This window comes from Neodiprion fabricii, chromosome 4, assembly GCF_021155785.1.
Source record: "Neodiprion fabricii isolate iyNeoFabr1 chromosome 4, iyNeoFabr1.1, whole genome shotgun sequence".
Taxonomy (NCBI): domain Eukaryota; kingdom Metazoa; phylum Arthropoda; class Insecta; order Hymenoptera; family Diprionidae; genus Neodiprion; species Neodiprion fabricii.
Window position 1 is genome coordinate 24,521,737 of NC_060242.1, and position 531,307 is coordinate 25,053,043.

At 38.5% G+C, this 531,307-nt stretch overlaps 22 protein-coding genes and 2 long non-coding RNA genes across 46 annotated transcripts; 14 read left to right on the forward strand and 10 right to left on the reverse strand.

The window, feature by feature from the left end:
- Nucleotides 1-1,822: 1,822 nt before the first annotated feature.
- On the forward strand, nucleotides 1,823-8,181 carry LOC124180033. Its single transcript, XM_046565015.1, has 5 exons — nucleotides 1,823-1,972; nucleotides 5,018-5,110; nucleotides 6,101-6,367; nucleotides 7,161-7,319; nucleotides 7,744-8,181. Exons 1-5 carry the CDS (start codon nucleotides 1,903-1,905, stop codon nucleotides 7,890-7,892), a joined length of 738 nt encoding a protein of 245 aa, XP_046420971.1. The 5' UTR covers nucleotides 1,823-1,902; the 3' UTR covers nucleotides 7,893-8,181.
- Nucleotides 8,182-9,874: 1,693 nt separating this feature from the next.
- On the reverse strand, nucleotides 9,875-26,488 carry LOC124180036. 2 transcript variants are annotated; one of them, XM_046565019.1, is made up of 8 exons: nucleotides 26,231-26,488; nucleotides 25,177-25,251; nucleotides 14,469-14,593; nucleotides 12,713-13,073; nucleotides 12,518-12,651; nucleotides 12,106-12,278; nucleotides 11,141-11,349; nucleotides 9,875-10,568 (listed from the first exon to the last, which is right to left on the reverse strand). In XM_046565019.1, exons 4-8 carry the CDS (start codon nucleotides 12,780-12,782, stop codon nucleotides 10,417-10,419), a joined length of 738 nt encoding a protein of 245 aa, XP_046420975.1. In that variant the 5' UTR covers nucleotides 12,783-13,073; nucleotides 14,469-14,593; nucleotides 25,177-25,251; nucleotides 26,231-26,488; the 3' UTR covers nucleotides 9,875-10,416. The 2 variants fall into 2 exon arrangements, with proteins under 2 accessions (XP_046420975.1, XP_046420974.1); XM_046565018.1 differs by lacking the exon at nucleotides 26,231-26,488 and having other exon boundaries at nucleotides 12,713-13,059.
- LOC124180032 lies at nucleotides 16,338-24,314 on the forward strand. The gene is made up of 4 exons (XM_046565014.1): nucleotides 16,338-16,725; nucleotides 20,722-20,984; nucleotides 22,612-22,723; nucleotides 23,065-24,314. The coding sequence occupies exons 1-4, from the start codon at nucleotides 16,656-16,658 to the stop codon at nucleotides 23,358-23,360; spliced, it is 741 nt and encodes a 246-aa protein (XP_046420970.1). The 5' UTR covers nucleotides 16,338-16,655; the 3' UTR covers nucleotides 23,361-24,314.
- A 9,158-nt stretch (nucleotides 26,489-35,646) lies between the features above and the next one.
- On the forward strand, nucleotides 35,647-40,393 carry LOC124180029 (protein takeout). The gene is made up of 4 exons (XM_046565009.1): nucleotides 35,647-36,000; nucleotides 37,269-37,556; nucleotides 38,924-39,073; nucleotides 39,163-40,393. Exons 1-4 carry the CDS (start codon nucleotides 35,826-35,828, stop codon nucleotides 39,312-39,314), a joined length of 765 nt encoding a protein of 254 aa, XP_046420965.1. The 5' UTR covers nucleotides 35,647-35,825; the 3' UTR covers nucleotides 39,315-40,393.
- Nucleotides 40,394-42,130: 1,737 nt separating this feature from the next.
- On the forward strand, nucleotides 42,131-44,547 carry LOC124180035 (circadian clock-controlled protein daywake-like). The gene is made up of 3 exons (XM_046565017.1): nucleotides 42,131-42,529; nucleotides 43,520-43,751; nucleotides 43,881-44,547. Exons 1-3 carry the CDS (start codon nucleotides 42,466-42,468, stop codon nucleotides 44,320-44,322), a joined length of 738 nt encoding a protein of 245 aa, XP_046420973.1. The 5' UTR covers nucleotides 42,131-42,465; the 3' UTR covers nucleotides 44,323-44,547.
- On the reverse strand, nucleotides 44,410-46,464 carry LOC124180040. Of its 2 annotated transcripts, XR_006870193.1 has the most exons (3): nucleotides 46,334-46,464; nucleotides 45,950-46,213; nucleotides 44,410-45,782 (listed from the first exon to the last, which is right to left on the reverse strand). It is a non-coding gene; the product is annotated as an uncharacterized LOC124180040 (long non-coding RNA). The 2 variants fall into 2 exon arrangements; XR_006870192.1 differs by having other exon boundaries at nucleotides 44,410-46,213.
- On the forward strand, nucleotides 46,434-49,149 carry LOC124180030 (circadian clock-controlled protein daywake-like). The gene is made up of 3 exons (XM_046565010.1): nucleotides 46,434-46,649; nucleotides 46,900-47,131; nucleotides 48,248-49,149. Exons 1-3 carry the CDS (start codon nucleotides 46,583-46,585, stop codon nucleotides 48,705-48,707), a joined length of 759 nt encoding a protein of 252 aa, XP_046420966.1. The 5' UTR covers nucleotides 46,434-46,582; the 3' UTR covers nucleotides 48,708-49,149.
- Nucleotides 49,150-55,482: 6,333 nt separating this feature from the next.
- On the forward strand, nucleotides 55,483-62,733 carry LOC124180034 (protein takeout-like). The gene is made up of 3 exons (XM_046565016.1): nucleotides 55,483-55,734; nucleotides 57,366-57,597; nucleotides 61,120-62,733. The coding sequence occupies exons 1-3, from the start codon at nucleotides 55,671-55,673 to the stop codon at nucleotides 61,559-61,561; spliced, it is 738 nt and encodes a 245-aa protein (XP_046420972.1). The 5' UTR covers nucleotides 55,483-55,670; the 3' UTR covers nucleotides 61,562-62,733.
- On the reverse strand, nucleotides 61,399-68,327 carry LOC124180037. The gene is made up of 3 exons (XM_046565020.1): nucleotides 68,129-68,327; nucleotides 65,648-66,013; nucleotides 61,399-63,035 (listed from the first exon to the last, which is right to left on the reverse strand). Exons 1-3 carry the CDS (start codon nucleotides 68,184-68,186, stop codon nucleotides 62,728-62,730), a joined length of 732 nt encoding a protein of 243 aa, XP_046420976.1. The 5' UTR covers nucleotides 68,187-68,327; the 3' UTR covers nucleotides 61,399-62,727.
- A 201-nt stretch (nucleotides 68,328-68,528) lies between these two features.
- On the forward strand, nucleotides 68,529-81,204 carry LOC124180031 (circadian clock-controlled protein daywake-like). Of its 3 annotated transcripts, none has more exons than XM_046565013.1 (6): nucleotides 68,529-68,944; nucleotides 76,082-76,122; nucleotides 76,542-76,744; nucleotides 77,598-77,769; nucleotides 78,370-78,519; nucleotides 80,806-81,204. In XM_046565013.1, exons 2-6 carry the CDS (start codon nucleotides 76,110-76,112, stop codon nucleotides 80,958-80,960), a joined length of 693 nt encoding a protein of 230 aa, XP_046420969.1. In that variant the 5' UTR covers nucleotides 68,529-68,944; nucleotides 76,082-76,109; the 3' UTR covers nucleotides 80,961-81,204. The 3 variants fall into 3 exon arrangements, with proteins under 3 accessions (XP_046420969.1, XP_046420968.1, XP_046420967.1); XM_046565012.1 differs by lacking the exon at nucleotides 68,529-68,944 and adding an exon at nucleotides 73,969-74,578; XM_046565011.1 differs by lacking the exon at nucleotides 68,529-68,944 and adding an exon at nucleotides 74,597-74,649.
- A 165-nt stretch (nucleotides 81,205-81,369) lies between these two features.
- On the reverse strand, nucleotides 81,370-85,714 carry LOC124180700 (circadian clock-controlled protein daywake-like). Its single transcript, XM_046566446.1, has 4 exons — nucleotides 85,642-85,714; nucleotides 83,394-83,774; nucleotides 82,384-82,533; nucleotides 81,370-81,518 (listed from the first exon to the last, which is right to left on the reverse strand). Exons 1-4 carry the CDS (start codon nucleotides 85,712-85,714, stop codon nucleotides 81,370-81,372), a joined length of 753 nt encoding a protein of 250 aa, XP_046422402.1.
- On the reverse strand, nucleotides 83,671-92,579 carry LOC124180039. The gene is made up of 6 exons (XM_046565024.1): nucleotides 90,494-92,579; nucleotides 89,498-89,788; nucleotides 89,049-89,175; nucleotides 88,205-88,360; nucleotides 86,562-87,059; nucleotides 83,671-83,774 (listed from the first exon to the last, which is right to left on the reverse strand). The coding sequence occupies exons 1-5, from the start codon at nucleotides 91,640-91,642 to the stop codon at nucleotides 86,932-86,934; spliced, it is 1,851 nt and encodes a 616-aa protein (XP_046420980.1). The 5' UTR covers nucleotides 91,643-92,579; the 3' UTR covers nucleotides 83,671-83,774; nucleotides 86,562-86,931.
- Nucleotides 92,580-92,636: 57 nt separating this feature from the next.
- Nucleotides 92,637-95,291, forward strand: LOC124180028 (protein takeout-like). The gene is made up of 3 exons (XM_046565007.1): nucleotides 92,637-92,742; nucleotides 93,669-93,909; nucleotides 94,557-95,291. Exons 1-3 carry the CDS (start codon nucleotides 92,655-92,657, stop codon nucleotides 94,999-95,001), a joined length of 774 nt encoding a protein of 257 aa, XP_046420963.1. The 5' UTR covers nucleotides 92,637-92,654; the 3' UTR covers nucleotides 95,002-95,291.
- A 5,973-nt stretch (nucleotides 95,292-101,264) lies between these two features.
- Nucleotides 101,265-107,068, forward strand: LOC124179998 (protein takeout-like). Its single transcript, XM_046564942.1, has 4 exons — nucleotides 101,265-101,679; nucleotides 102,937-103,029; nucleotides 104,672-104,953; nucleotides 105,937-107,068. The coding sequence occupies exons 1-4, from the start codon at nucleotides 101,577-101,579 to the stop codon at nucleotides 106,239-106,241; spliced, it is 783 nt and encodes a 260-aa protein (XP_046420898.1). The 5' UTR covers nucleotides 101,265-101,576; the 3' UTR covers nucleotides 106,242-107,068.
- Nucleotides 107,069-122,998: 15,930 nt separating this feature from the next.
- LOC124180858 (dual specificity protein phosphatase 10) lies at nucleotides 122,999-214,797 on the reverse strand. Its single transcript, XM_046566740.1, has 5 exons — nucleotides 214,588-214,797; nucleotides 209,627-209,845; nucleotides 180,055-180,699; nucleotides 130,072-130,464; nucleotides 122,999-127,381 (listed from the first exon to the last, which is right to left on the reverse strand). Exons 1-5 carry the CDS (start codon nucleotides 214,781-214,783, stop codon nucleotides 127,068-127,070), a joined length of 1,767 nt encoding a protein of 588 aa, XP_046422696.1. The 5' UTR covers nucleotides 214,784-214,797; the 3' UTR covers nucleotides 122,999-127,067.
- On the forward strand, nucleotides 133,679-255,369 carry LOC124180860. Of its 8 annotated transcripts, none has more exons than XR_006870323.1 (4): nucleotides 133,679-133,970; nucleotides 155,916-156,065; nucleotides 173,951-174,194; nucleotides 214,670-214,768. XR_006870323.1 is itself a non-coding variant. In XM_046566744.1 (4 exons), the coding sequence occupies exon 4, from the start codon at nucleotides 254,573-254,575 to the stop codon at nucleotides 255,329-255,331; it is 759 nt and encodes a 252-aa protein (XP_046422700.1). In that variant the 5' UTR covers nucleotides 133,679-133,970; nucleotides 155,916-156,065; nucleotides 173,951-174,194; nucleotides 254,139-254,572; the 3' UTR covers nucleotides 255,332-255,369. The 8 variants fall into 8 exon arrangements, 4 of the variants coding, with proteins under 4 accessions (XP_046422700.1, XP_046422701.1, XP_046422702.1 ...); XM_046566744.1 differs by lacking the exon at nucleotides 214,670-214,768 and adding an exon at nucleotides 254,139-255,369; XM_046566745.1 differs by lacking the exons at nucleotides 133,679-133,970; nucleotides 214,670-214,768 and adding exons at nucleotides 137,293-137,660; nucleotides 254,139-255,369.
- On the reverse strand, nucleotides 245,159-246,699 carry LOC124180861 (basic phospholipase A2 pseudexin A chain-like). The gene is made up of 3 exons (XM_046566747.1): nucleotides 246,272-246,699; nucleotides 245,708-245,820; nucleotides 245,159-245,617 (listed from the first exon to the last, which is right to left on the reverse strand). The coding sequence occupies exons 1-3, from the start codon at nucleotides 246,508-246,510 to the stop codon at nucleotides 245,511-245,513; spliced, it is 459 nt and encodes a 152-aa protein (XP_046422703.1). The 5' UTR covers nucleotides 246,511-246,699; the 3' UTR covers nucleotides 245,159-245,510.
- Nucleotides 255,370-262,202: 6,833 nt separating the features above from the next.
- LOC124180859 (EH domain-containing protein 3) lies at nucleotides 262,203-271,051 on the forward strand. Its single transcript, XM_046566741.1, has 5 exons — nucleotides 262,203-263,216; nucleotides 265,885-265,993; nucleotides 266,570-266,888; nucleotides 267,886-268,056; nucleotides 268,457-271,051. The coding sequence occupies exons 1-5, from the start codon at nucleotides 262,417-262,419 to the stop codon at nucleotides 268,660-268,662; spliced, it is 1,605 nt and encodes a 534-aa protein (XP_046422697.1). The 5' UTR covers nucleotides 262,203-262,416; the 3' UTR covers nucleotides 268,663-271,051.
- Nucleotides 271,052-278,135: 7,084 nt separating this feature from the next.
- On the reverse strand, nucleotides 278,136-458,836 carry LOC124179875 (Down syndrome cell adhesion molecule-like protein Dscam2). 5 transcript variants are annotated; one of them, XM_046564723.1, is made up of 34 exons: nucleotides 458,770-458,836; nucleotides 441,768-441,879; nucleotides 391,721-391,804; nucleotides 355,997-356,183; nucleotides 344,271-344,413; nucleotides 317,645-317,809; nucleotides 294,644-294,790; nucleotides 293,692-293,832; nucleotides 293,125-293,315; nucleotides 292,235-292,475; nucleotides 290,036-290,189; nucleotides 289,793-289,944; nucleotides 289,283-289,546; nucleotides 289,039-289,184; nucleotides 288,470-288,902; nucleotides 288,106-288,399; nucleotides 287,670-287,900; nucleotides 287,412-287,567; nucleotides 287,252-287,322; nucleotides 286,917-287,160; nucleotides 286,685-286,831; nucleotides 286,311-286,472; nucleotides 285,998-286,214; nucleotides 285,622-285,710; nucleotides 285,031-285,210; nucleotides 284,329-284,517; nucleotides 284,009-284,194; nucleotides 283,473-283,917; nucleotides 282,484-282,740; nucleotides 282,201-282,369; nucleotides 281,850-282,013; nucleotides 281,521-281,620; nucleotides 280,066-280,233; nucleotides 278,136-279,601 (listed from the first exon to the last, which is right to left on the reverse strand). In XM_046564723.1, exons 3-34 carry the CDS (start codon nucleotides 391,758-391,760, stop codon nucleotides 279,550-279,552), a joined length of 5,925 nt encoding a protein of 1,974 aa, XP_046420679.1. In that variant the 5' UTR covers nucleotides 391,761-391,804; nucleotides 441,768-441,879; nucleotides 458,770-458,836; the 3' UTR covers nucleotides 278,136-279,549. The 5 variants fall into 5 exon arrangements, 4 of the variants coding, with proteins under 4 accessions (XP_046420679.1, XP_046420676.1, XP_046420677.1 ...); XM_046564720.1 differs by having other exon boundaries at nucleotides 282,484-282,806; XM_046564721.1 differs by having other exon boundaries at nucleotides 280,054-280,233; nucleotides 282,484-282,806.
- Nucleotides 313,845-314,900, forward strand: LOC124179876 (ejaculatory bulb-specific protein 3-like). Its single transcript, XM_046564725.1, has 2 exons — nucleotides 313,845-314,095; nucleotides 314,536-314,900. Exons 1-2 carry the CDS (start codon nucleotides 313,870-313,872, stop codon nucleotides 314,694-314,696), a joined length of 387 nt encoding a protein of 128 aa, XP_046420681.1. The 5' UTR covers nucleotides 313,845-313,869; the 3' UTR covers nucleotides 314,697-314,900.
- A 6,804-nt stretch (nucleotides 458,837-465,640) lies between the features above and the next one.
- LOC124179891 (solute carrier family 12 member 8) lies at nucleotides 465,641-471,585 on the reverse strand. 3 transcript variants are annotated; one of them, XM_046564748.1, is made up of 11 exons: nucleotides 471,358-471,585; nucleotides 470,567-471,157; nucleotides 469,776-469,956; nucleotides 469,269-469,414; nucleotides 468,924-469,155; nucleotides 468,436-468,637; nucleotides 468,104-468,338; nucleotides 467,678-467,995; nucleotides 467,289-467,444; nucleotides 467,005-467,183; nucleotides 465,643-466,900 (listed from the first exon to the last, which is right to left on the reverse strand). In XM_046564748.1, exons 2-11 carry the CDS (start codon nucleotides 470,750-470,752, stop codon nucleotides 466,741-466,743), a joined length of 1,995 nt encoding a protein of 664 aa, XP_046420704.1. In that variant the 5' UTR covers nucleotides 470,753-471,157; nucleotides 471,358-471,585; the 3' UTR covers nucleotides 465,643-466,740. The 3 variants fall into 3 exon arrangements, with proteins under 3 accessions (XP_046420705.1, XP_046420704.1, XP_046420703.1); XM_046564747.1 differs by having other exon boundaries at nucleotides 471,279-471,410; XM_046564749.1 differs by lacking the exons at nucleotides 467,005-467,183; nucleotides 471,358-471,585 and having other exon boundaries at nucleotides 465,641-466,900; nucleotides 470,567-471,348.
- A 379-nt stretch (nucleotides 471,586-471,964) lies between these two features.
- On the forward strand, nucleotides 471,965-474,076 carry LOC124179892. Its single transcript, XR_006870168.1, has 3 exons — nucleotides 471,965-472,324; nucleotides 473,365-473,784; nucleotides 474,021-474,076. It is a non-coding gene; the product is annotated as an uncharacterized LOC124179892 (long non-coding RNA).
- Nucleotides 474,077-484,564: 10,488 nt separating this feature from the next.
- LOC124179547 (T-complex protein 1 subunit epsilon-like) lies at nucleotides 484,565-493,492 on the forward strand. The gene is made up of 8 exons (XM_046564064.1): nucleotides 484,565-484,802; nucleotides 488,457-488,682; nucleotides 489,593-489,791; nucleotides 489,900-490,092; nucleotides 490,627-490,896; nucleotides 491,420-491,605; nucleotides 491,960-492,278; nucleotides 492,403-493,492. The coding sequence occupies exons 1-8, from the start codon at nucleotides 484,698-484,700 to the stop codon at nucleotides 492,534-492,536; spliced, it is 1,632 nt and encodes a 543-aa protein (XP_046420020.1). The 5' UTR covers nucleotides 484,565-484,697; the 3' UTR covers nucleotides 492,537-493,492.
- Nucleotides 493,125-505,261, reverse strand: LOC124179548 (5'-nucleotidase domain-containing protein 3). 6 transcript variants are annotated; one of them, XM_046564066.1, is made up of 9 exons: nucleotides 504,733-505,260; nucleotides 498,839-499,014; nucleotides 497,222-497,449; nucleotides 496,657-496,665; nucleotides 496,409-496,546; nucleotides 496,144-496,301; nucleotides 495,423-495,609; nucleotides 495,197-495,337; nucleotides 493,125-494,675 (listed from the first exon to the last, which is right to left on the reverse strand). In XM_046564066.1, exons 1-9 carry the CDS (start codon nucleotides 504,902-504,904, stop codon nucleotides 494,319-494,321), a joined length of 1,566 nt encoding a protein of 521 aa, XP_046420022.1. In that variant the 5' UTR covers nucleotides 504,905-505,260; the 3' UTR covers nucleotides 493,125-494,318. The 6 variants fall into 6 exon arrangements, with proteins under 6 accessions (XP_046420022.1, XP_046420026.1, XP_046420027.1 ...); XM_046564070.1 differs by lacking the exon at nucleotides 504,733-505,260 and adding an exon at nucleotides 504,449-504,522; XM_046564071.1 differs by lacking the exon at nucleotides 504,733-505,260 and adding an exon at nucleotides 504,413-504,508.
- Nucleotides 505,262-531,307: the final 26,046 nt, after the last annotated feature.

Consider the following 531,307-nt stretch of genomic DNA (forward strand, 5'->3'; position numbering starts at 1 on the left):
CGTGTAGCGCGATTGTGATGTGACGATCCTGAAAAAAACCACAAAAAAAAAATCCTGAACAACTTTGTGCCAAACTTCACCGTCTTCACTGTCACGCGAAAGCTGAACGTTTTACAGATTCGATTTTTGCAAGATTATTCACAGGTGCTCACAGTGGATCAAACAATAAAAAGGTCAAAAATAGGCAGTAAATGACGTCAGTCCGTAGAAAAAAAGTAGTTTTTACTCGTCTGTAAAAACAAAAAAGCCCAGATTCACCAACTGAAATAAAAGATTGTTTAATATTAAGTAATGCTAATACGCTTCGTTGAAACCTCGACAATTTAATCAGGGTGAGATCTTGCCTTTGACTTTAGAATTTGGCTGGCCAGAAATTGATACTTTTTTGTTAACTTCATTACGACGTGATGACGTTATGTTCAGTATATCTCGAATTCTAATTTTAGCAAGCTACGAAGATCTTTAAAAAAAAACGGAAATAGAATTTCCTGTAGTTGTAAACCAAATTCTTAGACATCGATGCTTTATTTAAAATTGATTCGGAATGGTTAAAAATGTGGTAGATTTGTTCAGGATATTATTCTCAGCAACGTCACTGAAACATTTTTTTCTGACTTGTCCAATATTTGGTTTTGCAGCGTTAAACCGATATTGATTATGATCAGCAAATGATAGTGTGGAAATGACTAGTGAAAATAAAGAAACTCTGTGTCAGCGACTTTGTAGAAAACAGTCTTTCGAACATAATGTGCCATTATCGAGTGAAATCGATCGAATTTGATAGATTTAAATAATTTATCAGCGATTTGAAACAAAGAATTGATGTCTGAAATTTTGTTCCGACTATTTTCTTATTTCGCATTTTCGAAGATATCCTTGTAACATATAAATATAACAATTTTATGAGTACTTATTGTACGACCATCTCGTAGTAAAATTAATAAAAAATATGTTTTTTTTTTTTTTAACTAATCTCCCGAAACGCAAATCCTTGATTTCAACGTCTGATTCAACTTCGGCCCTGTGTATTAAATCCGAGTAGATTGCACAGGTCGACAATAAATTTTTTTTTTTTTCTTGACTTTGTGTTTAAACGAAGAAATTTTGAGTAATAGCCAAAATCTTCATTTATTACTTATACAGTATACTTTTGTTTTTTTTTACATGAAAAATTTTATAAATAACACCGGTCAACGCGAATTTTGAGTCTGAGTTCTAGGTACCAAATTTTGATTCTTTCCACGTAACAAATGAAACAAAAAACCAGTTTCATTAGATAAAGTATGCTTTTGTAGAAACCAGAACAATGTTCCGGATTTTAAGAAAAATGATCTATTTTCTCAAACATTTATTGTAAATAACGAAGAAAGAAATTTCAGTACCGAATTTACATAACTTTTATTCTAAAATTTAAATGCGAAACTGAATTTCATTTAATCGGTATACAGTGAATGTTTGAAATAATAGGTAATTTTTCTTAAAATCCGTAATATCGTTCTGGTTTCTGCAAAAGGAAACTTTATCTAATAAAACTATTTCTTCTCTTATTAGTTACGTAATCAAAATTTGACATCTCGAAATTCGTGTTTACCACAGTTATAAATCAGTCCTGACCCGGGATTCGTAGAGACGGATTATTATTCCTCCTTTATCCAGCGTATATTTTTTAATTTTGTATAAATCTACGACTTACAACGATCCAGGTATAATAAATTTGCAAGGTGTGTGCAGCACGTGAACGCCAAGAACTTCTCTGCTCGCAGATTGGACGGAATCGATGAGACGGGCCAGGTTTGAAACAACAAGCCATACCTCCCCATGCTGGATTCAAAAGTCCTTGGCCGACCGCCTATATAAAGAGAGTGTTGAAATTCTGACGAGCAGTAATTTTCAAACGTAGCAATGAAGCGTGTAGCGGTCATTTTCTGTGCGGTCTTTTCCGTCGCACTTGCAGCTGAAGAAGTGGAAATACGTACGTTTTCACTAGTTATTACTAAACTTAAACCATTACTTGTTTGCCGCTAAACTCTGTTGTCATTTCATCTCGCACTTTGGTTCCCATAAATATTTTACCTTACTCGTGACGATCGAATCGTCTCCTTTAACTGCGGTGGATTTTCGCAAATTTGCGAAATTTATAGTTACTCCGATTAATTTGTCTTGTTTTTTCTATTTATCTGAATCTCACATATCTCTTGCATTCGCGCGTAGTAGTTTAATACATATTGTGAACGTAATGGTTTTATTGTTCCAACGTATGCCACTTGCACGAAGATTATTTTTCCGTGGTTTCTTTGCTCGGTGAGTTTCCGCGTGCCTTGGAGCTGAAATTCGGGTCTTAAGTTTGAGATCTGACGTAGATTGAAAAATGTATCGTACGTTTGGGGAAAAAGGATATGGCGTTGGATCAATTCCAGCAAAATTTGGCCGTTGCAGTCGTGGAATTGGACGATCACCGATTCTTGTTGTTTCAAGTCTTTTTCTATCAACTGTCTTGAATAAAAAGAAAAAACGTTAAAATTGATAATTTTTCGTCTTTGTCAATACCGAAAAAATTTTTGTTAATTTTGCATTCCTTCGTGATTTCACAAGTTCAAAGCAAAAATTTCAAAACTGCAGAATAATTGATTGAGAAATATATTCTGACAATATCAAAATCTATTTCCCACGATGTAAGAGCACTTCCTACTTTTTCCAAACATGCAGGACATCTAAAAATACAGAATAAGTAAAACTTTTGCGCGTATTTTGTCTTATATTTTTCGTGATGAAATTGTCGAAAGTATTGAAAACAGTATTCCATGAAAAGCTAGTATTTTGAGAGAGCTTACGAATTGAGTATTGAGTTGTCATAGAAAAGGTGAAAGTGAAAAAATAGTCGAGTTTCAGGAATGATCGGATTCCGTTGGAATGATCCAGTAATTAATATTTCTGATAATGTTAAAATTATATTATATTCTAGCGCATAAAAATGAGCGACCTCATGACAACGAGATACAATGTTTGTTATTAGAATCGTTAAAACAGATGAAATTAGAAAGCAAACTAGACTAGTCTAGATTATTCACATGTACGGATTCTATCTATGTTCGCGATTTCTCAACTGGCAAGTCTTGTTGTTCAAGGCGTATTATCAAAGAAAAAAAAAGATAGGTAGTAATCCAAGAATCTCATACAATAAATATGAGAACAGAGGTTGCACAGCCCAACTGGAATTGCATAATGCGTGCGTTGATTAATCACGAGTATAATTTTTCCTCGCATCAGATGAACTCATAGTTTTTTTAGTTTACTTGCGTGAGGAATCATAAAAACTTAAGTGGTCAAGCCTTGAACTGAAAATCGCCGGGGGACATTGAGGATTTATAATCAGTTATTGGACTATCAATCTAGGTATATATTAACTGTGGGTGTCCCTCGACTGGTTTCGGAGGAGCGAAGGATTGTGATAATTAGTTCAGGGTTGCATAAATACTTGTCAATAATCGCTGATTTTGATTGTTGTCATATCGGTTCAATGGAGCATACACTGCTCTTAATTAAAGGGAAACAAGAACTAGACTATTCTAAAAACTCAGTTCTAAAAACAATTACACGATTTCGAAATAGTTAGAAATTGTACGCGACTTTTAAAATGTGTTGTTTTTTTTTTTTTTTTGTTGTAATTGTCTTTCTACATCTGGTGTAATAGCCAATGTAATGAAATTCATGTCTAAGTCAAATTCTGTAAAAGAAAGGATTTTGTTTGTATTTTAAAAGGTGATAAAACTCTGTTGCTCATACCATTAAACAAGAAGATTCCTTTTCAAATAAAATCCGTAACCCGCTAAGAATATGAACTGAGTAAAAAATCTGATTCGCGCAATCAAATGTTAGAGCTCGTATCAAATTTACTCGTCAAAAACAAATCTGAATCATAATTATCAATTCCAAACACAATTAATACCTAGATACTTAAACTAAACAATTATACTATATTTCTGTGTGATCAAACCTTCTCCAGGTGTTACATGGTTTCATTGTTTCTTCAAAGAAACACAGAGCAAAAAGATGTTCTGCCGATTCTTACTCATATATCGTCGAAATTATTTTTTTTCTTATCGTCGTCATGTTCCAATACTTAATTCCAAAGTTTAGTATATCGGGGCCTAAAAAACGTTCATACTTTGCCGGTTCCACGAAACGCTTTTTTAAATCGCGGTAAATTTATTTACAGGTGTATCCATGCTCACCTTGTTTACCGAACGGTTATTAAATTGTGCGGTTATTCTGCAGTCATACGTATAAAAACTTCCTCTTCTCAATTGGTCTATGTTTTAATAAATATATCACATACACGATGAAATGGCTGAGAAACGGAAGACCTTGATGAAGATTCACACAGAAAATAATGAATATGTATACGGTACCTGTATATGTACAAATATTATACATTTGTTCACGATGCATGGCCAGGAACGACTTGGTGGCTGTTTTTTTCTCGTAATCGCTATTTACACGATGTGCGTTGCAATTATATCAATTCAATTTCCATTCTCGCTGCAGCAGGTACTTTTTTTCTATGCACATGTAATCGGAGAGAAACATTATAATGACGACAGTCGTGAAAAATAACGCTTTCCGTATTGCTCAATAAAGACCATGTGTCAGGCGTCTTGAAATCAGAGTAAATAGCTTCACGTGCAGATAATCTGAGCAACAAAGGGGTCCCATATAATTTTGTGATCAAACTGAATCCAAATCCCCAGAACAGGTTTCAATGTGAATTATTCACAACTGAACAACGCAGAGTACAAAGTTCAAGTTTGAAACGTGCCGAGGCCACGAAGTTTGCGATGTGGAACCGGTAAAAAAAACTTTCGGCTTAATGTCACACGGGTTAATTAATCCAGTCAGGCTTTGCCGTCACTGCGGTTTTTATATAACGTCTAATACGCCTGATTGTGTAAATTATATTGTGATTTTTTTTTAAAAGTACTTTATTAAATTAACTTTATTGTTTTTTCAATCCTTTTAGCAAAGTACATGAAGATTTGCAACAGGAAATCAGAAAATGTCAACGATTGTCTGAAGACCGCGATTCAAGATGCTATTCCCAAATTATCCAAAGGTAAGTTTGAGGGGGAATCCCATATTTAACATTGATTGATTGAAGTAATTTGAGTGATGAATATTTATCACTTGTAAAGCGCAAAGCTACAGTGTAATGGAAATAAAGAAAAACAAAGTGTCACAAGTTTCGGGTAGATTTTTAGCCACGAAATTTTGATCTTATTGCGATTTGGATATGTCCTTGTTTACTTAAGCCTCCACGCATTACCGTTTCCGAGAAAAATGTTGATCAATATGACTTAATTTGGTTTTTTTTATGCAAACAATCAGGTGATTCCGAGTCTGGAATTCTGTTTGAGGTATATTCTTAAAAACTATTTTTAAAAAAACCAAGTTTTCCAGATATATTCAATCCTGAATATGCGAATGAAATGAAAATACATTGTTTTTAATTTTTGTTTGAAAAGATATACATTCTGGAGTATATTCTGTGATTATTAGAGCGTTAACAGAAATGGGATCATGATCAAATTGGAATAAATATTTCAGGTGTACGTATAGTTATTGAGAGTATTTGAAAGCCTCGAAATTATCGATTTAATTGTGATCTCATTTTCATCCCATTTTGAAAATTTCAAAATACCTCCCGAAATCTCTACGTTTTCACATAAAAACTGAAAACAACTCATTTTTCATCCCTTACCAAAAGACTGGGTTCTTTGCAATTCCTGAAGATCTCCTTCGAAATGAAAAGATTCGACTGTTATTCACACAAAAAAGGCTCGTTGGGGTATATTTTTTTCCGATGACAGAAATTGCAAAAAATTTGAAACGTAATAAAATCGATTAACGTACTTCGCATAAAGAATCATGCCTAAAAATTTTAAGGACTTTTCTTATCTTACAATTAGTGTATAATTTAACATTTCTAAATTGTGCCAGATAAAAATTTTTGATTACTACCATTGTAATTGTACGTGCCGAAAAAATGCACCTCTGGCTTTCTGGCACGGACATTTTGTTTAAAAATCATCTTTTTATAAACCAGGCGTACCTGAGTTGGGTGTCCCGGTACTCGATCCATACTACGTTGCTCTGGAAGAGATCTCGTACAGCAATGGGATGATGCAAGGAAAACTGCTTATGAAGGAGGTGAACGCGTACGGAACATCGAGGGCGAAGATCTTGAAAGTTAAATCGACGTTCTCCGAGGACAGACAACGGCTGGAAGTCGATGTCTTGTTCCCGAGAATTTTCATCGATGGCGAGTACAAGGCCGAAGGTCACCTTAACGACTTCAAAGTTGGAGGCAAAGGTCAGTATTTTATTGGAATTACTATTGAAGAGAAATATTTCAGTTCGATTTAGCTTCCAAATGTTATTCCAATTCGTAAATGTAATCTTTAAAAGTTTCGACCGAACCAAGCTCTTATTCAATTAATTTAGCATATTTTTTCTTGGATTAAACAATTAAAATATCAATTTCACTTGGATTTTGTCTAACAAACAAGAAGCAATCGATCTAATTAAATAAATTTTGCGGCAAATCGCTCAGTATCAAATCTGGATAATTTATCAATTGAATTAATGCGTTTCTCAAATGTCTGCATTATTGTGAACATGGAAATCCTGATTATTCCACAAATATTTCAGAGTTGTAACTGGTTTCTGTACTCGAGACTTTGCTTAAATTCGCATTATTATAATATCGATACTTACTTTCACCAGTGAGAATTCTTATTTTCACCTATCTGCATGATTTTGTATTATTACTATTATTCGTTCACTAGTTTTTTATTTATTTATTGTTAGGCGTTTGCAGTCATGCGGGAATTTAAATTGAACTTTCTAATCGATTTGACTATTATAACATTGATTATTGTAACAATGCTTGAATCATAAAATTTAAAAGGTCAGAATTAATGGCAATATTTACGTAAAACTAGATCGGACCGTTGGGCGTTACTCTGACACGAAGGTAAACGAAAGCTTCGCTTCATTTTGAGTGAAAACGATGAGAACAGTGAATTTGAACACGAATATCAGACTTTTATAGCACTGTTGCCTTTCTTGAAAAACATTGTATTAAAAATATTTCATAACGTCAGGTTTCTTCAACGTGAGCATGGAGGGAGTCAAAACCGTGTGGGACATCACCGGACGAATCGAAAACGACAGATGGGTTGTTGAGCACTTCATGGTTCTACCGGAAGTCGAGAAAATGAAGGTCTACTTCGACGATCTATTCAACGGCGACGAGAGTCTCAGTAAGTATTATACTTGTCTATAATTGTTAAAAAATGTTTTCACATCGTTCGCGCAACGTAAGGCGACGCGATTCACGTATAGAAAGTATGATTTGTCAAATAAATCAAACACGTAGATATCAAACGAGTCGGAAATTTGATCTTTGAGACAAGGTACCGTGGTTTGGACTACCAAGAGAACTGGCGAAGTAAAGTACAAAATTTCCTTAAATTGTTCAAGGTTTTTCAAACAGTTTTTTCCATTTTTTTAAATTTGGATTCGGAATTCAGCGAATAGTCTAATGTTCCCAACACGTACAATATATTAATATGAAGTACGAGGCACCTTACGCTACAAAACGCAGCAAAACACGACGACTGTATTATAAATTCTCACAGTGCCTTGTTTATTGTAAACCCACGACCCCGTTTTATTAATTTTCAGATAACATCGCTCGCAGTTTCATCAACGAGTACTGGCCCCTCTTCTACAGGGAATTGTTGCCCATTGCTAGCGCTCGGTGGGACAAGATGATGACAGATTTCGCCAACCTCGTGTTTTCCAAATTGTCGTACTCCAAGCTCTTCGTCTAATTCGTTGAACTAGAATTAGGAAAGGAGAGTGTGCGCGTTATTTTCGCCTAAGATCCTCTGATGGCTGAGTAATTGTTCGGTCATGGAGTTCGAGGCGTTAGATTCTGACAAAAAATCCGATGTTTGAGCCGCATTGAAACGCGAATTTCACGTTTCTACACTTACTAATTTTTACCATGACGGATTAGTAGCTAAATTCCGTACAGGTAGTTAATATTCTGTTCCAAAAATTTAATTACATAAGTATACGTTTTGTTGAAAATAAGAAAATAAAATCTTGTAAAAATTATACGGAGGTGAGTTGTTACTTATATCCTTTCAATGCTATTAATTTTATGTAACTACATCGCACTGAGAAAAATTTCACCTGTAACAAATTTGTATTGAATGTTGTTGGAAATGTAATTAAATTTGGTAAAGGTAACTATATTCAATGTAATCATAGTTGTCATTACTGAATTTTTTCGTTAATGATCTGTTGGACCAGCATTCAATTATAGCAAGAGCTATAAGAACGAGTAACCACAATTAAAAAGAATAGTAAAACACACTAGATTTTTAGGTCACAGCTATGAAACTTACTTTCATTCTGCACCCACAACTATATTTTACCGAAAATGTTTTTTAGTACGAGAAATCAAAATACAAAGAATATTTTCGCTAATACAGTTTACTTTCTTTATAAACAATGCAATCATTTATGTCGTTAAAAGTTTGAACCAAAAGAAGTATTATTTATAATTGGCCAAATACATTTCTTTTCATCTTTAATATACGTACCTAAATATTTGAGATTGAGACTCACATTTTTATACCTTGCTTTTGTCGCTCGAGTAGGACCGAACATCTCAATATTTGGTTAACGTCAAAATAAAAAGACAGTCCGCGTTCGGCACTGCCAGCTTGTATAACAAAAGTACAAACATTGATTCTCAAGCTAGTTTGGATACTTATGGTATACTTCTTTTTAGTTTTCAGTCAGTATTTGTAATATTTTTGTTTCAACCTCGTAACGGTTTGTTGTAAAACAATCGTAGGAAATATTTGAGATTTTCAAAAGATCTGTAATTTCATCCAAAATAAAACGTGACTTATCATATAAAACTATAACAAAGACGGTGAAGTTGAGTAAAAGTGTTAAAATATCACGGTGTAGACTGAGAGAAATTTTTAGTTCAGGTTGCCGCTCAGTCCTTAAATATTTTCATTTTTTACCACTATCGAAAAATATAGTTCTAGGTACAAAATGAATATTAGTTTTGTAGCTGTTACCAGAAAGTCTGGTATCCGTTACTATTCTTTCTCATTACGATCACTGTTACTATATTTTCTTGTAAATGTTGTGGAAATTTAATGCTTGTGCAACAATAAATTGATGTTAAAGCCTTATTTAATTAAAAAAGTACAGTAAACCGAACACATAAAATATACCATATTTTGAAGGCTCGGAACTGTAACGATTTTCCGAAAACTCCAGAGATGCTGACAAACTTGAGTGATTACTCGTTGAACAATTATCAATAAGAGAAAACGTAAGTAATACGATGTTAATTTTCATTGGTATCACATTGCGACGTATGAGAACTATTAAACTAAACAAATTAGTGAAAAAGTGTACCAAATTTTAGTTAAATGATAAAATGCTACGATGAAAATGATATGAGATTTATATTGGTCAAAAGGTCAAAAACGGTATCGTCATTTAGGAGGTTGTGACACCGTAAAAAAATGTTGAAGCTGCAATTTTCTCAGTGTTTGCAACATGAAATGAAGAAGCCTTACAACATCGCCTCGCTATTTAATCCAACTGCTTCTGTAACCTGCCGGTTACAATTGCCGTCTGGTAATTATATACCGCATTGTTACAGCATTGAATAAATAATCGAGCTTGGGAAATGGAAAATAATAATTATACAGATTTGCACGCGCGGTGTGCTACTATAATATGCAATATAGGTATAATAAATCGCCGCTGGCAATAATTTAATTACGTATTCAATTTATTATTATGCGAAAAACTATTACAAAATAAAATAAACAACTATGCGTGTAGGTTCTACTGAATAGATTTAACTCAAAAAAAATAAAAATAAAATAAAATAAAAAAAAAAGAACTAACAATAATTGTAATACATCGAAGAACAATCAGATTTGGAATACCGATTATTAATACTTCGTTGTGAAATAACTATCACAAGAATCCTGTTGGTATAAAGTTAAGAAAGATGATGGCTGATCCGCGGATATTATACTCGAGGTGCCTAACTTTCATTGGGAATATTTCACTCGTGATACGGTGTATATAAGATATATGGAAGTGACGCGAATTAGAAAGTATACTTTAAAAGAAACTATCGCTCTCTCACGCGCATGCAAGACTCTTCTTGTCTGCGATCGAATGTAAGAAATGTTGGATAGATTCGGCGATTGTCTCGAGAAAAGAAAGGCTTTGGAATTCTACAATCATATACCTACTAATCGCATCCAGCCGATTGCCGAGTCCAAATCAGCTCTCTTTATCAATTTACGGACTGAGGAAGGATTCAACAGGCACGTGAAGAAGGAGCTGGTTAACGATCCGGGAGAATAGTATCACAAGTTCTTTTTTCAGCTGCGGTTCCATCGCCTTGAGTACCTCCTGACCGTTCTCTCGTAGAAAGAGGTTGATGGCTTCGGCTGAAACGCGGATATGAACAACCGAGTTAACGATATTCCGTGTCACCGAATCAGATTGTTTTCCCACGATAAAACAGCTCTAAAAGTAACTGAGCTCGATGTTTTTTGGTTGGATTGTATTGTTGCCTCCATTTTCCGCGTGACATAACCTCGTTCACCGATAAGTGGGACGAGCAAAAAATGAAACATGTGATAAAATGACAGGTATATCATATATCAGTCTATTTTATGGACTGATAAAAAATCGTTTATCCAGGATAAAGTGACGGATGAAATCAGAGTCAATAAAACATTCATAGAGTGAAAACGTCCAAGTTGCATGAACGAAATATTTCATGGGGATAACCTAGAGAAGTTCTTTCCTATTTGCAAGGTTGTTTTCAGACTTTGAAAATAATAATACGTTACCAGAGTTTTTGTCTTTGAAAAAGCTGAAAATTAATGACAAAGGTTATGTTGTCAGGGCAAAAAAGATGCCGTTGGGGTGCAGAGATATTACCCAAGCCAAAAACATTGAGCTCTATCACTTATATCCTCGTATCTCATGGTAATACATCAAGGACGCGACTCACTCAGAATCCGATTGTTGTTGAAGATCTTGTCGACTTTCAGGTCGATTTCCTTAACGGCCAATTCGATCTCCAGCGTCTCGACGTGGAGGTACGTCCCACCCTCGTGATAGCTGGTGCTGACAGTGCCCTTGACGATGGCACGAACGTCGTCGAAACGACCGTGGAAAGTGCCGTTGCCACTTGCCGGGAGAATTATCAAAACTCCGGAGCTGTAATTAATTGCCGTATTTCTGTTGTGCAACGAACTCTCACTTGCGTTACAGGAAACAGCCGTTCGTGAGGTTGGTAACGGCGATCAACGCTCCCGTCGTTAATACTCGCACCGAGAAGTCACGTGTGGGGGCGAAATTGGCAAAAAATTGCGAACGTTACGTCGATATTGAAAAAAAACCGCAGCAATTTTGGTTCGCGATAACTATAATCATGATTTATAGAGTCGATTAAGCGTCATCAATTTCACGCAATTTCGCGGTTATGACTACGCGAATGATTAAGAACGTACGATTGGTAAACCGGTGTGAGATACACTGTATTCTAAATTATACCTACTTTGAATTGACGATAAGATTTGCTTAGGTCAAAAATTGATATTATTGTTGACTCTCTTGAATTTTTTTGTTCAAACGATGTGCGACAAATGTTATTCCAAGTTTGGAATCTACGCGACTAGTTTCTTCACGCTGAATCGAGTTTTCATTCGTATGTTTCGTTTTTCCGTGTTCATGGATTTCAATTTTAGCATTGTTGTTGAAATTCACTATGAAATTTGCTCCCATTTCAAACAAAGTTGCGACCATTTTAAGGAATTTGTGTACAGAGGTATTAAGATATGAAGAAAATACGACGCTTTCGTTTTATTTTCCGAATTATATTATTTTTATTTCATTTTGTTACGAGTGAAGTAAAACCGACGTTTTCAACTCGAGACAATGAAATTAGAGTTATATTATAGAAAATTTTTTAACCTGGAGTAATGAGCGTCCATAACGAGGGCTGGAATCTCGATGAGCGCCTCGAAGGGTGATCCGAGCTTGATATCGAAGACGGTGAAGTTACTGGCACCCAAAACGTCCATTTCTTGAAGTTGTATCTTGTACCCATTCCGACCACCAGTGAGCGACAATATTAGTTCCTCTATCTGCGTTGAAGACGGAACGTCAGTACAAAATCACGAATGATAATTTTCATGACACCATTAAGTACCCGTTTTGCTGTCAGTGTTCAGAAAATTGCTGAGACGTAAATGAAAACTAAGCTCGGTGTGTCCTTCCTTCAAAATGGCATCGCGATTATTCGTTTTAAGATCGTTTCTCGCGTTATCGTCTAGTGTAAAAATTGCATGGCTGCGAAATAATTAACGATCGTTGCAAGACTCACTCGAAAAGGCTCGACTGGAGGCAGCTTGATCTCAGGTATTCCGTCCCGAAGATAGGGTCTCAAGTGATGAAGAGCGTCTATGAGGCATTTCTTGAGTTTCGGATCTTTTTTGGAGCACTGTTTCACGTAGGGTCCTAAGGAATGTCGACTCGGTTGATAACGATTCGGGTTCACCTAGTTGATCGGTCTACTTACGTTTCTCGTCTATCCCTAAGGCAAGAACAGTCGTCAACGCCAGGAGGAAGCAGGCGATCACACGTTTCATTTGGTCCAACTTTTTTGACTTGCACTATTTCGATCCCTGAACCCACGAGAGGTTGTCACAGTTAGTCCTTCGGGAAACAAGTGAGTGTAATCACGTCTCGTTGCTATTCAAGTATGGATTGTTCCTAAACGTAGCACTGCTGGAAGACTGAAGCCGTGGGGGCATTGGCAGATGCAGTTTACCGGATACTTTCACTGTTACTGCGAACGGAGATCTCCGCTCCTAGCTTGTCTGATACCCTGGTCAGGGGTAATAACACCTGCTGGTTCCTCGTCTCCTAGAGGAAATAATCTGCCAAATCGATTATCCAATATGCTGAACGATCAGGGGTTAATTATACTTTTGAAAGAATACGCAATCGCAACTTTCTTAATATACCGTCGCAGAACGCATTTTAATTTGTGTCTAAAATGATGAGCTTTTACTTCATGCAGCTTAATAGTACATGACAAAGTGCTTAGTCTTTAAATGTCGAAGGTCAGTACGGTAGTTGATGCTCTATTTCTCTATTTCTCGACACTTTTACATTTTAAATCAACCGATCGAGATCCTGTCACTGTTTTGCTGGTGAGGAACTTTTTCGAATAACTTTATTTTGCAGAAATGTCAGCTTAAATCATCTCTCTCTTTCTACTGTTAATTCATGCTTGTATATTTTGCTGATATTTTAACTGTAATTTCTTCACATTTGTTTTCATGCTGAAGTGCAATCAGATTAATTGTTTATTCAGCTTCTAATAATAAGAGTATTTTTTAACAGCCTGCATAAGACAGTCAAACTGTATAATCTTTGACGTTTGATTCGAAAATTTGAATAGTCATCGATACATTTTATTTTACTCATGAAGCAAGTGTCGCAGTCTTCATTTAAATTCAAGCCCTCGTAATAACTGAACCGAAAGTTCAGAGAATGCAGAATATTACATCACTTTGCAACAAGACGTCGATTTCAGAAATCAATTTACCACAGCTAAGTATAGGATACTTTAAACCAGTGAACAAGTTATGTGTTATGTGCGCATAATTTCTCTTCGCGGTTTTTATCCTTTTTCTACGTCCTGATTACGATTATGGGCGTGGTTGAAAATATGACTTTAAATTCAACTTGTATTATTGTATCTCACCTAAAATCGTTTGAGGATAATGGGTTAAACGAGTCCCGTACCCGTAAAACTATACAGCATTATTTTCTGAAAACGTTCCACGGGCAAATAATCAAAAGCTCAGTTCGCCTGCATTTATGCAATTCACATTTGAGCGTAATCCACCTGCATTTAGGCAACTAAGAGTACATTTTACCAATTGACAATTGGACGATAGGTCCACGTCTCGCTCTCTCCAATGATAGATCACGAAAAAAATGCGGATCGGTAAAATGTGCCCCGAATTGCATATACGCAGGCGGACTTATCCCATGTTTAATTGTCCATGAAACATTTCCACGAAATAACCAGATATATGATACGTACACGGGCCCTTTACGTGACGATAATTCTATTATTGCATAACCTCCGTACGTGCGCCTCTCTACTCGTGTTCAATCTACGCAGTCACCATTTTCTAGGGTTTCATATCAACGATCTGTGATGTAATTTACAGCCTGACCCCTTGTCATCATTGCGAAAATTCTGTTCGAATCACTGGATTACGACACTATAAACTGCTGGGTCGGTTTAATTGACATACCTTTTGTTCGTTGAACTCCTTCAGTTTCCCCACTCAGGATCAAATGTTGGCCATTCCACGGCCAGGTGCAGAAGCGGAAAATCTTGGTAATTGTAGTTATTATGATGTCAGCGAAACTGTAACACCTATGTAATACACGTACATCGCTTAAACGGATCGAATGGAAAGTATGCGTGTATACGTAATCTAAGGAATATATTATGACGCAAGATTCCGCGTTATACTAAATCAGTTTCAGAGGTAATGCGGTGCACTCTTACGAAAATTTCACTTTCAAAAAATACGCTGCTTAATGACGAATGTTAATCTGTTGATCGTCTTCTCATGTTCATTCAACTTTGTTCTTTGCGGTTGGTGCAAAACCTTTTAAACATCAAGGTTAGGAAATACCCATATTTGAAAGATCACTATTTATTAATGGAGTTCAATTTCCGCACTCACATTTCTTTAGTCAAAACGAAGCTTGAGTCCAAATTTCAATCGATTTGACGCATTACACATACAGATAAAGCACATAATACTTCTAAATATGGCCATGTATAAAATTTTTGGATTGTTTGGACATGCTTTCTTAGGTAGGTATATAAGCCTCAAGATAATCCATTATATTGAGAAAATCTCTTATACTTTATAAATGTTGTGGCATCTTGATTCATGCAGTTAAAACAGCAGAGTCAATTTTGTCAGATCCAGATAAATTACAACCCTAAAATTACGAGTAGTTTATCTGTTCCCAGTTCTGTAGCTTGGTTACAGAAAGTTTTCGTGTTTAGAGAATTGAAAATAGTACAACCCATAGTATTGGGAATTGCAAATGATTCAGTCTGAAGATATATCTTATAACTGTCTTGTAGCATAATTCTGTAACAAAGCTAAACAAAGACATTATTTGACCAATCACAAATTGAAATGTCTTCCTGCAACTTACAAGATATTATCGATTTCAAATAGTTTTCTAAGCTTTCACAGTGCCACTTTCTTTCATTTGTGAAGACATTTAGAATTCTGAAATGTGAAAACCTTCTTTCAAATGCCAATAAACTTTACGTAACTTGAAATTTGTAGCTTTGGAATTAATTACTGATATGACTCTCATGTTTATTAAATATATATTCTGCAGCGCTGCGGTAACATACGAATTAACACCGACTGTACGCCAGTTACCAGAATCGCTGATCAACTCTTGACACTTGTCTTAATCTAGAGTAGTGTTTGAGCTTGACCAAGACTGTTCAGACCTGTTTCTCGCTGGAAAAATATTTCCGCCAAGTCTGATCATACATTACGATGTTCACTATGTACGTAAAAACTTCTCGATAAATCTTCTGCAATCTTTACGACAACCCATTCACATCTCCGTACATACAGCTAATTCTTAACCACAACCTGGCTGATAATTATCTCGGTAAATATCGTTCTCGACTGATCACGGAGTAATCTGTATCTGTTTTCATCTGAAAACTCGTCGCAAAAACTGTTTGTTCGGAGAGATTTGCGCGTAAATTTTTTTGCCACTTAAATTCCACACACGCATAGAGATCGTGATTGTCCTCTTGTCAGAATGAACAGTGAACCGAACACATGTTTGACTTTATATAAAGCCTAGGACTTTCTCGTATAGTTTTTGTCGGCTCGCAGAAGAATCGTATCTGATTGGCCTGCTCGGCAGTCTGATTCGGAGAGCCTTTCAGTCCGTCCTGAGTCTCTATTCGAGAACTCCAGAGGCCAAGATAAAAATGTTCCCACCTCTTAAAGAGGGTGCATGCAGGGAAAATGGAGTTCAGAGTTCGAGAATCGATCGGTGCGATTCACGTTTTTCGGTGCCTCGTTTTCGTTAATCGGTCCTCGCCAACGGCTGGTTACTCAACGGCGAAAGATTCTCATTGAATTATGTAATGGCAGAAACTAAAATTCTTACATGGGATAAACTTGGTGCGGTGTGTGTGTGTGTGTGTGTGTGTGTGTGTGCGTGTGTGTCTGTGTGTGGTAATGCGGCCTAGGACAGCCCCACTGAGATGCAATGCGCGGAGTGAAAGTACACTGGCAAACACCACGCGTGGTGGTGACTACTGGCTAAACTTGAGGCTAACGTTTTATTTACCTGGTACAACACGCCGGAGGCTTCCGAGGGGATCATTTGGTCAAAGAACGCGGTAATCCACGGGCAAGGAACAACGCGGCGACGCCATGCAGCTCCAGATATTGATAATTGGTGGGCTTTTGCCCTTTTGGGCGGCGGGCCAAGCCCAGAAGTTCGGTGAGTACGATATAAAAAGTGCAATAATTGTTCATCCCGATCGGTCGTCTTCGCGATGCTCTTCCTCTCTGTCGAGTAAAAGTGATTACGGGAAAACGTTCGAACCTAGTAATGGTTACCACTTGGATCGCGGGTTGTGACGCAATAGTATCGGACAAGTGTTTGTTCATTTACGGTCTTGTGAAAGAATGCATGAAAGGTCTTGAGTATAAGCGTAATTGTGTCGTGCTAAAACAGTCACCGCCGGGGAATTGTTTTCGTAGATAAGTTACAGCTTCGTCTGTCATTCCTTCGCACAAGCATTATATTTATCGCTTTAATAAATAGTGGAGATATTTTCAATTCATCCGCGGATTGTGATTAATGAATAAAAAAATTTAATTTGATCAATTATCGATATATCACCGTAACATGAACGAAGGATTTTCATTCAAACTACATATTTGTGTTACCGATAGCTGACTACATAATAATATAGGCTCACCCAGCATTTTTTGTCTAATTTTTAAGGCCGAAATTTCTGTCTACTTATAAATTGCATATATATAACGTACACTGATTATTAGATATCAGAATCTGGCAATTTTTAGGCCTTTGGGCCTTACCGTTTACCAAAACCGTGTTCATCAGTTCTATCACATTTTCGAAATGGGCTTTGTCTTCGAAGTTTTAGGAACTCCTATCGTCGGAAAGAACACAACCCTGTATATTATTATATAATAACGTTCGATCTTGCCGAATATGAAATCTGTATTAAGGTAGGTTTTCAAAAGTCACAAATAAGCGTATGTTCGATACATTTGGTCCAAAAAATAAATTGTTTTCATGTTTTCATGTCATCAATTTCGGAGTACATCCTGACATATTTAGAGTGAAGTCAGGGAGTGATAAAAATTCGAAGACAAAGGTTCAAATGGAGACCATGATAAAATCGACCAACGTCTGTCTCCTAAACGGCTAGGCACAAGGGTTTAAAAGTTGGAGGTTTCACATATTTCCGTGTACACTGTAACATATCCAAATTGCAGTTACGCCGAAAATTGGTAAATCAACCAACATAATAAACACATTAAGCTGAAATATAATTGGTTTAAAGTTGTTCATTATTCTGATTACAATTTTTGGGATCCGAAAAGAAGTCTTAGAGAAGAATAAGAATAAGAAGAATAACTCGATTTGGTGAAATTCTGAAGTAGGTATATACTTATTTCGAAAATTTGTCTGCCTAAAGCGTTCTCCAGTCGAATGGAACTATCTGCGACTATTATTCAACAATGCAAATTATTATGAACCGATCGCATGATATTTGTTTGACTGATTGAAAAGTATACCGGCTTCGATATTTGGTCAAGTTAAATAAATATCAGTTGCATCAGCAAAACTTTTCACTTCGCAGACTTTTACATTTCGGAAGAACGTGTCGTCTTCATTATTTACAGCAACTTGATTATGCAGCCGTCTAGTCAAAAATATTTCCTAATATTTCATCTGAGCGTCTAGATCGTTTCGTTTGGACATTATGCAAGATCTCTGACATGAATAACACACACCTAAGATAAAGTAGTCAAGAAATTAACGTTTTCTGTTCAGTCCAAATCAATCCGACGTAATGCAAACACTGATAATTAATTTATATTAGGACCGAAAATGATGAACTCTCCTTCAAAGTCGTGCACGAAACGTCATTCCACCGTCTTTGTAATGTCTTTCGGGAGTTTTGTTAACTTTGTACGAATGTTTCGCACTTTGTTTTTGCTTCATCTCTTACCCGAATGACGTAATACATCGCAAGTAGCGAAGATGAATTTTGACCTTGATGAATCCGAGAAGATCAGTTTATACATCCATAGGTAATCCATCATAGTTCTAACATTGAACCGTCTATTTCGAATAAACATTCAATGTTAAAATTGCAAAGTATATGTAAGCCTTTAGAAAACGATTCAAAGTTTTCGGACGTGAATTTCTTCGAAGCTAGTTATCGACGTATTATAGACCTGAATTTTGCGACTGTCATGCGTGACTTGAAATCCATAATCAATGCAGGGTTCTACTGACATCCGAAAAGGATTAAAAGACCAAAGACGTGGAAGGTTCCCATTGAAATAATTTTACCATCGACAAAACAGCGTTGTTTAAAACGAAAAAAAAAAAAATTAATGGCAAGTCATTGGATTTGAATATTGTTTTGCCAATAATGAAATTGTTTTGCTGGGATTTTCCGTACGTGTTATTTTCATCCTTTTTGCATGTTAACAGGACGCTACGTTAAAGGATGTTTACGCAAAAATGCTGCGTCGTAATTGCGTTAATGTGTTGTTTAATTTTAGTCGGAGCCGACATCTGTATATTTGGACCTATGTGACCATGGGTCGCTAAATTCATTATACCGACGTCTATCCTGTCGTTTTTTGGTTGTGATTTATACGATCATAAATAAGATTTGCACTTACAGTCAGAGACATTGTGTAACAAGAAGACAAACTCGGTCTACGAATCATATCGCAAATTTACGCTCGGCCATAAAAAACCAAGTTTACCTCCTTGTTACACAATATATACCATTCAATCACATTCGGTCGACTGAAGTGAAACTTTGCATGCTGAAACAATAAGTAATTAGAAATTGTTTGTCTCCGAAAAACTGTGCGTTGAAAAGGTCAAATTCAAAATTTACCCCATACGTTGCCAGATTGAAAATTACTTCCTTGCTCCTTAGCATTTCGTCTAAAATAAGCGAGTATCAAAGCAGTTACATCAAGAAATTTGCTTCAACAAAGTTACATAACGAGCAAATAAACTTACTATTTTCGTCGAAACTGCAGCCATCAGTTGTGTCAAATGTTCTATTTCTATTTATCGATTCTTTTTTTTTTTTTTTTAACTTGTAGCCGAAGGTAAAACGAATACAACCAGTTATCGAAACTGTGTAGGCGTTAGGATTTGCTCGCACGCATACGTGAATAAAATAGGGGGCCCTTAGATTTTCCGTACTAATCGTTCGTCGCTATCGCATGTCATGTAATACTTTTTTGGCGGTACGTTGTGAGGCCTGAATTACACATTGTACATGTTCATATCTGTAGTAGCTTAGAAAGTCAATCAACTCTGTTTCGCTCGGTTGATGAGGAATGGCATAACAGTGTTACTAATTTATGTACCGTCTCAATACTGCTCTCAACTTTTATCGTCTGATCATTACCTCCACGTTCGGTCGTAACGACTCTTCGGTGACGTATTCATCGTCAGAAAGAACCGCCGAACACGTACGGTGTTCTCTGCCATTCTCAGTCTCACAAAATTTCGACCTACCGGTTCGTCCGAGGAGAAAGTCGTTCATACGTTATTACGTATATTCGTCCAGACCTGAGTTTCGGCCAATTTATTTATTTAGGTATTCGCTTCTTTTTTTTTGTATTGACAAATCGAACGTAACCTAAGGGCCAAATTTCTGCCCCCACTTTACTGGCTGGCCTCTGCTACGAAACCCAAACCGACTCGAAGATGCCTTCATTTTTATTTGAAATTTGCACAGATTTGATTGGAACTAAACGCATGTAATACACACAGAAAAAATTGTTTTTGGTTTTATCAAATGTGACAAAAGAAATGCCGTTTGATTGAGTCGAAAACGTGACCATAACAACAATTTCGATTATGCACGGATTCTAACCACATTTATTCGAATCAACGAAACGACTTTTTTACGCACTTTATTGCCATGTTTGGTGAATTTAACACATTTTTTTTCTTTGTCTGGATACCCTCAAAACAGAGCGCATTCAGATACGACTACAATGAATTCGTACAAGTGTTAATTTGCGATTGTGGAATAAATTTACACTATTCGACCATTAATTAAGAACCTGTTATTCCTGACCCAAACATCGAATTCTGATAAAATCCGGTGTTTTAGACACCCGTCATTCATGTATTAATAGAAAATTGTTAAAATAGAAGAATGCATTTTGATCAAAGTTTTAATCTGGCTTTTAGAGGACAACTTCGCAAATTGCAGAGTAGGGCAGGCGGGTTTCGACGCGTGTGTAAGAGAAGGTTTGAACGCGGTGAGGCCCTTCTTCAAGACTGGACTTCCTCAGTACAACGTCGCGCCCTTCGATCCCTTCTTTGCCCAGGAAGTCACAGCCAGCAGAGGTGTCCCGGCCCTTGGATTCACCCTAACCCTCAGGAACGTCACCGAAACCGGTTGGTCGGCTAGCAAAGTCACGCGATTCGTTAGCGATTTGTCCAACTACAGGGTGAGTGTAAAACCGTATGGTTTGAGGAAAAAGCCCAGCTTTTTACAAAAGGTACTACGACCGGTTGATTGCATTTCCATCTGCACAATTAGTCTAATTTGCTAGATGTTTAAACACGGGAATCCGAGACAAATTGTCGAACTCAAAAAATTGTGACATGGTGAACGATGCCAAGTAGACACAGTGATACACACTTAAAAAAAAAAAAAAACGATATGAACGATCAACCGAAACGTTTTTGTAATGAATTATATCGAAGTATGCAACAGTGAATTGCAATAAATTAAAACCCAAAGATTGTGTACGCGATTCAATCAAAATTCTAGGAATTATATATTTTCTTGATGTTCGAGCAGTTTTCCAGTCGAAACTTGAGAGATATTTTAAAACAATGCGTCATATATACCTCCATCGAATAGCTGATTCTTTTCCGAAATTCTATTTCAATTGATTGGGGCAAGTAAAATACAAGGCATTTTACGGCCGTGGGTAATCAAGTAAATTTTACAAGGAGAACAATTTTATTTGATTAATTTATTAGGTATCAATTTTGAATGTCAAATCGCAAATAGGTCCGATAATCAATCTTATGTATGTACGTGGCGCTATTTGAACCGTTGGAAAAATTGGAGCGTGGTTTTTCGAAAAGACTATATTCGATGGAATTTTAGAATGTCAATTTAACATTATTTCATGTTAAATTTTCGAAATGATCACAAAAAAATTCTATAACAGTCCGTATTGGAAAAATTTTATCAATTTCAACACCACCATTATTTACAGTGCACAATTGAAAAATTATTCCAACAAAAACTTCGCGAATGTAGCATTAATAATAAGTCGGAGGAGCTTGTCGACTGGTGATGTAAAGTTTCATAAAATACCAGTAGCAGTTCGACAATTCCAATGTATTTACAGATGCATAAATTAGAAAGGAAAGTGTACGTGCGTATTATCTCATTAAATCTGGAGTTCACGACGGGACTTGGCCTGATTGTTTTTGAGTCGATGAAAAATTTTTTTCTTGCATATATATTCTACGATTAAACGTAAATCATTTGCAGCGTGAAAGAAAAGTTGTTACGTATGATAAGTTGCGTCTTATCTTCTCCTTGCACGCGACACAAGATATATATGTATATATGTTTTAGAAAGATTGCAGTAACACTAACAGCAGCTATAATTTTGCGCTTGAATGTGGAATGTTCCATCAAGATTGCAGCAATAGTGTAATGCATTATATCCACAATATGCATATATAATTATGTGGGTGGTCCTACGTAAGAATAATCAGTAGATTTTGGAAAGTTTTCCACCTCCCTCTGTTGTTATTAATAAAATCTTCAGGGAACAAGATATTGCTGCAGTAAAATTTTAACCGTCCGACTGTTAAAAATGTCTCGACAACTTCTTTGTACAATGTAAATCTCGTGAAACATATTTTTACAAAAATCGTAACTTCGTTAATAACTCTATAGTACGTGGGTCGATTCTTCCATTTTACACTGGCAAAACAGATACACCAGATCTTGTTAATATGCACGATATTTTAACGAATGTGCGAACAATGGTTACTTGCTCTTATTTAACCCAATATTACAATATGCCTACCACTTTGAATTTTCAGGTTCAATACACGCAAAGTTTTCCCGAAAAATACTTGGCCGGTGATTACGAGTTCAAGGCCCAGATTTTTAACACTAAAATAGCCAACAAAGGGAAGTTTACGCTGACGTTGTGTAAGTATTTCCGACCCACCATCAATTTGGATAATAATAAGACAGTACGGAAAAATTTGAGCTGAAAAGTTGCGGTGGAAGTTTGACAATTAATTGTATTTTTCAAATATTTCATAACCACTAACATGGTGTATATATTATTTATACAAAGTTGAGTTGCCTGAAATCCATCAGATCAAATTCGTATATTAAAATTTGGCATTGAAATTCATCGGTAATCATAAAATTTAGCAAGGTCACTACTTTGCGAAGTCTGGTTCAAATCTCAGTGGTCGGGCAAATTTCATTACACGAAATTGTTGAATTGGTGGAATTATTTTACTTGTTTCTATTTTTTTTAGACGACCTGGTGCAGACGACGATGATCACCAGAAAGCCGAATTCTAAGCTAACGGCGAGCATCGACGTCGAGAAGATAAGCAATCTCGAGCTCCACATCACGAACCTGTTGCAAGGACGGCAATTGATCGAAACGGTCCTCGACAGGATTATAAACACGATGTGGCAACCAGGCTTTGTGGTGACCAGAGGTCTGATAAACGAGTTGGTATCCACCGCTTTTACGGAGATCTTCGGCAAGGCCTTCCAAGATTTCCCGTTCGAAAAACTTTTCAAGTCAAAATCGAAAGACGTTTGAAGTTTGAAATTTCCTGTCCAACAGGTCAAAGGTTTTTAATTGAAGAGGAGAATTTAAAAAGGCTGTGCCATTTTTCTTTTGTCTAGAAAATATCTACGAGCCGAAGCCAATGCCTTCGGAGGAGAAAAATTATTTTCAAAATAATAATGGCACTCACAGCTTTTTTTTAATTCACCTTTTCAATTGTGAATAACGCGCGTATCTGTAAATATAATATCTGTTAAAAAATCAAACACCGTGCGACAACTCGTGAATGTCAACGGTTTTTCTTAATTGTTGAAATATTAATCGCTGTAAAACGCACAGAGAGCATTGCTTTAGAGACTCTTCAACGATTCAACGATGTGCTACTTCACATCATACCCTCTTTAAATAGTATCGTGTAATTGTAATTGTAAATTGTAGCTATGTAAGTATCGCTTTTTGTCGCAGGCTCATTTTAAGAATCGATAATCGATATAAACTCAGATAAACAATATAATTATTTGTAACTGTAGTCCGTTGATTGTTTAAGTGACTGCAGTTTCATGCAAAAGGTGTTGTGACATTAGTTCAGTGAGATCAAGAAAAACTGTTTGAATCCCCGTAAAATTATAGAAAAAAGAGAAACGTTATAAATCTGAGTCGAGGAGTTCAGCAGACCTAATTAGCTATTTTACGAACTACGGTTGCGAACTAAATTTGCGATTCCATCTTCTTTCCTACTTGAAAGCATCGAGAAAATCAGTGTTTAACGTAAACAACAACGTATTAATTTTTACTTTATTACCCGACATAATACATATATCGTGTTCATTGTTCGTAATTTTTCGCATTCCTTTACGTACACTTTTCCTGTAATTACTGCCTTCTTTTGAGTAATACCTCCAAATTTCTGTGTTGAATTGTTACTATATTATTTTGTACGATAACTGTATAAAAGATTGGGAGAAATATAATCTAAGGTTTTGTCTAGTTCTTTTTTTACTTCTGTCGCTCTCCTGAACACAGACCGATTGGGCACAGCGATTTATCGGACACAGTCCATTTTGGTGGCCAATAATGGTGTCCTATCGGGTGATGTTCAAACAGGCTTTTTTCCGCGCAAATTGTCAACAGTGAGAAACGCCTGAGTGCCGGAGTTAGGCATGACGCGCGTGCATCGTATGCTGCCTACCTTCAGGCTTCATTGTTACTTTATTGTTTGTGCTGACATTTTTTATCGACTTTTAGAGGATACTCCCAATCATTTAGTACTCAATTCGTTCTCAGGTAATACAAGCCAAGAATTAGTTATAGCAAAGAAATAATATCTCGTAGACAAAATAGTTAGAGTCATGATGAATCGAGAACTGAAATATTGGTTGCAGTAATTGAAAAGCATAAAGTCAGAAAATGAAAGAGTCTTGATCCTTGAGGATTATGGAAAATGATCGTGAGATAAACCCTCGCGGAAACTTTTGGGAGATAACTAATCCTGTTATGAATGATGAAATTTTCATTAAAAAAAGTACTATTCAATAATGCCATATTATTCGATTATATTCATGTTTTGACGACGTCATTGTTAAATAGCCGATGTAAATAAAATGTTAATTGAATTGTATGACCGAAGTGATACGTTAGAAACAAGCAACGTTCATTACAAGTGTCGTAGCGTACTGTCCTAAATTTTAGTCAGCTGATTATATTACTGCAATTGATTTCTAGTGGTCTTTAATACTGTACGAATATGATCATGAAGAGGGGGATAGAATATGACGATTTGATAGCTAAATAAACATTTATTCATCAAGTGGATGAATTCATCGTTCGAGAAAAAAAATGTCTGACTTACCGAAACGTTTCCGAGATATCGAAGCTTATAACTTGCAGACTGAGAGAACAGGAGGCTGAACTGTTGATGGTACATCTGTTGATATATTTTGTAGATACATTCTCGATAAGTTTAATTGTTTTTTATGCACAAACGTCATCAATTGCACAGGAAGGATTATATTGATTATTATTATCTTGGTATATATGTGTTAGACGGAGAGAAAGGATTATTTAGGTTAAGCGATATTCGTCTGATTCAACTAAATGCTATAGTCAAATGCAGCCAACAGAATACTTGCTTAGTTTAAAAAAATACTTTTGTCGAATGAAATACTCGTGACGACTCAACATAGAACAGAATCAAGCCTTTGAATGATCACGGCTATCAATTTATTGAAAATAACACAGTGCTAATACGTTGCAATAATGTGAATTTTGTATCAGGGAAATGTGTGATTGAAATGACTAAAAATTTGATTGAACGCACCTCAATAGTTTTATTTTAAAAATATGGAATCGTTGTATCAGAACAAATTAAGCTTGTTTTAAAATTCACGTTTCGTCGAATTAAGAGTTGAATGCTTGAAACTGGTAATTAAATTTGTTGTTACACAAAGAGCTTTTATATTAACTGCACGCTTGAGTTAATTAAACCGCACAAAACGTATTCTTCGAATTATGCCACTTGAAATTTTGTTATCTTAGAGTGTTATGAGATTTACTCGATTAATACTGGATAAATCCAAAGCTTATTGTTGTATACGTAAAAGTACTAATCGAACATGTGTTTAAAGTTTGTGTTTTTATTTCGTCAATATCAATAGCGATGTCTCGTAATATGATGTTACATTCTCATCGTCTGTATTAGGTTTGCTGTCGAATTTATAATACGTTACGGTATCGGACCTCCTAGTCGACTACCCGATGTTGTAAGTATCTCTGAAGCTATTTTTGTAGCGCGAGAGTTCGCCACCTAGTGAACGGTTATGGTACTAGTATACTGATGTTAACGTGAATGTATACATCAATACTTATACGTATACTTGTTTCAAAGTACATAGTGTTTCTGTTACCTCATAATCAAATCGGTACAACTGATGCAGTCAGTTAGGCCAAGCAAGCCTCGCTTAGATCAACGAAGTATGGCATTCAATAGGCGTAAATTTCTTGTTGGCTAGATCCATCTACTTATTTTATTTGAAGTACCTAATCGTTTCTATCAAAAAACATGCGGCTTGGAGGAACAATGTATAAACTTCAAATGTAATGATATTTAGTTGACTCAATTTCTGAAATACATCAAAAGGTTCACTCGAATCAATACTTCACTTGATCGCGACAAGAAAGGCTTTTGTTGAATCAACGAATTCGTTCGACTAAATCATTTTGATAAATTGATTAAATCGAGATTGTTGACTGAAGAAAAATAGAAATGTACGAACTTTTGAATTGATTGTTGTATGATATCGTGCATATCTGGTTCTCGGTCCACGAATAGACCGAAATCGTGATCGTCGTAGGTTTAAAAGTTCGACTCTGTGAACGAGAGGAATATTGCCATCACTCGAACAGACACACGTTTTTTGGAGTGGTAAATTGACTCGAAAATATGGTGAAAATTAATCGTTTGATCAATGTGAAGAAATTGTTATCAGTCAGTATTCCGGTCACTCGGGTTGCGCGTTAAGTGAATTAGTCAGTTTTGAAAATAGAAGTATAAATCACTCCACTTCTCTTGACCTACAGGAAGTCATGAAAATGCGATATGGCAGCGGGTACTGGATATTATAAGAGCGCACAAATCCACAGTGAGACATTCGATTTGCCAATATAAATCCCACCTGTAAGAGTAGATTTAATTTTGAAGAGTTACAGCTATGAAATCATCTCGTCATTCGTTCTTTGAGATGGGCGATGATCCTTGATTTTTTCATACGTGAAATTTGATCCTTATAAAATTCATTTGGGTTTATTCAAGGCCCAGGGGTAATAATTGAAAGTCAAGCCGAATGCTGTAAGTTTGATGGCCACATAATTTGCATAGCTCCAAAGTCGACATTATATTGCCACATTGCACAATGAAACCTGATTAGTCGTAATAGTTAAATTCTGAACATACGAATTGTCTATTCTTTACTATGCTGACAGTGATTTTTATTCGCAAAGCATTGGGCCTGAGGATACTTGTGAAACGATAGAGCATTTATGGAATACGTGCTTTGCTTGGCAGACGCGATTTGATTAAGATAACACGATGCCATCTGCAGGACAATGAAAATCGACGTCCAGACGGTGTGATGTTTATTGTAAGCTCCACTCTATTATTCTGGGCATTGATCGGAAATTTTATTACTTGCATTATATTAAACTGGTAACATAAGCGATAGGTCGCAATTTTTTTGGGTTGGGTAATATTTTTAATCGCGATGTAACCTCGGTAATCCAAAACTGAAATGAGCCAATAACGAAAAGTGTGATGAACTGATTTATTAATATATTCTACGGAATGGTAGAAAATTGTTCATAGGACAAGGTATGATAGCTGAAATGACGTAATAAAATATTCATAGGTTCAAAAGTTTGAAGTGGCCACTGTCAAATATTTTATGGAGATCACATGAAAAAGATTGTTCATTTTTATAAAACGGTTTTGATTCTCTGAAAATAATGATCATCCAGTTTTTGATTTTGGTACAGCTGAAAATGAATGTCGAGGTTGCATTAACACAGCCGAGAAGGTGCTCTAAACAGATGAAGATATTACCTACCGTAAAAGCAGCGAAATGCGTCACTTGTATAATCACTTTACTGTAACACAAGTGGTGGAATTTCAAAATGAGGCCGCCGATCGAAACAATCCGATACAACAATCGAGCTTTATGGTAGAAAAAAAACTCTCGACAACTGAGCTGGTATCTATTTCTTTCGAAGAGCTTTTCGACTTGGTCTTTCAAATTATGCGATCACGAAAACTTGCGAGACAAAATTAGAAGCATGGCTGGTTTCTAAAACAACGTTGGATAGTTCAGAATTTTCTTTCAATCGCATTCCAATAATTTTTAAGATCCAGCATACGTAGGTATGTGTGATCTTACGTCTTATTATAAAGTCAGTGAATACACATTTCTGAATGCCGGGATATTTTATTTATGTTCAAAAGACCAGACACAAAACGTATAGAGAAAAGTCGATTCAATCGATGTGAGTCCTTCATGCATGACTCGCCGTGAAGTGCGTCAGTCGCACCTGATAGGAATAGAATTTTGCAAAGTATGAGGTGGTGCTTTGTTCAAATTAACACGCAGCGATCTCAGGGTGCGTTACTTGGATTACTGATCATTTGCGACAGCTAAATACCAATGTGCTAAATTTAAATAATGAATTTTACGATGAAACGCTTTGTGCAAAATAACGGAGTCTTCACTGTAGTCGGAACAATGAAATTCAGTTTCACCCAAACTATTTTTGGCGACACCAAAATGTTTCTTCAAATCGATACAAATAGTAAAACTGGATGAAAGGCGATTCTTGAAGGTTGTGTTTCCGTAATCAAATTTCGCTTTATCATACCTCACACGTATCTTGGAGACGGTAAAATTTTATACTTCAAACTGTTAACATAATCATTTAAAAAAATGTGAGTATGATAAAATACAAATGAAAAAAAATAATTTGTCTCAAAGGATTCCAGAATTAGACGATCGAAGTGCCAGCATATATCCGATCTATGAGACGAACAATTATAACGAACTCAGGAATTGCGTACCTATAAGTGAATTACATACCTACATGTTTTTACCCAGAACCGAGTTAGTGCGAAGAATTTGAAAAGTAGAACTGTATCACAAATCAAGATTCACGATTGAGTAAAATGGATGCACCGATTTTTGTTTGCTCTACGGATTTTTTAGATTTAGATTCAAGAATGTCTGATCATATGTACGCGCAGATCTTTTTGTCTTGTTATTTCGATCTTCCAGTGACGTTGTGGTACCTTGAATAAGTGAAAATCTATTCTACCGTGCGAAGTATTCTTCGTTCTTTGAAAAGAAATCTCTCTCATATTATGTTTTCGATTGAAAAATTACATGAAACGTGTTCTCAAGTCAAAGAAACCGCTCACCGCTTGCACATTACCGGAAGAGTTCGATCAAAAGGTTTAATCGAAGTGAAAAAATGAGTGCGGAGTTCCCCGGGTTCAGCCTAAATATTTTTGCTACGAAACCGGTATTTTTCATCACTTCGAATCATTGTAACTGTATCTTAGACCAGTTAAACACTTCGGGTCATCGGCACACGATTAAAATTGGTTCCGCTACAGGTTCAGCTCACGTCAAATTCCAGTTTTTGCCAACCTCTGGCCTGCAATGCGGAACTTTGTGTTTCGCATTACAACTGCACTTTTTAGGATGCTTGCGAAGATTTTTTGAATCGAACCTCTGAAGCAAAGAATCAGACAGCAAGTTTATTCCAAATGTTTTTATAAAATTCAACCAATTTTCAGAATATTTCGTCCAGGATCTGATCACTATATTTTTGAAAACAAAAATCCGAATCTTTTTCTAAGGGTAATTTTTCTTTTAGTGTAGCAGAATGCAAAAAGAAATCAATTACATTCACATTTCATCGTAGATCCAACTGAATATGGATAGAAAATACATTATGTAATGGTACACATTGAACGGCTGCAGAAAATTTCAGAGAAATTTATAACGGTTAAAAATTTTGTACATAGAGCAGCGATATTAGATTCCTAGAGATATTCGGAGGTATTTAGAAATGCAGTTTTGCTGGAGCTTAGGGGCAGGTTTCACAGAGAAAGTCTTGAAAATTTTTATGCAGAATGACAGATTCGAGTAGGATGATTTGGATAATTTGGGAAACTTGGCTGAAAGTTAATACTGTTTTAAATTTGGATATTGGTCGAGGCTGGTCGCCCTGTACATCAGATTTGAGTATTTGAAACCGGGTTAAATCTTCGGATCCAGCGGCTGTGGATAGATAAAATAATAGTAAACTCTTCCTTTTTGATTCTTGTGGTATAGGGAAAAAGTTGTGGTGCCGGGCCCCGTTTCTTATGTCAGGATGCTGCTCGCCTTGAGGTTCTGTCCACAGGGTCGTTGACTCTGCATTCTTACACTCGTTGGATAGTCGAGTGTCTCTCTTTATACAGGGTGTCAGGAATTGTGACAAGGGATTTGAGTCATCGAAATGGATCTTTTTCTTCACTAAAATATCGTGTGATAAATGCCAGGTTAAATTCCAGACACAAATATCCAGAACGCGTAAAGTTTTTGCGAAAGTGAATTATCGCAGCTGGTGTGAAGAGTTTCTTCATCCTAACAAGAAGCCCCTTCTCCTCAGATCTCGCTGGTCAAAAAACTCTTCTTTCTTCACTCGGATGAAAGGGTTCCAATTTTTTTGCTTCGTTAATACGAGGCTTTGCGATATTTGGACCGATTCTGACGCAAGAGTAGGCCAGTTGCATTTGATTACACATTTTTCTGTATCAATTTTATGGTCGAGATTTCTTAACTGCTCTTCGAGTTGATTCTGTATGAAGAATTTTTCTACAATCTTGTCTGCGTCACTTGCCAAATTCACAGAGAATCTCTCTGTAGTCTTGGTTTGTTAATTTGGCACTTCTACAGAGTCATGAGTGAAAATTTACAGCGAACAATTTCATCTGAGAATCGTGAAATGAAAAAATTATTTTAGAAAAAATGTCGAGTAATTTATTCTTTCGGATTATTGTTTGACGAGAATTGAGGTTCGAGGTTTTCGACGAAATTCTCTGACATTGAGGAAACTGTTTTCCGTGTCAGAGCTATTCTTGAGATGAGCTCAAAGTCATCAGTCAACTTGTTTTTCTGTATAATGTGAGATGTACTCGGGATAAATCACTGTGTTTGTTATTCCCTACATGAGAACGGATTTATCCTTGTTACCAACGGAAAATTTAACTTCGGAGTTGAAGAATACATAAATGTTTCTGTTTGTGGTAATTTTTCATGAAAAATTCTTTGGCATAACTCACGGATGTGGTGTCAATGATTATAAAGTAATTAGAACTGCGATGCGGCTTTATTTTTGAGAATTTTGCAATGGTACGTCAGCTTACGATTTCTCTTCCTGACGCAGCCACTTTGTTCCGGCATTTTGAATCTACAAACTTTTCATCCGATTGCCAACGGTACTTTTAGTAAAACTCTGACCGGGAAGGGGCGATTTCATAACATGATAAAGCAATAACAGTCAATGAAATACGAACGGAATATTAAACATTGAAATAAGCTTCGCATTATACTTTTAATCGCCAGCTCTTAAATCGATTTGTCATACAAGACTGACGACTGAACTGCGTCTACTTATGCGTATAGAAAGGTTGGAAATTCCGCTAAAAAGTCTACCGCAAAGTTGTTGCGAGACTTCAAATCTTGTGTGAAACCGCACGAAAAATAACGATTCTTTTCCGAAGATTGGTGAATTATGTGCTGTGTTAATTGCCGAATCCGCAAATGTTATAAAAGGACTTGATATAATTAAGGGCACCTGCATCCCTTAATTGAATTAATATTGGTTGAAATACAGGTCTATATAATTGCTTTCGAATGAAATATAAATATCTAGGCTGACTGAAAGATTAGTGTTAAAAATGATGATTGCCTCTCAAAATCATTTTGGTTTATTTGTCATTAGTAGTCCATGGTAGTTGTATGGTAATGAATATGCCGACGTTGTTTCTATTACAGAAGGTGGGTTATCACAAAGTTTTCTATTGATTGTTGTAAGTTAATACATCAATCTTTAGGATATATAATTTTTCATTTATGAAAAACGCATTTATCCCGCTAGGGAATCGTAAATTCACGTAAATTGTTAAAAAATGAGATATTGCCGTAAGCCTGCATGCTTCGGAAATGATGAATTTCTACTTTACTGTCATTTGCTGCCAATATAGAGTAAACTAACATAAATTTCAAAGGGTCCGAACCCTCTGATTAATACGAGTAACCTTTTTCATTGGTTTGAAGGAATTCACTTTCTCAGCGTGACTGACTTGCGTTATCCACATTTGTCAAAGTCAAACTCGTCATATACTGGTCGCTATAAATTTCCATCCTTGGTATGAACTTTGAATTATGGAAATATGTTGAAAACAAAATTTTATCCTGCGTTCAAAGTTTACATAATGAGGAAGCTTATGTCGCATCAGTAAGCATGTGGTGAATATGACGTGTACAGAAATCCTTGATAAATATCCTGAAAGAAATTCAATACCGTAATTATAATGTAAGTTATCTTTGGTCTGATTCTCAATTTTTGGTCTCAATTTGGGATTTTGAAATATTATCAGAAAAGAGAGTTGACAATTTACGTAGATTCTCACTTTTGACCGCGGTTACACTTGTGATCAATATTCGACGTAACGCGGGATTAACTTCTCAATACTTTCTTAGCCAATCGTAGTGACTTCAAATTTCTAGATAAAGTAGTTTGAAAACTTTGTTACAATTAACATACATTCTTATCATCACCCTGTACAATAAGGTACAAAATATGATGTCATCGGCTGGAATAAATATTTTAGATTGCTACGACTGATACTTGTCACGGTCTTATGAAATTACTGTAACGAACGGGATACATTTTTAACTTGCTTACATGGTAGTGAATTTGACCATACAGCAGTTTGCATACTGAAAATGATCGATTATCCTACGAAAGAATTTCTGTATCAATTTCACTTGATTCTTTAATATTTGTGCAATATCTTACGTACATACAACGGACTTTTCAGAATTGGATCAACGTCTTTCTTTCGATAAATCTTACGTCCAACTGTTACCTTCCGTGGCTAATCGGGATACGTCAGGCTCTGGATTGGGTTTCGTGTCGAATACCGCTACTGTCCAAAATTGGGTGTCGTTTATCTGGAACTCATTGCGACCAGACATGCATATGAAAATCGTGCGTAGACCGATTTGGCTTTTCAACGAATATAATAATCGATATATAAGCACCATTCCAGAGTTGCGTGATAGCGGTAAATTATCGCACTCTGCGAAATCGCCGTCTAGCCGTAGTTCGGTGTGAACGGGGCTTATACGACGTTATATAGTCTCAGCTCGGATATCGGGCCCGTATGACGAGCAGAAGAAGGTGCCCGAATGCCTGATTTCTTGCGAGTTGCGGGGGTAATAACGGGGACAAGAGGGAACCGCGACGCTGTTTAATAATTAATTTTAAAGTCAGCCGCGTTGCTGGCGAACCTTGTGACGTCTGTCGGTGCAAGCGCTTTCTTCTGCTAGCCCGTGTTCATACTTATTGCTCATTATACCTGGTTACGGCTCTAATTTGACGCGCGTGTTTCCATTGTCCAGCGCTGGATCTAGGATGTTTTCAAGGTGGTGCAAGACCGAAGGCTGCCGCCCGCCAACTTATCTGATTGTCAAGTCGATCTTCTTTTTCAAGAACTGGAAATTTATTCACATATTTCAGAAAAGCAACGACAGTGTGAAGTTAAAGAAAGAAACAAGTTATTTGTTGCGCAAGTAAGTCGCTTAATAACATATTTTGGAAAACAAAAAGGTCGATGACTTGCAGTAGAACTACAATAAAATATTACAATTTGATTGATTATCTTACGAACGACAAACATTTAAAATCGCATATGGTATTTATTTTTGCCGTCCAGTGCATGGAACGACATATCGTTGATTGAATATTCTGAGACATTCAGTGCACCGTTGATGCCACGGTAAATGCTCAGGTGGCAAAGGTTCGAATGAGAAAAGCAAATATGAAATATGGAAAAATAAATGCACAACTGTTGAAAAATGATTTGTTATATTGTGAATGAAAAAAATCCAAGTAGTCGCTGAAAATCGATTAGATATTACTTGAGTACTCAAAATCTTCCAACTTTTTCTCAAATATATTTGGAAAAACGGCATGAATCCTACTAAAAAACAAAAAAAAAAGAAGAAATTTCTCTTGATTTTTGATTGTAATTTGTTTGAATAAAAAATCAATCTACACGAACATTCTGGCGATATATTTTATGGGTTGATATGTAAACAACACATTTATCTTAAGAAAACCCGTTTTCTTATCTCTATTCGTTCTTGAATGATGGAAGATTTCATGAAAGGAGCTGCGTTAAAATTTTTTTTTACATACCATTATCAGACAAATCATCTTGTACAAATGTTTTCGCAATCCGCCAACTTGCTTTCTTTCTTTGCCCCCTCCCTAGATCCGGCACTGACATTGTTTAATGGCCTATGGAGATTGAAAAATCTCTCATGTTTAGCCAGGCCGATGATGATCGAAGATAAGATCGTGTCGAGGTTACTACGGGTGAAATTTTAACCTGTATACACAATTGGATGGCGGTTTACTTTGATGTGTAAAACTGGTTCCGGATCGGTATTTTTTTCCGATTCTTAATCGCCGCACTTTTCGTTTTGTTTCCTGTTTTTGCCAGCAAACGAACCGCGGCCATGCCGACATTTCGGCGGGTTTTACGTAGACGCGCACCTCTCTCTCTACGTTCCAAAGATACATCGTGACAATGTGATTTAAGTAGAGAGTTTTGACTTTCCTTGGGAAGAAGCCGAGTACTCGAAGGAAGTATGGATTTGACGTCAAAGACGTAACTGGAGGGGAAGAAAAAACTGTACACGCCGGTCACTCTCACAGCCCGAAGAAAGGTTCTCTATTTAATTGGCGCATATATATCTGGCCGATACATAGTCAAAAGTAAAACATATGAAACGTCGGATCTCTCTGGCGAGATGCTTCTTCGAATTCGCAAGCTCGAAACACCTTACGATTGGAAAATAATTCATTAACTCCCCTGGCGGAAGGATATTAAGGACAATTTCTTAATCCAAATTCTGAACGATTTGAAAAACCGACAGACTTCGGAAAGTCTTATTATATTTTCGTTATTTTCAGAGACCAGTAGAGACAAGTTACAAAAAAATTTCTCAGAATCTTCGAAATATATTGTTCGTCAGTCGACGTATTCAATTAATTTTCAAAATATTTCAAACAGAAATATCGTTCACAATTTCTCTGATAAATTGGCATTGATTATCGATTTCTATATCGAAAATCCGAAGACGTTTTAAAGATATTCATAGAATCTCTGATCAAATTTCTGTAAGCGTTATTTTTGTAACTGCGTGAAAAAGACGAATCAGAATAAAACCGATGACAATCACAGTATACGATAAATCTTTCGCGTAAATACTGAAAAATTGTGAAAAATATTTTTTCACGTAGCGATCGGCTAACAAAAACGTATCTCGCAACAATCGTGCACGTCATGCAACAAACCCGCCTGAATAGTCAGGGGTTATAAATTATTAATGTTAGGAAGAAAGTCCTCGGTCCCATGTTGATGATCCCCACTCTCCGTCCTCCACCGAGGGCAATGTCAAGGCGATATAAGTCGGAGCCCGTCTCCTACCGGTCGACATTCTTCGCGGAGGAACCAGGAGGTAAAAGCCTCGTCACCCCGATATCACGCGACTTGAGTGACAAGAATCGCAATTTTTCGACGTCTGAATTCCGCGGACGCTGTGGAGTTGGGGAAAGAAGAAAAAAAAAAAAAAAAAAAAAAGAAAAACTAACAAGTGCTGAAAGAAGTCGACGACGATGAAGGGTGCTTTAGTTTTTTTGTGCGCGAGTTTGGTGATCTGCCTCGCAGGGGTCGAGGCGATGGGCAAGTACAGAGGACTCGAATTCCTCGAGCCCTGCTCCAGGCGGAGCCCGCACTTGGAAGCATGCTTGGCTCGTTCGGCCAACATCCTCACGGAACACTTTAAACATGGTAAGTCGGCACGCAGAGAAGTTCTACCGCGGTATTGAAAATTCAAAAAAAAAAAAAACCTACGATCATTCGATCGTTGACTGGAGGATTTACAGACACGCTACAGATGGGAAAATTTTTGTCACGTGTACTATGCGGGTTCTTTTCGACGGGATGAAGACGCTAAAACACTGAAAATCCCATTTAGAGTAACAGTTTTCGATAAGCGATTAAATCTTCGGCCTGAATTCGCGTTGATGCCTTAGGCGGTATTTGAACAGCGGTTGATGTTTCCGCCAGTGTGTTAATTGGGAATATGCGGAACGCAAATTGTCGCCGCAACGACCGACGAAACAGTGTCTTGTATCTGTGCGCTCCGGCTCCGGACACGAGAATAAAAAACAGGTTGTAACGGTACTTATTTAATGGTCACCCACTGTCCTACATTCGAACAGGCAAAGGTACAATCACCTCTGGACGACGGTGCAGGACCGATATCACGTCAGCTACGTCGGTCGTACGCGTTATGTCGAATGTATAATAACGACGCGCAGTGCAATATCCGGTGTCATAGGTTATGTAGATAATTTCACCTTGGACGGATCACTTGACTGAAAGAATTTAATTTACCTCACATTTTATCTCACGGAGATAATGTGAGTTGAGATCATTTTGCATCTTTTTTCATCTTTTTTCCAGGGCATAAAAGTAAAATAAACTACTTATTGTTAGTGAAACATAGGAGCCGTCGATTGTCGTGTCATTTTGCGACAGTGAATAATTCAACAAAAATGTATTTTCGAAAATTGCTCCTCGCGTACTACACTAAGAACAGAGATCGTTTGAGTCAAAAAAATGTTTTGTTACTTGAACTTAAGTTTTCCTAATCACGCGAAATCATTTGTTGTTTGAAAAAACCTTTACTGTTTATTGTTTGTTCGATCCGATCAAATATTTCGTCATTTCAACAAATATTATTCGTACTAAATTTGCATAATTTTATCGCTTTCCGCTAAGTACAAATACTTTGTTAAATGAACAATGCTATCTTTTCGCAGTGTGTTTGGAATCTCCCGTATTCATCGTTACCCTCGAGCTTACCCAATTGAAATTACGGGCAATCTTATCTACCGCAAAGACAATTTCGTGAAATAATATTTTTCATCTTATCTAGATGAGTTTTCGTATGAATAATCTTATCGTCTTACATGTAGATAATACGAATAATAATAAGGTTCCCTACGACGTACAATACCGTTTGAGATTAACAATTGCTTCTTGATGCTCAGGACTTCCTCAACTCGGCTTCAACGAGGTTGAACCCATCATTCTTGACGAACTTCACATCGCTCTTGGCGGCGGTCCGGATGGATACAGGGCTCAGTTCAGGGACGTCGAGGCCAAGGGTGTCTCGGCGCTACGCGTAACAGGTCTCAGGGCGCGAATCACCGATGACGAAGTTCAGGTTCAGCTCGCCCTGAGCATTCCCAGGATCAGGGCCAAGGCCAATTACCGATCCAGCGGGAAGTTGATTTTGGTTCAGGCCAGCGGCGCCGGCGATTACTGGGGCGAATACGGTAAATACCCGATTCCAGTTTTCTTTTTTCGAATCCGTATTCGGACTCACGTGACACCGCCAGGAATTAACGGAACGGTAAATGACGCGGAATTCGCACGCGCAGATTTTTGTATTTATGCAAATTCGCAACAGTTAGAATCTAAATCCGATGGTTCGCTGTACTTGACGAAGTATAAGTGCCATTTTGCAGTGACTCATTGACTGCATTATTTTACTCTCGATGTATATTCTTGCAATACGGTATTTTATTTCGACAAAGAATTTTTTGTTTTCATTCCATAGGATACGCGTGAATCAGAGAAAGCTTTTCAATCTAATTGTAGTCTTCGCGTCTAATCAAATTCACGTTTTTTTTTCTGTATAGTTTAATTTTTCATCTCAAATTCTCGAGTTATGGATTGTTTGATATGCATTACAATTATAGTTGAAATTCACGCGTTACGTGAAGATTTGTTGAGAATTATTCTCAATTAGGACTTCTGTGTATGTAAAACTGAAATATTCCTTGGCTGAAAACGACAAACTTGAGCAGCTAGTAAATTTTCAAAGTATTCAAATTGAAAAATGAAGGACCCGGAATTCTAAGAAATTAAATATTTCCAAGTACTGTTCATAAGAATTTATGTTGCAATTCTCGAGTATTTAGTTCAAGCGAGCAATTTGTTTTGCAATAATTAATTATCCAAATGGGATGCTTTCCAAATATTTGTAAAATGTTTACATCTCTTTAGAACAAATTTTCTACAGTTAATAGTGTCACTCGAAAATGCAAAAGAATATTAGCATTTAGGAGTAAAGTTGCAAGTATTTCGTTTATCTACTGCTTGTGAGTACACAATTATCTAAACATACCTCTAATTAGAAAAAAATTAATCTTACCAGATTATTTCATCGCTATACCCGACCAAAGTTTGAAGTTTTCTCAAGTGATACTGCAGCTGACGGTTGTAGATTTAAACGATCATTTCGAAGGTAAAAGTTAAAGTCAACGTTCTTGGAACGAAAACAGTGTCCTGATTTGCAAAGAAATCGAGAGGCTCGCTAATGTCCTTCAACTTTCTCCGGGAATACGCTGATTAGTTCACGGTGAAATTTTGCATCCATTAGCGTACGGGTGTTGTTCATCAGCAATGATTTACGCCTAAGCGACCGATTAACGCAATACGCGTAAGCGACGTTTGCTGCTTGCTTACAGGTGCAACTAGCAGCCGTTTCTCCGTGAAATTGACGTCATTTTGATTATACGATGTGCGTAATGCCATGAACAGATCAAATCATGTCTAAAACTTTGGGTTTTATTTTCCGAGGTATCACGGTGTTAGCAATCTTCTAAGTATTTGACGATAATCCTTTCTTTTCCTGCAGAGGGTGTAAAAGCCAAGGTGTTCATCAGAGCCAAGCCTACTCCAATCGGTGGCAGACAGTACCTGCATCTTCAGCAGCTCAAGATGGACTTTAGCGTGCAAAACATTAAAATGGGGGTGGAAAACGTCCACGACGGAAACACGATTCTTCGTAAGTATAATCGCGAATAAAAAGTTTATCAAATACCTGCAAGCGTTGTTTGTCCGAAAGTATCGATCCCCTCATTTTTCAACTTGCAGAGGCTGCCCTCAACCTGTTCATCAACAGTAACAGCCAGGAACTGCTCAAGGAGATGAAACCGGACCTCAGACGGAAACTCGTCCAGGTGATGACGGCCTTCGTCGAGAAGTTATTCGACCAGGTACCGTACGACGCGTGGATCGAGGATTAGACACGTCAATACACTTGGAAATCATACAAATATAGAATAATACAGGACCGAGGCTCCTCGCCTCGAAGGAAAGTCAGTTCCCCCAGACTCAGGCGCAAGTCACACTTCGTCCGGTCATTTTGACAATTAAAATTCAGACTTATCTGTTACTATATTCAACGAAGAAGATTCGCCAACTCCCGTGCCTCTGTAAGCTACTCGGTTTGGCCTCACCTCGGGATAAAGACAACCAGTCCATGGCCAGGGTAGCTGCAGATGTCCTTTTGAGTGTTCTTCACCTGTAAATTGAAAAAGCGAACGAAACGCGTCTTTTGGCGATTCGAAAGGCGGGTGATTATCCGTTCCAGGCTGCACTATTAGATAGATTTCGCATGTGTGGCGAGTAGCGAAACCCGTTGTAAATGCACGTAGCCTTGCCAAAATTTTATATCGCAAGAATTAGCGACCTCCTATAATCAGGGAATCAGGGCAATGTTAAATTTCTCATTTATCTCTTTCTGTACTTCCCCTACGCTATTATATTATCCAGTGCAGCTATAGTTCATCGTATGATTTCCGTACTACTATATAATTCGATAACAGTATATTATTACTTAGTTTGACAATGCAAATTTAAAGCTTATTGTTATTGTTAAGGTTCAACTACGCGTATTCCCATTAATTTTTTCACTCACGCAACGAACGTTAAACAGGCTGGCAAGAAAATTCCAAACACGTCAGTTTTGGACCTTTGATTGTCTCTCCAGTTGCTAGTTTGCATTATCGAAAATTTCAAATATCGACGAGCGTAGCCTCTACTCACGCATTGATCAAAGCATCAAAGCATCTAAAAATCTTCGCTTCATTAGTTAAACAATCATATTCCATCGTTGCATATAACTTAATTGTTTAAGTTGATTTGTTGTTTTGTTTTGTTTTTTTCTTTTTTTTATGTAGAGTTAGTACTTGACTGCTACCCGTTATTTGCACCATTTTATTAGTAATAATAACTGCGATTTTATATTTTCCTTTCATTATTGATAGTATGATGACTTTGTTTTGTCTGTATTTATTTAATATATTTTACAATTACAAGTAAATATATCGCATTTTATTTTTCCCAACACGTTGTGCAGTCAATCGCCATTCAAGATATTCAAACTTGGCATACCTACGTGACATTACTTTCAATCGACTCTTGACATATTCCGTCTTTTTATTTTACGTCTCTTTGAAATTTAGTTACCTAAGGCTGATTACACGATCAACAACTATTTTCGAGGCTCAATATGATGTTACTAACAATTGACGAGCAACTTGATGTGAATCTGTCCAATAAATTTCATATTGCAGCCTTAAACTGCTCTGGCCGTTCCAGATAAAGTTGCAAGCGATGAAAAATGTATATCAAAAACTGTGCCAGTTACTATCAAGCGAGCGTTTAGTTAGATTCAACTTTTACGTTTTACTGAACTGGCTTATGGACATTTCCAATATCTTCAAATCCTAATTCTTTGTAGGACAGATGCAAAAAAAAATCAAGGAAGATTTTGTTGGTTTTTTTACGCGTTATTTTTGACATTTTTCAAATCGAAACTGCTGTAAATTCTGTCGCATTCTCTGCTTACTGCATTGTGAAATGATTTTGCAATACTTGAAGCAAAAAATGAATATTCAAACATTGCAATGGCGGAATGTCACGCCTCTACCTATCACCGTAAAATCGAAACAGCTGCTACAGTTCCCGTAGTAATTATCGGCGCAAAGATGATATAAATTGCTCTGACTAGATAGTCGATGATAGCAAGATATCTCGTCTATTGCCGTTCCGGTGCGTTATATCAGCGACAGCTAGTATAACAGTTGCGCAATAGTCATCACAGCCCAGGCAGCTCAAAGAGACTATTACGGCTTAAATGGCATGTTCGCAGCCCTGTTATAGCCCCGTCATTCGGCTCCGACATTATCTCAGACGTGAAAATTGCCTGATGTTATCATGCGATGCGGAGGCCTTGGCTTCGCTTATGTATTTACCTGCTCTTGAATAAATCAGAGCATTAGATCAGCTGGTGGTTCAAATTTCGCGATGGATCCAAAAACTATGGATGATAAGTTGTAATCGAGATAACGGTTTCAGATGGTACGATCAATTTTCATCGACATGAACGTATCGATAATCGTGGAAAACAAATTCTTCTTCGCATAAAAATAACCTGGAATATCATGTTGATCATGTTGACCGTGTCGATCATGTGCCTAAATGACAGAATCTTTGTAGTATTCGTACACTGAGAGAAATTTTTAGTTCCGCTTACCGCTCAGTCCTTAACTATTTTCATTTTTTACCACAACCGAAAAATATAGATCTAAGTACAAAATGAAAATTAGTTTTCTAGCTGTTACCGGAAAGTCTAGTATCCGTTACTATTCTTTCTCATTACGATCACTCTTACTATATTTTCTTGTAACTGTTGCGAAAATTTAATGCTTGTGCAACGATAAATCGACGTTAAAGCCTTATTTAAACAAAAAAGTAGAGTAAACCTCAGAAACTGATTTTGCGTTGCAATTACCAAAAAAGGATCGACAATAGCGCAAAATGGGTACGCGTGCCTCGTTTTTCGTAATTCCAACAATATTCAAACAGTTTTTTTCAACGATACCTGTGTTACTGAATTTTTCTAGTTGCTATAACAAATGAAATTTTTCTTAGTGTATCCGGAAATCAACGGTACGCCGCTAATTCATTCCGGATGAATTATCCGTACTCGCTGGAGGTGGAAGTGTCTCGACGATGGAACACTCGAGTTACATGGTTAGTTCCATCGGCGTCAATAAATGGAGTCCTTGCCTCACACATATCGTGAGGAAACTGCGCGGTAGAATATGACAGTTTGACTTGGACGCGGCGAGAGGAGTGAGGGTTCTATAAGATCTTTGGTCAGATGAAATTTTCGTCATTTGCAACCAGACCATTCCTTTGGCACACATCTTGGAGTAGAAGAAAGTAGCCAATAAGAAAGAAGAAGAAAAATCAGACCATTCGAAACCATTGTCGTTTTCGGTGGTTAAATTTGGTTCAACCGAGGTTTTACCTAAACGAGATTAATTCGCTTTCGTTGCTGATCGGTTATTAATAAAGAAAAAATTTTCACTCTCTCGGGTATTGAAAATGGTAACTCTAATGAAAGCCGTACTGTTTGTGATGGTGTCATTCGTTTCGGCTCGTGAAGTCCGTAAGTATTATATCTTGAGAAAAGCAACGGTGTGCCTTCGTTATAACGCGACTAGGTTGAATGAACACAGTCGCGGAATCAACATTTTGTGATCTATTTTCATTGAACTTTGTATTCATCAATTTCAAGGCTTTTCCATTTTCTGAAGTGTGTATTAATTGGCCTATTCGTAGCATTATTATTTGTCCCTCTTTTAATAAACGGATGAAGTTCGTAATTGGCAAGTACGAGAATCGAGGAAATGATGCCGGTTTAGATAATGCCATTTAATACTGTTTTCGTGGTTTCATATTCCGGGTAACAAATGCTTTTCAGGCAAGCTGTGTAACTGTGAATTTCACATGAAAATCGAAACAATCAATCCTTGAGGGGATTGCTACGAGTTAATGGTTGACAAGGGATTTATATCTCATTAAATAATCGATTGAAGATAGTTTTATTCGAAATTATATAGATCAAGGTGTATTCAAATATTTCTTTTAATTCATGTCAGTTAATTAAAATAACTTGAATTGAATCAAGTAATTCGTTGTGGAGCTGTAAATTACCAAAATTAACCCACTTTACCAACCGTAAACTCGTATATTAACATAAGTTGTTTCAAAGGCAAATTGCTGCTATTTTCGAATTCTTACTATATGTAAATCAACAAAATTCAATTGTTCAAGGTTATTGCTTTTCATACGTACATAAAATCTAGATAAGATTACAATACTTTTCAGTGAAGTGAATCGACTTTTGCATCACTTTGAATACTGTAGTAAAATGAGCTTCACAGCAATTTTAAACAACTTCAGCAAGACAACTTTTTAATTGTCTTCTTAAATGTTACATGTTTCAAACCTTGCTATAAACAAGGCCCGGATCAATTTGTTCAAATCGATGTCCTCAGACCTGAGCCAATCAAATATACGCGAAGTGTAAATATATATGACACAAATTTGAGTATTGGGCTCAAGATTAATAAGTTGGACATTTGTCTACCTGCAGCTGACTTCCTCAAGGTGTGCAAGCGGCAGGATCCGGACTTGCCAAATTGCGTATCCGAAAGCATAGATCACCTTCGGCCACTTCTTGTGGATGGAGTTGCCGAATATGGGATACCTGCTTTGGAGCCCTTGTTGCTGCATGAAATAGTCGTTTCCCAAGCAGGCGGACTGAAAATTGCAGGGAATAACATTAAAGTACACGGCTGTAGTAACTTCGCCGTAACCCATTTGAGGTGAGTGTCATCCACGTTTCACCTTTCGTGCAGCACGTGGCACAATATTTTTTCAAGTGTCGATTCGCGATAAGACTATTTTGCGAGCGTTCAATCCAGGGTACCAGAAATACGGTTTCACTGTTTCAGCATTGAACTCTCCACGATTGACGTTGAGGTGACGATCGAGTTGCCGAACTTGTGGATCGAAGGAACCTACTCCGTAGAGGGTAAATTGTTGCTGTTGCCTGTGGTCGGGTCGGGACCATTGCAGATTAATCTTACCTTGTGTAAGGGCGAAGTGAAAATGCGGGGAAACGTGTTCAAGGATGACAACGGCGTCGAGCATCTGAGCTGCGCCGAAATGGACTTGAAGATTTCTGTCGGCAGTGGCGTCGTGCGTCTCGATCACCTTTTGGGAAAGGATGACGCGTTCGGTGTCCTTGTCAATTCCGCTATCAATAAGCACTTTGACACATTCTTGAAAGAAATCAAGCCATTGCTGGAAGAAGCTTTATCGGAAGCTTTCAAGGATATCGCCAATAAAATCGTCGAGCCCTTCAATTACGCACAGCTTTTGCTGAATGATTAGATCCGCGAGAAAAGTTGATAATAGGAGAAGTTAAGAAACTTGTTACTGGCGGAAGAAAAATGCTAAATCCGTTTTTTTTTTTTAATCTATAAGATAAGTATCGAACCTTGCCAACGAATAGCTAAGAGCAGAATCGAACTTATTTCTAGATGACAAACAACTTATTTGTACAAATCGAATTCATCTGCTCGAATAGGTGTGAAAATATACTCATGTGACCACGTACTCGTGAATTAATTGACACTGGTACCATTGCAAGTATAATACATGTATGTTTCAAGTCAACAAACATAATATATCATCTAAACAATAAATCATGCACAACTCGTTTATCAAAGAAAAGCTTGTGCAGTCTTATAATATTCTGAATGTAAATTACCTCTCATTGCTCTTTTCTGCAATTCCAAACATTCTCCATATTTCAGCAGTTATTGGTTGAATCACCAAAAAAGACGTAACCTTATCTCCATTTTGTTATCATTTCTGGTCAAAGATAGTTATTCCAAAGTTTCGAAGCTCACGTAGTAGACATGTTGTACTGTTACGCAACACGGGGATTGTGTCAGGTAACGCAAAGAGATGGTTACAGTTCTTGGAATTACATGCTTGGACTGAAAAGTACTCCTAGATATGAAAATTGCCCGGTAGGAGCATCAACGAAACACACAATCTCGAAATGTAGACGTATCATGCCGTTGTTGGTTCTAAACTGCGTCATCAGACGTAAGGAAGTTTTGTCAGCGAATCAAGTATACAAGTCAGGCCTTCAGTTTTTGTGCACATGTTATAATTTAAGTTGCACCTGTTCGCTTAAGAGCCCCGAAATTTGTCAGAACTTTTCGAGGGAGTTTATATCACGTGGTGGCTTTTAGTAATCAAGTTACGAGGCAATTGTGATTAGTCAAAGTTCTGTAGAATATAATTGCTCACAGTCATAGTTGAGCAGCTATGAAGCGCGATCTCCTGAAATTGAGGCTTGTGATATATTTTCTCTATGGCAATCGCCAAAAATATGCTAACACAAACGGGGAACTTTTAAATACGAGTATCGTGTGACCTATTTCGTACGATATCAAATTTTTGCGACATCTTTTGTGGGTACATTATACCTGTTTTTACATGCTGCGTTTGCATTCTTTGATCTAATTGTAAGCTAAAAAATATGGTTTAACACAATTCAAGATGTGTGGGGCATAGAGTCCAGATAACAGTGGTAGAGAAAACAGAATAAAACAAAGTCTCAAGCGTTGTGATTGAAATCAATCGAATTGAATTTAAGTGGGAAAATATTTCACGAATGTGAAAGCAATCGGAGTCTCCGCTATTATTTACTCTACCGTTTTGCATCATTTTTTCAACGGATGTTCTTTGAACCTGACATCCTGTCTCGTAATTACTATACTGCTCACTTATTGCACCCCTTCGAAGAGCATGACAAATAGCATCAGGATGCTAAAACACTGAAGGAATGGTTATCTTGTCACAATAATCACAACAAATTCCTGGTATGCTTATATTTAGCTATTAAATATAGTTCAAAGTATAGGAAACGTTGGTACAAATATCTATCAATGGAACGTTACGGAAAAAAAACTTCCGGTGCAAAGATAAATTGGCAATGTCATACCTAGTTAACCAGCAGCATGTATAATTTTTTTTTCGATTCATATTTAACGGTGATGGTTTATCAAAGAGGTCAACGACCGATGATTCGACGATTTTACTTCAAGAAATCGTGCAGACATAGTCGGCTATATCCACTGTCTAATCACGAGGATAATTCCTTCGTTTGGCAAGCTATTGGTGATTCGTGAAATCATTGAGTAATTTTTGTGAAACTCAATAATTTTTTTCTCGGTTATGCCGACAGCTAGATAAAATTAGGTATGATCTGTGCTTTGTGCTTTCAAGGCATGACGTATTGAAGAAATTCACGGGTGGTGGTCAACGTCACCTGGACAAATTCGTTATTCGCATATTATACGATAACCTTCGAGACTTATGCTTGTACGTAGTAGGAAAACAATTGTTATTACCAAGATGTGGTGGGAGGTAGAGAGCCCTATAAGGTCTTCGGACAGGCGTCATATTCTTCATTTGCTACGAGGCCATCCCGAACTATCGTGGCAATCGTCAGTACGCACTGATCAAGAACCGAGAAGTTTCTTCGCAAAGCTTCGGTTCGATTTCACTATTCTTCCGGCCATTGATACCATCAGAGAAAAAAACTTTGTTCCTTCGTTCTGCTTCATCGTTGAACATGACACTTTTAACGACAGTTGGAGTGCTCATGGTGCTGGCATCAGCATCTTCGACTGCCGCTATTCGTAAGTGAATTTGCACACAAGGTTTTTGATTTTCGAAAACTTCGTTCTCTTTCCGCGCCTGTATTTTTTCAAGACCTCGTATATAAATGTAACATACATTCATTTGTCCTGATTATGCACTTTTGGATCGATAGGTTGAATAATCATAACACTATTAAAAATTTCGTGACGATAACCGAATGACAAAATAATTCTGTTTCAACCCGTCTAACGCAGTAACGTTGATTAGCTATTGTTGGTGTTTACACAGCAAAATTCATCACCACCTGTAACCGGAAGGACCCCGACATGCCGAATTGTGTAATCGGCATCGTAACCCGTCTTCGGCCGTATCTGGCGGCAGGAATTCCGGAGTTTCGGATCCCCCCTCTGGAACCGTTGCACCTGAGGGAGCTGGTAGCTGTCGAAGGACCGGGAATCAAAATTTCTGCCAAAGAAATTGACACCTATGGCTGTAGTGATTTCACAATCAAGAGACTAAAGTAAGAAAAAACAGTATAGAAGGTATTGCCTATTAACAACAGGCATGTAATTCGATCAACATTTTTTGAGTGCTAATGAAAATTTTTGTCAGCTTGGCAAAAAAATAATGTATTCAAGTCAGATAGATATAAATGTTTCCTCGGGCATGAGCTTGAAAGAGGAAGAATAAAAATCGTTACACGGTATTTTCGATCGCGATTTTGCCTGAATCGACATATATCTGTGTACGCGATATTTCCTCGCGAGACATTCTTGGAATGTTTATAACAGAAAATTGTAGAGCCATTCGACCCTCGAGTCGATCACAAGTGGCAGTTGTTCGTTAAAGCTTTTACGATAGCGGGAATTACGATAGCAATGATAGACTGCTTGAAGCCAGAAATTATTCCGATATCACTCGCATAGGATAAAAGCAGTTACTGGAATCTGGTAATTGGTGTAACATTATAAATAGCCTAATCATACGCTGATGAATAGTGGAGGATTGAATGACGTGCTCGCGGTGACGATCGCGATTCGTATAATTTTGTAATGGCGCGTGACAATGAGAATCATTTCATCAATTGCAGTGTTTAGGATAGCAGAGATTAAAAAAAAAAAATGAAATAGCAGAGCAAGTTCAGAGTAAATCCAATTTTGGGATCTGGTTCTCATAATTGTAAACCTAATGCTTAAGTATGCTAAATTCGTGTACAGGTTACCAGAATTAGTCTTTCGAAATTAGTGTGGCTCGTATAAAGTCTTTTCATGCCATTCGAAGTCGGAGGATTGTAGCTTTTGCGAAGACCAGAGGAGTGGCCTTCACTGCAGAACTGCAAGACATGGAATCGCTTCAATTTAGTATGCATGACTTCGTATGTTGCAAAGTGACTTGAAGGAAATATTTCAACGTAACTTCGAACGAGCTTATTCGTCGTGATATCTTCTGTAATGCTTCGGATACGAGAAGTCACTTACATTTCTAGAATCTTGACTTTTTCTGTTTACGCTTTGGTACAGCCGTTAGGGAAATTCTATTTTATATGGATTCGTGAAGCAGCTCAAACGATTCAAACTTTGGCGAACCCTGCATCCTCCGAATCCCTTATTCGAATTCAAGTTTGCGTTCATTTCAGACTCGACATGGACAATTTGTACGCCGAAGCAGACGTTGACCTTCCGCATCTTTTCATGGATGGTCTTTACTCCGTCGAAGGCAGGGTATTAACTATTCCCGTCACTGCAAGGGGCACGCTGCGAGGTAATTTCACCAAATGCATAGGGTACCTCAAAATGCGGGGAGAATTTGTGAAGGACGAAATGGGCGAGGACCATCTCCACTGCACGTATTTCGACGTAAAGATATCCGTGGGCAACGGCCATCTCCGTCTAGAAAATCTATTCGGGACCGAGGAGCTGCTTGGCGACCTGGTCAATCAAGTGATAAACAGTAATTTTGACACTATAATGAACGAATTGACACCAGCGATAGAAAAAACTTTGTCCGCAGCTTTTAAAAGAACGGCGAATAATATCGTCGAACCTTTCACCTACCGGCAATTATTCCCCGATGGTGAAAGGGACACGTCAGGATAGTTTACACGACATGAAATTCCAAAATGAGTCTCACTGTCTACGGGATCAATTGAAAAATTGAGACGGAAAATCTAAATATACCAAAAATTATTTGTGTATTATGTATGCGATAGAATTACTCAATAAACGATTAATAAATTTTTTTTTGTGGAAAGATCACCTCACTAGATTAGAAAAAGGGAGCTCAGGTTATTCAGAGATATTGATTTTTGATTAGATACAGTACCTGTATAATATAAGATATTCAAAAATAATTGTCATATTTTCGGAGATTCAACTATTTAATACACAGCATTTATATTGTACTCCTCAAAGAATTGATTTTCATTATCCTTTATTTTAAAACAAGTTTTGTAACAAATATTGTAATGAATCATTGAATGTACGAATAAATAATAATAGTCGTGAATTTTACGGGAGACGTAGAGCGAGTTTCAAGGTATTTGAGTGTTGAACTTTGAGATGCACGTTACAAAAAATTTTCAACATTTTGTTATCGATGAATCATGTTATTTAAATGAATCTATGCCGGTGTGCTTTATAATAAAATGGCTACTCTGCGAGGCGATGCCACGTTGAAGGTAAGATATAAGAAATTTTATGATTTGTGTAAAAAAAAAGTTTTTCAAAGTGTAAAACAGTCTCCTGATCTCTCGTTCCGTTGATTCAAATCAGCAAGTCAAATTCAACTGACTACGAATATTTTTGAGCTTTCGAATAAAAATGTGAGATTGGATTTGCCAATACGACGCACCCTATTATAACTGAGCTAACACGTTTCGCGGACTTGGAATTTTGCCAAAGCTACCTCCTGTCACTGATTGTGAGTCACGGACTCGGAAGTCGTCACATGACAAACAGATATGATTTTAACCAATATTCAATCAGACAAATTCATTGACGTAGAAATTATAACATAAATGGTAAATTTTTGGTACAACAGAAAATCAATCATGAAGTAACATAAAATACAGAACAATGTGATCCAACTTGTCAGTGTGTCGTGAACAAAATAACTATGTTTAATCGGATTTCGTTAACCCCTGTATTTGTAGATTATCACGTTCGTCAAAACCGATCAAAATCAAAGAAAAATAAAATCGAAAGGAGCGAATATTTCATTTTCCTATCAATACAGAGCTAAAAACTTTTTGTGGCGGAATCAATTTGAAGCAGACTTTTACACAAACTGAAGCTCTAAGCCTTGGATAATTTAATTTTCTTCATTTCTCAATGAAATTATTTCACTCGATCTTTTACTGCTCAGAGATAGTTGAAATATCGACGCTACCTTTGCATTTGTTCACAAAATCTTGTAATATCACCTCAAAATCGCACAATGATACTTCTAATCTACGGAAATTGTCTCTCCAACTTGTCATTTTTTTTTCAGAATATACACAAGACTCTAACGCCATCCGATAATTTTCAGCGAATTGAGATTCAGCGTGCTTCGGAAATATTGCTGGCTTGTCTAAACAGTTTCTACAGAACGTAAATTATATGCGAATGAACCAAGGAAACAGACTGGTCACACCGATGTACTCACGGAAGAATTTTCTTCTTTTTCTTCGCTGTTGGATTTGGACGTTGAAAAATTGGAGTGGTTCTCCTCTTATCATTTCAGTACGATGCGTCAAAATTAGAACAAAAGGCAATGAGTATATTGAGGGAGCAATCCCTCAAAAAAATGATCTATAAAAAAAATTCAACTTGCTGTTAGTGCCTCTCAAGAAACTACTCAAAACGTCGAGTCTAAACCTTTAGGGAATTTATCAAGTTGACGGCAATAAAATGAAAAATAAATTGATATTCTCCAAATGTTTAGCGATCCTCCGATTATTATAGAAGCGAATCTCTGGAAGTACGACGTGAGGTTTCCAGAAGACGTTAAAAATGCTAATGCAGGATTTTAGGAAGTCCGTGAAGTTCTTCTTGTTCGAAGATGGGTACGAGTTATGCTTTTCACTCAAACAACGTGCGGAATTTTCATGAGTTTTACATCAACGCAATGGTGATTATTCTGTTCGTAGAGTTGTGAAAAATGCGTTTTCCGCGTTGCGACGTGTAAACGTAATGTGTGCTCAAGTTATGCAGCTTATAGAAAAATTGATGGAGGAATTATGAATTGTGAAGTAGAATATCAATTTTATGGAACAAGAAAAATATCGCCAAACGAGTGCATCAATTATTTTAGATATCGAAAATGCATTCATTCGTATAATTTGAAAGATTTCGTTGAATTAAGTAATTGATTAATGGGGTGACTTGAATTCATTTTTTTTTTTCCTATGGTCGAAGCAATTTCACTCCAGTTACATACAATTCTTATTCTATGTTTCTAATATTGTGAGAGTAAAAAATACTGTGTTACTTCATTAAAAATACGTTGAACTTTCGTAAAGAATGATCTGTTAATTCGTCTGTCGTTCGAACAATCAATGACAGTAATTTAGACTCAAAAAGAAATTACTCATGAATTTTTTTTAAAACAAAAGGATTTCATTTAAATATGAAGCTATTGAATAATTCACTTCCTGTGGATGAGAAAATTTGATTTAATTCGATGAAAATTTATATCAACTCAATAAAGTTTTGATTCGAACAAGCAAATTTGCCAATAGGTTCGCATTCGAACAAATCTTTTTTCTAGCATTCGGACAAATCTTTTTTCTAAGTGTAGGGAAATATCGAGTAAAGTATTTTATAATATCTTGGGTAGGAATTTACAAATACAACCAATATATTATTTCGAATCACTGGAAAGTTGTGACAAGTTTTTCGGCAGATTTTCGGTGAAATTTTTTCAAACTTTTCTTATTTTACCCAGCGTTCCCCGCGAGAAGTTTTTTCGGTGAAACGATGATATTGTATGTAATAGTTTGTACTTTGCACAATAAATATTCGACATGCATCCTTAAGCATGGTTTTAGGCACCGTTTTGAACTACGACAATAACACTTGACGGATTCAAGAATGACCGGGGCTGGTTTATCACACAACGTACGATCGTTATGCAATAAGAATCACGTCGAGGAACTTGGAGAAATCATTACGACAGACACAATGACAGGGTATACCAGGAAATTGTGTCCGACACGGAATTGCTTACCCAGTAATTTCACATAACAGACACGTACTGTACATGATATCATCTTGGCCTTAGAAGGAAAACTTCTTATACTTGGAAAATGGCGTCAGTCATATCTCCAGACGAATTTTGAAACCCAAGTATGTCGACGTTCCTTCCAAACTGAGAAATGGTGTGTGTCGATGACCTGCTTTTCATAATGTTTTTTTTTTTTTTTTCTTTCAATTTATTTCATTCTTGCCTATAAATTGTTCGTTGATGTTCGTTCAATAGGTTTTATGTTTCAGTAAACTCTTCTTAATTTAGACGGGGTAGTTTTATAAAAATCGGGATCTTACACGGCCTCGTTTTTCACTATTCAAAAATACGAACTCATTTTTTAAGCGTGAGATGAATATGTCTCCGATTTCGAAAAATTCACTGAACTACTAAGGTACTTTTTTCAACTTGACGTCTGGCTTGTGAATTTCGTAACCACGGCGTTCATTCGCGGATCCAGAAATTCGGAAACTCATTGAAGAAAATTAAACCCCATACTGAAGGAATAGTGCCTATTCTGGTACTCTGTGTGATTCTCCTCTCATATGAAAGTCTGTTTAATGTCTTGAGGTTCTCAAAAAGTATTGCATTAGTGTCTAGATTCGTGACTATATTATTCTACTTATTCGGAATAATTAGATGCGACAAATGACCAAGGTTGTGAGAGTATAATGATTCAGATAGTAATGCATTACCTATTACCAATATAATAAATAATCCCACAAACCCAAGATTTTTAATCATCCGAGCACTTAAATAACACAATTAATAATGGTCAGAGTTTAAAAAATGAATTTGAATCACATTAATCATGTCCAAAGTAACGAGTACCTTTTTTTATCACACCGGTAATATTGACTTGCATTTGATAAACGTGAGCTGTGAAAATGGAATTTGTCGCGCATTTCCATTGCTCATGCTGATTTTCAATTTCAAGTGATCAAAGCACGACTGCGTTGAAATTCTACAGGAATATATTTTATCTGAAAAAAATGTAGGTCTGAAAAATATAAAGCGATCAGGATTCGAACACGTGAGATTTCCATTGGCAACAAATCCATTCGCTTGCCCCAAGACTGCTTGGAGTCATGAGTTTCGCAATTAACTCGCACATCGGTTGCAAAGTCACGTTTCAAAGAGTAATCTGCTTAGGCACATAGTTCGACCAAACTTGTTCTCACTAACTATATGAGCGAGTGAATGATACGAGTGCCTGCGTCAAGTTCAAGTATATTATGTTCAAACACTATATTGCTCAATTTTATAAAAAATAAAACACGACGAATAAGCTAATTCGAAAAGTAAATTAGGATTACGATTAACGTTCGAATGGAAAAAAATCTTATTCCTGTGTGAAAATTTTGAAAAGCACTACTTGACGAAGAAGTTGAAATGGACATATTTCATAAAAAAAAATTCTAAATATTTTTCCAACTACATATCTGTCATACGTTTGAGATTGAGCGTCTCGTTCGTATCTGATCTGACGTTGGTGATCGGAGTAAAAAATTTTCGAAGAAAAAAGTAGTTAAATTGTGTTACTTTGCATGCAATTGAAACATGCAATTCCGCTCATTGTCAAGGATGATAATGGAGGGTTGTGAAGGATTATTGCTGTCATTCCGAAGCGAAGATTGACAAACTATGACGTATGTCTTGAATGTTTTTCTCCTGCATCATATCCGCACACACATTATGTCCGTAAAAAAATTAGGTATGCACGATAGGTGAATCTTTATAGTTGCATATAGTACACAAACCTACCGCCACATCAAAGTAGTTTTTCTAAAGCTGCAGAAATTGAGTGAAATTTAACGAGCAGTGAATAGATTTTTTATAATGAAAATAAATGTCCAAAAGTATAATAATATCCGCACCGAGATTTTTTTTGCGTTTATTTATATAATTTGCTTGGAAATGACGAATAATGTTTTTTTCTTATAAAGGTATTTATTTTTAATTTCTTGGTTACCACATCTAGTAAAATATGGTAAGCTGAAACTTTAAACTGAAATGAAATGACGATAATATGTTAAAAACTTTTTAAACTGTTTGTAATTTTTTCATTCGTATTTATTGGATTAGAAAAATTTTTTCAACGAGAAAAACACATTGTTATACAAAGAAGTAAAACTGGCTCTTTATGACAGAGACACAGTCTTCAAATAGCTAATGAATAACCGCAACACAGTCTGCGTTGATTAATTTTTTTGTGCGGTACGCAAGTAACAAAACAAAGTTAGCGGCCACGATTTTCACCTGGCTGTTCATCACGTCAGAATAAATCTCTCTAGCGTTATTCGGCCGTTAGGATTAGCTGCACCTTGATTTCGTACAATTCGAAACGCGATTGAAACACAGCCACTGTTCCGAATGAGCGAGTTCAAGACCTAGTCCCCGCAACATTGAGGGCCCCGAACGAAAAGGTGAATCGCGTGAATTTTCAGATCATATAAATAACCCAATTACTTAAGGTCGCTGAGAGAAACGAAACCAAGAAAAACCAGGAAGGCCTAGACAGTCGGGAATTCGGACAGCGTGCGGCTTCCATTTTCTGTCCAAACTTTCGCGACAGCCAGAATTGAAAGCCGAATTTCAGGGCGTAAAAAAAATCAACATCGGTTAGAAAAAAGGGTAGGTATTCGTCAGTTTCGTCCCGTAATTCAGGCATATATGTTTTAGAACTTGATTGGAATTTTGCCGTATTGTGAATGGGTTATCGTCTGATCGTATTACGATCACTTGAGAGTGTTGAATTTCATTTGAATTTCAAATTATAACTGTAAAAATAAAAATTACAGTAATTTGTATTTGATAGCAACATTAACTACAAATTAAAAAAGCAATTTGAAATTGATTTATGTAAATTATTGATTTAAAAATGGATGTCAGTTAATTTTATAATTTCTAATTGGTTTCGTTTCGACTGATATACGTTAGTTTTATTTTTGTAGTTGATTTTGTTTTAATTGCAAGTTAACCTTGTAATTTGTTATATACCAATGTTGTTTTCAATCACAAATTCTTATCCGAATATCATTAATTACAAAAGTTTATTCTATGCTGATAAACCTGACGGTAATGGATTTTGTTTTATTAGAAAAATATTTTTCTAACGCAATCGATCACACACTGGGAACATAAACCAAGAATCTATCAATCGCATATTGAAAATATAGGTAACTAATTGAAACGAAGTTGTGAATTGCTTTCAAAATCATTTGCAATTGATCGTCTTTTCAAACTCAATTTAAAATTGTAATTCTTGATTTTTTATCAATCAATCCCTTAATTACAAATTTGCCAAACACCGATCAAAAATGGCTGCTAAATACTGCAATCTTTCGGATTTCCGTAACAATACAAGATTTAAAAAAGTCAGGTGTTCTGACGTCGGATAACACAAAAATAAAGAATAATAATGTAAAAAAAGACCTTACAGGCACCCTGGTAATATCGCTATCTTCAAGGGTCGTTTCGAATCACTCGATTTTGACGTTGACTGGGTTCGGCCCGTTTCATCGCCGGCATTCGAACGCTTCGGTTTCTTACGTCCATCATTAACCGATGCTTGGGGCAGGAGACAATCGTACTATTTGCAGGTGGTGGGAGTCAGGGAGGTCTTATAAGGTCTTCGGGCAAGCTTCAAGTTTCTCAATTGCGATAAGACCATAATGCTCTAAACTATTGTGACGATCGTTGGTCAGCGCTGATAGTCCCAAAAGTTTGCCCGAAGAGGTTGCGCTGTTTTCTCTTCTAGTTTAAAAAAATTTTTTTAAACTGCTTACTACGTTACACAAGTTTCACCTAATTTTTTCCATCGAACATCGAAGATGATACCTCTGACGATCGCTCTGCTTCTCGCAGTGGTAACGAGAGCTTCCGCTGTTAACCTTCGTAAGTAAACGCACACCTCATACGTTTTGATTAAGGTGTATTTTCGTTTTGTTTTTCACCGTTGAATTCCGTGAGTGGAAAAGTACTGCGACTGTTCTTCGAGTTTGTGAAATGCTTTGGCTAAATTTAGACAGCCGATAGCTGAGAAAACTATAAATTTGAAAGTGTATTGTAACCGTTCAGACCTTGATGAAGTGAACTTTCGGTGCCTTTCTTTACCGAAATAACAACAGCAAATGGTTTTCTGTTGGATTTTTTCCCTCCTAGTATCTTTGCGTCATAATTTTGCAAAATATAGTTGCGGGAATTTGAGGATTCCGCAGTTTTATCCTCAGACTTTGAATTTTTTCAACGAAACCGAGTATTTGATTTCTCTGCATTTCTCGACGCCGTTACATTTTTTGTTCCAAATGTTTAACACTTCTGACTAATATTCCTATATATTCTTATACTAACCACGTAGTTTTCGTTATTCTTTGACGTTGTACAATTGAATTTTTCCGTGTCTCATACTGGCACTCCTTTGCGATGATGCAAAGCAGTAATTTGGAAAACAAAATCAGACCGAGTTTCTCACATAGAATAATTTTTTCTCGAGGTTAGAATTCAACCTAGAATTACGAAAATATACAAAATGACAAGCAAAGTGATTTCGGAAGAAAAATCGAAGCGATTGTTCGACAAAATAGAGATATTGATGGGAAAAGTATATAGAAGACATGGGATGAATTCAACCCAATGTCTATTTGGTTTTTTTTCAAAAATATTAAATTTCATCGCCCTGGCAAAAGACATGGGGAAACTTTACTATGCGGTTATTATTAGCACATCATAACGCGTGGCAACGAAACTTGGACGTGAAACTATTTGCAATGAAGGCTCATTGACGGGCAGTCCTGATGAGAAATTATGCAGACTATTGTCAGCGTTGAGAAAAATATGAAACTTCTTTCAACATAGGGTTTTGAACACTATGGACATGAAGGATTAATGGGTCTATTTAAAAAATATCCAGAAATGTTATTTGCAACAATGATATTAAACACGATTGAAGGAAACATCCCTGCTGTGTGCTAGAAATGAATTTGAGCAAATTCGATGGACAAGTTGAGATATGAACAATTTGAGAACTGGTTCTATAATTAGAAACCACTCGAAGAAAATTTTCGAAATCGCTAACCCCAGAATAGATAAAAACAGATCCGTTTAAAGACAGTACGCCTGATCTTCGTTTACGATTAAATTTATAGATTATAATTATAACATAATGAGAGTTTTTTCCACATTTTTTATAAAATTTGTAGCGGTTTGATCAGCAAGCCAAATGCATTCACAACCGCTTGAACTGGATCAAAGATCAGAGTTTAATAATTTTTAACGTTTTTAAGTATAAAATCTTTTTCTATATTGTTGACATCTTAGCTTGCGTTATTCAAATTTTGCCAGAATCATGTCTCTTACACGGTAACGATGTTATTTCATGCGTGTCACTCATCATTAGCGCTAATAAGTCTGCTGAAGATATTTGCAACGGATTTTTTCTCTTTCCTTAAGCTTTGATCCAGACGGTACGGCCCGTTAATTCTCAACATCCACGACATACCGACAATCTTTCCGCACTTTTGTTTCAGCGGAGTACATTCACGTATGCAAGCGAAGGGATCCCAACGTAGAGAACTGCATATCCCAAAGCGTGGAGTACCTTCGGCCATATCTGGTGAAGGGAGTTCCAGAGCGCAACATACCATCTCTGGAGCCTCTCCTCCTGAAGGAATTGGTCGCTGCTGAAGGAACAGGAATCAGAATCTCGGCGCGGAACGTCCACGCCTATGGAGCCAGCGATTTCACAGTCAAAAGGCTCAAGTAAGCTTCAGTTTGTTTCTCGAATTTTAGAATGATTTCCAGAAATTTCGCCTGTGCTATTAAAATTTTTTGCCTACGAACGACGATACTGCAAACCCAACGCAAACTATCCGATTCGTGATTGTAATATTTTTGTTCGGTCAGTAGTAAATTGTCGCAAATTATAGCCACTCGCCATCGTTCAGAGCACACAACTGCAATGATCGCTGTTTGCATTCATCTTCAAGGTCAGAATAAATTCGCGAAGATTACGGAAACGAATAACAAATGATACACTGATAATTGGACGCGTAATTTAGGGATACTCAGGCTTACAGGGTGCTCACAAAAAATTTTCTAATAACAGTAAATGATGACTATTCTATACTTTTATCGATGGAGCTAACGTGAATCTAGGCATGCATTTTATAGATATTAACAAGAAAACAGATTCTATCATGTTAAATGTAATAAATTATCGTCGCTTGGACAGTTTAGTACCTTACCTCGATAGCTACTATTTTCATGAAACGAAGTCTCGAACAGATTTTCCACAGCGCTGACAGGTTTTCTAATGAAAAATTGTTTCACTTTTGAGAACCTCGAAAAATTTCTTCTGAAACAAATGTTTTTTCATAAAGAGATGGAACAAAAAATGTGTCTGGGGGAACTAGTACAAAATTTACTCAATAACAATGAAATGACCGGTCAAATATGGAAACGAGACGAGAGATGCGTACTTTTGTGACCGATGCAATTAGTGTCGAAATTTCAAAATCCATTTATTTTCAATTTGAAATATTGCCATGGGGAATATTCTGATATGCTAAGGTGTCATCACCGTTGTCTTCAATATTTGACAATAAATACAAGTGTTAATTTACCTTACAATTAATGAGGATAGAAGTACTATTTTGGATGTGTGAATTTATCATTCTGTTTGTTATTTACCTGAAGGTATTCGCAGGTGAGATTGAAACACGCACAACATCGTTGCAAATATACACCAACGATTTACACCCATAGTCAGAAAGGTTCGCGTGCTAAATATGTGGCAGCATGCGAGGGGTAAACATCTCGTTTATATTCTTGTCGCAGTATCACGCGCGTGCCGCGTCCCTGACACAACACTGAAATGCCCAGAAAACAATCGGACATCGCGTATAAGACTTGCAAAAGAGAAATAATGAAAATGATGGTACAAGACAATAGCATATTAGCATCGAGCCGTTAAGCAACGAGACCTCGATCATTGCGGCACGCGTGCCGTTCAAACTTACGGTTTTAATTTTAAATAAATTTATTTGTTCGTTTTTATTCCGTTTAAATTCGTTATGTTCTGTTCCAAATTCCAAGCACTGAACTGTCGAAATGATATCCGCATGGAATATTTACCTCTAACGGAGGTATTATGAAAAATGTTTGAAACTATCGCGTGTACATTTCGTAATAAATGTAGATTAGGCACTCATGAACGACCAAGTACGTGAATACCGGGCGAAATTTGTCATCAATGAAACTGCCGAATTGTTGCGGGGTTATATAATTTGGAGACCGCCTTTATGGCGAGAGAGAATAGCGACCATTCGCCGCCTGGTGGTTGTTTCTGGTACTTCCACTTATGTGCATGAATATTCACAGGCATCCAATGGATATCCATCATCGGTTTTGATACGATCGTAAATATTGTGGACTTCTCTAGATGTCTGTTAGAGATCCGCTACAGCATGGATCTTTCGTAGAGCTGTGGATCTTGTATGGATCCTCTAATAGATCAAGTGTTCCGTGTGGGTACCATTTCGACATTAACAAAAAAGAACGATAACACGATCTGTCTAAACTCTAAAGTCATTGAGAGCAGAATTTTCTTCATTCGAATTTTCATCTTTAATTGCAAATAGAAACAACAGATTTTCAATTCTGTTGATTTCAACTTAAAGAGCCGTTTTTCTGACACAATTTCCTCTGTGTCGACTTAATACCATAAAATCATAGTCTAACATCTTACCTAAAGTTTTTGTTGCCCTGCTCTTCGCGTAATCAGCTCTGTACTATCAGCTGATTGCTCATTGCAACGCCATGTCGCTCCTGCCTGTAACGTAGTTTGGATTCAATGCGTATTGATATAAACGTTCCTCGAATGGTCACGATTCAATTTGCAATTTTGTCTCCGCGTGTAACGTAAGTGGCAACTACTATTCAATAAATCACTTTACTGACTGTCATTCAATCCCAAACGCACGCCATACATGGCGGTAAAAATTCGCTGCATATATATTTGTAGAATTTTGTGCAAAAGGTTGTACAGAACTTTCTACAGAGTTTGCTTACCTGTTGAAAATTCTTTACGCTGTTCCAGCTCTTTTTCTAAAATGGATTTTACTTTTCTATGGCTTATAAAACCCGTTTTCCTGAGAATTTCATGAATAAATGTGCTATTAGTTGGGTTAAAATTTTGATTGTCTGAAATCCACAATTAATCGGACAGATGCCCGAGTTATACATTAAAATGGGAGAAATGTAGGATAAGAATTAAAAAAACACTTCCACTTACTTGATCCACACAACTAATTGGCAATTACATTCTACATATATGGTCCAAGATAAGGTTCGTTTAGTTCGAATCAGCAGAATTCAACCAACTAATCTTAACGGGCAAGTTCCTGGTTTTATTTAGTTTAATATTTTGCTTGATCAAATTAATAAATAAACAAATATAACGGTTTGTTATATAATAATTAGACTTCGTCATCAAAAAAATATTCAAGTAGTTGCAAAGAAAAGCAAATGATGCAAAATACCATTCAGCATTTAGCATTCAGTTGGCTTATTGAATGATACATTTCATCAAATGAAACATCGACTGCAGGGATTCGAATAAAATTGTTAGGTGCAAGTGATCTTTATTTAAACCAATATCATTTGGTCGAACTACGCAAATGATATACCATGTCGCAGGATATCGAAGGTCAACAGGGCGAACTAGACCGTCTGATAAAAAAAAACCGTACAAATTTTTCCAAAATGCTATTCGCGCCAATGATAATGAAAATGAATGAAATCTAAAATGTCAATAATTAGATAAATGGTATGGTAATTGGAATGTTCAAAATGATCAACCTCTTGTGTTTTTGGTTCGATTCTATAAATAATTTGAGCTCATTTCGCTCACTGCTCAAAAATCACCTGAAAACCATTCAAATCTTAGATTACAGTATAATTGTAACGCGCAAATCTAATTCTTAACGATTTTGTTGCTGGAGTTGATTACTTATGTGAAATTATTTCAAGTGATCTCTTAGACATTAGAATCGGAGCAACAACATCGGTTTAACGATATCCATCGTCTTAACTATAGAAACATTTTTCAAATCAAATGTGCTCGGATTCATTTTTAATATATAAAAAAGGGGCGTTGTTTCCCTTTCGGTTTAATATCATTCGCCCTTGAACATTTGTATTCGGGTGTCGAAGAAAACGGACCAAAGTATCGGTCTTAAAAATTAAATCCGTATACTGTTCTCAAGGACAATTTTCTTGCAGAATCGACCTCGACAAGTTGAGGTTTGAGGTGGACATCAATCTACCGCACTTGTACATAGACGGCATGTACGAAATCGCAGGAAGAGTGTTGCTGCTTCCGATATCGGGAACGGGGCCAATGCAAGGTAACTTCACCCAGTGTACCGGAGCAGTGCGTATGCAGGGAGCGTTGCGGAAGGACAAAGCTGGCGAGGATCACCTGTACTATTCAGATTTCCGTATGAAGATCTCGATCGGCAAGGGGAACCTCCGACTGGAGAACCTTTTTGGAGGAGAGCGAACCCTTGGCGACGTTGTGAACGCGGCGATAAACAACAACTTCGACGCCTTCATCAGGGAACTGAAGCCTCTGATAGAGAAGGCTTTGTCGGAGTCGTTCCTGGAAATTTCGAACAGAATCGTCGAGCCTTTTACGTACAAACAATTGTTCCCGGACAATTAAAGATCGACGTGATAGAACGTTGAAGTAGGAAATTTTTAAGATATCGATAACGATCACCGTTTCTTTTTTTTTTTATAAAGCGCGCGGCTTAAATGACGTGGAGAATTTTTGAAATCCTCATCTATTACATGCACTTGACATGCAGGCTCGTTTGAACGAGCATCAATCCTCGAAAATTAGTTTATAAGATATCGATGAACTGACGATATTCACTAAAATATATATAATTAATATATAAATAGATTATGGTTCTAGGTACAGGTAAATTTTATACTTAAAGAGCATGTAATATCTGTCATTATACATACCTGTAAGATATTGACAGATATATGTGAAATAAATTTTTCCCATTACCATTTACCGAGTCAAACGATTACGTGAACTTTGTAGTTCACGATCGACTTACCACAATCTTTTTGCGACAAGAAAAAGATGATGAAATAATTGCATCGCCGCCGGGTGATGTGCGTATAATATTAAAAAAAAATAACAAGCATGCTCTTCGAAGGTGTTAAATGGCAGTGCACACGCAGCGGAATAACAAACCGATGCATAGATATAAGACAATTAATAATCTGAGGAGACCCGCCGAACACGAATGATCAACGGGTGATTATGCGTAATAATCTTGAACCGAAGGAATAGAGAGGAAATAAAAACAAAAACCTGTGGAGCGAGGATAACAGGTTTGGTTGTATAATAATAGTTACCGGATAGTAAACGCGGGTGGTAAGTTAAACGATTAATTTTTTTTCGAATCCGTTTTTTCTTCTCCATTTTATTTGTTGGGCCATAGCTCGGCGCATGTTTCTTACAAATCAACAAGTCCAGTACGTCGTTATACCTCTATCTCTAATTTAAATCTACAATGGCATTAAACGGCGCGAATCTTACGCGTAAGGAGGAACGAGTTTTACGCTACCTAAATAATAATTTGAGTAACGCACTCGCGAGGCGTAGCTTTCTCATGTAACCAACGAGTTTGTCATCCCATGTTAATCATTCTATAATAAAACGCGTTGAAGACCTGCCGTCCGAATAAACGAATACCCAAGAAAGTGCAGGTTATCGATAGTTATTGTACAAGCTGCCCACCCATCAATGAGCAATATTCGCTGAACCCTTGCGAGTAAACATTTTTCGACGCCCTCCGATCAACTCTTCTCCTACATTCGGTCGGGGAAAAGCTCGTCGTAGCTGAAGTGTTTGCAAATTCTGTTTGACAGCTCAAGCACGCGCTCGGTGATTACTTGCTCGAGGTTCGGCTTGATCAAGGGGATTATCTCCTTTCGGTTGTCCTGCAGGGCCGCGTTTATTCCTTCAGCCAAGGCTCCGTCTGGTCCCGGACGAGGCGTGAATTTCGACGTGTAGTCCTTGATAAGCAGGCTCGTCGTCATGGTAGGGAAGTAGAGGAACTTTGCCCCCTTATGGTCGACCAGTCGGAACTTCATGCCCACCTTGGCCTCGACGTCGTCTGCGGTAAACCAATCATGTCACATTTATGCTAAGGCTAATACTAAATTTATGCAAAGGGACTAGTTTGTTTCTTTTTATTGTTGCCGATAAATTCACGAGAGAATAGACCGATTTTTGTGGCAGTCGCATCAATGTCTTGTCTGATCAGTCCGCTGCCTCAAATGCAGGTCCATCAAATTTTTTATACCTCAGATTCTTAACGCAATATAGCCTTGACACCCCTGCGAATTGGAGTGATTAGTGTCCGGCCGAAGCTGACTTTGACTACTTGACGAGCAGGCGACAAACTTGGTGGAAATTAGATAAATCTGTTGGTGGAATCGCATGATTTGTCTTATGCTCATTTGGGTATTCAGCTTCCCGAAACTGTCGCGATATACGTCATGCAACGTTGGTTGTTTTAGATGATAAAGTGATGAAAATGTGATAAATACCGCAACGAGACGATGTTGACTAAATTCAATCGCACGCGTGTTAGATTCGGCTAGTTCCATATATTCGAGATGGTCACCGGGTAGAAGAAAAAGAAGAAAAATTGAAAGTGGCGGTGATCGATACATGATCGATCATATCTCCAGCAATATACGTGAGTTGAAAAAAGTCATCAGATAATAACTATAGGTACAGAGTTTCACAATGCAGTCCGACAAGGTTGCGTTCAGATCCTGCGATCATTATCGAACGCATATTAAATTACCGTGACAGTTGACCCGAATTATTATACGATAATTTAATGTTATTCCTCTCGTTTTGCCACCGGTATGATTTATCGGCTACTTGTCAAGCTTCGGTTGACAGGACCTTTTTCCAAGGTCACAGCCAGAGTCTCAATCAGGATCCGTGAAGGTGGATATCGTTTTAGAGAAAATCACAATAGTGGATGCCACCGTTGTACGAAATGCGTATTTTGAAAGAAAACGTTCGAACATCTCTGGTCATTCCCGTGTCAATTTTCAAAGATTTTCGAACCTTACGCGACATATTTAAAGCTCCCTCGCATAAAATGGCAATAAAATGGCGGCGAACCGAATGTTTCAAAGAGTACTCCTGTACCGTTTGCTCTTTTCTGTATGTTAGGAACGAAACGTTTCCACTACGAGATAGATGTTTGAATATTGACGGTCAACGTGTGAATTTGAGCGGCCGAAAGGCTACGCAAGAAACGGTTGCCTGCGGTCAATTGATAATAGTGTGTTTTGGTGCCGGAGCTGCTTGACATTCAGCATAATGTTTATTGCGTCAATCTTAGGCGCGGCTGATGAAATTATCCGTTTCAATAAAAAAAATATGTACATGTATGTATATAATATGCATATTTATACGGGTGGTGTTTCTGGTCTGACACACTTTTTGGCTTCATACCTGCAGCGACTGACTTCTTTGCAATTTTAGAACGTTTTAACATATATCGAAATATATTCTGCGCAATATTTTCAGATTTTTACACTCGCCCGATTCACCGCTACTTTCGCATATTTTCACAAGATACGACAAGACAGCGTACGATTGATGTTTAGTTTTTGTAAACAAAAAATATCCAGGATATTTATCGAAGCGTCGACAATGCGGCGATCAACTTCAATGGAAGTGCTAAATACGTTGCAAAAGAACTGCGAGTAATGGGATCGAAATAATTTTTTTGTTGCTTAATATTTGAGATTTGCAGACTGACTTCACTGTGCGTTCACAATTCACAATTAAACGACTAATATATTCAACGTTGTTACTATCGTTTCGGTTATTCGAATACTATTTGACGTTTTTAATTCTGTTTTCGTCCTGTGCCACGTGAAACTCGTTGGATATTACAGAGATAATTTTTCCGTGCAACAACACGCACCGGAATGAACTCTTGCTTACGTATTGGGGAATTGATCGAGCATTCTAGGATACTATATGATAACATTGGATTGCACATAACTCGATACATTAGAACCAATAATTGGTTAATGATATGACTAGTAGGGCGTAGTGGGAATTTCTTTGGAACGGTCAAAAAAATTGTTAGTGTTAATAACGAAGATAACAAACAATCAGAGCAGAAGTATGAGGTCGTGTCCAAGCGAGCGAAAGACTGACGTTACAAATTGAGAATAACCAAGTTTTAGCTTATATGTCTTGCGATTTGTACTCGCGTGTAATCCTACTACCTCATTTTGTACTTCAATTGAAGATCTGAGAATTTTCCAGGGAAGAATGAATTATTTGTTAGATTCCCTTTTAATTTCACTCGACGGCAGAAAAGAAAGAAAATTGAACAATCATCCTCAAAGGCGTTTTGAAAAATTTCCCAAAACGAAGACGATGAATTTGAAAAAGTGTCTCACGTTTCAGGGAATACTTTTCTGGCATCCAGATGCGTATTGTCTATGTTACAGCGATCACGCGTCACGCGGTTGAAAGTTAGAAGGTGCAACGATTTCCCGATCGAGACGAAACGCGGATTAATTGCACAACTGCAAATGTCGAACCCGAGGCTCCAAGGCCTTCGTGCATCGAGATCTCGATTTCGTACGCAGAGGAATCTCCGCGTATAATTTCGTAATGCTGTCACAATCCCGAAACGGATTCGGACAAGAGCTGAGGATAAATATTGAAGGAAGACTATACCGGTAACGATTATCATCGGTCCTATCCCGTTGATGGGCACGTTGACGATCTTCGTCGTCACGTTGTACTCAGCTTCCAGCCTGACCTGGGGGAACGTGAGCTGCATGTCGATTGTCTGATTTTCCAAATCGACGTGGAGGAACTTGCATATGAAATTGGATAAGTGGAAGAGCTTGACGTTCGTCGCAATCGCTCTCAAGCTGCTGTGGTCCGAAAGTATGATCTTGTCGAGAGTCATGGGTTCAAGAGATGGGACATCCAGTTCAGGAATTCCCACTTCCAGCTTGTTGGTCATCGAGCTCACGCTCGCCAGAACGCATTTGTCCAGGTCAGGGTCTTTCCGCCCACAAACTCGTATGTAGGATGCTGTAAAAAGAAACATTCGTTAGGTTACCTTAACTGGATCAAGCACAGCTTCTGATTCGATTATCAAGCTGTAAAACGATTTTCATGCCAACCAATTTGCGCGTGGAGTGTGTAATTAAATCTGCAATAACGATCTCAGTCGGACACTCGATATTGATGTGCAAAAAAAAAAAAAAATTGCTCGGCAAAAGTTTCGTAAACGCGGTGAAATAAAGTTCAGATATTCTCGAATTCTAGTTATGTGTCACTCTGAGAACCAAATTCTGCAACCAATTCTGTCTTCTCTTATGCACCGTTGAATTACAGTTATTTTTTGAATCCTGCAAACCAAAGTCTTGCATAATTAATTGCTTATTCGCCACAAAATGTGCATTCATGTTTCGTAAAACGTCTAATTAGCAGAAGATCCGTGAAAAAATGAGTTTATTTGTGAATGTCTTCGCATTTAACAACATTTTGGCTTTCTTGAATCGCCTTCAAATATGCGATTCCGAAAATAAATATTATTTCAAAGGTAATCCACATGCTCAAATTAGAACATTTCTTTTTCGTAACAGATTTTCATAATTCCGTCTATCAATTAGGTTTGAAATGAAATTACTTCTTTCTTCTTGAATAAGAATTTAATATTCGATTCTCATCTATGATACGAATGGAAGCTACGTCGCTACTGTATCGCAAGCTGATCGAAACAGTGATCGGAAATTCATGAACAATAATTAAAATTTTGCGTATGAAAAAAATAAACCAATGTTTAATGTCCAAAAGCGATCATCTCTCAGAGAGATTTTTGTGTTCCAAATGCGGTGCAAAGATAGAATTAATTACAATTCTCTCCCACTAACCGGAACTTTTATCGTTACCAAAATTCGCGCGGTACAGATATAAATGAAAGCTTCGATAATTTGCAACGAGTTAAGAAAGCACGTGGCTGCAAAATCCTGATCAACAAATAAAGCTCAAGCTGGCATAGCGCAAAAACGTGGTCATACTGCCGAGGCTAAGCCTTGACGCATTTAAGCATTACAGAATGCGGAGTGCACCTGAAGGCACACAAGATGAGACTGATTGCAAAATTTATAGTGGAAAGAAGAATTCCAAAGGAGCCTTGAGAACGTCTCAACATAATATGCACTTTGAATATTAATCAATGACATTCGCTGACTAGCATCTCCCGGTTTCCCGTTTGTACGAGTATATTATAATATATATTATGCCACGAGAAAAGTCACTGCACGCACACGAGTGACGGTAACTTTCCACGGAATTTATCGTAGTAAGTTTGACTATATATTTTTTACAGACGAGTTAGCTATTTTTTATATTGAATTTAGTGATTTTTACGTGCACGAAAGGGCATCGATACTATTCGCATAGTTGATCCACCGCGTTGGATAATTATTACAAATTGTGATCGAAATTTTCAGCTCAAATAGAATTAGTTTATGGGGGTATGTATCGAGGATGAACGGCTGAAACATTGTGTGAATTTTGAAAATTTATGTCTCGATATTCAACCGTTCAATTCGATTGAGTTTAGTCTTTTTCAAAAGTATACGTAAATCGGGCTTCGCTCGAATATTTGCGGTGATTAGAATCAATTAATGGGATGCATTATTATTGACATTTCCGTCACCCTTTTTACTTGGTGACACGTTTTGAGGTACCCGCGATATCTCAAAAACAGTTTAAAGAGGTTTAATTTAATTTTGGCGAAAGTATTCTTGGTATAGTTTATCGTCTTTGCTGCAACTCGACAATTTTTTATAACAAAATGGCAACGGTTTAAAATTTTAATTCGATTTCTTACCCAAAATTTACCGGATTTTTCTATTAAATTATTAAAAAAAGATAAGATCGTGGTGAAGAGGTAAAACTGTCCGATAATATTGTTTTTGATATATGGTTAACAGCGCAAAATATGCCTCGGAGTGAAATGATTGACGTTATTGTCAATAAAAATGCTTCAAACCAATTGATTCCAATGAACAGTAAAAGACTCGCACTGGTTGTCAAAACATGATATCTCAAAATTCGTGTACCCCCTTAAATATGAGATACTTTTCTCACTGCCAGTGCACGATGAATCGCAAATCACAGATCTGCTCTACTTACGGACTGTTGCGAGTGCAGATGTCGCGAAAAGGGCGAAGAGGACGAAGCGGAGCATCATCTTGCTTGCAGACACTGCACGACAGGGTGGAAAATCCAAACGATGCGTGAGAGTCGGCTCGGGTGGTGATATTGAAATAGTAAAATAAAGGTTTGAGCCGGGTTCTGCAATCCGTTGCAGCGGAACACTGGACTGACGGCTGCCAATTGGGGATGGCTCATTTATACATTCTAGACCCGAGCCGGCCTTAGGATTATTCCCGTTCCTCTAAGTTCAGGGCCACGGCCGATCGCGTTTTGCGTCCCCATTTTTCCCCCACTCGACTGCTTATCGACGCACAACCGTTGCACTTAGCAATTACCTTTATATTGATAATCGACGCGTGTGAATCATAACACCGGCAGAAGAAGAATAATTATCGGTCGAGTGAAAGGAGTCGGTTCGAATTTGCCGCGGCGTCTCAGGCGATTTTTGACAACTCGTTCTTTGGGTGAAAATAATAAATGAATGTATATATTTATTGAAACTAAATAAAAATAATAGTGAACGAAAAAAAAAAAAAAAAACAAAAAACAAAACAAAACTAAAAAACTCAAACCATGTCGGCCTTCGCAACTACTACAGTAAGACGTCTCGGCCTTCTCGCAGTCCTCTTTCACGCGTAATGTGTGTGAAGTTGCAGACTGATCGTATATAACAACTTCTGAAATCACGTTTTTCAATTCCAAGTCGCAATAGTTCGGGCCTTGTCACGTGGCCTGTGAAGAGTTCGTTCAAAGTCCGCACGGAATTCGGTATACAGTGTTAACATCAAAAACGTAAGTTCAATGAAACGCATCAGTCTACAGTTGTAACAATTGCTCGTCTAATAACGACTTTTGTTTTCTAAATTCTAAATTTTCTAAATAAATAAACCGGCGATCCCTTCACCTGTCGCTTTGTCATAATATGTACATCCGAATGTGCAGCGTCCGAATCGAGTCAAAGCTCGCGTTCCGAGACCTTGGTCTAACCCTCGGCGAAAACAGATGTAAAAATAAAGAATCCCTCATTACATATACGACTATGTTAATCAGTGTACGAAGAGAAGCGAAATATTGTTTGAACTCGCGGTGCTTGATTTTTTTGATTTCTCTTCTTCCTCTTTCGTCGATTCATCACGCTGCAAGCGTGACTCGGCAATACGCTGACAGACTGAGTTGCAGAAGAAAAATGATACACCGAAGGAGAGTGGTAAACGTTACCGGAAGTAATTCAACGAGTCCCAACAAAGGAAATGATTTTACAAATAAGTATCTGAATCTATGTACGGAATCGGATAAAAACATTCCGCTAAGAATACGTGGCGCACAATCATAATTTGGTTTCTCATTACTTCGAGCCCTTAATTGACCGTTCGAACCGTTAAACGCATATATCCGTAGAGTCGGAATCTCTGTGGCCTTGCGTCACGCAGTGTGTATGTATACATACCTATACATGTGTATAATAGCATCAATTACCATGGGAAATGAACCAGCTATTGACAAGGACAAAGTATTTCTAATAGAAAATAAATCGTAGTTGGGAGTACGAACGTACAAAAATGTTTATTGTACGACGGAACGAGTTTCTGTGTGGATAATAATTCTTCTCATTTTTTGATCTCATTAGCTGAACACAGATGAAAGATTAATAATAGCATCCATGGCTGCCCGAGATTAGAGCCTATCGCGATGGACTGACAAAGAAGTAGAAAAGAATAATTCTACCTCGTATAATTACGGAGTGTTGTAAAATGCGGTGATTAACTAAAATGTAGAGGTTCATGATTAGAAATTTGTTGTGATCATTCGTGGCGAACACTAGGATTCAACGCTAAAATCTATCGTAGAAACGCGGCTGACGTTGGATATGATTCATTAGTCTATAATTATTAGGATTACAAGATTTACCGAATGGCTAGATTTATGTGACTCGTACATAGAAGTTAGCCATAAAATCATATAAAATACTTGTGAATTAAGTATTAATTTACGCTGTATCCAAGCGTTATTCGCAATACGTGTAATTGTGAACGATAGGCATTATTATTAACTCTTCTGCGATGTCTAATTACGCAGGTAACGAAAAAATGAACAAATAGAAGGGAGAGGAAAATGCAATCGGTAAATCATGAATTGCGGCAAACTCAGAGGCTGCCCATTCGGCATCCTTAAATATGAAATCAAGCCGCGGGTTTTCGAAAGGAATCATCGAACTTAGGTTTTTCGTGTCTTTCTGAGCTGCAGGTTGATCGGATCCAGTCTCTCAGCCTCTCGACCTTCATATCCAACTCGAGATAATGAGTTGAAATGAGGCACTGCATATGTCGCGGATTCATTGCGTCGTTTTCGCTTTCACCGATTTACCTTCGTAGAAACACCGTGTTTCAATTAATTAATATTTAATCGGATCTGAAAATGGATGCTTATAGGCATACACACACACACAGTCGTAACTTGACGATGTTCCAACATCGCGTAAAAGGATTTACCCATTCCAAACATACCCAAACACTCCGTGTTAATTTCTCTATAATTATTATACATCCACTATTTGAAACTATGTGTGAAAACATAGAATATTTCACTTGTATTTATTTAAAATTGTTGTTGTAAAATTAACGGAGTTTTTCTGGAACTAATTATTTGAACGTTACGTGTATTTGTGTAAATTTTATGGCAAACGTATCCAGAGGTGATAAGCGTTTACAGGAATTTGAAAATCTTAATCCGATTGAAGTGTTCAGTGATTTTCACGTGAGACTGAAACACGATAAATGAACTTTTCGACGAGTTTCGTCACCAAATGTCGCCGATGGCGTGACGCTCTCGCGATAAAAAAAATGGGAACTTTAAATATCACGTCCAAAAATCACTGGGGATAAAAAAATGTGGGGTGAGCGATCCTTTATCGAATATTCTCATCATCCATTTACGCATTACGTGACATTATGACATTTATGACATAGCCTTGTACAGTTTCAACCATGACAACCATATCCGTCATTATCAACTTCGCAATTGCCACGATGGATTTTTAGTGTATATCTAAATAAGAGTAAGTTGACATTGACGCGCCAATGAAGGTTCAATCGGATTTATGATCGACGGTATAAAAATAATAGGAGTGTCTATAATTTCATTCTCAACTTTGCAAACATGTGTCAGGGAAGTATTCGCTACCGTTTTAAACTTCATGAGAATTATATAATCAACTACGCAATCGAGTAGAATCTGGTCGACGGAAATTAATACGCTAATTTTAATTCAGCGTTTTTTTCTCTCACCACTCGTAACTTCTCCTGTTCTGAATCGCTGCTGAAGAGCCTCAACCTCGGTTTTCACCGAATCAGTATTGCCTTATACGTCCTCGAGTTAACCGAAAATGAAATCGGCGAAAAAGGATGAGAGCGAAGGTACAAGAAAAACGGACTCTGCAAATTAGAAATCTGTTCAAGCGTCGTCTGATAATCTCAAAATGATGTTCATAAGCGAGCACAAATTTCAATCGAAGGATAAAGCGAGGTTAAATTAAATTTTACGATATTCCTAAAATTTATGTTACTGATTAGTATTACACACCTGCTAAGGTATTTGAAATTCCGCGCTTGGCTCCAGTTATCCCGATATTACTCGATGCTCATTCGTCTCTCCCGAATATCACCGGTAATAAAAAGTCTTTTTTTTTCTCAATAATCTGAGATAAAAAAGCAAATCGAGCAATACAAATTGAAACGCAACGTTGTTATGTAACAGTCAGTTTGAAATTACAATTGGACGATTATGAAATAAATCCACTGTAAAAAATCTTTATGATTTCAAACATCGAACAGAAGAAAAAAAAAACGCTTCACTCATTCACCATAGAACAATATTACATTTCTTTTGGTTTTTTCATGCTAATCCATATCTAATTTCTAGACAAACTAGACTGGAATTGAAAGAACTTCGTTGACATCGCATCCTTGAATCACCTCATTACTAAATACGATTGTTGAGCTTTCTGAGTGAATCCTTTTGGATCTTCTCAAGAGACAGAATTCACTTAATCCCTTTTCGTAAAATGCGAGTAACATGCGTTTGAAAAAGAAGTCTTTAATATCTGTCCTCAATAATCATTCATAGCGTACTCGACTATTGGTATACATTTTAATTATGTAAAATTATTGTCAAATTAATGGTCTTGTAATGAGAATTAGGGTAAGGCTGAGCAGAAGTTATAAATTAGTAAAACTGAAACAATGATTATCAACAAAGTTAACTCAAAAATAAACATTTACTGCGGAAGTCGGTTGGAGCGGTTAAAAGAGAATTAGGAGTAGTCCGAGTGACCTCGAGAACAACATTAATCATTAATCTGAATGACAAGATATATTAGGAGAGGAATATGTAAGCATGCGAAAAAGCGAGGATATTTATCACTGGAAACCAAAGGTACTGGTGTACTAAAATATATTACATAGTATTATTTCGGATCCGGTAAAAAGTCGATCCTCTCACTACGGAACAAGTGTCATTGGTTACGTAAAGCATTCTATGACTTTGTGAGAACGCAACGCATTCGAGAAACTTTGAATCAATTTTCCAATAATGCTTGCATGACAATTATCTCACATGTAACGCGTACCTTGTTGGAAGCTGTGAAAAAAACTATTTAATTCAATTAATTTAATAGTGCAAAACACTGTGGTCGTAAAAATTGAGGTGTAGAAAAAAAATTTATTCTCCATTCAATTACTCGATAATAGGTGATTCTCATCAACGGAAATAATATTCAATGTGCGTCAGTTCGATCTGCAATACTTAATTCGTACCGGAGGAGGAAAAAAAACTTGTTCACGTAATGTCGCAATCGCTGCTTGTGCAGGCATTAGATTTTTGAATACATTACTATCGCTTACTGACTCGAATTCAATTAAACGACCAGTGTAATAGTTCAGTATTTCTCTAGCAATGTCAAAACCAGGCATGACAAATGTCTGTCTCAGTGCACTTGAGGCTTAGTATAAATGTTTCAATTTCCTTTCTAATAGAAAGTTAAGAAATTTACTCAACCTTGAAATATGATTTTTCTCATAATAATGATAATCAGGGTTTTGAGAGTTACTCGTTCAGATATTTCAGTGCTGTGTTTCACAAGAATAAATTTCCAAGTTGGAAAATAGAATTCGAGTTTTAATTCAAATATATTAGCATTGAAGAAATGTGCACAATTATAATGTTATTTTAAACCAGAAATCAGCGGTATGAAATCAATTCACCTCGAAATCGATTTTTCAACTCGCTTGGCCAGCTTAGTTTGATTGGAATCGATTCAACAACGGCTCGAGTCAGGAAATGATTCTTCTGGAAGAAATTATTGGTTATTATTTTGTAAATCAAGAAAATCGAATGCAGTTGAACAATAATAGCATATTTGTAATTGTTTTAGCTTTGAAAACACGACGGCTTTAAAAACTTGTCTTGTTATCGGCTGACCTTGCATTTTCTAGTTCCTCGACATGAATGATTTTTTACAAATTTCAATCGTATAACTTTTATGAGTTTAGTTAAAGATACATTCTAAAGAGAGATTGAATTTCTCGATCGGATGCCATTGGTCATATTTAGCGATAAATCGTTGCACGACGGGATTTCAACGAAGTAACAGAAATACTTGACTTCTCTAATTTATAGAAATCTTGACACGCTAGAATTGAGTTAATTGAAGCAAAATTAAGAACGTCGATTCGAATGGAAGTTTGATTCCTGAATGGAATTTTTTATCATTCACGTATTGTCATAATGTTAATTTAACGACAATTTGTATATGGTTTTAGGTGTACAAAAATATGAGAAAAATTTAAATCCAAGACCTCTAGGCCTCACGGTTTGCGAAAAATTAAGTTAAGCTGGTCGAAGGTTCGTGTATTGGTCAATATACAAGCTTTACACACAGACAACCAAAATGCGAAATTACGGTCAGTGCATTCCGAAGATCTGTAGCCGTTATTAAAAAAAAAGTGATCTTTTCAATAATTCAGTAAAAATTGGCTAAAAAAGTTGATAAACAGCGTTCAGGGTTTCGGTTGAAAGCCCATACGAGCTGCTGCATATTATCCATCAACCATTGATACCTTAAGACGGGATGGCGAAAGGCCGCCGATTATAGTCCAACTGTGAGGTGTGAAACTCGGTGAAAAGTCCAGGCCGTTGACGTTCTCTGACCAGTGAAAGACTCGGAGATACGAGGAAAACTCACGAGCCAATGGCTGCCAAGTGGAACGAGGCAATCAACCGATCACCGGGTCTAAAATTCGAGAGTATATAACTGCAGTCTGCAGGGTGTATATACTTTGTTACCGGTGAATTGGATTCATCTTAAATTATCCAGTGATCAAAGGCGCGACGCGTCGAGGGAATGGCTTCTCCTCTCTTCACTTGGGCTTGGTAGGCCATTTTCGATATCAGTTCAACTACCGCATGCTTGGAAAACCGAAGGCGTTACATCCAGGCTTAGAGTTCGTATGATACTGAATTTTCACTGCAGTCGGATTTTAGTCTGGACGCAAAATTGTCAAGTCAGTGTAGATTTTGCAGTGAGTGAGTGACAGTCAGCGGAGTGACTTGTGATTTCCGTTGACATCCATCTTTTTTCAAACTCCAATAGTCGAACCAGTGACTCGCGGGTACCATTCAGATTTTTAAGGGAACACGCACACGGATGGATTCGAAGAGAGTGAAAGGGGTGTTGTTCAAATTGAAAAGAGATTTTATTTGTTCTGAGCGAATTTATTCTTTCGCAAATGATGCTTTGTCAATTCCGGCTAAATTTCTGTAAAACAAGTGTCGCAAACGCGTTGTGATAATCTGCAGTTAAAGGGATATCGGATCTTTCACATTCACCGACAAATTATGCAAATCATATTTTGCAATTTCTTCTCCTGCGCGATAAATTCGCTGAGAATTTTCAGAAACAACGTGGCTTTGTGATCGCGACGCTGAGGTCACTGTGAAAAGTTTGGCAACTTGATGAAGATATGCGTACATCGTATGGGATACGGCTACGAATTAGCATGCCGTAACCTCAAATCGAGTGAAAACTAGTTACCATTAAAGTATTTTCGTCAACTTTTTGAAGTTTTCTTAACGAACCCGAAAGCACCGAATTGCCAATTCTATAATTTTGCCCAAAGTTTGGAAAGCTTTCATTACTAGGGAAGTTAAAACAAGCGTAGAATACGTTTCCATTGCTCAGTCGCAAATGAGGAAATAACAATTTGGCGTTTTTCATTGATCATTGTAGACTGAAACATAAAGTATATTTACGTTCGCACATGCATCGGGAATCGTTTTGATATATTGGTCATCAGAAATCGACAATATTCCAGTAGAAGGTAACAATTGATCATCATTGAATTGTGACTCAGCCATCGTAACATCCTTATTGGCAGTACGTCCATGTACTTGTTTGATTTCGAGAGTCGTCGTCAGGTTCTTTATTTTTTTGACGTAAGCTTCTAAATTTTAATCATGATTGAGAAACGTGAGATTCTTGAAAAAAGCACCCATTTTTTTAAGAACAATTTTGTGGGAAGACATTGTATCATGTTTGTATCATTGGTAACTAGGCGCAAACTATAAAACGACTAAAATCAGAGCTTTATTGTCTTGAAAATTGAAAAATCGATCATTTCCATACACAAAGCTATAGTTCAGGATCGTTTATATTCAACGAGTTTGAGAAAGCCTGATCTTCGATTTAAATACCGCTGGCTTAAGGTGGGTCAGCAGGAACTGCATTAGTTGTAGAACGATTAAAACTTCAATGAGTCTGTATTTTTCAACTCGTACCGAATCCCTCGACCCAAGCCTAAGTTTTTCACACGGAAGTTGAGCTGCAAGTGAAATGCATAAAAGCAACCGTACGCTGAATAGTCGTATCTGTTTCAGGCTAGCCGCATTGCTTCTCGGGACCACGATGGCAGTTTTACGTGAGTAATTACAGCACAGAGAGAAAGAGAGAGAGCGAGAGAGAGAGAGAGAGAGAGAGAGAGAGAGAAATTGATATGTATCTGAGGCCAAGTATGCCGTGATAGCTTTGTAACGAAGGCGCAGAAGTGGTTTGGAAATTGCCAATAAAAACCTGTTCCAACGTACGGCTGCGATTTATAGTATCCACCAGAAATATTTAACCTGAAGCTCGTTACATAACACGCATCGATACGGGTGATTATGTAAATTTCCAGCATGTTCGTTCGGGTATTGCGCTCGACACGGTGCCTTTAAATGCTAGTTTGAGTCTGCTTTTTTGTTTCGTGAATCGAGTGCCTTGAACAAACCACGTGTGTTTATAATTGACCGATCTTCCATTTGTTTGCCAATTTTTTGTCCAAGGCAATTGCTCTTCCAGCTTCGTACATCGTGCCGTGCAAAAAATCTAACCCGAACTTGGACCGATGTATCACTGAAACCATCGAAAGCCTCAGGGAGCGGCTTGCCGAAGGCATTCCGGAACTGGGAGCACCGGCATTGGAACCTCTTCAATTGGAGAATGTTCGTTTGCTACGGGGTCCCGTGGGCGCGAGGCTGGACGTTAATTTAACGAACATGGAGGTGGGCCGAAAATTTGGGACTAGATCCTCGGAATTGCCTCGGAATTGCCATTCTCTGCACTAACGTACGCTGGAAAAAAGTTCGCTGCTTTCCAAGGAAACGAGTCGATATTAAAATTGGTTCAAACGTGGCCATTATTTGTTCAAGTATTGGAACAAGGTCTAAATCCTAGTTTTTGCTGAAAATATAATCCAATCAAAGTATAGGATTCTTAGCTCAAGTCTTAGAGGTACCTTATAATTTTACGAGACTCTTTTCCATCTAAATAACTTGGGTTATCGAATTCAGTAATTTTTAACGCAAGGTACAAAAAGTCTTGAATTTGCTAAACTCTGGTTTCTGGTTCCTGCAACACAAAAAAAGTTGTTATCATTTACGAAGGTAAATTTATTATCTAAACGATTTTATGAATTCCGGATAAAATCCGCGATAAAACTTTAATAAGTATTTATTATTTATAACCGTCTTAAATGAAAAAAGTCGCATGCTGTGAGGCACCTCTGAGCATTATTTCCAATGATAACGACAAAGCCAATATATCATTCATTGATAGCGAAAGACTGTATTCATTAGTGAAAAGACGAAGTTTCATCAATTAATTCAAGAAACGTAAGTAGGTTACTGATTATTCGTAGCATCCTTGACTAGTTGGCCTAGCTCGTAGTAATTCTATATATTTTCTATCACAATTACTACAGGTTCGGCAAAATTAACTATGTACATTGATGGCCGAAGTAGCTAAATAAAATTCAACTACACGTGTCGTAACAGTCGTATAATCATCGACGTCCCTTGTATTATCCTAGACCTCGTTCATTATTACGGTGTAAATAGGGCTTCGTCTTGTTCGCAGGTGAGAGGCCCTTCGACGTTCAAGGTTCACAACCTTAAGTCGAATTTGGACAAGAACAGTTTCACCTTCAGGGTCGCGTTCGACAGGCTCACTTTTCGAGGTAAATACCAGATGGATGCGAGGGTGCTGCTTCTCAGATTGGCTGGAAAAGGAGATGTCACTGGAAACTTTAGTGAGTAATAGTCTAATTCTTTGGCTGAAATAAACTCCGAGTACAGCAGAAATGACAATTGAAACGTCACGTTCCGGAAAATGGAATGATTTCCCAGTATTGTTGCGGGCAAACGGACGTATTAAAATATCAGAAAAATTTGGTGGTATTATTCTTTGTCGAAAAGACAATATCAGACCCAAATGCATTTTTTAAATTATTACAAAGTCTCCTATATTTATTAGCAATGCAAATTTGGAGCACCGTTTTCCGGTTGGAAAAATTCACGCATACAATGCGGATACAGAAAAACTATAGACATATTTCTTTTCTCCCGTCATTAGCAGTGAAAATGTCATGGATAAAAGAAAAATCACTGTAGAATCTTGGCAAATTTTATAGTTAATATGTTCTCATAGAATCGAATTTCCTTAACTCATCCAAGCTAATGAATAAACTAAGCGAGTCTAAATTATCGTGGGATTGACTTTTTAATAACTTTATTACGAATTGCGCAATGTTTCCGAGTTAGGTGTCCGGTTAAAATGTTATGGAAACGTGTTTCGCGTTTTTATTACTTCAATTCATGCATCTTACACACACTTCTCTATTATATGGCAGCTGGCTACTCATCGGATGTCGTACTACGAGGGCACAAAGTCGTGCGAAACGAAGTCGAATATTTGAATTTCGAGAGAATGAAGCTGAAAATAAAAATCGGCGAGGCCAAAATACATCTGAGCAACTTATTCGGAGGAGATCCCATACTGGGTGAGTATCAGGATGTTTTAAATATTTTCTCCGAGCTCCCGTCACTAAAAAAGTAAGTTTTAGTCACTCAGAGAAATCAAGTCAAGAAACGGGTCCATGAAAATATTTTCGAAGGCAGCACAGTGCAATTTCGCAATTCAATTTCGCAAAATTCTGCAATTCAGCAATGCAACTGTCGCATGGCTGAAAAATTTTACCTCTGTAAGGCCTGAAGAAATGATCGAATTGTTATGGCACGAAAAACAAGTGATATTCAAGAATTGATCATTTAAAATGACATGGCAATTAATTTATTGAGAATTAATCTAATTTTCTCAACAACAACCCCGACTCGTAGAATATCGACGAGTGTTATTTGAGATATTCAGAATTACCAAAGAGCGTGAAAGCCTTTAACCATATTGCAAAGAGAAGGATAACTTTGATCAGAGTATAAACATCGGCTCGAGTAAAATGCAAAATCGACATATCGTCCACATTGTTCAGAATCATCCCAATTGCAATCGACAAATTTTCAATAACTTAATTAACGTGAAATTTTTTATAATGCCGGGTCTGGAGTTTAATTTTCTTCAATAATATGACGATTACTTGGTTATTCGTTTAAACCTTGCTGGAGCCGAATTAATCAGAGAAGGCAGAATTTCAGAAATTTGTGGAAACGTTGAAGTAAGACGTGATGTTAATACCGTGGTTTCTTTGGGTATTCAAAGCTTAATTTTACGGCGCATACTTAGATGAAAAAAAATCGAAAATGAAATCTTCAAACAACCTACCGAGTATATTAATCGCAAATGAATAGTGGGTGGTTGAAATGTCGTTTTACAATCAAGGCACGGTGAGACGCGATAAAAAGACCGATTGTCCGTATTGGCATCTGGTGTTAAAAATAGCTTCCCGTATTCACCTGCAACCAGCTGGGGGGTCTCGATAAGTTCGAGAAACAATCACATAGAACCTCTAGTTGAACGAATAATGATCGCATTAAACTGACAATGAGCCGCCACAACTGCGTAATCAAGTATTAAACACGGCAGATTTAATCACCAATCGTAGGATAGACGTTCCAAATATTGAACCACTTGTGTTCCACGATTATAGTAAGTCACGTGTTCGAATTGGGAAATAGAAGTCTCGAGAAGAATTGTAAAAGACATCATTTTTCGACTTTCGCGCTGCAGACTTGAATAAGTATACGACGGAACGATGTATCATTGGGATTAGAGATGAATTAGAGTAAGAATATTGACAATTCTCTGTATGGGTGGAGCTCTGGCGTCTAATGCGATTTTACCAACCTTGGGCATGCTTGACCGAATATTTAAACGACTAAAGTGAAGTCCATAAGTACACGAATCAGAAGAATGTGTATTTTAAATGCCGAAATAGTTGCGTTTGCGATTTCAACAATTTTTACCATACTTATTGAACATAAACGTAAAACCTTTTAAAACTTCAGATAGAAGTGCAAATACTGCATATATGCATGAACACCATTTTTTTCTTCAATATTAAGAAGCTACCTTACGGACTTGTACTCACGGACTGTCATCGTAATTAATGCCTGTAAAAATTTTATACGATTTAATAGTGAGCGCATCAATATACGATTTTTCACAAATCTATCATTTGACTCACATCTGAGGTGTGATTATTTATTCACAATCTTTTGCAGCGCTTATTAGCATATGGTCGTTTAATCTACTGACTGATGTAATTTGCCATGAAAAAACTTGTCGACAGCGTGATCACTGTCACGCAATAAAATTTAATAGTCGGTGTATAAACGCTTTATCTTCCACGTGCGTGACTGAATTCGCTTTTCTTATATTCGATAGAGTTTGCTCATACTGGTTTCTTTTTACAATGATCAGAACTTTGCACCGGTTAATTCTTTCTTTACCACGGTTTTTTCCCTTACTTTTGCAATGTGTTCAACGACATAGAATTCCGTATACGAATGTGTGTATAAATTTTTTTTTAGTTCCTGTTTCATAAAAAATCCCCAAATACATTCGACTCCGTAGGCTAAAATTTCCGAAATAACGACAAAATTTATCGCAGTATCGATGGAAAAATTAAAACGAGTTGTTTACAGCTAAAAATATTCAGGGATATCTAATCCGATTCTTTGTAGATAAATAACTTATTCGCTACGTGATTTCGATGATGTTAAAAATTGACACACCTTCTTGCTGTCGTTGATCTCAAGCTCAAAATTATCCTTTTGCGTAGATCAAACGAGTTCAAATCACGACTATAGACTGAGAAATTTCTTCGTTATAGGTCCAGCGACCAACGACATATTGAACACAAACAGTGCGGTGTTCGTTGAAGAATTGAAGCCAGTTTTAGAGTCTTCGTTGGCGGACCTTTTCACCGATGTCGCCAATACAGTCACAACGTCATTCACGTACAAAGAACTTTTTCCAGAGGACTAGCGCCGAGGAGAAGTAAGAATAAGAAAATACCAATGTTTAAGCTAACCCGACTTTTCCCCGTTCAAATTCTTTCTATAGTATCAAATTTATCGTATTAAAAATTAATGGTAAGAGATATCTGTCGACCACTTTTCCTGAAATAAGACTGTATAATTATAATTCCCAATGCATCGAATGATCGATCGTTCTTATCGACGTCATCGATTGGCTCGAAATTGGAGTGGGGGGAAAACAGAAGTTGAAATACGCGGCGTGTAAAAAAATCGTTTATTTGGCATATAAAACCCCGGCCTGTTGCAACTGGGTCCTGGGCACAGGCAGTATCTACTGTTTGTGAAACCGTCAGGATGAGTCGAGGCTGCGTGCGAAATCGGTGCGTCCGTTAACTGATCGTGACTCGGCTGTATCTTCAAGGCAGTATCTCTTCTTTGGTCAGAGCACTGAGAGCTCTGGTTACCAAGGCTCTGCTGATGGTAGCCGCGGTGTCTTCGATTATGGGACTGGCAATGTCAAGCACCAGTCTAGGGTTCGAGTTGAAGAATGCCTCGGCGGCGTCGGCTGTAATCGATCACAAACGCTTATCACCCATCAATAATCCAACGGTGATTCAAACAGTATGAGAATGAAGGTAAAAGTATGCTCGAGGATCTGTTTTGCAATCCATCTTGACCAATCTCGCTGCAGCGTTACTTACAATTAGGAGTCAGTGCATCATCAATGGCTGAGGTGCATCATTACTCGTTATCAGTGTCTAATCTATTTTTAGATTCAAGCTTTGAACGGTGTAATTAGAAGTTAATTATGACACAGGTTCTTCAATCGGAAATTATTTCTTATTCAACGTTCTTATAAATCAGTCGAGGAGCTGAGAAAGAAAATTACGATCGGCTACAGAAACATCCGCTACAATTAATTGAAATCGGAATCGCTCAGTATGCTTAGGTGGTAAGAACAATGACATAATGATGCAATCGCTTTCAAAAGCTTTGATATCAAGCGTTGTTTTGGAAAGAAATTTGTCGTTTTCAAATTATTATCCGTTTTAAGAAGATATTGATTCAGTTCAATTGAAATTAATTGACTTCTATCGCAGCTTCCAAAGCTTTGTGGCAGCAGTTTTTTTTCGTCTCTTTAAACGCTTTTCTGTCGAGATTTAACTCCTAAAAATATATTACAAGAAACAAAATTCGAAACCGGAAGCAGAGTCGACTACAAAATTCGAACTTGTGAAAGTCCCCGAACGTCAAGACACGAGAAATGGGTTTGGCATAGAATGGCATTGGCCAAAAAATTGGAGGCCAGAGTTGCAGGAAATAGTAGTTTTGAGATTATGTTTGAACAAGCAGGGATGGGAGTCTGAATTGCGAAATGAAGAAACGGTACACCATGAATACCTTACGCCGAGAAAAGTAGACAAGCTTACCTGCCAAATTGTGCGTCGTAGGAGCCTTCAGCTTGATGTTACCGCCACCGACGCGTATTTTCAGGGCGATTTGGTGCATCTCGATTCTCTGCACGCCATTCTTGTCGGCAACTTCTTTGCCGTTGGCGATGACTTGAGTCTTGGTATTAGCTGGAGGAAAAAAAAAAAAAAGGAATAGTGCCGATGAATAATTAATTCAAGGACTCTTGAACCACGCGTTATAAAGGCGAGTCTCGCAGTGCATCCATTCACTGCATGTTGGGTTTGCATCGTATTAAAATATCATAAGAATCACAGGCGTATGAATAGCGCCTGTGACCCGCAGGCTTATAAATCCTCTGGATAATAACAAAGTAATACATCAAGATGTCTTCACGAGTAGTCAACCAAGCGGGTTACGTAACCGCGTTTTCTCATCCGTGACTCGTCCGTTATCAGTCAGTACAGTAATAACTCCTACTGCGCATGCAACGGATTGACAAAGTGTTTCAGGGATAATTGGTCGCTGAGACAATAGCCGGTGGCGCAACGCTTGCATCCTACTTTTTGAACAACGTGTGTTCTTTTCTTAGCATGCAATCCATAATCTTGGTGCAAATACTTTGGAACATGCTCAAGATTTCTCTGAAATTTCTTTGAATAGTTTTAAAAATTGCTCCAATTGAAATTTCTAAGAGTTAATCTATGCTACTGAAATTATAAAGAAAGCGCGTTTTTTTTTTTTTTGTTTGTTTGTTTTCGATCATGTCTAAAACTAATCGATCAATTTCTGTGAAATTTTAACAGAAGGTTTCAATCCATCTCCAAAGTATCGTAGAAGGTATAAACTGAACTTATGCCTTCAATCAGTCAAGAAAAGAGTTTTGCAGTAGCAATGCCTCAGTTTGGTATCGTTCGCCAAGTGGCAGGAGCTCAAGACTTGTTCCCGCGAGAAACGAGGAAGTTACGTGATCCACGACGCGGGATGTCAACTATTCGAATATATTCTAGTCGCACAGAATTCAACTCACTAAAGTTTCCCTTGAAACTGCCAATTCCGTTCAGAGGCAGGAGCAGTAACCTTCCCTGGACGTCGTACTCGCCCTTGACGTGGATGTGGGGCATGGTGACCTTCAATTCGACGGTGAGGTCCTTAGGGTTGGCCTTGATTTCGTCAATCACAAAACTGGAGGCGCCGTAAACGCGAACCTGGCTCATGTTGGCCCTGATTTTGAGAGCTTCGAGGCTTCTGTCCACCGTCAACGACGGCAGCAACAGAGGGTCAAGGGCTGGCAGTTTCAGGGAAGCGATCCCCTTGGGCAAAAATGGTCTGATGGCTTCGAGCTGTTGCAGGACGCACTTGCCGTAAGTGTCCACGTCGTGTGCCGACGAGCATGCGGTAACCCCGGGAGCTGAAATGCGTTACGATCAAGTTATCGAAGAACATACGTAATGTAAGCTATGTGGACTACAAAAGTTTTGAAGATTGTTCGTAGGTATCAGGGGGAAAATCGCTTGACTAGTGAGTCTAATGAACCATTATAGCGTTGATAATTGCACGCGCGACATTCGACCAGATTTTTCACCAGTCGTTTCCATCCGATGGTGGATGTAGTGGACGTAATATCGAAACTTGCTCTACTCGTTTCGGTACGGAAGGAAAAAGGAATCTGACGATTTTTCCGAATATGGTGGTCAAATGTGGCGAAAGAGAATATTTCAATAAACGGAAAGACCATTTGGTTACAACTATTTGATTCACCATACTTGGTAAGATCAACTGATTGTTTTTCTATTCGTACAAACTGGCACGTAGGCTTGAGCAATAAGAATTTATCCTACTTGCGGTACCGTAACGGGCAATACATAGATTACTCTACTATTGACATTAATTATTCTCATGTTGTGGCTTTCACCAAGAAATATAATTCTGATTCATATTGTAATAACGGAGGTGCCAGCAGAAAAGTTACACAAATTGTGAGAATCGTATGTTTCGGTGCGAGGAGAAGGCAAGACGAAACAAATTACGCGAATCCAACCACTGTCTTTTTATTCATAGCTTCGAACGTGACGGGAAAAAAGTCGGTGGTAGGCACGTGTGTCGAAATCATTACAAAACATTCGTGGAAGGTGTTACATTTGCTGTGTATAAAATTCTTGGCAATTACGTAATACAGATTTTCGTTGAGGAAAAGAGGAGAACCGGTTATAAAATAAGTGGGTACATGATATTTAATTATTCAGTGACGGAAATGATTGCTATATTTTCCTAGGACACGGATGCTCACGATTATAGGTATATGTAATAGCACTTAGATACAACTCTATGTAAAACTGCCACGGCTTAATACGCATTGGTTTCAATTCTAGACTAAACGATCCAGGTTACGATTGAAGACGCGATGATTTACGATAAGAATATACCCGCATCGAAGATTCATTGACAGCCAGTCCAAGACAACCACAGTTTTATTTCTCGTTGCTGTATGTCTGCAATGTAACCGTTCGGGATAATTCATTTGTGATGTCAATTTCACAAACTTCCTGTTTGAATGAAGAAATTTTCCTTGCATATGTTCAAGGAAGACACTTATTCCATAAAAGATCCTCCAGGAATTTACAGGCAATAGTCTTCTGGGTAAAATGAGCCATCGTAAAATGAAATCAAAGAAACCTATTGAATTTTCAACTGTTTTCAGCGTTTTCAAACGAAGCATCGATATTCAAACTTTTGTACATGATTTCGTTGTGTAATATTATTGTATTTTGAAAGAGGTTTTCCTATCTAAAGAACATAACAATTTTATAGATGGTCACTCAACGACTATCTCGTAATAATATTATACGAAATCACATAAATTCAAATGTGAAAATGAATATGCACGATGATTTTTAAATCAGTAGCGTTTCAACGAGTGATGCTTTTATCTGACTCTCTGCTTTTGCACAAAAGAAACATTCGTGAGGTTGAATTTCGGTCGGTAAGGAAGGCGCATGGCGACCGCTTAAGCCGTGTGCTAAAACCGAACGCGAACCGCTAACCGGCCGGCAGCCTTGAGTGGACTGAAAACGAAAGTGCTCGGGGTGAAAGTGAGACGAAATGGGTTTGTGTTTGTACACCCGGTCGACTGGAGCGGGCGTTGAAACGCGTCGATTGTCAAACCATCGATTCGCAATTCAAACAGAGACACAACAAAGATAGTAAACGTCATCAAGAAAAATAGTAAATAATAATCGGACACCGAGTAACAAACAGAGGAAAGATTATATACTCACGCAAGGCTGTTGACACAGTTTTGAGGACACTGACCAGCAGCAACGATTGAACAAAAATCAATGTCAGACCCATAATGTTATCGTATATTACAATAAATTTTCCACCTTAATTACAACCTCCGTTTCTATATCTTTGGTTACTTTATTTTTTTCCTACCCTGATCCTCCCCCGAATAAATTAATTTGCAAGGAGCAATATTGCAAATGCGCTCTGTTCCTCGGTCGTTCATGTATTTATAAACTCAATGCACTTTCTCCAAAGTCCCCCTCTATCGCTAACTTATCACGGTAGAGTACCTCCTTCGACGCAATCAGGGCCGTACTTAGTAACCCACGCCTCTCACCGTTGACGGATCGCAGAATTTCACCACGGTTCGTCTGTCGCTTTTAAACCGCTTTCGGCACCCCAACCGAGCGGGTGGCTTGCAGTGCCATAGAATTTGACAGCCCTGCAATGACGTTTCTTTGAATGAGAATTTCTCGCGCATTTTCACCGTCCCGGTCATCTGGAAGTCGTTGTACGTTTGTCACAGTCAACTAGGAACTTTCGATTTGGTTCCGATCACAGCGTTCCGACAGTAATACGTGTATAGATCTTTCGAGTTTTCAGGGTAAAGGATTTAGTGCGGAGGACGAGTACTGGTTGAAAAAAGAGGAACCACTTTTTGTGAAAGATTCGCTTAAACAATTATCGCGATACCGGAAAACTGAGATAATAATTTAGCTATTCTCTGTATCAACCGTTATACTTTCCCACAGTCGTATTGAAATATTTAATTGGCTCGTAAGAATGAATGCCTATCAGTTGATACAACTAATAATCAGTTCGCTGTAGCTTGTGTTTAGTTTAACTGACCCGTGTATTCATATGTGAGTGTAGAAAAAAATCTACCCCACATTCTTCACTCGGTGTAACTTACAATTAGTTGCCTGTGGTAAAAGTTGCTGCTCGGTATAAAGTTACCGGTTCTACAAGTCTAGACATTTTTGCCCAACGACAGGCGGTGTGAATGCAATTATTATCCTTTTATTCGTCACATGCCGTAAACTCATTTAAATTTTTCTTGAACCAAGATTTTTTGTTTGTACTAAATTTGTTGAATCGAAATTGATTCATGGTACATTTCACATGACCATACCATGAATTCTTTCTTATGTTGTTCAATAAATATACACTATTAGATAAATAAATAAATAGACTAAATACATTGTCGTTAATAGAGTCGATATTGAAGGTGTTCTTCGGGGTTAAGGATAACTAACTTGGAAAAAAGAAAAAAAAAAATCAATTCACAGTGATCCCGGATCGTTGGAGTACATTTTGTATATCATAGCATCGTTGGCTCGGTTTTCGCTCAGTGCTTTTGTCGCCAAGTCGTCGGCTATCATAGCGGCGACAGCCTCGGCGGCCATTAGACCTGAAAAAGAAAGCGAACTTGTAGAGAAGATCGATATAAGAAATTGGCACGTGTCTGTCGAACATTTTTTGTCACTATTTGAGGTGAAGATTTTTTTAAATAATAATTTTTGTTGCTGGATGAAGCAACGAGTGTTAATTTAATCGCCGTCATGTATAACATTCCTTGCAGATACGTTTCTTCTTTTTCGAATCAGAATTCAGTGGAACAAATAGAGAACAAAATGCTGCCGTTTGACAAGAAGTCACGTTTTTTTTCCTCCGAATGTCGCAACGTTACGTGGGTCTATTACGCCGGGATCAACAGCTCATGAGAAATGCTGCTTGTGCAGGTGAAGCGACAATTACGTCTGGTACAATATTCGTGCTCTCGTGTTTCTCCCGTTTGCAGGTACATAAATGTTCTCTCACGGAGCTGGTCGAGACGTTACCTTACTAATGGCACAGTTAAATTACACAACCGTCCAAGCATGAGTCTCCTGTTCTTGACGTGGGTTTGGGTAACAAAAATTTCAGGATTTCTCTGTGTATGCGTTGGTCAGCTGATTTTACGTCACTGTGAGACATCAAGTTATTATCATATTCTTTCTTTCCATCTCTGCGACGTACATGCTCATCGTACTTCAACGTCAATTATGAAAGGACTGAATTTTTACACACGTAATAATTTTGTGTTGAAATTTGTTCGCTTCAATTCTGCTTTAGAATTTGTAGAAAACTGTATGAAAGAATTTTTTCTGTATGTACAACTTGGCAACATTTTAGCGAAGTCTATAAACTTCTACGCAATTTCTTTTCATTTTCTTGACGAGGAGGTTAAAAAAAATCTAGTATTTTCAGACCATCATCTACAGTTTGTTTTTTCAAATCCTTGAAGAAGATGCGCACTTGAGGATGTCAAAAATTCATTAGTTTGAATTGAATTTTATTTATTTGGAAAATATTCTTTTTCCATGCAATGAACACTTTGATTGCGTTAATTTTTCCGACAGCAAATACTGCCGTAAAATTCAAGAATTTTACTGAAAAATCTGAAAAATTTGTACCAAAAATCTTTTTTATTCATATCATTTTTACCGTTCTCGTAAGCATGAATAAGACCTCGCGGTCTCTCATTCAGCGCGCGACTCAATTGTGAAGACTTACCGTGTACTAGGACAGATTCAACAGGTCCTTTTTCGTTCATCCCCTGGAAAGAAACTTTACGATCACTTGCCACCAGCCTTGCTCTGGCTGCTCGAACGACCATTGTGCTTTTACCAACTTTTCTCAGCTCCAGTGTAAAGTTCCCGATCAAATCATCTGTGGACAATTTCAGCATTCGCAATAAACAATCGTACCTAATCGTAAATAAAGTTCAGAATTCGACTCGAACTTAAACAAGTAGTTGGCATAATTTTTCGACAGCAATTACCAATATCATTCATGGCACATGATTAGATATTAGTTACGCAAGTTGTAAGTGAAACTCGCATCAGATACGTGTTCAAAATTTACGCGAACCAATATTGAATAGATGCGGATGTTGTGACGGCACAACATCATAAGCGTTGTCAATCCTTGTATCTGTATATGAATATCTTACGAAACGATCAGGTGAAAATATGTGAGTGAATTATCAGTATACGGTTTCGAATATCGGTATATATGCCAAGTTATCTTACTTTGATCTTTCACTTTCGAAAAAGTTTATGACGCTTACACTTGTCTACGCCCGTCGAAAGTTGGAATTCTCGTTAGATGCCCACAGAAGTTTGTATTACTTTTTGCTAGCATCAAATACGGTAAACAAGAAATCCTCCGACGAACAGGATATAAAAAAATTTGTAGTTTTGTTCAGATGCATCTTTAACGATTTTCACACGTTTTTTGCCATTTAATCTTGACGACAATTCGCTTATTTCAGTATTCTCTGACAAATTCCACAAACAACTGTTTACCGAATTCAATTTTTATATTAACTAAGGGAAATTTGGTGAACAGTACTCACTAAAACTTCCGGCTAGCAGACCATTTCCTCGCAATACATCACTTCCAACTTTACCCGTTAAATGGTAGTCCGCTTTTACTTCCAGAAGCGGTACTCGAATACCTATTATGACATGCATAATGTCGTCCTGCAAAACAAACAGTCGATCAGACTAGCAGATTTCCGTTAATGTATGCGTCGCGGAAAACCGAAATGCAATGAACGGTTAACTTTCTCATGGCCGCATTATTTCAAGTACTCTAAAGGTCTACAATTCTTTTGAGAAAATGAATGAAAATTAGAATCTCTTCAGTTTTTCATCAACTTGTAGCAATTATCTGATCAGATATACGAATAATCGAATGGAGTATAACTAGCGGGAAAAAGCCTGACGTGCTGAAAATATTCAACTGTCTAAAAGTCGTAATTATCAAACGGAATAAGTGTATCAACGATTTGATCCAGCTTACTTCGATATCATGGTTATTGTGTTCGCGTTTCCGGCGCTTAGCTGCATTTGAATCTGGCTCTTGAACTGTTTCTGAATCGTAAGAACCGAACTCGTCCATTCCACCGAAGTGATAAATCAGCTGCATGCCTTGTTCAAAGTAGCCATCTTTCTCTTGGAATTTCTCGGCGTATCTAATCAAGTCCTTGATCCTTTTACTTTCGGCAGCTGCAAGTGTCATGTTGTTGCGTTTCTGAATCGCCTCTGTCGCCGTGAAATTGTGAACTATGTAACGATTGTTCCGTTCGATCTCCTGTATGACAAAAAAGGCTCTAATTTACGTGAACGGAAGAGAAAGATGTGCGAACATGACAACGGTGAAGTTTTAAGAACCGTCTTCGTAAGTCAATCGCAGTTTTACTTCCGTATAATATGTGATTTTGGTGTTTGTATGGATCCTCTAAAAGGCCGTGAGACGTCACCGTCGAGTGACCTTAAAATGCCTTCACAAGTGAACAAGTATAGGCGGAAATAATTCGTACACAACGTTTATTTATGATTGCAGTCGCGTTGTAATTATTATTATCTGCAGAAGCGTATCGTTTATTTCGTTCGGAATAACGAACATCAATAAAGATCTTTCTGTTCACACAATCGTTTTGGCCTGGTGATCATCGTAAGCTGAGTAGACTTATATCGAAATAAATGATTGACCATTCTAATTTAAATGGTTGATATTCCTAACTACAAATCTTCTAATAATCAGAGGCTTATATTCTGTAAGTAGCGATGATCATGGAATGTCAATTTAAGCCAAGAGATGTACGAACTATCCGCATTCGAATTATACGCCTATCCTTCAACACATCGTTTCCAATTTCAAGATCAATGGGATAAACCGTTTGAATCGAAAGTTTGAGATAAAAAAAAAAAAAAAAAAACGTTTTATTTCGAAGTCTGAGTGTCTTCAGTTCTTAAGCAGTACGTCCACGGAAAGAAACCAACCAATTGACGTTACCTTTCTGATTTCCTCCAACCCGTAAACTCTCAAGTTCTCGTCGTCTTTTCTTCTAAACCCAGCGAAATGTTTGATTTTCTTGTCATCGTCGTCCGCGTAGATGATGTCAACGTAACCAGGCGGCGTTTTATAACTGCGTTCAGCAGTCACCCTCGCACTTTCCGTACCTTGACGGAATACTTCCTGACGACGATGTCCTGATCCTGACTGTCGAAGTGGAAGCTCGAGACTTGCGCTAATCACGTGTTTTCCGTGATTCCTAGACTCTGGAGAGCTGACAATCCTCTCACCCCTGGGTGTTTGTTCGGCCTTCACGAATGCCTGCTTCTGCTCAACACTCTCAGACGCCGAGACGTGAGCATCGTCTTGCCCGATGAACTCATCCGCAGCATCGTCTTCACTAAACTCACCGAACTTACGATTGCCTCGAGTACCTTGATAGACGTCCGCTCTTCTAGTGTTCGACGAACTGCTGGACGAACTTCCGCTTTTGTTAGCACAACTTCCGGTGCACTCAATCTGTTCGTCGTTACTTTCTTCCCCGTCCTCAGACCTCTCTTCCAGGGCGGCACTAAAGGCCAATTGTTCCTTCTGCTCGGTTGAACCAAGCTTTTCAAACGGCATGTAGTTTTGGGCGTAGACAACGTCCACGATCTCGTCGCGAGCCTCCGTCCTCTGTTGATATCGTTGATTAGCTTTGGCCAGAGGCGTTTCCGACTCCATGTTTCTGGCACTCTTCGAATCGAAGGAAGCAGAGGGTTTGCCCTCGGTGTTGTTTCTCGGCTTCGGCTCCTTTACCAAAGTGTGAAATCTGTACCTGATGGAGTCCAGTTCCCTCAGGTCACTGTAGCTCACGTATCCAGCCTCGAGTTCGCTCAGGTTAGCCTTCAGCCTCCCCCTCGCGATGTGAACGCTCTCAAGAGTCGAGAGGTTCAGTCCCCTGATCTCGACGTTTCGTAGGACTATTCTGTAGCTCGTGTTGCCCTCGGATTGATCTACTTTGACCACTGGAACGCGCAGTGGGTCTAGAGCGCCTCCTTTGGTCAATCCGCCAGCCAAAAGTCGAGTCCAGAGAACTTGGGACATTTCTAGGAGCGAGCATTCTCCAAGAATGACAAAGTTCAGCAGTGCGAGGGTGAATAATTTCATTTTCAGATAAGTAGATCGATGCGGATGCAACGCTGTTGCTTTTGTTTATCTTTGCTTATTTTTTTTTTTTATCTACTTCCTTAATTCACGGATCTCACTTCCCACACGTAGAACGGATTGTATATCAGCATCAGGATCAGGCAGACTATTACGAAGATGATAAGAAAACAGGATACCACTGCGCACATCGAATTTTCACAAGATGATATCACAGGTACGCATCGTCGTGTAATTATCGAATGATGCTTTGTAGGGCCCGACGCTCAGCTCGGAGTGTAAGAAAATGACGATCCTCGGTGAGATTTTATACCGGCTTAAGAAGGGCGTAAATCTGGGCCATGGACCGCTTTGTGACTAACTGCAGTTGATCTCGGCGATGCATTTTTCAATTCCTCAAGTCCGATGTCACCTCGGAAGCAATGGAGGGCAAGGTCGTCGAATCGCCTGCTGCCGAAGGCTCCGAACAAGTGGAATGGGACCTAATAGGTCTGCTGCATACGTCGATGAACGTGTAAATTTTATTCGCATAGTACACGCGTGCTCGTGAATACCTGCGTACTCTTACGATGGTCAGCGGTGAGCATTATCCTTGGCGTCGATATGTCGTTAATTGTTTCATGCGCCTAGAAATTACCATTTCTCGTAATTGTCGTCCATTCGTGATATCGGACGAATGCTCGATGTCGAGGTGACGATTGCCCGTAAGCTGAAAATGTCTAAAGCAGAAATTGTCGAGCTTTGCCAAAATTCTTTTACAGATTTTCGCGTAGTTGGGTACGTATTATGTTTTTACGATATGCTTTTGAACAGATTTTTATTGCCGTTTTATATAGGTATGCATATCACTGACAATGAGTGAAGTTTTTAAATACGATTGAGAAACAGCGAGGCGACCTGGACTCGACAAATGGCGTTGTCAGCACATTGTACAGTTTGCATAGTCTTTTGGTCAGCGTTATTCTCACTCGGTTTTAATTAATACTCGTATTTCAAGCACGTCTTCGCCATCGACATGACGTGTCGATACTTTACTGTCTTCCCCTTTATTGCTCTGGTGATCTGCGGACGCCTGCTCGATGCCAAATCCCATCCAAAAATACGTAAGTTTTATGTTTTCTGCAACACTTTTGATGCTATTAACGATACATTCGTATGGATATAAAACGTGTGTTTTATCGTTTTAATACATGTGATAGGTTTAAGAAATCTGACGTATAGAATGTATAATTTGTAGGTAAGATTTCGAAACTATTTCCGAACTGTGTCGAATGTGGTATACGGTAATGTATAACGTGTTCCATAAATATTTCAAGTTTGGTGATTTATCTTCATAACTTCCGACATATTTCACGAGTAGGCTTATGTGAATTGCAATGTTCGATGTAAAAGTTGTTACAAGCAATGCATTTTTAACGTGGCGTTTTCGTTACTTCGTTAATCAGGAATCTGAATATACGTCCGGAATAAAGACTGCAGTGTAATGCTTGAATGATATCTCCAGCTGGTCGTTACATAGCGTACCTATAGTTGACGTAACATTTTTTAAATACCGCGCCTAGATGACCATTTCAAATTAATATATCAATAATATTATGATAGATTCATAAAAATTGGCACAATATGACAAAAACATGATAAAATATGTTAACAATATGGATAACCTATTGGCTATTGTTGCCTGAAATGCAACAATAATCTGGAAAAAAATACAAAATTTGGCACAATCTCGATACGTAATTGAAATGTTGAATGTACCGTTCAGAAACGATAATTTTCTCTTACCAAATAATTCAGATTGTGTTACACTCTTGTACAATTATTTTTAAATATTATGAATATTGTTCAACAGTCAAGTCTCTACGACATTCGTGAAGATCGAAATAATTTTGCAACTCGTCCCAGAGTGAGATAAAAACTCTAAGCGATATTCTGAAACTGATATCAATGAATTTCATTTCTGAACCACCTACAAGCCTCTTATTATCTCGAGTATATTCTACACCATGAAATAATTTGTAAATTCTAGCTGATTTCCTCAAGATTTGTCACAGGAGTGACCCCAATCTTAACGAATGCATACGTACCAGTGTCGAGGCCCTAAGGCCCCACCTCAGGGAAGGTATTCCGCTCCTGGATATTCCTGCTTGCGAGCCTCTGCACGTCCCCCAGGTCGAGATCAGCCAGGGCAGTGGACCCGTCGCGGTAAGATCTACGTACACTGATATACAGGTCAGCGGTGCCACCGACTTTCTGCTCAAGGCCGTCAAGTGAGTGTTTGTAAATTACAATTCATTTTTTTTTTTTTCTTTTACTTTTCATCATCCAAGTCGACGTATGAAAAGCGTTGTTTTCGGCCGACTGTGACTTTTTCTTATTTCAACGAATCTTTACGTTTTCAGTCCTCTCGTATCTGAAGTACAGATTTTTCGAAAGATGTTCGCCTCTGTGTCCCGATAAATTCTCCCGATGATCTCGGACACGGCTACATGAATGAATCTAAAATTTACAATGCTTTATATTCGATTATGTTGCGTAATTTCATTTTTTGGCAAACTTCCAAACTGCTCGATGAAAGGATCTGAGATTTGCGTTACCTTACATTTAAACGATGGGCATGAAAAATTGCTCGAGCTATAATTTGATTCTGTTGCAACAATAAGTTGATGTTAAAGCTTCGATTAATTGGCAAAATATAGTCAACTGAAAAAACAGACTAAATGTTGGAACGACTAGATAATTTAGTATTGACAACTATATCAGCACTTAGTGATCGCTTGTACCACATCTTCTGGTCATTGCAGCAATATTTGAAGCATTATCGTAAAGGTGTTCGTTTTACTAGAATTTTTCAGCGACAACAACATAAGAAATTTCTCTCACTGGTAGCTAAAAAAATATATTAACGTGTTCACAGAGTTGATCTCGAGAAGGAACGTACAAAGCTGAAAATTTTCCTGCCGCGATTGGAGATGGTCGCGAATTACACGATGGACGGGAGGATTTTGATGTTGCCAATAACCGGGGAAGGCAAAGGATACGGGAACTACACGGACATAAATGCGATCGTCACAACCCAGGGAGAGGATTACGCGAACTCAAAGGATGGCAATAAAACCTACTTCCGGGTTACCGATTTCTTCGTCGATTTCAATGTCGGCCACGCCACTATTCATCTTGACAACCTCTTTAACGGCGACGAAACACTCGCTGACGCGATGAACGTATTTTTGAATGACAACTGGAAGACCGTTGCCGCCGAAATGAAGCCGGCGTTGGAAGACGCCGTAGCTGAACTCTTCATGGATTTTGCCAATAGAATTTATGCCAAGTTTCCGAAGGATGTTCTGTTTCCTAAATGATCACAGGACGATTTTCATTCTAGTTGTTACAAATCTTCATCTGTATTGGTATTTTATATTATACGTTATTCGAGTAAAGTACACATCAAATTCGATCAATTATAAATTAATTTCGGAATTAATTTAGGCATGCGTTTATTTGATGAACGTAGGAATGTTTATTGGTTTTTAAAATGTATAGAACCTTTCACAATAAGAGGACAAATTTATAAATGATGGATGAAGCAAGAATTGGCAACCAGTTGAGTATAAGCTTGATGTATAAATAAAATTCACTGTAGTTTTGATTATTTTTTTGGCTTTTCTTTGGAAACTTGTCAATTCAACCTAAGGCAAGGTATTTCTGATTGTGAAAACGAAAAATCACTGAGACCGTAGAAATAAGAACGAATTTAAGGGGGATAGTACAGCTTGATTTTTAATAATCCAGAAAACTTTAATGTCACCAGCCGTTTATTTTTATTCAACATACTCTGGGTCTTGGAGATTTGTTAAAATTCATGGCTAACTTTGATGGTTTGAGTTTCATAGTCTGTAATTTACGTAACAATTCCATGATCAATACCAGCAAGTCATTGATGATTTTGTAAGTCATTGTTCAGGTGAAATCAATCACTTGTCGTAAAGATTTTGGAATACTGTTGGTTCGATTAAACTTTTTCCGGAATGACTTTGTTCAAAAGACATGCCCCGATCGTTTCAACTTGAGATATAAGAAGAAAATATATCACCAAATGTTATTACCAAATCAACCAAAAAAATTTGTTATTTTTAGTTTTTTGAAGTTATTTTCCAAAATAAATTAGGAGAAAATGTTTGCTCATTAAAGTGAGAATGGCGAGTCTTCTAAAAAAAAAACGATTCCCAAGAAATTTCAATCAGACTAACGGTGCTCCAAAATCCTTATAACAAGTGACTGATTTCGCTTTAGAATTATTTTGCGTATCTATCAATTCCTGGCTGTTATTTGTCATTGGAATTGTACGTATTTCACAAGCAATAAAGCTTAGACATCAGCTACAAATTTTTACAAACGACTTTTCACGTTCTAGGATTGTTCATAATTAAACTATACCAGTCCCCTGAATGATACATTCCCAGTCGTATAAGCAGCTGGAAAATAATCTGGCATCTTGTCGGCAGCACTAAAAATGCAGAACAGTTGGTAACAATCCCCCATAAATTGCGAATATTGCGTAACCCACACGGTAGTTACGGTATCGACTTACCGAATGTCCATTGAACCGAGAGCGGTGCTTTAAGTGTGCCTTGCTGAAAGAGAACGGAGCCATAAGTGTGCTTTCGAAAACAATTTGCTTTATTCATTCTTGCGTGATTTTATGAATGCAACGTGACTCACTCAGCTCAATTGTGTTAATTGTACAATCGAATTTTCGTTGAAGGCGCCTGATGCTATGTGACCCAGACTACCGCCGCGTTTGAAGAGTAATCGATACTTCAGGCGTTGCGAGTAAAGTTCCCGGGACGTGAAAACAGGTCTAAAAATTTACATGCCTTGCGCAGTTCGGCATATTATTACAAGTTGCGAGACCGATTCCTACTGCAAGTTCGAGAAATATACGGTTGGTGATGGATTGATGTAATTGCCTTGGAATCCGACACACTTTTGTTTCTCATGGTCTCTGATTTATTTGCAACTCCATAGAAGATCTTAATGTTTTTCTAACTTAAACGATAAAAGTCAATATTTTCGGAAGAAGTGAAATTTAGAGCTATTATGAAGAATATCTTTGAAATAATGACAGAACCACGGCCGAACGGATCAATTTTGGAAACTGAAAAAAATTACACAAGGTATGATGGAATGCATATTATTGACACATCCTAAGGTTGTAAAATAAATCAGTCACGTATAAGGCTCAAAAGTGTGTCTGATTTAAAAAGAACAACCCATAAGTGTCCTATTATGGCCTTGTTCTTGATAACTTGTTGGTCGGCAGTAGAAAACACAAGATAGTTCACTACTTTTGCTGTTGTTCTAAATATAATAATAATTCTAATGTCAACAACTTTTGCATCATTGATTACAAAAAAATGGTGTAAGAACTAGTCCCGAGTTATCGAATCGGGGCAGAACTTATTCGACAGGAATGCTGTGTATTTGGACTCACGCTATTTTAGAACCGATGTTAAATTAATTTTAGTTGAAAAATTTCAAAGTTTCTTTGGCGGTCGTAAGTTCTTACGAACAACTCAGGTTAATTAATATCAGTAATATCAATTGGTATCAAAATTTCCTGTCTTCAATCAACGTAGACTTCTTTCGTTAAGATCTAAACTCCCTAATAACTGCTGAAGTTAATATTACATAGACTGTATGATATTGAATCATTATGATGAAAATGGCGATTGATTTATCGACTAGAATATGAATGTAACAAGTTTCTTCATCTTTACACGAAGCTCTATCTTCTTGGAATGCTTCTTCTTCTCTCGAATTGTTCTTCGAATTGATTCTGTATGCAGATTTTTTCCACAATTTTGTCTGCATCCGTTTATTGAAATTATATTTCCTGTGCTCGTGTAAAAAGGAGATAATTTTACGCGATTGTCATTGACACTACGTGCGTGAATAAATTGATCCAAATAACTTGTAACAAACGTAAGGACTTATTGATTATCAGAGGAGAAAACGTTTGCGTTATATTTTTCCAACAATTGACTGTTCAAAGGAAACCTAATACATTCATTATTTTTTTTTACTATTTTTCCGTCTCATGACGTTTCCGCGACTGAATAATATTTTAAATTTTCTGAAGTTTTGACAAAAAAAAAATTGCAGTTAATCAGTAACTAGCTAGAGAATGATGTCATTAGTATGCGAAAAATAATGTAATTTTTGAATTAGTCGTTGCCTAAAGCGAAACAGTAAATACAGCGTAAGGTTTTATGAATTTGCGCGAAAGCTTGTATTCCATTGATCGAAAAGTGAAACTTCAACTACGTATGGATTTTTGGTGCAGAACCGACAGTTGAGGTCGCATCTGAATAGTGATGAAACAAAAGAGTAAAGACGAACTCGCGATTACGCAAAATGACTCAACTCGGCACATCTGACACAACAGCTTTGCACGCTTGTTGAGTAAGAGCCGCAGCGATCAAGAAGGTTTTTCCAATCATTGTGAAAATGATAATAAATCCAGTTCTGGCTAGCGGATTTCAGAAAAAAAAAACATAATGAACATTTTCGCCACCGTTGGGGTTAATAAATAATTGAACCGCAAAAGAAAAATTCACCTCCGTAGAATAATTTCGATGAATATTGCCAAAGTAAATTTCCCCTGAACTGTGCGGACAATTAATAGTATATTATAGTACAATCATGATATAATACTAATAATAAAGCCTTCTGATATTCTGCGTAATATATTTTGAATGTCAGGAAGAGAAGTAGTAAAAGTTCGTGATTGCAGCCGCGGTCATTAATGTCATCGTTTTAATATGCATAAAAGACATGTTTTTTCTGTACTTGAACTACAGCAGCAGGGATATTTTTGTTGCCTGAAACATTACGTGCATAGTAAATACGTTGAGTATAAGCACGTTATTTAAATGGTGATAGTAATAATAATAATAATAATAATAATAATACTGCGGATGTTGTTTTGTAGAATTTTTGTTTGGCTCGCGGAGGAAAAAAAATTGTTTTATCTAGGAAATACAAAAACAAATGACCAAAAAGTTATAATCCTAGAGTGAATCCGGTCAGTATGCAGTAATAGAAGGAATAAAAATACATTTTGAAGCGTCTTGCCTCATGTAAATATCGTAGTTGCGGAAAAAACTGCCGACTATTATAACAGAAAAAAAAGTGTTAATGACATGAAAAATCACGATTTTTTTTCCGTGATATAAAATTATTTTTACACAATTACTACAGTGATATATTCCGCGGTTATAAAATGTAATAAACAATTTGGCTGGCAACGTAAAACTGTTCGTCACGTATTGCGGCGAATAAAAAATTCTCATTGTTCTCACGCACTGACACTTTTTTGCTTGGCCATTATACGAAAGCTTTTTTCCGCGTGTACAGTAAACCAAGGTCTGTATTACGTCAATCAGCAAATTGACGACTGGCCTGTAACATGATTTCAGTAGGTACCTCCTTTAAATTCATTTGTTGATTCCACGATGCAATATTTCGGGACAATAATTTACTCAACCTATAAAATTCGCTTGAAGGTCCCGGTACGTAAGTACTTTCGACAATTTTGTAGTAAATATTTAAAAAAAAAAAAATAAATAAAATTTGTATGCTTCGTAAACTACGGTTATCTATAATTTTATTCTCATTGTATATGTTTGCAAGTTTGTAAAAGAAATGTTCTTTTTTAACGTATGATTTTTGTACAACCTTCTTACAATATGTATGGAAGAATTTTCGCATAGAAAAACGTGAAAATCGTGAAGATTTGAATTATATCGATGTGCGAGCTAATGGAAAATTGACAGTGTCTCGTTAATGAAACATTAAAAAATTTGAAAAGGCAAGAGTTGTTTAGTAACGAAAAAGATCGTTTCCTGCTGCGGGAATCGCGGATTAATCGTGATTACCAGTATTTATTCAATTATTATCCTCGGAAAACTCTGCATAAAACTATAGACGTATTTTTCTGAAAACTATTTTCTTTCAGCTAGTCCTGGTGATATCTTGAAATCTTACGAATCAGTTGAATTCAACCAGAGCTCATTTGATTCGCATATAAATTCTCTACGACTTGAACTAGAATTAGAACGATCAACAAAAAGCTTCTACGTTTTTATAACACACGAAAGTTTGAAATACTTGTGCAAGATCGAACATGCAGTCGTCTTTTCAAGTCGTAATTTTTTTTACGTTGTTTCGTCCAAATTATTCTTATTCTAGGTATAGCAACAACAAACCTGATTATGAAGAACTTTCGCCTTCTCATTTCTGACCATCAGGAAGGACTCAATCATCTAGATCATCATTAGAGGAACATTTAATCAAGTCCGGATTAGGTAGCAGCAACTCGTCAATTTTCTTTCTTTTTATCATGTTGCGAAAATACTTTGTTGAAGATTAAATAACTATACGAAGGAAAAATTCAGAATGTAATTACGTTTCCCAAGAAAAAGAAATTCATTTGTAAAAAAAAAAAAAAAAAGCGAAATACAATGTAGATACATAAAATGAATTAGATTTGGGCAGGTTCAGCAATTATCCGTAAATGATTCAACGTAAAATTTTTGATTATTTAGCGATTTATGCAAGTATCCTGAAAATTTTTGACTCCTAGCTTTTACGGCTTTCTTTAATTGAACAGATTGATTTTCACATTATAATTTTCATTCCTATCCTTATCACGAGAAAGTATAATTCAAAATGTTCTTGATGTAGAAACGTCTGATCCTTACGACCATGAAATCGGTTTCAGGTGAAACCCTCGGAAACAGTAAGAAAAAACACACTTGTACGATGTTCCCCAACTTTCATCCGAATTCTAAAAAGTGGAGGATTTTTGCATCTCAATACGTACTGCAAGACGTGAAATTGCAAAAAAATCGAAATCGTTTACAGATAACTTATTTCACTTACTTATTTGCATCGCTCCTTTTGGCAAGGCAATCACTTCGATCCGCAGCGTGGTCGAGTACCTGTACGTTAGGTACTCGCATAATTGTGCAGGTACAGTAGTCGGATGATTTCTGCTTCACAGTCCGAGTAGTTTAACCGTCAGTGAAGTGGACGAGGATTCGCGACACGTACGGTGTTTGGGCAACAGCGGTCTCTTCCACTCCGAGTATCATTTTGACCCGGGTCATTGCCGCTCGAATAATTAAAACGGTGCCTTTCGTAAAGAGGCAGGGATCGACAAGCGGAGTGTTTTGCAACGCGACTGCTGTAACAAAACCGCGACGTGAGAATTCCGCGCATCCTGAACGTGCCGTAAGGAAATAAACGAGTCGATAATCAGGCGTTGCATGCGATCGAGAATCCCGCGGGGATTCAGTGAGCAAGTAACTTATTAATCCAGACTAAAGTAAATCGACAACTGCGGTTGATTTGGTGAAAGTGACGTAAAGGAAATCGGAAATTTTTTTTACGCCGTGGTGTAGGAACGAGTAACATTGCTAAATTAGTCCTGCAATATCTTTCGCGTATGATTGTCGGAACTGTGTAGGGTCGCGGAAAGAAAGAGACGGTTCGTTACTTGACGCCGAGTAGCACAGAGAGGGAAGGGGTGATCCCATATAAGACAGACATTTGTCCGGTCTCGACTTTAGTGTCGCGACACAACGCTGCTGATTTTTGTTAGATTTATCGCAGTTGCAAAGAGGCGACTCGAGCAACAATACGGTAATAAATATCCGCTCCCATTGCAAAAGGAAATCGCGATTTGTGCGCAATGAGCCGAAAAGAACGCTGCGAGATGTCGATAAAGTGAGCGAAACTTCGACAACGCGATAAAGAATTTAAAGAATGCTGTGAAATCACCAAAGAAGATAAATTCAAATAATAACGATAAATAAAGGATAAAAGTGAAGTGTTGGAAATATTTTGAAAAATCGTTTCATCGATCAGAAAAATGACCCGTACAACGTTCGTTCTCGTTTTTGGATTCCTGGCCGCGGCTTCTGCCAGAGACGCGGATGTATCGGCGCCGCTGAAGGAACCGGAATTTCTCACCCGTAAGACACGTTTATCGAATTTATCGCGACTGTGTCGTGACCCGATGGCATAAAATTTGTTTCTGGCATTTGAACCAGCCCTAAAATGCTGGAAGGCTTACAGATATTTCGGCAAGTGTGATACACACTTGGATAACGTAGAGACGGCGACAGACATCAGCAGTTGTGGCATCTAAGGCAGCGATAGTATGTCGCAACGTGCTGTGCGGTGTGTGAAGCCGAAGGTTATATCAGAGATTACACAACGGAGAGGTAGTTCGGGGAGAAAGTTACGTACGTCTCGAGTTGCTCCTCGCAACGAGACTTCTTTTCTGAACGAGGTGCGGGCTTAGATCTGATCCGGCAAGTGAAAGCGGAATCGGCCGCGTTCCTGCCGGTGCCAACCGGCCTAGGTCGTCCGGTTTCTTTCGAATCGGGATCAATTCCAGCCTCCCTTTGGATCCGAACCGGGTCAGGCTACCTAAAAATGGAACCCGCCTTGTTATCGGCAATTATGGCCGAGACGTAAGGGAGATAAAGAGAGGGGGGGAGAGAGTCGTTGCGTAAGCCGAGACACGGTTGTGTCATTTCTCAGGAACAAACATCACTCATCGTATTATGATTTTGGCGACTTACCGTACAAGCGGTTTAAACCTCGGGCGACAAGTTCGCCTCGCCAAGTCGGTTATCTAAGCTTTGAACTTTTGCTTTCCCGTCGCGTCGGTGACTCCGAGTGTGGGAGAAGGATACACGCGGCATCGCACTTGCGGTCGGAGATTTATTTCCAGGGGGGAAATATGACCATTCTCGCAATTATTATTTATTTTTATAAGAGTTTGAATCTCGCTCGTAGTATTTTTTGATGGTGCAAATACAGACTGAACGTTCAAGTGTAGGTTTTAAAAATTTAATCCTTATTATATCAGGGAGAATATCGTATCAAATGTAGTAAAAAGTTATGGCACTTCGTGCGTCGCGATCGAAATTTGTGACTTATCAGACTTTTTGGAATATCAGGAAGAATTTTTTGAATACTTATCCATGCCGGTCAGCAGGTGTTTTTATGAAATTTGGAGTCATGTTGAGAACATACTTAACTTAGGGTAACGACATCTGGTAGTCACATCTTTTTTTTCTGGGTTTAACGACACCGCGCAGAAACTTGACATTCAAATCTTTTGACACTTTGACTGCGTTAAAATGTGCTAATTCCTTGAACAATCTATCGTTTTACTCTAGCGCTGAAGCAGCTTGTAATTACTTTTTTTTCACTTTCAGCCGAATACATCTTGCCATGCTCGAGACTGGATCCTGCGATTGATATCTGCATTCAGAAGTCCTTAAACCACCTGAGACCCTATTTGATCAGAGGTGAGTTGTTGTGAAATTTTTTTTTAATACGAAATCCTAATTATCCTTTCAAGTATCGCAGTTGGTGCAATAACTATACACTCACGATCAGTTTTACGTAGATTATTATTATTATTGTATTATACCACAGGCCAGAAGTATAATTTTGTAATTTTGAAAACAATTTTTAGAAAGTTTTAGCTTACAACATTATCCTCGAAGGCAATCTATGGTGTTTTTCCAGAAATATGTTGGATTCTTCGTACAAACAATTGAGGAAAAGATGTCGAACTGTGATTACCCAAACGATAAAGATCTTTGTGTGGAATTTGAAAAAATATTTACCTAAAATCAGAGTTGAGAAAGTTGTAGTTTGTTTAGCAAAGATCGTCTCAATATTCATTGTAAATAATGGAATAAACTCTCAACAGCTTGTGAAGTTACTTGCTGATGATGAACCTAAATTCGCAAGCCAACTGTTACAAGACGAAGAAACGTGTGATATTTGACCAATTATTTTTGTTTATTGTTAGTTTGAAATCCGACTATGATAATTTGAAAAATGTATTAATTGCACTTCAACAAAAGTTACAAATATTTTTTTTTTTCATCAACAAGAATTACCTTAAATTCAAGATTGCAAAGAAAAATCTTTGTAACTTTTATAAACAAATTTCTAGAATGAGCTAACGATATTCTTCTCTTGTCACAGTACATGACCCGAATAAAATCATGACTCGTTCAGAATTGTCATTGAAAAATGTAAGCGTAAAAAGCATTGCGTTTGTTCCGCGGAAGAATTTCTTTATCGGCTTCTAAAAATCATTCTATAACTACTTTTTAATTAACGTGGTTATTTTTGGCAACATATTTTTGTTCTCTTCCTTGTCATTGAAAACTCTTTCTAATTCTTAATGGGAATTTTTTTCTATTTTTGCAATCAATCGAGTCACGTTTATAACTCGTTACGAGCAATTAATTTCACGTGAAAGATTCCAGAAAGAATGTTGCATAAGCTTTTCCTTTTCTTTCTAAGAAATGAAACTCTCCCGCGGTTACTGCAGTCTTCCTTCCTTCAGTGTCGCGCTCAATTGCTCTAGTACAAAGTACACGGCAATGTATAATTCAAATGTAAGGAAAGTTGAGTATAACGAGCACTGGACAATAAAACTTTCCACAATCCAGGGTATTAGTTGAATTATTATACGCACGATACGCGGGTAGATTCACCCGGAATATCATTACCTACATGCACACACGATTGTGCAACATTTTCCTAATGTGGTTACTTGTATATACCGAAGTAAGTGCCTGCCAGCTATGCAAACGACAGACGTTACAAATAGCGAACCCTCTGATTGCGTAATACGATCTAAACAACGCGCAATGCCTGGAACTCTGTATACAAATTGAAACAAACTGAATTAGGTTCCGAATTTGATAGGACTTTCTAAACCGCGTGGCTGTTTCGCGAGGCCATTGCTGTCAGAATTGTCTAACGCTCATAATCATGCTGAGGTTGACAAAATAAATGTTGGATAAGAATTCATCTTCCAAAGTTGACGTAATAAAAGTTTTTTTCAAACGAAAATGCAGTGAGTCAGAAAATTTAATCACAGCATTTGAATAATATTCTAACGTACCCTGACATTTGTATCTACAGGACTCCCTGAGCTGGAACTTCCTCCCATTGAACCACTGACCATTCCTGAATTGGGTATGCAGAATGGTCAAGGAGCAGTCAGAGTAAGCGCTCTCTTCAAGAACATCAACGCCATTGGTCCTGGTAATTTTACAGTCAGCAAGGCACGTGCAGACATTCCGAACCTCAGGATTGACTTCCACATTACCATTCCGAAGATCGAACTACGAGGACGCTACGAAGTTGCCGGAAATGTTCTACTCTTCCCCATTCAGAGTCAAGGCGACTTCTGGGCAGTGTTCAGTAAGCGATTTTGTCAATACAATTCGTTCCCTGCTATTAATAAAATTATACTATGGTCACGAGTCGCTGGATATTGTGCAGTTCATTCGTCGTTCAAAATGATCCGAGTCACTTGTATATTTTGTATTCATTCTCCGATGCTCTTACGATAATGAAAGTTGCTGCATGACGTCAACCCTGAGAAAAAAAAAATGGCGGTTCATCTTAAGCTACTTACAATTCCCTTAAACTGAAACGAGTTATACAATTTTAGTACGGATTGAAACTATTGATTTTATTTGATAATAAGTCCTTTTCATTCGATAATCTTGAATTGTTAGAATTGATTGACTTGTTTTTGTTTATTGAAATTGTGGTTTTTACCGGTTGAAAATTTACATTTTGTTTTTTACCATAAGCGATACGTGTAAGTAGAAAATCTAGTGTGCGGTTACTATTCTTTTTGGTTATCGGTGACTCGTACTATATTTCCTCGCAATCGTTGCAATAATTTGATATAGGTGAAACAATATAGTGATTTTCCATTCTTAATTGATTTAAAAAATGTAGATAACTGAAAAATCTAATTTAACGTTGCAATAACCAGAAAATGCAGTATCGACAACTGTAATCGAACTAAATGATTACTTAATTTTCTAGTAATTCCAACAATATTCAAACCGTTATTGTAACGATGTCAGTTTTTCAAGAATTGTCTAGTTACTATAACAAATGAAATTTTCCTCAGCGTGACAAATTAAATTTAACCTTCATCTTCAATTATTCCCAAAGCTCGGTGTAAATACATCTGCGAAGTACTTTTCAAGTCTTCGAAGTGTTCAAGTCTGATGAACGTAGTTTTCATAAGTTACCGACTCTTCGAAAACGTCACTAGCGTTTACACAATTCCTCTTAGCAGCTCGGATTTTCATTCTATCTTGCAATTAATTTACGTTAGGATGTAGATTGTTCACGGGACGAGTTAACCAGCAGCATTATTTCAGGCGAAGTGGCTGCCATTGCTCAAGTCCAGGGGATCGAGGAGATTCGCGAAGGTGTTCGATACATGAGGATATCTCACCTCATGATAGACTTCAGTCTTGGAAGAGCGAGGTTCCGCATCGTCGACGAATTGAATGGAAACAACGTGATTGGTCAGGCCATGAATCAGTTCCTGAACGAGAACGCAAAGGAAATCATCGAAGAAATGCGGCCAGCAGCAAGTACAAGCATCGCTACTCACTTCCGAGGTTTTCTCAACAAGGCATTCACCAAAATCCCGATGAAAGTCTGGCTCCACGATACGTAGATGTTTTCGGATGACGACGAACTTTGCAAGGATGGCGAACAGACTTGCGCTTAGGCTTTTAGTGTTAATGTAAATTTCATTCCATGATCTACGCTGAAGTCGAAGTTCTTCAAATCCAATTACATGCCCAAAGTTTATTAGGGTCTAGGACAAGGGACCGGGCTAATCGTTCTCGAAGTATCTGTCGAGGGTGAAAGGTGACGATAATTTTTTTAAATCATTTACATTTTATCTACGTGCAGTATTCTAGTTGTGTCTAATGATTGAATTTAGTCTGATCACAATGTATTCATTAGGATAGGTATAGTAAAGTCGTTTCGAGATTACATGGATTAGATTATATGCATAACCACTTTTTGTAACGAGATGATATATACTGATCACCTTTACTGCGAATTAGAAGAAAAAAATCGCGGTGAACTGGCTTGCGTGTAAAAAAAAATTAATACGCGCAATTAAAAGAAGATTGGAAAAATGCGTTGACGATTAGATAATCTAATTTCGTTGTTACTGATGCTAATCGAATGAATCAATTTGACGAAACGGAGATCTTTTTGACAATGACGAAAACGAAAAATCAGGGACTTGGAGTTATATTGAAAAGGTGTATTCGTCAAAATCCTTTCTTCGTATGCGATTATTAATATCTGGCCACCTCTATGTCTTCTTAATATATGTTACCCATATCGTTTAACTGGCTATTTGTATACCATGTATGAGTATTGTATATTATAGATATGGCCACAGATGTAAGTAGATCTTTCAGATATATGTCATGCACACACTTAGTGATAGAAATTTGAAATAAATAAATTTTTACTGCGTTATTGGTGCTGTTTGTTTTTTGGTGGTGGAAATAACTCGATATTTTAGTGACAAAATAATTTTTTCAGTTAACTTCATTCAAATTAAATCAAGTACTTTAACTTGATTTGTATAAATTACAAATTAATTTTGTCAATTCGGATAAATTTCTTGAATTCAATTTAATTGATTTCAAATCATGAATTTCAATTTTTCTCTCGATAATTCACTCTAATTCAAGTAAGTCTAAAAAAATTTGAATTCACCATTTTTTATATCATCCGATTCAACTCAATTTTTTACCAACCCAGACCCGCCGAACTGTTACGAAAAATAACCCAGGGCTGTGAGTTTTCGTACCCATATCTTCAGTCAACGTGGATACTCAAGTCACTCTGGGATATATACAACCATCTATACCGCAATGCGTGGCTTATAGTATGCTTACCGTTTTCACGGCGCAATATTGCGCATGATGACGGTAATTTACAGCACAAAATGAAATAAGAGATCGCCATACAACCTGGCTCAAAATTGGAAATAACTGCTCGCTTCATCTGTAAAATGACAACTTGAACAGGTACAGAGAATAATAACAAGCCGCCGTAGAGCCAAAATGAGATTTGACGCGAGCATTATCAGTGGGGCGAAAGTTGTGGCGTAACAATAGCACAGCAATTGTGCATCAATGGCAGTGGACAATAAAAAGGAAATGGAAATATAAACTTCCGCGTAACAAGGACAAACTCTAGTACGTTATAATTGTACTTTGTATATACGTATTTTGTTCAAGCGACTCACGCGGCGACGAATCCTGACATTTCCGTAAATGTAACAAAAGAAATCCGCACTAATATGGTATTTGTTACATACCTCTGCGGAATTTGCCTTGTACGATCCGCACAATTGTAGCTGAAACAATTAAAATTCATATCGGTTGACTCAGAGCCAAGTCTTGATCGTTTTGTAGATATTCTTGTGGTAGACATTTTTTTACTCGCATTCAGAGTCAACTCCGTAGACGGAAAAGCGACAATATTTTTATAGCTGACTCATGCGGTTTTCCACGGTGTCCTAGTTACCGCAGCTACTGCGTCGAAAGTTCTCACTATTATTTTTAGCCCAAGACTCTGTTTGTTTTATTTTCGACTTGGTTTTTTGTTTTTAGAATTTTTCCACCGACAATTGTACACCGCACCGGGTGAATTCGGATCATGTCGTTAACTAAGTTTCACGAAATTTGTCAGTAATCTATGCTATTTTTGAAGGCTTGGAAGAACGTCAAGAATGCCTTGGTTTTTTTGAAAAAATGAAAATTTAGAGGTTTGTTAAGCCTGTGTAATAACGGTTTTTTTTTCAATGACTCGACATTTTGGGTGAAAAGAAATTCTCTATTGAATTTCATCCGAATTTAGGGACGACACTGAATATTTGGTCTTCCTACTTTCTAAAGCCGATCCTTAGTTGGTTATTACTCGTGATGGAACAGATAAGACGGTTATTTCCGTGCAGTGATGTCCCTATGCAAGGAAAGACTATTATAACAATGTTATTCCATTTAACGATAGTAATTATCAGAAAGTTGGTACAATTTTTGTAAAAGGATTACCGAATTGATGACAAAACAGCGTTTTTATTAACCTACTACTTCGGACAATAATAGTTTCCGTGCAATTTTTATAGGAAAAGCTGATAATCTTATTAATAAAGAAATGGACGGATGAGGCCGTTTAAAAAATTGTAAAAGTCATACCTACTACACGGGTATAATCTGGCTCAATACTATACGAACACAAAAAGATTGTTAGTCTTAAGTTGAAGATAGCGAATGAAAAATTTGTCCAAGTGAAATTATTCTCGCTGCGTGGAATACCTGAAACGATTATTAGCCTAATTTTAATTGCCAGGGTATTTAAGTCATTGGTTACGGGAATGATTGAAATTTAGTGGACATATTGTGGGGAAAAAAAGTATCAAAACTTATAAATTTCTCGATTTCTTCAAAAGCGCGTAATCAAACACAAATAAATTTCGCTCCAACTTCAAAGGAACTTCTGAGTGATATAAAATTGTGAAAAAAATCGCCGTAATCGTTGCTAAATCGGTATATCCGTGTGTGCGGGCGAATTTCTCCTGGACTAAAAATGAGTCGAAATTCTCCGAGTGGTTCGCGTGCGAAGAAAAGAGACTAATGACAGAACTTACGTCACGCAAACACACGACGCCGTTTCCAAATGAAACGGAGGCTTCGTGGAGGATTCTTCGACATCGGGTGTTCGGGGGCGTCGAAGGGTGGTAGAAATTCTCCCGCCCTTGCAAGACGATAGTAAACCTATTCCGGTAGCACCGGCACGATTGCCGCTGGTAAATATAGGGAAGCCGAGTCCGTGAGTCACGATTTCGAGGGATATTTCCGTCCAGGTCCAGACGCCGACGTCGCGACGTCACCCTGCGGGAGGCAGCCGGCCGAATCCGCGTTGCTTTTATCGCGGCTGGATCGGCTGCTTCGAGAGTGTAGTTGCACGATACCTGCAAAGTTAAGTATACGATTCCGCCTCACCTTTACGCTCGACTCTTTTTCGCCGCATTAAGCATGTATGGGGCGTACAGTCAGGCCGAAAAATCGTCGAAATTTAAGGTTGGTGAAACGAAAGGTTGGAGTCGGCAATTAGACACTTTCAAGGAATGTGTCTTAAATGCAAACAGCTGATTACAGTTGCTGTTGAATAATCTTATCAACTAAGAACCGGCATTGCTAATTATCCGATTCTGATTAGCAATAGCTGATTTTATTTCCGAATGAATCCTCGATAGATTCTCGTTACCACAACTACATATTTCAGTAATAAACTAACCGTCGAACGCAATGTTGATTAGACAAACCTGTTCATGGATTTTTCAGTACGAAAGATGATTTCCTTGATGTTTTGAGTCACAGATCAGCGTTCACATCTGAATTTAAGTGCCTTTGTGCTTTTTGTCGAAGCCTTACAGTTACACTTTTCAAATTTTCTTACGGCCATGTCTTTGTTCCGACATATTTTTGAGCTGACTGTACGTCCCACACGTCCTTAAATTCATCGCCAAATTATACAGTTCGCTTGCACCGGCCTCGACTCTGCACTCCGAGGACACTCCGCGAGATCTCGAGATGCACCATTCGCTGCTTCCTCGTATACTCACCTCGGGTTAACTATTTTTATTTATATGTTTCTCACAGCTCGGTGTAGTGCAGCAGCAGCCGGTTCATTGATCGAAACTTGATGCACGCGTCCCGGAATAAAGACACAAAGAAAAGACCTCAGGGCCGCCGAGACATCAATCGGTTGACTCATGTGCCCACCTATTGACGTCACAGAATCTTAATCGAACTCTAAGTATTGGCTGAAGGTAGCGAGGTTACGAATTTGCAATATAAAGCAAGTAGCGTGGAAGCGAAGTTCATGTTTTCGCAAGTTTTTTTACTCTTGTAAAATATCAATCATATGTGTTCAAATGTTAGCCAGGCAAACCCAATACTTGGTTCTCTGGTATGTGTTTTGATATTTTCACAGCGTGTGTAATCAGAATCCATGAATTTCCACGAAGGTGATAATGTTAGAACCTGCGACTGCGACTTTTGGAATACAAAATTACAAGGGTAAATATTGTCCTCTAATCTACGTGAAACGTGATCGTTTCGGATTCAAGATTACCTGAGAATTGTTTACTTGTGTAAAAGTTAATCTGTGGAAATATTTGGTCAGAGGATAATTGCTTCGCAATGTCAAGCATGGAATTTCCACGATTATTCAAAAATTATATTGCGAATTCAAATCAAATAACTACCTGATCAATATTAATAGGTTCTACGATTAAAAGAGAAATGATTTTCAAAAAAAGCATAGGTATATGAGGATTTGGAAAAAGTATCGTTTTCCTGTGACGTGATTTTCACTTGCTCAATGTAAACATGTAGAAATATACTTTCCCAATAAACAAAATAATACATGAATGGGAAAGTAGCATTTTTTATCACTTGAAGCGTATACATTGAATCATACTTCGAGTGATGCTAACTATTTCGAATTTGCTACTCTCCCTCGTTTTCCCTGCTATATCTCTACTCGGTCATCGGTGGATACGTCACAAAGAACAGATGAATCACCCACAGAAGATGATTTGTTTTGTGAAAACATGAAATTCGCAAAGCTGTTACGCGTACAAAAATACCTACGTGCGAATAAAATTAAACGCTTTCAGAATAATTTTTATTCTTACGGAGAAGAGATACTTGCATCGGTATTTCTTGTTTAAACTGTACGCAACTAAAGGTATTGAAAATAATCGTTAAAATTTTCCATTAAAAACAAGATCCTTACCGTGAGACGATCCAGCATCTGAATTTAGCGCTATCGAGTAAACATCTATCAACGTAGTTGCTAAGTTAATTGAATCGCGAACTCAACACACGGTTCAAATATAAAAATGAATCTTGTGAATTGGAAAACAAATCCGACGTATCTCCGACTTCAGTAATAATAGGACAAATCGTTGCGTATACAGCTGATACACTTTTCATTTCAACTTTAAATATAATATAATAATAATAGATGGTTTCCTTCCCCAATTCCTGGATAAACTTGTACTTGATCCCGTGCACAATTACAATCATCAACAAACGTTTGAAATTTGAATTATTCGTACTCATACGGTTTCAACTTCTCAATGAAAAATATTATCACTGCCAGCAAAAATAACAACAGAATTCCGGAGCATGAAATTTCACAAATTTTTTTCACTCGGATTCATTGCTCCTGCATATACGTAGACAAGTAACTCGAAGTAAGGAGTACCCATGATCCATGAGGATTCACCGAACAGTTTAGCACGAAAAAAGTGATATCGTAGCAGAAGCTTTCCGCGAAACTTGTCGCATCCTAAAGCGAGTAAATGGGTCTCGGTATAATCGGCGAGTGTAGAGCGGGAATTTCATAAAAAGCTCCGAGTATGCAGCGAGCTTTATCTATTTATAGACCGAGTCTTCGCAGATCGGTCGATTAGCGTCGTGATTTAGTCACGCCACGTGGCGGATGACAAACGCCTTTCTGCACCGTTTTTGGCCGTCTCTCACGTGGCATGCCCGCGTTCCGTAAATAAGCAAACCGTTCGACCTCAAGGACGTGGGTACAGCTCATCTCCGAGGAATCTTGGATCCTGGATCGGCGTCTCACGCCGCGATGCCGGCGTCGCCAACTATTCGCCCGTATTTTCGCACACGCGCGCGAATCGTGCCGTAAGTGCGTCTTCTTCTGGGAAATTCTCCAAGACGATGCGACGACGTACCGAACGTCTGCTCCCATGTCTGATGACTGTCTGTCCGCCAGTCTGCATCCTTCCTTGATGCTTATTACGCGAACTTCTTGCTCGGCGATCGGCCCCGGAGACGTTGGACATTCGTCTCCGATGACGATGAAAATAAAAAGGGAAAGTGAGGCGAGCTGACGATTTTAACCCTTACCCTGTCACGTGGTTCACCGTACACGTTGGCTGGCACATGGGGTCTTTCGCGTCTTACCCTTGTTCCGGTTATTTTAAAAGCTCCGAGAATTGTGAAAAAAAGCATGCATGTTCTTTAAGGCTTCTAGTTTAAGATTCAATAGTTTGTTTATTTTTTTCGTTGAGAGGAGAAAGCCGTGCGCATTCTTGTTTACAAAATATATACACGAGAAGAAATAACGCGAGAAAGAAAGACCCCGTGTGATAGGGTAAAGGTTGTAGACTTTTCAGATTTCACTCTCTGTGTTGAGTCATTTTATTTGGAATATTGTTCTGTACAATCCCACAATGGCAATTTCTTTTATCAAATTAGCATCGTTGAAGATTTATTTTTTCGACGTTGCACGCATACTGATTTTGATGAAAAAATACAAGCAATACAAAATTGACTATTGAGAGGAGAGAAAAATTTAGTTTCCTGAATTTGTGACAAACAGTCTTCTAAACGGTTGAATTGAACGATTCTACTAAAATTTTTACCGTTTATAAACAATTTAAAGTAAAAAAAAAAAAAAAACAGTATCTAAGCTCTCTTTCATACTTTCAGTCACTTTTTTTGAAACTTTCTATGGCAAACATTGTACAGCTCATACATGTGATATTATGATAAACACTTAAATGATTTCCAACTGTACAACCTCCTTAAACTCTCAGTTTTCCTTTTTCTTTTCTTTCCTTGACTCATACTTTAAAAAAAAAAAATGCGAATATGATTCCTCGTTAATTTCGAACGATCGTCCATGGTTTTTAAGAAAAGTGCGTGTCATATTTTACTGAAAGTACATTAAATATGCGGACATTTATAGAAAGTAACACAAAAAGCATACGATTGCAATAAAAATGCACTGCGGCAATCGGGAGAGATGATTCTGTGAATTAGCTGCCAGTAAACAACGTATCTTTATCATGGCGTACGAACTTTTCAACCTAAATACCATTGTTTGAAATTTTGGCACAGGAATCGAGTATTTCGGTAGCGGATGGCCACGCGCTTCTCTTGAGACGCAGAGCATAAAATGTTGAGATCAGCGCTTGATGCTGTGTATCTCATTATTTATAGATTTACAAGTATTAGTCACACCTGGCGAGATTACGGGTCTGTCAACCTTCCTCACGCGTCTTCATCCTCATCACGATTTCGCGCCACAATGGATCTCCATATCAGGAATGCCGATCAAAGTGCAATGAATACACTCAGGGAGTGTAAATTTGTAACTTATGACGAGGTCTCCGTAACATTTGCCAAGACAATTTATGCAGTTAGTATGACTTATACGGGTCGCGATGAATTCACCTGGAGAAAAACCTGCATGACCCTGATTTGCAAATCAATCTCGTCAAAAATTTCATCTTCGCGTTCCGAGTAATACGAGTTCACGGAAAGATCGGTGAAAGTTGAAAATTTTTTCGAGTAAAATGCGAAGACCCTTGTCTTGTGCAGGTTATCGGTAAAGAGCAAGTCTGGATTACAGTCGTCTTCTACGAAATTCGTTCGCGTAATTCAGTCGTGACTTGACAGGGGATGTTCACCGGTAGTCGGAAGTTCACTCACTGTCGAAGAATCTGAAAAACTCGTTGATAAAGGATACCACCTCTCCTCGGTTGTATCATTTCTGAATCACTGCGCTGAGTAAGTCACCACGGGTTTTCTTATTTTGGTATAAAAGCAGCCGCCGCATGACACAACTTGCCATCTCACTTCCTTTAAGCAGCATTCCAGAAACATTGAAGGGTAGTTCAAATCGCCCTGATTTTACCAGAGGCTGGAAACATCCTGGAGCAAAAGGTCGCGTAAAACGTTCGACCGATCACTACAGAACTTCAAACACCTTTGTGAGAGAATTTTTTTTTTCCATTCACCGCATAAACTATTAAAAATATCAAAATATTTGGTTGTTTCGGTTGAATTCCGAATTTCCCGGATGTTAGCAATGAAGACTTCAACCTATGAAGACAGTTGATAACGTCTTGGGTTTCAGGTACCGACTCTCTAGATTTTTCTAACCGAAGCCAGTAAGATTCTCTGAGAAATCGTGGACTGCCAAGTCATCATCGAAAGGGATATTCAACGAATGATTATAACAAACGTGCTTTGTAACAACGAATCGTTTCATCACTTTTATCATTTATCACTTGCGAGCGAGTCAGGTTAATCTTGGCTATCTCAACGGTATGACTTCAAACACCACCTTACTCAAAAAGAAAACTATCTATCCTTTCTCTCGACGAACACTGCAAGGAATATGTTCGTACAAAAATTCACATTGAACATTAACGACGAATCTCTTTGGTTCGAAGGGTTGACACTTTGCGCCGTTAGAATATCGGAACGATTCCAATGGCCAAATCTGTTCGTCAAGCTAATCGCGAGGTCTATTCGAATACGAATCTTTGAATCCTTTTCGAAGAGGCTAAAAAAATAGAATAAAACGAAACGGATATTGGTCAGCTTCTCGAGCATATTGCGTATCACCGAGGGTCGCGCGTTATCGGGTTTGAAGTTCCGACATTAGTCACTGCACGTGCCACGCTTTGTCCGATATTATCTAGTCTGTACACGTTACACGCCTGTCAAGATATCAGTACACACATTACGTTTCGGTGCAGTTAGCGGGAGTGTAATTGAGAGTGAAGAGGGTGGAATTTGGTGAAAAAACCTAAACGAAGTAAAATGAAAAGTGCACGTGATTGATATCGCGCGCGTTATCAGAGTGCGCCGAGACCTACCCACCAATGGGACGTCGCGACTGAAAGATACTTGTTGTCGGATTGCTGAACGTAAGGATAATCGGGCAAACAAACTTACCTAGGACAAGTGAATGCGTACACAAAATGACTCATGTGCCATAGAGCAAGCTTTTCCCGTCGCCCCCCTTACGTGTCATCCAATCATCACACCACGCCATATACGCATTACAAGGGACTGACTGGCTGCTGCACTCGCAATCAATTCCCAACGACAGCTTGAGTCAATATACGCATCTGTATTACGAGCGAGCGTATTATACGACGTACTCGGGTTACTTTTTTTCTTTTTTGGCTTCCCAGTTTCCACTTGCAGAGAGGATAAGTAATCGCCCTGTGTGACGGTTTTTTCACGCAAGGCGTCGCCAATTATTAGATTTTCTTACTTTCTACTACTTGCCGCGACTCGTCGACGATTCTTTCAAAAACCGAAACAAACTTGCGAGTAATCAAGATGTGAGTCAGATATTGCTTTGTCAACTTAATGCAATACTTACTTCGTGATTCAATTTTACGGAATCGCCCAACGACTGAAGTGACGATAATTTACGACAAACTTTCGAAATTCGATGCATGACACGTATGTAATGTTTAAGCAATATGTTTAGTCTTGTCACATAATTATTGCGGGAAAATTAATGTAATTATTATTAAGTAAACAAACAGGATGAATCGACCGGCTTGAAAGAACTCATCGTTATAGAACCGGCCGATATTCCCATTGTTTTGCGAGGGTCAAAATCTTTGTGAAAAATATTTTTATTCTTAGAAATAAATATTGCTGAAAATATTTTCATAGTTGAGTTAGGAAAATTCACATCGATTCACATCGAAATCATTATAGTAATCGGTTTATTCGATCTCGAGATATCCTCAGGTGAAAATTGATCTTACGGACACACAGATTCAACGATCGTTTTTCAATTTTCAGGACGATTATTACAATTTCCTCTCCTATCTGGAAATGGCGAAGCTGGAAGTTAAAAATAAAAAAGACATGTGTGTATGAGAAACTGCGTCTGTTGGTTTTCCACATCAAAATGATCAATTCATGATATTTATTGACCATGAAATATCTGAAGTCATATTAGATTTCTGAAAAATTGTTAAAGCTGTTTCTCTGCCTCCGGTGTATAGATTCATAATTTCACGATGTAAATACATTAATTTCTATAGTGAGAAAAAGGTAATTTGTCATGGGTATCATTTTTCAGTTGAAGTACAGTCAGAATTGTAAGAAAATATGATAAAAGTATACATTTTGTGTGATTATAGTCGCCAATACTTCATTTCCTGGTAACTCCAACATTCAATCTGTTTGTTTAATCTCCCACAAGGCCTTATAATCAATTTATATAAGCACCAGCATCAAATTATTGCAATTATAGTTACAAAAAAATATAACACGAGTGATCATAACCAAAAATAACAGTAACTTTCTGTTTACAGTTATGCAATACTAATTTTCGTTTTATACCCGAGACAATATTTTTCTGTTAGGGTAAAAAATAAAAATAATTAAGGACCGCACGGTGGCTAGAACTAGAAATTTCTCTCGGTCCAATTACGTTGTTCACCATTCTCTACGAGACGTAGGACAAGTTTAATTAACGATTAAACGAAAGTTGATGAAGGTTTTCACGTGTTCTCATTTCGAGCGGGTGTTGCAGGGTCTCGACGTCCGTCTGACTAATTGCAAGAAGTGCTTACCTCACCTCGAAGAGAGGAAAGTGAAGCTGGCGCCGTGGCGTATGACGTATCGTTTTTCTAAGAGACGTGATGAAACGCGTACGTTTTACTGCAGTTGTTCCGAAGGAATGAGCAGCGCGGTACATTTTGCAACGATAACTATCTCCTCTCCGTTTCATCGTGAAAATGGAGCTTCGAGCGATTAGATAAAACTCGGCGCCTGGTCAGGTAGACGTGTACAGTCAGGATGGTCTGAAACTTAGGACGTCATAAAATTCCCTGACGTTTCCAGGTTTTCCTGCAGAGCCAGAAATGCATTTTTCAAGATATTTATGAATCGTGTCCATGCCAGAAGTAGACAATAAAAAAATGAATCCATCATTTTCATGGATTATATTTTGGTCATTTCGAAGGCTTTGTTACCTACTTCACTCATGTCCGCAAGTTTTTTGTTAAAATTTGAATGTTCGGAAGGACGGAATAAATTGAAATATCAATTTTTTTTTTTTTTTCTAATAGTTCGACACTTTCGCTTGATTTTACCACGCAAAATAACAAGCCACGACTTTTCCGTTCAGGTTCTCTATATTCCACCATGGCAAACCGCGGAAAAGCGATAGCGTAATTTTCCGAGGGGTTGATAATGGGCCGACACGTCATCCCCGTGACGAAGGCTCGGAACGTTGCGTCATCCACCATTCAATCCCTCGCTCACTCAACTGCCTACTCGTTTGCCCATTCACCATTTCGCCACTGTATAGCTGAAAATATACTCAGTCCGACTTCCCTGCGATAATTCCCTTTCGTTCCGCTGCGACATATGCGACTCTCCAGTGCTCCGCAGCACGCGACCATCGCCTAATGCTTTATTGTTTCAGACTTGACTGGTTTTAATGCTGGTTCGAATTAACTGCCTGGTTTTCCTTAAGTGTTCCTGTATCGGTAGGGAATTAACAAAATTAACCGAACTGGCCGGAGATAAACGCCGACAATCGTTGACGGATAAAATGATGATGAGATCTTATTGCAGACATGCGAAAAATTACACAACCAAAAAATATGATAAATCTACTTCACAGATGAAACAGGGAGGTCTTCGTAAAATGTTAAATATCTCAGATAACCAATATACGAAATTATTAATCCAGGCAACTCAATCGGATGTATTTTAACTAACGAGGAAAAATGAATTTTCCATTAAGTGGTCATTTGAAGTTATCGTGTCGAAAAATGACCAAATCTGTAAGTTTCTTGCACATATCGAATAGAAGATAAAATTTCACTCCACGTGACCGAGAATCACGGACTGTTTGTCGACGAATTGAGAGTTCGCATTCGTTATCTTCTTCTCCGATGAGTCTAGTTTCATTTTTCCAACGTCGCGCACAAGCGGTCCAATTAAGATGAATAAGCGTAAGAGTGTTTATCGGTTTATTAACAAATGAGTTGTTTACAGGTCATTCAAGCGTCAAGGACCGCGACATTTACCATTGACAATTACGACAAGATTATTTATTCTGAATCCGATTTATAGCAAAGCGACGCGACACTGACGTCAAACGATCGGTCGATGATTCAGGTCCGACGGCGTGAGACGAGCTTTCGACGGAAGTCCGGAGGGTTTTCACGTCCCTCGATGAGGCAAGACGGCAAGAAAAACTTGTAAAAATGACGAAACTGACGTTTTGCAAATCGTCTACGTATTTACTCAATTCGGGCCAATTGCGTACCCGATACACATGTAGGCGCGCAGAGATCTCGCCGTTTAATCTCCTGCGGCTGGGGAAGAGAGACCCGCGGCACGTGCCGTATGAGTCGAGTCCAAGATCCCATTGCCGATCGAATCCGTGGGGTGAAGAGTCGGGGATTATTCCCATTATTACTCCCCCTTTGCCGTCCGGGGATGTTTGGTGCGATGCTTTTGAGCTGCCGATGATTGATATTCAATCGGCGAGTTGATTATGACGCGTGTTCTCACCCCAACCGCCGGACCGCTGTGACTCAGTTTAAATCAGCCTGCAGGGAGAAGCTCAAAAAGCCCCCTGCATCGGCCGCGATTACTCACCCCTATTCTCTCCCAGCTTCCCCCGATCCAGGACACGAGGCTCTTGTAAACTCGACTGTTTGCGGGAATCCTCCCGATGCAGCAGTGATCGTTTCTTCAGGGTGACCCTCGCCTTTTCACCGCACCGTCTGACTTATGATAGACATGTCATCGCGAAAATCTGCTTTGGAAAGAAAATATATATATATATATATATGTACATATACATATATGGGGCATTCCACGTCAAATCGAACGGTTGGCTTCCCTGACCCATTTTAATCTGATTCACCCTTTCACACGATCAAAATATATTATATTGAAAGTATGAACTTTGAATTTTTTCAGATTTTTTTCGACACGTGATTTCTTCGCAATTCGTACAATAAATTGATTTCAACAATGTTTTGATTTTTCCCACCTGGAGGACATGTGAAAAACGTTCGTTGACAAAAATTTTATGTTCTCTTGTGAACGATCTTTTCTAGAGGAATATACTCTGTAGTAAATCTATCATTTGTCACGATTCCTGAGACGATACGTGAGTTCCGTACCGCCGGACAATATTTTTTAATCATATTCATCCAAGGTAAGAATTCAACGACGCGTCGCGTATCGTAATACCGACTGTGTAACTTTCACCGTTCGTACCGCCACATTATGGTACGTATGGATGAGAAATTTCACAGTTTCATTTAAACTGTTGCTCGTAACTTTTGAACTACTTTTCCGCCCACTACGAAACTTATAGACAATCTTTGGTACCGAAAAAGACATGCTGTGTAAAAATTTCATGTTTTCATGTTTCAATATCGCCAAAGTGGAAATACGTCCAATCACTCACTCATTCATTGTAGAACATTTGTACAAAATTCGGGCGAGCTTGGGCAGTGCATAAAAATGTAGATTTACAACGTCGGAAAGACAATTCTGTCGAGAGGGATAAAATTCAGATGGAAAATCAAATCGGTGATAAAAAAGGCGGACGAAACTTTATGTTACAAACCTCTTAAATTTCTGGTTACGAAATAACAAGTGTTCAAGTTTAATACGCTTATTATACGTATCTTGAATCTGTAAAAAACGCGGACTTCACTAATTGACTTGAAAATTGTGTAAAAAAGTACTTACTGAACACGCGCATTGAATTTCTCTTGAAATTACTACATAAATATGTTCAGATTATATCTTGTATAATTCCGAATTCCGGTAAATCGACTTTGTATGGCTGATACCGTGACATTTTTGGACTAATTGTAAAATTGAGTGGTTTTCGCGTTGTACTTAAACACTTTTACCGAATTCAAATAAATCTCTGAAAATGGCACCAAAGTTTTGAACTATCACCTTCAACGATTCTCTGCATCCCTCTAAAAAAAAAAAAAAATGTACAAAAATGAACAGTTCCTTGTACCTCCCAAAAAAACCAAGTTTTATTATTCATCCCACTTGTTTGCAAGTATGGTTATTTTATCTAGGCATTGCGATCATCGTCAAGCTGTTAGCATTGCAGATTTGTCATCGTAAGAAAACATGTGTAGCTTAAAACCAAATTCTGACCCTCGTCCCGGAACTAGAAGGCTTCGTCACTCTCACATTGACTATCTAGAATTTTTAGACGCATCGTGTATCATCTGGTACACGCCAAAACTGACTCAACAGATTCCGATGAAATCCGACGTTTGAAAATTACCGGCTTGATGACGATTAGCCACGACAATGCGTGAAGACCTCCAACATTTCCGATGACGAACCGTCCGGCTTCTAAGCTTCTTTCAGATTTTCATTAACTTTATTGAAACTTTTACACCGAGTTTGTTACGCAAATCGGTTTGCAAATTTAGCAAAAATTTCTTAACGATCGATTAATTATCGTACGAGAGAACTGATTGACTTGCTTTTGTTTGATCTTGAAACATATTTCTACTATACTATTCTATATAATTCTCGGAATCTGAATCTTCTCAATTCGCATGGAATGTACCGTTTGCTCGCAACGTAACAGTTGGTTGTACGCATAGGTATTTCTTCCAAGCGACGACGGTTAGTCACTATCAATAAAACGCTATTGAAGGATCGATGTAATTAGAAGAGAAAAAAAAAAAAAGAAAAAAACACTGTAACACCACCGTTTGAGTCACGCCGTAGAACGTGTCGGTTTAACTCGCATTATCTTGTTTGTCCTTGGTATTTATCTACGAAGAGCCGCAAACGATTGCAGTCGGTTTGTTCATTGTGACTGATACGCAAAGGCATATAATAAACACGACTTTATTGAATTCAACCGTTCGCACTTAAGCCAATAAACGGTAGCGTACACATAATCGAGGCGAGGAACCGAACACGAACAATATACGATATAAATGCGAAACTGATCAAATATTTGGCTCTGGATTTGTGCGGATATTAATATTCGAAATTGATAATAATCCATCAGTACCATCGTCTAGGTGGAAGACCTCAGCTATCAATACACAAAACATATTTGTTTCATGTTAAGACGTCATAGATATTATCCCGAGATATATCAACGTTTTTGGCATAAGAATAATATGTGCGAAAAAAGATTGCATGCTATATTCCCCGCCAGAATGTAATAAACTATCGTATGAAATGATATATTTCGAAACAGTTGTTGTCTTAGAGGCAATAAGCGAGGCGTGGGCGCCATATTTACATTGATTTGTAGACCGCGCATTTTTGGACCACAGGACAATATCATTCGGTTTTTCGCGAAAACTAAAGACTGCAAATATCTCTATCCGTTACTGGGTTGACAATTCAGTGAGAGAGCAAAAATGTTTCCTCAGAATAACCTTGTAATTGACTTTGAAAAATATGAGGTGAAGAATCGATATTTTCTAACCTGTCATCGTAATTCAAGTATCGAGATAACGCTGTTTCACGGACCCATCAGTCGAACGTTAATTTTAAATTTGTGTCATTTCAAGAATTACAGAATGTAAAAAATTTTAACAAGCGTCGAGTCTGCCAGGACATATTGCTTGAAGTATAGGCGAATGTAAGTGAGACAAGAAAAAATACTCCCACATGTATCGTAACTGGTAAGCAAAAAATTATTGCACCAGTTTTGTTAGAGAGCATTGTAGGTTTGAAAAGCTCAAAGACGTGAATAAATACTGTCTGAATCACATTGTCCTACAGTAATAAAAATCATTTAAAAGCTGAAACCCCTTGGAAAAATTATGCACTGCGAAATGTTTCATTTTGATTGCAGGCTTCCCACTCATTGCTGAGGGGGAAAAACAGTACTGGAGCCACTAATATGTTTAATAAGTCTAAATTTTTAGTAGTCTAAAAAGTGACTGAAATAATTAGTAATGTCAATATATAAAACTAACTACCAGAACTAAAACTACTAACCAGATTTGAAATTGTGTAGATTTTAGTACAAGAATTCCTTAAATTTTTTTCCCTACCATATTTATTTTTAAAATTTGTCTGGAACTGCGAAATTTGTTATCCGAAGGTTTCAAGATTACTCTACACTTTTTCAAACATTTACATACTTGGCAATTACAAGAAAATTTTTCTTCATTGAAACTCCAAAGTTACTTATCTGACATCTAGCTGATCCGTAACAGAATTTGCATGTTTACGTATTCTTCAAAAAAGTATCTCAAAACAAAACTATCCCGCAATTCGCAAAATATTCCAAACTACTGCAAATTTCCCCAACGATTCTAGGCATTTATGATTAGGTTACGATTAACTAGCACACTTTTATTCATAGAAAAAAGAAACTTGCCTAGGTGCCAAACGTTGGCGAAAATATTTTCTAACCGTAATTGTGATTGGAGAAACTAAAGTGACCACCAGTGATATTGATTATTGAAAAGGACCATCAATCACTTTCCGCAAAAAGTTAGCTTACAAATAATTTTATGAAATAATAAACGGGAAATGAAAACCGGAGTAATAGAGATTGGATTTTTATTCATAAAATAACTAAATAAATTTTGATATATAATACAATGCTTATAATGTATAGTGTGTATAACTGCTTATACAACTGTATATATATATATATATATATATATATATATATACCGTAAAATTATATGTTACAAAATCGTTGGGATCCGATCCGATCAGCAGAGGTACAGTCTAACTGAATCAATCCGACGGCTCGTCGATAATAATTACTCTGTCTTTAAACTCGAGGACTACGATCAGCCATGAGGTACCCACGTAACGGAGAACTGACGACGAGAGGCACGTTTCTTTCAAAAACATACGCCTCTGATAATATCCCCAACCGAAATAGAAACTCAGTTCTAACCATGTCATTGTGTGAGTTTGTGGGTCTCTCTCGTTTTCGCGTTACCTTAATCACGAATTACGTGCGTATATACCTGCACAGATAAGCAGACTCCGAAAAACAAAAACCGAAACGCGTTACGCGTACCAAGTTAACAATATTGAACCCTTTCAAGTAGGTGAATCAGATACTGCAACGAAGGTCAAGCAACGCCACCGCTTACGCGGGACACCGCTAATATTTAATATGAAAACGTTAAAAATTGTCAGCAAAGCTATCGATTATACTGAAACCGAGAAAACGCTCACCGTTGGTGGTTTGATCTACGCATAAAATGAATCGTCGTCCAGTTGGGATCCAACATAAACATGTGAGTGGCTGATCCAATATGGCACCGAAGAGTTTGATCAGCTGATAGATATTTGGGGTATAATGCAATGTTGCATATTGTAAAAAAAATTACTATCCAGGCATGGAAAAATTCGTGAAAAATTTTGGGCTTTTATTTGAATTACATTGATTTTATTTATAGAGTAAAAAATACGAGACAAAAGAGAAGATTTTTTTTTTTATGTACACTAAATTAAACACAACCATGTTGCGAGTGTATTCGGTATGCGTTCTGCCACCAGATGGTGTGTTTAGAATATGTTGGACCCCAACACTCCATTCCATTCACCATTCTTTGGCGCAATTTCGACAAACTTTCAACGGTTTGTTTACATGCTTTCTGTTAACAGGTGCAACGAATTAGAGGAAGCATTTATGCATAAGTATATAACGACGTGTATTACGGATTAAAGTCTTTTCGCGTAATATGTGTATAGGTACGTAGAGTTTAGAAATATCCACAGAGCAAATTGGTCTCCATTTCTTTCCATCGGGGTCGTGCATAGCCGGTGACACGATCGCGATCTCTTTCGCTTGTTTTACACACAGCCTTTGATTGAATGATTGTATTTTTTTTTTTTATTCTTTTTTCTCTAGTATCAATCATTTTTCATTTTTTCTTTTTACAATTTCTCCTTCGTATGTCTCTGTATATGTATACATTATTATTATCATTATTATACCTATATCATTATACATTCATCTCTGTACTTCCACATTCAATAATTTCATCGCACTGGAGCTTATAATAAGCTTACTCTTTCCTTATTGTGTTCCACATCGTACTAACATTATGTATTATTAATATTATCATTACAATAATAATCGTTATTCGTTATTGTTATTATTATTACAGTTATTATTATGTACACTCAAATAATTAGTCCCAACAAACTAAACGACTAGATAAGGGGCCTCTGTCATACGACTACGCCGCCAATATTTTTATCCTTTCTATTATTTTTTTTCTTCGTTTTACTCTATTTCATCGCACTTAAAACTTTACATATCTTATTCATTTAACGATGTGTACTACCTGATATCTTATGCGCGTATCATCATCATAATCATACATTTCACTTCACCTGACTGAAATAGCAAATTCTCGTTTCAAATCTAAAATATACGCTTTATACATATTACAGATACGCACGGTTGTCAGCAAACACATGTTACAACACCTTTTAAAACCCGTACGCATCTGCAAGATCTGTTCATGTTATCGACGTTGTAGATGCCAAAATTTAACGACCACCCAAACTTCTAATCATACGTCAAAATCGAAGGGTGCACGCGTTTCAGGAGTGGTCGGTGATCCGTAGCTGTCGACAGCATCCAAATTTTTCAACCTTCCGTTAATGCTTAATAATAATTACTGCCAACACCCGCCACGCCAGATAGGATATGTCTGCAGTAGACAAGAATGCCCGTGCGGAGCAGCATGCATCATTATACGGTTGCAGCCGTCTTAAGATGTTCGTCAAAAACAACCCATTCGCACAAGGGGCAAAAAAAACTGCAGAAAACCTGCATGTTTTTCAATGATTTTTTTCTGAATATCGTGGGAGAAACACTTGTTTAAACAATCAAGGACATCTAATAGACATTTCTCTACAATTATCGTACCATGATGGTTATCGAAAGCAAGGAAGCAATGTCATGAAAATTGAATACACAAGAATTGACGTGTTCACCACACCACACTGCAATCCAACGTACAATCTTCGATTATGTATTTCACTATAAATCAGCCAATCGGTGCATACAATTTTGCGATTATTGTACGATATTAGTCATCCAAATGAATTATATTTTTTCGCAAAGTATACTCAGTCTTTCGTCACGCGGTAAGGGAGATATGGGACGAAATGTCAGTTGAATAAAGATTTATTCTACCGCCATGATATTCAGCGAGTTGGTAAAATAAGTCATCGTCGAACCCGAAATTGAAATCGTTTCATAAGACGAGTATGTGATTTTTTATCTAATGTAGCTGTAATGATTCGTGACAGCAGGTAAAAGCTTTGTTCAACTGGCAAATCTTTTTCTACGTATATAACAATATAATTATCAATAAGTACCTCTGCATTTAATTAATCCTTTCCATCAATTTTATCAGAGCGGTGTGTCTGCGAAATGCGAATTGGTTCAGTCGACCTTTCAGAAAGGTCCAGAGAAAAAAATTTCGCGTCACAACGAGAATTAGTAAATTACTCGTCAACAAAAGGCTCGAAGCTCGTTTCAAAGTACTATTTATGTATTTCAGTTAAAAAAATTCAATCTGTTTGCAAAAATATCTACGCCTAATCGATGAAGATTATATTTCCGAACTCCAAGTTCTGCCAAAAGTCAAATGATCCCAGATTTCTTTCTTAACTTCTTTGATTCCTCGATCACGAACCTCATCGTACAGCAGTCACACCGCTGCACCGTTTTGGCTACCCTTCTTTTGTGTCGCCGTCTATTGACACATTTGGTGGTCTTGCAAACATTCATTTAACATACCAAACATAATTAATTTTTAAAAAATATTTTACTTTGTAATCATTTTTGTTTTTTTTTTGTTTTTTTTTTTGTTTTTTTTTTTTTAATTTTTTGAACAGATTTTACTTGTCGTTTTTTTTTTTCTACTCTGTAATTTCTCTTATATCTTTTCTCTTCCTCGTATCATTTTTCATTCAATAAATTACATATTATCATATAAGGTAAAACGCGTCTTGGCGCGCGTGATACGTCATTCACATTATACTTTAAACACGCACGCAAATCGCTCCTTTCTCTTACTTTTTTCCCATCTTGTTTCTTGTATCTTGTCTCTTGTATTTTGTATCTTGTTATCTATAAGGCAAATGTGGTTCTTCCATCTTCCCGTATAGTTTCGTCTCCCAATCGTTTTGTTTTTTTCTCTCTTTATTTTCTTTTATCTTTCACATATACTCGCTTTCTCGCTAATAAATTAATAGTGATCAGCCTTTCGGTTCTTAGGCGAACAAGGCACATGATTAGCTCAAGATTTAGCGTTTTTTCGCACAAACGCGATCCCGGATATGTAGTTCATGTAGGTATATTAAGGTAAGGTAGTTCTGACGCTTTTCCTTCGCTCCGCTCCTCCCTCGTTCTCTCCTTTACCTTCTCGTCCTCATCTCGCCCCTCTTAGATTCTCTCATCCCGTTCTCCCCCTCCCGATCACCCGTCACGTGTACCACTCCCTATCCAAATCGTCGTCGTCTCTTATCTCTTATTAAGCGGCCATATGCAGTAACTGTAAGATTTGTTCAATAATTCGAGGCTGCGTATTCCCTTCGGAATCAAGCCCCGAACGCAGAGCATATTCTCATACGCTGCAGCCGGACGTTACCTCCTCGCTGTTCTGCTGATGACTCCACCTGCATTGATGGCAGCTCTTCGGTTCTTCTTGGGGCGCTCCGACTCCGCCGGCTGCCCGAAGACCTTGTTCAAGCTCCAGAAGCTGTCCCATGAAGTTTAAGTTCGGGCTTATTATCGGCCGCGCCATCTTCACCAACTTGTAAGCCTCGACCATCGACATCTGCTTGTGACGCATTATGTACGCTATCGCTATCGTTGCACTCCTCGATACTCCCGCCTGACAATGCACCAGCACGCTACTTCCGGTTTTACGCGCTTCTTCTGCAACAAAGAAATACAAACAGATCTGTTAGTCGTAAGTTGAAGCAGGTTCGTTATTATTAAATTTCTCTACACCATGTGTATTAGGTTCTAGGTTACAGTTGAGGTAGGAAATTTTACAGTCTGATTTCCAGCAGACGATAATTCGAAACAAGACTTGTAAACGATTGAATAAAATCATAAACTGTGTACATAATATAAATTCTAGACCGAGTTTCCTCTGTTAATTTATTTAAACATCGAGCGTTGGGACAAAACTAACATGGCCGCCGTTGGCACGCTTGCGATTTTATTATGGCGATACATTCTTTTGCAGGACTTCAAATTCATCCACTTCTATTTCACGCCGAAGAAGAAAACGGCAAAAACGGATAACGCGTAATTTCCACCAACGGAAACATCCTGCAACCAAGAAATTAGCTGGCCAATTTCGTGTAGCTCTGATATTGTCGATTGAATGGAAATACTTGTACAAATTGTTTCGCAGTGATTCAAATCTAGAAAATTGTGGACCGACGATACAACGACGACGGCGATACGCATATAACGAACGAAACAGTCACGTAACCCAAACAACCGATCCAGTTACATAACACGAGGGAACGCCGCTATCATATCGCGCCGGTGAGTCATTCCAAGTATAAGCTCTGCATGGACTGCCGTTGCTGCATCGCCCGCATCCTTCCTTCGTCTCTGCTATAACGCGTATTATACGCGACGCACATGTCGGATACTTGCCTAAGACACTTTTAGCTCGCGTACAACGGGGGCCATTCAATTTATTTCGGTTCTTTTTTCGTTCTTTCCTTCTTTCTATCTCCCTTGACAATTCCTGGCCGATTCTGCACGTTTGACGACGAACTTACGTTGCCAATTTTTGTTTTGTTTACTTTAACTGTGTCGGAAAAATAAAATCAATCATGACGGTATCGTCCAAGATCGGGGAAAAGCAAAAATTCTGATCACCAACGAAGAAAGCAGGTCAACGGTCGTAAAAATGACGATCTAAAATCCATTCTCATTTTCGAAACGCCGTATCTCAACGGACTTGCGATGCTCGTGTGCGTGCTCCACGTGCTCTGCTCGTTGTAGCGAGAGAGGCGGCGGCTAGGCCACCGGAAGTGGGGTGTAACCACCCGTTTCCGGCGAACCATTCACCGTGCGATGGACAGAACGAGAGGAGCCTGAACGACGAAGGGCGCGGAAGAGCGTTCAAGCGCGCATATGTACACATGCATGCGTGTATACATATTCCATCTCTCTCTTTCTCCGTTCCCCGTTTCTCGGGCCATTCACGAAAGAGTGACTCACCGGGCCAGTTCTCTCCCGGAGCCCGCGCCTGTTTTTAAAAGCGTGACACGCGTGAGTGTGTGCGCCGCAGGCTTTCGGGCTGCTGCACCGCGTGTGGTGCAAGCTACGGAGGCAAGGGCTGCGCGGAAACGAGGGATCAAAACGCGCAACTGGTGGCGGTCTGCCCGGTGCAAGAGATACCCTGTCCCACCCCATTCTCTGCACGTGTATGCATGCATGTTTGTAAGTGCGACGGCAACACCCGGCGGGTCAAGTAAGAGGACCGCCCCTCAAAACCGTTGTAACAATTTTTTTCTTCAAAGTTTTTATATCGTTCGTATACTTCTTTTATTGTTAGCGGGTAAATTGTTATTTGCCAAAGGGGAGGAAAAAGGTTTCGTAGCACGTTCGCAACTTTCTTGGAATCGTTACTGCAGTAATTCGTCGAATTTATAGACATTTCTTTTTTTCTTCCTTTCTTTCTATTAATTTTACTTCGTCACGTTGTCAGGAAATAATTACGCTCTTGTTTCATACTATGTTTTAGTATATATGTATTATATATAATACCGATCTTTGCATTTTCTTTAAAAAAATGACAAATGAAATACTCTGACACCATGTATCAGAGGCACGCCAATCAACCCGCATATTTCTCGAGATAAAAATTGACTCATCCAAGTTTTCTGATGACTATTCCAGTGATATTGTACCATTCCCGAGAACAGGATCGACGAGATTCCCGAATGTACATTGTTTTTTCATCATCGCCGCATCATGCTTGCGCAGAGTACAATCTCAGTGACTCAGATATACTTCTGGCAAATACTTGGATGAAACTTGGTTTTTACACAAGATTTCGTCAAAGTGTTTGCAATGGAAACTATCTAACCATTTTAACCACGTGTTTTCCCCATTTGGTGAATCCGTAACTCAGTCTATAAGGTATTTGAATCGTTCGAATGAGATATACATTATACATATATAATATGTATGTCAGAAATGCGGCCAAATAGTAAATAATAACGAAATCTACAACGTGGGAAATGTATTGGTATATCAACTTCGAATTTAAACTTGTGACAGAAGTTCCCATCTTTCCCATAGAATGTATATACAAACGAAAAAAAAAACAATGATTTATCTGTTAGATTTTCAATTGATTTGATATTTTACTGTAGTAAAGATCATTACTACATACGTCCATTACCGGCATCAAATTTGCAACGAATAAGAAATCAAATAATCTATCCACGTTCGATATTCAACGACGCAAAGAGGAATCCAGTGTTTTTCACTCGGTTTTTCACCAGGACTCGTAGAACTCGTAGTACCTAGCACTTCTGGGACAATGCTAATCACCCGAGTTGGCAACAGGTTCACAAAGAGATGAAACTCACCAATGAAGTCGAAGGCCTCCTCGAAGTACTGTTTGAGGTTTTGGTGGCCAGAATCGGAGGCGGGTATTTGGCGGTAGGTAATCCCGCGTTCTTCGTGGTATCCAGGAAGCTGGGAGGTGACGTTGAGAACGCGGGTAGCCCCGAGGGCTCTGAGGAGCTGGAGGTCGGCCGCGTCGCGGCCGTTGCCGAGGTAGAGGAACGGCAACACCCTCGACGCGGGGTGGTTGTCTATGTCGGCGGGTTGCGGCGTCGGCGGTCCACCCAGCATCGGGCATCCCGGTCCGGGACTCGGACATCCGCTAACGGTCGAAGATCCGGCGGCGGAACCGCTTGGCGGAAGTAGCGTGTCTTCGCAGAGCTCTCTGTGCCGTCTGTGAAATTCTTTGTGACCACCTGCAACAGTAATCGAAACGACGTTTCCATCAGTCGGGGTTTCGTGTTACGCTGCTGTATACACTCGTAACAATAAAAAAAAAAAAAAATATATATATATATATATATATATATATAATTAACAAATTTCAGAATAATTATTGCGATGTTCTATTAATAATGAATTTGAAGTCGAAATCAGACAAATTTCAAGTTTACTCAAGATTCCAATTTGTATGTCCCACCTTTTGGAATCATTTTCACAATCGCACCTAAATTTTCGTTCATAACTATCGAAAGTAACCAAAAGGTAATCGAATGAAAACGTTGCAGTCTGCGACGAGACAGGACACGAGGTAGTTACATGTATGAATGAAAAAAAGGTTCGTTGATGCGTAATGCGTATATATATTACATTATACGTATATGGGGTTGGCGGAGGAAAGATAACGTGCCAATTAGGTGACTGACACTAGTTGGAAGAATTCTTCATTGTGAATTCCCATTCCACGGTGATTCACGTATAAATACACGTTATATTGTACGCATGCTGCACACTGCGTCTATACATAGAGTGATTACGCTCTGCGGGATTAATTAGTAAACTCATCGGCATGCGCGAATCGCCATGCCGCAGAGCGAGTTTCGCTTTCGCTTATTCGTTACATATACAAACGTATATATATATATATATTATATATATATATATATATTATGTTATTTAATATATATCATATATCTTTATACATGTGCAACGTGTGCGTCCATCTACAACAATTTGACATATAAGTTCTAGCTATTATTGCCGCCGGTAGATATGCATTCACAGGCGCTGGCGCACGGCAGTTGCATTGATAAACACATCGTGCTCAACCGACATGACGGCGAACCGTATATGAAAACGATCGTTAAATAACAGGCGAGCATGCATATCCGTCGATGTGTCTAGCTACAACTTAATTCCCGTTCATCAACAAAACGGTTCCTTCCTGTCTTCCTGCAGCTACGGAGAAAAAAACAAACGAAGATGAAAAACAAAAGAAGAAAAACAAGAGAATCGCGAGGCCGGTGCTAGCCGGTACCTGGGCCGCCATACTGGATTTTGACGCCGAAGTACGAGGATCTCCGTGAATTGTTAAAGCAAGCCGATACCTCCAAGATTTCTTCGAATTCCACGGTTCTAGAAGGATCCTACGGTTACCACACAATTCGATTCGACTCGACTCAGGATGCAACGATGCGCATAGCCGCCGATCGTGAAACTCGCGTCGAAGTACAAGCCTCCGTTGGGATTGTGGTTAAGAAATTTTCACAAAACTCCGGGGTAAGTTTGACGATCACAAATTTGATGTTAGAAAATTGTCAAGTTTTCGTAAGGTAATTTCGAGGCTGCTTCGATATCCGAAAAATCATGGAAATTTAAAACATGGTACGAGATTATGCCCGAGTATTGACCGTGAAAACGAAGCTGAAATAACAACAACGGTGTCTAAGGATGTAGGAATAAGACGAACGGCACGAACAAGTGGATAAATAAATAAGAGAATAAATGTGGGCTAAATGCGTCTCCTATCCTGACCTGCAGCCCGTAACAGCAAGGCCTGGCCTGGGCCGGCGATGAGTCACTTGCCGTTGCGACTCCCTCCACAAAACCGAGCCAATCCGGCTCTACACGCCATCGGCCAACTTCGCCTCTATATACACCGCGTGTCTCACTTTTTCGTCACCGAATACCTGCGCATGAGAATTGAGAAAGGGGACTCGGAAGCAGTAAATACGGGGGGCGGGGGTTCGAACAACCCGTTGCCACGTCGCCGTCGAGAACGAGATGAAAAAGAAAACGAAGGGCATGCCGGGTAAACAAACAAACGCGTTAGCTGGCGTTTGTTTGAAATAATCCGAGACACGCGGGGACACCTTCAAGTAACATTCGCGACGACGTTTGCGTGAAACATTTTGGTTTTACCGCGAAAATTTCTCACCCGATCTCAATTCACGAGGAATCAGGAGCGTCGGCCTCCTTCTGGCGGTGTTCAACGCGCTGTCCGAAACGGCACGTTTCATTGAAGAATTGTTATACGGTGACATCGCGTTACCGACTCGCGCACTGCATGATGAGAAAAAATAGTAACAGGCGGGAAATGGACAAGGAGCCGATTAATGTTAGACACTGGTAAGTAAAGCACACACGGTATCGCCGCGACTAATTATCAGATAGTTTCCCTGTCTTCGTTCTTCACACGAGACTTCCGAAGTGGAAGAATGACAAAAGTACAACCCGTCGCGTGTAGTAAACAGACTATTAGGTGTTTTATCGAATCATAGAAGGCAAAGGAGGATTCCGGGGCGATATTTAAAACGTCTTCGGTCGACTCATCGGCGGTCGGTCAACAGTCCTCGGTATCTTAAACGGAACGCGTGCGACTCACTGATTCTGACTCATCGCGACATCGTCGTAGAGTTTGCTATTACGCCACTGTTTTCATTCCCTCGTTAAGCACGGTGAATCGAACGAGCCTGACTCGAGATTCGAAACGGTCCGATCACAGGTGCGAACGAGCGCGCCTTTCGCGTCCGAAAGAGAAACTCTCTGCCTCTCTCTGTCTCGAAAAGTTTTCGCCAACTAGATTTCACAAATACAGGATAAACATACCCCAAGACCCGATGTTATCCAACGGAACAAGGCGGAGCACCAGGCAAGGCGCTTCTTTCTTAATCCTCATCTCGGTGCCCGTTCGTACGAAAATCTCCTTGAAACGAACTTGCTTAACGGTAGAGAATCGTTGAGTCAATACAGTCCCAACCCAACACTCGGAATGTTCCTCAGCTGAACGACATGGATATATCTCGTTTCCACCACTAGTTTTACTCCTTTTATATGCTCGACAACGATATTAAAACTATCGCGTCGATAACAACAAATATCTCGCTGATCGGCGCGAATTATCTGCTCCGTTAATCAACACCACATCAAAACAACACTGTGACAATGAGTCTCGAGGAAAAATAAACACGAAAGTTGTCTCGGTCCGTCCTCTGAGCCCGAACGTCAGTCGGACTCGATTAGATTTATACTGGCAAAGTGTTCACAGTGTTCTGCGCTCTCGGTGCCGCTCGCTCACCGAACGGGAGGTTGTGACTCGGTCGGGCCAAAGCGTTCCCTCTCTCTCTCTCTCTCTCTCTCTCTCTCTCTCTCTCTCTCTCTCTCTCTCTCTCTCTCTCTCTCTCTCTCTCTCTCTCTCTCTCTCTCTTTTCTTCTCTCTCTTTCTCTCTCTCTCCGCGTGTACGTCGGCCGCGCGATGAGTCACGTAGCCGAGACGCGATTGGCTGGGCGGTCCGTGACGTCACGAGGCACCGTTCACACGCGCAAAACCCCACGACGCCCGGACTTCACAGCGGCTCTTCACTGCAAGTTCCTCTACTCTGCACGCTACGCGTTCCGTATGCGCGTATTTACGTCGACCGACGCGTGTACGTGTTGCGTGTAGTCGCCGAATGTCCGCCGCTACGTGGGTCCAGCGAATCAGGTATGTATACGACTGTTTGCGTGCCTGTGAGAGAAGAGGAGGAAAAGTGACCCTCTGCCCCACCTCCGACCGGCGTTGTATTTTCAAACGTACCTACGCGAAACGACCTTGTTGTGAAACCAGTCGTTTGGTAAACATTAAGGAGGCGCCCTGGTCCGTTTCCACGTTGACGTGTACACCTCCGAATATCGGAGTTTACGTATTTCAAACGCGAAAGGAAAACTCACAGTCCCGTTCTATACGAAGTTTTGAACGGGAACGGTCTGATAAATTTTCATAAATCGTAATAGATTTGTCTAGGGCACCCCCTTGAGACGCTCCACGTTTTTTCCGTTATCGTAACGCGGACTGCGTCACGCTCTTCGAATTTGCACTTTGCCTCATTTGCTGTTATTTTATTCCCATTTTCAGTATTCGCGCGTGCACTCGGTCTGATTGTGAATCACGCAGCGGCATTGCGCATTCCGCATCGCGCGAACGCGTTCGTACTTGGCGCGATTTTAGGATCGCTCTGTTGGACACGCTGAACGGTCTTCTCGAGTTATTCTCCGTAGAGGACTTCGGCGTTACACATGCGTACGAAATGGTATACAATGCATGCCTGTGCGGAGGGTAGTTTTAAGTTTCTTCAACGGGACACGCAGCTGCTAACGAGGCCGTATACAACATAGTTTCTTTTAAGGCAATGCGTGATGTACTTTACTGAACGAAGCGTAGGTATAACGTGCATACGCGGAAGCCTCGGTATCCATTTCGATTGTTCATTGTTCGCTTTGAATGGTATTTTAAATCGATTATATCAGGCTTATCCCCTACTAACAAACCATTTATAAAACGTATCCGAGAAGTTACAATCTTCGGGTAATTTATTCAACTATCGTTCACCGTACGAAAATAACGTTGCTTCGATATCTGAAACAGCGGTACAGGCTTCGGTCAAAATATCAACGTATAAGTACGCTAAGTACAGGTAAATAATCAAAAATAACGCGATAAGTGGTATGAAATTTTACAAGATCTCTGTGTCCGCTTCCAATTTTATTCAATTCGCGTCTGCACGCTTTTGCCGAATGAATAAATATCGCGTACCTTCCGGCGAGAGCTGGAATCTGCAAGCTAACGATAGATTGAGATATTCGAACTGGTCGGTTTTTGTCGAATTAAGTTAACAACCATCCTGTTTCGTCGATTCTCTTTTATTGTTAGTCCCTGATTATTATTATTTCTTTTTCACGTTCTCTGGATTGAAACTGGTTTCCTAGAATTCAAGTTATTCCTAGTCGACGACAAAGTTGATTAGTTAATTTCAATAAACTCAACTGTTCGGCGTGAGTATCATTCGTACGAATGAATAAGATTTCAACTATTTAAAACGAATAAACGATTTATTTGAAACTACGCTAGAAATTGGAGTATTTGGTATAATATAAATGATCCTACATCTCCGCATTCACTTATTACGTACGTTATTCTTTCAAAGAGTGAACTCTACACTGCGACGGATGATTTATAGGAAACTTTTATAAGGATAAAACAGATTCGTAAATTTGATTTCTCTGCAACGTGGTTGAATCGATCGTATCTCCTGCACTTTGGATCATGAATCATATACTTATATAAGCGCCTTACCGCAAGGTCCTTAAGGTCTATGTAATATTGCATCTGTGCTTGGGACTGGAAAGCATTAAATGCGTCAGAAAACATCGTCTGTTGGTAGAGGAAGAAAATCGCACGTACCGTGATACAAGAATAAAGGAAAAAGAAATAAAAAATGGACCGTTGAACATGTAAACAGCGATCCGATGACCAAGCACACGATAATTCTTTTACGCGATACGTTAAACGTTGTCTTACAGTCCTTACAGCGACAACAAAGAATTTGCATAAAATTTTACCCGCGATGGGCGAATGAGATGAAATTTCGTAGAACAGCATTTGCGCACGGATATTGTTGTAGGTACGCACAAATGACGTCACAGGTTCCATTTCATCAGCACGCCACCTATCATTAGCATAAAATGCGCGTTTACACAGATACATTATACACAACACGCATAGGTATATAACATTGAACGCACATAGTTGTGGTTACGAGAAATGTGAATGCGGATGTAAGGTGTCCGTACACCCGGCTCTGTTCGTCGATGCGATTATGAATTATGACGTCGGGCTTTTCTTGTTCAGCAAATCACCCAACAATCAAATATCCACGTGTGTGGGTTACATCAATTTTACAAGCTCATACATCACAAAGGCCACACTCTCAGCCTGCGTTCCATGATGCGTGGTGTTAGGTACAACATTTGTTCAAAGTTCACGGGAAGCTGCCAGCTAATGGTTATAGTCATATTACTTATTGTTGTAAATACGCCAACTGGTTTGGCGGTAATCCCCCACGTCTATCTTACACCTGCACGGATCTATCGTCTACACATGTGTAACAATCACATTCTGCGCGGGAATGCCCGGGTCCCATACGCAGCTGTTTTTTACCTGTGACTTGGTGCGTTCGAAAAGGGTGGCTCAGCATTGACGGACTGAGAAATTGCAGGAACGAATGAGTAACGGATTCGGAAAAAAATTAGCGCCATGGTATGACTTCATGTCTGATGCGCGTGTGAACTACGCGTTACTCTTGTTCGCATTCTCAAAGCTCTGACGACGACGAGATTCATCGTCGTGCGTACAGTGCGTGTCCCGACATGACGTATCAAAAACAAACCTCAACATTTTCTTGGACGAGTGTCGTTTTTCTTTACGCGTGTAACCTCTGGTTCCAGCCTTGCGTTAAAGCGGAATAAACTGATACACAGATTTACTAATTAGTTGCTACTTTTACGGGAATTTATCCATAAATATGACGTTACGAGTACCGATCGTATCTATGAATGACTGTAGCACACTCGGAGACGCAATTTGTTCGATTGAATGTCGTCGGTTCTTGAGAGAAAATAAAAATCTGTCATGATCTTTTCTATGTCAATACACGGACAAACGTATCAATGATAATTATTTCTAAGAAAACACGGTCTTCTGAATCGCGAGTTATAAATTGCTTTGTAAGCCACTGTATACGCTTTGTTCAAAACAAAGCCTTGTGCGCGTATGTTGTACAAAAAAACTCCTAGATGCTGTCTACTTGTTTATTGTTTTTGCAGATGTTGAGATAGTCGAGAAAAACTCTACATCTTCAATGATCGTGCGCGCAAGCTTCCTCTGTCAGTTAACATTATCATCTTCCGAAAAGTTCACGGATCAATTGAACTCTGGATAAAATTTCCATTTACAAGCATATACTTACGCATGTCGATCTGGACTGTGATTTATGAATTCAGGAGAAGCGGTGAAAAATTGGCACTGTCTGCGAGCCCGAACAAAAAGTAATTTGACGAAGCTAAATGCTTTTGAAATATCATTCCGTAACGAGTGAAAAAAAATCTATTTCTTATTTGCCTCTTCCCAGAACTGAGACGTTAACATTCGCATGAAGAATCACATAAATCGTGGACAGTACTTTTACAGAGAGTGCGAAGTCGGCACATATTTTACAACATACGCAAAGAGGATTTTTTTAATAAATAATACAGGCGTCGCGGATAGGATGAGGCGTGTTTCTTCTTCACAGTACGATAAAATCTTTCGCGAGTATCTGTTCACGTCTAACAACATACGTCCAACTATACACATACCGTAATTGTCAATTTTACTCTCGATTTGGAACAACAATAATGACGTTATAGTAGGTATAAGTGTGTTATTAGTCCGTCATACTTGTTAAAACTTGTGGAATTTCGGTGAGCAATCGATTCCTGGATACTCTGAATCTGCTGCTTTATACACGCTGGATATATCTCGGTGGCGTCATTGTGGTTGGAACAGGCCTTCTGGCTATGACCTTTTACACAAGTATGCGCCTAATCGGACTATCCGTTCGCAACCTTCTTGCCTATCGCCTAGTTTACCGATTAGTGATTCAACCGGATCTCAGTTATTTTAATCACGAGCTTCCACCAACTCCGATGAACAATAAAACTCTAAATTCCGGTATTTCAACGACAAGTATCGCGTCATAGGAAAATATGTATGAAGGCACAGTTCGCAATGGAAGTGATGGAATTGCAGTCGTTCAATGACGTCATGCTGTGCTGGCAAACCGGGTGAAACGGGATGCAATAACTGTCACTTTTAGGCCTCGGAAGACAGCACCGGTATTTACCCATTTTTCACTCTAGCCGAACAAAGAAAATATCCCGCACCTAAAACGCGGGAAGATCTGCTAATTGGGTATTTTCAACGTCTAAGCGTCGTTCTACCCTTTTTTGGCCATTCGTTACATCAATACCAATTTATGAAATATAACGCGCTCCAAATCGGTGAATCACATGAGATCACGTCGATGGAAATTGGTTAATTAGTGTTTTTTCCTAGAATGAAAATAAAAACTGTGTTCTGTTTTCAAATTCAGTTACAAATTGTTTTGTATTTCTTAAGGTGTGTTTCAGTCTCTCAAATCACTATTACCGCTTGACAATTTGATACGTTCAATTTTTACCCGCGTATAATAATGCACAAATTTCCTTATTTTTTACGCTTGTATTGGAATACTAATTGAATTGAAACGTGACGAGAAAATGCACGTGCACGCGCGCGCGTCGGGAGTTAATTCCAATCCAATATCATTATCACCCTGACACCTGGGTGATTGTTAACGGCAGTTTAAGATGACCACCGCGAAGTGGATTCTGGTTAAGTAATAAAATTCGAGTTGAATCACGAGGATGAGATAATGCGGCGAGTTTATTGCGATGAGAAGTCAGTGAATTAGTGTAAGAGTTTGTCCACGAATTTGCGAGACGTGAAAATGAAGCAGCGGAGCATTGATAACCTTGGAAGAATTTTGCCGTGACTCTAGAATCCGTAGCCACAAAGGCGGCTGATAACGCACGTCATCAGCGCAGGATCGATAATGCGTCATCAACTTGAGGTGTAGACGTGTAATCCAGCCCGAAATAACCACTGCCCTAGTCTCGGCGATGTGTATATATTGTACACTAAACCAGCGTCAGGGTGATTCAGGATTAAAGGTTGATATTTCTAGGGTAGATTCCTCGTGAAAATTCAATGCTAAAGTTATTTTACGCCGACAAGGTGGCATCGATGGTTCTCGAGTTACGGACCTCCGAAGCTGACCAATCGCGACGCTCCGTCGTGACTCATCGCGAGACGAAGGGGCGTGGCCGAAGGGTAACGCAGCTCCGCGATTGGCCGACTGCGAAGCTCCGTATCTCGGAAACTATCGGTACGACGAGTTTTTCGTAAAGGAATTTCCGTCTTGAAATTTCGTCGAGAATCCACCCTCCGAGTTTTGGGAATGTTACTCGAACCGGTGTACGTATCCTACCCGATACAGATACGGTATCGCATCGATCAACATCAGGGATTATATCTACATTTATATATCGCTCCTTGCTCCGAACAATCGGTGATTCAGCGACTAGACGCCACGTACCTTGTACGCACATATGTGCGTAACTTTGCGCCATCGGATCGGAATGAGTCAAGTGACCAGATGCGGATTGTGCACTGATTGTCAGCGACGATTGTGTACCAAAGTTCCCGTCACTGTTTACCTTTTCATCGGTCTATCTCACGTACCTGTCTGGAATACCGTCCGTGAATCAAACAACATCACTTATACGGTATATAATATTTTCTGTATACTATATACCGTATATGTGTAATTCGCATGTAATACCTGCGGTACGTTAAACGTTTGTCTAGCTAGGTACGTCGTTGAGACTGACTAATTGCCGCCTTACTGTAGATACGTATTACGCATATAGGTGTAATGTACACGTGACGAACATGACTGCGCTTTTATACAATTATTCATCGCGGAACCCGCAAATTAGCTTCAATCACTGCAACGAGTATAGTTAAAATAAGATGCAGTCATCGGCAAATTATACCTCATTTTACTTGGAGTGTATTCCTTCTTTTCTTTTTACCTTCTTCAACCATATTTGTGCAAATATTTTCTGTTTTTTTTTCTTTGATTTTTTTCGATCTGTATGTGCGATATTGACACCAAGTTTTGCACGTTAACTATTGCTATGTAAGTAGAGACGTGTGAAATTGGCAAGTTGTAATATGTAAATGCATGTAAATTCGTTCGAAATGAATCACTTCTTTTACTCGTAACCTTTTTGATATTGAATTCTAAAGAAAGGAAGGAGAAAAAAAACACTGTAATGATTTATTTTAATTTTGTGCCCCTCCATTTTTTAGACTCGTTTGTGGCCCGACAAATACTGATTTTGAATGGATATGTAAAAAGAAGCGGATTAAATCAATCAATTGTAAAAGATGTACTGTTCAATTTGAATATCGTCATGAAGGGGTTAAAAATTTTAGCAGCACAAGGCGTTGAGTGAATTTATTTTGAATAATATATATACATGTACGAACGGTGAGCAATCGGAATGAATCCACGAATAAAAGTATGCAATCATTCCCCAAAATTGGGCCAATCCATTTCCCTCTATTCACGTCGAGGGATGATGGATGAGGATTCACTCCGAGCTCCCGACAGTTACTATAATTCTAGTAGCTATTAAGCTAGCGTGGAATATTTCCATCCTAGTTAAATTTGTTCCAAACTTAACGCTGCAGTAGCAGATGAGTAGCATCAAAAATTCGCAACCTGTTGAGTTCAGGGCTGCACTGCATTGCCGAGCAAGCGTTGTGGAAGAGTCGGCGATGCAGCCGCGGCGAGGAGATAACGCATCGCGTGACACAGACTTGGGAATTAGGCGGCAAGGTGGGCCGGGTCGAACGAGTCATTGACCCATTACCTGCAGGTCTAAGCCCTAAGTTACAGGTGCGGATTGTTCGGCTGGCACGCGAAGGGTTAGAACATACGCCCGCAAGTTCGTTGTTATCTCGGCAAACATGGATGATCGTGTTCTCCGTTACACGGAGAGAGGTAGAAAAAAAAAAGAATAGACACCGATAATAACAAATCGACTGTAATCGCGGTAACGGTAAAAAATATAGCGAACTCATAATGCGGGTGGTCCCCGGAACTAGCGATGATTAATCAGTTTTCATATGCGGAAAAAAAATATGTGAAGAATGTTGATCGATCAGGCAACGTTTGGCACTATGACGATGCATTATTCGCTGTCATACATCTGTTTTTATAAATAACATATTATACTTCGAAACAAGCGTTCCTTATATTTTAGACTATTTCTGTTCTTCTCTCTGGAACTCACCGGAGTTCTCAATTGTTTCGTACCTTTTCCTTTCTTGGTTTATAAAAGGTAAAATTTTCTCGTTCGTTGCGGAAATTCGTACGCATATAACGGTATTTTTTACGCACGTTTAAAAACTACGCATATTATAGATCGAGAAAGATGATTCACTTTTCGAGAAGTAAACAAGACATTTGTCATAAATAAGACTCCGTTGATATTATTGAACGTGAAGAAACGTAAAAAAATCGTATTGTAACTCATGTGTAAACTTCTACTGACATAATTGAACAAGTGTTCTCTTCGTGTTTATGAAAATACAATGTCATTACGTTTGACATATTCCGGGTTTAAACAAATGCGATATACCATATGTATATCAGTTATTTATTCACGTCGAGCCCGTCGGGAAGTGATAAATCCAACAAACGTACAGTAGAAATACATCAATTACTTAACTCAACTTTTTGCTCAGATCAGCGTTCGAGCGAGTAGAAGGTTTTCGACGTAACGTAGCCAGATACCTAATGTTCCTAGCTGTCACAGGCACACAAGCTCGATTACTCAAACCTTGAGTGCGCAGAAAAAGCTCATGCCAAGACTGACCCCGATCGGATGAAGTAATCGATTCCGCGGAATCGAGATCTGCTCGTGATATAATTTACTGGTGCGTATCGCGGGAAGCAGTGACGCGTTTGAGCTACTTCGACCGCGAGAGCTTGACGAAACTTCTCAAGGAAGAAAGCCACCTATTGGCAGCTGGGCGAATCATTCGACTGCCTACCGCGCAGCTTTTGAGGAGGTTGATCGGGTAAAAATCGGCACGTCTTATTTGTTTTATCTCGCGCAGTGAAATCAGTGAACAACATCGATGAACCAACCTCCTCGAACCCGCAACATCGTTTGCATTAAAATATCTCTTCTTCGGAGGAAAACTGGGACTTTTGAATTCATGAGAATGAATCGAACCACTTCTTTTGAACACTTTATAGGAGATGTGAGCATTTCTGTCTCGTTCGAAGTGTCGATCAAGATAATCAACGACTGGGCGCGTGTTGTCCGGAACCGAATAAAAGAACGACACGATTGTCCTTAAGGTGGGATGGAATGTGGTGGCGCATGCACACGGATACGGGTAATGAGCGTACACGGCGTGCGTACGTACGCACTCGAAAGCACCGGTAGGTATAAGTATTATGGCTCTGAATGAAATACGTGATCCATAATTCCGTGCACGAAACGTGATGTCACGATCTTCACTGACTCCGTGCGGAGCGCGTGACACACCTCGCGAAAAAATTTGCATCTCGTGTGACTGTTTGACAACGAGATCATTATACGTATCTGTTTATCGAGTGAGTTAGCGAGTCTGCTCGCTGGCTGTAACATCGCGAATATCGTACGTGGAAATATCTTTGTACCCTTGGGCGTGAATGACGAATTTTTTATCTCGTAGGACCTCCGATGCCTCGATTTATCGCACAGAGCACGACCGCGTTCGATTTTTAAACCTATCGGGCGATTTCCCATCAATTTATAACCATTCTAGTCATTGCATTAGGGTTTCACACCCGGAACGTTGAACCACGAATGCTAATACCTACGCAGGTATTTCAAATTTGAGGAATGGTTGAACACTCTGCTAACGGGGAGCTTACACTTCCTGGGACTACTTCGTGCCATCCCAAACGAGTATGTTCAGGCGTGTACGCGAATAACTTCACGTGACATCAAGAGGCTATGCATCAGATTTCGTATAAATTCAAGTGGCTACAAGTAACTTCGAATGATGTCATCAGATTTGAAATGACTTCATGGTAATTCAATGATGATTTTACGATGTTTTAAGTTTCCTTACGTGATTTATACTTCGCGACTTCACGTGACAAGAATGTCAATGATTTTTTAGTGCGTTATTCTGTGACCTTTGTATCATCCGTCAAGCGATTGAAGCATGTGCGAAATTCGTTTATTCGACCGGTATGATAGACTGAGAAAATGACAACGGTGTACCGATGATGCGCAGGAAATTGTCGGCAAGACAACTAGGCAGACTTTGTTAAATTTGACATTCCGTAACTTTATGCGATTTCGAGTGACCAGCTTGTGCTTGGACAATCGAACGACGGAAAAATTTCCGGATGCGAAAACTGGTTGTCACATCATGGCCGTTGGATAAGTACGCAAACGGCAGATCACTCTTCAAAATTGGCGTCAAAACAGAGCGAGATTAGACGGAGATGAATTGGCCTGAGAGTAGAAAACAGAAATCAGAGTATATTCGCGACGCATATATGCTGACGTGAGTTCCTTCGCGGTGTTTCTCCGTGAGTCACCAAGTGAGGCGCATAACAGATGAGTTTATTGTCGTGCGAATGAACGCGTGGCTGGCCAGAAAGCCACAGGCTTGCCTCTTATCCGCCAGTGTGTTGCGCTTTCATCCCAAGAGTTAATTTTGTTCCGCAAGTTCTTGTCTTCTGTTTTTATCTTTTCTTTTTTCGTTTCTCCCCCCCCCCCCCCTGTACCTACTCGTTTCTTTCATTTTCAACGGTGCGTGTAACCAACCAACCAACCAACCCGCCCACCCGCCACACAGATCCAGATGTCACACGCTTACAGTTCCCTTCATTCATACGGGTCTGTGACTCGACTATTATACCGAATTCATGGGTATATATCGCACGCACACACGACACGCGTTCGTTCCACGCATCGAGATGAAAGGGTGTAGAGAAAAAAAGAGAGAATGACATAGAAGAGACAACTCATTGTCAGCCACGTGGTGTTAATCGCGCTGAATGAGCCACGCGATATGTCGTGTGGTCCATGGTATCATACGTAATACATGTATGTATACGTGATCGCTTGCGCAGCTTTTGTGACTGTGTCATTTCGCTTCCAGCCAACGCCAACACGTCCGTACACTCTGCATTGTACATAATTGGGGACACTTAAAGTCCCGGCTCATTCTCAAAACATTCAATTCTCCGCCGCTTTGCACAATTCATGAATAACTTTATCATCCCGGAAATGTCCGGCATCCCCCTGCTGATGCGAAATATATACCTATCGAAAACCATTGTGAAGTTCCACGCGGAACGCTTAATCTTTTGGGGATCCGTGCAGGATCCACAGCTCCATAAAAAATCCATATTCATCGTGGATCTCTAATAGACATCCAGAATATCTACGGTCAGGTTAAAGCCCGTGATAGATACCTCAGCGAGGAGTGGTCCAAATTGTGCAAACGCGCAGTAATTTAGCCCTTTAGTTTACACCGAATTTCGTCCAGTATCTACGTACTTGGTTGTTCTTGAATGCCTAGTCTGTATTGCCTAGGACTTTTTGTGCGAGGCAAAACAAAATGTGCACACGGTAGTTTCTGATATATTGCTTCGAAAAAGCATGCCCATTGGAGGTTCAAAGTTCTTCTCCAAACAGTCCATGAGATCTGTTAATGGAGGTCTGTGTGGATATCCAGTATACTTCTTACTCGATGAATGACACGCAGACATTTCGATCTCTAATGGAGATCTATTGTAGCGTTATTGTATATCCATCATGAATGTCAACGGAACGTCCATCGGAAGTAAATGTTCCTTGCAAGGTGTAATAGAAATTAAACGGTGAATTATAATCAGACAGAGGAAGATCCAAACGAATCGACCTCACTTGGTAAGACCAAAAATTTTCCCTGCAGGCACGCGATAGTTTTTCTGGTAACACTTCGCTATCAATGAAGTGGCTTTCTTAGGTCGAGAGGGGCGTAGCACTTTTTTCAAAAATCCTCCATACCATGACGTAAAGGCTTCAATGTCGTTCCGAATACCGAAATCGCGATGCATGCTTGTATAATAACACTCCGTAACGCAGTCAAGAAAACAGCATCAGGGAACCAAGGGAAGGTTGCGTCGATGCTAATCGGCGTATCTGTATGCAGGAGAAGGTTCGCCAATTTCGCGAACAAAGAAGCAATTTACTCGCTCAATTCCTACCGCCGGCCGTTCCAACACGGTGTAGGTAGGCAGAAACGAAGTTGGTTAGTCATTCGTCGGAACATTCGTCACTGACGATGAAATGACACTCGTAAGTCATAACCTAGCTCAACTTAACCATACGTTTTATGAACATCTGTGTATTCGACCATTGCTTATCCCTCTTCAACACCCGTGTAATCGATGCCATAAGCAAGGTTCCAACAACCGTGGCAGTTCAATTGCGTAAATCCCGTTTTTGATCGATTTCGTTTTACAGTCGACATTTTGATTATTATCATTATTATTATTGGTAAATACACAGAATATTCTCATAATTTTAAAAACAATAAAATAAAAAATAACAGCACACAACGCGTCATTTCCATGCGAAATTGTAATTGTTCGCAAGGTTACTCAGTGTTGTTCGATAAATCTCATCGAAAAACTTGCGAGTACTGTATAATGTGGCATCGTTTTAAAAATTGTCAGGTACGGAAACATAGGTTTGTTCTACGCAACTCTACGTATCGAGTATAACCATTGGCAGTGATGAGTCGTCGTATATTCATTGCCAGTTCGTCAAAAATCAAGGATTAAATTCAGAAGGAACATCGTTTCTTTTTTCCACGGAAAATTATTGCTGTGTACAACACGTGATATGTAAATGCGTAAAAAAAATGTCGAAACTTTTTCCGTATCTGTCCCGAAAAAAAAAGTGTGAATAAAAGATATCGTCATTCGCCCTTAGTAATTTCCCATTGTTCATCGTTCGCAGTAACTGTGTAACGTTATCCGGTAGGACTGTGCAAGAATTTCGAGTACGCGATGTCCGCCATGTATGGCACGTTACCTATTTCCTTCCGTCGCGTGTGACGTTGTTCGCAATTGTGACGTAAGGTCGATGTTGCGCGTGTGACGTGAAAAAGGGTTCAGCGGAAGGATTTGTAGAAGGCGGTGCGAACGAAAAACGTCATCGCGAAATCTGCGAGTATGTAAATATATAATAACGGTCAGTATCAAGCGTCAGCGATTGCAGATCGAGTGATAAAAATTCCTTGCATCGAAGTTGCAGATGACGACTATTATCCAACGATAAAATTTCACCGCATCACGTGCGAGTGTGTGTAATATATAAATAAACTCAATTACGTCCTTGAATACGCGTCGACGTGATGTGAAAAAACGCGGAAAAGACAACGACGGCATGAGTAAACAAACACGGAAAAACCACTTTTTTCGCGATACTTTTCATCACCGTGAAAAGAAAAGAGTTTGTCGGTCTACCTGATAAACTTCCGCGATAATAATCGAAAACGGCGTAGCGAAAAGTCTGAAACTGATGGGACTTTGCAGCTAAATGTGAAATTATTGATAGAGAAATTATAAAAGAAAAAAAAAACACGAATAACAACGCTACTTTGAAAATCGATTCATTTCCGGTAAAACCAGAAGCTCAAATTGAAAATGGGGCATGGCAATTTTTATATTAAAAAAAAAAAACGGGATTTTATTTTACGCATGGAGAATGTTCGGCAGGCGGAAGCATTATGCGTCAGTAAAGTGCCGCAGAACGTTTTATGCTATTACACGTTACTTCTGCCGATGGTGGAAGAAACTTCGGTGTATTCGAACGTTAGTATCTTCAAGTATAAGTACATATGTCACATGTTACGGCAATTACGTAGTAACGTATAACTCGATGACTCTTTCTTCCTCGTTTCTTTCTACGGAATTTATTGAAAAACTATTTCCTAACAATTGAAGAAAATTTCCCAAGAATCTTATGTCATAGGATAGTGCAATAAGCTGTGATAAATGCGGACGTTAAAAATGACAAAGGATCCGATCCTAATACACGTTTGAATACCGTGTATTCGAAATTTAAACTAATAATACATGGTATAATATCATAGTTGTGTGGAGCTGAATTAACGAAATCGGATATCTTTTGCAGTGATTCGTATTGCAGGGGCGTCAAAAATGCTCTTATAATCGCATGCGGTTGATAAGTGGATATATAAATATAGAATATCATCATCCGAATCGGTTGTATGTAATACGCATTATCCGTATCCTTATCTGTCCGTTGTTATGCGAGTTATTTCGCACCCTGACACTTATCTGCGTATCCATCAATCATACGCAAGACAATATTATCGATGCATGTACCTGTTCCTACATACACACACATATATCCAATATATCTGATCGAGCCAATGAATAAGTTTGGTAAAGTTCCTATCGCCTGTTTATCCTTTCGAGTCGTATACACCGCGGAATCGGCAACATCTGACACGATAAAATTTACGAATTACTCGACGATAGATTTATTATGGAGTTAAGATGAAATATGTGTGGGGTAAAGAAAGGGTTCAAACGATCGAAATTAGTTAAGGTATCCCTGCCACGCAATAAATTACGACAAATGATAAATTTTGTGTATCGGTGTATCAAATTGTTAAGGGGTCACGTTTTCCAAGGTATGCGAAATTTCACTTCAGGACACCGACCTGGTACGAGGATAAAAAATATGCATATCGGATTTTAAAGGTATAAATGTGGGAAGACTTCTTTTTTTCTTTTGCAAAGTAAATATATTACTCGTGTTCTAAGAAATAGGTACCTGAAGAAGAAACAACAAAGTAACGGTACTTTGGTTGAGTACTTCGTGCATTGAAAATCGGATCTGCATCCTACCGAGTGCCGATATATTTAATAAAAATTGACAATACTGACAACCGCAACAGCTGGATTATGATCCTCGTGATTGGCCAAGGTTTTGATTTTCATCGTGACTGTGCTTGAATTTTTTCAATGACCGGTACCTGTACGTATGTGATAAACTTGAGATTATCGAGGAGCTACTACAACGATAATACTGATTATAATCTACGCTCCGATCGGGGTTTCGATAAGATCTTCGTGTACGTTCGCAGTCGAAGCGCCATCTCTATAAAATACAGCCACCAGCTGAGTGACAGCTTTTAAATTGTTGACGTTAGCCCTCATTTGATATCGATTAAGAAAATTGTTTGGTCAAAAATCGATGCTTCTTATTAATTTCGTACATGGAGTACTCTTTAAATTGCCAGCGGAAGATCTCGGAATTATAGGAAATTAAAACGAAAATTGTTACCCTTATACCCGTAAATGACGAAACTCGACAAAATTACAAAAATAAACATCAACCAATTTGATTTTGACTTTGACAACCGGATTTATCTACAACCTACGTAAGTCTGCGCAAGAATGATTGGCGCCGGTAGATTTCCACGACAAAATCAACGGCGTTGTACTTTGTAAATGAATCAATATCGAATAGTTGTAGTGACTTGTGACCCCATAGGGATGTCTGTAAAGGTTAAAATAACTACAAAAAAAAAAAAAAGAAAAAAAAAAATATCGATAAAATATGACGACTAAATTAAAAATAAAAAAAAAACTCATTTTCCACATTTTTCTAAAGTCACAAATAAACTAAACTGCGACGTGTCTGCCTATTTATACATCTTTCATTATACGCAAGTAGGTACCTACTCACGTTGTAATACACATATACTGTATTTTTATAGATGCATGTTCATCCTGTATTCGATACAGGCATACGTATCATCGTCAATTATAGTTGCCCGTAAGGTGAATCATTATTTCGGTCACGATAATCGACATGCTCGAGGACGACGTGCTCGATTCGACACATCAATTTTATACGGGCATGTACCAGTGTCGTATCAAGTGAACTTTCACCCCGGGAAAAATTTCTTTTTTCTAGGTTAGTCCAATTTTATGTAAATAATTACCAAGCCTGGAGCTCGTCAGCGAAAAAAAAACAAATTAGCCGAATATTATCAAAACATGGAAAAAAAAACAGGAGAGTTAAATTATTTCGAACGTTAATCTAACTATAAAAATTCTTCTAAAATTATCGATACGTCAATTTCCGATCATAATTGGCCTGCAATGACATAACGGTAGATTTTCCAAACAACTTTTTATCTTTTCCTAACTTTCGATTCGGTCTGTTCGTCCTTAAACCGATCCAAGTTATTAATTTCCGCCCCCTAGCGTGGATAAGCAAGCTCGCGTTTTAATCGGTTATCGCATCGATCATCGCACATCGTCTCCACACTTGCGATGTACGCGCACACATACAGCAGCTGTATCGAATCGATTAGGTATCAGTTAAAACAATGACGCGACCAGCCGCCAATGATGTAGTCCCGCCTCATCGATTCCTCCATATACCTTATATGGTAAAGTTTCGGCCGAAAGCCCCCGAGCTGGGATTGATAGCCACTCGCGCAATTAGCGGCTTGGATAGATATCGTATTTACGTTATACGTCGACACTCTTCGCGATCATAATCGACGTTCAATCGTGCATCGTTGCCGTTGCCGCGTGTCTTCTGCTCATCAAGCGCCGCCTGCGTCTCGAAAATTATGAATGAGAATGTTAACGCAAAGGCTAATCAGTACCGTGACGAGACGTAAGACAACAAGGAAAACAAATTCTATTATAATATTCATAGAACACTTCTCGCTTGTATATATCTTTCAGCCGTTAAACGATTGATAGATCTTTTGATCTCTTTTCAACAACCCGGGACCGAAAAATTACAGCAAAAAATATTCTTAAATCTCTCTCTTTTTACAATATATTGATACGTATGTTTATCTTATTTTACTACGTGCTTGGAATGAGGAAAAAGTTTTCACCTACGTCTGTCACGTGACGATTTGTGGTATAGTTTTTGATTGTAACTTCTTGTTTATTAATCATTTTCGCGGCGCTATAGGTAACCAGAGGCTTTGCATATTTTTATTTTTTACCTTAATCTAAAAATACAGTTCAGATTATTAAATGACAATATGTTTTGTGGCTGTAACCAGGAAGTTTAGTACGCCTTATCGTTATTTTTGATTATAGTCAATCGTACTACTTATATTTTCTTGTAATTATTGCGATAAACTGATGTCGAGAGTTTTATTTTAACCGAAAAAATACAGCGAAATAAAAACAAACCTATAGAAACGTTGCAACAACTATAAAAAATACACAAAATCCACTTACTCGTATTAAATTTTCTCATAAATCCAATAACATTCAAACTTATATTGTTCGCGTATAATTAACGAGTAAAATTTTACTCATTTCTGCCTACGATCTACCATCTTCACGTGCATAGAGTCCATATTTTATGCACACGAATGCAAGACGTGCAGTGCATCGATGAATTTTTCATCGGCATCCGCTTTCATACAAAGCTCATATAATACATGATGTAGTTACAGTCGTCGACGTGTTATCGACGTGCCGTCAGTTAGCCGCTTTCGTAAAAACAATACTTATTTACGCCGATGTTGATAGTATAAATGCGTTGTCGATAGTGTACGTATTGTGTGTAATGCTATACATATACTACGGTATATAACACTCGCCGTTGTGAGTCACTCTCTCGAGTGATCACAATAATAGACAACTCTGTTTTTTTTTCTATTTTTACTCATTATTTTTCTGTCTTTATTATACCTTTTATTCAAGCGTACCGGACCGTCGCATTCTTAAACGTTAATTCGCGTAACACTTGAACAAACCAAATTTGCAAGGTAACGTACTTCTTTTTTTAAATCTTTTTCGTACACAGCTCGTTACGAACTGCTGTACGTGTAATGATATCCTATTCTGTATTGAATACAAGAATATATGGAATATTTCGTTGTTTTAACCCTAGAACAGTATAAAGTTATTTATTTATTTTTTAACCTACCAGGTAACGGTAGGTGAAAAAAAAAAATTTTTCAAATTCCATCTCTCGTTCACACCGTGTCGTTAACGGTCCTACAGGGTCTCATTTTCTTATTTTTTTAATGAAAGATTTAATGCGATTAATCAAGCGACAATTGCAATGTATTATATAACCAAAGAATATTTTTTCCCCGCATTGCAAACCTCCGTGTATTAATTATTACGTAACGTATACAAGGTACGGATCAATTTACAGACACGCGGGTTGTTCGAACTGATGTTAATTTTTCTTCCTACGGATGCAACAAGTATTTCATCAAAATTGCGTGCATAGGCTTGTTCGACGTTTTTAATATTTAAAAAAAAAAAAAAAACTACGACTGCAACGTTTCGACGCCGCGCTTTCATCGACGAGGTAACGCCTACCTACTCTCTCGTTATCCTTAAAAAAAAAGTCGACACTTCCTCGAGCGATAATTCCGTCAAATGTTTCCATTACTCCCTCCATTGCTGGTTTAGGCCTTCGGTGAGTCACCTTCTTTACGCAGGCTCTCTAATCAAACGTAACCAGCCTCCCCCCCCCCCCCCCCCTCTTCCTCCTTAGGTGAGAGGTCGTCGCTGGCGGCCATTTTTACTAACGAAACGTACGACGGAGTCAGCTGTTCGGCGTCAACGAATAACTATGTGGCGCCTTTTACACACGCAACGTCTGATAGAGCCTTCGTATTCCAACGTCGCGTCGTCTGCATGTATACGGTATAGGCAAAGGTTATCTCGCCATGTCACATAAGCAGCTCTCGTCCTCGCCTCTCTTTCAGATCATTATTTTACCCGCTCGTTATGTTTCTTTCGTTGTTTTTTTATTTATTATTTATATAATATATCATTTTTTTTTCAATTCATCTTTACTCCGAGACTCAATAGCCGTGGAAAAGTTTTCAAGGCTCGTCCTGCGATCTTCGGTGCATTTGAAAATTTCATTTTTTTAGAGGTACTAAAAAGTGATGGTAAGATTCGTGTCGTCGCAACGAAGGTTTAAATGTCGTAATCGAGATTACAAGAAAATTTGACGCGAGTGATTATCCAGTATATTTTTCCCTTATGGTTAAAAGTGAAAATAGTTCAAGGCGTGTATACTTTACATAGTACTAATACGAGTAATGTTAATACTTGGACAAATCGCACGAGGATTGAAATGCAACGATATTTAAAGTTTCGTTGAGAAATCTCTTCTTCGCGTAGATTATAAACGTTAGATTATATCCGTACCGGTCGTTTGCCAAATTTTCTTGTTTCAATCAGGCGAATCAATTAATTCGATTCTTGAAATAATAACATAGAATTCTGCGTAGTTATCTGACACTATTGCGAAATTAAGAATTTCCTTCTTCCAAGAAAAGTTTCGCTATTCGTTGTTTTTAGTCGCTCCATAAAATCGCGCAATGATTACGCAATATCATGTACAGTGATGTGAAATACCAAGGGAATTTCCTCGTAGTCGTCGGTGTTTTTCGATTTTCGGATGTTTAGTTTCGGTTTGTAATCGTATTCTCGTTAAAGCCCTCGCATAGTCATGTCAAATATTATCGCGACTTGACAAATATATTCCCGTTTGGTTTTGGGAATCGTCGATCCAAAGTAAGACGTGATTACCGTCACATTAAAGGGAAAAATTTTTCTGCTGCATGTGTGAAGAAGAGAAGAGAAAAAAAAAAAAAATAAAACAGTGGTTTCTACAGTGGTTTAATTTTCGCGAGTAGCAAAAACGTACTCAGGGATGAAATTTTCATCTGCACGCGCGGTCGATCCGCGACGGCTAAAGTGTCTGGAAATTCTCGGCTATACGTAGAGATGAACGAAATTGTTTGAAATAGCTGACGTGGTAGCGGAACGCGGTCACAACGAGCCCACATACGCGAGTTGGGCTTACGACAAGGCGGCCAGAGGTGCACGAACCGAGTCCGAGTCCCGTGGGCATAGGAAATAAAAATTTCATCTCTGGTCTCGGTGGAGAACGGGGGAGAAGGAGAGGGAGAAAGCGATAGGCAAAGAGAGAGAGAGAGAGAGAGAGAGAGAGAGAGGCAGGAGAGGGAGAGGAGGTGTGAAGGCCGTGCGAGGTGAGCAAGACACACTCGCCGGAGTGTCTCCTTCCTCTTCGCCGCCCTGAAACGACCTCCGGCTCCGAGTTGCCGTTCAACTGCATTCCACCAGCTTTCAGAGGCCGTCCGTGATATCGTTCCTTAGTTTCATTCCCGGCCATAAATAACGCCTTTGTCGATCGGATAATGACGATTTTCGTATCGACAAGTGGATCGTGTGCAGGTTATCTAGATGATTTTATCTGAGATAACCGTAATATCACCATATCTTTTATCTTATAGAGGATAGCGTGAGTCAAGTTCACCTTTCATCTTCGCAGACATTAATTTTCCGTTCATCTTGATATTTATTTTTCACGGTACAAAGATAAGATAAACCGATCACTAAGGTAAACAACGCGTTTGTCTATAGGATCATGATGGTTTTCGGAACAACATATGAGGCATGTGAGGCAGCGTTTTATACGTAATATCATCTAAAATAATCATCATATCAACTCATTTTCACCTCATCTTTAATCTCTCAGAGATATTGTGACGTAAAACTCATCTCTCATCTTCATCTAGTGGAATTTGTCGTTGACCTTCATATTTTTTGTCAAGATATAAAAGCGAGATAAATCGATATTTCGTTGAAAAAACTATTTTTTCCCCCCAGTGCTATTAACAATCTTACGCTTTTGTCGTTATCTCTTTAATCATCCAGAAAAAGATGATGACCCTCTTATCTTGTGCAGGTATAATTGCTTGAAGGAACTTTCCTTAGTATCATGTAGACAAATTTTTACGTGAATCATCTTATCTCTATCTATAGATAATGACACTAATTATCTTGTACACCACTGCGTTTGCGGTTTAGCAAACGAGAGTTTGCGCCTATATGACTGTGTCGTGTAAATCCGTGAAACAGAAAATCGAAAAGGCCTTTTCTAACATTCACCTGAGGAATTCCCGCGGTTGTAAGAATTTCTGCGCTAGTAAATATTACATTTTTATATCGTTATTATGTATCATGCACTTGCAATTAAACACACACCCACACACACACGCACGAGTTTCGAGCAGATGTTTCTTACCGGCTGTTCAAACGTAAAATTTCTCAAGGTGCCACGATTTCGATCCACAACGGGTTGTGTTTAAAAAGTTTTCTGTGAAACTCGCCGTCCAACGCCACCGGATAGGCAACCGAAAATATATTTTGAATATGTAGCAATACTAGGTGAACTTTCGGTTGCTCATCTCCTATCGTTCAGCGGAAAGTTTCACAGAAAACTTCCGGTATATCAATCAACCAGCGTCAAACGCAATCTCCTTTCAAATATTATGCGTATACTTCACACGAGTCACAGTTCTGCTGGCATTGCTAACGGTTACAAATTTCACTCTAGCTTGCAGGAATGCAACCGCTCTGCACAATCAGTTGAGAATTGTTGCGATGTATAATTGGGCTGAAAAACTTTCAATCAAGTACAGTTTAATTTGGTAATATTTATCACGTGTTGAGGTGCAGAAACCAATCGCGCGATCAGATTCATATTTTTTTTTTACATCATCGAAAGCGATAGTCCGTAGAAAACTATTCATTGTTGTTTTTCAAAAAAAACTTCACCTGTTCCTTGTGGACCAGCAATGCTCATCACGTGATTGAAAAAAATCCATTCTCATTAATTAACGGGTGAAACTGGAAATTTTTCCTACTTTCAGAGATATCTTCATCTGCGAAGAAGCGTCTTTATTTTTCTTTTTCTTTTTTTTTTTTGTGTGTTTTATCGAGTTTCGCTCAGTTTAGAATCCGTGAGATGGAATTTCGGTGATTGAAAAATAAGGTCTACGCAATTAAACGCTGAATCCGCGGTAACGCAATAAAATTGCTCAAGCCAGTGACTTTTACGAGGAGCAAAAATGGGAAAGTAAATTAATTGAAAAAAAAAGAGAAGAAAAGGAAACGGAAGGCTTTGACCTTACGCAAGTTTCGCAATGCCGATGCAGCTGTATTACGTGTAACTGTTTATAAGGCAGTATCAAACTATAACGTAATTCGCAGAGTTTACAGCCCGGTTTAAACGAACAACGTAGAGTTCTGGTGACCGAGGGAGAATGGATCTATCGATCGATGACCTGACTACACGGACGCTTTCGTTCTGCTTCGGTTCGCGCTGCACTTTCACTTGTAATAAAATTCTTATCAATCGAATAAACTTCGCCGTCGTGTCTCCTCAGTAGACGGTTTTAATGTATTATTATTAACGTTGCATTTGTGTTACATTACGTTTATATTTTATACAGACAAACGTTCGTACGGTCAAGATTTCATCCAATCTTGTTGCTCCGTCATGACTCTTGGAACGTGTCTTAATCGCGGACAATGCGCGTACTTGTTTAGATAGTTTCGATCTTAGATATCATCGCAATTGTCGTCGACGTCGAATATCTCGCAATTATTGTCCACCACGCTGATCGTTAGTGGGCTAGATTTTCGTATAGTTCCAATTCGACATTTATTTCAACTAACCCGTACCTATCGTTTGATTCAACGAAGTATTATTTTCGACTTCGTGTTCTATAGTTATACTGTAAAAAATTTACGGTGTTAAAATTAGTAAAAAATGGCCAATGCGAACTACGATAGAACATTTTTCGTAGTCAATTCAGAACTTGAAGGTAAGATTGAATGTTAGTTTGACGATACGTAGTACTAGATTGACATCGAGTAGCGTTGGATTGACACCGAAAAATACTCTCCACAAACCCACGCCGCATTTTTTACAGTACAGAGCACAGTCATATTTAATAGACACTTCTCTCACGACTATCTAAAACTCATTTTCATTCAAGAACGGTTGATTTATTTTTCGTAACGTTTATCAGTTTCAGGACATCCAACGTGGCGGAAGCTCGATGTATACGACGACACGATATATCTCTGTAAGATACGATGCCCGTACACTCGTTCGTAGACAAAAGCGGAGCGGAAACTGCAGACCTCGACGAGATCATGTTCGCCGCACGTATAGACAGGTAAGTCGAGCCTTCCGGCGGCTACGTAAGTTGTAGCGTCTTCTGGAACGCGTCGAGAGATCGGGTCCGCGGAGATGCACGTGCGAAGGAAGAAGAAGAAGAAGAAGAAGGCGAATAAAAAAACCGCTCGCACGTGTCTCCAGAATTTGGTTAATTCCGGTGCTCTCGACGCCCGATTTACCGAGTCGTGGATCCCGGCGATTCGACAAGTCCTCTTTCGCCTCTTATTCTTCCTATTCACCCCCCACCACCCTTAAAACGGTTCACCGCGTTCTCACAATACCCGCGGACTTGCCAAGTTCTGCCACGGAGTCGGTATCGAATCGACACGGCGAGGTCGTCGCTGCTCGGTGACTCAAAGAGAAAGTCCGTCCACTTACTCCGTTGTACAGTTTGCGGTCTGAAAGAGCGCCGCCGCGACGACGCGTCGACGAATCTTTCAACCTGTAGCGCCTTTCCTCGAGTAGACGGACAGTCTCCTTCTGGACAAAGACTGACGGAGGTGATACGATTTCGAAGTGTGGAGATCGGGTGAATGCGAGCAAGGGTTGAACGAAACGAAGTGGAGCATCGTGCGTGCGATGCCATTCGCAGCAGTGTCTTCCTCGGAATTAACATTTCGCATCGTTATCCGCAAACGGAAAGCTTGGTTCGAATCTGAGGTGGATAATCGCATTTGTTGCGGTCTCGCGTATCGATCGAGTACCATGTTGCCCGGGGAAAGTTTAATTGCACGGCAATCTCGTTAGCGTCAATTCCAAGAGTGACAACACTTAGGTATTATTCGACTGCAGGTGATGCGTTGAAGATGAATCGCCTCTTTGATATTTCGCTTCATTTGTCACGGCATAGCGATAGTTAATGAGGAACTTTACGATCAAACAACTTCCCAAACATTCGTAGAGGCTCGGCTGGGAGCCGTTCCTTGAACGATAGTAGCGTTAAAGTGCCGAAAAGAAAGTTTCTCACAATTATAATTCCCACGAGAATAAACGGCAATTGAATCTCTACTGACAATGAGCGTAGGTGCCGACAGTGCGGCTGTATTCAAAAGTTTCTCGTGACGGATTCGAGTAGTGCGCACAGTTTGTCGAACGTGGCGCGCAATCTTTGAAACTTGAACGAAAAAACCACAGTACAGTGGCGAAAACCTTTCGACACCTCATGGCAATCGGCTACCTCTCTTCACAGATTGTACAACGTACAGCCTTGGACTCGATTTAGTACTACGCAAAGGAATTAGTCGTTTCATTAGACTTCGTCGAAGTTGGGAAAGAGGTCGAGCAGGTGTGCCGAAAAACGGTGCCGGGAAACCGACAATCGGAAGGATATCGGATTTCGATTGTCTATTTGCAGCTACGACTAAGAATCCATCGGTTTCGCTGCATTTCAGTCCTTTTCAGGACTATTCGGTAAAGGACTGGCCGGTGACCTTATCAAGTGAAATTTTGGAAATCCTGGCGGTATCGGAGAAATGTCGCAGTCTGAAATATTAGATATTGTTGGGAATAGTCAGAGCCTTTCTACAGGGAAAAACATGAGCAAAAACACTTGACTAACGTCTAGCGATATAATGATTAGTGTCCCAGCTGTGTGTAAAATCGGTGTTGTAGCAAAGTTAATTGTTGCCAATTACTTTGAACTCCGGAACATGTAAAAGATGGAAGTAAACAGTGACATCGATACTTCAAAATTGCGAAACATTGAATATCTTCACCGCTCTTCGGACTTTACACGCTATTATCAAATCTGGAAAGCCTGAAACAGTCAGGGAGTTTTACGTTTCAGTTCTTGTAGTCAGGTTGATCGACCTTTCCATTATTCCAGTTTGATTTAAACCAAAACTGGACATTTTCAAACACATCTATCTCATTAAGCGCATGGTCTTGACAAGCACTAGCGCATTTCATACTATGCTACGCGCGTTGTCATGACTGAAGGAATTGAAGCGATCTCGTGTCCGATCCACCGATTTCGATACCTCTTCGGTCCGATCGGTTTGTATCCGGAGGTGTTTGAAAACACCAAAGCCGAAGATTCAAAACCGTAACCCACTCACTGACCGGAGAAGCCATTGCATTTGAAATGACTTGGCAACCACGAAACATTTCCAACCGATTCCTCGAGTAAAATGCTGAGCAAATAAGGACAAACGAACATTTCGTGTAGCAAAAGAAGGGTCGGCGTGCCAACTTTGATCCTACGGGTCCGTGTTCCTTACTTTGGCACCAGAGTTTGTTGTCTTGATCGATTTGTTTCCGGGTCGTTGGACTCAGGGTGCAGTGCGTTACCTGCGCCGCGTGGCAAACCGCGGAATCGATACAAGGACCGGTCCGATCGGGAACAGCTTCCCTTATCGTCGTGGTATGCGCGTGCATTCAACACCGGAAAAAAGACGAAGGACGAGCCTGCAGTAGGTAATGAATTAGTCATCGCTGGCGAGCCCTTGAAGCGCGCCAACGACTCTCATCCGTCCCTTTCCGCCCCGCTGCTCCCTCATCCTGCCTCCTCCCTCCCCCCCCCCCCCCCCCGCCGATCCCTTATCCCTTATCCCTTATGCCCACCTTGCTTGTGCGCACGACGTAGGTACAATAGAAAACGGACATGTGCGAGTGTTCGGTCGTGTTGCGTTGTACACGTCGCGTAGCGTTGCGTCATACCGCGTTTCGTTGTTGCGGACAACGCGTGTATGGATCAGCTGTCGATGACAATTATCGTGAGTCATGCATCCCCGTCCGGTTTAAACCGTATCAATGACGACCCTTCTTACCCCCCCCCCCCCCAATCACCCCTACACGTTTACCCGGCCCAGATTCCCAGGGAACTTCCTCCCCCTGCCTCTCAGCCACCCCAATTTAAGGGCTCTTCGCACACCGGTCACACCGGTTGACATCGCTGCCATGCCTGCCGATGACGCGACCTACGAGTAATCCGGGTGAAATATATCGTTTTGTGGTTCTATCTGAGGGATATGTGCTTACGTGAGTAAAAATGATGGTTTTCGGCGTACCAAAGTTACCAGAAACAACGTTGCGTCGTAGGCGTATTCTATTTTAAATCGTCATTGTTGAACTTAATACTGCAATCTGCTCCAATTTCACCGAGATAGTTTATCCTTATCTCGTAGACTCTGGAACGACAACGTTCGTGACAAATTCGCATCAAAATTGACGCACTGTGATAAACGATAGTTTTGTCATCTGGCGGTGAATAACATGGCAAATAACAATTCGTAAATGAGATTTAATTATCGAGTTGCGCGACTTTCGTAGCCGAGGATCGATACCTTTGTCTTTGCGAAAGTTTCGACGATGTGACATTGAAAAAGGTGCAATTTCTTTGACGAACTATCGTAATACCATCGACTTGTTCTCCTTGTCGAATAACAGTTTGAATCAGGTTTGACGGGTAAGAAACGAGCGTATAGATCGAAGAAATCGATTCAGCATATTCGCAGTTTTGGTGTTGATTTTCGGAGCTAAATTTAAATTATATTTAAATTCAACGATTAACCGCAGCTACGAATTGTTTTCGAGAAATCGCTTCACCTTCAACGCGTACCGAGCAAGGAGGCTGTTTCCGGTGCAAATATTTCCCGGAGTTCCCGGTATCCCGACTACTCGCCGCGAGGTGATGCGATGACGCGATCCGGGAAGTTAATTTAGGGAACGATTCTCGAAATCGCGGTATCGCGAGGGGTTTCTATCATGCTCAACGTGCGAACTTTACAGCGCAAAATACGCGGACTTTGGGCGTGCGTATCTCGAGAGACGTGCACGAATGCGGATGCTTCCTGTGGGAGTCGGGACCAACGCGTGAGAACAAAGATCTGATGGGAAACTCGGTGCGTGTCTCGGGAATCAGCGAGCAGTGCAATTAGACTCATGCGCCGCTTATGAAAAGTTCGAATAAGTCACACGAGAAATGAGATTTTTACTTATTTGGTAATGGATGAGATATTTCACAAATATCTATTTGCGGTCACTTTGTACGATCCTTAATTATTTTCACTTTTCATCGTAACCGAAAAATCTAGGCCACAGGCACGATATGGAAATGAGTTTTGACGACGAAACCAGAAAATCTACCATGGATTGCTATTTTTATCGAATACGCCTCAGTCCTACTGTACTTTATCGTCGCTGTTACGATAATTTGATGTTGCAGGTGTAACAATAAATTGATACTCAAAGGCAACGGTAATTGTACTAAGTAGTTACTTGTATCGCATTTTATGGTAATTCCAAGTATATTCGAGCCGTTATGGTAACGATACCCTATTTTACTAGAATTCACTGGCAACTGTAACAAATAAAATCTCTCTCTGTTCAGTTACGGGATATATACGTTCTTTTTTTAATTCGTTGTGAAAAATGTATGTCATTTATTTCTATGAATAAATGAGGTACGGTTTAAAATAATAATTCAACTCGAACGACGAAATTTATTCTTATATATTTTTCGAAATATCTGTTCGTGAAATATCCCGCTGACTCATGATTTTTTCTGGGCAAAGTTTCTGTTACACACTAACTTCAATAAATGCGTGCTTTATTTGAGAAGTAGTCAAATTTACTCGTCCTAAATAAAACCATTCTTATCTCTAGAAGAACCGCATGTGGGAGCCAAGCCTTCGTACTTTCAACATATCGTACGTAACTATATGTGATTCATGCAATGCTGATAAATATTCAGTTTCTAGAACGATGCGTTGACATAAAATGAAAATAAATTTTACAACTACAAAACAATTTTCTTATTGCACACGATGTTTCCAATGGTGAAAAAAATGAACGCTCGTTTGAGAATCATACGCGATAGATCGTAGATTACAGATTCCACCGTGAAAAATGCGCGTGATTTCATGAAGATTGCTTGATAACAAGCTTCTGCAACAAGAGTTGTGAAAAACAATGAAATGGTCATGAAATTCCGACATTAAATGGTTTTGCAACAAGAACTCGAGCTGGAATTAAAATCCCCATTCATGCATTTTAAACTCGAGAGTGTCGTCACCGGAAAAATAACCAGTTTTTACACAGAACCCTATTAAATCCCCGATGCATCCGCTCGTGTATTTGCATAAGCAAGACACACGCATAATGGGCCCATTTATGAATGAATCAACCTCGCGCAATGAAACCGGAGATCGTTATCCGACCAGAGCATGTATCCGTGCTGATTGTGAAACCCTCGCGTATTCTCAATCTGCAGAACAAACAGTTCAGAATTTTTCATCCTGGATTATCTGGCCGAGCTGCAAATTATCTTATACAATTTCGTATTTTTTATTTCAAAGGGTTAAGATTGACGTATAAACAAAAGCTTAGGTAGAAATGCTCAATTTCAAATCGTTGAGAAATTGTTAAAAATCTAGTAGACGGCTTATTTTATTTAGAAGACTATTTTCTACAGATTCACTGATTGGTAAGATTTTTTTTATTTTTTTTCTTAATCGTGTCAGCATGCTTAAATATTAAATATTGCAACATTTCACGGATATTGATTACTTAAAAAAAAAATTCAGTATTGAATTGTCCACGCGGGGAAAAAAGTTTGTTTCGGTGACTTTGCAGAGAATAGTCTTCTGATTTAAACGAGCCATAAACGTACAGTGAAATCGAACGAATCAATTACATTTTGAACAATTTCAAAGCGATTTAAAACAAAGCATCGATATTTTACCTGCTGCCTATCAATCCCAGTAAAATTTTTCATCAAAACACTGCCGAGAGATCATCGTCGGTTTGTTAATCATATAATGCTTGCAAGCCTCACGATTCTGACCGTACGGTTGCTATTTCGGTGCATCTCGGTATATAGTGAGAAAAATTGGAGGAATTGCCGGAGAAATAAAATTTAAACAAACAGCACACGCAGCGACCGGGTGTCTGTTTCTTTTCCAAATAGCATCGTACAGTCATACTGAATTGTTGTACCGAACGGTTCACACATTTAAAGAAATTATTTACCCAGGCAGGTATTTCATTTGTCAGCTTGTTGTGCTTGTACTTTACGTTATGTGCAATCACACCTACATTTCTATGTAATTCGATAACCTTCAGACGTGCGAAAAAATTCTGTCAAAGAAATTTGCGCTATTAACAGTAGCCTCGAAACGACGCTAACGTCGATTCACGTATCAGCTGAAACTGCATATATATATATATATATAATAGTGCGTGTAGCTCTCGATTTTTAAAGTTTTAAAGTGCACCTGCAACGCTCGCCGAAAACGTTGCACCTGCACCTGTAGAAGGTACAGAGATAAAATCATTTCTACCGCACATGACTGCGCTTACTGAGTATATTTAGCGTGAATTTATTAAACTTTAACTGCAGAGCCAAAACCAAATTTGGTCGCAAATGAAATGATCATTTTATTCAATTGTTATACGAGTTAAATTTCTGGTTACGTAGCTGATGAGTAATCGTTGAACTTGACGAATGAATTTTGATGGCTTCGTTTTTTTTTTTTTTTTTTTTGATTGTTTGGTAAAATTTTTATAGATTAATGATTTTGATATTATTATTAGTGACGACAAATCTGACATAAATGTGTGTGAAATTACAAGCCTAAGCTTGAAAAAAGAGATCAATAATAACAATTTTATTCGATCAAAACAAGTAAGCAAAATAGAAAAAAAAAAAAAATTATCATCGCGCGATGATAACAATTTCGAGCGTAAGAAATAAGCGCTCGATGATGAGACACGATGAATTCTTATCAACTGACTCGTCAGTACGTGCATAAATCACGGGTCAAGTATAATATTATTATACCGACATGACGCAAATCAATCTGTATAATAATTTATGCCTTGGTTATAAGTATGGACTAATATACTCGTATCAATATAATACAAGTGTAAAACGATGTGCTGTATTTTTTTTCATTTCTCACTAGAAACCAATCAATAGACTTCTCTCGTTACTTTTCTGTTAATCCTCGAATGATCGTTTGACATTATAGATACGTGCATTAGTTCAATCGATTAAATTCTCTCGTTTCGTCAGCCGTCCTTTCGTCCTGCACTTATTTGTAATATATATCTGGAGAACCGAGGAAACTGATCGTCGATAAGTATTGCATACAAGTATGGAAATTGATTTCGCATTATCCACACATGCAAACACGTATGCCGCATGACTCGGGAATATCGTCGAGTTATCGCCACGGATAGATAGAGACATCTTCGACTTTTATACGCACATATATGTATGTATTCCAGTATCTACATACCTACGTCAGGCTCGAACAACCGACGAATGACCCCGAAGCCACGGCCATGGCCGCATGACTCACCGATGCATGCGGTGCTCTGGCTTTGAACACTCGGTTGTAAGTATATAGGCGAAACGAGGTGCGCGATGCACCGAGGATGAAAAAAGAAAAACGCAAAGAAAGGTTACCTTTTTTGAATTCGGCACGGCCGGAAGGTCCAGGGCTGTTGGGCATGTTACGGGGAACAGGAGAACCTGGAATAGTCAGGGAATTTCTTCCGACCTGGAATTATCAGGGAAAAGTCAGGGAAAAGTCAGGGAAAAGTCAGGGAATTTGGTAAATAAGACGGAAATTTCAAGTTTTGTGGTAATTTGAAAATGTTGTAATGTTACTTTATACCAACACTCCCTTTCGATTTTTTCTTAATTTTTTTTAAAGAAAATTACAGCCTGTCGTTAGAAAATAGATTAGACCAAGTTTGTCAATTGTACGACGTTAAAAATATTTACCGTCGTTTATTTGTAAATATGCTATTATTAAGTGGTATGTCAGTGGATAACGACTATTTTTTCCGCTGGAATATATGGAAAATTCAATGAATTTGAGATTCCAAAAGTCGTACCAACCCTGAAATTACGTTTCGTATACAGACTTCGATAGTTCGCAATTGTAGTTCGGGCCGTTTTTTTTTTTTTTTTTCTCTCTCTCTCTACATAAGGTGAATGAAACCGACGAATAAACGGACGCACGTTAAGGAAACACTTTGAATAATCAAGTAAAACGTTCTGAACTGAATGATATTTAAATAAGTTACAGTTGGTCGATACAATGAATTGAAAACAAAAAGTCATGTACCCAATTTTCGAAAAATTTGTAGAAATTTTTGAATTAGTGTTTTAGAAGCTCTGGCTACGAGTATTTTGTAAAATTGCGTTGCATCTGCGTCAAATATGCAGTTAACTTTTATGTAAAATTTAGATTCGATTGATTAAAAATCTGTTTTCCCGGAATTCAGGATGCAACACTTTCAGATTGTGCAGACAATGACAGTTTGTTGTTTTTTCTGTGACTTCATCGATAATGAGGAATCGTATTTTTTTTTTTCAACCAAATACCACGGACCACACAAGTTTCCGAATTTAGGCCTAATTTTTGACACAGGTATAAATATTTTAAAAATCGAATTGTTCGTTTGAAAAAAACGGAATCATTGTTCTATTCAAAAATTCAAATTTACGAATCAAACGGATTCCGAAATATGAAATACAGAAACGTGCAGCGACGTAAATTACGTCTAAAATAGTTGCACCGTTGCATTTGTCTTGCATATATTATTAATTGCAATTTTTTCAACCACAGAGAAAAAGGTCGAAGTGGCCGAGCAATCAATCAGGATTAAAGTAGTCGGTTGCTACTCGTAATTCGAAGAGTCGCCCGGTATACGCTCGGAATAATGCCGTAATTTAATTCATGAATATGCATACAGCATACGTGACGCGCAGATGAGACTTATGTCAGCGGGTAAGTATATAAAACCATAGATGTATATGTTACAGTTTAGTCGCGATGTTCGATCCAATTTAAAGAAACTTTTTTCTTTTCACGCTTCCGCGATATCGACGAGGTCCGGCGTGAAAATTTTTTGCGAGTATCTGATTGAAAACAATTTATATCATTACTCGACACTTCGTATTGTTACCCCGAAATTGAATCTCGGTTTTTATTCAATTTTAGTGATTCGATCAAACCGATCGAGTATTTTTTGTGCCGTACATTATTTCCGTAGCCTTTGAATCGCATCTTGTACCAAGTTTGAGGTTATTCAAATTAGCGATGACTAAAATAGACTGGTTCATTCATATTTACAGAGTTGACGATCCTATACATTTTAAAAAGCCTCTTTCGCCCGGAATATATCATTTATAGTTTCAGGCTATGAATTAAATATCTCCAATTTCAATATTCTGAGTCACCGGAACAAAAAAAAAAAAAAAAAAATAAACTCGGAAAATTGTAGATGTATTTTTTTATTTGCACTGGTTATTTCTTGACCAAAATAACACGCCGAGACCACTAATATGAAATTATTGTTTCAAGTTCTCAATAACTCGAATTTCACAACTGCATGAGTTAATCGACTGCGTAATTCAGGCCATTCAGGCACACTTCGTTACGGTTTTCGAATAAATCGGGAATCACCGACTGTCAAGGGATAAGATAAGAGGCAAGCTGGCTGTACGTTCAACGTTGAGGAACAAGTGTGCATAAACAAAACCCGACATCTATGCGCCGCGCCGCGTTTAATGGTTATTTGTTTTTTGTCCGAACTCAATAGTTTTCTCTAGTTTTTATCGTAGGCATAGAAATCGCAGTCGGTCGACCTTCGCCGCATGTGCGACCGAGGCGAATTCTTAAGCTCGTGTTGTTGGCTACCAACACGTGTGCCATGTGTGTACAATGTGTTATACACACGCGAACGTGTCAATGTGTGCATAAAACATAATGTACGCAACGTCGATTGACGTGAGTCATGAATTTGTATTTTGTGCTTCGCTCGGCTGCCGGGTGGAGGCGCTTGCAAACTACGCAGTTCATGTTTGTCAGCGACGATGTATGTGTAAACAAGATGCACGTGTACGGTACGTAACACGTTCACGTATCGCGTGTACCTTACGTGTGATTTACAGTTTGAGGGAAAAATTATGAAAACGATTTTTTTTAGCGATATATCAAGTGCGGTTTCGATTCCATGAGACGAGTAAAAAAATTTATGTCATTTACCGACTTGGAATAGGTGGTCAATTAAGAATTGATATCTTTTCAAATAGATTTATTATGTGATAATCGTGCATCGAGTTGTGCTAGTCAAATTTTTCACAAAATTCGCGATAAACAAATACCAAAACTATAAACGAGAATTCAGATATAGCGAAGTATAAAAGTCTGACGAATCGATCAGATTTTACTCGATTTCATGGTGATGCGAAAACGAAAAAACGATGTTAAATGTTCGTCGAATAACAAGAAAATGTGTTAGAAGTAACTTGATTCAGCACCTGTATTACTTCTCAATTACACGATGGAAATCGAAAATAATTAACCGTTCGACTCATAGTGATAAGTATTCTTACCACCTATTTTAACTACATCCATTTTTCGTATATTTAGAGAACTTTTCAGCATATTTCTTTGCGGTTTTTGGTATTTCTGATACTGCACTAATAGGTTTTCAATACTAAACAGCAATTATTGCCATATAATGTAAATTATTATTGTTAAAAACAAATTAACGGCAAAAAATCGTGAAAATTGAAGGAATAATTTATTTCCGAGAAAGTTACTCATCTACGCATGTACATGTTTTTACATAACTTACAAGTTTTTTGGATAGCTGATTACGTACCTGAAATTAGATTTTGAAAATTCTGTACGGCGAATTCGATCAGCGCCACTGAAAACCCCTGCATAGAGTTTTCTGACCTTATTCGATCAAATTAGAAACTTTCGCCCACCATATCGGATCCATCATTTCGAATTTTCAAAATACGATTTCAGATTCGTAATCAGCGGCTTTAAAAACCATCGAATTCCGCCTTGTTATAAAAGTTGACTCAGCGCACACAACAGCGTGTGACCCAATGGGTTAACAACCGCACGGTATTCACAAGTAGAAATTTATCTCGCCTACGGTAACGAAATTAGAATAAGCTTCAATTTTCAACTCGCAAAAAAGTGTCGCCGAATTTGTGGCGCCGCGGTGTCGTCTTACGGGGTATCGCCATGGCGAGTTGGGGTGAAACCTGTTCGCGCTACTGGTTATTACAGTTGATTCAATTCAGCAGCCACGATTTTGTCGCGTCGCGATTCTCCCGCAACCTTTGTTTCCCTATCTTTGCGGTTCCTACGCTTCAATGATCGCGCGTTACAGGGGTTGCTTGCTTATTACTTACACTTGGTGTTCGTCACCTCGTCTCTATTTAACGCGGCTAATGCACCGGAAGTAACGATAAGGCTGCGTAACACCGTGCCAAGTATATTTATATGGATTATACAGAAGCCTCGTACCGTTTAAAGATAACTGAGTGGGGTGGTTTCGAGTTATGGATGAGGCTAAGGTCCGTCATGTTAGTGTCGCGACGTCCGTTACATTTTTTTTTCATCGTTAATCGCGCAAATTTACACTGCGAGAGATTTTTTTTTTTTTTGTTTAAAATTCCGTAAACCTACATAGTGCAACAATTAGACACACTCATATTTTGGAAAACCAAGTCCTGCAATGGGTGAATGAAAAATTTCAAGACAGTAATTTTTGTTCCGATGTTTCATTATAGCGTCAATATCCTGTATGTAAATATATATGTATATATATATACATATCCATGTACACGTATGTTTGTTCTATACAGTGCAAGCGAATGATATCATCTGATTTTGATGAATCCTGATGCGCGCGAGGTGAGAATACTTTCTGAAATTGCATGTTGTAAAAGGTAGTTATGATAGACGAGGAGGCATGAGAATCGGTATCCTGGGGGCATGTATCATACCGATATTTAGAAGTGATGTCAGCCTGTCGGATTTTTGGGCCGCGAGACTATGCTGGAAATGTCGAGTGCGTGGTTTTGTTGAATAGTTATTCCTTTCTTTCTTCCCTTTCTTTTTTCATTCCTCTGCAAAGTCGACCTTTCCGAAACATGTTTTTTTCTTTATACAACATTAGAAAATTATTGGAAAAATAATTCGCAGCTCGCGTCGGTGCTGCACTGACGAAATTACGTAGAAAATGTTTCTTGGCAAATTTTCCTCCCGGTGCATTATACGTATATGTTATAGATAGAGTCGTCGTGACGTGGGTTTAGCAAGTTTCAGTTTAAGTAGGCGTAAAGAAGGCGGCCGTGATTGCTTGCGCATGACTCTGTGTGCGTAATTGTAGATATTCGATGTAACTCGGAATTGAAAGAAAATAAAATGTCATAAGAAATGATTATATCCCTGGTAATGAAAAAATTTATCAAACTCATTCATAATACAAGTTATGAGCAGATTTTTTTTTGTTTCTTGTCAAATAATATAACTAATTAAAATTAATTGACTGTGGCAGCGGAAAGTTATGCACGAATCTGTTCAATTTTCATCTCGCCACCGATCTTCGTGTCTTACATGTAATACATATTATACCCGGTGTATACACCGTATACACACATATGGCGAATATAAAGCATGAGAAAAAATAAAACACACAATCATCAAACGCGATATAATTTTGTGCTAGGGAAAGGCTGCAGATGTCTGCTCATAGCTGAGGTTTTATTTTTGTTCGTTATCTTTGATCACGTTCGTAATTCGCAACGTCTATACGTATGCGTTTTGGTTTACATCTTATCAACGTCATATACTTTTTATTTTTCACCTTTTTCTCGCGGCATAATTCGCGATCTCTGATTCAGGCGCAAATGGCAAAATTTCAAAAACCGCAAGAAGCTGCAAACTTTCAACAAGAATCATCCATACATCACGTGGCAATTATTAAAAATACTTGACATACAGCTACACCTTTCTAATAACACTCGGTACAGATTTCTGGTGTATTTCGTTTCGATTATTGCAGTTAATAAACAATTCAAGATTAGAAAAACGGGCGCTAAACTTTGAGTAAATGTCCAACGGTAAACATAGCGGGCAGAGAAATTGACAAAATTGTTGGTGACATCAGCTAGCTGAGGATGAAACAGCTTTTCCTAAGGAGATGCTAGTCGAGCGCGGTTTATATAAACGCATGCGTCGTGAACATGTTCCATATTACGCCTGTAGGTGACGCGTAAAACGTGATAACTGAACGATCTAACATAATCGCGTTAATTGGCCTTGTACAATATACCGCGTTCCTGTCTATGCGCATAATACACATTGCGCACAGCTTGTATATTACACGTCATACTCAGTTTCGATCCAATTTTTCTCTTCTCCAAATTTCACACGTTCTCCAATTCCGTTTCACCTATTTTAGCCTATTTTTCACTCTTGGAATAATCCAGCGTGAAACTATGAAAATTGAAAAGAGACGGATGCAAGAAAAGAAGGTCAAACAAGTTTATGCGAAATCCATGTGTTAACAAACGTGGAACATGATTGAAAATAATCAAGATTCGAACAAAAAGCGAATAGAAATGAGTCGCGTGTAATATAGCAAGTGTGTAAAATTCCCGACATTAAGGTATCTACTTCTGTGCACACGGGCGTGAGGCGATCAGAGAAATCTAGTACACACGCGTTATACAGGTTCAAGCGTACGTAACGTTAGGTACGAATGGGTTTGACGAAGTCACAGCCCGGGTGATGTTGATTCGCGACGCACGAAGCCTATGAATGGGCCTGCCGGGCGATACTGTACGTCCGTAGTTTATTTATAGTACATAATATACACCGGTCCCATAGTGCGGTATCAGTACCCAAGTAGTCAGGCCCGTCGCGTTGGTACGTCGAACTCGGGCCGGGTCCGTGATCGTTACAACTGGTGTAGCAGAGTCGCATGCAGCCATGGTGCGTACAACGCACCACCCATGACAAGTGCACGGGGCTATTGGCTTTCCATCAATTATCGCGGTGTTAGCGGAAGGCGTCGATATGACTCGAGGATTACCGTTGAGACGTTAGTCGTCCATGCCAGGAGCGAGGAGGCGTGACATTCGTGTACGTCTTACAGTGCGTGTATGCGTGTATCGAGAGCGTGACGGTTGAAATTGTCGACGACTCGGGGAAATGAAAAATAATGAAAATTAATACAACCACCCGCGTAAACGAGACACCCGTGTTGATTGAAGCTGCGTCGTCTTTTGGCTGACGCGAATTCGCTGCTCGTAATTATCGGACACGCTTTGTGTGCGCAGAGGTAATTTATGGCTTCGAACCGATCCCGGATTTCCAAATCGGTTACGGTCTTTACCTGATTTTGGATCCTCTTAAACGGTCGTTTATATGATGACAGAACGATAATGTGTCTGGGATTTTTTTATTCATTTTTTTCTTTTTTTTTTTTTTCTCTCACTCATTTTTAATGTCTTTACAAAAATTAATGTCTGCACTGCATTCGATGACGGCACGAGTATTTTTAGCCCGGATTTATTTTCGATGAGAGTGTAATAACAATGATGATATGTAGTGTACATGTGCAATTACTTCTGACCGTTTCTGGGAACGATACCGAGAAACATTAACGCGGTCGTTGCCACTGCGGAACCGTTTGAAATTCGTCAATTTCTACGAATTTCTATCGATTTCTCATTCTGTAATTCTTCATTGTGTAAAAACAAAGCGTAGTAAAAACCGTTGTGACGTATAAACATCTGAAGCGATCCTTGATTAAGGATGAATCTGATCGACAGGCTGAACGAATCGAAATGTAGGCGAAGAGAAAAATTGTTTTCAAAATCACCAGCAATTTTATTTGCGCTAATGATGGTAAAAACAAATGGCACGATAACTCTACCATGCGACAGAAATGAATCTAAACAAATTCTGAAAAAGCTTTGATAATTAGGACGTTCAAAACGACTAATCCCTCGTGTTTTTCAATCAGTTACGATATTTTCAGGCTCATTTTAGTCGCTGACCAAATTTTCACGAATTGTCTAAAAAACATTGGAAAAATACAATACTATAGTACAGTTATAAATTCCAAACGTTATTGATGACGAACGTCTGTTGTGCCGAACTTGAAACGATCTATTTTTATCCCCTCTGGGGATAACTACTCGACAAATTTTTCTCAGGCGATCTCCGTAGGTTTTTAAGGCTAAGAAAATAAACCGAAAAACACTTTAATCGTATTAAAAACACGGAAGTTCAATCAACTTGTGAATTTCATCCATCAAACTGTTTTCAATAATATCGGTACCTGACCTTGCGTCACTGGAATTTTCTCAAAATCATTTCTATCGTACAAAAGTGATGGTATTCCATTCGCGTTCACCGTCATCGGCAAATGACACCGCTGAAGATTATTCAAACGATTTTGTAATTCTTCATTACTTTCGATTAATCCATAATCTACTTAGGTTCACAAACCAGCAACTGACGAATCTTCGCAAGTGCAACGGCCCGTCTTATCAAACCGCGGCCAACTTTACCGAAATTTTCCCGACTCCCGAAGCCGAGAATGAGGAAGCTGCATTCTAAACGAAGAAGAGAGTATACAGCTATCGCTTCATCGGCGCCTCGCGCGGTATATAGCGCTGTTATTAGCCGCGCTTAGCTCATCGGTGGATCTGGCTTGGATTGCGTTACGTCTGGCGGACTCCGACCGAATGCCAGGCTGCGGCGTACCTCGCGGTCTGTCCCGATCTCGTCTTCAAGGAGCGGTAAGAGCACGAAAGAACCTCGTGTGTCATCCGGCATTCGCCATTCGTGGACCAGCGACCCGTCGGCCAGCCACCGAAGACCTTGGCGAACCTGGTTCCGCTTAAGCCTCCTCCTCCTACCGCTGCTGCATCATTACGGAGGAAATGCTGCCGGCACTATCGATCACCTCTTATCTTCGACGCGTCGAATCCGTAATGTCTCGAAGGTTGGGTCGGTGCATGAATTTCATTCCGTTCAGGGATTTGGGGTTCATTTTTAAGTCGGGGTAAAAGTTCACTGTTTCTATCATGGGCGAAGAAAACGAACGATTGAGGTTCAGTAGTCGTAACTGTAAGGAATTCCTTGCAGTCTGGTTTGTTATTAACGTACATTTGGTGTATCAAAATGGGTGATACGGGTTCCCTTTCTGCGATACGAGGAGGTACGCTTGTTCAAAGGACAGGTATTTCCTCCCGGTTGAAGGAGGAGCACAGGTGAAACTATGGAACAGTTTTGATACTGCGTGAATAGATAAAGTACGCCGACTATGAAAATCGGCGGTCACGAGACGAAGGGTCGATAATTGGGAAATAGCAAAATCCCCGTCTAGACGCTTAAACGATATAATTGCGGTGTAATTTTGCGACTCTGAATTCCTTCAATTCCAATTGATTTACAACGTACTTTACGCGTGGGTCTCAAAGATGTGAGATGAAAAAACTATTTCAAGACATTCTTTCTCAGTTCTTTTTCCCGAGTAATCCAACCCAAAGTCGAGACGTATTTCAAGTATGTCCAAACAAACGTGGGTATGAAAAATGCGACAACTCGGTGTTCGCAAGACCGTTTGGTAGAAAATGATCACTGAAGCTACCGAGTATACATACGCAATAGGGTGTAATTCGGTATTGCTCGGCAGTCGACCATGTCTGCGAGGCACGACTAACTCCTGGTTGCGATGTGCCTATAGCTGGCATAATGTACACATGACAAAAAGGTTTACGCTTCGTAAGCTTTCAGTGCTGCCGCTGCTGCTAGTTCTGACGTCAAATTGTGCAACGACTCTATTATTAATGATTACCACCTCGACGTTATACCCGCCGAGCAGACTGCGCGGCAAAATCCGAAAGCACGACACAAAGCCTCGCTCTTCGTGCGACACGAATTGTCGCAAAGAAAATTTTACTGCCCGTCAACGACGAGGTTTCTTTTTTTTTTTTTTATCTTTTTTTTTTTCATATACCATCTAAGCTTTTTTCTAATTGTAAATTTTTTGAAGCGTTCTACTCTCTTCGCAGAAGTACCCAGAACCACTACGTTAGAGATGGTCGACTGAAATTCATCTCGGAGCTGTAACCTTGTTGCCAAAAAACGAAGCTACCGACTGCTATGAACTTGGGAACTTCTTCGCATCGCCTGTAATAGATCAGACCATCGTTTTTCGTGCGTTCTTTGTGTTCCGATTTAAAAATGCGCCGGCATAGGTAATCACGTCCGATCTCCGACAAGGCACAAAGCTGGTCGTTAATTCAGCGCATTGTAGTCGCGGCAGGAACGAAAGGCGCAGGTGAAATATTTCCTCGGCAGGTTCAGTCTTGGTCTAGTCTCGAAAATTTCTCCCGGCATAGCTTACACGGCTGGCATCGTGACGGCAGGCAGCGTGTATAAACTATTGTGCGCAAATTCAGCCGACGGGTCTTGGCTGAAGCCACTCGTCTGTGACTCACTACTATGAATAGATTCCCTCCTGCTAGCTCTCTAGTTTTGTCTCCTTTCGTCGCGTTTATAACCGGGAAACACGGGCCATCCGAAGCAACGAGTTGCGGAGGGGACTTGTAGGGTCAACCTCGACTCTCGACTCAAGGGGAGGATGTTCCTCGTGACGACTGTTTTTTTATTTGGAAAAATAACTATTGGATTGCTGATAGGCGTAGGAAGACGGTGAAAATTCGTATGGAAAAATATAGAGGAAAATATGAAAAATACAAACTGCATTTTTTGGCTCCAAATACCGCACTTTATTTAGAAAATTAAAGAAGGAATGAAAGTGATTCCGTTAAAAAATATGTATCTACATATGAATCCGGACCCTATTTATATTGATCATATCGATCACAACCATCGTCACTGGCATTAATAAATTGATGAACCAATATCTGCAGTAAAAGACAATCTTTTACATTTGTTTTTGTATTTCTTCGCTCGGCTGGCTTCAAAATGATCAAACGCCACTCGACAATCCATTGAAATTAGCGATGTGAATATGAAAAAAGCACTTTAATTTATCCTGTTGCAAACCGTACTTGATGTTTCTTTGATCCAGGTAAAGAGTGAACCCACGTTGTTGGTGCTATACTGCTAGATGACTGAAAGATCCTGTGATGAGTTTCTAAACCGGATTGATCAGCTCGTGGGATTCTCTTTCAACTCTCTGTAACTTTCTTCGTACCGGATCGTCGAGGAATTCGTATCGTGTAAACTATCGCAGGAACGATTAGATGTAATCGTTCAAACGAGGACGAATTCACTTGCGGAAAACGAAAATAAGTCATGAGCTGGCTATTAAGGTAAGTGATGTCATTCGTCGCGAATTGAATCGCGAGGCGAACCGCTAAATACGCAACTTTCGCAATTAGACGAGAGTCTTGTATTTGCACGTTGTACCTTATAAGATAGTGCGTGAATGAAATTGTGCGTATACACGCTTTATAAATGTATAAGGTATGTTCAAGCGGGGTTAACCATGAACTGAGAAGAAAAGTTTCTCCATCCAGTCATATCAAGACTTTAAATACCTGTGACAAAATTGCAATAGTTCCGAATGATGTTGGCGTTAAAGCTCGTGTCTAGTCTAAGACATAACACCTCGTGTATCAACTTTTCCGCAAATCGATGCGGACTTTAACATTATAATGATACGTACATGTGCGTTACTTTGGCTCAATGGCCAAAATTTATTTTAGTTTGACTTATATTCACGATTATTTTTAAATCGTGTATAAATTTTGCTGTATCTAGTTCATCTCTCTTTGTATTTTTATACTCATTATTTCTATTTTTCTTTCGACTAGGAAATTTCCGCTTCAATTGAGCACGTCTTTAACGACATTTTTTTTCCCCAGATGATGCGAACGTCACAGGTAAACTGTATTTGTTTTTGAGCTGGACTAGCCAATGTGTTATCGGTATTTGTGCAAGCCGAAATTTCCTAAAAGAAAAATTATTCCATAGTCTCACACATTACGGTAAAAATTCAACTTCACTCAAGTTACAGCGACGGATTTTATTCTCATCGATGTGAGTTGTAGGTGAAACTGAATGAAGTTTTCAAAATAAAACATCAAATATTACTCGTAATTTCTGGTATAAAACACAGTTCAAGATGAAACGAAAAAATGTTTCTGAAAATTTGAATATTGAACATCGGCATAGAAAGTCGAGACTATTTTCAACTTTATCGCTTCTATGTGTCAATCATCGCTAGTACAAACATGTTTTGGTTCTGAAACAATAACCAATTACTCACTTTGGCCCAGATCAACGATACAGAATATTTAGTAAGAGGAAATGATTCGCAAAAATCAATCAGCTGTTCTCCTCCTCCGGCGATGTTACAATAAAAACGGAGTGAAACGACATTTAATGATCAGACTTTAATTAACCAGTCAGCCGGCGTGGCCTTACATAATTAAGCATGTGCAGTAACCAACATATGTATTCTCTTCGAAAGCCAATTGTTTCCAGAGTTTTTTGAGAACAATACCGTTGCGGCAGCGTATCAGATGCGATGACGATTGCGCAAAAACATGCACCCGTAACGTACAAAAACTCCTTCGCCAACCTCGAATGCTTTTCAATCTTTACAGACGTTCTCAGTCATAAACATATGCACTGCTTCGTCATCGTCGTGCACGGAATTGAAGTGCGACACGCGTGCAATTTCCACCTCCGTATACTGACGAAAAGAGGAAAAATACTTGCTGTGATTTCCAAAAAACTAACGCTCTTTGTTGACAACTTTGGAAAATCCTAAGTGTCGATTTGGTCTGTGTACAAATTGGTGATACGATCGGTATCAAAAGAGAAAAACAATAACTAAACCGTCGATAGGCTTGTTTTTACTTCTGACATATCAGGGTGACTATTATCATCGTATATTATATACAACTTACTTTGCCAAATCCTGAGATTATAAAACGTAGAGATTCGACAGTCTCGTCGTAATTATTGTACCGAAAATCCAGTATTTTTATTCAGAAGAATTTTTTTTCGATTTATCAACGAAAGCAGCACCTTGTGAAGTTGTTGCACGAAAAGATCGGGGAGAGTTTTACTGACGTGGAAAAGAAATTTCGAAAACCAAAACAATATGTTCTGGAGCGAATTTGGAGACTCGGATAATCACAATCAAATTAACGACAATCGATTATGACAGACTGAAATAAAATCTCCAGGTTTCGAACTTTTCTTTCTAACGACTGACATTTTTCAACGATCAACGAAAGTCACATTTTTTTTATACGAAATAATTTTCACACGTAGGTACGAACAAGGTTCGCAATAATGATTAATGAGAAATTTAAACGACGCGAGTATTTTATCATTTCCAAACAACTTCAGAATGACAAAGTAGAGTCGATTTTTCAGATTTTTTCTCTTCGCTGTTGCGTTCGCGCTCAGTTTTTTTCCCCATCGTTTTTCCTTCTAGTTTCATAACTTGGGTTAAGATCAAGCGGTAGTATCCGGTGTAAAGATGTTTCAGAGTACGAGGTTAGTGGCTGGTTATAAACGAATAGTGCTCGAGGCTTGGTTATTAACGGTTTCGTCGCTAGCTGACGCATTGACTCAAAGTCCCAGCTAAACTAATTCTGGACCAACGGGAAGGGAGAAGAGACAGGGCGAAACTCGTGATTTGCATAATTAAAATTTACCAAAACAAAAACAGCGCATTCGAAATCCGAGTGGGATGCAAAAAATGAATCACAGCAACTCGTGCCTGCGTATAGGTACGATCCGAAAAAGCTAATTTCGATGAATAACGATCTCTACGCAGAAACTTGCGTGGTAATTTATCGGTTAATTGCTTCGCTGACTAAGTATGTTGGTTGGCCAATAATCGATATCATTTCATTCGTTTTGTTACGAGGCGATGTTACATCAAGTAATTATCAAATTGTTACACTGGTACAAGCGACAAATAACTCTGGAAAGAAAAAAAACAAAAGAAACAGGAAATGCCGGAATCACGAACAGACGTTATAAAGTTCAATGAGTCAATATTTTTCAGTCGAAAAAATCAATTCAACAAACAGGCTGACTAATGAAAAAATTAATTAATAAAATATGGTAACAGTGTTGTCGAAAAAAAAAACCACTACGAAGATTTCAACAAGTTATTAGATAGTTTACGAAACTGTAACATCAATTTGTTTTCGTTAAAACTAATCAATGAGAGTTAGTTTGAGGATTTTGGCATCATCTTCATCAGATGTGTGAAACGTCATCAATGCACGGTAAAGACGATCAAAAGACACAGACGATTATTAAACAAACTGTTTGAAAAAATCAAAAAAAAAAAAAAAAAACAGAATAAATAAAAATTTCGAAAGGTCGGGACGTCGGCGTCGTCATGGGACGATTGTAACACCGGGAGTCTGTTTCACTAGCCAAATAGTTGTCGCGAGATTCCATAGAGCGTGACGTAAGCTCATTAATACCGGGTGAAAAACGCAATGCGTAATTAATCTCGCGGCACCTTTCGCTGGCACGCGGATATTTATGAATATAAATAATAATGCCGAACCGCAGAGCGGGGATAAATTTCGCACTAGCGGGTATCGCGAGACAACTCGGGCGTGTAATGATAATTGCTAACAGGTCAGACTCGGAGACACGCTCCTTCGTAAATTCATCATATTCCTCCATGCATCTGCATCGTCTCTGCAGCGATTATTGTAACGACCGTGGAATGCGAAACGTTAACCGGTTGCTAATTTATCGAGCTGCACGTGGAGTTCGGACTCTTTACATATTATAACTTTGACATTTCTCTCGCCGCAGGTTTTTCAAACAATTTCAAATATTTCACTCAATTATGTTGCCGTGTAATAATTGGACTTTGACAAATGGGGGAGAGATCCTGGTTCGATCGTGTTTAATATGTTGCAGTTCTTAGGCGAGGTACTCGATCATTCAAATCAACGAAAAAACTCAGTGACACGTGACAGACGTTGACGCAAAGAAACAATGCACTAATTATGCTATTTGTCATCGAAATCACACGGTTGTCGGGACGAGATGTTGTTTTAGATTGATTGTGGATTTGGTCTTGAATGTGGCAGGGATCCTTGACTCTTCGGAAAATTAGCGTCTGTCTTGCAAGCAGAGTAAGTAGCGATGAAACACTTTTTCACGGGGTCGTTTCAAGCTCGATGTTTATTCGACATTCCTAAATACTTAGGTTTACATTGAATTGGGCGATTGATTTTTGAACCGAAGGGTTCCCCAAAAATTGAACACAAACCAGTTTCTGTGAAAATTTAAATCTAACGACTACCTTATTATTTCGAGGAAAATTGTTTGATAACAAATCATAAACTGGCACTGATCAATAAAGTGAAATATAGTCTCGAAAAAGATTCATTTTCGCTGATCTAATAAATTCAGAATTCCAACGAATAATCGCGATGTAATAGATAAAATTCCCATCTTCAATTAATATTTATTGCGAAATAGATCAGAAGCTCCATAATTTCGGGCAAAAAAACACCCCCATAAGTTACAGCGGAATCCGTGATCCAGAGGGCTGATACTCTCTTCGTGAGTGAAAAGAGGAAAAAAAAAAAACAGCTACACAACAGTCCGTCATAAAAAATTCACTCTCAGCAAATAGATTTTATCCGATCCAAACACCGTCTTTTCTCATCGTGTAAACTAACTGCGCGTAATATAATCATCTTGTCAAACGTAAACGGTTTTTGATATATATTTTTCTTCGTGAGTCGGTTTTTCCCTCGCTTTCTTTTTTTTTTTTTTTTTTACTTTTTTGCGCTTCATGTTAGCGATTTATGATTCTAGTAATTTGCACCAATGTACATAATCAGGCTCGAAATATGCCGTTACTGAAAATCTTCCAAGTGTATTAAAAATTGCAAACACGCCGAGGTGTTGATACTTATACCTAAATCTGAAGAATTTCAGCTGAAATTTTGATTTAGTTCAAGTTTGTTGAAACATTCACATTATCGTTGTTCACAATACTGAGTTTCGATCAAACAATAAACGAATACATGATGTCAGTACGATGATAATTCAGTTTCAAGTTCACAATTTCGTACTTACAGATAAGGTTGCAAAGTTTCACCCGTTCACTAAAAAGTTAAAACTCAGCGGCGAATCGAGTTTTTCGTCAAACTTTCAGCTACTTAAATTGAATCAATCGCGTTGTACAAATTGTCTGTAATTTGAGTGCGTACAAGCACATTTGATAAAGTTGGTGGGATAAAAATGCTTCAAATCCTACCGATAAATCCACATTTCAAAAGTACAGCACATCATTTTATACTTGAACTTCCGATTGATCGAGTCTAATTGAAATTTCATGCTGCCCAAACAGCCGAGTTTTGAATAAAAAATTTGGTTCGGAGCTAAATAAATAACAAAAAAATTACGGCTGCGTAACATTTGTTTTTATCGTTGTAGAATTATTTTTCCATTAAGCTTGATCGATCGAGAACTTCAGATACATACAGAACACATCGTGCGAGCGTCAGAAAAAATATAAACGGAAAAGTAAAAGAGACAGCGTATCGCGGTGTCATCATTATTTTGGTACTTCTGAAGCCACGTGACCGTAGTCTTGAAATACTCGCTTTGTTCTCAGCGACTTGCCGCCACGGTAAATAAAAAAGAAAATCGCAAATAATTGCTGTTGCATTTACCACATCGTTGAGTGGTGCTTTTTTGACGTACGACGCGATAAAATTTTATTCTAACCACAATATTTTTCCACCATAAATTGGACTGATAGCAAATTCAACGTGTTCCGAACATCATCACGGTGTCACGTGACCGATTTCGCAACACTTACCGTAATCGGGACGACCTTTTCTCAAAATCTCGAATCGACGATGAATCCTTTGTGTGACTTTGTCAGCCACAGAGCCGAACAAGTAACGCGGACAAATTCCCGGTGTATAATTCATTCCCTTGCAAAACGTGGTTTTTGAGGTTAGATTTTTACGATGATTCACGATCCCTGACCAACTAAAAGTTTCAAATCGATGGCACGTTGAGGGAAGTAAAATTGGGGTGAGTTTACTCGCGGACTGGCCTTGGCCCGATCACACGTTAAAAGACTAAAACCTCGTCACGCGTGCTTTCCAACCAAGCGAGCAACAATAAATAAACCATTGTTCCAAGACTCACCGAGAAGCAAGGCGGGCTCCCTGTTGTCCTCGACGAGGGCGGTGAGCACGAGAAACAGGGGATGCTGTACCGGCAGATGCTCGAGGTCAGCGGTGGAGTCGTCGTAGACGACGACCTCCTTGAAGGACCGTTTCCTGAGCAACTCCTTGCCCTCGCGGGCGGTCGCGAGGTCGGCAAGGGTGGCCTTTCCCTGCTGGAGTCGTCGTCGGTTGAAGCGGTCCGAACAGTTTATGTTTATCGCCCCTCGTATGTGGTTCACGTTGTAGGCGATGAAGGGCCGACAGTCGAGCAGCACGAGGCCCCCGCCGCTGTTCCTCTCCAGCCGGCGGGCCAGCTCCCCGGGGCCCAGGGCGACCGCGTGCTGGAGGACGAGGGACCGCTGGAGGGTCCCGCTCTCGGCGCAGGGGCTCGTCGGGAGGCTGACGGTCTCCATCTTGCACCGCTTAGGCGGGGCGCTGCAGGGCGACGGTAGCGTCGGGTAGAGCGACGTCGAGGCGCCGAGGTGCTCCGTCGGCGGACCCGGTTCGCTCAGACTCCTGTTCAGCGCGAGTTTGAGGCCGTCGCGCGGCCGCCCGGCCGACACTTCGCAGCACACCAGGGTCGTCATCGCCCTGACGTCACCCAGTCGGGTTATATCGAGACCCGCTGCAAAGGAGAAAGGGAACGGAGATTAAGACGGAGAATACTTGCCGTGAAACGCGACGGTAGTGCCGGGTGCCGAGTGCACTAAAATCATCGTACTCCTCCTCCTCCACCTCCTACACCCCCGACAGCACTAAGCTTCAAGCTTGCCAGAAATCATTTTTCAGGGATCGATTTTTTGCAACGGGTGTTTCGCTGGAGAAAATATCGACGCCGTTGATATGATGCACGTTTCACGATTACTTGCGGTTCGTAGAGAGATTACGTGAGATTACTTGACAAATAATTTTACTTTGACCAGCTGATTTCTCACGATTTCTAAAATTTTAGGTAATTTTTTAAGGTTACAAAGCGGTCTCTGTAATCCTAAATGATTTCGCATGACGGCTAATGATTACTAGCAGAATTTTATTTCGATGTTAGGTACTGATTTCGGTGTAATTTCGAAGAATACAAAATGATTTCGAATAATATTCACACCGCGATCTCTTGAGTGAAACACCCCTTGGATTTTACTGCAGAAATGGACCAGTTGTTAATTTATTTTAGCACGGATATATGGTGTTTTGGTTTATTTTGTATCCCTGCCATTTTTTATGTAGACAAATTCACTCGTTATGGAGTCATGATCGATTATGTTCTTCATTTCTGCACGAACGTTTCTAACTTCGTCCTCATGCCATGTATACGCTGCAGTCTCCGCGGAATAATGCGCGATTTCGGTTGTCTCGCAAGTTCAATGACATTCGAACCTGCGCCCGGAATCCATTACGATTCCATGACGGATATCATCAATGAATGATTAATGACTTTTCTGCATCGCTATGTCTACTTTATTGAAAACGAGATAATCCAATCCAATGGATTCGATAGAGAGTCAAAGTACAGAAAAGTCAGAATTAAAAATGGTCAAAGTACAGTAAAGCGTAAAGACGAGGTGGGGGTAAAAACATCTAAAGGTCAGAAAATAAAAGTGTAATAATGCCGAAATTTTTATACTATACTATTTTACAACTTTCTCATGTTAAAACTCAACGAACATTTCTCTAGATTTTTAAATCTTTCAAGGTTCGATATCGTGACTTTTCTACATTTTGACGCTCGTTCGAGAAAGTGGAACTACATTCACGAAATGTGCCAAGATGTTTGAAATAACATATGCAAATTATTTTTCATCGCCTTGTCAGGTTTTATTGAACGGTTTCTTTTCAACAGTTCCAAAATTCATTTAAATTACTCTGACAAACTCGGAATCCTTTGACACATCTCGGTTTTTCAAATTTTTCAGACGAATGAGAAATGTAGTTATTCCTATTGCATTTAAAAAAGACTTTGAGCAACCTGAATAAAAGCTTGTCAACGCTGCTTGAAGATTTATAAAAAGGGAAATGGAATGGAAGAAAAATTTTACAGATTTTGCTCAAATATTGTATTCAAAGTTGGGTGAATATGTTACTTTTTTGCCACTCGGTATGCAGACGCCAGATGCTTGTGTATGTGGCAAAATATACAAGTATACAAATAAATAATATTCGTCTAATCCTTTACTTGCGATACACAAAGGCTCTTATTTGATTTTACTAACATTATTATTATTATTATTATTATTATTATTATTATTTTGCTATTTCAAAATAGTGCAATAAATTACGAGAATGCAAATGTTTATATCGCACGATAGATAAATTGTGCAAATGTATACATATAACTCGTATATCATATATCTCTTCCGTTATAAAACATACGGGATAATTATGCGGTAATTCTTCGTGCGGTTATAGAAACAAGTTTTCTAATTGGTTTCTCGCAGTCAACAATTAATCGGTAGAAATGTCACAATTCTTTATTGCAAATAATTTCTTACACTTATTCCGTGAAAACTGTGAATAAATATCTTACTGCCCATGCCGTACTAAATAAATTTTGTACGTACATGACATTTGCAACGGTTGTACTGAAATTTCAAAAAATCTAAACTACAGCTCTATTTCTCTTCTTTTGTAAATAATTGATTTCTTTTAAAATATGACCACTCAATGCGTATAAATTATAGAACACCGAAATATAGGAAAACTTTTTTAATTCGTCAGAGATTTTTCTCGGAACAGTCTTCGCCAATTTTTAGTAAAAACAATTAATTTCACTGCGACATGATTATAAATTTTCAAGTACCCATATTCTTCATTCGAGTCAAAACTGTCTCTTCAAATTGGCAAAAAAGCGAATAATCCACACAAAGAATGCAATTAAAAGTTCGATAGATACGACGAAGGTTTAACAGTGACTTGAAAATGAATTCTGTTATGTCGCAGGCGTGCTTTTAGGACTCGAGCGGTATTTATATTAGGCCGAGTCATTACCCAATGACGAAATTCATCTGCAGTAGGTAGAGGACCGTTAAAGAGTTCCTTTTCCTTTATTCATTGTGAATTCTACGCGGGATTCAGTAGATGGTCCTTGTTTCCGGCGATGACTGTATAATTCATTTACTTCCACAGGCTATTTATCCGCAACTGCGGCGGCCGCGACAATATCGTGTTATTACTCTAAATACACCGCCGGCAAAGAATGTGCATCAGTTTTTAAGATAAAGTGGAGGTTTCTTTAAAGATCCGAATATTCGTGCAATGTCGATATCTAAGGTGTAATAATTTTTATCGGTAATCGACTTGAATCGACTTGATTGGATTGAAATTTCTAATCGTATTCGTAGAGAGAATTTTATAGTTTTGGTTCGTTATATGTATGTTGCTCAGTTATTTTAATTTTTTTACTGGACCCAAAAAGTAAAAAACATTCGAATAGGTTGTAGCTATATATGAAGTGAATTGGATTACTTTTCTCAATTAATTTATTTTCTCTACGGCTATAAGAAAAATGTAGGCATAGAAAATCTTCTCGGTTCTAATTGTAACGTCTTTTGTTTTGTTTTACTAGCATTATGTTTCTTATTGTTATGCGACTATGCTTGTATTCTCATTTTGAAACCATGAACCGAACTGCGGTTCGGCAACTTTGTCGATAATGTTTTACTGAGAATTTGTTATGCTTTTGGTTTACACGTTGTGTTTCTGATCGGAAACTGTTAATGAAGTGCCAGAAACCACGTGTGTTCGAATAAAAATAAAGAAGAGAATGAAGAGATGGTTTTTTTTTTTAAATACGATCGTTCGTTTCCTCGATGTGCGTGGATATTTTTGCCATTGATTTTTTCACTCTGGTGTCCTTGGATCAAATGAAATCGTTTAACTTCTCACATATAAACATCGAACGGATTCCAAGGAATGCTTCTATATTTTTCCGACCTACATTTTAACTAGATTCCGGTCACTCAGTAGCTCAAATTGTTTACAACAGTTGAATGTGTAACATTTTTTCGTCTCTTTTTTTCTCTCATTTTACAAGTAAAAACGATTGAAAATAACTTCTCATTCTAAACAACATAACTGCCAATTCTGAAAATTTTACGGTACTTTGTCTCTTCGTTTTTCGTTTGTAATGAAATTCGAAGAATGTATGATTTTCACGTTATTTTTAAACTCATCTGCCATTTGAGAAAAAACTTTGAAAAATCAAACAGAATCAAAATGAGAATTTAAACGCTCCGATAAAATGAAATGGTGAAAATCGAAGGCGGTTGCAGAGCCGTAGTAGAAAATGAGGTGAAATCAATCTCATAATGGACGAATCAAATTTTTAACCTATGTGTTTATTTTTCAATTGAAACTTTTACCTTCATTGATAAAATTTCAAGAACTGCGTTTACTTCGGCCTTGCAATACTATACATATTTACATTAAAAAATCAGTGAAACTTTGCACTTTCATTCAACAATACCGACGACAACATCTTAGTCAAAGAAAAATAAACAATCAGACCTGATAATTTCCTGTTTTACACTCATCCATTATAAGAAATGTAAATTCTTTAGTTCACCTCGACGTTTTCTGCGCTGCTAAATGAAGAGGAGAATTAAAATAGGCCTGCAACCAAAAATTTTTCATAAAAATATAAACAAATTGCTTTTTCTTCGCCGCATAGTCATTTGCCGCTCGAACTCCTCAGAGGGAAAAAAATGGCACTTACAGCCTCATTCGATTCTCCTTCTCAATCGTTGCCGATCGCATTGTCGTGCACGAATTTCGCCTACATCTGTGACAAACCGACGCGAGGCGAACCTTCTCCGTGAGATTTGCGCCTGTCGCTTCGGCCCGCGGAGTGAGTCAATTACTAATATTAGAAGGTTCGAACCTGGAGTTGAAAGAGTTCGCAGGTTGTCCGAGCACCGAGGCGCCCCGAAGGGAACCGAAAACGGCCGAAGGATTCTCTCGATAACTCGTCGCCTACGTCACGTGCGCGCGCACCGATCCAGACGCGTACGACTCTCTCAACCAAACAATTCGCCCGCTGGGTGAGTAAACGTGGAAGAATTCCGTCCCGGGGCATCGGGCGTACAACACACAACGCGTAGTCTACGGGGATTCTCGGCCGAGTCGGACAGGTGTAGGTACCCCGAGCACCTGCTCCGGAGGTGAGGCGACGCCCTCTTCTCAACCTCCGGTCGTCCCAAGTCCGACAACCCCGATTGCCGGGGGTTAATATACGACATTGGGCCAGTCCTTGGGGATGTTGGTTGGCCGAATCGGCACTCCTTGATCATTTTATTGCGAGACACTCGCGCATTTGGTAACTGTCCGATTGTTATATGAGATTGATTTGGAAATAGGAGAGTAGAAAAAAAGGGGGGATGACGAACGAAGGGCTCGAACGTCGATTTTTCATCATATTTGAAGTTCTTAACGTTATCGTGACGATTCGTGATGGGGAAAAACCGTTCGCAATTTCGCGATTTTCGAATTGTCTGAAATTCAGCAAACGGTGAAAAAACGAAACGTAATCATATTCCGATATCTTAGTCCCTTCGAAATCATTTTAAGATTAAGAAAATAGTGATTTTTTCACCAATTTTTCGTTACGATTACGCTACTAACTTCAACCTCGTGATTCATCGTTGTTTTACATCACTCCGAAATTGTTGGAAGTCTAGCAGATTCACCGGATTTCACTATGAGATTGCTCGTTTCGTTTGGAAGATTATTTTCTACGAATTCGTTGAATTGGTTTTTTTTCTTCTCATTTTTGTTACGTTGTTATCGTCAAATATTTTACTTCAGAACTTGGTTAATGGACAATAAACGATAATGTTAAATTGACGAGTGAAAACAAAGAAAATCTGTTTTGGTGAATTTGAAGAAACTAGTCTTATAGATAACGTGAACCATCGCAGGGTGAAATCCAACTAATTTACTAGATTTTCAACAACGTTTCAATCATACGAAATGAGTTGTGTATTATAAAAGAGAACTTCGTACAAGCTTGCTAATAAAATAATTTTGCAAATAATTACTGTACGACCGTTTCGTAATAAAATTAATAAAAAGTTCCAGTGTTTGGTCAACCAACTTCCTGATCACGGTTCTTATCTAGTTTTGTTGAACCCACTGATGTAAATATCTCGAAACAAGTAGGAAAGAATGTATACGAAATCTCGGGCTTGTATCTCAATTATAATATCTGCTAGCGCAGAGCCTTTGAATTTTAGCATTTGAATAACACAAGTTTTTTATGTATCTGATGTTCCGATCGATAAAACTTGATCGAAAATCCGAGTCCTCGCTTGTTCTAAGCACCGATCACAGAAGAATACCAATCGTTACACATTTAGCCCCAAGTTCACCGTTTCGATCTTTCGGATAGTTTATATGCAAGGTTCATTTACGATTCAAAACCTTGTTACTGGAGAGTTTTGGATCAGGCTTGTTTAATCGAAATTTCAGGTACGTGGATTTTGCCGCGCTGCGTGGTTAATTTTTTTTGTACCTATTAATGTAATGGGTGAAGAAATTCGAAACATGGTCAATTTTTCAGGTACAGCAGTCGAATCTATTCGGTAAGAATTTTGAGATTGTCGGAGAAAAAAATGAACCGCTAAAACTAGAAAACTATGCGTCAAAACTCAGATAATAATTATTTTTCTTGCCTCCGCCTTTTTATGGAACGGTAAAACATTTTGTACCGACAAGAGCAGGCATCTAATCGCACAAATTAATAAAGTGTGAACTCACAACGTTAACCCAATAAGATATGTGAACATAGCTTCCGGTAGGTTTAACTTATGGGATGATAAGGAAAAAAAATTAGTACGAAATTAAGCATCGTTTTGTAAGTAGCAATTTACTTCCAGTTTATCATTTCCTAAGCCTTCAATTCTTGACGTAATTCTATTTTGTTTCGCAATTTGTTGTATTAACGTTACGAACTTGAACTTGATATCTGTTGCTTACGTAACACTGACTTTACCAACTTCCACTGTCAACAAGTTACTATTCATGGACGATATGAACCGTGCGATACAATGTTTATCGAGTATGAGCTTCGATTCGTATTGCCTTTATTTTTTTCAAGAGTTTAACAGGATTTGCAATTTCGAATAATGAAAAATTAGAACGTGATTAGTGACTGAAATAAAGTGTTCGATAGAGGAAAAAATTTTCAAGGAAATGTAAAGTTGCTACGTACACAAATTAATACACAATACACACGTTCAGCCTTAAATTTTATTTCCAACGATTTTATCCCGAGCCAAAAAATATCTGATTAAGTTTTAATCGCGTTAGTCTTCGAAATGACAATTTACTAAACGCTAAAGAAAAGAGCTAGTAATTTATACAAGAACCAAAGTTCAGACGCGCAATGAAGTTTGATTTAAGCTATTGAATGTCGATTAATAACAATAAATCATCATTGGGAATTAACGTCACGACCAGCTGTCCCAAGGTTTTATGTTGGCAATTCGTCCAATTCTGACTATAGTTTCTCATTCGCGTCGAAGAAAAAAAAAAAAAAATATCTCGACTTGTCAATGCTAATCAACATATTGCATCGTCACGTTTACTTTCCATCAATATTATGTAACGTACTCGTAGTACGAATACATGCCACTTAAAAATAAAAACTTTAAATCCCGTAGAAAAAAATCAAAGTGGTGCTACTATTTATTTTACTATTTGACCGACTACACGTGTTAACAAACAATTGTCATCGTGCCGTTAGTTCAACGAATAAATATGCAGGTAACCTTATTCGAACAATTGCGAAGATCGAAATGAACAGCAAATGTTTTGATTTCCAAACTTGAAGAACAGGTTTAAATTGAGTGATTTTACACTATACACAGTGTCTGATCGTGTATTTTCTTACGGATTTAATTATTATCTTATCAGCGTGTAATGCGGAAAATTTAAATGTGGCTATGACACAAGAATCTAAATTTATATACCTTGTGAGTGAAATCATGATGATAACATCGCAATATTATACGTACACCATTTTTATCTTGAAAATAAAAAAATACCGCATTAACCAGTATGTTTGGTTTCAAATAAGTTAAAACAAAAGAATTTCCTTATACATTCGCGGAAAGGAAATATGAATTCGTAAATAAATACAGCTCAAAGATATTGTATAAATAAAATATATAAAAAAAAAAAGAAACAAACAATGGAATTAAATCACTTTTGTCTGTCCAGAGAGTGAAAACTTTAATGAATATTTACAAATGTATGTGTAAATGTGTATATATATTGTGTCTATGCATATTGTATACAAAGATACAGGTGCGCGTTCAGCCAACCTTTGCTTCCACATATTTCGTCTCACCCAGTCTAACCTAACCTAACTCTAATCTTCGAACACCACTACTAACAGATAGTTTTATGGACCGTCGAATACATGTTCCGATCGGGCTCAATTGTTTCTCTGAAAATTGTTAAATATTTGGTAAAAGATGGAAAAATCCGCGAGGAACATTTTTATATTCTCCGATAGAGCGAATCGATGCCGAATCGTTTGATTCGCAAGAGATTCGGATTTCATTTCCGCTTTAAAATCCGCTCCGAAGAGTTCTGAGTTTAAAGAATCGTCGACTAACGTAACGACGGAATGAAAATCAGAACCGCCACACGACGCGTACTTCTAATTCTTCAGGAAAACAGATTACGTTATCTCGTATACTTATAATAGCTGCACGCCAGTTTTTATCAACCGAAAACGGATCTTATATCACTTCACGCGTTCACCGGCTTATTTAACTCGTAAATATATTTCATCCGCATTTTATCATAAATTATACTGTTTCGTTTGAACTCCTTTATCAAGTTGTACTAACCGCGATTTCTTTTGCAATTTTTCTCAATCTCATTTCCTTTCGTCTAATACTGTAATAAAAATTTGTGTACACATTTATTGTCAGTGCAGTTACAGACCCTTAACAGGCCTATTTGTATACGGTATATACACAAAAAGTGCAAAGGTAAACCTGGTACCCCGCGATTTCTCCACTCGGGAAGATCTTCTTCCATCTGTAATTCATTCGCTCCATGCTCGCAAACCTGTACAACAGTGTATCTGTTATGAATCATCCGAATCGACCGGAATTTCTGGCTAACGGAACGTTTTACAAAAAACGAATTAAACTTCGAGCGTGTATCGCAAAGGCAGAATCTATGAAAATTGTGTTTGGCTATTCGGTACGCCGGTAAGCAAATTGGCGTCATCGTCATCGACAAATGTTTAACCGCTATTTTCGTCAACTGGCCTCATCGTCATTTCTCAGACAGTTAAGTCGATCCTTGATTAACGGCTTGACAGTGCGATTCGTTCTCACGGATTCGTTAATTTCTAAGGACGGGTGGAGGCGATAATTCGAAAAATAGGAATTCGGAATCCGAGGGAGCGGCGCTGGGACGCCGATAAGGAATCGAACAGCAGGCCGTAGGGCCAAAAACAAGTCGTGGATTGATTCGAATCTAACGAGGAGGCGTGCAGGAAAAAGAATCTCCGTTGTCGGCATTAACTCGCGTTCACCTACCTTTCCCTTAAGTAATTCCAAACAGTTGACGACCGGTTCGTCGTCCGAACGTTGCGTGCGTATGTATACGTACGTTGTACACACAGGCGGGTTGAAAGACGGCGATGACGCGAGTGATTCCTTGAGATGTATTCGAGGCTGCCGCAGACGATCGGATCGGAAGCAATTCACCGGAAGAGACAATTTCTAACGGTTCGATGCGATTGGGTAATCCACGCGATATTCCGTCGACGATGTATCCTGCAGCGGGTGTAGGTATTCGATACGTCGTGCATGTATCACGTAAGTCAACGCCACGTTTCAACACAGTCACACACCGTATGTAAAGTGTACGATTAAAAATTGAATGTCGTCGAAACTTCTGGCAACAGAATCAGTATCGCCGTCGGCGTGTTTCGTACTCGGAGTAACCCGCAGCGAGAATCGCGCTAAGCGTCGAATCGAGCATCGTCAACGTCGTAAGCGAAGGGCGAAGAATGAAAAGAATCGATCACTAGTTCCGCATCGGTGGACGATCACGACGACGAAGTTACGGGTTTCCGGGGCGTGAATCCCTCGGCCCGGCCCTCTGAGAAACGGGTCATCGTCGTCCTCGCCGTCCGCGAAAGCGAATCAGGCTTTTCGATCTCTCGGTGCCTTCGGGGCACCGTGTCTGTCGGGTTGCCGTCGTGCCGGGGCGCGTTTCCGGCGCGATTCAGGCGGACGCGGAAGAGGACTCGCTCTGCGACTAAGGCGCTGGCAAGGTGCGCGGGCGACCGGTCCTCTTGGCTGCCGGGTTCCGACTGGCCTCTACGAGGGCAGAACGATTCACGCGGACGCCAGGGCCGCGACGAGGAGAACGAGGAGAACGAGGAGAACGACGGCGCGACGCGACGCGACGCCTGCCCGGAGAACGGCGCTGAGAGTACGCTACGTGCACCGGTGCCGCCGCCCCTCGATCCCCTCTCGTATACCTCGAGTCAAGACGCTTTGGACGGGTGACTCATTCTAGTAGCGTTCCACCGACCGACCGACCGACCGACCGACGCTCGCTGCAACGTCGCGACGCCAATCGCGATCAGCTGCTGCGTCTGCTGCGGCTGCTGCCTGTATCCTCGGTTGCAGGGACGTGGACCTGCGTACCTGCTCCTGACGAAGGATTTGGATTATCCTGCGGATCGGGGTTTGCGGGTGATGGGCAGGTTTGAACGAATCGAGTCGGATCGAACGGTCAAGCTCGAAACTCGATTGGAAAATCCATTCGAAGAGTGAGACCGGATTGAAAATCGAACCAAGTCGAATGGTAGAACCGATTTAGTAGTGGAGTCGAACTAGATTCAAGAAATCGTATTTAATCGAACGGTAATGAACTCGAATGATGTTAAAAACGAAATGTATACGACCAGCTGCACGATTCGAAGTAATAATTATTCCTGTTTCATTGCGCTGCAACAAACAAATGACAGAACTTATACGATAGTAGATTCTAAGCGATACTCGTGCTTGTCTTGAGAGATTTTTATCAGCTGTTAGATTGATTGATGAATTGCAGCGCTGTTACCTTATGATTGTTCAATTTTGCACATCAATGTACCAAATACGTGAGTATATCCATCGAATAATATCACTCCCACAGTATGCATACTCGTGCAAGCACATCGTATAATACGAATACGTGAAAAATGTTTGAACGAAGGTTTTTCACCTCATAGTATCTGATTTTTTTTCAGAATCTAAATATTGATTATTGGAGTTTATATTCTTGACTTCAACGTTTCTATACTCGCTAGTTACTATTAAATTGATGAACTGAAAACTGGTGTAAAATCGATTTATTAGAGTCTTGTTCTATCCGTGTCTTTAATTGCAGCGTGACACCTGCTTTTGTATTTCCTCCAACTTTCAGAATTCACGAATACGACGTACAGAACAGTGGCTTATATTGTTTGCCATCAGGCGCCGTTCCCCTTCGCCACTGTTCCCAGTTTGCACAGCGTCGGCAACTCGCGTCTCATCAATGAAACGAAAAAAAAAAAATTCCGAGTAATTCCCTCACGAATTAGCGTATCCGGTTGTAACTCGGTTCATTCGCTCATTCGCCCCTTCTCATTCATTCGTTCGTTCGTTCGTTCATTGGTTCGTTTCTGCATCATTCTTCACCACGAGAGATAGTTTATCTGTAGCATGTAAAAGCATATCTACAATCATACGTGATCAAAGTACGGGCATCATTGCTATGTCTCCGTGCAACTGGCTCGTCAGTTCAACGTATATCGAGACAGCTTACGCAGACTTAGTCACGTTTAAACCGAAGTTAAGAAGATCGAGGATAACAAGTCCCGAATTCACGTTTTGCACAAGTATGAGGAACTGTATCGAAATGATATTCTTCACTGAAAGTCAGAAAAGGAATTGATCGTGACATGTAATTTTTTGTCAAATCCCCATTTCGACGATTTCGAAGTCTGCAGTTTGGCAGAGAAAGAAGAATAGAGCAATGTTGTTACCTCACGTTACCGAAGGAGTTCACGCTAAGATCCTGCTTGGTTCACGTCAAGAAGTGACTTCGCGTTAACGAGTGAAACGAATCGTCAAATCGTGACTCAAGTCATTTTCGGCAGTATCACGTGAAATTTGTCTCCACGATTGACTTTCGTACTTGCGTCCGCATCTACGAGCATCGCCGGTTAGTTAGCACGAAGTTGTAACCTTCTTGATTATTACAGTGGCGGTACTTCGTTATTGACTCTGTGTCAGAGGAGAAATACACGTGAACGCAGGTTCTAGGCTCACATACACGTGTGTACATATGGATATTCATTCTTATCTGACATTTATTTGAACTGAAATTATAACTGACAGTTTGTATATTTCCATTGCGGCTTGTCAACTTGCACTATCGCTGCTTTGACTTATACGCAGTACGCTACGCTTTTCATTTGCTCTTCCGTTCCGTGTATTGACGCTGTTATAAGCCCACATCGAGTGCAGTTGAGATTATTTCGATTCGTCGAGAGAGAAATAATCACGATACACCGAGTCATCGTGATTGAAATTTATATCCCTGTGATAGTTCTGCAGCATAACGCAGTTTCGGTCGCGATCACTCGAACGTTGGAGACATTTCTGAAGAAATTAGCTTTCGGTAGCGGCGTTGGCTTCTGCAAGTGACGCTTGAAAATAACACAATTATCACTTTGTTCGGTGTAATTTCATTCCCCTATTCCGTTCTAGTTTTCGATGAGCAATTGAGGATAATCGACCAAAATAGCTCGGTATTATCATGCTGCAACTCTGTGACATTGACGTAAAATTTTACATCCTTCGAACGTCGATAATCCCACAGGCGTCTACCTCAATAGAATTTTCTTGATTCTTTGCGTTCGTTCAAACATCTTCCGGTGTACGATGACTAATTATAATTACGCCCGGTGCTCGTGCAAATGTTCTGCCTTCGTTTTCGCGTTGTTGTTATCGCGAGCGATTAGTCGAGCCTGACAACGAGACGTGTATTTGTTCATTGCTATTGTCAACGATGAAGTAATGCCATATTTATACCTCACTCTCTCTCTCTGTATAATCTATATAGACATATATCTTTACTCTCGTTTATACCGCCCCGAATATATGCGGGACAACTGTATAGGTGACTGTATTTCACGGTTCGTGAGTTTTTAAATTTACAAACCATAATCTGGTCAAAAACGAATCGAACAAGCTGTCTATAGGCGGTTTTCGAAAGAAATATATGATATCTAACATTCAGACAATTTCCATTTTCCTGCGACATCTATTTCGAAGTGAGAAAAATTTGACGAATTTAACTGAACCGATTGTGAGAGGCTTGGATTTTATCAGATAAAATTCAATTCCACAATATTGCTTCGAACATCTAGTCGTCTCTTGTCTCTAACCAGCGACAAAACGATGTATGTAATTATCTCGATCTTAAATTGTACGCGTGAACGTGCAGTGAACCTTTCTTGCAGAGATGGAAAGCCAATTAATAAGCGGTGTTTAACGTCTCCTGTCGTTTCCTGCGCGGTTAGAAGTTTGAATTACGAGTGATTAACAGGTTCTATACTTAGCTCCGCAATTTAGCGAGGATTAGCGTCTGTGCCGACCATCTTGTTAAACCATTTTTTTTTAAATTCCTAGTACGTCATTTATGTAAAGAAACTACTGAAAGTCTTATCTCAAGACTTTTGAAACAGTACCATGGATTTGTCGAATGTGAAGTTGAGACAGTTGTTTGTGTGTGTTTAACGCGTTGTAATCCGATTCTCGTTTTTGCGGATAAGCGTTTTTTTGGTATATTAGAGTAAGATAAGTGGATAACTTGATTGTGATTTGCAATCACGTTTCTCTCGATGCGTTGGCAGGTATCGTCGATTCCAAATTTTGATATGATAAAAGTGTCGACAGGTGAATTGGATCAGGAAGTAAGTGTCAAGTCTTTGTTGTTTCATTTGCACGCGGCAGAATATGTGCCGACTCTGTGCTCGTCAAACAATGTATTAGGATATCAATTTTTTTCACGCTGATCAAGACGTTGTTCGACTCTTCCAATTTTTATTATTTACCGACCAACAACGGTTTTCCAATTTCACACACACAGACGAGTGCATAATGTGCACACTCGATGTTGTAAAAATTTCTTCCGCCGTCACGTCGACGTTGGAAAATGATTTTTCACGCTATTTCCTCAACGACTACCTACGAAGTAGAAAAAAGAAGAAACTTGGTACATGCGTATGATTTCGCTCTTTGTGTGGCCGTTGCTTCCATGCTCTCCGTCATTCGGAGGCATTTACGTGGCGTCGGAGACGTTTGTTTGACTGTTTGCATGTTTTGTTGGAACAGCTTGTTCTTGCCTCGAGAGAGTCGTTACTCTGACTCACCGGCGTAATAAGAGTCTTTTTATCATTCCAGCGATAAGGATTAAATTTCATCCCCACCCAAACAATTCCGCCGCTTCGTGTATAATGTAAACGCGTTTATGCAACCTGGGACAAGTTCTAAATATAATTATAATTCTTACAACGCAGATCGTGTTACCGAAAAAAATATCTTCCGCGCAGTTCGAGAGTTAAAATGTTACGCTTTTTTTCTTCTTTTCCTATTTGTCAAATACATTTCCTCAGATGCTAACTTCATGCGTGGTCGTACGAAATCGTGTATCGTCTTCATTTACGTGGGACCTGTTGATCGGGTTTAAATAATGCCCGAAAAATATACCGTATTCCATATTCCGTGCAGGATTTTCAACCGCAACCGCCACAACAACTCGGCGCGACTCATTTTGTTGCGTCTCTGCACATGACAGGAAGCAATAATCCGTCGATCTTATCGGCCTGCCGGAGACTTGTAATCGCGGAAAATCTTGGTGTAGAAATTTTGTGTATTTTCACTTGAGATTATCCGCAAGCGTTTATAACTGTCCGCACAGATTATTTTCCTGCCAATGTTGAAACGGCGATTTGTCAAATTATATTCAAACGTAAAATTCAAAAATCTTCATAAAAAAAAAAAAAATCTCGATGGCAGAAGAAAGATCGAGAAATACGAAGATCGTAATCTTCGTGGACCTGATTCTTCGATCGTTTCCGGCTTTTTACGTTCAAACCTCTAATTTCGTAAGGATCAAAAATCTGAATTCAGATACATAATTCTTGTGCGTAATATCTTGACGGACTGATTCAAATGGTGCAATGCAAGAAAAATATTGATAGCAGCTGTAGCGAAATGGGTTATCACACCTGCGCGCATTGCTGCTAAGGTTATATAAATGCGATGCGGTTAAAGTTTTCATTTTCAAGATGACGAATCGTCGCTCGTAATTACCTTGGGCTACATCCCTCAACAGTGCATACAGTTTGATTGACGAATCGCGTGACAAATACTGCAGTCATTGGCAATATTGATCAGCAGCGAGCTCACCTCACTTTTAGAAGTCTCGATACACGTTTGCATAGTAAGGGATCATACATTATCAGGTTATCGCCAATTCGTCATTAAGAGAAGAAAAAACTTCCATTCCAGTTACATGCACGTGTATATTTCTGAAATTTTATTTGCAATCTGGTCAAGGTTAGGTTGATTTTATCTCCTGTATGCACGTTGAAATCACGATCGAGGATATCTTCTACTCAAAATTGGAGACTGATAAGAAAATAGGGTGAAATCGAATTTCACCCTGTTCAATTAGGTGATTAAATAGAAAATTTGATTCTTCTTAAATCATCTGAAAGCATATTGCAATTTTTTTTTTTTCGCTTTCAGCGTTCCAAAAGTCATGAATGTTGATACGTTACTTGGGATTAAATCTATTCTTTCTTGAAAGTAAGAGAAGAATCTAAAAATCGAATTTCCATCATTAATTTAACACCATTCGGACATTTCGAACGAGGCTTCAGGTATTCCTGACTCTGCAGTAACCCTAGCGTGCGTATAACTTGTTCAATACGTTTTGAGAAAGAGCGAAAAAAATGCGCACTCGAACTTCCCTGTTCGCCACAAATTCACGGTACTTCAGGGTCGAGAAGTTTAAGCCGTAGAATTTTTCTGAGTATGCAGTTAGTAACGTTATTGCAACGATGCGTGGTTAGGAAAAAGCGCGATTCTGCAACTTTGGGATTGTATGAAATTCGTTCAACTGTACACATAATTTGGAAAACGCAATTCCTTCGAAATCCTAAGATTATAAAACAGTGATTACTTCCTCAATATTTTTTTGTACTTTGACGTTATTAATTTCAACCTCGTGAATTTTTTTTTCGCCAGCATAAAAACAAAGATATATTCATAATTCGTATGCAAAGTCGCGATGATAATGCCGTGCATGAATCTGTTTGTACTATGATATATTAGTAAGCATTAGGGGCGTCCTTCGAACGACCTCGTGGTCGGATGTTCGTAGTATATTAAGTAGCGCCGTGTGGTTTGTTACTATACTACGGCGATTCATAGGTATGTCCCTCTAATACGATGAGATTAGACCATTATTGTAAGTATAGATATATCGACGTCCGAGAACGCCGGCGGAAGAAATAGAAAGAGAATTCCTGAGTCTGGAAAGGTCGAATAGCCGCAACGATACGTTCCTTCCTTCGCTTCTTTATTATGCTTCGTAGGTACGTACATGGCGCTTGGCGTGTCACGTACATCGCTAGTCAAAATATAAAATAATCACTTGACCTATCATGCGTCGAGTTGTGCAAGGTTTTGTTTCTTTCTATCAGTTTTTTTCATCACCTAACGCAATACGTTCGAGCTTATCTCGGACTACTAATTTGACGACCTTGAGTATGAGATGGCGTGTCAAATCATCTGGTAACCATGCTCCCGCAATATACGTATCCGTAACTGTGATTCGTATTCTTCCAGAAGATATGAGCTGATTTGAAATTTTAACGTCTCAAAGAGGCTGTGGCTCATTTTTATTTATGGAATCGAGAATTTCTTATGTACCAATTTCAAGGTGCTCCATTATTTTCGGAACACAATTGCTCTACACTTTAAACAGTAGAGTATCTTTTAAAGTGCAACTAATACTCGATGGGATTACGTAATATTAACAAGACTGATATTATATGATAGATATAGTTTATGATGTTGAAATACTGGAATTTTTTCACAGTAATTGATTGAGTATTTTGCCGAATTTATATTAATTGGCAATTGTCGCATTAAGAAAACTCAAGTTTTACCCAGTAATCGGTTGAAAACAATACAAAGAAAAAAAAAAAAAAAAAACCATTCTCAGCAAGATTCGTTATCGAAAAAGCTTAATATTTTCGATTCACTTTTTAAAATTCAATTCAGCTTGTATGTAATACTTATCACTGCAAATGAAGATGATTTTTAAAAAGTGTTTAGATTAGCGTTTGTCTGGTTTCAGTATCTAAAATCTCCTTGGACGAACAGATGATATTATCATGAAATCATGTTTCTTTCGGTGTCACGACTCTAATAAAAAAACGGCCTGTTGGTTCGCCGTTTTTAAATTTCTAATTCCAATAGTGAGTTCACCAGTTGACGAGACACTTATTTTTTGACAAATACAAAGACTCGCAAAATTTTGAAATCAGAGGAAAGATCGGACCTACTAAAAACAGTCAGAAAACTGATCAGTCATTTTGTTGAAAATGAAACTGAAACGAAATTCCGAAAGTCTAAAACTTTATTCACAGTGGTGAATTTTTTCGTCGAGCATTCTAGAATACCACAATCCTCTCGGCATTTATCAAAGTTATGTCAAATGCAAACGCGAGTTGATCCGAAATCGAGGCATCGCAATCGCTGTGACATTGACGTTAAACTCTGTATCTCGAGGCTCTGCGTGAGGTTGAACGAAAAAAATGTGAAAATAAAGTGTAACATAAATAACACCGCCTCTCCGCCTCACCCTGAACCCACGTCGCTTCGATGTACAATTCGAGTCAGTAAACCGGATATCCGGACGCTATGCTATCCGAAGCGGACTACTGCTCTTGCTGCTGTAACAAGGAACCAGCGTCCCTATCTATTCCGCTAACTGCTATCTCGTATAGTAATATCGGCTTCCTGAGAGCGACAGACGGTCGTGATTGCAGGCACTGTAAGGAGGTTGGTTGGCCCAAAGAAGGGATGCGTTTGAACAGTTTTATTGCAAGACAGTCGATCATGTATGGAGTGTTTATCGAATTGTTAAAAGAAGATTGCTTCGAAGATATGCCAAGATATAAAATTCTGGAATTGATAAACAGAAGCTTAGCTATCGATGCTTTGTTTTGAACCGCTGTAAAATTGTTGAAGATCCGGTAGATTCCTGAGATTTCGCTCTAACATGGCTAGTTTTATTCAGAAGATTATGTTTTATAAAACCATTGGAACAGATTTTTTTTCATCGGTCAATTTGGTATTGCCGTTCGTTAAGCATAACCAATATTGCTGCAATGTTGTAAAATTAAATATTTAACGATACCAGCACGATGGAAAAAGAGTATTTTGTTGTTAGTGAAATTGTAGAAAGTTATACCCTGAATAAAATAAATCACCGTAGAGTAAATACGAACAAATCCACTAGATTTTTAACAATTTGAGAATGATTTGAAACGAGGCATCGATATCTCAGCTATTATTTATATTTTCCGGCGTTTTCATTTATTGTATTCTCAAAGAGATCTCGAAAGTTTACTTCCTCGATGTACGCACAACTATCTCGTTATAAAATTATTAAAAGGAATTGATATTCGACCAACGAATCACCTCAAGGAGGTTCATTAACCGCGAAATGCGTTTGATTCTTCAATTCAGTCGGTGTAAAAAAAAATTTAACCTTAAAGTGGATAGTCATGATGATTATTATCAATATAACTAACGTAGGTACTCGAAGATGTCTCCAACCAAGGACTCGACACTAGTCAGTTGAGAAAATTAATTCAACTAATGAGCTGACGTTGAAAAACGAATCACTAAAAAGTCGTGATAAAATTCGCGATAAAATCGCGGCAAGTATAACGAGTATCAAAAACTTGTTGCAAGAAATTGCTGAAAAATGTAGAGAACAAGCTTTGACCTTACGAAAAATTCAAAATCTGCGTTTATCCTTACGCAAGAAGGAGCTTCTCCGCCTGTAGCACGACGATTTTTAGTGGAATTTACTGGCGAAGGAACTCCCTAAAATTTACGAACCTCCGACGTCAATTTTCTTCCGATCGAAATCTACGAAGGAGAGTTCTGTTTTTTTCTTATCTTGAGAACGTAGCGTCGTCTTCTGTATCTTGGGCGTGTGTGACGGCAGAATCGATTTTCGCATCGGCAATATCGCCACGATTCACACACACGGACCTGCGGCAGGGTTTTAAGCTGCGGCAAACGCGCGTGTGCGTCTTGTGTGGTCATCCACTCCCGGCCAAAGATAGACGCTGACATCATGACATCATCTCGTACACACGCGAGCAACGCTCTATCCCGCCTCCCGATAAACACGGAACAACTACTCGACGTCTCGTTTCGACGACGCAGCGACTCGCTTCCCGATTCCTCCTGGACTCCTGGTCTCCCGCGGGACTCGGAGCAGCGCTACGTCTCGTCGACGTTACGTACGGCTTGCCTCCGGAAGTGGATTAGGTACGCCATTTGAATTCGCTGTAGCATCCTCCGCCACCTTAATCAAATTATTTACTCGCTGATTTGTACTCTTAATTAATCTCCCCAATCACGCAATTCGTGACTAAAGTTCGCCATCGGTCAAGTTTTCGACGGAAGTTTGGATGCCTGGAACACTTCGTTGTTCGAAAGCTTTGCGTTCGCCTGGATTGATCCCCACCTCTGTATCTTATTCACAATTCGCGAAAAATGTTGGTATAATTTTGGTTACGAAGTGGCTGTGAAAAACAGGTACAGGAATTGCGGGTAACGTGGTCGGTGAATTGAGCAAGACGCCTTAAACGCGCCAAGATTTTCATATCCTGATTCGGAAAATCTTGGCGGATTGCCAATCGACCAGACGTATCACTCACAATTCCGAGCTACGCTATCGGTCGTACCGAAATCTTAATTGTAACCAACATTTGGGTTGGGAGTAAAGATTTGAAAGGATTATAAAATAAATGGCTGACTCGATAAAATTTTTGAAAAGGAAAAAATCTGTTTCATAGAATTTTATGATACAAAAGTTGAGATGTACAAAAGTCAAAATGGAGAATGGTAGAGTATAGAAAACCAAATTATAGATTCGTCAGAACTGTGAATAACAATATAGCAAGCAAAGACTCGGGCTCGATGTTGTCAGGCTGCATGGTATCCGAGACTTTGAAATTATCCAATAACCCTTACGAAGGTTGCGGATAATCCGAATAGACAAACTTGTACCCAGGTGACGATTTTCTTTGGATTTCTTTGTGTTTTTTGGTCATTATCTCTTTTCTGCTTTCACGCAGCACGGATGATTCCATGATGGAAGGATGAAAGTTCAGAACGAGCGTTACATAGAATGTCAAAGTTCCAAACGTTGCTAATAACTTCACCTCTTATGCGGCGAAGCGTTTACCAACATTCGATGTAACGGGCGGTCCGAGCTTTATCAATTCGGAGCTTTTAGCCACACCGTGAAGAACATCTGTTGTACCGTCGCTTATGCCAATTTATTTCGATCCACCCTGGAGATAACTGTTTGTAATATTTCTAGACTTCTATAACGAACAAAATAAGCCCGGAATCATGAGAGTTGGATAAAAAACACCAGAGTGCGATCATTTCGAATATTTTTGTTATAAAAACCTTTCTTTAAATTTTTCACATCTTAGCTCGAGTCATTCGAATGTGCTTGGGTTTGCTCCTGTTGCATCACGGTAAGAACGTTGTTTCCTTCGCGTTCGCCATCATTGGCGCGGATAATACAGTTGTAGGTTTTTTAAACGGTTTTTTTTCTCTCTTCTTAACTTTTGATTCACATCGTCGTCCGGGCGATTCGTCCTGGAATCGAGCTGCCTGATTTTTGCCAATTTTCCAACACAACTCTGACACTGCTCGATGCCAGTCTGCTTTAAAAAAGAAAAATCAGGATAAACCAACGGTAGAATTTCGCGCAGCGGTTGAATCGCGACGCTGCCGGTTTGCGGAGACCGTCATTCTTAATTTAACACCCATGCTGATAACCGCCGAGAACCTGCCACGGTGACGGAGTGCGTTTCTTTTTTCATTTCCTCGTTTATGTTGCTCTCTTTTTGCTTGGCCGTGTCCAACGGCTACGTGACTTGGAAGCACGCGTGAGACGCGTAGGCTACGTACAACTTTCGTTGCGTTCCGCAACCCACTTATTAAGCATTTATATATAGAAACTCTATACACCCAGCATCCGACATGTACCGTCGAGCTCAAGCTCCGAGATTCGTCTCCTTCGACGGCCCATCGAGTCGTTTATCCATGAAAATTATACGCGTATTATACGCGGTTACTGCGTCGTTTACGTTTTATATTTACAAGAATCATTTCCACGGATATTCCACAAGCATTTATCACCGTTTCCCAACCGCAGATCACGAGCGGAATTTGCGGTCAAAATATAATACTGCGGTATAAAGGTTACGGAAATTTTTTTAGATAAAATTAATCGAGTAAATTGTGATCGTTATTACGAAAATAACACTGCATCATTACCACTGTCATTGTATTTTATATTTCTTTTGCAAAGACAGCACAAATTATAACGTTCATCTACTATATTTTTCTGTTTCTCTATTCTCTGTCGTGCATCTCCTGTTTACTGTAAATCATCGCGCAGAAATTCTAGTCTATTACGCTAGCGAAGCAAGAAAGAAAGAAAAATTGGATTGACATTGCAAAATTTGGCGATCAAGTGTTGGACAAAAATTTTTTTAATTCTAATCAATGGATTTTTGAAGTGTTCTTAAGTTTCACTTCTCTTGCGGACGAATGAAATAATACAATACTCTTTTGCATTAAGTCAATAGGAGAAAAAAAAAAATAAAAAAATAACAACAACGAAAACCAACGATAACATCACCTCTGTCTCATAGCCATATTTGGTAAAGTTAACAAATCATTTCTCTGTGTGTGTAATCATTTGAATACTGTGTCATCTTCGTGTGACTAATGAGATCGATAAGTCTTTGATATTCTGAGGCCAAAAAAAAGAATCGAAAAAAATGTCATTGATTAGATGCTGCCGCAGATATCTTCGCGATTCATGGTCGTTCACGTTTCGAAACGCTGTCTGAAATAAAGATTGCTGCGTTGCAAAAAAAAAAAAAAAAACTCCAACGGCTTATACGCAGAATTCGCAAGGCTTAGGATGTGGCATTACACATGATGCTTAGTTTTATAATTGATGATCAATTATTGGTGATCTAATTATTAAAATGGCTCACTATTTTGCACGTGAAATATAAAAGGGGGTGCAAAATGAATATACTGCACACGTCTATCTGCAGAGAATTCTGCTATATATGTTTGTTCTACCTTTTCACGAATGGATTTGTACTCGAACTAAGGTAACATGTATCAGTTTGATCACAATCACTGTTTGATTAAATAGTTGAGGAAAATATCTGAGAAATCGGGGAGGATTCTCAAGAATCGTGGAGAAAAATTTGTTACTGAAAACTCTACCATTAGAAATTTTACAATTTCTTGAAGTTTGCAAGTTCGATCACAACGAACATATTATAGTTCCTTGCCTTAGAAAATTTCCTGCAGGTATTGGGTAACGTTACGCCTGGATTTTTTATAACAATTCTGCAAATTATTAGTCAAATGCCAGAGGTTTATTTCCTAATTTTTGATTAAACTTTATGTCGATTTGTTTAAAAGAAATTCCTTTACACAACTTTTCGGGATTTTCCACATAACTTCTATAATTTCTTGCTCTTAATCTTGCGATTCCCATCATTAAAGCTACTCTAAGATTGTGTGAAAAAATCTAATTTCTTGCGAATTGACAAGCATTGCAGAACCAATAATAATTGATGAATCATAGCCAAGCTTCCCAATCAAGCGAGAGCTTTCGATAAATTCGCTGTAATCAGCAACGTTACCGATATCGCTAATTCCGTCCGTGTGCAACCTGCAAAACTATACCTACATACATGTGTAACGAATGCGTAGCGTGCGAGTAAGTATTACTACTTGCCGAAGCTCCGATAGCAGCACCGCCCACGCCTCCGTATCATATCGCTCGTATCGTATTAAACAGCTCACATTTATATACGCTCGTATCGCTATTCACAATGAGTTCATAATGATTTTGTAAACGAGAGCGAGTGCTCTGCGTCGTAACCGCGAACCGCGGAACCGGAAACGCACAATGGTACCTCGGTGTGTAAACACGAAGCGTGCCTGTCCTCATCTCTAATAATAATATCTAAACATAAATTATCCTAATCTCGACTTTCTTCGCAATCGATGCCTGACTTATAACTTCCCGTTCGTTGAGAATTTCTTGTTCGAAATAATTTGTGTAAATTTTGTTAATTTTCTTCGCCATTTGTATCGCTTTGTACTTATTTCGATTCGTTGTAACACCTTGAACTATACGTTCGAAATAAATTTTGATTTTTTTCAACTCAGTTCGAGTGTAAATGCATTTTAGACGGTCGAAATGCCGTCAGTACACCGGATATCCGTTAGCCGGCGCATAAAAAAAAATTTGTAATTTTTAAGACATTTATAGTTCTTATTCGAAGTTTGCCAGCGTCAATAGGAATTTTCAATGAGACGATCAGAAACTTTTGAGAGTAACATATTTTTTCCAACATTGTGTGAAATGTAGTATCGTTTAGCTCGTAAACTGCACATTAAGGGAACGGAGAAAGTTTGAATTTAACTATACTCCACATGCGGTCGTGCAAGAAGCTATAAAATAATTATTCGATTGTACGATGATGGATTGATGCGACACCAAGTGGCGATTCTGAGAAGTCCGAAATCAGGTTAAATCAGACACGCACTGATTTATTAATTGAAGTATTTGTCTATAGTTATTGATTTTAAATGGGGACACGCGTATACGGTGGGAAAAAAAATTTAATCGAAGAACCTAAAGCTGCGTTCGATGCAATGGTTCAATGTCTGCCAATTGAGTGGATACCTGAGAGCTCGATAAATTTTGTTTTCTCATTGTTACGTCGGTTTTTAAAATTGTTGCAATATTTTAAAAACAACCCTTTACCAACAGGTCAATTCTCAACTTATGGTTAGTTTTTGAAAAGGATATTGAAAACGACACGGCGACTGTTACTAATCGATAGAATTCGATTCGTTCAACCGTTTTTCGCATCCCCGACATGGATGTAGCTCCTTACCTCAAGTCTACACTCGATGCAAAATCTAATCTCTATCTGTGCATCGAACAATTCGACCGGCATGGTCCGAGTTATTTTTACCGATCAAATACGTCGCAGGCCACGTCATATTTCACATCCTTGATCCAATTCGACGCGGAATGTTACAGAGAATATGCACCGATATTCTGGCTGCAAAACTTCAAGGGAATGCTGCATATAACTGCGGAACATCAATTTCATAGAAGTTACTACGATTAAACGATCTACAATTTAAACGGTGTTTAAAAAAAAGCCATCGCTATGTCTGTGACGCGTATAACATGTACGTACGTACGTACGTATGATATATCTACGTAAACCTACTTCGGAAGCGACGATCAATGCCTCGATTATCTCGTGACGGTTGTAACATCAGTCTATGGTCTATAATGCGATATGTGTGCGTGCGACAGTCTGCATCAGACAGAAACGATGCCATTAGCAGTGGGAAACGACTGACGGCAGTCCGATTCAATGATTCATCGTGCAATTAAGTCACTCTCAAATACGTGCATTGCATGATAATAATAAGTCATACTGCAGAGCCGAAACCAATTATTTGAAATAGGCGTTTCCGAATTTGACCATGGTACTTTTTTTTACCTGTACTCAAGTCTTCACTTCACTTCAATGATCTCGGAATAGAATTCTTGTAATTTTTTCAATTGCTTGAGATTTTTTTAATCGTTTTTGTACTTTTGCAAGTGAAAAGTTGAGGACATCTTATCTCTTAAAATTCAATATTCCACGTTTTTCAAAGTCGAATTTTCGTTATTATTCTATTTCCGAAGTTTCTTTGATTTTCTATCAAGTAAATTCAAACCTTCTCGAAAAAACAGGACCAACATCAAAGAGCGTTACAACAATAAACTTCATGTTTGCTGAAAGAAGCAGCTGCAGAAAAAAAAATTCTAAGAAACGTAGAAAAGAAAATACTTGTAGAAGAAAAATGGTGAGATTTTTACGGAGAGGTGAAATTTCTAAGAGAATTAGAACAACTAACCGTGTAAATAAAAAACGCGTAAGTGATGTTGAAAAGAGTGGGAAAAAAAAACACCGAAGAATTTTAACAATGGTCTATAATTTCAATAATCACAAATTTCTTTGCAAATTTCTTTTCGCCAAGGTTACACACACAGACTTCGTTGAAAATGGTTTAAAATTAAGAGGAAAAAAAGAAAAGCATGCACAGCTTCACAGGCTCAAGAGAATTTAAATAGCTCAGTTGGCAGGTTGGATTTCCTTGTGCGGATTAGATTATAGTTCCAAGGCGCGCACTTGTCATGGGAATTGGCTCTCGAAGTGTAAACACTGCACAACCGATGACGTTTCCGCATCGTATCGCACGCGGTTTTGTCTGCAGGCTTTAGCAACGACAAATTTTGCGAAGCGATCTGCAACGCGTCATCCTTTTCCTCGTAATTTATATTACAAAAATGTTTATATATTACACATATAAACTTATGTACATGCAATGAAAACGCCTACATAAAAAAAAAAAAAAAAAAAAAAAAAAATAAGAAGCAGAGAACAATTATTTGAATAAATCAAACTAATTCGTATATCTGAGAAAACAAATATTCAATCTTTAAATTGGATGATCGGTGGGAAATTTTCCAGTAACTCATTTTACATTATTTATTCATTTTTATTTTGGATTCCCAGTAGATGAAGAGAAAATTTGACTATTTTCTTAGAACATGGACTTTCTAATGCAGTTTTAACCGTGGCTTGAATTAACATCCTCAGACTGTTTGTAGCAAACAATGGTGAAAACCAATTAGGCACGATCGCGACTAGCGGAGTGCCAATTATATTTGTCATCACGAACATTGGCACTTCCGTGAAAAATATTTGATTCAACTTGGAAGCTTGTTTCATCACTTGTATAATTCTTTTCTACATACCGCGTTTACGTATGTATGAATATGATGTTGTATCATGAATCCCGGGAGAATGACTCGACCAATTCTGATGAAATTTGGGGAGAAAACGACGCGTTTAGTTTAGGTTGTCCATGAAATTTTTTAAGGTTCTGTCACTTCCGATTGAAAAATTTCGAATATTCTTAACTTCTGAATGATTATCACGTAGATCTCGAAGTGTATACTATATATAATTCTAAATTTATTTGGAACTAAATTTAGGTGAAAAACCATGACGAAAGTCGATTGCATACGTCCTGAATTTCGAAAACACAACTCAATCAATTTAGATTTTTTTACAACCTTCAGGTTTGAAAATCGTAATAATAAGAAAATAATCAATCCGGAAAATTTTGAAAAGTGTCAAAGGGACTAATGAAAAATTTGCACAACTGCTAAAAAATAAAAACTTCGCGTATGTATGACACGCAAGTAGGACATAGATAGTGTATTATAGAAGAAGATAATTGCATCGACCTATAAAATCGAATGGCGTGCGTCACTCGGACGACGGCCGAGAAATGTTTGTGAAGTATTTTTAACCTTTTTTTTATCAATCCCGCTCGATTTAGGGCGTATATTCATTATTAAATATATGCTTTTCTTTTTGTAACAAACGCAATCACACAACAGATACAGTTGATTTTAATAATTTTTTTCGATCTCGCAATTGTCTGTCATGTTCGCTACAGGTAATTGAGCCAGCGATTGTATTACCAAATATCAAGGAATGTGCAGTAATAGGCACATTCACTTCTCATATGTAAGTTCATTAAATTGTCGACTGGGTTCCAGACTTTTAAGTATCTATGTTCAAACATTTCAACCCACAATATACACATTTTGTCTTACTTTCCGATCATTCATTTAGTACTGCAATCAATCTGACAGATTGACGACATTTTTATTGCTCACATGTAGAAAAAAAAAACAAAAAAAAAAACACTTGTTCCGCTTGTTAAAATATCGCTGATAAACGAGAATAATTTTTCCAATTAATAAAAATACTGTCAACCATATTCCAGTTGCTGAAAACATTTCTTCGTGGGCGTATAACGATAATAAAAATTAAATCATTTGAAAACGAATGTCTGTCCTTAAAATCTTACGAGTAATCCTTGTGTACTTATTTCTGTTCTTGGGTGGCTGAAATTTTTTGCTGAAAAAAAGAAAGATCAACGCATCCGAGGAGTGAAACGGAAATTTAAAAAGTGAAAAACAGAATCAGGGAATGTTGATAGTTATACCTGCATACGTGAACTCATCTCCTTCTGAACGCGTTACGTATACCACAGTTCGATATATTAAAACAGATAGAAAGCGGTTTCGCTGTGACGTCAGGAATTGACTCACCCGTTGATCGTTATAGCGATCGTCGATAGATTTATCGTGTCCGACTGGCTTGTGCATTGTGCAATGAGAGCAGTGCGTTCGATTTTTGCCGGTAAAGAAGTGATTGGAAAATTTCAAATACATTCGATTTGATGGTTTTTAAATGTTGAGAATAAGCAAGACTGATTGCAGGCAAAATTTGACGAATAGTTGTGAGTAATTTTATCCCGAAAATTGGACGAATAAATAAATAAATAAATAAATAAATAAATAAATAAATAAATAATATGTTGAAAGTCACACTCATTTCTGAATCATGGTATTTTTTTTTTTATCTGACCGGTGCAATGATTAAACGCAGAATCACTTCGACTCAGCGTCGAAAGTTCGTCTGTTATCGGTAAAAAGTCAATATGTACTAATGGCCTGTCAAATTTGACCAGTTATATTGTATTTCTTAATATAACTTCTCAGTGATGGAAAACAAGTGGAGAATCTAGATTTGACTTGAGAAAAACCTGACCTCGAGTGTCAATCATGTTACTCACTTTTAATCTTGCGCAATCGATTATTTGAGATATAAAACTGAAAAAGATGGTAACGTTATATCATTAAGTGTAAAAAAGAAGTCACTATCGGCGTAAAATGAAACAATAACAAATACACATAACGTTGTGCTTGACGAGAAAACGATTCCGTGAAATAATGATTCATCTGGGTATCTATAAGTGAATGCTACTTAACACCGCCAATCGATTATCATCTCCTTCACACCTGTCGCCCGTTCCATTTTTCTATTCTCTTAACACTGGCAAGATAATTAGAATTATTACTTGGAAGCCAATCGATACATATCAGTTCGTTGTTATTGATTATATTAATTCGATTTTTAACGATTTAAGATGATCTTTATTTCAAAAATGTACCGTTTCAAATCAAGCTATCAAATTACAATTGAGAAGGAGCAACGGAACTTCGTACGAGTCGTAGCTAGTGGAAATATTATAATCTCAACGTCTAAAAAACATCAATTTTTTTCACTGAAGTTCGTATTGGTAATGATTAGGGTGGGTCAAAAAAATCAAGCATTTTTTTTTTTTGGATCCGACACACGAAAACTAGATCCTAGGTACCTCTAGAAAGTACTCACCAAGTATGAGCTCTTAATATTAACAGGAAGATTATGCTCATCACAGTTTTCCATTTTCAATTTAGTATCATATAAAAATGGTCATATTTTATCAACAATAGATCGTTTAACCAATCGCAAAGTCAATATTTATAGGAAATTGAACTCTCTACAAAAATGGTCTCTTGTGGTTAATCGATTACTCTAGCCATTCAAAAGATACTCGCAGTAGAATTCCAATGCCTACTGATTTTAATAGTTTTTCAATAAATATTTCCAATTTATCCATTTGATTTGTGAATTTTGAGATAATTTATGTTCTATTTCAGGAAAAGAAGGTTTTTATTTAAGAAATATCATTTAAAATGTCGGCAGAAAAAAAATTCCATTTCACCATATGAAATTTTATAATGCTATACAGTATTGATTCAAAAAATTTCATGCGGTGTTGTAGAATTTTTTTTTCCTTCGATTTATACAATTCAAAAATATTGAAAATCGAATCCGAACGGAAAAGTAAAAGATTGCACATATCAGAACAAAAAATACCAAACTGCAGAATCATAAGGATTCTCCTCGGTAATACAGAATCGTATACAGATTCTCGATCTTGCTGTTCCATGTTCCGACCTTTCCGTACATCGACTTTCTATATTTTCAATTTTCCGTGCTTGAGCTTTCCACATTTTTAAATTCTACGAACAAGATTTTCGCGTCCATCGACATTCGACACTCCAGATCCTTTTCCCGATCGGCAATTCTACTTTTCTTACCCCTGCCCAAGACAAAGGATGAAAAATCGACTCACGTGCTGTGACGGTGCGCAATGTGAGGCGATGGACCCGCGGCAGGGTTGAAGAGGCTGAGGGAATGCGGGTGAGGGCCGGCATCATCTCGGGCGTCGTTTCGTCTCCCGTTTCTCCGTCGGTGTCGTCTCGCCTTGCTTCGGTCGCCTGACGTGTTGCTTCGTCGGGAAGAGCGGCTCGTTTGAGCACCGGTTCTTCCTCCGGCACAGTCACCTCGGCGGCTATGTGAATGTAACAAACACATTCATCCGGTCACTCGAATGCCAATGGTGTTAGTCGGTGCACCAAACTCATTGCGCCATGCTCAACCGTACGGTACGTGTGGGTGGTTGTTCCGAATACCGACACGCTTTTCTTGCATGTGAGAATTTTCAGAAAAACAGCCCATATGTTTATTCTGATTTAATTTATACAGCGTCAAGTTGCAGTTTAATTGTACGGTTCAAGTGTTGCGTGCAGCTTTTGTTATTTTATACGTAAACATTTTCTATACCCAGAAAAGTCTGTACATATATACGTATGTTATATATTATAACTGTATATATACTCTGGATTGCGGGTCATAACTAATTTTGTATGTCGTTGTCATTATCGAAGCACGTGTCTCCCGTTACGTACCGCGAGGCGATTTCTTTTCTTTTCTCTATTTACTAATCGGTTGGGAATTATTTATTATCTGACAGAGACGTTATGCAGGTTTAACGGGTGAGCGATAAATTCAATAATCTAAACACAAAAGAAAGCTTATTAAATTCTTTTTCGGAAACTTTATGGGTTCACTAATTATGTACATTAGATTGAGGGTTAGAATCAAAAATAGTCAGACTAAAGTTTGATCTAACAAACTGAACGAATTTTATACCCAACAGAATTAGATCAGAGTAATTCAGTAAAAGAAAACAACAATCAGTTATGAATTTTTATTAGACGATCTTGGTTGTCAACGATTTGAAACGGATTGCGTCATTCCACTTTTTTTTTTATATGATAGACCCGTATTGTTTGTCAGATTTTGATTAGTTGCAACTTGAATTTCACTCCAAATTTTATAATTCGAGACGTTTTTCCCTCCATACAAATTGTGGATAATATTACGATCAAAATGGTGTTTTCGACGCATTTTTTCTTTGGACTCAATTAAGCAAGAAGAACCTAATAATCGTTTATTGTTTCGTATATATAAAACTGCAGGTGTTGCACGAGAATGCGTAATTTTGAAACGTATATCATAATCGGTTTTTGTATCCACGAAGCCTTATCAAGTCGTGGTAAAAATTAATTAGCATAGTCGAAAACGTATTAAAACAACACGGGACTGAATATCATCAAGATTCGGGAAGCGTGATTTGATCGATCAGCTATTTCATTGACAAATTGTCGATATCCTAACCATCGTCACGTCGCTAAACTTTACGGTAGAAAGGCTGAAAAGCTACGAAGAGACAAATTCAAGTGCTATTTATTTATTTATTATGATCAGAACACCGAATTAAACGACGCAGTTCAATTTCTTGCTTTTGGTCATCAACTGTTACACGACTTGACGACACTCAGCACGAGTATCGATAAAAACGGGTATTATTTCGGCAGCTCTCTACGCGGTTGCATAAAAAACTGTTATGCTTACTCGGTAATTGGTTGATTCATGAAACTTAATTAACAATTATTAACGCTGTTTTTCTAATCGTATACATTTGCTTCAATTTGAGAGGGCTGAATTATTGTACGTCACGGAATCGGTTAAGGATGAATGTGAACCACAGTGTGAATCGAAATTCAAAAGTTAGAAGAATAGAAAAATAACGGTTTCAAAAATCTCAGGAAATTTTTTTTCGAAATCAAACCTTATAAAGACCGAGATCTTACGCATAGCAGATAAAAATCAGGAATTCTTTACACGCTGGTATCCTTAGCTCGATTTTTAGTTAATGACGAAGTTTGAAAATTAATCTGATTGCGCTGATACATACTTGTATCGAAAGTTTCAGTGGTTACGATTATCTATTGCGTGAAATTACATTACGTTGACTACCGCAGCGGTGATCTGTACGCTTTAAGTATAAAACTGTACGCAATGTAAGCATTCTCAGCTCAAAGCTATAAATTGATTTTGTGAATTCCTAAAGTCAAATAAAGCGAAAATACGTAACCGTGTAATATTATTAACTTGAACGAGATTTCTTCGGCGCGAAAACTGTGCAACAGCTACTTTAAAGTGAAATGAGAATGACCAAAAAGGCTGCCGAGAAGATTGAATCAACTATGCCATGCAACGGAAATCATTTCTTAACTTGCCATGACAAAATCTAAATTTTTCTCCCCAAAGGTTTCTACATGGTCAAAACGCTCACTGATAGAAAAATGGTTCATCATGTCAGGATTTCGTAGACATTCGAATTTAAACGTATAAAAACTGAGAGTCTCCACTATTTTAAATCGTTCATATCTTAGAAATGAGACTTGTGCGAAAGCTCAACTCAAGCTTGAACTCTAATACATCACACCCAAGTAGAATCGCGTAACGGGCACACTGGGTGAAATTCCTGATCGTGATATTTAAAAAAATATCAAGGTATTGTCTAAGGATCGCAGAAAAAGCTCTCAGTTTTCCAAACCAAAATTGATTGTTTAAATATTGTAAAACATCGGCAAAGTTAAAGAAAGTGCCATAAATGTCGAAAGAATGTCTTTATTTTGCATGAAGAATGGCGCCACGAGGCCGATTTTCACAATTAAGAGACTCTACGTGGAGTTTGTAAAATGTTTGGTATGAAATTCATCGAAACGAAAATCGCAAAACATATAATTTTGCATAGTTTACGTTGTACTTAAAAAACAAGTGTTTGACTATATATTTTGTTTGAAACGCGATGGATCAAACTGAATTTTAAGCTCTGACAGAAACCGATAGAATATCGCATTAATCGAAATCGACAGTTAAATGCAAAGAAAATTATTAATTTCAAAATTTTATGCTACGAAAACTAAGAATCCTGATCACATTCAATGTTTTTCTTGATGCCATTAAATTTGTGGAATCAATGCAGTGTAGAGGAAAAAAAAGATTGATTCGAGTGCCTACCGAGGTAGAATTTGATATTGCGCAGTGTAACTATTATGAATTAACTTGTGACGAGGGATTATTCTGATTTTTCTAATGATTGCTAATACCGTAAGTCATCACCGAGTGAATAATCTTGCGTATGACTTAGCGCTAATACCGCACGTATAAACAACTAAAACATCCCGACGAATCCCCACGACCGGATTCTTGAGGACAACATTTCCCGAATCACCATTTTGAGCATCCATCAGGCATTCGCATGATCTCTCACCGCAAAACTCGAAGGTCGACACGACGAATGAGCCGTCACACTGATATCGTTGCACAATCGTGCAGCGGACCGGCTCACGGAGCTGTCGGAAATTGAGGCTTAGCCGCAAGCCGCTTACGTGAGATCTATAATCTCGGAAATTGAACAAAAACAATCCTTCGGGCTCGGACGTTGCGAGCTAAACCGCAAACTTTAATCACGCCATGCGAACTAGGTGAGCTGTATTGCTGCTTATGCCGTCAGGAAGGCCGTGACGCAACGGCAGGATTTATGCCGCAATTTCAAGAAAATTTACAAACAAACTTTACTGCTTCTGAGTATTTGGCTTTGAATTGACTGGAACTTCAAGCGGGTTTGAAAAAAAAAAAATGACATGTATTAACAATTCTGATCTCTGTATTTTACCAGTTTGTAAAATGTTTAAGATTCCGAACGTTCGAACAAAAAGTCACTTAAGAAGTCTAGACTGTTTTAGGTCGTAAGTGCTAAGTTTGTTTACTGTGTTGAAAATAATTAAAAATCGCTTAGGTGGATCGGAAAGAAACGTGACTAGCTATCGCGGTTTCTTGCAGCCTGCAACAGAGCCGAAAACCTTGTCTTCAAGAGGTGACATGGCACGCAAAAATTCTGCAAGGATCAAGCTCCTAAATATATTTCATGAAGCAGGAATATCCGTTGAACTAAATGGACAAAATTATTTCAGATAAAGTCAATCTCAAGCTTAGATATGAACAATTTTAAAGGAGATGTCACAAGTGGAATGTTCAAAATGATATAACTCTGCTGATTTTAATATTTTTGAGATCATATGACAAGCTTTTGTACTTTACCGAAAAAACTTGTTACAATCATAAAAAAGTGAGTGAATTTTGACCATTTACACCTCAACAACCGACTATTCAATTCGATTATGGTTTCATTTTTACATTTTTCTTACTAGTATCGATTAATAGGAAGCATTGTTATTAACAATCGTATCCTCCACGTTGCCCTCACAGCTTCTAATTTAGAGACAGGATCATTGGTTGGTTTATTCTTTTTGCTTTGACGCTATTTTTTCCAGTTTCCTTTTGTTAGATTAAAAAGTTGTCAATATTTGATGAAAAATTCAATTTCAGATAGATAGCCAAAAAATAATTGTCGTGCCCCACGTTTCCCTATATATGATAATGAAACTCGATCTACACACTTTTGAATAAAATAAACTCCAAACGAATCAAATAATTGATTGTAGAGTTATAAATACCGAAAATTAACAATCTTTTTCATGGTCCATTGTCACCAAAAACTCGAGTATCGACCGAAACGAACTCGAACAGCACACTTCGAACGTTTTCCTATCACTCGCCGTATATCAGTTGAAATCCACTGATCAACACTTGTGAGAAAAAAAAAAAAAATAAGCCACTAAACGTCTCCACAAAAATATCCATGTATAAAAAGCCGTGCATTACATAAACTAGTGCTGTGCGGTTATATCGATTAATCGACGGTCTCTATTTCTATACCGATCGACCTGCGGATTTACGACGAGGTAACTTCGATTAAAGGATCGATCGTCGTTCCGAACAAACTCGATTAATCGATCAATCTTACAGCGCTAAAGTAAGCAATAGAACGTGACTCACGTCGTTTCAGCGCTAAGGTGAGACTCCTGCTGGTTTCGAAACTCGGTGCGAACTGTCTTACAGAGACTTTTCGTTGTTGCAGGGAGTTCGAGGACTGCGACGGAGGTGACGGCGACGGCGACGACGACGACGACGGCTGCTGCTGCGTCTGCGGCACTAAGAGAGCGGCGGCTCTGCTGGCGAGTGAGGCGCTCATCTTTCCTCGAATATCGGAAATCGGGGGTGGCTTGAAGGCGGCGTTCCTGGAGGCCGTCGTTCCCGGTGTTTACTACCGGCACCTCGACAACGTCGTCATCAATGCCGCGTGCCGATCGACGGCCATGTGCTTTTCGACTTTCGATGCCTGAGGTGCCGCGGGTCACGTGTCCGGATGCGGATGCCGAGTGACGATGGGAGGAAGGGAGGACCTTGCCGCGCTCTTTACGGCCCTCGATCTCCTTCCTTTGTCGAGATTACTCTGTAATTCGTAGTACCTGTGTTCATTATCATTCGCGGAGCCTGACTCACCCACCTGTCGGCACGCCGTCTTGGCAGCCTCCGATGTCTGCCTCTCTGAGACTCCTAGTTATATCAAAGGTATTAACAAGTCGCCGATGTAAACACCGTGTGTCTGCCTATCTGACCTGAGCTTATCCGGGCTGATCTCTGTCGAGTGAGTGTTTTTGCACAATACGCTGATTATTGTTTTTTTTCTTTTTTCGTTCAGCGTAATATTATACGCTCGGTTAAATTTTTTAGTTTAGTTCACGTTTTGGTCATTTTTATTGTGGCTTGAGCAAAATTGTTCGTTGGTGGTTATTTATTATCAAGTAACCGACAACCTCGTGAAACCGGAACCTGATTTTTGAGAAAACATTATACTTTGAGACAAAGTTGTTTGGATATGGTTGAAACGAAAAGATTTTATTTGAATATGAACCTATTAAATAAGCAACTTAACGTAAACAAAAAAAAAATTGTATTTTATTCCATTGAAATTTATTTGAATTCAATTAACTCACGTCTGGAACAAACAAGTGGTAATGGTGGTGGAAATAGGTTCGTATTGAAACATTTTTTTTCTGGGTTTTGCATGAATCTGGCCATTTTATAATATATTCAAATATCGGAAATCTCGATTTTTAGATAAAGACAGTATTTCTGTCACGAAATCGTATGGTTCCCAAGAAAATAGGTTCCGGTTTTTCACTAAATGGTTTCGAATTCATACGTGCCTAGAATTTGCAGAAGACTCTGTAATTGAGTTTCAAAAACACCATAATAGTTGGTCACCTACGAATTTGGTTCGCAAATTTTCTCGATTTCTACCTCGTTACAACGAAATAACAAAGCTAGAAATTCCTATTAATTCGTTAGCAATATTCTGCCACTGAATTTGAACTAAAGCTTGCAAGCATCCGTCAAATTTTTTGGCTTGTTTCGAAGAATCTGTGGAAATATTTGACATGACGTACCTGCGATCAAAAATTCAATATTCGCAGACTTTATTTAGAACAGGAAATTGAAAATAGAATCTACGTTAGGTAAAGCAAAGAATCGTCATCGGATATGACAATAAAAAGAATTCCACTAGATTTCAGTAAATTCAGCGAACAAAGAAAACCATATTTGCCATATACCTCACTCAAGAGAATGCTATAAATTACTTGTAAAACAATTTTACCGCCCAATTGGTAGTGAAATATTGCTTCTAGTACACCCATCTAGTTCCAACGTAAAAAAAAAGTATTTTTGAGTAATGCATAAATAAATAATCGTTCAGACGTCTCGCAGTAAATTGCGAGTAGTAAAAAATTTAGTGGTCAAAACTTACGCGTTCAAAAAGCGGAGCTCATCCCTCGGTGGCTGTTGCAAGGGTTAAGATCCTGGACGAAGGGGGGGACCTTGGATTCTCCGGTCACGGGCGTCCGATCGTGACTCACATCGGAGGCCTTGGTCGATATTAAAAATCTCAACCTGGCAGAGATTTGCGATTCGAAACCTCCCGTTGATCTGCGAGCAGAGAGAGAGAGACACGCATACGTAAACGGGTTGGTTGTAAAAAGAGCCGCGTACACTTCAAAGCGCCGTGAGGCTTGTTTTGCACACAAACGGACCCTGTCACACACTCGAGATGAGAAACGAGTCCCTCTTACTTGCACCGCATTCAACAGGACCGCTCGAACGCTGTGGCAGCGTAAGCAATCAGTTGAGTGCCGAGTCGGTCATCGCGAGCAAACTTATCCAATAGATAAAGAGACCAACGGACAACGAAATGAGTCAGCGGCACCTGTCAAACTCATTACGAAAAATATCGCATACGGCGCTTTTCGTCCGGCTGTAACGTTGCGAATATATCGTTCGATTCGGAGAAGTTTAATTATGCGCAGAAATCAAGGAACGCGGTGAGACTATACGTCTGCCTTTGTCGGTGGAGCGAGAAACGAAAAATCGGGGAAGAAAAAACGATGGTCCAAACTGTTGCTGAACCAGTTGATAAAGGTCTATGTTTGAATATCCATGACAAGGGTATAAACATATTTTTATCTTAAAAATCGGTAATCGTTTCGCTCTCGTGTTCCGATTCGTTCCTATTGCTTAATCTTTTCAATTTCACATTTTTCATTCCTCACGTCTTCGCTACATTGCAATATTAATTCTGACGGCCGATATTGTCCGCTAAGAGTCTACATTTCCGAGGCACGAAGAATATGCAAATGCACACCACCTCAAGTACGGACTTTACGGAAGACGGAAGTGGGTAGAAAAAATCTTGACCGTATTTATTCTCGTGATATTGTCTCAGCGAAGGACGACGGGTCTACCCGAAGTTCAATATAGAATCTGCACAACATCACGTGCGAAGGATACACTCGTGGAAGTGCAGTGCACGAATTGTCTCGAGTAGAAAGTTATCGAGCTGTGATCGAATTTGAAAAGGTTGGTAAAGCTAGATATCGATGCTTTTTAGCAAATTTATTCAATTTTAAATTAATTAATTATCAAATTAATATATTCGTAAGCTGCGAATACCTGGTCGGAATATAAAAATATGAAATACTAGAGTCATAAGCGTTTTAAATTGTTTGAATATTGTTAAAAGTATAGTAAATTCGTTTCATTTCATTTTGCGATCTCTTATTTTATTCAAAAGACCATTTACCATAAATTGAGTGGAACCCTTGTCTTTATTATCCCGGGATTTTTAAATTAAATCGAAGGAAATCTATTAAATATTTAACAATCTCGAAGCGATTTGAAAGAAAGCATCGACAACTGAGCTTTTTTTCCGCAATGCCAGCACTTTCTACTTTTTTCATTTTCAAGAGATCTTCGTGGCTCAAAGATAGAATAATCTGCTAAATACTCAACGTATAACGACTATCTCGTAATACATTGAACAAAAACAAAATCAGTTTTCGGTCAATGAATTTCCATAAGAACTATTACTTCGTCCGAAGGCCGATATATTTGGTGACATTTCGTTATAAAACGTGGAGCGATAATTTCATTCTCTGCGACTGACCATCGCACGTTCCATGGTGCGAATCGCTGTGTGATACACGTGATAACGCAATGGTGGTAATGGGGTGCAGACTGCAATTGCATCCAGAGCGAACAAGCCTTCGGTCACAGCACTGGCTTTGATTAATGGACACTGCACGAGTGCGGAACTGCACCTCGATATTTACCCCCGTATTTTACGCACCCTCGACACGCCGCGGTCCGATAAAGCCGGAATCATTGCCTCTAACAACTCGGGATTATGACTAATAGCCGGAGGACAGGTGCGATCGAGTTCCGACTCATTTCATACGGTTTTGAGTCATTCCGAGCATGATGAAAGAAGATAAGGTGTATTCCTGCGCAACCGTCTCTGGGAACCGATCGCGTGCCTGCTCTATTCGAAGGGCATCTTGGATTTTCAAAGAATCGCATTCGAGATCGTGTACTGCACATTTCAACTTGTCGAAATCGCCGAAATCAATCTTCAACCTCGTCATTCGTGTTATTTTTATTAAAAATTGAATAAAATATAACCGTCTTGATTGCGTGTATTTTCAAGATGGCTTCCGTACGCACCCAAACCAAACATGGCCTGCTCTGAACGGGAGAAAACCGCATTCGCTTTGACATGTGCAACGTGATTACCTTCATTCACCATGATTTCGAGTGCGATTTTCCGACACCGAAGCAGCGAGTCATGCGGTGCGATTTCGAGTCACGGCGACACGCCGCGGCTTATCCGGGGTTCGAGGTTATCGCGTCTATTTCCGTCCCTCTTTTCTGCGCGAAGGCAGAATGTTGAATAAATCCGAAGGCATTAAGAGCAGCCGCGGCCTTTGCTGCGTTTCGTATAACGCATAATGCGCTTCAAATACTCGCGGACATCTCGTCGTGGCGTAAATCGCACAGTTATATTCACGGTGATGAGACATCCGAGACATTCGTGCCCTCCAATATTACTTGCGAGCTTAAATTTACGGCGCAGAAAAGCGAAAAGCCGAAAACGTTTCCTGACTTCGATTGCACATTTTTCGCTATTTTATACTGTCTGCGAGAAGTCAAATATGTTTCGGACACAAGCATACAAAATACAGGAACAAATCCAGTTCAGCTACGTATTATACGGAGCGTTTGTGTATTGAATTAAGTTCACTGTTTACGATTTTTGGAATTTTATAATTTTCAAAATTCTATTTGCCGTGAAATTGACGTTACATGATAATTTTTATTCTATCTTTTCAATCTAAGTTGTCATACTTTTTGCCGTTGAAAATTTTTGAGCCAGGCTACAGACGCAGAAAGGAACCAAACTGGTCGGAACTCGGTTATTGAAAATTTTCTTAAAAAATTCCATTTCATAGCTGCTTCAAACTTGATTCGTATCCAAATATAAGAAGCTTATTTTTTACAATAGACTTTGAGGGATGAAAAATAGATCGAATATAAATAAAAATCACGTAATACGTACCGATGAAACTCGGAGTTAATATTACGATATACAAGTTTATCGAAGTTGTAGTAGAAATAGTTGTCTTGTTCGAAAAGAAGACAAGAAAAAACCAATTATAGGAGAAAACTAGCACGTTATAACTTTCGGGAGAAAACTTTCACTCGTTTTCTTTTTACGGTACCCTACGTAACTGTAGCTGTTGATTGTGAAGTATGGATTGAAGACATCCTTTGTATTACATCGTATGTCCATGTAACTCGATTTAGTCATGCCGATCCGCGATCCGTGCGGGAATTGCTATTTTTGGCACTTCGAGATTGACTCGATTCGTATTTGGCGTAGGTTAGGGATAAGCTGAGTTTCAGATATATACATGTACATTATAGGTATACACATATTTCCGTCGAAAGTTAGTCACATACTATTTATACGCTAGCCTGCAGGTCTAACTGAATTTAACCAAACAGATGGATTCTCGCGTGCTGTTTGAATTTGTGTGCAATGTATATAATACCTATACGTACAGACACGTACACACTTAAGGATAAGGAACAAGTTTCAGCGCCTCTGATTTTCGCACCTCGTCATATTTATACTCACGACTAATGGATATCTATATATAATGAACGTCTGAAATATTTAGATGTTTATTTTTGCTCATCGGTGTATTTACGTTGATTTTTTTTTTATATTCTTGTGATTCGGTCCAACAGAAGTTTTGATTATAAACAGATTGTACTGTGTGTTGCAGCATCGTCAATCAACGCGCAATTTCTAATTTTATAACCGAAGGAATTAAACGAAAACGAATCAGAAGACGAAAAAAAATTTCCACGTTGTGCGAAAATTAATTGCATTATCACTTTTACGTCAGAACAAGATTTTCTTTGCTCGACAAGAGTAAAAGATTCTTTGCAGTTCGGATACGTCTAAAAAAATATTCAAAACTTTGATCACGGACATAAAATGTTTTTGAAATATCTGTGATGGATATATAATCTTTCGGTTCGAGCCTGAATTAGCGCTTGGAGAATATACATATGTATATTATAATTGTTGCCAGATGGCGTTTCTCACGTACAAACCTTTAGCGATAAAATAACCTCTGATTCAATATCTTGTCGGTTTACCACCGACAATTCCGAGTCATTTCTCGCAAGCCTTTCCTCGACTTGGAAATTCCCATTTCCGCGAACAAATGTTTCCCACTCGAAGCGCGAGTTATCAGGCTCGTTTAATCACATCGCTATCGCGGTGAAGATGAGGTTAAGGTTGAAACGATCGAATCGTCTACTGCAAAACTGAACGTCAGATCTAGATCCCATCGCGACTCGCTGCATGACTGTAAATGTGGAGAAAAAAGAGAATTCGAAAGGGATCAATTGGTTAGGCAGAGATTAATCGAATGGAAAGTAGATACGTACACGATACACTGACACGTACATGCGCAATGGCGATAAAAACTGATTATAATATGTAGTCTTATTTTTATCATGGAAGGTCTCTACACCATACAATACAGTTGTAAAAAGTATGCGGCTGCACTGCGTGATATCACTATTTATATCGATCGCTCGACTTACGTGTGAGCTGTCCAGATGCAGGGATCAGACCCAGGGTCGTTCACCCTGAACGATAATCACGTTATTCAACCGTTCCGAGGCCCGCTGAAGTAAGATATTTGCGATGATCGAAAAATTGGAGATATCACTTTTTCAGTCGTTACGAGAATGTTCAGCAACAAAAAGTCGAATACGCTATGAACTCGGCACGATCGCGTACAATCGATGGCTGATTTCAAAATTGATCTCAAGCCTCTCGAAAGTAAACGATCTGCTCGTCGAGATTTTGGAAAAAAAATTGCATAGGTATACTTTTTGCTTGCGTTTTGCCAAGTAGTACAAATGAAACGATTTGTCATAGAATTTGTAAAACTACGTTACATTTCAATTTTACGAAGATACAAAAGCTAGAAATATCTATGCAGGCTTCATTTTTCAAGGAAATCAAAAAGGCTTCAAAATTAGTATCGAAATCTGTCGAAAAAGAAATTATTCAAGGTTCAGCTGTAGTTTTGAACAATTTCTAAGAATATTTTAACGCTACGAATATGTATACGCTTAATATTACATGCATCTATTTTTTCATCCCTCGTAAAAAGGAATGAGATCATAAATAGAAATACTCAAGGCATGTCCCTCAGCTGAGAGCTGTAGATAACGTTGCAATTCTGAAATATTCACCACAAATTACTCCTTTGTTGAAACTGAACTGCATAGTTGCCAGAACTTTGCTGGTTTGTTGCCAGAGCAGTCACAGTCCTAATTGGTTTAAGACAAATAAATACGCGGTCAGTCATAAAATTGATTGCAAAAGCAGCGTAGTCTCAATTCTGGATGATTGTGTCATTTCATGCTGTAGCTGTGGTGACTTTGTCTTCTGCGGTTAGAGGGAATTAGTGCGCCTTCATTCGATTTAAGGGGAAACAGGCTGAACGAACATCATTCATTACGACGACCGAGAAATAGTTACAGGTCTGATAAATGAGTCACCTTTATCGTAAAACCGATTTGAGTAGATTATTCCATTTGGCACGGTACGTAATGCCGGATTGTACGGTACTTCATCCAAAATACAAGTTTCCAACATAAGTGCTTACTAGTCCTCAACTATTTCCATTTTTCACCGTACCTGAAAAATATAGTTCTGGGTGCAAAATGAAAATTAGTTTTCGTAAAGCATTATTGTAACGATGCCGATTCTCCTAGAAATTTCTAAGCCTTGTGTAAAAGGACATTTTCCTCGGTATATTATAGGTGAACTAGGACAAGCTGCTGGGAATAATTACGCATGAGGATACAATGACTAAGGAAATGGATCTCGAATTTATCAGGAAACGCGAAGATAATCGAGAATCTCTTTTTTCTTTTCTTTCTCTTACAGGATTAACTTTGACGTGACGCCAGCTGCTGGAAACAAATTGACCGCGAGTCATGAACGCGCATTGTACCCATTATTGGTTCTGTTGATAACACGTTTATCTCTGCGGCTAGAACTCGTATTTTAGTCACGTACTGTATTCTCAGTTCGAAACTACATTGCGTCGATTCTGATTACTCTGATAGAAAAAGGATGATTTGAGTGATATTTTCCTGGAATAAACTCTACTTTTAAACCTGTACTGTGACAAACCTGTATAATATACAATATCCGTTTCCTTCTTATAGACAACCATAAAAAGATGTAACGACCGGAAGGCCAATGGATTCTAATATTATTACCGTGACCAAGGTTGACCCAGAAAATCAGTTTGCCTTTTATTTTTTTCAAATCTATTTTTACGTTAAAAATACGACTGGTCATCGCTTTACAGGCCAAGCAGATGGAAGTCTAGCATTGCCATACGCCACGTGCTAAAATTAAATGCAAAAAAAAAAAAAAAACAAGCACGAAACGACGTTATTATAAGAATAAGAAGAAAACAAAATTTATGAAATGCGAAGTTCCTTAATAAGGTAACGGCCGAAGTTTGAAGGTTGTGGTTTCGTTCTTCCTTATTCTTCTGTAACTTTGATCCATAAACGGAAAAGAAACCGTCACGTAGACACGATACACACCCTTGACTATTGTATCAACGCTAGTGTAAAGTTATTTAATTTTTTGAATACCCGCGAATTTACCACTCCGACGACGACATGACTTGTCAATCTTTTTACTTCTCGCGGCTTCCTCATTGCATCACTAAAGCTTCGTAAATGGTTTCATTTGCCCGGGGCTTTGAACGAGATGAGGAACCTTGCTGATCTCTTGAGAATCGCAACGTTCACCAAGGCAACCAAGATCAGTCCCATGAACTGTTTTAATTACGAATAACCGAGGAAAATAATAAACGTTCCGAAGGTAAATATTTTTGAGCGGTAACCAGTTTTTGTAAACTGTAATGGAACGGTTCATCCTTGAAGAAGGCGGGAAGAACTTGGAAGAATAAAATGCGGCTTTACTCGCGCTCGACGTCAGCGCGATACTACGTTAATAAATGTACGTTTGTCAATTACCGAGTAATCGCAATTCAACGCTTGTTGAACATGTTAATCGCTGTTCATCAAAGGCTATACAGGCAATTACGACATCAAGCTTCATTCGAAGCTTCGTGCCCTGTTCCGTGATGGATGCGCTTATAACTTTGCCTACGTTTGTTCGTTATTCTTACAGATCTTAGGCACATTCTTCACAACTCGGAACAGCTAATTTCTGTGAAAGAATGAAGAAACGGATGAATTTTGATCAATAGAATAGCTCTGAATACACATAGAAGTCACTGTAGTTTCGTGAGCTTATCAAGTTGGCAAATCCGGATGATTTCGTGTATGAAAGGAATCTCCTGTATCGTGAAAGTTGGACGTGAAAGACTTGAAATTTTGAAAGCCACCTAAAAATCTCGTCGCTAATAAAGCCACAGACCGCGACAATTCAAGAAGCAGTCCCTCAATTTGTTTAAACATTGACGGCGGTCAGCAGCGATGACTTTAGAGGTTATGCGAAAAAAGTAAAATTTGCGAAAAGCATGGCAGTGAAGGATTTTCCTGTTTTCGGTTGACGTACTTACCAACCCAAATCTCTTCGGGAGTGGGAATACAGGGCTCTGAAAGCTGCTGCAGAAGATCCTTAACGACTCGTAAAAATGTAACTGACACTAATAATACACTTAATTACTATAAGTAAACAATTTGTATACGTGTCACGAATTTAGAGTCAGAAAGCAATCGCTCTCGAAATTTTGTCACGCTCTCTGTGTCGAGAGGAGGATGATGATCCGTTATTTTGTGAACAACGGTAGTATTTTGAAACATATTCTTCGTGCAAATACTGTTGGAAGTGTTTACCGTTGGTTTCCAATCAGCTAGAGAAAAAAATCAGTTTCTCTAACCGATCTCAGTACAGTATTGTTAAAAGAGGGTGAGATCGCCCTTTGTGCTCTCCCTCTTGGCCTAGTAGTCTTCGTAGATAAAAGACACAAAAAAGCCATCAAATGTATATGAAAATGATTAAGATTACTCCGTCAACTCAGATTATTGTTAAAATAGTCTTATTTCTGACTTCAAACTAGAGACACGTGTAGTGAACAAAAGCATTATTTTTAGCCTTTCAATTTTCGCCATTTTGGTTACTTATTCTCGCTCGTCACTGCTGAAACAGTTTCACGAGTAGTGCCACATCTACACCCTAAACGTGATTCAAGTTCATCGAGGGAAAAAAATTAAGTACCGCAGTTATTGTCAGATCCGAGAGGAAGTAGGGACTTGGAATGCTTTCCATTTCTTTGTACCGGTGGAGAGAACAGATTTGGCACTTGTCGGTACTTTGAACGCGGTGCCAAAGGATACGGGCCTGAGTGCCAGCAGCGTGTTAGCGGGTACATTTCCCTCCTCGATACACCGTCGAGGAACAAAACCTTTCCTCATGTTCACTGCCCACGTGTTTCAGGCTATACCCGAACATCGCTGTGCTTAGGGTCGAGAGCTGTTCACTTCGTGTAACGCTATATGAAATGGGGGCATTTTTCGACACGGAAATATATCGATGTACGTTACTAGTGAACGCAGAGTGCGATTGTTCAATCGAAAATGACAACGATCAGAAATACCGGAACTGTCGATCATATCAGGAAATAGAATTGACACTAGGTAATAGTACAAACAGTGATAAAACTTTAGCTTCATTACATTCGGCCTGGAACTGATCGTTTGTTTTTATTATATCCTAATCTTTGATTTAAACCCAATTTTTTAATACAATTGATAAGTTTTGGATGAATTATTTGAAGGAGGGTTGTGTGTGTGCATCCCATTTAAAACACGAAAGATGAGTCGTTCGAGAGCGGATATCAAAACGTATAATGGAAGCTGAGTTGGAAAAGTGCGATAAAAGCCTCAAACTTGAAATCGCTCGAAAATAGGTCTGTAAACACAAGCAGTGTGTACGGGCAACACGTTCTGCGATTTCGACGAATCAGAATCCAGTACATCAATCTCTACTTTTCGCGAGAGTAGGAGATCCAATAACTATGCTCAAAGCCAAAAGTGTCACGTTCGCGAAAAGTGGCGAACTATATCTACGAAGTATAGTCGTGATCTATACTCATCGAACTCACGTATCACAGGCACACGTGAAGCATTGATTCTCACGTCAGTAAAAAAAAAAGACGTGGTTTTGAAATATCTTCGTTACGGTGACAAACCATCCCATTGCTGTTGTTCATAATTATCTAGCTGATATAATTTCGGCTACGTGAAAACAGAAATAGCCTTCGATTTCTGGGACTGAAGATTTGGAATTGACTACCATGAATTGAAACTTGCAAGCTTCAAGGTGTGTCCAAATGTCGATGTCCACCTATCTCAAACGTAAAAAGGGCTTAACAGCCTCATTATACACGCAATTTTGAACTAAAATTTTCCAATACATTTTTACTTTTGCGTCTATTGAAAATGTATTGAAATATTTTTATTCAGAATTGCATAGATTGGGGCTGTAAAGAACTTTCTCGCGTTTAAGATACGTGGACTTCGATATTTGGAGATGTATACGTCAACATCGAAATCAACCAGAGCACCCCCTTAAATATTGATTTAAAGTTGATAAGAATTAAGTGAACTGACTGGATTTAAGCTACCGCACATCTTATCCCTTACGATAACGTGGTTTACAGTCACGTTTAAGCCCATTTACTCACTGGATTTGGGATTTTTGTTTGAATTATTGAACGCACTTTTACTGTTTCACGGACTTCGCGTGGTGGTATTGACTCTTTCAAACAGACAGGTCAAGGCAAGGCTGGTGATTACGCCGGTAACAAATTGACGCGCGCCTCGTTTTACACCGCATTTTCAGCATTTTGTAGAAATTTCTCCGCGGTCAATGACAGATGTCTAACAAAAATAACTTGAGCAGTATTTCTGATAATATCTTTCAGAGATTTGAGCCTCGGCAATGACGACCGTTTTAAATTACGTTGAAATTTGGCGGAACAACGACGACAGCAATAAATAATCAAAGGAATGTCTTAAAATCCCAACGATGCAGGCATCAGCGCGTCAACGTGTTGCACACTTGCAAAGTTTCACACTCGAGCTTAAAACGAGTTACCAACATAGTTTCCCGATGTGACAGTGCCTCTTTCCTGTACCGTTGTCCAAGAAATGTCACGGAAAATCAAACGGAGGTATAAAAGCATTATCTCAGTTTATTTTCCGACAAATATTACAGCAGCAACTATTTTTTCTCTCACGATCAGCGTCAAGTCGTAGACAAATAATGTTAATGATATCGCGCCTGCGTCAGTGGGTAGATAACAAATTTTACGTCAGAATTGTCGTAGGTTACACGCAGTGTGACAAACGATTGTCCGCGGTGAATCGCGCATGAACCATGCATAACGATCAGTACGTAAAACGCTCTACGTAGGTGAATAATTTAAGAAGGGAGATCGATAAGCGAAGACAAGTCGCTCCATGGCGTTTTCTCGTTGATACATCGAAAGCGGAGAATTCAACAAGGCTAACTTCGTACGTTTATTATCGCCTTATAGATCCGATTGAACGGGAATAATTACTAGCTTGGTTGGTCAAAAATCTATACTTGTATTAACTTCCCGTTTCTGTGTTATCAGAGAAAAAAGGAAGCTACTGTAATCACCCCTAAGATGAAAAATTGAGTTTTGAATAGATCTCCTCGTTATGAAGTTTAGAGAATCACTTCCAAACATTTTCAGACGGACGTCTATGGGAGCGTGTGTATCTATATACGCATGTTATGTGTCCATGTATTTACGTATGTGATCAAACTTTCTTTGGCCGACTAGATTTTGAGAATGTGTTATTGGATTTTAATGATTTTGATCTCAATCGATGCGGCTCTTTCAAACTTAGAATTGATTAGATTTTAACTCGGATTATGGTTTTGGTCGATTCGGTACTTTTTGAATTATTAGAATGACGAGATTCCTAAGAATAAAATGGAAATGATGATAATTTGAGACCGAATGAATGGAAACGAACGAAAATTGGTACCGTGAGGTTTTTTGGGTCGCATATCACGAATCGTCGAATCACATTTGAAAAATTTAATTTAGGCGTATTCAATATGTCGAAAACGAAACTAAAAACATTTGGATTTTTAAAAGCATTTTGGATACCAAATGCATCCAGTATCCAGCAAATCTGAGACGATTTTGAAAACATTCGAGCCACCGCTTTAAAACTAATTTTTAAATTTCGTACGGATATCAGAGCCAGACTTGAAACTGCTGGAGACAAGTAAAACAAATTTCTTCCCCGCGATCAATCCCGCTGTACACAGTGACTAATCCTCACGTGGCGTGGCCTAAAAGCTCCGAGAGTCCTGAAAGCTCTTGTTTCATATCCCGCGGGACGTTGACTGAACGGACAAGAACCGGGGACATAAAGGGGTTGCTATCGTCTGTATTCTGCAAGTGGATTCAGAGTGGGCGTGTATATAGTCGGCCTGCTAACCGGTATATAGTCGAGCCAGACAACCGGGTGGCTTCCCTGTCTTACAGCGATTCGTAACTTACTTAAATACCTCAAACCCGACACCTGATGTCAATTGGCCGGATTATCGGATTTGATTTAAGCTCCGAGCTCGTTATTCTGCCTGCGTACGTCGGCAGAGATAGTTGGATGAGGGTGAAAAAGCAGAATAACCAGACAGTGCAGGGGATAATAGAAAGGCAAAGTATGTAGTACGGAAATCAAAATTAAAAAAATTGAAGTACAGACAACTAAAAGATTGGAATGTCAGAGTTAACTAGAGTAAGTATACCAATTCTAACCAATTTCTGTTTTGGCTTTCGATGCTTCACTATTCCATATTTTGACGTTTCTATACTTCGAATTTTCACATTTTGATATTTGATTTTCGACCCTTCTACTTTTGGAAATCCGTCTGATAAATTCATATGTAAATTCAATAAGAACATTGAATTTTTGCAGACGAAGTAGATGTTAATCTATTGCATACTAGATTTTTCGATCAAAGCTTTCAGGATGAATCGGGTGGACCGGCTGAATCAAAAGTTAGGAGGCTGAAGAAACTGTTTGAATAATCTCCGGCAGTGGTATTTTTACCAAATATGGTGGACACGGATGTGTTATGTAAGATACAACGATTTGAAAAAACGCTTTGTAACTAGAACGTTGAATATTGTTAAAACACTCGAATGTTCTTCATTCAATTTTGATGTTTTTGGGATCATTTTACTCGCTGCCTGAAAATTCGTAATTTTGTTGTAGTAAATATTCAACAAATCTCCCAATCTAGTACAGTTACAAAGCGCAAATGTAAGTTTTGACGAACGCATCTGTTGTGTCTGCATGTATATCTTGGTCAGGGGATCTCTATGTAGAAAGAATTGAACGCATAAACATTAGAATTGGTTAAAGAACACCTGTATTTAATCATTTTGAACTTTGCAATTGAGAAACTTAATCTCAAATTGTCGATATCTCCTAAACGTGTATTATTAGAATTTTCGCGGATTGATTTTTATTATACAGTAGACGTATCGTTCAATTCGCGATTACGATCACTGGCGACAATAAAACTGTCGGAGATTTGTTTAGCGGTTTCTTTTCTCCTTATAACCTCTGATTCAAGCGTCGATTCAGTTTTTCACAACTTGCGACAAATAACGTCGACTATAAATAGCGAAAAAAACAAGGCTATGACGCTGATAGAATCATTGATCTAGCATCGTCAGAGTTGCGGCTGACTCTCGTGCCGTGACGTGTACTGTGCAAATCGATATGCTTATATCGAGCAATATGCAGTCCATGATTAACCCGTAGTACGTATTATCGTACACACGTTTCTATAAGTCGGAGGCTATATTTTTTCGCGTGTTCGTCTGCCGTAGCTCCCGATGAAATCAGTACGCTATGCCCGAAGTAAACGACAAAGTTTTTATGATTTATAAACCAACGGATCGATCGACACGCGGCGGGAAAACTACGCGGAGCTTTTAAGCACGGATTGGCAGCTATTCCAGGACAAAGTGACAAATCGCGATAGATTATTTCGGGTATATTTTGAAGGTATAATATGAATAATGCGTGGTTATAGCAAACGTACTTTTAGCAAACTTTCTGCGAAGCCCTCGCCGTGACTAATAGTTCCAAAAATAGTCGCGTGCTTTCGCGATACCGTATCCAAGCATAGTACATTTTAGGGTATAAATACGGTAAACATTTTTGATTTTCTGTAAACTGAGCAATCTAATTTTTTTTCTTATTCTAATCTTATTCTTCAGGAAAATTGCTTGAGTGGTCAAATAGACCTTTGAAAATTGTAATAGACATATTGTCCCGTATCCCTTGAGACTTAGAAAACGCGGGGGCGTAACCGGCGTTCGATAAATCGCCAAAGTGAATGAGTGTTTGCAGTATAACTGCACCGTTTACCCAACTTCCGGCACGGCGCGGATGTGCAACACCTAAGTAGGCACAGGAGCCGTCTGGCAGTGGGGTTCGCCCTACTAAATCTTGATGCCGCATTGCGGATTCCTACAAAGGTTGACACGATGGGGAGCCCCGCTACTGAATTATCTGTCCTTACCGAGGGGACCTCCACTCACCGAGGCACACGCGTCCGTGGCTGCACGGTATCTAAGCACCCAAGCACTGCAGTAGCCCGCAAACACGTGTATACATATATGTATAATGTCAGTACTAGAGTTTTTGAGAAGAAAATAATTCGCGATTTTTGACCATGGCACCCCCTATAAAGTTTGGATAGGTCAAAAGGAAGATTCTGTCGTAAGATGAGCGTTTTAGGTTATGTGGAAGATCGCGCTCGGTTGACTTTTTACTTTTTTTTACATCATTCTGAATTTATAATAAATCGTGGATGAAATTTTTCTTTTTATTGCTTAGAGCAACCGTAATGGCAATTTACGTCTCTAATAAGACTCGCACTTGTGATATCAAGTTTTCGATTGATGTTTGAGGAATGTATCCGACGAATTTTTCATTATTAATTCAATCTCGTGAAATAGTTATTATTTGATATGAAGTTTTAATCTAGGCGAATAAAATTCCCGGATGATACGTTGTTGTGTTATGGATCGTGATCTTCGGGTTGAATATAAATGTCAGGAGAGAAATGATAATTTAAATGCTGCAACGTGTTTCTTCGCAAATTCAAAAAAATTTCGGATATAAAGTGAAAAATCAAATGAGCGTGATCTTCCACGTAACGTAGAACGTTCTTCTTTTGGCGAAATCTTTCTTTTAAGATAAACAAACTATTTAGGGAATGCCCCGGTGGAAAATCGTACATTATTTTTTACCGAAACACCCTAAGCCACCGTTGCACCAAGCTTCACTCGTTATCACTTTCTTAGCTTATCAAAGACAAAGACGCAAAAGAAACAAAAAAAAATTCAGAATCCACTCAACTTTCATCCGGAAAAAATATGTATCTTACAGACTTGAGTAAAAGTCTCTCTGATATATATATATATATATATATATATATATATATATATATATATTTTCTTTAAACATGTACCAAACTTGAGGAAAATAATATTTGAATAATTGACCGCGTACATAAAAGTTCTACTTCTCCACTTCTTCGGTACCTAACTCACATTGTGTTCACAGAAAAATTGCTTTTCTCCGCTACAAAATAGTAAATTGTATGTTCCAAAACAAGACGAATAAAAAAATTCTAACAAAGAAAGAAATACCAGTTTTCTCTTTCTACGAATGCTACGTGTAAAAATGGTTGCAATCAAATTAAAAAATACGTGATTAAAAAATTTTCAAATTCGTCCAGTTTTACGTGGAATTGTCCATTTGCATGGGTGAGCGAATGAAACCGCACCGGCTGGTTACACACCTGCGCCTATTCTTATTGATCTTTCGGTTGTAGGCTCTGCGTTGTGGCCACCTTGCTTACACAACGCATATGCAAAAAGAGCGGAATTACAAGTCGATCTGTGCACAAGAATTTGCGATCTACATCTCCGACCAATCGGGCCTAATTGGCTATCGATATTTTCCTTCAATACCCCGAGTCACTGGGTAAATGCTTCTTCTGTATACTTTTCTTCTTTCAATTTTTTTTCACCCCAATCCGATTGATCCGCCGAATCATTCATGCTATCTATTAAATTTGGCTCCTTTCTCTCTTTCATTTGACCATGTTGATTCACAATTCGAATCGACTCACCTGGGAAGGTTCGATGGCTACAATGCATATTGAACGTTGCAGTGTAGTTATCGACAGAAAAATATTCTCGTTTCAGAGAAACGAATCGGTGAGAAACGACACTTAGAAATAAAGATGAACAAGTTTTATTTTATTGTTTACCAATGAAAAGGAGCATCGCGTAACAGGTTTTTGGATCAATTGAAATGTTCAATTCAATTGCCATAATTGACCGGAAGTTATTTTGCCTCGTATCGAATCAATGCCAATTATATACGTGAATCGAGTTACAGGTTTACTGAAATTTCGAAAGCATTTGTTAAATATTTCAATCTAAACAATAGTAAGAGAAATCACTTGCAAAATATTTTAAAGACGAGTGGACGTGAAAACAAAATTGTCAGTTATATGAGTATACGAAAAAAATGTTGTATTTTTACTGCAATAATTATTTTATTTATTCGTTGATTCCTATTTTATCTTTCGTTTTGTACATCATGGGAGTTTCCCTCGATACGAAAACGATCTAATTTCCATGTCGCGGTGGCGCCCAAGTGTACAATCATTTCTCGTTTATCTGCAGGTACTACCGATGATTGCTGTGTGTAAAGGAGAAAAAAATGTCCAACCGGTATCTGGCTGCAGGAATCAATCATCGAACGAGCATTTCGCAAGTCGAGAAAATGATCGATGCGAGACACGTGACGCGGGGGTCGTGCCGACGACACGCCTTATCAGTCTTCGATCGAAGGGTTCTCCTAATAATCATCGGTCGAGCCACATGCGATTGAAAAGGAAGACGGGAGTCTCGCAATTAGGGTTTCACGCCGGCGTGAGTTTAACTGCATGCAGCGTTTTCGGAGCTTCGAACACACGCGAAGCTCTCCCTGTGTCTATGTTATATAAATAATGAAAACGTCCCGGGGGGCCGGGAGGGCGGAGGGTGCGGAGAGATATAAGGGAGGCCGCCGCTGATTCACTTGTTTGCGTTTTATTATCCGGGACCTGCCACTTTGCCCATCCCCCGCCCCCGAAACCGAAACGGAGTCTCGATTTACGGACGAGCATCCCCGATGCAAGTAATGCAAATTTTACGTCAACCCCGAGTCTCAGCCTGGAGTAATAGTCGTAAAAAAGTATCCCGAGAGTATTAATTTGCGGCCAATTAAGACCGAGGTTAACGCCGCGGTCGAAACGTCCCGTATGGTTTTTACGAGTCAATGGATTCCGCGACTGAAACTATTTTATTTACGACCAGCTGGGGTGAGGCAAACGTATACATATAATTGTTCACAAAATTACTTTGCCGCGTAACTTTGTCCCTCTCCGTTTCTACCATCATCCGTATCGTGATTAAGGGAACAGGGACTTTTCCTTCTTCTTCTACGTATTACTTTACCATAAATTTTCTAAAGGAAATATGCGACAGAATGTTTACGGGAAGTTACGAAGGTTCGTGTAACTTAAATAGCAGGGGGTGCGCAGGTTGGAAATTTTACTTGATGTCTGACTAAAAAATTTTGAAAATTTCAAAAGGAAAGATTTATTTGGGGGCAAGGAAAAACCACTCTATAATACTGCACTTAAAATACTGAATCGCAGATTAAACGCAGAAAAATTTAGTTTCTATTCTCTCAAGAATCGGAATAAAACTGTAACCGCGTTTTTCTCGAAACTGCTTTTGTGAAATTAATTCTGGTCACATCTTGAAAACTAATGTACCAATTAAATTAAACGAAAGCTAGAATTTGATTCATACATGAATTCTCTACAGTTGGAACTAATACAATTAGCACTATTCATACCAAATTTCTTTTTTTTTTTGAACGGATGAAAGGTTGAATTTTATGTGTAAATCACACACGTTTCTTTTCCAGACCAGAATTTCTTTTCACACGGTCTTATTTAAATGATTCCAGTTCCAGCTACAGTGACAAGCTTTCTGAATATGAAGAACTTTCATTTCTACATTTCAGATCAACGCAAAAGATTTAATTATCCCAACCATCATCGAAGGACCATTCAATCAAATCCGCATCTGACTGCTGTAACTCATTCCATTTGTTTTTTCGCAAAGAACAAGTATTTTAGCAGAGCCTCAAAGATTCGATAAATACATCAAAACACATCGAAGGTTTAGATTCTTTTTTTTTTCAGAATACAAAAAACCAAAAATTCGTAAAAATTATCTTACTTTTCCGTCTATAATTTACAATTTTGGAGCTATTCGAAGACCGTCGAAAGAATCCAGTCGGCAAACTGAATATCTCTACATTATACCGAGTCTCTCGCGTATCTCAGTAGTGGTTAATAATTCAAAAGAATGAACGAACATCGAATTTGTAAAGCGTCGTAAAAATAGGTTAAGCCATGTTTTGGTGTCCGTAAAGAACATCGAAGAACAATGATAATAACGAAAACATTGAAGTTTGTTCTAATTCTCTTGACATGTTAATAAAGAATTGAATATGTGGAGCAAGTGTCATCGATCGTAGACTGCAGACGTTTTGTTGAACCGACATTTACCTCATACCCTGCACGTCAGTCTCGGCATGACTGTGTGCTTTTGTACTACGCGTGACATTAATTTTATCGTCGTTTTGATTCGCTCTGCAGATTTTCAAACGGCGCGAGGTGACTCGGCAAGAATGTTATAAGGCGCTGACATTTTTACTCGCTTTGAAGTCTGAGGACACTGATTTAAATTTTCCATGCATGAGGAATTGTATACCCATAATTTGACTCTGTCGGGTCGATTTTTCAAAACTCTAATCACCCCGAAGTGACATTTAATATGAAAGACACAATGTTTTTTAGGATTATCGAACAATCTTCGGAAACAAATTTTGGTCCATCTCATGCATCTGATTAAAATAACCGATGGTTTCGTAATATTGGAGGAGTATTTAATAATTAATTGGATTGTTAATCGGAATCGAATTGGATTACTATTTTATCATCATTAGGGTGAAAATTGTGAATATTTTTTGGCGAGGAAATCTCACCAGGAAAAGAAATTGATCATACTCTCAATCTGACGGTATATTTATTTTTATGAGAAAGACAAGATTCTGTGTTACCGATTGATGTTTCAGCTGTTACATTGAGCATTTGTCCTGCATGTAAAAAGTAGGTATCACGATGTGTTTTGGAAGATTTTGAAAAATTGGGTTTTAGTTGTACGAAGTAATGTTAGGATCTGAAACAGTGTCAAGACTGGCTAAAAAAACATGACCAACACTAGCGATAATTACACGAATATTATAAACAGTTGAATAAACGACCTTTTGAAAACGCAACTGACGCATAAGAATTCACACGGGAGATCGGAGTTCTTGATCCGAACAAAATTGACTTACTTTCCTATTCTGCGAGCTACCTACAACGAGTATGCTATCTTTTGATAGTCAGAAATTAAAAACTTATTCTGAATTAATTTTGAGATCGAAGACAACAGCAATTTAAATTATAATATCTTGAAATAGTGCGAGTAGATGTAAAGTTTGGCATATAAATCATAAGATGGTTTTTTCAGTGAATCTCATTGTTCACCATACAAAGAAAATATCAAATTCCCGTGACCTGATTTTCTTCTCACGTGTTTGTGCGACTCGCTGTTGAAAAAGTTTTACACCGTGAGAATTGCTTTCTCTCTTCTCTCTGAGAATGGAAAATCAACAATGTAAATTGTAAATGCTCGAGGAATAGACACGCATGTGAAACGAACGAGGAAAGGATGATCACTCACCTATGCATTAGTTTTATACCATGCGAATGTTGGTTCCGTGTGTATTGAGCGCAATGTAGAGGAAAGCAGTCGCGTATAAGAAATCGCGACTGTAATTGCGCATCTGTTGATCACCAGGCCGTTCCGATACACGTATGTACAATATGCACGCGAATAATTGGTTCGTCGACTTGTTTCCATGTAAGGTGTAATATAAAGGAAACGAGTGAAAATTTCACACGTCGTTGAAAGCAAGAAAAGCTCATTCAGCTCGTGCGTAAAAGCTCGGCGGCAGGCGTGATTCTAACAAAACGACGAGTGAACATAGTTTCCATGTCTCCAAAATCACCCCCTTTCGAAACGCTAAAGCTCCGGATCACTGTCCTCCTTTAAATTTGGCATCGCGTTTCACCGAATCGACCTGTTTGAAATCCGCGAATCGGGCGCTTTTTACCCCGGTGCCGGGGTGCAGAAAATGTTGTTCGGATATCGCCGTCCGAGGGTTCGGGCTGGGCTCGCGATAGTCACTGTTCTACGCGAATCTCGTGACGACGGCGGAAAGCTCAGGAACGGGAAACGAGGTCTGCCTGCTCCGACGGCGTGGCGCGCGCAGAACGCGCACCGATCACACGGGGCTGGAACGTCATGGAACGTGGTGGAAAATGGCGTCCATTGACGTCCTCGTGACGTCCGATGCTACAGGGTGCGCAACCCCCGCCCACCCTGAGCTTAGGCGAGTCAAGCACGAAGTCTCGACGCTTCGATAACGAGGCCACAGGTGCCGATCGACTAGATCGCAGATATTATTGAGGGTCGCATCGGGGATGGGATTGGTCGGAATTGTACCAGCTTGTGAGAAGGACAGACAGTGTTCGAAAATTTTCAAAAGCAATGGAACGGTTATCACACCGGGTGCTTTTTTGCTTTTCATTACCTCTGGCGATGGAAGAGAAGTATTGGCTTCGCTCGAAAATCACTTTTTATAATTTCAACGAAACTTTACGCTGTTGAACTATAGAATCTAAAAAACAGGTTTTTAGATACATGTCGGTATGGATTTCTGTGATTATCACTGAAACGGCTCGACGAAAAAATTTTAAACTTACAAGATCTTACAATCGAACGATGGGCATCGAAAATTGCCATGTTCCGTTTAATTTAAACTTACAGTTCTACTGGAAATAAATCTATTTGTGTTGTTTGTGTGAAAGAATATCATCGTTCTGATTACGAAATCTTGTTCGAAGCAGACCCTCAGGAATTACCAAATGAAAACATTTTTTTTTTTTTTTTAGATTATTTCAGTGCTTCACGTGTGAAGGGGATATCAGTACATTGTTTTTATTCTTTTGCGTCAATCTAAATAGACATTTGGAGCATATTTTGAAATTTTCCAACTGGGATGAAAAGGGGGGAGTACAATTAAGTCGGTATAAATATTTCTGAGAACTCATATTTTTAAAATAATTTAGTAGTTCCAGATGACTTGCCTCAAAATAAATTTCATATTCAAAAAGATCAGACTTTTTTTATACAAAAAATACGTTGGATCATATTTTTCTACCTACGATAGGAGGTGCTGAAAATTCTAAGCCAAAAATTTAAATCGAAACGTTTTCTCGAGGAATTTTGACCTAAAAAGGTTCAAAAGCTACAAGAAACATTTTGGCCTGCTCTTGACGACTATAAAATGACAATTAGTTTGAAAAACTTGCAGAGTGCAGATTATGGGCTTTGAGTTATTTGTAATTTTCGAGGATACGTAATCCCATGAAAACGCTATTACGCATCTGATATCAGTATCTTTATGTTTTAGGAATTATCATCAACAGATATCTACTACAAAAATTGAGTATTTTTCGTAAGGGAGCTCTGAGTTTGAGAGACAAGAGAACAGTTGGTGCAGAACCACTTATTGAGTAACTTATTGGCCACGCTCTACTCGTCGTCGGAAAATTGGGTCAAGAGTTCTAAGCCTGAGCCCCCGATCAAAGCTGCAAACGAGTGGAACTCCACGTGGTACTTGAAACTCTCAAGTATAATACGACTGTACGTCGTTGAAGAAGCTATACGTGCATGCTTTCGAACGGTGATCGGATTAGCATTTGACTACTGTCCAGAGAATGAAATAGAATATAAGTTACGATTGATACTCACAAAGTACAGCGAAACACACCATCAGTGGAAGGGAATGAAAACTACAGGAACATTACACACATTATATGTGGAATAGTTCGATTCATGAGTCATAGTGACATTTTGTATACCAATTAACCGAACGAAAGGTCCTCCGAAAAGTTGCCGCTGTCAAAAGTTCGTACCTCTAGACAGTTAATAGCAGACAGAAGTGATCATGAATATTATTCTTAAGCATACTTCAGTCCTTGTCGTCTTCTACGTTGTTGAAAATTGCAATTTCCGCTATTTCGATATCGCAAAACAAACTGTCTGAAACCGGGTTACCAAATAATGGAATGAATTTCGTCTGCGAGCTCCGATTTCTCTCTTGTTCGTTGATGTCTGTTTGGCCAAATTGGATCAATCTCCGCCAGGGAACTATCCCGGTAGGTTTTAATAGTTCTTCCAATTTACCAAATTTCGGAAGAGTCGTTGAGCTGAAACATGAATGAACGAGTTCTGACCGTCGCATACTTTGGCCGAAAAAGTAACGAAGAAGCAAATTGGGATGTATTTTTGTTCAGAACTAAGTCCAGTTTAGCTAGGACCGATATTATCCCATAAATAGATAACAAGATACTTCGTTAGTAATCCTTTCACGAACTACGTGGGTGACTCGTCGAATCCATTGCTCGATAATGAAATATGAAATACCAACGTGGGTTGTACCAATACAGAGGTTCGAAATACCATTGAGCACGTTGTATGAATACCTAAGAATACTGCAGTGAAATGCCACGGGCTATAAATAAGCTTGTCGAATACCCTTGCGAGCGTAAATTTCCTCAACACCATCTCCTCAGGAATTTTTCCAGTCAATGGAATATCCCGTACAGCCCACAATCCAGCAGATTTCATCGCATTTGGTATTCTTACGGTCTGTTCGTTCGCACATGTACCTACATCTAGGGAAATAAACTCGATAAGCAGCGTGTCCTGTGCCCGACACGTGTAGATAATCATGTATAGGTGACGGTATACGCAGGATGGAGGATCAGGAGTGCCGGACACTCGAGTGGTGAGTACGGGAGGATTTGTGGTTATTCTTAGGGGTGACACGAAAGCAAGCTGTTACTGCCCATTTAGATCTTATCGATCGACGGCGGCCGGTGTAGGTTAGTCTCGGCCTTTCGGTTGCGTCATGGGCTGAACCTTGCCCGTTTAGTCCTTACACATACTACACATGCCAGTTTATTGTTAGATAATGTTTTATAGGTGGGCGCAAGGCACCGTGGCTAACTGTAAGTTCGTGACGTAGTTTGGCAATCAGGGTCTACCAGACACGCGAAATGTGAAGTCATCGAATGTTGTAGTCAGTTTCGTGGCACGCACATACATAAGCGTCCCATTTTAGAAGGCTAAACCCGATCACCGCCTCTATTCGACGACGGTCGAAATTAGCGGAGGCAAGAGATTCGTTCGATCGTGCCGTCCTTCTCAATATCCCTCAGCCAAAGTTGCCGACTGCGTTTGAGCAGATAAGGTAAACTACGGACATGGCACGCAAAGAAGATTCACGGACCATCCGGAATCAACGGTCTGTGTCAAGGCATCATTTCGATTAGCCAAATACAGGCTATTTCCTCCAGAAGTATGGGGGTAACGCTTTGTGAACCGTAAATTTACTCCCCTACTTCAGAAGCTAATAATTCTTGGTCAGTTCGGCAGAAAGATAGCTTTCTTTGTCTTGTCTCACGGAAATGCGATTCACAGGCTTAGATGGTTTTATTCCAAGTTTAATTGTGCCTTAGTAACGTTACATAGCTCGTTAATAAAGAACTGGTGTGTTTTTAATAGATTATTCATGTGTGTTTATAGTTTTGTAGCAAAAGATACTTTAACGCAAAATTCATATGATCTGTCAATTCGTAACTACGAATACTGAATGATTTTTATAAATTTAATTACCTAAGAATTCAATCCCATTCACTATGAAGCGACAGTCACTGACCCGAAACAGTGATATCGTATTTTAATAGTTCAATGCACCAATCGCCAGAAATTACAGAAATTATCTTTCATGTCGATTTCAAAGTCCCGTGTCGTTCTGTCTCTCTCATTCAAGTGAATCCACGATCCACCTCAGAGACACTCTTGATTTTTAGAATTCAAGAAGGGGTTCGAAAAATTGCTTATCGCACTTGGCAATGTATGCAACATCGGAGGAGTCTACGAGTACAGCAAACGGTGCAGAATTCGAAATAAATTTGCATAATATATTGAGATAGATATTGAAGAGGGCGGTCAGGCCTTGCAGGCGGTGGCTTACGAGCAGCGAAAAGAGCGTCTTGAGAAAGGCTTCTGTTCCAGGCTCGTCCGTCGACCCCTCAAGGGAGCCGAGACCTTATCAACGGGAGGAAGAGAGGAGGGTATTTATCAGAGGTTCAGATGCACAGACCCCTCAGTCGGTCTCTGACTCACCGCGTGCTTGGCGCCTGATTCTGGCATATGGACCCGGGAGTGAATACACCTACACAAGGCAGTAAAACATACACAATGCCCGAGCATAGCAGATCAGAGAGAGGGAGGGAGAGAGAGAAAGCTACAGAGGCTGCAACCCCGCAGCTTTTTAGCCCGGCATCCTGTAGGAACCAGTGAGTCATCCAGTCTCCCACCCCCATTCAGGAAGAGATCCACCCCATAAGGATCGCGAGCTTACATTAGCCCTCTGAAACCCGGTGAGCTGCATGTGTACAGTGTTCCGTTATGGTTTATTATATTCCGACGCATATAGCGTCGCCACCATGTCGCACAGTTTCGTCCAATTTGCAACCCCCGAACGAAGATCCTAATCTCCGAGGCCCGCGTGTACGCTACAGCTTTGGTGATGCAGGCTAAAAAGGTGTCAGAGATATGTCGCTTATCAGGTTACACATCGCTTGTTTGCGAACTACTTTTGGGCACCAGAAACGACGACTATTTTCCTATACCCGTATACACGTAAATCCACCGGGGAAGCCCCGACACCGCCTGTACTACTGTAATACACACGTTAAGATCCAAATCGAAACACGGTCATTGATACACCGAGTCACCCTCCGTATTCTATTACAGTAGTTTTAACCCGTCGATGTTGAAGTACGCTGCGGGGATGCTTACGTCTGTAAGTCCCAATGCACGTGCGCTCGTTGCCAATTGACTGGAACTTGGAAACTGATAGTGCAGATACGTATTCAAAGTATCTGCGTCTTCAATTTTATCATGCTAGTGTAAGGTTATTCGAATATTTCCTGTTGTTATATGTGTTGCAAATACTTGGTCAATGTTGTTGACTCGAGTGTGGGACGGAGGGCCCATCATCGTTTGGCAATCGACTGCTGAGTGGCCTGTTCTAGTCATCGAGCAATCAGGTTCTATTCATATACGACCGGTGTGTGTAGACGTGACGAACAGCCTACTTTGCAAGAAGTCCGCGCGTCAACCTGTTTGCAAAATTCCATTTCGGTAACAGTAACGTCAGCTTTATTTTGCACTCTATCATTTGCTCAGCTGTCGTCCGATCGGGGCATGATTCATCAGGTAAATGACCTCGTGTATAGTTAAAGCTATTATATATGCTGACAAATTAAAGTTGAACGAAAATAATAATCATAAGAATGATATTTTTTCAATGTCGACGTTTTGCGTATAGTGGGCGAAAATATAATCGATCATTGGGAAATCTGCCGGGGGCGTGGCTTCTCCTTGCGGCAGAAGCAGTAACTATTCTAAAACGCATTTTTAAATCAGCTTTCGTGTTCTTATGTGAAAGCGTGTATTTATTTACAGTTATTAAACTCGAATTTTCAAAAAAAATTCAATAAAATATGAAAATTTCAATACAAGAAATTTGTGAGTTTGCAAATACTCAGTCTAGTCATAAAAATTTTATTGGTGGTGAAGATATACTTGATGCGGGACATCTAATGAAATGTGGCCTACAGCAATCAGATACTAGTTGTGATAATGAGTATAAAATAATTGCATTCTGTCTCCAAACTTCTCGTTTAAAAGATCCACCGCATGAAATTGTGGGTGCAATATCGCAACACTGGCTGCAATGAAAAATAAAATTTAATGTTTATTGTTTTTTATTTTTTCTGACAAATATTACACTACAAAAAATTTCATTTCATATTGATGATAAACAAATAATTATGAAATGAAATTCTATAGGTAATTACTTACATGTTGGTATGATGTCATTTTTGGTGAAATGTAATGAACACTTTTTTTGACTGTGTAACCTCATTCCCAATTTTCAATGCTTTTATCCAAGCTAATCGACGATCAATCACTTCATCTTCACCAAATTTATTTTTAATTACTACAAAACTAGAATTTGCCGAAGGTAAAGTGTAGAATCGAACTGTATTGTTCTTACTAGACTTGCTATTACACCCATACACGCAGCAGAAAGTTTTATTTTTATTTTTTCGTGGTGGAAATTCCATGATTAAATTTTTTGATCAAATATTGAAATTTAAGATGTTTTTAAGTAATAACTAAGCTTATAGATAATAATTGATTACTTAATATTTAAAAAAAAGTCTAACACTTTTAAACTACATTTCTCACATATTATATTTGGTATCAGCAGTTTAAGCTTGACCTGCATAGAGTAGTTTATATTTGATCCGTCAGGTAGCGTATCTGAGTGGATGATTTCCCAATACCTACGTTGCCTTTGGACTATCGTCATGAGTTGCAAAACCTGACACCGAATGGATTTATTTCATCGATGTGATTATTCAGCGCAACCTGTGAAATATTCAGACCTTTTTTGCACTCGCTCTTACCCAAAATGATTTCCATCCTCATTAACTTCGATGCACCAGCTGTGGCTAGACTAATTATGAATAATGGCAACAGCAATTAGATGTCCTCGTTAAACCATTATCGTAGCAATTCGGTACTCATAACGTGGCGCAAAGAACGGAGAAGAGATTAAAAAGAACTTTCCGTGGCGTGATGAGAAGGTGCTTTTGTTTACTTTCCATCAAAAGCACTGAGCTGCAACGAATGCACTACCCTCATTTGTTCGTAAAACTTCGTTTATTTTGTTGCTCGTCCGTTTCAACCTGCAACGTCATCATCCGCGACACCAATTTATTAACCACACCAAACGTCAAAAACATGAAATTACCGTAAGAAGTTCCCAGCCACGTTTCCACATCTGGAATAAGTATCACAACATCAATTTCGAACCTCGTAGCACCAAGTGCCCAACTCATGTAAATGAATACTACTCTCAATCCCTCCTAAAAAACACGTAGAAACCTCGGCCATCCATTGATCCATCCACATTGCAACAATCGATGATCCAAAACCACGTTGAAAAATCGTCACGAAGGAAAAAATGGGCGTGAAGATGACGGGGCAAGTAACAGCCCGATCGTTCGTGAAGCGGGATCCTCACTTCAGCTTTTCGGGTCCGATAATCCTTGGCAAGACGAGTCATCTTCTCGGCGAGTCCCCTTGTTCATCTTCTCAAAACCGCCAAAGCCACGGCCGACTTCCTCCGAGAAGACAGCCTCGTCTCGAATACTCTCTCTTCTCGTACCTAAAGCGGTGGATAGCTGAAATCTGGTACGGTATCATCAAGCGAGTGAAGAGCATCTTTTTGGCCCGATCGGATAGCAAAGAGAGATCCTCGAAGATAGACTCCGAGGTGGAGAACGTATTCCGGTGCTCTCCCCGTTGGAACCGCAAACATTTAGGACTAGGGGACCACGCGGACCGGAAGTGGGACCAGTCCTACCCAGATAAGAGTTTTATGTCCTTTGACGAGGAGTGCAGCGTCATCTTGAATGGGAAGGAGGCCAGTTTCGATGACGGCTGCGTTTCGTCCGATGCTGACGATCATTTCAAGCTTCAAGGTCCTTCGAAGGACGAGATTTCCGCGACTAGGACGGAGGGTAGCCAATTGGAAGGTCCGCAAGACAACGCGGTAGGAAAATGGGTACAGACTGATTGTGCTGGAGAAGTTTGGTGCTCAAAGTCTGAACTTGACACTGTGATACCTGAACTGAAACCGATTACAAGAGCGAAACGCCCTTCTTCTCGTATTCCTCGGTTGTGCACTCGGTCTAAAAAGTCTGTCATCAACCGCTATTGAGTATCTGTATTACAGACGCTGTGTTACACGAATAATACTTACCTTAGACTCCGCCTTTGTTGTATTTTCCTTGTTTTTCTTCTTCTTGAGTTGCAATTATCTGGACGATTGTTGACTGAGAAAGAAGACTTGAAAGGAAATTTTTAATACGGCGGTAGTTTCCTTTTAAGTCTGTTATTCTTTCGGAATTTCAAACTTAAAGTCTACCCTTCCCATAAAATTGCACCAAACTTAAAACAATTGATTTAAAATTCACAAAAATTAAAACAAATACAAGTAATTTTGTCAGGGTGGCAGATAAAAATATGTGTACCTAAATCTTTGAAATTCTCTGAAAATCTCTGAGCGTGTTTCAATCTCGCTATAATAAATCCCGTAAAATTGTGTCTTTCTTTAATACTGTCCTGAGGGAAAATATAGTATATATTAGTAAATAACACTATTAGCATTTTTAATTTTTTCATATCCAAAGTATTGTCTATTCAGACGGTTAGTTCGATTTGGATTTTCATGTAGTGAAGTACTGCTTAAATGCATTGAAAATACGAATTCATAAGAATAAAGCCAGTTCTTTTTTATCATTCATCCAAGATGTTTAATAGAATTAAATATTCGGAATAAATGAAAAGTATCATATTTGATGAATTTTGATACCAAATTTTTAATTCCTCTAGCTAATTGCCAAAGGTAAAAATAATATAATTCAAACTTCCACATTAAGAGGCAAATTGCTTATTGTAATCAACAGTACCTCATTGATCCTAACTATTGATTTGATATCTTCTGGAACAAGGTTTTTTGCAGAAATTTGGTCAGTGTTTCATTGTACGACCTACCTCAGACTGGTGCTTTGTCTATTTTTGATACGGGTTTAATTAATACTCAAGTATATGTATATAAATGGTACTTGTCGTTTCGCCCCGATGTTATCAATAAATGACGAGTGACAAGATTGAGTCGAAGATGCATCAAGTGAAGATGGAATGATGATATTATTCTCAAAGTAAATAGCTAGTCAGATAATTCCGGCCAAATATTCTTTACTTTGAGTTTACTTTTTTCATATCGTATTTGTGCTTCTACGCCGGAACTAGATTATACCGCTGGCGCCTACGACTATGTGAACGGAATCTAAGCGTGCGGGTAACGTGATCTAGTTCCTCGGTAAGAAAACTGGCACGTTTCTTGTCTACAGAAGCATAAAATTGTTGCTATTCAGGTTACGCCTTATTACGCACTGCAGGAACTAAAATATTCCAATTACACTTCGAAACGCCCGCGTGTACATCGCTGTTATAAAGTTGTGATTATAATTCTAGGCATAAAATTTCTAAAGATACAGATCATAGATAGTCAAAAATAGGTATTTATATTATTTTACATTTTTTTTATCGCGGTTCATTTATGGCTATAATCCAGCACACGCTTTGTTTAACAGCATACTAGAAGAAGCAAACAACATTTTTCCTATGTTATTCTTATGGAAAATCGAAAAGTGCGATGAGCCACCCCTTAATATTAATATTATAATCTGAAATTTTAACTGGTGTCTTTGTATACGTAAATGAAACTTTCGAACCTGTTTGGAAGGATAAAAAAATTTTTTTTTCCAAATCACCCCTAATATGTATGTGTATAGGTTTGATTAGGTTTTATTAGTCTTAAATAGTCTTAAATTAAATAGGTTCGTTAAATTCTATATCTGTAGTTCAACTTTACATAACCATAAATAAATTTTGCACCAGCCTCTAGGCTTAAGACGGGCACCTACGTTGGGTAGTTGGGCAAGGATACCAACTCAGACATCTTGCCAACTCACGATCGCATTCGCACAAACTTTGGCCCCACCCCCGCTTGTAATCTGTAATAAAACGATGATAACTAATTTATGCAATTTGCAAACGATTGCCGACCGCAGCTTTGTTCTTTTCATTGTCCGACATAGACTCACCGCATATCGGTAGATAGCCGTTATGGCATTTCCAGCGGTAATGAACGAGGTATATCAACCACCATGGCCAGTAGTCGACTGCATCGTAGCACCAATCGTGATCCATACAACACCTGTGGATAAGAGAATTTTTTTTATGTCATATTCACCCGTTTCTTTTTTATTTATCTTTCGAAGGTGAGAAGCAGGAAATTCAACGCATCTGTATTGCTGTCGCGTATCACATTTCACCTCAGGCACGAAGCTTGTTAGTGGAAGCATCGTCCCTTTTCTCTTTAATCACGTCCCCCGCACGGTCGAGAAGCGAAAAGTTTCTCACAGTTTTTGACGAGAAAAACGTGCCGGCTGCAAATTTTCTATCGCTAGTAATACCGTAGGTACTGATTGTACTAATTCGACAAATTTTTTTTAGCGTTGCGAGAATTTATTATGATCGCCTAATTTTCAAACCGTTTCAGAACGAACAGTTTCCTCAATATCTATGCGGAAGTAAAAAGTATAGACTCGAGGTGAAATGTACTCGAAAGAGAAAATCGAGGAGTATTTATTTCCTCGTAGACTCACCTGTCAATACCGTCTACGGGATATCCTGATCCTGAATAACCGCAGTAACATCCGTATCCGTAGTAATCAAAGGGGTCACACCCGGTTGCACAAGATAGCACGTAGTAGAGGTTCAAAACGCTCCGCTTTGATCTTCTTAACTGGGACGAATTGTTTTCAGCTTCGGGATTGAGTCTGAGAATATCGGTTTTCTTAATTTTATACATCGAGGCCTCAAGGACGAATGGGCCCAAGAACATCGGAATTGGATTGAAAATAAACAAGACACCAGAGTTTAAGTATTTTGAACAAACAATTGTAATTAAAAACCTTTTCTCTAGTTGTTCATCATGAAAATATAAAATTGCTGATTCAATACGGCGGACAAGGAAAAACGACAAGAGGGAAAATTTTGAATAAATTCTGTAAATTATTTCGGTGTGTATTAAGCTTGTGTAAAAATTGGCATTTGACTGGCAAAACCTAATTATAGGTATTTATGTCGATTATACAATACAGTAACAGATCATTCGAATTATCGCTTCTGATTTTTACTACATCACTAGGGAACGGAGACGCGCGCGCTGCTCGCTCAAAGGGTATGAAAACAATATATCGGATATGAAAAGGATATATCAGTGAAATAATTTTTGGATATAACGAGATTCGACTGTGTATTGTGCAATAAAAAAGTGCATTCGTCATTGTACCATTGTGTATTGTGTATTTTTATATATACCATATTGGTCATCGCAGTGTTCGCGATGTGCGACTTTGAATTATTTCGACGATATGAACTGTTTCTTGGTATATATAAAGATACACAATACACAATGGTACAATGACGAATGCACTTTTTTGTTGCACACGATGCACAATCGAATCTCGTTATATCCAAAAATTATTTCGCTGATATAACCTTTTCGTATCCGATATATTCTTTTCATAGCCTTTGAGCTAGGATTCGTAATTAACGACTCCGAAAATCCCTGAATACCAAATCCAAGTCCATCGAACCCGAAGAAAAATGTTAAAAAATTACACATATACTTTGTTTCAACCGAAGCATAGGTGATTGGCAAGCTGATAGCGAGACTCCGTACATGGTCAAACTGACAGCGAGACTCCGAAAACGGAATTCTCGTATATCGTCATTTCGACAAAAGCTTAGACCACACACGTACATACGCAACTGTCAAACTGACAGCGGGACTCTTAGAAGTTGATTATTATTATAAATATTTATATTTCAAGTATAAGACTCGAGCTGCCATCTAGGAAAGCGACGATAAGCTTATTGCAGAAATCGATAAATGTCCTCGCCTGAGCTTTAAGTCCCGCACCATCGGTAACAGAGCATGGTCAAAGCATTACTCGGGTGCTTGTAAATTGATTTTTCAAAATAATTAATTCTTATCACTTTGCATGCTTATCTTTGCTCGGGTTTCTGTCCCCAAAGTTTATTCACATTTTCAAACTTCGAGTGATTGACTGCAGAAAAAAATTATCTGGATACCGTTATCTTTTAAAAAACATACCAGTTCTCAAAATTAAATGAAAAGGAACACGAAGCGCTAATATAAGATATTTTATAGGCGTAATAACGGTATAAAAAGAGAACAATCATCCTAAATTGATGAAACAATTACAGCTTTGGATTTTCATGAACATTGTAATAATTTTTCTGTATATATGTGATACTTTTTTCCAGTATTTTACCATATCTCATTACCACTATGCCTTCCTGAAATTTGAAACATATTTGTATATACAGTCAATATGTCCATGGCTTCGAACCGTTCGTGATATAATTACATCTGATGTGGGTAATAAAGTGGTGGTACGGTGCGATGGAAATAATCTGAGTTTATGTATCCACGTTACGGCGATCGTTACTGCAGCAGCAAAATGCATCGAGCAAGATTAGAAGCCATGTGTTACATCGCGTAAATATGATTGCGCATAAATCCTCCTCCGTCATAATTTCGTTTCTGATGTTGAGGAGAGTAATATTTGGCCATGAATCCGGCGGAACAGATGGCCTGAAATTTGGTATAAATACGAAGAAGTCCGGCATCGAGCCACACATAAAATATTATAAACGCGCTTGATTCACCAGGTCAGTGACAGGAAGAACTTTTCTAAGTCGGCAGACGTTGTCGGGTCGAATTACAGTGAAAAAAACTAGTTTGTAACATGTCTGTTGTTTACATCCAGTTAACAGTTCGTTAGATGCTTCTACGCCGTAGTTTACACGTTGTGAAAGTCGCAGCGTCAGGGCAGCAAAGAAATGGGTCACGTAATACTTTTTCCTTCCTCTATCGGACTCTCAATTCTTTGTAATTGTACTTCACAGACCTTGGAGTAACATCAGAGCTGTTCAACTTTTTGCTGTATTGAGTTGAACATAAACACTTTTAGAAATTGTCGGTCCATCGCAATGAACTGAAGGTTCTAGGTGATTAAGTTTTATTCCGAAACTCTTTTCGATTGCGACAATTCTTTTTTTGTTAAAAATATTCATGGAAATAAGTGGTAGAAAAGTTCAATTCTTAGTTTGATTGAAATTTGAAACACCGTAACGCAGAATAGACAGCTGAATCGATTGTGGAAAGTGGACGTTCAGATAACTTCGTACCTTTGAATGACATACAAATTCATCACCATGACGTGAAATAATTTTTATTATCGCTTAACCTCCTAAAATTTTTTACAGAAAGATGTATCTGTATACGATTCTATTTTGATAAACAGATAGACAGTAAATCACGACCAGCCGCGCAACGCTCATGTAAATCCGTCAATTTGATCTCAAAGTAACCGAAGCAAATTGCATATCTCACCGAATCGTGGGTAATGAGAAATGCCAAAAATAATATTGGCAAATGGCAAGCCAGAACACACTGACGCATCTGAGTAGACTAGAGAAGCGAAAACGAAGAAGAAGGAAAAAAGTAACCATATCATACGCGTAAATTAGGAATGCAAAATCGAAGAAGAGGACATAACGGAGCGATAAACGAGAGCTTGGACAAGTCGGAGGATCATAAGTTACACGGCGAGAACTCCGATTCTGCGAAGGAATACGAGGAGCCACGTGCAAGCCCACAGTTCCGTCGTTGGGCTAATCACATATGGAACGTGTCCAACAACGTTACGAACAGACTGCGAGAACTGGTGGGTAACAACCGGGGCTCTAATACCACGAGGCGTAACTGTATCGCGGAAGAGAGCCGTCGGGATGAAAGCAACGTGGCTAACGGAAGCAACGGCTGGACCACATCCAGTGGTTTCACCGAACCGACAAACCGAATTAACGAGAATGCCTCCAGCAGACGGCCCCATCGTCAAAACGGCAAAAACCACGGGAGAAGTAAATCGTCGAAAGCCAAGAGCCGCAGGTATGGTAACAGACACGATCACGTGACGGAGGATCACCGGATGTACCAGGTAATTGGGAATAGAGTTGAGTCGGTACCGTTAGCCACGTATCCTCCAGTTTTAATACTGCCCAGGATTCATCGAGGAACCGATGTCCATCAGATTCAGACCGGCTTCTACCGGTCAAGACATGACGTGTTAAAGTGCCGTCATGTGCACGGTGATGACTCCGCTAATGCAGCCCGATGGTACCGGCACTATCATCATGCCGATAAACGATGGGGCTACGAAGAGACTCGTAACGGTGAGGACTACTCGTGCTTATTGGAGCGTCATGAAATACCGGAGAACCTCGGCTCCTTGACTAATGAACCAAAGATTCGACGAGCCAAGAGAAAATCTGTAGGAAACTCTCACGAAGAGATGAGAAGTCAGCCTGTCGACTGCGATACTAGCATGTCAAAACGACTCGGTACTCGTGGCAGTGATTTTGTTGTTGGAAAAAATTGCGGGGTCGAAAACGTGCAGCTCAACTCGAGCCACTGTTCGAAGCCCAGTAGGCATGCCAAACATAAGAAGGTTGTTTGGGACCTGCAACTCTCCGATATAACGTCTCAGGATCCCAGTTCAGAGGACCCATCGAAGGCTGCTCTGTCCGCGAAGCCATCCGAGCATTCCGTCACTTTGAACATCGAAGCGACCAAATCGAGGGCTTACGGAATCGCTGATGATGAAGTACCCGTGAAAGGCAACAACGCCTTAAGAGATAAGGTCCCAATACTTTCTATAAATGAAAGTGCAGCGATTAAGAGTTTCGGTAGCTTCGACAGCACTGAGAGATCTCGTTGCAAGGACGTTGAAGAGACGATAACTAACGATCGCCAAAAACCAAACGATGACATCGTGAGGTGGCCTTCGGAAACGGAAAACAGTTTTGACTCCCTCCTGCGAAATCTGCGTGCTCGTATGGATACACTGGCCAATGTTCATTCTGTGGACAGTGCTGGACAGAGTTCAACGGAATTGGAAACGAAGAAAGACGAGTCCAGCTTCACGAAAGGATCGTGTATCGTTGCTTCTTGTTTGGCAGGAACTTACCTGCATCCGTATTTAGAAAATAGACACAATATTAAATTAGCCGACTACTCAATTGAGACGAATGAAGACGCACGCCCATCATTTTCTGACAGGATTCACGATATATGGCGAGACGGTGGAACAAGGGTGTGGAGGGGCCCTACACGCGAAACGTCGCCGAGGTACGATATGAAATCGGAAAAGGATTTGTTTTCAAAATTATCGGTCGCAGGGCTAAACCAGCAGCCTATATTTCGGCAATATTTTACGGGGTATAATAATGCCGTAACACTGACTCAAATTTTGGAAGAACTGATTGACTCGAGGTCGAAGAGTAATACTGCTTCTGCTCCGGGAGTCTTTGAGGAATCAAAACCACCGTCGAGATTCTGTCGAAAGCAATCTAGAACATGTCTGGTGGATATTGGCGTTCAAATAGCGACCGTCATGTCGAACACATCCTCCCAGGACCCAAGATCGAACTCAAGACATCGTTTTTTTCACAAGCAAGCATCTCGTGGTGGAACCAGAAGAACTATTGAGCCTCGAACATCTAAACTCCGCATTGAGACGCCGAGACCCTTGCAAGTCTTTTCCGGCCACAGCATAATCCCCATTTCGTCTGTACAATTTATGCCAGTTGTTACTCAAGCTCTCACAGATCCGCTTGGGTTTCAATCACCGCTACAGCGGGAACATTCCGTAATCATCGATAATCCTGTAGTTCAGGAAAGGAGTCAAACTTTAGTGATGGACTATTGTGCAAAATATTCGCCTACAGAATGCCGGGTGGCGAGAGAATCACCTTTCGCCATGCAGGGTCAACGCTTGACTTCATCTTGTATGAAAAATTCGAATTCAGTCGGAATGGATCGAGAATCCATTGACCAACGGGAACATCTTTTGTCTTTGGTACTCGAGCAAGAATGGCAACGCAGTGCAAGAGTTCCAAGACAAGGTGAAAAATCTGACTCTATACCTGTTCGACATCGGGAATCCGAATCCACAAAAGCCAGATCAAGTGCCTTGGCTGAAGACACATCTGTAACGAAGAGTAGCCGTTCGTGGTGGTCGAAAAAGCTCAGCTTCTATAAAAACAGTAAATTGAAGGTGAAGATAGCGTCGTTTCTGAAATACTTGACCAAAAGCGGTGCCAGCGATAAAGATCACACGAAGAAATATTCTTCGAATCCGGTTACCCATGACACTGTCTCTGCAGCAGCAACTAATAATGTAGCTCCCAAACCGCCCGTCAGAGTCAAGCGAAAAAACCTGGGTGCCAATCGTAAGTCGAGCAAATCAATACAGTGGGAATCGAATGACAAGATTGAGTCATTTTTAATGACGGATAATCGGCGTTCAATGAAGGGTACTTTGCATCGTCCGGCTGGTAGGAAACCCACCGTGAGTTGTGGTACCAATACTAGACACAAAAAATTTCGAAAAACATGTTCCAGGGAGTTCGGAAAGACAACATCATCGACACGTAAGGAACACATGGTCAGACCAAGGGCATTCCGAGTTTCTCGGCAACTTTGCACTGATCCTTTTAATGCGCTAAAAAATTATGCTGAGGTGACGGTGACATCGGAAACCATTCAAGACCCTAAACAGAAATCCGTCTGTTCTTCAACCACCGGCAGACTGGGTTCGACCGATCCTTTACTTTCTCCTGAGGGAAATTCCGAATCGTTGAATAACCCTGCCGAGAAGGTGAAGGAAAAATTTAAAGTGACCCGCAGTTTGTCATCAAAAATTCCTTTGGCCACTAGACTGGTGAACACGTCAACCGTTTCCGGTAGACGACCAAGTACAGCTCCAATTCTCGACAACAAATCGCGTAATTTGTCGCCGCCGAATGGTTTTCGCAATGATTTAAAAACTGGGAAGCTCTTTGACGGAATTTCTGGTTATCAGGACACCGGGCAGAAAATGCTCTTCAAACACAATAGATCTTCTCTACTACGGGCCAATACCAGTATGCTGAAAAAGTCCGCATTTGGAGTTCCTGCTAAGTCAAGAAAGAGGTCGAGAGATAAAGACGTGGTGAGGCAACCAATTTTAAATGCCTTAAGAAGTTCCCATGCAATTACCAACGCTGAACCTCAGAAGTTATTACCGGTGAACGAGATTCAAAGTACGAAAATTGATCTGCAGGGGAAGCAATTGGAATGTAACAATGATGATATAAAATCAGAAAGCTTGTCAGATTTAGAAGAAACTAAGATGGGAAACTATTCAGAACTGCCTACTGAGCCATTGTGTTCAGAACACACGAACGAAGAAATTGTCGAAAAAGAACCTGAATGTGAGGCTTGTGAAGATTCCCACAAAGAGACGAAAGGACTAACAAATGGACGGAAAGTTGCAAATTGTCTCACTCCATCGTCGAAACTGGAGCCTAGTCGAGAGAAAAATACAAATTCTTTCCATAACGTTAGTCACATAACTAATAACTTGGAAAGCTCAAACGACAAACAACAGTCACTCAAAATCAGAGGTATCTCGCCGTCAGAAGTGACAGAAGATTGTTTTAATATTGAAGATGCGAAAGAAATATCATTTGTGAATTTTGAAGCAAATAAATTCCGACACGATAAGAGTTTCGTATCGATGGGTGGAAAAAAAACTTGGGAATCTCCTTCGGCGCTACGACGTCAGAAAGAGAATAAGACGAAGTCAGAAGAAAGCGAGAATTTAGCAGGGCGACTATTCGGGTGTGAAGATTTCAACAGCGCATTAGTTCGCATCTCGGAATCTAAGGAAACGTCGTATGAAATTTGTCATTTTGGTTCGAAGTCTTTACCCATTGACTATTTCTTTGACGAAGACGAAGCGCGAATTTCTTTTGCTCGCGAATTTGAAATAAGCGGCGTGGAAAGTAAGGTAAATGGCAAAAAGTCGCAGTCAAAACTCGTCTATTCAACTGTTGGCAAAGCGGCAAAAAAGTTATTGAAACATTCTGACATGCATGAAAAGAAACCTGCGTCTTGGAACAAGGAAATAAGTACGATCGGTAGGTCAAAGAAAATATTTTCGTCTGGCTTGGTTAGTAAAGTGCAAAGTCCAATAGTCCAAATTAACAAATCGGGAAAGGTTGAGCCGAAAGTGACTGGCAAGAGTCCAAAGATTGTTCCTCGAGCGACTTACCAGAAAAGTAGCAAAAAGGGAGAAGGCCAAGTGCGGAAGTCGAAATTTAAGAAGCGAAATGGCGGTTCTAAAGAGGTTTCAGAATTCATAACTAGCGTTCTAGATACCGTGTTAAGTAGAGTGGTTGAAGAAAACCGAAAGGTGAATTCAAGCACAATTTCGTCAGCAAAAAATCGTCAACATATTCTTCTGGTTGATTCTGTGGAACCCGAAATCAGTCGAAACATCTATTCTACTGTTGAGAGTAAAATTGATACGAAATTCTCTCCGTCTTTTTCAGCAAAACCAGAGGAAAGACCGACAGATTCATTCTGCCAGAAACAAGCAGATTCTGAGCTGAAACGAGCACAACAACATCCGGTCTTGACAATTGGGTCGAACGTGTTGACTAACGAAGGGCAAACGGATTGGGAAAGAATACGATTGTCTAAAAAGTTCTCCACGGTGAGCGAACCGCTGCCGGAAAGTGAGGTCAGTGAATTGTGCGTACTTTCGATAGTAACAAGTGCAGATGATGGAGGTGAGATAAGGGTAACCCATACCGACGAAGACGGGACACTCGATAACTCTCAGATCAGTCATCGCGACAATGAGCCAAGGCTTATTACTAGGCCGTTGAAAATAGATACCGAAGCGGATTGTCATTCGAGTCAATCTATTAACGCATTTGAATTCGGAGAGGCTGCGGACAGACAGGAGAAACTTCGTTCGTCGATGTTCAACGTCCATCTCGGGACCTGGAAAGAGTTTCGAAAATTGGAAGGACGGGGTTGCGCAGGATGGATGCAGGAAAACGGGAAATTATCGCGAGCAGAAAGTACATCGATTCGGGTGACGGACGACGAGAATAGTTCGACGAGCAGCAACAGCAGGAGAAATGTCAAGATCGATAACAAAGTACTGGAGGAAAAGGTCAAGTGTAGCTTGGAGAAAGGCGTCCCTTTAAAGACGATCACAATCACGGATCCTTCCATCATTAGGCCCAGCAGTAATTCGGACAGTAGCGTTAATTTGACAGTAGACGAAAAAGTGCAGGGTAAAGATCAGCACCATGAAAACTCCTTGAAAATGCTCTGTGATTATCAAGGCATGTCACTGGGCGTCAAGAGCGAAGGACAAACCTTGCAGACGACTCGACTTAGTCACAGAAATCTGGACACCTGTATGGATACTGGTAAGGAGACGTTAATTTTAGAAATTCCATCGAAGACGAGAAATTTTGGGCCAGACGTTGTGGAAAATGTTGTGATAATAGGTAACAGGGGAAGCAGAGTTGTGGAACAGCATGATTCCGTTCTGAGCTTGAAATTGAAGAAAAAACGTTTGCGACCGAGGGGTACGTTGATACCGAGGTACAAAAGCAGCCTTGTAGGTTCACCGGTGAGAAACGCCGTGCCTCGGAAACAGAAATATGGCAAAAGCACAAAATTGACTTACAAAACAAATCTAGTCGTAGATAACGAAGTGAAATAGACTGGCAGCAATTATATAACGTCCCGTGATGCGATAGGAATTATTTTACTTTAGCATTTAGTTATACTTAAATTTTTATGTATATTTATATTTATTATCTTTACATTTATTATAGGATTTTGTAATCAGTGTAACCACGTTTTTCACGCGTGTTGTACTACGAATTTATCATTTTATGATTGAATATTAACTTTCATAGAGTATAATCTGTGAACAATTATCAATGAGAAATGATTGATAGAAATTTCTTCAAATACCGATTTATATAAACCTGATTGTCACTATTTTATTGAGTGAAAAGAAAAAAAAATGAAACTACGGAAGCAAATAAAATTTTGAAACATATTTCGGACCCGATTGAAAAAAATGGTGTAACCTCTTTTTAACATAAAAATTTTAACTACAACCTTTTTCAAATTCTTTACAATTTCGATTCTATTATATTGACTTTAAATTTATATACCTTCGTCATTATGAGTTGTGAAATTTTCGAATATCAGCTAAAGGTTATTGAATGAGACGAGATTTCAACATAAAATTAAACACCATCGTATCTTGGAGGTGTTTTTGGCTGCAGCAGAAAAATCTTTCACTGTATCGACAGGGTATTTATTTAAACAGCTAGTAACGACTTTCCACCTAAACCGAATGACAGTACTTACTTGATGTACGACCTGCTGGAAACCAATAAATTTCGAAACAGCTTGAATGGTCTCTTTGGACTCGAGAAGAGGCGATTGTAACTTTATTTCGCATTCAACAATTTATTACCGTGCTGCTGAGTAAGTTTTATCCCTATTTGACAAGAATATGACATTTAACTTGTAACAAACTAAACACCTTTGTTCAAAAACTTAGAAATTACTCAATTTGTAGATATTTCTTAGATAGTTCGTGGCATCAATATACATATAAAAAAAAACAAAAAATAGAATACTACTTAGATAATTTCTTAAGACATAAGTGAAGATTGTTAATTTATTTGTGCGACGATGCTTCCAAAATTGCATACATTTCAACGTTGTAAAAATCTTGCTATTTTATATCAATTTTCTCTCTTTGTCGTTCACGCAAAATTTTAAAAACATCTGATTTCGCATAAATTTTTTAACCAAACGTCATGCGAGCATTCGCTGCCGGTAAAAAGAGACTCGATGAGGAAAAGGCTTCAGGCATTTGCCGCTGGGTGACACTACGAAGTTCGCCTTTGCGTTATCGAAGTTTGCACGGAGACAGAAATCCGCGAGCGATTCGCTCGCGTTTCGCGAGGGACGAGGAGCTACATCCAACTCGGTGATTACGTACTTGACTGGCAGTGGGATGTTGTTTCATATGCTACGTAGTTATTCACAGCACATCACCATGCCCCGTATTTATCTGGGTTATCATTTCAAGTCTGACCGAGGCGTTATCTATTTCGTTACATTAAAAAAAAAAATTCAGTAATAAAATATCTAATTATACAACCTCGTTAGACATACTGACCAAATTTAAAACGATCACGATGCGAAATAATCTTAGATTTCAATTCTTTTTAAAGTATTTTAAGCCGAATTAAACGTAGTACGTGCTTGTATAATTTTGCATAAGACATTTAAATTTTGGAGGTCCAATTTCCTGTATGCGTTACGCTGCAAATACTGTATACTATACATATGGATTATAGTTTCGAGTGCTCGATCGTTTCGAACAAACGCTTCTTGATGTTTGAGGGATTTTAAATAGATTGTTGATGCGTCAAATTCGCCACAGTTAGCACGATCGCAATTGACGATAACTCGTTCGCAAGCACTCTACCTATACGTGTGTCACGATCAGGGCATGAACCGTTGGACGAAAATACTTGTTTCAAGCCGGGAAATGTTCTAATAATAGCCGGCGACTTCATGTCCCGCAAACTATTTAAAAAATGACATACAAAAGCTAAATTAAAAGGTAAGTTCAGGATAAAAATAATTGGAAGCATTGATTCATCCATAAGTTCGATAGATATTTAGTGTCAATTAAGTATGTCAGATTGGATTTTATCGAAATTTGCGAACTTTGTTGAAAAAAAGTGTCTTTTGCGCTGGGTTATCGATCGTGAAACTTATACTAGATAGCTTATTAATATCCTGGTGATAATAATTCGGGTAGTCAAATGAAATGTACTGAGAATATGTGACTTACTGTTTGCATAACAACGATAATAATGACGGTTAAATCGTAAAACTTATCCCAAGTTTTAGAGCTGTGAGTAGATTATATACTATATATATAATTATAGAATAATTACTTTTGCTTTCGTGTTACCGCTTTACCTGAATTTAATTTAATCCAGTTTTCATTTGAACTACAACATTATTTCTTTAAATTTAAATTCACGAAAACATTGCAAACGAAATGAAAGATCGACCTGTTATGGTACTAGGCTTAAAATTTATGAAAAACGCAATACTCTTCAGGACTTTTTTCGAAAAAAAATTAAACCAGACTATCGTAATGAAGAAAAAATATTCTTGTTTACGGTTTTAAACAATTGGCGATTTTGAGAAAATAAAATAACTGCATATTCTTAGGAAAAAGCTATAGATCAAGATGGAAAAAATCTAGTCAAGAATTGTTTCAACATCTCTTTTCGTTTTCGAGTTATATTTATTTGAAAAGTATAAGCAGGAAATTTTTCGAAAATCTATTACTGAAAAACGAATTGAGATATGAAATGTCAAGAAAATTGAAAATTCTCCTTTCGATTGGCAAAATGAAATTAAACGATATAAAGCAAGTCAAAAATTCGGACCCGAAATTTCGTTCGATTAGATAAAAGACGTCCCCTATCTTGAGTAATTTTTTATTTTTTTTGTTTATTAATCTTCATCCATCACCTAGAATTATTTAAAGTTTGTTTTTTTTTTCTTTTGTTTTGGTAACAAAGAAACAGAATTCGTTGCTACGAAAATTCAAATTTTCAACGACATTTTCATCAAATCAACGTTCTTGTAACAAGTGTGAAAAAAAAAAATTGCTCATTCGTCGCAGTGTAAAATGTAGGCGTTACATTTACATATTACCGGTGACCGTCATTCACGCTATACGAAATTTGCGAACACTTCCATGAGACCTTCAACCTACATTAGCAAGAGGCGACGTTACGCGAACACGTGGCGGCAGATCACATGCAGCCATTCAGCAGTACAAGGTATTATACGTATGTACCTACAAGCATCCGCAGCGTTCGCCGGAATCGCTCTCATTTAAGCGGTACTGCAGCATATGAGCAGCAGTGTCACGGGCTCATTAGGATAGGCAAATTGACGTGACATTGTTCAACAAGGATGTATCTTTCCCGTTTATGTAACCACCGACACTTAGCACTTTGCATATACGGTTGTATAACGCCGCGAATGATTACGAGCACTTGTAATACGTTATACCTACCTATAATACGGAGTCGACGAGTCGTCCGCAGTTTAGCAGGAGTATCTCATTACATCCACGTGAAATTTTACAAGGATAATCAATTTGGAGCAGTTTATTTGGGTGTAGTATTGATGAAAAGTTACTTCGACGGAGGGACCTACTTTGACAACTTTTGTACGTGTATAATACACACGGAACGTTTTTATAGACGTCCCGTTTTTCTTTTTTCAAAGAAAAAAGGAAGTCATTGTGAAATCACTGCGAAAATGAAAAGTTGAGTTTTCAATACATACAAACGTTTTCGGATCGAATGAATCAACTCCCATCATTTTTAGATGTACGTATGTGATCAAGATTTTTATCCGACGATGTTTTGAGAACTAGTTACTGCATTTTAATGATTTTAGTTTCAATCGACGAGGTTTTTTCAAACTTAAAACTAATTAGATTTTGGCTTTGGTCGGTTCAGTACTTTTCGAATTATTTGGATAGCAAAATAATAAAAAATGAAATAAAAATCATGGTATCTTGAGAATGGATGAACGGAGTTTGATAAAAATTGCTACTACAAAATTTTTATGGTAGCTGGTTGCGAATCCACTGTCAGTTAGGAAAAAATTGTGACTTCTAACTGCACGTTAAATATGGTAGTCCAAAGCTCAGAATTCGTTTCATTTTCGTAGACTATGGTACCTTAGGGTTTTTTACTCGCTGATTGCGAATTTCACATTGTGCTTCCAAAGTTTCAATATGATAATGAGATTATTACTGTTGTTGTTATAATTATTTCAGCTCAAGACGAGTTTGATAACGAAAAGTTCACAGACTAGCTCATGCAGGTCAGTCTATACCCCACTTGTTATTATACAGTCCTGTTATTTTCCTACAGAATTCGAACTTGTAAATGTTGTCCGTAACTGTGTTATCGTTTTCAGAAAACCACAGCAGAAAATAACTGCAACTTGCTGATACGATGAGTTGTACTCGGGATTTTTCAGCTTCGTCGACTCATCTTTGATTATCTTCATTCTTCATGTATATAACGGAGACATTCACGATGTTTCTAACTGCTCTGATCAGTTGTACAATACATAGATGATATATTTCACGACACTGAATAAGGGCCACTTTTATTTCCTCTTCACTATTATACATATACCCTCCGGTGATAAACTTTCCCTGGAAGAGTGTAAATGTTTCGTTCGCAAAACTGAATCATAGGTTCTACATAATTCCTCACACGGACTCGCCGCAATGTTAAACATATTTATACATTCTTTCCTTGGTAGACGAAATATGGGCACCGAACATTCAATGAATTTTAATAAAATCCGATACACTTACGGTAAATATGACTCGGTTAATTGCGGTGTTTTTTTTTGTCCGTCTTCAAAAGTCTTCCGAATGAGCTACAGCTTAGATACCTGAACGGAGTGAGAGAGTGATCAATGATGTGCGTTTTTGCACTGAGAAAAACGTTGGAGAAATTGTTCTTTACGTCTCAATTACGTTCAATCAAGATCGATTCGCACCGTGATTGCATAATGAATCAGGTGTATCGCTGATGTAGACTAATTCAAACGCAAGCGAATACTTTTTATTTTACCCGTCTATGTATTGTGTATTCATTTTGTACTCGAATCTAGATAAGAGAATCAAGATAATTGCCTGCACTGATGGGCATAATACGGAATCAAGATAGAGACTTGTTTGACGTAACTAAAACTGACTCAATCAATGATGACGATGAATTCATACAGCGGAAACATTGACTGTTGCGAGATAACTGAATTTCCGTCTTGCTATTTATAGAAATCAGTGCAATAGAGGGCAATGAATGAGTTTATGTTTCTATTATTATTATTATTGTTATTATTATCGTTTCTATTTTGATAAATTATACTTTCTTTGATACGGATTATCTGATACAGACTCGATTTATACGCATTCCAAGGAGGCAACAGATTATTTAAATTGATATCATTTCTCCACTCATTAATACTGCAGCGTGGACGTAAAATAAGAGTCAAGTAATAATTAGTTTTGTGGTGCTCGGTAATTTTTTGATGTAACCCGCACCTGAATGTATCTATCCATGTATACTGACAATGTTTATTTCGTCAGCAATAAAATGGCAACGAAATATTCCGCAATAAATATCGCCGACGGTGAGTTATCCGTCATGTTATATCATTGGGGGAGTAATAATCATCGAGATTCAACGTCTCGACTTCTGGGCATTATGGTGTCTATACAGTCCCACGTATGGGGGCATCTTGTTCTGGGAATGTCTGTTAAACCTATTTAAATCATACTGTGGAGGACTGCGCTGCTCTGCACAAGTCAAGACATAGTCATACAAATGCCAACGGATGGAAGTACGAGGTATAATTTAAACCGCTTTACATGGCTAGATTACGGGGGCGTAATGAAGCGCTGCACCTACTAATGCCTCTCACCATCAGGCCACGGCATTCCACCCGGCTCGTAATTGTCTGAAAAAAAAACTCTCACAGAGAAGAGGATCGAGAAAAATTAAATTCTTGTGTTGTTATTAAATCACGGAGACATTTTTGGTACAGTTGTAGAATGAGAGTGATTAAAATATACACTCAACTATGTCACGTACAATATACATGCATACCTATACAGAGTTATTAAAAAAGAAATATATATACATACTGTATAATTGTTACAATCAAATATACTCATATCGAGTAGATATTTATTTTTATATAAACTATTAGTAGCGCAGTCGATTTAATTGTAAAATTATTTAAAAATACGAATTATTTAATATTAGAAATCTGCTAATTCATTCCGTTTTACATTCGTATGAATCAACGTCCATGTTAGTAGCGTCGAATGAAGATAAATATATGAGTTAGCGTCTGTGTCTCAGCATCTACTCATCGGAGATAAAGTAAAACAAGCGCGTTATCTGTGTCGCTGAACGATAGATCGAGAATACTTTATTAATATATGAATAATGTTTCACAGACGTGTGAAAAGAAAAATCGAACATCAATATAACTAAGTATCGATTGGACAAATTAGCTGGGCTGAAGCGATTGTCGGACATTCGTTTCTAATCGCACTCTCGGTCCGTAATCATTATCTCGTGTCAGATACTATCTATTCTTTTAGAAGAAGGCTGATATCCCGAATGCACCGATCGCTTCCGGTCCGCAATAGCGTCCAGTCATAGGGCGTATCCCCGACTTCCAAGCACGCGACTAATGCGTGCGAGACGCCCATAATCGCCGCCTGACGCGAGTACCTTCCAAAAATTAGATGATAATTTGACGTATGTTTCTACGTACGAACGTATGCGTACGTACAATTTGCATATGTAACGCAAAAAAGGTTTATCGCGATTGAATTGTAGGCAATTTGAGCGATCCCCTTCACCAGCGGCGATCGCAGCGCCGCAGCGGCGGCGATTCGAAGGTGCAAGAAGCACAGCAGCGGAGCGGTCAGAAGTTGGCCGAAGTTGCCAAGTTGGTGCGTACTGCGTGGAGCGAAGCGAGTGGCGACGTGAACGTGAAACGGTGACTCAGTCGGACAGTAGAGTAAAGAGTGAGACGCGCGGTGGTCGGCTGGTGTACCGGTGATAATAAATTTATCGGTGTCCGAGTTTCACGGGGAAATTAGTGAAAAAGTGTGGGACCATAACCGCGTCCAATATGTTCAGCTGGCTGAATCGCGAGGACAACGGCAAGGCGGAGCTCTTCGAGAACGTGACCGAGGGTCTGAAGAAGATCTACAGGTCGAAGCTGCTGCCCCTCGAGCAGCATTACCAGTTCCACGATTTCCACTCGCCGCAGCTCGACGATCCTGACTTCGACGCGAAGCCGATGATCCTGCTGGTCGGTCAGTACTCGACGGGGAAAACGACGTTCATAAAGTACCTCCTGGAGCGAGACTTCCCGGGGATCCGGATCGGCCCCGAGCCGACTACCGACCGGTTCATAGCCGTCATGTACGATGAAAAGGAGGGCGTGATTCCCGGTAACGCCTTGGTCGTCGATCCTAACAAGCAGTTCCGACCCCTCTCAAAGTTTGGGAACGCCTTCCTCAACCGGTTCCAATGCTCGACGGTTGCCTCCCCGGTTCTCAAGGGTATATCCATCGTCGACACCCCTGGTATTCTGTCCGGTGAAAAGCAGCGCGTAGACAGAGGCTACGACTTCACCGGGGTGCTCGAGTGGTTCGCAGAGCGTGTCGACAGGATCATCCTACTCTTCGATGCCCACAAGCTGGACATCTCCGACGAGTTCAGGAGGTCCATCGAGGCTCTGCGGGGCCACGACGATAAGATTAGAATCGTACTAAACAAGGCTGATATGATCGATCATCAGCAGCTCATGCGGGTCTACGGGGCACTTATGTGGTCCCTTGGCAAGGTTCTGCAGACACCTGAAGTCGCCAGGGTGTATATCGGCTCCTTCTGGGACCAGCCGCTTAGATACGATGTCAATCGCAGGTAAGGTTATGCTCGATGTAGGTTCTTGGGTTCAATCGAATCCAGGATCAGTTGTTTAAAGCATGCTGTAGATGTTTGTTCGAACAGCTGATGACTCACTGTCAGATTAAAGTTTGAAATGTTGCAAATGGATTTTTAGAAGAGCTTTAACTGAAATTCAGTAAACTGTTATACAACATCAAAAAGCTCATATTTTATGAATTCAATTCCTCGAAAGTTATCTTGTAGATACAGAACAATGTTTTTATATCAACATTTTATTACGTCAATAATACTAAGTTTAGAATAGTAACTTGCTTGATGTTTAGAATTGTTCAAAATTGGATTTCACCAGCAGTTTGTTCAAATCAAAATTGTTTTTATGGAGACTGAGCACTTGTTTAAACTGCTAGCCTTGCGGCTACCAAGTCAAATACCAGGATTCCTCTAAATGGGGCAATGTTAGTTTATAACTATTGCAGTTTGATTTTACTAAGTTTTATGTCCAGATCTTTGCTTTAACATCGGAGATGTGTCATCGATCCGTCGTTTCACACTTTACTCGATCGATAATACTAATAGCTGTCCTACATAAAATACAGTATTTTATAATGGCTCAGTGGAATGAAATCTCGATGAGATATGATTATGAAAAAATAAGATACAAAAAAGAATTGATCACCCCACGTTTTCAAGGTTTGATCGAATACTCCAGAGAATATTATACAATAACGCACAATGGCAGTTGTGCAGCTGTTTCAGCAGTTCAAATCAATATCTTCACTTGTAACACGCGTGTTTTTAAAACAACTGAAAAAGTGCAACTCATGCGAGCAATACATTCTATGGTAGCTTAAGTCAAAGTTACGACTCTTGAAGTCCTTCGGGTTAAGCTGATTGTTTAATTGAAGTTTCATGGTGTCTAGTTATCTTAGGAGTGAAATTATAACATTCAGACATCGTCAAAACTTGCTCATTCAAAAGTTGATAAAATATTGAATTTCGGCTCTCAAAATTTTGATAAAGTAAAGGAATATCAAATCTTGCTCCTTTGGCCCCATGGCTAACTCTGTCCAGTTAGGGGGAAAAATTTAACCATTGACCTTGTCTAGGTCATCAGCCAATTGGGCTTCCGGAGAATTAGTTACCCACGTTGTTATAATGTATGATTAATTTCACTCCCAAAATTCAATAGACCGCTAATTTACTGTCCCAAACTTCAATTGACAGAGACGAATTGAGTACGGACTAACTATTTTGGTCGTTCATCCCCTCTGTGATTAAATGACGCTTGGTGTTTCACATTAAATTTTTGAAAAGGTTCGTGGTTCATCTGGCTGACACACACTTCCTCTCCAATTCATTCTTCTATTGTTCTCAATGTTATCTTTTACCTAAATCAAAAAAAAATAATCATCATGAGCATTTGCATAGCAAAATTTTGTTGCATTTCCTGAAAAATTTGTCGAATTTTCGTGTCAATATAAAAAAAAGGAAAGAATATGCAATAAATTAGGAATGATCACAATTGTTACAGTTTGTTGAATTATATCTGAGCAGGTACAGCTTGATGTAGGTTTACGAACACCCTTGTTTTGACGTTATCCGTAAATTAGTATATACCGGGTAATTTCCTTGAAACGTAATACTGCGTTATATCTAACATCAGGCTTTGCCTTGTTTGTGTCATGGTCTGATTGCCAACGAATGATCGACAAATGTTTCATTGTGCTTGAAGTATATAACTACATATTGCTGCTGGTAATTTAATAGATAATTCTATCACTTTTCCGACACTGAAATCGAATTCTGGATGTTTGTAAAATGTGTAAACTTTGAAGATTCGCTATCTGATAAAGTGCTCATGTAAAAAATATAATTGACTCGTTAAAGTAAATACAAAATCTTCATTTTTATGTCCAATTCAACTTATGGTATGTTCCATAGAAATTATAAAAATGTTTAGGAATTTTATCGTGATTTTTGTTCTTGAATTTTTATCACATTATTTTTACCCACAATCCGAGATACGATTTATTAATGTGTGTATGTTGTACTTTATTTTTACTTCCGGTTTAAAGACCTGCTCACTTGCGAGGCATGTATAGTTATTGAAGCTTGGTCCATTAGGGATTTAGCAACATGGCACGTATATCCAAAATTCATTACATTGTGCTGTTTTATAAGGTCAATCGTGTGGCATAAACTAGTTGAGAAGTATTGAAAAAACTGATGTATTCCATATTGATACTATCCCGAGAAATAGAAATGCAGAAATATTCTGTCATCATTGATGGTCTATTGCCTCTATTCAACAGTTTCATTGTCAGCTTGACTAACAATATTATATCTCCACTTTCTACTTCATTGATAACAATATAGGTGAGATAACTGACGTTATTATTACTAGAGCTCAAGTGACGTCGATCCATTTAGAAAATATGAAGCATCATTTCAAGCCTATGATGAAGGAATTATTGTATTATATGCAATTAAAAACGCTTAGCTGCCAATCACTAATTTCCTGTTTATGCTGTTAAGGATTATTTAATGTTGCTGCTGTATAACTGTCTGCAATGTGTGTTTATACTACTAATTGTAAAAAATTATTACAAAGCAGACTTCTGAGTATCGTTGATTCATATACTTGAAGAATCAAATAAAGTTTAAATCTTATTACTTTCTCCAGGCTTTTTGAAGACGAGGAACAAGATCTGTTCAAAGATATGCAATCGTTGCCCAGGAATGCTGCGCTTAGAAAACTTAATGACCTAATCAAACGTGCTCGCCTAGCTAAGGTGAGAAATTAACAATGAAGAAAACCTCTAATCTATGCGGGACCTTGGTCATGATAAAAATAGACAGTGACTGTCATCTTTCTCTCAATATATCGGCTAAACGACAAATTATAATCGTATTTTCCTATTTCGTTTTTTCTTACTTCTTAACATTACTTGCATGTATTTATTTGTAATAATATCTAGATACTCTTCTTATTGTTAGCTATCTCAGCTTGATGCTCACTTTCTTTTAATGTTTTTATTCAAACATGGATCTTCCGCTCATTATGACATTGAAACTAGAATGTCGGATAAGTTTTTACCGTAATACATGACCTGAGTATAGTACAGAACATTTGAACAGTGAAATCAATACTCTTACTCGAGACAAGGATTGTCGTACACGTTTATCATTGAATGTTCAATTATCTCAAGAATGTATAAGTTCCAGTCACTTGTCGCTAATGGTTGACAAGTTTCTTTTGCACCGATATATACAAATGCGAAACAAAAAAAAAAAAAAAAAAAGAACAAAAAAACTACATGAATTGCTCCAGTCTCAAATGAATACTAATAATTTCGAAATTATCACAGGTTCACGCTTACATCATTAGTGCATTGCGAAAAGACATGCCCTCAATGTTTGGAAAAGATGGAAAAAAGAAGGATCTTATTAAAAATTTGGGTCAAGTTTATGACCAGATACAAAGGGAGCATCAAATATCTCCCGGTGATTTTCCAGATTTGAAAAAAATGCAGGAATCTCTGGCTCATCACGATTTCACAAAATTCCATCCGCTTAAACCTAGGCTACTGGAAATTGTGGACAAAATGCTTGCCGAGGATATCGCTAAGCTTATGGCTATGATTCCTCACGAAGAAATGGCCACCTCCACAGAACCAATGATCAAGGGTGAGAAATCACATTTATCGATTATTACATATTGCACACTTAGTATTTGGTGTAAAAGAAATGGAAAAGAAAGCAGATTGATCGAACATACGATCAGCAATTAATTGTAACTGAAGACAACAATGTTAAAATAGCAATCGTCGCTGTTAATTTTTCAAAGTATTTGCATCTATCGAAAGAATCAGTCTCTCAAATGTGGATGAATTGTTTTTATTTTATTTGTGTTGGTTTTTCAATTTTCTATTTTTATCTTTATAACAGTAATGCTCAACTTGCTGAGAAATTGTACACGCCTGAATTTATCAACTCTTGAATTATCGACCAGAAATAACAACTGAATAATCTATGAAGTTTGTTCCATGTAATATTTACACTTGACTGCGTATCAAAGAATTTGTCACATTCTAAGAAAATTATTCATCAGCCAATGATAGTCGTAATAAATGACAAATAGCAGTTAATCTGATTCATGAATTATGATTGTGAACTGATACTAATTTTTTTTGTCTTTAATTTTTTTATTGGTTATCAATCACGTCACTTGCATACATCAATTCAGTGCAATTTCATTTCATAAAGCAGACAGTATTTACGTCTATCATTCGGAATCTTAGGGGACTTTAGAACCCAGCGATGCGTGCAGCGAGACATTCAGACATGGATTTACATCGCATTTATAAAAGTTGCCAATGCGTCTGAGCAAACAATTGACAATACTATCAGTGTTCTATATATTCGTTATATCTGGGCTGATCGAGTTTGTTAAATGCACTGCCCATATTTACTCTCTTTTTCTCTCAATCATCGATTATTCTCTCGTAATGCCAATGCGAGAAGATCAGAGATCTACTTTTATTTCCAATTCTCTTCTCTTCAGATGCACATTCGCTCTCGTATTTTATTTATTGTGTTATATAGACTTTGAGAGAACGATCATTATGCAATTGATTCGTTTCACTAAGTTACAGTTTTTGAATGCATGCTTGCTTACTTTCAGGTGGTGCCTTTGAGGGAGTAGAGGATCAGGTCAGTCCGTTTGGTTACAAGAGAGGCGAAGGTATCGATGCTGGTGCCGGCGAACCAGAATGGATCGTTAATAAGGAACGTTATAAGTGGGACTCGATGTTTGACAGTCTTGGTCCCATGGATGGGAAAATTACCGGAGCTGGTGAGTTTGTGAATTGATATTCTATACATTATTTTTTCAATAATTTCTAGAGATTTCAATCGTGCTTGTCTTGATACAAGTGGATGCTTATATATTTACATTCAATCATTTATCAGTCGTTGCATGATTATCAATACATTATCGAGTGGCCAATAAGTCATGTGAGTGGATAAAATGCGCAATGTATGGGATTCCGATTAGTTTATTACAAATATCCTCAAAGGGTAATACTCAATCGGCTCTGATAAGCTCGTATCTTTTATACAGACTTTGAACATCATTATAAGTAACTGATGAAAATTATTATACTTTTTCATTGCTCGGTACCAAAGTCACGACCTGATTTCGAAGTCTTACTTTTCTAGACTGTTGATTGTTACGTATATCCACTTTGTTTCAGCTGCTAAATCGGAGATGGTTAAATCCAAGCTGCCAAACAGCGTTCTAGGAAAGATTTGGAAGCTTTCTGACATCGACCAGGATGGTTTACTGGATGCGGATGAATTTGCACTTGCGATGCACCTAATCAATGTCAAAATAGATGGTCACGATATACCTTCGGAACTTCCGGATCATCTGGTGCCCCCTTCGAAACGTAACTTATGAATGTGACGGATGTGTGTGATGTAGGTTGTTCCAGCCACGCGCACTTTGACACAGCTAGACCAATCAATTCCATTTTTTTTCTTCACATCACAGTTAAAACTGATAAGGATCATTTACACCTTTCAAGTGAACATGATAAATTACGAGGGCATACATTATATGTAATACATTCTATCGACATTATTGTAAATGCAATACTAGACTTCATGGCGATACAAGTGTCGGTCTCCTTTTGCATCTATAAAGAAAAACGTTCATACATTTTTTTTTCCGCTCTTTTGTTACGATAGTGAAAGTAACGATATGCTGACCATGATCGTGAGACGTGTTTGCGACAGACGTATGAGAGTTTCTTTGTTAACTAGGCCACTTCTTTTGCTGATCACTTGCACTCACTTTTTTTTTGAATCTCACAAGTTGTAACACTAACTATTTGGGATTATTTGTGAAGTTTTCTCACACGCAACCGTTCTCAAGAAGCACTTTCTTTTTAATTTAGTCGGTATCCCGTAAAGACGCGTAAAAATGCAGGAGTGGTCAATGTTAAATTTGTACCGATTGTAAGAAAGTTCCGTGCTTATTTCGTGCAAGTTGTACTGGTTCGTATTATCGCTCTAGTGCTTTACTGTGCTTACTTGAATGTGATGAAAGACAATTTAAAAAACGTAACTAAAAAGACTACCATGTGCCCACTGGTAAATCGAAAAAAGGAAAAGAAAAGAAAAACTTTTTCAACGCAGTAAAAAACTTATTTTTATAACTCGGTAAATAAACTGTAGGAAATTCATGAACTACAAGGATTCTGAAAATATGACGTGTAATCAGTGATTTTTTGTAGATATAAATACTACCGTTGACTACGTATTATATTTTACTGCACCCAATCCATACTGTTCGGCGAATTTTGATCCTCCACAGATTTCTAGTGAAATTCAAGTACTGAGAGGCAAGTGTGATGTTTAAATTGTCAAAAAATAACCAAATTGATCATTTTTGTCAAAAATCACTGAATCCACGCTGCAACATTTTTTCAGACAATGTTGTAAAGATTCGATAGAGATTCATTTAAACATTAAACAAAGCATAATTGATGATAATATTAAACTAAATGTATGTAACCATTATAAATGATACAAGTGTCCATTTGCTTGCGCATGTTCCTTTATCACGTAAGGCTATGAATGATTTGACAAATTAATTGAATCACCCGACTGTTATGCAAGCCCAGGGCACAATGTTGAATTACATGCGCTAGAAATTAGACTGTTTTCTTACCGATCGCACATTGGTCGATTTTTACACCAACAAATAATGAATACGATTTAATCTGATCTGTATTCGCATTAACAGCTTACAACCAGTTTATACATGTATATACCTACATTCATGAATACATAATATATGTACGATGTATAGTAATTATATTATAACACTTATTATCCACTTGCAAAATTTTAGTTAATAATTTCCCGTTTCGTGTTAATTATCTATATAACATTTGTATCCTGAACTATTATCAATGAAATTATTTAACTTGACAACAAATATTTATACATATATACATATTATACGTATATAGAAAAAAAAGAAAAATGCAAAAAGAAAAACGTACCTACTGTAAATATTGGGATTGGATTTGAATGACAATAGGCGTTTATTGTTTGTAAATAATAATCATTCCCAAGACATGTATACCTATCTTTGATGTTAATTAATTATGTATAAAAAATCATCGCCGGAAACCTAATTGAGACAAATAAGCTACGTTTACACTTATTTATTACTGATTGCACCGAGATTTGCTGCAGACTCATCAAAAATAAAACACCAACAATTGAAAATGAAAAACAGCTTCAATGCATAATAATAATAATACAATTTTCGATCACAATTTTCCTTAGCACTGCCTTTATGTAACGCATTTACAATGTGATATGTATATTTTTCTATGTGATTGAAAGCAGAAAAGTAATTCAGATAATTTACTATAAAACTACAAAATAATAAACAAATAAATTGAATAATAATGATTAATAATAATATCAAATAATAATAATATTAATTTCCATACTGGATTACCAAAGAACTGATCAACATTTACTTTGTGCAATTAGTGTGCTTAAAATAAGTATTTAATATGAAATTGTTATTATTATTATTTTCTTTTTTTTTCTTAATTATAAATATCCATGGTGTGGCAGTATGCATGCGTGAAAATGTACATTATTGTATACGATATAGTTGCAATAACGATGTCTCGAACGAAGTTTACTGTCTGCGGAATTACCATCGTCTCGGAAATACTATACGAGAACAAATTTTAATACTTCTATTGTAAATTAATTTATAGAAATTATAGCAAATACAATAAATTATATTGAATAACTCATGCTATTATACTATTTTCCATTCGTTCGATGTGTACATAGTTTATATAAAATGTTCGAATATCAAACTTTAACGGCTATGGAAGAGTCAAGATACCCTATGAAGCACTACAAGAATATATTACTCTTATGGACTGCGTGATTTTTAAGAACAGCAAAGTGACAGTTATAGTAGTTTTTGAGTGATGACTCGAAAGTTAAAGGATAGCCGAATTTTATGTATCCAATGGGCTTAGCCTTAGTTATTTTTTGAACGAAAAATCTTTCGTCTCAGAATCGATTTGTCATTTTGTACGACACTTTCTTGACTAATTGAATCCTCAGGAACGCACAAAATGCACCGATTTACGAAGGAAAGACCAGCGGCGGAAAAATATCAAAAACACGGCTTCTGGTTTTTTGGCTCTAACTTCTGACATAACGCTCGCAGCGCTTTGGGACTGCGCCCAATCAATTTCTCTCGCAAAATTACGTCGGAATAGTGCGTGAAAGAATTTATTTCAGCGCTTTCCAAAATCGCGAAAATTTTCGCCAAAAATACAAAGGGGTGAGCCTTGCTGTTTTTTTGAGCGGAAAACTTTTAGTCCCCGATTCGATTTGTATGACCCTTTTCTGACCAATTAGACCCCCTGAAACTCAAAAAACGCAGCGAAAAGAGCGTGGGACCAACAGAAGAGACAGTACGAAGAAAAGAACACCAGCTGAGAAATGTCTAAAACTCAGGTCATACATCATACATCATACATCATACATCATACATCATACATCATCATACATAGTATCAAAGTTCGAAACCAAAGTTTGGATGTCGGATGTTCAGAAAGTGACGTCACCAATTCAAAATCAGCTAGCCGAATTCCTCAGTCTGGAAACAACCGCGCAGTAGAGCGGACGGATGAGAGGCGCGCTCCGCAAATTTCGAGTACCGGGTTCTCAACCTCCCCGATCCCGTGCTTCGGGTCCGCTATGCGGTGAAACTCGACTTCCAGGATAAGCGTTCCGTGGTTCCTGGTTCACGTTTACAATAAATTATTTCAATTCGTTTTTCGCGCAACCCCAAATTCGGTGGCTGTCAGTCCGCTAATAAAATTTCTCGACTTCCAGGATAAGCGCTCCGTGGTTCCTGGTTCACGTTTACAATAAATTATTTCAATTCGTTTTTCGCGCAACCCCAAATTCGGTAGCTGTCAGTCCGCTAATAAAATTTCTCGACTTCCAGGATAAGCGCTCCGTGGTTCCTGGTTCACGTTTACAATAAATTATTTCAATTCGTTTTTCGCGCAACCCCAAATTCGGTTGCTGTCAGTCCGCTAATAAAATTTCTCGACTTCCAGGATAAGCGCTCCGTGGTTCCTGGTTCACGTTTACAATAAATTATTTCAATTCGTTTTTCGCGCAACCCCAAATTCGGTAGCTGTCAGTCCGCTAATAAAATTTCTCGACTTCCAAAATAAGCGCTCCGTGGTTCCTGGTTCACGTTTACAATAAATTATTTCAATTCGTTTTTCGCGCAACCCCAAATTCGGTAGCTGTCAGTCCGCTAATAAAATTTCTCGACTTCCAGGATAAGCGCTCCGTGGTTCCTGGTTCACGTTTACAATAAATTATTTCAATTCGTTTTTCGCGCAACCCCAAATTCGGTGGCTGTCAGTCCGCTAATAAAATTTCTCGACTTCCAGGATAAGCGCTCCGTGGTTCCTGGTTCACGTTTACAATAAATTATTTCAATTCGTTTTTCGCGCAACCCCAAATTCGGTTGCTGTCAGTCCGCTAATAAAATTTCTCGACTTCCAGGATAAGCGCTCCGTGGTTCCTGGTTCACGTTTACAATAAATTATTTCAATTCGTTTTTCGCGCAACCCCAAATTCGGTAGCTGTCAGTCCGCTAATAAAATTTCTCGACTTCCAGGATAAGCGCTCCGTGGTTCCTGGTTCACGTTTACAATAAATTATTTCAATTCGTTTTTCGCGCAACCCCAAATTCGGTAGCTGTCAGTCCGCTAATAAAATTTCTCGACTTCCAGGATAAGCGCTCCGTGGTTCCTGGTTCACGTTTACAATAAATTATTTCAATTCGTTTTTCGCGCAACCCCAAATTCGGTGGCTGTCAGTCCGCTAATAAAATTTCTCGACTTCCAGGATAAGCGCTCCGTGGTTCCTGGTTCACGTTTACAATAAATTATTTCAATTCGTTTTTCGCGCAACCCCAAATTCGGTAGCTGTCACTCGGTCGTTGGGGGTGGTTGAAGATGGTCGGCGGTGGACGAGGAGGAGGACAAGGATTTGTGCTCGGTGAGTAAAACACTCTTATAATATTTCATGGCAATTGTAATTATATTTTATTTGAAATATTTCAAACTAGTCATGTTTACAATAAATTATTTTAATTCATTTTTCGTGCAAGCACATATTCAGTAGCTATGAATAATCTTATACAATTTGTTATATTATTAATTAATTAATTAATATTCTTATAATATTTGATGGCAATTGTAATTATATTTCATCTGAAATATTACAAACTTGTCACGTTTACAATAAATTATTTCAATTCATTTTTCGTGCAAGCTCATATTCAGTAGCTATGAATAATCTCGTACAATTTATTATATAATTAATTAATTGATTAATTACATTAATCCTTACACAATATTTTTGATGTAATCCTATACTAAAAATATTCATTACTATTCCAGGTATTACCCGAGGTGGTCGGAGGTGGACGAGGAGAAGGACGAGCTGGACGAGGAGGAGGACCAGGTGGCCGAGGAGGAGGACGAGGTGGACGAGGAGGAGGCGGGGTGGGTCGTGGGAGAGGACCTCTCCTCTCCTCAGAGGAGGGGAGGGGAAGGGGCAGGCAAGGGGGAGTGGTGGGCGGGGAGCGGTAAGGGAAGGGAAGGGAAGGGGAGAGGTGGGTGGCGGGGAGGGGGAGGGGGTGGGGTGGGGAAGGGGGCGTGGGGTGGGAGGGAGGGAGGGAGGGCGGGCGGGCGGGGTGGGGGGAGGGAGAGAGTAGAGGACGGATGTTGATGCGAGCCTGTTAGAGTTAATAGAGCAGTACACCCCCCCCCCCCCCTCTCGCGCCCTCCCTCCCTCCCTCCCGCCCGCCCGCCCTCCCTCCCTCCCTCCCTCCCTCCCTCCCGCCCCCTCCCCGCAGCCCCCCCCTCCCCTCCCCACCACCCTCCCCGCCCCTTCCCTTCCCTTCCCTTCCCGTCCCTGCCCATCCCTTCCCCCTCCCCGCCCACCTCTGCCCCTCCCCCTCCTCTCCTCTGAGGAGAGGACAGGTCCTCTCCCACGACCCACCCCGCCTCCTCCTCGTCCACCTCGTCCTCCTCCTCGTCCACCTGGTCCTGCTCCTCGTCCAGCTCGTCCTCCTCCTTGTCCACCTTCGACCACCTCGGGTAATACCTGGAATAGTAATGAATATTTTTAGTATAGGAACACATCAAAAATATTGTGTAAGGAATAATGTAATTAATCAATAATTTAATAATATAATAAATTGTACAAGATTATTCATAGCTACTGAATATGTGCTTGCACGAAAAATGAATTGAAATAATTTATTGTAAACGTGACAAGTTTGTAATATTTCAGATGAAATATAATTACAATTGCCATCAAATATTATAAGAATATTAATTAATTAATTAATAATATAACAAATTGTATAAGATTATTCATAGCTACTGAATATGTGCTTGCACGAAAAATGAATTGAAATAATTTATTGTAAACATGACTAGTTTGAAATATTTCAAATAAAATATAATTACAATTGCCATGAAATATTATAAGAGTGTTTTACTCACCGAGCACAAATCCTTGTCCTCCTCCTCGTCCACCGCCGACCATCTTCAACCACCCCCAACGACCGAGTGACAGCTACCGAATTTGGGGTTGCGCGAAAAACGAATTGAAATAATTGATTGTAAACGTGAACCAGGAATCACGGAGCGCTTATCCTGGAAGTCGAGAAATTTTATTAGCGGACTGACAGCTACCGAATTTGGGGTTGCGCGAAAAACGAATTGAAATAATTTATTGTAAACGTGAACCAGGAACCACGGAGCGCTTATCCTGGAAGTCGAGAAATTTTATTAGCGGACTGACAGCTACCGAATTTGGGGTTGCGCGAAAAACGAATTGAAATAATTTATTGTAAACGTGAACCAGGAACCACGGAACGCTTATCCTGGAAGTCGAGTTTCACCGCATAGCGGACCCGAAGCACGGGATCGGGGAGGTTGAGAACCCGGTACTCGAAATTTGCGGAGCGCGCCTCTCATCCGTCCGCTCTACTGCGCGGTTGTTTCCAGACTGAGGAATTCGGCTAGCTGATTTTGAATTGGTGACGTCACTTTCTGAACATCCGACATCCAAACTTTGGTTTCGAACTTTGATACTATGTATGATGATGTATGATGTATGATGTATGATGTATGATGTATGATGTATGATGTATGATGTACGATGATATGATATGATGTATAATGCTTTTAGTTTTCACGTTTCATACAAGAAATACGCACTTCATCTCTCCTGCCGATTCCAGACTCAAGCGTCCAGGCCCTTCGATGGTCAGCCGTTGACTGAAGATATATTCTTCAGTGAACGGGTCGGCTAATAACGCTGCCGTTCTGTGACAGTTGGATGATGAAAAATTTTGCTCGTATCTTTCAAATGTGTGTTAAAATACACTCGAAGTGTTAAGAAGCTTCGTTCTTTCTCTCCTTATTACCTTTTTAGGTCTTTAAATCACTACGCAGCGTTAGATACTGTCTCATATACGAAGCATCCATTTCATCTCGTTCAAAATTAGCGCATCCGTGATGTATTACAGTTACTCTGAATTTTTTTCCATCCGAATACTTTTCGAAAAACAATTCTGCTCCTCTACCCAACGCAGATACTTCACTTGCGACCAGCTAAAACAACGTTTCGATTCTATGCCTATGAAAATTCAAGATCGAGAGAGCAAATGAAAAGTTGTTGGAATAATTTTGAATATTAGTGTTATGGGATACATCGAGCGCGCGTCGAATAGAATCCCATTTCGAAATGAATAATTCTTCTCTTCTCATATCATAGCTAATCTGGTAATATAGGTAAATAGGATGGTTGGAGGTGTTCGGAAATGGTAGGACATTTCAAAAGTTAAAGTCGACGATGATCCGGTGCATCAATTTGATCGTTACAGATTTTCGATTCCCATGAGGCGTAGAGTATTCAACAACGATAATGCAGTCCTTAAAATTCATCATTCATCTCTGACTGGAAAGCTAATTCGCAAGGCGTGGTATTCTATTCTATTTGCATTATTAGAAAAATACCCGTACTCTACATACACCGTTTCTAATCTTTTGCTACCTTTGGTTCAATCCCCATGCTTCCACAGCACGATTAGTCGGAAATGTTTTCGATTATCCATAATAAAATAAAAGAAGTAACAAAGCTTAAATTTATTGTTAAAGCTCTAATGAATACATCAAACTGCGGTCGAATCAATTCATTCATTATTTGCACATGACCTCTGTATATTTGATAAATTATTCCTAAATACATTGAAACATATGTATTTATAATGAAATATCATGCAATGGGCTGTGTAAACTATAAACTATAATTTCTATCGGATAGCTGCTTTTATGTCAACAGGGCTTTGAGACTCGGTTCAGTTCGTCTTCCTCCTTGTCCACCTCCGACCACCTCCAACAATCGCCAACCACCTCGAACAACCACCGATAACCACCTCGGGTCGTACCTGGAATAGCAATAAATACTTTCAGTATAAGAACACATCAAAAACATTACGTAAGGATTCATATAATCACAGGTTTTGTTTTTTGGCTGTAACTTTTTATTCGCTGCTCGCAGCGTATCGGGACTGCGCTTAATCGTTTTGTCTCGCAAAATTACGTCTGATTAGTGCCAGAAAGAATTCATTCCAGCACTTTTCAAAATCGCGAAAATTTTTGTCAAAAATTGAAAGGGGTTAGCCTTACTTTTTTCTTTATTTTTGGAGCCAAAAATTTGTGGTCTCCGATTCGATTTGTATGACCCTTTCCTGACCAATTGGATCCCCAGGAACTCAGAAAACGTAGCGAAAAGAGCGTGGGACCAACAGCAGAGATATGGCAATGAAAATTCTTCGTTTTTCGGCCGTAACTCTTGATCCGTGGATCGCATCGTATTGGGACTGCACGCAATCGAGTTCTCCTTTAAACTTACGTCGATTTTGGGCGCCAACGAATCAATCCCAGGATCATCCAAAAGCGTTCAAAATTTCATCATAAATCCAAAGGGGTCAGCCTTACTTTTTTGAGTAAGATATGTATAAATATCACACGGGGTATCACTTTTGAAGGCAATAAAAATGTAGTTACAATGGTATAGAATCAATATCATACTAAATTGCATTGCATTTATCAGTAACCAGGATGCTGACATATTTATATTTCGTACTGGGAACATAATCGTCAAACGCACAAATCAAACATTCGAGCGAAACGTAACAATAAATATTTCTATCTTTTGAATCAACAATCAAAAAAATTCAAGTCTTTATTCGTCTCATAAAAGATATGTCGATAATTTCACTTTGCCGACAACATGACTACGGATCGGTTCATGGATTTTACGGACCTCATGTTCTCATTATCATCACCCGAAAATTGCGAAATTGACTTATCAAAATCTATAATTGATGCAAAATTCGACCTTACGTCAAGGCGTTCGGCAGGAATACTCACACTAGAATAAACTGACACCTACATTCATCGCAAACGAAGTCGATCTATCGTTGAGAAGCCTGCATGGTGGGCCAGGCGCTTGACCAATCACTTCACCGTTAAACATTAGTTCTTGATGAGTGTTTGCTTCAAATGCATTAGTGAAAATTTTGTGACGAATATAGGTACAGCTTAGAATTAAAATGTTTTTGCTACATCACAATTGTATTTATTTTTTAATTTCGTATCAGCAAAAGGATTCAAATTTCGCGAAAATCGATTGATTGACGCTGCGAGGATAACAAGGTACAGATTACTAATACATAATAAATAAAAATTACACGTATTGTAACGTTCACATCCCTCGAAGATTTTTATTGAAATTATATTTTGTACAACGGTATATTTTCTTTACGACTTCACTTCTTTCATTACATTTGTTTTCGTCGCCTTTTTTTATATATTCAATTCTTCAAACAATTATAATTCAATATTCTACAACCTACGCATATTATTCATGTATATTACATTATAAAAAACTGTATAAAATAATGTGCTAGTTCAGTATATAATAATATAAATATAAAGTAAAATGATGTTCAACGTTATCTTGTCTGCAATATGGGACTTGTATGCAGATCGACGCAACGATACAAAATAGGTGATATAAATATTATAAATTGACAAGGTTAGCAATAACGCTGTATGTATGTATAATATATCCGTGATATATTTAATGACAAGTCTTCTTGTGTACGGCTAGTTATAGTTGCCATAATTTAAATTATACGTATATAGATCTTTTACATCGTCAAAGTCCAACAAAAGTTAAAGACAGAGGAACGATTCACGGAAATGGGAACTGAGCTACTCGCGTTGCTTGATGTCTCGCATCTTCAACAATTAGTAAATATTATGTTACCCGCAATTGCGGTTAATTGATAATCTAGACTTGTCTTATGTATGTGTATAGTTTATTCATATTGCCTTGAAGATTCTTCTTTCCTATCCATTCAGATGGCTGCCTAGCCTGGTGAAAATTTTTGCTGCAAATCTCTGTACAGATTTAATTGAAAAAAAAAAAAACTGTAGAATTACTTTTTCAAATAGATCTCAAGATACTTTTCGGTGAATTTTGTTTTTGAAATGTTGAACCAAATTTTCTTAGTCTCAAAAAGATGAAAAAAAAAACGCGCCGTATTCCACAGTAATATTTGAAACTATAGAGAACTACGTAGAAATGACCAAGGTTTTTTTTCGCGAATATTCGGAGCCTAGATTACGGGGTAGCTGAATAATAATAGAATATTAGCGCAAATAGATATTTCACCAAGATTACACAACCTACCTAAAACATTGATATATTTATGTATGTACATTATGTAATAATAATTCTTTGAAATATTTTATATTATGTACGGTAAAAACAATTGATCAGTACATTTATTTATACATACAGAGTTCGGCAGTGTTTTACTGCAGCTTCAATGATATACGTTATATAATATACCTATATTACGTATTATAGTACCGAAGTTGATAAATCAAACACGAATATAATGAAGATATTTCATACGAATTAGATCGCAGCTGCCATTTGGGCTATTGTTTTGACCTCGGATCGTACTTCTAGTGGTATAAACATAAAGTAGGTAAAGTGTACAATTTTTAAACAGTTTTCCATGGTGACTATTTTTGTAATCTTACACTTATGTTTGGCAATTTAATTTACACGCTCACTATCGCACTCTTGTAATTACCCTTATATCCTCTTAAACATGAATGGTGAATTCCTGTCGTTCCTGCTCTTTTCTTTGCTGATATCTATAAAATACGAGTATATTATCGATTCGCGGAATCAATTTGTCTCTTGGCTAATTGCTACATTGACCAGATTGAACGACAATAATTGTGTGTGGTACATTTTACAGTGATCAGTTCAACTGAACTATCTGTATTTCTCTGAAATTAAAATTTTTACAAGCAAATGAACTTCAACATTGAGGTTCAATGAAAAACGGATGCTGCCCGATTACGTGCCCGATGAAAATATTGTACAACTAACTGGACACGAGTTAGAATCTGCTAAAATTTTTAAGTTTATAATTCCAAACTCTTTCGAAACGCTGCTCAAGCTCAACTTGACGTTCTCACGATGAGATTTTGAAAAATTTTCATTGATATTGGTAAGCTAGAAATAGTTTGTAGTCCTCTTCCGCGTCTGTTGCACAGTTAACATTCGTCAATTCTAGGTTTAATAATTGCGATACGCGTACCTATTTACCTACCTTGCAAGCATAGTTTCAATCGCTTCTATCGGTAGGCGACCGAGGCTGCCACCATGTCGTGTCGTTGCGATGGAAAGTGCATGGCAGTCTCGATCGCATTCTGCCTCACTCAATTCTCGGCTGTCGCTGAAACCGGTTGGTGGTAACAGCGTCATGTCGTCAACGGAACTGCAAAAAGTCGGTCGAATAGGAATGAACCTAAGAAAGTCTGATGCACAAAGAGGGGAAAAGCGTCGCAAGACGACTAGCGAATTTTTTTCAAAGGGAAATGGGGAAACAAGCGCTGGCGAACGTTTTTTTCTAGAAAAACTTTGGGAGCAGAGTCTTAATTCCGAAAGATGTGAAGTTGTTCAGATCTCTTTTGGAGAGATTTTTTTGGGAAATAATGCAAAGCAAATTTTCACCACGTTGTTATTTTAAATCTAACAGTAAGTATGTCATGCCACATGAATTACCATGACTATAACGTAATAGCGTCGAGAAGCGGAAGTTTGGATTCTTTCATGGTGAATTCTCCAATTACAGATCAGTCGATCCACCATTAGTGATCTTTTTGATTGCCAAGACTGCAAATTACTGATAAGAGTTGTAATATTTTCAATCATACTAAATAGTAGCTTACGTATGGGTTGAATAGAAAATTATTACTTTACAAGTTTCACATGGAATAAGTAAAAGAGTATATTAAAAAATTCTCGGTTATTGAGTAACATCGTGATATATGGTGGTTCAAGGATTGCAGTGGAACTGTTCATTAAAAGATTCGCAAACTTCGAATCCTCGATGATGAGAAAAACGTTTTACATTTGCTTCCCCTTCGCGAATTGTGTGTAACGCACATCAGTAATATGCCTGTAACTATCAGGACATTGTCCATATACTGCGTAATTTTACAAACATTTTTTCACAAACATCGTCATTGTAGTACCTTGAGCTTCGGGAGTATACATATATCGATATTCAGGTGTATAAAAATTGTTTTCCTAGATGCTTTCTGAGAGTATATGCTAATTTTTGATTATATAAACTTATTCATGGTAAAGGGTAAACAATTGCTACGAATATTGAAAACTATAAGGATCGCATGGCGGACTGCCGCCAGTTGAACGCACTTTGGTACGGCAAATTCACTGCTTATTATGCAATTCTCAACCTTCACATCCTGAAAAATTCAACTAATCCTGAAAAATTCTGAACGAATAAGTAGCTGTAGCTATAGCCCAGTAAAATCGGCTGATCACACATGTGTTTTAAACTTTAATCGAGCGTTTTAGATTCGTTATAACGTGATGCGGATTAAATTGTCATCGATGTTGAGTGTGATTCCGAATTGAGAAAGGATAATGCTTGCTTGGATATTTTGCGTCAACTGACGGTTCAGACCTCTATTAGGAAGAAATATGAAAAGATGAGACTGACATGAGTGCTATGTGGAAACAAACAAACCTTGGCTACCTGCGAGTGGACCTGCTGGGTTGCCGGCTACGCCTCCTCGCCAACGGCGAACCTTCGTTATTGGATTCAGTGCTGGACTCGACGCCCCTCGAAAATATATCTGCGAATTGAGAAACGAGTCAAGGGTTTGTACAAGTGGCCCGTGCCCTTGAATCCACCTTTAGACTGACTGCGGTACAAGGTAAATTCAAACTGCAAATCCACAGCTGTGACTTTTCACGACGTCGTCATATGCGATAGAGATAACACGAAGAGCAATAATTGAATCCACGAGGTCTCCAAAGTGGTATCTACACATTAGTCCAATTTTGCTAATGACGCCAACGCACCTCTACAAGGCTTCACGGGTACCCTGTAGCTGGGTCCGGCACATTCTCCGCAGGGGCTACCGGAAGTATCACTTCCGGAACCCTGCCTGTTTGACCGGAGTTTACTTTCCGCTTCCGCGATGCTGGGAAAATAGCGCTGCTTATGCCACCTTGGTGTTTTTGATCTGAAATACGCAGTTGCATTGTAATCATCAAATTCAACGTGTCATGGTCAAAGGATCAAAGCCATATAGGTATATGTACAAGAAATTCTTATGGCAATGAGAACATATTCTCAGTTAAGTAAAAACATGCTACGACAATTTCGTATCAGAGTACAATATTTGATGATATTAGGGGGCACTTACGTACCTCTCGTAATCGATACTCGATCTTTCGTAATCAATTATGTTGATGTCCTCGTTCTCCAAGTGGCCGAAGGTCTTAAACTGCATCGTGTAGTCCAAAGTGGCGGTGGTGACTGACCGGTTTTCCCGTCCAGGTACGCTGAACGTTGCGTACGGACTGATTTCGTACATTTCTGTGCAAATAAAATGAAAAGGGTGACTACGATGACAATGAAACAGAGTAACACTAGTTTGACAGTTTCTGAGATCAATTGGGTGTGGAGGGATACTAAGAGATTGGCTCCTACCTGACCCATGATCGTTCGGTTTGAGGTTTTCCTGTTTAACCGGCGAGCTTGTATAGACCTGGTGGTTTCGACGATTGTCACGTTCAGCCGTCGATTTCAGTTGGACCGTTGACATGCAGCTAGATAAATGGTGGGGCTGGTGGCCCAGTTGCTGCATCCCGGGCTGCATCTGCTGGGTCAAGCCCATACCAACCGGCTGTTGGAGCTGCTGCTGCTGTTGACCCGCCAACATCTCCCCTAGGTAGCCGCCACTCTCTCTAGAAGACAAGAAATTGCCTGCAGAGGAGTGCTGACATATGGTGTGACTCGTGTCGAGGAAGTAACTAGCCGGATAAATAGAAGCTCTTAGTTATTTGCAGTAGGCACGATCGGATGATCGCATTTTTATTCTTCAATAGCTCAGTTTAATTCGATAGATATTCGAATAAGGGAGACTGGGAGAAATTGTCGTACGAGAAAAATTTTCAACTGACGAACGGTACCGAGGAAGAAACGGATAATCATAAATAAGTGAAGCGTTTTAGAATGAGTGATATCTGTATGAGTAACAGTGAAGTATAATGAATTGAAAATGATTAGTGATCGTCTACCAAATTTTAGGCGAATTCGTGGAAAATTACGAGAATGAAGATTTTTCCTGAATTTCGGGGTACCAGTATTCTGTAACCGGACGTCAAGACATAGACAAAAAAGAATGGTGTCGTGTCTTCGTATAAAAGTTGATTTTCTTTCCGAACGTCTGCTTCGATTTGGCAGTCTTCACAAAATTCAGGGTAAAAAACTTCTTGCATACATACACATACACACAAATGCAGGAAAATGGTAAAATAACGGTTGACGAGTAATGAAATGTTTTGAAATTTCCACGAGTTTTTCTTTTTTCTGAAGCAACATTTTTCGCGATAACTGCAAGTACTTCGAACAAGCATTCTACGATCGTGTCTGATAAGTGTGAGCTGTTTTGCAATCAGTGAATGACTAAGACCTACCTGCCACGTTTGAGGACTACGTATCCGAGTAGAATGGTGCAAAGCACCAAGACGAGGGCGCATACAACGGGGATGACGATATAGAGAATTCTGTGTGTCGGAGCGCCCTTTGGCGCGTCGTTGTCCATTATCAGATCGTTGGGTGGACCAATGCTGACACCCGTTATGGTTGTCGTTGCAAATTCCATCTGCGTCTCTTTCGCTCCGGCGTCATTGTGAGCTGTGAGTCTCACATTGTACCACGAGGCTGGTTTCAAGTCTCTGATGACCAGATTTTCTGTGGCTCGGTTCGCTACCATGATCCATGACTCTGAGCCGCTTCGTTTTTTGTACTCGACTGTGTAGTAGAGAATGGGGCAGCCGCCAGTCGGCCAGGAAAGAAGATTTAATCGAAGAGTCGTTGAGTTTGCGGAGATGATATCTCTCTCCTTTGGTAGCAGTGGAGCTGAAAAATACATGAATATGTTTTTCGTTGTTAATATTTTTAATCTTTTTCACTGACAGGGTTTTGCAGTAAACGGAAAATTTGTAATTACCACTGCCTTTCGTTGTGGCACTGATCAATCCACTCGGTTCACCAGTGCCAACTCTGTTGTGGGCAGTCAAATGGGCGAGATACGATGAACCGCACTTGAGGTCACTCAATGTGTACGCCGTCTGCTCCGGTGAAACCGCAATTTCTTCCCATCCATCTCGATCTCTTTTGTAGCTCAACACGTACCCTGTAAAAAATTTAGATTAAGTTCAAGCGATTGCAGAATCTTACGTTTGTCTACTCTTCTTTCTGCTTAGCTGTTCTGTGCTTCAGAAAAAATACTCTTCTATAATAATGTCGGTTTATGCGGTTCATCTGTACCTTGGATGGTAGCACCACCATTATCAGGATGATTCCAGCGCAGTCGAATACTGTGCGGTGTTGTGTACTGCAATTCGAGTTTAGGCGCTCGCGGAGGCATCACAACAATTACAGTGTATGTAACTGAATCATCCCCAAACAAGTTGTTAGCAGAGCATGTATAATTCCCTGCTACTGACTGCTCCAGGCCTGAAAATGTCATACAATGTGATCACCTGATGATCGCAATAATGTGCTACATTACAAGCGTGTGACAAGATTACTGTGAAACAGGATTAACCGACGTAAAATCCTATGTACTATTACAAGGATAACGATGACCACTTTAGCATTAGCAAATTGCGCAGACCACATTGACACAATAATAACTTCGCTATAGTGAACGGTCAGAATTACATTTGTCATGGAAATAGCGTTGGGTCTTAATTGGTATCAAGTAGAATTACGCTGATTGTACCTTGCATCATAGTACCTACATACTAGAGTACCATCGAGTTGGTATTTTTTCTGATTTTTTCACCCAATTCCTCCAAAGTATCCGTACAGGTCTTTGTAAATACGTGCTTTGAGGAAAAATCTTGATATGATTAAAAAACTTTAAAGTTCTTTACAATTTCGAATGCCACCTTAGTTTTTTGAAAAATGATTCGACTATTAATTATCATGGCTATTAACATTTAATGGTAAGCAAATTGTGCTCACTGTGAATGTTAAGATGTCCTTCTGATGTTAGCTCGTAATGTCTTCCAGTCGATATTTCGCTGTTTTTATAAGTCCACTTTGGACGGGGGGTGGGATTTCCAACCACAAGACACGGCAACGTGACTGAAGATTTGACGGCCTTTCGCATGATCTGGGAGAAGGACGCGACTCTGGCTGGAACTGCAATAATTAAGTGGGGTTACATTTTATTGATAAATAGGTGTACGAAAGATTGCAGGCGAGTTATTGAAATTGAAACTTGGCTATAGTACGGGAAACAGATTTTATTCCTATGGCTATGGTAATGTGCACAGGAATCTGTAGTAACGTGACTTGATAACAAGTCGAAAGTCCATTTCAAGATATTGACAATCACCACAGATACTGAATAGAAAGATGGACGCTATTTGGCCGATGAATGTTCGGCAAATGCATGAAAAAACCTATGAAATTGGCGGTCAATTAAGTCATAGTGATAACTACTTCGTTACTTTTACAGAATAATATATCACCTAATTAAATACCGTCATGAGGTACTAATGCATACAATACAAATGCTATCAAATACGTACGTATGCTTCAAATACGTACTTCGAGTGTCCGTAGTTTGAGTAACGATAGTAGTTCGTTCACCCTCTCCAAGCCCTGTGGTTGCAGTAACCCAAAACTCGTATAGCTGTCTGCTCAAAAAAATGTCAAAAGCGTTTGAGAATATTTTGAAATTCATTCGTTTAGTCTACTAACAACATCGTGAGAATCGGGAGTAGTCCAATTTTTCATTGTCGGAATTGAGCATTTAATTTGGATCCAAAGAATTCGAAATAAAAGAACAGCCTGTAACGTATTTGAAACGACGATGGGAGAGATGGGCGAGATGAAAGATACCTGAATATTATCGAGGATGGGAGTCAGAAAATATCATTTCAAATACCTCTATGTCATCCTGATAGTAAACGTAATTACTCACCTTACGGTCAAGCCTCTTAATTCCATAGTCAAAGTGTCGCTCGCGGAAGACGGTGGATCATGCATCGTATGAGTGTTATTTCGGGTGGCCCCAGCCTCCCTACTGTACACTGTGTAGAGGGAAACGTGTCCATTCGGTTGCAGAGGTGGCAACCAAGACACGAGAATGCTGTCAGCGGTCAATGCCAATGCTTTGATTCCAGCCGGTGGTCCCGGAACTGTTGGCAAATGATGAAGAAAACCGACCATTGTGAAAATGCCAAACATGTACGAGATGAAAATTGAATTGTCTCAAGGACTCGAAGAATTCTCACCATCCTCTTCGGTTGAGCAATACGTTGGAAGACTCAGTTCTCCATCACCTGCTCCAGTGTAGGCCAAGACCCTTATCGAGTAGTTTGTGTATTTGTACAAAGTGTGCAGGTACGTCTCTTCACTTGAAGTTCGCTTCACTTCACCGACTGTCGATATTTCCACTGTGATAGCAAAAAATCACTTTGTAAAACGACAAGGAAAATTTTAAATTCGGAATTGTAGTTGTTAAAAACCAAATAGTATTGAGTTTTTATGAATATTTACATGACTTGTGAAGTTTAAAATTAACTTTGTCTAACGTGTTCCAAATCTTACCCGGAAACCTTCAAAATACATAGCGAAATTTATTATGCTCTGTGAAATCGGCACTCACTGTTATCAGTGGGAACAGGTCTGTAGTAGACTTTGTACCCTTGAATGATACCGCCATGCTGATGCGCTGGGGGTGCAGCCCAAGACACTTTGACGCTTTGTGACGACAGTGGGGTGCACATTACTTGTGCTGGAGGAGCTTCGGGTACTGCAACACGTGAAACATTATTACCGACTCATTCCCTGTAGAGACTTCACGAAAAAAGGCAAGCGTTTCTTGTTGGACTAATTACCGCCTTCCTGAGTTGTTCCCACAACTGGATTGCTTGCCGGTCCACTAGCGATGCTGTTGAATGCTCTAACCGTAACGTCGTATTTAGTGAATTTCCGAAGTCCGGTGAGCTGAATTTTCGTCGTTGCCCAACCATTTACCGTGAGGCTCTTGCTTTGATTGACGCCCGAAGTCGACGTGGAGTGCTCGGACCAGGTCACTATGTAACCAAGGAGTTCACCGTTCCACATGTCTCTTGACGGAGTCTGAATGTCCATGATTTAGTCAAATGTATATTCGTTTTCTACCGGTCTACAAACACTAGAAATTCCCAGTTTTATAATGGAGTACAATTACCTGCCAGCTGACGATCAGCTCGCCGGGACCTGCACTCTGGACACTAACGCTTTGAGGGGAATCCATTGGTGCTGAAAGATCAAATGAGGGTAAGAAAGGGTCATATTAACTAGTTATTCGAGGGGAAATAGACATTTTGTTCACTGTTTAACGACAGTACCTTCTTCTTGAGTCTTAGCCACCACTGGGTCTGTGGGCGCACTAGCTTCAATGGCATTCACGGCGAACATTCTGAATGTGTAAGTTACTGCCGGATGGAGACCTCCGACCAACGCCATTTCCTGTTCCGCACTCATCGTGTCGTAGTGAGTCAATCCTGGAGAGTTACATTTCATCAATCGATGTCGGTAATTTAACATTTGAATTGGTATCGGTTATTGTGTCGATAATGATGGTAAGCGAGAAAGACAATAATAACCATTAAGCGTCGGATTCGTCGCTCCACCTATACTCGTGGTTTTGGCGTTGATCGTTATATTGTGCGTCTGAGGAGAGTCCCACTCTTCGGTAACGCCGAGACCAAGCGGACGATACTGAATTGCATAATTGATTATTGGACTGTTCCCGTCGAAAGACTGCTTCCAAGAAAGCCGGATTGATCTGGAACCGATTTCTATAACTTCGAGCGCCATCGGTGGATCCGGCCTTTCTGCAATAATTTAGGCATACGCACTTCAATTAGGTGCAGAGTAATCGATGAACGTACTTTAATAGTCTAAGATAGAAATATTCGAACTATTACTAACAAGAAATGTAAATGAAGAATGAGGATAAAAACCCAGAGTTTCAGAAAGTACCCAACTAAACAAATTTCCGACTTCAGTAGAATCAAATAAAAATTAAAACCAACGTACCTTGAATAGCCAGATATATGAGATGCTCGCTTATTCCAAACACGTTACTCGCAACACATCTGTAAACCCCGGAATCTTGGCGATCACTTCGTCCAATTGATAATTGTGATTTCAACCCTTCTTCGGACTTAACTTGACTGATGCTTAAACGATAATTGTTCAAGTCCAGGCGGTTGTTATTATGGGTCCATTGAACTTCGATTGGATTATCTCCAATGACGGAACAGTCGAGACTCACCGGTTCGCCGCGTCTGATAGTTACGTTTTTACTCTGGATCTCGAATCTTGCCGGTTCTATAAAGGTAATGAAGATAAAGTACACTGAAGATAAGTAGTTTCGCGGATGAATAACCGTTAGACTCACCGTTCACTGAGACGTAGATTAGTTTGTTGAGGCCCAGACCGATGCCATTGTTTGCTCGGCACAGATAATGTCCTTCGTCTTGTGGACCGGCAGAAGCTGTCCACAGAGAACCATTTGGCTGGATGGTTATCCTGCCATCCAATACGATCAGCGGTTGAAAGTCATTAGACGATCTTCCCTGACCCCGAAGCCAAGTGATTTGCGGCGGAGGAAATCCTTTGGCCTCGCAATGTATGTTCAACGGATTTCCGAGCAGGGTGGATACATCCTGAGGCTCGAAAGTCCATTGCGGAGGAACTTTTACCAGTAGTTCGGCAGTGTGATTTACTTTGGCAGCATGATTGGTTGCTATACAAGTGTATTTTCCACTATGGCGTGATGAAACTTCGTGAAAAAGTAACAGACTATAAAACGTTTGGACCTGTTCCTCGATCTGAAACAACACCCACACAAAGGTTCAACAGACGACCAAATTCAGGAGCAACTTTAAAATTACATTCAAGCAAGTTTTGACCCGGCGCTGGAAGTTGTTAGATAAATCAGAGACAGTAGTCCCAAGAGTTGCTCACTCGAAGCGACGGTGGTATCTGTTCCCCGTCCTTCAGCCACGTGAAGTAAATTGGAAGGTCTCCGGAAGTTACGCTGCAGGTCGCCTGCGCCCATTTTCCTTCTTGCAAGTTTTGGTCAAAGCTAAAGGGTGTCATAACCGGCGGACCTGGAATCGAAATGATCATAGACAACGTGCCTCTGTATCTTCAGTTGATCACGTATCGGATGAATACCCGTATTGTCGGGTCAAGGTTTCACACTTACTACTAACAGTGAGTAGTATGTCTCTGCTGGCAGTTTCTCCTGACCTACGCACGGTGCATGTGTACGTCCCGTTGTCGTTCGTATCCACCGAGGTTATAGTCAGCAAACCTTCGTTCAGCTTTTGCCTAATGTCCAACGGCAGTTGAACTCCGCCCTTTGACCACTCTACTGATGTTATTGGATAGCCAGAGTAAGGACACGCAATCGTTATGTCCTTTCCGGCTATTGCTCGCACCGGTGCAATAGACCTGATGTAAGGCGAACCTGGTGAAACCATTCGGTCTAACTCAAGATCCTCACAATCATTTTCCATACACGACTGACGATTTCGTTAAATGACTACCAGTGAGTTCAAATGATTTCAAGTGAGTGGAACGACTATTAGCATCAGTTTTTACATTCCTCAATTAAACTTAGAAGCTTTTATCGTGACACTGAATATAAAATCAAGTCAGTTCAAAAGATTTCACTCAAAATCTTATCCTACATGCAACAACCAACTCAACATACCGTAAATATTCAGTCTTGCTTTGTGCTCAACGCTCGCAAGAGCATTCGCGGCGACACAGGTGTAGAGACCACCGTCCTCGGATCCCGCCGATGATATATTAAGGTGGCTGATGACGTCACCAGATTGGTCAACGTACTGACCTATTGCGTATCTGGAAAATCACGCCAAGTAATCGATAAGGCAAATTATTCTATTACACTGCATGGATAAGTGTGCCATGTGAAAATTGCAGTTTGAGTCACCTGTGGCCTGCCACTATATCGCCCAACGGCTGACCGTCTAGCAGCCAGGTGAACGATGGTGGCGGAGAACCGGTTGCCGAGCAACGGAGAGACACGGGACGTCCAGCGGTCAGAGCTTGCTCGATGAACGTGTACTGGAGTTCAGGCACAGTATCTGTGACGAGTTTAACGATTTAGGTACAAATAATGGCTATGATAAAAGATTGGAAGTCGTTAATCAACGTCGCCGCTGTATGAATAGGGTGAGGAGGTTCCATCCGAGCGACCTCTCTCGTGCAGGGATTGGGTGTGAAAAATCGGGAACAGGACCGGTTCTACACGGATCAATCCTACAAGTAAACTGTTGTGCAATTTCGTTCCTGAAAGCGGCGGTCCTATATGTTCGTTTCTCCAGATTCGTTTCGAAGAAGGAGGATCGATGATACAGAAATCAGTTCTAGATGGCATTTATTTTACAGAATATGTTCCGCAGACTCGTTATATACAGAAATATTTTTTTACAGAACATTTTTCTACAGCAAAGAACTCGAGATTCACATCAGAACTGAACCTGCATGAATTATTCTGTATGAGAATTCTTCCACGGAATATTTTTCTATAGAAATTATTCTGCAAAATAGTTTTTTAGTCTCACACACCCAACGCAATCCCCGTTCGATGCAACACACATTCAACACACACACACATAAATTCAACACAAATAATTTACATTAAATAGATTAAATTAAATTAAATCAAAATGTACGAAATTGACGATCAAATGTATGATTTTTACGGTTCGATAACTGTTCTGAATGTGCGTTCTGTCAAACACAATCTGTAGAAAAGTATTTCTGTAAAAAAGATTCTGCAGAACATATTCTATAGAACATTTGCCCTGTAGAACTGATTTCTGTAGAATCGATTCTCCTCCTTCGAAACAAATCTCGAGAAACGAACTTGTAGGACCGCCGCATGTAGGAACAAACTTATAGAACAGTTTGCTTGTAGGACTGATCCGTGTAGAATCGATACCATCTCAAAAATCGTTCTTCATCGTGTGACGCAGTATTAATTAGGGATCGAAAAATGACCAGCTATAATGCGGTCTGGGAATTCTCCATAGCCGTACAGCTAGCACATTGATTACCTCTCGGATTAGTTACCACTTAGGAAAATTGGGAATCGTGAATCTAGCTCGTTGCTTGTGTGTTCGATTCACCTCGCGTTTTAGTGCGGGGTCGAATTTCTATAACAAATTAGATGGCTAGCAGGAAGAGAGTAGCACGCGCGTCTGAGGTAAAGAAGTGTCGGTGTAGTTAGCTGAGAAGCTATTGGAAAATTGGCCATTTTAATCCATTAGGCAACACGGCCATTATATGCGATGTCTCAACGGGGAGGAGAGATTTTATCAACGAAAAGCGTTTTGGGATATGGCACGAAATCCTTCTCTCCATTTTTTTTTCCTACATTCATGCGTTTCTTTTTTCAAATTTTATGGACGTGAACAATATTGTGGCTAATTCTCGCAGGGGTAGTGAGATGTAATTTCTTAACTTCCGGTGCCTGGTGCTAGTGCTACTTTGATTCTCATCCAAGCCTGGAAACAAACCCTTCGGCTTTGTCTAAGCTGGATCAAGAACGTGCAAGGCTCACTGCTAAGTACGCTATTAAATTCACTCAAGAAGCACGTAATATAATAAATGTAAGCGGCTTCTTCATCCTCTTCTTCTTCTTTTTCATCTACTTCTTTCAAGGATGGGAAAAGTGAGCCAATATTTTACTACCGAATTCACTCCACGCAAAACTTTGCAGTTGTATTCTCCCCTACAACTTGGGAAAGATAGCTCTGGGGTTACCGAAGGGTAATCAATTACAACCCCTCTACGTGAGAAAAATTTTTGATGCGATTTAATTTTAAGCGAAGCTAATCCTCCGATGGTGCTATCTCTTGACGGTATTTTATCCTGTGCTGCCATACTCTTGCATAGTTTACAGAATTCAGTGCAGGTAAATTACCAACAATCTTCCGTATCATATATTTCTGGATAGACTCCTTGCAGACGATGACATTACACATTCCCTGGTCGAAAAATTTTTCTGAGTATTTTTAAAGATTTTTTATCTTATACAATAAAGGCTGCAAAAAATTTAACCAAAAATTTATCAAGTATTGGAAAAAGAAAATGTTTACAGAGAATTTCGATTCCACACACTTACCACCCAGCTGAACCTCCGCAGTAGCTTGAGCGTTCTCCTTGTCGCTTCTCACCAAACATTGATACATGCCCCTGTCTCTGCGACCCACAAAACTGACCACCAAGACCAAAGGTGTTTGCAAATTAATCCTTGAATCTTGTCCAGTAAGCACAGCCACTCCATCGTGGAGCCATTCGACACTCTCCACCGGGTAACCCTCTACCGTGCAATTCATCGTGGCGATGGCCCCAGAATGCACCGTCTGCATGGGCATGCGGAAATTGGATTTTACAATACACTTGTGCTGATAGCGAGATGAATCTTATATAAGGGAAAATCCATCAACCTTTGGCCTGCATTTTGGGGTGAAAATTTCGATTTGCCCACCATTTGAATACGTTTTAGTGTGCTCTGAGATATGAAAATCCTCCAATTTTCAGGCCTTCGAGTCTTACCGTCTACGAGAAACACGTTGCTTCGTTTTACCACGTTTTCAAACTGAAACTTGTTTTCGAATTTGTATCACTTTCTGTCACCGGAAAAAAAAAATTTGGTATGTTTTTTTAGGCAAAGTAGTCTGATCTGTCCGAATATCAAATGCACCTTAAGGTGGATCTTTCCTAAACTTTTATCTTGAATAATCTGGCCAAAAATTAGTGAACCGGTCGATAAACGTCTTGTTTTAATGTTTTCAGCAATTTTGAAGCTGTCATCTACACTTACAGAGGCATTTTTACCTGCTATTTTCATTACGTGACATAATTGCTCAAATGATAACGAAGGCAATACTGTACAATAGCTACCGAAGACAGTGTGAAATGTCCCAAAGCTCGATTATTATGGTCCTACGGAAACCGGCGGCCGGGTTCTTAGCTGGAACAAAATTGTAATCCTGGATTGCGGAAGCTTACCTGAATTTGAGGGTGAATCCTGGCGTTAAGCTTTGAAGTGACGGCCAAGTGGGTTTCCGCCCTTTGTTCCCCAAACTGGTTACTCGCTCGGCAAACGTATCTCCCAGCATCTTGGGCATCCACGCGACGTATCTGCATCAGATCTCCCCAGAGCTGAATTCGACTCGACGATTCAACCGGAATTAGGTGACCTGTATATCAATATCAAATCATCGGAATCACGCTGATTTTATCCTCCGGATTTAACTCGTCACTGACGTAATTCGAACGGGAAATTTCTAACAATAATTCTGCACAATACCTTTACAGAAGTTTGGAAATTACGACTCTGCGGAAACAACCGCCAAGATATTCAACGGAATTCTTGGTGAATTCACATTAATTTTTTCAAAAGGATCTAAATTTTCCATGCATTTAATTGTGAGGATTTTCCTGGTTCGTTTCTGAACTCTTCCGTAATTTATTACTTGTTTGAAAATTTCAACGATTGAAGAATACAGGTGACTCGACTATTTTTAATGAAATGCAGTTGAGTCACCTGTGGCCTGCCACCATATTTGTACTGACCATCGACATCTCTGTACCACGTAAATACCGGAGGTGGGCTTCCCTGAGCGGAGCATGTGATGTGAGTGTTGGATCCTTTCTCAGCAGAAATAACCATCTGCGAACGTTGGGTGAGCGTGGGACGCATCGATCCACTTTGTTCTGCGAAAACGGATAAGTTATGAAAAATTAATGACGATCTCTCGGTCATGCGCAATGCCGAAATATATCCATTAAATCAGTAATTTACAGTTTTAACGATCGTTTTCAACTCATTGTTAGAATTATTAAGCTGTAAAGCGATGTATGAAGGCGTGCGATGATGCGACCCAAGGTGCTGTGTGAACTCTTGAGAAACATCGCATATAAGCGTGAAAGATGAGCCATTTAGAAACTCTGACAGGAAGACAGCCATATTGGATTCTTCGCTCACCCGTCAACGTCGTTATATACCAATCTTTCTTCGCTTCGTCCTGCGCATCCTTGTCACTTTCACTTACTTAACCATTTATTTCTTATTACTATATTATATGAGGTATAATATTTTATACAATTTCTGTCCTCTGATTAGCCTTATTCCTAGCCCTGACAAGCTGGCGCCCAACTATCGATTCTTATCAATAACTCTGCAGTATCGTTAGCATTGTTTCTACGTTATTACTCATCACTCGGATCCATTTTACGATCAGATAATTTTTTAAGCTTATTATCAGATTCACATCGAATGATTTTCCATTTCTTTTCATTTATATTGCAAGTTTCATCAAAACATTTACACGAATTTATAATTCAAAGAATGGTAAAGATGATATGCAGTTGCGTAATCGAGTTTCAAGCGCAATACCTGCAAGTTACTTATACTCGGATGAATTTGTCTTTCGAATTGTGAGATGTCGTTATTCAAGTAGACTGCCGTCAATGCGAGAAATTATGACAGAATACGGATGCTTACAATCGAGAATGCTTGACGTACCTGTAACCGTCAGAGTGGCGGGATCGCTTCGCCGACGTTCACCAGTCAAAGAGTGAAGTGTAAGGCATGAATAAGTTGCTCTACCGTCTTCCGCCCTTGCAGCTCGGATATGTAGCTCGCCTTGTGACGTCACGACGAATCTTCCGCCTTGAATGAGAGAATATTGACACTCAGGTAATTGTTAATGTTTTCGCATCGTTGCGGGGAGCCAAATTTATTGCCAGAAGAGTTTCGATTCGATCGATGGAAGAGCAGACTGAGCGGAATTTTTAGTTGCGCTTACTACAGTTCTTTACTCTTTTAATTTTTTACCATAAAAGAAAAAATAAAAGCTCTGGATACAAAATAAAAATTGTCTTATAACTGCTAACCAAAAAATTTAATATACAATCACTTTCACCATATCTTCTTGTAGCTATTGAGATAATTTGATATTGGTATAACCATGAATCGAGGTTAGGATCGAAACGTTGGAATAATGAACGAAAAAAATTAACATTCGCGACAGTAATAACACTGTAAATAGTTACTTGTGTCATATTTTTTTGGTAATTCCAACAATATTTAAATCGTTACTGCAACGATATCGATTTCAAAATAATAATTTTCTAGCAAGTATATCAAAGATTGAGAATTTTCTTCTTGCGGAGATCATCGCTCGAAAGAAACGACGTCCACCAACTCGCACGTCCGCCGTCTTCGGTATCGGAATCAATTTTCCAATCTACAATTTTCAATTTACTCCCGCCGAGCCACTGGCCGGTGCCAAAGCCGGAGGCGAGTTACGCTTCTCTTGATAAATTCTTATCACGCTTTTCTTCGCCAATGCTGCAGGGTCCAGTGGCACAAGAGGCACGTGTTCTGTACAGTATTATTGTTGATTCAATGTGCAGGGGTGTTTTATTCTCTCGGAGGAAAAAGGCGAGTATAAGGAAGGTCCAAATGCCGGAACGAGATACGCCTGGGACGGAATGTGTCAGTCAGAAATTTCTGACAGACGGTCTGCGGTCCGTGACAATATGAAAATTTCCGTATGTCCGTTTTCCTGGAGATAGAAAACGGTCATCAAAAGACATATATTCAAAGACCGCAGCTCAGCTCTTGCCCATGTAAACGTAATAACATTTTGTTAATTGTGTTTGGGTCAACATATAATTTAGGGATATTGTGCCGGATATACAGCCTCGTTAAAACAATATCACAATTAGAGAATTTTTAAATAAAGACTGAGCAAGTGCAACTGATATTGATCAAGTTTAAATGGATCAAAACAATTTTTACCACAGATATACGAAGAAATGATCGAAAGGCAGACCATAACGTAAGCCATTTCAGATTATTAATCACTGGACTATTTCGATTGAAATTCGAAATTTTTATCTAGTTTTGAACGGAGGGAATAGTTTTCTGACAAAATTTATAGTTGACAAACTTAATTTGAATCTTCTCTTTTCGGTTGAGACAATTTTTTGTACACCTGATATTCCCTTCATAAATGAGAATAATCTGAAGGTGAAAATTTTTGGCACAAAAAATAAATTTGCAAAGCATTATTTCATTAAAATTTAAAGCTACAGATTACTGAAAGCATTTTAAAAACTATTCGAGGAGGAACTATCACAATTTTTTGGACCGTTGTTATCCTTGTTAAGGTTTGAAAGTTAATAATATTATACAGTCAGGCAGGTAACAAACGATTCCCGAGTTCACAAATTTCTGCAGCAAAATTGGATTTTTCTCATTTCGAAGCCGGTATATCATTAAATATGTACACTAAATTGTTAAGACGCGGATTGCCGGTTGTACATTGTTCTTTTATTCCCAATCCGCGAAAACAATTCTACAAGAAAATAAGGTTGCAGTAGAAACGGTGGGTAAATTCTTGACTGAGTAATAAAGGAATCACGAGATAACTGGAGAGTGAAAAAATTCAACCGGGATATTAATTAGCGGTGGAAAATGTACGCTGCTTGAAAACTTCAAATCAGAGTAGATAACTGAATCGGTTATTTGACGACTTTTACATTTTTCAGAATATTTTTTTTACTCCAGGCCTAGTTTCTGCACACCGAAGAAAATGTAATGTAGATTTTACATCTCCTGTGGCGAATATATGGATATCACTTTTTTCGAGTGAAATCTACATCGTTTGCAGCAAATATACCTAATAAGCGTATTGTAACTTTTATTGTCTGATTAGTACATCTTGCCACAATTGATGTAGATAGATTCAATTCCAAAAAAGTTCTGTCCGTATATTCGAAACAGGAGACGTAAAATATACAATATTTGTCTTTCCGTGCACATACGGTATCGATCGGCTGAGCTCTTAGCGAAATAATCTCAAAATTCCGAAGGTGGATATATCCGAGGAACCGATGCTACACTTTTATAAAGATGAATGGGACCCACAGTTCGAATGAAAAGTTAGGATCAGAGGGGAAACGATTAAAGAATGTCTCTACCCGTGTTATGTAAATAAGTAACTCCAACGATGGTGAACACGAATGAAATAACATCTCGACCGTGGGATCGAAATTAATCTGAGCAACTTAGGATATTGATACTTTGAGAAAATATTTTACAATTAGAACGTGCCAAACTATTAAGGTTTAGTGTTTCTTGTCTGATGTTAATATGTGTGGGCGCCTTTTTCATGCTGACCTGACCCCTAAATATTGGTTAAAAAATATTTAAGAAATTGCACATTATAGTTCACCTTTCGCGTAAACAAACCTCAAACCTAGTTTACGGACGCTTAAGTAAATACCGAGAAATCAAATGATTCAATAAACAAGGAACACAACTAATGCGAAAAATGCTTAGGTAAAGATGCATGTGTTTATTCAAACAGTCTCAGAAAAGGTAAACGGAGAAATTCCAAAAATAAAGAAAGTGGAGAAAGAGTTATTACATTTGTTCTACCGGGAAGGTGGTATTGATAAATGTGATACCTGGGGTCAAACGTTGACGTTATATTTACGAAGCGCTTTGAAGCGTTTGGTATTTACTCCAAGCGCGTAAATTTAAATTACTTGTTCTTCATTTCACGTAATATCGTTGTACAGTGTAATTTTAAAGTGCAATTGTAACAGTTGACGAACATCTGTTGTACCGTACTTAAATAAAACTATTTTCATCAACACCGAAGGTAACTTAAATAGATATTTATAAAATCTTCATCAGGTATCTTTGAACATCTCTATTTAGAAGAAAATGAGCCAAAACCGTTAGAATAGGTACAGAAGTACCAAAGTTTTTGTTATTTAGCAAATTTCAATTGCAAAAACTTTTCTCAAATTATTGACATCGTGGCTTCGGATTTTATACGAGTCGTTACACTATTTACGCATGGTAAAGATGTTGTTACAATAATGTTGCTGGTGATTTCCCGAATATTTTTCCTGACTATTTTCAGTTTTACATTCGGACCGTGGGTCCTGCTCATCCTTAAGGTCTTTCTTTCACATCCGACTGAACGACGGTGCGGCAAGTCCCAAGACACACGTAGGGTATGAGACAACGATGCGTTGTCGACAGGAAAACAACACGCGCGTTGAAGGTATACGTCTAAGGGCTGTTATGAGGCATTAGGCGGAAGAGAAATACGATGAAATAAAGCAGTCGCCTCGAGGAGGCGAATGGGAGTCAAAGCAAAGGAGAAAAAGAATATGGGAAAGGCGGAAGAACGAAGGGACGGACATTGAAAGGACGGAGGGTTTTCGGGCTCTTTCCATTGACTGTTACGCGTCCGATTGCCCCTGGCAAAATCCCTTAAAATTCGACGATGTCTGTGCGTCCCCAATCGACTCGACCAGCTTTGTGTGTTCAGCCATAATATTCGAAATCGTTGAATCGAAAGCCAAACAATTTATTTTCTTTCGCGTCATTCTTTTCTTTATTGTTTTTTGATCCTTCTAGCTCTCCTTAGGCATTCTCAGCAAAAAGCTCGCCTTGGTGTGAATTACTCATTTATTTAGAAGCTTCAATCTGTTGAGGATTGGTATGTATCTGTATTGCATAGAATCAAAATGTGTATATTCAATGAATTCTTTGCGATTTTTTCTCCACCAATATCGATACAGAATGTTCACCATTTTTGGTCATTTTAAATTTGTCAAGATTCTCTGTACTGGTAATTTCTTACAAGATTACGATCTGCGGTGAATAAAGAAAAACATTCCTCTGCTCAAAGCTCTGCAATTTCAGTTGCGAATTTTTTTCTTTCTCGAGAAGAAGCGAACAAGCCTTTCACCGTTCTTAGGCAAGCCCAGTTCCTGAGTTGTTTTTGCTACTTTACCGATAAGATGTAGGAAAATTCTTCAATTTTGTTGTGACTTGTCCTGAGCCGAATTCGATTTTCTTCTTCGTTTAATCCTCTTTCATGAAGTTGATTTCTGTGACATTGATATTTCCGTCGATATCGAAGAACAAACAGAGGTTTCGATTGAATGGCATATCGTTTAGCAAAATTGTGAACAGAGCACTGATTTCAAGTGAAATCGCCACCGTGCATTGGTCGTAGAATTCCCATTAAATCAGTTAATCAGGGTATTCGGATATACGATGCAACGCGTCATCCGGATAACTCGCGGTTCGGTGAATGGCTCAGTATCGATGTTTGAAAGGTCACGCAATTGATCGGGAATATGTTCAATTATCACCGTCTGTGCCTGAAAAACAATTATTTCGAATGTCGGTTAGATTGTCGATGTTCTCGGTATTGAAAAGGGTCCGCCACGATCAACACGGCTAGTTCGATACATACATATTTATAAATACAACCAAAAATAGGTCTTTCAGTTGCGCCAGTTTCACAAGTGTCAATTATTCAGGGACCCCCGTTTGCAAACGTTATTTATAGCTTGGGCTCGAATCGATAATTCACGACTGCTGAACTTTGGCCCCACGGGATTCCGTCTCTGCAAGACCGACTTTTCTCCGTGCCATTCTGAAATGTGACGGATGAAATTCAACGATGTGCATTAACATCATGCTTTCATTCCTAGATGTGTGAATAATGGACTGTTTCAGATTAGAGCGTCTTTTTATCCTTTTTGCTGAAACGAGAATTAAGCACCGGTTTTTACCGTAGAGAAAATCCTCCCACACCTTGAAATATATTCAACTTAAAAGAAGATACGTAACAGAATATTGCGGTTTCATATCAGAACTTTCTGTACGTTTCAAATGTCCAACTCTCAAACTACACTCCATGATTATTTTGGAATATTCTTTGAAGAAACTAGAATGATTACGTTTCTTCTTGAATTTAATTTACTTGGGAAAGAGTCACATGGTGTAATAGACGCTTATAATACTTCAGCTGAGAATTATTATAAAATTATACACTTCGTAAGAATTTTGAGCTTAATAAAAACTAACGCTTGGATCTTCCGCCAGCAAAAAAAAAAGTAAATGCCATAATCCGAAGTGGTTTAGTGAATAATTCTGTATATCATCGATCATACCTCGAACTATTCACACCAAATAATTCTTCCACTATTTCGATATTCGCATCGTAACCTTACTTTTGCAAATAAAATTTGTTTCTTTCTTTAATTTTGCAGCCCTTTTCGATTACAACGTTTTTAGAATTCTCGCAACGCGATGAGTTAATTATTTTTCACTTTTTTATATCATAATGAATTGAGTTTATTAACTTTATATATAAATATATTCAACTCACAGTAGAACAGTTGGCGCAATTTCGATATCAGTGACGAGTTTTTAAAACCTTTCGCTTATAATGAAATGAGTTTATAAGTTGTTTATTACATTGAGGATACAGGGATCAGGTTCTGAACGCGGATGGTTTGTAAAAAAGAAACGTCCAACTTTGTGGATCAAGTGGTACCAGTAGGATCGTCATTCAATTTTTTCACCAAGTATTGTGATGTACATCTAGTTCAATTACAGGCGAGGAGTGTGTGAAATATACATATGACATGTAATGCTTTAATGAGGGGTTTTTCTAATTTATTTTTCTTCGCAGATTTACCCCACAGATTTCACACCACGCTCTACTGCATTTAATGAATCACACTCCGCAGTTAGATCACAAATTAAGTGCAGAAAAAATTCTTTTTTTCTTTCTGTGATCCGTCAAATTTATGTGCCAACACTTTCAAGTACTTCGGTGAAATAAATGTTTTACCCAGTTACTACAAATACATGTAAAATACATGTCTTCAATTTTCGAACATCGATTTATTAAGGAAAAACAGGGGTGTTGGATCAAACCATATGTGAACGTATGATAATTAGAATTTGGATTTAAACTTAAAATTTGCAATTATATAGGTACATTTGTCGATTTAGCGAGAGTACGCGCGGGATCTCAGTGTTTTTTTTTTTCACAGTGGAACAAATTTACTGAAAGCATGATAAATCAGGTGAATTTCAGCTTTATTCAGGAAAGAAAAAATCAATTTGTTATTTCGCTCACAGCATAGAGGGAATAAAAATATCGCTGTGGTTTACATTGGCAAGGTTTTCTCTATTTCACCGTGTGCAAAGTGGGTGGTGCACAGGACTATTTCCGGAAATCCTTACGCAGCCGTGGCTGTGGGTTAATTTAACCAAAAAATCAACAAAAAAGAATAGCGCAATCAAAACTAAAACTAAAAAAGAAGGGAAATGAAAAATAACGCGGTTGGATTGCAACGTACGCCTTGATTGAAAGCCAAAACTAGCGTGGGTCCTTCGTTAAGACCGACGTCGGCACTTTATTTAATTGCGTGACGCCGCCGAGCGCTCGAGGGATTGGGCGACGTCTTCTTTCCTTCCACCTGGAAAACTTGCGGTAACATGAAATTGGAAACGTAATTAATGAAGTGACAACCGTCTTCGACTGCGGCAGCTGCCGTTGGAAAAATATAACGCGAAGTGGAGAGAAAAAGGACGAGAAAAGTAAAGGAAAAGAAATACAAATTAACGAGGTGAAAAATGTCTGCGTATATTTCAGAAGCGATAATCGCTGCTCGGTTCCTTTTTACGTAACTATAAGTCATTTTAAAAAATTTCAAATTGTTTTAAAAGTGACATAACTTTTCTTTCAAGTTCTGTGATAGAATAAGACGCGTATTTCGGTACCAGGCACTAATATATCAAAAATTGGATTCTGGATGCATAGCAAATATGCCAAAAATCAGTTTTTGATACTTTCATATCTCTGATTCTACTCGTGTTGAAGACTTTAACTTTGGCTAGTTTGAAAGTGCCTGAAGCATATTTTTTACCTAATTTGTATCATGGGCAGCAGGGATAAGAAACATTCATCATAAACAATAATATTTCTAAAAAATCATTTCTTCGTCAAGTTTCACCTCGTAACTTTACAATTTTGGAAGAAAATGGTCAATAAATATCCTAATGTTTTTTTCAAATAAATTTCGAAGTATGTGGTCATCTTAAAAATCGTGTTAAAACAATGCTATTGTTTACGAGGAATGCAATTCTTACTACATCAGATCACGTACACTTCAAGTACTTTAAAACTAATCGAATTTCAAATCTTTACCATAACCACAAGAATCAAAGATATAAAAGTTTGAAGAAGGGTTCACTTTTCCAACAGTTAAAACTCACGTCAGTTTCAAATTGTCTTAAGGCTAAATACCCAACGTATTGTATCTTTAAGTTTTCCTGCATAGACCCTGGAAAAACTCGACAATCAAATCGGAGGTATCGAGTTAAATTTTTCACCTACAACGCCCAGCTTAACATAAAATGACTCGCGTAACGTGCAGGATGTTATAACTGAAAAAACAAATTAATTTCAATCAAGGAGCGTATTTCGACTTCCGGTCGACAAATATCGACAGTTTGACAAATCGGTTAATCTGAGACAGCCATTACAGCCGGCCCGATTTACTCGAGCTCCACATTCGGCCGATTGGCATTCGTCTGCACTCTTCGCATTAAATTTGCAGAGTAAAGCTCTCGCAGTTTCTTTTCCATTCCTCCGCGTCTATATAACAGAACGTGACGCTTACTGTTCGGATCGCCTCGCCGGAAGGAATGCCGGAGGCGTTGTTGGGCCAACGCGAAAGTAGAAATTGAAAAGTTACAAGATGTCCCTGGGGTCAGAATGCGGCTGATCTGGAAATTCTCTGGGCGTTACATCCAGGGTCCTGTATTTTCTACACCTGCAGGCTCATCTCAAGACAACTCTGTTTCCAACTGAATAATTAGTTTGCGTCAAGACGTCAAAAAACTATTCAGTCATTCAAACGACGCGGACTTAGTAAACTTGATTTTAGATTTCGTATATATTTAATGTTATGTCCGTTGACGGGAGTGCATAAAAGGTTAAATCAACAGATATCAGCTCATTTAAGCACAGCTACAAAATTTTTATGGATTTTCGAGGTCTGGAAAATGTAAGGCTTCTGCGTTGTTTCGTTAAAACAATGCAAAATGTGGGAACCAATTGGCGCTGAGGGTTCTGAGAATTCTCGTGATATAAGTATTTTAAGAAAATTTAACAATCTCCGGGAACTGATATTCGCGATCAAAAAAATTACTCAATTTTTTGTAAAACTTTGTAATATGTTTCAATTTCAAATCCCTATAATCGTATGTATTGATCTAGTTTTTAATTGGAATGTACATTTCAGTAATGCAAAAATCGACGTCATAATTATGCGTATTTCTTAATCTACTGACAGTTAGATTAGAATCTGATTTTCATTGTTTTAACTTGGTTGATTCATTGTCTTTATCTCAATACCGAAATTTCGAAGCATTCCTTGGCAAAACGTTTTTACGAGGCATTCAAAGCAGTGCATGAGTGATATAATCGATTACGACCGTTATGTACCGTTCAATTTTAAAGAGTCCACATTACTTATTCTTTCATCATTACAAAGTATTTTCTTCCTCTTGGATTCGTTTGCAGATAAGAATCAAGAAACTCATCTGAATTTTAAATTATTTCCCTTCAATATTCTTCCTCCTATTTCTTCTCCTTATAATTCACAAGCAGAAAATGATTAGGTATCGATGGAATTTAATGTCAAACTTATAGCCAGCCGGGATGAGAACGTCAAGACAAAAATACGATTTGATGTATTAGATTAAACGGATCGCTCCAGCAGCAACTTGAATTCATTTTACTCGGGGGTCTCCGGAAATAGGTTTGCTCATGATATCCCCTAAGCTACTCTGCGGGGTGTCAGTCTTCCCTGCCTTGAATAACCAGGCAGAAGCTGTGAATGCGTCTTATTGACGGATACTCAGGGATTCCGTTTAACCTGGCACAATGGAGCGTAATTTGATCATTAGTTCACACGTGTTCTGTTAACTCGCAAACAATATTGGCGAAAGAAACATCCGACAGGCTTTATGTAGATGAAATTCCACCATTAGGGCCGGAAATGAAATCGTGACAAATGCGTGTTCAAATGAATATTACGTGGATCGATATGTTTTATTTCTATTCTGCTAACACGGATGCTAAGATTTTTTCAAGAAACAATTCAACAAAATAGACACCCCCTTTCTCTACATGCTGTATTTAGTTTCGAGTGCAAATGATCTGAAACTAGCAGCGTAAGATCTGATTGTGAGTATAAATATTTGCAGCAGAGATTAGACGGTACATAAATTGCACAACTGGGACTAGTATTACGTGATAAATTTTCACGCACCGATCACTAGTTGGGTTGTATAAATTCTGGTAGGTACAATTAGAGGCTTTAAAATTCAGCCGATGATAGATTCCATTACATACCTATTTGATAATTTGTATCACGACAATTCATCATGTTGTACGTATATACCGACTCGTTTTGCCTGTGCCAAGTATATATTATCTTCACCTGACGCTAGAATCTAAATAATAATGATCATGATAACTCGGAACAAGGCAGGAACTAGATACAATACGTGACTTGAAACATCGCGTCCCTCATTTGTCAAATACCAACTCACCCTGGATCCCGATCTTCCCGAGGTGTGATATTGATAATGAAATTTAACACCTTTGCCGAGTCTTTTTTTTGACAACAGGGGGTGAAATGAATCCCCCTGTCCCTGCGCGGTTAAGCCTTTTAATTTTTTCCAGTATATTCATCACTCGGCATCCTAGTTAGAAGGCCTTTGTTTTTACCTCACCGGGGGCGTGATTTCATTCGGATCGTGCTTTATCCAGCGAGTAGCAGCGTCCATGCCGCGAAAGCCCGTCGTTCATATTCATAAGGCAGCCCAGTTCCAACATCCACTGCAAGCAGCATCAGCAGAGGCATCAGCGCTGCGGTGTATCGCAATATACCGACTACCGACCAACCGACCAGCCTTGGACTCGCAATAAGAGCCAATGTAATTATGTACTCGGTTAGGAAATAAACATATCATACCCAGCTCGAGTCCGTGCCGTGGGGCAATTTAATCGAGGAAGTCGTACAGTTAACAGTATTGGATATCAGAGTGTAAATCAAAAGGACTTGTAGGACTGAAATATTCTTTGGAATAACGAGGAATTAATCAAAATAACTGATATCGCTGGAAATCATTCCAAGTTACTTGAATTCGTTTTACAAAATTTGAACTCGCGTTCTTGGAGTAAACGCCGAATGGTTTCAATTCGTTAAGGTTCTACTGACTAGTATCTTATCACGTCCCAGATAGTACACTTGTCGAGATTTTGACTATCATTGGACTAATTAAATCCGGCATAATGTTGACAGATAAAAAATTTGACTTGGAGTTGGCCGGAAGTCAGCAAAACGATGACTTTGTACTCCTGAGATGTGGGAGTCTGGACTGTCAATACGCGAAAAGTCAAATCGGTGCTAACCACGTTTCAACGAATATCGTCAAATAAGGTCGAGACAATTCCAAGACAAGAACTTGAATATCGTATAGAACTCTCCATAGCAAACGTACCCAGTACGCTAAAAAAAAATCTTACGATTATCCAAATTTGCAATCTTTTCTTGACTATTTAATTCTACCGGAAATAAGTCAAGTGTGTTAACGTTCAGTACCAGTACGTTACTCAGGGTGCTTTCTTTGATTTCCAGTGAACTAAATGACTTACATTGGTTTCCACTAACTTTATTCATCAGAAATGAGGAGTAAAAGGTTGAAAATCGCTGAAAATCCAAAAGTCTTTTCGCAATTCCTCTTCCTCTTTCATTGGTTATCGGGACCCGATCCCGAATCCTACGCGCGACAAAGTGTGACGTGGTAACCGGAAGGCCTCGCACACTGCATGTATAACTTGTGCTGTTCAGGTAGACCAGGACCACACCCTCACGAATCCGGGCCGCGTGCAACCGAGCAGCATAAATATGTATGGGACATGAATGCTCAAGCGTAGTTGGGGGCAGGAGTCTGCGACAAGCCTTGGCGCCATCCCCCCGCAGGTTGTACTTGATTAATTACATCCTGCGAACGCAGATGTATTATACATATACAGACATACATAGGTAGGTGCACTCGTACACCGGCTAGCAGTATGCAGGGTGCAACCCTCACGGCTGCACGCGTGACACGCCGGAACGTGAGATGGGTCACGTTCACACCTGACGATCGCATCTCCTCCAGGCCGAGAGGAGTGCGGTGCGTAGTTGCATCCGGAACGCGGGATGATTGATAAATTATACCTGCCAACGACACCGATCTGCGTTGTACAGTCGTGATGTGTGTACTCTTACGATTACAATGTACTCCAGGCTCAGTCGCAGGACGCTTAATAACCTGTGCCAAAGACGTATTATGCATACGTTATGATTATTATCTCGAGAACGATTAATCAGCTGCACCCAAGGGGTTAATCGCTACGCGGAATGGAGTACATGGATTGCAATTAGAAATATCAAAAATTGATTGCAATGATTATAAAGATTACAGAAGGGTTACAAAATAGTAGAAACGATTACAGAGACTGCAGGAATGACAAAAAAAAAAAAATTACAAAAATCGAAAGGATTACTAGAAATTAGAGGGACTGTCGGAATATTAAAGAGATTACAAAGATTACCGGAGATTATAGCTAATATTAAAGGTTAAAAAAATTACAAAAGATTGCACAGAATATATTAGATTACAACAGTGATTCGCGCGGTTACGCGGACTTTAAATGCCTTTTGAATATATTGTATTCGTGCGCGATGTCCTTGCCAAGTCACATTTCACGCGGATCGGTAGTTTAAAGAGGGACATGAGTTCGACCGGAGGATATTTATTTCCCTGATCTTCAAGCTAACATAATTCGATATCTGTAGAATTGCACTTTCTTCACTGCACAGGATTGAAAGAAATTATGTTTACGTCACGGTCAATTTGCGAGTCCCGAATTAGTGTAGGAATAAAACAGATTGCGGTTATTTGAAGTATAGCATAATTTGCATCGACACGCGTATAAGCTACATAAGTCGCATTATATACGCATTATATACTTAAGCTGTGAAAATTTCACATGCAGGCCTGTGAGAGGTTTCTGAAAAATTTCACCTTTCCATTTTTGAGACTGCGATTAATGTATCGTGTCAGACGCAGTGCGCGTCCCGAATCAACGCCTAGAGTTCGATCCTTGGGTATCTAAGTGTCAATATAACAGCCTCCTTTATCCAAACAACGCCAGTATAACAGCAAGATCAATGACGAATGATGATGTATCGGATGTTGAAAAAGGCTCGAAAAGATTCGTTATCGATACGCTGGGGAATCGAGGATAAGAGCAACAGTTACGATATCTAAAATGCGAAAAGAAACAAGAGGCATCGAAATTTCGTTTATATATTCCAACCTACGGGATTCGACCTGGCCAAATCCATACTCGATCCGAGAGGTCGTAACGTACGGATATACGACCCTGCATCCTGGACGTGTTGGCGCAGGGTACTGACTGTAAACAATGGGATAATATACTTGCTTGCGTGTAGGTAGACTGGTTCTGGTAGCCCATTTCCAACCCCCGTGCACACATTCTCAATGCACATGGTACGTTTGTGTGTACGTCACACGTGCATGGCCTACGTGCACTGGTCAGCCAATCAACACGTACAAATTTGAACACGCACGCAACAGTCTTAACTGGTTTATAGCTTTCCGAAAAGCATTCTCGAGTTACATTCGGTTCACTTTATTGATTTACTCAGAATCCAACCGGTACGTGTTATGCTTTGCAGATGCAGAAACCATTTCGAATAACTTACTACCCAAGAAATATAATATAATAACTTTTATTAATTACGTTGGATCTATTACCCTGAATAATATGTTTGTATGCGCGGTTCGTTAAATAAGCAGGGCTGAATTTTTTTTCTGTTCAAGTGAAAGTAAAAGTAACAAGTTCGGCGGTTAAGGATAAATCAAAAGTTAGGAAATAAGAAAAAAAGTTTAAAAGATCTTCAGTAATTTAATTTCTTAAACTCTTGTATTTTTTATCCGATTTTAACGTTTAAGAATTCATTTTATCGGCTCACCAGATTTTCATCCACTTTGCAGACAACTGTTTGCGATATTTCAATCTTCGGGCAATCTCGGAAGATTTTTCTGACAAACAATACAAGCCCACGAACATCCGAATCGGATCAAAAACAGGAGAGTTTAATCATTTCGTACGTGTTGATAATAAAAACTTTTATTCAATTGTTGATATCTCAACTGTTATTTCTCGGGTTTACTTGAATCAATTTATATTTCGTGTGGTAAAGATGCTGTTTTATTGGTTTCAACTATCATTGGCGCAAGCAAGATATTTTGAAACACTTTTTCCGCTTTTCCCAACTTACTTCCTACTTCTAAAACAATGCCTTCACCCAAAGGATTCAGAATTTCCAACATTTACCGCATGCAGACGGAAGTTTCCGCGTGTTTTTATCGTATGGAATAGTGGTGCCGCATTTGAAGCTTATAGCAAGCGTAATTACTTTGTCAGTTGAGCACGTAACAGAGAAGTTTAATGTGCTGCAGGGCGTCAGTTCCGCGTCAAATTTGAAATCTCATAGCCTCACGCGTAACTGTCAGCGGTTGTGAACAATCCGGTGTCTAGGCGTTTCGAGGGTTCTTGCATTATCATATGTACATATGTCTCGAATCCGCGCCCTCGACTATACGTGGGTCTGCCCAGGTGTTACGTCAAGTATACACGTGTATACATAATTAATGCGGGTTATAAAACACTCAATTAGGGTCAGGTCCTCTCGACTCCGTTGTTCGAGTCTGTCGAAACTGCGATAGGTACTAGAGTATGTTCCCTCATTCAACGCCAACTGTTTAAGAGATGGATAGGTGGATAGATAGGATTTATAATGCCCGTGGCATTGTTGGACACGAATCAGAAACACATGTAAAGCAGTGATAAGAAGTAAAAAGAAGTAAAATCTGTATGTGGAAGTATGAGGGTGAAGAGGGTGCGTACCTCCAGCGTTGGTGAAAATTTATATTTACATGATTGTATTTTACTGAGACATTTTTTATGTATCATGAAAGAATAAAATTTTGGATAAAAATAATTTTTCAACCTTCAAAATATCACGAAATACTTTTTTTTATTGAAACTCAAAAATTTGGTTGGAAGGACAATATGAAAAACACTACTTTATAGTAATCTTTTTGAAGTTTTGGAGTAATCGTGCCAACCAAGAAGCACAAGTGTGGCCTAAAGAAGTCCAATACACGTATAATTTATCACAAATAATTTTCTCGATAAGTTTTCTTCTTACTTTTGAGTGATTAATAAATAGTGTGTATTCAATATTGTACCTTGAATGACTCGTTCAGGTTTTCAGAGTTAAATCATCTGGCATTCGCGTATCTATGTAATAATAGAACACGCATCAATTCACTATTCACGCGTACACACAGAAAATATAATTTAAACATTGTGTGTATATCAATGGTTTATCCTTGCATAAATCTGCTGTATCATCGTGTAATTTTTAGCTCTCTACGACAAGTTCCCGATCAAACGTATCTTTACGAAAATAAATTTTCGAGAAAAAAACTTTTGTTTTCTGTGTCCAAGAAATATTTTCGAGTAATTTATTCTAGTGACAATATCTTTGTATGCGTTATTGCACAAGGGGTTCATCGGCCTATCAGTCATCGGAGAGCACGAAAGCAGAAAGATATGTTTCGTCCTATCGAAACATGCACAAGAAAGATTTTCTTTATCAGTTACATCCAGCCATGCGTAAACTGGGGATCACAAATGGTTCGCCCTCTCAAATGTTAGGTATTTTTTATTTGTAGATTTTTGTCAGTTTAGGTGAATATTGTGCCCTGCCGAAAATGATCGTGTGATAAATCATAAACTGTTATGATCGAAATTAATATGTAATTTATAAAGTGATTTATCTTGTGAGTTCGAGAAAAATGTATTAAAAAAAATCACGTAATAAATTATAAAAGTACAAATGATTAAATAATACCAGATCAAAAACCATACACAGTTAAATATGTGATTTTTGATCTAGTATATCTGATGATCCGCGGTTTTGTGATTCATTACGTGATTTCTTATATATTTTTCTCGAATTTACAAGATAAATTTTGTAATAAATAAGACGTTGATTTCGGTCATAACATTATGTGATTTAAGATATGGTCATTTCCAGTAGAGTGCGCTTGTTTATTTCGAGGTAACCCCAAAACTAAGCTCCCGCAAGTTTTTCAGATGACTGAATCTAAATTGAACTTCAGAATTACGAAATACAAAATGGTGGAGATCTGAAGGCTGTTTGTATTCTGAAGGTATTGAAGAAGTAAAAATAAAAGAAGCCGCTGGTAAAATTGAGAATTTGATGCAAGTTGTGATATTAAATTTGATTATAAAAAAATGTTGAGATCAAATTATTATCAAATATATATTTTACAGTTTATTGAGTAATTGTTGTCCCCATTCCCAAAATATTCTTTTATCGTTTTTCAAACAGTTAGCGTGCATTATCGGTGTAGTCAAATATCAAAATCATTCGTTAAGATATTTCCAAACCCAACTATGGTAAAATAAGGATAATTATCAAGGCTTTGGACAAAAAATGACCAATGTCAGAATTGTCTGTTTCCGTCGAACTATCCAAGAAGATTGTTTCTATTAAAATCGTAAAACCACGTTTGACGCATTTCTGCATAATATACCTATCTCTGCACAAAATACTCCACATGCCAAATTACGCGAACTTCATCGATACCGCGATAAATTTCGTTTATATGCGCTTGAAATTCAGGGGGCTAATATTTCACTGGATCTAGAGGTTAATACAGTAATTTGGCGAACCGTTCCTGCAGAGGATCCGGGACAATGTGCAAGCTTACATCCTGAAAGTGCATAGTCCGCACTAAATACGCCCAACAACGGATCAGCGTTGCAGCGATTGAGATATAGATGCCCGAATAGAAGGCTAATAGAAGGAGCAGCTATAACTTGGATTTAATGTCCCATTAATTCCGACGTCGATCATCCCCGTTCATCAGTTCCCTGGATAATAAGTCCTCCCTCGAGTCAATACTTCTTCGGTGCCTCACTTTTTCGAGTCGTCTGCTGCTACTTGCGCGGTAACTGCGATCAGGCAGCGAAGGAATTGTCGCCTTCCTACCTCGGGTATACATGCTTGTTCGTTTTTCGTCGATTTCGGGAGAGCGGTAGGTACTCGGCAGTTTATTTAATCGAATCTTGCTGAGTCGCTCCAAATCCATCTGGATTTCAGATATCCCATTTCGTATGTCCGCCGCGTTATTCCACCTCTTTACTGTATCGCTTCCCATTCGTAAAACTGTTAATATTACATCCCGGCTTCGCATAGTTAACTTTTAACGAATTAAGGGTTATATAGCGATACATTACCGACGTTAACGAAGGGTCAGGCTTTCGAAATCCACTTTGGGATATTCGATATTTGTAATTTTAGAAACGAATGAATATTTATTAAGACAATTCACTCGGTTATTCTGTTGCTTGTGGTGCTCTAGCGTTAGTCGAAAAAGTGAGGATGTGAGACGGTAGCTGAGTATTATACGGAGAACATTTATTTTTAAACCTTATCGAGAGATTTTATGGATATCCACTGATCGTGCGATTGCTGAGGTCTGATTTTAATTGAGCTGGAGAACCCAACTCACCGGAATTACACTGGGAAAGTAGTGAAATCGTATGCTTCGTTAGAAAATATATCAATGTTATTATATATACATTTCATGTCGGTCAATTAGTAGTGAATTTATTTACGGAAAAGGTGAGCTTCTTTTCATTGAAATTGAATAAACGACGCTTCAGGTATCACGGTAGTATAATATCGCCTCTGCAAAATAGTTTTGCCATTCTTGTAAACCTTTAAGAATTAAAATAAATAATATTGTTCAAATTGAATTCAATTCGTCCGAGTACATGCGTATTAGTTGTGAACAGTTGCTAAACCGTTATTTGACCATTCGTATTGATCTGACACGTTCTGATTCAATGTGAAATAAAAATATTCAAACATTGATAAAAGACAATTTCTCACAGAACCAATAACAAACTCGAATTACTCAAACAGGCGGATAAACTATTTATAATTCATTCGAAGCCTGCACGACGAAGTTATTTCAATTCTCCAAAACGGGTGAGACTGGAAAGTTTCTTCGGCTTTGATAAATCACTTAAAATTATTCGATTTAGAGAATATACGTGACAAATGTCGCTTATGCACCGATCAAACAAACGAATATCGGCATAACGGGGGGATATAAAGGTAATGATCGATTTCGAACAGGGAAATAAAAAAAAAAAAAAAAAAACTGATAAATCAGAAGACACGAAAGTGTCTCGCGCCAAATATGTTCGAAAGAAAAAAATCACGTGCTCGACGCAGTTTCCGCGTCTTTTTTTACCGCGAAGCGAAGCCTTTGACCTATACGTACATGGCGAAAATATCAATACACATAATATTTCTCCCTTTCACGATTTATTGCGACATTTGAAAATTTTATCTAGAGCGTATGTTTTAAAGAGCCTTCATTCAAGTTCCATTTCAATGCAATCAATGAACGGAGAGCGGAGATTATATTATATTATGATAATATTAGAAGTGTGTCAAAATCGTTACTTCGATCGAGAATTTTCGTCTTCTACAAAGTCGACTGGCCTAAAATTTTTTTTTTCTCTCTAAGATAATTCGTAATATTAATAACTCGTTTTGTTATAGCATCCAGTTGATGTCTGCAATAATATCGACGTGCAATTACTGGGTTATTCTCAGAACGGCTGCACATTTAATACCTTTACGACCACGGAAAACTTTTGCTGTAAGAAGAGACTGATTATTCAACCAGAGTATTTCCCACTTGCAAAAAAGTCGATAAATTTACGTCAATAAGATCAGGAGGAAAGTTCCACTTACGAGTGGTTTGAAAGCCTCCACGTAGCACTTGTTTCCAGAGCCTTCTAAAACCCGCTAAATAAATAATAAATTGTACGAGGATAAAAGCGCTTGGCATCAGGAATATAAATGACTAATATAACAGGATCATCGAGTTTTTTTATAGTTCTAGGAAAACGTTTTTACTGTATTTGGAGAATACACGCCAACTCGATTGACGTCGGACCCCTACCATTTTTGATTTCGTTCGAAATTTTCTATGCCATTGTTCCAACTTCAAACGGTACCCTGAATTTTTTCAGATTTTTAAATGACGGCCAAAGACACGTTGATTTTGAAAAATCTTAATTAAAACGAATTCACTCGAGAGACTTAAAAACATTCAGACAATTGTGGAAAAGTTTTTGATCGAAATCAAAAATAATGAGGATCCAACGTTGGTTGAGTTGGCGTAAAATGCCTCACACAGAAAAAAAACTTGTTTATCCTACTGGTAAGTATATACTTATAATTATAGACGAAACAGAATTTTTAAGAATTCCATCTTTACTTTTACTACATCTGCGCTTGAGATTCTAACCACGTTTATAACTGGTATTGGAGCTTTTGCGGAATATGGCTGCGGCGATAAAAAGAAATAGAATAAAAAAAAAAAAAGAATAATCAGAAATATGCATACGCTAAGAGTGACAAGGATACGCAGAAACGATCACTACCCGATTCTCGTTATTCTAGCAATTAATTAGTCATCACCGGGTCTGGGTTCGTAATTGCATATTTATCCCCATTGAGCGGGAAGGCGGGTGAGGAGAGGACGATGATCGCGAATATATTACCTCGGATAAAAACTTCCTGCACGTATCGAATAGCCGTATAAATATCGGGATTCGACGGGTAATCAGTGTCAGTGTGATGTTGAACATTATGTCGACATTATCAACAATGCTCCGTATCACCTTTGTTGCCGGTTTTGCTGTCGTCTTTTTGGCGATGGCAGCAACGGAGGAACTTTACTCCGATAAGTACGACGACATCACCGTGCTAGAACTTCTTCAGAACGAACCCATCCGTAAGCGGTATTACGAGTGCTTTTTGGGTACAGGACCTTGCGTCACCGCTGATGCGGAATTTTTCAAAGGTACGTATTTTTGTCTGAATTCGCATTTTTCTTCATTGTATTTTAATTATAAGGCAAAATATCCATAGTATATTTTACACCTTGAATCTATGGAAAATGTATAGGAAGCAGATAGTGTTGAAATCGAGAACATGCCTCGGAAGTTTTATCGAAACGTAACTAAACGTAAAACTCCGACTAAATTTTCACACCGTCGCGACTATTAAATCGTAACAAGTGCCGATTATCTTTAGCAAATAATGGTGAACATGGTAATATATGAACGGTGGACCTTCCATTGAAATAAAAAATTCAAGGATTGTTATAACAATCAGCGTGAAACGTTTCTGTTAAAGAAAGAATTCCGAGGTTTCCGCCTAACGCAATTTTTTGATGTACAGTCTTCTCCCTGACCCATGATTTTTATGTCTCTCGATTTAATAAAAAATTTACTGAAACAGAACATCTTCCGGAAGCGGTAGTGACGGGGTGCCGTAAGTGTACAGAAAAGCAAAAGATGGATTTCGACACCATGACGGTATGGTTCATCGAAAATAAACCGGATGAGTGGCAAACTTTGATCACGAAACTTACTCAAGATGCCCAAAATATAAAACATTGAAAAATCATATTTACTCAATGAGGGAAATGATCGCGGATGCTGAAGAGATATCGATCTACGATAGATGTTCGCTGAGTAAAAATTTGATATTTCTTTTGCAAAACACACATGTGAATATTATTGTTATTGTTTAAATGTTTGTTATTACGCCTTCCACAACACCTGCGATACTATGAATATAATCAATAAAATTTTCATCCAAATGATGGCGACGAAGGAAAGTTTCACGACCCTAAATATTGATGTTTTTTATCCTTTAAATGTAACGATGCATTATTATGTATTTAATCGGAAAGATGAGTATTTTTTTATTTTAGTAAACAATTTCTTATGGTATACTGTATAAAAGTATACCTGCATAATTCAAGTAAAATAAATTAATTGACGAATGGCCCCAAGCGAAGATTTCGAGATTCTTCATCTTTTAAAAAGGCCCACAAAGTACAACTAATTCTGAATTTGTTATTCCCACTCTAATTCTATATCTTCCGTATTGACTTTTTATTTTTGCGAGAAAGTTATGTACTTGACGGTACGGATTTTTATTTCAATATTTTTTTACGCAGGGGTATTGCTGCTCATACTTATTTAAATGTACATAGTCATTTTTGTAGTCTTTCAAGCTGCAAAGTGAATTTTTGTTTGTAGTATAGAGTTCATTCTACTTGGCGAAAGGTTTTTCGGGGGATCCGTCATTCCGGGACGAAATTGCTTTCTGATAACTTCGCAACGGTCTCAAATCGTCGTCCCGATATTGCACGTTCACGTCGTATACAATCTGTTCGATACCTGCAGACATAAGTCTCAGATATCCGTCACTCCTGAATCGCGCATGTGTACGGAGTTTGTTTGTCTCTCGGGATGTGCAGAACACGGGAAGCCAGCGCATAGACAAAATGCGTGCACGTACGGTTCAATCGCGAAGACGTACAATACCACCATTCACCTGAAACACAAATATTCTCGCTCCTGCGAATCCATGACACCGAGGTCAGTATCTACACGCCTTTTAATATACCTCGAGTAGTCGTGCTTTTCACCATGCACGTCAGATTCCCAAGATAGGAGCAAACCCACCGCCTGCATGGTTACGCACAATGTGCTCGAAATACCGCGAAGACCGCAGGAGAGACGGTAAAACGGAAGTATGTGACGGGTCGAGTGCTTCGGGAGTAATTGATAGGTTACTCATGCTCCATTGGTTCTCGGCGCAACTTTGAGAGATGTTTCAGTCTTCCGGAGAGGGTGCGAAAACGAATTTGACCGACTGTTTGCATCGTTTATCGAGAGTCATCAGGTTTCAACCGTCACAGTCGGCTGGCAAGATATCCAGGAGCAAAGTGGACGTCGTGTTGAAATGCTCAGCGATTAGAAGCTCATTGGCTTCGAGTATCGTTTGGGAAATTGCATCGAGTTCATTCTTTGTTCGGTGACTTTTATGTTTGGAAGACTTTAGTGGTGACCATGTACGACCACGTATGTTTAGTGTTAAAATCATTAAACGTCATTAAATTGTTTAGTTTTATTTTTCTCAAAATTACTTCTCATCGCATTATTTTGCTCGTCTTATAGCGATTTGAATACAACTTTTTATGAATGTTGTATAAACTGTGTTTGCATGTTACGCGTTTTTTCACGAAGCATCAAATTGAAGTATTAGGATCGCGTAATTTCAGATTTGTTCGCTACGGCGCACGCGCGCAGTACAGAAAATACCACTTTCAATTTCTACGAGTTAAATATAATCTTTTCTGTACAGCACGCATGCGCAGTCGCAGACTCACTCTACCGTCATAGAAAGGGGTAATCTGCGAAACCAATTTTCTTTCCTAAATCACGATAGAGGCTATGAAAAGCAAAAATAATACTTGCTTCACGGTGATAATTGCAATACCGAATCTGTATTCGAGTTGGGTTTCGAGAGGGTCAATCCGTCCTTTGGTCTTCGGGGTACGGAAGATATCTAGACAAATATCGTTCCCGGGTAGAGACATTTGTCAGAGAGAGCTGCTGCAGAGGTTACGAAGGTCATGGCCCTCGTCACTCGAGATGTACAGATTATCCGCAACGCTCACGGGTCCGGCATCACGCCTGCACGCGTGTATTCGCCCGCCTTTGCGGCTGTCCGAGACGCACGAGGGTCATGCGTGGCAGGTCACCGGCACGAAACTCTAAGCCCGGGTGTGGTTTCGTTCCAAAGTGAGTTTGCTCGGATGAAAGTTATTGCCAGCTACCGCGATTTCCGCCCCCTCAATTCCGCCAACTTCTCTCCATCACCGCGTGTCAACAACGGCGTTTAATTACTATTGCTGCAAGTATCAGACTGTTTCGTCCGAAGGCGATATTTTCCTTTTGCTGAAACAAGCCTTAAGGATCTACTGGCTATACATTCTGAACCGAAAGTCAATCTCGTCGACAGTGTTGGATACTTTGCGATAAGATAAAACTCGGAAATAAATCAACCACAGTAAAGGTGACGAGAAAATTAGATTTGAATACGTTATAATTAAGTCTTTCGATGTGTAAAATCCACCCTGAAGTATACCTCCAGAAATCGATATTCTAGGCGTTTTCGATGATTGACGAATATTTTTTTTGATAAAATCAACTGGATATTATTCACTATCGACAGACGATAATATACATGTATTTGCCTTAATTTTCTAGGGTAAACTTGGGGCGTGATTTTTACCCGATAAATGGTCAAGTTGGTTAGTGAAAAAATACGTGTCTCATATTTTTCGATCATCTGCAACATGTCACAGAATGATAAAAAATCGACGAGGTACATATCAGTACTTTCCTCGTCAGACTTGAGTTTCAGTTAGTTCAGGTTACCAACCTTACTTCGGGAACATTTCTAGTTTTGCAAAATAAGCAAAATAAAGTTGTATACAAATACCGTCCCAATCTGAAAGGCCGCTATCAACTCTTATCAGCAAACTCACCGGTGTCAGTACTCCCTGGAAGTAAGATGGCGTCATCCCGGAACCAAGATGTGACCGTCAAATGCTCCTTGACGTCTTCGCGTGTGGTGCAGGACAAAACAGCGTTGCATCCCGTAACCACGGGAGCTCTGTTCACCCTTACGTCGTATCCGGAAACGGTGAGTACTGAAAGGACAAAGATCTTACAGTTAGGTCAGCTGATGTGTACGTGCAGCATACTCTTGGAAAAATTGTCATTGCATATACAAGTAATATGCTCAGGGAGAATTTACGCTCTAATTAGTTTTAAAAAATTGAAGCAAACTGTGGGTGCAAATTTGTGAAACTTTAATGTCGGTCGCCGGAATGAGAACTGATGACAGATTATGAGCTTTGACTCAGGGGTATAATCTTAACCCGAAATTAGGGTCAAACTCCGAAAGCATGAGGATTTAGATCATTCGCGAACGGGCCGCGTGAGATAAACAGGCGTCCAATGGTTTACGGATGCACGTAACAGAGTTTTACCGCGTCGTGTATTAGTCTCGAAGGTTTTTGCGCGTTATATTTCTGCTAACGTCAATGATAAAATGTCAGAGGAAGGTAGCTACGACAATTGCAAGCCTTTCACAAGAATATTGTCCCGGCTTCGAGTCAATCTCGATATCGTAATTAGAGTAATAGAAAACCATTGAAGATACCTACAGAAAAAGAAAGGATCTGTAAAATTTTAAAAATGGATTAAACCTAAAAACCATTCGTATTTAGTGCTTTTTTATACTATAATTGGTTTAGTTCATCGACGGACAAAATTTTTGTGCGGCTCGCAGTCTTTTTTCCATCACATGGAGTAACATGAAAAAATCAATCAGCCATTTCCCCGTATTTGGCTTGGTTAAATAAATATCAGACATCTCAGCGGATGCTGATTCTTTTCTCCGTATGCTATGGATAAAAATATCAGTTTTCATCAACTACTATTTGTATGAAAATCGTCGTCTTATGAACTTATGCTTGACTTGTAAAAAAAATGGGATTCAATCACAGCATAAAGTCTCAAAATAGATCAATTTTTTTTCGTCCTCACTGTTAATTTCCGTCGTGACACCACAATTCCAGAACTTTCACGATGAGTAAATTCTCTGACCGATTTTCTCGACGTAAACCAAGTCATGAAAAACAAGAAAACGAGAGAAGAACCTTTGGCCGAGAATTAGACGAGAAAAATAAAACGCCAGTGCGGAAATTCCCTGCAGTGTTCACACGTGCGTTTGGTTTGTTATATATCGTTTAGGGGTGGAGATGCCTGGCGCCCAGAGGGATTACAAGCCCATTTCGCTCCTGAATAAGGATCATGCCAGGACAGAGAGATCAAGATTAATGATGACCCTAATCCGTAATCCGATTTAATTAGCCATAGCAAGTTCGTTGGAAGTATCTTACAGGTATACAATCTGTTCGATATGTTCGTGCGGCACGCACATTTCCCTCTCGCAGCTCGTAGCAAAATTCGAAAATCTGCTGCCTCGTCAACCGCAGCTTTCAATTTTCCCGCAGTCGCGCTTCTCCCTGCTGACTTTTCATTAGAGGGCCACTCCGTTGTGTCGAAGTAGATATGTAACCCAGACTGTTCCTGGAATCAGGATTCGACACGTCGACTGGGTGCCGAGCCACTCCACACAGTGGCCTTGAAACTCGTCCGAATTGGCGCTTCCGAGCCAAAAGGTCAGACGGCGAACAAACGGAAATGAGATTTCCGTCATCCGTCGTTTTTCTCCAGTCTTATCTTGGTGGCGCAGTTTAAGGTCACCGTTTCGTACCCTCCCACCTCTTCACACGTGGACTTCGGCTTGATTTGAACGGAACGTGAGCCGCGCCGATGAAAAGAAAGCTTAGCAAAACCTAATCCGGCCAGCTAACGTCGGGCATTAAGCTGGCGGTAATCAGAAAGATGAAGAAGAAAAAGAAGAAGAAGAAGAAGAAGAAGAAGAAAAAGAAAAAGAACCTCGGGGGAAACAAGACGAAGGATGAGAAAAAATCCGGCGCCCCGAGGCGTGGACAGAGGCTACGTGACCTCGATTGTTGGAACTCACTACAAGCAACGTCGCGAAGAATTCCATAGAATGCCAGGCGTCCTGGAGATCAAAGAAGTCCACTTCTGTCGGTTGCCATGCTCGACCCACCTTGAAATTGTCCACCTCATTCCCCCGCGACTGGAGTCCTCACCTTTCCCGTGCATCGTACTATCTAGTGACTCGCTTGTCAGGTGCAGGGTGTCGATTGACGTTTCTCAAGTGTCAGCTCCGAGACTCAAGTGACCCGGGTATTACGGTCCCTCGAGTATTGTCAGGAAGAAGCTGCCGAACTGTGTGCGTGTATGTGAGTGATCCCGGTTTGTATTTAATATTCAATATCGGTCCTTTTTTATCTGGGACGTGACCAGATTTTTAGCTTTGTGGATTCTTCGCCCCACGACACATATCTTGATCTTAGTCATCCCGACATTCTTCTCTTCCTTGTCTTCTACCTGGAAGAACTACAATTTCACGACCCGCTGCGTACTGCGAAGTTTCTTCTCCGGCGAGATCTAGGATCTGTGGAATTCGGAACTCTACGTTCTATTATTTGTCAGTCAACTTCTGTAGGAGACGCGTGTGCGAATTTCCTCTTTCGCTTGGATTTTTCGAAAGATGGATAAGTAGTTCAGTCAGACGCGTCGAAAAACGATCTCATCTGACTACTTATGAGGTTCTATTCAACAGTCACCATTGGAATTCTGAAATGCTTAACACTGCAGATATAGAATCATCTCAAAACACCATTTCTGAAACTAGTTATCTTCAGCTAGCGTCAGGATTGTTGATGTTAAAATTGACCGTTGTAAGCAATTGCATAATAATTTTCGTCAACAATTCGGAAATTTAACCATAAATCGCATTATCTTGTCACAAAATTGACATCAAGTATTACACAGTGTATAGAAAGCCGGATCGAAATTTTTTTTAAAGGACAGAAACGTAAATCCTAATGTACGTGGGGCATATTACGGTTTTCATAAAAGTCATTTGCAACGAAGATACCCGGTAGTGACGTACTCTCGTATTTATCCATGAAAAACGAAAAATTAGTCATACATCAGAGGTTGAAAGACTAAGTAAAACCAAACCGTGTCCAATGCGACGACTAACCCGAGAAACCGCAGAGACGACGGGAATGGAAATCGAAGATATCCAATCCTGGCTGCCGCACAATATCCCGCTGGTCCACATCTCCTATAGAAACGTCTATTCTCTATTTCCGGGTATGGAGCGCGGGGTGGTCGGGATGGGAAATGAGCCTCGCGTAAGGGAGAAGAAGAATCCCCGATCTCAGCGATCGGCGGGTTCCCTCAATTTCCGCTCGGAATCGTGGCTAGTTCATTTACTCCGAAACCTCGCGCTGAGGATCCTGCTGAGTTACAAATGGCTGTCCACCACAGTCCTCCTCCAGATCAACTAACTGATTCCCATTCGATCGATTCCCGCATCACGGTCGAATATTTATATGCGCCTTGAAAGCAGATTGCTCCTTCGTGCAAGACTGTGACATGTGGATACCGTGAAACTTGTCGTACCAACATTGAATAACTGCACACTGATATTCGCAAAAAAAGATGTTTTGGGGAGAAAGAGGAAGAAGAGTGAGCGAAGAAGTGCAGAAGAATGGATAAAAAAAAAGGTGCCGGTAAAAACCGGTTGGTGGTAATTGAAACAGCCATTTTCACTTCATTGGTTTCCACTTTTTACCGAACATTCATTGCGAAACAAGAAGTGATGCGCAAGTTTTCCGTCACGTTAGTTTTCAAACGTGATTTAATGAACCCTCATTGATCGATACTCGCGAATGCGACTAGCGGTGAATAATACAGCTAGCCATACTTCGACCGGTCAAATGTTACTGTACAATCAAACGTTTCTGAACATTATCACTATATTTGAAACTGCATTAGAAAAGAAATTGATAAAAGTAAAAATTATTATTCGAACGTTGAATTAAAGTGCCAAATGTTTTAGTTGTAACGAAATATTTATCTGATGTGACTGCAATTGATGATTGAAACTGCTGTTTTTTATACATATATGAATTTCCCCGTTGATGCTGTGAAATTTTTACCGTCAACAGTTTCATCGGGTCATAACGTGATGATGAAGGAGAGTTACATCTATTGTTTCATGACTGCGCAGGTGAATTTTCATCCTGAGACAAATTGGTGTCTCAGAGAATTGAATAAATGTAGAATTGTAGAGCTGATTTTTCAATGCTGATCAACAGCCAATTTGGTTATACAGTGCAAGTTCATGATCGAAACAGCTGTCTCGGTAGAAAAGTTTCAATGTCACAGGTTGTTGATATACCGAGTGAAATTTTGATCATTTGAAGTTTCATCTGGTCATACCGTGACAATGATGAACCTGATATCTACAGGTTTATGTGCACCGTAATACGTGCACTTTCGTTTCGAGACAAATTGATGTCGATATCGTAAGTATAAAAATAAGATTCTCTGATACTCGACGAAAATAAGTCCGTGAACAACTATTCGAGGATTCGTGAAAGATACGCCTGTGCAAGAAGTCGAAGAGTCGTGAAAGGAAACGGCGTCTATACAAGGAGGTATAAAATTTGAAAGGAATCACGGATCGATAGCAGCATTCAATTTCCTTTCGGACCGGGTTCCCCGTTTCGAATATCTTTTTTTTTTCTCAATAAGATCGTCGATCCTTGACTTCTCGTCCGCGTGAGTGACTGGGAAGCAACTAACTGGGACAACGGAAGCTCGTTTCTCTCGTCAACGACACGGGACCGCGCATCCCTCTGTTCCCGAAGGCGAGGGAGCTTTCGATGGGGCAAAAAGAGGGAGGAAACGGGGAAGCCGAGGGGCAAAAGTACTCGCCGGTATATTTTCGCGTTATTGGATATTCGAGTAAGCGGAGAGCTCGAATTTGTTATTGCAGGTCGGGGGCGACGGCAACGGTGTCCGGTGACGTTGACGGTCTCCTCGGTTCTTTGCTGCAGGCTGCGCCGACGGGATGAATGCGAATGGACGCCGAGGCGCGGTTCCAGAGGGAAAGGGGAGGAGGGGAAATAAAGTAAAGAGTGACGGCGCGGGGCGGTGGATTAAAAGCAAGGATCCATCATCCCTTCGATGTGCGAGAGCCGGGGTTTCGCCTCGACTTTGTGCTCGACCACATGCAGACCCCCACGTGTCCTCAGCAGGGATGGTCGAGGCGCGTACATGACTCGGCGAATAAATTTATGCATACGTTTCCCGTTTGACGAAGTGGTTTTCGCAAATATCCACCTTGATACATCGCTCGCGATACAACGACGGAGCGAAATGCACCTCCGATACTCTTTGTACGTATGATTCTCACGGCGATGTTTTAATATCTCCGATACATACTCCTTCATGATAGATACGTGTACTCCGTGAAATCGTATTTCTGGAATGTTGTTGTGTTTCCCTGTGCGCAACGATGCAGGGCGGATTATTCGCACGGTGAGTACGGAATCCATTCCGCATATTTTCGCCATCAATATGGGGACGTTTCGATTCAAGCTTGTGCAGACAATAGGAAGGAAGGCAAGTAGAGTTGAAGCATCGAAAGCATTTGTCCCGTGATCGACGGATTGTGGATTTTTTCGAATCATTTTTCTTTCCGATTAATATGATATCGTCGGTATGTGTGATTTTACTGAAAACCTTCTCGAGACTATGTCGATCTTTATCAAAATCTGGCAATTAGTTTGCAGTTTAAGAACTACGAGGAAATAATGGATAGTGTAAACTGTTTCATCAATGTTCCAAATTCTGATTTTTAGTCGAATCGAAGGATTTACGTGGTTTGATGAAGATCACTTTTACCGTTTAAAAAACATTCAGTTTTAGGTGAAGAATCTACTGGTTGAATTACTTCGGTCACACTTCAACAGTAAATTCAACAGCGTCGTTGTTCGGCATTTCGTATTTATTTATTTTTTTTCTTCGGCCAACTTTTCATCCAAGAAGGTAAATTAACAACTAAAATTGGCGTGCCTCAAATGCGGCAGTAATCCTGACTTTAGATATTTGAAGACTTGGACCTCGACATTTTTGTGCTATCTCGAAGCCAAGTAAGCTAATTCAAAAGAATAAATAGGCATCATATTCGATACCAGAGTTTTCACGACGAATATCACACCGTCTTGCTAAAAGTGGTCGGGTTTGCAACATCTTTGAGACAGGTTAAATTCAGAGTACGAATTGTAGCCAAGAAGCTCCCCAAAGCATACAACTCTGCGCTGGGAAATTGCAGTAGAGTGCTTCGGGGATCTTAACGATAAATGAACCGGAATTTCGGAAAAGGCGAAGCCCCTGCACGGTTGTTAAATTACGGTGTTTACAACCGATGACGTAGAAACGCGAAACCCAATCAAACCTAATCAAACTTTAGTCCATTTCCAATACACTTTTTTACCAAGTTTTATCGCCGTGTCAGCTCGGATTACTTCTCAGTTCTATTTTCATCTATGTATGTAGAGATAGAGAGAAATGAACTCGGATTGGCAATTTTCTTCGGACGAATTCGATGCCGAAAATAGAAAAAGTGTCGCTGCACGTATTGCTCTCGCTTTTTTTCAAAAGTCAATAATCATTTCGCGATTATTACCGCTTCGTGGAAAAATCGTATGTTTGAGTAGTAAGCCATATAATTTGGGAATAATAATTTCTGCAGAATTGACAAGTTTGTGAGATCTCAGAGTTATTCGTGACGCAAAATTTTTAAGCCACACGGTCAACTTTCGGGATTGATTAACAATTTTTTTATAAAATACAAATGATGGTTACAATTTATAAACAATCACGGGTATTTATTACTGCTAAGTTTAGCAATTTTACTCACTGGATTGACTACTCCTTTAGTTGTGATACAACCCGTTCAATTAATAACAAAATATTCATATTCCGAAATGAATGCGAACTTTCTAAAAATTTTCTGAAGCACGGAACAAAATATGAATAGTAAAACATGGTTTTACCACGTTCAGAAAACACGAATATTGGTTATATCCTGCAAGAATTAATGGACGTAATTAACGGACACGTGAAGTTGGAGCGCGTAGCGCGAACGGTGATTGCAATTCCTTTTATTTATTTTTTTCATTCCAGATTTGACGTCAGCTTTGAAAATCCGTTGGACTTGTTACGCTACCACTGTACGAACACTTTTTATAGACACGTTTATTTTTTTTAATTGCCAACACACGTGTGCGTATTACCCGATTTTACGCCATCCATTTTACCGGGGTGAAATCGAGAACCGCTGGTGAATGAAACGGACCGAATGAAATGAAATGTGCAAATGAAGCCAATATTCGCATCACCCAGCCAACGACATTTTCCCCGTTTCACGGAGCTCCTTCCTTTGCCCCTCGTACCTTGACGCAGAATTCCTAGGAATCGGTGAAATTGACTTTATACCTATACACGCGTTGCCATCTCTATTTTCGTATTTTTCTAGACGCAAAACGGGGCGTAGCTTCGCGTCTCTCAGATGCAATATGAAAACATTCGTCCCCGATTGTACGGCGTTGAGGGATTTCCCTGCAATCGTACCTGATCGCCGGTTTTCAAAATGCAAATATTTAAACGACTCGCTGTCTCTTTAGATGAGTTTTCTTTCCTAGACTCGACCATGCTGTTCTTTGCGGTTAGGCAGAAAAATATAGGGAGTGGAAAATAATATCACCGTAGGGAAAATTACATGGTATCCATACGCTAACCATTTCTCGAGTAACATTAATGAACGCAAAATTGTGTCAAAACAAACTTAACAATGATTAAGGTTGAAATAATTGATGCACACTAGAGTGCCCGTTATTTAGGGTGTTGACAATTTTTTTCTGGCACGCCTCTCAAATCAACTGTAAATAAATCAAAAACAATTCTCTAATTTTTTCATATTCTTATCTCAATTCTGATTCGTGTCTATAAGAGGGTGGATTTCGTCATTTATAACACACGTATTTTGGACATATTCTGAGTATATTATTTTATTGTAGGAGTAATAATGTTCAAAAAAATCTGTCGCCGCGAGGTTTCAGTGGGCATTAGTGTTACTAACTGAGAAAAAATTCAGATCATCGTACCAGGCGATCTAGACAAATTGCACTTCATCTAAATGGAAAAAAATCAGATTTCGAAAGGCACGACTTGAGATAAGTATCTGAAAAAATTACAGAATTGTTTTTGAATTTGGACGGTGCGATAGAAAAAAATCGTCAACACACCGAATAACGTCCATCCTAATGCACGTTAATTGTGAGTCTTCGGATGTGATTGAAGACGAATCGGTAGCACCGTCTGAATAGAAAATTCTAAAAAGAGGACAAACCGTTTAAAATATCTCTAGCAATTTTATTTGCAGCAGTAATAGGATGTATCCTTCATCCTGAGTGCTGAGTTTTAGTGATATTCAGCGATTGTCTATTATGTCAATAATATTTCCATGTTTTTACGTCGTTGCTCAGTGGCATGGTGAAAACTTGATAGCTTAAGATCTGTGATAATTTGTATCTACGCTTTGTTTGTAATGCGTGTTTTGCACGTTTCAAATAATATTTCCACGTTACGAGGTAAGTATGAAATAAAATCTAAAGACGTAGTTTTTTGAATGCAACATTTTTACGTAAGAATTCTTTAAGATTCGCTCAAATGTATCCACTTACACGTTTATCAAGAGAATTGACGTACATGATGGATTCCATGTTCACCTGCATCGATAGTTCGCAGGAATCGGAAATTCTTTGAGAAAGTCGAACTGGGATAACAGCATCGAACAGGATAAATTCTTTCAAGAGGATTGAAATATGTTCAATCCGTGATGCACGGAAAGAAGGGGAGATATAAACGATGAAGGATTCAAACCGAAAGCAAAGGCGGTGAGTGGCAAAGCCAGACACGGAAGCGGGATAGGATTCAAGCGGAACTGGGAGGCGGGAAATTTTGCTTGGCGATGTAGCTGCAGGATATTGAAGGGAATGCAAAAAATCCGGCAATCCGTTTGATGTGCTGTTCGAGAACCTTGCGAGAACTGCATCGCGCGAATCGTTACCCGCAGCAGCCGGATGGCGAGTGGCAAAGGACAGTTCGGGGAGCCGTGAAACGATCAATATGCCGGGAAATCGCACTTACGGGAATTATGCAAATCCTTCCGCGCGGAGGACCAACTTTCGTGAATTAGCGCTGAATTAAAGTCACATTTCCGGATGCTCGCCAGGGTTTTTCGTTTCGCCGTTATCAGTGCTGTTTTACGTTTCTATCTCTTCTCGTTGTCATTGTGATAGAAAGTGTCTTAAGATTGATTTTAGACGATTTTCAAACGCTCAAGAATACACTTTAATAAAAATCCACCTACATTTATACAGGTAGACAATAAGGCCGATCGTATTCTAACATCGTCGACTATACGCTATGCATTTCTTGGATTTCCTTGGAACTTCACATACCGCCACTTGTAACCCGAGTTGCATACAATCAGAGGTTCTTATGTTCCGCATCCTCTTAATGTCACGGTATATAATGAAATGCGTTGCTGCGGCTAATTTGTTTGAGAAAGTTATGCCCGAATGAAATAGAAATGACCAGTTTACATAACAAATTCATTTTTCCATAGTTATTCTGATATAGTTAGACAGTAATACCATATAGCCAGATACAGCAAGGCCAATCACATTATAACCTTCCTAACTACTTGTTGTCCATATCAGACTTTCTTCTTTCTAATTCGCACGTAACGAAATAAGTCTCTATCTGCAGTTATTTCGAAGAATAGTTATTTTTAGGTGGAATAAAAATAACCAGTTGAAATAATAGAAAGGCTTTCGTACTCCGTTTTATTGATTCATTTATTACATTCGCGAATTGAAGCGCCGTGAGAAGAGTTAAACGAAGGAAGAGAGAAAACGTCTTCTTATCGAGGTCTAGCCAATCCTCCGCAAGTAAAAATACTTCGGGAAAATATCTCCCAAGTGAAAGTCGACCTCTCTTCCGAACTTCGGTTCAATTTACCCATCATGTAACCATTGACTTTTCCGTCTGTTTACGATGAGCGATCCTCTCGATTCGCGATATTCGGGGACAGTTGGGCCAATTAGTAGCTACCAGAATCGGAGCGATCAACGTGACTAAATCACCGGAATCACCGGCGCAAATTAGACAGATTATGGGAAGATGTACCCAGGAACTGGTTTGGCTTACGCAGAATTTGTAATTCCTAACTGACGTCTAATCATTAGTCAGAATTTCTAAATTACTCATTGTCTATTGTTTCAGGAGGATCACGTGATCGTAGCTTTTCATCTTGTACATTTGCGTCTATCAGAAAAAAAAAATGTACAATTTTTTTTCAAAATACAGCTTCAAAATATTTTTTCAAATGACGAAAAAGGAATGCTGTCGCAGTTTCAGCTCTTAATATTTATTAATATTTAGAGGTGCATCATCGTGATTTTCTATTTCTCATTTAAATAACGTGGGACATTTTTTTTTTTTCTTTGTAATTTTATAAGTCGGCAACGCATTAGTGTATTGATAAAATTACAACGTATTTTTGTAGGAAATTAAAATCTTTAAAAAAAAAGGTCTGTTATCATTTTATGATAAACCTACTCTATCAAAAGTTGTTTAACGTCAACGGTCAACAAAAGATTTTAAATAACTTTTGAAAGAGTAGGCTTATCATAAAGTGACGCGAGACATTTTTTCTAGAGCGTTCAACTGAAAAAAAAAATGCTCCCATGTTATTGAAATGATTAATAGAAAACTGCAACGATTCACAACTGTAACACCGTATCTTTTACTAAAATTTACAGAGGCATAAATAATCCTGTGTTAGGTCAGACTGCAATACAATTAGGTATTAAAACACGATGTAAGATAATGCCAATGCTTAGTTGAACTGAATAGTTTTTAGAAACAAATTCAATTGAAATCCGTATCAAATCATGAATTATTTTACTATTCATCGCAGACGAGAGCCTGATATCCGTAAAATAAGAAGTAATAAAAATTGTTTCTACGTCATTTGTACGTCGATTTGAAAACTATTAAAAACATAAAAAGGGTGAAACATTTTGCAGTCTGTTTAGCGTAAAAATGTCACCAAATACACGTACTGCATACGAGTTCCATATCCGTTTGAACGTCACAACGATATATTTTACGTTTACATTTCGTCTGTACGTATGTTGTAACGGGCGTGTAGCGAAGCGAGCTGATAAACGACTAAGCACAAGTTTTCAAACGCGGAATGCATGGCGAGCGAGCCTTTGACATCATCCCAAACTCTCTGCTCTACACACATCCTTTGATCTGCGGTCTGCTTTATCGCAGCCTGGCACGTTGGCACATCGGAAAGCGCTCGCCTGCCGAGGGTTAAAATTTGAATGTTATCAGTGTCTCCGTAAACTGTTTCGCCTCATCATCCCCCCCCCCTCCCTCCTCCTCGGGCCTCGCACCCTCCTCTTAACCAACCTCCATCGACCGTGTCCATATTTTGGAAATTCAAAGCGAAGCGAATACTGCCGAAGATTAAACGGCGGGCTTCGCCAACACATCGCTTTGAACTTGGCGATGTCTCATTGTCAAGATGATCTTGGTATGACGCTGAATTATCCGTCAGGATTTTCTACGATGATACATTTCTATGTGTGTGTGTGTGTGTGTGTGTGTGTTTGTGTATACAGTGTTTTATAAGATGATTATAGCATAATTGTTATCTGGATAAAGGTAACATCATTCACATGTAAATTCAACTGGATAAGATGAAAAATAGTTTCGGACATGGCTTTGTACGTATATGTGAAAGATAAGATTGTACTTACAATTAGTTTCGTTTAGATGATCAACTTTGTGAAAACAGAATTAGTGATTTAGCAAATTAATTCTTCGGGGGACGAATAATATTATTTGTTGAGGTAGTAAGAGATTTGATGAGACCAACTAGACAGTGTGGATTTTTTGAAACAACGAAATATTTAGTGAGAACAAGTGAAATGTAGTTGAAGTTATAAAATATATTTCTTACCACACGCAGAAGCATATTTTTTTAGGTCTCTCTTTCCTTATTTCAGTTTAACGGATTGTGAAAAGTTTTATTTCCAGGAAGATGTTTGTATTCAATTATTCACCGTAGCAAAATGACAGAGAGCATTGACTCCAAACGGCTTTTCCCGTGCTTCGATAAGTAGTTTATCATATCTCCATACCGCAACAAACAATGAAGATGAACAGTAGATTTGTCTAGATAAAATGACAAGATGAATTTTACTCACATTATCTCTATAAGATCAAAGATGGAGCAGAATCAAGCAAGATGATTATCTATGGATAAAATTAGCTATATAGCGTACAACACTGCGTGTATAAATTAAGTCAAGATAAGTTTTCTCCATCATTGTCAAATCCTACGAGTATTGTTGCTCGTACGAACAGAAAATGGTATCTGTACTAAATTAAGGAACATTCTTTTATGTATACGGATTCATAAAATTTCACACATCGATAAGCGAAGTTTATACTTTATACCTCGCAGTTTTTTTGATCCGAAATTCTTATCCGCATGGTTCAATCTGTTTACAAGTTTGACGTGACAAGACTGAAACTTATTGTTAGATCGAACGAACACATGGTCTTGAATAACTGTTTCATACCATTTCAACCGAATTCGTAAGATTTTAAAGGTGATCACATGATTTTGCAACTGGAATTAATAACTTTAGAACTTTTTTAATAATGTCAAGTAACTTTGCGCACCTATTTTAATGGCAGACAGCTTCAAATTTCAACCCGTAGAAGATTTTACATGTTAAAAAAAAAAAAAATAACATTTGTTCGGGTAATAAACATTGAATCTCGCCACCCCGAATACGAATCTCTGAAAATAATCCAATCACTTTTATCGCCAATCTCCACCTTTTTTCTGCGTTTTTTGCACTCGTATCAGTCAAAGCCGTAAAAAATCGAAATTTAGAAGGATATCTGGCGTAGCTGTGGCACTAAAAATCTGAACTCTTTCCCAGAGACCGAGCTGTGATTCGTTGTGTCGATTTTTGGTTGTTTTTGGCTTTTTATTCACCGGCCGCTTCGCCAAATCCAGCAAACCTAGTGTCGTTATGTGACACAGAAAATTCTTATTTTTCACAATGGTTTTGTGCTTTCCTATTTCACTTTCACATATATTCGACGGCATGTAGGCACATTCACAGCATTGGTAGTCACAGTGATAAAGATTTTTTTGCGAATTTTCACGTTTTACGAATACGCAAATAATGGCCACTCGAACGTCAACATACAGGGATTACAATTATTGCCTGCGGTGTATTTATCGAATTTGATTTTATGCTAGGGATGGAATACAATTGGAGAAGAGATCCGTCGATAGGTGAAGATGGTTAATCACGCGAAAACAATGAAGGTCTGGTGGTATATCTTAGCATTGTCGAGCGAACACCGTTATCGTTTACACCCCTTCGGAGTGATAAATTTTTCAAAAGTCCCAACCCTCGTTTGGGGGGCAGCCTTTTAAATTCCAAGCGCTGCACGAGGTAATATTTTCGCAAAAGGGATTCCGACAATAGTTTTCCCGGAAGATAAGCTCTTTGGCCGCGCGCTCGGGTTCCACTGATGTCATTTCAGATAACCTTCAACGTTGCTTCCTGTGGTCATTCAGGCTAACTTATAAAGGATCACATACTACCCCCATACTCGTAAATAAGTCAACAGAATTTTTTAAATCCACGCCCCCAGGAGCAACGGGCGAAAGAGTTTCGACCCTGGTTTCATAGTCGAAGCATCGTTACTCTAAAACGGAGCCGCCATCGCGTCACGTGTGTATCGTGATAAAAATCTGCGAAAACTAATACAGATCTTCACCTCACCGCTTGAGAACGAAACTCGAGCTAGACAAATGTCTTGACACCGGAACAAAGAACGAGTAAATAAGCCTATGGAGTGATTGCAAACAACTCATGGGAACCAATATGTCGCCGAAATTGATTATTGGACATAGATACAAACTCTGACAGTTTAAAAAAATTCGTAGTCAATGTTTGCTGCTTGAACGTTGAAAACTACATTTCACATGGTCAATTTATGAGCAACAGATATTATGTCAGTACACAAGTCTACAAAATAAGAAATTTAATGTAGTCAACATTTTCTATTTACTAGATTTCGAGAAAATTTGACAAAACATATCGTTATTTTGTATACCAGTCGGTAAAAAATTAAAAGCAAGAAGATACCCGCATTTAAATAGAAATGGCATGTCTTCCGGATAGAACAGTGTTTTAGGACGTCAAATTAGATCAACAATATTCCATCAATTTTACGACAACTGACTAATCTTGTCGAAAAATTAAACTTCGATATGCTGACCGTTGTACTGTCCGTAAATGAAATATCGTTTGTGATGTTCAAACACGTCACCTTGACTATAAACCTTTTAAAACAATCCAGAACTTGTAGCGCCTACTCGAAGGAAAAACCAATATCCACATCCTCAGTAATCACGTTGGTTTCTCCATTAAGCGTTTTCACATTATATCCTCGTGCGGAAATGTATTACCTACATATTAATTATGCCCGTTGGCGATACGAATCATCCGCAAATGGACACTGATCGTTAATTAGTTGCGCGTTTAAGCGAGCGAAAGAGAATCATAAAATGATTCTGATTCGTTGGTGCAATTTGGCATGAGTCCTGACGAGAAGTAGCGAAAGAGCTGATGAATGCCCCGGCATTTGTTTAAATAATTAAAACCGTAATTACTACTAGGCCGGGGATATTTTAATGAACTCCGTTCTCTTTTTTTCTCAATCTCTCTCCATAACGGCGTCCTCTCTGAAAAGCTCACCCGAGTAACGGGCGTGACTCCAGACTTTAGAAATGAGCAGAGAGGGCGGCGGAAAACGTTCGGGGGGCTTTCGAGCACGTCTTTGCTCGTCGATGCACAAAACGCGAAAAGTACCGAACGTGACCGGCATTTCTTTGCGATATACTTACTTTGTGCGCAAGTGTTACACGTCCATGTCTGCTAACATTACGTCTTACATACACGCACTTGTATGCCCTCAGAACTAGGGGTTGCACTCATCTGCTGCGTGTCGTGCGTCGTATTAATTGAGGTCTTTTAACCTCTCGAGCACCGAAGCTTCCAATTAAAAATATCCGGGACTTGGCTTTCTTTTCAACGAATGAATGATAAATGAATCAATTCGTTTCATTATGCTCTACTTCTTAATTGGTATTGGCAAATCTGGGACAGTGTTTCGACGATTGAACTTCTTTCGAATATTGACAGGTACGACGTTTTCAGAGCAAGTCTTTCGCAGGTGATGCGAAGTGTCTCCCACATCGAATTTAAAGCACACACTACACTACACTTTCCTCCTTATTCCTCTCTCCGTGCACGGATAACACAATTTTTCAATCTTTTGTTAAATTGAAATTTTTGGAAAACCATAACCCGCACAATTCTCAGACTATATTATCGATTCACCTGTTCTACGTATACTTTCGGCAATCCTTTTTTATACCGTTGCGCAATGGTAGATATTACGTTACACGAAAAGCACAAAGCGTCGCAATACGTGTTTCGTTCGCACTCCGATTCCATTCATAAATTTCATCACTCGTGTTCCACTACATAGCTAACCAAGTTATTCTACATCTGTTTATCACTTCACAACCTTACCTTACACCTTGACGAATCTCCGTCTGCGTAAACACAGTCCTCCTGTAGTTCCTAACGTTGTTGTTGCCGTTTGGATTTGGACTGGCATCGTCGAGGCTCGTTACATCAGTATTAACTCAACCGCGGAACGCGTCGGCCGATGTAAATAACGATTCGAATGTTACATACAGGCTTCCAATGGTCCCGAGTTCGATCTCGTTGTCAGTTGTCGTACGTCGGTGGTGGGAGGGAGGGGGGGGGGAGCTGATCGATTTCGACGTTGACGTAGAAATATATCTCGGAATATCGAAGCCCACGTATCTCAGAGGAAAGATAGGATTTAACAGTCCCACTCTGTACGCAATTACGTACAAACGCACTTCAATCTATTCTCATTTGACGCAGAAATAAGGTAACGGCATAAATTCTACGAGATCGCGGTAGTAAATTCGTCGAAATCGATCAGAGCAGCCCTCTAAGTTTTTTCACCAAACAGTTTTCTGAGGTTTAACTATGCTGATTTAACTAATGTGAATACGGTTGTGCCGAGTGTTGCTTTATTTATTTCGCGGTAGTTCAGTGAAAGAAACGTTTTGTGATCTAATAATTAGACAAAGTATAATTGCGATTAACTCTTATCGCGCACAGTTTATCCAAATTCATTTCTCGAATCGGTAATGCAAACTCCGCTAATCGTACTTCCTAGACATCAGCGAACATGTTTTAAAGGTGATGCTCTATTCTGTTGTGACAAATGTTTGAAAGTGAGTGACATTGTGTCAGGAATTCAAGGGCTCGTCGTCTTTGGGTCATAACGAGAAGCGAAGGGATCACCGACGTCATCGAGTACAACACCGATCACGGCAAAAACGAAGGTGAGTTAGCAACAGGATTCGCTGACTTTAAATAAGACACGATGTCTCGCTGCGGGAAGATGAATGACCTTTGACAATTACCAGCCGTCGTAATCGGGTTGCCCGAAATTAATTCCGCTGATCGGACAATTAGAAAAAGTTTGTGTTATTCTGTAATCAATCCGGCGTCAAGTTTCGTCGTCAAAAATCGACTTTTCGGACGCAGATGCCGAATGTCAGGAACTTTGAGCCCAGCGCGCCTTTTGCTCCCTGAGCGATCTCTTCCCGTCTTCTTTCCCGGAAAAGTTTTAGCCCACGGTGTACATCCGAGCAGCCATTGCGATGCTTGTGGCGGGAAAATCCGGAAATTGGCTTCATCTAGCCGGAGAGGGGGACGTAATACGTAAACCTCCATTACCCGTCGGGGCTCCGCGCAGTAATGTTCGTTCGCAGGGGCGAAGTGCGGTCGGGTATTCGAATGTGTCGAGATACATTCTCAAACTGCTAAATTGAATTCCAGAGAGCATGAATATCCTCCGGGTGGAATTTGCATTTTGTTGTAGCTCAGCGCCGTCGCCCGACCCACGAACAGCCATCGCACCTCGTGTGTTATACGGACACTTTACCACAGATTATAACAATTGTCACTCGGCCTAATCGCTTGTCCCGAATTTTTACTTGCACCTCGGTATGTGCAGCCATTCGCTTGTAAGTCGAATTAACGATTTCAACGCGTCGACATTGATTTTTGGGGATTTCTATTTATTCATACCTTGTCACGCGGAGTAATTCCGTTCATTTCCGGCTTACCGAGTGATTTCTACTGATTTCCGAACCGGATAGAATAATGGGAAATAACAAGAAATCACTGGAGATTACCCGGAACCTTGAGAAATCATTTGGTGAAATGGAAATCAAGGAAACCACGTGACATAGTTTTTAGCTTTGGAAATCTAATTTTACGTTGAAAATATTATTGCTAGCGGAAATCTTTGCGATTGAAGATCTTGTATCGCAAAAACTTACAAGAAAAAAAAAATTGGAAATAGGCTTAACATCCATTTACTCGAAAGAAATGCGATGAAAAATTAGCAAATAAATAGGAAGGAGTCAGGCTTGGACTGCTGCAAGTCAAGTTGGTATAGACTTCCCGATCCTGATCCTGAAAAGTTTAATTTCGCACTGAGGCTTCACTCATCTCCAGAAATCTTATCTGTACTATTATCACCGGTAAACGACATTGAAATTTATCGTTGCCTTCGTGAGAAAACAACTGTATACCATCGGTTCGAATCTATCATTTACACAGGAATTTTTTTACAATTTTTAGCTCAACATCCAATTTTTTGATTCGATGGGGCCTGTTTTACTCAAAAGTATGTTGATCAAGTTTTATTCGCGTATTTTTCTGATGAGAAAAAATGAATGGCAAGAATTGTTATTGGCAATAACGTCAACTATTTCACTCTGTCATAATATCTCGAACATGGATCACAAAATTTTTGTTCAACACAAACGGGTGACTTTTCAAAGTCGAAATTCAATGTTTCGATCACAATTTACGCCTTCTCGCATTACATTAGTAAAAGAATATAAACGTTTGAAAAATAAAGAAAATAAAAATGGAATACCGAGTGGCGATGCGAATTTTTTTGAATGAAGTAAATCTCGTATATAGTTGATGCAGTTATTCTGGAAGGCTTGGCAAACGTTGGTTGTTGACTGACTGATGACCGATGGCCGCTACGAGTCGTCGATAAAAAAATAATTTCAATTCATGGTAGACCAAATTTATACCTTCCAATCGACAAGAAGACAAAAGTGCAGAAAACGCAGTCTAAACGAAAGCGCGTGCTTCAAGTCAATAAACATATGTCAATAAATTCAATTTGCCACTTCACGCGAGGGATTTCGCCATCTCACAAACTGTTTCGAGTAAGTTGGTGAAAATAAAGTTGAATTGCTTTGCGCGTGCGCATTCGGTGATCCAGCCTGCTAACAAGTTTCACCATTTTTAGTCGGTATGCCAATTCTCCATCCTATCAAAAATGACAAAACGACTTAATAGGTTAGCGAAGGTCGCAATTCTCCCGCCAGTTTCGTCGCCTATTGCCTCGCGAAAAAGAGACCGACAAAAATTGAGTTGGTGAAGTTTTGTTCGTAGAAATACAGTCGCCAGGTTTTTCCAATACAATTCCTATTCTCTGTTCCCATCTTCCGGTAAGTGATAGCCGAGCGAAGAAGGGCGCGGGCTCGTTTTCTCTCCAACTGTCAAACTTTCTCTGCTGGTTCCGGTTCGCAACAATGTTGCGGACACAAGAAACAAGCCGTCGATCTTTTGCTGCTGCGCAAATAAAAAGCAAATAAATAAATTATCCGGCGATATTTATTTCGACTCGACACTTTTTCCGCGGAGAAAAAGACCGCATAAAAAAAAAAAAAAAAGAAAAAACAGGTCTCAGTTGGGCATGGTTTGACTTTTGAAACGTATCATTATCTTAGCTGGGGGAGCTTTGCCAACCTGGTCGTAAAGTCTGCTTATTTCACATTTCCCTGGTTGGCGCGAGCGTCCTACTTAGGGTTCGGGACTGTTTTTCTTCCGCTTTTTCTTCCCTCATGCTATTCCTGCTTTTCATTTTTCATCAAGGCTCGCAGGCTCTAAGTTTCGTCGGTCTCGTACTGTCTTCATATTTTTCTCGCTTCTCTTTTTTTTTCTACACTTTCATTCTTATTCGCCTCATTTTATTTTTCTTTATTTCATCTGCAAGCTACCGCGTTCTCTGCACGTGTAAACTTCGCAACGTGTTCCAGACGAGACGGAATTTTCAGGCATATTAAATATATATATATACATACGAGATGCAGCGACGCTACGAGTGAGCGTTTTTATATCTTACATTCCGAGTATATTCTCGCGGAAAGGCACGGAATGTGGGGAGGATAACGGGCTACTGAAACTTGTCACACCCCGTAATAGTGATAACGAGGAAACGTTGTAGGTATGAGGTCTTGGAAAAAAAATTATGAATTTAAACACGCCGGTTTTTCAAAATGAAATGAGTCTGTACGCCGATACATTAAATGCTATTTTGCTAATCGTCTGTGTTGAGCTAACTTTACGCGATTGTAAGATCTTTCGAAAATTCTGTCGACACTGTATTTTATATTGTTCGAATTTGAATTTTCATTAGAACCTGTTACATTGGTCGGGAAATATCATTTTAAAAACAAACGCATCGGCGACGCAACAAACCTGTTTCAAAATCGACGTGCATTTTTGATACAAATGTGTTCGTTTCATTCTTAACGAATAAGATAATCACTTTGCGTTTCAATTACAGTATCTTATTTTTCTTTCATTCTACGTTTAGTTTGTGTAGGGAAATGTTTCGGAATCGTTGTAAGGAATGTTTATTTTTATGAAATTCTGTAGGGTTTCAACAATTTTTTATAGGATCTCTATGGAAACAGGGTTTTCGGAATTTGTTTGAGAAATTCTTGTAGACCTTCATGGGGCATTGAAGAAGTTTATATGTACTATTATAAAACATTCCATAGGGATTTATTTTCTGAATCACTTTTTTCTGAATTCTTGCACGAAGCATCTTTAAACCGATCGTTTTTTCGACGTGTACCTAGCGTAAATTTTCTATGAAAATAAACTACACCTAGAGATTTGTTTTTTTAATATTGTTAGTAAAATATATGAATACAGCTTTGCCGAACAACTTTGGTAACAATGGTACCCTAGTTTCGGTGTAATAAGCATGCACTGGCACATATGTACGTATATACCGATTTCACGAATCAACGCTCCGGTGAAGGGGTTCAGCTGCTTTGCCCGGGTGCGGGCTGATTAAAAACACGTCAAACGCGGAACTCGAACGAAAATATTTTCAAAGCCCGAAAGTTTTTCTCAGAAAATAAGAGGAAATAAAATGAAAATAAAAACCCGATCCCCGTGTAAAGTCCCTCGGGGTGGTTGGCTATGGCTTGCAGAGACATGTCAATGCGAAATATGAATGACGTAAGGGACAAAAAGTTGCGTAAAAGAGATGTCAGCTGTCGACTTTGTGGATGTATACTTCGTAATAAACCCGACCGGAGAACAGTCAGATTCACATATTGTTTTAGAATTTTTATTTTCATTGTTGAAAACTGTACAAAGTAGATTGACGTTTCCAATTTTGCTCGCATCGCGGTTGATACGTGAACGCTTTTCTCATGCTTAGAGTGATGCAATCAGAGCCTTCTGATTTTTTTTTTGTCTTCTCATACTGTTGAAAAAGAAAAGGAAATTTCCGGTTTACGACGGAAAATCGCCGCCGTTTTGTTTGATTGTGAGTTCAAACTTTTTTCCAACACCCTAGTGAACTTTGCAAGCATTTAAGAAAATAAATAAAGAAGAATTTCATACCTGAATCGCAGCTGGAAGAATTCAGCATTTGTGAAAAAATAATTGTTGTAAAAATCATTGGTCTGTTTTGCCAGATATATTTCACGAAACCAAATAACCATTTACAAAATTTCATAGCGTCAAGATGATTTTATCAAAATTCAGACATTTCCTCCGCCATTATTCGAGTGCAGGTTAGAACAAATTATAAGGCTTCTTCCGAATGCTGTAACCGGTTGCGTATTTGAACAGTATTACGGTACGAACTAGTTGATTACGACAGAGGATTAAATCAAATAATCACTTTCAAGGCGTATTATAACGATCCTCGAGGTATTAGGTGAGAAAATCTTATTATTTGGCGGTGAACTTCAGGTGTACTAATCATGGGAGATAATTTAGGAGGCTCTCCGCTCCTGACTAACGTAAGTACATAAGGCGATAAGCAGAGCGAACGTTTGAGTTGACAGAATTTTCTTTTTTTCACAAGAGTAAACATGCTGATAAGGAATTAAAATATTATTAATAATACCTGCTCAAGTTTTACGCCGGAGAGTTATTTGCCGTAAAAGCTTTCACATCGAAGTAAAGCACGGGATTAAGTGCACCGTATAGCTTTCACTCTGAGCTTAAAATCAGCCATTTAAATGGTGGCTCACGTACGGGACGTGGCGCTACCCGGTAAAGTTCTGTCCTATGAATAAGGAAAGCTTAAAATATCCACGCGCGGTACCGCCGGGAGTAGGAAGGCTTTGGCAGTTTGTCTTATATTATACACTTTTTATATACCGAGCTTGATGCGAACCGGTCTGAAATTGTCGCGGAACTTGAACCCGTTGAACTCGTTTAACGCAGGCATTTAACACTTGGGCTAATTAACAGAGTGGAATTGGATGACAATCTGTTTTACCGAAGTTGATTGGCTAAGAATCGATCATTTTTATTAATTTTATCAGAAGTTAGTCGTACGTTGAGTATTAGCCAATTTTTTACAATCGTAAGCTGCAAAGATCTTTCACAGATGACCATATTGAGTTGATTACCGAAATAACTATTTTACAGGCAAAAAAATCGTTAAAATTCACAAGGTCTCAGATTTTCCAGCAACATTTCAAATGAACAATAAAGTGGTATTGAGATATGCGAGAAATTTGCAAATTATTTTGAAAGATAGCAGAGCAGCTGTGAAAATAAAAATTTTCATAATTTCGTCTTAAAAGAATTGTTTAAATGTGTTTTTCATGTTTTTATCTGCAGTTTGTGCTCGTAAATTTTTGCAAAATCAATCATATGCGTTGTTGTACTGTGAAATTATCAGACCGAAATCAAAGAAATGATAGTATTAACGTTCTCAAGTTTCTAGTTTCCTCAGAGAATTGAAGGTAAAAACGTTAACAGTATTTTTTCTTTCAAGGTATAATAATTTTCGTAATTGTGTACAGTCTAAAAATCTGTGTTTCAGTTACGATGGTAGTTTTAAACGTCGAATTAGGCGCTTCTCAAAATTGTATCAAACTATTTACGCATCGATTTTTAATGAGAGATTAATCACCACAAAGTGGACGATGAGGTTTGATTAGACGTAGAAGAAATATTCTTTTCAACTCAGAATGGGACGGATTTCAGTCACAAGTTAGGCCAGGCAGCCCGCCATTCCATCCACGCAACGTTATTAATTACTCCGAAGCACTTAGCCAATGCTTGGAAAGTTTTGTCCCTCGGAGATGCGCCCGACTTGGCCAAAGATACGACTGTACCTACCTAGAATATATATCCATGTTTTGTCCCTTGTTAAATAGTTTACAGTACAGACTTTGGGGAATACAAACCAAAGTTTTAACCCTTCGAAGCATGCATTTTTCTAGTCGACGAAGTCTCATGAAAATTAAAACACGTAAGTTTTTGGGGTCGCTGAATGCAACTTTTCTATTACAAAATTGAAATTCAAAGTGGTGGATCCAATATGACGGATGAAAGTTCGGAAAACGCCTTAGAATTAACTAACAACGGATAAACTAAGGTTTTTGTCTACCGTATTGGATCCGCCATCTCGAATTTACAAAATCTGATCGTGGGTTCGTGATCAGTGACCTGAAAAACTCCCGTACACCCATTTTCATAATAATTGCACGTGTAGAGAAGAACCGCGAGAATAAAGAGGTGGTAAGGATAGTTACCGCGATTATTACAGCCAACGGGCTAACAACGAGCTCATCTTATGCTTTACTGAGATAAGAATTGAATCATCTTTATAATTGTTTTCCTCATCACTCGTCTCTTCTATTCTCATTCGTCTTGTCCTAGTCTAATAATTAATCAATTTCTCATAGAAAATATCAGACTTCTGCGTGAATGATTAGAGAACGTCAAAAACTCCTTAATTTCAGGTTCGAGTCAATTTGAAAATCGATAAAGGATATGAAAAGAAATGTGAAACGTGAACTTTGGTTGAAGAGGTAGGATAATGAAAAGTAAAGTATCCAGTTTGTGTGAAATTATTCACCGAAGAGTTTTAGGTTTGCATAATTTCTGCGAGAATTCAAAGAGCGTGGTGTAATAAAAGTCGCTTATAATACTGTTGAAACGGAGCTTTCTGCACAATGGAATAAGCAATGGGTGTATTCAGCTATGCACGTTATATATTTGTCTTGAAACTCTTTTGAAATGAATTTCGTTCGCGATATTGACTCAACTTTCGCGGAATAACAACGCTGTAATGAAGCAATGAATAATTGAACGAGTAATTGTCTTTCCTTTTGCCAAAATCGGCCAGCACTTTTTTTCCTTGTCTCTTTCTTTCACTCGTTCGCGTCAAATTTCACTCGGCAGATGAATTCTTGGAAACCTTGTCGCGATCTTCGTTAAAATTGATGAGAGTAAATTGCTGTTTGACCTTTTCAGCGTGAATGATCAGTAGGAATAAAATGTACATGTAAATACGAATATTGAAGAACTTCGAAAGAAATCATATGTCTGCAAATCAACGATTTTATTTTCATATTTGTCTAACATACGTTACAGTAAAAATTGTAATTTTTCGGGAGTTAAAATTCTTCGAAATTTCTCACAGTTATGAAGTTTATAGTTCAAATCAGTTTCACAAAGAAAATACCTTACAAATATTTATTGTCAGGGTTCGCAATCACGCCCAGTCAGACCGTTGAATTTTGAATCTTCGTCTGAGTTGAAAGAAGTGCCATCAAATTATTCCAAGATCGATATTGTTAAATTTTTTTTACAGTTAGGTGAAGTCTCAATATCAATTTATCGCAGTGCCATAGTTACGAAAAAATATAATGAAGCTACGAAGTTGATTTTCGCACTTTACCCAGAGTAAAATTACACATCTACAATAGAAAAACGAAAATAGTCAAGGACTGTGGAATATAACTACAAATCAAATTTTCGATTCGATGCACAAAAAGACAAAGACAGCTGGTATAACAATATTCTTTTCAGCACGCACACCCAGCTGTATTTAATGGATATTATTTTTATTACTGAGAGGAAAAATTCCATCCGAAGGTGGAGCGAGGAAAGCAAGGACGCGTAGTCGTGTCCATTGCGCCATTGGCCATTGGCCATTGGCTAATTGATCAAAAATGAGAAATCACCGTATCAAATTAACGCGCCATTAGTCAAGGCTCGTCAGCGGGACGGTCTGTCGAGTTTTTCGCAAAACATGTCTCGAGCAAAAACGTTACGCTTGCTCCAACAAGAGGCGACAGGGATGCCCGAGCTTAAAGCGAGACAATAGCTTTCCAGTTGCCCGAGTGCGGTGGCGCAGGAGAGGGTAAGAAGTAACGCTTTGGGTATACAACGAAGACTGCCTCTAGTTTGGTGGTAATTGCTCTTAAGTACGTACACCGCGTGACGATCACGCCTCGGAAAACAAACCTGCAAGATTACCTCCTAATTTTCCAGATTTTCACCTACCCAAACAAACCGTTAATTTCATTTTCTCCGTCGATATTACGGAAATAAACTGCTTGGAGGGAATAAATTTTTGGTCGTGTGTTACGAACATAAATTTTCACTTGAATCAACGGAGATTTATTTATTTTTTGTAATCTCTTTCTTTTACATTCTCTGTGTCAAAGTTCAGTTCTGATGGTCTGAAGTAAAGGTTCTTTAAACTGAATTCAACCTATCGAATTTTCAAAGATTCGAATTAAATATGTTAAATAAATTTAACTTGTATTAAACGCATATTGAGCTATTGAATCATTCAGTTCGAAAAACTGATCTGCCAATTAATTTACTTTTACCTCCAGAAACACGTTCAGAAATAATTTATTTCTTCGAGAGGAAAAACGTTTTTCGGTAATTCTAAACCACGCGTAAATACACTTTTTATCGGAATCCAAACATTTTCCTGGTGGCAATTGACAAACCGTAATGACTTAGCGGTTTGTTTGCTACAATTTTTAAAGGAAGTTAATTTTAAACGTAAATTGAGATTCTCGATCGTGAAACCAACAAAAGCATAACACTGATCATGAAAGTCTGAAAAATTGTTTATTTAAAAAAATAACCAAAGATATGGGAAAATCAGCCTAAAGTATAAAATGATAAAATTCATTGTGACCTTTGAGTCAAAGGAAACAATTTCGCGTAAGTCTGAAAACTCGTTATTTATATTAAAAAAAAAAACAGTTCCCTCCGACTATATTATGCGTGGATTGTATCAGGAAGGGAAAAATAATATCCTTCAATCTTTGGCGTTTAGATAACAGATTGAGCTGCAGATTAATATTATTGGTAAATTATTGACAGGCGAACATCGATAGGAAAATATCGGCACAAACCCATCGATAATATGTCGCGGTTGACCCTGCTTAACGGATTGGCTCATTGGCCGTCATCAATTCCAACAGTCTCTGAAACGTGCCCGAGATTCAAATTAGCGGATAAACCCATGCTGCGGTATGCTAAAAGTAAAATAAACTTCAACTTATGGTGACTGTACAGTTTTTACCTATTTTCAGTTCTTATCATAATCGAAAAATATGGTTCTCCCTACAAAATGATGAGTTTTGCGGCTGTTATAAGAAAATTTAGCGTCTTTTACTGTTATGTTTGATTACCGTCACTCATTATATTTTCTTATCACTGTTGCGATAATCAGATGTTTGCGTTGATGATAATTTGATGATTTTAAGTATTAGATTTTTTTTAACCACCCATTGAGCTCAAGAAAAAAACTGGCTCAGAAGATTTGTAATGAATTTATTTACGAACAAAGCAAGCTAGTGTCTATTTTATCGAAACTGGACAAGGTATACGATTTTTTTGATAAAAAAGAAAAAAAAAAATGGAATCATATAAACTTAGTGTATACATTTTTTTGTTTCCAAATAAACTGAATTTTTACGATCGTATTCAATTTGATCAGGTTTAATCATACTTTGTGAACCTTCGTCTAGTCATATTTTTGTTTCGACAGATTCTCGAGTCGACTGTAAATTTTCAAACTGTTACGCTAATTGGATTTTTCTCAATACGCTAGAGGTAACAAATTGATTCTCCTGAAGTGACCTCAAGAATAAAAAATTAAAAATCACTAGCCGCGTCTATATTTTCGGCTTAACGGAACTTCAAGTACATACATGCAGCAGAGAGACGGTAACTCTTTACTCACCAGCTCGCAGGGTGACTTCTCTCGAAAGAACCGTTCCTATGGAATTTGACGCCCTGCATCTGTACCGGGCACTGTGAACTTCAGCCCGGAAATCTTGGGCCAAGAACGGTGGGAAATAGAGTGTTCCGTTACCCAACAGTTGCCTGAAATGAGATTTAATTAGAGAACGACAGAGAATTGCCAGCACCTCGTACAAACGTTCCAGAAAATTTACACTGTACCTCTCGCAGTGTTCATCGTTTAAAGTGAACCTTGAAACTTGCTTACCCACTTTCGTGCTTCTATAAGTGTTTTTCGCCATTACGGAACGGCGTCAAGTGTGTTCATGGAATCAATTTTTCTGTACCCACCAAAGTTGTTTTCAGATAAATCATAGCGTGCTCATAAAATTTTTTGACATATGATTACTCCGGTTTCAAAATGATAGTACCTTAAGCCCATGGAACATTGAATTGATAATCTTGGAGTCGTTCGTATTGATTTAAGGCCAGAACATAGAATTACATAGTAAATATTAGAACAAGACTGAGTTAAATGAATATCGAACGATAGTGATTTTCTGTGTCGGATGTTTCAGTTGTCTTGTGAAAATATTGCGATCTTCGAGTTGTATTTCGGATTTGAAAATTACGAAACTCGACCAAATTAACACTAGGAAATTCTAAAACTCGTAAAATCGAACGAGTCTTCTCGTTTCGTTCTGCTTTAATTTATTTGCCTGTCTTTTTTTTTTCTCTGTTATCAAAGGAAACGGGCATTTCATTCAAATTCCAGTTCAAGCCGTTTGAGAGAACCCTCAACGAGTTTACCTGCACGTTCAAATTTCTTCCACGAAATTGAACGTTTTCGGCAATTGATCCTATAGCTGCGCCGTGCAACGTTTGAACCTCGGTTTGAACGCAGTTATGTGCGGAATGTACATAGATCAGCTCGTGCTTTTTGAGTAAAAAGCAGAGGGCGTGCGGCGTTTAATTCTACGCCAGCATTTGCGCGCAAACACGGCCGAATATCAAGCTCGTTCAAGCTTAAGGATGTATGCAAGGTACAGTCAGTTCGAGAAAGTGTCGGAGCAAAAGCACGACTAATCACAGGTTTGAAGAGTGTAACCGAACCCCATCAAGCTGAATGTAATTGCAAGAAAGGTCTCCGTGATCTAGAAGCAAATTATTCAACACTAAAAATTCGTAGTAAAAAAATTACCTGGCACATTAAAAAAGTCTGAGAAATCACAATGTTCTACTATTTTTTGACAAAAAAAATTGTCCTGTTTGATTTTCATGAAAAATAGCTGGTAAAATAAAAATAAAATAATAAATCCACTATCAATCGTCTGAGAATGATTTTCCATTTGCCTCATAGATTGGTAACAAAAATCCTGAATCATTTGTTTTATCGCGTTTTCGTTTGAACCACATTTTCGTCCTGACTGTACGTCCATGCATCCTCAAGTCCGTGGTGGTTGATCGGTTCAAAGATGAAAGTAGACGGGAGTGGGGAAAGCTAAATTAAAATTAGCAGCAGGTGCAGCTGCAGGTGAGTCGGGGGCTTATTCGCAAGCTAGATCTCGTTAACATTTCAATTTTATTTGCCCGTACGTGAATGATGCACGGTTGACACGCGTGTGTGCATAAGACACATACACGCATATGTTATTCCGATCATTGGTAATTCAACCGGAAATTTGAATGCTCCGAACTCGGAAAATTAACGTGGAAATGCTCAAAGTTCTCGGATTTCCCGGCATCACACAACACTAAAATGCCTAAATCGTCCGATACTCGTACGTCAAAGAGAATTTGATACTCGTATTTTCGACTCTATCTATGCACGTATGTATAGGTATTAACTTTTATTTTACGAGAATAATCATTAATTAAACACGGCTTGTTTCTACCATTTAATCATTTCATCGTACTAATTGTTTATTATATGTTCTTTGTTTTAATAATCGTTCTTAATATTTGTGAACATTCTTGTCGAGATCTTGTAGAGCAAAATCGGATGAATATTCAAACCATTTGTTTTTAATTCTGATATTTTATATTATTAAAGAGATATTCGCAGTTTTCGAATATAATAATTCAATGAATACTTAATTTGTCACTGTGTCAAAGTAAAAATGATAAAAAAACATTGTCCCCCTCCCCCCCAACTAGTTATCAGTTACCTTTACGACTTATGTAAAGTTCTCCATTTATTTTGCCTCGGTCAAAAAGAGACGCGGGTTCACCTTCCCTATCGGCCAGATATAGACCGTTTGCACCCCGGTGATCGTAAATTAGAAACGGAACGTTGGGAAGCGTTGGAAATTTCGTCCGATCAATGTTGCGGTCTGCAAGGGATATTTTGAACGGTCCCAATTCGGTGCCAAAGCGACCAAAAGGTGAAATAAAAGAATTCAAAACTAAAACAAAACTGTAAAAGCTCACTATATCAATACTCTGCATCATCGACCGCAAACGCAACGGAACCTGATTTGTGGTGTGTTTCCGGAACGGCGTAACAGAGTAGATGCGCCATTAATTGCGGTCACAGTTCTACCATTTCTGGCCACCTTAAAAAAGAATTCTGCGTTCATTGAATCGACTTTTAATATTTTCAATTGCCCAATTCACGAGTAAAATTCGTCTTTTAGGAATTTGCAATTCTTGTTCAACAACAGCCAAAGAATATGAATATATTTTTAAATTCGCGAAGCCTAATTATTTTTAACCGACTTATTTGTACAAATTGAGTTTTAGATACAGAATATACGATGTACGAAACTTGTAAAGGACCACGTCACTTTTCAAGAAACAAAAAGTATAGCCATCAAATATAATCTTTTCCTTTCTCTCACAGGAAGAAAGAATTATTCGATACCAGGTAACTCCAAATTTTCTATCTACGATAATAAATATTGTATAATCAACCGTAAGTATCATATTATTTTCCTCAAGTTTTGATCTCTATGTATGATAAATTTCATTTTAAGACGTCAGTAGAATACCAATTAGAGTCGTAAATATAGATTCCGTTGCCGACACTTAGCCGAGACAAAAACCTTTTTCTAGAATGTTTGAGTTGAAGAGATTTCTCGTTGCTATTCTACTAAAATTGCGGACTGTCAATCACCTTTCGCAATGAAAGAAATACGTGGCTATACCGCTGTGTTAATGCAAGATCCGTGTTCGACGACCACGGTGCTACAATGAAACGTATCGCGGTCAAATAACCACATGAAACAGGCGAGGACAGAGTCGAAAACACGAAATCACGCATATTATGCAAATTCTGTGTTAGTCACTAATAGTAACCTGCAGTCATGCGCCGGGTAAAATTTCCGCATGGTTAGAATTCATTGCCCATGTGACAATATAATATATAATATACGTGTCGATTTCTCATTTGATTAATGGGAATTATCCACCGCTTCGTTGTGCCCGTTATATAGGTGCGTTCATATTTTCACACATCACCGTTGCGTTTCACCTGTTTCGCAGAATTGTTGAATTTTTCAATTGATTTATTAGTTTTGCTGCGATTACTGTACCTGTGAATTTCGATCTCGGTATAAACAATATGACGAGTACTTCTCAAATCTTCACATTACAACGAGCACACGAACTTCGCAATAATATTTTTCAAGTTTTTTTTCCCCATCGCCAAAAGATCCCTGAAATTTTTACGCGTTTTTGAGATCAGACTCGCAAATGAAAAATTCATTCGGACATGTTCGAAAACAAGGATTTTCCTTGGATATTAATGCATCAGGTGATTTACTTACCGTATAAGCAAGATAAATTCATTTCGCTCGATTTAAATTCGTTTCAACGCAATATATTTTTGATTCGAACAAGTAAATTTTCCAATTGAAGTCGTTTTCGAAAAATTGTGTAAAACTGACCAAGACTTCTTGGTTAGAAGTCTGCATGATAAACCACGAAGTGTCGGCAGATGCATTTTGCGCTGCATCGTTGAGATTAGAAAAAAGGCTGCCGAAATTCCTGCTGACGCAGATTTTCTGATTAGCATTTTTGCAATCTCGCTCCTGCCGGGACCCCTTAACTTTATTCCGGATTACGGGGTTGTGTAGTTTAAGGCGAGATAATGCCGAGGCAGGTTGACGATGAGTATCGTATAAATTTAACAGTTAAGCATTTAAAGCTCTTTCGCTTTAGTACCGCGTCACGGTTAAAATGCCAAGTCGTAATCCTGCAAGCCCCCGTGTTTAAGGCGCCCGTTGCATTGCTATTACTAATTATGACTCCCCATTCGCAGCTTCGGGCGTTCGGTTTAACGTTCATTTACGTTAAAGGACAAGATTTTCGTCCGTTGCCACAAACTTTCCTTTCACGAGGCTCTAACGAACTGCTGTTCTTGTAATCCAAGGATCGGCTCGTTCCTTTAAACAATTCGTTCGAAGAAAAAGCAAACTCACATCTCGTTTCCTTTAATCGTACCTATCAAATCCTTAATCACTGATTTTTCGGAAAACTCGATTACCGACGACATTTCTTTGTTTGAGTAATTATTGTTTTTTTTTTTTTTGTTTTGTTTTTTTTTTGACCGACGAATTTGTGCAGAGATTTAGAAAGTAACGAAGAAATTGAAATACTGTTGGAGATATTCTCGAGTCAATTTATCAGTGTTGTAACGATAATTCATATACAAAGATCAAAGGCGACAGCTGGATTTTAAAAAAGTATAAAATAACCAACAAGGCAATGACTGCTGCTATCATACGTCATATGAATTGTATAATACGTGGAGCTGTATGATCAAATTAATCAATAATGAGAAAGATTCGTTCAACTGATTAGCCTTCCATAATGAATCAATAATGTGTATTGGGGATTCTACGTCCAATCTAACGAAGAAAACGAAAATTTTTCCCTGACCATCTTTGATGTTTTCGCCATTTTACTCATTTGAAATTCGTATCGAAAGCATTAAATCTAAATTTTTTCAGATTTTCGTGACCAAGCATTTTCTTACCACAGCTAGTCGAAATATCAGCTTTTAACAATCTCTCATTTTCTCAAGTTTAACATAGCTCGAAATTGAGATGACATGTGGAAAAAGTTTCTATACAAAAGTTTCGCATCTTTGGGTGAAATTTCTAAAAATTATTTTGTATGATGAATTCTCGCTACTGTGTGAGTATTTGTTAATACATATCTTCCAAACCACTGCATCGTCCACCATGCAGTTTTCAGACAACCTTTCGCATCGAAGAAGGCATGCTGCGAATATATTGTAGCCCATTCGATTCGGGCACTTTTCAATTACGAATAATTTGCGCGCATTTTTTATCAAAACTCAAACGAAAAATCAAAACATTGTTGAAATCAATTTATTGGCTGAGTTATTGTGAAGAAATCACGTGTCGAAGAAATCTTAAAAAATTCGAAGTTCATTCTTTCAGTATGTACTTTGATTTTGTGAAATGGCGATCAGATTAAAATAGGTCAGGGAAACCGGCCGTTCGATTCGACGTGGAATACTCCATATGCACGATCAATATTTCCAATCAACAAATTTTTAACGTTTAATAACTTGTTTACAAAAAATTAGAAACCAAGCACATTTGGAAATGTAGAGGTAATATAACTTCGTTTTTTCAATAAATTCATTTCTATTTTCCTAAAATTGTAAATAAATATCATCTAAACTGGAATTAAATTTTTGAACGGTCAACTATCGGTAAAAAATTTGGTATGAATAATTTTTAGACAAAGTGAAGTGTGTTCTTGATATTTAAAGAATCTCTTCTTCACTTCGGGAAGTCTAGCAGCTCACCTGGAAAAATCGAAAAACCGAATCTTAATTTGAAAGAAAGGATTGTTCGTCACCGCATATTTCCATTTACATAAAAAACTTTATGCCTCCATGAGCCTAGTGTGAAAATTCTGGACATGCGTAATCGCGAGCGTCGTCGTGACGGAGTAGGAGAATGTAGACGATGTACATGCGCTGTGCAAATGGCAATTAACCTCAATACCGGGATACGATTCGATCGAATATTAATTAGCCTTAATTACGCGATACACCCGTCAGTTTGATGACGGCTACTGTACATGCAAATTTCATTGGAATAACAATCCACCAATACGTGTATACTGCAACAATGTATACATATATTATACGGTGAAGTGAACACGTTTTTTTTTTTGCCTCGCGTGAGTTGAATTAGAATTCACGTCGCGAACGGAGGCCTTTGATGTTCCAAGATTCGAAAGTAATCGACAAAAACCGATGTTTATTAATTCAATTAATTCTAACATTGTACTCAAATGAACGATATTGCAGTGATTGAAAAAACGCTTCCATTTCGAATATTTCCAATTTCCAATAACTACAGTTTGTTGCCCATGCAAATCCAATTTCATATTGACATTCAATGTCCCGAAAAGGTTTTGTGAAATTGAAATAAGTCCGTTTGATCCTAAACCAAAAGTAGCGTTTAAAAATATTTCCAGTTGTGTTATTTGTGTCAATGAAAACGGATGACATAACATTTCTTCTCTGTAATAGAAATCAATCCGAGAAAATTCGTACGCTAAAAGCTGAGATGTCAACAACGTCAAAAAAAGTCTTATAATTGGGACGTTTGAAATGTTTAAGATCTCGTGTTTGTTATAAATTCAGCTGAAAACATTCGTTTTGGTTAAAAAACACCAGAGTTTCATCATTTTGAACTTTCCAACTTGTACGAAACCATTTTTCAAATCGTTGTTATGTTAGCTTGCGTTATTCAAATTTGATTGAAATCATTTCTACAATACAATCAGAATTTTGTCTCAGATTTTTCAACGTTTTCCCCTCTCTATCTAATTTTCGATTTATGTAGGATTGGATCCATTTGTATTTGACGAGACTTTTCCAAGCCATATTCTCTGCGAATTTTTTGATGCGATGTATAGATCGCTTATTCAAATCGACACCAGCGCTCAGCGACAAAATCAACAATGAGGATATACCGCCGAGGGATGTCGGGGTGTTGGATCAGGTGAATCCGAGCTTAATCCAAACTCCGAATACACCTAGGCGATTGTGTGTTCAACGTGAAGACAAACATGGCGCAGGATCATAGCTCGGAAGATTTTCCTTTACCGCTCTAGTTTCATCAAGGGAAAAAGGAAAATGAAACTCGTTGGTTTTTCACCGCGTCCTCCTCACTCTCGGTGCTTTTTTGGCAGTCCAGCCATCTCTACAATTCGCCCGTCATACCTGTCGGGAAATTAAACGTAAAATGTTGAAAAGTTGGAAACTGTCCTACTCGCGGCTGCCGCTCCAGCATTCCCGTGGGACTCTGTTTCCCTCCATTGCATTCACCTGACACAAACGCGGTAGTTGAAGAGGAGCGAGATCGGCGCTCAAAAAATGCAAAATATGTACGAAACTGACAGCGAGATACGCGAATAAATGACAGTGCTAGTAAAAATAAAAATTGTATCGTGTCTCCATTGAAGGCCTAGTTGATTTTCATCAAAAATTTCTTTCGAATCGCTTGGCCGTTTATTCGGAATTCAGTCATTACAGTGAATGGTTTATGTATCATCGGAATTTTCCTAAATCGGTCAAGCGATTCTTCAGTCGTTTAGGATACACGAAATAGATGAAAAAGTTGTCATTCGGTGACCGCAAGCAGTCGAAACTTGGAAATTTTCACGGATAAATTCAGAGAAAATTTTTTTTTAAAGAGGATGTTTAATTGGCAAGGATTGCAATTTTTCAGTAAAGAAAAGAATAATCAATGAACGAAATGCCAAGTGACTTGATGAAATATCGATTTATTGTTAACTTCAAACCGGGATTAATTCATTTCAATTATTACAACCATTTGGACGCAGTGTTTTGCGTGAATCCGAGTTTCCCTCTCTCGGCTCATTCCCGCTTTGACGAAGCTCGGAGTAAAATTAATTATTGTACGCTTTTGATCTGTAATCCCTGTATCAGGCAGGCGATTAACCCAATATTAATTATTACGGCTGGTAATTCGTAAAAACGGTCGTTTAAACTCTGCAAAGTATAAAAAGTATTAATATCAGCTAATACTCTGTTTCCGCGAAAAAGATTTTGGGAAAAACAACAACAACATTAACTTGGAAACGTAAAACCGGAATGAGAAGCTCGCAAAGGGCGCGCGTAACGAACGACCGATTTATAATTTGTGGAAATACCTGGAGCTAGCCTCTGGGGAATTCTTACTAAAAAATTCACGAACAAGCTCGGAAGCGAACGTTTGTACGCGTGTTTTATACGTACAATGATTTTACCAAACGTCAAAGAACTGGCGAAATATGGCAAAGAACGGCTATGAAAGACTTGAATAAATATACGATTTCACAACTACCAATCAAATATGAGTAAGCGATTTACGTGAATTGTCTTCGGAAGATTGGAACTCGCGAAAACTAATTATTATTTCCAATAATCTTCGCATATAACGCAAAAATATCGCATGTAACGGAAAATAACATTTTGCCTGAATAACGTTATACCAGTTATTTCAATTATACATATAGTATAATTTGTCGAAAAAAAAGTTTACGTAAGAACGAAATTTGATTGAATACAGTATTATCGAAAGAAATCTGTGATAAAACGAAATATTCAATAGACTGCAGAATGGAACTTAAAAAATGAACAACTGTAAATAGAAAAAAAAATTGTTTTACCTTCTGTATAAGTATTCCTAAATGTTTCAAACAATTGTTTTGCAATTCAAATCACACATAGATACACCGAGCTTATCCGAGATCGGTGCTGTAAGGAGACAATAATTATCCGCGCAGGGTGGATTCTAGGTAATTTTATGGCTGTTCAGCGCAGCACGTTATGGTGAGTTATGTGTTTTTGCGACCGGAACCATCCCGCAGTCTCCTGCACCCGCATTTTCCCACCTCCAGGCAACTCACTTCCGTGCAGATAAGGAGCGTACACCAACCGCGATAGTGCAAGAAGGAAGGATCGCACCTCGTAAATGGTGCACTTAGCATGAACGTGCAATTTTACATCTATCGTACTCGTTGCTGCTCCATTTTCAAGAGAGTTGGTGAGTCAACGATCGGGAATTTTCTACTTGTTTTATTAGGAGACAGTCGTCCATAGAGTACTCATCAAATTATCGTATTTGGAAGGTACGAAGATTTCATTGGAAAATAGGAAAATGGAAAATCTTGGAGTTGTAAGCAGCAGCGTGGATCATATTATTTCTGATCACTTCAAAATCCTTAAAGGTCCAGTAGATTCTTTTGACATTACGCACACGGATGACTCTTCTTGTTCAAAAAACCGTCTTCTACAAACATCATTTCAACCTAATTAAAACTGATTGACCTCAATTTCACGCCTTAATTTTTCAAAGTTTTCATCGTTATTTGCGAACCGCTGTTATCGTCTTCACTTCGGCAACAAAAGAGGCCATGAGGACGTAGGAATTATTTACCAAATCGTAATCGTGTCTGACCCAAAGTACCGAGGAGATGTTATATACACATAAAGGTTTAAAGGTTGCCATCAAACGCGACCTTCACACCTAATCCGAATACCCGTAAAAAGTGCTTCTGCATCTGTCGTAATGGTGCCGTAAGACTGGAGAAGAGCTTGAAGAATTTAGCTCCGCAAAGAATGATTCCTCTAAATTGGTTACAATCCGTTGGACACGAGACCCTGAACCTTGCTTTCATGTACTGCGATTCAAATTGGGTACCGTTAGATATTACGTAACTACGAAACTGACTTGCAATTAGGCAGGGCGCGTGCAAGATCGAAAAATGTAAAAATAGCGAAAAGAGTGTAACTCTCTCGTTACGTCGTGTCAAATATGCACGAACGCCATTCAAAAGGGGTTGAAGTTGATTCATATGTAAAATGTTACGAGAAAGTAATTAAAGCAGTTTCAACGAGGCTTCACTTCACTGGAATAAACTTCTGAAGGACCTTGTATACTCGTATCTATATATCCCAGGGGGGCAAACAGTCAGCAGTCGAGTTACGAGCCCAATTGGAATATTGAAACGAGAGTCGCCATCATTTTCAAAGAATCCACACTTCTTAGACCAGCATCGAGAAAGTATTCAGCGACATATTTTCATTTCTTTGCGAATTTGTCCGTACGAATGCAATAATTTTTTATTATTTTTTTCTGTTTATTTACTCGACTTGCAGTCGTATACTACGTCACTCGTAGTTTAGCTGCAGGTTGAGCATCGGCATTTCCTAATGCGATTACAAATTCTGACAGTGACGTCACTGGTTCACGTCTTCTATATCAAGTGGCGAGAAGGGTGTGGGATCTGTGCCGCGGAAGGCTGGCGTGCAGGCGATGGCGAAGTTTCAATTAAAAGTGGAAATGGATTTCTCAGACTGACTGTTTCAGACCGATTCTAGTCACTCGATAGGAATACACTCTGCAGTTGAGTCAATACCTGCACCTCGGTAACTCGAACTTTCTGTGGCTCCCGCAAGAACAAATCCTGTTCAAAAGTTTAAAGTTCTTTCCAATTTCGCGTTGGCACGGCGCAGAGCGGTGAGGCGAATGTGAGCCATGAAGAACCGTAAAAGCTGCCGGAAAGTGAGACACGGAGACGATATTGAAAGCACAGCGTGAGTTTGCGCGTGTGTGTACGTGTTTGTTTCTCTTTGTGTTTTATACTTTCCTTCGCAGCTGTGCGCCGCGAATAATTTCTCGCGAGAATTTTACCACGACTGCGTAAAGTCGGTGACCGGACCACCCCATGGATTACGGTGGCGATCGAGGAGACACCTAAACCTATGCAAATACCCAGCCGTGAAGCTTAGGCTCGCTGACTTCATTGCCGGAAAACCTGAATAGCTTTTGAATATGAATGGGCGATATCCCTGAAGTCTGAATTCGCCGGTTATATAAGCCCGAACAGGAAAATAATAGCTATAAGTACTTATGGTAAAAGATGAAGAATGAATAACAAAACCGCTGTAAACATTTTCGCTGTCTTTCATATCTGTGCATTGTTGAAAGATATTGCTGCCACTAAGACCACCGTTATGTAAAAATATTCAGGCTCTGTAACGGTATACCGCGTTACGAAAGATCCGACATCTCATGGAATCGATGGGAAATACATCTGGGTTTTAAATTTTGTATAGGATTCCATGGCATTTCGGAATTTTTTTTATGGGTTTTCGGACACCTTCACACGACGCAACGTATGACGATTCTATGAATTTATCTGAAAATTTAGAGATTCAATCACGGTTATGTTATAAGGATTCTTTGATACTGCGAGGATCTAAAGAAAAACGTACCTACTTCTTTTTGTAAACAAATGTTGATACCTTGAAACCAACACACGCACATGATTTAGCACCATCAAGCTGATACAGTGCATTACCATACACCGCCTTTCGACTATTATCGCTAGATGCTACTGTTTATATATAGTATTATATGTACGAAACTCTGCCGCGATATTTCACTCAGTTACTTAACGTTATCCGTAGAGCAATCTCTTTCAGCACCGAGTCATAAATCACGAGCCGCGCGTTGAAAAGAGGTAGGTAAGTCGCAGGATGTGTGCCGCATGGTGCCGCGATGTAGCGCACGAGCTTTATACCCGCTTTGGTACACACGCATGTGTTTCAGGTGGGTCAAAGCCGAGGTGAGAGAACACGTGCGGTAGGTAGACGGTACACGTCCTGGAGCATTTTGTGTAAAGGTGAAAATAGGTAACTACCGTCGAATTTAGTTCGGAACTTACCGTAGACCCGGTACTGCCGTAACTGGCCTCTGGTCGGGACTTGTAGTCCACGTGACATGCGGAGTCGGACTTCCATGAGCGGAACAACTCAGCTGAGACCCGGTTGTGTTGGAAAATACCAGAGTGCTGGGTGGTTCTTGGATGAAAAATGGGCCCTGCTGACCGACCGCGAGCTCGAAGCTACATGCTGAAACAGACAATTACACGTTATGTAGATTTCATACATTTGGTAAACCAAGTCTAACCGTTTACTGATCAATGGAAGTATGATGAGCGATGAGCTGAAAATATGCGACGGTATATTTACCGCAGCTTGCTTGCGTATCGAATGCGAATGTGGTGGACGACGAATAATGAAACTCGTACAATTTCAAGACGACCATCGAGCACCGTCGAATATGTCGTTTTCGATAATCAATAGTTGAGTTTGATCAATGGACAGGAGACCGAAGGGCTGTCACAACCCTTGGTAAAAGATACAAGCGCACCGATAGTTGACACGTGGTCGAAGAATGTTTCGAGACGTTGGTTTTCGATCAGACGTAATTAGCTGATGCAATATCGTATCGGCAATAAGTCGGCGGTCTGCTACCAAGAAGCATCGTTGCCTCACGCGAAACGGGGAGCTGCGTTGATACCGACGGGTTGCCTTGTCAAACGAAGCGAGAGACGGCGACGGTATCTCGGCTCGTTAAATACTTACGACTTCATCCAAGGCTCCGTGTCCTGGCCCTTAGGGTCGCGCCTCTGGAAGCGAAGGAACCACCATCCCCTCGAATCACCGCGCCCTCGGGAAGCCCACAGCTGACAATGAGACGTCACGCTAATCGGCGGGAACGGAGGGAGGCCAGAGGCACTCTGGTCCTCTAAAAGTTCAATTTCTGCCTCCATATATTTCCCGGGGCAGCGGAGAACCGCCCACCTGGAGATAAAAGAACTGGGAAAATTTCATCTTCCCTTCCCGCGCTACGCGGCCACCGGGAAATGATCTTAAGCTCGGACGGTTGGGACTTGCATGAAGTATTGGACGAGCGGTTTATTCTGCGGTTTGGCTGCCCCGTTTTAGCTGCTTCGGAGTACCGCCATGACGGTTTCGCCTGTAAGTCCACGATGAGGCGTGGAACCCCAAGGTATACTCGTAATATTGCGCAACGAGGCGGGCCCTTACTTTTCCATTTGCGGAACGGTTATTCTTACGGTCTTTGTGATATTTCTCTCCCGAGTGCCTTTGTGTATTCGTGTAAAAGAGATGTTACCTAGACAAGTGGGTCGAAACCGTCCCTTTACTCGACTTCGGATCATCAAACGCATCATTGGCAGTGCCTTCACCGAATTGATTATTATCAGCTATCATGTCTGGAATAGACTAAACTGGGACTATTTGAGATATTAAAAGATTATTTGAAACCGTGCAACCTACCATGAATTACAATTTTTCGTAAGTACGAAAGTTTGTTTTTTTTTTAATTTGAAAAAGTAGCCTCAATTTCGAGAATCAAATTTTTTTCCAAGTACTGTCACTGTGCCAACTTAGCCCAAACTGCAGATTTCTTCATGTTTTATTCCCTCATTATTCTCCTTGTTGGGATTTTGTTTTAATTGAATGAATTTCAAATCTGAACGGATCCTTTAAATAAATAGACGAATGTCAGCGTGACCCATTTTCTCATGGTGCTAGCTAACGATATGAAATTCTAATTACATAAAACATCATGTATGGTTACCTAGAAGTTCTTGGACCACGCTGTTGTTTTTCAGCAGTGAGCCTATATTTACTACGAAACGGTAAATTTACTTTCAATCCTCGAAGACGCGTAATAGCACGTTTAGTTCACATTCTTTCATTATAAACAATGAAACGGATCGTGACAGATACTCTGCAGTTACCTTCCATATCGTCTTAAATGATCTTCATTCGGTGGCAACAGAAGGCGGTGAAACACCACAGTTACCAACTACTCCTAGTTTTTTCTAGTCCATAGAGAGAAGCAGAGATAGTTTCGCACAGTTGTCGAAGACTCTACAGCTTTTTGCACCCCAGGGTGCACGATCAGGGTTTTTTTCCCCAAACACTGCCTCAATTTCTTTAGTCCACCTACATGAGGTTTAACCTCTTACCTTGAGAAACTTTGTTTTTTTCTTTTTTCACTTGCATTATTTCTAAACGACATGATATTGTGCTCAATATATTGCCACACTATTGCCCGAAAATCGCTTGACTATGGAACGACACGCAGTATGACTAGAATAATCTGGAACAACTGAGAACAGTTTAAATTCTCTAAAGCAACTTGCTAGCAACAAAATTGAGAGTAAAAACTCATTTTCGATTTTTCTGACGAAAATTTCGAGACAAATTTTACGTCCATCTGAAACAACGTCAAGAAGTATCGAAACAAGTTGGAACAATTTTGAGAAAGTTTTCTTTCCTTATTTGGGGAGGCTAACTTCACGTAAGTCCTTACGTATCGTCAATCATACTTCACCTATATTTATATTGTTGCAGTGCAGACAGAGAATAAAAAGAAAATGATGTAGCCAATTTTGGGGAAAAAAATAGAAATCTATTAGAACCCGTTTTCCGCTCAGTCCTGCAATTACCGCGACCTTAACGACCCGGTTAGTAAAATTTATTGGCCAGACCGTCGATGTTGCTGCAATCGTTGTTGGTTTCATTGCGAAACACATGCTATCCATAAATCTACTTTTGGAAATTGGCAATCCACGTTAAATAGTTCTTGGCGAACTTGTACAAACGTAAATAACGTTAAGCTCTACCGAGGAACGGACTCTCTCTTTCTCTCCTTCTGTGATCTTGTGGGTTGCATCGCAAGGTATTCATCAGACTGATCGACTAGAACCAAGGCTAAAATAATTCAGTGCTCGAATTATTTATTAGGCCTTCCTTCGAATTTAATTCGATAATAGAGTAGAGGCGTGCTGCTTCGAAATGCGAAGTCGTATATTGGCGATCGATAGTAAACCGTAGACTTGTTGTATTTCAGAGTATCTAAAGTTTATGACTGGTTTCAGACATGCCTCACTCAGTCCTGCGTATAGTAAGAAGGGAAACGACACCAAGAAATGCCTGGTTTTAAATAATACATCGCGTGAGATATGATGATACGGACGAATTGGAAAAAATACGATTAATCTTGAAGAGTCAAAGTCTCGCTAGAAGTCAATATAAAATCCAGTCTTTTTGAAACTTATTTCAAATTCATATCAGGTATCAGCGATTTGGTTACTGCGATGAAATTGTCTTTTTAAAAGATTAACTATCATCGATTGCTGACGATTAATAAACTGCAAAACGGATTTTAAAAAGCTTACACCTCGTGAATAAATTGTTCGCCAATTTAATCTCGATTGCAATTCATCATTCTATTTGCCAGAATAACACAAACGGTTTATAATATATCTGAAGAATGGTAATAACAGACTTCAGAGAGTTTGTAAATCGAGGTACTCGCCACAATTCTTTCTGCGTATACTTTTGCGATTCAAATACGATACCATGCGGTGCAGTATACAATAAATTAATGTTCAAACAATTCTGGAATGCATGTGATTTCGGAAAGTGGTAAGTGAGTATGGCTTATCGTTGCTTTACTTGCTGATTCGCTGCATTATATCGCATTACGTGCATAGAATTGACGGCTGATGATGAATAAATGTTTCTCAATGGAATGATGTTATATTATGAAACAAATTGGAACAGCTGTGCAGTTTAATTGACTGTACCGTGGAATGACGCATCATTTAGTAGTCGATCATTCAGTAAACCACGTGCTGTCAACGCGAAAAAGTTTACACTTCGCAAAAGTTCCAACCAACTTTATATAATCCGACAAGCATTTCAATTCACGTCCATGTCAGTACCAGAAGACATCCTGATTCGATTATGTGATTTTATACAGCAACACCGACTGCTTATGTAGGTAGCTACGGAGGGAACGATCAGAATTTAATTTCCCTCGAAATTCGAAAGCAATAAGAAGCCGGAGAAGAGGCGGAATAAGATGAGAAAAGAAGACGCCGCGCCGGGTGATTGGGCGACTGAAATAGGCTTGGAGGTCGAGATGAGGAAATGGAAACGAATTCGGATAAAGTGGAGCTGAACGTATAAAACGAACGAGATGCGAATCGAACACCGTAAAAATGAGGCCTGGTTTGTCCAGCACGTGTTCTCTGCCGCGATACCTAAAGTCAGACAATGATGATGAACCTGAATCCCAATTTACTCAGGGGAATCATAGCTGAATGGAGAAAGAGCAAATAGAAATACCTCCAAAATCCTTCAACCTGAATCGAGACATTACATCCCATCACTTTTTCATTTCTGGAAATTGGTACTAATTTCGGGACAGACTGAGAGTGAAATTTCGATGAAGCGATGTGCAAGGTTTCCAAGGATATTATATGAATTCAATGTTTATAAGATCAAATAAGTTCACGAATGGACTGATGAATCAATATTACTATTTTCTTACTGAAAACCTTACAGCTTCATTCATAGAAAACGATACTTTCTTGCACAATTTAATTAATTCAGGAACATAATTATGTGACGTTGAGTGTTTGAAATTACGTTTCTAAAAATACAGAACTTCATGTGAACTCAAATTATACATTCTCCCGGAGTTTCAATGTCTGAAATTTATCAACGTCGAGATTACTGCGCTGGCACGTATTACACCTACCTGATCTCGAAAGGCCAACTGGCCACCTGCAAAATTGAGTACTTTAGCTATAGGTGAACAAGCAAAGGGCAAAGTTCATCAGGACGCGTGGAAGTGTCTGCAAATAATGAACCCAGTCGAGTTTCTTCAATAACGATAGCATTTCAAAAGTTTCGGGAAACCTTATTTTCTTAGGTCGTATGGGCTTGATCGTCGGTTCTTGAATGCAAATACGAATACAATATGAACTCCCCGTAACTTCCTGAGGCGGCGTGACTGAGCGCTTGGTTTCGGTCGAAAATCGATTTTTCCAGTTTCATCGAAACTTTACGTTTTCGAACCTCTAGAATCCGAAAAACAAGTTTTTAGAAAAATGTTGGTTTGTTCCGATGAACTCCCGTGGTGATCTCGGAACCGGCTCGATGAAAAAATCTAAAGCTTACAGAATTTTACAACGAAATGATGGACATGAAATATCGTCATGTTGCGTTCAGTTTGAACTTAAGGTTCTACCGGAAATAAATCGATTTTCAATGTTTAACCGACAAACATATACTTTTACCTCCTTGTTACTTTTGCTGAATAACCGATTATGTTTTTCCCAGTTTATACATGTATATTTTTTTTTAAATAGCATATACTTTGCAGTTGTCTAGAATTTTCCCTTTCTAATTTTGCTTTCAAAACTTTTTCATTTAGCTACCAAGTTCTACGAGTTTCATATATTTCACTCGGCCATTTTCGCGATCATTGCTGAAGTTTATCGGACAGACCGATAGGTTCTTCCCGTTTCATGGTGATGAAAAGTATCGCGAAAAAACAGTTATTTCGACTTGTTTCCTATGAAAATAACATGTAAAAAAAGCTCATCTCAGTCTCGTCACGGGATTATTCAAAATAATTATGAATTTAATCTTCAATGGATGTAATTGTATATAACCAAAAATTAATATGGCTTCTTTATTACATTGGGCCACCCAGAGGCCAGGTATTAATAAAATCGGGACTTTTCACACCTTTCATTCAAATGGCGGACTGAAACCGACGTTTCAAGGCACACGCGATCAAATATGTTATTATATGTACACATAAAAACACAACCTGCAGTCCCACTGTCAAAGGGAACTGCATGATTATTTTGCATAATTCCGCGACGAAACTGGACTGAGTGTAATTTTTTCATACCAAATGTGAATAAGTAAAGTTCACCTCTTAGATTCGATATAAAAATTCATACTTCAGGAAGATTCTTAATCAGTCAAAATGTAACGCTTAGACTTCGATCCGCGAGAAAATGTTTTTTTCAAACAGTCCTAATCCGAAACAGTCTTGTGCTTGATGGTCTGGCAGAAAACCGTGAAGATTTTGCTGCCGGGAAGAAAATTGAATCTGACTCGGACTCCGAAACCTACAGCAGCGGCAGCCTACTTTTCGACCCTTTCATTTTCCGCGTTCCATTCGATTCATCGCCGTCGGGAGGAAAAATACAGCGGCCAGGCGGCTATCGCTCGCTAACAAGCACCTCCGACTTTCGACCTGATTGGACACTTTCAGGAAAAGACGAGCCCGCTTATTAGCCCTTTTCTGTCGAACTCGATGTATGGATTGGTCACCTCCTCTCCCCCTAAACACGCGCTGCTCTCACACAACTTGCACTTCGAAAATTGCTTCTCGTTATCGCCAACCGAATCTCTGGAGGCCTTATTCCGAAATCGTATTACTTTGCTACAGTGAAACGGCTACTCAAGTTATGGAGGTCAATTTTTTTGGGTTGGATAGTATCTTCACACGCTTATGGCATCTTTTAGACAGAGTTAACAAGGGAAACTCGGCATTAATTCTTTTATATTTCAAAGATAGAACCGACCCATGATCATTATGTTTTTAGAATACCAAAATAGTTTTTCCGACACGCGAACGAACGTTTTTTTTTTTTTTTTTTTGTAATAATTACCAACTTGAACTCTTCACCCTATAATTCTTTTATTATCTTTGATTTCAGTAATTATTTCATCCTATGGACAAATTCCTGTCAGCCTATATACTGATGGTTCAATTTTGCACACGTTTTGTTTTTTGTTTGTTTCGTTTTTCGACGATTGAGGTTGTGTCGTACAGGAAATGAGCGTAAAACTATTAGTCACCCCAAAGACGTCGAGCTTTGTCATTATCACCACCGTTTCATCGCGGCAACTGATAAAATATCAGAATAAGCCCCTGAGAGAAAATGTCCGCCTTCCAGTATGTTCGAAAATGAAAAAAAAAAAGACAAACGTCGAAATGTGATTGTAGGTACTCATTTTTTAATCCACTCGATCTGGAACGGAAAAATACAGTTACCATTATTTCTAACCAACATTGACTCACGGATAATTCGAAAAGTTTTTAACCAGAGGAGACTCAAGTGTAATTAGTTTCTTCTCTCTTGGGAACTAAATGCGCGAAGTCGAGAATATCCCGATATTTTCAAATCCCGCAAGCAGAGGTGGTAGAATGGTCTAATCAAACATTGTGAGATAATTTTATTGCACAATGTTGGGAATAGCAACAAAAATACAAATAATGTTTTCAATAAATGTTATCATTACATTATCACGGAATATTGATTGTTCGAAATATCTGCTTTACTTTTTTATACCCGTTTTATTCAATTCTAAACAACATCGGAAAAACGCAGCCGAGGAACTGAAAATTTTTATAGCGTTGAGTCAGAATTTGGCAGTCGCAACTACGGATTAATAATGTATCGAACTAAAAATGGAGGAAATTGGCGAACATCTTTCAAATCTCATCAAATTCGAATATAGTATTTGAATTTGCAGTGACTTGAAAAACTTCGATATCGAGATTATCCGATAAATTGGATAGCCCTTTTTCCGCGGAAAGATTTGACGTAAAAAGTTTTTTCAAGTAATCAGGGCTGAAGTTAAGTGAGTAAATACCCATTTATCTTGGTGCTTCGTATTATAAAAGTGCTAAATAACTTGCAGGTACCAAACCAAGTTTTACAGTAGTGGTGTGAAAATGGTTAGCGTAGAGAAAAAAAATGTGATTATTACCGCATGAAAGACTGTGCGGATATATTTCTGCTCAATAAAACTCGAGGTACCTAATTGCGCGTATATCGTAGTAACGAAATCATTCAAAAAGCTATTCGAGAAATTTCATCACGGCTATTAAGTTTAGTTTCAAGGTTCAACTGCGTCCTGACACATAACCGTGATTCACATTCGACCAAAAATTTCACTCACGCATTCTTGGGTTGGCTATTCATCAACCTCTTCGCATTGTTCCACTTCCCGGAGAAATTGCCCAGTATGGTTACTGAAAAACTGAACAATTATAGAATTAACTGGAAACAAAATTAATAAAAATAATGAAACTTTCGAGATATTTTTGCAGCTTGTCTTGCTGGATTTTCCGAAATGCGACTATTATAAAACGGAGATGTTTCGACGGTTTAAATTTTGCTAATTATTATCGCTGTGACGGGTGCGAAGTGAGCTTTTCACTAATTTTGAATGAAATTTTTGAGACTTTGACTTCCTAGCGTATGACTGCGAAATTTTAAACTGGAGAAGGAAAATCAAGGCTCAGTTTTCGGCACGTCCGCCAACTCTGCACTGATTTCAGAATAAATTGAAACAAAACAACTTTATCGCAACCACTGCACGATAACTCCAAATCATTTGGTACGTCTAGCACGAATTCGGTGCAGAATTGCGGCATAGTCATATATATGTATACATATGACACGTATTCGAGACGATAATTCATTTTTATTTGCGCCAGTGATTGGCTGCGTGCAAATCCTGCGGTTTAGTCTCTCTCGTCCATATCCCTTCGTTTGCGACGAATTATTCTCCAATTTTATCTTCCGTCATTGCACACCTCCATCAGAGAAACCCCCAATTAATTTCGAACGCGACTCACATGCATAATGTCGTCCTTCATTGTCGCCAATAGCCTGAGTTATTCGAAGTAACTATGAATGGGATGGGAATTTGTCAGCTCGAAAATGTGCCGACACAAAAACATGGCTGAAAAAAAGGTTTAAAAAGTGTAATTAAACTTTGTCGCAGGTTGAATGCGATTTCAAATAATGTGTGTGTGATTTAGAAAAAGTTTCTCAACCACTGAACTTCAACTGTAAAAACCTTGTCGTTAACAACGTTTGAAAGATCACATTGCTGAACTATTTTCTTCGCCGAAAAATCTGTAGCGCTCATCCGACTTTCATGCATAATGGCTTTTTTTTATTTCCAAATGAGTATACTACAAATTGTCTAAGATAGATTTGTTTTTGAAAAAAGCTCGATGTTTAATATTGACATGATTTACAAATGATAATCGCACTATTTAGCTACGAATACATTATTTTTATACCCAAAATCAAAGTTAGATAATCTGCGGAGAATTCAATGAGGTGATCGGTCGCAAAATTCAATAGATTAGCTTAGCAAAGAATTTTTGAGCCTCTAGTGTCATCTCATTTTTCTTTCGATCAGTTTAACCCCAATATAAAATCACTGACTAAATATCGATCAATGGAGAAAATTAGATTTCAATATATTGCGTCAGTAAACGACGCGAAAATTTGTACGTATGCGATTATGCGCGATACGCACAAGAAGTACGGTTAAAATTTATTTCGTGATTATCTGAAAGCTTTCAATCAAAACTTTGCACTCTGCAGCTTCGGCAGAATCGAATCGAACAGTCGGTCTGACGGAGCAGACGCGGAAAACCGCGGAAAATATATAAACCAATACGTAGTGAGAGAGAGAGAGAGAGAGAGAAGAAGAGAGAGAAAACGAGAGAGAGAGAGAGAGAGAAGAGAGAGAAAATGAGAGAGAGAGAGAGAGAGAGAGAGAGACGGGAGCTGCAGCAGTCGCGGAAGTTGAAAAACTAATCAAAGGTTCGTTATTTGCTATTTGGGAAGCTTGTTTATACTGGAAAAGTATTGGCCTCTCCGTGTTTGTTAATCACCATGGCAAACACTCGAGTTCCCGACCGCATGCTCGCAATAATATCGCCTTCACTGCTGCAGAGTACAGTCATCATTTTACCTCTACGAAAGGTTCAAGCTACACCTGCGTAAAGCGCGTTAACTCTCACAGGAAAAATAATAACAGGATAATTGTACCCAAAAAATCATCATTTTCACAGTTGCAGAAAAAATTTATCACGATTCATGCGAGAACGTGTGCCGTTTCGAAAATTTATCTCACTGATTTGTATTATTATTCTTAAAGAGTTAATATTGTTGCAAAATTATTTAAATTACGGATAAATTATTTCCTTGTATCAATATGGAATTTTGATTTTTTTTTAAATTTTATCAGAATAAATTACTTTATGATTAAGAAATTTGTTTTTGTGGGTGAGTTCTTTTTCACTTGAGTTATTGAAATTTCGTTTCAAGTACTAGATAATTGTGTGAATATTCGTGTAATAGGTGGTGAATTGGATCCTTTCTCTTTAGTCGTTAACGTACCAGCCATTGGACTGAATTGCAGAACAGAAAAGGGGTTTTAAATTACCGTGAAAAACGTACCGCGCCTCAAGCTACCTTGATGTTCCATGAACTCGACATTCCGTCATGTGCGTATGGCATATTCCGTTTCCCGTTTAAAAATAAAATGATAAGAATATCCTTGAATGAGCTGTATTTTCTCGTCAAGTGGAAAAACACTGGGGGGAATTAAACAGCCGTGAGAGCCGATTGGAATTAAAGTAGTTTAGAATTAGTGGTTCGTGTTTTTATTTATTTATTTTTTTTCTAATTTTACCTTCGCAACTTTTTTATTTCGCAGTCAAGCCCTATCAATTTCAGAGTTTTTATTCGGCCGTTTTCGCAAAAGTTTGTAGAAAAGACCAACAGACTCTTCCATTTTCATGGTGACGAAGAGTATCGCGAAAAAACAATTTTTCCGGCTCGTTTTTTTTATTTCTTTTTTCTTTCTTCTTCTTTATACGTATTATAGATTTTATTTATCACGGGTGTAGTCACATTGAGTACTTTTTTCAATTCCAGCTGACAACTATTTGACGAATTACCAGATCGTTCTTCCTCAAACTGTACCAACTGGCATTGATATAAAAAAAAATAAAAAAAAAAAAAGGAGCAAAATAAGAAATCCATCTAAACTTCTCTGTAGCCGCATTTCGTACGTGATTTTTCTCGGTGCGCGGATATTGAGTTTTAGCGAGTGAACCTCTTCAATCTCGGTCGGGAAGAATTTCCAACCTGGACTGTCCCTGCAGCTTATACGCCACAATAGCGTTACTGCACTCCAATTCTGCCAATCAATTATTGGTCGGGAATCCAGGGAGGATCGCCCCTGCATCCGCTTCGGCTCTGCCAACGTTATACTGTAGCATGGACCATTTCGTCCGTCTGGCTATCCGGGGAGATTCTGCCGGAAATTAGGAACTGCGTAATTTATCGGTTCGCAAATATACAGACCGTATCCATCCAGCCGTGCACTCACGGCGAACACAGGATGAGGCTGCGGATCGAGTTTGAATCGTTTCGAACTGTAACGCGCGGATTTCGTTTGCCGAAAGTATCCTCGAGAGCAATTTCTGTTTATGGCTATTAGGTTTATTACGCAGTCCTCGACTATTTTCATTTCTTGCCATGAGCAAAAAACAGCTCTCGACGAAAAATGAAAATTAGTTTTCCAATTCTGACTAGTGAATTTAGTACGTTTTATTATTCGTTTTTATTACAATGATTCGTATTATATTTTCTTGTAACTATTGCGATAATTTAATATCGGTGTCGCAATTCATTGGTTTTAAGGCCTCGTTTAGATGAACATAGCGTAGTAAAGTTAGCAGATTTAATGTAGCAATAAATTAAAAATGAACTTAATATTGATAATTGTATTATCACACTGAACACTACTGCCACATTTTTTTTGGGTGGCAATTATATTTAAACCGATGTCGCATTGATACACAATTTATTAAAATTATCCAGCAACTGTAACAACAAGAAATGAATTGTTTCTCAACGTGTAAAGAAAATGAAGAAAATTTGGTTGAAAATACAACAGATGAGAGAAATTGTTTTTTCATCCTCAGGGCTCGGTCCATCGGTCTGAAACATTTTCAAGGAACGCTAACGACTTTCGAGTGACAGTAGGCACAAGGCATCGCGAATAACCGCATCTGGTTTTCACTGAGGTTTTTATATGAATATATTTCTTAACTCAGACGTTTCTATTTGTGAATTTAATTTCTTAGAGCGACGGCGCTCTGAATGGGGCTTAATTTTTCTCAGTCGGGGTCTCACTACAGGAAAGACGTGTAGGAGACCTTTTCACTAATGCCTCATGCGCCCCACGTTAGCGGAAAAATAAACAGCGATGCTCAACTTCGTGGTAGCCTTGAGAATGCCGTAAGATTCGCAAGAATAATTCATCGCACTTGAATAATCGAGTTTTTTTTCCAATACATTTACCAAAATGTTTCGTTGGGAAGAAATATTTTTATGTGAAAAAAAAAAAACTTGGTCGTAGTACAAAAAAATCGCTGAAATTAAAAGTTTTTCCATTTGAACTAGTCAATAAATCTCGAAGGACGAAATTTTTCATTAAATTGACTTTCGAAGCTTGTAACCTTCGAACTATTTGGGTTACCGATTCTGCTTACAGGACACTTTGGCAAAGTATCTAATTCTGTAAAATATATTGCTTCGAAGATCAAGAACGTATTATAAAATGCGACTGAATGGTAGCTGTTTGATAAACGTGACATCTTAATGTCAATACCGTAAGTTGTTCACCCAATTTTAATTAGTGATAGGCGTTATAGCACATTTCATTTGTATAAAAAAAAACTCTCTCGTTATCACCCAATGATAATGGAATTTTTCCTCACATCTTCAGATAGTTACAAAAACGCTGGATGATAAAATTATCAACGAAATTTCGTTCAATGAAATATTTCGTTCATTTCTATATTTAATTTATTTAACATTTGCCACATTAATTGCTATACTTGTTGGTACCAGTTACAGTTACTGTTTGAAGCAAAGCTTTCATTTTATATGCGCAAGCAATATTCAAAGCATTTGATTCGTGTGGTTTTCGTGGAATTTTGATTTCTCAGTGATTGTATAAATTCTTTGGAATTGTAAAAATTCCACAACTATGGTAGACACTGTGAATCCTTACAGCTGACAATGAACTGTAAAATAAAACAATCGAATGACCCTCATAGACTATCGTGTAGAACAATATCGTACAAGAATCGATAGAAAATATCAACAAATGACGAGGGAGGAAAAAACAAGAAGAAGAATAAAGATGAGGATACAGGATAATGGAAAGACCTGCAACGCTATCCTGCAATGCTATGCTTCAGGCCCTCCGTTATATCTCATCGTCAGTCGTGCACTTTGTCGTCCGTTTGATACGCTTTGAAATACTACAATAAGAGGTAAAAACAACAGTACTCGGGGCCCTTCAAACGCTTTGTATGCGCGTTACATGCATGCATGGTACACGTATCACACGACTCTACACATGCACGATCGTAGGTTTGTAACTATAATAGGCGTAGGGAACGCCGGTTCACCGGTAGCCGGAGTTACATTCTCCAAATGCATGTCGAGAGTGTAGGAACAGGGCTCGGTGCACGGGCATGCATGAACATTTGCACGTATTGTTCATGCGAAATATATGCATCCATACTTCCTATGTAAATCCCTTTTCATGCGAGATGTTCTCTCATCCGTGACGTGAGGATACCTTCACAGACTCGTTTCGTTGGAACAGATAACGAAAATAATAAGCGTACCTTTTTGCTCTACTTCGAATTCCTGACGAATTTTAAAGTATTTAACTCAAGTCTGAAAGTTTTACCTCGTCTAATTACCTCTTTCTCATTCAAATAACGCGTGGAAAAAGTTATACTTGTTTTAGTCTTCTGCAAGAAATTTGCCAAGATAATGGTGTGGTATTTTTTGTACTGCAAAAAGTAGTGTTCAGACCTTGTTCTGGCATTAGAAAAAAAATAAATAAATAATCAAAAATGTCACCTTCGTTCTGACTAATAATGGATCATTACGATTTGAGTCGTCTCAGCAGCTTTTTGTAGGATTCTTTTGAGTTCCGATTTCTCATTGAAAAACCTAACGATGAATGGATTTGACTCGATGCCTGGATAAAAATTTGATAAGGTGTTAAATCAGGCCTTCAAGAGTAATATTGAATTTGGAGGAATATGAAAATGAAATTAAATAAAATGTTTTTATGGGTTTTTATGTTCAATGTTGTTTTTTTGTGAAAATATGACGAATAAGAGTCCCCTTTGCTTAACAAAAATTCACCTCTGGCGAAATCAATGGTGAACTCATTTACAAACAGTGTGAATTATCATTGACAAAGCTGAATCGAAAATATACGTTACTGCTGCAAAATCTGTTTGATTACCGGTCGACTTCAACGTTCATTTTACTCATTGGATCGTATAATAATCATTCGCTGTTCAAATATAAATGCGCATAGAATACACATGCGGTGTCTATATTTACCCGGGTTAAAGGACTATCGAGAATTAGGTAATCAACCGGGTCATTCGGATGCAACAGTCAGCAAAATTCGTGAATTACGAAGTGTTACAAATGTTGGAGTTTCTTCCTTGTTTCTTCCAGTGCGAGAAATTAAGCAGAGAAAATGATAGAAAACCTGATTTTTAAGCGTGTTTTTTGTAGTCAGGAAGTCGAAGAACTTGTTAGTCTTTTCCACGATTTTCACGATGTGAGTTTAAATGTAAACATTGATTCTTGTCGGACCAAAAATCTTCAAAGTCTTGAACTAATTAGATGAGAAAATATCTTCATCATGGGACCGATCTTAAAATAATCGAGTCAAAAAATTAAGGTTCGAAATTTTTATTCATGAATCTCTGAAAATGTGGAGGCACGAAGACGTTTCTATGTTCATTACAAACGCCTGGGAAAGTGAAAAATATGTTGATCAAGTTGTGAATAATAAAGTCGAAATTTGTTTGCAAATTGGTACAGAATGCCTCATGAATAATATATCTGTAAAATTGTGCGAATTCACGTTTGCAAGGTTATAGAGAATACAGTCCAACTTGAAAATTGTGTTTTCATATGGTTAGTAAATACGCTAGTTTATAAGCATACAATTAAGAAATTACGTTGCAAAATGTGGCTAACTTATTGTTGTCGAATTATCATGCGTTGGTTTTTCCCCGGCCCTCATACTACTAATACTAATTTGACAGTTTTCGACTTGTTTCATAACTTGCAACGTCAATCAAATCCAGGTTAATCGAATAATATTACTTTTCTTTGGAAAACAATTTCTACCTTATTCGAAAATTTGGAAAATAACCGTGATAAAAGGCGTGTTACGCATCAGCCAACGGCGTTGAACTAAGACGTGAAGTCGGGGTGCGTGTGGGGAGCTTTAAAGCTCTTGAAAAAGGCCGCGAGGGAGGCCTTAAAGCAGAAATTACATTCAGCGTCATAGCTCCAAGTTAACTGCGAATCCAAACGTCATGGGTCAAATTTTGATTGGGAATTATGAGCTCGTATGGGACGTAGCTTGTACTTTTCTGCCGTTTGTCGTGTCATTTTATTCACCGACGACGGCTGATTTCTTTTCAAGACTCGCAAAGAGCCAGTCATGACTGAATTTTGAATAAAAAAATTTTGCCATACATTTAGGCCATGATAAAAATACCCAAGTTTCGGTGTTTTTTCAAATGTGCATTTTCTGTGAAAAAAAAATAGTAATTAAAAGCTTGTATTTCAATCGAGAAATTCCACCCTCTCACAGACAGGAGTTAAAATTGAGGTAATAAAGCGAATAATTAGGGAATTGTTTTTGATTTGTTTGGAAAAAATTTTGGGGGTGAATGATAAAAATTCGTCCGAGCCCTAAATAAGGACCACCCTATTGTAGAGTCACATATTCTTCAATATCCGGGTTACTTTGGGTGTTGAATTTTTGTAAAAATATGAGGCAGTTAAGAAAAAATGATACGCAACGTTTTGAGATCATTCTTATGAAATTAGAACGTTTTTTTTACAGAGAATCCGCACTTTCGGTATTTATCTTGTTGCCAAAAAGTGCCCATTCACTGAAACGCCGAAACACGGGTCTCTTTATTTTGTTTCAAATGTGTATGAACAAAATTTTGTTGAAGCCGGTCAATCCTGTTTCGCGATTTCTGATCCGTCTCGAAAGATAAGACGACGCTAATTCTGCATCCCTGCAACATGCGGATTGCGCGATTCCCTCTGACAATGAGCACCACTGGCACGCGACTCGACGTATTCAGTGCGGAAATAAATTTGAGGTGAAAAAGACTCGACGACTCTTTTGACGGGGAAATATAATTGCCAGGAAAATAAACAATTACGAAACTCCATCCAGCCCTCTCTCTCTCTCTCTCTTTCTCTCTCTCTCTAATTTATTTTCTCTCTCTGCATTATACTTATTCTTTGCGTTTCTAATTGTGAGAAGAAGAAAATTCACGCAATAATTCAAGCCTCGCAATTTCACTCCCGCTAGCCATCAGAGATTTCACTCCATATCCTTCGAGAGGACCGGAATGGATGAAACAGTTTTTACGGGTGAAGAAAATTGCTTCAGATCTGTTAATTACGCTTTATTCGTTCTTCAAGGATTCAATGTCTTTCTTTTAAAAACGACAACAATTTTTATTTGATGCGTCAGAGCAATTTTTACGACAGCAATTTTCATTTCATGGGTTGCAGGCATAAACAAGTTAGAGTGTTCAAAGAGAGCAAAAAATACTAACACGTTTCACATTTATTTTATAAGAATTCTAGCATTTAAATCATTGACAGAAATTTTTTGGCGACATGACCAAACGTTTGTACCGATCGTTATCAACATACTGGTTCAGATTTCATAGTCATTTAATTTTTTTATGCTTTGTCACTGAAACTTCTGATAAACGAAGATCGGAATTGAGAATGCCAGTTTTCACGAACATTACATAGAAAAATAGTTTGCCTCCTGTAAAAACTTTCACAGATTGTTTTCACTTAATTTTCTTACTTAAAAAACACAGCTTGTTTTAAAGGCTGAAAAAAAGCGTGAAATCTTATCGTGCCGTGCGCTGCAATTTTGTTCCTGCAACAGCTTTATAAATCCATTAGATATTCATAACATAGATGACGGGAATCTTTGCAAAATAAAGACTCAATCGACATTGTTTAAGCTTAAAAAAATTCACTCGAAGTAAAGCTTATGCTGTCTTATGAGCTAAAATAGTTTTAAAAAAAGCAAAGTAATGAAACATTGATGTATAAATGAAATAAAATTATGTAAATTGGAACAACGTATTTTTTGTTGCATAAGATGTCATCAGGGATTTTCGTAAGACCCGTGACGAGGGAAAGAGGCTGCGTAGTATATCGTTATACATCTCGAACGCGATGAAAGAATCACATTTTGCAAGAAATCGAACGGAATCAGGAAAGCGTATAAAAATAAAATGAGGCAACCCATCGTGCGTTATCCCACAACTTCGGTAGCTCATATACTTTTAGGGTTCTAAGCTGATTCCATATTGAAAAAAAATATTCCAAGAATCCGTTACTCGATCCGCTATGTCGACTTTTCAAATAACGCGTTAATAATTTTCTGACCGCGCTCTCTTCCATCAAGTATCAATTGAAGCTCTTGTACCATATTTCAGAATCTTTCATAATTTTTCTCTGTTTTCCATTACTAGGAAATATTTCTTGCCATTTTAATAATACTTGAAAAATTTCAAAAGCTCTGTGTGTAAGTTTAATAGTAATATCGATCTTGAATAACTTTTTCTTTTCGACACTGAAATTAAAAAGTGCATTTATTATTCGATGTAATGTTCGGTAAATTTATTGCGTTAAAGACAATAGTACAAGTATTTTGTAGACAGGAAATAAAAGATTTTCACTTTAGTTTTATGCGAATAGAAATAAACAATCTGATTTTCGATCTTTGGGAAAAATACAGTATAAATTTCAACACGTGGAAAAAGCAAGAAAGAGAAATAATTTTTGAAAAATAGAAGCACGTCCGGTTCCAGATGCTATAAAATATTTTCAAACCCTAAAAATGATCGAAATTCGTATTCTGAAAATGTGATTCAAGGAATTGCATTGTCGAAGAATCGTGTCAAGTCGGAGCGATGAATCCTCGTATTTGTTAACAAAACCGAAGAGACATCTTTCTGACATCAGCTCCTCGCCTCAAGAAGGCTGCCAAAAACGAGAAGAAAAAACACGCGAATGACGGCAGTGCTAATTTCGAACTTTCCTCCTAGCCGTGCGACGCGTTTACCTGCCGGGACTGGTTGAAAATAATTCTTAATTACTTTTTCAGTTGCAATTATCAGCTCGAAGCGAAGTTTACGAGTTAAGTTTTCACGACGCGAACTGCTGTTAAACACGCAACTCTGTTTGCTGGAGCTGGAGCGACGGGGTTGGAAAAGCCACGAAGAGTAGTCGGGAAACTCGCTGAAAATTCACCATGAGATGGACAGGGGATGCTTGTTAAAATACCCGTACATCCCTTATATCTCGCCTTTCGTTTCATTACTCCAGCCGTGTTTTCCACTCGCCTGAATATTTTCTGAACTTTGCCAAGAAGCGATCCCTTGGACCTTTCAAATTGGGGCAACTTATTAGTTTCTTTCTTTTTCTTCTTTCATTTTTTTTTTTTTCTTGTACGAAAAATTCCCCGAAAGTATAAAATTTTAGCTCATGACTGATAAGGGAACCGCATCGGGTGTTTGACTATATTCTTGATGAAACTTTGCAGGGTTATAGAGTGGTCAGACATTCGATCCGTATATTTTGTTTTTGTGAAACCCACTTCTGAAAATTGCAAGCTTTTTCGTTTTTCGATCGTAACTCATGAACGGTGCAAGTTAAAGAAAAAGGTTTCAATGGTAAAATCATTGTAAAATTTTTGATAATTACGCATTACTTATTGAAAAAATGAGTTTCTTCAATCACAACTATCTGTGATATTTTTGCACGTGACTAAGTATAAAGCACTTAGCTTGAAGTAAAAGGATTTTAATTTCGGGAGGATTTTAGGTTCAGCAAAAAAATTGTAATGTACAGACCTTCTTCCAGTGAATATCCAACAAATATAATTTTCCTCAGCGCATTTACGCAAAGATTATACCGTACCTATGCGTTGCACACCGAGAGAAATTTTTCGTTTCAGTTGTAACACAGTTCTTGACTATTTTGATTTGAAATTGAAAAATATAATTTTCCGTACAAAATGAATATAAATATTTTTTTTTTTAGCTGTAACCAGAATATCCAGTATTTGTTACTATTTTGTCGCGAGTATTGATAACGCGATATTGGCACAGTAGTAAATTGACGTTAAGCCCATATCAGTGATTAATAAAAATTTAGTAAATCGAATGCTAACAGAAAAAAAGTATACAGTCCTGAAAATTCTGGTTGCAGAAAAACTGTGACTCGTACCTAATTTTATAACAATTTAAAAAATATAAAAGTAATAGTTTCAACGATACGCATCTGGCTTAAATTCAACTGTCACCGTGAAAAAAAAAAAAAAATGACATTTCTCTCAACGTGCATTTGATCGTAACTATTCCGCGCCACCCTTAAAGCGACCCGTGTCGATTTCACCCCTAAAAATTGAGAAAGCACGGTTTTCAGTCATCGGTGTGACCCACCTTGCGTCAGGCTCCATTTTTGATGGAACAAAGCGCGACGGGGGAATAATTTAGTACATAAAGAGCGAAGGGCGGCGTTGTGCAAGGGGAGGGCGGATAGGCGCGTGACCCTGCACCCAGCGCGTACATAATACACGGGAATCTGGAGTGTGTATCACACAGATAAGAGATATATAAGGTAGATATTCCCGGAACGGTGAGACGTCGATGGCACTATACATATTGACAAGACACTCGAGACCGTCACCCCGACCTCCCCTTATCTTCGGCATCGCGTGGGTGGCTAGCCGTTGAAGTGGGTGGTGCGAGAGGCTGCTCGCTCCAAGGGTCGCCTTGAAAAATACCTTTCATTTCCGGTAGGCGAGGATGCGTATAGAAAATTTTTAGGGTGGTTTCGAGTTACGGGTGACCTACGATTTTTACCAAAAGTACATTAGGGACCGCGTGAGAAAAACGTCCAAGTTCTGTTGCTCGTCTCATATCATTTTCACTTCTTTTTGTCTCAAGTAATTCAAAGTTTTTGTTTTTCTCCGGTTTTCCAATTTTTTGTTCGGACGATTTTATGCTTGAAACGATCAGCGTAGTCACTTTTGAACAACTAAAACGGGCCGAAGTCGATTTATGTCTTAAATGAAGTTCATTTTGGCGACAAGAAATTTTTGTAACTAACTTTTCGTCGTTGGGAATTTTCCACGTATCGATGGTTCGATAGAAGTCGTGAATAATTTTTTTCAGAAAAACAATCCTTATCGTATGAATGCGGCGGATTGGAAAAAATATTGATAGTTATTTGCAAAGTGGTAAAAAAAAATTCATATTTAAAAATATGGGTGATTGATCGTGATTCAGCGGATATTTTGTTCTCAAATTCCGATATTAAAAAAATGAGGAATGGCTCGCCGAAGTACACGAGATGTAGAAAGGATGATGCGGACGAACGGTTTGCAAAAATGCTTTCAAAACTACTTAAGGTTTCTTTTCCAAAAAACTCTTCGACACTCTTGTGCAGCATCGATAGCAAAATAATTCTACGTGGTTGAAAAAATGAACTTCGATTGTTTTATTCCGTATAAAATAATTATCATAATTTGAGAATTATTGTGACTTAAATCTGAACAAATCAAAAAATCAAAAATAATCGTATCAAATTAGGAGAAAACAAAAGCGCTTATTATCTTTCATTTTCGTCTATATTTTCACGCGAAATGGACGGTGAGTTGGGGTAAGCATTTTTCTACGTGTTATTTCAATGTAAAAGCGAAGCCTCGAAAGCGAAACCTCTAAATCTCATCCGATCGATCTCAAATTTCCAGGGGATTTGTTTTTCATCATAAACAACAATTCTATGAGGAAGCACCACTGAAATAAAAATATTTTCTTGCGTGAACAACCCTAGCGTATATACATGTAGTATAAATAATATAATTGTAAGTATGAAACACTGTCAACGAAACCATACAATTTCGTCTCCTGAAACTAATCTTGAAATATTTATCTCGCAATCACATGTATCTTTGAAGAAGTACAACAGCTACTGCAATCTGAAGCGGAGGAAACTCTTCGTCAAAGAATAAGGAGGAACCAGCTGCGTTTTATATGACTTATGAGCAGTGCGAATTCACCGTTCCTGTACAACCGGAAGTGGGTGATCAATTACGTGTATATCCTGACCTCTAACCGACTTGCAGTTTCACTCGAGGGCTCGCGTTTCTCGAGGAATACTGCTTGATAAATGGGGTTTTAAAATGAGAAAGAGAAGGAAAATAAAAAAAAAAAACTGAAAGAGTGGAACCGGGATAAGGAACGCGGGTTCGACAGGGGCGAAGAGACGAGGGTCCTCTGAACGAACTGGCTGCCAGTCGAGCCTCGACAATACGAACGCATTTAATAAACAATGGCACTCTAAACAATACCGGGGGAGGCGGAGTTCGATGAATGAGACAATACATCGGGACACAATACTAATAACCTATTTGCAATTCAGATTCGAATCGGCGATAAAATCGCAATCATTTCGCACTCGAATGAACCGCTTCGCCTCGCGTCGCCGACCATACGGACATTTTTTTTTTTTTTTTTTGACAACCCTCAGAAATCTTGGGTGTCACTGAGCACTGATGAAAGGACGCCTACGCGCGGAGAAAAATATTGTTCGCCGGAACAAGTTATTTTTTTCAAATCCCGTTGTTCAATTCGAAGCGAAAATGTGAAGCTGAAAGCGATCAAGGCTTAATTGGTTTGATTTGAAAAAAAGGGTGAGAAATCAACTTTTTCACACATGCGAAGTATATTTTCAACGGTTTTCGCATGGATATGGTTAATGAATCGTACCACTGAAAGAAAAAACTGAGTAATTTTTGTTGAATGAAAAAGAGTTTATCCAGACAAGATGATGATTGTGATTGAATAAAAATTTGATCAGCAGAGGATGGCAATTTTTTTTATCATTAGAAATTTTATTGAATCTGAATATACTTTTCTTCGAGCGAGAAACTGAGAGTTTTGAATATTGTTGAAATTACTATAAAATGAGATAGAAGTAACTCGGTAACTGTTTAACAGAACAATAGTTGTCAAAACTACATTTTTTGCTGTGACACAAAGTCTGTTTACGTCTGACTTACTACGTTTTTTAGTAAAACAAGGCCTCAAAACATATTTATTGTCGCTCCGAAATATCAAATTATCGCATCAATTACAAAAATAAAAATATAGTCCAATTGGCCATCATCTAAAAAATCATTAAAACTACAAAACTCATTTTCACTTTTTGGTTACGGACGAAATAGTTGAAGAATCAAAACTTCATCCGGATGCGAGAAAATATTTTCTTCAATTCGGAATCGGAATCCTGCATAAAAGCACGTCTCTGCTTCTTTCCCGATAACGCTGCAAACACGCCGCCGGGTCAGCTGGAATTCGAAGCTCTGCACATGACTCGAAGGTCTTCATTAGCCAGACCGGTCAACCACGGTTTGCAAATTCCTCGCCTTCCGGACCCACGCAGCCTCCGCGTTTCCGGCGAACCGCGACGTGGAACTTGCAGCAAATTCGGCACGTGGTGTGAGTAGAAAAGCGCCATTCGCGACTTCGGGTGGGGGTGAAAATATGGAAAGATCTAAAAATCGAAAGGCCACAATATCGAGTTTTTGAAAAAGCGAAAACTTGATGTATAAAATTTAAAAATGTTAAAACTTGAAGTATGGAGAAGTGATTTGAAAGGACAGAACACAGAATGCCAAACTGTCGAATCGTCAGGATTCCTCTCGATGATACAGAATTGTATATAAATTCACGATTTTGCTTGTTCCTTGTTATAACCTTTCTATACTTTGTCTTTCTGTATTTCGACTTACTATGTATTCAATTTTTTTTACTCGAACATTCTTCACTTTAAAATTTTACGAATAAAATTTTCGTATTTATGAAAATTCGATATTCTTGTTTTTCCATCAATCAGCAATTGTAGTTTTTTACCCCTACCCGCGGTTCCGCGGATGAATTGTCGTGGGTAAAATTGGAAGACGATAAACTGAGAAAATGGAAATGGATTCTTTACCTCGTTTCACATTTAAACGGCTTCGGCCATCACGAGGGGTGGGTAATGAAAATTATACGGTGGCTGTTTTTCGAAGACGCGACGTACCGTTGCCGTAAAAATCGTCGAAATAAAACGCTTTCAACGGGCATTCAAGTACTGAAGTGGAAGTGCTTGGAGGACGAGAAGACAATGTAATACGTGTTTGTAGCCCACTGCCCGATTCCACTGTTTACTGCTTATACCCCGGGCTATTCCCTTCTATTTTCCACACACACACTCCCTCTCTCTCTCTCTCTCTCTCTCTCTCTCTCTCTCTCTTTCTTTTCACAAAACCATAATGTTCCGTTTCAGATTCTGCTGTTCGAAGCTTCATTGAAAATTTTGTTCTCGAGAGCGACGAAAAAATCTAACAACGAAATTTTTTTTCATATGCTTTGAAGCGTTTTGAAATTCTCTTGGGATTTTTTTTTTCTGAACATAATACTTCTCGATATGTGTAGCGTGTGCTTTTACAGTGAAATAGATTTCGTGTTTCGGATAAGAAGATATAGAATTGATGAAATCGAGAGAAAAGATTTTTCCACTATTAATTTTGATGATAATTTCATCTTTCTCAAGTTGTCACACTACCAATAAGCAAACATAGATTTTTCATTCACGGCTGTAATGAAATAAAAAAGCTTTTATCGGACAGTGTGTATGTATTTTTCATCTGTATCGAAAACTTGTCTCATGATGAAAACTAAAATTTATTCCTCTTGAATAAATTATTTAATGAGTTCATATTCAAATAAACCTCCTTACTCGGTATTTACATGTGACGTGAACTTCTCTTCTGACTCGAATTAAAGACCCTGGAAGTTTAAATAAAATCAAAGAGCAACTTGGAAACTTGACCGATTTGTCAACATCCACATATAAACTGGCGCCAATTTAATTGCTGATGAATCAATAAACTCGAACGAGTTTCAATAGCACTAAACTTCAATTTTGTTGTTAACATAAAAATGTACACGTAAAAAAATTATTCATTCGTATATGAATTTGTTATGAGACTTTTTAAACGTAATTAAAAAATCCTTACTTTTTGTCATTAAAAAATCATTCGGATAGTGTGATTTTCTTTCACGGCTTGATTGCGTTTCACTTATGTTGAAAGAAAATTGACTGGACCAGATACTACCTTTTACAGAGCAAAATTTTTGCGAGTAAAATACTTAATCTGTATTTTCTGATATTTGTCTGAATTTTATGTCTAGGAATGAAGGTTTTTAGTTCCCCGTATATGGAAGATGGAATTGTATATTGCGTTTGGTCCACGATATTTTTGAAACTCTGAATTAAGAATCAAAGCGTGGATTCCGGAATTACGAAAGCGGAAAGAGATCGGCGAGATTCTTTTGCTGCGCGTGAATCGTTATATTCGAATTGAGGGAGAAGACGTACAAGTTGAATTGAAGGTAGCACGAATAAGTCGCTCCCCGAATTCCAGGATCAGGGGGATCAAGATTTTTTCACCAACGGCAAAAAAAAAAAATTCGCGACACCACCTTGCGGAGCGTATAATCTTCCCTCGTATTGCCGAAATAAGATCAAGATGGACAAAGAAAATTGAGGTATACGCGATGCGGAGAGCCCGAAATTGAAGTAGGTTAGAGATCAGGAAGGTGAAAAAGAAAAGGAGGGAAATAACGAAAGCACCGAATGCTGTGGAGTGGAAAATACAAAGGGAAATACCATTGACGAGCTTTTGCGGCAATCGTCGCGCCACGCATAACTTGCTCGAACCAATTAATACGAAGTCAGAGTTGTCTGAGTCAATAACATGCCGGTTTCGTATCGTCCGTGCTTATGCATCGATCTTCTTTTTGAAAGATGGAGGTTCGCATCCGGAGTGAAGGGAAGACTAAATCATTGAATACGGAGTCAAGCTGTAATATTAAATCCTGAAATAAAGCTGCCAGAATTGACACAATAAAATGAGCTTTCTCGCATGAAAAAAGATTTAGATTTATGCAGACGGATACTCTTACGGTTTCCTTCGACTTCGCATATTTTCATCTTGCAAGCTACTTCGCATAAGCACATATTTACTTCCTCGCAATTACCAGCAGCGCTTTCAATGGCACTTTCACTTCTTGAGTTTTCTCATTAATTTTGATGACTGTATAATCTTGATAGATCGAATATTTTCAACGGCAAAGTAATTGCTCATTCGCAGAGTTTAATCACGGTGGAAATCAACCACAATTCGTTGAATTCGGATTAACGGTATGCTTTTGACTTTGAATAGTGGTACAAAAATATCGTTTAAGTAAGAGATTGTCGGTTTCGAAGTTTTCAAAAACTTGAATAACTGTTGGTCACAGATTTAGAACTTGTATTTTTCTGTCTTCGTTGTTTCAAAACTTTTTGTTCCGACTGTATGCCCTGTGCATCGTTAAAGTTTCGGTTATGAGAAGATTAAACCGTAATTTTTCCTTGTGCAAATAAAATTTCGTTCATCATGAGTTGTTATTTCACTTTCATATTTATACAATAATTGCGAGTGTTATCGTGATGCATAAATTACCGTGAGTATAAGCTCTCAATCGTCAATCACTCAAGTTTATTCTGAATATTCTGTTAGTTCCTTATAGGTACGTAATGAAACTATTATGGAAAGTGAATTAATAATTAATAATGAACCAGCTGACATTTAGATGAGCCAATTGAATATTTCGAGTTTTTAAAATTTTCGGGTAATAGAGAGATCTTCAGTGGACAATTATCAGTTTTAATTATTGGAACATCATATCGATTATCATACTATAATTCAAATTGAGAAGAAATCTTTGGGTGCAATGGAGGTCAAAATTCCGAAAGACCAAAAACTCAGCTGGTCGAAAACCCGAAATTTTCGAGATACGAATTTTAGAATAACGAACGATCAGCGCACCGAAGTTGAGATTTTCGTCAAATCACCCAGTAGAATAATTGTTTTTCCGAAAGTTCATTCAACCGAATGCCTTCTTGACCGAAAAAGTATTTTCCGAATGTCCACGGCACAGAATGCGGAGATACAGAAAAATGAGAGTTCCGAAATGAAACATTGAGAGCAGCTAATACTTCTAACACCATTCTGTCTTTAGGGGGAAATTTCGACATTTCGAGTCTTTGATTAGCCGTTACTGATAAATTCCGATTCGTAGATTTTCGACAAAAGCACGAGTCTGACATTTGAAAAGGCAACTTTTTGTCTCTTCGGTATTTTCGCAATTCAATATTTTGCCCTTCGTAATCTTGACCATTCTCATAAAAGATCGTCGATATAAATTTATTTCTACATTTTTCCGTTCTCAATTTTTATTTTTCCACTGCTCATCTTTTCAGACTTATGATCTTTCTACGTTTTTAACCGTCGATAATTTGACAGTCAGGATTTTGTCCCGTCGATTTTTTGGTCTTTCGCAATTTCGTACCCCACCCAAATCCTAACGTGCTTCTGGAACGAATGAGATGAACTTTACTCCTCAAGCAAACGAAGGGAGTAGGTTCGAAGCCATAAAAGAGAAAAAAAAAAAAATGGCGTACCATCGCACTAATCCACTGCAAACACATCATACACCTGCAGTAACTCCGATGAAAGTTGGGGTACAAAATGGATTCTTCCCGTGTGGATCACAAAGCCGTTTCCGCAGGCTATGCGAGTCAAGAGCCTTTGCTCCCTGGTACAACTCGCTAATTAAATAAAATCCCCCTTTGTTGCCGGATGCTTGTGGGTGTCGGCCGGAGGGCCTATCGCGTCCGAAGTACTGCAGTCTGTCCATCTTTCCTTCACCGACTTCTGTTCAGTTTCAAGACCCCGCGAGGTGTTGGACTGTGTTCAAAAGTCAATGACGCTCGGGTGAAACGTCAGTACGTATCCGAGACTGGATTTTCTGCCTCATTTCGAATCTATCGCGGCTTGAGAAATAGGCAGTGAATATAATATTTAAGGTGGAACAAAGTGAACCAGGTTCACCAGCTTCGCGAAAATTTTTTATTTTTCTCGAGCTCTGAAACCAAGCTTGCAACTGATACGTGATGCCATTCAATATTCGTCGTCGAGGCGATACGCGAAATCCGCATGTCACTGTCGACATTTTTTATCCCTCTAATGTTACTTTTTGAAAATGGAATTTCAATTAACCCTGATCCATAGTGCCGCTGACAGGGTTTTATATTAATTTTGATTTAGCACTCTTCATTTTCATAGCCCTCGGCTATTGATCGTACCTGACGCCCATTCATCTCCAGCACTGCCCGTCCCGATGCTGTATATTGTACGTTATACATGCCGACTTGTCACTGTATCCATAAACGCGTATCCCCGGTCGGTTGTTACGATACCGACCGGGGATCTAGATCACCAGACTTGGCCCGTCGAAGCATCGCTCGCTGCAAATCATCGCTTCATGAACAGTCAGCGGTGCGAATTGAATCGGAGTATCGTAACCATGCTGGTGAAATTTCTAGGGGCCCGTAACCATGACGTGATGTTGCTGAAAAACAGCCATCTTCTGATCCTTCGGTCAGTTTCAAATACCCCGATACTCGATTCGGAAACACTGTGAATGAACAAAATTTTAAACATTTTCCCCGAAGACTACGAATACATCGCTGTTACAAACTCAATTCTATCCCGTTATATGCAGATGGATTTTGCGTCGCTTTTCCAGCCGTATAACGCTTTAAATTGTTATTAGACCAATAAATTTAACGATTCGGGAAATAAATCGTCGCAGCATGTCTACTCGGATTGTTTTCCCGTATACCGAGCACTGAAGCCGTAAGAACGGGAATGGTGTACAACCGGAGACCGTTAATAATTGCTCATGGAATGCCAAAACAGTGAAATTACAAGCATTCCGGAATGCGGTGAGACGCTTCTGGAACTTCTGAAACTTGTTAGAAATCTTCCTTCAAACTTACCGTTGAAGTATGCGAAACACTTTGTCCGCCACGTCAGCAGAGTGAAGAGAAAAAATTGGATGATAAGTTTCTGCAGCGACGTGCTTGCAGCCCTTCCGATACGGTAAACCTTAATTCGTTCGTGGTTCGAGATATTTGTTGACTAACCTCAAACGTAATTGGCAATTTAGTACTCTCGTTAATTCCACGTCATTCCGTTTTATCCGTTTCCAATTTCGACGCCACATCGATTTGCTTTCATGTTATATAAAAATTGCAACATGAAATGCCGAATCGGTAGATCTGTCTACCACAGTATCTTGAATCATCGAATTATTACAATACTTCTCCCAGACTTCGGCCGATGCTTTCGATCGCGATTCTTTCGCGTTGCGACATCCAGCATTGGAAGGTGAAATTCCTACGAGGCGGGTTATTATGGATCGGGGTTAATCTCGGCTGGCAATGTTACACCGTGACATCTACAATTATTAGCGTAGAATTGGCGAATCGCATAGATCATCCGACGGTTTCAGTTTGCCGGTACTCCCGGAGTTTGGAGGCTGGGTCGAAGCTGCGGATTTGGTTGGGTCGGGTTGGTCTGGGTTCCGGGGATTAGGTCCGCTCGCGGATCCGTCAGACTGCGACACGGTAAGCGGATTATATCGGTATACGATGCGACCGATCCATCGTTCGATAGAGAAGCAGCATCCCGGCCCGTCGAGCATGGACGATGGCGAGTGCCGCAGACCGAGCTTCCGGAAAATTGAAGGGAAACAGGCCACGGCTTCCCGGCACTCGGGCTTTTAGCGATTCCAAGTCCATCTGTAACATTGCGCCCAGCCGTCAGCCAAGCACAGAGGAGAGACGGACTTGAATGAGTCTGAATGCGGGGAATGAGACGGAGATGAGAAGGAGCGAACCAGAGAGACGACATTACGCTTGACGTTAATGAGATGGTGAGATGGGAAGAACCTCCGAGGATGAATAACGGTCTGCTCGTGTGATGCACTCTACCTGGGAATGGATCGGAATGTGCAGTCTGACTGCAGCGGCTCGATGAACCGACGTTCGAGCTGGAACGTATATCTACGCAAATATGTATTTGCCTACTTACGTCACTTGGTAACAGACGACAGTGACAATCGATGCCTATAGCTACATCGGGACGTGAAATATTGATGGAGTGAATTGTGCATGCGGAATACGTCGAAGCTTCTGCAATATGCAAGAGAGTTACAATCAGTGATACGAATGTCCACTCGCTGCGGATGGTTGGTGTCTCTCATACGTGGCGTTTCATACGGCTTCGGAAACAAGCTGTCGTGATCGGAGCGAATTCCATGGCTAAGAAAAATTAATCAACCCAGTTCAGATGATTGTAAGAAATAACAATAATTTCATCGTTTCATATCCGCTGAGTCGCCAGATATTAAAGTTGAACCCTAAATTTAGTAGTTATGTATGATCATTGAAAGTGATCTTCAAAAGACGACGGTTGCTACCAATACGTACAAGACACGCTTTCTCATTGAACGACATCAGATTCTCTCACTTCTAGTCATGTATAAACAAGTACTTTTGACCAATACAGCTCGATCCGATTAAATTTAAGGCCCCACTCAGAACCGTTAATTTCGATTAATTCCCCGTCAGCAAGCCAAAGCTCTAGCGATTGACCCAAATGTATCCGATTCAATTCCAATCGGGTTTTATCGGTTTCGATAAGTTTTTACCGGGATTTTCAATACAGCAATTGATCGCGTTTTGCGACGCTTTCTTCCTCAGTTGCTGCGGAACAATTGCCAAGTCAAAGTCCAAGGCCTTGAATATCTTCCGAATACCATTAATTACAGGGGAACGTACAGCTTGACGTAAATGATTCTTTCAATGTGTTGAAAAATATAAGTAAACCATTGAACAAGACTTAATCCTACAATACTCGTGGAGTGTTTTGAAATGAAATATTTTCCACCTTGCCTCCGGCTGAATAAAACATACCGAAATCGAATAAAGAATTGCATGTTACGTGGTAAAGTGCACTCCTGATGTGGAAGGATCGGTTACTCTCATGTTCACCTTTGCTTACGGTAAGACTTGTCTTGCATGAAATTTTCACAAGTAGTGGATTGGAGTTTATCAAAATTCCGAGCATAAATATTCTCTTCTCATCTTTCCATTTCTCCGACTATGGATTATTCTACAAGGTATGTGAAGCTGTTTTATGGACCGTCGCAACGATATATCAGCTTGAAATATCAATCGCTCGAGGCTTCTAGATGTCGAAATAAAATAAGGATACAAACGAACACGGTACAATATGATTTGTCCCCTATTGCCCAATCTTGACGAAATGAAGACTTGACTTCGAGGTTTAGGGATCCAACATGATACACTTTTGGATTCAAGCATACGGAATACAATTAAAGCTGAAAAATCTAAAAATAACGTAGACTCGTTTAAAAATTGTCTATCTATAGAGATAGAAGTTAGTAGGTTGTACTTCTAGATACAGAAGATCAAGGCTGAAAACGTAGGTATGAGCATTGCTAAAAAAACTAGTAATTTTATCCCTCTTACCTATGATTATGACTGAAATAATTTTTCTCTGCGAAGTTCGGGCTCGTTAGTCTTGATATTTCTCACAGACATTCCGAAGAAACCAAAATGTCGACAACCAGAAAACCATAATCGGAATTAACCCTCCATCATAGAACTGTCTTAAAATTTTCCGGCACGGCTTAAAACTTGCATGCAAAATTGAATTTCATTTGAAAAAATGACGTCATAGAGAGCATATGGCGTAACTCTCCGGGCTTTGGATACGCTTCCGACGCACGTGCTAAGCTGACCTGAACTCCAGGCACGCGGAGCAGCACAGAGCACGTACAAACCGATGGCATAACCCAGGACGACGTTGGTTCGTCTGTGCGTAGAGATGATGGATTAGATTGGAGCTGGCGTATGATGGATGCGGGAGGATGAAAATATGAATCAAAATACGGAGGCAAACATGCCCGGAACGATAAGTAAACTCATGACTACCAAGCAACTCCCGTGTGCTGGGAATCGATTGCCGCTCGTGAATATGTGAAAAATTCATTCGGCGCGATGTATGCATAACCTGGAATGGACTAGACTACGGGTGCTTTTGAATTGCTGCATGTATGTGAAAAGCGTGGCTAATCTATTTCCCATACCCGCATCGCACCCCCGCCAAACACGTGTCATCGCTTCGCGTACCGCGATGCCAATGACGATTTGAAAGAGTTTGACCTCACCTACGTCATACCTGACGTAGCATTCCCAGCCGGCGTTGCCCGAATCGCAAAAATATCCCTTTTTCAGAGCGAGTGAGATAACGGACATTGATCACGTTGAAAAGGATATCCGGTTTTCCCTGACCGCTTCGCAAACCCTCGATATATTGTCGACGCATAAATTTCGCATTGTTCGCTGGATACCGTTTCGTGTTGGTTTTTTGTTCGAACATCCTATCCCGCTACAAATTTATTGTTTGCTCTTCAGAATGCTGACTCTTACTCTTTGAATCCTTCTAAAGTGAACGACGATCCTTTAGAAGGTAAACAACCACGTTATAATATCCTGTAAGAATGAAATGTATGGGAGACATTCTATGTTGACGGTGATAATTTGACGTTGACTCAACAACCTCAAACTCTACAATGGTTCACCATGTTCGATAAAGACGTACGTTCCTCTTTCTCAAACACTCCGGTTTCGCATTTGGCCAATCATCAATTCCCTGTCTCAACACTGGTAATCAGTTACAGTGCTGATTTCTCGATGAATCTTAGATGTATGTTTTACAATTGCAAGACACTTGGGGTCTGTCTGACAGCGCGGAGAGCTCAGCCGAGGCGTTCAGACGACCGGCTAGACACGAAACCGGGTAAGTGCGATGTAATTAAGAGATGAGCCTGGCAGTGTGGAACTCGATTCGTCGTGTATATACACCTTGTAATACAGGATGCGTGTATAAATAACATATCGAGCCGGCAGCGGAGTTGCACGGCTTTCGCACCATGCGAGTGTATTTCGACAACCACGCTCGGCACTTCACCGTGCGGAGTGTCGGCAAAGTGCTTCTGATCGATTACATGTCATCCATGGCTCACCCTGGGTTCGACGTTTCCCTTGCAAACCGTACCTTCCTCCTCCACCACCTCCCTTGCATTGTGGTGTAGGTACAGCACTTCCCTGGTTGCCCATATACGGCCATCTACATGCCAGCCGCTATCTTCGTCTCTTCTGGATGTCATCAACAGAACCCAGATTTCATACCTGTTCCTCGGTGCTCTGGGTACACTTTGAGGAATTTTCTAAATCGTTGCGGGAAGCGTAAAATCAGGTCTTGAATGGTCATTGGTGAGCTGCTGTTTGATCAGCCTGGTATTCTGTCTTCGAGTAGTTGGACTGTTCATTTTCTCACGAAGTCAGTGGGGGACTTTTTTTCTTGATAATTCTGGAGTGAATTTTTCAAAGAAATTTATCGCTATTGAAATAAAGTCAGACACGACAATTGATCACTAATCATTGTCTGTCCTATTCTACACTAATTGTTAGACTTGATTCTCGACCAACTTTGAAAATCACGCAGGCCTTTACAAGCCACCATTTATTTTTCCTTATCGTTCGGTGTGGCAAATTTACAAACGGATTCGTCAACGTTCTACCGCTTCTCGAATTTTACCACGAAAATAAAACTTGTAAAGAGTGACACTATTGCCAGTTATTACCAATTAATTCAGCGTACGATGTAGTCAAATGATTTACGCATTAAGCCTCCAATAACTTAGGGTTCACAATTACATGGCTTTCAGAATACATAACTAAATACAAAAGTCTCTACATGATTGAGAAAAAATCAATACACGATTAATCAAACATACGTTCAAAAACTGTTTATTTATCAATAATTACTATAACATCTATTGTTGATACTAATTTACCCATTTACATTAGATCTCCGGCAGTAAGCCACATTATCAGAGAAAATTATCTTACCTTTTCATCGGCAGAGATATGCAAGATTTAAGCGATATACCATTTATTCTCCGTTCGTATATCTTTCTCTCTCACTCTCTCGTTGCCTCCTATTTTGTAATCCCTGAAGCCGATTGGAGCGACGGCTTCGAGCTGAAGGGGTGCGGGGGGGGTGGGGGGAGGAGGGAGGGAGGTGGAGGCTGATAGGATTGGGAAAATCAGGAACAATTCCTTGGTACGTTGCCAGCAGTAGCAATCGCGAAAATTTCCTCGATTGGCCTAATCATCGGAGAAGGGACTTGAGGAATTTTGTATTCCCAAATCTCTCGAATAACTGGATGCTGCATCCAGACAGTTGCCGATGTACGTTCACTGCATACGATACACAAGTACAACGAAAGTCTAGCTGTAGAATTGTTCATAGCCAGGGAAGCTAACAAAAACTTTTTCGATAATTGTTTAATCTCAAAGATAAACGAGTTCTCCAAATTTATTGTATGTATTGTTCAAACTGGATATTTTGGAGCGTTAGCAGTCTGCATTAAGAAAGTTCGTAAGTTGCATAAAAATTCAATATTTTTATTGATTTTATAACGACATAATCGCACGAACGAATCAATTTAAATGAAATTCGGAACATCGGTTTGCCTTTACTCAACTCAGAACTGTAAATATTTTCAATATGATCAACTGACCATCAGCCGTTCGCGTGTTATTTGCAAAAATGATAATTGTCGAGCCCAAGATTTTAGTTTTCTCAAATAACAGGGGCAGTCAAAACATTTTCTCTGCTTCATACTGAATTTCATCCTAGAAACAGTCGAACCGTGTAATTTTCCAATTAGTTGCAGTAACGGCGTCAATATCATCGGCACGCAACGGTATTTCGTTTTCATCCGAAGCCGCAGATATTCGACCGAATGCTATTAGTCTTATTAACCCTCCCTATTACCCGCCTCTACACCACGCAATGCACCTCCCGCTATCCCATCGTTGCCAATTTTGCTAGTGTATCCAAAATCGAACTTGGCAACTGTCCATTTCCGGCTTATACACGGCGACTGAATGTTCACCGCATCTACCGGTCGGCTACCGTTCAAAGCGGCTGTTTACTTCTGCTCTTCGATATGATGAACCTTTTTATTAGTCGATTTCGTTGACTGGCCATTTGTATAATAGGCACACTGTAACAAATATGATGTTAAAATTCGCCAGTGTGCAGACTACTATAGAACAATTTTCATGATCAATTCGGAAACCTTGGCATCGGATAGTGTTTGATTGACATCGCATGACCCGAAATTGACATGAGATAGTGTTAAACAGTCATCGGATATTATTAAACCGATATCGGATAGTAGCCATTAACATCACAGATAGTGTTAAATTGACACGAAATTATAGGCCGCAGAAGCTCACACCGACATATTTTCTTACGCTGTGATTTACCCGATGGTGCGAAAAGATTTGAAAAGTATAAAACTTAGGTATCGCCAGACGTTGTAGATGAAACACTGGACCTAATCACGTGACGACGACGATGTTCGTGTTGATAGTAGAAAAGCAATTATGTTAAATTAATGTTTGTCCTCGGGTGTTTCGGATCGCAATACTGACGTCAATGAGTCGGCCGGTTCGAGAGGCGTCGGTAAATAGAAGCGTCTGTCCCTTAACCCTCGAGGGTGAGGCCAGAGGAGTCGGGGTGTTCAGTTCAAGGCGAACCGGTTCGATGGCTGTAATCTGGCCCCATGAATCCACCGCTGTTTGCATTCTAATTGTAAGTATGTACGTCGAGCCGATATAGTTCGGACCGAGGGCTGCGTTTACACCAGCCGGCACTATCCGATAGCTTTGGGACATGATCATCGACGTCTATAAATCGATGGATTCACATTTGATGTGGCGAAACAGTCAGGGTGGCTCCTAGTCCGGGTTATCGCGGCATTTGCTATTCTGCGCAAATAAATCCGAAAGCTCGGCATTTCCACGCCTGTCTTCTCACCGAATAACGAAACGCGGTAATTGATTAAATATTTTCAATTACTTACACGGTAAAAATACGCCTCGGGCAACGGATGTTTGTTGATTAATTAACGCGCAGTCAGTTACCCCGGGGAAAAGTTCGTCGAGATTTAAATTCGGTGCATCGGATCTTCGTCGCGTACCCCGAATATGTGTACCTACGTGATAATTGATCTGAACTTTTGACAATTTTGGGGATTTTGTTTAAATTTCAGAAATTTTTGAGACTTTATTGTGTGTTTTCAGAAATTCTGAAAGCTCAGTTGAATTACAATCAAATATTTTGTAAGCTTAAAAAATCCTCTCGATTTTGCTGGATTTGAAAAAATTTTCAAAAACTTAAAACGCATCAAAGGCTTTTAAAATATTTTGAGAACTCTAGTTTTTGAACCTTACCAAAATCTTACGACATCTGTTGCACAAATTTGAGCTTTTGAATCCCATTTAAAATCTGTTAAAATGCTATTCATATCGTGGTTCCTGAAATTATGAGAAATAATTGAATTTGCATGTAATATTTATAAAACCCCTGCAAGAATGATGCCGTTCAGTTAATTATTGTTCTCACGACATGTGGTGCAAACTACTTTCCGAAGTTTACAGTGTACCATTAACTGACATCAAAGTGAATTGATACTTCCTGTATTCTGGAACTTCCTATCCTGCTAATTGCAGGATTACTGTATCAAACTCTCGGTAAAGTCGTCATGCGTCGGTTTATGCGTCACTGCATTCAAATTGCTATATTTACATCCAGAAGTGCTTGTAAATCAGAAATGGCCCTTATAATCTAACGTTGATTTGTGTCCTTACCTGACAGTAAAAGAAGAAAAGGCAGCAGATCAAACTCCATGCCAGTAGTCCAGACTCTATGTTCAACACATGCCTAGAAGTCTCCTGTAACCAAAAACCAAAAAGTTACGTTCAGTGTGATTCCCTTAAAGTTCAAGTTCCCAGCTTCCGAACAAAAGTAGTTTCTGATACACATATTTATTCTACTATATTTTCGCGGCTTACTTTACGACATTTGCTCGTTTCCATAAACTGCGAACTGCCTACTCAATTCTGTTTTGTTTTACGGTCCTATTTTTCTCATCACAGCAGCCACTCCGACCAAAGTCGGAGTAATCAGGGCACGAATTTTAGTCTCTAACAAGCGTCTAAAACCACGTTTATTTTAAGCAGTGGATACGTGTAGCCGGGCACTGCAAGAGAACTAGTTCGGCAATAATGGACAGTGGGAATAATATCGGGTAGGTTCTACTAATAGCTGGTCCTGGCTGAGCTGCCAGACATTTTACTGCGAATAATGGAGCATAAAATAAACGGAATTGAGTATAATCCTTTCCGTGCAGGGTCTCGTTAAATTCAATATCACAGAAAACCCGATTTTTAGTTCAAAATTAGCAGTAAATTACACATCCACATGAAGTAATTTCCTAGAATCCAACCTCAGAAATATAAAATCCGACGTAATTAATGGAACCCGTATTACGAACAAAAAGCGTAAGAATTAAAGAAATGTTCAAACTTCGATGAATATTGATCGTCGTAATTTTACCGAGTTGCTGTGATTTCAAAGTTGTGTTTAAAAATGGGAACTACAACATGGCGAGTTTCATATACAGTCAACGAAGATTCAAATTTTAGTACAAGAACACAATATTCTTATAACTTCGCATTCATCTTTGCCGTTACAATGCGATATTTTTTATCACTCGCTGCTTGAGTAGCAATCAGTACTGTCTTTTATTCTTACGACTAGAATAATGAAAAATTTCGCCTTATACCAATTGGTCATAAAAACATCGTATGCCACTTGCTCCGAACCCAAAAACCTTTGGTTTCTGCCCTCTCGAACTTACATGTCTGGAACACAACTCTCCTGTAATCAAATACTTGCCAACGTATACCAGTCACAGTTCTATTCAGCGTGAAAGTACTTTTTTAATATGTACAGAGGGCCGGTTTCCAGTTTCTTTTAACTCCGGTCGCTCTGCTGGAGAAATTTCCTTGTCTAAGAAGGCAGCTGGTAGCATTTAATGAGTCAGACGCGCTTGGTGAGCATATTGAGTCTTGTACCAAAAAGTTATATACCTGCAGCGTCGTTGAGTGAGCCTGTCGCTGGTTTTTTCTCTTGCGTTGGAGCCGTCTTGGGAAAAAGAATAGATGTGTCGCGGGATGAGCGTAAACGTACATCCGACGTTCCGCGAAATTGTTGAAGGGGTGTGCAGACCTGGCAACAGTTCGCTTTGTTCAGAGATGGAACAAATTTGAAATGCTTTGTCGCGACGGAAGCGGCAGCTCGTGCCTGTAGTGAAGAGCACCTGTTTGGCCAAGCCTCATTATCGCTGCATTTTAGATCTCGTGCCGTTTCTAGGTTTTAACACTAAAACCCCACTTCAGCCGTTTGGAGCACCCCTTAGCCAGTTTCGACGCCTCGTCGGTACTAAAATTCTCTAATCGGCTCGTCGAATGACGAAAAGACTACGAGATTACATTCTCGCACGTTTCTGGATCCGTACACCTGGACTATTATTACAAAGATAAAGCGTTTGTTTCTTCCTTCTTATTGTCACTAATCTCGAAAACTGCTGGACCGATTTCCGTAAAGCTTTAACCGAAGCTTTTGTACTGTATCTAAAGTCTCATTATAGATAATAAGGTAAGTGTACCAGTTATTGACACGTTTAGACCCAATTATTGACCCTTTTATTCTCCAAAATTATAAATTGACGGTACAAATTGTGAATTTCTGGGTTACCAAAGCCAATTGTTAGAGGGTTACTATAAATTTGCAGTAGAGGGCTGTAGAGGAACACTAAAAATTTATTTATTGGTGATTTTAGAAGTAAGGATCAAACAGATACAACCAACAAACGTTAATAATTCCCACAGGGTGAATAACTCGTACACTTACCTTATAATCTAAAGTTATCTTATCACATAGCCGAGAAACAAGAGATGGGACTGATTTACAATGATGATTACAAGTGGTGGGACGGATTTACAATTTACATTAGATGGCGGGAGATCAAAAGCTGTTCTCACGACCGAACTGGCGTGTCGAGGATAAAAAGCTGAAGAAGCTACATGGAAAAATAGTTTCGTTCCGATGATGAGCGTAAGCAGTTCAGAATTTAATATCCGAATGTCGCGGGTGAAACAGCGAATGAAGATACTAGTTTCGAATACTTAAGGCGGTTATCACGCAAGTGTAATGACGAGAGTGAGACTCGAAAACATTTTCCAGTCGTCGAAAGCACCTCGAGACTGCGCTTTCGTTATCGCCAACATTTGCCGCGTACGAGTCTCGCATGTATCGGAGCCCGGTATATTGTACTTGACGCCGGAAGCGCGCCAGGGGCCATTTTTCACAGCACGGACATCCGTTTCCGGTTGACAATCACCGCAAAATACAAACAAAAATTGAGGGGAAAAACTTGATGTGCTCTACACTTCGCATACATATATACCGCCGCAGGAAAAGATATCATTGCCCGCGGTGACACGGGAATGCACTTTATTTTACTGCATAAACCTTCACTGCGGGCGCTCAGCTTTTTTACTCTTATACCTATACACAACACAACTTGCAAGTCATGCGACCCGCGAATCTTTTGTTGATACGCCAGGTTATGTTCCTAGACAGTTTTCGTAATGCAAACCCTTTCGATTGATTTTTTTATAAAAAAAAAAAAAGTTATGCATAGGTACCATTTTTTCAGGATCCGGATTTTTAGGCATAGTTTATGGTTGTATTGGTTTTCCAATCTTTAAATATAGATCAGTGGAAATTTATCGATGTCAGTGAATAACCCCCAATTTTTCATAACTATTGACTGAAACTGACAAATAAAAAACAGAACATGCATGGGGAAGGTGGTATTTTAAAAAAATTCTTACCACCCAGTAATCACATTTAATAAAATGGACATGATCCTGGAAGCATTTTGTATAAGAGAATTAAACTCTCTACAAAACAGTCTAGTGAATTTTTGTTTTAAAATTGGTAGCTTAACGACTATATGACATGAGGTCATTTCCGAATAATCGCGGTATCGGACGGAGGCCGTCATTTTCTCGTACGGCATAGCTGAAAAGCGATTAAGGAAAATCAGGCGACAGAATGAGGAGGAACGGTACAGTAAGAGTTCCACAAGGTTTCGGGGTGAGTTTTGGTCTACGCCCCTGATAATTCCTTTCACCATCACGTTTTCTCATCTCCCGGCACCCCGTAACAAGCTCTGCCCTGTTCCCATCCTCCTCACCACTTTCTCCTTTTCTCTCTTCTAGTCCTTCTGCGCCTCGCCTCGCAGATTGAACCCCTATAGCTGCCAAGTTTTTCTCTCTCGCTCGCTTTTTCTGCCACTTGAATCTCTCCGCGGAATAAGAATCCCCTAACTTAAGTTTAATTCACCCGATTATCATACCGACTGAGCGAGTAAGCTTGGTTAAGGACAGATAAGCTGCCTGGAATGAGAGAATGAGAGAGAGAGAGAATTACGCCGCGAGCGCGAAAGGAGGTATAATAAATAAATGATGATCGCGCTCTGGAAAATCTCCGACACAAAGACTTTAATTAAACTCATTTACTTTTCCATACTCCATGTATATAATGTGCGTCTATTCCTACACGTTCTTTCACGGATTTGTATATTCACGGTTCGACATTCTGTGAATTTTTGCCGTATCATTCATTCTGAAAGTGAACAAATCGTTTTACTAATCTTCGATTATTCCGTATCTGAAATTCGTTGCCTCTTACAGCTTCACGAAAAATTTAGATGGCAAAAAATCTTGACTGAAATACGAAACCGGAGAAGAAAAATTGACATTCCAAGTGGTGTCGAATTCAAAATCTTTTGTTCCAATATTTTTCATGAAAACCAAATTTTTGTTTTCTTAAAAAGTTGTACAGTCTGAAATGAATCAATTTTTCAATAATTTTGGCAACACTGAAATTGATCTATAATTTGTTGGAAGGTTTCTGTCGGCAGATTTGTACATTGGAACTATTTCTGTCGACTTAAGTACTGTTGGACAAATCGCATTCTGTATGCACAGGTTGAAAACATGAATCATTGGATCAACTATATTTATTGAAATCTTTTTTGACATTTTTGCGCTCAGTCCATCAATACCTTGAGCTTCATCTTTAAGACTACCAATAACTCTCGGCACTTTAATATGACTACATGGATTTATAAAAATAGGCTTATCATTAAAGTTTGGCAATTTTAATATTTCTTTGTTAGATTTATCAATTTGTTGGCTAGTTTTTTTCCTATATTTCTAAAAAATTTGTTAATAGTATTTGCAATATCTTTTGTATTGTACACGATTTTGTCGTCATCCATAATACATTTAATTGCACCAGTTCTTTATTTTTTTTTTTTTTTTCTTTTCGAATTGTCTAACTTGTTTTTTGTATAATTCCGTAACTTCTGACTATCTTTGCTACATTTACTAACTTTTTCTTGTTCATAATTGTTTTTACCAGATTAGATGAATCCATTAAAGATTTTTTTGTACTTTTTATAATTGTATTTTAAGTTCAGATTGTGTTGAACTTTTTGCCTGATTTTATACAGTATTTCTTTAGTATTGCACGAAAAAATAATCTCTGGTGTAATCCAATCTTTGCGGGGATGAGATTTTCGTTTATTCACAGGTATATTCTTTATCGACTTGTTTAAAATGTTTTGTAGAGTAACATTCAGGTTGTCAGTGGCGAGTTCAAGATCATGTAAATTTAACACTCCGTTGTAAGATTGCTGCCTAGTTATTTTAATTAGTTTTTTCTAATCAAGAAGATTATTTGGGAGTCATTTTGTTTTTTTGTTAGTGTTATAATTGACGTCTATTGTTGCAAATAATGGGTAATGATCTGTGAAAGTATAAGTGATTTTCTAAGAATTGATGTCTAAGTAGGATTTGGCAGAAATGTTATTAGCACATTTCCTAATTCACGTAAATAGCATTAATTACATAACGAAATTAGAGTTATCGAACAGTGTGTGGGTATAAATTTATGCAAGTATGATGAATTTGGGAAGAAATAAATTGCAATACGTCTGATTAGAGCTAGTTAATGAGGAATATTGATGCGATTGGTGAAATCAGTGGAAAGCTGCGATAGTCACCGGTTTCCGTTTGCTTCTGGCTGCGTGTAAAGCTCGTTGGCTTGAGTTCAAGCCCAGATGTTGGCCTTTCGTTAAAGTGTTGTGACTGTTTCATAAAACGCAAAGCATCGAATCAATACGCTTTGATATCGGAGCTTTTCATTCCCAAGCGATGCAGCACTCACTGCACTCTATACGTACATACAAGCATCTACCTTCACGTTTTTCCCGAACCAGAGGCGAAGGGGAGAAAATCAGCAGACAAAAAATATTCTGTCTATTGATGAAATGTACGAGGTCTATTAACGAACGTAGAGCTGTCTAGATGGAATAGAAATCCGGCGATGCAAGATACAGATATTATATCGACAGATCTATCGACTACCTGCATGCAATGTGAAAATTTCAAACGCAGCCGCTTTTCACATTCAAATTTGTTGCTTTTTCTGGTTTTTAGTATTTTTCAGCCCACACGTTTAATCATGTATCAATCGACAAGTTGGTCTTTTCGGAAATTCAAAAAGTGATACAATTATCACATTTTTTTCCAACAAAACATAAATCATAGATTTTTTTCCCAACTGCTTTGCGTTACCGTGTTTTCTAATGTTATTATTTTTTAATCAAAAGACTGTTTTCTGTCAAACTCGCTGAAACATTTTTTTTTGTCAAACTCATCCTGGCATTATTGAATATCTAATTTTACAAAATTGCAACGATTATTGACTATGATCAATAAATAGAGGATTGAGTTGACTACTTAAAAAAATCTGTTGTAGCAATTTGGTAGAAAATAATCTTCCAAGTGAAACGAGTCTTACTGTAAGGTGAAATCGAACGAATCTGCTAGATTTTCAGTAATCCTGACGCGATGCAAATTGAAGCATTGATATCTGAGCTTTCGTTTATAATTCCTGTATTTTTTGTTCTTGTATTTTCAAGGAGATCTTCGTAGCTTACAAATGTACCGATTTGATAAATATTCAACGTACGGCTATTTTGTTATAAAATGAATAAAAATTATCGATCGCTGGTCAACCAGTCTCCTCAAAGAAGTTTGAGAGTGATCGATTTCCTTGAAAGGTGAAACGTCCCTAAAATCAATTCGTTTGACTACATTTCTCGCAAAAATTTTCGACAAATTTAAAGCGTTTTATTCGCAAGTATATTCTTGGAAAAGGGTGTGTGGGTGTCAGAAAATGAGAGGGGTTAGCGAATAACCGCGACAAGTAGGACGGCGTCGCCTGGATAAAGTTATGCATTATGATTCGCCCCGGCTCACCCCATCTAATGACGCACTTGTTGCACAGGTTTCCGGCAAAAGTATTGCCCGTCTTAGAGCATGTGCCGTTGAGACAGCGTTTCCGTTAGTTAGTAAGAAGGTGATCCATTGATTCATACTTTAAACTGCAATGCTATCCTGCAATTGCCTTCAAAGTGTCAAAGATCTTCGAATATCACAAAAAAGAAAAATACAAAATATAAAACGAGCTAATTCACAAGTAAATGAAAGAATCGCAATGAATTTTACAATTGGATTAATGTATTTTGACTCATTCTAAGTTGCTAGTACATTTTATTACTCGTTCGGGTTATCTTTTTATTCGTGGTTTTTTAACTTCATCGTAAATGGCCCTGACCAGATGTGGGACATTTAGGGTTAATGAACCAGAAATTTTTAATCGAGACTTATTGTTAGGAAGATGGAGAAAACTATTCAAGAAATCTATAGTAGTATAAACAACATCTCTACTATGTAACTAGTAGAAATGAATCCGAATAATGAAAGCAAATAATGATAGTAATAAACGGTAAAAGCATCAGAATAGACTTTTTCACAAATTAAATTTGTATCGTACATTTTTTTATTCTATTTCACTCTTATTCATCTCCATTATACAGCAGAAATATTGTTTTACTTGTGTTCACTATCGCTAGCAGAAAATAACGTTACTGCAAATTTTTCAAAATGTTAATTTTCGTTTTTTTTCAAATTTCGGATTCCGATTCAAAGGGTCTAGCCGATTTATTCTTAACCGTTTTCATTCTCGCGATTCACCTAGCTTGATGCTTGACGTTTCATCACGCTATAATTCATTGTAAGAGGATAACTCATGGTGGAAGCTCGATGGCTCTCCAAGAGCTAATTGACCGCTTCGAGAAGGTTTCGCATCAACGGCGTGAGGGGCTAATCTATTCTGATTTTGAGACTAATTTGACTTCCTCTAACTTCGTTGGTCTCGCCATCACTCCGTCACTTGTCGTATTAATTCAATTGACGGTTTCATATCCAGACTGAATTGCACTTAATATGTACATATATTCGCTCGACTTATCATAACCATACACTTCGATAAAAAGAGCTTGATCATTCATAGTTCCCAGATGACCAGTTTCGGTTTTAAAAACAACAGAAAAAACGTCTTCCAGAAACACAAATTTTAAAGAAAAGGGGATAATTACACGTTTGAATTGTTATAATTTGTTTTTGTAAAAAATTTTCTTTTAAATGTTTTACATATTTCTCATTTATTAATATTTGACCATTTGTGTTTCGTAGCGAATTTCTCAATTTCTTAACTTACGAGTGAATATCTTCAACATCTGGTTCACATAGGTAAAATATTTTTTTGCAAATTTCTTCGAGTCTTGTTTAGTTTAGAAAAATTCACATATCATGTCTCAATAGTCTAACAACAGTTGAATAAATTGTCACTGTTTTTTATATTTTATCTATCACAAATATTTCTACTTCTCAATCATTGAAATGGATGTGCGAATTCAAAGTATTACATTCTGGTAGCCAACCCTGCGCACCAATAGAGACACCATGGATCAGTGGATACTAAGACAAACTGCAAAGAAGTCTGTCTTATTTTTTTCTCATTCTATTTTTCTTATCGCTGAAAGGTGCAGTAGCCTGCCAGACCCCGAGTTTTTCTGCTAATATAGAAATATGAGTTGGGGCCAACGGGAAACCGGCGGTAGTATCAGTGGCTCGGAGCGTCAGAGATACAGAATGATGTATTGCGGCAGTTTCCACCCCCGTCATAACGCCCCGCGGTACCAGAAGCTGGCAGAGAAATTACAAATATCCAACTGTACGCTGATTAAAATTGATCGCTCTGCCAGGTAACGCACGAGACGTCCTCTTACTATCATCTAAGAAATGTACCATAAAAAACTCGACTGCGGTACATCGAATGTTGAATCTCATAATCAATTCTTTGAATCTGGAATCTTCTATCTACGTTTTTATTTAATCTATGTTTGACTCGAATTATCCTTTTCGATTTTTTCGCTGATTATTAATACCATTGTTTGGAATAAAATTATTCCTTGCGTTCGTGTTGGAAGTTTTTTTTTCTTATTAATCGTTTCAGCGATATAAAGTTTTGAATACAAACAAAATATTGACACGATGCGTAAGAAAAAAAAGTGATCATCGAAAATCTGGCCAAAACTTGTAAAATTGAAAGTCATTTTCGTGGCCAGTCTAAAATGTGCGCCAACAGAATTAAGTTTTTAAAGTTTTTTTTTGACCAACATTTCGATCTAACAATTCTGTAACTAATAATTTTCAAGAAGAGAAAAAACAAAATTTCAGTTTAAACAATATAACGAATAGCGATTGTGAAATAATTCAGCTAGGGAATTTTTATTGATGTAAAATTGAACTATTGCGACCCAAAGAGGTAAGCATTTTTTTCGTCTCAGAAGAATACATTCGAAGAAGTACGAAATTTCATGATCGAAAATGATGAATTATTAAAAACATACTGGTGATCAGAGTCATAAATATCGAATAGTTTAAATCGATGCAAACTTATCTGATTTACAATCTAACAAACGTTCTGGGAACAGTGTGCTTTATTTCGAATGACAAAACGAGATGATCAGGAATAAAATCGAATGGGGTGAGACTTATTTCAATGAAATTCCTGACATAATTAATCTTCGCAGTAGGTGACTTATGCTATCTATCGAGTTTAGACCTCTCTTTTTACAGCCGATTACTCAGCAGTGCCGTTATATCCGAATCTCTGTAGGAGATGATTCCTACTGCGAAACGACGTCTCGTTTAATTCCAGCTCCGCACTCGTTATTGGTGTCAGCGGTGGGATTTACGAGTTGATCGTGAGATTTGATGCGCGGGTGGATTCTTGCAGCACGCAACTTCCGGGTAAATGTAACCGCACCATGAAAAGGTGTGTACACCGAGAGATGCACCTGCAGATCACCTTGCCGTCATAGAGCGCGGATGACGTCATTGATGATGACGAGGGTGACGGCGATGTCATCCGGAACGTCACGCGTCGATCAATCGGAATTTTAAATCAACGGTCGCGGATATTTGCCGGAAAAGCTTTCAGGCTTTAAATTATTCATGGATTTTACCGAACGTTCCAGGCGGCCTGGACTTCTCGGTACAGAATCGAGGACATAGCGAAAAAACGGATTGCGGCTGTAAAATCGTATGAAACATTTACTCAAAACCGAAATATGCGACTTATCTATTTGGCTATTTCTCTGATGCTCGTGGAATTGATGTGTGAATTTCGAGAGGGGGTGGAATTGTCCGATAAATTTTCATTGGTTGTGCCTCGTATGTTACAATGTAAAAGGTTTTCTAGGTGTTATTTAACCGCAGTGTTGAACCCAAAAGAGTGTATCTATTTGAATTGAACGATTTTATGATGGTGCCACCTTAAGTTGAAGGTTTTTCGTGCTAATTGGTAGACGACAAACGTTTCCCATGCATGGAATTGCAACGGTTTAAAAATAATATTGCATTACTTCTGGTGTTTTTTTGTGTTAATTAAAGCTTTATAATAATAGATCACCGTAAAATTGAAGTTTTCTGAAATTAGGGGAAAGGCATTCGGTAAAGTCGTAAAACTTTCATTAAATGCCTACCCCGTAAAACGTTTCAACTTCAAGTAAAGTCTTTTAAAATCATGGAAACCTTTTATTGAAGCTGTGAAGTTCAATGAAGCCAACTGTAATTTTCTGGCGGTCGTATAAAGTCTTTAAAATCGTGTGAAGTCTAGTCTTGCACAATTTCGGAAATAGGAGTGAAAAGTTGAAAGGAATTAGTCCGCTCGTCAAAATCGTTCGCAGGGAAAAATTATCGTATTAAATAATACGTATCAACGGAGAAAAGTCAGCCTACGGCTAGCCTACTGTTCAAGCTAGAAAAAATACTCGACTTCGTTGTAAGAAAGAAAAATTCGCTACCTTCGGGTTTGGATATAATTAGAAGGATACAATTTTTGTAGCTTCTGGACTGTGGTGAACAAATAGCGTGACTTGTGAGCTTTTCTCTTCCGAGTGATAACTCGCGCATGAATACGCATGACGCGCAGAAGCACAGGTACGTGTAATACACGTGCGTTTATACATGTATATGTATACATATATATACATGCACCATAGCCGTGTGAATGAGGCATGCGAGGAATGAAACGGGGCCGGTTTGCTCGTCCTATACGTATATTTGCTTTTGACGTGAAGGCAGAGTGTCCAGAGAATGAAGATAAAATTTTCAATGGTGGCGCAACGTTGGCGGATGAAATTTGATTTAATACATTGTATATTCGTTATTTCCACGGTTCCTATTGTGATCTGTAGTATCTCTGCGTATAATATAGGTGTCGGTTAATCGTAGAAAATCTAAAATTCTCACTGCGAATTTTTGTCCCTCGCACGATTAGCTCTGTTAGATAATGTCAAAATATACTCCCAGAAACGCTTTTATGTTCCGAAAGCTTTTTGTAATAACAACGTTTTTATTCACTCGTCAGATCATCCCCTAAAGTGGTTCATCATATATGCTATGAAACGGTATAATTAATTACAACTTCCTACACGTATTTTGCATAAAAAATAGTATACCGAATTGCTTTCGTACATTCTCTCATGCCGAATATGAACCTGCGAATGTGGAACATTTTTTCCACCTCGCACTTTTAGCAAAAATTGGATGTGAAGAGGATGTCTAAAATGTTTTTTCGCGTATTTCACGTATGAAAAAACCTTATCAAAATAACTTCCTCCGGTCTACAATGCGGAATGCGATTAAATAAATCTGCCAAACTTAATAAAATCCTGGTGATGAAAAATTGTCCGAACCGTATGAAAAGATAAATCGACGAAAGATACCGCAATTGATAAACCAGATCAACTTCTACTACGAGAATCGAACTCTGAATGTTCTTCACCATGAATGTCAATGAAGTTATTTTCATATACGGATTTGTTAATGTTGCATCGGTACATGATTGCACGGAATATATATTTTTAGCAACGTAGCAATCTGGCTGAAAATGAACGATTTTTATGGACAGTGTTATATTTCCTTCTGTAATTACTACTTTATACGTTATATCCACTTATAGGTATACACACATTATTACACTTACCGCATACACATTTCAACGGTGGAATAGCTTTGGAGCCCATTGAATTATCGCCGTTAATTAGAACGTGGAAATTTTCATACACACGCCCATAAGTGGGCGGCGTGCGGAAGTTTTTAGAAATGGTAGATCACGACAGAGACTTCTCGTGAATGCTGCGCGGTAATAAAAAGGGATTCGGTTCGAAGCGTTTCAATGCAGCTCGATCTACGGAGGCAGTTTGAAATATTACCGGGAGCAGCCCTCTCGTTACTTCATACGAAGGGATATCCACCGGTTGGTTGGGAAAATTAGTTGCGTCCGAGATCATAACCGGGAAAAATGAGCTGATGAAAAGGCGTTCCGGATTATTCGAGGATCCATCCCCGTCATTACACGTTCCAATCAAATTCTCATCCGTATTTAATACCGTACCCGCACTAAGAGACATTCGCTTATATATTTTCCCAAACAGATTTTGCACACCGTCGCAAAGCCGCGATTTTTCCCGAGATTTACGATCATTTCTTCACCTTCGACAATGAAAGCTGACGTAGGAGTTATTAACGTTTTTAAAATTGAGACGTCTGTATGTATAAAAAGCGTACGAACTACGAAACCTGCCGATCTGTGATCCTAGACTTTTTCCTGCTTGCGAAAAATTTTGGACTCCCGAATTCTAAAAAAAATAACTCATCCGATCCAAACGAAATATGGAGTCTTAATTAACTCATTGTGCCGTGACAATATGTTAAAAATTTCGTCGCTCCGACTACCAAATGGAGCTCATATTAAGCCGATGAAAAACATTAATGTTCGCTGAACAATTGTTAACTGAGCTCCACCTTGAGTGACTCGGTGATGAATTCAAAAGACGAGAAACCATTACAAGTGAATTTAAATGACCTCTCGTGAATTTGCATGGCCTAAAACGATTTCACGTGATTTCAGCTGACTTCAAATGATATCCTTTGGTTTACAGTGAACTCGAATGACAATATAACAATTATCTACTTGACTTTGATCATGGTTTATGGTTGCTACTCACGGCATTTTAAATGTTGCCGTTTTAGTTGTCACTGTAAGTCTGTAGAAAGCTCAATACAACTTCAGACCAAATCTTAGTGGCCACATAAGGTAGGTTAGATGACGATGCCATTTATAAACTTTCGGCGAAAGTAGTGAAATTCCATTTCAATATTTATGAGGCCAATGATACCCGGATTAGATTTCATCAGTCTATAAGGGATGTTTCCTCAGTGGATAGCAGAAGCTCTTCACTAGTCTGGATGTATCTGACTAGTTACCCGCTGCCTCGTGCCTTACGCGTATGATACCTATAACGTAGATAGTCAGAAGAGGCGGATAAGGGCTCAATACTGACGTGGAACCCTTCACCAGTGAAACGAAAAAGGGATATATCGCTTAATTCCAGCGGAAAATTTCCGTCGATATAGAATCCCTCTAGGCTTATACAGCAGTTATGACGGATACATTGCGTAGACAATTATTCCGCCGTATTCGACGTTGCGAAAAAGGGTGCACCACAATGGACTAGACGTATTGAGGGATCCGGTATCGAGATATCGGAGAATGAACGTGTCTTCGTGTGCGTGTATAAACGTGAAGTTTTTCAGCGTGTGGGTATACGGCGTAGTCTGTGGAAGATTGCCCGACAACGCGGAACAACTTTTGTCAAATCAATCACTTCACTACGTCTCGCAATGTTGTATCTTTGATAGTCAGTCTTGAAACAGAGACGGAACAGGCATAGACGAATTCAACATTATCATCTCTGAGAATATGTATTTTATCTGGTGCCTGGTGTATGCCATGTCTGGTTCCTTCAGAAACATGATATTGACGGGCTTACACACATTCTCAGGGAAAGATACGGCCTGTTTATGTGAATGATAACACAGCTTAAGGAGGAATTTCTACTCCGCGTTACTCGGAAGTGGCTTTTGTACTCTGACTGAGTAAACAAATCCAGATGACGATGGTCCGATGGAATGGTTCAGCCATTTGTCGTTCGCCGAAAAATATGATTGACGTCTTTAGTGGTGGGTTGCGTCTATCCTCATTTCGAAATGGTAACGTTACCACCTAAATTCTGAATCCTGTAGCGTGTGCTTGATTTCATATCACAGAAGAATAAGAAATTAACATAAATAAACTACGAAACTGTATCTCATTCAGCAAAACTGAAGTAAGATTAGCTCTGGGACATTTTTAATCGGAGATGATTGAAGTCGAATCTTTGAGCTGGGTTTATTTTCACTATAGTATTCCACGGACGTTACTCAAAGGTGGATTCAAGAACATGCTGCAAGCTATTTATTACAACAAAATCACACAAAGTCTGATCCAGATTTTATTGTTAGTAAGAAGATTCCCGTTTTAGAAGAAGAAGCTTCCGCTTCCAACTTCAAGCCACCGCATTTTTCTGCAATTATCGTTTATTGAACGAGAGCTTATCGCTGTATTTCAATACTTTTCTTCCGCACAAAAAACGCGGCAGAGGAATAATTTCAAATCCACGAACACGCGTCCTGGGAACATTGAGAGACCAGTAAACACGTGGTGGATTTTCGAATTTGTGGCATAACTCCGGCAGGACGTGTGTCACTGTGTAATGAATAGCTCATAAATCTTCGGCTGGCCTCTATCTATGCCAAGCCAGCGGTTCTCATTGAGGTTGGACTCGCAAATCGGTAAGATTTATCGATACCCTACAATTTAATGTGCCGTGTAGCCTATCGGGGATCTGGAATTCATGCTCGTATACTCGCTGGCTCCGCAGTGTTTAATCGATGGACGCACGTCGCGTCGGAAATGTTGGTCCATAAGTAACGGCATCCGTACCATTACTTAGGTCACTTTGAATCAAAGCTATACCTACATTGTGAAGAAGATAAAGGCTAGTCTCGGCTGATCAGAAAACATCAAAACCCAATTATCCGTTCAAGTGCAAGACGAATAGCGTCAGGCATTAAAATCCGAGTTTAAGCGATGAAAAATATTTTTTTATCAAGAACAATTCCCACTTCAACAAGAAAACACTGAAATGCTCGTTCCATTTACTAGACAGCGGAGCCATTAACGTAGGTATCAAATAGCGTTGCCGACTACTAGGCATTAAGCTGCAAAAGCGTTGCACGTCTGAATGGATGTGACAAGTGGAATTAGCCATGACTCGTGTTGCAGAATGAGGCTGATGTTTTATTCCTGAATGCTGCATGCGTAGCTGAGCAAACCCGTGGGAAATAGCGATCTTGATTCATTGTGCCCAGGGTAAGAGTATCGATTGAGGTGAGAAACGAAAAAATTCAATTGTTGGCAAAATCACCTGAAAACTGCAAACCACTACAAAGCAATACTACCGCGATTACAGGCAGAGAGACTCAATTTTGGTCACTGTTCACACTTCCAATGATGTTATAAATGTCCTCTGAAAATCGTCATTGATCTTTCATTCGTTTTCATTGTAAAGCTTGCAAGGTGTATCGATTTGTAGATCACAATCAGTAGTCTAGTATCAGCAGTTTTTGTGAATTTTATAACTTTCCTCCTAACCCTTCGTTGGCCATGTACTTCTTTGTATATACCGTTGGCCAACGTATACGAGATCATCCAAGCGGCCACTTGAACCGTGTACTACTTAAGAACTGCTCGATGAAACCTAACGCGAATTAGTACACATACCTTCTGTACCTCACAGTTTTTTTAGGGGGGGATCAAAGGCAGTACCTATTGGCCACTTCTGAGATGTCATCATAGCAGAAAGTCAGGCTGGACGAATTCGTATAGTTGGCCAACGAAGGGTTAACCAGCGTAAATTTTAAATCACGGCCGTTAAATGCGTAAATTTGACAGTTCGCAACAATAAAAACAGAAGATTACAACGGGCCGTTGTATATTACGCCCATGAAATATTTAACGGACGTTCGAGAATTCGGGTGTAAAGAGTGAAGAGTGCCGTTACATCAACATCAAACACTGAACGCATATTTCTATACGCTTACTAAAGCTCCTGGTGTTCTTTCAGCTGGGCATTTCTTACACTGTTAAAAATGATTGTGAATTTACTACACATCTACTGTACAAAAGAGGTGTAAATTTACAAATTCAGTGCAGCAACGTAAATTACTATGCATTTGTTTGAAATTTACAATGAAAATTTTTGATTCTACTAAAATTTATGGGAAAAACAAAAAAAAAGTAATTTGATTTCGCTAAATTTTGTAGTAAATTTACTGTGTTCGTAAATTGAATACACGGTAAATGTATGGTGAATTCACTGTTCCGTATCCGAATAAAACTTCTAATACATTGTAAGAAGTTCCATACAGAAATTTTTAACAGTGTATACTTCAAGTGTTCACGCATTGATCGATTTTACCCTACGTTGGAATGATATTGAATTTAAATCCGACTTCACATGGAATTTTATAAGCCGCGAGCATGGCGAATACACTGGTAAATAGTCAGAGTATGATCGTTTCGACGTAATTGTTATTACCACACATTAAAAGTCTGCATTTATTGGTGGGTTTATCCTAATGGGTACCAACAACGATATGAAATTAAGCTTCCCATTTTCGACCTCAACAGTATGTATTTTCACATGGACTAGAACTATGGAGTAAACTCTGTTTCTGATACCCACTTTATAACTTAAAATTAGATGATTTTTTATTACCGTCTTGCTTTCGTAAAGTTCTGCCTCGTCGCAGGATGGTTTCGACTCGGTACATCATCCTCGGGTCAAGTTTACCTTGTGGTGGGTTTACTTTTTGAAAAACGGATCAAAACGCGGGTGTAAATTTCTGTGCTGACACGGCGATAGCGTGAACTTCGTACGCAGGTGCTGTCAGATGTCACCTGCTCGGTTGTATGCACAGTACGCGGCTTGCCGCGGAATAAAGACCCTAATCAGACACCCTGCGGCGAACTGAATTACCCAAACTGCGGTTGGAGCTCTAGCTCTGACGCGATCATAAGCTGATTAATTATTCGCGTTTTAATCAACGCAGGCTTGTCAGCTACGCGGAACTAGACACTCTCGTGTCACTCCAAGCTCACCCAGCTCGACTTTTCCCGCTATATAGCTAGGCCAACAAACCCGCTTTACGAGTATTATATGTATATACGTTTCGCCCCCACGTGTCGACCACTTGCTTCTAGAAAATTGTCCACTTTGGTGTGTTCTTTCTTTTAGCAAAACTTTTGGCGAAGGAAATTTCGCCGTTTCTCTACACATTCAATTTTACATCTGCGATTCGTTGTAAGAAAAACAATGAATTGTTGGAAAGTGCACACTTTGCAATGACTTTTAATCGATCAAAGTTCAATTTCCTTCTTGCTGATGGCGTACATTGACCGCGTAGGAAGAGGAATTGCATGTGTGTAACTGGAGAAACTACGACGAAAAGTCGAGTGAAAACAAATTTTCTGTGGTGAATGCACCATTTTCAGTCACAAAATTCCGTAATATGTTTATTAATGTGAAATTTAATCTCTTTTATCTTTCAATGCCTGACTAAAATCTGTCTTTGAGCAACTTTTGGCTGAAAGTTTTTCATACCCGGTAAATCTTAAAGTGAAAAAGTTAAAGCTTACAAATATCTCTGCATTACTTGTGATCGTCACCTCAGATTACAAGTAATGGATGCGACCAATATTGGATCGAACGATGACTGCAGCAGATAATAAAACGATCAAAACCGGTAAGTCTTTACATTATTCTCAAGTAAAAAAATTTTACTGACTTGTGTGTTAAACTGCGGACTAAGATTAATCGATACAGATCGCGCACTGTGGCGATTCTAAATGCGGAAGATTTTAGCCTGTATAATTTATGTAGGCAAAGAATACAGCCGGTAGTGTTGAGAGCTGATCTTAATAATACCGACTTCGACGATTGGTGCAATTAACATCTGCATCAGTAAATCGAATGACGGATTGATTAATTTTCTCGAAGGGATGGAGGTCCGACTATTTGCTCCTGGTTCGATCGATTTCTGGAGTAACCTTGCGGTGGGTAAGTGAATCAATAAGATCGCATTCATCGTCGCGGGTTCGAGACTCGTCTAATGATTGCCATTCTGAGGTTGTTTCAGCAAAAGCATTCCCAACGCCGAACCGGTAAGTAGGCGGCATATCTCAAAATCGAAATGGAGGCGTCGGCACGTCCCAAAGGTAAACTTTAATTTCCGGCCGGATAGATTCGAACCACTTAAGCCAGCTGTAGCACCCTGGAGTTGGAATGAAGTCTTTCGAGGGTGTCGAAGCGACGGCGGTGCAAAGTTGGAAATCGAACTTGGCTATATTTGTATACATATTATATATTTTTGTGTACCGCTCGGGAGAATGTGCGTCGAAAACCGCAGGTGAGAGGGAACGATTGGAAGGAAATGGGTCGAGAACCGCAGTGCAGGATCTGGTAGAATCGGTATGATTTGCACAGTCTCCCCACCTTTTTCGTTATACCTATATTAGGTTTTATGTACTCAAGTCCTGGTTCGCTGACCCGAATCGCGACTTACGAGTTCAATATCTTACCTAGTCACCTCGCTGATCGTCGCCATATTTAACCTCAGGATCTCGGGTAATGGAACACAGCGGTCAAGGGTCTGAAGCAAGAGCCGTATGTGCCTCACCTATAAAGCTTGCAGAGTTGGGGAAAATCATACATCATACATCATTCGTCATACATCATATCATACATCATACATAGTATTAAAGTTCGTAACCAGAGTTTGGATGTTCGGTTGTTCAGAAAGTGACGTCACCCAAAATTTTTTCTCTCTTGACGTCATCGATCTACATAGACGAAAATCAGCTAGCCAAATTCCTCAGTCTGGAAACAACCGCGCAGTAGAGCGGACGGATGAGAGTCGCGCTCCGCAAATTTCGAGTACCGGGTTCTCAACCTCCCGGATCCCGCGCTTCGGGTCCGCTACGTATTTCGAGTACCGGGTTCTCTATCTTCTGATCCTGCGCTCCGGGTCCGTTTCCTGGTGCAACTCGACTTCCAGAACGAGCGCTCCGTGGTTCCGCGCTTCAGGTCCGCTACCTGGTAAAACTCGACTTCCGGGAGAAACGCTACGCGGTTCCTGCGCTCCAGGTGCGCTACCTGGTGAAACTTGTCTTTCGGAACAAGCGCTCCGTAGTTTCTACGCTCCAGCTCCTTCACTTGGTGAATTTGGACCTCCAGGACTAACGCTCCGTAGTTCCTCATAGTTCCTGCACTCCAGGTGATTTACCTGATAAAATACGACTTCCAAGTCCTCTACCTGGTGAATTTCACCCTCCTGGACCAGCGCTCCGTAGTCGCCGCACTCCAGGTTGTTTACCTGGTGAATTTTGACTTCCAGGACGAGCGCTCCGTATTTCTGGTAAATGGTGACTTCCATGAGAAGCGCACCGTAGTTTCTGCACCCCAGGTACTTTACCTCGTGAATTTTGACTTTCAATACGAGCGCTCGGTAGTTCCTGCGCTCCGGCTCTTTTACTTGGTGAATTTCGACCGCGAGGACCAGCGTTCCGTAGTTCCTGCGCAATGCAGGGAGTAGTGAGCGCGTGAAGTATCTCATTAATCTCGTATCATCTGGTAAAGCACTGACAACAAGTAAGCGAGCGCAGCAAGCGCACGAGCACAAAAACCAGCTACACTAGGCATCCGACAGCTGGTTGTTATTAATATCCAGTCCTCGATCGAACTTGGAAGAAACTGAATTTTCGTAAATAATTGTGTAATGGGAAAAATAAAATTAAATCACCCTTGCGATATACAAGATGGATTCGAATTTTTTTGCAATCAAGAGTACATCGATCAATTAGTCTTGGTTTTTGGTACCTTTGGTACTCACCGGTAGTTTAGAGGAAAGGAAAAACTCAATTTGAAGGACGACTTTTTCCAAATACAATCGTGTCTATTATTTCAATCGAATTGTCACGGGCGTTTCAGTCACGGGAAAGGTTCTTAGGCTTCCGCCACCTGGCGGTGAATATCAAACTAAAGAATATAAGCTGCAGAACGTCTTCAGCTAGTCCTACGCGAATGAAAATTGATCCTATCTCGTTTCCTTTGATTTCTCGGACCTTTGATAAAATAACTTCAATACGTGTCTCCTATGACACTTTAGAGATAGTATAGAAATAAATGAAATAAAATACACAATTCACAAAGAAATATTGCAGCTCGTCAAAGTTATTCCAAAATTAACGGGATACGAATTAATTATCGCTGCAGCAATCGACCCACTCGACTCTACGTGTTCGTTCAGGAATCTTGTCGTCCGTCTATAAAGCAAATACTTCATGTAATAAAAGAGCGGAAATCAATTTCTCCACAGAGCAGCATAGCCGCAGTTTGTTTGTGGAAAACACAAGCAAAAGCCTTTGTTCAACGCGGTTAATTAAGTAGCACGTTACCATTTTGCCATTTGTTTTTATTCAGATTGTAATTAGCTGCACAATCACATCGTCACTCTGTAAATCAGAGTTCGTTTTACAATTAACAAGGATCTGAATATTTTCCGACCTTTGCCATAGCTATTACGGGAGGTATAAGGTAGACCATCATTTTTCACCGAAAAATTTACGTTACCGGCCTGATTCTGATAAACATGAATTATTTTATTCGTGAATGACTTATCCCGAGTAACATTTTGTATAACAGTAATTTATTCATCACTAAGTCATAAGTTTATCGTCTTCAAATTATAGCAATTGTTACACATTTTTTTTTCATTGATTTTCATTTTTCTATCGATCAACGAGTTCACGAAGCAATCTGTCTCAGACGATTCGCATTGTATTCATTTATGAGTAACATAAACTACTATCAATAAAATCAGTTAAACTATATGTATTTTATTGGTAAAAAAAAAAATTGAATAATGGGATCAATCTTACATTTACAGTTAAAATTTAGTGTTTGAACTTTTTTTTTCAGATACTAGAAAGTCTTTTTAACCGTATTTAGCTTTACTAGGCTTAATTACATTCTTGAACTGCCTGTACATCCCACACATTCACAAAGGCGTAACCAGGGGTTATAAAGATAGTACGTATCCTTTTTCCGCAAACACTAATGAAAAATTTCCACAGATCCGGTCTGGAGGACGGAGCGCAGCGAGTCTGAGTTAGACAATATCCTTTCTTCCCGTCGCGGAAATCAAAAAAGTTGAAAAGGAATGAAAAGAAGTAGAAACTAGGAAGTGTTAGGGGCGGAAAAGCGCAGGGCAAGGGGGGCGGGGATCCTCATTCAACCGTGGCTTAACAATCCGTCGGTACGACTGTCTGTCCGTCTGTCTGCTGCCGTGTCCTTTCAGCGTCCCTTACCCCGCTGCTCCTGCTGTTGCAAGGGCGACCTCGCCTCGAGAAAGGGCGGGACAAGCGGCGCCCTCTTTTTACTCCCACCCACCCTCCTCAGACATCCTTTTCGTATTTACTCAGAACGGTATTGAAAAGGGCATCTTCGCCCTTATTCGTCGGCCGGGATTTCCTCTTTTTAGAAAGCTTTTACCACGGCTTTGGTTCCATACCTCCGGTCCGCTACCTGACCGGGTTTCCCGCTTCGTCCTTGCCGGTCAAGATTAAGAAAAGACCCGGAAAATATCCCCGCCTTTATGCCTCAAACATTTTCATATCGAACGCGGCTTACTAGCGCGAAAATTGAGCTGTTATTTATTCAATACGGCCTCTTTTAACCTCATAAACTTCTTTGGATCCTCAACTTTGATCCGTTGTGTGCTTCGATTCGTAAACGTTACGCGATTTTGTTTTTCTCAAACTTTTTTAACAGAGGAAAAAACTGTACGCGATCTAGTTTTGTCTCTCTTTTTTAATGAGCCACATATTGTTTGTTATTTTCAACTTTTATGGTTGTTGAAATATGAGGCAATTGCTTTATTAGCAGCAACTGTAAACCGTAAATAATTTAAATTCTATTGCGTGTTTTAATCAAAGCTGAAAATTTATGAAACGCATATCGTGAGCTCTTGTAAAAATGTAGGGACCGATGCTTTAAATATGATGATTAGACACAGATACTGAAAGAAAATTATACATAATTTTCCTTCATTACTTTTCATCAGATTAAAAATTTTCACGCGGGTTGAGAAGATCGTCTTTTGTTTTTCACTTCAGACGAATCAAAAATGAACCAATGTCAATCACTTAACGGACATTGTGCTTTTATAATCTCTGAGCGACGGAATCAGTGAAACAAGTATGACCTGTTTTAATTGCTGTAGGGTAAACGAGACTTGTATCAATTCTGTTGCGGGATACTACTAAGGATGCGTGTCGACGTTGACTGTACAGCTTACGTTCGTTGATACACAAGAATTCTTGGCAATGATCAGCGGGTGGCTTTTCGCATGACAGGAGCTTCACCGAGATTGTTTGCAGGTTCGATGGCTTTTCGGTATTTCCTTCAGACTTTGTCGACACCATTGACGCTTTGAGACGTTTGCTAATCGGATTCCGGTAGGCGGGAGCCGCTATTTTCTATTGACGATTTTCATTTGTCTCGTTTTACGCTTCTCTGAGGATCTTCTTTTCCCTGAATATAACTTGAAAGCTGAGCCGTTTATTGATCTTGGAGCACCTCTTAGTACTTCTCAAATGGATTCTCAATGTCTTAATTGTTATTGGCTCCTTATTGGTATCGATTAGCCAATTTTGTCGTCTCTGCGTACATGAGAACCCGGCTAGGCAACGATTCGATTAGATTCCTGTTTTTGGTTCCGATTTATATAACACGTAGCAGTGCATATGAAAACTATTATAAACAATGATGCGTCAATCCTTATCTGAAAGGTTCATCAATGTCAAAGCAGTTTTTATAAGTCTTTTGAAATCGTCTTCTCAGATGCTTGAAAAACATGTAAAATATGAATTCTCTAAAGAACCGTAAATTCTTATGGAGTTCCATGAAATTTCATAAGAAATCTGATCTACTGCGGTGTTCGACGCTCTTCGTGCTTTCACGCTATTGAATCTCATCCTGATCTAGCATTAATTTATTTACACGCTCTATTCAATAATCGTTAATAAAATATGACAAATCAATAATCAAATATGAGTCAGGTTTTGGAGTCTTACTCGTCCTCTTATGTTTCTACTGGTCGTATCTAATTTGTACTGATTCGAAGAAAGAGTTGATACCTCCTTTCCTCGAGACGTCAAACTCTTGGAGCTTATGCAGGTCATTCGATCCGTTTCACCGAAGAAACCGTACGGAAGCCCCACGACTCGAGGTGAAAGAGTGCAAGCGAGGTATTTAGCGCCTTTCTAACGATAAAGAAACCCTTAACAAAAAATAAACAGCATTCGCCTTTTCCGCTCAAGTTCTTCCCCTAAGCCGACCCAAGACGACTCTATCTCTTTCTACTCTTCCGCATCACATGAATCGCGTTGTTGTGCAAGCAAAGATTTTGTCGTCAAGCTTTCAAGAAGATGATCATTGTATCCTGTGTATAATACGTCTATTTACACATGGAACCAATAAATCAATGACGAAATCGAAATTGGTATTGAGCACAGTTTGCCGATTTTTTTTTTTTTGCAATCTCAACCCAATTTTACCGTACAACTGAATTCGAAGTTCGCGGACTAAGATCTGCCAGGATTACAGACTAATTATTTCGTACCGGAAGTTTTCTATGAGACTAAACACTCAAAGCCAATGAATAGACAGCTTGAGCTGCATTTTGTATTCCTACATATTCTTCGGTTGCTTGCGTGTTGGCGCTGAGTAGTGAGTTTCACAGAAAACTTCCGGTGGGTATAAGCTTTTTTCGTTATTCACCTGGTATGAGTCTGTAAGTGGATCAAGCCACAAACTGTCAGCCTACGCGTTGATATCTCATCCCAATAATTTTTCCCGCTGGAATTGTGTGTTTTTCCGATCTCTCTAAAACGGAGTAAAAAGCTTCAGATAGCTAATCAAACACAGTGCAGAGCCGGGGGGTTTACAAAGAATGCTCTGATGTATTGTGTTCCACGGTTTTTGCTTATAAAAAGTGAAGCGTTCCTATGTATAATATGAAAAATGATGCAGTAGCGGGAGAGGCAGAAATGAAGAATGTGCGTCGTGTACAATGTGACAAATTTCTACGTTTTTCCATTTTCACGGCGTGCGCCGGGCTCGAGCGGCGACGGAAAAATAAATAGAGAAGATCAAAGAATGAGAGGGACGGAGATGCCCGAGGCACTGAAACGACTCTCCGGAATGATGTGCGCCGGATGCGTACCTCTATGAGTCTGCTTGAGGAGGTTGGTTGGTATCAAAAATCGATGCTTTTCATTCGTAACGAGATTTTTACTAAGATTATTGTACATTTTTGTATTCGTCAGCTACGAAGATCCCTTTAAGAAATAAAAATAGACTACACCGGAATTTCAAACAAAAGCTCAAATAAAGCAAGCGCTTGAAAATTGTTAAAAATCTGTTAGATTCGTTCCATTTTGTTCTACAATGGCTTGTCCTATTCAGAAGACTGCTTTTTATAAATTCACTGACAAATACTTTGATTGCCATTCGTCGATGATAATCAATATTTGTGCAATTTTGTAAAATTAAATATTTAACGATGTTAAGATGACAAAAAAAAATGTAGTGAATTAGTAGAAGCATGTGTTAGTCTTCTGAATAACACGAGCCATCTGGAATTAAAATCGAAGGTATCTACTTCATTTTTAACAATTTCGAAGCGATTTAAAATGAAGCATCGATATCTAAGCTCTTATTTACAGTTCCAGTTGGCTTCTATTTTATCACTTTTGACGCGATCTTGGCAGCCCATACTTTATGAAAGACCATCTCGTTAGGAAATTAGTAAAAAATTTCAATTTCGATCATCTGATCTTCTTAAGATCAGCACCTTTTGAAACCCGGCTCAATCTTTGTGTTGCGACGAGCTTTTATCATAGACCTGCTGAATGTGAATAATCGATTCACTTCTTGCCGCGTGTAATTCATCCTATTTCGGAGGTTAGATTCTCCGCTTGTGTATATTAAGCGTCTTAGCGAATGTGAGAAAAGCGGCGGGTGAAATTAATCAAGTTTCCCATCCATCGTCTCTTTGGAGTTGAGTTGTTACGTCATGGTATGTATACCTTGCGAAAAGGGTGATTTAGGATTTTGCCTGTATATTATTCGTCTCTTGCCATCTGGCTCAAGCTGATTGCGAGAATTGCTGAAATAGCAATATCACTATTAATCGTTACCTTTCGAATTTAATACGGAGTTACAGAGTATCCACACCCAACCTACACATAAGTCTCAGGTAATTTTCCTTATAGTCAGGATTTTATTCGACAATTACTGAGCTAGAAATTTAAAAAATAAACTTGAAGCTCATGCTTCATCGAAAGTGTATAATTATCAGGGCTGTGTTAATCAAAATCATAATTCACTTTTATTGAACTTTTTTTATTCCGTGGGTCAGCTTAGTCATAGTGTCTTTCCTATAAAAACACTTGTCCTCTATAGTAAAAAATTGAGATAGCCTTCACCAGTGTTAACACATCCATGAATGTTGCAAAACTCTCACGCTGCAGCATCAAACGTTGTTAATGAAAGAATTTCACCTATTAGTTTCTTTGCTGGTCAAAATTGGACATAAAATAAAAAAGAAAAAAAAAACATTAGAATCTGATCGGAAACGCCGATTTTTAATCATCTTGAGCATTCTAATTTCAAAACATTGTTTCAAATTCCTGGCATTATACTTTCGGTTATTCGTAATTTCCTCAGATTCATTTCTATCAAACGTATTATGATAATTTTTGCGGAAAAACCTGTCGATACTTTGTAGCTATGTAGATGCGTATAAATACATGTTGCGGGTATAAGATAGTAAACAGAGGTTCACGAGTGTCTATAAAACGGATTGATTGTGTGGGTATGCGTAGATGGGCAGCATGTACTGGTACGGAAGATGCTCTTCTGAAAATGACAAGATCCCCAAGTGTCGAGGAATCCCCATGAGAAATTTCACACGTGGCTACTTAGTCGCGTTTGTACAGTATAGTGCAGGTATCCGCAGAATCCGACTGATATATATATGTATACGGTGCAGAGGGAAACAGGACGTAGGAGCTTTTCCTCTGATGTAGTATGTCGTCTGTAGACCACGGCGCAAATCGCAGATTCCATACATCGTCGGGGAAAATGCCTGGACTCGAAAAAATCGGTTTCCTACCTTTCGTGAAAACACAGGTACTTACGCACCTTTGCGAAATAAATCATGCGTAGAAAAATCTTTACAGCAAGGATTGACAGAAAGCATGGTAATTATGGTATATGCATTGAAAATTTTTTTATTAATGAAGATTTTTTTAACAACTGCAGATCTCAGCTTCGTTCACAGCTGTTCGCGGTTCATCGACCGATTCCTTAAAAGTTCTACCGTAATACCGAAATTATGAGTATTAAATGAAACTCCAGCCCGGGTTTCAAAGGGTTGAATTCGCTGAAAAAATCATTGGGAATGATTTCAGGATCGAATCGAGCGGCACCTCCTCAATGTCGAAGTCCCGGTCTGATCCGATTAACAAAAGAGAGCACGGCTATCAATTTCAGGGGATGCCTTCGAGGGATCGTCTGTAACCCGGCGGGTCGAGCCCGGACGCATCGTATAGGCATCGTGCGGGATATCGACTGACTGGTTATCAGAGGTGGTTCCGATTGGCGAGGGTCTTCGAAAAGGCCTTTGATCTTCAAACGAAGGCCAAAGCGTATGAGAGTTCGCACAGCTATATCGACAACGAAGCACCGCATCTCTTTTCGATTCTTCGTTCCTCGTGTTTCAAGTGGTCAACTGCCTGCTTTTTCCGGCAAAACCAATATACCCGTGGATATACTTCTAGTCATGAATCCACGGATTCCTAATCCAAGACTACGTCTTTTCAAGAATCGCGCACCGGGATAAAAACATTTCGAGAGGAACGAACACGGCTGTTAGACTATCGAGACACTGAAAGACTCCTTTCATGCCAACCGTGTGTGATGGAGACTGGTAATCCATGATTCAAGTTTTATTCCAAGCACGAATCCGAATAATGGTATTTACTTGAAAGATGTATGAGAAGTGTGCGTGGGAACAAAGTCGTTGAGAAACAAAGATTTTCAAAGTTAAACTGTTAAACTGAAGCTGATATAGTCATTTGTAAATTCAAAAGTGCCCGTGAAACAGGTGAAAAATTTAAAACGCTGAATTTTTGAACGTAAATACTTGAATATGTCAACAACTACGGAGAAGTAACATTATTCTATCATTTTGCATTACAGTTAATTTTATGAGGCTTAGTTCACTTCCAAGCGTGGTTTTATTTCCACGTAATTTTGAACTGACTATACGCCAACGCATTCTTGTTTTAAAAATAGAATTTTGAATCATATCACAATATGTTTTCTTGATCAAACATGAGCTATTGTATTACGTCCGCAGCTGAGAGCTTTCTATATTCACAAATATCGAAAAATAATTCAAAACACTGCCCGCTATTGAATGGATTTTGTTTCACATTTCAACCAGCGAATGATACGAAAAAGCTTCTCAACGGTATGAATAACAGTCATAGCTAACGATGTGTATTTCCGTTATAGTATCATTAACGATTGATTCGAATAATCATGATGCATACGAGTGCATGTATAACTATAATTGCAGAGTGAGTTGAGCATTCTGTTAAAAAATAGCGGTAACTCAATTTGCGGGGAAGCGGACATAACAATTGAACAAATATGTACGTTATTCAAAATTTATCACTGAAGATCCAATATCATTTGAAACTTCGTCATGCATTAGCCCAAATTAATCAGACCTGGTCGATGATATTATTATTCTCTCATTAATTCGGCCGTAATGGAATTGATTGGTTCGAATGGTGTGGGTATTGTGTAACGGGTGTGTTATGTGCGTATCATGTTCTCCGTGTGTGCGTGAACGCGTGTTATGCGTGCAGGTACCGTTAGGGGTTTTACGTAAATAGTCGAAGCTTGTACCAGATCTACATTTCCACAGGCAATTATTTCGCATCGCTGTTCTACTAGACGCGACTGGGTGAATTGGGGTTTCATCACCTGGAAACCGAGTATCGAAACACTGATGAACCTGCGGCCACTTCTCGCCTGCACGATCTGTGCATAACTTGATGGATCAACGTCGTTTCAAATTTCCCTCACGACAAATAACTCACGGCCTTCTTCCCCGTAATTCAGTCACCTAAATTTTTGACACAATCATAAAGCGGGATGCCTGTTCAATTTTTCGTTGCGAAAAACGTCGCTTCGACGAAAAAAAGTCTCTCAGTCTTGGAAACATGTTTCATCACTCTCACAACCGTTTTCTAGCGTGTCTTTGTGTGTTTGAGTACACGAAAAATATCGCATCCTGAATTCTAGGAAAACGACTTTATCGATTTAGACAAGAGTTCGATGAAAAATCTAGTATTGGATGCGCGTGATCAATGAAACTTTCCAAGATTTCATCACTTTCGGTTACCGAATGGCGAATTTTTTAATTTTTCTATTATTATCGCGTATATCTTGAACGGAACTATTCGATGGAAACACGACATGATTTTTTTCAACACCTCTTGTCTTCCGGTTACAAGATGGTGGTGGTGGCCTGAATTTGAAAAGAAATTCGTTATTCTCAGAATTTTTCGCGAATTTACTTAAAACTTGATACACAATCCGATGTTTCAAATTTATTACTATTGACAATGTTACATATTTAGATATAATTCGTCGCAAAACATTTTACTCCATCATTCAAATTGTTTTTTTTTTTTTTTTCTTATATAAATCCATTTCTTCCTCGGTATCTCTCACCGCTTGGAAATTTCTCATCAATTTTCCCCGGTCTCCCATCTTCAGTCATGTAACAAACCGAACTGAGCGTTTGCGAACTAGGAATGTGCAAATCATTGGATCGTGCCTGTTGTGCAGAAAAAAAAGGTAATCTTTTTTGTTCATCCGGTTGTTTATACTTCGGACTGAAATTCCGCAAAGGACTCAGCCTGGCGTGGGCTTTCCACACCTAAAAGTTATTTGTCATTTCTAACTCGATGCTGTGGACAAAAAGAGCTCTCCGCGGATGTGGACACAGCAACTAAAAACCACTTCTACTCAACCGTGTCACCGAGGTAAAATAAAACCCGCTTTTTGCCTTTCAGCACGAACGCCCTGATTGGCAGACTGACGGCTTCGTATCCCGATCCCGCCGCACACCGAAGCCGCCCCCGCGCTTAAACTCGCTCTCCTGAAACTCTTCTCTGAAAGAGCCTTTCGAATTGGAATGCCGCTGTCGTCCCCGAGTCTTTGATACCCTAGAATGCTTGTACGGATTAGAAGTGAACGATTTCGCAAGTCGTCAGCCGGCTGCAGCTATCGAAAAACGCCCAGGGACCCTTCCTGAAATTACGCGAACTGTATAGCTATATGTATAGCTATATTATTTTTCGTGAAACGTGGCGGCCTAAATCTTTGGTTAAATTTAATTTCAAATTAAAAAAACAATTAATAAAATAATTTATCAAAATTACCTTCGATAATTATTCAAATCTTTTGGGTTGGAAAAAATCTTTCAGACACTTTTGGAGAGGAACGGTCGAACTGGATGCAAAACGATATTGAAAATCGTAAGGATATTGATCAAATTTTTCGGCATAAATTCAAACGGTTTGATATATCCGGAAGAACTTGCTCCAATTTATGCGAAATTTTTCTACGGATACCTCGGCAATTTTTCGCCACCAGAGTCCAATAATTCACAGACTTGAATGAGAGCACAATTTCCCATTCTATAAAGTAATGCTATGGAATTTGAAGACAATAATTTAACCAGAGCATACAATGATCGTAAAGCTTCCAAAAGAAAAACATACCGTTTATCTCCTACAAGTGTAACCTGCATTCCTAATCCACGTAGTTCACTATAATCGCGTGAGTGATTTGATAATAGTGAAAATAAGTGATATCCGTAAATTTAAGCTGCGCAAGAAGCAAAGTTTTCTTGTTATCGGAGAATTTTTTCGACCTGGCTCGAAACTGTCCTTCACGAAGCAGCGAATTAATTCAATTATAACATTACCGTAACACAGTATTTTGAAAAATTCGAAAAAAGTATATCTCAATCGGTATAAGCTGATGATAGCACCATCTTAATGGAAAGTTGGAGTACCGACCTAGTAAGTAAATCGTATTTTCCACTTTCTGTCTCTCACGAGTTATGAAGTAGTAGCAAATTTTGGGAATAGATAGAATTTGCAATTGTGCTTGTGTGGTTGTTGAGATAACTTCGAGGAATCGACGAAAACACTGTAATAAATATACTTGCAACTGATTTTCACTCGCTTATATTTCCACAAAGTTTCCAAACTCTCCTCAGTGACTACACGAGCGTGACTACGAACACTACAATTTCCAAAATTTGGAAGTGATTTTATAAACCACACGGACAATAAAAAAGCGTACAATGTGATTTCCTGAATTTTATCGCCGAAACTGTAATTATAACCTATCGAACCACAACATAATCGTCATTCCTCCTCATGATCCGAGTTATTTCTTCTATTAATGTAGCCGGAAGCCACAAATTCGATGTGATTCACACAGGGTAGTTCGATGCGTTACATATATTATCCCCGTTACCTGCGTTACGCGCCATGTAACAATGCTAGATCGTATTTCTGGCCAGCGCGTGACCATGCCGAACGCAGCCACCTCCGCCACCGTAACGCTCATCCTCCGAAGCATGAAGTTCGCACTCGTGTCGTCACCGACACGTGTACGTACACATGGATACAGGCATCCAAACTTGTACCCGCAGGTTCGAATACACGTGATTCAATGCATGCTACGCGAAGCATGAACGCGGTGGTGCGATCCCTTACGCCATTACGGTACCAAGAGGAAGAAAATAGTCGAAGTTGGCAGGTTGGATGACTGAGTGCGCATGCGCAAAATAATTGAACTCTATTGGTCGACGATATCGTACCGCGACAATGTTTTCATCAGTGACCCAGGGGAGCCAACCTAAGTGAAACGAGGCATGAGATGTGAGTGAAGGATTCGAATTATGTTGTTACGATCATTCGTAGCGGTCACGAGTCATCGATCGGATGGCAATCAAGGCTTGCCAAGCCTTCGCGAATCACTGTATCGACTATTTGAGATCTGTTTAACCTAAAGAAAATTGCATCGCTCACTTAACCTCCAAAAGCCGCGTTGCCAGCTGCAACTGGAGTTGGTCAGCCTGCTTGAAAGTCCGACGAAGTTAGCGCATGCGCAGTCGGACTCTTAATCTGCCAAGTTTCATTGTATCCACTCGGTAGATACGACGGTTGTACCGGGAGTTTTCTGTGAACACGACTCGGTACTCAGCGCTAGCAAAATGGGAACCTGCACAAAGTAATACTAACTAGTCTAACGCAGGGCTTGGCGCCGGTACATTCGCGTTCCAGCCGTATCCTTTTCTTTCTCAAAGGAAATTCGAGTGCGGATGTCCAGTAAGTTTAGCGAAGTTATGTCAATTTGTATTTTTTTTTTTTTTTCTCAGAGGCCACTAAAAGTATTAACTGTGAATTTGAAAGTGTTTTCAAATGGTAAGTACAAAATAGAACTAATATTCGACGTTATGAGTGGTGGATCATTTTTTAAATCAGACATGTTTCAAAGTTGAATGAATAATTTTATTTTAAATGTAATAAAAATGTGACGAAAAGTGACGAATGCAATTAAAAATTGGCGAAAGGAGAATGAAAGTAATATAAGTAACTTGCTAAATTTTTCGTGCGAGCGAAATTATACCTGTGAGTTTTTTGTTAGTACTGGTTTTACCCTCGGTTTCGATCTCGTGCGTCTAACGAAAAATAACAGAGTTTTCCACAAACGAAATTTTATTCGAATCGGGTCACCATTTACACAGTTGGTTATAATTACTATCCCATCGGAACCGTGCATTCTTTCGGGATAAAAAGTAGCCACTTTCCACCCCATAAACTATCTCTATGAAAAACATCACGTCAATCCCTTGCTCAGTTCTTGCGTGAAAGTAGGACAAACCAACAAACACACTCTCGAATTTATAATATTAGTAGGCATATCAATAGTGGTTCTGTTCTTGAAACTATCGTAGTAATTTTTGTTTTTATCATACTTTTCGTGAAGTGCAAACAGTCCTTTGAGGGAGATGCTGAGTAGAAGTCGAAAATAAAACGTCTGTCGGAAATCGACGTTGAGATACGATGAACTTTTCAAAGACTTGATGTTTTCCGAAAATTGAAGCGATAAAACAAGTAAACAAAAATCGTCGGTACGAAACGTCCCGAGTATTTACAGAAGGTACACACGCTCATATGTACATGAAATATATCGGAGCATGGATGCTTTCAAATTATCCACCTCTATTCTGCTACGCGCACGCGGTTCGTATCACCGAAGCCTTTAATGGATATCGAACCCGTTTCGAGATCGAACGCTGAGCTACCTGAGCCCGTATAACCCAAGGTACAACGCGATAGAAAAAGGGATACGAAATGAGAAACAGCTATTCGATCAGCGTATCTGCGATTCTCGTATTTTTATTCCTGTTTCTCATTCTCTCAGGTTGGGTCTGATTGTGAGGCTCGAGATCTCGGAGACTCGGTAATATACTGAGAGAAATATTCAGTTCCGACTACCGATCGGTCCTTAACTATTTTCATTCTTTATCGCAATAGAAAAATGTAGTTCTAGGTACAAAATGACAATTGGTTTTGTAGCTGTTACCAGAAAGTCTAGTTGCTGTTACTATTCTCTCTCATTACAATCACTGTTATTACATTTTCTTGTAATTGTTGCGAAAATTTAATCCTTGTGCAACAATAAATTGATGTCAAGAGTTTATTTAAGTAAAAAAGTAGAGTAAACTGAAGAAACTGATTTTGCGTTGCAATTACCAACATAGGATCGACAATAGCACAAAATGGTTACGCGTACCTCGTTTTTCGTAATCCCAACAATATTCAAACAGTTTTTTTTAACGATACCTGTTTTACTCAATTTTTCTAGTTACTGTACCAAATGAGAAAAAAATAGCATAGTGCAATTTTTTAGGATGCAGAGTATTCCGGACTGTTACAAGATTGTTGCCGTTTGCCAAATTAAAGATGAATCTGCGCTACCGTCTAAATTGAAAATTAGAAGAAAAGGAAGAACGATTTGTAAAATACAGTCAACACTACGAAGGGCTTCGGTGTGTGAAGTAAGCGTTGATTCTGCATGCCTGCGAGTCAAATAAATGTATGAGGATTTTATACCCTTAGCTTTGCCAGTGGTTAGTGTTACTCGTTTCTCCAATGCACACGTATAACCGAACCCGTCGTGATATTGAGTTTCACCCAGAAGCTTTCGGTATTTTATTTCAACGTTTACCAACGAACAACGAGATTACATCGAAAAGTTCGACTTTCCTAACTATATAGAACGTACGGTGTTCATTTTCAATTCTCATTGGCGTATGAATAGGAGTGTTCGATGTTGCGTAAAACTAAAATTATCTCCGGGGACGATGTGTGGTTAAATTTGTCTTGAAGAATTGGCAGCATTTTTATATCGGTCCGAATCGTTCAAAATATTATAATGTGAAAAATATAAAAAAAAATTCCTGAACTTTGACCCGTGTAGAAATTTCTGAGGATTCCAGCATTTAAGTTTCAGAGGAATATAGGAAAATAATGAATCTTATCCAGTGTGTGTTCATACAATATTACGATGATTTAAATCCCTTCAGGAATTCTACGAAAATATTTGTTATGTGTTAAGTTTCTCACAAAAATCCGAAAATCCATGCCCGAGGGTATATCAAAAGTAAATATATTCAGAGAATTTTCATTTTTGTCCAACATTCAAGATACATTTGGTCATTTACTATAACAGAATAATTTATCCTCCGATCTTTTTCCATAATTATTCCGATGTTGACTAAAAATCGTCCAACAAATATGCTGAGGTGTCGCAATTTGAATATGGATTCAAAAAAAGATGATGAATCTACCTTACGATTTTCAGATAAATATTTCTGCGATATTACTTACTTAATTTTTAACCTGTATCAATTTTGTCCACTTGAAGTGTAAAATTATCTAAACAAATTTACAATCTCTTCCGTATTGACTAACACTCTTGAAACGGCCGAAGATCAAATCGCCAAGCTGTATCATCGAGAATAACCAGACTTCTTCTGAGATTATTAAAAGTGGCCAGCCGAAGACGAGCTGAACGATTATCATATTAATATGTCGGTGAACAGTGTAAGTTTGCTGTAAATATCCATGGCGATCCTATAAGAATTTGTGTTGAAAATGTATTACAAGGCAACTGTTTATTTCCATACGATGAACTGGGTGAGCTTTTCATTTGTATTCCGAGATGAAGTATAAAGGATTGTCAGGAGCATGGAGCGAAGTTGAGATGATTTTAACATTTCCATCAGGACTTTAAGTCCTTAAGCGGCTTACACCCGCGGTTCTACCCCCGGCCCGAGAGCCACCGACGGTCCTCTCGAATCAAATTATAGAAATATTATCATATTACGCCCACGCTACGCTTCTTCCGTAATTAATTTAGCGATCGTGAAAACCAGGAAATGAGAAACCGTGATTCGTGGTTTTCGGCGTCAAGGTATTACTACAGCGAGCCCCCCCACCCCCAAAAAAAAAAAAAAAAAAAAACACCAACCAGAAGTAAAATTCCCGTTGACCGAAGCTCATTCACCGGGTAATTTGGAGCTCTGAGGTCGATCAACAAACTCTCGGTATAAATCTTTCTGCATCGTTCAGAAGCATGTTGAGAAAAAATAAAGCCGATAACTTTACGCTAGAAATTTCATCTCTTCGTTCATTCTGTAAACGAAAGTCTCATTTTTTATTTTATTTTTTTTATTTTCTGTGATTTTTTCGTACCTATTCAGATAGCTAAATTTTTTATTCTCAAGTACTATAAATGAAAAATAAGTATTTTGCATTTTGCGCAATTTACACAATTTTGTACAGAAAACGCCATTTATTACGGATTCTTTTTTCCAATATTGCGATGAAACAAAAAAAAAATTGGATCGACTATACCGTCTTTCACGATCCTCGTAATTTGTTTCGTGGAGTCTTGATTGTAGCGCAATATCGTTCTTGGACAATGTTGTCAATCCAAGCGATGAAGTCCTCCTGATAGAAGACGTTATTACGAGATGATCAGAGCAGCCTCGAGTGATTCGCGACAGGTCACGTGGGGTTTCGAGTCCGTTATTCAATGGGATAAAATGTTGAAGTCTGGAGGTAGATAACAGGGCGAACTTTTTTAATAATAACAAAAGTTTTCCCTGGAACGAAACCCATTTCCTATTCGAGTCTCGATGCTCGTATACCGAGTTCGCCTCAGTCTGTAGAATCCGAGGTTCCCACCGCCTCTCCAATTCGTATTTCCTCTTCGCCTCCCTGCGCTTATTTGCAATCAAGTGTTATATGCGCTTTGGGCCCGTCATTTTATCATTTTATTCAAACAACTATTTTCTATTTTAACGCGATTTAAAATGAAACGTTAATATCTGACTTTTTGTTCATAATTCCAGAGCTTGCTGTGTTTGTATTTCAAAGAAAAGTTATCTTGGCTTTTCGAAAATAGAATAAATATGAAGTACGGACTTCTGGCTTATTATCCATTTCCTTAAACAATATCGACCACGTTTCAAATTTAGAAACTCAAAGTAAAGGTAAATCGATAAACCTGCCAATCGGATATACTAATCGTTAAATATTTGCAAACCTTCCCATATCAATTCCTGCTACAACCCAAGGTTAGCTTAAAAATCAAGCGCGAAGGGTGATCCACCCCCTTAAGGATCCCATAATCCCCACCGAAGTTGTTATCTCGAGGAGAGATGCCTACGATATAATAAATAAATTGCATCCCAACGAGTCGTTAATATTCCCAGCTCCGTGGTCGAAGAGGTTTGACTTAACGAGTGGATAGATGAATTCTCCTTGCAATTTCGAATAAATACGCCCAAGGAATTCTCACCCCGGCCTGCATTCGCGATCGATCGAGCCAAGTGATAATTGAGTTCTAACGACGCTGACTGATTCCGCGGCTTTCCATCATCCCCCGTAATTGATCCATTAATTAGTAAATTCACCACCGGATGTATTATTATAGAATCGAATAATCTTACAAGATTTGCGGCGTTCCAATCATGCGATTACTACCGAGATTACAATGATTATTATTTTGGGTTTCCCTATTAAAATGTAATATCAACTCGTAAAGCAACATCTTTACTATATAATACAGAACTAACAACTTGATTTCCGTGGTATATAAAATGAATTAAAAGAAATCTTGTTCGTTTTCAATTTTGGATATTTTTTCAATGTTCGCAAACTTTTAAGAACTTGGAGTCAATTTTTCGCTCGTGATAAATTCTGTTTCACAACAAAAACGCAGAATTTCATTGTTTTGGTTTTCCAAAGATTTTCAATTCCGATTATGTCACCGTTGCAATTAATCCTATGAAATGTCAAACCCTTTTTATCACTGATCAAAAGAGATTTTTAAATCAGAAATCGTTCCAAGTAATGTTGTAAACTTGTCGAAAAATTCCGTAACCTTTATCCTGCACAATTTTAATTGCGAGTAAATTTTCTGTAAGTTGAAGATACTAAAAATAAAATCCAAACCGTAAATGCGTGAGTAGATTACGATTTTTTCCTTAAAAAAGACTCTTCCTTAATGATTTTCATAAGGTATGTTTCACAAAATCAGAAACTCTGTGAAAGTCAATGATAATCAATCACATGAAATAAAACGCTAATTTGCTCCTGCACCATACACGTTCATATGAAAAAAATTTTTAGTAACATTTCATAATTTTTCCCTATCCCATTCGGACTCTAAAAATTCTCATATATTCCGGCAGCATTTACAATTGTGCCTGTCAGCATCGAACCGTTAGCTTTTATTGACACCAATTTCGAAATAGTGATTTATTATTCTACGACTCGTTTCGACAGCCCTCGTTATAAACTTATTGAAAGTTTAATTATGACTGACGAAGGGCTCAACCTTAACTTGCGTCATTCTACAAGCAACCCCTATTACCTCTGATATTAGCAGTGACGCGGGACCGACGTCGGCTCTAAATAATAAATCGACATCTGAAGTTTCAGAACCAACGGCCTGCTCTCTATCTCTCTCTCTCTCTCTCTCTCTCTCTCTCTCTTTCTCTTTCTATCCCTTTGTCCATCTCTCTCTATCTCCCTCCTTCTCTTTCTCTTCAGATACTATGCCTACAACTAAACTCAAAATGCGCCCCCTTTTGTTCCCTCGTCTTGTTTCGTCTCGTCTCCTCTCCAAGTAAAATTTAGATTCGGAATTTTAAGCCTTTCACATAATTTGACAAGGGTAGCGGCACAGGTGATTTAACGCAACAAAGGGTATAGTTACACGTGTAGATTTGATGGTGATTAATTAGAAAAGGTGAATATTCATTTATTTATAATCAAGTCGCAAAACTTTTACAAATCATTGTGTATAGGTGCAAGATTTCAACGTCTCATCTAGTGAAAAAATTCATTTGTGACAGCCATATGAATGTGTGTAATTGAGTCGGGTTTTATCACCTCTATGCGACATTCAAACCTAATTACGTTCACGTTATTTCAGGCTATAAATGTAATCGGTGTAAATAATTGAATTCAGGTCAAATTTAATTCATTACAAACTGCAGTTCGGTCAGTTCGTGATCCTTGACGATGAAACGAACTTGAGATAATATTTAAACCGATAAATCTGCAGTTTGTGCCGAAGTTTTTAGTCTTCAACTTGTCACTCACATTTATATTCAAGTTCAGAATTCGATTCACCACCGGACGAGCTTTCTAATTAAGTGCCGTGAGATTTCAGGATATTATTAATCGTTATAAAATTGCTGGACAGAAAATCTTTATGATACCTTAATCCTCATTTTCCGAAGGGGTTGAAGCTCCTTAAATTGGGTACGTCTACTCAGCAGAATTTACGACGCTCCGAGTGTCTGATCATTGACAGTGAAGCGCAATTCGCTATCACGATTCTCACGCCTTCTGTTTGTTATCGGATTTCCCGACCCTCGGTAATTAGCACATCCTAGTTTCGTCTAACGTACAAAGTTCTCGACTCGTGTTCTACGTGTATTTACCATCTCATGCCTTGTCCGCTAGGTCGAAACGAATAGATGTCATATTCTACCTTTAACAGGTGAGACAATTTCCGATAAATTATGTGGTTAATTTCTTATGATTTTTTTCTTGCGAAATTAATAATGAAAGATAATTTAATGTTTTAATGTCAATTTTTTTTCCTCAAAACTTAATTATATTTTGTAAATTTCAATTATTCCCAAATCATTGAAGGTTTCAAATTCTCTTCGACGTTGCGATTAACGGTCCGGATTTCGCAGAGGAATAACAATTCCGTCGAATTTCAAGAACGGTACAAACAAAACCGTCGAGTTTTTCAGTCGTTGCATAAAATCGCATCAACTGTACGATGCTTGACTCGTTGAAAGAAAATTGTCAAATAGCGTAATTGGAGTAAATGATACGAAATAACAGCGTAAGCCTGGAAAAATAGAAAACAATCTTTCACTGTATTCGTAACAAATTTTTCTCCAAGTAGTGACAATTGGCACAAATGCATTGTTTATGTAAATTGGAAATGAGATATATAAGGCAATACAAAATTCTGTATTAATTGCGTAGCTTTCACTCGCCGACGATTGTCTTCCGCCTCGCTTAGAATAAAGCTCAACTCCTACAAGGTACGCGTATCTCCGTAAATAGCAATCAATTAAAATCACTGGAACCGTTAATTATTGATCGTCAAATGCAGCTGCCTTCTTGCTGTAATTACGGAACGTAACCTCGATTCGATTCGAGTGGTGCTTAATTATTGTTGTCACTATCGTCAAAGAACGGTTCGATGTACACAAATATATTGGCAATTAAAAAATGATCAAATGGAGACGTTATTGAAAAAAAATAATTATACTTCAGACTCAACGATGTTCAAAATTTCATGTGATAATAAATTTATTCAAAATTTTTCCCAACTTATTAAGAACAATAATCGTCCGGTCAAACTTCTGAGCTATTATTCCTCATTATAATTGCAAATCGACTCTGCATCAAATTAAAAAAACAACAACCGTATACTTGAAAAGGGATGGAGACTCCCTCCTTTCTCGCTGACCAGAGAAAAATAGGGGAAATAGGAAGGGTGAGCAATCGACAAGGTCTGGACTGTGCTACGGGGTATTGGATCACGTTTTTCCACTATTGCCCGCTGCTCTCAGGGCTGCAACAAGCACGTCCGAATGGTCGCAAACACGTCTACAGGGTGTCTCGTAACTCGCGGATGGTATAATGTAAGTCTGGAGCGGTGGTGCGCATGAAAAATGAGGACAGTAAACTATAAATGAAATTTCTCCGTCACCCCTGTTGACGAAACTATATATAATGCAACAAAGGAACAGGCTACGTGCCTGTTTAAGTCAGTAAGCATTGTTCCCCATCTCGAATCGATTTGAAATTTGGAAATCGAAGGTTTCTCGGGACGGGAATTATTAATTTAATATTCAAATTTGGAACTTTCAAATGACGGGTATAATACGGGTGACATAGAGGGAAGGAATTACTTTATTTGAATGAAACTTGACATCAGGGCGTTTCTCAAGTCACCGATTTTAAATCTGAAGTTAAAATTTAGAAATTTAAAATGGTCGACTCTTTGGAGCTGCTTGTTTGAATTTTAGAATTTTGAGTTCAAATTCGAAATCAGCAACTTCAAGAACCTCCGAGTATCAAGTTTCGTTCAAATCGAACAACTTCTTGCATTTTCGTCAACCATGTTGGATACGCCATCTCGAACTCCCAAATTTTAAGTTTCATACTCAGCGACCTCAGTAACCTCCAATTTTCGAATTCCAAGTAAATCGGAGATAAGAAAAACTGGATTACCCAAATCGACAAACAAGCGCTTTTATTGCACCGTGTAGTTTCGTCGATACATGCGGCAAAGAAATTTCACGCACGCTTCACTATCCATATTTGCAATTCGCAACACAGCGAGTCGTGTGACGCCCTGTATATCCGTGTAGGTGAAAACACGACGAGGTGCCGGAAGCAAGGAAAATCGCATAACAGTAACTCTTGGTACACCGGTGAGACGGATCTACATCCTGGAGGGAAGAGCTGGTCGCTTCGCGGACAGAATAACCTCGATAGAAATTAGATCCGTGCAGGAACTACGTTGCAGACCGGAAGCTCACTTCGCCTCCCTTTTTCGAAACGATCTCGCCAGGCACAGCCTGAGTTTTTATCACCCTGTAACACACATACACACACACACACACGCACACATTCACACGATATTCGCACCCAAGTGTGCGATTCGCTGTTTCGCCGAGTGCAGTGCAGGCTTCAATAAAGTGCCTAGTAGGTACTCATGAGATGGCAAAGATGCGGTTCGTTTCTTCGACACCCTCTGTTCACGTGTGAGAATCGTAATGGGCTCAACTCCTGGGAGTATGAATCGGCGAAAAAGTAATCCACTTATGGCCGACAAGGTTTTGATTGCTCACGTGACACTTATAACGGACTGATTGATGACCGTTAATTCTCTCTCATTTGTAGAATAGATTCTTGACAAAATAAACGTATCTAAAATAGTTTCGTCGTGTTTTTCAGAATTTCAAATCATTTCAGATAACTGGAAAAGATTTTACCGATTTACCGTATCGTTTCTGGATATTTCGGATATTCCGTTGAATTTCAAAAAATATTTGTGAAAATTTTGATTTCCTATGGTTTCATAAATGTGAAGTATTTAGATTATTCGAAGATTCCTAAAAAATTACGATTTCTTCCACATGTTGTTGGGTTGTTAAAGCTTACAAGCTTTGAGCATAGCACGTATGAAATTCTCAGATTAGTTACGTGCGATGTATAGATTAAGTTTTGATCAACTCTACACTAATCCTTACAGCTGATTAGCCATAAAACGAAGGTGAGAATTTGAGCGGAATTCATTCGCCGACCAAAGAATATCCAGGCACTCATCTCCGCCCGGTGAATCTAGGTGGAAGAATAAAGGGAGCGTGGAAGGGCAGCGGGTCGAAGGGTTGGCGGAAAGGGGATGGAGAAGACAATGAAGAAGGTGCGAGACCGTTCGTATCTTTGTTTCCTCGCGTCGTTTCACTTCTTTCCCATTCTCCTCCTTCGGCTGCAGGTTATTCCTCGGAGAAATTAAAGCTCGCAATCAGTAAAAGTTGCAGGAATGCTTGAATGCTACGATATTGTCGTCGTTATTTTCACTCGAATTTCCCAATTGAAATTAAAGCCCCTGCAGCACGAGAGACGGAATGAGACCGTGTTTGGCTCGCTGACAGTTGATTCAAATTTAATTAAAGTAACTTGAACCAAGGCAATCGTAGAATATGCCAGACTGTATTTTTCTCACGACGCCATCAATTTCCCAACGGCACGAAATCGGCCTGCAGACGTCACGTCGTCGGGGCCGCTGAAATAAAGGAATCATAGGAAATAACACCTTCAGCGAAAACAACGAGGATTAGAATTCTGTCCCTTCTTTCGACTTATCCCCTGCTTTCCAACATCCCGCTTTATTTCCCCAAAGAGTTTGAATTTCGCTTTTTACAACTCCCGTCCGTTTCGTCGTGCTTATTGCGTCGAATAAACGGACATCGAGTCTCTTCGCCATTCGCAAATATCGTCGGAAGAATTTGTCTATCACAACGATTCGAGTAGGGCTTCAATTATTTCTAAACTTCGAACACTTGTTTTTCCGATTCATCTATTCACCGGCCCTCTCAATTGCCTAACTATTTGTTCCATTAATCGCCCCTTGTGACGAATAACTTCCCAGACTTCTTACTAACATTTTTTTCAACTATTCTATTACTGGCGCATCTTTAGCTGCTGCGCATGCGTCCCAAGCTTACCAACCTGCCGAAAATTATACGTAACTCGGGTTGCCTTTATGCCGGCACGTCGTATTTCGCATCTTTTCCCTTCTAGGAATCCTCTCACAATCGGTATGTACTCAAATCTGCTTGACATGCTTTCAAAATGTACATACGCGGCGTTTGCGCGAGTTTTCGTGCGATATAGCGAATCTTATCGATGTAAGTGTGGGTATACAGCTATTCGCTACGTTTCGCGTCTCAAAACGACGCGGGAATTAAGGCGCTTATTCCAGCAGCATAGCGTACGGTTTAACGCTAACGCACGAAACTCCCGAACTCGCTAACGGCTCCTCGCCAAGACTTGGTCTGCCTTTTGCGAATTTCTTAAGCTCCTTGGCGAGCACGCCGCAAGCCTGGAATAATAAGCACGAAATCTCCAGACCTCGGGATTTAAGCCGATCGTTTCGGCTGCTAGCGCAGGACTCCGGAAATACTTCAAAAGGCACGTGAGCTGGCCGATCCAATGCTTCGAACGTCTATAAGAGGCAATAATTTTTTCTCGAATTTTGATTCCGTCACCTTTCAATTTACGAAAAAATCTGTGTCTTCTTGAGGATGCATCGAACGTGATGCCAAAAACGAATACCCTTTAATTATACAAATCTCCATCACTGTAATCTGCTCCAATTAACCTGGTTAACAAAATCTCTGCTACGTAATAGAAATGATGCTGAGCAAAATCAAATTAAAAATAACCAGAATTTATAACTATGGAACATTGAAGATGTTATTGAACATGAACATTGAACCGTTAAGATGTTCCGGAGTTTTGATTGTATTAAGTGTTAGTTGCGAGTGTCAAGTGTTCCACTTATTGAGCTCTCCTCCCAGTTATTGACATCGTGATAAATTTTTACTTCATAATTTCGTTTCTCCATTATTTGCACATAAAATTATTTTTAAAAACGTGATCCGTGTAACAATGTTGCGCCGATTTTGAGGAACTCATTCTATTACTTTAACGGAACCGTAATTAAAGCTTCTGATTTCTGGATCACTATAAACTATGAGCTGATAATTGCCTGTTCGAGAATTTCTGTTGAATAACGTTTCGTGTCCAAATCACCGTCTGACTTGTAGATAAAAGTGTAAAGTGTTAAAATAGATTCAGGAATTCTTCTGATTGAAAAATCAATGAAATCACGACTGAGCAATGGCTAATTATGAATCGATAAGGCAGTGACGAGGTAATGAAATTTAGTGTGATGTAGTAATACGCAAGACCAAAAGAGATAATCAGGATACTGGGACATTTTCCCTGATCGATTTCCAATTGCCTTTAAACCCTGATGTTTAGATGTCCTGAATGTACGTATTATGCATAAGGCCATTCCACCAATTTCCGGCCAGTTCTTGAGGGTTAAAGATTTCTATGCAGATGAAATTAATATTGTTATAGTTTACACTAAGATACGAAAATCCTCCAATTTTAAGCATGTCGGCGTGACCATTTACTAAAAACTTTCTGATCAATTTATTACGTTTTCTAATCGAACCTTTGTTTCCAGCACTTCCTGGCGTTGGAAAAAATATGACCTAATATGTTATCTGTGTAAAAATGAATTGATCATTTTTTTCACATTTTCAAATCATACCCAGATCAAAAACTCGTCTCTAAAAACCAAGCGGAAAGTCGTTGGATCGTTCCGCATGCAAAGTCTGCCACCGAAGTTTGCAGATAAGTCCTAATCAGCGTTTTCCAGTTCGAGCTGTGTAGAAGTAGAATAAGGGTGGAGAAAGAGAAACGGCGGTGCGTAAGACCATTGTTTCACCCTTGGTCCAGAAGGGTCAGCGGTCCTTGCGTCCGGCCAATATCCGGCCGTATTTGCGATTACGCACGACGGTTCGTTTCTGCCGACGGTAATCCTGCGGAGGATTTTCTCTCTTTCTCTCTCCCCCTCTTTTTACATCCCTGAATGTTGGCTCGAGGGATTATTACGGCACTGAGAATCGGGTATAGAGCACTACTCCTTTTAACCACGGTGGGACAAAAAAGCTCTCCAAACTTTTCGAGGATTAGATTGTTCGGCACGTATCGTAGCCGTTCAACGCCGATTTTACATATTCGCGACTTTCGAAACGACGCTGATAAATGTCCCGCGAATTCGATCCTTTTTACATGACGTTTCAATCAACAGCTGATTCAACGTACCCAGAACAGAAATTCTATCGTCTAATTATATCAGTAAAGAGTTATAGCTGCCTTTTTTGTAATCATTTAAATATTCGCGAGTTTTTGGTTCTTTCGTATTCATGGAAATATTGATTCATTTTTTTTTTGTATGAATTCACCGGTTTTTTAGCTTATTTCACTGTCAAAGATTCCTTGCGAATTTTAATAGATCTTGAATTTTTTTTTTTTTTTTGACAAGTGAACGTCGAGACAGAAATGAATCATGATATAGAGACACAAATGCTGTGATGTCAAAGCAATATAAGGATTTAATTGAAACGATGTCACACAATACATTGTATCTTATAATGTTTATTATTATTATCTCGACTATATTGCCGATAAAAATTACAATAAAAATGCTTCATTTCGATATAGCACAATAATTAATATAATCGTTGTACTCGATTTTTTATATTCTGTTATGAATTTCAAGTGAAAAAAGACATTGATTAATTACCAATCATTTTAGAGCACTTATATTACTGAACCATTATATCAATTCCCTAAGCATACTGTTCGATCAATTTTCATGAAGTACGACTTATTTTGTTGGAAAGTTATAAAGAGAACACGCTAAATGTAGTTGAATTATAAACTAGTCTTAGACGATATGTAAAGAAACGAGCCTTTGCCCATCGACAAACGTGATATTACAAAAACGTGATAGCTTAGAACAAAAAAAAAAAAAAAATAATGTAGCAATATCTAAAGTTATTAGGAATTGAACATTGTTCGTTTCTGTTGGCGGTAAATTTGTTTTCGATGACAACGAGGGACATTTGCAATAAAAATCACAACTAGATCAACTCTAATTACAATTTCGTATTTTTATTACTTATTGCCTCGATAACTGTTTCGTTTGATTAATCTTCTGAAAGAAGATGGGCGGCATATTTTCTCCATGGATATATACCTTGCTTATTAGATGAATAAGAAAAGTGAAGACGATTCAATTTTCAGATCCACGGCTTGGCGCGCTGCAGAGGAATATGAAATAATGGCTGGAGGCAGTTACGGCTGCACGGACCTGCTTGTAACATTGCTGGGACCGAAAAACAAGGGTGTACAATTGAGTTAGGAATGCAGACGGACCCGCGGAGCGCAGGTCAAGAGGAAGGTGGATTTGCCGGCAGCGACTTAATAGCGAAGCGTCAGGTAAGCAGTAACCCAATTACCGCACAAACTTAAACACGATTTCGCGGTAACGGATTTACCCCTCAGCAAAATGCGAAACGGGCCGATCGATCGACTAATCATTAATCAATCCCCCCCCACCCTAATTTGATTCGCCGTTTTCGCCTCTCGTCCTTGCCAACGGGGCCGATTCCTCGGTCCCTTCGTTCTTCTTTTCCCGTAATTCCATTGCCGGCTGCAAGTTTTCTTTGAGGTAAAAAAAGCATAACCTGCACAGCTCTGATAATCTCGACTGACGAAGCAAGATCCGACTGCTAGAAATGAGCCCTTACCTTCTCTTTGAAGATTTTTGGGGCGAAAACGAGACATTTTTCAAGCTAACTTAATTGACGATTCGTGTTTCCGTGAAAGATCGTTGATTGGAGTGATCATCATTTTACCCTAGATTTTTAGTTCTCTGTAAAGAGTTAATATTGATTTGAGAAGTTCGTTCGCAAATAACCAACGATCATACGGCTGAAAGACACTGGTTTCATTGTTATTTTAAACTTTCAAATTCGAAAAGTGATGTACATAATTTTTTCAAATTCCGTAACGGTGCGTAAAACATTTTGCACGTCAAATATAATTCAGGAGAATATTTTTAAACTCGACGACAATTACCACGATCAAAAAATTATTTTAAACTTTTCCGCGAGTAAAATTATAATGCACGAACTTGTGATCTCATTTTCAAAAACACATCTCACATTCCATGGCGAGTGTGGTATTCCAGCCTTTATTTTATTCATCTTATTCTTCGTGAGCGTTCGTTTTTCTCCTTCTTTCTTTTTTTTTTTCCGTTTTCACCCCACTACCTTTTGACTGCTGACCATAACTCTGCAGGCGCCACAAGAGCTGTGCTGAAAAATTGAACACCTCTCAGGCATCATCCTGCTGAAAGTGATGCTGGCCCGGCGGTGCCTCGGGCGCTCTGCGCTATCCCGAAAATTTTTGCCTAATGGAGGCTTCGCGGTGGCGAATTTAGAGATACCCCCCTTGTGGCAGTAATCCAGGTTTTTAATTATGTAACGACTTGTCCCAATTTCCGCGTTATCTTGCGTTACGCGTATTTCGTACCTCACATTATGACGTACGAAATTAATCGTACAGATTTCGAGTGGCGAAACATCACAAAGAAAAAAGAGAAGACTGCGGACGATGATTTTTCAATATTTTTCTCTTTTTGGGCTGAAAAAGGTGGGATCGGAACCTTGTAGATAAATAGAGAATAAGTGTAAATCGAAAAATGTCCAGAAACATTCGGTAGAGTTTGGGTTTGTATAGAAGGACTGTTTTCTTGACATTGAAAGAAAAAATTAACACATCTGAATCACGGAAGATCGATTATTAATGACGTCAGAATAATCACATTATTGTTCTCCACTGCTGATTGTCAGAATCGGATTACTTTCGCCGATTCTAATGGATCTGAGTGCATTTTCGCTGTGAATTTAACAGCTTGGAAATAAATTGTCACCTCTTTCCGGCAGTCCGGCATAAATTTATTATTTAATATATATATAAATTTAATCACCGAGCCAGAAATTTATAGAACCGAAAATCTTCGATCATTCGGAATTTCGATTATATTTTCTCATTTTCGTACCTCTGGAACTTTGAGCGTCAGGTTGCGGACCATTCGAAACTTTGACGTTTCGTCAAAGTCTGATTTCTTTACTTCAAGTTTCGCCATCAAATAATTCGGAATTCGGCGCTTTCGGCGCTTTCAGAACTTTTCAAAATCGAAATTTCCACTCCACCCCATTTTTCACGTCTTCCATACAACATAAACAGGTTACACCGCCTCTCTCATTGGTGGAGCAGAAGCACGATTCCGACGCAGTTAAGCTCTGCGACTAGAGGCCAACAGGTGGATGAACCGTGCGATAATTTACAAGCAACGATAAGTCGAACAGAGTCGTTTCACTCTGAAAATCGTAGCTACGGATGAATAAGCAAAGGAACTTGATTCCCGAGGTACGGCACAAGGCGAATGCATTGCACAAGTGCATTGCATAACCGTACGCAGAAACAACGGACGGCTGCAGAATCGTCCTCAGAGGGAATGGGAATGGGAACGGGGTTTGCCTCTCCCTCCATTCATGTCCGCCGGATGTATGTATAAGACTTGACTTGTAAAAAGTTGTATAATCCCAGGGCACGCGGATATGCGACTGCATAATGCGGAATTCCCGCCTGCTAGGCCGCGAGGAGTTTAGAGTTTTCAGGAAACGATGGAAGCGCACGTGCGTTCCTGTGTGCCACATTTGCTCGAAACACGCCCTTCCACCCTTCCTCCCTTCCTCCCTTCCACCCCCTTGTGTGTTATATTATGCAACGGAGCTCGAGTGGTTCTCCAGCCCCCGATGCACGGCGCCGAGAGTCGAGGATGCAGCGAGGACAAGGGGAAAGGGGAAAGGGGTGGGAGACGAATGTATTTGAACAGACACGCGACACTTATGTTTGTACTTGCCTTTGTATTATTTTACAATGGACGCGAGCTTCTCCTCTGCAACCGAGTACCTAGCGGAGAGATTTCACGAATATTTCATATACGCTGGACACGGACCTGAAGGGGCGGGGTTTGAAATTACAAATTTGAAAAGTTCCGAAAGCGTTGAGTAAAAATGGCGAAACTAAGAATAAAGATATTAGACTTTGAGGAAACATCAAAGTTTCAAATGGTCGGAAACCCGACGCTCAAATTTCCGAAAGGGTGAAATTCCGGAAGCATGAATTGTCGAAAGGGCACAACTCCGATAATTCAAAGCTCCGAAAGTGCGAACGTGAGAAATTATAAATATCTGAATCAGCAGAATTCCGAATAAATGAAAATTTTCAGTTCGATAATGCGAACGAAATGAGTCAAAACACGTTAAGAACGGGTCAAAAATACCAGAGTTTAATAATTTTGAATCTTCTAATTATAAAACCTTTTTTCTAACTGTTGACATATCAGCCTGTGTTATTCTAATTTGATCACAATCAGATCAATAAAATTTTTGGAGATTTTTTCAACGTCTGCATCTCTTAATTTTCTAAATTTTGGTTCACAATCAGACTGTAGAAATCGTTCAACCTCGAAGATGGAATTATACTTCAGCTACTCCAACTGATATATTATTCAGCATAAATCAACATTCGTTACATAACACCCCACGGAAATCAGAATAGAGCCAAAATGTAATTAAAAGTGTTTTCTAACGGGGGCCATGTTAATTTTTCGTCAAAGCAAAAATTCAACCCACCTAAAAAATATCATCAATGACAATTTTTTTCATCGACATTGCGAACCTCAAATTTTGCAAGCCCTTATAAATTTTCATTCTTCAGAATTCATTCAGCGAATATATTTTCATTACATTTTTTTTTTCAGATTTTACAATGTCACCTTGATATTCCGTGTTGTTTCGAAATACGGAACGCATTCAAAATTTTACGGAAATGATCCATTTTTACTCTCTGACAGTGAAAGCACATTTTGCACGTTCTTCTTGCCCTTCCAGAATGACCATTCAAACCGAAATCATCGAAATCAAGTGTTAATTCAACCGTAACTAGCTCAAATGAAAAAAAAATGTAAGCACAGGATGTAAAACCAATGATTTCCAAAATTGTATTTAAAAAGAAAGTCCGACGTTGGAAAGAATGATTATCCCAATATTTCGGATTCTACCTCGTAAAAAAATGAATAACGAAATTATTCGTTAAAAATTGGCGAGTTCACAAGGTGTAAAAATTAATTAACACGTTAGGAATTAATCCTTTTATCTAGCGTTCTGCGAACCCTGGCATAAATTCTTTAAGACCTAAGAGAATTTCCGCGCTCACAGATATAAGGCGATGACGCTGCAATTTTTCCAGTCTCTTACCTGATATGATACGAGAGGCGGTAGCAGCTCGGCATCGGCATTGAAATATATAGCAGATCAGTTTGGAAAAATGCAACCGTTGCCCGATTCAAGAAACACTTGGATTAAAAAAATGTTGCATGCATAATAACAATATCGATGATGTCGTAAAGGAATTATAACGAAACATACTCCGAAAAGCAATTTTGAAATTTTCAGACTATCCATAAAAAATTGGGGAAAATTTTTAAAATAGGCCAATAAAAACCAAATGACAATCATTTTCTTTCGATGTATGTATTGATATTCGGAATTAATCGTGAATTAACCTACGATCATTGATCAGTTTTATTGAATAATTATTCACTCGTTTACATTAATCCAACAAATTTCTATCGATTATTCTTTTAATATATCAATCATTTTCTAAAATCAATCGATATTCGATCCAAATGAGAGTAAAAATTAAATTACGTATCGACCCAATTTTGAAACGCATTCATTTGTTTTAATTTTCCTTTCGATTTGCTGTGAAAAAAATTTCGTCGTGTTAAAGATTTTTACACTTTTATTCGAGATATTTACACCGCTAAGCTTCAAAACACTTTTGTCATTTGGTAGCGATGTATACTCATACACACATACACACACAATGTACACATATTTTTTAATTTCATTCCACCTAGCAACTCGGCTTCGTCCCGTAGTAGATTTGCTGCTTAAATATTTACACCGTCAAACCGCCCACCCATCTGCCCGCTGCTCTTCGCTCACCCATTCAACCCCTCAAAGTACTTGACAGGGAAATTAGATTTTCCAAGGGAAACGTCGCTGGTTTGCCTAGCCGGTAATAAAGAAAAAAACAAAATAAAACAAGCTTGAAGGAAAAGATGCGAGAGGAATTCAGAATTTTACCATCTAATTCTACTATCCTATCAAATAATGTACGTCAATTTATCCGTACGATATGTGACAATTACGAGAATCATAAAATGCCGCTCTTTCCTGATATGAATTTATAACGTGCTTATCGCCAAAGTTGAAAACTTACCGCATCTCAAGATTGCCTTCGGTGAAAGAAGATGCACTCGGTGTTGGTCTCGATGAAACTAAACGCGATATCGCGACGTCTGTAACTCCGGAAATAATCCGCGGTGAAAAACCTGTGAACATTGTTAAACGTCTGATAGTTATTATAAAGATAACACTGCTGAAGTAAGAGACTCAAAAATCACGTCTGTGCAATCAAGAAACTGTTCGTATATTGCAAGCACAGCTTCGGGTAATTGATATGGCTAATCTTAATGTTTCTTGTACGACGATTCTTTGATCTAAAGCAACTCTGTGGGTTTTATTTTCATTGGAATAACTAATTTCAATGACTTCAAAGGGTCAGTAATTACTTCTGTATTGTGAACGGCAAATAATATCTTCAAGTTAAAGCAAGTTTTATTGCTTTTGTGAGGTAATATAATTAAATGAATTTCAAGAGATGATTTGGTGTGCGTTGGAATTGATAAATCAGTTACTGTGAACAAAATGAAATTTCTTCGAGGCAAATACCAATAAACAATCTCTTCAAACCAAATAATAACGTTCCAAAAAATGTTTTTCCCAGTGTATTTTTTATGACATTTGTGGTAATTCTTTGATTTCGTCATACTTATGCAATTCATTTTTATTGGTTGTATGCAAAAGAAAAAAATATATATATAGCTTGCTCTTATTCTTATCAGGGCACAACACAGGCTTTTCAATAATTATACCTGAGAAGCAGACGTTTATTGTTCAGCTCAAATCAATAACATTCTCATTATGAAAAGGCATCTTGTGTATGCTAATAGTTGACTAGAGATACTTCTCAGTCTTTCTGAAGCGAGGGCTTCAATTCAAGTTTTTTTCTGTCTGAGGTGGCCATAGAATCCTCAAGTGTTTTGTCTGAAGCTTTGTTTTTTAGAATGCGTTCCTATTTTATTAATTCCCGCTTTTTTGGGAAACAAGAAACTTCAGGACACGTTTAAAATATGTTACGTATTTTGACAGTTTAACAACAAGAATCTAAGTAACATTCTACGAAAATTCGTTTGAATTAGTAAAAAAAGTGCAATTTTCAAACATTATTAAAAAATTCTTATGAAAAAATTGAAAACTTTTATTGGATCTTTCTAATTTCTATCGCATAAATTCATCGACACGTAGAATATTAATTTGAATTTCATCCTTCTTTTTTAACTTCAAAATAACATCAATAGCATATCAATTCTTTAATGTACGGAAATCTTAACTCAAACGCTAATATTCGCAGTAAAATTTTATAACTGATATTCTCATTGTCGGAATACAAATTGAAGCCAAGGTTTCACCCGCAATTTTGGCTCTAGCATTCTTTTCAATTCTCACGAATGCGGCAAAAAAAAAATATAATTAATGCCAAAGTGACGTGGTAACGTAACAAAATATCAGCTTCAAAAGTCGATTAGAATTAATTTCCTGCGTTTGGGTAGCTTCTCAAAATCTGAACAAGCTTGTCATTAAAATAACGTTACCGATCACGATGAACACAATATATATTATAATGAACTGCGGTGACGAAAACACGGCGCTATAAGAAGATTTAAAAATTCCCTTCGACACTTTTCACCTCGACCCTTCTATTCTCAAAACAGTAACCTAACAATTTACTGACACATTGTAATAATACTATTATGCTCACGGGTGATTCTTAAAAACAATCGTTAATGTTTGTCCTTTGATTTACATTACTGTTATTGAGGATCTAACGGAAAAAAAATTGGCAATAAAAGAACACGTGACTTTCCACGACGAATTTTGATCTCAAAATCGAAATCCTCAACTCCGACAAATTTTGAAACTATTCAAAAACTTTTAAAGAGATTTGGTTTCATTCAGAGGCTTACGAAACGTAGTTCCGTTTCCCTTATCTAAATATTGCATAAAAATAATCCGGCGACGGATTATTTCACTTCTTAATATTTCAAGATCGATGAAAAGTATTCGACGATGGACATTATTGTCCTGAAACTCCGAGTTAAAGATTGATTCGATCATTTTCTGGATATTGATAAATTTTTCACGAACTCAGTGATGTACAATCATTGCTCTATCGAAATTCAAAAAAACTCCAATAAATACTTGATTAATCACAGCGAAAAAAGACCGCTAAAAAGAACCATTCGCATTTTCTCTCGATACCAAACTCGCGATTATAGAATCCTGAATGTCGGAATACGTTCTTTGAATGGAGGATTGAAATCGCGCAGGCTCGCGGCCCACGAATCGAGGTTCCGGGTCTTTATAATGAAACGGAGGAGAAGTGCGGGGGCGAAAAGCACCGGGCGCCTCTAAATCTTTCATTCGACCAAAAAGATCAGTCACATTGGTTAACGCGTGGCTGACGCTAGCCGGTATTAGTTCACAGGACGTTGGGCTTATGGGCGATGCCCAGCAAGGCTGACCGACGACCATCGGATGCCGGGTTTTGCACACCCTCGCACACACGGGTGCGATTTTCTACGCCCCTGAATAAAAGGGCGGCAAGTCTATATATAGACACGCGGGTTGCCCCGTTGGGTCGAAATCCACAATTTAGGGGGATCCCCCTTCGCCTCCCCCCCCCCCCCCCTCCCTGCCCCTACCCATCCCTCCTCACCCTCCCTTCCTTCCATCGTGCCGCCCCTGTATTTATTGCCCAACGGTTTGCTTTTACGCCCTAATACTTTAAATTACTAAATCAGGGAGCGAAGGCTCTGACGTCGCAGTTCCGAATCCTCTCTCGTCGATTCCTGTACCGCTGATCGATTTGCGAATCCCCATTGCTCCGATTTTTTCGCCATTATACCGTTTTGTTCGAAATATTATCACGTCGTAAAGAGACTTGGATTTAGTTGATTAGTCGACAAATTTTGAGGGGTGACTACTTTGGTGGAAGTTTCGTCAAATGTGACAATAAAATATATTCAATCAGCTGAGACGATGAACTAAGTTACTTAAGTTTGTTAGCACAAAATTTTAGCCTTTGACGTATTATTGAAAGAAATATTGAAAAAATATTCATAATTTTCAAATCGTTTGACTTATTCGGATCAAATTTTCATCAAATTCTGATTACAGGGATCTTGATAAATAGTCGAAATTTTCGAAATATTCATTTAAAGATGGGAAAGTTTTTAATTTCACCGAAGTCTCTCGTCAACTCAAATTGACTTATTGTTAGCCAAGATTCGATTACAGTCAAAATATTTTCACGGTCTTGCAGAGAAAAAATTGCAAATGTGTATGAAGAAATATTTTCGACTGGTGTCCATTCGGATAGAAATTTTTTGATTGCTAAAATTATTGATTGAAAAGTGTAAGTTACAGTCTGAGAAAATATCTGGTAAAAATGATGGACCGTAAAATTTGTAAGACAAATAAAATGTTAATGTGCCGTACAATATAAGAACATTAAATAACCAAAAAATAAAAAATTGTATGACTGACAGAATTTTGACCAAATTTTTGGAATTGCTGAGAATTTAGTCCATACTTTAAATCCAAAATCACAAGAAAGGAAGACTATGTACTGCAAACTTCATTTTCCGTTTAATTCGATCTCTTGAAGAGATTTTATCACTTAAAATTATGCACTTGCAATTTAAGTGAACTGTCGAAAAATCTATTATTATCATGAAAAGAGTGAAAAATTTATACAATTGTTGATAAAAAGTTTATTAAATAACGAATTACGCAGAAACTAGGCGTGAAAAAGTAAAAAACGTAAGCAATGATTCCCATACTGATTCTTTATCGGTAATGCAAGGCTCAGCACGGCTCTATCAGTTGACCCAATTGCTTCTGATTTGATTCGACTCGTTTTTTTTTTTTTTATCACTTTCTATAGTTTTTTCTATTGGGTATTATCCCCGTCCCTAATAGTCAATAAAAATTCGATTTAACCAGTTACACAAAGCTCCGAAGACACCCTGAAAATGGTAAATCCCTTCATTATTGCGGCGGGCCGCATAGTGAGTTGCAAATAAAGCTCAATTTCCGGATGTACAAGACGTACAGTTCGAATAACAAGTGGTTAATTTGGCTGACCTTGATGAGCCAGCCAGAAAACTTTCCGCTCGAATACCATTCCAGCCCGTGGAACAATAAATATATAATAATTTAATCATTATTTTTTTTTTTTTTTTACATTGGTATTTCATCAACTTGAAAAGTATATGACCGATGAAGTTTAAAATGCAGTCAATCTTAAGCTAAGAAAAACACCGTCCATTGAAACTGCAGTTATGAAAATTAGTTAATCCGTTTTCGAGATATCACGATTTGAAATTTTTCGATTTTGTTACGCGTATAACGTGGGAAACTGGTGTAGTGATCAGATCCAAAATCCAATAAGTCCCGAGTTAGGAAGAGTCGCGTCCATTGAGACAAAAATCACCAAAATCCAATAATGCATTTTCTGGATTTCAAAATATGGAACCACAACGAAAACTCTACACTTCATTTTCGGAATGATTATGATCAATTCCCTTAATCTTTTTTTTCTATGAAAACAGGGGAGCAGGAAGCTAAAAATAAGGGGGAATACAAAATCTTAAACACCATGTCTGTACGCTGGAGAATTAGAGGAAACTGACGATTGAGTTCGGAGAATAGATAAATGTAAAAGACAAAAAAACAAAAAAAAAAAACACCTAAACGGAAATATCCCGAAAAACTCGATCACGCATCCACCTGCAGGTGATGGGCGATACGAGCCAGAAACACGATGACAAGCTCTCAATCGGGCTTGATTACAGAGTCCACATGTGCTACCGACTAGGTCCTCTCCCACGGGGTTTCCCCGGAGGCACAGCAGCCACGCACCCCTGGCCAACAATCGAGAGCACTCTAATTTCAATCGAATGATAAAAAAAAAAAAGAAATTTTAACCATAAAATCCGCAGAACACTGATGTAACGGGAAGAAATTAAAGAAAAGGACACCGTGAATTGTCGGACATGTAATTGCAGCTTACGATCGAATATCGGCGATGAAGTAAATTTTCATCTCGACCTGCAGACACTTACTTTCAAGTTTTGTTCAAATTCGGTTTACAGACTTGCATTTGTTGAAAACGTATCTCTCAGTTGCAATGACAGTTTAAATCTTATGCATTTCACGATAAGGCATATATGTGTCTATAGTAGGGTGAGGCGAAATAAAATTTTTTCTTTTTTTCAAAGGGGCATCAAACTTTCGGTAAAGCATCTCAAATAGTACATCTCATCCAAATGTAAGGTCTTAATATTGATATATAGAGGTGCCTATTTTGTTTTTTCCATTCTCCATTTAATTAAATAACACGTAAAGAAAATTGGAAAATTTTTGAAATTTTTTTACCGTAAATGGCTTGACTTATAAACTATCCAAATACAGATTCTTGTACGACATTTTACGCTCTATAAAAAAGTAGTGAAATAAAATTGTCCAACTCTAACCGATTAAGAGATACTTGCCTCCTACTCAATGTTTATATGCAGGTATCTCTTAATCGGTTAGAGTTGGGAAAATGTTGTCTCAGCACTTTTTTATATAGCGTGAAATGTTTACGAGTCAAGCCGTTTACAACAAAATAAAATTAAAAGATTTTCCGCTTTTCTTTACATGTTGTTTAAATGGAAAATGAAAGACAAAAAATTCAAATATCAATATTAAGCGCTCGTGTTAGGATGAGACATACTATTTGAGATGCTCTACCGAAACATTGATGATATACATACCTAGACGGATACACGAAATTAATTTTTTTCTTTAGCATTGATTTCTAGATATCATCTTTTACTTATCGTCCATTTAAAAAAAAAAATTTTTAATGTCATTTATCATCATACAATTTCAGAACAATTCAAATCTAATGGAAGGTCACGTAATAAATTACCATGTATCCAAAATCGAAACCCTTGAGAGAAAATAGTAAAATATTTAGTTATATTTGTTGACTCTGCCAATTTTACTTTCGTGAAATAAATGTTACGTTACGTCACGGGACAAGTAATAATTTAGCGAGGCGGTATAATGAATTTTTTTTCTCATTTAAATACATGAGGGAACTTGACGCCACGCGTTAGAAAGCCGGGAAGAAGTTAAGTTTTCCGGGAAGGGGATGGAGCAGGGATGGAAAGGGAGATGAGGCATTTATTTTCGCTGCGATGAGCAGCCACCGAATAAGCTGGTGAACTTTTATTGCGTTATAAATTATAAGAAATTTATTGGCGCTTACGAGACTCGCTATACGGCAAGGTATAAGATATAAATGTTATATATGTACAGAAAATTTCAAACTCGCGCAAAGAATGACAATGAGGTCAATGCTGCAGGCAGTCGGGACGAATTTTCACGCGATATTATTGGCTTTGAACATAGTTTCGGTAGTTAAACAATTTACACTCACATTATGTTACAAAGTTTTGCAATTAGATTCGAAAAATTGAAATTCTTAAAAGCCCACAAAGTTGTCACGGAATATCGATAAGGCCAAACGAATGGTATTATTATTTTTATTCATGAATTTTGACACCGGATAAAATGATGTTTCTCAACTTCAACAAAGCTTTACGTTTTTCAGCATTTAAGTAAAAATACGAAATTTACAAAAATTCCCACTGAAATGGTGGACATGAAGAATTGAAATCTCGTCTAATCTGAACGTTCGCTTCTACTGGAAATTAATCGATCCGTAATTGTTTATTAACACTATACATATATTATTTATTTCTCATTTCAATTGAAAAATTATGCATGTATGTTTCCAAGTTGAAAACAGATGTGACCTGAGACAGATTTCGGAAGCAGAATATTATTATTATTGTAATCTTTATAACGATTATCGAAATTTATCGAATCGTGATTTCGAAATCGGTCCAACAGTATCTTAAGTGCGGATCGTCTCATGTCAAGCTAAAGAATGGGCAAAAAATTTTGTAAATAAAAGAAAGTATAAATAACGACAATACACTTCGATCACACGCTCGACGGTATTTTCAGCAGTGAAATTATTTCATAAGATAAAAATAAAATCGTCGCGACAAATACGGTAGAATTTTCGACATTTTTCGTTCCAAGTTCATCATAACTGCAGAAGTCTGCAGCAGAAGATGATTACGGTAATAATCTACGTGTGAAATTAACCCCCTCTGAGTTTAATCGGCGAGGATCAAAGTTTAACTATGGAATGGAGGGCGAGGCGGCTGGTACAGACATTAGTCGTCAACCAACCGACGGGACGGCAAAGTGAACGGTCCGGAGGCTCAGCCTCGCAGAGATTACCCACGCTTCACACCCGATGGACCAAAACAGCTGCAGGCTCTGATTTCACCGCAGAAACTCCGACGCAACGCGGTTTCAATTCTGCGGCACCTTCCATTTGCGGTATGAGACTGCTTCAAATTGGTAAAAGATTTTTTTTTTAACGATACAGCTGTTCTCCACGGGTATTTTTTTCGAACTTAAAATCCAGAGTAAGGGATTTTTAGTTCAGTGTCGGAGGTGACTCTTTCTTCTTTAAGTTGTTTTGAGCACTGGGTCACGTGGCCGAGTTACAAGAGTATTGATGAGAGTCGAATATCCCATTTTTTCGTGGAAAATCGATTCGATGTTAAGTTTTTTTTTTTTTTTTTTTTTTCTTTACGTGGTTGTCCTGATGTCCGGAAGTGCCCTTTGGTCAGACAGGACGGATGAATCATCGTACGAATTAATGTTTGATCAATTTGCAAAGTATACTTAACCTCAGAACCCGTCTCGCAGCGAAATAAGTTGATGAAAAATTTATACAGCATTTATTCAATCCTAGCTGACCAGAGCACACTTGCTGACAATGACACGGTGATTTTACGAAATATTCGAAATTGATACCGAGTTTCATTGTTAAGAAAGAAGTATCAGGATTCTCGGGAATAATGTTGAATTGGTCACGTGACACCATGGTCAAAATACCTTGAATGAACGTATTAAAAATTAATCTTATTTCAGTTTCTTGACCGATTTTTCGAAATAATCGTGTCGTATTGTTTGAAATTGACACGAGTATGTTGTTTTACAAATTATTTAAATGAGAAAACCGACTTCTTACACTTGATAAAAAATCCTGTACCCTTCGAGAGGATTGTTTCTACGGTATAAGAACTAATGTCTAGACATTTTCCCAGTTGGAGAAAAATGTATTTTTCCAATTTGAAACAGTCTATTATAGGCAGATACAATTTATACATAAAATTTTAACTGTTTTGTGCGTGACGTTGCAGTTACGGCAGGTTCCCGTCGCATACCGTCAGATATCATCGTACACAGGTTGGGTTAGGTCAGGAAAGGTGGCTTACGGCCTAGCGGATGTCGGCCTGCTTCTGCCTATGTAACTATGTATGGCGCATTCCGTGTCATGTAGAGACGGGCAATTCAAGTTCGGCCTTTTCTGTTCAAGAACCAGAAGTAATTAATTATCATCATTCAAGATGGTTCAAATCAACGCTTAGTCGAACAATTTATCGGAATTGTTTCAACTCCTATAAAAATCTAGTAACCATTCGTTTTGAAAATAATAGATATATCAATATAAATATGCCAAAAATAGAAAATTAACATTTGGTTAATCAACTTCGAAAAACCTATTAGAAGAAATATTAAAGTAACAGGATCATCGCGAATTTTGTTTTTTCTTATGTATAAACATTTCTCAAGCAGTTGGAACTCTCGAACATTTCAATCTGATTATTCGATTGTTCGCAATATAATTAAAAAGTCACTTAATTAGTCCGAGTGGCTTAATTATTTTATTCAGATTCATCTGATTTGTCGATATCATAAAGATCGCCAAAATAAGAGCAGCAAATGCAACAACTTTGAACAAGTCGTTGAAAAATGTCTGCGAAGAATAAAGTTCATCGAGTTGGCGATGGAATGCCTCATACGCACGGATTTACAAGGATCGCGGAAATTTTGGTTACATACACCTACATTTGCATATGTATACTTGTACATCCAACTAGGGGACAGGCATACCCGGTTTGTTGAACATCGAGGCTATAACCACGAGACGGGTTATTTCCCGGCTAACGGTGCAGCCATTTTCCAGCCACCATAAAGAATGCTCGCCGCAGTGAGAAAAAATTCATTCGCTAAAGTTACTGGAAAACTACTAAAATGGATAACGTTACGATGTAACGTTTTAAATGTTGTTGGAATTGCAGAAAAAAAATCGTTACAAGCAGCAATACATTTAGTGTAATTTCAGCTATTAACTGAAACCTAATACCACATTTTATAGTTATCGTAAATACAATTCTATTCGTTTAGTGTCCTACATTTTTTTAATGAACAAGGCCTCAACATCAAATTATCGCAACAATTGCCAAAAAATATATTCTTCAAGTGATCCTAATCAAAAAGCATAAGATTATTCCATGAACAGCTTATGGAAAACTAATTTTCACTACGAACCGAGAATTATATTTTTCAGTTAAGGCAAAAAAATATAAATACTCAAGGACTGCGTCGTAGCCACAACTATGAAAACGACTGATCGTCAATGAAGTTCTGATCGAAGGTATGACTGTCCTTACATCGAATAACATTATATTACATGTTGTAACTATCTACAAAATGAATTTCTAACGACCGCACGATCCGTTGTCTGTAAAATTAATTAAACGCGCGATGCGCTACAATCCGTGAGTGGCTGTTTGCCAGGGTGACCAACCGTCATAAATGTAACCTCAAAAATTTTGACAATTGTTACTGGCAGTCGACTCAACACCGACAAATGTCAAAATTTTTGAGGTTACATTTATGACGGTTGGTCAACCTGGCAAGCAGCCACTCTCAGAATGTAGCGCGCGTGCGCAATAAATTGTAGCAGACGACGGAACGTGCAGTCGTTAGGAATTCACTCTGCGTGTATGACCAATTAAAAAGAAAAGAAAGATTTTCAGAAATCCTGACAGATCGTACAACGATACTATAACCCCATCCGCAATCGTTAGTTTCGTCGCAATTACTCCTTGTATGCTCCTTAGATTAGAGTTAGCTAGTTGTGCGTCTAGTCGGACAGACTGCTGCAATGATACCGTCGTGCAGGCATCAGTACCTGCTTCATGTTAAACTCAGTCGCTGTGCTAGGAGTTCTGGGACAAATGGAGACAGCTACAGTCCGCCTATTCGCCTTGCGATTAGCAGTTGGCTGCACTTCAAAACCGCCGTAACCCGTCTAGAAGTCGAACTAAAGTTCAGTAAAACCACTGCTGTGACACGTTTACGCCAAACATTGAAGCTTGAGGATGTACCAAATGTACAGTCTAACCAAAGAGGTATGAAAGAAAAAATATCGTACAACGAAAGTTTGAAAGTGTAACTGGAGTTCATCGAGTTGAATTTAATTGAAACGAAATTCTCTCATAACTGAATAAATTTGAAGAAAACCAGACATTTCAGCTACAATAGCATAATTATTGACGACTTTGAAGATATCCCAGCATTAAATCGTTTCTGGGATGAAAAACTCGCATCGTTGAACAATTTTAATAAACTTGAGCTTATTTTGATCGTAAATTGTTTCTCTACAAATCAAAAACGGAATTTTTTCCATCAGAATACTCAGTTGTTAATAAAACCATGTTTACTAAAATCATTATAAATGTTGAATAGTAAATCAATGATTTTATAAAAAGTTTTTGAGTGATTTTTGGGACTTGTGTCAATGAGAACAGTTTCGATCAGGAAGAGATGTACCATAACATACTGAAATCATCCTTCCAATCCTTCCAATTTGACAGGGAGCCACTTTGAATTTTACTTTAGAAATTTCAATACTGCTGAAACGAATTAGTATGGCATTATAATAAAGTCCTACAACTAAATTTAGACGTGTCGTTACAGTTAATTATTTCTATGACAATCCGCAGCGCGTATAGAATGTGCTTTCTATAACGTCGCGACGGGATCCCATAAATGAAACATCAATTTAAGGACCCGCGACGTCGAAGTAGGCATCAGGACTGACCGTAACGAGCGGGCATAACAATTTGCGTTTACGTCTTTATCAAGACTCATTGTCAGAGGCTGGGGACGAGATTTAAAGCCTGAAGCTTTGATGGATTCGTGGCTCCTTCGGGGGGTGTATAATATTCGTAAACATGATGTACGTAGATTCACATATAATATCGTTCCCCCTGCCAATCACGTATCTCTGAACAGCAATTCCCTCCGCTTTCAAAATATTTACGACTATTTTTACGAGGAGATAACGATAATAACGTATAACATGCGTGCACGCATGCCGCACATTGCTATAGTTTTATACCTGTAAGCGCGGTTTTGATGAGAAAAAGTAATTTGACAAAACGACGAATCACGAGTGAAGGCAAAATCTCATTGAAATTTTGAACATACGAAAATGGTAGAAGTTATTTTTAAATTCCCGCGCACCGTAAGTTGCCGAGATTCGTTGGCTAAAGACCGATATTTTTTATCAACTTTATCATCGAAAGGTCTTGCATTCGGTACTTATCAAATAATTATGTCCCTGAGTGAACGAATGTCCCTTAAAAATTTATACAAAAATACTTGTGAACTTGTAGAAAACAGTATTCTGAATCGAATGAACTCTCGTAGAGTGAATTCGAACGAATCTAATAGATGTTTAACAATTTTAAAGCGATATGAAGTGAAGCATCGATATCTAAGCTTTTGTTTATAACTTCAGTATTTTCAATTTTACATTTATAAAGACACTCTGGTAGCTTACGAATATAATAATTTGACGAACGAAGAACGATACAACTGTCTCGAAACAGAATTGACAATAAGTTGTTGACCAAATAATGTTACTCGAGAACCAATGCTGCTCGTCATAAAATAATTATCAAGCTTAGTAATTTTGTTGGTCAGAAAAATAATTACCTATCAATTAGTGTAATACAACCAATTGGTTCGAAATATTTGCGTAGCGCTCAACTTTGCGAGTGGATACATAATTATTTTTCAAACAATATTTCGTGATCAATGGGCTCGTTAAAAATGAGAAACGAACAATAATGACTGATTTCGCGTAATAACGTAGAACGTGTATAGAATCGGGTGATTGTAGTAATGAAAATATACGACTCGACCCCAAAGACGCGAAGGGGAGAAAAAGACTCGTCGAGGAAAATGAAAAAACAGGGGCTTTTTAATGAATTGCGTGGGCAGTTGAGGACGCTTAGGCGGAAAGCGCATTAAATTAATTTATGTACTGAAGGGAAAAAAATCATATTGAAGTTAAAGCGCCGTTGCTGTGTTTGGTCCACCTCCGCTCACGCGGACGTAAAAATTAAGCAATAATGATGAGATAAAAAATTATACGGACTCGGAAGTGACTCGGAAGAAAACGGCGCCCTTTAACCGCGTTAATTGTAATGGCATTAATCAAGGTAATGGTGCCGCAAACTCTTCCGCGCTTTAATTAGCCAAAGTTCAAACGATAAACAATAGGGTTGGCAGTAGTTATATTTTGCAATTCCACGCTTGTACCTTTACGTCTGATCCTCATGAGGATCCGACGATATGGAACCAGACTACAAACAGTAAGTAAACTAGACTTATACTGCAGACGCACGATTTAATTGTAAATTGAAATGCTACGGTTGCTTTATTCAAATAAACGCCTGATGCGGCGAGCAACATTTCACTAGATTCATAATAACGAAGGATTTGAGCTTTTGAAGAGAATTTAACCCACCATCGTTTTGTCGGTCATTGAGTTACAGCTGTAAAACGACAGTGGTCATAAGTGCCTGTTATCGAATTACTAAGAAGGCAGTCCAATTGTTAACCAACCGCCCCAGTTTTGAATTTCACAATCAGGAAAGGCCCGTAAGTACTGTACTTACATAATAAAATACGCTGCGGTATTACATACGAGGTGTGTATATTACATGCATACATGCATGTAGGAGAGGTCATGGCATTCACTTGTAAATCAAGTTAATAATTACAATTCATTAGCATTGATTTTGCGCTCAGAAGAACTTATTTTTCTTACAGTTTCTGAAAAATTATATCAGGCATCGTTGCAATAATAAGTTAAATGTTGTTGGAATGACACGAAAATTTAGTATGAGTCATTATTCAGTGTGATTACTGTTGTCAGTACTAAATAAACTGGGCATTGCAAAGTCAACTCTTCGTGTTTGAATTATATTATTGTTTCAGTTAAATCAATCCTTAACGGGAATCAATAAAAATCACTTGAAATTAATATTAACAAATTGAAGCTACGAATCATTAATTGCTCAACATTAACATGTGATTTCAATAATTCAAGATGATTTCCAACAATTTCAGATATTCGATATCCATATACGTAAAATAATAAAATAATCATCTGACATGTAGATGAATTGACTCGTTTTTTTTCGTACAGTTAGTATATGCTAATACAAATTTCGCAATTTCTTTCATTGCTTAGATGAAAATGAAGATAATCTTATCGCTTTTATATAGATGCTTGCGAACTTTCACCGTTCAACTCACTTTCTTCCGGCTCTAAACTTTGAACTCTCGACCGCCTCGTAACTCCGATATCGAATCAGAATTCAAATAATGCCGGGTTCATTCAAAAGCTCGCCAGACACGCCGGCCGTTGCTCTACTTACTATCGTTGCGTACGACCGCACCGGCGTCTCTACTACTGGCTACAACGCTTACGTTAGATATACTCGTGCTTCCTCTTTGCATCGAGAGGTGAGCCGCTTTCGACCCTGAAAACTCTTGAAAAGGAGGCGAGTTCAATGGCTCATTTTCGTGGGAACACCATTTTTGCGATACTTTTTTTTGTTTCCGAGAAAAACAAGGATAAACTCGTGTAAAATGTTTACAAAACACAGTGTTGTAGAAAATTACGGTTTTCCACATTACACCAGAATAATACGCTAGTTACCAAATTCATGATGCTTCCGCGAGAAACTGTCAAATTTTAATAATAAAACAAAAAACTTTTTTTATATCACATTGATCAGGCTCAATTTAAGAATGAACCAATGTAGGAAGAGACCCAGAGTTTAATAACTTTGAACGATAGAATTATTAAAGATTTTCTCAAATTGTTGGTATACGTTATTCGAATTTGCTCGGAATAATTGTTATTCCATATTGGGAAACGTTATTTCATTCGCGCTCACCGCATCATTGCTGTAATATCTCGTTTAAGTTTTGTTCTTTTACGTTCGGTTGGCTAATTTTATTCCAGTTTCAACAACTTATAAGCTGGAAAGTTAACGCCTCCTAAAAGGCCCGCGTCGCGGCAAAATGAGTGCTAATACACCTCCCTGCGCACCTATTACACTTTGCCAGTTTATAATGCTTGTATAGTATGCATATACATGCAGTGTCGGAAAGTTTAAACGTGGTTCATCGTATATTACCGTGATAGATTGTGAACATAATTTTACAGTTTCTAAATATCGTTACGTCTTATTTATTCTCGACCTGATATTTCAACGTCAATCACTTTTGACTGGCAATTACTCTTCACATGCAGATTCAGAATTTATAGTGTAACGCCTTAGAATCGCGGAGAAATTTGTGCTCGACTCAAAATCGAAATAATCAGGAATAAGAATATTGCACGAATTGCGACCATTCGCTAAGTTCATCGATTATAAATTATGTTGTAATCATTTGCACCGATGCTATAAATCTCATCAGCCAATAAATAATTTGCAGTAAAAATTTCTACGTCCGTATGTCAAATATAAAAGCTAATCGTATCACGGTGAACAAATTAGCATCGTATTGTATGGAAATCAACAAATTATTCTCTAACCAAATAACAAAGTTTTAAAATTGAAACGAACGTTCCGAAAGAGTCTGTGAAATTGGAATTATGAATTGTGACGAAAACTTTTTCATACTGTATAATAGAACATTTTTCAAAATTAATCTTTGATTCAATAAGAAGTTTATTGGAACACCTTTTACAATTCAAAATAAATTTCTGTCAAACTAATAAATTTCATTCGATTTTTCTGAAATTTACTGACCATCGAAATCACTTCTATTCGGTCCAATAGATTCTCAAACAGGTTCGAATCACCATAAATTTTTTATCTGGATGCAAAACTCGTTATTACATATCGTCGAAAATGGGTATAAATTTTTATCAAGCTTCCGTCGTACAAACCGTAAATCATAGAATGACACATGCAGTATGATCATTGACACAAAATTCGAAAAAAATAAGCACGAAAAACGCTGTGGAAATTCGTTTTCTCATTCTTCGGGAACTTTCACGCAAAATTTGTATCGTCATCAACACTGTAAAAATATTCGGCGTGTAACATAACACTGTTCAATGTTGAATTCAACACCATTTGGTGTTACTTTACAAAGAGCAACACTTTCTTAGATGCAAGATTTTTGTACGACTTATGCTGCACACCTGTGTGTAACAATGGTGTCACACCGGGGTCACTGGAGACCCCACGTCAAGGATCATTGCGAAGAAACGGAGATATCGATTCGAATAACTTGACAATACTCTGGGATACTCTTTAACTATTATACTTCAAGATGAATTAGTTATCTTTAGCAAGATGAAATTTTGAATATGCAACAAAAATCAAAAACAACAAAATACCGGAAAATGAATGATTCTAGTCAAAAAATCATAACTCAGTGAATTTTCAACATTTTGAGCTGAGAGTTGATGGATCAACTCTTCAGACACAGATGTTTAAGAAAAAACGGAGATACTGCGTAATGAAAAAAAGGTACTTATTTGAGTGAGTGAAATTGAATTTTTGGCAAAAGAATGATTTAACAATTTTTACGATATTTCATTATTTATCTTAGATCAAATCAGATTATTTCGGATAATTTTCATATGGAATTTATGGTGAAGACGACGTGAGGTCAATTTCACCCCGGTGTGCAGCGGGTTTCGTGGTGTTGTCCCCTATCGGCCATGGGAAAAAAATTTCATTCAACGCGAAACAAAGTGGGCAAGTAATGAATTGAAGAGGACTTAATTTGAACACGGTATTTTTTCCAACACCCGATAAACGGGGTCCAATGATTCTCGATTTTCAAACAAGGACCGAGCAATATTCACTGAGAGTTGTTAGAGTGCACAGCTTCAGAATGAGAATGCTGAACGTACAGTCATAAATGCTTTTGATAGAAAAACGCGATAAAGAAAAGATTTACAAAGCGTCAATCATTTACAGATGCAAAATTTGGAACCCTGAATTTCTAATGTAAACACCAAAACACCAACGTATTTTAACAATCGTCAGAGAAATTACATTATTTTATTATTTTTCACTTATTCTGACCAGCAATAACTCATTTTATTTGCAGATGAATTTTCCGTAAATCGAGTTAGATTCTGGATAACAATAATTGACCCGTTGCTAAATCACAAGTTTATTATCTGAAAACTAAAACGTATTTTTCAACCAATTGACGTGCTTAAAAAATGGTAATTTGCCACGTCTTAATTCGTGAATAAATTAATCTATTGTTCAAAAAAGTCATACAATAATTAACAAAAAATAAAAATAGCAGAATAATACGTGATTTCTCTGTATTGTGACTAACGGGATGTTTACAGCTGAAATTCGTCGTTTAAACATTTTTTTTCCACACTGCACGGATTTTTTTTTTTTTTTTTCTTTTTTATTCTTGATTAGGTTGAGCTCGGCGAGGATAAGTTACACTTTTCGAACCTTTGTTTAGTCATATTTTTCATTCGACACATTTTCGAGCCGACCGTACGTCCATCACGTGCATCCTTATAAACACGTTCAGGGTTGTTCCATAATATCTCTGAAGTGTTTTTTAAAGCGAATTAAAACGCGGCGCGCACATGGTGTCTAGGTTCCCGGAGCTATTAAACTCGAGGTGTTTCCTGCTCCCATTCGCTCGTTTCTGCGGGGTGGAGGGGCAGGGGGAGGGAGGAGGGGGTTGAAAAACTTCCCACGCATGTTTTTGCGGGGCATTCCTTCGGTGCGGATGATTTTCGAGAAGCTTACCCTCAGAGACAGCCCTCGACCCTCCCGGCTGGACGTCCGTCCGTCGATGCACGTCGGAGGCTGAGCGCGAACTGAACTTTCGAACCGAGGGCTGCCACCCCCACCACCGAAACGCCACCCTCTCGCGCTGCTGTCAACCAGGACTTGTGGACCAACTTCTCCCGCTGAAGACCCGCCGCCGTTAACCCCGATTTAAAGTTATCCAACATTATTGCGTCACACCGAAGGCTGTATCAAGTGCCTGGACCCCTCGAGCACCCCAGAAATTTCATTAATTTCTTAAATCTGCCAATTTTTCCACCCTCTACAAAAGAAATATAAATACCTACATCTTTCGGATTGACATGCACAAGTCACAGCGATTTCAGTATTCGACAAATTGGAAAGTATCGGGATTTTTCATCCCTTGGTTGTAAAAGTTGTTTACCGCAACAGTAAAAATGATTCCACGCTAATGGAAATGTTCCGATTGTATTAAGCGAACTGTGATGAACGTGAATTTTTTACTCTTTGAAGGCGTACCAATTTTTCAAGTGAAATAATCGTTAATTGGCCATACGAACTTACCTGGGATTGAGAAGGAAAACGCCAGGAGAAGAAATGAACGATCGGCTGCCGGATGGTAATTGATCAGTGAATTAAACAGTGATGTAGCCGCTTCGTATTTCTGACTTTCCAATAATTATCCCTATAGCGTTACATTCCGCGATGAAAATTAAACCCACGCTACATTTTAGATCCTCTAAAGTTGATTATAGCGTCTTCAAAAATTCGATATTGTCCATGAAGCCATTTTCACGCAAATACACGTGTTGAAAAATGCTAGAAAACGGTGAGTGATAATGTGAGTGACGAATCGTGTTTCGAAGTCGAAAAGGATGTTTTTCTAAACGACGTTTTTCAAGAATATAAACGCAATAGGTACTCTGCTTTACGATCGTGACTAAACAACGCAAAACTGTGTAATAACATAATGAGCTTAATACTGATCAATAATTCATGGACGTTTGATGGATCGACCGAAACTTATTCGAACCCAGGTAATTTGGGGTTACAGCGATGAAGACGCGTCCTGGATCATAAGGATCGCATTACGCCTGAGGATGTCACTGCTAGGTGATCAAACTTGCGATCATTGCCTCAATAATCGTCCGTCTCGAAACTTCCGACTCGATTTTAACATCCTCCTCTCGCAACGGTCTCGCAGATTACCATTTAATTACCGACAGGGGATCAGACTCCGGGAAGTTTCGTTCGTGCAGTAGTCGATGGAAAAAAGGTTCAGGTTGAATTCGTAATTTGCTTCCCATTGAAATATACGTGTGTACAAACACCCTCGAAGAAAATATTCGCACCCCCCGGAATCTACAATGACGTACAATTTGGATACAACAAAAAAGAACCCGAAATTTCTTCCCTCGCACAACTTTTTCCTTTAATTTTTTCAATCGTGCAACAAGCGTTGTACGAAAATGATGAAAATATAATATTCGTCGTACATTTTTCTCCGGCAGGGTTGTTTTCACGTCAGCTCTTATTGTGCCGATGTATAAGAATAAGCTCCTCCCCTTTAGAAAATTGATTCCGATGGGAAGTGAAAATATGTTTTATACATTATCCTCGACCAGCTAAAGCGCCGCGATCCTGAGATCACGGAAAATGCTTGGCTTGACTCTGTTTAAAAACCCGAATCAATTCATGTCGTCGAGACTAACGAGCTGCTCCGTTTGAAAGCACAGCGTCCATCGATGTGTCAAAATTCCTTCAACACCTTTGCGTGTCACTTCTATTATACACATAACTCTGAGACTTCAGATACTCGAAATTTGGCCATCACATAGGTCCCCTCATCATCGATTCGGTTAAAAATTCACTTTAATTCAAATGGAAGGTTTCCCTGCATTTTTCAAGTGACATTATTGACGTGTAAAATTGCCGATTGACTGTCAGTAAACGAATCCCGATATTCGTTTCTATTTCTAATTCAGTTAGTGCACCCGTAAATAGAGGGCTGACATTAAACCAGCTTTGCAATATTCATGCGCTTCATTGTTAGACACTTTCCAAATTTTACATCAGATAATACGATTAATTATTTACACGGCAGACATGTGACGGCTAAAAAGTTGCCACGTATTACTAAAAACTTGTTTTCAACTAAAATAAAAAGACAAAAGCGAAATTTGAAAAAAATACCATCATCGTGATTACTCGCCCTACATATGTAAACTGTAAATGATTTCAACAGCGAACATTGAGGGCCATTTTAAAAAAATGCCACATTCTTTATAGCTATGCGCGATAACGGCGCTTTATTGATTGTCGGGTCAAATCAGATCAAGATTGTTTACATCCACTGTTTGCCCGTTCCTCGGTGCCGGTCAAGCTGAACTAACAACGGACAGTGTAGAGCTTGTGCGAAGGGTGTGTTAGGCGTGTATCTTCCAGCTCAAGCTGCTGCAATGATCAGCTTCGAGAAGTAGATTTCCGACCAAGGCGTTGCGTTGCCATGCAGTTTCATGGAAAGACCGAGAGCTGGACCAAGACTTCGTCCAAATATTTGGGCCGGTATGTAAATCTCACGTTTGTTTAGCTAAAATGTGGACCGAATGGCTCGTGGATTTGAAAAAATCCTAACGAATCACTGCTAAAATGTAGGGTAGAAAGTTGAGCGAATCACAAGTTTCGAACAAGGTTGCAAAAATTGAAAAAAAAATGGAGGAAGAAGAAAAATAAAAAACTAAGCGCTCCTTAGTGCATCTTCCGAAATTCGATGGATCTATAATACGTATGGCTTATACGCGCACGTAATCTAAGGATTTATAATGGATTTCTCAGTAAGTCCGTCATCCACTTATTTGCAGAGAAATCGATGAAAAGAGGGTAATAAAAGAGAATAACATTTTCTTTTGTACGACTCTATCGTTCGGGCTTGCTGCTTTCCTCATTCTCCACTCCGAAATGCCCACGAACATCCCTTTAGCCGGTTTCTCGGTTCCTCATCCGCATTGGTTTTGGCTTATATACGCGAGGCTTTTATTTATTCAAGGGATATCTGCCTACGAAGAAACACTTGCAAGCTTTTACCCTCTTCTTCTTTCTATGTTTTTTTCAACATTGTTTTTCTGTTTATTTGTCCCCCTGCTGCCTCGCCAAAGGAACACATTTATAAAGTAGACTAACAAAACATTCATAAATATTCGTGGAGCATTTTTTTTCAAATTTCAGCCTGTCATCACCTCGTACTGTTTTTTCACACCCGTCTACATAAGTCGTACAACTATTTTGTAGAAATTATAGAAATGAAAAGCATCTCTTTCACCGTCTAGAAAATGGATTTCTTAGGGAGTGAAATTTATATAGAGATTGCTGAATTTTTCTACAGATGCTGCGTAAATTTTGTGGTGTCGCTCTTTCTGTCGTGGGAATTAAAATTATTTGTTAGAAAGTATGAAATCTTATATTACTTACTTGTGCGAGTGAAATAGAACATTTCATTGACAATAAGTGCTATTTGAATTGAAATAAGAAAATGCTGAAGAAGAGTACAGATTATCGCAGATAATAAATAACTAAATAACTGTTCATTTATTTATTAAATTTTTACAATTTGTTTGCGTTCTTCTCTGACAGAACAGAAAAAAAAAAACGCTTCACAGCCTCGTGTAAGTATGACGGGAAAAGAAATGTCTGAAGAACTGAGGGTGTCTCGAGGGAATTTTCTCGATAACGCAATTTTATTACGGCAGTTGCCTAGTCTTTTGAAGTATAATCAGGTAAAAGTTGGGATTTGTGAGACTTCCCCTCCCGGAGTTACATGCGTATACTTTCAGTCAAAACGGAGGCAGTTGTATAAAACATCGCCTCAACCGCTGCTTCGATTTTATTTCTTTTGATCTGTAATTGTTTGCAAAAGTCTTCCTATGGGAATAAACACAGCTTACTGGTTGATGCCGCATTCAAATTACCATAGCCAATAATTTCTTTGTCAGTAGGATTCAAAGAACAAGCAGAATTCGTTATATCTTTTTTCTCTTACTATCTATTAAAAGATAAATGTCGCAACAAGTTTTTTGTTCATACGTTCAAATACAGGTAGATCTAAACCTGTATTTCCTCATTTTTATTCAAAAGAAATGCAGGGTCAGAAAGCTCACGCCTTGAAATTTTTGCAAAAATATTTTTGCAAAAATATTTTTGCACCTGAAAAACGTTAAAAACCAACTATTATTATACACATTAAGCTACACGTATTCTTTTTAGATAAATTCAAAATCAACATTTCGGCAGCTAAAAGACAACAGATTTGAATTGGTCACGACAGCAGATATGCTTCGATGTATTTGTTATAAAAACAGTATGCAAAAAAATGATTCGCCCTTTTCCTTTTCAGATCTGCCAAATAGTGATATGTTGACGCTCACGGTATATGGAATTTATAATAAATAGAATAATTTTCTCTGATTTACTTTACATTTACCTAGATTATATTTGTTTTTCAGCAAAAAATCGTACAGCAATTTGGACAGTGTTTTTACATAACTGGTACGTATATATTCAATCAAGTAACCTATTGCATCTTGCAGACATCACGAAACAAATGTTTCCCATTGTTTGCGTATGCGTGTAAGTGAAATGCTTTTTATTCGCCTGATCCTCCGCATCGGTTCACACCACGCTGGTTTCGCATCATACAAATATATGTACGGTATGCTAAAAAAGTCAAAATATACGTATTCACTTTTCGGAATACAATATACCCAACCCACAATATCGGAACGGTCGGAGATCCCGCTCGAAGGTGGATTTTGTATCCCGTATGCAGCATCATCTATAAATATATACAAGTACTAGGTTATACAGATGTATACATACGTACTACACAAATTATTTAGTATACATGCATATATGCATACAGCACACACATAAGATAGGCATACGGCTCACGTCACGTACACTTAACTTGTTGGATTCTGACTGATCATGGGCGCGTGTATTTGGCCTGAACGCGAATTTCGTTGAGAACCGCTTGATACGTCGCGCATGCGCATGCGCGAACGCGCGTACTAACACTGTTATATCCGACTCACTCGATATGTTGGCGCACCATTTTACCGATAGCTCAAACGGTTCTCATCGTATTTCGTTTTTGTGTCAAATACACGTGCCCCTGAATCGCTCAGAATCCGACACGTTAAGTGTACGTATACGTATACACACCACAGGTCCATAAGCCCGTTGCAATTTACAATATTAAATTATTCATGAATCTCTTCGCCCCAGTGGCGGCTGGCGCACTCTTCGCTTTATAGACACTCGGCGAGCGCGAAGATCGTGAATTTACATTTCACTGCTGAGCATGAATCCTCCCGTCGCTCGCTCATCTCGTCCATTCCCGTACGGGCAGGGATGTACGCATTCACGTAGGTATTATACATCTTACATACATGCATACATATCGCATCCTCGTCCTCGTGCATTTGTATGCCTGTTGAGTGTGCCAGGATAGAAATATCCACGCACCGTAAAACGAGGATGGAGTTTCGATAACTTACAGCTCCCAGAGCTCTTTTACTAATTACCGCCATAATAATAATATGAATAAATTTAAATAACATGAGCTGAGATAATAACAATTTATGGAAAGGTTTTGTAATTAGAACGTTCAAAATGCACAGAAACAAATTTTCGGAATAGATATTATAGGGATTACGGATATATAAAATACTTGATGATAATTTTCAACAATGTTGAGGCTAACGAGAATGATGACAATATGAATCCTCGAATGACATATGTAGATAATTTTCAACAGCCTCTTGTTAATACTTACTGTTATATCGTACAAAATGATGAAATTGTACCTCCATTTTTAAATCAGATTTCAACAGTGAAAGTTTGCATCATCACAGAATCTAAAAATGCATTACTTTACACTCATAAACATTCTTTATGCCCAGACTTGCGATCTCTTTTTTTTATCAGATAGTTACTTTCGTTATGTGATTAAAGTTAGTAACATTTTCCTGCATGTTCAGGAAAAATCTTTACTCTGCGACATTAGGATTGTCTGAAATTTAATAAACCACACTGAACCAAACATACCCATATTTTTCTAAAGCAAACTATTCGAAGGTCATTCTAAAACTGTAAAATAATGACATTTTGTCTGATATTTCGAGACATTAATGTTACTTACTTCCACCTCTTTTGTCGTACCAAGTTTTCTCTAAGACTATACAAAGTCGTAAGAGACTCTCTAGAAGTTAGATGTTCTTTACAGTATGTGGTCAACGTCTTGAGGGCATTTGGGATTACAGATTGCAATAGTTGATGATGGTATACCGTTTTAGGGGCATTGTTAACCTTTTAAGGACGGGGATTTTTACGTTGGAATCGACCTTTTATTTTACACGAAATTTGTGTATAATATCAATGAATTTCTCAAGTCGAGTGTCTGACCAACCCAGTGGTAGAAATATCGACCAGTCCCGTCCTTAAAAGGTTAATTACTCGTTTATCGATGGTATATATTTTGAGTAATTGCGCTCATCATTTTTTGTATTTCTAAAAGAAAACATTATTACTACATCTTTTTTCTCTTTGAAATTGCTCCCAGTAAATTCATTTTATTTTCTACCATTACTCTTCACGTGAAACCACGAAACACTCCAAATTATTGGCCGTTTTACACTCATTAGCGTTTATTGAGAATTAAGAGCGGATTTGGGCTGATTATTCCGAGTGATATTTGAAGAATCATGTAACATTTTCAAAAAGTTGAATAACCTTGAAAAATACCAAATAGTCTGTAAACTTTTCTGCAATTCACTAAATAGCGAGTAGAGAACAAGCGTCATTTTGGAAATGGAAATAAGTTAGAGGTTTTATTTACAGAGCAATAAATACATAGGTACATTAGTATAAATATATGATATTTTGTTTATATAAATATGAATTCTTACTCTGTAATACATACGTTATTATAAATATAGGTATTAGTTTATGTTGTATAAATATTAATTCTTTATCTGTTACAGTATATTTTCTTCCAGTTTTTAAGAATTTTCATATCCCAAACCACATTTTAAAAAATATACATTCATAATTATACACTAGTACTTAACCACTAATATGAATAATTCGTTTCCACTTTGTCTTAGCACGCCGCGTTTGTTTTCGAATAAAAACTTCGACTTCATCTTACAAATTTGGCCGCTGTCACAAATCAAGCATTACAAGCAAAAGCTTCCATGGTATGTTGACCATCTGTACCAACAAAATTGTGCGTTCAGTATAACTATATCGTTATATGTATGGAAATCTTGTATATACTTGCATTTTTGGACTCATTGAGTAATTCCCAAAATCCAAGTGAGCTAAATTTACAAAATACTGATCGGAAGTCAGTTATTCGAGTGATAAAATAAGCTCCGAATTGTTCAGGCAACTATCACATTGACACATTGTATTAAACTGGATTTGTTGGGTCCGTTGTAAATAGCTTTGGCAGTACAGTAGAAAAAAAAAATTACGACTATTCTTATCACCGAATAGATTTATTTTCTTGCTTTCGATTAGGTTAAATATCCTGTATCAAAATCACACTTGAAACGTTACATTAATTACGTATTTGATAATTCGATGACTTCACATCATAATGTATGGTAACATTATCATTCAACAACCTATAAGCAAATAGAGTTAATTCGTTATTCAGCATTTAGGACAATGACTTAGCTGCTATAGTGACTCGCCGGTAACGATTAACGTTTTCATTTCGCTGAAATAATATTAGTTCGTTATCGAACAAGGTATATCACGTATAAAAATGAGTATGTTGATAATATGTCGAAATAAAAAAATAAATGCATAACGACACACCGAAATTAAATAAAATTAATTTTCGGTACAAGTACACTTAGCACTATAACTGGATGCTCAAGTAGATGCCTCAGTTCCCAAATTTACTCAATCCATGTTCACGTAATGACCGGTTATGGTTGAAGTTTGATGATATCTTCGTCTTCCGGCAAAATCTTCATTCTCTTCGTTAAGTTGAGAGGAAGATATTTCTACACCTGGATGATTTGGTGTTACTACAATTTGCTCGTAATCCGAAACTCGTTTCCTGAAGTCAGAATCGGAAAGTAGTGAATGATATGGAAGTAAGCATGTGATGAAAAAAAAAAAGCACAGAAAAGAAAACGAATAACAAAAGCAAACGAAGCTTACCCCATCAATTTTAGTATTGCATTTTTGAGCCATTTGAAAAATTTAAATTCAGCAGATATTCCCGGTTTCACTGCAGGATTAGCATGGCCAATGTAACTCCATACAAGAAATACAACAATGATATTAGCTATCGCATAGCCCCAGTGAACCAAAAACATGATCAGCAACTTCACCAGAGCCTAAAATTTGGTAATAAGTGGATGTAAAGTTACTGAAGCTTGGTGGAAAAATATTATATATACATAAATTGTAATAGTTATTATGAGATTCTAAAAATTACTAACCCCGATTAAAGAAGCCCATCTATTGCATAGAGGACTGTACCAATTTCCCAACTTATTGTGTATATGAGGCCGTTCTTCTGTGTTAACAACGCTCGCATTTTCATCAGCAGCTGGAGAAGAAACCTGACTTGTGCTTTCTGAGATACTTGAATTACGCTGGAAAAATTTGTAAACGGTATCGACATAAATTTATTTGAATACTGATATACAACCAATTTTATCCTCATTGTATCGCTTCATTTCGCTGCGTTTAAAAAACGCCTCATAGCTCATATAATTGCTTGAATTTATAATTGTTGTAGAAAAATCCGATACAAAGAAAAAGGTGGCCCAACTAAAATATCAGGCTCCGAATCTAGATGCAACACCACAAAGTAAGATGAACTCACAGCTAAAGTTTTATGTCTGATTCGCTCAGGAAACAGACTATCCAAATCGTTGTCAATTTCTGTTGATTCATTCTGACCCGCAGCTCCGTAGCCTCGATCAAAAGTCGGCGTTTGATTCCGAAATCTTTGTTCTCTGATGTGTTGCAAGTCAAACGTTTGTGCCAGTGCAAAATATGCGTAATCCATACATGCATACGTTAGTAAAAACGGCATAGTCACAATAGGTGCCAGAGTGTTGATTTGCCCCGTTACTATGAATGTCAATGTGATAACAGCGACCACCACCATAGCGTATACGGGAACTTTGTTGGGACCTTTCTGTAAAGTGATCCATCAACATTATGGTTTGTCATTACTACTTATTCTTCATCTTTTTGTTCTTTGATCGACTTAATAAGCCGCTAATGAGTACTACAAAGGACTCACTCCTCTTTGCAAGCAGTTGATTCCTGGTATGACATTCTGACTTGCAATGGATTGTAGAACTCTAGGAGTGCCATACATAGCACCTAAGCAGCTACTAAATGACGAAACGTACAATCCAGCCAATAGTAAAACGGATATTAAAGAAACAGTCGACGCTATCATGAAGTCATTGCGTAAAGTTTCCCTGGTGCAAGTTGCTCCGAGAAATAATGAAAAGCAAAGGTAGAGAACTGTCCTGAAAAATAAAAATACCTTTGGTTTTGCCCGTTGTCTGGTGATGGATCTTTTTCAAAGTAAACCCAGTTGCAGTTCATGGAATTAACATTACTCACCCAGTTCCTAGAGCTGATAACGTGCCATTTGGAATATCTGTGGACGGATGTCTCAAATCACCACTCATATTTATTCCTGCAAGTACCCCAGTAACGGTGGGAAAAAAAACACCGAACACTGTGAACCAACTATAGCCATCTTGGTAATCGGGTAAAGTGTTGTTTCTCAAATTTCCAGATAGCCAACCTTCGAAACCAGCCTCTGCAACAAATAGTTAATATAAAAATGTAACATATTACCACAGCTAAATGTCAATAGCTCATCAATCGTTCAGTATCAGCAGCAACATATACTGACCCACTTGTAAATATATCGGTTTTATACTGATGATTCTATGAAAGAATAAGCTCAAAACATTTCCATGAGATTCAGCAAGATGCTGATAACTGTGTTTCATTGCCGTGTTTTAATAAACGTTATCACCTTTTGCTACCGACGCTGGTTACTATCTCGAGCTTCATATTCGATTAAGCTTTGTGATACTCACCAATGTTTACATGGACAAAGCTGCCGACCATAAAATCCAACCCTGCCAATAGTAGGATTAACAATAAAATAAACTGTAACTTGATGACCCATTTAACACCGGCTAAGTTAATTACTGACAAGAGTATTACAGCTGCGCTAGCAAAACCTCTTTGGGCCCATGTGGATTCCAGCCCCACCAGACCAGCCATGGATTCGCCAAAACCCAAAACATTTAGGGCGCAACCAACAGCCTGATCAATAGAAAAGACATTAAAACATTTGTGATTGAGAATTATTTTGGAATCGATTAATTCTCGAAAAAATGCCAATGATAAATTTTCTCCATGAAAAAAATTCCACTTACTTGACCAAAACAGTAAAGTAGTCCTATAGACCCACCAAATCGGGATCCAAGGACATGTGATAATAAGAAATAAACACCTCCGCTTTCTACACGACATCGTTCACAAATCCCAACGGCAGAAAGAACGGATACCAGTGCAACGCAAACTGCGAAGCATAAGATCAAAACCAGTTATTATTTTTAGAGCTCCTCGTTATCAGACGTACGTATAGTTGAATATAAGTTGAACGATAACAGATTGCTGAGAATATTTTGAAACAATTTTATTTCTAGCTAATCAACTGGAAAAGAGAAAGGTAAAACTCTTTCCGAAATTACGATCTTATGACCTGTTTGAGACACAATGATGCATAATACTTGTGAACAACAGAACTGGAAACAATTTGAAAATTGAAGGTAAGAATAAAATGAATCGAATATTTCAGCGATGATAGACCCTCAAAAACAAGGCTAAGTATGATATATATAATGTGATACAATGAATCATTTGATTTGATAAACACTCACCGGTTGACAGAATTATCAGTACAGCATTTAAGACGCCGGCTTGTCCAACAATCCAACCAGACCTCAAAAATACAATGACGCCAAAAATGTTGATTAAACAAGATGTGAAGACCCCGTCCCAAGTTCCAAACAAAACTGGTTGTGATATGAAAAAGTTCGATTTCCACCATGGATCTGAACTCTAATTGAAAAAAAAAAAAAAAAACAATCTTAGACCAATGAGAAACAAAAATGCACAAGGTTGTTCAAATGCCTGAATGAGTTAGACTTTTTGAGTAATCTTTAAAATTGTGGCCCAGAAAGATGACCAAACAATTTTAAGAAACAATTAAAACTGCTGTGAAATTTACACAAAAATCAACGATTACTACTGAATTCTTAACATTTGTTGTTCAATAGAGGATAAAAGTTTGGAATGAGTAAAGCACAGTATAGTAGTTAAAGATACTAGTTATCACAAGATTAAATCATTTCATACTATTTCATTCAACCAAAAAGCGAAAATGTTTAAGTTCTTCAGGTCAAGAATTGGAACTTTGAATGAATCTACTGAAAATCTAATACTTTTAAAGAATTGTAATCATTGAACTCTATTGCACTATTCTTGCACTATTCTGTTGAGAAGTAACGTATTAATTAAAAGAAACTCGTCTATTCCTTTAATTCGTTACTTTTTTATTTGTCAACATTTGTCGCAGGGTGATGTGAATATTCTCAGTGAGGAAACTAAAAACATAATATAAATAAAAATCATAGAAATAATGTCCAAACGAGCTTTCTTTATAGCTCACATGTTCTTGGGCAAAAAGCTCGTTTGCTCCTGTCGACTGGTACATCTCAGGACCAAATTCTTCGTAACCACCAGTTTCTCTTCTAACGGTTCTTCGATTTCCTCCACTGCCAAGTCCATACCTTGACCACTCGACATTTCGGTCATGCACTGCAGCAGTGTTTTCATTCCCTCCTCGTGATTCCATATTAACTTTTTAAGTCTAATCAAATTTCATGACTGAACGCCGTGGCAATATATGTTTATGTCAATATTGCTTTCAGGTATTTTGCAGCTTCGCAAAATAATCAATAGCTTTGCACTATATTACAATGAATTTAGAGAGTTATAAGTGTATTTAATTATTTTTCATAGAAATATATTAATAAAAATTTTAATAGGAAAATATTAAACAATCTGTCGTAAAGTAGAAAGTAGCTGTATTTCACAGAATGTAGGTTATGTCCGTAATCCATTCACAGAACATCGGCACTTGCAACTCTTCTGCATGATTATGTGGCAAGAAGTGGAAGATAATAAGTGTTGCGAATGATACAGGTATATCGCAGCAATGAGTCACTTCACAAATACGGATGTGTATACATATGGACACCTAACGCGAAGAAACAGAAAAGATGTCAAAGAAATTACACACACGAAATAAAGTATTGATTACTTGTCAAAGTTGGGCAGTATCACCGATAATGTTTTTTTCAAGCCAGTACATAACCTACTGAGCATTGTAAATAATTTGTCAAAAATATTTCAACATCCATAAACGGTAAATATATCAGCGTGATTCATAAAACTGACAACTCGAGAGGACAGCCATTTTTGTGACGTAGCAATAGCACTAGATGACATCATAGGCAATGAGCGATTTCAGCTGGTCGTCCGCGAGTTGGTTTAGTAGTGCTGAAAATTAAACAAGGTGATTTTTAGACATCAGTGAGGTAAGCATTTAAAGTAATGAGGTAAAGAAAGCCGACAGCATCTCCGATATATATCTGAGGCCCTTTGATTTTTTTTAGGGCCTTTCTAAGGATCTCCCCTAAATTCCCAGTCCTCAATCCACCAGGTAGCGTTCTGCAACTTTTAACCCGCTGCTGACAGTAAAATTCAATTCAGGGTACATCAACAAGATCGCACCGACATTCGTAGCAGCCGAAGTAGTGTCTGTATGGAAGCTTGAGATTGAGTCGGTACAAAGTAAGTACGTAAGACTACTTGTCGGCTGCAACTGAGAAATGTCGATCGGCTCGATTATCCCCGCAGAAGACGCGTAACCGCGTCCACCGCCAACCGCTTTCAACGACCACCGCCAACCACCCCCAACTACCTCCGATCACCTCTTACCACCTCCGACCACCTCCTACCACCCCCTACCACCTCCGAACACCTCCTACGACCCCTTCCACCTCCTACCACCCGCTACCACCTCATACCACCTCCGACTACCTTCAATCACCTTCGATTACCTCCGTCCTCCTAGTCCACCTCGTCCTTCGCCTCCACCTCTTTCGAAGTCGAATTTTACCACGTAGCGGACCAGGAGCGCAGGAACCACGGATCGCTTGTCCCTAAATTCGAGCGTTGACTGAAGAATATAAAGACAGTTGCTCTAATGGCTTTGGTGTGACAACCGATAATCTTCGTGCGCTTAAGCTCCCTTAGATGTTCCAAGGGTAGAGTTGAGAACTTATTGCAGAACATCAGAGAGATACCGATTTCGACATGATGCAGGCTACATTCACCTTCCGAGTAACACAGCTTCGCAATGGTAAGCCCAAGCCAGTACTTGGCCGTCTGTACTGATCGACTTGTCGGCGATACAAGAAATTAATAACGAGAATAAATTTCTTCCAAAATTCGGAGCAAAACAGTCATTTAATTAAAGCATAGGTACCCGAGAGAAGAATGTATACATATTTATATCAGATGTAATAATGATGCAGAGACCAAACAGTACACATGTATATGCTGTCCTAGTACGATATTAATATATATGATCCATTTACGATTAATACGTGATGCATACTATAAATTTTATAATTTTCCAAAAGACAAACGGAATCATCTACAATAATACGTCTATCATATGGAAATAGAAGAATTAGTCATTTCGAAATGAGATTCTGTTCGACACGCGCTCGATGTATTCCATAACATTGATATTCATAATTATTCGAACAAATTTTCATTTGCTCACTCGATCTTGAATTTTCGTAGGCATAGAATCGAAACGCTGTTTTAGCTAGTCGCAAGTGAAGTACCTACTTTGGGTAGAGCAGCAGAATTGTTTTCGAAGAGTGTTCGTATGAAAAAGAATTCAGAGTAACTGTAACACATCACGGATGCGCTAATTTTGATCGAAATGAAACGGTTAAAGACCTGAAAACGTGATTGTCGGTATTTTTTATTTTTTTGATAGGGAGTAAAGGAACGAAGCTTCTTAAAACTTCGAGTGTATTTTATCACACATTTGAAAGGTACGAGCAAAAATTTTGACCATCCAAGTGTCGCAGATCGGCAGGGTTATTAACTGACTCGTTAACTGAAGCATATATCTTCAGTCAAAGGTTGACCATCGAAGAGCCTAGCCGCTTCAGTCGGGAATCGGCAGGAAAGATGAAGTGCGTATTTCTTGTCTGAAATGTAGAAACTAAAATCATTATACATCATGTCATATTATACATAGTATTGAAGTTCAAAACTAGAGTTTGGATGTTCGGATGTGCAGAATGTGACGTCGCCGAAATTTTTTTTTCTCTTGACGTCATCGATCTATATAGACGAAAATCAGCTAACCGAATTCCTCAGTCTGGAAACAACCGCGCAGTAGAGAGGACGTATGAAAACCGCGCTCCGCAGATTTCGAGTACCGGGTTCTCTACCTCCTGAATCCTGCGCTCTGAGTCCACTTTCTGGTGTAACCCGAGTTCCAGGACAAGCGCTGGGTGGTTCCTGCACTCCAGGTCCGCTACCTGGTGAAACTCGACTTCATAACAAGCGCTCCATAGTTTCTGCGCTCCAGGTCCGCCACCTGGTGAAACTCGACTTCCAGGACAAGCGCACCGTAGTTTCTGCGCTCAAGGTCGACTACCTAGTCAAACTTGACATCCAGGACAAGCGCTGCGTGGTTCCTACGCTCCAGGTCCGCTACCTGGTGAATCTTGACTCTCGGAGGACAACAAAGACGAGGAGAACAAGGTGAACGAGGAGGACGAAGATTTCTCCACAGTGAGTATAGATAACATTCGTGTAATATTTAATGGAAATTGTAAATATATTTTATCTAAAATTTTTTGAGCTTGTCATGTACACAATAAATTATTTCAATTCATTTTTCGGGCAAGCACAAATTCAGGAGCTACAAATGCGCTAGAAAAATTTATTCTATTATTAATTAATTATAAAAATCCTTACACAATATTTTTGCTGTGTTCTTATACTGAAAATGTTTATTTCTGTTCAAGGTATAACTCAAGGTGGTTATGGGTGGTTGTTCGAGGTGGTTGGCGATTGTTGGAGGTGGTCGGAGGTGGACGAGGAGGAGGACGAACTGAACTGAGTCTCAAAGCCCTGTTGACATAAAAGCAGCTATTCGATAGAAATTATAGTTTATAGTTAACACAGCCCATTGCATGATATTTCATTATAAATACATATGTTTCAATGTATTTAGGAATAATTTATCAAATATACAGAGGTCATGTGCAAATAATAAATGAATTCGACCGCAGTTTGATGTATTTATTAGAGCTTTAACAATAAATTTGAGCTTTGTTACTTCTTTTGTTTTATTATGGATAATCAAAAACATTTCCGACTAATCGTGCTGTGGAAGCATGGGGATTGAACCAAAGGTAGCAAAAGATTAGAAACAGTGTATGTAGAGTACGGGTATTTTTCTCATAATTCAAATAGAATAGAATACCACGCCTTGCGAATTAGCTTTCCAGTCAGAGATGAATGATGAATTTTAAGGACTGCATTATCGTTGTTGAATACTCTACGCCTCATCGGAAACGAAAATCTGTAACGATGAAATTGATGCACCGGATCATCGTCGACTTTAACTTTTGAAATGTCCTACCATTTTCGAACACCTCCTACCTCCCCCTGCCACCTCCGACCATCAATGGCCACTTTCGACCACCCCCTATCACCTTCTGCCAGCGCCGACCACCTCCTACCATTTCCGAACACCTCCAACCATCCTATTTAGCTATATTACCAGATTAGCTATGATATGAAAAGAGAAGAATTATTCATTTCGAAATGGGATTCTATTCGACGCGCGCTCGATGTATTCCATAACATTAGTATTCATAATTATTCCTACAACTTTTCATTTGCTCTCTCGATCTTGGCATAGAATCGAAACGTTTTAACTGGTCGCAAGTAAAGTATCTGCGTTGGGTAGAGGAGCAGAATTGTTTTTCGAAAAGTATTCGGATGAAAAAAAATTCAGAGTAACTGTAATACATCACGGATGCGCTAATTTTGAACGAGATGAAATGGATGCTTCGTATATGAGACGGTATTTAACTCTGCGTAGTGGTTTAAAGACCTAGAAAGGTGATAGGGAGAGAAAGAACGACGCTTCTTAACACTTCGAGTGTATTTTAACACACATTTGAAAGATACGAGCGAAATTTTTCATCATCCAATTGTCGCAGAACGGCAGCGTTATTAGCCGACCCGTTCACTGAAGAATATATCTTCAGTCAACGGCTGACCATCGAAGGGCCTGGCCGCTTGAGTCTGGAATCGGCAGGAGAGATAAAGTGCGTATTTCTTGTATGAAATGTGAAAGCTAAAATCATTATACATCATGTCATATCATCATACCTCATACATCATACCTCATACATCATACATCGTACATCGTACATCATACATCATACATCATCATACCTAGTATTACAGTTCGAAACCAAAGTTTGAATTTTCGGATGTTCGGAAAGTGACGTCACCAATCTGAAATCGGCTAGCCGAGTTCCTCAGTCTGGTAACAACCGCGCAGTAGAGCGGACGGTTGAGAGTCGCGCTCCGCAAATTTCGAGTACCGGGTTCTCAACCTCCCGGATCCCGCGCTTCGGGTCCGCTACGCGGTGAAACTCGACTTCCAGGATAAGCGCTCCGTGGTTCCTGGTTCATGTTTACAATAAATTATTTCAATTCGTTTTTCGCGCAACCCCAAATTCGGTAGCTGTCAGTCCGCTAATAAAATTTCTCGACTTCCAGGATAAGCGCTCCGTGGTTCCTGGTTCATGTTTACAATAAATTATTTCAATTCGTTTTTCGCGCAACCCCAAATTCGGTTGCTGTCAGTCCGCTAAGAAAATTTCTCGACTTCCAGGATAAGCGCTCCGTGGTTCCTGGTTCATGTTTACAATAAATTATTTCAATTCGTTTTTCGCGCAACCCCAAATTCGGTTGCTGTCAGTCCGCTAATAAAATTTCTCGACTTCCAGGATAAGCGCTCCGTGGTTCCTGGTTCATGTTTACAATAAATTATTTCAATTCGTTTTTCGCGCAACCCCAAATTCGGTTGCTGTCAGTCCGCTAATAAAATTTCTCGACTTCCAGGATAAGCGCTCCGTGGTTCCTGGTTCATGTTTACAATAAATTATTTCAATTCGTTTTTCGCGCAACCCCAAATTCGGTTGCTGTCAGTCCGCTAATAAAATTTCTCGACTTCCAGGATAAGCGCTCCGTGGTTCCTGGTTCATGTTTACAATAAATTATTTCAATTCGTTTCTCGCGCAACCCCAAATTCGGTTGCTGTCAGTCCGCTAATAAAATTTCTCGACTTCCAGGATAAGCGCTCCGTGGTTCCTGGTTCATGTTTACAATAAATTATTTCAATTCGTTTTTCGCGCAACCCCAAATTCGGTTGCTGTCAGTCCGCTAATAAAATTTCTCGACTTCCAGGATAAGCGCTCCGTGGTTCCTGGTTCATGTTTACAATAAATTATTTCAATTCGTTTTTCGCGCAACCCCAAATTCGGTTGCTGTCAGTCCGCTAATAAAATTTCTCGACTTCTAGGATGAGGTTGCTGGGTGAGTGAAACACTTTTATAATATTTGATGGCAATTGTAATTATATTTCATCTGAAATATTACAAACTTGTCACGTTTACAATAAATTATTTCAATTCATTTTTCGTGCAAGCACATATTCGGTAGCTATAAATAATCTTATACAATTTATTACATTATTAATTAATTAAATAATATTCTTATAATATTTAATGGCAATTGTAATTATATTTCATCTGAAATATTACAAACTTGTCACGTTTACAATAAATTATTTCAATTCATTTTTCGTGCAAGCACATATTCAGTAGCTATAAATAATCTTATACAATTTATTACATTGTTAATTAATTAAATAATATTCTTATAATATTTAATGGCAATTGTAATTATATTTCATCTGAAATATTACAAACTTGTCACGTTTACAATAAATTATTTCAATTCATTTTTCGTGCAAGCACATATTCAGTGGCTTTGAATGATCTTGTACAATTAATTATATTATTAATTAATTGAATAATTACATTAATCCTTACACAATATTTTTGATGTGTTCCTATACTAAAAATATTCATTACTATTCCAGGTATTACCCGGGGTGGTCGGAGGTGGACAAGGAGGAGGACGAGCTGGACGAGGAGGAGGACCAGGTGGACGAGGAGGAGGACGAGGTGGACGAGGAGGAGGCGGGGTGGGTCGTGGGAGAGGACCTCTCCTCTCCTTAGAGGAGGGGAGGGGGAAGGGCCGGGAAGGGGGAGAGGTGGGCGGGGAGGGTAAGGGACGGGAAGGGCAGGGAAGGGAAGGGAAGGGAAGGGAAGGGAAGGGAAGGGAAGGGAAGGGAAGGGAAGGGAAGGGGAGGGTGGCCGGGCGAGGGGGAGGGAGGGAGGGAGGGAGGGCGGGAGGGCGGGTGGGAGGGAGGGAGGGAGGGAGGGAGGGAGTAGTGGACGGATGTCGATGCGAGCTCGTTGAAGTTAATAAAGCAAAACACGCCCCCGCCCGCCCCTTCCCTCTCCCTCCCTCCCTCCCCCCCGCCCTTCCCCCCCCCTTCCTCCCCCGCCCCGCCACCCTCCCCTCCCCTGCCCTTCCCTTCCCTTCCCTTCCCTTCCCTTCCCTTCCCTTCCCATCCCTTCCCTTCCCTTCCCTACCCTTCCCTTCCCTTCCCTTCCCTTCCCGTCCCTTCCCTTCCCTTTCCCCTTCCCGCCCACCTCTCCCCCTTCCCTGCCCCGCCCCCTCCCCTCCTCTGAGGAGAGGAGAGGTCCTCTCCCACGACCCACCCCGCCTCCTCCTCGTCCACCTCGTCCTCCTCTTCGTCCACCTGGTCTTCCTCCTCGTCCAGCTCGTCCTCCTCCTCGTCCACCTCCGACCACCTCGGGTAATACCTGGAATAGTAATGAATATTTTTAGTATAGGAACACATCAAAAATATTGTGTGAGGATTAATGTAATTAATCAATCAATTAATAATATAATAAATTGTACAAGATTATTCATAGCTACTGAATATGTGCTTGCACGAAAAATGAATTGAAATAATTTATTGTGAACGTGACAAGTTTGTAATATTTCAGATGAAATATAATTACAATAGCCATAAAATATTGTTAAAGTGTTTTACTCACCCAGCACAAATCCTCGTCCTCCTCGTCCTCCTCCTCGTCCACCTCCGACCACCTTCAACCACCTCAGGTTATACCTTGAATAGTAATAAATATTGTCAGTACAAAAACACATCGAAAATATTGTGTAAGGATTAATATAATTGAGTAATTGATGAAATAATTAATTAATAATATAAGAAATTGCATAAGCTTATTCGTAGCTACTGAATTTGTGCTAGCACGAAAAATGAATTGAAATAATTTATTGTAAACGTGACAAGTTTGTAATATTTCAGATGAAATATAATTACAATTGCCATTAAATATTATAAGAATATTATTTAATTAATTAACAATGTAATAAATTGTATGAGATTATTTATAGCTACTGAATATGTGCTTGCACGAAAAATGAATTGAAATAATTTATTGTAAACGTGACAAGTTTGTAATATTTCAGATGAAATATAATTACAATTGCCATTAAATATTATAAGAATATTATTTAATTAATTAATAATGTAATAAATTGTATAAGATTATTTATAGCTACTGAATATGTGCTTGCACGAAAAATGAATTGAAATAATTTATTGTAAACGTGACAAGTTTGTAATATTTCAGATGAAATATAATTACAATTGCCATCAAATATTATAAAAGTGTTTCACTCACCCAGCAACCTCATCCTAGAAGTCGAGAAATTTTATTGGCGGACTGACAGCTACCGAATTTGGGGTTGCGCGAAAAACGAATTAAAATAATTTATTGTAAACATGAACCAGGAACCACGGAGCGCTTATCCTGGAAGTCGAGAAATTTTATTAGCGGACTGACAGCAACCGAATTTGGGGTTGCGCGAAAAACGAATTGAAATAATTTATTGTAAACATGAACCAGGAACCACGGAGCGCTTATCCTGGAAGTCGAGAAATTTTATTAGCGGACTGACAGCAACCGAATTTGGGGTTGCGCGAAAAACGAATTGAAATAATTTATTGTAAACATGAACCAGGAACCACGGAGCGCTTATCCTGGAAGTCGAGAAATTTTATTAGCGGACTGACAGCAACCGAATTTGGGGTTGCGCGAAAAACGAATTGAAATAATTTATTGTAAACATGAACCAGGAACCACGGAGCGCTTATCCTGGAAGTCGAGAAATTTTCTTAGCGGACTGACAGCAACCGAATTTGGGGTTGCGCGAAAAACGAATTGAAATAATTTATTGTAAACATGAACCAGGAACCACGGAGCGCTTATCCTGGAAGTCGAGAAATTTTATTAGCGGACTGACAGCAACCGAATTTGGGGTTGCGCGAAAAACGAATTGAAATAATTTATTGTAAACATGAACCAGGAACCACGGAGCGCTTATCCTGGAAGTCGAGAAATTTTATTAGCGGACTGACAGCAACCGAATTTGGGGTTGCGCGAAAAACGAATTGAAATAATTTATTGTAAACATGAACCAGGAACCACGGAGCGCTTATCCTGGAAGTCGAGAAATTTTATTAGCGGACTGACAGCAACCGAATTTGGGGTTGCGCGAAAAACGAATTGAAATAATTTATTGTAAACATGAACCAGGAACCACGGAGCGCTCATCCTGGAAGTCGAGAAATTTTATTAGCGGACTGACAGCAACCGAATTTGGGGTTGCGCGAAAAACGAATTGAAATAATTTATTGTAAACATGAACCAGGAACCACGGAGCGCTTATCCTGGAAGTCGAGAAATTTTATTAGCGGACTGACAGCAACCGAATTTGGGGTTGCGCGAAAAACGAATTGAAATAATTTATTGTAAACATGAACCAGGAACCACGGAGCGCTTATCCTGGAAGTCGAGAAATTTTATTAGCGGACTGACAGCAACCGAATTTGGGGTTGCGCGAAAAACGAATTGAAATAATTTATTGTAAACATGAACCAGGAACCACGGAGCGCTTATCCTGGAAGTCGAGAAATTTTATTAGCGGACTGACAGCAACCGAATTTGGGGTTGCGCGAAAAACGAATTGAAATAATTTATTGTAAACATGAACCAGGAACCACGGAGCGCTTATCCTGGAAGTCGAGAAATTTTATTAGCGGACTGACAGCAACCGAATTTGGGATTGCGCGAAAAACGAATTGAAATAATTTATTGTAAACATGAACCAGGAACCACGGAGCGCTTATCCTGGAAGTCGAGAAATTTTATTAGCGGACTGACAGCAACCGAATTTGGGGTTGCGCGAAAAACGAATTGAAATAATTTATTGTAAACATGAACCAGGAACCACGGAGCGCTTATCCTGGAAGTCGAGAAATTTTATTAGCGGACTGACAGCAACCGAATTTGGGGTTGCGCGAGAAACGAATTGAAATAATTTATTGTAAACATGAACCAGGAACCACGGAGCGCTTATCCTGGAAGTCGAGAAATTTTATTAGCGGACTGACAGCAACCGAATTTGGGGTTGCGCGAAAAACGAATTGAAATAATTTATTGTAAACATGAACCAGGAACCACGGAGCGCTCATCCTGGAAGTCGAGAAATTTTATTAGCGGACTGACAGCAACCGAATTTGGGGTTGCGCGAAAAACGAATTGAAATAATTTATTGTAAACATGAACCAGGAACCACGGAGCGCTTATCCTGGAAGTCGAGTTTCACCGCGTAGCGGACCCGAAGCGCGGGATCCGGGAGGTTGAGAACCCGGTACTCGAAATACGTAGCGGACCCGAAGCGCGGGATCCGGGAGGTTGAGAACCCGGTACTCGAAATTTGCGGAGCGCGACTCTCAACCGTCCGCTCTACTGCGCGGTTGTTACCAGACTGAGGAACTCGGCTAGCCGATTTCAGATTGGTGACGTCACTTTCCGAACATCCGAAAATTCAAACTTTGGTTTCGAACTGTAATACTAGGTATGATGATGTATGATGTATGATGTACGATGTACGATGTATGATGTATGAGGTATGATGTATGAGGTATGATGATATGACATGATGTATAATGATTTTAGCTTTCACATTTCATACAAGAAATACGCACTTTATCTCTCGTGCCGATTCCAGACTCAAGCGGCCAGGCCCTTCGATGGTCAGTCGTTGACTGAAGATATATTCTTCAGTGAACGGGTCGGCTAATAACGCTGCCGTTCTGCGACAGTTGGATGATGAAAAATTTCGCTCGTATCTTTCAAATGTGTGTTACAATACACTCGAAGTGTTAAGAAGCGTCGTTCTTTCTCTCCCTATCACCTTTCTAGGTCTTTAAACCACTACGCAGAGTTAAATACCGTCTCATATACGAAGCATCCATTTCATCTCGATCAAAATTAGCGCATTCGTGATGTATTACAGTTACTCTGAATGTTTTTCCAATGAACACTTCTCGAAAAACAACTTTGCTTCCATACCCAACGTAGAGTGTTCACTTGCGACTAGCTAAAATAGCATTTCGGTTCTATGCCTACGAAAATTCAAGATCGAGAGAGCAAATGAAAAGTTGTTGGAATAATTATGAATATTAATGTTATGGAATACATCTAGGGCGTGTCAAATAGAATTCCATTTCGAAATGAATAATTCTTCTGTTTTCGTATTATAGCCGATTATTGTAGCTAATCTAGTTTGTCTCCTGGAAAATTATGTAATTTATAATATGCATCGTGTATTAATCGTAAATGGATCATATATATTAATATCGTACTAGGACAGCATATACATGTGTACTGTTTGGTCTCTTCATCATTATTACATCTGATATAAATATGTATACATTCTTCTCTCGGGTACCTATGCTTTAATTAAATGACTGTTTTGCTCCGAATTTTGGAAGAAATTTATTCTCGTTATTAATTTCTTGTATCGCCGACAAGTCGATAAGTACAGACGGCCAAGTACTGGCTTGGGCTTACCATTGCGAAGACTGTGTTACTCGGAAAGTGAATGCAGCCAGCGTCATGCCGAAATCGGTAACTCTTATGTTCTGCAATAAGTTCTCAACTCTACCGTTGGAACATCTCAGAAGGCGCAAGCGCAAGACGATTTTCGCTCGTCACACCACAGCCCATAAGAGACAACTGTCTTTATATTCTTCAGTCAACGAATGTACTAAATTATTTTGGACTACGTAAATAGTTGAGGTTTTGTATACTGCGATTTCACTGACTACTGAGTCACCAGAAATATTGAATTGTTGAACTCAGCACACTTCACTCCCAAGGGTACTTCTTCACTCCGACTACAACTGCTAATTCATATCATGCTCTTTTGCTGTGCTAGCGCTATTCTGGTGGGTTGTTGAACTGTTACTTGCAGCTCACAACTGGACACTTTTTCAACTTGTCCCCAATACGTTCACTGACGTATATCCTCAGTCAATGTTTCGTGGCCATACGGCTCATTACGGATACCTCTGGCGGCAGTTGATTCAAACACCGAACTCAAAAGTTTGCTTCAACGGCTACAAGAGCGAAATACCAAAGGCAAACCAATTATGCGGGGATTCTCCGTTGTATAGTAAAAATATCTGAAACTACTTCTGAATGAAAATGGCCGAAACGCGGGCAAGCAAAAAGGATAAAAACCAACACATTCAAGTCTTCGTTCGTGTCAGGTACTTGTTCGAACAAAGTACAAATAATCCAAGCCTTAATTGAGTTTGTCGTCATCCAAAAAGCATGGCAATCACAAATCATTACAAACCCTCACTTTCCATTATTCATAAATTACGTGTATGTAATATATTTCGATCAACCCCGTTCACGAAAGTATTTAATGATTCATTCGATATTTCATTGTGATTTCATCTTCTGTCAAATACCACTGTCAAGCATTGATGCTTCTGTGTAAACAAGTTCACTAATCCTACATTGTTGCTGCCCAAAAAAACCCGACGAAAGGTCTAATCTGAGTGGTACTATAAATTCTACTCACAAAGCAAGTTTTCACATAATGCGGTAAATCGAAAGAACACTTCACTCTGAGCTATTTTAAATGTCAAAAATAGTATTTTTTGCAACAAGTGCGTGTATAACAGAGTTTGATCATCGCACACGTGGGTTGACCAGGCCGGCCCAAGTGTCTCGCGATTATAGTATACAAGAGTGTACAATTCTACATAGCAGTTGCCAAGAGCATTTTCTGATGCATGGTGCGTGAAATTCATAAAAAATCTCAGTGGTGGGCTAAGAATTACAGAAATAATAATCAGACATACATTGTTGCAATGTATCAGAGGTGACCAGCGGTCGGAAGCGGGTCGAAGGATGCAGGGGTGAATCCTCACCCTGGGAACCCCCCCCTCCCATACCTAATAATATTCTTTTAAAAATAAAATCGATTCATGGAAATATGACTAAAATAATTATCTTGCATGTATTCTATATTGTAGCAACATCAGTCATTCACATGATAAATAATCAATATTCACTTTTTTTTTTTTATTCACAGTTGCCATTCAAATTCCAAAAATAAATGATCATTCATATTAGCAACCTTAATAACTTAAATGGTAAATGATGAATGTTTACCATTAGGGCAACTCTCATTATATTTCTCAGTCAACGCTAGGTGTTTTCGACGTCTACGCACGTCAGAATATTGATTTGCTTGGTCTGATAGGAAATTACTATACCACAGTTCCGCGTTACGTGTCTCACCATTTTTCGATATCGCTGTGGTGTCTACCACGGTCTTACATACAGGTCTTGCGGCTCAATAGAATTCCAATGGTAGAGAGTGGCTCCTCTGTCGAAGAAAAATCCACATGGAGCTGCGATCGAGGGATGCATCAACATAACCTACAATGTTTGAATAAGCCACGGTCTTAGGATTCCACGCCCATGTGACGCGCGAGCGCGACTATCGTCATCCTTGTCGCACCGGGCATCCCTCGATCGCAGCGACGCTAGCGGCTTGACACGTTAAGAGGCCCACGTCGAAACTCAGAGTCGCAAGACCTGTATGTAAGACCGTGGTGTCTACTGGTGTCTACTACGTGATCAAGTGCACCAACCTTGTAAAACCAACTAGTGACCGATTTATTTTTTGGAATATCAACGCAGCTACTGAAACGAGAAGATGAATGCCATTTATCTGGAGTACAAACTTTTCGATTGAAGTCAAAGATCTTTATTCCTACCTCCGACGGGTATGCGCGTTGAAGTAGTTTATACGAAATAACATACGAAACAATTTGTCTAGGAGTATTTATAGCTGCAGTGTGGCAAACGTTGATTACACTCTACTCTAGTACAGAGAGAAACCTACCCGAGCACCTGTAGATTGGTGTGCTTGTTGAAGTGTTCGAAAAAACATCTGCGTTCAATGTGGCCAGTCCTTGAGGTCACTCTGTTCTACTTTGTGAGCACACCGTGGAACACTCTGGAAGGAAGAAGACGCTCGGCAGTGAGTGATCAAATGGCCGCACGCCTGCAGTGAGGTTCGATCGCCCGAGTTTACTTTTTTTCATACATCACGGAATTTGAACTACTTTCATTCGAAACATGTCTTTTCCTGGTTCTATCGCGTTCGATGAGTACGGAAGACCTTTTATTATCTTGCGTGATCAAGACAAGCAGAGTCGCTTGACCGGCAATGATGCGATTAAGGTGAGGCATGCACATGTTTTATAATTTCCATTGATTACATTTTCTGTTATAAGTTTCTGATCACACTGATTATAACTATTCCATTTATTAATTCAGATAAATTGCATTATTTCGTGCACACTAATTTACTTAATTTCACCAAAGTGCTGATCGCGTGGTGGCTTTGCAATTTTGTACGCGTCACGTGTTCGTAAACCGGTAGAGCCTCGCGCATTCGTGATATTTTACTTCGAACTTTGGGGTTATGTTGTTCATTTAACACCCTCAGTGAGCTGCAAACCGTCAATTTCACAACGATTATGAATTTATCGCTAATTATGATTGGCATTTTAACAATGAATCCAATCACAGCTTCTGTCTTATAACCATATAAGGAATTTCTATGCCTGTTCCCCCCTCATTCGTTCAGTCGGCTATAGACATTGCTGCACAATACGTACGTCGCACAGTGGTCCAAAAGCCCGAATTCCTGGTCAAAACTAATAACTCAAATATTTCTCAGTGAAAATTGCTAGTATTACTATACCTATAGTTTTTTGGCTTGCTGGTTTCGAAAATGAATGCAAAAATGCGAAATTCAAAATGGCGGCCCCGAAATGGCGGATATTTTTTACAAAAAATGGTACGAATTTTTAGGAATTCATAGTGCGAATGTTTTTTGGGTCGCTGATTCCGAAAAAAAAAATAAAAATGCAAAATTCAAAATGGCGGACGTTAAATGGCGGATGTTTTTCGCGAAAAATGATACTAATTCGCTGAAATTCATACTAGTAATGTTTTTGGGGTCGCCGATTCCGAAAACGAATGTAAAAAAGCGAAATTAAAAATGGTGGACCGAAAATGGCGGGAATATTTCGTGAAAAATGGTACAACTTTGTTAAAAGTGATATTTTGTAAATTAATTTCTTTAATTCATACAGATTTTTTTCTTATAAAACAAAACAACATAATTTTTAAAGATACATACTAATCACCATCTGAATTCTCATCATCGACGTCGTTTCGATGAATGACGTTGTCTGCGTCGCCCCGCTACACTAATCCCATGAGGCGGGCCACGAGGCTCCGACCGAGTCGACAAAACACTGCTTCAAAGACTGCGTATTTTTGACCAATGGAGCAAAAACGAGCAGGCGATGCCAACAGTTTCACATTTTCTATACTTTTTCACACTAGGAATCGTTGAGATCTCCGCAGGATCTCCGGGGTTCATAACTAATTCTCTCATAACTAATTCAATGAAATAGGTTATTTTGCAGCACTCGTATTGCATCATTAATATCATCGCCATAAATTCCGAAACTTGGTTCATTCACAAAATTTATGTGATTCACTTACGGGCTATTCCGCGTCAACCGGATCAGTCATCTCTCAGATATTTTTTTAATTTGGCATGTGGATTGTGTAGGGGGAGTTAGATTTTTGTGCCAAAGCGCGAATCTCATAATGCAAAATTCGATTTTTTATTAACAATAACAAATTAGACTTCCATTTTTTTCAAAAATTCATAACTTTGGCAAAAAATTAGATACAATATATTTTTTTTTTTCAAATTACGCGGAAAGCTCCATAGAATTTAAAAAAAATACGAAATGGTAAAAAAAAGTTGTTATCAATTGTTTATTTAACAATTAATTTTTCAAAGATTTTTAAAACAGTGACTGACACGATCAAAAATTTTTTTTAAAATTCTGACATGTTCCTTGAACTGTACTACAACCTGTGAATTAATTCCAGAGGGGTGTTTTTCTTCGTTTTCGAGTAAAAAATCATTAAAGGTGTCGATGCGCGTGAAATTGCGGCGCGCCGAGTCTCTACGTAATGGCGGGCGGCCGGTTGCCGTCCACCGCTACCCCGCGATGGCGTCGCAGCGTTATTTTAGAGTCATTTTCACGATGTAGGACATGATTGAAGAATCTGAAAAAAATACTGTACCTTCACAAGGCCTGCTCAAAGCGATAAGTGAAGTTTCAGGAATGTGTTTTTCACCGTTTTTTGATTACAGAGATTCAAAATAACGGTTACACACCATGAGAGTGCACATAAATGATAATAATTACATAACTTGCTACTTATTTTAAAATAAAAACACATTCCTGAAACTTCACTTATCGCTTTGAGCAGGCCTTGTGAAGGTACAGTATTTTTTTCAGAATCTTCAATCATGTCCTACATCGTGAAAATGACTCTAAAATAACGCTGCGACGCCACCGCGGTGTAGCGGTGGACGGCAACCGGCCGCCCGCCATTACGTAGAGACTCGGCGCGCCGCAATTTCACGCGCATCGACACCTTTAATGATTTTTTACTCGAAAACGAAGAAAAACACTCCTCTGGAATTAATTCACAGGTTGTAGTACAGTTCAAGGAACATGTCAGAATTTAAAAAAAATTTTTTGATCGTGTCAGTCACTGTTTTAAAAAAATTGATAACAACTTTTTTTTACCATTTCGTATTTTTTTTTAAATTCTATGGAGCTTTCCGCGTAATTTGAAAAAAAAAAATATATTGTATCTAATTTTTTGCCAAAGTTATGAATTTTTGAAAAAAATGGGAGTCTAATTTGATATTGTTAATAAAAAATCGAATTTTGCATTATGAGATTCGCGCTTTGGCACAAAAATCTAACTCCCCCTACACAATCCACATGCGAAATTAAAAAAAAATTTTATATGAAATTTGCCTGTGATTTTTAATAAAGTGTGCAAGATAAAATAAAATGTGAGAAACTGAACCGTTGAGTGATTCGATTAATGGACCACGCTTACTGATGTGTTTCTTACAAGCTAGTATTAATATTTTAACAGATTCACATGATTTAAAAATTGTGTTATTGTACTTCATCACAATGCATTATTATTGGTAGTATTTTTTCGATGACTATGTATTTACTGTATGTTTTTTTTGTAACTCATTGTTACTCAAGCATAACAAATAGAACAAGGTTGTGAAAATTTCAAAAGTTTTAGATGCGAACATAAGTAATATAGTTTTACATAACAATTTAAACATCATTGAAGAAATGTTTTCTGCCATCTTGAAACATTTTTTGAGTGGTTGGTAGTAAACTTGATTAATTATATTAAACGAGAGAAAGATGGGAAATAGTATTTTCGCAGTATTCGTTAAACTATTGCGGTTTGAGCTTGTAAGATTAATGCAACATTTATGCATTTCCAGGAATCAATGTTATATTGCGATTTTAAGATTGTTCGGAGTTCAATAGATCATAGTAAATTCCACTAAAGTAAGACATATATCGGTATTCTTGGAATTCTACATTTGTAAATTCCACCTATAATTTCAAAACAGTGATTTCTGTTTCAATATTTTATTGTGTTGATATCATAAACCCGAAGTGCTGTAAAAACTTTCATTCTACAATAAAATCTTGTTGCAAACCGTGAATAGTTAAGTTAATAATAAGTTATAAGAGAACCTGTAATACATTTTTGAGGGTGAAAACTTGATACAATTCTACAGAAGATTTGTAATCTAACATAAGTACAGGGATCAAGCTTATACATTGGTATATTTACATTGGAGTTGTAGTTTAAAATTAAATGTACGTTGCTAGTACTTGTGTGTAATTATGCAGTTGACTGATTCTCATGATATATCAAAATAACTGAATTTCGTTCTCTCTTCTCTAGTCGCATATCTTGGCAGCTCGGAGTATTGCCAATACTTTGAAAACATCTTTGGGTCCCAAAGGTTTGGACAAGATGTTAGTTAGTTCCGATGGTGATGTAACAGTAACCAATGATGGAGCTACGATCTTGAAAAACATGGACGTAGATCATGAAATCGCCAAGTTGATGGTGCAGCTTTCTCAATCGCAGGATGATGAGATAGGCGATGGCACAACTGGTGTTGTTGGTAAGAACATCAAATCTACATTTAAATCATAAAACATTAAAAATGACATATAGGATGCAAAAGTGATGAATAATAAGAAAAAAAAAATTGGTATGATGATATTAGTTGAAAATTACAAACAAAAGGAATACAAAGCAATTTCAGTAACAATGAATTGGAATCAAGGATTGTAAATTAACAAAGTATATACGAGTAAATGGTTGAATAGCGGGTGAATTTCAAACATCTATTCTTCAATTCGATTGGGTTTGTTTTATTCAAAAGTATATTGATCGAGTTTCTTTTATACATATTATGTTTGCTTTGAATCAAGTTATTGTCAGAAAAAAATATGTAATCAAACGTCAAACTACATACCGTGGAATAAAACAAACTCCAACAGAATTCAGTAATTTTTTATCAAGATTCGATGCAAATTTCTATAATTCACCCACTTCTCTAGCTGTTAGGCATGAATATATACACATCTAAAGAACTTTCTACACTGCGATGAAGCATGTTGAGACGTGTGAATCCCGATTGTCTCGAGAAACTCATATGTAAACAATACAAAAACCATGCAACATTAAGTTTCATCGATCTGAGACTCTGAACCATTGGGCAGCTATTCTTAATTGACTGCACGCACTGATATGTGTCTCACATCTGTATTCATACCATTATGTAAATTCGTCTGTTTTGGGCAATTTAACTAAAGCAAACTCGCTATTTTCAAACTTTGGAATAATTTGAGCATTTCAATTTTCACAATATGATGCATGAGTACATATATACTTTATTATTGTGCTTTACTGAATTTAAAACGATTCCCAAGTGACAAAGACGATTTTTCTTACAAATACAATGTCACAAACTTCAGCTTCACTGTATCGTAATATTGTCGTAAATTTTGTCACTTCTCTTACCTTAGTATTGGCTGGCGCGCTAATGGAGCAAGCTGAACAGCTCTTAGACAAAGGAATTCACCCAATCCGAATAGCTGATGGTTTCGAGCTTGCAGCCCAATGTGCGAACAACCATTTAGACACTATTGCGGAGGCTTTCCCAGTCAACCTCAAAGACTTGGAACCTCTAATCAAGACTGCCATGACTACTCTTGGTTCCAAAATGTGAGTGCAAGTTGAGATAATATTGCGTCAACTTGTCAATATTACATATCAAATTCTTCCAAACATCCAGTGTTGTATTTCGTTAATTTTTTATCATTATTATTACAGCATCAACAAGTGTCACCGACAAATGGCGGAGATTGCTGTGAATGCAGTGATGGCTGTCGCTGATTTGGAGACACGAGACGTCAATTTTGAATTGATCAAACTAGAGGGTAAAGTTGGAGGACGCCTTGAAGACACAATGTTGGTTCGTGGCGTTGTTGTAGACAAAGACTTCAGTCATCCTCAAATGCCTAAGGTAATTACTATCGCCTTTTATTGATCGATTTTTTTGTCGTTTTTTTCTTTTTCTTCCCCATTCAAGATGCTGCGAGTAATCGCATTTACAGAGTTCGTGATTATGAAATTCATATGTTAATTTACGGAACAAGTTACACTAATTCTAATCATTCGAAATTGACTTACAAAAGCGTCCGCTTTTGCATCGTAAAAATTTGACCTTCTAAACTTTTGCACTATTAGTTTGAATTGTTGTATTGATATATCTGCAAGGAGAATTTCAGCAGTTTCTTCAATGTACTGCCTGACCAGACACCTTGCCATATTATCAGCATGTTTGATTCTCGTGTATTTGAGTAATTGAAAAACTCAAATGCTGTATCGATTTTGCAATAAGCATTTTAAAAATACAGTTTATACAGTTAAAATTTCAATTGAGATCAACATCCTATGTGATGTTATTGAACAATCTGGTTGCAGAATAGTGTAAATTTTTATTAAAATCGTTAGAAACGGTGAGTATAACACTGTTTCCATACTCGATGTGTTACAGAGGTTGGAGAATGTGAAATTGGCAATTCTTACTTGTCCATTTGAGCCGCCAAAACCGAAAACTAAACATAAGCTTGACGTGACTTCTGTAGAGGACTACAGAGCATTACGAGAATATGAACGTGAAAAATTCACTCAAATGGTATCTCAAGTCAAACAAGCCGGGGCAACGCTCGCTATTTGCCAGTGGGGATTTGACGACGAAGCCAATCACCTTCTCCTCCAGGAACACCTGCCCGCTGTTCGGTGGGTCGGTGGTCCCGAAATCGAGGTGCTTATAAGTTTATTTTATTCTGCGGCATCTGAAAATTCGATAAAAGTGTCGGTGAAATTTATTCAATTTTGAAGTATTGAATCTACTCGGTCAATTTAATCCAAAAAGTGTGACATACGTATCGTTAATTTATTCACATGAATTTTTTCACAAAGGTCAGTGAAGACTGTCATGCATCATCCATCATGTTACCAAAATTCGAAATTCTGAGCATTCAGTTCCATTTATAAACAACCCAATGATGTGAAAGCGCAATAGAAGGGGGTAGCATTGCGAAACCAAGCGTCTGGTTCTCTTAATTATGAGTCCTCTAATTCATTCGAAAATGTATATACTTAATTTTTCGAACCTATTGTGGGCTTCATTTGAGCACAAAGTCGACTTGGGACGTATCTGTTGCAGTGGCCCTAATGATCAATGATTATGAGAGGGTTTTTTCACTTTCTTCATTAATTAACTGTAATCATAGATATTGTCAAAAAAGAAAGAATTTTTATAATGCTGATTATTCAATCCTCAGTTGATTGCCATCGCTACCGGCGGTCGTATCGTTCCTCGATTCGAAGAATTGACTTCTGATAAATTGGGATACGCGGGTGTGGTTAGAGAGTTGACTTTTGGAACCACAAAGGACCGCATGCTCGTCATTGAGGAATGCAAAAACTCACGAGCAGTAACCATATTCATTCGTGGAGGCAATAAAATGGTAAGTATGCATTTTTTTTTTCACATTAAGATCAGACGCCTAATTTATAAAAATAGTCTTGTTAAAAAATATGGCAAGGAGAATTTCAGCGATGTCATTCAATGCGTCAACTGGCCAGACACCTTGCAGAAAAAAATAGCACAGTTTGCATATAAGCATTTGATTGATAATAAAAAAAAATTCATTGCATATCGAATTGTGTTACAAAATTTTCTTTATAAAATATTGATTAAGTTTAGTTGCAGCATTCATTCTAGTCCGAAAGAAATCGTCGACGCTTAATATAGTTTTTGATCATTGTCCCTTTCATTAAAGCACACTGTACTCCGTAAGCACATTTATTACTGTCAACAGATTATTGAGGAAGCGAAACGTTCCATCCATGATGCACTTTGTGCTGTGCGCAATCTCGTAACGGATGGAAGAATAGTTTATGGAGGTGGAGCAGCTGAAGTTTCCTGTGCATTGGCATGCGCCGCTCATGCAGACAAGATCAGCACCCTTGAGCAGTATGCATTCCGTGCATTTGCTGATGCGCTCGAGGCCATCCCCATGGCATTGGCAGAAAACGCAGGACTTTCTCCTGTCGATGCTCTTGCTGAAGCCAAGGCGCGCCAGTTGACTGAATCAAACTCTAGTCTTGGAATCGATTGCATGAACGTTGGCACAACCGGTAGGTGTATTTTGTTGAAAATGTACCTTCTGTGTTTGCTTGGTTGCTTTTTTTTCTATGTAAACAAATCCGTTTTTAACAAACTGAAATCTTTAAAATTAAAGTTCTTTTTTTTATTTTTCAGACATGAAAGTCCAGAATGTCATCGAATCTCTGAAAAGTAAGCAGCAGCAAATCTTACTTGCCACGCAATTAGTAAAGATGATATTGAAGATCGATGATATCAGATCTCCCAGTGACAACGGTATGGGATGTTAAATCTGCCGAACATTCACAGTAGAGATTGTTCAAATTTTCACGACATGTTAACGCGACTGAATTATTGTATTATTAATACGCTTCATTTGAATTGTTTCTGATAGTTATTAAACATCACCCAGACCGCTTACTACGCTCTGATGAAACAATTAATTGACTTCATGCTGAGATTAATTTATAATAAAATAAAGCTATAATTGACATTAAAAAAAAAAACTGAACCTACCTAATTAATCTCATCATTCGGATTGTTATTCATCCCAGGCAGTGTTCCGACGATAAAACTTATCCCGCGATGGTGGTTACATTTTATTATATGTACATAGTACCTATAGTGATTAGGTAAGGATTTCACAAAGATACAATCTGGTTATTCGGCTCAGACTCCCGCACAATTTAGTCACAATAAAAATAGATTCCGCAAACTGAAAACTCTGATAAATATTTAGAGCTGCAAAGGATTATCAAAAACCGATTGTGGTCTGAACTGAATATACAACTTGTACTCGTGCGTTTGATATAGAAGACACGTTGCACACAAACACATTTTGTATTCGATTAGGTATGTCGTAATTTTTCTTATAGTACGTATGTAACATGCATAATGACTCGCTTCAACATTTTTTAAGTATCTACGAGTAACGGTTATCTTACGTTTGAAATTTGGCATGAGATACGCAACTATTGAAGCCAAATGATGATATCGAGACACGGAAAAGAACGCAGTATTGTAATTTTTTAATTTCATATTGTTCATAATTATTACTAAACTCAAATTTTGGCATTGATGTAATAATGACAAGATGTCAACAGACTCTAGAAACCGGTAATAGTCTGACAACCGATAGAAAAATGTCTGGAACTCCAAGTTATTATCCTTAACTTCGCGTGCCTTCATTTGTAATTACAATACGTGTGTAATGTTACTTTTTTATGAATAAATCGAAAATCAGAAACTGCGATTTCAGTTAATATCCGGAAACATCGTTCACTTCGCGCATCACAAATAAAATTTTTATCATTTTTTTTTTACCCATGGTAAATTCTAGCTAAATAAATTAATATCTGACGAATATTTTATCCGATCATTGCTAATACTCGTACGTTTATATCTATCAATTGTAATTATCTATTCGATCAGATTGATTGAGATATCCCGATGTTACTCGGGGGCATTACATATCTATTTGTACTTGCAAACGTCCAACGATAAGAGTACGATTCGTTTCAGACAAACGTAGCGTCAACTTATTATATAAATCGATTGATCATTCAATTAGTTCTTAATCGTAATAAGCTATAACTCAACTTAAGCTTTGGCAACATTTTCAACGTAAAAGTAAATCTTGACATTCCTAGGTATTTCTATCGATAAACTTGAACAAACTGTAGCGCTACGAAATAAGCTATTGAATTTCCCCACAGGATTTGAATTTCACGCAACGTTTCTACTACTGGGGAAAAATAAACTACAATTAAGGAAAATTGTACCGATCTGACTACCAAGAAAAGTCAAAAACTATTAAATTTCGTCAACTTCTTACGGATAAATTTAAGCGTATTAATAGTGTGAGGTCGATCTTAAATTGTAATCTGAAAGGAAGGAAACTAAGATGCTTATTTTCTTTCTGTTTTCTCAATACGTTTGAATTTTGATTATCTTTTTTTTTTCTTTTTTTGGGAAAGAATAAAATACGATGCGTTCGTCCCAAATATTTCGAGATCAATTTCGTAACGCATATTTTATACCGCATGATGGTTTTGGCTCGGTTTGCGCACGGTTTATACGAAATAGTTAGTGTATTCATGGGGCATGACTCCTCTCCTCGGGTAAAAGGTGTGAGTGGTCGAATAGTTTAAGAGGTTGGTAATGTTGCTCATGTAGATGTCCGCGAAACGAAAGAGACGCCTAGAAAAGTAGGTCGGATTATGGTACGTCCTAAAGACTGAACCAAACTGTTGGTTGAATACGCGTTTGATATCGTTGCGTAGATTATCCCTTTCTCGCATCCATTCGTTCAACTGAACCTTCGCTTCCTTGCCCTCGTAATCCTGGTGATCCTCGATCAACGCCGTCAGCATTTGCAGCCAATTCGCGTTTTTCTTAAACTCTGGATCGTTGAGATTGTCGATTTCGTGCTGAAATTAAATTTATATTTAAGTCCCTCTGAAAGAAATAGAAAGAACTGGAATCTCGATTCACCTTACATTTTAAGAAGATTTGTTTTCAAAAATTTGTTCATAATTCCAGTATTTTCTATTCTTACATGATCTCAGAAATTTTCGTATCTGATGAATATAATAAACACGGTACTGATTTCCGCCAACCAACCATCTTAACATCATCGGCTTTGATCATTTGTGTGAACTTTTTCAGATGCAAAAAGCTATGGTTTTCTCAACACAACTTGAATAATTTATTTTAAGAAATGGTTGAAAGTAAAAGTTTGGCATGGTCTATTTTTGATTCCTTCGGTTAGAACTGTGCCATAAAATAATTAGACAAATGTAAAATCAAGGTTGGAAATTAAAAGTAATTTGATGCAAAAAAAAAATCGAATTCGAGACATTTCTTAGTATCGATACAGATTATGACAAGATGATGAATCGGAAGACCAAATCAGTAAACGAAAATCACGAGAACTTTGGCGTGTGCTTACGGTGAGTTCGGTGATGATGGCTCCCGTTCTCCAACCGTGTTCCAAGGTAACGTCCGCGAGGTCGCTGTAAGGATGATCACCAAAGTACAACACCTGGTGTCCCCTCCAGCCCGTCATGTCTTGGAGTTGTTTGACCGTTCCCTTACGATACACCAATTTTCTTACACGTTCTTTCAAATTAATTTCAAGTATTTTTGGACGAAGACTGAGATAACAGATCATTTACCTCGAGATAAATTGTGCCCTTCTCTAACTTGGTTACACGGTCCCAGAGCAGGGTGTGTTTCTTTTCATCGTATATGCGGAGTGGTCTCGTTTCGTCGGTGAAGAATCGGGGCTTTCGAGCTTGAACGATAACTACGTCGAAGTAATCCTTCCAGTCCTCACCCAGCAGGAACTTCATACCGACGTTTCTGTACAAGTAATCCGCAAGATTGTAATACGTCCATTATGAATTAAGAATGTACAATTTGTAATTTATACGACAGTATAAGTGAAAATTACATTGTAATTTGTAACTGGAGGTAGATAAAATTGTGCTGGCCACTAAAAATAGTCATAAAAATTCTGTAACGTATCCCTGACTTTATCTGAGCAAATTGTAATTTTTCCCTGACTAAAATTCAAACAAATAATATCAATTCAAGTATCCTCGAGTGAAGCTTCGAATTCATCGATACTCAATATAAAAATATAAAATATGTCGCATTTTGTAATAAAAACGAAATTTTGTTAAGTGAGAAAAAGATGAATTACATTTTATAAATTACAAAATAGGAAGTAATGGGTGATTTGTCTTTTATGATTTCATATCACTCGGATTACAAATTGTAACTGGGCGGTAACCAATACTTTCCTGCACGGAGTCAGCGATCTTTTCTGATCGATGGATCGTAAATCTGCAACGTGCATTTTTTCAATTCTGCAGCGACAATAAATCCACTTACACGAAAGGAAACGGACTGTTGGTCACGAGGAACATCTTCTTCTTGATGCTCTTCAATCTGTCGAAAAACTTTCTCATGTCCTTATTTTTTTCCAAAAAATCGCCAACATTCTTGACCACAGTTTGGTGCATTATTGGATGGCAGCTTTGCACCGAATTCTGTAACGATACAATTCCAATGCAATGCGTACTGTTGAACGTCAACATGTGCGCTAATTCTTCGGATTATGGTGGAAAAAATCGCAAAAGTTTTACATCGCTCTCACCTTTACATCACGGAAAAGTATCTCGGGATGATAGTCGATGTGATTTTTCACAAAGTATTCAGCAACGTTACATAAGAGACCCATTTCTGGTACAGAAAACAGATCAGCCAGTTGAACCATCTTCGTTGATCGTGGATCCTGCGATCGATATGTGATAAATATGAAATAAATAATCGTTTTGCCATTTTCTACAGTCACATTATTTCTTTTTAGTTATCTTGACTATTATATTTCAAATTTTGACTCACCTGCTTGGTCTAGAACACAATCCAAATTTCGTGTTTCCAAATTCAACAGTCTCATGCAATCAAAAGAAACTCATGTTAAACACAGCTAAAATTTAAATCGTGTACGCAAAATTTTCGAAATTCACGTTATTCCTTATGTCACCATTTCATTGAATACCGAAAACGGTTGTTATATATTTTAGGTATGAACATGAAATTTCACAAAAAAGTTCAAATTCAGAACTCCCGATACATATGTACATTTTTTTCTTCTATTTTGCACTGCGCCAAATATGAAAAAAACGGGATATTATGTGAAATTGAATGGAAAAATAAAACGCTACGAAATAAGTAAGTTTGATTCTTTGACTACTGAAAAACGAAACGAAGTAGATGCATTCGACAGCAAAACGATCAAATTGAACATAAATACAAACTCATGAGATCTGGTTGGTCGAGTCGCCGCTGTCCGTTTATTAGCTACGGGTGGAACGTGGAGATGACATGCAACGGAAATGGTAAAAACAAAGAGAAAAATCAGCAATCGTATTTAATATGCGCTCCAAGATTCTCCATTATTCATCACCTGAGTGTGTTTATTCGGTGCCTCTACGTAGGCGATGGGTATTATCCTGTTTTTGTAGAGCCTCAAGACCTCCTCATCAGGCACCCGCTGTAAACCCCGGTACACTGTGCCCAGCTGAATTTGCAGGAAACTGTCCAGTTTCAAAAGTAACCCTTTTTCTATGTCGTAGTGCAATCCTCGAACTGCGAATCCCTCCGGGTATTCCAGCTTCCCGATTTCCTCCGGATACTGCTTAGCCAAATTACGTAATTACCAGATTTTGCATGTCGCAATGTTTTAATATTTGGATGATTACAGACACTTTTTCAAGATGTGTCACATTAATCACGGTAGAGGATTTTTCCGCCTGTAAGAACTTGTTCGTAAATTAATATTTGAATAAATTCACAGCTTCTATTCCTATGCCGTAGAATCGAAATGTTGAAACATTGTTTTGATATCACCGTTTTTGTAACGAAATTTTTACTGAATTTAAATACGATGAACTTTTCATATTATTTTCCAGAAAAGTTGTAGAGATATTGAGACGAATGTAAGAAATATCTCTACGCTTTCTTGTGTTTTATGAAAACGTTCACTAAAATACATTTTTGAATTGAATCATAGATGTTTTTATCAAATAGATTTTTCAAAATAGTATGTTCGAAGAATCTATTCCAAAAAATTTCTAGCGGTAGACAAAATTTGATGTATAGCAGAGTCAAAATGTTGAAAGGTCAAAGTGTAGAAAACTGAAGTACAGATACGTCACAATGAAAAAGAATACACTTCATTTCGACTGTTCTATACTTGGACTTTCTAAATTTTTTAATCCAATGAAATAGGTTTTCGCGGGTTTGAAAATTTAATATTGTGACCATTTTATTCCCTGATATTCATATATTTTCACCTTCACCCAAAAAAACTCATATTTTCATAATACATACTCTCATATTCTTTTTTTTGATTCAACCCAAGAAAATTTATCACTAGAAGCAACCCAATTTTAGTTGAATATGAAACTAATAGAAGGTTTATCTGCTATTCATTAAGATTCACTTCAAACAATGAAATTTCTTGCTCCCAAAACTCTATGCTTTACTGACAACATTCTATTGGATTTATCGAAAGTAAAAATGTGCCTGAAATTAAGTGAAGTCGATTCGCCGTCACTGAATCTTTGATATATATTTATAGAGAGTTAAAAATTAGTTTCCACCAGTACTCCGTTTTTCTAGGTATACAAGAGAAATAAATTTTCCAAGAAAGTTTAGAAAATAAGAATAAATGGAGGGAAATGACAATATCAAGTTGGAAATATATTAAAAAGCTTATCGACAAAGTTCAGACTTTGACAGAGAACATTTTTGTACGCCTGTGCGATTTGTCTGCACAACATTGTGTCTAATTTTACAAACTTTGGTGAAAACGTTTCAGAAATAAAAAATAGAAATGTAATTGAAACTATGCTCTTGGAAACCATATTTGACTCATCGTCAGAGCAACCGACACAAATTTAAATGAAATCATACAGTACCCAATAAGTATTACTAAATAATAAATCACAAAAGATGTGATAAATAGTTTCAAGAAGTTGTGCTAAAAAATGTCGGCTATGGATAGGAAAAATGCTGTCACCTTGTATTTTTCAATGAGCATGTCGCGTCCCAGGTTGTAGAGCAGGTAGTCCATCGACGGTTTGTAACATGCCAGTGTGTAGTCATAATCGAAGCCATAGACTTGCACCTCCTCCAGGTCGAGCTCATTGCACGCGAAAACACCGTTTGCATTAACGTCCAATGGTAATTTTTTTGCTAAACAAGAGAATTTTTGTCGCAAATTTATTATCGGCCACATTCTGAAAGGTTCCTAATCTACGGCCACCGAGGAAAATTATATAAATGCATCATCTATTACGGAACATAAAATCATCACTTGGTTTGCAAATTCCTTGTAAAATTGGCGAGCTAAATATTTCTTCGCACCGTTAATCGTGCATTTTTCAACGCTTTAATTTTTGTCCGGTAAATAAAATATTTTCTTACTTCTATCGCTAACTGTCGCTGTAGGCTTTACTACAGATATAAGCGATGACTGTTATAAAAGGAAATGTTTGGAAATTATAAGCACGTGTGTAGGTACATGTGAAATGGAATTAATAATAGTTCAGCGAATTAAATTTTAATTACCAGTTTTCTTGCCACATGAGAATAATACGTTATACATATTTTATGCGGAATGATAATCGGCGTGTAAATAATTCAACATTTCGTTTCGCACCCATGAAGACTGCGATGAAAATCTCTCTCATCCATGCATGTAGATATGGAACATTATTTTTGTAATCGAATAAGATTTCAAGACTGAATTTTTTGTGTGCTTAATTTTGATTCATTTCATTCCACCTATTAAAAGTACAGATCACGATTATTTAATAAAAATTTTACCTCAATTTCTTCTCGAGTTACAAAGTTTTTAAAAATTTCCTGTTTCAATTCTTCCCAATTTAAAACTAACTCAAAAACGATATGAGAAAGTAAGATATTTAAAAAAGTCTCGACACATTTTTTGCTTTTGATTCTTGGATCGTAGATTCACATAGTAAAATATTTAAAACATTCCATCTTATGAAAATAACCAAATATTTTAAATTGTGACGTAAAAAAATTTGAATTTTTGATTTCTTCTTACGAATTCTGAGACAAGTACCAATATAGACAGACAATCGGTTACATTTCAATTACTTGTTTAAATATAAATTTTAAGATCATTTCTCAAAAACGGTTCATTTCGGATTATGTGAAATATTCACTCCATAGAATTTGTGGTGGATAGAGCGATGCTTACTGACGAGCTAATACATTTTCATTCATTCTTTCGATAGGTGAAACGAAATAACTAAAAATCCAGCAAATACTAAAAATCAATCTCAAAATCTTGTTCATTTTAAAAAATAATACCCCGTACGTGTTCGAAAACTGACATGCACATTGTACACATAATATACAATTACAGTAATTGTTACTGATTTTCAGACGACGATAAGTAAAACAAGGCGGTGTTAATGACCAGTCAACCTGCAGGCTAATGATAAACGTGCTTTCACTTCACGTACAACCACGTACATATTCAACACGGCATGTATACTCACGTTTATACATACGATATATGTAAGCTACTCGGCAACGGGCTGGTAACACCCAATTGCTTATGTGGATCACGTATGTAGAATTGTACACGTACATTCATACTTGAACATAAAGGTGTGTACGTCTCGGTCGATTCATCTAGCCGTTGAATTGGGTAGCTATGTATTACAGGTATTTTTTCTACTATTTTTCAATACATCGTACATAGTACATGTATCATAGTATGATTACATTCTTTTATCAATTTAAAAAAAAAAATAATAGTTTTATACAGTTATACACATGTTACATTCCACGAGGATTTTGAATTATGCATTGAAATATTGCAGTAGATATGTTTGCAGTTTCTCACGTTTGCTGCATGAATGTCAAGCGATTTTTATCACGATTTGATAATTGAATACATCTGAGATAGTTGCGAACTTATTGTTCGTGCGCATATTCTGCATATCCGCGCAAACTTGCAGGTTTGAAAATCAGTTAGAACAAATACAGGAAACTGTAGATAATTTTTTTTTTGCCAGCGTGCGTTTTGATTGGGTAGGTTTAAAGTTTACACGAAGCAAGTGGGACAAACGGCATTTTACGAAATTGCTATACAGGCATGATTTATGTTGCATTCGGTCTTTACGGTGATTTTAATGATCGTATAACCATTATACGTTACACGTATATGTATTGGGATTTTTAATCGACTATCGAATAAATAATGTTTTAGAAACTTCATAGAAACATAAAAGTAGGCACGTATAAGTAATTGTAAATCAGTATGACGTACTGCAATTATAAATTAAACGACACATAAAGATTTCTGGGTGCAAAATTGGATTTTAGTGAAAACTAGAATTAGAATTACATTCTTCCATACCGGTTTAGAATATTTTTAGAGAAAGTTAAAACATTTTGAAATCCAGTACTATTTGAGAATGATACTCAGAGTTGGCATCGTAATTATTTATCTTCAACGGATGAAAGTATGCAATCGTTGAAAATCCATACACGTTAGAGTTTTTTAAAATAGATATATTTTCCATGAAAATTCGAAAATTATAATATGTTTTTCACCTTACATTTACAACTATAATATGGTGTTTCATTTGTTGAGTCAATGGGATACTAATCGTAGACTGCGTAAATTTTATTTTCAATTTTCTGTCCAACCAATTAATGATGTGAAAAAAAAAAAATAACTGATACGGTTGTCGCATGGAATAAATATTTTTCGCTCCAGGCTGCTGTTTCTGTTTACTATCGTAGGTTCTGCGAAAAGTACTATGATCCAATTCTCATCACCGTGTAAATTTTTTAAACGACAATGGCAGCTTAATTTACATCTCTTAAATCTTCTGTGGATGACACAATTACCCACGTATAAGTATTTAATGATTCCGTTGTTTGGACTTCAGAGCCACAGCTCTTATCGACGAGTGGTATCAGTGTCAGTGGGTGATGATTGGAATAGCTTAATGCCCAGCTGACTAATCTTGATCAGCGAGTTACAACCGCTGCATTGCGTTCCTATTTATTTTGCAGTTAAGGAATTGGAGTTGAATACGTTTTTCATCTGTCGGAGACGTATTACACAAACTGGCGATGTAATATCGCGAAAAAAAATTGCACGTGTATAAATAAACTCACGGATGCGTGCAACGAGCTATTATATGTAATGAGTACGGAAGAGGGGACGAATTGCAGAACCCTATTATATGTGATTAGATGAGGGATTACGTGATTTTATGGGACTCTTGGGCCCCGTGACATGGTACTTAACGGCGGTTATATCTTGCGATTTTCGTACGGTAACGACGTTGAAGATGTTGGGCAAACAGTCTGGTCAAGACATTTATCGACCATAGAATTAGAAAATTGGCAATCAAACGTTCGAAACTTGCGATTTGTAACAATGATGGGAGAGTTTAGTTATTGAGAAGCTACTCGAGGGAACTGTTTTGCCGTTTTTCGAAACTTGAGTACATATATTATACATACATATGTCAAATAAATGATTTTCAATAAGATATCGTAATGAAATGCAAATGAGGAATTAATTCAGTGTAATTATTATCTTGAAGATACGGTTCAAAGTCGGTCATTGATTTGATTACAAATGTTAGAGGTTTCCAGCGTTTCAAAACACGAGCCTTCATCGTATGGATTGGTGAAATTGCAATAAATGGTCATGATTTTTTAGGAAAAATTTGTGCAAATAAAAAAAAAAAAAATCATGAAAATTTGCTCTACAAGTAGTAGAAACAAATGTACAAAGGTTTGAAATGGTTCATAAAGATTAAATTACCTTTATGTGCATATCACTGATGATTCATTTATGCATTCATTTTTTTCATTTCTATTTGTTTAATTCTGGTTACCATTAGATAATTAAAACACGAATCGATCGGTATTTTTCACATTCATCAAATGTCATTTCTTCGTATCACCCGATACAGCGACAATGCTAATTGTATATTTTTGGCAACAGTTCCGGCAACAGTCATAATAGAAACTCTCACGATCCAACGTGTTACGTGAACAAATGTTTGACAAGAACATCGCGCTCAAGTATTTTGCACGCCAGGCGAAACACGTGTTACGGTACCTAGCTTGGCGTTGAGCCTAAAAATATTTTAAGGCTTCGAAATACACCAACTTTTATACTTTACTGCAATTCCAATGATGTTTCACAAATTTTTTGCAATTGGAGTAACAGAGTAAATTGTGCAGGATATACATAATTAATAAAATGTAAACAATCAAAATCAAGCTGCCATGAAACTGCGATGATACGAATACACTGAATACCGCGAAATTTTGCATCTTATTGCTAGCTTACTCACGCATTGCTTACACAGCATTCGAAACACGTTTGTTTCTTCGATACCAATACTCAAGATTATAACACTTGTACGTACGTACATAGTTTGGGTTAAATAATGATACAACAGTGGGACAAAGTCAGCAACTAGACTAAATTCAGATAAATTCAATGAAAATATTTATCCTTTATCATCGACGTGAAATTAACAATACTGCAAATTATGATTGATATATGATCATTGGTGTTTCAGGCGAGTGAAATTATTATAAAAAATTTCCTGAATTCAAAACCGTATGAACTCTGATTCGGATCGATTATAGCATATTTTTTGAGGCTTTGACGATAATCAAATAAATTAACACTTGAAGTGACATTCGACGCGGTCGGTAAGGAAGAGTTGACTTTAGCGATCTTTTGTTGTTTAAGAAGACACTACCGTCAGTCTTTATCGACTGCGTCAAACTCACTTACTTCGAATATTATTGAAGCCTTACTCGTGTAATGTAGAGATCAGTGCGCAGAATTGACGTGAAAACGTCGCAGACTGTGCAATTCTATATGCAATGTCAAATAAATATGTAAACAACATTTTTTTTCATGCGGAAATAACTCTAGAAATTGTATTCCTACATTGAGTGGTAATTCAATTACAGAAACACTATTTCAAATACATCATTTTTGCAAAGAAAAAAAAAAGAAAAAAACCGTTTTCGAGTGATCTTATTCCAGTGTTTTCACGTCAGTCTGCGTAGGCTTTGATGATACTCGAAAACAGTAACATTTTACTCTATCGGTAAAAACCGGCCATATGAAATTTAATGTTGTTTCGGACCACGGTTTTACGTGCAGATCTGAAAACTCCACCGTTTTTCGTTGGTCGGGAGTGTCACCTTAACCGCGACCAAATCTGTATTTCCCCGTCTGTCTGTTAGGTACGCTATCACGTCGGGGTAGTATAATATTTATAGATATACACAGGACTTAACTTTATTCTCAGTGACGTAAAAAAAATGTCAAAAGTGTGTCACGTCCTAAACTGTTGGAAAAAATTTAAAAACGTTGAAAATGTAAATTAAAAATGTATCATAATCCGCTTATTCGTGCTCCTATCATATTTCATAATCCATTTAGACCGCTGAAAATAAAGTACAATAAGACAACCTACATTCAATGAGAATTGCAGGTACATACAATACATCTGAAAAACAAAGTACACAAAATAATACAGTAACAATTATCGCGTATTACGTATTTTAAGCTGTACAAGAAACGCATCTCGCTAACACTTGTTGCGCCTCAGTTTTGCATTTTTTAACGCGAGTGTACGCGGATCAATCGCGAAGAGCAGCGAGAGCACGCGTGCTCGAATCATCGAACTGGAGCATCGGGGAGACTAGGCTAGGCTACCGGCCAATAATCATCGCGCATGCGCCAAGTTCTCGACCTGCGCAACGCGACTAGAATCTCAGGTTCCGCTAGGCGGCCGCGTGCTCTCGCGTCTCGCGTCGTTCCGTTACCGCAGCGATCGCGTCTCACGTATCATCGAGGGAATAAAGTTTTCTACTCACATTCACACTTCGCCTTGGTGTTCAAGTAGTTCTGACGCATCGTTTCGCGCGATATTTTTCTGTGACTGTAACCCGGCTGCTGGGTGTATTTCCTGGCTCCATTTCTGCACAGATATCTTGTATTCCTCGCTGCGCCGCTCAGGAGCAACACTACCGTAGCTTTGCCAAACATGGTGGACCGATGACGCTGCCGGGCCAACTGGTCCGATTGCCAGGGAGCTCTCTCTGTTCATTCGTGACGTTGAACAGAAATACGCACGGAATACCTGGCCGGCTAGTCTTCGTCCGGCGTGATGCCCTTCATTTCTCGTTGCGCAATTTTTGCCAATTCTCACGGCGTCCTTGATTCGTCAACGCTTATCGTCACGGATATGTAATACGCGAATGTCACTCCGCGATAGATATTCACTCGCGCACATGCCTCTCGCGATATTCGAAACGCTCTGCGCCGCTGCACTGCGCGATTCTTGTTTCCGGTATTTTTCACGTTGTGTCGGCGCCTCTGTCCGCGGCGCCCTTTTCAACGCTCGATCTTTGCTAATTAGTATCTGGATCTAGAACATTCTCGCGGATATTAGCGGACTCGACGCTGACTAGATTGTACCGTGATTAGGTGAAAGCAAATTTTTCACATCTTTGTTTCCGGGAAAAATTCATAGCTCTCATCTGTGTATTATCTGATTTTACCATATCTAATTTATACCTTTAAGCGGAGCTAATTAGTTGTATAAATATATATCGTTGAACTAGATGTATAATTCATAGTTATAAATACATTTTTATAATATACACCCATTAGATCGGACTAGATGGACAAAATTTTGACGTTATAATTAGAGGTATTCATTTTTCTCAGGCTTATTCATTCTTATATCGAATTACTTTCCGAATTACAGCGTCCTGTGACCTCAATATCAGGATTGTATTACTTTCATTCCACAGAATTTGATTGTTTCCGAACATTCTATCATATGCGAGTAAAATCTTCTTCAAATGAATAAAAACTGTTGTTACTTCGCGAAAAAATATAATTTCTTTGTCAATAAGTCACTTAAAATCAGCTTATGGGGTGTAAGGGATTAATCTTGATTTTTGACTATACTCGCTTAACTGTAACCAAAAAATCTTCATTATATGCTACCATTTCCTGTGATTATAGCCACTAGTACTCCATTTTCTTGCAACTGTTACGATGATTTCATATTGTTACAACAATAAATTGATATTCAAGTTTCATTTAACTGAAAACATCGAGTTAACTAATCAAACAGATTTAATGTTGCATTCACCACAAAATGCGGTTTTTACAACTATAATCACACGCAACAGTTATTTGCTTAACTGCGAACAATACTTAAACCGTTCTTACAGCAATACTCATTTTACTAGAATTCCATGGTAATTAAAAAAATTGCAATTTTTCTCGGCGTACATCGTGAATATTTTTCTAAATTCCATTTCACATTTATATACACCAGAAACTGAAGTGATTGACTTGATCTAATTTCAGAATCAATTTTGCTTTAACAACGTTTACATGTTTGTTACGCAGTGTCGCAAATTGACGTATAAACAAATAGTGCTGCAAAAAATCGTCGAATACGTAACGATTAACGTAATTCAGAGATTTGTACAACAAATACCGAAGAATGCGTGAGGCGATTTCAGCCAACGTGTGTTTAAGCATCTATTTCTCTACTTACGAAAGAGAGAACTGAACCGACTGTTACTCCGCGTGGGGGGCAACGTGCAGGAACGTAGAAAGTCACGGAAATAGAGTGAATATAGTCTTGAAGGAATTTGGCGCGAGGTACAGGCTGCCAAATGACAGCGTGTGTCAAGAAATTTAAATTCCTCGAGCATGCCCTGCTTAATTTGAGCTTGTAAACGTGTAGCGAGCAAAGAATTGTAGCAATCATACATGTATGCCTCGCTGAATATTTCATCACACTAAATCAGTCGGACTCTAAAATTAAATGCTGATAAGCACCACAGAGTAAACCAACTTCAGTGTTGTCTAATTTTTTCGCGCAAGATGATTCTGACGGAAATTTTGATCTGCTGATACATTCTTTACATTCCTTTCTTAGAGAGAAATAAATCACTGCTGTTGTATAAGAGAAAATTTAAATTAAGAATGTCTAATTGTTTTCAAATCGAACCCAAATTCGAGCACTTCATGAATTTTTTCAAATAAGTTTGAATAAAAAGTAGGCGTCTTGTGGTCACGTGAAAATTGTATACATACTGGATACGTAACTTTTCACGTAGTTTATACCAGCTTCGTTTTCAACGTGAAATCATGCACAACTTTACCGATCATCGCGTAGAATTTGACGAAGATTATGTCGTTCATCAACCTGAAATTCTGTTCATATATCTATAGTCTTAGAAGCCGTGATAACGAATTCGAACACTTCGAAAACTGCGCGAAATTATAATACGAGAAAATTTTCAATTTCAGGAGCACTAATCATTACACTTATAGTAATACAGTGAAGATCCAGAATGATAAAGTTTTTTGAAAAAATGATTCCGAAGTCTGATAGTCACATAAAACATAATTATAAGCGAATAATTATGCCATTATCCTACTGGAAAGAACTGTAGCTCGTATTTTCTCTTGATAAAAAATGAACATAGGTACTCGTTTATCGTAAAAAAAAAACTTTATACACCAAGTATTTATTTCGCAGTTTGATTCTCAGCGCTGCGGTAGAAAATATTTAGAACGCTAGCATCTCGAAGAGCAAACATGTGCCGATGTCTCGTGCGAGAAAGCAGTGGTGTTTCATCCTTACTTCTGGTATAATAATACACATCTACCGGGTGCAGTATTAAACACAGAGTTATGCAGGAGGCGCTTTCTTCGTTCCTCAAAGCTGTGTATCATGTAATTCAAGAAAATATTATATTCATGTAATTACGACGTGTCAATTATTCTGTAATATTTTTGTCTTTTTTTAACTGTACAATAGACTTCTTCAAAAAAACCTTCGTTTCTTTTCAATCTCCCACCACATGAAACCATAGTTTATAACATAATATTAATCCTCGTGAAAGCAAATTGCCGTGCAATTTTTTGAAGCGGTGCCGCATTGAGTTTTTGTATTAGTCACTTTATTAACACGTAAGAAATCCAGTTGAAGTCGGAGATCAAAAAAAGAAAAAAGGTATTTTTTTTTTTTGGCAGTCTACTGCACACATTTCCCTTTAAATTGGAATAACAAAGACATGTAGATTTTGTTTTTTCGCAAATTTTTTCTCTTTCGAAATCGTAGTTTTATGTATCTGCGATGTTAGGACAAAATTTACACCGCTATTCGACGATGCTACTCTTTGAATGAAAAATATCGTATGTCAGATATCGTTGCATGAAATACGATGGAGAAAAGTGAAGTAGAAACTCGTCGCTGTCAGTCCGCACAAGTTCAGCTACGCGTCATGTTCTTCTTGATAAGTACATATCTTTCACGTCATCAAGATATCCCGCGAACTCTCAAGGCTGGTGATGAAATGTACCAAGTGTCATCCTCTGCTGCATGGATTTTTCAATGTTATACCGAGTTTGGAGGAATGACAATTACGTAAAGGCAAATTGCGATAGCATGTTTCAATTTGAATGTACAAAATAAATATCAGAAGAAAATTTGAAAAATTGTAATAAATAAAACATTTGTACCTTGACAAAATCCTATTTACGAATAATTATTTCCCTTCTTTCGATTATACTATAATCTTGACCATTTTGAAGATATTTGAAATAAAACATGGATATTCAAGTTCTTTTTATAATTCCGGTATTATCTATTTTCGTATCTATGAAAGATATTTATAACTTGCGAATGTAATGATTTGATAAATACTCAATGCGTGACTGTCTTGTGATGAGATTATTAAGTAATATCGATGTTCGGTCAACCAACCTCCTTAAAAGGGAGGGGGGGTTCGGTGTAATTTTCATAATACCGCGTTTCTTGTTTTTGAAATGGTTGAAAAAGGTCGTATGAAGAAGTTCTCACAAGATTTATATCACGATAGTACATAATGTATGCGTTCTAAACTGAAAATCTATGCGCAAGAAATTTTTGGCAGTTATACACAAGAAATCTTTGGCCAAATGTAATTTTTTTTTCAGTACACATACCACCTTAGGAACCAAGTCATATAGGGTGGAATTTTTATTACATCTCTTTTACTTATTCGAGAAACTAAAACATAGTTTTTATCAAAATTTCACAGAAGTCTCCCTTCAAGGATTATGAGCGTGGTGTGAAATGACCGATTTAAGAGATTTTCCAATAATCTATCTCATTCGTTCGTAAAACTGATTTAATGCGAAAAATAACCTCAAAATCTGCCCGTCTCGCGGCGAATTGAATAGATAAAAAATCCGTACGACATTTATTCAGCTCTAAATAAGCAGAGCACACTTTCCGACAATAGCACAATCATTTTACAAGAAACTCCAAGCCGGTTCAGAGTTTTACAAACGAATGAGATGGGTTTCCGACAAAACCCTAAACCGGTCACGTGACATCACGCTTAAAACGCGTTACAGGAGTCTTCAAAGATTGAATAGCGCGTCAAGCTTATTATACGAAGCGTTGCACGTCAGCTGGGGATGGCAACTAATGATTGACGAGCGCTCTCGCAGAGAGAGAGAGAGAGAGAGAGATTCGGTGGTTATATACGTCTCGTCGGCATGCCGCTGCTTTCGAAGGAAGGCTACGCTATGTATGTTATACGTATCTGATCATTCGACGATCCATCGGGCTCGCCATCACTGCGTCTCACATTAGAGGAGCTGCTGACCCCGTTGTCTTTTTCTGCACATTAATCCACGTTACAAGTATCGCATTTATGCCGCCCCGCTGAAACGCAGTCGTTAAAATCTACAGGAAGAATCTGAGCCGTCATCGGTCCTCGACGTCGTCTTTAGCTGCACGTCTTCACACGTACCTACGCCTACATTATTATACGCTGCAATTCATCCGCTACGACGGTTATTCACTCGGGGGAAATCAGTCGGTTTAAAATTCCAGCGTTTAAATTTAGAACCGGAAATAGAATTCAATGCCAACGTTTATGATTGGTGCAGGATCGAAATCCTATTTTCCAGGTTCAGGAAAGCAGCGAAATTCCACCATGAAAATTACGCCGTCACGTGGGAAATTTTTACCAGAAATAAAGCGGCACGGAGGAAATTTCGTGAATTGAAAACCATGAAATCACTAAAATCTGGGGAAAAGAGTTGAGGCATTAGGAAATTATGTTATATATACGATTTTATCACGATCTCAGCTTTCTTTACCGCGCAATACTTCAAAATGTTCTTTCTAATTTGTCATTGGAAAGCGAAGAAACTATAGAGAGATTTAACCAGCTCTGATTACTTGTTATATCGTTAAAATCACCGAATTCGGATACGATGCAGAAAAGACCCACAAATTTTACGAGCGACGATCGCCTGTCGTTTGAGTTATGTCATTCCTTAGTATTTGCAGGGCATCATATTGAAAGAAAAATTATGAAAGAGCAATCAGCATTTATTGCGATACTTAATAAAAATTTTACGACATAGGGTGACAATTGCGTGTTTGGAGATTTTAATCTGCAATGAAGCAACAATGCTATTTGTAAGACCGATTAGTCTAAGTAATAGACTAATGTCAGATAGATCAATAATCGTGATTGGTTCTAACTATAATTGAATTTGAAACATGCACGAAAATTGTGAAGTAGCTGAAGAGTTATTTCACATCCGCACGTAAATCGCCAAGTATTATACGGCGTCAAGCTTAATCGACTTGCGCAGTACGTGGATTCACAATATTCTAAAACTGAGAAGAAAAAAGCAACATCATTTAAATTGCCTCGACAAGATGCGATCTTTTTTTCTAAGACTTTTTGCGTGGGCAAAATGGCCATTGCAAGATAAATGGTTTATCAACTCAAGAATTTTAAAGTCCAAAAAACCGAGGATTTTCACGATCTTATATTGTTCATATTTTAGAAACGAGATGTCCGACAAAACTCACCTTGTGCTAATATATAGCTTAAATTTTGGAGTTTTACGAATAAATGAGCTCATCAGAGCACATGAGTCTTGATCTGAAAATAAAGATTGCAAAATTCACCTTTTGGTTAAAAATTTTCTCATTGAATATTCGTTTTCTGTTCATTGAATATAGAATCCGTAGAAAACATGCGATACATTTTTTGCTGGAGCTGAGTTAAGAAAGCATTCGATACATTGCATACATTTTATTTTACACTCACGCTGTTATTGGATTATCGATATATCGATACCTCAACAGCAAAAAAATCTCAGAAAAAGATTTGGAGAATCTCAGAAAAACTCCAAAGAAAGGTTATAAACAAAAACCGCAAAGAATATCGTATGAGTAATTTATGATGTATTTAAAAAAGAAGTGAATTATGCTATCGCCTCAAAAAATTTACTTCTTTGTTAAAAACTTAATGGCTCAATATAAATTTGAAGCCTTGGTAGAAAATTACATTCGTTTAAGATTTATATATGAACATCACGAAAATAATTAATTTTAGTATTTTTAGTGTAGAAGTGTCTAAATATTCTGACTACGTTCCAGCGTTTTTCCTTACCTTATTAATTTCGCGAAACTAATCGTAAAATGTACTAGAAAGACAAACATTCATTCAATTACCAAGGCAGAATTTCGGGTTTCTAATTTATGTTCAAGTTGCCGATAAGAGCTTGACCCTAAAGTGTGAAAACGTCGTTCTAGTCAAATCACAGCGATTATGAGGGTTTCTCACAACTGCCGGCTTCTAATGTGGAACAGGAAAGGAAAATGATTTACTGAAAACCCAAACTCTTTAAAAATTAATATTCAGGGTGACGTTAAGGAAAGATTAACCCTTGGAGTCATAGTAGGAAGTATTCTTACCACCTATTTTATGTAAAATTTTTGTATCTTTAGAGAATTTTTCAATATATTTCTTTGAGGTTTTTAGAAACAAACTGATATTAAAAAATCGTGAATTGAAGGAATAATTCATTTCCGAGAAAGTTACACATCTACATGTCTTACATAAATTATCAGTTTTTGGTGTCGCTGATTACGAATCCCAAATCTAATTAAAAAAATTCAAGATGGCGGATCGGATCTAGTGGATAAAAATTTCAAATTCGATCGAATCCGGAGAAAAAACCCTAACCAGGGTTTTTTTGGGGTCAGTGATTACGAATCTGAAATCAGATTTTGAAAATTCGGTATGGCAAATCTAATCAGCGACTGGAAAAATCCCCGCATATACTTTCTTGACCGGAATCTCAAAGTTTGAAATTTTCGTCCGCCATAGTGGATCTGCCATTTTGAATTTTTCAAATCCGACTTCACATTCGTAATCAGTGATCCCAAAAACCATGGAATCCTATTTTATTATAAAAGTTGATTCAGCGCAACGATGTGTGACTCCAAGGGTTAATATGGTCATCGAGATACGCGTGTTCGATTTGACAGAGGCACGTGCATGCACGCGGAGACGCCGCAGTGCAGAAGCGGAACTAAGTAGGTCGGCGTCTTTGGAACTGTAACATATCGACGCTTCTCATCGGCGTTTTTCTCGCGGGAAAGCTGCGCGATGTTCGGATATGGAAGTGATCACCTGATTGGCAGCTCAATTCCTGCCTCGCCGTTTCCATGCTCGTTCCGTTTTCCTGGAACGTCTGCAATGCACCGACCCGGGTCGTTGGCCCCTTCCGCAGGGCTTGAGCCACCGGTTTCTTTGCTACAATTTGCCCGCTGGTCTTCTTTATCATGGACAATAGACTGTTACAGATTAGGGTAGTATCTTACTTTTGGCAGAAGAAGAAGGTTTAAACATTTACATAAACGATACCGAAGTGTCGAATTCTTAGCTCAAGCTTCGGAGGCTTTTGATCTGAATTTTTCTCAAAAAAATAACGGTCACCCTAATTTCTCGGCAAAATTTTTCCGAAAGAGAAAAAAACAAATTCAAAGATGGGATCTGAAACATTCTAGTGGTACGTTTGACTATACTTATATATCTCTATGTCCTACTTCTGGAGCGATCGTAGCTTAATCGCTTCCTCATTTTTCTCTCGTTTGCAAAAGACTCAGACTTCGGGACAATATGTTCATCCTGAAATACGAAACAAAGCGAATTGAGAGCTGTTCACTTTGTAAAATGATCGACGGGTGTTTACGTAAATCGAAGAAGTACCGCATGAAACCATTCTGGAAGACTGGAATCAAAATCGTTTGAAACTATCGTAATCGTATGAAATCATACAGTACAGTCATGCGAAGTTAGTGGAACCTTGTAACCGTTAAAATCATTCGAAATGACTTGTTTTGAAAGTAATTAAAAGCTAATAGTCCTCGCTCAAAGTTCGTGTCTAGTAGTAATTATAGAAGAAAATTTTAAACATTTATACTTTACATTAATTATACTGGATGGCTTGGATAGTTTTTTTTTTTTTTTTTCGAATTGTCACAAGTAACGCAAAAGGCGAAGGTGTGTTAACATTCATTTTTATATACAACTGGGTGAAAAGGATGGAACCATATTGAAAGCTTAAATTGAACAATTCTTTCTCTTTCCTTCACCAATCGTATATTATGTCAATGAATATTATTTATAAGTGAATGTAATTTTTTTTATACAGTTGGTAATTAAAGAGTGTATTCACGGAGCATCCGATTTTTTTATGGATAATTTCAACGTGTCCATGTGTTTGAAATATTTTTATAGCAAATACAGAAAAAAATATCCTGCATATAAAATTTGGCAATTCCAATCACATTTTGGTAGATACGACCCTATATCATTTGACACGTGATATTTCAACTCAAAGTGCTAGATTGAAATGTTGTTGACATTTTGAAATCTAACATCGTGGAAAAGAGATGTGATAGATCATAACCAGAAAATATACGATGAAAACAAGTATCAGGTTTCCATAAGAACAGAAAAAAGTTATTTACTATTTGGTTTCACTCTGGCGTGTAATTAAAACTTGCGGGATTTCAGTTGGAACAAAATGCTTTGCATACGTGATATATTTTCATAGCGTTTAGAAAAAATATTTCACGTTATTACAGTTATCGAAAAATGCCGAATGAGGATTTTTTGTCATTTACAGATCAAAAAGTACCAAACATATTAATGTTTCCTACACACGATGAACACAATCCGAGCTCCATTTCAAATATTAATTGGCAGTTCAAACTATTTTTGCATGATTTTAAAATAACATATCACTGAAAATATGTCTATAGCTTTCTCAAAATCGAATCAATCACCGTAGCAGTTTCAAATAGTCATTACTTAAAATCGGAACTGAAAAAGTAACACTAGCTTTTGACCAACACCGTCATAATTCCGGGCAACAGGTATGTTAAAATTCCGGACTTCACGTTTCAGTTGTATCTTATTTTCACAGCAGTGGTAATCTATCAGATTTCCAAAACACGAGTACGAACCACTTTGCTAGAGCTGTAAATGAGGGGGAAAATAAGAAAAAAAAAGAAAAGAAATTGGGGACGCAGCACATCGACAGCTCTCAAATGTTTCTGGTATAAATCAACTTGATAACCGCAATCTATAATTCGAAGTAAAACAAGTATAAGCATCAATCAATTCGCGTCTCTGCAGGTATATTTTGGCCAAATAATTCCACTCTAAACACAAGCCGCAGAATCAGAGGTTTTCAACAGTGAATCATTTTCTATAGCGATTGAAAACAGAATCAGGATTTTGCAATTACCTGTTTTCGTACGATTTAGCGTTTTTTGTTTTTTTTTTGCGTCTCTATCGAAGGCACAGGCGCGTCGATGTATCGTTAATAAATCGAAACATACCGATAAGTTACAGATATATCGAATGATGCCGGAGACGGCCGCGGCGAGATGCGAACGAACAAGGAACGCAGATTGCTCTGGGCGGTGTTCCCCTGACCCACTCTACGATTATCACAGATGTTGTGTGCCCGGCGCAGCATCCCACCTACCGTCTCGGTTGTAGTCATAGGCATGGATGGTACGGCGTGGATAACTAATGACGGTGGTAAAAAAGGGTGGATGCAATAAAGTAGAATGGTCGCACCATAGACGAGTGAAGACTGAATTTTCAAAATTTTTAAAAGTGGACAGTCAAAATACAGAAAAGCCAAGGTACGGAATTCTGACAGATTAAATTTAGCAGTAAAAAAAAAAAAAAAAAAAAAAAAACGTGGAAATTTAGATGAAAATACGGAAAGCCTGAATACAGAATTATCGGAATAAATGTGGACATATATCAAAATACAGTTGTTTAGGTAAAAGTGGCAGAATTCAGAAATTCGAATATGTAAGTATAGAAAGCGAAAATATAGAATTCTCAGGATAAATCTACTAATATCGAAAAATACAAAAATTCAGGTAAGAATATCGAACATAAACATAGAAAAATCTGTAAATTCAGACCGTTCTACATTCCGAGTTCATCAATTTTCACTCTTCTACATTTTGGAATCTTGTGAATAAGATTTTCGCCCTTACGAACATGTGATATTGTGATTCTGCTGCCGTTGTGAGCAATCCACTTTTGAGCCTCGACCCGTAAAAAAGAAACTGAATTATATATGAACACGTGAATAATCGACAACTCGCAGGTGCTTGTACTGTTTCACCGAAATCGCGCCACCGGATTATCGCGTTCGGTGCAGGGCTCGTTTTTGCGCCGAAGATTGATGGATCGCTCGGTGTGTTTTGCGCGGAGTGAATCTGTAATTTCTTTCCGCTAGAGATTGTTAGCCAAATCTCTATACTCTTGTCGATAAATCCAATGCTCCGGACAGGTCTAAGTGGGCCGAGAAACCGAGGGACGAACGGCTCGAGGCTGCTGGGATTCCATTTGGGAGTAATCCGATTTAGTTGGAGCTGATACGGATAGATTGGTACAAAATATGTGAAAGCGGAGCTGCACCAGAATCCGGTCTAACGCCGCTGATCACTCCGGTGATATTCCAAGGAACTTGAACGCGGGGCAAGGTTACAAGAATATTAAAAGTATCGTAAAAATTCATACCTGAGCTCCGCATTAATGGGTATGTTTGGCACATTTGCATCTAAATCTTCATAAGACTGTCGAAAATCATCTACCGAGAGGAGATTGTGAAACTCGGCAGATTGAGCGTCTCACTGCGCATGCGCGAGGTTTTGCAGGCCTGCCAACTCCAGTTGCTGCTGTCAAACGCGGCCTGAGGAGGTTATGTAGGTGACGCGAATTCTTTTGGGTTAAGCACGTCGCGAATAGTCTATACAGTGATTCAAGAAGGTTTGGTAAAATTTTATTGCTAATTTACTGATGACCGATGACAGCTGCGAGTTATCTTAAAGACATAATTTCAATCCGCTACTTGAAGCGGGAGAGCTTAACAACTCACGCCATGTTTCGAGTAGGTTGTCACCCCTGCCTTGAGGACGAAAATCTTCTTGGTTTATAATAAGTAATCGGAAGAATCTTTGGCAAAACCTTCATCTTATTTTGAATTCTTGAATAAAGAATCAAAGTTAGCATCGACAAGTTATTCTCCGATTTTCCGCCTCAGCGCAAGATTTTGATTACAGAGTTATTATCGATGATCTGATTCCTTAAAACTGCGTGGGTAGCGAATACTATAAATATGTTAAGAATTTATTTCAGACAAAATGTGCAGGATTAACTTTTCACGGGATTTGATGTATTATTAACGACAATGTATATTTTTCGTTTCTGTGCATAATACATTGGAAATGACATTTTAGAAATGTTTGTATTGCCAAGTTTCAAGATCTTTATGCTCCGTCAATGTATCAGCAACGTTTTTTTTCTCGACGAACTTATAGTCTCTCCTCATTTTTATACAGACACTCACTCTGATCGAAAATTGTGAAAAAAGGAAAAACATCGAGTGATGAACTATAGCCGATTCCAAAAAATTTAACACCGGTGTGGATATCGATAAAATTTGGCCAATAAACCTTCCAAAGCGATGACATTACCCGAAACGAAATGAGCTTTCGTTGGTAAAAGTCTGTCGGTGGGCGAGTATGAAATTCTTTTTATTCCTCCTCTATTCCACATGATTGGTTTGTATAACATTTGCATTATACACACTCGCATTTGGTAGTTTCGGTTCGTTTTAATCGGGCCCATGAGTCAGTAAATTGAGCTGTGTGCAGATACCGTAATGTGAACACCACTTATTTACCCATCTCCATTTCATTAGGTGCTGATTCGATTACCTTTCTTGATATTCAAGACGCTGCGTTTGTATTATTCCTTTTTATAATATCCCAGGCTCCGTATCTTCCTACGAATCTTACACTGATTTATTTTAAATAATTTCTAAATAAAACCTTTCAACGAACTCATAGTTTAACCAAAAATTGAATCTGTTTAGTCTAAACATTTGCTTCACTCTCACGTATTAAAGGTTGAGTCAGTTTTGAATTCGGGATCCCTCTGCAATTTTCAGATAATAATAATAATAATAATGCGCTGTGCTTTTCACTCATACTTGATTCTTCAATGAAAAGAAAAAAAAAAAGAAAAAAATCCTGTGATATTGAAAAAAAATTGAATCATCACCATTTTTAGAGACATGATATTCTCATTGAATTAATATTTTTAAATTACAAATTTGATAAATGTTCTCGAGGTGAATTGACTGTGATCATATTATACACTCTGGTAAAATTGATTACTTCCTTTTTGGCAAGTATACTATATGTATATCGAAACGTAGTACCTTAACTAATCAGCTTTTACTCTCAGATCGTTACATTAAAAATGAGATCATATAACGACATGCGAGGATTATTGGATCACGTATGGTTGTGTCTACGTGTAAACGATTATAGCATAATATCGTTACGCTAATCAAGGAGGAGAGATCTGCATCACCGAAGGTAGACACGCGTAGCCGCAAGAGAGGATGAGTCACGCGTGTGGCAAAACGAGGAGCTTCCGAACAGGTCTGCACAATTCGAATTAATCTTCCGAGATCTGCAATTCCGATTTCTTATCCGCTGAGAACCCAAGCTTGAACAACGCTCAATTTTCATTATTTTCATTGTAATTTGATGATCATTTCATTCGACTCGGTTGCTACACTAAATCTGCGTTCTATCTACTTTTTTTTATAGGATTGCTATTCTTCTGCTGATAATAAGGTTTGTGAGAAAGAAAGTAACGAATATATTTTTAGCCATTACTTCGGAATAAAACTGAGGACGAGTGTTTTTCAAAAATCTCCTATCATCAGGATTCCTGCTGGCACAAACTTCTTTCAATTGCAGTTTTAGTCTGAAAAACGGAAGCTGCTGTATTATATAATTCGCGATCTTTGTGGGACTTGGTAAAAAATTCGGTGTATTCGATTTAAAACAGGTTGGATCGAGTTTGGTGTATTTGTGCTTTGATTCAAACCAATACTTAATTCGTCTAATAATAACTATTCCAATCATCCAACAATTTTTAAATCTGATTCAGGTATTTCGAGTCGATTAATCGAGATTTCCGATGGAGAGTTTTTTCGGTCAATCTAACAATCGGTACTTTCAATTCAGCGTTTATCCGATTAATCGATTAATCGGCTCTTTCAATCAATCGCATTCCTGTGAAATTGATAAATCGATCGATCGGACATACAATGAATCGAAGTTAATGATTAAGCGATTACAATTATCACACAGCCTTACTCTCGAAGCTGGGAAAAGCCAGAATTCTGGGTTCCGATCTACAGCCTATCAGATGAAGCTTTTCACGTTACACACAAGGTAATTGGAATACCTGAGCGGTGCAGCGAAGACTATAAAAAGGTTCGTGACTCGATGTACCTATACAAGAGAATTTCGAACCGTTCCCTATCTAGGCTAAGGAACAGCCTTGACCCGGTGGAGCGAGGCGCACGTGTACCAGCCGGACTTGTACCAGGAAGTGGGCAGGCAATGTGCTTCTTAGGACCCTCGATAATCGAGGAACCTGCGTGGGAAGAACCAACGAGAGCTACGAACGTTGCTGAAAACATTTTAGGAATTCGAGGACAATGTTTCTTTTCTTTCTTTTTCATCGACCACCTTCGAAAGTTGATCGAAAATATTCCAGAAATTCGAGGACAATTTTCCTTTTTTTTCATCATCCTTTTCGTCCATATTTTCGGAACAGTTGTGGTAGAATCTTGGAAAATAAATCATAAGAGTAAAATAAATTATTCTCAAACGCTGAAAGTCTGTGGAAATATAGTTCGAATCAGATGTGAAAAATTGCGAGATGAATTTTGGATGTTTGGGTGAAACTATCAATTGATACGTACAGAAAATTTACAGAGATCTTCAAAGAGGCTTAGAGAATATTCTGGATTTTATAAAAGTTGGAGAAGTTTGCCAAGATTGTTTTAGAGAAAAGGAAAAAAGAAATAAGAATACCGATGAAAATTTTTGGAAATACATTCCAATTCAGATATTATAGAAACCTACAATATTAGTTTTATAAACATTACATATAACTATAAATTGTTGCGTAAAATAAATTTATATTAATTTTCAGAGCCGTAGAGTAAATTATAGACTTGATTGAAAATCAAGAATTTTATGTGGTGACTCTTTTGTTTGAAAAATGTTCACAAAAATTTGTGGGAAATTGTTTTCACATCACACATCAGGGAATGAGTCATTTCTGAGAATAATTAAATTGATCTTTCTCACATGTTATCTAACAGATATTTAAAAATTCTCTGAGAATTTCCGCACGGACTCTTCAAATTGATATACGATTTTTTATTGTAGGTTTGATACATGTATACTTGAAGTTTTCAAACGTTTCAGAAGAGTGTTCGATTTCGATTTTTCTACACCAAGTTTTGGAATCAGTTATTCTCAAAAATTTTACTAAAATGAACCTTGAACGAATGTTAAAAATATAAATACAAAACCGAAAAGATAAATACAAACATTACAAACTTGTCCAGCGTCTTTCACCCCAAAATTCGTTTTATCATCAAAATTTCGTGCGGATTATTGGAGTGCGATTTCCTTCGGTATTCAGAAATCAAGACCGTTTCCGATTCACAAACAGACTTCCAAATCGAAGAATACAATGGCAAGTGGGGGGGGGGGGGGGGGGGGATGCATTTCCTCCCGAGTAGCTAAGCGGCGTTGACGGACCTTGTGCGCGGTCAAAGTCGTGGCCTACTTAACTTCCTGCCTCCAAGACTTTCTCCACGCGGTGCTCGCCCCTTCGTTCTGTTTAGCCTTTCTCACAAGTATTCGTTATTATTCACGCACACGCCGGCAGCTGCTGGCGTCTACGAAATTATAGATGCCCCAACCGCCTCGTGCATGCGTGTCTGATATAATCCGCGGTTTAAAACGCGATAAGGAGACTCTGTCAGTTACTCAGATTATTCGTAATCTTCGAGTGAATTCTCTGCCTTATAATGCGTGGAATAGACATCGTATTCATAGATGGTTAGGCTGAATTGGAAATCGAAATATCGAAGGACGCCATCTGGTGGCAGACAACGCACTATGAAAACCGTCTTGTATTTAATTATAAAAGATGTTTTTCAACCTGTATTTCACTCCACCTCGACTCAGTGTATCTAAACAATGATCTAACCACTTGCGCGAAATTTTCTGTCGCCTTAGATCCATCTAGCTTGGCTAAAACTGTAACCGAAACAATCAGCTGATCGCTCACTGAGACGCCATATTGCTCAGCCACGCGCAGATTTTGGATCTTGAAATATCACGTGAACGCTTTTTCACTTAAACTGAAATTTCTCCAAACAACGAAAGGAATTCATGCGAATTTTGATGTCCATTCATCAAAGTGTGAACTTTTTTTTGCGCTGTTCGAATATTCTTATTTCTTGGAGAGCTGCGGACGCCTCTGATTAAAACTAGCTCACATCGCTAATTTTTTAACGTAGTTTAAAAAACTTTAATTTCTTTCAAGGAAAAAATATGTATTGTTTTTATATTTCTACTTCCTCATTTGCAAACTTGTCTAATCATTTCATCGAATTATTCGTCTTGAGGATGTAGAAGATATTTAATATAGGTAAGAATTGATAACACTGAAAAATTGTGAAATCACCGTTTATAGAGTGAAACTAATGATGGAACCTTATATTTATGAGTTGTTCGATAATTTTTTTTTTTTTTTAACGACGAAATAATGTTTTAATTGACTTCAATTTAATTGACTTCAGTCACAGCTGCCTTCAAACTTTTCTCGTGTCTTTTTTTTCAGCAGCGCGGAATGAACAAGGTGCAAAATCAATCATTTGTCGATTGTTACAAACATCAATCAAATGTTTTTCGATCGATCTATCGATCAGTATTTCCAACGGATCGAATCACCGATCGCGCGCGATTATAATCAGCGCTTTCGAATAATCGCTCTTCTGATAAATTTCATTCAGACTTGGCATAAAAAAGAATCGAGCAGCAATCTCAGCTTACACATAATTAAGTTTTATGTGGCATGCAGACAGGGGCTAACTAGAGCAAAAAATTTGTTACGGACTGCTGAATGCATAGAGATATCTTCATTACACTCACACACATGCGGCGCGGATTAGTTACACGCTCACTTATTATTTTTTTTCTTTCTTTCCTTCTCCTCAACTGTAGATTAATTTCCCACTTTAACGGAGCTCCAGCAGCGATTTGTTCAATCAACTCGCTAGTTGACCGCGCTGCACTGCCACGAAATTAATTTACTGGGTCAATACAATTGTGCCGCGGTCTTAACTTGAATGGGTTTCTCAACATACAAGCCGCGTGTGCCTACGCAGAGAATAAAATCACGGTAGCTGGCTCGGCTGTAAATAAATGTTTAAAAGCTGTCTTTGGCATCGTTTTATACGCATTTAATGTACGCAGAACCACGATCACTTCGAGTATGTATCATACGTGACCCCGATACGTAAGCGGTGTGCTGCCTGTCCAACCTGCAGGCGACACTTTCGTGTGCTCATTAAAAAGTTGAGTAAAATTATGAGAGGAAAATTCCCAGTGGTGAAAACTTGCGTTTATCTTTTCCTGTTCTTCTATCTTTGATTATAAACACAATGAAATTGTAGGATGAAGAAATAAAAGCTTGCGTGAGGATTTTTTCTCTCTTTCGAAAATCTACCTAGATATTCAAATTAGTTCGCGTATCAATTGGCTCGAACGAAATTTTCTTCTTTATAATCTTTTGTCATCCTGAGAGTTGAAACACTTTCAGAGTTTCTTAATTTTTTTTAGAGTTACGAGATTTATTTAAAAGTCTTTTCAATCGTTCGAATCTCAAAAAAGAAACAAACTTATTTTGAAATTTATTAAAGCCACTTACAAAGATTTTGGAACCATCTTTCAGTTTGAGTTCTAATTAGTTTCGGTTATTCCATATTTATTAATTTTACACATTCACTTTTATTGCAGAAAATCCAGATTGAAACAGACAAATAACTGTTTGGAAATTTAATGTAAGGATTTTGAAGGAATTGAGTTTCAAACATATGAGTACACGTTCTGCTTTATTGTATTCGTTTAATCAAATATCGACAATCCTATGTATAAACGATTTTTTGATTCAGCCCCATAATGATCGGAAGAACAAATTGATTTGAAAACATTTGTGAATAAATTTGTTCAAAATTTGGGTAACTTCTACCTTTAACGACCCACGTGCAGTCGGATCAGCGACCTCAAAATTATACACTTCACGATTACAAACTTATGATAACTTATGTAACACGACCTCAGCTTCGAGTCGACTATAACCACGACGTGAAACGTTAAACAGGGTAATTCGTTCCATCCCGTTCAATTTGATTTCAATTATTGTACGTATACTTGAATATGGGTTAGAAGCGAAATGGTTTTTGCGGTTCGCGAGTTGCACGAAGCATCGCGACAGATTCAATTCTCGTGAGAGCAATCATCAAGCAATTTGGACTCCATTGTTGTACCTACGTTGCCTTCCAATTTACCATCATCGTGAATGATTTACTGAGAAATTCCGCGCGGCTTACGATATGAAAAAGGGATAAATACACACGCCCCGACGTATTTGGGACGTTCCGGTGACTGGTTTCAAAAAACCGAATACGAGTTCCCCGGAAGACTGTTGACGGGCCCAGAGGCTGGTTTTTGGTGAAAATTGTTCAACATTATTCCGGCGAGAATTTTATGTCCGATTCAAGCTGAAGCGCGTCATCCGTCCGCAAATATTTGGCACGTTGCTAGTTGTGAAATTCGAAATCCAGACGAATCTACTACATCACGATCGGTATAAACGCCGGAATGAAACCGTTTCAGACAGAATCTTGCGGTTTCACCGTAATCGAGTATTAACACAGTGTGAAAAAATATTTCGATTTCATGAAATATTCATTTCTTCGTCAACATGCATCGAACTTCCTCGACTTTTTCTTACATCGCTCCATATATGAAAATTAGTGTTCTCGATATTTTGAATACCTATTTTATTAGTTTGCTTGTGTCAGATTATAAAAATCGCGTAAAGCAAAGAGGAATATCAAAATAAGAGAAAAAAAAAAGTATAGTGCATTACAACAAAATGAAAAAATGCTCTATTTTGCATCGTATTCTTATTAATTCAACCTCCTACTTCAGGTTTGGTTTTTAAGATACTGGGACATATGAAAACATTCAAAAGCTGAAGATGCTGATGTCAAAATTCACTCACAATCGGTTTCCTTTAACTACTCAACATCCAAAGTGCGATATTTGAAATCCGTTCCATCACGGTTTCAGTTTATAATTGAAAAAAAGTGGTCTTTACTATTTCCTCGACAAATGCTTTATAATACTCGAAGCATTCGATAAAATTTGTTCATGCTAAGAAATTTTGTTGCTACCAAATCTGTCGCATTGACTATCCAAACTTACCATAACGTTACCATTTTCCTGATTGAGATTTTATAATTGAAACATTTGAAGTAACCAATCTCTGATATTTTTTTTAAATCCAATTCTATCATTTCTAGGCTCATTTTTTTTCACTGACAATACACACACAAATTGTCTGAAAAGAAAAGTATCGTAGTATATTTATAAAGCTCAAATGTAATTGTTGTCAAACATTCGTTGTACCCTATTGCCAAAAATTTATTCTCCTCGAAAATTTGTAAAAATTTTCCAAGGAAATCATCGGATATTTCGTCAGTGATAAAAATGATCGGTGAAACATTGGAATCGGTTAAAAAACAGCAAAGCTCGATCATTTAGAAGGTTCGAATTACGAAACCTTTTCTCCTCACTGCAGATTTTCCTAAGCGTTTGCTTCTCTCCGCTTCCCAACTTTCGATTCATTGTCAGACCGTCCGGCCGATTCATTCCCAAAGCTTCCAATTTCTTTTCCGTCTACCCGTATCCGGCACCCGCTATAAACGCAAAGAGTCACGGTGCACAAGGCGAGCGGTCACGCTCGACTTCTCACTTTCACCTCCCACGCGTGTCAGCGGCAAGGATACACTTTATGCTGCCGGGGAATAGGAGTGTACGAGTAGGTTCGCCATGCCAGGTAGCCACGGGAAGTCTCCGTGTACCAACTGCCCGAGAACTCCGTCGGCTCTGAAAGAAGCTCAGGGTCACTCGAGAGCCAAGGCAGCCTTAATTCCGGGCGTTTGAGTCACTCACTTTCACCTCTGCATTGTAAGGATCCGGATTGGTCGTCGACCCTTTGTTTTTACGCTTGAATCGACTCGGGGGACCCTGATTAGAATCTATTCTTAGCCCCCTTGAGCCAACGCCTGCAGTTTCAACTGCATTGGTCGCTTTCATCTTTCACCTTTTGATGAAAATGAATTATTATCAAATTTTCAATCCATTGTTTACGGATAAATTTCCAACTTACCACCGAACAGCAATTTTTTAGTAAATTGAGAAAAAATATGACCTGTTCAATTGAGAGGGAAAAAGAGAAGTCAAATTCGTTGAATCGTCGTTACTTTTTTCTTCATTCCACATAGTATAGTTGTAGAATTAAATGAACATTGATTAGTTTGAAAAAAGAACCTCCTCCGGGTGCTCTCTTATTTTTCTTTCTTGAACTCGCTGCAAGTGGATTGCGCTGGATTCTCTGTAAATGGAACGAAACCGCAGTCAACAAGGAATTCGCACGTCTCGACACGTGTAATGGGGCACTTCGAGACTGCGCGAACAATTTTTATTAACGTCCTCGAGAGAAATTCTGTTTCGGCGTAGATTCAACTGTTTCAGACTTGTCACAGGCTGAGTTCCTGGGGAGGAGAAGAAAATTTGCGTTACGAGATTCCGTAAAACCGAAACGATATATTTAAAAGAAATTTCCTTAGGTGATCGTTCATCGGCGTTTCAGCGAATTCCGGGTTCCGCAATTTATGATGTTTTTGAAAAACTATTCAAAACGATCTTTCCTTTGAAATACATCCATACCTTTTATATATTTGCTTCGATACTTCCGATTTTTTTGATTGGCATCAAATTTTCAGAACAATGTACTTTCGATGGAAACTTTGAAGGAAATCGGCTAATTTTTTTTTAAATACCTATGACTACAGGGAAGACGTAAATCAAATTTCAGATTTTTCGAAGCACTATTACGGCGGGGAATAAAAAAAGAATGCAATGAGCTCGAATTCCCATGTTGTTTAAATGGGAAATTTCACTGCCTTGGAGGCAGTTCTTAGAGTTGACCTACGGGCTTCAAGTTTTGCGTACATTTTTTTTGATCTTTTTGCAAACGTTTTCCGCCTTGTCCGCAGAAATTTTCGAAAACACCCTAAATAAGGACCACCCTAACGCGCATCGAGTATTTTTCAATTCATTACTTTCGTAAGCTAGAAACTCTGTTGGCTAATTCGTATACACAAAATAATGGAATAACAAATAATCGCTTACACGTTTGAAAAACCAGTAGATTTGCCGCAACACTGTTTTCAACAGAGTTCTACAATCAGATTTTGGTCGTTTTCAGTAGTGAATTCAAAATTTTGATTCATCGATATTAAACCATATAGGTGTAATTTGATTAAATTGGACACTCAAATATGCCAATCTGACGACAAAAAAGTATTAAAGAGAAGTGGTGAAGTCTTCTGAATAAAATTAGTCATCGTAGAATGAAGTTGTACGAATCTACTAGATTTTCAATAATTTTGAAGCGATTTGAAATGGAATTTATTATTCCAGTGTTTCCTATTACAGTGTTATCAGACAAGCTTTCGTAGTCAACGATTATAATAAATTGATAAACACTGACAAGAAATGAGACCATCTCGTGCAAGCAAAATAAATAAAAGTGGCGATACTCGGCCAATCAAGCTCTTTAAAAATCATTTTCAAAGTGTTCAAGCGTGTCGCGGGTTCCTCGAGCATCATGGATCTACATTTACAATGACGCTGTTAATCCGCACGCGAGGGTATATAAATACAACGTACCCAACGTATACCTACATTGCGACGTGGCCCAGATCGAGACGATCGCACCAACGACGGTATGTCCACCAATTAACGCCAAGTATGTGCAATACAACACATACATACATCAAAGTGGCAGCCGGTTCGAGTCTGGGAGAACGATACGTTGGAAGTTCGAGGTTCTCCTCGTCGTTAATTTTCTGCGAGATGTTTGAGTGGCGAAAATGTATGGCTGGCATTCTGTCTGTGTGCGCAGGATACATGCATATACAGTCAGGATCATTATCCTGTGATAGTCAAGATAATACCTGCACGATACAATGGCTGCAGGGCTTTCAGCTGCTGGATCATCGGTCCGAGTTCTACCTACAGAGCTTTATTATTAATGAGTCTACTCATCTTTAATGGCAGCATTGGCACATGGACGGGTCTGTCGGAACTGAGCGTACATTTGCTGATTATTTCAAGTATGAGACACACGGTAAACGATCGTTTGGAGTATATCGAAAATGACAAGGTTCTACTTTAAATTAAAGAATCTTACAAGGATACAAAAATTTTTTTTTTTGCCTGCAGTCCGCGATTTTTCATTTCATTCCTGTACATTAAGAAAACAATCATTTATTTATTCGTATCCGATTTTGTTAAGGGATAGATTTTCTGTTCTTCTCGAGATTAGTTATGGGTCATATTTTTCAATGCCATAAAAATTTGTTTTTTGGACAAAAATATCTAATAGACAGAATGATTTTTTTTTTGCCTAGTTGAATGACAAACGCGAATAAGGCGTGTCAATTTGCTTGGCTTTGGATTTTACTTTGTTTGAAAATTATTAAAGCGGCTAATTCCTAAAATTAGATCTTTGATTTGATTAACACAAATTCATAGAGTCTCAAAAGAATATGCCAAATTGTCGTATTTTTATTTCGCGTTTCAGAAGGTTACATCTTTTGCTTGTAAAAATAGTTATTCAAATTTACGTACAGATTACCGCAACGCTGCATTTGCTGACGTATTTTTTCCTCTCCTTTCCACAGATCCTGCAAAGCTGTTTTCACTCGCCATGGTAAATCTGAAATTCAAATTTTCCCACCATCCTGCATCTAGTAAGCTAAAGCTGTAAAATAAATATACTGAGAATTAGTATGAAAAATTTCTATTTACACTGTACTGCCGGCAGAATGTTCCATACATAGCACCTAGAAGAATGCTTGAGGCAACTGAAATTTAAGTCACATCTGTATGATCCCACTAAAAGTTTCGTGACAGAAAAAAAATTTAACACAATCGCAACAAACCTTTTCTTGTAGGTAAATTTAACTAAAGTGGTCCAATGAACACAAATTTCTAAGATTGAAAAAATTTCAATGATTCAAATAAACAATATTTGTGTATAATAGATACAATTTCTATAACAGTAGGCTCACTTGTAATTGAACGATTTAATTGCTCACGACACTTCATTTCTCTTTATACGAAAAGAGTAAAAAATACCCGAGTTGAAATTCTAAAACTCATTTGAACTTTCTAACCCTTTATTCTTTTTTAGCTCAGCTATGCCGACTCGAATTTAGGTCTCATTTATAGCTTCCAGATTCTCGTAACTCAGTTTTACTCAATAGACCCTCGAATATGCGAAACTCTTGAAGAGAAAACTTCAAGCTATTATCGACCTCTAAAACTATCTGGAGTACTGAAACGTCAGGCTTCTGAAGATCGAATGAATCTCGATTTCGGTTCTCATTAAATGGGAAATTTTTTATTCAGAATTCACGTAAGTCTAGAAAACTTTGAGATTTTCCCAAGGTCCGAACGAGGTCTAAAATTTCGTCTCCGTCCATCTGTTGGATAATTCCGCGATCGGAACGAGACCTCAGCGCACTTTCTACGCGGAATAGCACGTGGGACGTTTTATTGACCGATACCTTCGAAGGCCTTGCCCGGTAAGGAATTCGTGGCGTTCTTGACCCTGGCGTATAAAGGTACAAGAAACTACGAAATACAGTCGGTTCCGCGGTCGCTACGTTGTCCGTTATGGGGCATTCGTATACCTATACGCCGAAGGCAGATACACCCAAAATATCAAACTACTTTCTATACTCACGATCGGCGATCGCCTTTTACCGTTAGCCTAGGTGTGCGGATACGCAGCGTAGCTTCGCGGATCTTCGGGCCAGTCTCACACTGCCATGGCTAGTAGTTACGCCAATTTGCGAACGCTGACGCGTTCATCACAGCTGATTAGCATATAGGCACACTGACACACTAAGATCACCAATCGATACCCCCTGCCTCTTTTTTTTTTTTTTTTTTTCTTTTTCTTGACACTATATTTTCGACCGTCCCTCTGTCACCGCGTGCTGTCACCCAACTGACCTTCATTACGACTGTAATCATTCGACATTAGGATTTACTTTACTAAAAACAGTTACGCCGCTTGCGGCGTGCGGGTTCTTTTGCAAATTCCGAAGAAGCTGGGCAGCCAAAGTTGTTATACGCTCATTTGAAATTATTCATGGGATATAATGTTCTTTGTAGAAGAAGAAAACGATCCAGGCTTACGTACGCGAATTTTACAGCGGAACACAAATTGGAACGAGAAACAGAAAGGAGACACCGTTGATGCTGCAACTTCACACGGTACTAACCGAACCGGATTTCACAGGTTAAATTCTCAATTTTCAGGCTTTCGTCGAAGGTGAAATCATGACCAAAATATTCTTGCCATAATTTTTTTCCCCGTCAAACGGTGCGCGATGATCCGTGAATGTTGGAAATTTCCGTACAGCAGAAATAAAATCGCTAGTGACGCAATGGCGGCCATGTTGGTCTTGCAACGGTGTTTAGGCCAAGTTAACAAGTCCGATATCGTGTTGGAGATTTTTGGACTTCTTGGTTAAGTTTACAATTGACCTATGTTAAATATCAGACTTTTAATCACCAACTCCTCGCTAAAAATATAACAAAAACTGTTTCGACCTCGAAAAATAATTTTGACGTTGATAATATGAATACTTGACAAATACTAATTACAAATCTTTGCATTTACCAGAGAAGAAAGACGGAAACTTTGCATTGACTTGCACAATTTAGACCATTAAAATGCCTGATTCAATTATTATTTTATATCATGGCCGGCATCCATCGACGTTTGTTTTGAAATTAACGCATCTATAAATTTCCGACCTAGTTTGACCCGTTAAGTTATTCGCGAGTTTCAATCGCTTCCAGTAGACCGTAAACCGCCTTTGGGATTTTATTTATTTTTTTTTTGCTCAAAGTAAATTCTCCACATTCCGTAGTGAGAATGTCACTTGACACAAGTAGGTTTGTTGGCCTGTTTCGAATGCTGGTTAAAACGTGCTCGAATTTTCCCAGATTTTCCTCACACGAGTCCATGAATGTAACAATATATACGTATACATTATAAATAGTATTTTACGTACTTTTATAATGTGTCACGTAAGATCTGGAACGTCGATGCCATTTCTCTTGTAAGAGTCGAAAGGATAGTTTATTTTCTATAACGACGTTGAAGATGAGCCAGTGTGTTTCCAGAAGATAGGAATCAACGATGCACAACTTGAGATTATCCGTTCCGGGAGAAACTCAACCAAGGTGGAAGAGACGTTCATTCGTTTATCTGCGTTTATTGTTTTTATCATCCGACGACCGCATATAGTTGTTTTATAAAATGAACCAGACTCACCATATTCGTTTCTTATTCCCAGCTTATATGTTAAAAATTCTCAACAGACAATATTACGTTTAACTCGATTCATTCAATTAAGCAACGTTTGACTCAAATAAAGCTTGCACTGCTCTCAAATTTAAAAATCGAATTTTTATCCGACTAAATTCAGACCAGTTACACGATTCGCATGATTTACTTAACCTACTCACTAATTTTCTTCACCGTAATAAATATATGAAATATTCAATGGACTGGAAAAAATATTCATTCGATTAAAAAATGTCACGTTGCAGCGTTGTTTGAATCGACGTCAATTTAAATGAATCCGAATCGAACAAATTATCGAATCTTTATATTTTTGACCAGACGAAGTTTGGAATGTTTATAATTTAACACAACGAATAAGATGATGCGTTTTTTTTAAACTTTCTTTCATATTCGAGTTGGGCTGCTTGCGCGATGGATAGTTACTATGAATTGATTGACCTGAAAAGAACGAAAAACAAAAAGAAGCAGAACGACGATACAGGCGTGACAGATGACTCGTAGCCGACGCCCACGCCTGTATTGTCATTCGCAACAAATGAATAATAACGCACCCGATGAAAATGTGCTACCTGCCCAACGGCCACAGCATGCGGTGTATACGTATACTTATAATTTGTTATTGTAATTTGGTGGGTGCGGAACGGTTTTAAAATTGAAAAAAAGTATGTCATCTTCTGTCAGCGATCGGATCGATGCCGATAGAATTCCTATGCGTCTTCCGTACCATCTTTTAAGCTGTTTAGAATTCGTTCGGGAGCTGCAGGTGGGTACCGTTTTTTTCGTTTTCTTTTTTTTTTTTTCTTTTTATTGTCAAAACAAATTCTTCGGCGTGCCCGACTGGCTCTCGACTCTTCTTTGTATCCGAGATTTCGTTATTATATACGCCTCGGTTATTGCATGTACAGTACTGCCTGGTATACGGCGAAATACATACGTATGAGAAGCATAAAAATAAAAAGACCGATCTGTGTCACACAATTTTCACTGCATTGGCTATGGACTTGATTTTACCTTGGGAAAGGCGTTACGCAGCGCAAATACGTCGCCGTGTTACTTTTACACGCGTTTTTTTATACATGCATGACCGAGGTTTTCTTTCTCATCACACTTGCGTATTTAAATTTGAGTCGTGAAAAAGAGGGAGAGAGAGAGAGAGAGAGAGAGAGAGAGAGAAACTACATTAAGTCTCCCGTAATCGCTGAAATCGAGTTCATAGTCGCGAATTCTTAGGTTGAAAGAAATTTGTACCCGTAAAAAAAATGTCACCCGTGTTTTAATAATTCAACGAATTGATAGTGAATAAAGGACGCAAACTCTTCCGCTGATGATAATTGCTTGAACCAACGACAAAAAATAATCATACTGTTCGAAAGGTAGCTTT

Excerpts from the sequence above, each read along its gene's own strand:
- LOC124179876 (XM_046564725.1), top strand. The coding sequence starts at position 313,870 with ATGTTGAACATTATGTCGACATTATCAACAATGCTCCGTATCACCTTT. Across the intron at positions 314,096-314,535 it reads TGATGCGGAATTTTTCAAAG|AACATCTTCCGGAAGCGGTA; the intron begins GTACGTATTTTT and ends TTACTGAAACAG.
- LOC124180029 (XM_046565009.1), top strand. The coding sequence starts at position 35,826 with ATGAAGGGTGCTTTAGTTTTTTTGTGCGCGAGTTTGGTGATCTGCCTC. Across the intron at positions 36,001-37,268 it reads CACGGAACACTTTAAACATG|GACTTCCTCAACTCGGCTTC; the intron begins GTAAGTCGGCAC and ends CTTGATGCTCAG. Across the intron at positions 39,074-39,162 it reads CGACGGAAACACGATTCTTC|AGGCTGCCCTCAACCTGTTC; the intron begins GTAAGTATAATC and ends TTCAACTTGCAG.
- LOC124179998 (XM_046564942.1), top strand. The coding sequence starts at position 101,577 with ATGACCCGTACAACGTTCGTTCTCGTTTTTGGATTCCTGGCCGCGGCT. Across the intron at positions 101,680-102,936 it reads GGAACCGGAATTTCTCACCC|CCGAATACATCTTGCCATGC; the intron begins GTAAGACACGTT and ends TTTCACTTTCAG. Across the intron at positions 103,030-104,671 it reads GAGACCCTATTTGATCAGAG|GACTCCCTGAGCTGGAACTT; the intron begins GTGAGTTGTTGT and ends TTGTATCTACAG.
- LOC124180039 (XM_046565024.1), bottom strand. The coding sequence starts at position 91,642 with ATGAAATTATTCACCCTCGCACTGCTGAACTTTGTCATTCTTGGAGAA. Across the intron at positions 88,361-89,048 it reads TCTGCTAGCCGGAAGTTTTA|ATGATTTGATCGGGAACTTT; the intron begins GTGAGTACTGTT and ends AATTGTCCACAG. Across the intron at positions 87,060-88,204 it reads TGAATCTGTCCTAGTACACG|GTCTAATGGCCGCCGAGGCT; the intron begins GTAAGTCTTCAC and ends TTTCTTTTTCAG.
- LOC124180037 (XM_046565020.1), bottom strand. The coding sequence starts at position 68,186 with ATGATGCTCCGCTTCGTCCTCTTCGCCCTTTTCGCGACATCTGCACTC. Across the intron at positions 66,014-68,128 it reads ATCTGCACTCGCAACAGTCC|CATCCTACATACGAGTTTGT; the intron begins GTAAGTAGAGCA and ends TTCTTTTTACAG. Across the intron at positions 63,036-65,647 it reads ACCGATGATAATCGTTACCG|ACGACGTCGAGGCCAAGGTG; the intron begins GTATAGTCTTCC and ends GGTTTACCGCAG.
- LOC124180036 (XM_046565019.1), bottom strand. The coding sequence starts at position 12,782 with ATGAAACGTGTGATCGCCTGCTTCCTCCTGGCGTTGACGACTGTTCTT. Across the intron at positions 12,279-12,517 it reads CTCCAGTCGAGCCTTTTCGA|ATAGAGGAACTAATATTGTC; the intron begins GTGAGTCTTGCA and ends TCTTCAACGCAG. Across the intron at positions 11,350-12,105 it reads ATGGACGCTCATTACTCCAG|CTCCGGAGTTTTGATAATTC; the intron begins GTTAAAAAATTT and ends AATTAATTACAG.
- LOC124180028 (XM_046565007.1), top strand. The coding sequence starts at position 92,655 with ATGACGTGTCGATACTTTACTGTCTTCCCCTTTATTGCTCTGGTGATC. Across the intron at positions 92,743-93,668 it reads CAAATCCCATCCAAAAATAC|CTGATTTCCTCAAGATTTGT; the intron begins GTAAGTTTTATG and ends TGTAAATTCTAG. Across the intron at positions 93,910-94,556 it reads TTTCTGCTCAAGGCCGTCAA|AGTTGATCTCGAGAAGGAAC; the intron begins GTGAGTGTTTGT and ends ACGTGTTCACAG.
- LOC124180700 (XM_046566446.1), bottom strand. The coding sequence starts at position 85,714 with ATGGGTCTGACATTGATTTTTGTTCAATCGTTGCTGCTGGTCAGTGTC. Across the intron at positions 83,775-85,641 it reads AACTGTGTCAACAGCCTTGC|CTCCCGGGGTTACCGCATGC; the intron begins GTGAGTATATAA and ends AACGCATTTCAG. Across the intron at positions 81,519-82,383 it reads TACGACGCACAATTTGGCAG|CCGACGCCGCCGAGGCATTC; the intron begins GTAAGCTTGTCT and ends GATCGATTACAG.
- LOC124180859 (XM_046566741.1), top strand. The coding sequence starts at position 262,417 with ATGTTCAGCTGGCTGAATCGCGAGGACAACGGCAAGGCGGAGCTCTTC. Across the intron at positions 265,994-266,569 it reads AACGTGCTCGCCTAGCTAAG|GTTCACGCTTACATCATTAG; the intron begins GTGAGAAATTAA and ends AAATTATCACAG. Across the intron at positions 268,057-268,456 it reads TGGGAAAATTACCGGAGCTG|CTGCTAAATCGGAGATGGTT; the intron begins GTGAGTTTGTGA and ends ACTTTGTTTCAG.
- LOC124180035 (XM_046565017.1), top strand. The coding sequence starts at position 42,466 with ATGGTAACTCTAATGAAAGCCGTACTGTTTGTGATGGTGTCATTCGTT. Across the intron at positions 42,530-43,519 it reads CGTTTCGGCTCGTGAAGTCC|CTGACTTCCTCAAGGTGTGC; the intron begins GTAAGTATTATA and ends GTCTACCTGCAG. Across the intron at positions 43,752-43,880 it reads TTCGCCGTAACCCATTTGAG|CATTGAACTCTCCACGATTG; the intron begins GTGAGTGTCATC and ends TCACTGTTTCAG.
- LOC124180860 (XM_046566744.1), top strand. The coding sequence starts at position 254,573 with ATGTTCAACGTCCATCTCGGGACCTGGAAAGAGTTTCGAAAATTGGAA.
- LOC124179891 (XM_046564748.1), bottom strand. The coding sequence starts at position 470,752 with ATGGAATCACGAGGAGGGAATGAAAACACTGCTGCAGTGCATGACCGA. Across the intron at positions 469,957-470,566 it reads AGCTTTTTGCCCAAGAACAT|AGTTCAGATCCATGGTGGAA; the intron begins GTGAGCTATAAA and ends TTTTTCAATTAG. Across the intron at positions 469,156-469,268 it reads TACTTTACTGTTTTGGTCAA|GCTGTTGGTTGCGCCCTAAA; the intron begins GTAAGTGGAATT and ends TCTATTGATCAG.
- LOC124180861 (XM_046566747.1), bottom strand. The coding sequence starts at position 246,510 with ATGTTCTTGGGCCCATTCGTCCTTGAGGCCTCGATGTATAAAATTAAG. Across the intron at positions 245,821-246,271 it reads CCCGTAGACGGTATTGACAG|GTGTTGTATGGATCACGATT; the intron begins GTGAGTCTACGA and ends TCTTATCCACAG. Across the intron at positions 245,618-245,707 it reads CGGCTATCTACCGATATGCG|ATTACAAGCGGGGGTGGGGC; the intron begins GTGAGTCTATGT and ends GTTTTATTACAG.
- LOC124179547 (XM_046564064.1), top strand. The coding sequence starts at position 484,698 with ATGTCTTTTCCTGGTTCTATCGCGTTCGATGAGTACGGAAGACCTTTT. Across the intron at positions 488,683-489,592 it reads TGGCACAACTGGTGTTGTTG|TATTGGCTGGCGCGCTAATG; the intron begins GTAAGAACATCA and ends CTCTTACCTTAG. Across the intron at positions 492,279-492,402 it reads CATGAACGTTGGCACAACCG|ACATGAAAGTCCAGAATGTC; the intron begins GTAGGTGTATTT and ends TTTATTTTTCAG.
- LOC124180031 (XM_046565011.1), top strand. The coding sequence starts at position 74,612 with ATGCTTGGAAAACCGAAGGCGTTACATCCAGGCTTAGA. Across the intron at positions 76,123-76,541 it reads GACCACGATGGCAGTTTTAC|CTTCGTACATCGTGCCGTGC; the intron begins GTGAGTAATTAC and ends TTGCTCTTCCAG. Across the intron at positions 77,770-78,369 it reads AGATGTCACTGGAAACTTTA|CTGGCTACTCATCGGATGTC; the intron begins GTGAGTAATAGT and ends ATTATATGGCAG.
- LOC124180034 (XM_046565016.1), top strand. The coding sequence starts at position 55,671 with ATGATACCTCTGACGATCGCTCTGCTTCTCGCAGTGGTAACGAGAGCT. Across the intron at positions 55,735-57,365 it reads AGCTTCCGCTGTTAACCTTC|CGGAGTACATTCACGTATGC; the intron begins GTAAGTAAACGC and ends CTTTTGTTTCAG. Across the intron at positions 57,598-61,119 it reads TTCACAGTCAAAAGGCTCAA|AATCGACCTCGACAAGTTGA; the intron begins GTAAGCTTCAGT and ends ATTTTCTTGCAG.
- LOC124180858 (XM_046566740.1), bottom strand. The coding sequence starts at position 214,783 with ATGAGCGCCTCACTCGCCAGCAGAGCCGCCGCTCTCTTAGTGCCGCAG. Across the intron at positions 130,465-180,054 it reads GGAGCCCGCCTTGCTTCTCG|GTGGTCACAAAGAATTTCAC; the intron begins GTGAGTCTTGGA and ends TTACTGTTGCAG. Across the intron at positions 127,382-130,071 it reads GGAGGCCTTCGACTTCATTG|AAGAAGCGCGTAAAACCGGA; the intron begins GTGAGTTTCATC and ends TCTTTGTTGCAG.
- LOC124180030 (XM_046565010.1), top strand. The coding sequence starts at position 46,583 with ATGACACTTTTAACGACAGTTGGAGTGCTCATGGTGCTGGCATCAGCA. Across the intron at positions 46,650-46,899 it reads ATCTTCGACTGCCGCTATTC|CAAAATTCATCACCACCTGT; the intron begins GTAAGTGAATTT and ends GTGTTTACACAG. Across the intron at positions 47,132-48,247 it reads TTCACAATCAAGAGACTAAA|ACTCGACATGGACAATTTGT; the intron begins GTAAGAAAAAAC and ends CGTTCATTTCAG.
- LOC124179548 (XM_046564066.1), bottom strand. The coding sequence starts at position 504,904 with ATGTTTGGCAAAGCTACGGTAGTGTTGCTCCTGAGCGGCGCAGCGAGG. Across the intron at positions 496,302-496,408 it reads TACTTTTCCGTGATGTAAAG|AATTCGGTGCAAAGCTGCCA; the intron begins GTGAGAGCGATG and ends GTATCGTTACAG. Across the intron at positions 495,338-495,422 it reads AGGGCACAATTTATCTCGAG|GGAACGGTCAAACAACTCCA; the intron begins GTAAATGATCTG and ends GTGTATCGTAAG.
- LOC124180032 (XM_046565014.1), top strand. The coding sequence starts at position 16,656 with ATGCAGCTCCAGATATTGATAATTGGTGGGCTTTTGCCCTTTTGGGCG. Across the intron at positions 16,726-20,721 it reads GGGCCAAGCCCAGAAGTTCG|AGGACAACTTCGCAAATTGC; the intron begins GTGAGTACGATA and ends TCTGGCTTTTAG. Across the intron at positions 20,985-22,611 it reads GCGATTTGTCCAACTACAGG|GTTCAATACACGCAAAGTTT; the intron begins GTGAGTGTAAAA and ends TTGAATTTTCAG.
- LOC124179875 (XM_046564720.1), bottom strand. The coding sequence starts at position 391,760 with ATGGAGTTTGATCTGCTGCCTTTTCTTCTTTTACTGTCAG. Across the intron at positions 282,807-283,472 it reads GTAGTCCTCAAACGTGGCAG|TTACTTCCTCGACACGAGTC; the intron begins GTAGGTCTTAGT and ends TTATCCGGCTAG. Across the intron at positions 282,014-282,200 it reads TCGAGTATCGATTACGAGAG|ATCAAAAACACCAAGGTGGC; the intron begins GTACGTAAGTGC and ends TGCGTATTTCAG.
- LOC124180033 (XM_046565015.1), top strand. The coding sequence starts at position 1,903 with ATGAAGCGTGTAGCGGTCATTTTCTGTGCGGTCTTTTCCGTCGCACTT. Across the intron at positions 1,973-5,017 it reads AGCTGAAGAAGTGGAAATAC|CAAAGTACATGAAGATTTGC; the intron begins GTACGTTTTCAC and ends CAATCCTTTTAG. Across the intron at positions 5,111-6,100 it reads TATTCCCAAATTATCCAAAG|GCGTACCTGAGTTGGGTGTC; the intron begins GTAAGTTTGAGG and ends TTTATAAACCAG.